This window comes from Trichoplusia ni, chromosome 22 (genome assembly GCF_003590095.1).
Source record: "Trichoplusia ni isolate ovarian cell line Hi5 chromosome 22, tn1, whole genome shotgun sequence".
In the NCBI taxonomy this organism is placed as follows: Eukaryota; Metazoa; Arthropoda; class Insecta; order Lepidoptera; family Noctuidae; genus Trichoplusia; species Trichoplusia ni.
The window spans coordinates 207,391-782,473 of NC_039499.1; the positions used below are offsets into that span (position 1 = coordinate 207,391).

Genomic DNA, 575,083 nt, shown 5'->3' on the forward strand with positions numbered 1-575,083 from the left:
GTTGCTAGGTCCTTGGTATTGCCAGAATTGATTATTATCCTAGCCATAACTTACAAAATTTAAATGAACATACTTAGCTACCGTAAAAGTTTGCATTTTAGTATTTTTTTAAAGAAAGATAGTTGTGACAATGATGTTGACAAGCTGCAAACTTTTTCTAAAGTTATTATTTCGTTCCGAGAACTAATATGTAGTATGATTTATTATTGAATCTTCCGTAGGGACATAATATTTTCCTAACTAAAACCTTGGAAAGCACTCGCAAAATTAAAGTGCAGTAAAAAGTTGGGACTTTCGTAAAAGTTAGGGGATCCTTGAAGTTATCACTTTCAATCAAGCCGTTTTTGCTTCGGACGCACTCAGTAATTTTAAAGCTTGTTTACTCTGTATTAACGACTTCTTAAGGTTTTCAAAAAGGAAAACAAGATGCGCAGTTATTGGCATCGTAGTCAATAAATATAGATCCCTCGATTTTGTTAGGGTATACTAAAAAAGTTCATGAAAAAACCGGTAGTGTAGAATAATAACATTATGTCCCGCATTAGGGTAACCATACATTATAAAACTTGAATTACTGATGTTGAAATTTGGAGGTGCATCACACATCAAAAAGAGTTTATTTTTTCCCAAATATGTAAGATTGTGTTTAAGTTTGAACCTTCTCTGGTGACAGATATTCCAATTGTTGGGTCTAATTTCCTTATTTAAAATTTAAATTTGTCCCTAAACATGAGAGAAGCTTGTGCACAGACGTGGGTGCGAGGTTTCGCCGCGAAGCTCGGCTCGATGACACCGGGGTATTTAACACTAGGTGACTCGCGCGCCGCCCGCTCAGTCGCCACACAGCCGCGACGCACGCGCACCTCCACCGGCCAATAGGGGTTGTGTCGTATTTACACCCTAACATTTAAACAACATTATAATAAATAGGTACGTCATATATTTATTACTACAAAATTTTTGTCAAATTTTTTTATTAACCTTTAACTAGGTATTAAAATATGTGACTTTATTTTTAGCACTAAATGATAATAGGTGAATAATAAAATCGTTTTCTAGAGGAAATGAAGGATTGGTTTAACTAAATATTATTAATATTAATTTCAGACAAGGCCGTAGCGCTGAAAGCTCCCCGCCATGGGGCACAACTTTATATTATGGGTAAGTGTTTTCTATCTTGTTTATTTACTTATTTAGAATAATTTAGATTTCGAAAGAAAGTGTTAAAAAATATTCCTCTTAATAATAATACATTTCCAAAATCATTAACCATTTAAAGCCATATATACTTTTATATTTTATAAGTATTCAAAAATAATAAGAGTTATAGCGTATAATAAAATTAGGACTCTGTGAATCGATAAAAATGATTAACATCACATTCAAGTTAATAGGATAAGCCATTATTATTGATGGGTGAAGTTATTAAATGATGTAACGGTTTACTCACGCGTATTTATCGGGGTAGCCCGACTAGTTTCGGATCGCGTTCGACTCGCGATCCCGCCGCGTCTGCTCATGATTAAGGACTCCGGTTGGGTCCGAAACTAGTCGGGCTACCCCGATAAATACGCGTGAGTAAACCGTTACATCATTTAATGATGGGTGAAGTGTCATAAACTCGCCTACCAAAACACGATTTAAAAACACTTCTGATACAAGATATTTTTAACAGCGATATTCCCTCCTTAATGTTACTTACTTAATGTTCTAATTGAATTATTCTTACGTTGTCTTCAAAGTATTTGTGAACTGCACTGTCCCCAAATTTTCCTCGGCCAAATAAGTACCTAAGTAATTGTTTGGCTCATTTCATATGCGCGACATGCGTACACAGTATATAAAGTCATATGGGAAAGTTAAGGCACCTGTGATATGAGGCAGTAGGGCACACGTGGTAGGGACCAAGGTCGCAATACCGGGATCAGGCTTAACCTGGAGCGTTATAGTGCCAAACCGGTTGAACCACCTCTTTACATGAATGCTCTATTTGCGAAGCTAGTTGAGCAAGTAGAGCATCTTTCAGAACTTTAATATCAATATTTTGAAGAGTAAAAACTATTTTAAAACAATCTTTTCCTATAAATACAATATTAGGTTCATCAATATGTTTTAAAAAGTTAGGTGATTATTTATACTCGATTGATGTTTTTTAAATGAGTTTTCAATAAGGTCATTACACTCTTACGAATAAAATATAACTGGATAGTGAATCGTATAATAAATTCCGCATTATAAATATTTTGTATATTCTTTAATCAATTGACTTCAATACCTATACAGTTAACCACATCGTTAATTGTACAAAGGTGTTTACTAGGTCAAGTTACCAATGGCAGCTACTTGATGTTTAACTTAAATTTTAACAGCTTGCTTTACCAAAATAACGGTAAATGAAAGCTTTATACATTTGAAGAATTGTCAGTAAAACATTAATTAGGCACAAGTGCCAGTAAAATGCGAGAGTGAACATTCGTAAATAACGCGTGTTGTTGACAAAGCTCGGGACACTGCGGTTTAAGGCACTTGCCAACGAAAACATGACTAATTATTGTTTGAATAAGTGACATCTTTGTGCAGGCTCGATATCGTTATTACTCATACTTATTATTTATTGAAGAAGCCGGTCCATTGTATTACGAACAGCTTTTATAAGTAAATTCACTGTCCATGTTGGTACTTATGTATTTTAATCAGGACGAAGACAGATCTTCTTGTGGCAGACTGTAAGCGCTTTTTACTGTAATATTTCATGCTCATTATATGCAATTGTTTGTTATAAGGGTGATAAATGTGAAAAATTTAATGACCTCATGATTAAAACAAATTGTCTTATTACTTCATGTAATATAGAACGTGCAAGGCTGATATTTCAAGTTGATACTTTAAAATTCCAGCGTATGCGTCGTTTCTCTCATAAACTGCGCAGGACTATAAGGCATAATTGCAAAAATGTAATAACGACGTATTCGTGCAGCTACTTAAGCGTAAAATATTAGCATTTTGTAGGCATCACCGGTGTTTATGGATAGTATGCGCTGCACGCACGGGGACGCTCGTGCGTCGCACCCGCGGCCTTCATATCAACACAATGTCACACCGCATCACTCTAGTTTCTTCAACCTTCATTATAAATTATTTAAAAAAACATCTTCGTTTTAGTACCCATCAATTAAGTTAAAGAACAAGTTTTAGTTAGATTTAGTGTCCTATAAGTCAAATCACCTAAGATGTTTTTACAAACATATTTTATGATTTTCATTATATTTGCCATCTAAACAGCAATATTTCATTCTCATTTCATCTGATCAATAAAAACAAATTGATTGTTTATTTGTTGCCCATAAAGTAAATGAGTTGCGTTCTAATTTTGGGGACAAAAAATAAACTGAATTTATAAGGATACGTTATCAAAAATATCGAGTCCTAAAAAGTATAAAATAAGAGATTGAATCCTAATCGGCGGCGAAATGTCACGCGAACACACCTTGGACTGGTTGGGATGATGACGATGACCCCTCTGGGAGCCGCGCTACCTGCCTGTATGCAAATTGTGTTGTTTTCCGAACACGAGTCAATGTACTAGAGATCGTTTAATAGTAATTTATTAGATCGATTCCCCACACCCAAAATACATCACAAAAGCAGTTGATAATTTAATCAGGTATTCTGATAGATTTTACCAGTTTATTAATAATTTTAGCGGTATTTTTATTGCGAGCTTTTTCTATGTAGCGTCATATGCTTCAACAAAAGTTTACCGAATAACGCAGATTGATTACTACGATAATCATACTCACAAGTGAATACTCATTCCCTTATTTATTAGACGGAATTTATATACAAATAATTAATATGTTTTAGTTAAACCACAAGTAAGTCTGTAGATTGATTACGTTTATTGAATGAGACCCGCACTTACGGAGAGCAATTTGCTGTAATTTAAATTACACGATTTAAAATTCAATTATTAAATTGTCGACATAGAGAGATTTATATCAATTCATATCAAGAAATGCGAAAATGAAATCGTCAGACCTCACACAAAAAACTAAGTAATGACTTTATAGCGTGCTAAAAGGTTTTATAGTCATTTGTCGGCGTACAGTGTATCGAATCATTTATTCCCTTTTTGTAAACTTTAAGAACTTTTGAGAACACTTCTGCAATCGTTTTCCTTTAATGTTCACACGACAGCTATAAGTTATAACTGTTATCGTCTGTTTTAACATTTCCCCTAAATAACACAAAACAAATAACGGACGTTGGCATCCAAAATGTGAGAATAATACACACTTTCCGTGAACCAGTCTTCAAGTGTTGATCTTAATTCTTGGTTCTGTCAAGTTATGTAAATTACGCAAAGACGCAGTGCGATACTTGATCGATGGGTCAGTGACCGCTACGCCTACACTTGAAATATTTTCAGTTCGGGCGCCGCACGCAGCAAAAACATCCAATCTTTATTAATGGTACCTTTGTACAACAATTGATTCACAAACCACAAAGACGTAGTTAGTAGGGTAAAGTTTTTGCGCGCGTTTTTAGTCGCCTATCTTAACTGTATTGACGCTGTTATTTAAATGTCCTCAAGTAATTGATACCTATTTGTATTGTTATGGATGTCCACAAGCTTTTTATAATAAAGGTCGACAGCCTCGGAGCCATCTGCTTCATTAATTTAATGCGAAACACGATAGCTGTCTCATGTCAAGAATAAAAATGAAGTTTAACGAGTCCTGGACGATTTTTATAACAAAAAACGATTTATCTAAAATATCAAATGAATAACCAAGGTCCTGAGTGTTTCCCTGGATTACCGAATGAAAATCCGATGCATAATTCAAAATATCTCCGAAACGACAATCCGTCGAATAAATTTATAATAATATCTTCATTGAATCATTTAACATTTTGTAAAACACCTATACTTGTGATATTCAAAAATACCCAATAACGATTTTTACTATATTGACAGTGCGCTGCTGCGTTAGCGTTATGCGCGTACGCAATAGCTTCACCGCGCGCTAGCGTCTCATTTGCCCGCAGCGCCGTCGAAACGATTCCGCATCACGAACCCATAGCTGCACCGATACGTGCCTCAGTCGAAAGTATACCGTTAAGGTAAAGAAAAAACTTACTACTTACATTTTAATACGAGGATTACAAAGAAAGTAGAAATGATGTCATGTTCTTGCATTGTAGGAGTCTCCGTGATGAGGGAGACGAAAGACTGCCGCTACGTGACGCCGTTGAAAAGCGACCGATCGCGCTTAAAGAACCCGAATCTTCATACAAATTTGTAGAGGTAACTGTAACTTGTAATATTGAAAGATAATTTAATTTTACATTTCAAATTCAGTATTAACAAGTAGGTATTATTTTTTTAGGATGCAGAAGTCATCTCTGACGACGATTTAGGAGGTTGGCAACGCTATTACGGCGCTGCAAATTATCTAAACAAGTATGCACATACCATTTCTACGAATATTTTATAACGGTGAATAATCAATTTATTAACTAACTATTATTTTCTGGCAGCAGTACTCGCAACGATGAGAGATTACAGCTAGGAAATGCAAACTTACAAGGTAACAGACAATACCATACATTTATCTTAAACATTAGTATTCAAAACATGTGTTCTCTTCTCATATTTGTTTCCTTAACTAGCGATGCAGCAAACTGTGGCTGGACCTACAGCTCGCCGCCTGGTGGTATGCTACATGCAGTCCTGGGCAGCCTACAGGGCTCCACCACTGGCCTTCACTGCGGGCCTGGTACCAAAATCCTGCACACATCTACACTACGCCTCCGCCACGATGCACCCCCACACCTACGCTGTTATACCTACCAATGAAGATTACGATATCATTAAGGGTATGATAAATAAGCCTCATATATAAACTAATAGACAACGTAACATAATATATGTTACGTTTAGCGGGTTCGACAGAAGTAGGTAATATGTTAACATTTTTCCTTTTTGACAGGTGGTTACCGCATTGCTACGGGCCTAAAACGCCGCATTCCTGGTCTAAAAGTAATGATCACTGTTGGTGGTGAGGGTACCGATCGTCTTTTTAGTGAGATGGTACAAGAACATACCAGCCGTAGCATGTTCATTGAAAGCGCTATTAACTTTATGAGAGAGCATGACTTTGACGGATTAGATCTTCACTGGGTCTACCCGGGTAAGAACTTGAACCTTTATGAAATGAATTAAGGTGTAGACGAAATTGCTTTTGATACTAACGAACTGTGAATATTTGTAGGTGAAAAAGATGAGCGAGAAAAAGAACTCTTGACAGCTCTTCTTTATGAACTCAGGGAAAAGTTTTCTTCTTATGGATTTCTACTCTCAACAGTCCTGCCTCCATTCAGGTAAATGCTGCATATTTCTATCAGTGAAAGTAGAATGTGTTGGCAAAGCATAGTATTCTAACTAAAACCTTCATTCAAATAGGTACCAGATAGAAGATGGGTACGACCTTAGTGCTGTGAGTGGAGCAACAGATTACACGATATTACAAGCCTGGGACATGACCCACACCAAGCGAGACGAGCCCCCTTCAAAAGCAGTCCAGCATAGTGCCCTGCACAGAGACCCGGGGGCGGGCCAACGTGACCAACGATATGACAATATTGTAAGAACATTTTTTTTTTGTGTAAATTCATGAGTCATTTGAACAACTCTGATTAATGGCTAATTCCTGTTATTGCCATTAAATATTGGAGTTCGAGCCCAAAACCTACTTTTAATTTCCTAATAATTTCTCATGTTTTCGCAGGAGTTTATGGTCAAATTCATCCTTCGTCATGGAATGAATGCAGAGAAATTAGTTCTGGGTGTCCCTACGTACGGCAGGTCTTACACCCTGGCCCCATCGACGTTGCCTTCGCCTGGAGCCGCTGTCAGCGGGTGGGGCGAAGAAGGCCCTTACACGCAAACTAAAGGACTACTAGCATATTTCGAAGTGAGTAACAAAAAATAGTCTACGTTCTATGTATTAACTGCTTTCGCGTACAAGTGTGTAAAATAAACATTTAAACCACAAGTTTCATACACATAGAATAATGCAAAATTCAGTCACTTCAATTGTTTAAAATATAAAAGTTTTAAAATTCTGGTGTTGTATGTTTAACTATATTTGTGATTGCTAGATTTGTTCGGCGGAACGAGAAGGCAAAGGAAGCAGCGGAGTCGATGAAGCAGGCAACTCTTACGCCGTGTTCGACAATCAGTGGATTACATATGATACCCCGGCGACTGTCTTGGAAAAGGTAAATCAGAAAGTGAAACAAATGGTATTGAATATTGTAAAAAGTGAGGCACAAATAATATAAACGAAACCCCTGAAATAAAAGTAAGTAGATGTTGGCTCATCATAAAATAATTATAATCATAGCAACCAAATGCTAAACTGAGTTTTGCGGTTTTGTTAATGTGAAAAATACATTTAGGTTCGAAAGGAAGCAGACAATGGATCCATGAAAATGGTTAATGGAAAAGAGTCCAATTGAAGGATTTTAAGTATTGATCTGGAATCAGTTTATAACTTTATACGTACCTAAAACATATTTTTATCTAAATTTCCCAAATAGATGAAGTACGTTGTAACTACGGGACTAGCTGGAGCTGCAGCATGGTCTATTGATATGGATGATTTCCGAGGACTTTGCGGAGCCCCCTTCCCAATTCTGAGCGCCATTTCAACTACACTAAACGGTAATACGCAATTACATTTACACGTATTAATGTTTTGTGAGGCATAGTAGTATAAAAGTATTTTACATGGATCAAATATCACACCAAGGAGTATTTAAGGTTTAAGCCCTATGTGAAAAAGTAATCTGTGGAAATAGAAAAAGGCGGGAAGTAATAAAATAATTAAAATAGACGAGTGAGGTGGTCAAATACAATTGATTTATAATTTTATATCTTACAATAAATTACATCCTTTGAATGTAAAAAGAAGCCTGCATTCATTTTTTAACTTTTTGCAGGAGAAACAATCCAAACGGACCAGTCTACTTTGAAGATTGGGTCTTGTGAGTCCGAGGTTCCATACTTATCATCTGATGAAGTATCTTGTGCGCACTTCCACTTCTGCACTGGAGGCATTAGTTACAGGATGACTTGTGAAGACGAGCGCCTTTATGATCCTTCTACAGGTTTTTGTGGGTATGTATCGAATTTGCCTCTTACATAATTTACCATTTACAGAATGCTCAAATATTTTTAATGAATCTACTTTATTATCAACCAACTGCTATCAAAGACCTTCAATCGCTTAAAAATGGTTTTTATATAAAAAATGATTGAGGTGAATTCAGACTTACGCTAACTATTTCTATACTATATAACTGACTATTTCCACAGACATCAAGACGTAGCAAAATGTATGCCGGGACAAAATCTAAGGATCAGTGTCGAAGATGCTGCTCGCTTCTTATCTCAAGCATATGAAAATGACTTCGAAGTAAGTGCTTTGAATATTTTGTTTTAAAGGTCTACTTGTTTCTTTTAATGAAAAATGAGGCAGCTTGCTTTTGGACCCACTGAAAACGAAAATGACATTCTTATCAATTGTTATGTATTTACAGTGGAGTGAGCCAACCAAGGAAATGTCAGCAAATAAGGAACCCGAGCGCTTCATTTCAGATATGGACAGCAAGAAAAGTAAGATAAACCTTTTTCGAAGTAAAATTAATCTTAGCATTGCGAAATTAATGACAAAAACTCTTTTTTTCCAATGAAGGTAAACAAAGCGACAAGCTCGTAGTCTGTTATATGACAAGTTGGGCCTTCTACCGACGCGGCGATGGAAAATTTGTTCCAGAAAATATTGACACACGACTTTGCACTCACGTTGTGTATGCTTATGCTTCGCTCTCTCCTGACGACCTCATCGCCAAGGAATTCGATCCTTGGGCAGATGTCACAAACAGTAAGGAACTATTTCAGAGTTAATTGGTTAAGATTTAAACTACTTGCATTTCTTTCTGAAATACAGTGAATAATGTTCCTCTTCTTTTTAGATTTGTATGAACGAGTAACGTCCTTAAGGGATGTCAAAGTCATCCTCGGTTTAGGAGGATGGACAGACTCAGCGGGAGACAAATACTCTCGACTTGTGTCGTCAGAGGCGAATCGGAGCAAGTTCATTGCTAAATTAATCCCATTCTTGAGAATGCATAACTTCAAGGGTCTGCACTTAGACTGGAATTACCCAGTTTGTTGGCAGAGTAATTGTAAAAAGGGTGCTGTTTCTGATAAGCCTAATTTCGCCAAATTTGTGAAGGTAACAAAAAATATTTATTTTCTTATTAATTCAGTTGGAATACCGAATTTTTTATTGGACTAGTTCTCATTACTCTAATAACATCCTTTTTTTCAGGAACTATCGAAAGCCTTACACGATGCTGACATGGAGCTCGGAGTAGCTCTCTCTGGTTACAAAGAGGTGATTGAGTCTGCGTATGACCTGCCCACTCTCTCGAGTGCGGCTGATTTCCTAAGTACCATGACATATGACTATCACGGTGGATGGGAGAAATCTACTGGTCACCACACTCCGCTTGTTCCCTCACCTAAGGATTCACTGGCTTACTATTCAATTGTAAGTAAAAATAATGACGATACAAATTAAAGTTAGCGTTTTCGGGAACTCAAATAGCTTATAATTCTTGTAACCTTTACTACAGGAATACGCCATCAAAGCTCTTATAAGTGGAGGAGCAGATCCAAAGAAACTTCTCCTTGGGTTGTCTTTCTATGGACAATCGTATAGATTGGCGGACATTGATGGAGTAAAAGGACCCGGCTCGGCTGCTGCAGGCCCCGGTGAACCAGGAGAGTTCACTAAGCAACCTGGAATGTTGGCTTACTATGAAATATGTTACAGAGGTTAGCATTACCCATTTCCTTTCAAGTCAGTCGTAGCCTGTTCAAAAGACTATGGCGCTAATTGATGACCACGAATGAATGAATGACGCTTATTCTTTGCAAGTTATTTATTTTAATTTTTATTGTTACAGTGAAGAACTTAAGATGGAAAACTGGTAGACAAGAAAATGCAGGCCCTTACACTTATTCGGATAACCAGTGGGTGGGATACGATGACCCGAAATCTGTCACAGATAAGGTAAAATTGTGAAGCACTCTTTAAAATGTAAGAAAGTTTAATGAGGTCGTAACTTCGGCACGAATAGAAGAAGGATACTAACGTATCATTAATATTCTGTTTTCCTCATAAATACTTTAATACTATGAAACCGCATTCTGGACTGTTTTAGGTTACTAATTGTATTCGTAGAAATATTTTATTCTAACATAAGCCAATGATTAATTAAATCTCGCTACAAAAATAATTAAAGTTTTATCAGAACTTTAGCGCTTAGTTTACATACTTATTTAGTAGATATTCTACGTAAATAGTCTTATTTTAATTCTAATTCTCATCGACGAAAAGAAAGACTACTGAGCGAAACTTACTCCATCAATCCTACGACTACTTTATACTATTACCCTATAAATAGTCAAAGTCAAGTACAAGATAGACTAAAGTACTATTAAAATTGCTATCAGGTGGAATGGGCCATGCGTCAAGGACTAGGCGGTGTGACAGCCTGGGCGATCGACCTGGACGACTTTAGCAACCGCTGCTGCGCCGAGCCCTCGCCACTGCTGAGGGCCGCGGGCAGAGCTCTTGGCAGAGGAATACCATCGCCTCCTTCAGCTGCCTGCGAAAGACCTCCGGAACCAGTTACTCCATCACCACCTACTACTACCACTGCAGAGTCTGATGGTAATTAAACTTACTTGTTAAACATTTCAAGTAAACTTGCACAGTCTATAGTTTTCCTACAAACTCAGTTCAGTTTCCTGACAAAACTAATTTCTGTAAGGTGCATCACTCTTACTTTAACTCGACTTGTCTTACTATGTTTGAAATTGTACAGGTTCTATCGGCGGTGGCGGCGGCGGTCACGACCACCATCAGCACACCTCCACGACCTGGCCCAGTTGGAACCCGTCCACAACCGCGAGCACCACACAGACGTGGTGGCCGGCAGCGACCACACCAATGACAACCACTACCTCCACCACCACCACTAAACGACCTACAACTACCACTAAACGTCCTACCAAGAAACCTTCGACAGAATCTGGTAAATAGTGCATTTTTAAAATAACCATCGTGGTGATATAAAGATATAACGCAACTTTTTTACATGTAGGATTTATCCGGTTGTATTTGTCTTTAAGCGGGGGAATCCTTAATAAAGAAGCATAATATCAGACAGAAATCAAACCTATTACAGAACCATATCTCTATCTGATCATACTCGCTGAAAAGATATTGGAACCCAGCAATAAAAGAAAAAGGATATCTAATCTTGACACTAAGAATATTGTGTTCATGCTCATATCGAAAGAAGATCCCGCAGTGAATATTTTTTTCTAGTCCGGAGTAAACCATTATAAAAATGTTCGTATTTTATCGCAGGTGGTTTAGAAGGAGCATCATGTAACGCGGGCGAGTACCACGCGGCGCCGGGCGACTGCGAAGGCTACCTGCAGTGCGAGGGCGGCGCCTGGCGCAAGCACCGCTGCGCGCCCGGCCTGCACTGGGCCGAGAAGGTCAACCGCTGCGACTGGCCCAGCTTCGCGAAGTGCACTGGTAACTATAATAATTCATATGTTTAATCCTCGTAAACTTAGATGGTATAATTCACGAAGACACGACCAGACAGGGTAGTAAACAAAGACAGTTTTTTAACATCTCATTGAGGAAATAAATCCTCGTGTTGCGGGTGTCTTTTACAAACATTCAAGTCACATGCAGAGAGACACCCAGTCATAGAACAAGCATTTGCGGATCTTCCAAATGCAACAGATTCCACAGATGTGCTCACTTAAGTACGTATTTTAAAGACGTAACAGGATATGACATCTGTAAATTTTGTTTATAGAATCAGCAAGCAGCGCAAGCACAGCAACAACAACTTTGGCCCCAATGACGTCACGGCCTCCACCACGTCCGACCACTACAACTACAACCACCACTACTAGACGTCCTACCACCTCCAGGACTACCACCACTACTACCACCACAACACAACGACCCACGAAGAAACCTACCACAGAAGAACCATCTGGTACGATATTATATCACTCTAAGTTAATATATAAACAGTGATCAAAATTAAAATAATCATTTACTCAAATTAATCTACAAATAAGCTCCTTTTGAAGGTCAAATTACATTGAATAGTACCTAGTTTCGCCCACTCTTCACCGCTTCTTAATTACTAAGATTAAGATCAGCAGACTGACCAACCGATATTTGACTGAAATCATACAAAACAGAAAATTTTACTATTTTTCATTTTCTTCGTATTTAGAATCAGACGGCCCAGCTGATGGCATGCCTTGTGTCGGAGAGCAGTACAACTCAGTGCCTGGAGACTGCAACGCGTATCTACACTGTGACGGCAGTGTGTGGCGGCAACAACACTGCGCACCTGGCCTGCACTGGAGCAATGTACAGAAACACTGTGACTGGCCTAAATACGCTAAATGTGAAGGTAAAGAAACTTCTTTTCGGAGATATTCTACGAAATATCACAATATACGTACGTATTGTGGATTGTGTTAATTTTCTACTTAAACGTGAAATTTCTTAACAGTTCCAAAGTCGACCACATCAGCTCCAAAACCAACGCGACCCCCACCGAGGCCACCTACGAGACCTCCTACGACAACAACAACAAAAGGTATCTCGGCTCTTTCTGTTAAGTTTCTTCTTTTACTTAATCTCTGTATTGGACATATACTGACACTTCAAACACAAGCTATGCTACGCAAAACAGCAATCAGCTAGAAATCCCTTAAATTTAAGGACAAAATTACAAGAAAACCTATTATTGTAACAGATAGAACACAGATGATATCTTCATTTCGTCTTCAGCTAATTAGATTCCCCGATGCCGGATTCCTTGTGTGTCTTCAAATTAGGTGGAAAAACTTATACGTAACACATTACGGTATCGGAAAATTAGCAAGTAAAACCGCGAAGCTCAATTTATACCGTTGTCTCCAGCTCCTGAGTCAGACTCTCCGACGCCGGACTCGTCGTGCGGCGGCAGCGACATGCACGCGCCGGCCTCCACGTGCGACGCGTACCTGCAGTGCGTGGGCGGGCGCTGGCGCAAACAGCTCTGCCCGCCCGGCCTGCACTGGGACCGCCGAACTCATCGCTGTGACTGGGTAGAGTTCGCTATGTGCGAAGGTAAGGACAAAAAGACTTGCTGTATAATTTTGGTTACAATTTAGAATTACAGACTTCTTTTTTACGACAATTTTTTGCCCGAAAACTATTACAATTACTAATCAATTCACCGTACATAGAAGATGACTGGAAACTATAACTCACATTATTCCCAATCTAAGACGGTACTGAAAAAAAACACCTAGAAAGTAAGAGAATTGAAGTTAAAACGAGCATTTTCACAACAAGTATTTTTTACATTCCAGTGGGTAAACCCTCTAAGTCTAGCACATCTACCTCAACCACTACTACTACAACAAGAAGACCTACCACTACTACCACTACCACGACGACTAGGAGGCCCCCCACCAAGAGGCCTACGAGACCTACGTCTACTACCACTAAGCGACCTATCGTCGACGAACAACAAGTACCTGATAAGGTAAATTTATAAATATGTTCTTGTACAGCTCTATGCTAAAACGTCACTAAGCCAGACTCTTGCCTGGATATTGCTGCGGACGTAAGCCTGCTCTTCATTTGATTATTTCCTTTTTATAAGCAATTGTTTCGGTTATTTCTCTAGAACTGTAACACTGGAACATACCACGCCCATCCTAAATGCGAGAAGTTCTACGTGTGCGTGAACGGCATGCTGATCGCTCAGAGCTGTGCCCCCGGCCTGGTGTGGCGCCCGGACCGCAGCCAGTGCGACTTCCCCTCCGCGTCGTCATGCACTGACAAGCGCCAGGGTGAACCCGCTGATACCACGCAATCACAGTCCGCTTTGATGCAGATTAACGAGGAACCACCTAGTAAGCACAACTTCGATAGAATTGATTGTTCTGATCTCACTTATTAAAAAAAAAGGAGAACGAGAAATGGTTAAGTTGATGGTGTACTTACGTAACAAAAATTCAATCGATTGAATTATTTCAGAATACTGCGAGAGCGGTACTTACGCACAGCTTCCTTCAGACTGCACACGATACCTACATTGTTTGTTCGGAAAGTTCGAAGAGTTTGCCTGCAGTGCTGGATTACATTGGAATCAGGTAATTTGCCACGGACAAGACATTTTTAATCTCAATATCCATTTGAAAACTACTATTTGCTACCTCAAATACCTAATTACAGGAAAAACAAATATGCGATTGGCCCAAGAACGCTAAATGCAAGCGTAAGTCTGGCCCAATTACAACGACTAGTACATCAACCACAACTACCACATCTCGGCCAGTTGAGATCGATATTGAGACGAGACCTCAAGCCGGACATGATGTTCATGATCATTCGCAAGCACACCAACATGGGTCCCAACATTCTTACCCGATGCCCTCAAAACCGCTCGGAAAGCCATTCACTGGAACACAACCAGAAATCAGCCCGAAACCTGCTCTCTTGAACTGTAAGTCTACATTAAACAAAAATGTTTTACTAATTACAAAAATTTACTTATTTCTATGAATAATTTAATACTTGTATTTTCGCAGCCCGTTATAAACTGGTATGCTATTACACAAATTGGTCATGGTATCGTCCCGGTATTGGCAAATACAGTCCAGAGGATATTGACCCCAGTTTATGTACACATATCGTCTATGGCTTCGCTGTACTCGGCGATGACGGTCTCATCAAGGCTCATGACTCCTGGTCAGATTATGACAACAGTAAGTTTAAAATAGTCATAACATGCCAAAAAGAAAACTTGGCACATGTCCTCCGAGTGAAAACCTGTGTACTTGTCTAATTCAGTCTTAAAAATAATTCAAAATACTTTCAGGATTCTATGAGAAGGTAGTGGAGTACAAACGTTATGGCATCAAGGTATCTCTAGCTATCGGTGGCTGGAATGACTCAGCTGGAGACAAATACTCAAAATTAGTAAATGATCCAGCGGCACGTGCTCGTTTCGTTACGCACGTCGTGAACTTCCTGCAAAAATACGGATTTGATGGATTAGACCTTGACTGGGAATACCCTAAGTGTTGGCAGGTGAGAATTTTTGTAGTGACAAGCTTAAATGTTGGTTTCTAAACTACTTACAACCAGGTTTGGTTTTAAGAGAAATAACAGGAAATGAAACTGAAAGGAAAATAAAAATATCGAAAACTGTTTCGAATATTGAAATTGGGTTAACAAATACCTCACGTTTAAATATTCTAGGTTGATTGCTCTCAAGGCCCCGATTCAGACAAAGAAGGATTTGCAGACCTGGTTCTAGAGTTGTCTGCTGTACTGAAACCGAAGGGCCTGCTTCTATCCGCGGCTGTATCTCCTAGCAAAAAGGTCATTGATGCTGGTTATGACGTACCCGTCCTGGCTCGCCATTTGGATTGGATTGCCGTTATGACCTACGACTATCATGGACAGTGGGATAAGAAGACCGGTCACGTAGCACCCTTGTACTATCACCCTGAAGATGATAACACATATTTCAATGCGGTAAGTTTCAATTCGTGAAAGACTACTTCCGCTAAAGTAAATTTTAAGACAATTAAGTTACGTTGAGCATGCACTTTTTGGAACTTTAAATACGAGATGAAATTCGTTCCAGAATTATACAATACATTACTGGATGCAAAAGGGTGCCCCAGCAAATAAGCTTGTGATGGGAATGCCCACGTACGGACAAACATTTACTTTGGGAGCTGATAAAGATTCATACCAGTCTTTGAGTGGAAACAAGGCAGCAACAGGATTGAATGCACCGGCTTACGCTGGAGGCGAACCTGGAGAATATACGAGGGCTAAAGGTTTCTTGTCGTATTACGAGGTACGGTTTATTTTTATTTATCTGGAATATGTCCACTAAACTCATTTTTAAATTGTTATAGAACTAAAATTATTTTCTGTCATTCAGATTTGCGACCGAATCAGATACAACGGTTGGAAGGTAGTAAAGGACCCTCACCAGCGGATGGGCCCATATGCATATAAGGACAACCAATGGGTATCATTTGACGATGTTGATATTATTAAGAAGAAGGTCAACTTTATGAAGTCTTTAGGTCTTGCTGGTGGTATGGTGTGGGCTCTTGACCTTGACGATTTTAGAAACAGGTAATAAAATATGGCAGTTATGCTCTGCTATAAAAATTAGTTTCGAGAAACAGGAAATTAACATAAATCTTTTATTTTGTAGATGTGGTCAAGGTAAACATCCATTGATAAATGCAATCAAGGATAATCTTCTTGCATCTGGTGTAGAGGAAGATACGATACATTCAGACCCTATATATGAGCCACCTAATTCGATAGACGAGGATTTGGATGACATTCAGGTGTTACCAGTCACCAAGCCGCCGAAACCGATACAGATAACAACGGTGAAGGAACCAGTAAAAACTACCACTAAGAGACCAACCACAACAACAACTACTACTACAGTTGCAGCTCCCACTGTAAATGACGAGTTTAAGGTGGTGTGCTATTACACTAACTGGGCTTGGTACAGGTAAATATATGTTTTGTACATACGTGAAAAAATTTGGAGAGCCTTGATAGACTTCCTAGTTCATCTACCATCGCATTTTGTTACATAAAGCACTATTTTCTTTCAGACCTGGTCCAGGAAAATACACACCAAGCGATATCGATCCTTCACAATGTACTCACATCGTGTATGCATTTGCTGTTCTCGATACAAAGCGTTTAGTAATCAAACCACACGACATCTGGTTGGACGTAGAAAACAGTAAGAATATGTTTAATTTTTATTTCGAATTCACTATGTTACTAACTTAATGACTAGCAAAATACTAAAGCATTTAATGTTTATTTTCTAGAATTCTATGAAAAGGTTGTAGCTCTTAAAGAGAAAGGCGTTAAAGTTCTCCTTGGACTGGGTGGTTGGGATGACTCAGCAAGTGACAAGTATTCACGAATGGTAAACAGTCCATCCGCAAGAAGGAAATTCGTGATCCATGCTCTAGACTTCATAGAACAGTACGAGTTCGATGGGTTGGACCTCGATTGGGAATATCCTAAGTGTTGGCAAGTGAGTAAATACAAATAACCTGTAAGAAAGACGTTGAATTTACCAATTCAATTTTATCATTCCAGACAGAAGCTTTTAGGATAACGTTAAGTCATGAGAAGTAAACCGAAACTCATATTTCCAGGTAAACTGCGAGAAGGGACCAAGTTCTGACAAGCAAGGCTTTGCATCTCTTGTTAAAGAATTACGTGCAACATTCAAACCTCGTGGTCTTTTGCTATCAGCTGCGGTTTCCGGCAGCAAACGAGTCATTGATGCTGGTAATTGACATATATTTTGACATTGATATCATTTCTCAACTTTGCATTTAGAAACCTTATTTAATCAATGCCCCTTTATCCAGGATATGACGTTCCAACGCTGTCAAAGAACCTTGACTGGATTTCGCTGATGACATACGACTATCACGGTCAATGGGATAAGAAGACTGGACACGTCTCACCAATGTATGCAAGCGACAGTGATGCTGACAAGACTTTGAACACGGTAGGTTCCACATTTCTCAAAAGAGAAAAGTGAAAAAAGAAAAGTTTAATATAATATATGATAATGCTCATTACCACTTTCATCATCAGAACTTCACGGTGCACTACTGGATCGACAAGGGCGCTCAACGTGAGAAGTTAATCCTTGGTGTGCCATTCTACGGTCAATCGTTCTCACTCGAAGAGAATGCAGGAACTGGACTAGGAGTACCTTCTTATGCTGGTGGAGAGGCTGGCGACGAAACCAGAGCCAGAGGATTCTTATCATTCTATGAAGTAAGTCATATTCCTACACAACATTTAGCAGTTTTTAACCGAAACCAAGTTTGTATATACTTGACCCACTTAGTTTTTTGCTTGTTAATCTTGTATTATTTAAGCGTTAATTTTATTTCCTTCTTTCAGATCTGCGATCGCATCAGAGTGAAGGGCTGGCACATATCTCGTGACCCTGGCGGTCGCATGGGTCCCTACGCCTATTACGACGATCAATGGGTTTCTTTTGACGATGATTTCATGGTTCGCCACAAGGCTGAATATGTCCGCGCTATGGGTCTAGGAGGCAGTATGGCATGGTCTCTTGACCTTGATGACTTTAGCGGCAGAAACTGTGGTTGTGGAAAATCACCGCTTCTCGCTACCCTTAACCACGTTTTGCGAGGTCTTGAGGAGCCACCGAGGTGTTCGCTTGAAGAGAGTAAGTTTTAAACATTTTACATTAAAACTTGTAAGATTTTAGACAAAGACATTTTTAGAGTCCATATAATTTGAATGTAACTAACACTAGTCTAAACTCTTTGTTGCTAGTACAATCAGAAAATGGAGACACAGATATAGACACAGGAATCTCAATACCCGAACCTAAACCTGATGTAGAAGAACCGGAAGACATCTCAGTAGGCGCACCAGTCGATGAAACTGGTACTGACACTGACACGGATACTGGCATTAACACTGACATTGACACGGACACCGATGACGATATAAGCAATGTAAGTAATATACCAACAACTACACAACCGTAACTTAAGGTTTTCCAAAGCGCAAACTTAAGACCAAACAGGGCAGGGAGTAGAATTTAAATCTAACTTCAAAGAAAAATATACTATACATATTACAAATCTAATATTCTTCCTATTTTTCGCTTCACAGGGCGGCCCCAGTATTGAAGGCACATCGTGTACTGGCAACGTATTCAAAGCAGACGAAACGAAATGCAGCAAATATTACTTATGCTTGAACGGCAATTGGATGCAACTTGAGTGCCCTTCACCACTGCACTGGTATAAGGTAAGCAAAATTACTCCATATTAATTGCTTTTCAAGTATATACTTGTACGTTACTTATTTGATTCTTTTATTATGAACAGAATCACTGCGATTGGCCTGAAAAAGCTCACTGTAAAACGAAGGCATTGCTACGAGTAAGTGATCAGGAACTTGAAGAAACACAAGCAGACAAACCAATCATAGGATGCTACTTCACTAATTGGGCTTTCTACAGGTAAGTGGAAAAACGATGGAAAACCAAGATCTTAAAGATCTTTACCTGCCTTTGCAAAAGTACTAACCTAATCATTATCTATTCTAGACCCGGTAAACACAGTTTTGGACCCCAACAGGTTGACTCATCCGTTTGCACACACATTATTTACACGTGGGCCCATCTTGACGGTGCTTCATTTAAACTGGTACCAGGAAATCCAGAGTTGGATGTAGAAAATGGTATGTTTATAACCGTTAATATACAATATTGATTAGGAACCAAACCTTTAATCGATAGAAATCAAACAAAATATTCTTTTACAGACTTTTACGGTAAAATCACTCAGCTGCGACAAACAGGTGTGAAAGTAATCATTGGTGCTGGTGGTGTAATGGACTCCGAAGCTAGGAAATGGGGTCGAATGGTCTCAAACCCCGTTAACAGGAAGATATTCGTCAACTCTGTGTTGAAATTCTTACGAAGATGGAACTTTGATGGTGTTCAGATCGCGTGGCAATATCCGGGATGCAAACAGGTAAAGCTGAAGTATTCTTAATTTCGAGTGTAGGTACTATTGAGTAGATGTGTGTGTCTGATATAGACATTACGATGTCTTAGGCACTGCTTTCTGTAACATGATGGATTTTTAACTTTCCACTCATTATTTCAGACGCCATGCACTAGATCCACAGTCGACTCACGAGAAAGAGAGAACTTCGCCGACTTACTGTCAGAACTTTCGGCAACACTTCGTCCTCACGACTTGGAGCTGTCAGCTGTGGTGGCTGCATCTCCAGAAATAGCCGCAATAGCGTATAAACCCCACATTCTAGCTTCTGAGTTAGATTGGGTCGTCATTGCTGCGAACGACTACTACGCATCGTCGACTGGCAAAACAGCATACTTGGTGCCTTTGGTATCGAGACACAATAACGATGTCAACAGTTTGGTAAGTCGATAATAGAAGTGAATATGCGACAGCAAACTTTGATTAGTTAATGTGACAACCTAAATTCTTTCTAAAAGATGGAAGTCTTAAGAAAAGCCTGAAAATATGAAAACGACAATATGAAGGGGATCACAGTTTCATAAATATGGGCAAAAAAATAAATCAACCTTTATTTCACAGAACGCGTCCCTTTCATACTGGACGAGTGTGTTACCGCCAAACCAAGTAGTACTAGGAGTACCAGCATACGCGCGCTCCTACAGCCTGCGCGGCGCCGCCAGCGACACGCTCGGCGCGCCCGTGTCCGGCCCGGGAGAGGCCGGGAACTACACAAGACTGCCCGGGTTCTTAGCTTATTATGAGGTCAGTGTAGAACTAGCATCCAGATTCTCCAGAACTTCTAATTTATTAAGGTACTGGACGAAGAATAATGCGTTACGTCTGGGCAAATTCGTCTACTCATTTAGAGAAGGATTGAGAGGTTCGCCTAGCTTGCTTTAAATTTTGTTTAATTAAATAGAGTACTATTACTACTTATATTGCTAGCATGTACCGCAACCTGCCCGCATAAGAGCACTGATAACACATATATTCCGTATAGATAAGATAGTCTGACAGTCACGCCAGCTATGACATGCAATTAAATGTAAGTACAACAATGACTTGCAAATTGAGCCCATTACTTTTAACTTGTGTGGTATATTAATTTAAGACATTGCTACTACTAAAAGGTTTTTAACAACGCCATTTTTACCAACAACGGCAATCATAGCGATATAAACTTGCTACATGTTTTATTGTAACCATAACTTTTAATTTTTTTAAGGTACTTTAACCAAATTATTTTTATCAAAACAGGTCGCAGAGAAGCTAGCAGATAAACAATGGAAGGAGAGCTACACACCTGCTGGTACATTCAGCTCTGGCGGAGGCCAGTGGGCATCGTACCTCAGCAGTAAGGATGTCGGCAGCGCGAGTGCCGCAGCGAGACACTTCGGCGCTCGGGGGGCCGCGCTGTGGGCGCTTGATCTAGACTTAAAGGGAGAATGCTCTCTCCTGAATGCACTCAGAAGGGGAATAAACGAACCCGATCTACCTCAAGAGACATGCTCGCCGGCTGCGTAAACTCACTCGGCTCACATCGGCAATGTTCGGAAAACATCAGCACCCTTCGGATTGATAGATTTTTAATTGAAAACTGTAAATCTCAGAATTAGCCCGCGTGACGTGTTGATGAGTGCACTTGGTATTCAGGGCCATTTTAATACACGCGCTCACGCTAATCTGCATCTTATAATTAAAACAATGAATGCGGTAACTACTTTGTAAAGAGTGCAAGGGTGCTTTTAATAGAGTTTAATTTAGATTATATTAAATTATAGATAGTTCATTGTGATATTTTTGATACATAGGTTTACTTATAATGTGGACTTTTTTAATTCCTTGATTTTTACTTGACGGTTTGACAAATCATGGTAGGTGAGCAATGGGTATCACAATTAGTAGGTTCCGATTTAAGTAAAAGTGCGAGGAATCATTTTTCTTGTAAATGGCAATGAAAATTGCAACTTGTAAGTACATACTTGTAGATATAAGTTTACAGTCAACACATTGATACAAGGGCCATTAATAAATATCCACAAAACAGGTAGTATTCTGAGTTTTGTACTGTATTGTAACTAAAGCGAAAATATACCTACTGTAATTTGTATTTTTTTTTTTATACTATGTGTTGCCTGAAAAATAAACAAGAATATTTGTAATCGACGTTTTTTTACTTCGCATTCGTGTTGTAAGTTTCCCTATTACACCTTACGTATTAGTAAATTTTACAACGGTTGCCTGACACCTGTTATAAAATTTACGGCTAACCACGAGTACGTTACAATCATAAATATAGTAATCTAGTTTTATTATCTAGATAGATATACTTGTCGTAATAATAAATTTAACAGACGAAAGACAGACCAGTATCACGCCACAAGTTCGTTTCACATTTTTAGATAATAATATACTTATCTATTTGTTCAAGACTAAAGTATAACTACATTAAATAAATTCTTATTTAAAAACATTATTAAATAAATTCACGTATCTTTTCGATTCACTTAATACCTACATGATTCTCTTTAACAAATTGATAAATACCCTGTCTCCTGTTGTCACATTTAGCATTATTTCTAAAGGCAAATACGATAATATTTCTACATCACTTAACCATTCCTTCAAGGTATCATTCAGTTAACCTCAGTTAGACGGATGACGTAACACTCCTCGTCATTATCTTTATGACTGAGCATCTAATCATAGGACATCGCGATTTGCCTTCGCAGTGGACAACAATGCAAAAAACTTGCGAGACAAGATAAATCAACGTTACAAAATCCAAAGGCCAGAGGACAAATGAGAGATGAATGATGAATGAGATAAAAAATCTAAATACCCACGTTTTATTTGTTACTCCATTCAAATTATCAAAACTGGTCCAGACGGTTTTATAGTTTGAAGCTACCCTGAAAATTTTAGGCGCGAAGAGCCTCAAAATTGGGTTGCAAAAATCTAACCGGAACAAACAAACAAGAAGGTGAGTGTAAAAATGAGAAAAATGTGGGTATATTTAGACCGAGGTAACAACATTAAGGGGCTCTATCTTTTATAAGTACCTACTTGGTAGTAAGAGGGGCGCGAAGGCTAAGGGCTCAAAATTTAGGGGCGCCAAAATCAGGAAATTTTGATTTCTTGCCTCGTCTGTTCGCCCATACTTTTAGGACGTATCAATACCAATTACCTTAGGTGTTAGGGTCACCTAACTAAATTTCAAATTTGTCAATTACAAAATTAACGTTACCTTATTACATAACAGAGAGTATTTTTTCGTCATTTATTGGTCATGTTTGCATTTACAACGTCTACCCTAGTCTAGATTGTCATGCACGATAATTATTTCATGTGAACTTTAGACAGTGAAATGTATGTAGTTTAACACGCCTATCACCTTTTAATCTGTTTCTGGTAATATTTTATGGCTAGAAATAAAAATATGAAAACCTGATGAAAATTTAGTATCTATGCTATTTTTAAGATTTCATTCGTCTTATTGTAAAACTAGAGTTAATGAATTATTGATTGAATACCGATTATAGACCTACAAAATAGACGTTTAGTAGATGTGAACTAGTGATGGTACAAAGTCCGCGTAGTTCAACACTCCATACATAAAACACATAGCGCACGGCCTTGGCAATGTTATTCTCGCGCCGAACGCGCATGTGATCGTAGCCGTTCGTTCTTTACTGTAGTAACTGAGTAAATTGTGCAAACTTTACGTAACGATATTAATGAATATAATACTCAGTTAGCGTACAAGTATTAATAGAATTTATATCGTTTGATGAAGTGACGTTAATAGTAATACAGTGTGTCTGTATTCCGTCATTGATAAAACATAACCTCTATGAAACCTAGCTTCTATTTTGCACAAATAGAAGTGTAGTAATACTAATAATACGACAGAGTTCCATGGATGTTAAATCTTTTTAACAAAAATGGCCACAAGCATTTTCTTCCGTGTAAATTTGAACTGTAGTGTCCCAAAATTAAAGTCGTCTTTACCAGTTGTGTATAAAAAACTTCATTCTCAGGTGAGTTTATTTTGGATTAAATAAAAATAGGTTGCTTGAATGCTAGTGCATGTTTATTATTGATTTACATCATGACCATTAATATTGTAAAACATTACTATTGTCTTTTACTATACTAAACAAAACTAAACTTAACGTTTTAACTGAAGGTAAACGATTTAAAAAAAACCTAGATTTTTATTTAAGTTTGTTTTATTATTTATAGATATTTGTTTTTTTTTTTATTTTTTGGTTCATATAAAACTCTTATTGCTCTTATAAATACCCTAATGATTCAATTAAATTTTCATAGAAGACTTCATGTTTTTTGGGCAAACCCCTACCTAAAAGTTTTTTTAGAAAGCCTATAGCCCTATAGATATCACTTTAGTCATTTGCATGCCAACGTAACCCATTTTACAAAATTCCAAAATTTAGTTTAAAAATTATATCATCATAGTATCTTATAATAATCTTCCAACGTCGAACGTTTTTAATTTTTGTTTTTTATTACTAACATTCGATTTCTATCCGTAGATTTACTACGTTCAGTGAAAACCACTTCGGCCAAAGTCCGAAACTACAAGTGTGGCCGTTTTACAATATCAAACTTGTATCAATAACGCATAATTAACCTTAACACCTAATATGGCAGTTTAGGGTGTTAACGTAAAAGGCTGTATCGATATTAATTGTTTTTAGGTCCTTTCCCAGTTACCCATGCTAAAACACCACAAATGGAATAACTTATTTTGATATTTATATATGAATATATCTCATTCTTCTTTTTGTAGATACCAATTAAAGAAATCCAGATCCCAACAAGTTGCGGTCACATCGCGGGAAAGTTATGGGGCAGTGGTGACCAGCGCCCCATACTGGCTCTACACGGCTGGCAAGACAATGCTGGCACTTGGGATCCTCTGATACCGATGATAATTAAAGACAGACCTATATTAGCTTTAGACTTCCCTGGACATGGATTGTCCTCAAGGATTCCTGCCGGTAAATAATTATCCCTACTAATATTATAAATGCGAAAGTAACTCTGTCTGTCTGTCTGTTACACTTTCATGTCCAAACCACTGGACTGATTTTAATGAAATTTGGTACAGAGATAGAGTCGACCTTGAGAAAGAACATAGGATAGTTTTTATCCCGGACTTTTGAAAACTTCTCTTGGAAGCGCGATATAACCGACCTCGACGCGGGCGAAGCCGCGGGCGAAAAGCTAGTTTTTACTAAATGTTAGATTAAATAATCAAGGTTGCATGCTGGCTTGGGCAGAAATCGCACTACGTTACGCTAATTTTTTTAGCCGATTTAGGTTAGTTAAACATGTTTTGATACTAATGCCACCACCATACTTATTATTATATTTTTTTGTTATTTTCAGGGGCGCAGTACTTTCAATGGGAACTACCAAGAATCATAAAATATATCCAAAACCATTTTAAATGGGATCAAGTGTCTTTATTAAGTCACTCAATGGGATCCATAGCATCGATGAGGTTTGCTTGCATATTCCCCGACGACGTCGACTTCTTTATAGCAGTGGACAGTTTGATATACGACGATTACGATTTAAATTTAGTTTTAAATAAGTTTGCAACTAACATAGTGAAAGGACTAACTGCGCTGCAACGTCTCGAGAAAGAGCCGCCAGCGTACACTATTGAAGAAGTTACTAAAAAGTGGCATTATGGAACGCGGAAGTCTGTCGATCTCGAGAGTGTAAAGTACTTATTGACAAGAGGTGTAAAACAGTCGAAGGCGGACCCCACTAAATATTATTACAGCCGCGACTCACGGCTGAAGTACATACTATTCACTCCTGAAGATAGAAAGTTTGTTGAAGCTCTAGTCAGGAGGTTGAAGGCTCCTACTTTATACGTGAAGGCGATAAACTCGCCATTTTCCGCAGACCCGTTCTCAGTTGAAATGAGAGAATTAATTGAACAATTGAATGACAAATACGAATTTCACTTTGTACCTGGGACTCATCATGTGCATTTGAACAACCCTGAAGTGTTAGCACCTCTAATTAAAAATTTTGTAGAGAAAAATAATTTAAGTTTGTGATCATCTAGACAACTTTCAGGTCTAAAAGTCTGAAAAAATATTTAAACATAAAGAAATCAGAATACTTAATTGATTTATTTATTGAAGGTGTTTACCAGACAGGGTTAACACTAAACTGAATTACTACTACATGTTAGTACTATTCAGCAAAGACTAAAGTACAGTAGTTGCTTAGTATTGGATATACTAAAATGTACAAACCTTTTAAATGTAATAATCTTGAACGAGAAATGAGAGAAGGTGGAAGGAACTACACTCTTAATAATTCTCCTGCTTGGAATTAAATTGATGATATTAATTTTTAACTACCTATGATATAATAATTTAGTAATTATAAATAACTGTATGTACGGTATAATAGGTACTAAAACATGTGTGATGTGATATTATATTATTTATTCTACAAGTATTATCCACTGTTACCAAGTTATAAATAAGTACAATACATGTTGTTTAATAAGAATATTATTTATTACTCACTACATATAAGGATACATATTTGTTTTGGCTAATATTATTATGAATCCTCACCATTACATGAAATATCATTGCTAGAATTTGAAGGACTAAGATTTTCGCAAACGTAAGCTCCCTTCCTCATGGGTAGTACCTTTAACAGTGCTTCTTGCCAAGGCATTCCTTCACATACTCTTAGCACAATCTCAAATACTGTAATTAAAAAATATAGATATTATTATTAACTTCAAAACTCTAATATTATTATTTATTTACTTGTAAAATATGTTTACCATGATCAATTGTTAAGACTTTCCTAGTTTTCATATTAATGTATTTGTCTAACGGGAGTTGAGCATGTCTTATGCCTTGTTCTTCAGCTATTTTATGACAAAGGCCCTGAAAATTGAAATAGATATCATTATTAAGTCATTGTGAAATATGGATATTAAGTACATATTTTTTAGATATTCACTTTATTGTACATTTATATGACTACAGTGCTTAAATATCTTCTAACATAAAACACAAATTTTATACTGCATTCAGTGGGTATATTGCACGGCACTGTATGTGCTGTAGTAAGTTTGATTCATTGAAAGGGCAAGCATTTATTGCTAAGTATTTGGTGAAACCAAAAATTTACTGTATAAAAGAAAAAAAAACATTAATGAAACTTAACAAAGTTTTAAAATTCCAATACTGTCATAATAAACTCTCTTCTTGTATACACTATTGATCGTCTTTACCTCAGGGTATATGTTACACTGCCATTTAATATTCATGATCATTATACTGCATTTTAATCTCAACATTTCGTAATTACCTTTAGCAGCTTTAGGACTTTAGCAGCACATATTTATTATATGTGGGTCTACCATCACATCTCAAAGTAATATTTTTGTCATTCTGTGACTGCCCAATACATGGCATAGAGAGGCCTCTCTATTGCACAACCCCTGTAATATAACTTTAAGATGTGGAGTCAAGCCCTACATCAGGAATAGCAAAACTTTTTGAGTGGATTTAGAACAAAGTCCTATAAAAACTGTGAGACTCATGACTACTGTAAATATGTCTTAAAAAATTGGAAATCTGAACTCACCTTGTGTTTATTGTGATCAACTAAACCACCAATGATATAAGCTGTGTTTTCTTCAAATTTTTCAATTACATTATTTGATTCACTTGTTAAGTAGACTATGTTTTCCTTAGGAAATACTTCTAGGTATGGCTCTTCATGATAATTAATCTGTAACATAATAATACTTTTTTTTGTGAGGTGTAAGATATTTTATTATTTTCTAAGAAAATATATGAAAAATTAAATTATTTATTAAACACATTTGTTTCATTGCTAATTCCAATAATATTATGAAAATATAACATAAGAATATTTTTTTTATTTTACATGTCTTAACTACCATATCTACAAAATGAATTTTGTCAACTCTTCAAAGAATTGATCAACGATGTCAAATAAGGTTATTAATATTTTCTTACGAGATCATGCAGTGTTCATATAAAGTTAAGACAAGTACCCAAATACAATAAATATCGCTACTTACATCCCAATGTTCATACCCGTTATGCCTTGACATATCACTTTTAGATTTTTCTCCTAGACTAGTAATGTGGAACTGCACTGGTGTTTCCGATCTCCTGTTTATAGAATAACATCGGAGTATTTGTTTTATTACTTTAAACCTATCCTTCTCCATCATTAAATGATCAAAACTAAGATCTATTACTATTGCAGTACTTCTTTTCGGTCTTTCCAATTTCATTTTCTTTAGTGCTTTTCTGTTCGGCCCTAGGTCAATATTTGCTTCTTTTGCCTCTCTCCGCCTCTCCTTTGCTCTTGCTTTTTCTGTAGCTCGTTTCTCCGCCTTCCTATTTTCCCATTTCACTTTTTTTAACCACTTACGCATTTGATTTTTTGTAAATGGTCTTGGGATCTCATTGCCATCATCATCTTTTAAACCAGAATCTATTGTTATGTCGAATAGGGAAAATTGTGGAAAATCTCTTTCGTCATATTCGTTGCTTTTAGTAGCACAATCTTTAGAAGTGGTATCATTTGAATTATTCATTGCAAAGCCCGTTTTTATTAGATATTGGGAACTAGATTTCAAGTTAAATTATACCTGTCCAATACACTTATTATATACGTGTATTAAAATAAAATTACTATTTAAACATCACTATAATTTGTAACAAATTATTCTGAAAGTCACAAATAACAGAAATGTTAATAAATCCAATTCTTACTGGATTACAATAATAAAATATTGCTTTTAACTTAAATTTTAGGTTATACTTGTTGTCAAAGTCATTGTGCCTGCTTGTCAGTTGTCGAACAACTAAACGTATCAGGATTTATCAAAGACAGTATACTCTAGGATTTATTCATCCTAATTTAATCCTAAAGCACTAAAATTATAAAACAGTCTTCTAAAAGTATTTTACTTACATAATAACAGGCTATAAAAGTTTTAAAATGAAAATTTAAATATAAGAACAATAATTTCACGAAATAAAGAGCATTTTTACGCAACCATAATTGTGGTTTTTGTCTCCGTGCAAATAAGGCATCAAGAAACTTTGCAGGAAAATTATGGTTCTACAGACAATTCGATCGATCTTCAATTGGGAAATCCAAAGTAAACAACAAATCCCGCACGAGAGTCTTATGCCACCTCCACACGTAGGCGGATGCGTCTGCAGACGTCGGCGGACGCATCCGCAGATGAATCTCTGCGAGCCGTCCACACATACGTAGATCGATCAGTCTGTGTTGGTTCTCGTCAGATGCAACACGTATGCACGCAAAATGGATATGGTGACCTTACCTGCTGCAGCTATTTGTTTATTTAGGACCTACAGTAAACTCAACTCAATTTGTTAACTACCTACAGTTAAATAAAATGAATGATTCTTGTTCTTACAAAATGTTTATTTTTGTGGTATTTATTATAAGATTCCACAGGAAATTTTCAGCTTGATACATCTCCAGGAATTTGAATGACGAGAAAGAAAGGCAATGCAAAAAAAAACGGTTAATGTAACGCGTGCACTCTCATTCGCTTCCCGATGAACACTGATGCGTCGCCAGACGTGTGGCTGTGGACTGACCACTCACTCGCGCCAGATCCCTTTGATCTGTGCCACAAAAAACGACAAACAACGGATATGTGCCGGACGCCTCTGCCGACGTCAAATAACTACCGCAGACGAGCGAGTCACCCCCTCTACACGTCGGCGGACGCGTCCGCCGATGCCATCTGCAAATGCATCCGCCTGCGTGTAGAGGCGGCGTTAGTCATATCAGACAAACATACTTATAAACAACAATAATCAAAATATTAATTTAATTTTGTCCACCAATAACTTGCTACAAACAAATGCTAATATGAAAAGTAATTGGTAGTCTTCTAAGGTTTAGACAGTACAGTGGAAATAAGTACCTAAAATAAAGTAAGCATTATTGAAACTTTAAAAATTATATATAAAAGTTTAAGTAACCTTTTTAACCTCCGCGATAGGAGAACACAAGATAATAAATAGACTTACTCTCGTTTACCTACTCATTTATTTATAATTCCTATCTCAGACGGAGCGTTGTCTTGTGATAATGTCTTCTGTAAGTATCTTGTTTACTATTTTTATTGTACGGGGCATAGAATATTTTACAAGCGAATTTGATAATTTCTTATTTTCTAAAACTTCTTTCGAGCCCTTAAAAATAATGAAGATCTCTAAGCATAATCAATGTTTTAATAAAATGTATCGAGTATTGAAATTAAATTGTAGGATAGGTATCAACTTTGGGGGGGATGCTTCGAAGAGGAACCCTCGGCAGTGTTACGAAGATTAAATGACTCCTTAGCAGTTGATTCTCGATTATTTCATGAAGACATACAAGGAAGCCTTGGTTGGGCTGAAGAGCTACATCAGAGCGGACACCTTAATGCTCAGGATTATAAGGAAATAAAGGATGGGCTTAATAAGGTAAGCTTAAACCGTGTGCTTCATATTTGTGACTGTAGTGAAATAAGTATAATTAAAAATTTAAAAATTAAAGTATGTTCTCTATATATATCTAATTTCGAAATTAGATAGAATAATAGCATAGAGTGTAAGCACATCTACATCATGTATTTTTGCAAACGTCTTGCTCATTTCAAATCGAACCGGTAGTAGGTACTTATTTACGTACTTAGGTAACATCAATGAGAGTAGAAAAATAGAAAACTCTATGATGTTAATAAATCAGGTTAAATCTCTTAAATTGCTAATAATACAAGTAGTAAAAAACTTATATTAAGAACATTTCCAGGTCGAAACGGATGTAGAAAAGGAGATGAAAGATAATGGTCGTTTAAATGATCCTGAGGAAGATATCCACTCGGTGGTTGAGCGTCGTTTGTTTAAGTATGCTGGTGACGCCGCGCTTCGGCTTCACACAGCTCGCAGTCGAAACGACCAGTCCGCTACCGATACAAGATTGTGGATGCTGGGTGCCTTGCCCAGGTTACATTACGCAATTAAGGAGCTGATAACGGTATAACTTTTTATTAAAACTCCACATTTTAAGATTAGTGCCTAATAGTGTACGCCAGCTTACTAAAATCCTTGACTAACCTTTTTTTGCCAGGTTTTGGTAAACCGAGCTAGCAACGAAATAGATGTGATTGCGCCAGGGTATACTCATCTGCAGCGCGCTCAACCAATACGGTGGAGTCATTTCCTCTTGAGGTATGTAATTAAACTACTTAGGTAATCGTATGCACACTTCTTGGCAATATCTTAGCTACAATCCCTAAAGTACCTACTTCGTATTTCAGTCATGCTTGGGCACTTGTCGATGATGTGACCAGACTGGAAGAACAGAAGACCCGACTTAATCGTTGCCCATTAGGAAGCGGTGCTATCGCAGGCTGTGCTCTTGCCATTGACAGAATTAGACTGGCCAGAAACCTGGGCTTTGAAGATGCTACTCCTAACTCTATCTTTGCCGTTGGTTCCAGGGATCATTTGGGTAGGCATGAAACACAGACTTAACCATGTAACACAAACGTTACTTAGAAACATTAAACTAACTATAGAAGTTTTTGTTTGATCGTTTAACCTTCGAAGTTTATTATCTTTACAGTGGAGTTTTTCAATTGGGCATCATTGTGTGGCGTGCATTTGAGCAGAATAGCAGAAGACCTCATAATATACAGCACTCAAGAGTTCAACATAGTACGCTTTTCTGATCAATTCTCTACTGGATCCAGCTTGATGCCTCAAAAGCGTAACCCGGACGGCTTGGAGCTTATCCGAGGTGCCGCAGGCCTCTTACTCGGGGATGCTTTGTCCTTCAGCTGCGTATTGAAAGGACTACCAAGCACATACAACAAAGATCTCCAATCAGACAAAGAGCTTCTGTTTAGATCTTACGATAGACTGATGGACTGTTTGACAGTTGCTATAGGTACCATCAGAACTATGGAAGTAAGTAAACTCTCTTGTGATTATTATTATTTTCTTGCCGAAAACGTCCCTTCGTCGGTAAAAGGCCTTCTTACTTTTCTTCCACTTGTCTCTCTTATGCCGAGAATGACCAGCTTGGTAATTATAAAGCTTGGATCTGCCTCGCTGTAGTCAACGTATAAAATATAATTAAATATGACCCATCCATTCATTTCTACAGGTTAACTCTGAGAGGGCTTTGAGTTCTCTCGACCCTGGTATGCTGGCAACAGACTTGGCCCATGCTCTGGTCCGCCGCGGGATTCCCTTCCGAAGAGCACATCACTTTGTGGGCTCTGTCCTGCGCCGCGCTACTGCACTTAATGTTACCCTCAAGGAGTTACCTTACGAAGAATATTATAATATTTGGTAAGTTTTTAGGTACTTATTTATAAATAATTGGAAGTTAGTTAATAAAGGCGACGCTGGAGAGCGAACGAATTTACTTTCTGGAATTTATATTACTTTTTTAAGAAATCTTCACTGGTTCTTATAGTACATACCTAAACGTGTTTTAAATCTTCTAAAATCTTTTAACAGTCCCGAATTCGGATCAAAGGATGAACTCGAAGCTATCTTCTCCTGGGACACAAGTGTGGAGCAATACACTAGTTTGGGAGGCACCGCGAAGTCAGCAGTACTCCATCAAATAAGTACGCTGCGCAAATGGCTTGAAAACCAACAGTGGCTATGCAAGCACTAACCCTTATGAAGTATGGTAAAAAAATAATAAAATGTGCTCTTTTCGTTTTTTTTTTTGTTTTCTTGTGTCCATTTTATAAAACCCTCGTCTCACGGTGTACGAAATTGATCTCCTCCAAAAGGGTCGACCGATTCTCATAAAATTTCGTGTGCGTAAAAGCTTGAGGACTGAGAATCGGACAACATCTATGTATTTTCATACCCCCAAGAGCATTTTTTTTTTCATTCGTATAATTGTACAGTTTTTTTTCGCATTATGGCAAAACAAAGTTTGCTGGGACAGCTAGTATACTACTGTATACCTACAGCATGTTTGTGTTCTCTAAAGGTAACTTAATTAAACAAGCCGATCGACCGAACCCAGTTTAATCGCGTCATAAACCTAGAAGTTGAAATATATCTTCTTCAAAAATGGGAAACTATTTCGGCACCTACGTCAGATGATATCAATCTAATCGGAACACGTACGTAAAAGTAAACAGCAAGGGAACCAATTAGGATACGGCGATTGTTCTTCTCTATGATAGGTCGTTTAGTCTTGATTAAATGCCTAATGTTCTTACGAATAGTTCGATTTCCCTTTTATACTTAGTCACATAATTATAAGAATTATACCGGTAAACTGGGTTAACTGGACAGAAATCTTTGGATTAAGGTATTGATCACCAACAAAATACTTAACAGTTTAACCTAAATAAGGCTACGAAATAAATTTTCAAATATTATATATAAGAATTTAAACTACTCGGTAGCTATAGTACAGTGGCAGACAAGGAAAACAAAATATAAATCTATGAACGCTAATAAATTACATGCCAATATCGTTAATAGATAAGTAAAAATAAAAGTATGACGTAAGTTAAGTTGACAAGTACACGGACAACGAAGGGTTGTAAGGGTTGCGGAGTGCCGCCACCGCCAGCTGTCCCGCGCACCGTCCGTGGGCCGTCGCACCGCTTCCGCCCGATTGCGCGCCCTGCGAGAAAAACAACGAGGCTTCACCCCCCGGCCGCCCACCATGCTTTCCCATTTAACCGCCGCCGCTACACTCCACCATTACCATTCAGAGAGCCGAACGGGCACCATAATATTTGCACCTATCGTGCACTCGGGCTTATCCATACTTTTCTTACGTGAAAGTGTGTGTTCAAAATCAAATTTTATTTTATTTATTTAAAACTTTTGAACTATACGGTGAGTAGTGACTTTTTGTCCTTGTTTTTAATATAAAAAAAAATAGTCCTACAGAAAATATATAAGGAAAATAAATATCCTGATCGTTATATCAAAATACTTAATAAGATAGCGGCGCCCTAAGCGGCAGCACTTATATGAGGTGCTCTAAATTTGTGAGTGTAATAATATTGGTAATAAACGAAGCGAGCTTACCAGATAGTGATAAGGTAAACCAGCGATATCAATTTTAGCTTAAGGTACCGCTGGTGGTGATCGATGTATAGGGATCAGTCTTAAAAGAAAATATGTATCTTTGCAAAATTGTGTTTATTTATATCAATAGCTAAGTAGGTGAGGAGACCTTTTAATAAATTCAGGCAATACCAAATAATGGTTTTACTTCTGTGATAGTGGATACAAAATTATTGTAATTTTTTAGTTACTCACCATGGCGGTTTTCCTTCGTCGTGCACTCTTGCTGCTGATGGCGCTGGTTCTTGTTCCTGAGATATCGGCCAGCAATTATAAGGAGGAGCCTGAAGTTGGATTGTACGGAGAAGACGTACCGGACTCCTACGAAACAAATGAAAGGGTAAAAAAAAATATTATTAGATTCTATACCTACTCTTTTATGATTCATTTCTTGTATTTTTCAAATAATTGTAAAGTAAATGTATTCTATTATTTACACTTTGTTTTAAGTAGCAGCAGCAGTTTGTGATTTACCTACGTACCTATTAGGTAGATTATGACGAGTTTCAATGTTGACGCTCATTGATATCGCAAATTGACTTGCGTGAAGGGATATTTAATGTGTAGGTAACGTGCCTCTATCTAACAAAAAAATGGACTTGGCAACCTTTTTTAGGCATCCAACGCACCAAAACCAGCCGTAGCCACCTTGCACATTCCCAACATAACTGCCATACTTCTACCGAAATACATAAACATATTGGTGTGCTTATTTGACCTACTCGACAAGAAATCGAGTCGAAATCGAGTTATATTATTTACGATTATATATCATTTATATCAATGCAATTATGTATAAACATCAGCTGACCAAAACGTGTGAAGTGCTTTGTTGTGTGCAGTCGATTTCATTAACATAATAAGTCAATAATTCAAACTCTAGTGAAATGCTCTTGTCAAAAGACTTTTTTTAACATGGTCTCGGCACATTTCTTGCGCGCGGGCTTTGACTGCTTTACCAGACTTATTGACGTACCTATACAAGCCTCCAACCAGGGCCCCAATTCTGCTATTTACAGCGGCTGATGAATGAATGGCAGTTGGATTAAATTTGAAACTATTCCTATTCTCTTAAAATTTTTTTTAATACAATAACTGGAAATTTATTGCACTGAACGTGAGTGTTCCGTCCCGTACTGAATTTCCAATATTTGTGTTTGAAAAATGCTCAGAATAATAAGAGTAGTGCGAATTTAATGCAATTGACAGTCATTAATCGGCCACTTTACATAGCAGAATCGGGGCCCTGGCCTAAATTCAGTTAATGGCAAGTGGCAACCCCTGCGGGTTTCGGACCGAGCACAAGTTTTTGAGTGTCCGTTAAGGCTGCTCTTTCGTAAAAAGCTTGAAAAAAGCGTGCAGATGAAACAGCTTTTCGTCGGCACTTACAGAGAATTTATATCTGCAAAAAATAGTTAGTAATCTACATGATATGATACGTAAATTGGTTTAGCCATAATTTTTCTATTGGCATCACAAGTAAAAAAATCGAAAATAATTGATTGAGAAATATGTCTGATTTCTATATTAACTATTTAAAAATGCGTCCCGTATAAATACTGCATCTATATCACCCCCGCACTCGTCCAAATGAAGAAGGTCACTAGCGAGAATACAAGCCTTAAGAACAGAAAAAGAAAGCTGGATCTAAGTTTGGACTTTGTCTTTATAGCTACTTTGAGCGGGTCCGACCACCTTGAACTAAGAACGGAAGGACAACAGTTAACTTTGTACAACCTATTGACCAAAATTATGTACACACGAGAGGTTCAATAACGTATGCTTTGCTGAGGGGAAAATGCGGTCGCATATCTAAATCTAATTATGCAAATCTATAACAATATGATCATGATCTTTTAACGCTCATATCTATTTAATCCTATGGGAGATCTCGACTTTACCGTAAAACGTCATATCTACTGACGCACGTGCGACGGGATAGAATATTTAATTTTATCTCAATATTTAGTATGTATTTATAAAACGTAAGAGTACATAAACTTAGTACTCGATTTCAAATATTCTATGTTGTAACTTTGTAAGTACAGATGTTTAAGATAAAAGCTCACTATCACTGGATACGAGTTGTGTCGGGTAACGCATCAGTGGCATCATAAAACCTGTTATTAATTTTTAGCCTATCAAGTCGTTTGTACCGGTACCGAATGCATTTTTATTTGTGGCGGTCAATTTCGAAATAGATAAAATCACGGGAACGTGCAGATTAGATAATAGGGTTAACAATAGTTTGCATAACACTCTCAGGCACTCGAGAGAGGTTGGAATATTTAATTAACAAATTAATTATGCTGTTTACTCTTCATATCAAATAGTAAATTTTTTTTTTAGATATCAGATTATCGCAATAGTCATTTATGCTGCGATATAATTTGGGAATTGTATCAGCTCTTAATAGCTTGTTGGGTTACCATATTATAATACGTGTAGAATGTAGAGTAACAATAGTAAGGTTTTGTACAAGCGTAGTGTTAATTCAATATTTTATTTTCAGTTCAATCGCCAAATTCATTCAATGATCAACGCCTACAGGGATGACATGCTGAACGAACGCATGGTGATTGAAACAAACTCACTGGTAGACACGAAATACAAAGCCTGGAAACGCAACGCAGACTTAATAAACTCGCTCCTGGCCTTGCCCAAAGGCCTGAATGACGCAGGACGTTAGGCTGTGATCATAGCCTTGGCATTCTAGTTTTAAAGTCCTTAATTTCAATTTAATTTGTAATACTTGGGGTTCTGTATTTAAACAAGAAAGCATTTTCGTTTCAAAACATATAATTATTGTACCATATTTTTAATTCTACACTAATTTTACCTTCATTGAGGTTCACCACTAAAAATACGAGGTATTTACACAGTGTAACTACACAAGTATGTTGAATTATAATTTGAAACATTATGTGCATTCAACATTTGGCCGACACATACTTCAAAACGAACAAATCTTTTGCGCGTCAGACTCTAGATACATTTACATATAATAATGAAAAAATATTTTTTTTTATGTTATATTACAAATACATACATCAACAATGGCAAAGAGTTACAAGGAAATATTTAAATTTTAAGTAATTGTGTATTTGATTCATAAGTACATCAAATAACATTATATACATGAGCTTGTTGTTATCTATTATAACGTTGTTTGCAAATGTCGACTGCATGATTTAATTGCAATATATAGAATACTTATAAAAATGGCAGTTTTCTTTCATTTATAACTCTGATCATTGTCTAACATCGAATTTTGTTATTAATCCGTCACATGATGATGGTCATCTTCGTTTAGTTTTTTTTTATATTAACATTATCTGCTTCTGCCTGGGGCTTGCACGGGATTTTAGTGTTTATTCATCATAGCCTCGGTAATGGAACCTAGCTTTTTCTTCTGCAATTAAAGTACCCACAGCACGTATTGAGATAACTATTTGTCGAGCACGAAGCTAGTTCAGAACGACATTACACTAGTTAAAATGAGTGAAAAGTCTATCGGTGGTCGCGCCGGGCGGCGCGCCGTCGCTAGAACTTGAGCGAGAAGCCGGGCGCCACGTTGAGCGAGCGCTGGTGCAGCTGGAAGCCGCGCGCCTCGTCCGAGTCGGCGCGCGCGTACTGCGCGTAGGCCGCGCCGCCCGCCGGCGGCCGCGGGCTGTGCGTGCTGCGACGGTTGCCCTCCGACTTGGCGGGCCACGTCGGGAACATGGCCGGCTCGATGGCCACCGGCTGCTCCTGTACACACAGAGACCCCCGTCAGATATCAATCCACATGTAACAATGCCCATGCAATCCTACTACTATTATAAAGGCGAAAGTTTGTAAGTATGGATGTATGGATGTTTGTTACTCTTTCACGTAAAAACTACTGAATGGATTTGAATGAAACTTTACCACAATATAGCTTATACATCAGAATAACACATAGGCTACAATTTTTGAGGTTTCTAATGTGAGGTCGTAAAAAAGCACATTTTTTGCGCTTACATTGCAAACGCTGACTGAATCCTACAAGATAGATTGAAGGCAGATAGATAGATAGAAGGCAGGTATAAATTATAACTCATATCTTCTAACCACGCGGACGAAGTCGCGGGCAACAGCTAGTAATCTACATATTTTTTCATGATAATGTCATTTGAAATCGATATTTACCTTAAAGTAGGCATGCTCCAACGCTGCATCGGCCGTCACTCTTCTTGCTGGATTATATGTTAGAAATCCTTGCAGCAAAGACATGCCTGTATCAGTCAGCAGCTCGGAACCTATTCGCTGTCTAAGACCACCAGAAGGATGTTCGGCAAATGTCATTTTTTGTACTGCAGGTAATTCACTGTAACCAGGCCAAATCATTTCTGATGGTGTGCCCATATCCTGCAAAAAATAATCAATATTACACATTATTCTGTAAATAGTTGCTAGTTATGATTAAAAAGAAATGCAGAGTTCAGTACCTTAAATATTCTATTGAGTTGATCTACTTCAGATTTCCCCGGGAACAATGGATTCATAGTTATAAACTCAGCGAATATGCAGCCTACGCTCCATATATCGATAGGCGTCGAGTATTCCTTGCAGCACAAGAGTAATTCGGGCGCACGGTACCATAGTGTCACTACAATTGGTGTATATTGGCGGAGTGGGGATCCATACTCCCTGGCTAACCCAAAGTCTCCAACCTATAAAATAAATCACATGTCAGTTCACCACATGTCCAAACAACGTTAATTTCTCAGTAGAAAGTAAATCAGCACATACAAAACTAACTTATGAAGGATTACTAAAAATAGCAACCATTTAGCATCGCAATAAAACACACAACATATATTATCTTACTTTCCATAAATGAAGGTGCGGAGGTAACTAAAACCATGAATAAAATAAGAGAGGCTTGGTCAGTCAGATCACGCTGGCGAAGCCGCCGAACGCTGGTAATGTATAGACACACAACACCCACCTTTAAAACTCCTTTGTGCGAAAGCAAAAGATTACTAGTTTTAAGATCTCTATGTAAGATCCAGTTGTCGTGTAGGTGATGAACGGCCTTTAGTAATTGAACCATTAAACACTTAACTTCTCCTGTGAAGACAAATAAGGATCATTCAGACACTTTCGGAAACAGATCGTGCACAGTTTTATTGGACTAAGGCCCGATTTTTCAATCGTCAGATAACTTTTATCTGAGGAATGAACATGGCCGTTTGACATATTTTCTATACAAAAGCTGTCAAAGGGTCAAACATATTCGTCGAATAAAAGTTATCTGGCGATTGGAAAATCGGCCCTCAATTAATTTAAATCGTTAAACAACATTTTTAACATACCCGGTAAAAATACTTGTTTCTTTCCTCTCATCGTCTCCATAAGACTCCTCAAGTCATGTTCAACATAGTCCATGACAATGAATATTTTATCCATATTGGAACCCACCACGATCTCGCGCACAGTGACTATGTTAGGATGCTGGCCCTGCAACAGCGGAACAGAATGTGCGACTTGTTAGTACGACGGCAAAGACAACCTTATTTCATAAAAATACCTTATTTACATTAACCCAATGGAGCATAACATACACTAAAAATGAAGGCTTCACAATACATACACAAAAATGGATTTGGAGAACCGGGTGAATATCAGAATCCATTTTGATATCTAGCTCCACATGAAGTACATTTGTATAGTTTAAGGAAAATTCTTATTTGAAATTACAGCGGTTATTATGTGTACGAAAATATGCAACTTTTTATAGTGTACAGGTCGCAATCCGAGCAATAAATTTACTTTATTTAATGCAAACTTTTTTGGAAAATAAAACAATACTTGATGAATATTTTTAACGGAAGATTACTATATCAATCAATTTAGCCCTTCTAGACAAAGCGGTCTCCGAAGTTGCAAAAACAATCTTCACTGGATGTTTTGTTTTGCAATATAACATATAATCGACAACACTACAATGACAAAAGATGTGTGATTTATTTTACTTTTGTGTGATAGATACATATAAACATTTTATATAGATTTTATATGTATGAACATATTTGCTACAAAACGAATAAAGACAATCCAAAATATTATTTCACTGCACATATTCCAGAAATTGTGTACTGATATGAAATTTACATGAAATTAATGTGATATTAATTATTTCATGCAATTTTCATACACGACAATGTTGTGTACATTGTGTACAATATTCACATGGAATTTTTGAAATGTTCAGAGTAATAATTTGGCAAATATGCTACAAAAATATGTACCTATAAATCTAAGCTCTTAAGGTGAGGTAATTCGTGTACATAATAATTAATACACAATATAAAAAATGGTAGACATGTAGGATTTATAATAACAAAATACGAAATATAGCCTGTAATTTATGGATCGATTGATGATAAATATAGTTTGCAAAAAGATTTAGTATCCTCTGCACAGGATACAGTGTGAACTTTTAAAATAATAAAAATGTTAATAAATATATCGTACACATATTGTGAAGTGAACATTTTTAGTCTAAAAGTGGTATTGCACGATTTTGTTGTTGAAAAGAAATTTAAACATTCTAAACATATTGATTCCAAAAATGTCAAGACAAATCCGCAATAGGTATGTTTAGCAAATCACAATATAGTAATCTCTTAAACAAATTGAATCGTTACAAAATGACTGTGGGTAAGGACAAAACCAATAGATTGTACTCCTGTCAACAGACACATGGAATAGTCTAATATTCATGATAAGTAAATTATCAATCAACGGTTTAATTAAAGTACGAAAACAAACATTGACAGTAACATGCACACATAGTATTAGTGGACGTTAAGTTGTCTACATTATTTAATTAAACCATTGATAGTAATACCCCTTATCGTGATTGAAGATAATTAAAATCACGCAACACGCGCATCACGTAATGAACACTATATTTATGAATATGTTGCTTTAACAATTGAATACAGTGTACGTGATTTTAATTTTATAAGTTTTTACGTTTTCTTACAGCTAATAAACATAGTTTACACATGAAAGAAGTAAATACGATCATGGAAGTTTTTGTAAGCAATGCATAATATAAAATATTGCTCAAGATACTTTCCACAACCATTATCTTCATAAATAAATATGAATCACTTGCCAGAAACATTTTGTAATTCCTATAAACCAATGCAGAACTTAATAAGTAAAAAATATTAATTACACATTTCATTTCCTCGCCGAAGACGTGTCGATTTACCCTACGGTGGAATGGAAGATTGTTTACGAAGTTTCCGGGTTGTGGTCGTTAAACTAAGCAGTACATATAACTAAAATGAGTTACGACTTCCACGACATCGTACAATTATGAATGTAACATGCCTTATACTGTATTCACAACAAGGGCTCGCTGTGCACGCAAAAATCTTATTTGCTTTCTGTTATTCGATAATAGTAGTTGGTAGAATTTTACGAACATCGAAAGTTACTCCGCAATAACGCATTCTAATAAACAAATCATCTTTAAAAAAACAAGCTTTACATATATATCATGTATTAATAACGTTAGTCTTGTAATTTGCACCGAAAACCAGATGTAACTGACACAAGTCTCCAGACGCTGAATCAACCTGAAATAATCCTCAAGACATCTAACGAGAAAATCATAACACATCTTACACTTAAAAAAGCAGGTCGAACATTTCTGAACGACTGCACTACAATACAATCACACGTAACTTGTGTTTTACGTTTAAACTAACTACAAAGACCAAGCATTTATTATGTTTAAAAGCAAATGCAGATGCCAAGAAGTAAAAAATCTACAAAACAGAAACTGTTTAAGGCCATAGATATCAGCTTTGATTTTAATCAAAGAGCGTATCCGAGATATTTCAGATTATCACCACCAACGACCACGCACCAGATCGGACGCTGTCGCACCTTTGAAATTACTGCGACGGAGGCATCTGTGCTATCATGGATGACCCAATACTTCTGCAGTACGTGCTGCTGTATGATCGTTAATGATGAGGTATAAGATCTAAAACCAACATGAGTGTAATTAGTCTTAATAGAGTGAATGTGTTATGTGCAACCCAGCAACGAATAATAGAATTTAGGCGATTATATTAAATTACGGTTATTATTTTTTTGGTTCATTAGCTGTAAAACCCACGGTTGAACCAAAACAAAAGCTTGCCTTCTAACAGTCTGATACTAGAAAAGGTTATTTCAGCTAAGTTATGTTTCAAGTTCAGCACGTGGCCACTTAGCAAGATTTCGATGTTGAACCCATCTGCAGTGGAACTTCGCTCTTGGATTTTCCTGGATTGCGGTTGAAAAAATATTTGACGATAAGCTAGGATGTAAATACTGCCATGTTTGGGAGGATGCCAACCTGGTAATATTTCCAAAAAATATTGAAAACACACATTTATCATTTTACGAGGACGCATTTCAGTACTCTTTTACTTTGATTAAATTAATATCCATTAAAGCGTCTTCATAAAATATAGAAATACGCAAAAAATACATGGTTTACGGTATTTTCTACTATAAACCATGTGCATGCTAACTACGTTCCTTAACTTTTACTTACATAGAGATAAACAAGCTAGAAGTAAATTTCTTGTAATAATATTATATTGATTTATTATCAAAATGTGGTTTGGTATGTAGTTAATTTAAAATCACCACAATTTAACGATTTCCTCAGCTGTTCGTCAAATATTTTATGTACCGATTATCCAGTTTCAGTAAAGTTTTCAGCCAAATTTCAAGCATATTAAAGTAGTAATAATTTAACTTGTAAAAGGTCGGACTTCTCCCAAATAATTGAAATTTGTCAGCTTGAAAGCCGACTGAAATCTGAGCATATAAATATGTGGCCGTAAGCTGTCTCATAACTATAATTAACGTACAAATGCACTAGCATAACACTTTTTTATATTATATCAGTGTATTTGCTTAAGTTAAAACTACCTACCTTTTTGTAAGTAAGCTTGTTACATTATTAACATATATACAAATTAAAAAAAGAAGTGTAAAGGTTCCGGAATCGATAAATCCGTTTGACTGCAACATGTTGATTTTGTTTTTGACTCGAACATTAATCATATTATTGTTGCATTAAACTATTTTGTTTGAGTCAAATCAAAATTTACGTGTATGAGTCAAACATCTTGACGAACTCAAAACTCTGAGGCTAAGCCCATGACGCATAATGGTTGATTTTTACAGGACTATTTTAAAATAACGACCATTATGCGTAAATTTCGCTATAAACTTTGATAGTCAGAAAAGGCAGAATTAATCGCTTTTACTATTTATTTTTAGTATTAGTTGAATAACCGAATCTTTCTACAAACAGGTTAAAAAACAGAATATGATTGACACTGGATGGTTCGAGCAAGATATACTGGCGAATTGTATCATAACAAAAGCCTTCTTATTGTTTATAGTTTTATACAGTTTTGTAGAATTATTGTTAAACAATATGTATTTACAATTATTTAACTCATCAATAAACAAACACACTAGCTGTTTGTATTTTGGCAACAAAAATCTTTATAATGTGTAAGCATTATATTAAAACAAAACAATCTATACTCACCAACTGCAAACAATAACTATTTTTGACAAAATGAGAAATTTACATATCATGCTTTTTGTCCTCAAAATAAGAGTTCCAATAAGATCAATTCACCCTTTTCTGACTGTTCAAAATAAATAATGATACGGATTATGCTGGAAACCTGGACGTTCTAATGCGAAGGTAAAGCACGCCTTACTAATTAATAAAAGACTTTCGTTAAACATTATCGTAAAGAAAAGTGCGTTATCTATGTCATACCACATCGTTATACTCTCCTTCACTTACAGTAGTGTCCCCTAACTTTACCTCTGTTACTGGTTTCTGGTAGACAAAGCCGAGGCGATTATCTTGATGATCATAATATGTACTTGCATCGTTATCTTAATGTAACCTTCGATGTTCGTATTCTAAGCATTGTATATTGGAAATTACTTTTGTCGAGCATCAAATTTGCAGATGTAGAACGCAACAAGAAGAAAGCATTGAAGGGTTTTCCCCCTGGAATAAATTCCTAAGATACTTAGGCCCGCCCGTGTATCGAAGTTGTTAACCCTTGCAATTGGGTCACACCTCTAGCACAACCCTCTTGCAGGTAAGAGGTGCCGGGCCTGTTGGAATAAAATACAAGGCATTAATGACATGAATTCAACACAGGAGCCATCGAGTGCTTCACAGCTCGCGGCTCAATCGCTAGCACATATTAAAGAGTAAAAATATTTAAAAGAAATACCTTTTAAAAAAGAGCAGTGATGCATTGTGATGGCTCAAGTGAGCTTACAGTATAAAGAATAAAAATGTGATCCTACCTTCAATAATGTGTTAATCTCTCTCAGAGATGTGATGGGGAATCCTTCCTTCTCCTTTTCCATTTTGAGTCGTTTTAGAGCAACAATTTCGTCAGTGGTTTTATCACGTGCTCTGTAAACCACTCCATATGCGCCTTCTTCTATTCTATTTAGACATTGAAACTCCTCAACTGACCGACAACCCTATAAATACGATTAATACACCATTAATACCTTATCCATAAAATGATATGATATGGCCGATACATCATCTTTAATTAGCATTTTACATTGCTAAGTGTGAGACCTGAACATAATACCCATCTCTAACTAGACTTGTAATACTTGGTTTTGCAAAAGTATGAAGTCTGTTTAATATATTCTGATGAGCCAAGCATTTATAGTCTAGGTTTATAAGAATGTCTCTCCTCCAGTCACCTGAAAAGTAATTTTGCTTTTCTTTTTGGAATAAAGCATTTATATTAAAATAACAGTTTTTTTTTTTCTTTTGATTATTGTCCAAGCATGAGATTCTGATGATGATTAAAGTGAGTTCTGGAAGTTATGAAATGTTTACTAGATAATAGGTAACAATTAGAAATGTTTTACCTGTAGTGCAGGGAAGTAAGGTGGCAGGGCATTAATAGCTTCCTCTCTCTGTCTTGTTTCCTCATCATCTTCATTAGGTTTAATTTCTTCCTCAGCAGGCTTTCCATTTTCACCAGGAGGGGGAGGTGAGAACGAATGGGATCTGCTTCTGCTCTTAGATCTGGATAATGACCTGAAACTTAAAATTAAATTAATGTAGTGTTGGTAGGCTTGATAAATAATGACAAAGAATTAAAGTACAGCAAAATAATTTGTTTAATTACCTGTGTGAGCCATGAGATGATGGTAGAGAGTCATGCTTGGACTTGGGGCTTGGTGATTTTGACTTTGATTTGGATGGTGGTCTTGTCTTCTCGTTAATTCGTTCTTTTTCCTTGTCTTCTTTCTCAGCCTTTTCATCATCCTTATTTTCTTCATCCTCTTCTGATTTAGAGTCTGCTGCTGAGTCCGATTCAGTGCTTGAGCTGTCATCATCAGTTTCACTGTTTGTGTGCTCACCTGAAATAAATATAATTTATAAAGTCTAACTGAAACCTTTAATTTTATATAATGACAAGATCTTATTAGAGAAAAAGTGACTACTATGCTGTAAGTAGGGCCTTAAGGGTAATCCAACAATGTAACCAAACTGCGTACCTTCTTCATGCTCTGAATGTGGTGATTCACTCTTCATTTCTACATCACTAGAATCTGATACGGTAACCACAGAATCGCCATAGTTAGGTGAATTACTTGTCTTGGTTTTCTTAGTGGCTGCATCATCAGGTGAAACAGAACGTTTTTTGCCGCGTCTTCGGTGCTCTTGTCTCCTGGCTTCCAATTCTGTGCGCGATTCATGTTTTCTTTTTTCCCTTTCTTTATCTTAAACAAAGTTTTTTATCTTTATTTAACTATTTTAACAATTCATACAGTTGCCATTAAATTAATTCATGAAATTTTTAGTAATATGCATTAATATCATGACTAAACAAAAAAATAAAAACTATTGCATCCTTACCGGCAAACAAAACTTTGTTCTTCCTATGCTCTTGATGTTTATCTAGTGATGAATGACGAGAAGAAGGTTTACTTTCCTTTTCATAATAATCAGAACCTTTCTTGACATCTTGACCTTGTAATTCTTTTGATATTCTTTTATTCAATAATCTTGTTCTTAAGTCTTCTAATTCCTTATCTCCAGATGTCCTGTCTCTATTTTCTTTTTCATTATTATGATTTGTGTGGCCTTCTTCAGCCAACAATCTTAATCTGGACTCTATTCTTTCATTGTGTTTCCGTTCAGCCTCTGAATATTTGTATTGTCTATCGCGATTTAGATACATGTCTCGTTGCTGTTCATTTTTGTCCTTGTACATTTCCTTTTCTTTATAGACATCTCTAGATCTAGTGGCATCTCTAAAAGAAGGATCTCTGTACATGTCTCTCTCCCTGTATAAATGTTCCCTTTCTCTGTAAGGGTCCTTTTCTCTATAGACTTCTTTTTCTTTGTACATTTCTTTTTCTCTCTCACGGTAAAATTCTTTTTCCCTCATATCTTTAGTATCTCTGTAAACCTCTTTGCCCTCTCTGTACATTTCTTTATCTCTATTATAAGCTTCTTTTTCTCGGTATGCCTCCTTGTCCCTAAATGTTTCTTTATTATCTCTATATAGTTCTTTCTCTCTATAATATGGTTTTTCCCTATAGTAGTCTTTGGCCGTATCCTCACGATCAGAATTCTTAGTAATCTCTCGTTTAGTTTTGTCAGACTTATCTCGTTCCCTGTTGAAAAAGGTTTATGATTGATCTATAACATTCCCAATGTCAGTAGGATGACAGACCTTAAAGCACATAATATAAGATATATAAAATGTTATAAGAATAGGAACCTAAGAAAATAAGTTTAATGTTTGATGCACAATTTAAAGACAATTACTTTAATGTATTTAGCAAATGTTATACAGTTTAGCAAAACTCAAACTCTGCTTTAAATCGGCTTCAACAGATTTAAGAAAAACTATACAGTCACATGCAAATATTTAAAAGCTATACAATTATTTATTATGCTATTATACAGAATCTAAATAACAATTCAGAAGCACTTTGGCAATAATAATCGATATAAGAAAATATTGTTTAGTATGTACTATAAATAAAGTAAAGTTACCTGTACAGATGTTTCTTTTCTTTCCTGACAGTATCTTTATATCTATCTTTTGCAGTCCGCTTATGGCCTCTTTTATCTCGATGTGAAGTACGAATCACTGCTTGAGGAGGCTTTATTATCAAGGAATCAGCATTGTCTCGATCTTCATCAGATAAACTATAAATCACCATAAGTATATTTTAGAAAAAACTATAAGAATACCAAATTATAACGAATTATAGAGGATTTGAAAACCTAAAGACATAGCAACATAATTTTATGTTACCATTTCACCTATATAACCTTAACATCATAGGTTATTTAAGCTGTTGAAAATAACAGGACAAAACAAATTACAGAAAAATTGACTCATGCAACGCGTTCGTATACGCTTTGGCCCAACTTGTAAACGGGCAGCTGAAAAGCAAAGAAAATGAATTCTTTGACTAAAACGTTGAGTAATTAATCGTTTATCAATCGTGCAACCGATGATCGAACCCAAAATTTCTACTTGGTTTAAACGAAAGTAACATGTGAACATGTGAACTGCGTTTACATGAAAATGTAAGAAATATGTAACGAAACAACGCAATCAAAGCAGTGTAGTAGTTCCGGATTACTTTGTTAGAATTATGACATGATACGTTAATAAAATCTTTCAGAAAGCTAATAACGTTTGTCAATAAAACTGTTGGTAACAATAGTCGCATAAAATAACATACCTGAAGTCCATTTCGTCATGAACTGGGCTACGCGCTAATTCCCCATCCTCACTCTGATCATCTTCGTAATTACTCATGATCGAACTTTGCTAAGTAATCCTAAAGAGTAAACCAACACACGGGAATCGAAACTGTAACCACGAACCACTATGACTAAATACAACAAGTAAATAAGTTCCAAGAGTAAAATTTTATACGGAAAATACAATTTCTTTGTACCACGAACGTAAAATTCTTTACACACTCACGCTCGAAAGTAACGCCATTTTGTTTAGTAGAATTGTTTTTTTTTAAAGATAGAATATTTTACTCTATGGCGTTACATTTAGTCTTAGATACTAAATCTATGCATTTAGTATTATGGCCTTTTCCTTGGATTTTTTCAATCTTAAACTCTGTTTCGGGTTTCGATCTCAGGTTTAAATGATATTTCCATATATTTCGTAAGCGAAAATAAAACTATATAATGATGGCATAGTAAGCTCGTAGCTGAGAGATGACCTACAACAATTAAGGTGCGGCCTCATGGAGTCGCTCGTCGCTCGTTTTCACCGAGAAATATGGTCACGTTACCCCAATATAAATTTCCCGCGACTCGAAATTTTGCTGATCAGGACGCGACCCTGTGTTGATGAGTTCCTAACCTCATTCGTACCCCGTCGCAGTGATACAAATAAAAGCAATAGGATTGTATAAAAATAACGATAAAATAGAGTTTTTTTTTAGATTTTTTCGATTCCATTATTTACGCGAATTAATTTAAAGACCTTTGCAGCACCACTTTTATATCGACTTGTCTCGCCGCTTACTCTCGATCGTTTTTCTTTTCACTCCTCAATTCTTTAGTGTATTAAATATCTATGATCCTTTCCCAGCGACAAATTTCAGCATTTTGAGCTTTATCGCTACATATCACGATTATCACGAGACCAGATTTGTCGCTGCAACTGAGCCACGAGTGACTCCAAGAGGCTGCACCTTTTGGGTTATTGCGGTTAAGCACCCTCTTTTGCGTTGCGTTAGCTGTCTGACGATATATGTTTTAACATTGAATTAAAAAGTTTCCCAATTATATTAACGGAAAAGTAAATTACTCTGCTGAGTTCAAGTCGGCGGCACTGTGTGCATGGTATATGGATGACTGCGATTTTTAAATTATTTCTGATGATCGAACCAGGTTGGATAAAAATAATAATTTCGGGAATATTATGAATCTACAAGGGAGAAGATTTAATTAAATACTATTTGTAAACAGCAATCTTTATTTGTCATTAATTAATTCATTTTTTTATTTAATAAATATTACTGTAAATGATGAATATTTCCCTACTATAATTCATAATCTTTTCACTTGTTTGATTAATAAATGAGGAAAAAGGTAATATAATTTAAAAGAACTATAACAACCTGTTTAGTAAATAGTCAGTCAAAATATATTTATAGTCGATTTCACAGGTGGTGTAATACAATAACTTTCTTTTGTTCTCAGCTTCAAGTTCAAACTGACTTACTGACAATACTTGTCATGTCACAAATACAACGAATAGGAATATAAATAAATCATGTTTACATAAAATTGTGACTGCTTAAATGTTTTTGTGTTAAAATAATTATAAAAAAATTGAAATTTTTAATGATCTAATTACGGTGTGAAGTTATAATGGTAAGGAATGTCCTATCTTATTTATTTAGTAATGAAGTTATGTAGAGTCAGGTAAATAAGAATCTTAATTAATTTGTTATGGATACCCTTGAACTATGATGATTCTTGAATGGCATAGAATTTCATATTTCAAGTAGGACTGTTTGCTGCTATCTAACGTAAATATATCGTGAAAACGTTACAATAATATTACTATGACAGGTTGTTCAGATGGGATGTATACAATAAAAGTGTTAGTGCTATAGATCTATGACAAATTCTCTTAATCAACGACTGTGGTATGATTCATATATTGGTGCTCCTACTCTCAGAATAACAATAAAAGATAACATTAACATCATAAATGGTTTTACATGTGTAGTCCCTGAAGGGTTTATAACTATTCATCACCAGAGCCTATGGCAAATTTTGTGAAGTTAAAACAGTGATAAGAGAAAATATTAGAAGTTATTGCTCAATTGCTAAGCATTTGTACTTTTCATATAAATGTTTGAGTAGGGTCCTGTGTTTTATTGACCTTTAAACTTGTTATACTATAAGTAATTAGGTTACTCTTCAAATCATGGACATGAAACTTCATCCTACATCCTGTAAGAAATATAATACATTTATTATTTATATTACTAATATTATGTATTCAGATCATTGTGTCTATTTTTGCAAAAATGCTATTAACTTTCTAAGTTATGATTTTTTTAGCTAGCATTCATTAAAAAACTGTAAGTTGAAAGTATAACTGGATATTACACAAGTCATTATGAGCATTTATTTTTGTAATAGTCTGGAAAACATTTACAGTTTCAATGCTAATTGGTGTAACTATGTGTGATGAATGTTTTGTATACTAAATTACTTAAGTCAATCTAGCGTTCATCTTATTGATTTAATTTAATCTAGCCTTCAACTCAAACCTACAGTAATAAAAACATTTCAATGGACAAATTTTCAGAATAGCAAAATACTGAATACAATTGCCAATGCTATAGACAATAAAGAGGAGCTGAAAAAACGGATTGAAAATGGCAAAATTATTCAGCAAGAATTGAACAACTGTGTACACAACTGCCAAAGCCGTTTTGGAGGGAAATCAGAGTTAGCAACAGAAGATGACATAAGGTATCACATATAAACTATTAAAATAAAACAGAAACAGGTTCTAACAATAAGTTTTAACTGGTGATTATTTCAGAATAGCACAACTGTGCGAAAAATGGGAGAAATTGCTTAGCCATGGCATTAGGACTAATTTGTCAAACTCTGCAATTCAAAATTTGGTTACAGCAGGTTTAAACTTCACTTTTAATATTGTTAATGTTGGTAAGATAATATTGTATAATTACAAGAGCACTTGAAAATAGATTTGCTTTAACACATGCTTAGACGACACAATATTTAAAGCATATTCTGATCATTAATATTCAGATTTATGACAGTCAGGAATTATTTTGTTGCAGGTAATTCTTTATGGAGCTATACTTGCTTACACCTAACAAAACATGAAAAAGAAAGATTTAAGATTCTTACGAATATTAATACACCACTTGGGTACTTCAGGGCATTTCTCAGAGCAGCTTTAAATGAGAGATCTCTGGACAGGTACAATTTATCCCAGTTTTATTATTAATATCATGTATAAAATTAAAGTATTAGCATTGTTAATGGTGTGTATTGTTTTAGGTATCTACAGAGCTGGGTGGCTCATGGTTTGCTTATGGAATATTATGAAGAAGGTGCTTTAGTCAGAGATGCAGAAACATCACAGTTGCTTCCAAGCTTGGCAGCAGGTAAGTTATGTTTATTCTCTGAATCATGCTTGTGTATGCTGAATGGTTGGTTCATATTTTAATGATTACTAATGTATGTCTATAAATATATATAATAGGGATAGATTTTTATTTACATATCTTTAGTTCCATTTTGTGAAATAATTGAAATATGGATACATTATTCATATCATTGTATATCAATGTTTTAGAAGTAGGTCCAGTCCAACTGAATATCAAATAGACCTACTTCATACTCAATCTACTAATGATATTGGATAAATAAATCAACATTACATTGTTTCAGGCTTATCAACTGTTCTGTTTGCGTTATCAATAGACAGACCAGAACTGAATGATTCACAGCAGGCTAATCATACAAATAAAGCTGAACATGTGATACCTTTGCCAGTACCTGTAAAGTCATCCAGCAACTTAAAACGAAAACCATTACGCCAAGTTATATCTTTCGACACTAACGAAAAGAAAACCCTTGCAGCTAGTAAAACTAAAGCTTCAGTACCCCCGGAACAAGCGGGTAATGCAACATGGAACAGTGCGCCAGCTACTTGTCTGAACTCGCCTGACCCTAAGATTGTAGCATCAAGTAGCGAACCCTCTAGTTCCGAGTACAGAAGTAGTTTCAGACACTTCTTTCCAGACAGTGTCAAATCTATCGACAGTCCTTCACAGATTTTAACGAAACTCTCAGAATGTGCAAAGGAAATATTCTCCTCTTCCAACAGTATAGATGTTAATAATGTAATTAAGGATGATGTCTCAGAATTAAGTGTTAATAATTTAAAAATATCTGAGAGTGACAGTGAGGAGGTAGCGGGAAGTATTGATGGGAGCACTTCATGTCTAGAACTATGTTTTACTGAAGACGAAAGTGCTCCCGACGATAAATCAATGAATACAGTCTTAGACAATAAGGAAAAAGAATATATGAATCTGCAAATAAGATACACTCAGTTGGAAGTAGCGAGCAAAGAAAAAATAAGTAAATTGGAAACTGTTGTATTGGATTTAAGCAAGTGAGTTATACTTGATAAATTTGTCTTAATAATTAAAAAAGAAAAAAGGTTGTGATATATAATGTCAATATTACCCTATTTACAGAGAAAATGATAGATTAAAGGAACAATTACGTAACTACATGTCCGCCGTAGAACTAGGAAAAGCTTTAAAAGGAGATAACGGCGATAGTTCAGAAGTAGATCAGTATGAAAGGAAACTGGTACAGGTAAGCATCAATAAAACTGAATTTCTTGTAAAAATCATACCAAACAGCTAGTTCAATATGGAAACTGTTACTTTTTGTAAACAAGTGTATCACAACTTCTTATTTTTTTTCACTCACTTAAAACTGTGTTTATTAGACGTGGAACATAAGACAAGCCGCATATTTAAAATGCACATAAAATATTGGTCAAATATCATGAATAAATAATTATTTGCGGCGATCGCTATATTTATTTATTTATTTATTTAATCTTTTACGTACAATTGTGGTACATAAGGCGGACTTAATGCCGCGAGGCATTATCTACCAGTCAACCTTTGGGTATAATAAAAAACAGTTGGAATTAATAAAAATAAAATAGCTTAGTATAAAATTATAGATAATCATTCAAACTTTGCAGGTTGCTGAGATGCATGCAGAACTTATGGAGTTTAATCAGCATTTACAACAACGACTGCAAGAGTACGAGAGTATATCCGCGTTGGAAGTACTAGATTATCCCGAGTCCAATGTAAAGGCGCATATTCCCAGTGCATTCCTGGTTGGAAAGAAAACACATTCATACCATGTTTACCAGGTACGTAACGATTGATGGGCTACTCGAATTTGAGTACTCACCAACGCAGCTAATTTTACCTCTGAAACTATTATTTAACAAAATTAAAATGATAACAATTATTAAGAGACCATATAATTCCACAAATTAAATAGTATCATATTATATTAAATATTTTCAGATATTTCTTAAGATAGGGTCAGAAGAATGGAATGTATATCACAGATATGCCAAGTTCCATGAGCTGCATACGCAACTAAAAAAATGTCACCCTGACATAGCTACTTATAAATTTCCGCCCAAAAAAACGTTGCGAAAGCGTGTAAGTACCCTTATAAATCAAATTATGATATTTATAATGACAAGTTTAATTATCTGGCATCATAATTACTTTGGTCGAATGCGCTAATCTAGAGCTAGATAATCCAATTACTGACACAGGCTATTAAACTTTTTCATACAATGCGGTTACAACCACGGGGGTCATCTAAGCTATTCGATTTACAGGTAGTGATGGTATTCTTTATTTTGGTTGACTAAAACAATGTATTTTAAAGGACGCTCATTTGGTGGAACAACGTCGCGTGGCTCTACAAGCATATCTGCGCCACATCTTACTCGTCTTGCCCGAGCTTAGAATCTGCACCAACCGCGCACAACTCATCACCTTGTTACCTTTCTTTGGGTATGTTTAAACTGAGTTACTACTGGTTTTCTACCATTTTGCATTATTTCAATATCTTGTTTAAATTGTACATTATAATTGATGTTTGTTTTCTAATTTCAGAACGTCATCTACCATAAAGGAAAATGGTATTAATCACATCCTCGACCGTCAACAGTCGAATGATTCCGTTGCATCTTATAATGCACTATGATTACTAATGTTTCACTGCCAAAGACTATACTTTTGGCTACATATAATTGTCAAAAATAGTACATTTCATAGTTTTAAAATAGTCTATCTGATATTTTACAGAGATAGGATACCAAAAACAAACTTATTATTTTTATATCACCTTGTTGTAACGATAATAATTCTAAAGAACTAGTTTAAATTAGGCTTGTAATGTTTTCATATAAAACGAATAGAATATGCACGTGTGTATAAAATATGTAGACAAAATAAAATGTATATAATTTATTTAGATTTTGAAAGAAGAGATTTAAATTATTGATGTAATAATATCTTCCTGCAATAAACATAGTATTATTTATTATAGTTTACAATTGTACAAAATGATTTAATGTCTTGTAGATAATATATTTATTAATTTACTAAACGCACTTCTCCTTTGCTTTATAAGTTGAAATGTTATAGTTCTCTTGATAAGCAAACATGTGTTACCTATGTACGAAATATTTTATACATGTTATTGGAAAGTAGAAAATGTAATTTATCAGTAAACTACCAAGTAATCTAGATAACTTGTTTTATTATTAACCTACATGGATTTCATTGAAATACGTCTAATCGCACATGAGTTAAGCACGATTAGTGATATTTCAATACGCTACTGCAGGGGCTTCCAAATAATCTAATTTGAGGAGGACCACCAAATATGAACTACTTAAATAGCTAAGTTTTATCTAATTAATTCAAGAAAACTAGAATCAATTTGCTTTCTGAAGCAAAATCCTGTTTACTAACTTCTGCCCGCGGCTTCGCACTCGTAAATGCAAGTAGTCTTTGCAGCGATTACTAACATGCCAGCTGACGTTTCAACACATTTTAGGCTAAGTAGAATGTTGATCTATCTCGTTCAGTGCAGCCAGGCTTTGCATGGAAAACGTAATAAATTTGCCCTTTTGCCTTTCATTAGAAACTTGTAAAATGATCAATATTTTTCCACTTTATTGTGTATGTACATATATTATACACTAGCTGTTGCCCGCGACTTCGTCCGCGTGGTTAGAAGATATATCATAGGCATTTATGAACGGAGGCCTTCGAAGATGAATATTTTACCCCGTTTTTGCCACATTTCCATTGCATCTTCGCTCCTATTAGTTGCAGCGTGATGTTATATAGCCTAAAACCTTCCTCAATGAATGGTCTATTGAACACAAAAATAATTATTCAATTTGAACCAGTTCAAACAAACAAGCAATCGAAATCTTCAGCTTTATATATTAGTATATAGAAGTATAGATAAGAGGAACATATATACATATATATACCTATTAAAAAAATTGCTTGACAATCTGTCTCGTAGTTGCAGACTTAAGCATATGCTTATCTCTGCAACTACGAGACAATGTATATACATAGACAGAGAGGAGCGACGAATGTATTGACTTAACTCTTCGACGTACTAGTGCATTAGTACCTATCTCCATGTGTTAATCAAGTATGTCAGTTATCGCTTTACCGGAATTTATTCAAATTACTCTAGCCGTTTGATTGAAATTACACTCACAAACTTTTGCTATATTGCAATATTGGTGTGATATCTAAGGCGCTACAGTTGGTAGTATTGTTATTTTTATACCAAAATGCGTATTTAATAAGAGGACCGGATTGGAAAGGAATAAAATACAACTTAGCAAATAAATTCATGATTTTATTTCATAATAAATAAAAAAAATCAAGAAAACACTTTCCTGAGAATTTTCCATATATTAAAATACATGATACAAAAGATGTCAATACAAACTAAATCACTTGGTGCAAAGGCAAGCCTGTCGGTTTGGGGTTGCCCACCATTGGGCGCGTCCGAGTCGCGTGGACCTCCGGCTAGAGCTATCTATGCAACAGGCGAGTGGAAACCGAGGTTAGCCTCATTTAACTACATTTTGACAAAACAACTAATCTTAAAGATTAACAAAGACACAATGTGCTTTCCTCGTGGAATGCATCTTTGCAGGCATCTCTAATTTTGAATGCAAAATATATGTATTTGATCATGATTTTAAAATAATGTAAGTAGAGGTATATAAAAAAGCGCATTTAGTTCACTTTAAAAGTGAACGAAACGAGATAATTTAGTTTTATGTAGTACAATAAATAAAATATGATAAACATCATTTATCTAAATTAAGTGTGAAATAATTTACTACAACTTTACATCTAAACGATATAAATGTATTGCAACACACTAAGGAGCTTTGGAACCATTGAGTAATTCGGGGCTTACATAAAATTTCCGCTGTTAATTAATGTGGAACAATAAACCTAAAAATTGTGATTTATCTTTGGTTTTGTGGTTATTTATTCGGCTTTAGTTCCATAACTCCTCAAAGGATTCAGCCAGACAATGGCTACTACACCGTTGTCGAGTCTGTATGTAGCCAGCCTCACCGGGCTGTGATCCGCCGTGATTAATTTATAAGTACTTATATAAGTTACAGATCTACTGCGAAGCTGATGCGTCCTAAAGCAAATAGAGAACTTTAACCAATCCAAACATACTATGTTAAATGTCGATGTTTTCAAAGCTTTTTATTCCTCCTGTAAATACAAGTCTGACAGTGATTCAAAGTGAAGTATACCATATATTTCATTAAAAATAACTCTTAACTGTTACGGACTATATTATAAGAGCCGATATTGTAACTTAGTGACTAACATTACTACTGAGACAGTTACAAGACAGGCGCAATACAAAAGTAAAATATTTGCTAAAAAAAACATCACAGCTCACAAGCTAACGTGAAGGTGTCGCGCAGTAGTGAGACTAAGCGAAAGGTGCAATGAATGATAACCTAAGCTACGTTGCAAGACTATGTATGTGTGTTACTAATATTGTTTCATAAGCAGTAACAGTAATGTTACACTTTTATATTTAAAGTCACTGGAGCTAAATGTGATTAGTTGAAAGAGATTTTCATATTCATTGAGGAATATAAAAATCACCCACTAAACTCGAATCGCATGTCAATCTGACGCACACCGTGCCTAGTGACAGTGAACTTGCTTGTTGTAGCAAGTCGTCCAGGCACACGCACATGAAACCAATGCAAACTCACTGGGTATGAATGGATACCTGAAATGTTAATCTGAATATGTATGAACCTTCTCGTTATCACTCATGACACCTTGTGAACATATACCAAAGGCTTTCGTTTCGTTAACTAAATAAATGCTCGCATGTCGGCATATCAACGCTTATCACAATATATAAAAATATATATTAAAGAAGCTTAAACTACAACTACACATTGAAGATGCACACTGCTCTGCATTTGCCACCACACGTGGAATTGATAACACGGGCCGACAGTAACACATATTAATATACTTTTTTTTTACGTTTTTTAGTTTTTACTTTATTTGTGCGGCAGCATATGCAAGTCTGCAATTAATTCACAGCATATTCTTAAAGATAACGAGATATTGCATCTTGGAAATAATTGTTTAAAATCCATATGAGAAAGAAATGAGTGTAGTTATATCCCGCTTACTTCGACACAAATTGGTAACTGGCTCGGTATTTCTTTGTACTGAATGATTGCTCACTTCTCAGTTGGCCACATTTCTTCCTCATTAGGATTAATAATCTCAAAATTCATAGTACATTTAAATCGAGTTTAAGCATCCATAATGGGAAACTAAATTAATACTTTTTGTCATTTCATAAAAATATTTTATCTGATTTAAAAATAGCAACATCAAAAGACAATTTAAGCTTCAAGTTTGCTTAAACCGTAATACTTTTAGAACTGGTACTTTATCGAATTTATATGAAACCTGACATATTATATCGCAGAAAGCTATTAACTGTTCTAAATCCATGTGCACTTATAGACGTTAATTATAAGGTAGCCCAAATGATTAAGCCTAGGAGAATACTACCAAATATTTTTCTTTTTTTTTGTTGCACTTATTATTAGGCTTTCCATAAACACATAGTTATATAACGGTTACGATTTTAAAAGAATTATTTCCTCGCCCCTGTAAGGTACATCTATGAAGTTTCATTTAAATTCTCTATGATGTAATTGCTACCTCTTCAACTCTCATCTGGAACAAGAAAGCATTTTATTTTATGACTATAGTTACGAAGTAGATCTTAATGTAAAATTATGTAATAACGGCTTACCTCGGGCGCCAACAATAATTGATTTCCGTTTGATGTCCTGCGCAGGCGCCGGCCGGACCACGCCGGGAGCTCCACCGCCCACGAGGTGGCCACCGCCAGCGCGGATGGGTTTGGCTGTAATATCAACCATGAGAGCATTAGTAAATATTCAAAATGACAATGATCACTGTTGTTTTATTGCTTTATGTTTCCGTACCGATTTGAGCTTGCGGTCCTCGCCGAGCGAGGTTCTTAGCTCGCACAGCTTCCTTAATTCTGTCGACTTCGAATTGATATCTCTTGCGGTCACGCATAGCACCGTCCTTTGCTTCCTATAAACAGAACAGGGGATAGTTAACATCCTTTATATATGAAGTTATTGGGAAATTTTAAATTACACAAAAATATAGATAAGCATTAACAAGTCTTAAATAGACGTGTAAAATTACCTTGAGAGCAGTTTCCAATGCCTTGACGCGCTCCATAGTGGCGCGCAGACGCTTCTCAAGCTTGGGCACTTCACAACGCAGGTCTGCGTTGTCGCGCACCAGCTGCTTGTGCACCTTTGTCAGCTGTTCCAAGTTGTTCTCCAAGAATGAGATCTTTTGCTTTTGAGCTAATGAACCACCCTCTTCTTCTGCGCCTTCCTCCGAGTTGTTGGACTTCTTTATCCTTGCCTAAAAGCAGTACATAATAATATATTTGTTTTTAAATGCAAGCAAATATACAAAGTACAGTAAGACATTGTACAGGAATTTTAAAGTACTGACCTGCAAGTCCTGCACAAACAGTTTGCGCAGATTGTGCAGTGTCTGCAGCTCCTTGGCCACGGTGTCTTCCAAACCTTTGAGATCTGCGCGGGCCTGTTCACGCCGTTCGACGCTTTGACTAAACATCAAATATTCAACATTATAATGTTGTAAAACTAAGAACTGTAATGGTAGTTAATGGGCACCGGTTATTACCTGCGAATAGACGTGAGTTATCTAACTTCCGGCACGCACCCATCCATATAAATCGCCGCTCCTTGTAGTTAGGCCGAATGTTTTTTTTTTTTGAAAATGCCAACCCTCGGCAGAATGAATATGAATGGGATACGTGCGGAATAAAATGACAACTCAAAAAGTAAAAAAGCGTAAGGCGTTACAAGACCTCGCACTACGTCTACTCATACTTACATTGATTATAAATGTGTATCACATTCACATTTTGTCGCTTCTTTAAAGCAATTTAATCTAGAATAGTGAATATAAATAGGTATATTCTAACATTGCATCGATTAAATTGCTAGACCAAAGGTACGCCTGGTGTGTTTAAGTTACTAGCAAATAACCAAACAGTTGTATACTTTATCGGGGCTTGGTAAAAATTAGCACAACATTACTGGCGGTATCTTAAACACATGGAGGCGACAATCACTCTTCGGCAGTTTGAGTGCACACAGACTAGGGGAAGTGACATGGACACTAGGAACAATATGGTAAAATGCCATTAATACTAAATAGGTGATTTCGGAGTGGAATGAACAATGTCGCATGCAGTTCAAAATCATACATAAATGCAATATTTCGTGATAAATGCCTTTGGAATGGTAGTGGTTATCCTTATTATATATGCCTTAAAACAGACAGGGCAGTTATAAACCTAGTTATTACTAAATGGTTCCATATAGCCTGTTTGATAATAATAATGTAATATACCTATGTTTCATCTTATCCTAATTGTTTGTAGTATATTTGATTTAGTGTACGATCTTACATGGACAAACAAGATAAGATGCGCACTATTGTACCGAAACAGGATATTATCCATGCGAACTAGCTATAACGGTTTTCAAATTGTATAAAAAAATATTTTGATAAAAATATTACTTGCCAACTCTCTATACAAACATTCAAGATATTTACAGATATATTTACAGGAAAATATTGTTTTAAATAAAGATTTCAATTTTCTGCTTCGTTTACTTTCGCGACTTATTTGTGCAAGCATTAACATTTTCTAATTTAGTCACTAACTTATACACGTATTACAGCAGATAAGCTGTTCTAACAAACGACTAGGGGTTCATAGAGTACACTATTATTAGTGTTTAGATCTAGATAATACTTTTTAAAAAGTATATTAAACAAAGTTTATAGCTGCATAAACATGATTACCTACTAAACAACGCATTAAGGCAGTGTAATTTATAATAACGTAAAATGCTTAACTGTTAAATAAAGCTGATATTTGGTTACGTAATATTAACATCAACAACCGAAACGATCACAACGCGGTTATCCCTAACGATATTGGTTATTTCTTATAAGGTTAGGTATCGAGTATAAGATTCACATTTTGATAACAAGTTCATGCTCAATCAATACTAACGATTATAATACAACATGCTACAAGTTAGCAAATCACTACAACATACATAAATACGAATCTCTCAAGCAAAATAAACGTTACAAAATAAATTACCTAAGATTGACTAGGTATTAAATGCTTCATTGACTAGTGTAATGATTAGTCTTTAAAAGCGAAGCATCGAAAATGCATAAAAAATACGAAACTAGTCGTCTTGAATATCAAAACAACAATAAATAAAATAGCAACTGGCTTACATTGAACTATAATACTTTATGATTAGATATTTTGTACTGTTACTACAGTCAAACAATGTAAACCAGTTGTGTTAGTCATGGGTAGCGTCATTATTAATACATTAAATACATTTATGGATCTCTCACACAAATCAATTGAGCTATGGTCATCAACATTATTGTTCAGCAATCTATTCAAGTTAAATTATCAGCAACCTGAATTGGTTCCGTTCGAATTATTTGAAAATAAAGTTTGGTATAATAACCTTACTTCACAACTATAACCAATTCAGGTGTTGCCGTTTAATTATTGCTGCATATAATATTTTTAAAGGCACTGCAAACAATATTGTCTAGTGTTAAGAGATCCATGTAGATATCACAGAAAATAAGTTACAAAGCTTAAACCAAAACAACAATCTGTGGGTAGCGATGGGTGAGGAGGATCATGGTGACAGATATAAGTAAATGTAGTTGGAGGGGGTGGATGTTGCAGGAATGGCGGGGACTGTGGGACTTGGGGATTGCCGAGAGCGACTTTTCCTCTTTGGCGGAAGCTTTCTCTATATCGAGGCCCATTCCATACGAGAATCCTAGTTTCTCCCTTTTTGGCGATAAGATGTAATCCCTAAAGTGATCGCCCTCCTCTTTTAATACCATCTGCTGATTGACCACCTCTTTCTCAGCTTTATCAAGAGTACGTCGGGGGGATCGTGACACTAACATGAGTTCCTTGAGTTTAGCCGACTTGTCGGCCTCCTCGCGCTTCAGCTTCTCGTAGTCGTCCTGGAGTTGCTGGCGAGCCAGCGTGAGTTCCTGGTAAGTGCTGTGAACAAAACATTACATTAGTATGTCATGGTATAGTAAACCCGAGGTTGTTTCGATTCTCCATCTGTAAAAATGAGGATGATAACTTTTGTTAAGATAATCCTGAGCAGGTGAGTGTTAGTGTCGGCGGTGTGTAAGCAGTAAGTAGTATGTGGCGCGTACTCCTTGAGCTCCTGGTTCTGGCGCTGCAGCGCGGCCAGCTCGTCCCGCAGCGCGGCGAGCTGCGAGGCGTGCGCGGCGCGCAGCTGCTCCAGCTGCGCCTCCAGCGCGCTGCGCACCTGCGAGTCCGCGCGCTGCTCCGCCGCCGCCAGCTGCACGCGCTCCGCCGCCTGCGCAACCACACACGACAACATCACTCAGGGTCGAAAATCTATTTCTTGATTCTTAGGAAATCTCTAGTATCATCTGGATACTGAAGACTTTTTATTTTACTATTCCTTTAAAATAAGTAGTAATAAGTGTGATACTGAAAATGAATACCAACTACTTATTTTCCTTCTAAAGACTATAAATAAAATAGGATACCTTTTTAACTGTAATGAAAACGTAGTAGGTACCTGAAGCCGGGCGCACTCCTCGCGCAGAGCGTCGGCTGCCTCCTCGAGTTGTCGCTTCTTGTTCTCGGCCTCGCGCATGGACTCCGCCAGCGACGCGCAGCGAGCCTCGTGCTGCGAGATCAGCAGTCGGCACTCGCCCAGCGAGCGCTCGTACTCCTCGATCTAATCAAAACAATAATTTTAGAATAATATTTCTTGTAAGAAAAATGTAACTACATACTAAAAATAAAAACAATGTTAACGCTATTTAAATTATGTCAATTATCTAGGATTCTAGATTATTAACGATTACGACAATCAACGCGAATCACAAATATATGCAATCTACTAAATTTACTAATGTACGGTAAAACTCGAATGAGTTTATGTTTGCATCTTTAGTATGTTTTTGTTCATTGTACCTTTATACCAATAAATAAATAATAATAATAATAATAAAAAAAAGATCACGTCATGGCAACATCGTAAAAAGCAAAATTAAAACGAAACCTCACCTTTTGGTTGGCGTCAATGTTAGCGGACTCGAGCGAATGGCAGCGCTGCACGATGTTCTTAACCTCGCTCTTCATCTTGCTGATGTGCAGACGGGCGACGGTGAACTCCTCCTCGAGCTTGCCGACAGTGTCCACGTTCAGCTTGAAGTCCAGCTCGGAGCCTCCGACGGCGGCGCCGATCTCGGCCAGGTCGCGCAACAGATTCGTCAGAAGCTCGGCGATACGCTTGCGCTGGTGTGCCGACAGGTCGCGGAGTTGCTGAAGCTCTGAAGTAGCGCTGGCCAAAGCACTCTGAGGGAAAATATCAGTCAGTTTCAAACAATCACTTACTTCTTTATTGTATAGAGGATTTTACTAACTGCCTTTCAAGATCATTCCCCATTTATGCTTGTGGCAATTATAAATATTAACATATAGTAAGCAATTCATCTTAGACAGGTTTTGTTACAATTTATGTAATCGTCGAGTTTCACATGCTACTTGTGTGATCTCTATGTACTAAAGGTACAAAAAAATATATTAGAGTTAGCTCAAGAGATGTATGCCTACCTGCTTAGCCTGGAGCTCCTCGGAGAGCTGGTCGCACTCGCGGCTCTTGCTGTCAACCTCCTGCGACTTCTGGTCGTAGTTGACGGCGAGCTCCTCGAGAGCTTGCAGCACTTCCTTCACCTCCTCCTTGGCGGCTTCGTTCTCCTGCTGGATGCGGTTCATGTCGCCTTGCAGGGCCTCGTAGTCGCGCCTAATAGAAATTGAGAAAACTTAATGTTACTCCCCTAACATTTTAACGCTGCCAAATAGTATGTGCTAAGAAAAGATATTACTTCTATGATAAAAAATGCATGACCATGTTAATTGCGTATTAATTGTCAAAATTGTAACAATCAGAATCCAAATCAGATATGTAGATAACAGTACGAAATAAACTGTTTGACTTTCTTTTCTGATAACTATTGTTGTTCAGATACTTCAGACATAAAATATAGACTTATATATTTTTTGATTAAGTAAAGAAATAAGTATTTTTACCGTGTGCCAGCAATAAGCTCCTCCTGCTCCATCATCTGGTCCTTGAGTTTCTCCACCAGCTGCGAATGTTGGTTGATCTCCTCATCTTTGTCATCCAGTTGTTGGTAGAGGGCCTCCAGCTTGCCTTGCATAGCTGCATCTTCGACGGCGCTAGATACAGCAACAGGAACAGGCTGCGACAGAAATCGATCATAAGTTGAATGTTGAATAAACTTGAGAAAAGTATACAAAAAATACAAAGCTTGGTGATGGGCTCCTTTTTCCGCACGTAGGCTCTAAGTCGGCCCATTGTGCGTCTTGAATACAAAGCTTTAAAAACTTGTACCTACTGTCGCTAATGACTGAACTAACAACTTTCCAGCAGAAAGCAGACACAATTTCAGATTCGCACAGATAAAGTGTTCTGTAGCACAGTGATAAAACACTACGAAACTTTTACACTTACCGCCGCTGGTGGTTTCTCCTCAATGAATGACGTAATAGGAGTGACAGCCTCAATTTCTTGCAAGTTCACTTGTTCTTCAATTCGTACGGTCTCACCCGAACGCCAGCGGTTAAGCTCCGCCTCCAATTTCTCAACCTAATAATTACAATAACATGTTATGAAATATGTCAACAACAATAATTAATAATTTTAGCTTGCTTTATACAGACCTTGCCCTTCAGCCTCGCCACCTTCTCCTTCTCCCTCTCATAACGACGCTTCCATTCCTCAGCTGTGAGTTCCTCGTTGACGCAGACGACATTCTTGACAGTCTTTGCCCTAATAATAATATGAAGTGTTACCATAGCTACGTCTTAAAATCGAACAAATTAAATGCAATAAATTATGCGTAAATCGCTATTGCATTCACAAGTTTTTATGACTCATCATGAAAAACAGTTGATAAAATGAATAATTTACCTTTTACCAAAGTCGAGTGTACTCTTGGTTTCACTCTCGTTGAACGAAGCCGGGGAGCAGCAAATAACGATGGTGGTCCTGGCATTTCCTCCAAGTGACTCTTGTAAGATACGTGTCAGTTTTGAGTCTCTGTACGGGATGTGCGACTTGTTTCCATCAGCTAATGCCGAAATTACGTTACCCAAAGCTGACAATGATTTGTTAATATTTTTAGCTTCGTCGAGGACTGTACCTTCAGCACCAGTTTTAGATACCTGTTAAAAATAGCATTATGAACTCGATTTCCTAATCGTACTTTCTGTTAAATTAAACCAACATTAATTGAGCAAACTGCTATATTCACTCAGTTTTTCGATTATAATTATCTGTTTATTTTATCGACATTGTTTAGTATTTTTAAGATATGTTGTTGATATCACGCACATTTCACACTCACATGATTTAAACACTAACACTAGAAAACCAAGGCTCATCAATCGCCTACTTACTGCTAATAAACAATGAAATGGTAATCTGATTTATGAAGTTAGTAATTATAGTTTCGTTTTCAGACATTTATTATCTTTTATAATTACCTCATATGAACAGTGCATAAGCTATTGAAGGTTGAATGATACAACACATATTTAGTAACATTAACTATAAATACCTTTTCAGAACCAGCCAAGTCCACCAAGTACAATTTGCCTGAAAGCTTCTTTTGATTCTCGAGGTTTTCTTGCTTAACATTTATGAGGAAGACTGAATGAGATCTAGATGAATGTTCATTCATGTCTGAAGTAAAAATAGGGAGTTAATAACTTAACATATTAACACAACTGAATTGCATTCAATAAATTTTTAGATACTTACTTGTGACTGCAATGTGTCGATTTGATTTGCCCTCCTCAATAACTTCAAACACTTCCTCTGGACTTGACACAAACCTTTCAGTAGCACCTTTGACAAATGGGACTCTGTTTTTGTCCTCATGAACACTAAGGTTCACTTTTGATACTAAAAACACATAGAAATTAGTTAGCCTTGTTATAAAACCACTTATTGAAATTTTGTATAAAACAACATTTAGTCTACTAACCATCCAACAAGTCCCTAATTTTGTCCATGTAAATTTCAAAGTATGAGACTTTAATGTGAAATTCCAAATTCTCTTCCATGGCGTAAATGTGGTTGAATATATCATTAACAATCCGTGGAATAATACCCTGTTTTCCTGGATCCCCTGTAAAACATTAACAAATAAAGAGTAAAGAATTTCTAACTAACAAAGATTCATTCCATCCATTAGATAAGTTATATAAATGTAGTACACTGACCTATGACACCTTCCATGGTATGTGTCTTTCCTGAACTGGTCTGACCATAAGCAAATATAGTGCCGTTGTAGCCAGCCAGGACATCAGATACAATACTCTTGGCAGCTTCATTGTAGACCTTTTCTTGGGTTGCATTTGGTTTAAATACTTTGTCAAACAAGTATACTTTGCCCTAAAAAAACATTTGTAGATTCTTAAAACTCTATTGCATAAATTTCAGACAGTATAAAGATGTGATGAAATACCTGAATATGCAATTCATAAGTTTTAATTATTATGAAAGTTTTATTCTAAATAACTGTTGTGTACTGTGCAAGACGTTGTTTAAGAATTTATTACATGAGTGTATCAGTCATTAATTATGTTCATAATAGACAAAAGTCTTGATGTAAATCTATTATGAGCAATGTATTAATTATTGTTCTCAGGAATGTATAGAGCAGAAACAAAGAAAATGCTCATCTATAAGTATAGATGCTTGGAATAAATAATAACTAGAACAAACAACTAAGGTCATTAGCAAGTTTTTTTTAATCTGATTTTGTAAACAGACTATGTTGGTAATATATGTAATTAATATTAAAAAAAGGTATTTAAATAATCTAATGTACAAAAAAGTTAAATAGGTATTTTAATATATTAAGGTACTTAAAGCCAGTAAAGATATTTATTAGAACATTTAGGTTAATGTAGACAACTTCATGCATAAAATAAATTACACTAACTACAACAAGATCTTTTTCAAATAACAAAGCTATTGTAGACTGTTAAAATAATTGCATAATTTTAACACTTTCACTCAAACCAATTTTTAAATTAGCACACATGCAAATTGAATAGACACATATGCATTCAACAGAAGTCACATGGATTGATAATGACAATCTGTATCTGCTTTTTAAGGCATAGTGATAAATTTAAGTCTTTTATAATGTGAATATTCTACTAAACCTTATAGTTTCTTTATGTTTCTAAATGATTACTATCTTAATTCTATATAGGATTGTTGTAAGAGTGGTTCATTGATACCCAGTATACTGTAGTCTAATGCAAAAACATAAACATACCGGGGTTATTAGACTATACACTGGATGAATCAGGTCAAGTATCTGACGTCATCACCTAGACAAACTAGCTTGTTTAATTCTTAAACTGAACATGACTCCTCCCTTCCTAATTTTTGGACTAAATTTTCTCAATTTTTTTTTTATTTTAAATTAGTTTAGTGATTCACTGGCTAATTTTAAAGCATTCGATTTTGATTTATAAGTACCCCCATTTGTGAGTTATTAAAGTAGTATAGTAAATTATCAGTTTTTCATGTTTTTTTTTTACTTTTTAAATTCTAATTCATATCTATCATTATGCTCTTTTATAAGTACTCAAAACATGTACAACAAATTTTACCTATGTTCATATCTGTTTATGATTATTATTATTTAATTAACATAAAATTATAAGGTTAATTGGGTCAACCATATTGTGATATCTGTAATGAACAGCATGCATAGTATGATGTTAATGATTAGCATACTAATAAAGAATTTAAGTACTTATCTCATTACAAGAAGTGAAATCAATATTTATATAATTATAATAAACCATATTATTGTAATGTCAGCAAATTCCTCTATTATTTGAATTAATATTATTGAAAAAAAAGTGCAATACCAATTTCTAATCTCTAAAACCGCATTATTATATTTATAAGTAGGTAGGTATAACATTTTTAATTATACAAAGCAATTGAGTATTGCAATGAATTCATTCAAATCATCACAAAAAATCTCAATTAAATTCGTGGTATACCAACTCAGGTCAAGGTCGAAGAGGTATTTGTATTGATTTTCGACAAAACAAAGACGTTTATGCTCATAAGAAGATTATTCGTCAAGATTCTTTAAATTTACACGACAATATTCATAACCATCGAAGCGGAATGAAAAAGAAAGGCCATTTCGTAGCAGGTGAACAACTCGTAATGTATTAGTCATCATGATCTAATTTAGGGCGATGATAGGGGAAAGCACTGCAGACATAAATATTATTTTACTTACCCCTATAGAAATGCAATTGTCATCGGGTCCAGAAGGGAATTTCACAATAAATTTAGATCCAGCTTTTTCTTCAGAGTCATTCAGTGGCCGAAATCGGCAAACTACTCTGATGCTGTCTTCGGCAGCAATCTCACGATCAGCTGCCATTTTCCAAAAATAAAATAGCTTACACTACACACCGTCTAAGCAATTAAAAAATAAAACGATTTGGGAACATAAAACCGTGCATGAAGAACTACAAAGTTAAAATTTTGTCACTGAAAAATCTTCATGACAGCAATATCAAAATGTCGGCCATATTCTTCGAAGAAGAAAGGCCTGTAATGTCTTATTGGTGGAACGATTGACATGCAACCAACATAAGGGAAAAAATCGATTACAACCGCGTTGTGTTCAGAACTTGTAATTAGACTCGCAAATTCATAATTTTTGACTTAACATTTTTAAAATTCATAAAACTAGTCTCTTGTTTTCTAACACAATCGTATCTTAGATTATTAAATAAGTTGAATATTAACTCAACTGCATTTCATACCACTTAAAATTTACACAAATAAACTTTGTGAAAAGATGTTGTCTTCATTTTTCAGAACGTTCCGCGACAAAAATAGAATGAACGCATGTATTTAGCCTGAATGAATGATGAGTAATCTGGTGAAGTAGTGAACGATTTGCCTGTTTCCTGTAGTTCATATTTGTACATTTTGTGGATTTATTTACTTGTTAAAAATGAATTAAAATGTGTTTGTTGTTTTCATAGAAGTTGATACTATAAGAACACAAAAGTGAGTATTGTTTCTACGTTTAAACCTAAAGAACATATCTTTTTGTCTTGACTTTTATGTTAAGTAAACTTTAGCGGAGTGGTCAGCCCACGGGCGACCTAATTATATATTTTGTCATAATCTTTTACATGGTGTATAGTGCATAATTTACATTTCGTTTGATATGTAAATATATTATTTTTTAGATAAAAAGAATTAATTCATTTTAAGCGCTGCTGGATTGTGGCATTTAACAATCCCAGGTGCACTATTGTAACTCAAAGTATTTTTGATTGTTCCAGTAATACCTATTTCAATTATTTTTCTTATCCATACATTTCACACTTTTATGCATTCCATTAGTAATTTAAAATACAAACAATGATAATTTCAATATATTTTTGAATCGAACTAATCATTAGTGCCCAGTGAAGTTTAGATTATAATTTGGAAATAAAAAATATTTCTTTCGTTCTATATGTGTAGGAAGATAATCTAGAAAAACAACTTGAAATGTTGTTGCTGAAATGTTGAAACTGTGTTGAATAATTTACACGATTTCTATGTCTATGTGTTCCCAACCACGGATATTTAGTTAATATCCATGGGCACCATGCTTACAACTTCTTATAGTAATATAATTTTATCCAATTTGTTTTTATCAATTCATTACTTTAATCTTGTTAAGAATGATTGCAGCATCATTCCCATTGTTATTATCCAAGAGTAAAGGTATGCCTAATGATGAACGACCTGTTTTCATGTTTGCTCAAATATTTCGCATAAACATATTACCTTATCCATAATTCAGTGTCTTCAATTTGTGATAGTCCAAAAATCTTTTATTCAAGTAAATCACAATTATTTGAATCTATCAGCATTTTAATACAATCATGTTCTTTGACAATGCTGAGACTAAATTATGAAAAAACAAAGCATGCATTGGTATCCTTAAGTCCACCTGTTCAAAAAGGATTTATACAACTGCTTGTAGCTGTCAGACAGTTTATTAAATAATAACAACTCTTTGTTATAACAGCTATTCTGTCAGAGGATAACAATTTGAAATTGATCTTGGCGTTCTACCTTTACAACACAAAATATATTTATAATCTATTTACTACTATTTATAAGGTAAAAATAGTAAAAAGTATGAGAAACTATACACATGCATAGAGAAATATAATGCTGCATGAATTACATAATTTCCTTCATGTAAAATAAAGCACTGCGTTACTGCATGATGATCATTGGACTGACCATGATAATATATGACTTTTCTGTAACAAGAATAATATAAAACAATCATCTCATAAAGCATAAAGTTGTTTGTCTGCACATAGCTTTACTATAATTCATTGTCTATGTCATGTTCAGTTATCACCTAAACTACGTTAAATAAATTGGTATTTCAGTATTCCATAAATCCTTTTTTGTTAAAGGCGACTCGAACTTTAAAAGCTCCCCTCATTAGTAGGAATTCTCTGCTGTACTTGGTTTACATGTCGTGGGGTTTGGTGCGGCGCCACCGCGCCCGCCAAAGTAAGCGGGAACGGTCGTTGACCCGTCTGGTACACCCCTTAACCGTTATCGTCGATATAAGGAAACCCGCTGAAGGTTGCGCGTGCTCTCCTGCTCGGTTACTTATTCTTGTTAGATACCAATCAGTTTCCGTGTACGCACTTCAATCGATAACAGTAAACATCTGGATAAATCTTAATTACTAAGCGCTATTTTAACGACGTAAAATGTATGATAAAGCTGCAGCTGAATCTTTATGTAGAAGGCTGAAAGAATATATTACAAACAGAAAGATTCCGTGCCATAGAAACACAATGCATTGTTATTGCTCCGCCCCTAATAGGAATCACTGTCATAGCAAATCAGCGATAAGATTTGAATTTTCTTATGGTCATCAAATATGACTGTTTAATAATGCGAAAGAATGCTAACGATATCACAACTTGAATCATCGGTTCGTCGGTTTGAGTTCATGACGTAATATTCGACCTACAGAAACACCGGTTTGTGTCAAGTTAAAAGTAGAGGTCGTCATATGTTTCTTATCGTGATAGACTTCGTAATCTGTTACTTAGGTTTATTATAGTATGCTAAGGAATAAGATAGCAAGGCTTGTGTACGACCACCGCTCAGGAAACATGTTTTATTTAAACTATGTATGTCCTAACTTGGATGAGGATGAAGACTTACGAGAAACAAAGGTACTTTTTGATTCGAACTCCAGACAATGTGTAAATAGGAGTGTCCCTATCGAAATCGATAAAACTAATTAAACGTGCATTGAGAGTTCATTGAATGGCGAATGTTTATTCCTAAGTCCCAATTTACGACTGTGTTGACAGTCACCGCCGATCGCTCATGTACTCAAGGACTCTTTTTACAACTCTCTATTTCGGGCTTGTATTTTGTGCTCATCAATGCAATAGAGATGAAAATGAAGTAGCCGAATGACACTAGCCCCGAACCCACATTTAAGTAGAAATAGTTTTAATAGGACGAACACGTAAACAATTACATTTTGCATTTTAATATTGTCCTTTAACCTAATTACTCAAGGCTGCACTCGGGGTCGTCATTGAGGCTTCTAGTTATTATATTATTGTTTTGATATGATTCGTAAGTATTGAGTATTGGTTCCGAGAAGAAACTGTGACGGCACTCGCTGTATCACCCGCTGACGAAGTTATTTTCTGTACAATTAGTCACGCGTGTATCCGGCGCGGGCGCACGTCGCTCTGTTACACATACAATATTACAATTCATATAATCGAAAATAACAATATAATTAGTTGAAATTACCAAAACAATTACCGCTGCAGGATTATAATTGCAGGATATTTTGTTAATAGTGACTGATGACTGACGTGTTTACATAGTAAAGTGAAGTGTGTACGTACATTGGAAAACCTGTTTTAAGAGTGAAAATTACTTAGTTACTAAATGTAGTTTTTAAAGATATGTTATTAAAAGGTTAACTGTGATAGTGCATTATCAGTGTATACAATCAGTGTTTTTAAGTAAGTAATACCTAAGAAAGTTGGAACGTGTCACTGTGACTCTTATTCCATTATATTTAACATGCTAATGTTTTTAATGTCTTCTCAAATTGAATTAATAAAAAAGTGCTGACTTATTTAATTACATAAAATATTTGTAAAATACCTACACTGTTTAAAGAAAGTTTCTAACGCGTCTCCAAAAAGTTTAAATTACATAAAACCTTATCATCAAATTGTATGCATTCCAAAAATATGCCTGCTCAGTATCGACAGGGGAATCTGTACTATTATTTACACTATCCCAGACCATCGCTAACAATGGTATGCAGGCTTTGACATATCTCGATAACTCATTTCTCTAACTCCAACTCTAAATAGAGAGATAACAATGATAAGCATACTTATGGCACCTCCAGCTCTTTATCCTTGAGTAAACGTGCTAAACAAACAACTTTATTTAGCCATCAAAATATCCGTTTCAAAAGACGAACTGCTATCAAAATATCCCTATTTTTATTAAGGTTTCATCAAACTCTGATAGAAAACTTGATACAGCGTAGTAACCATTGTAATTCGGTTAAAATCATGCCATGTGATAGACGAGGCGGACTGGATACGACGAGTGCGTGGGCTGCGCCCTTTCTCACCAGTTGCGGCCGCCCACAGGTGACCATAATATGTCCCAATCAGACGTTTACTCAACGCTATTTACTACCTGAGCGACTCGATGACGGCGCCGACAACATCATTCATTGAATGCGCTCGGGAATTCTCATTGCTGCATTGATATCTTTTCGTCACGATTTATAATAAAAGCTATGATGTCGATTTCATACTCAGTCTGTCCTTTCAGATGGAGTATACATCCTTGTTTATTTATAGGTCTTATTATAGAAAATTGATTCTTAAAATAAAGCGTAACTTATGGTGATCACTCAGACGACGTTATTGGTTGTCGACGGGAGCCCTAACTGCACTTACGTAAAGGCTTATTTTGAACAGATGGCACGCCTGACTTTTCAAAAACAATATAAGTATAAATGATTCATCTGATGTTTAAGTTCTTGTTAACATAATAGGGATTTCTTTGAAGTACAACTTTATTAAAGGTATAAAAGAACGGAATTCTAGGATTTAGGTCACCGTAGGGTTAGACCCTCGTAGGCGTTCCTTTCCAGAAAGAGGCAAATCAATACGATACCGCCAAGCCAGCAATGTGTCGAAGTACATGTGTTTCATAAGTAAAAGTATAATTATTTTGTTTTGTGAACTTTACTGTTATAACTTACGCTGGCAGTTTATGTAACATCGGCGATATAACAGTTAAGTGAAACAGCATTACATGTTTCGCAACTTTAATCACCTAGTCTGGGCCATGAAAATTGAAAACAGGACAACGTCGTTAAACGTACCGACACAAAAATTTGCTAACAAGTCGTTCATTGCCATTTATTTCCTTGTTGCAGAATTTGATCTGAAAACGAATCTGTAGTTTATATTAAACAAAATGTACACACATCGATCGAGTCTATTACGACTGTGTGTGTGGGTGAGCCTGTTGGCGTTATGTTGGGGCCAGCGGGCTGAGCAGCTCCTCGCACAGAACCCTTGCTCGAGCAAGACGACGTGCAGCGACTGCATCAGGACGGCAAGCTGTGCGTGGTGCTTCGCTTCCGACTTCAATGGCCCGCGATGCTTCAACCCAGCTATGGAGCGGGGAGGCACAGCGGGCTGTGATGAAGCCTACATCTTTAACCCCGACAACCAGCGATCTGTGGACCCTAGATATAATATGGAGCTGAGTAGAGGTATAAACCGTTATCTAAACTATTTCCTTAAAAAAAAATACGCATTTTTTTGTGTGTGTGATGATAGTTTTGACGACGTTAATTTATTATTTTCAGCGAAATCTCGCATGGGAATGGCCAGTGGTTCGTTTGAAGAATCTATGAGTGCTAAGGGAAGCAGCTTCTCGGCCTCAGGCGCTGGTTCAGCTGCAGCCGGTGCCGCCGCAGGCGAAAGCTTAGTACAAATGAAACCACAGAGAGTCTCACTTAACCTAAGAATGAGTAAGTATTCTTGTAATCGTTTTAAGGCACAAAGCATTTGATTGTAACTTTGCGTTATGTCTTTAATTGAAGAAAAAAGAAAGACTTAAAGCAGTCTGGTTTTACGATTGCGTTAACTGCGAAATCAGACCTCCATGAGTCGTCCGGTCCAATGTTAGTCACGGCAACTAATATTCCAGCGTGCCGTTTCACTCTGCAGCCAATTTGTGCAGTCTTCTCAGTTTCTTCACTTTAAAACTTTTATTATTATGCGCGTGAATAAATGAAATATTCATTACTATAACTTGTTTACGTTCAATGTTATGTTGGATTAATATTCCTCATATCTTTGATTTACATCCGGACAGATGAAGTTATTTATGTTCCATTTATCTATCAATATATAACACAACAATGGTTTCTGTAAATAGCTAAAGTATTTTACCGTATGTATGTACCTAATAAACTATAAAAAGGTGTATTTTACGCCATGAAATGGTTCTAAAATTGAGAATCTATAACTTATTTTTTAATTTCTCTTTGCAGATCAAATGCAGAAGCTGACGTTTGCTTACTCCCGTGCTCAGGACTATCCCGTTGACTTGTACTATCTTATGGACCTCAGTAGATCTATGAAGAACGATAAAGAGAAGCTCAGTACATTAGGAAGTTTGCTCTCAGACACCATGAAGAACATGACTTCTAACTTCTGGATCGGTTTCGGTTCATTCGTGGACAAATTAGTCATGCCTTATGTTTCGACTGTTCCCAAAAAGTAAGCAGTGTAACCTCATAATAATAATTATTGAGAAAATTTGCGTTTTTAATTGGTGTACTTAATTGAGTTTGTTGTTTTTAGTTTGATTTCGCCCTGTGATGGCTGTGCAGCGCCTTATGGATACCAGAACCAAATGTCACTCAGCAATGATACGAATTTCTTTGTGGTAAGTCTGACTATAGCATGCTAAAAAGATTATAACACGTACTGAATTCCGTTTACCAATACACAACATTTAACCCAAGTATCGCGTATTTAGAACTTGATTTTTCTATTAAATCAAATCAAATAATCATTTATTTCTTTAACAAAGTAAACTTAATAGAATTGTGATTGAGTGTTGAGAGACTCCTATGTGAGTTATTTTTTATTCTTTTGTTATCGTACAGAAAGCGGTAGCCAACGCCGACGTGTCCGGTAACTTGGATGCTCCCGAAGGAGGTTTCGACGCCATCATGCAAGCAGTTGTGTGCAAGCAGCAGATAGGCTGGCGCGACCAGGCTAGGAGACTTCTGGTGTTCTCGACTGACGCAGGATTCCATTATGCCGGAGATGGAAAGGTAACATTATATTACAACGAACTGATATATTTAAAACATTAAAAGGTAACTTCGCATGTTCCCAATAGTTTCTTAAAATATATTAGAGATATAAGCTATTTCCTGGCTAGTATGACATTTAAACATATCAATAATTAATTAAAGATGGCTATTAAGGATATTATAATAAACGCAAACCTTTACAAGTAACTAAAAAATGTTAATTTATTTACGTAACATAATGGCAAAACATTTTTTTTTACTTTATTTACTTACTTTCAGCTCGGTGGTATCGTGCAACCGAACGACGGAGAATGTCACATGAAAGGCAACACCTACACACACTCGACTCTGCAGGATTACCCTAGCATTTCACAGATTAATCATAAGGTATGTCTGGTTTTCCTTAAAGTTATATGTTTTAGTATGATTCATAAATACGTCAGCTGTGTTATTACTCCATAATACTAAGAACGAAATTAGTAATTAAAACTGTTTTTACAAGTTACCACAATTCATAGCTACCTAATCTGAGTTTACCAAATATTGATCAGTTGAAGATCAGTTAGAAGTTGAATATATTACTAAACGCGTCAAGAGAGCATGTTTTGAAAATCTTTTATTCGTAGTCTTGAACACTTTAATCAATAACTTCCAGCCATTCCAATTTTTTTATGTATGTTTCCTGCATGGCTCAAGTTTAATTGGCTAAACTCAACAATAACTATAATTTTCGTACTTTGGTGACAGGTGAAGAAACATGCTATAAACGTGATATTCGCCGTGACGGCTGAACAGATCAGTGTGTACGAACAGCTGAGCAAACACATCGAGGGCTCCAGCACTGGAGTACTCAGCAATGACTCTGACAACATCGTAGATTTGGTACGAGAACAATACAACGTGAGTATCACTTTTGCTTAGTATAAATGTATAATTTTAGTTCTAAGAGTCAGTTATCCTTAACGACGTAAAACATAGAACGATGTTGTAACATATTAAATGCTTGGATAACCGAGTGGCACAACACTACACATTGCGGACTTAGCGTCGAAGGGAATCCATTAGAAAAGATGGGCTCAATTCCCCACTTATGAAATAGGTACATAGATTCAAACCTTTGATAAAAACTCACGTTGTACGTTGTGAAATTAAAAAACAACTACAGATGCGGCAGACAATTGTCGTAAATCTGATAGTAAATCTTCAAATATAACTTTACGGATCCCAAAATTCGTAATGTTCATAGTTGAATCTAGTAAGCAATGAATTCATTGAGACTGCATGGCTAGTTTTAATGAGCTTATGACGCACGATTCGAGTACAATCAATGGTCTGTTGACTAAGATCGACAATTCATCACGATATTGCATAGAGTACCTATTGTTTTGATGATGGCATTGAGTTACCTGTTATTGTAAACAAATATACACCTAAAACATCGACAAATAGTAAACAATCGTATATTTATAAATTAATTATGAAGATTTTCGGCGGTTTTGATATTTGTTTTGTTTTGATAATAAGCTGCGGATAATCGGCTTCCGTGAGTTTTATTGTCGATAAAAATATTCATGTTGCATGATTATTTGCAGAAAATTACGTCAGCTGTGGAAATGAAAGATTCATCGAGTGACGCCGTGCAAATAGTGTATTACTCATCTTGTTTGAGTGGCAAGGAACTCATCCAGACTAACAAATGCGACGGATTGAAGGTATTGCATTGTTTTCTATAACATATTCTTTATTATGTTAAAAAACAAATACCATTAAAACGCTTTGAATGAAACTAGGCTTTATGTCAAAACAATAAGGTTGATTTTGACTCACTAATATCAGAAAAATTACCTACGTTTCTATTTACTTGTAGGTTGGAGATGTTGTTGAATTCACAGCTGAGATCACCCTCAAGGAATGCCCCAAGGACCGCAGCAAGTGGAGGCAGACCTTTGACATCTCCCCCGTCGGTATCTCTGACAGTCTGGTCGTTGACCTCGAGATGGTCTGTGACTGTCCCTGCGAGCAGCCTGGACATCATGTAAGTTGTTTGGCTTGTACTATAAGTGAAAGACTTCTTCTAATCTTAAAGATCTTTTAATCTTTTGTTTCTTTTATTTCAGTTTTCATATTTCTCCCTCCGTAGCTCAAAAATAATTTCATTTAAAAATCTATTAAGTATGTGCGATGGCATGTTTTTCAAAGGAACAACCAAGTGGTCAACGAAATTAGTCAATGGCCTTGTAAAATTAATTGAAATAAGAATCAATATTTTGCATATATTTATTTACGATATACTTATGACTTCTTTGAATACATTTAAACTCTTAATTTTTGCCATTTCGCGAAGTTTTTGTGTCGATGTCACTTCTACTCCATCTGTTTAACATGAAATGACGGCTTTTGAAACCTATTGAAATATCTGAACGGCGCTATGAACCTAACATTGTTGCAGGCCTACAACGACAGCCCGCTGGTGTGCAGCGGCGAGGGCGTGTCGGCGTGCGGCGTGTGCGTGTGCGCGCCGGGCCGCTTCGGCAAGAGCTGCGAGTGCTCGGCGCACGGCGGCGTGTCGGCCGAGCAGGAGCGCGGCTGTCGCCCCACCAACGCCAGCTCCGGCCCGCTCTGCTCCAACCGCGGGACCTGCATCTGCGGCGTCTGCGAGTGCAACAAGATGGACGACCCGCTCAAGGTACGCACACTACCGCTGCTTCACGAGCTGCGGCGGCGTGGCACACGATCTCATCTGCCTAGCGTTATCTCAATTAAATTGGGGTTGAAATTCACTCTTAACCAGATACACTGCACCTATGTACTAGTGTGTTACTAGAAAGTGTCTGCCTTCTTTCTGAACCATAGGCAATACGACGACCTAGCTTCTGAAGACCAGGTAAAAATGTCTGTCAAAAATGGATATATACAGGTGGGACTGGGTTCGCCGAAACACGAATGCACTCGTTATAACTTAGGTGATCACCATGGACAATCAGTGCGACTACGCAAACGTTATTCACTGTCATGTCATCACATGCAACAAATCAAGACTGTTTAATATGGAACTAGACACCATCGAAAATGTACAAAGAAACACGAATAACAACTCTTTTGTCAAAAAGGTGATCTCCGGTCCATTCTGCGAGTGTGACAACTTCACGTGCGACATGAACAAGGGTCTGCTGTGTTCGGGCCCCGACCATGGCGAGTGTGTGTGCGGCAAGTGTAGCTGCACTGCCGACTACACCGGCCCCGCCTGCCAGTGCCTCAAGGATCAGACGCCTTGCCGATCACCTGGTATGAACCGCTTTATTATCTATATTTTTGGTAGTGTCATTCAGACCAATTTTTGTTTTATCTAACTGTTTACAGTACATGTCTCAGAAAATTCGAGATTTTATTTTATTTTACGCTGTAAACATGGAATTAAAATTCGCAATCTTTGTTGCAGAAAACAATGAAATCTGCAGTGGAAATGGACAATGTGTGTGTGGTCAATGTATGTGTAATTCAGACGATGACCGCCACTACTCTGGTAAATACTGTGAGAAATGTCCCGTAAGTATACAGAAATATTATAAAATTGATAACATCGGTTGGCTGGTGGTTAAATTTGCTAAAATTTGAGAATATACAATACTCTCCCAGCATAGTCAATCCAACGTGACATCTCGTCACTAATTACGCGTAAAAACTTTCGTTCAGTGTTCGATCGAGTGGGTGAAAATGACTATTTTTTTTTGTATTTGTTCCTCATAAACAAAACGACGTTTTTAAGTATTCTTTATAATTATACGCATATTCTACAGACATGCCCTGGCCGCTGCGGCGAGTTCAAGGACTGTGTTCTATGCGAGGTGCACAAGCGCGGCCCGAAGTACAACGCGGACACGGACACTTGTGGCGACTGTGCCCTATTCCCTATCGTCGAAGAAGGCAAAATTGAAGGTACGGTATAATATGTCCAGATTGTTCTCGTTTACAGGGCTTATTCTGTGAAATTTTCATGGCAAAACGGTTTATTTTACCGTGAAAACACATAATATTGTAAAATAAGCTTAGGTGCATATGAAACTGATCGATAAATGCCGAAAGTTGGGCCTCTTAAACAAAAATTATTGCCAATTATTGCCATTGTGTCTGCTGCTGTACTACCAGAACTGCAATAATGTCACTTGAGAGTTAGCGATAGGCATCTAGTTTAGGAGAACGTTGGTTTCAGGTAAGGTGCAGATAAGGTATAAAGAACGTCAGTTTAATTGCATTGAACCTTTGCTTTAGATTTTCTGGTCGGTTTATACAAGTTCAGATTATATATTATGTAGTTACTGATGATGTCCTTTGTTACAGCTAACGAATCTCGAAACGAACATCTGTGCAGTTTCTACGACGACGAAGACTGTTTGTACGTGTATGTGTACTCTTATAACGAGAACCAGCAGCTCGTGATCAGGGCGCAGAAGGAACGCGAGTGTCCTAAGAAGGTACGCCATTATTAACATACAATTACATTATATCTATGAATGCGTATATTTTTTGCTCTGATATCGGATCAGATTTCAATCGAAACTTCATAATATGTGTTCATTAATACTGATACGATATCATGAAGAGAGAGAAGCTTGTGTTTTTATTAATCCAATTTTTCTTATCTTTTTCTGTACGACCCTTCTATTCCGTTGACATTCAATGCTAAAGTCAAAGCAGTTAACGATTAAACGCGACGACCTCCGTGGTCGAGTGGCGTACGCACCGGTTTCAAGGTGTCGCTAGCTCTGAGGTCCTGGGTTCGATCCCCGGTCGGGTCAATGTAAAAATTCATATTTCTATATTGTCTCGGGCCTTGGTGTTTGTGGTAGCTTCGTTGTATCTGAATTCCATAACACAAGTGCCTTCGCAACTTACTTTGGGTTCAGAACAATGTATGTGATGTTGTCCGCATTTATTATTTATTATTACGCTAAATAAATGTTACGCTTACCAATTCGTCAACTCGTAGAACGTATGGAAAACACATTCTAAAATACACTTGCCTACATAACATTATACCCAAAATCGAATATTAGTTACATAAAGATTTTATTTCTAGGTACCAATCCTGGGCATTGTGCTCGGTGTGATCGCAGCTATCGTGCTCGTCGGTCTCGCTCTGCTCATGCTGTGGAAGATGGCGACAACCATCCATGATCGCAGGGAGTTCGCGCGCTTCGAAAAGGAGCGCATGATGGCCAAATGGGACACGGTAAGCATATATTTCATTAGATTTAACTTCGAGACACAGGATCTTTGTGTTACTTGTATTCATATATAAGCCCTTGTTCCTGACAAGCTGTTCGATTCAACTCATCTTTCTTTTGTCAATAGATATGATTGGTTTACTAATTAATTACACTCCACTAGGAAGGTACTTCAATAAAGGTACACCTATTCTTACGTGGGTCTACTTATCTAAAAACCTACATTAAAAGGTTTACCAATTTGTTTACCTTTTTTAAGTACCTTGCCAAATTATATTTGGCTGGCTACAACTTATAGCACTAGACTTCAAGTTTATAAAACAAATAACTATTTAGATTTATTTACTTTTAGATTTACAAGACTTGGACAATTTCATAAATCACTTGAAAAGTTAAAGTAATCGTTAAAAAACACATTATTCTAACTAAAACATAAATGAAGATATGTTTTTAACCGGCCTACTAGAGTGGAAGCAAAGAAGTGGGCTTATAATCCTTTTTACTCAAAATCTAAGTGTTTTTATTTCATCATTAACTTTTTTGTTTCTTTAGGGCGAGAATCCGATTTACAAACAAGCGACGTCTACCTTCAAAAACCCTACGTACGCCGGAAAATAATCCTCTAGTGTATAACAGTCAAACAAACAACAACATACATGTACAACTATTATGCCGCATTTATATGATGAACAAGTCGACAGTATTTCAAGAAAATTCACGGTTTATAGAATTTTTATAAAAGAAGTTTTAGAAAGCAATAAAAATTGTTTATAGAGCTGCCTTAATAATGTGCCTTTCCATAGATCTTATAAAATTTTAATCGTGTATCGAGATACCCGAAACGCTAAAAGATGTATTATGAACTTCGTAGCAATACTAAATGATATTTTATAAAAAAAGCAAACAGTCTGTATTTATGCCTTCCTTATTTTATATTAAATTTTACAATATTATCAGGTCTGTGTAATCTCAGGATGTATATTGTACGCTTTTTGTACTTACGTGTGAATGTTGTATGTACTTATGTGTTTGTGTGGTAGTTACAGTCGAACGTGCTGTGTGCTATAGACCTAGATGCTTCTCATACGATACGTATAAGACCATGCTGCGTTCGATAGGTTGTAGAATAAAGCTTTATAATGTTTTAAAATAATCGGTAATGATCTTAATACACAACTGACATCGGTATTTGTTAACACAAGGCGGGTTTAATTAATCTGACAGAAGTACGACATGTAATTATTTTATATTATGCAATCCAAGCCTGCCTTTAGTCAAATTAACGTCAAAATTTATAAGTGTACATTAATAATAACTTGTTAATTTTTATTTTATTTGTAACATACGAATTGTAACTCACAGGGGTCGAATATCGAGTCACACAATGTAAAACTGTGCGTCACTGTAGTAGATTGTTTGGTATGTTCCAATGAGTAATTATAGTCACTGCCATAAATAGAATTTACAGTGTAATGTAGCAAGTGAGTTGTCATATAAGCTGCCCTTTAGTGAGCACAGTTCAATCATACACTGTAGTGGAGTATATGATAAACGTATAGTCCTAAAACCTATTTTATGTCATGTGATCTCACGTATTTCGGAAATATATTCCCCGTTCAGATCTGAGTGCTTATATCGTAATAATTTACGATATATCGTCGAATCATCTCAAGGATCCGCTGTAAACCTAATAATCGTAATAAAATATAAAGTACATGTTGTACAGAATCTTTGAGGAGTAATCTCTGTAGATCCCAAGACGACGTTACTACTGCTTCTCTTGTTCGTTCGTGCCTTGTTATAACATGAATAATAACTAGTGCCATTACTAATATTATAGTGAGTAAAAGAAAATTATTATTTATTTCAAATATAAAAGTTGATATGTAGAAACGTAATGTAATTAATTATAAGTATAAATAAGATAAGAATGAGTTTTGTTTTGACGTCATATTTTTTATTATTGCTCTGGTTTTATTGACATGAACGTGAAGGGTTTGTAATTGTATGTGTCTTTGTAAACAAGAAAGTTATTTTTTATATAACCAGCGATATTGGTTCGTTATAATTATTTTCAACATAAAGCCGCTGATGCTAATATAGTCAATTCTAAGAAAATACGATGGGAGCAAGAAATTTATGGAAGCGGAAAACGTATTTATTTGATACCGTAACTTGGAATGAACTCTCAATGTAATTATGTTTTTTTACGATTTACATTTGAACACCTTGTTTTATTAAATTTCTATCTTAAAAGTTTATTTTTCGATTGTACATATTTAGTTTATTAAATCCAGTATCTTATTACAAGCAATTGTGGCTTCTAATAGTAGTTAATAAATATTAACACAAGTACTTCTTTTATTTGATATCCTATAATTTTCTACCCTTTTGATATCCCCACGCACATATTCTGGATGGCTGGTTGGCTGGTCTAGTTCGTAATTCCCCATTGCGAACGGACTTACACGGCCAATTATTTTACCCGATTACGAAATGTTGCTGAATCATGTAGTTCTGCAAACTAGAACAATTTACACACATCACGAATAGACCGACAATACGATATTTTGAAGAAATATTGCTAGGTGATTTTTGGTTGTATTTATTATTGCTTCGTGGAATTACGAAACTGCTTGTAAGTCTAATGCTCAACATTATCTAACCTTAATTACATTTAACAAAGTTCAATTTTTTTTAATGTACAGGCTAGTCGATTTTCCAATTTTCATTGCGGTGAACGAACCCCTTTTTGCGGGTTAGGAACCCGGAACATGTCCCATGATGTGTTATGAGGTGAAATGTAGCTATCAATACTTCCTTATTAGTTCGTCACCAAACGATTTTATCTTCCTATTCAAACTTATTCCTAGTAAAAGAACAAAGGGCCATATTTACCTAAATCGTTTATTATTAGAAACCCTAATGATCGTTGAATCTGATATCCTATAAGTTGACTAACTGAGAACCAATATTAGTTCCGTACAAATATTTCTTCCAACATTATTTACCTCCCTTATCTTCACATTACAAGTAAATCAATACGATGTATCCAATACACACTCGTTTTCATTATTATGACTTGGTTGATAGGTACTTTCATTTATTTTATGTGGAAATCATAAAAGAAAAACATTCCTACGCAGCTACGGTAGGAGATCTCTCGCAGTAACTTACCTAATTGGCTTGTTTACGTCATTGCTCTTGTTTTTTTGCTTTTATCTTATTTGTTTATTGTTAAGTACCTAATTAGTGAAATTATAACTTTGTTGGTGAATGCTTAACCTAATTAATGATATTGTTATTTTGGTCGGCTTAATATAATATAGTCCGTCCGATCACCAGGAATAACTTTGTTAGGTATTTACTTATTTATTAATATTTTCTGTCTGAACCGTCTGACGCAAAGGCTTTTACCTTTTAGGGTTCGGTAAGTAAGGGGTAAAAACATTACCCTCTTACTGAGACTGCGCTGTCTATCCAAATGTCCGACCCCAGGCATCACCAGTACCCCAATTCTGCTATTTACAATGGCCAATGAATGATTAGAAATTGGATTAAATTGGCACTATTCGTATTATTCTAAGCAATTTTCCAACACAATATCTACGTATACCAAATATTATAGAATTGTCGTATGTGTCGTAGGTTTCGCAAACGTTCAGATAACATGTCAAGGACACTCAGTCTCAGGAAAGTATTGTGGATCACACAAATGCTTTTCCTACGCCGGAACCGAATCTGCGACACGTCGCCGTGGCTTTGATGTAGTGTAAATTTGATGGGAGATGGGAGGCTAGTTTTTGTTGTCAATTTGTTTTTTTTTTGGCCATTTAAACATCAGTGTGATTGAAAAGTTTCAGTTGAAAATATATATAAGTAGGTAACTAGCAAAGTAAATATGTAGTCAGACTACTTAAATATAGAAAATAAAACAAGTCTCCTAAAATAGGTGTCCAGTATAATTTGATAGAAATGATATCTTAGGGTGAAACTCTTCCTTCCGGGAGACAGGAAATAAAAAACACCGATTCGATTAAGGTCAATAAACGTCGTGACCAAATCTCCGGAGGAGATAGCTGGGCGTGACGTTATTTCGTAAGTAACAATGGGTTCATCGGATACCACTCCGAATAACTTTACACCTTGCCTAAGCTGACAGTAAATCCAAAGCTTAAAAGTCAAAGGATTTATCGCATTTTTATGTCACTTACTATAAAAAAAATACTCATTAGCTGTTTCAGGCACGTTTTATATATGAATAGTCTATTATTTATCCCTTGGTATATATTTTACCTTTATTTAGCTTTTCTTTTTTCTACATTATATTTATTTTCTAGGCATTTTTATTAACATTATTGCATTTGCACTACTATTAACATTATTTTATTTGTTGCCTTTGCTAGTTAAAGAATTGGAAAAAGGTTAACGATAAGTTTGTTGAAGTTTCAATTTGCGATAATATTTATTATTGAATAACTTATTTTAAAAAAGCCTTTGCCCAGCAGTGGGACCCCGTGGGCTAGAGAAAAAAAAACTTATTAAACATTTTCCAATGCTATTTTGATAGGACTATTACGCATTCATAATGTACATTTTCACAGTTGGTAGGTTATATATAGCTATAGACACAATTATGGACCCTGTTGGGCCCCACATCAGTTATTTTTTTTTAATACATAGCAAAAATTCTATCCAAAAAAGTAATACCTACTCCTGAATAAATCAAGTGCAAATTAGAACTTACACAGATCTTTTTTGATAGTAACTGTCGTGAGAATGATTCATTATTAAATGATGTAACGGTTTACTTACGCGTATTTAATCATGAGCGGCGATCCCGCCGCGTCTGCTCATGATTAAGGTCTCCGGTTGGGTCCGAAACTAGTCGGGCTACCCCGATAAATACGCGTCAGTAAACCGTTACATCATTTAATAATACACAGATTTTGTTTAAAATAATTTCTTAAAAATATGAAATTATTTTATGTAAGTATCATCGAACTTTTATGAAAATTGCAAAATATAAACCGTTTACTAAAAAGTAACACAGAAATTGAAAGCGACCGAAGTGGAAGCGGCATTAAACAAATAACTGAAGCGAAGAACGCTTTAAAGGAATAAAGTTATTCCTACGGTTGCGCTTTACAAGAACCTACTTCTAGTGCAATCATACCTTCGTTTGAGAGATCAATAGAAACACTTATACAGTCCGGGTCATGCAATCTGAAAGCCTAGCGCTACCTTTACGACTACGGCGTCTCTTTTCCACAACTGCTTACATTTATGAATGTTAACTCGCCGGTTCATGCAAGTCGTGAGCGAATTCATATTTAAAGTCATTTAATAATACCTATGTGCTTGTATTAATTTTAGGTACCTACTTGTCTAAGTTTGCTGCTACACATAATAAGCTACTTATTCATTTTAATTTTCATTGAGTAGGTACCTTGTTTTACTTAACTGTTTTGAATAGGAATAAAGATTGACGGAATTTGAAAATTAAATAAAACGAGAGAGTGGCAGTTCCGTACAAATAGGCAAAATATTTAAAAAGTCGTTTGGGTGATAAATAAATTTGTCGGAACCTTAAATTGATTTGCCACCTATACACCTACCAATAAGTTTAAGTGTAAGAAGTGTTGCTTAGCCGCGATCTTTATTTGTGGTTATAGCGGCAGCAGAAAAACATCATCTGTGCAAGAATCAACGATTCAGTCTGGTGACGGACGGATGGACGAACAGTGGAGCCTCAGTATTAGGGTTCCCTTTTACCCTTTTGCCCTAAAAAGGTTATAACTGAGCTTAAGGATAAACGTTACAAATATTGTTTTATCCGAATACAATGATTGTTAATACCTCAGCTTGAAATTAGACCAATTTGGTTACCTTAGTGCGGCTTTCAGCACGTAATTATGTGTCCTATTAGTGGTTTACAATTAATAGTGGAGTATCTAGTGGCATGGAACATCGTTTATATTAAAGCCGTGATTTAAGTTAGTGAATGAAAATACAAATTGATAAACGGATCTTTCGTGATGATTTATAATTAAAACACGATGACGAGTTTTTAAAAATATCCGTGAGTAGACCGGGGCATCATGAAGTTACCTATAGTTTCAAAATGGTAAAAATGTAGTTAAGTTATACATGGAAAAAGCATTTAGTATCAATATAAGTTTATACCCGATCACCAGCACTTATGTACAGTAAGAAGCTAACCTATAGATAATAATAGTTCAACGAAGTTGAAGAACTTCTTCGTCGTTGATATGGCTTCGAAGCTTTTGTTGTTGAGATAGGTAGTTATGAATCTACGTATATTAAATCAATAAATCTTAATTGAGAGGTGTGCTGCTTCTGCGGTGATGCTTCACGTCCAGACTAATATTTTCCACTAAGTACACGCTTCTTGTTGCCTGAAACATCTAGGTAGCTGTATGAAATGATTGTTTCATTGTTGGGAACAAATATTTCGTAATATCTGCGTCTATTACTTAAGTATACATTTGCAATTACTCTGCGTAGCTTGCTGTACAGTATGTCACATGTTAGCTTTAGACTGTTTTTGTTGAACTTAAGTTGGTTCAAACAGGCAATTTTTTTGTTGCTGATTTTAGCGGATGCCTCCCCTTCAAATTAAGAAATGGAAATATGTACGTAGGTTGCTATACTCGGCCTGTTTATATCGTCTTGTTCTGTATTCAGTCGAATACCAGCTATTACTAATAAATTATATCTATATATATACAACACAGTTTTTAAAACATAAAAGCTTCAAAAGTAAGCTTCATTTAATACGATTCGGATTGCACGCGAATAATGTCTCGCCAAAGAGCTTTCTACGAAATATTGAATGGACCGCTTCTTAGAAAACCCGTTCTTACTGATTTGTTCTTGGAAAATACGAAATAATCCTTTATTGATACTTTACTAAGTATGTACCCAGCTACAGGATTAGACTTTATTTTTGTTTGCAGAATTTCGTACTTATACACACAACATACTCATCATCCTACCCTTTTTCCAACTATCTTGGTTTCTGATGCCAGTCTTACCGGGTACAGCTAATCTGCTATCTGACTTCCTCAGCCTAGTTATCTGGGCAACACGATACCCATTAGTTAGGGTATTGTCAGACTTTATAGCCTCTATCTACCTGTAAACACTGTCAAAGATGTGATTCATGTTCCTTAGCTAAATATTAGGCTAATATTTAACATTATTATGTTAAATATTAGCCTTATAATATTAGTCATTATTATCGTAAGGTGAGTCAGGAAATTTCGATTCCGAAACAAAAAAAAACTTAATTTTAATTGATTTTGTGGTACGATAGCTTCATTAAAGATTTATTTGGAAACTTATAAGCCTGTAGACGTTTTATCAATCATTTTTATTGAGTAGGTGTCCTTAAGGTGGCACATCATGATTTATAACAAATATTTGCATTTCGTGTACCAAAAATTCGTTTAGAAATTCAATTTCCTTGCGCGTTCACAAATGTGTTTGTTATCAGTTCGACACCTCATAAGCGGGATTGTTTAGCGTGCCGCGGCCGTGGTCTCGTGTGTGGGTACCACATCGAGGCTACAGCTGAATTAGGCTGTTTGTATTCACCTCATTATTTCACGAAATAACTTAGCTAGCTACCCTTTTCGTAAATGACGTGAATATGCGCTACAGATATGAAAATACTATTAATAACAATTTATCTGCGTAGCCCGCATCATTCGTCACGGTACCTCGTTTAGCAAAATAAATTAAGTGACGGCAGCTGTCCGGGGCGGCCGGCGCGGCAGAGCGCCGTCCGAATCTGTTTACTCGTCGACTTCAAAGTACGCCAGTATCCGGGGACCGGGGCCTGCATAGAAAACTGTCATTGTCTCATCCTGAACTCATTCACCGCCTCCGTTCCTTTATCGCAAGAATTAATGGAACGAAAACCTTCTTTCATCATTTTCCTTTCCTACATTACAAAAGCAAAAAGAAAAACATTGCTTACATTTTCTTTTTCATTACTCTGTGAAACTTTTGTTGAAGAGTGAAAGTTTTATAGGTACTCGGCCTAATCTCAGTATGTGTAAATTTACATAAAAATAATTAACGTATGGAATTTTCTTTCAGCAGAGAAAATTGGAACTAAATTTTACGATTTTCTTTTATTTATAGCTACAGATTAGGTTTGGAGGACGTGAATAGCCTGGTTTTGGAGCAAAAAGTCCGGGGTTGTATAGTTATTGCATGCGTCCACCTGCCGCGCTAATGTGAATTTGATGGAAAATGTCCTATAAAGCTCTTTGTTATTCAAAATTGTTTATAGAGACGGAGCGAACACATTAACGATATACAAAAGGCTCCGCAGGTGGCTCGACGATTAATCACAGCAAGGAATTCGTCGGCGCGTGGGGCGGGCGGCGCTGGGCGGCGGCGGCGGGCGCGGTAGTGCCGCCGTGGAGCCGCGCCGCGACGCACGCCCCGCTCGCCCCGCGCCCCGCCGCCCGCAACACGCGTGTGCGACACCCGACTGCTGACCGGACCACCAACAACATACTCAACAAGCTCAAGCTGCTTCTCAAGGTATGTAACTCGCACTTTACTTAACAACTTGCCTTACAATGCTTAAACAACACTCAAACATCTGACACTTCCAAACAAACTTTTAAAAGTTACTGGTAAATCTGTTGTTTTGAATCTTTAATGTGTACAACTTAAAGAAAAATATATTGTAATGAAGAGAACGAAAGTTCCTTATTGGCTAAGCAAACCAACCTGTTGAACTTGGTTTTATATGCCCCTGGAAAGTTGTTCGATTCAATTTGTAAAGAAACTTCGTACTCTTATTTCCAAACTAATATTAGCACGGCAACTTTTCAATATAGCGGTACAATTGGTTCATTATTTATAACGCTATTGAAATTTATTCAACATGTATTTTACGGTGGCTTTGAGTGAAATGTAACTTGACGAAAAAAGTAATTCTAAAACTAAATTCTCAAGACAATGACTCCGGCATGAATCGCTTAAAACTGAAAAACCAACAGAAGATGGTATTTATTACAAGGTAAAAAGATTAGGACAACAACAAAGGACCTTAATAATAAGGTAGAGACAGCTTTTGTCTATTACAAGAATGTAGGTATACAAAGGATGTTTGAAAGCAAAACAAGAATGAGTCGCGCCTCGCGACTTGCGTACTCTCGGATTGTAAACAAGTATTCTTAACGTTCGACGCGAGACTGGAGTCGTCTCAGTTTTATTTAGGTGGTTTTGAGTCACGCACCGAGAGCATCCCGTCCTCAATAATTATAATAAAATATTCTGTCTGGTCTCGGGTTGTTTTGCCATCAGCCCCTTTTTTTCATTCCGCATCGTTTTCAAATAAATTTGAACTTTGAACAACATATTTGTGTGTTCAGCTTTGTGTATTTTGTACAAAGCCTTCCTGTAGAATTTTTGCAATCATTGTGTTACTGTTATTTGAAACGGTTGTGTTTGTTATTCGTCTAGATTGTTTCCATTTCAGTTGGCTTGTAATTGATGATGTAATATTTATCTTTACAATGTAGACTCACAGTTTTAAAGTTCTTTCATAATTTTGAAAGGCGAAAAATTTTAGGATCTTTAACTAATATGTCAAAATTTCAACACTACTATTGAATAGAACAATAAGAATACAAGATTCAACACTACTATTCACTATTAAATTGAACTCTCATCTCCTTTTATTAATTTAACTCGTTACACTATAAACATTTCGAGTATATCGGGCTTACTTCAATAATGTAACAGCAATATTACTTTCCCGCCTAGCCAAGCAGACGTCATTATGTATGTAAGATAATATGTTAGTTTACTCAGTCTATCGAGTTTCACAGATGTATTGGATGAACAAAGGTGTACGTGGGCAAGGAGAAAGGCCTTTAGGCATATATTAATCACGAAAACCATACGTCACAAACACATGTATCCGATATAGATGCTGTTGGGTATCAAAGCGTACTTACAAACGCAAACGGATCATTTTCGATTTGTAACGGGCGGGCCCCCGGACAACAGCTAGACTACTATAAATGCATGAAAGATAAGGGTATTATCCGAAATGTTCCGAAAGATTGTTGAACTTTTGTAAAAAATGCACAGTCATGCTCAGTAACGATTCGACATCGTAGATAAATACTCAAGTATTTAATATAATACCTGTCTATATTTAATACTATTTGATAGATTGTATTGTTTACTTACATGAGCATTAAGCAATTGTATTAAATATATAGGTACCTAGTTAAATGTTTTATATTGTATGTTGGTTGCAAATTATTCTAAGAAGTGATTAGAAAAGTAAGAGCCCAGTTTCATAACAAGCTCTTTGTTTACTAGTGCTTAGGATTCGTCCGAAACTAGTCGTGCAATCCGAAGGAAACGGTTATTAATTATTATGAACCCATCTCACAGGCTTAATCATAATATAAATAATCTGAAAATATTAAGTAAGTATGTCTTATAAAAAAAATGGCACAATTTTAAGAGTTAATTGCTGAAAGTCTTTAGCGAGTTATATAGCCAACTATTTACTTCTGAATATTAAACTTATATATAGGTACTATGCATAGCCAAAATTATTCGAATGTAATTATTTGTAACGAAAATAATATGCATCTATATTTATCTCTCATATTAAATACGAAAACATAATATCAAGCCTTTCATATTAATTAATTGGAAACTGAAACTGAATTTCATACGTATCGGAAATCCTAGAAAAATATGTTCGCTGCAGATTCGGCGAAATGCTACATTCATATTATTTGATCAATTATTGAGTACAACGAAAATAAAAGAGAAACATACCCCGTTTGTTTCGTTTTACTTTTGAATCGTTTATTTGTTTTGTTTACCGTAAAAAAATATTTTATTACTAGGTTTTTATTTTTCAAATTGTTCCTAACAGTACCCAGTCATCTTTAAGTGCCTACATGATTTTAGTACACTATAAGTACTTATTTGTTTAGTTTAACGTTTAAGGATCATTCATGAGAATTGTACTTTAATTTTGCAAAGTTTCCTTTAAGAATATTTACAGTAGAGTCCATCCCGGCATATCTCTAAAAATAGGTGACGCAGTTTTTTAAACGACGATCGATAAGTTGAGCGGAATCCTAAAAAATGACTCGGTATCTCTTTAAGTGGTGTCATTAGTCGTGGGGATTAGGTACGAACACACTGGTCTTAGGTAAAAGCAAATTCAGGTTGACCTGTCCCCGCTGGCCGGCAGACATAAGTCAGGGATTGTCTAACTCAATCCTATTTCACCTTGTTGCTGATTCAGTTACAGAGTAAACCTGTGTGTACCTGTGATATGGAAGTTATACAATGCGATTGTTGATGTTCATTTGAAACATTCATTCAATTGAGACCATGTTTATTGGAAAAATAAGTAGGCGTAGAGTATCGTTTGGCGAAGACGCAGATCTATTGTTTATAAAAAAGGTGAAGTTATATAGACTCAGTCTGTGTTTTTTTGTCAATCCATTAGTTGTGTGTGTTTACCTGTGAGTTACTCGTAATAGTTATGTTAAAGCAACCTCAAAATTAAAGCTATTAAACCCTCCTAACCTACTGCACACCAAAACATCAAAAGCGAGACAAAATAAATATTCTTTTGCTTTTATAATATGCACACGACAGGTTAATTTGTTGCTGTCACTCTAGCACAATGCGGGGAAAAAGGTGAAAATAACTGATTTAAACAATGCATAAAGTTAGGCGCTGATTTGAGGTAAAAAGGAATTTGTTTTCAAACTTTTACCAATTTCTATTCTTTCTGTATATTTATATACTCCCCGCCAGTAACAGTCCTTACTTACTGACACATATTTTATTGACTATATTCGAGTGAATGGAGAACCGCACAGAAATATTAATGAATAAGCTGTTTGTACGGTGGTTCTATATATTGTGTGCTACGTAAAATGCTTTCACAAAGAATGTTATGACGTCCGCACAAAGAGGGGTAGCCGCTCACCGCTACAGTCCCACTGTGGCATTACTTAAACCTTTCAATTGGCGATTGTGCGATCCTTTATATAAATTCACTTGTTTGGATATAACGTTTTTTACATTTTCATTGTAACACCAGATTCAAACAAAATATAAGCAATAAAAACATAGGCTCTGGTAAAAAATAGACCGATTTGCAAAATGTCAGATTGATAGCTCTGTCTCCAAATTGCTCGGTTTGCAATATGGGCCAGTTTTCGGATGAGGCTTTGTTAAAAATCACAACAATTTTTTACTGTTCCGTCAACGTGTAACTGATTTTCATCCTATTTTTTTCTTAGATGACGATGATTTTTCTTTTGGCCAAAGCAGCTGACTAAAGGGGTTTTCCTAATCCCTTTATGATTCTATAAGTAACACGCGCCATCACCGCTTCGCCTACGCTTAAAAAATCATATATAAAAAATTATGTCAGTAATTATAGGTATCACAACTTTAAAACTTGAACCCACTTTTCCAATAACTAATTTCAATAAAATACCAACGAAATTCATACAGTGTGTGGTCGACAGTAAATGATTTTTAATTCATTACTACTCGGATCGTATGCTCCAATTATTTGCGGTTAAAGTCAGGGATATCCCCGATATTCGATTTTAATTAAGTAAACAGTATCTTACAACCCGATCCGAAATGTTTCGCTACATGACGGCTAACGTCATCACAACATGCACGTATGTACGTATGTCTGTATGTGTGTGTATAGCTAGGTGCAGTCGAAAACCAGGAGTTATGAGAATTCTAATTTTAGGATGTAACCCACCTGTATCGCCTGTTAATTCGCTTACGGAGTTCAGATAGCATTCGTACCGGGTGAAATGTAGCTGGATTTTGTATCGCAAGCTCTGTAACTAATATCTCCTTTTTACTTCATAATATGTGTATCCCTCGAAACTATGAAAATCTGTATTTATTTACCATTAACTCCACACCAACGATTAATATCAATATCGGGTAAGGAAATGTTTTATCCATATACATTCTAAGAATATTAATATATTCCAAAAATAAAACGATTTAAAAGAAATCAGAGAGTATTTCAAGTACAGGGAAACAGAACATTTTCATTAACGTTATAAGGTTGAACAAATTCCATGTTATGTAGTCTGCTTCAGTTTATTTAATTAAATATGGAAATTCCTTAACAAAAACACATTTCCTCAATACTTCTAAAAATACCCCAATTAATTTTTTATTAAATTCGATCAATGAGCATTTAATTTTAAAAACACAAATATTTTACTTGACACCTACGGTTTCACTGAGAGCTTATACTTTATAGCTTGAATACAATGCAATTCAATTCTAGTCATTCTGTAGTGCACTTAATATTGATTTATGACTAATTAATTAAATGTCTTCCTTCCTGATCTTCTAATTTGTTCCTTGCGAAATGTTTCAAGAAACACTTTGTTGTCCAAATTCATTCCCAGTTTAGTATTATTTGATCAGCCGGATAAATACTCTTCAATGAACGAAGTAAATATACGTGAGTAGTTCGTTTAAAATGATGTAGATCTTTATTAAAACAGACCGGGGTACTTGAAACTCGAGAGAGGGAATCCTATTGAATTCCGTTCAGCAGTTTTGCTCAAATCGTTTGTCTACTTTTGTAGGCGACCCAAGTAACGGAAGGATAAAAATGTCGCAGATATTAAAACATTTTTAATACTGCTTTATCGAAGTCTGAAAATATGTTCTTTTACAAAGTAATTTATGTCAGCATTTTATTAAAAACGTCTTTTGGATTCTTGAAATTTTATTTACTAGAAGAATGTTATAAAATAGTAAAGGAAAAATTACGTTTCATAAAATTATTATCTTGTTCAACGTGAAACTCGATTTTAAAGTTTCAAGAAGAATAAAATTAATTTATGTTTTTCGTGTTTCGTGAAAATCCCAACCTCCTTCACTCTTTTTGTGTAACAGTCCAAATTACAAAGGCAATAATTTAATCACTTACTGCCCAATCAGTCGTAAAGCTGGGTGAATCAGTTGCCATAATTAACTATTATAACTAATTGAATGCGAAGAACTTCATACCCAGCGAAATTAATGAATACCACCGAAATGAAACGCATGAGAGCCCGCGGGAACCCGCTAACTTAATAACATTATTGTTTTAACAATGTATTTCATGATGTCGAATAAAAATGTGTTCCTGGAAACGGGCGACTTATTTAAGAGCAAGCGTATAAAATACATTTGACTGTTAAAACGAAGTAACGAAATCTGAAAACTTATTTTTTTTGATCTGCTTAAAAAGGATATCTGTAAAGCAAAATACATAAAAAAACAATCATCTTTAAAACAACGTACAAAGGAGAAAGTTTGCTATCTTTAACACTCAAACGGCACTCGGAATGTTGATAAAAATCTATGAAAGCTGATACCCTTGATAAATACATCGCGAGGTCCACCTATTTCTACATAAATATAAATGAACACAACCTACTTAGTGAAATATGTGTCGACAATTCAACTTCATCACTTGGAACGCATAAGAAGCTTACAAATCGTTTGCAATTACAAAGAAACAGTACAAACATTATGACTATTTATCACTTCTTACCGTTAAGTAACAAGTCCTAGAACAGAGAACGTATACGAGTGTTTTAAATTGTACGATGTTAAAGGTTGTATGTAACATCGAATGTTTCAAATACCCTGCACTAAGGGTACACGAGCCCGGCTTATCAATCATGACATCCGAGCTTTGGCTCAGCTACGTATCAGATAACGAGCCTAGTGCTACCACCTGAAATGTATCCAAGAGTCAGGTGAGACTCGGTAACTCTAGGAGTGCAAACCAGAACAATATCCATTATATTTACTTCACAAGTAAGCAAATATCTATTTCAAAAGTGTTCCAGCTATTTTCTTTCTGCAGCTTTTAAAAGGTCTTGTTGTTTTATAAAAAAACTGTCGTTTCAAAGTGCGCCATCTTTCTTTACATATTAAAGCATCTTACTACTTTATATACTACTTTGTTTGACTAAGTATTGTGCAGTTGAATGAAAGCTGACTGAAATGTTTGTTTTATGGACGGCATTTTGTCTCAAGGTTTTAAAAATGCTACAGAAGAGGGTGCTGAATCAAGACGAATGCTAAAAGTAAACTAACCTTAGTGAGGCATAAATAGCCGAAAAAGGTAGAGCATGCGTAAATCTGTCAATATATCATGATTAATTGTGCGTAGCCAAAACACAGCTCCGCATCGGCTAAGAGGGCCTTTATTTAAACTATAATTAATTTATCGAGCGGTAACGGTCACGTACACTGTAAATATTGTCGCACGTCTGGTTGCGACGACATCTTTGACTTTAAGACGAACTTGCAACTAGTACGTGATTCTTTTTACAAAAGAAATAAATATTTTAATTTCGACTTTGAAATACATACGACGAAATGCATTGAGTTCAGCACTAACTCAGCCGTGTTTCCTTTCGTGTCTTGTGATATCTAGCAAACACAAATCAAGCGGCAGGTAAACTAAATGCCATTGCGGACTACGGCGGCGGCGAAAACAAGCAAGTTCAGAGGGATGTGTTCAGTGAGCGAATTAAGCAACGACCTGTGCATCTGTGTGTTCACACAGTGCATTGTTGATGTAATGATGTCGGAGGCGATTGTATTCGCCTAGCGATGCATATCGACGTGCCGGCCGGCCAGCCCCGCGCCGCTCGCTCTCCGGCCCGGGCACCACCCGGACGGCACAGACAACACTCACCGTTTCCCTTTAATATTTTTCCCTTTTTTTGTTTTATTTACTCGTAGTTTTTCATAGTCTCGTTGTTCGTAAAACAAAGTTGGCAAAATTGGTCCTCTTCGGTTCTGAAATGGAAAAACTAAAAATGCCTTTTGTAAATAAAGCCTTTGTGTAGTATTTGGGTTAATAAAATATTATTTTTCTTTGTAGACTATAAGTTTGCAACTAAGTTTGTTATGATTGTTATTTTAAATCTAAGTAAATAAAAAGCGTTAACGGAGAGACAGTTTAGTGATGGAAAGCTTTAGAAAAATGTAAAGCTATGCTGTGCATGCCGCCGTCCATGATAAATTACCTTTTGTAAAAGAAACTTCATTGTAGCCGAGTTGAATAAGCAGGTATTTCTGTTTGCTCTGTAAGTTTCATTGTAACGAAGATATTCAAATAGCATTTGATATTTCTTCTCTATTTTTACATAATACTATCCGCTGAAAGTCTTTTACATTTGTTGAGCTATTTCAATACTCATAAATCATAATATACTTAAGTGCCTATTTTTAATAGCAAAGTGAAAATAAAAGTTTAACTTTATTTTATGGCATGAAAGTTCCTCACCTTGTTAGCAAGATTGTTTACAACAAAGTAGCAGTGAATTTAGACTTTTAATATACAATTTAACCTGGGCAAAGCAATTTTCTGACCATTGCATTGCAGAGAGCATGGAGATCGACCTGTGATGACTGCGCATGTATATTTATTGATTAACTTATTGTGGGGCAATTAATTATGTAACATTCGCGTGTAATCTATTTGTAGACGTACATGTTAAACTACCATTTACACTAATCGCTTTCCTTAGCCACGTACCTTCAGTGCACTTTCTTTCAAATCGACTTCATTTTATCGTTCCATTTGTGAACAATTATTTTCGTATTAGCCCCCAATACAACGTGTGACGTCTGTAAATGCCAGTTATTGAGATTGATGTATATTTCGCGGTTGGGGAGAGTAACATAGATTTTCATCGTAAAATGCGCGGATCGAGTTCGCCTGGTCGTTCGTAGTGAACCATTAGCATTGCACGCTCACCGCACTTCACGCGTACATTCCAATGTTAATATATTTTACCGATTAATTAAACAAAATTAATTAGTGTACTACTTTATTTTTTATAGTGAAACAAGCGGTTTTATAAGTTTCCGCCTTCGATACTTTTTATTGGCTTAAAATTACCTAAGTAAATAGTAAAAGTAGGTAAAACCTGTATAATGGAAGTCCGATACAGATTTTCATTTGATAAATTGTTCGGTAGGCATTAATCGAAATTACATTTGATAAAAAGGTCTATTGTAACTTTTATGGTAAAATCGATACAAAGAAAACACTAAACTTTTAGCTTCATCAGCAAATATATTAAATAAAACAACAAGTTTGATTTATTTTGATGGCTTGCAATTAGATCTAGTGAATGATTGTACGGTGCGTCCTTTTCCCGAGGCTCAGTATTGCAGCATTTGTGTTGCAGGGAACGTTTATTGTGAATGAATGGTGGAAAGCCGAGACGACTACGAGTGCATTGTAACATTTGTAGTGTGCTTTTAGCGGGACCACTATGCAGCCAGACCAATATCGCCGCTCATTTGTGGAATGACAGAAAACTTTTTCCTTAATTGTTCACTGCAATTAATACGATTTTATAAACTGATACAAGCGTTTTGAGAGATTGTAGAGTCGCTTTTGTTTTGCGCTTTTCGTCCTGATATTTATTCAATAATGTATTGTTATTTATATTCGTATAGTATCTTATCTGGTATCTGTAATAAAAAATCCCTATGATTGTTAATATTTAGAGGTTTGTGTGTGAATTTGTAATGCTGGGTTCAACAACGGGATTAGGATAAAGGATTATTGTTTCTGTTGGAAAAGGCACGCTTCATAAGACATGAATCCCGTCAACCTTTTATTAGAATAAACTGTTGCTTTAACATTCCGAAATGAAATATAATTTGAATGACCTGATTTACTTAGAAATTTCTATGTACAAAATAATAGCATCGAAATAGAGTCACCTGTTCAAACGATTTTTCGGTTTTGGATAGGTAGCGCTTTTCAATTTAGAGCCTTTCTAGCAATATTTGTATAAAATATACAAATACATTTATATATTCCCACTCGTTGCCGCCACATTATCGACCGCAGCCGGGGCACGTCGCTAGTTTACATTATTTGTTATTTTATAAAAATGTTCTACCTACGCCTGTCCTGGTTACAGGGATTATTTTAAACAAACGATATAAACGTCATCATTTATTAAATCTTATATACGCTAAAGATTTTATACACACTACGTTACGATACTATTTTAAACATTAGAAAATAAAAGTGGATATATTTATAACTGTTACAGCTGGAAGCGTTGCGATTGTTCACGACTACAATTGTAACATTTTCCTTTCATGTTTCAAACAACTTTTCAGTAAAGCCACTCTTGAAAAAGAAAGTACGAACGTGTAAACGGAAGAAATAAATCTGATTTCGCAAAAAGTATGCAGCGGGGGTGTTCCGCTGCTTGCGAGGGCGAATGTGGTCGAAATGCCGAGAGCCGGCGGAAACTGGTCTCGACTCTACCTTATCACTATGCGTGCTGCCGTTTTGCATTCATTGACGAACGACTGACATTTTGAATACTTTAGGAAAAACAACGTAAAGTAAACACAATACAATCTCTACATAGTTAAACTTCAGTTAACCGACGAAGGTACCTTTACCTAACTTATTATGTTTTATGAAGTTTGCGTAGGATTTTTTCTCTGCGTATAATCTCAGACTAAGACGCGTCATAAGCTTTACCAATATTATACGAGCGCAGACGTACTTAAGCTCATAATGGTTTGGATATTGCCGAGTGATGATATACATGTACGAGCCGCGAACAACGCACGGATTCCTACTCGTCAAAATAAAATTCAGATGCGTAACGCGAATCATAAGACCATCCCAATCCGATATTTCAGATTGATTCCCATTGAACGTACTTTTGCGTGTAAGCCGGGAATACCTTTAGATATTTAAGAGATTATTTTTATGAAAAGGAATTAACTTACATAAATAATGCAAAGTGAATAAACTTCGTCGTCTTTTGAAATATGCCGCAGATTAATAGCGTCTCGGTCTGAGTAAATTAAATTCGGCCAGTACCTTTATTTTCACTTAACGCACAAAGTGCCGGAGCCGAGGTTAAATTCAATCGAACCATCATCTAATCACATCACAACAAATAGGCCTGAAGTCGCTCAGATAAAGTCGGCCTGACTGGCACGTCTCCGTTTATCGTAGCGAAATAACATTGCCTAATAGTCGGAAAATGTTTGGTATTTACGCAACTAATGTATCCCGATAGTATTATTGTTCCACAATCTATTTTAAATCTTAATAGCCGATGTCGACAATCTATTACCATAACGCTTAGTGAGATAATGCTGAAAAGTTATCTCTGAGGGTAAAAAATTCAGACAGATAGGTCATTGTCATAGCTAATGAATGTTCGCATATTTTTCGCGTGACCTCGAGATGCCATCTGTCTTCGCTCCTTTTAAATCCTGGTATTTTTGTGAAGAAATTAGAGCAGGCCGCCGCTCATTGTTAATCTTATTATAGTCGCTGTGTTATAAGTATACGGGGAAACACAACAAACGGATGTATTTCACTCTCCGTTATTGTACAAAGTAAATGTACCAAATTCATCTTTGGATGCTTTGGGTTATTTGTCTCGTTTTGACTAAAATAGAATCTTAGTACTTCGTCGCGGTTTGTGTTATTTTACTGGTACTTGGGAATAAATTACAGAAGCACTTAAGGAACGTCCTAATTCTGCCGCGATCTAATCAATCAAGGTTATTTACACCCTCAAGACAATGATATTAGTGCGGAGCTTAACTGGTAATAATATTAAGTTAGCTCTGAATATGGCGCATTAACGTAACGCAAGTGTTCTGTAGCGGAGTCTTGGATTGCTGCGTGCGCGTAACTTGAAGCTATGGTTATGGCAAGTACTGCACTGTATCCGCATAGCAAATGTTTAATATTGTTTGTTCTTCCGCAAATGAAATTCTTGAACAATATTCACAACTGCAGCCGCGCACTTATAATGCAATTCTCTTATAAATCAACCTCTAACTGCTCCACAAATTTTTTATCATTTGCTACCGTATTAATTATCTCCCTATCTTCGTTTACGGTAGAGAGTAAAAGGTCTAATCCAGGCTTGTGGTTAGTCTATTGTCAAGAATACTATGAATAAACCTAGGGCGTGTCGGCTACTTAGCGCGGGATCCATTTATATAAAGCACTACTAAATGAGTTGTTATTTGTCAGATCTAATCAAGATGAAAAATACACACGCCTTCGCATACATTCCAGGTCTTTTACGTTGATTAAATGTGATATATAAATACAGTAAATTATTTATTATGATTAGGCAACTTAACTACTGAAGGAATTAGTAAAAAAAACGTAAAAGGTAGAGGGAGTTTGCGTTTAGATTAAGTATTAACTGAGTAAAGATTTTAACATGATTTAAATGGAGCATCAAGATAAGCGTAATAAACGTGAAAACTGAGAAAAGCTTCAATCAACTGATCGCGATTTGATTAAAATAATCTCTCTTCTAAAATCCGAGCAAGAATTCAAAACCAACTCTAGGTACAGAACTTAAATAGCAAATAAAACATCGTAGGTAGGTACATATCATTATAACCAAATTAATCTAAACTTCTTATAACACGAAACAGTCACAAAACAGCTGCTACAGATGCCATGAAAACATCTAGTTTAGTGTTTGATAGTTCACGAGTTATGCGGCCAAATTCCCAAGTTAGCGCGGAATAACCGCGGCCGAGAATGATGGCGCTCCAGCCAGGCCATAGCTTACACGGGAGGAACATTCCATCACATTGTGTTAGTAGTAAGCATGTACGGTCAGCAACGACTATGAACAAATGGACGCTGTCAGATTTACAAACTCCGAACCCTACAATACTGGTATTTCGTTTTCAGTAGTTTCCACATGTTTTTTTTGTTTCCAAATCCCTAGTACTATGTTATTGCAATTATTGTGTTAGATAATATCTTGATTTGAGTTCATGGGCTTTTCATCTGCCTTTACCCAACTAAGTGGAGGTCGGTTTCCAGTCTTACCGGCTGCAGCTAATTACAAGGAGCGACTGTCTACCCGACCTCCTCAACCCATATAACTGGGCACAATGATACTTAGTTAGACTTTCTACCGTCTGACTACTCGTATAGACTATAAGGCTGTCCAAGATGTAAACAACAGCCGGGGCCCACAATTTAACATGCCGTCCGAAACACGAAAGAAATTTGTAATGAGGTCACCCATCCACGGACCGACCGTGTCAAGCGTAGCATAGCTTGTGATTAATTAACTTATAGAGTTATAGCTAAGCTACGAGTCCCTCACGGCTCCCATTGCTGACTATACTAGTTCCAAGAATCACTTATTTGACGAATGCTACGTGGACTGCTGACGCTTAGTTAAGTACTGGAAATGTTGGCTTGTTTGGCTAATTAGACAGGCCTTGTGGTTGCTTTTTGTTGTTGTGACTTCTTTTTAACTTTTAGATAGATCTAAATTTGTAAGACTTGTAACTTTTTAGTCATTAAGATAAGATTGAATGCATCTTATCTTCGAATGCTATTAAAAATAATTGTATAAAATTATGACTTAATTGATTAGTCAACAATCTTACGACGTTGGTCATAGCGCGGCTCCTTGAGTACTAACCGGCTTGTAATACCAACAGAGTACCTATGAGGCCACATGTTAGCTTCAAACAAATGCCATAAAGACTTTTCACGTCTGAAAAGTGTATCTGTCTAAGTTGACTCATGTTCTCCCTGAAGGCATGAAACACTTTTGTATAATCCTACTTAATTCAAAACCAATACAAACACATACCTCAAAGGGCTTTTGAACTTACTTTGAATTTAACTTTCAAACAAATCCCGATATTTGACGAAGTTAAGTAATGAACGAATCTTGAACTAAACTTAGCCAAGTTAAAGTGGGCAAACATTAATCATATTAATGTTTAATAACAAACTGACACGTGTAGGTCAGACTGCAACAGGGTACAGTACAAAAAGACTTAAAATAAATTATACAATAGAAAATGTTCACCCATTAAATTTATGGCTGTACCAAGTGTTACTTAACCTTGATTTTTATTTTTATTACAGAAATACATCATCTGTGTAAATTTGAACTGTCTAGCTATAACGCTTCAAGAGAAGTTGGGTGTCAGCTGGACAGGTAGACAGAGTGGAGTATTAGTGTCCCGTTGAAACCCATGCGGAATCCTAAAAAGAAGCTAGAAAGGCAAGTTTAGGTTTTGTCATGACAGGTACTAAACGAGCTGTTATATTGCAGTTAGACTTGCCGAGTGCAAGGCGACACGAAACAGAGATAGCACGGAAATAGTTAGGAATTTCGCGACAACTTTAGTAGCTAGCTCGCTTTAAACCAGGCTTATCTCAGACGCCGCTCCTCGCCATACCATATAAATGACATCCGCGCTACTTGATATAATACCCAATAGCTTTAAGTTCAAGTCGATGGTTAATAAAGTAAAATACAGCTTTTGATTATCTGTCCTGACGCTAAGAAACTTTAGTTACGTGTTGGTGTTTTATTTTTTCAATATTATGTGTAATTTGAAGGTAATTTTTAAAGGCTTGCTATTAAGATGTCTACAATTTTAGGGTTCCGCAACCAAGTTGTAAAACGGAACTAAGTGTCCATCTGATATGCTTCTGATGCCGCTTTGACAACAAATAAATAAAATCGAGGTATCGTACCTCAGTTTACAGTACCCTCAGTGTCGCGAGTCCGAATCGCACATGACCAGGTTCTATTATTGTTTTTCATAATGGAAAGAACTAAAATTTAAACATCGGCGATTGGTATTTCAAAAGAAGGACAAAAACCACTGAATTATATAATTTTTCTCGCTAGATAAAAGTCGTTTTAATGAAATTTTCTGGATAAACGGACACCTTTTTGACCGATTATAATTTAATTACGTAAATATAGGCGGACTTTTTTCCTCGACTATATATTCAAGTTACTTGGCATGTTCCGTAAAGCTTTGTAAAATAACACTTTAATAAGAGAGGGTTCCTTGTTAATTTGGCACGGAAAGCTTCTCTATAATATAATAGGAATTTCCTCTAACCCTTCATTTGGCACTGCCAGTACATAAGCGGACATTGCTTCGCCACCAACCTTTGAGCATGGAATAAGAAATGAATAGTAATGATTAACTGCCAGAAATATTCACAATCATGCCACTCCGGAATCACACATGTTTTGATTATTGCGGTTGGAAAAAGTGGCAAGTAAAAGGGGTGATTACTTTTACAGATAAATTCATAATTTGCATGCATATATGTAGTAAAAACTTCAGTTATTTCAATATAACAAACAGAATACTCCAATTTCATCTCACCACGTAGATAGATAACGAAACATTAAAAAAGAATGGAATAATCGATTATAATATTTGCGACAATCTATTCAACACAGATTTGAGGCACGCTCAACAGTACGCACAGAAAATTATACCAACAATATTTGTCCAAATGGTTCAAATAAATTGTATTATTTATCAGCACGAAATACGGATAATATAATCGGATCACTTCAGACCCTAACAAGCCACATTCTATTATGACCCGAGGTTCACAATAAGAAAAGCTTTTAAACTATTAATCATTTAATTGGTTTACGAGAACATTATTCGCGAAACGGGTCGGCTATTTGACTTACCTTTCACTCCTGTTAATTTTAAATGGAATTAAATAATTATACTGTCGTAATAAGATTAATGAATGTTTTTATTGGAAAACCTTTTGTATATCTTTGATTAATGAATGAGTTAGAAAATATTAGTTTTTCTAAACATAGTGAATACTGGAGTGTTTATATATTGGTTGTTTAATTTCATTCTAAACGTTCACTTCATCCATCATACAAGTTTAACGTTATGGTCAAGTTTGGACATTTCTCGTCAACGCGTCAAGGAAGCGTTTAGTGAACCGAAGTGCCGCGGTCCGCGAACCATTTCAATAGCGGCCCTTAAGCCTTCGCACCCTTAAGGATGAAGCTTCGAACCTCGTCAACCAACTTAACACCTATCCCTATAAACCCCAACAGCCCATTGAATTTAACGGAAACTGTTTGCCATTCTAACCGATTTTTACCAAGAAATAGGTTATTCCTTTCAGTTTTAAATTACCAAAATATGATGCAGCAAATTCGCTTCATTTATTCAAAAGCTTTGGAACTTTTGTTAATAGCGACCATGATGTACGCAGTTTGCTAAGTCGATTTTAACAACGGGCTCGATTCAATAAGTTATTAGAATAGCAACGTTATTTGTTGTTAATGTATACGGGCACGGAGTATACAGGGTGTACCGCGTATATAAAGTGGGTTGGCAACAAACAGCTGACCTTGCTACGCCAAGCACCACGGAACAGTACCAAGTAATTGTTGGCTGCGCTTCCGTTTGTAATTTGAAATCTTTGATAACATATCTCAATTAGTTACGGTAAAAATTGTGCTTTAAATTGTTACAGTTCATGTAAGGCTTAAGTTAATGCGCTAAAATTATTTTTTGAATAATATTGATTGAAGTTTGGGTTACATTGCATTTCGAATGTTTTCTGTCATTTATTATGTGACATATCAAAATTTACGAACCTACATCCCATGTGCAAACCATGAAATTATGTCACTATAATCTGTGGCAATACATTTGCGAATTCCGTAAATTCCATCGCAGCCATTTATTTTCTGTAGTCATTACAGCTGCGCGAGAACAAAAACGCTTTGAATTATTTTTTCCATCTTCCCTTAACCACAATTTTGTGCCAAAAGATTCATATTCAATTTATTTCAATTAGTTTGTTATAACTAGGTTATTCAGACACAACACAGAAATTCTAATTACCATAATTGTGAGGCTACGTTTCTACGAAATTCGAGGTAAATTTCGAGCTGCTCAGAGATATTACATTCCATATTCATTTGAATATTCACATAAACCAGAGATAGAGATAGCCGCCGTGGAATATCGGTCAAGAATCAACAGGCGGAACTCTGGAAAAGTTAAATTCGTTTGACATTTTCACAGAGACGACCGGATGTGTTTATTTTGCGCGATGCCTTTTGCGCTGAGGTAAACTGAAATATAAACAGCCAGATCGAATATAGAAAACAAATAAGTGGCTTGTTAAATCGTTTATTAATGTTTACGTATGTTGAATTGGAGTATGAAGTTGCACATATTCCCGGAAATGGTTGCAAATTTTATCTGCTAGACGTTTTAGATATACGTATCTACGGTATGTGAACCGTTTTCAACAATGTAATTTAATTACACGCCTTGCAATGTACGGGGTTGAGCACTTCGACAAGTTCCAGGAATTTCCAAGCCTAAATATGAACCCTAGAGCCATGATCGACATTCGTGTTTGCAATAATTGGAACGATATAGTGACGAGAAAAAATTCTTATGCTATAAAGTCATACAAATAGTTTGTATTGTACGTGTACACACGCGATGCGGGAAAGTTATTATTAAAAGACCTTAACAACTTTTTCGCTATTATTTCCAAATACGTAGGAGAAAGTTCATAAGGGGTGTTTATTGTCGGCGCAGCGGTGCGGGGTGCGGGACGCGGGCCGGAGGGGGGGGGCATACAATGTTCATTTTATATTGCTCTACTCACTTGAGCCCTGGTCACGCCATTAATCACGTCAACACTATTGTATTGCTGACGACTCGCTTCTCAATTTATATTGAACTTTTGATACATTAAATGTCATCGTAATTGAAATCCAAGTTGCTTGTAGTTGTGCGAATGACTCTTCATTATTTCAGTTCTAGGTAGAACCACAATATAAAGACATTACTTGTTAGACTCTGGTGTATCTAATCAACTGAGGTATGCTGTATGTATACCGAATATCTTTAAAACTAACAGATGTCTCTATAAAAACTTAAATTATTGCCATCAACTTTGCTTGTAACAGGACACAATAACCAAATTTTTAACATATTTCTCCCAATTAAAAAAAATGTTCATGTTTAAGTTGATTAATCACCGTCGAAAACAACATTTTCTAAAAATTAATCCTAAGCTAGCTAGATTAATTTATTGCCCCCTATTTTTAGCTTAAAACCATTTCTTTAATTAAAAAGTAGAGTAAGATACATCTTTGCACACCTCTTAAGTGTTCGTAAAGGAAATGTAAGTACGTGAGAACATAAGAACGTGTTCGCAGAAGATTTTTAACCACCCCAGCTGCATTTATAAAGTGCTGTTTTCTAGCGCTAATAGACACGTTCTCGGCAAATAAACGGCCACTTCCACTAACGATTAGATGTTATAAATAGTGTTTAAAAGAAGAAAGCTTGGATATCCATGGATACCCAATGATGAATGTCTATCTTACACGAGATCTCCAGCTAATAAGGAATAAATGAGTTTAATCACCAGACGGAGAGCAGTGATTTGAAGAACTACTTTTTTGACGTATTACATTTCAAAAGGACCACGTTCAATACAATTCACAGATCACTTTTAATTCCATTGTTTTGTAAGTGACAAACAATTAGACGACTCCTGATGGGATCTGAAAAGACTTAAACAAAAACTTTTGAACGAACGTTGGAGGTCTTAGTGACGCTTTGCCTCCTTAGATCCGCTCAGAGTCAGAAATATAACTAAATCCATTGTTTTCAGACGAGCTTAATAGACATTTCCAAGTTTAGAAATCGGCTTATGGTAAGTCAATAAACAAACCTTGATGCGGTTACTTAATACATAATACTAAAATGGCGACCCTTTATCCCGAACTTATGTCTGAAACTTGTAATCATAATCCTGAAGATGTTTCGACTGACCCTCGGCCCCGACCTTAATGACCCAAAACTTGAGTTAATTTATACATTTTAGAAATATACACTTCGATTTTATCTTAAATGGTATGTAGGAATTACAATATAATGTGAACATTATTGTGCACTCACTATTAATACCTAATTCTAATTATGTTTGTTAATAATGAGCTTATTTATAAATAACCTCATTTCCAACCTTTATAAGTAATATATACTTATTGTAACTTAGCTGAAAGAAAAAAAACTAACATAATGATTAATGAACAATGTTTTCCAATGCAAATCGTCACAGATGTTATAAATATAATTATGTTTCCCTTACGTTATCGCGTTAAAGTGTTGCGTGCAATCCGCTGGAAAAATATTTTATCGTAAGCTCGGCTGAATCCTTGCGCGCTGTACGTTGGTGTAATGCATTTAATAAACGAGACTTTATGAACTGAGCCGTAGCAACAAATTGCAAATATTTTTTTAATGTAGGTGTTTGAATGCACTATCGGGTCAAGGGTGGCATTTAACTGGTATTATAGAATGATTATCCGTAGACTAGGCAGCAGTAATAGTGCGAGGCACGCGATAACTATTTACCTACGATCAACGGCGACTACGTTCGTAGCTGTGTAGCGGATGCTACGAAGCCTCGTTTCGTTATTGTTTAAAAATAAAATACATCATTTTTATTGTTTTTCTTTTTTTTATTATTGAATTAGATCCGAGGTCAGTTATTATGTTTTGTGTCTAGTCTTTATGTTTACACGGGTGGCGAAACAGTGCAGTCAGATTATGAAATATTATCTAATGTTAAATATTTATTTTAAAAATTAAAATTATATCCAAGTGTCAAATCTTACAAGAAACTATAAAAATATCATAAACATAATTGAATACAGGCACCTATCAGCTTGTTGTAACGACACGCCATATAATTATAAAACATGCTTTAAAATTTAAAATACACGGAGCATGTTATTAAACATGCTATTACATTTAAGCAATTTACCCGGACTTAATTGCTGCTCAATTTAGCTGAATCCAATTTTAAGTAAAAACCAATCTGTGGGCAGCGGTATGGCAAGCGGTGTTTTTCACTAACGATCCTTTACGTCACGCGATACCGCGATACCGCGATACCTTGTCTTCGTATCGTATCAGATCATCTGAGGAAATAAAGCCTCGATAATAGTTCTGAGACAAGGTAATCTCTATTTGATTGATTGCGAAATTATGGAGGAGTTCCTCTATTTGTGAACTGTCAGTTTTCAAAGAAGCGTTGAGTCAACACTGTATTTACCTACACCGACAAGAGGTTATGTAAACATCATCATCTTTTTTAATTATTTATTTGCGTTGAATTGTCTTTACCCTAAACCTATTCTAAGCATTGACAATTTTTTTTATAAATAAGAATGTACGATTACAACTACGAACACTCTTACGTGTTTTATTTTAATTTCTTCGTACATACTCGTACGATTTGGCCATCAGATGAAATTCCTTGTTTATCAAACAAATATGAGTTTGTACCCAGAAATACTTTTCGCAGAACTCGGTTTTAATTAAACAAATGCCCGTTTCCAGTTTTAAAGCTGAACCAGGTTTCAAATGAATTTCTGCTTCTGGTTTTTTCAGAGCAAATATATTTTTAATTTAATGAAAACTTGATAGATTTTTCCACATTGTTTTAAGACAAGTTCTGTTAAATAATAGATCATGAAGAGTCTTTCTAGCCACACAGTATTAATTTTTTCATAGATGCTGTAGCAATTGTAGCAACAAATACTAAAAATAAACATGGAGGCTAAGCAAAGGTTGTTACGGTCATAAATTTGTTGTAGTATTTGTTAATCATTAGCCTATATGTCTAGCTGTATTAAAAGATGACACGTATCGATTTGATGTATCTTTATTTACATACATACCTATACTGTAAGCTTGGGAAGAAGCGCTGACTGTTATTCACACCAACAAAAACAAAGTGCCATTTGCGAAGCATTTAAGCATAATACCATTTTAAATATATTTGAGCCGTCACTGTTTTAGAGTGTTGCGTGATTAAACGGACGCAGCACGATCATCAATCTCTGTCTAGATGTAAGTGTGTATTCAGCAATCCCCACATTTCATGGCCACCTGGGGGAACCGCGAAAGAGGCTGACTACTGACTGGCTAATTATAAATAATAAATGTAGAGTTAAGATGCGTCGGCAGGTCAAGAAATGGAATAAAATAGTGGTGGCTATGAGGAATACCCACAGCTGACGAAACAACAAGCTACACTCACAATTGTTTCAGTAAACTATAATTTGCAAGCGCCACATTGCAAGCTTAATTACGTTGATAGCGTTAAGGTTTCTTGGAGTATAGTTAAGTTTTTTAAAGTGTTTGCGTATGGGTTACTGTTTAAACCTTATAAAAAACAAGTGAAATGAAGGGATAGGGAAATGGAGAAAGATGTCTTGGTCAGACATCAATAAACTGACTTTTTCAACTTGATCATCAACATTGGTTGAGTGGCTTAGCAATAAGACACTTCAATGAATGATGATTATGAAAATGATGAATATAATGATGAAATACTTGATATATTGTGAGGAGTGAGAGTCGTATGAAATAACAATTTAGGGAATTACTTTTAATTCTAAATACTGCAAAACAAATAATTAGATATCACGTAACTGAAAAAGAAATAGTTTTACATAGAAAAGAGGAGTACAAACTATTAAAATAAATAAAAGTGGCCATACAGAAGTGGGTGTCTAAAAGTGGGCCAAGTTTTCCTCAAACTGAATAAAAGTTCTCCACTAGTTTACCAAAAACATTTACCGGATTATACTTTTATTTCATCCGGCTGAGCTTTGAATTTAGTTGGCGAGTTTCTTAATAAAAACTAACGCCTAACTTAACTAGTAGTTAGCGTTAAAAACTTTCGGAGTGAACTGTCGCGAAAGGATTCGTTTAAATAATCCACTCAATTATTTCTCAAAGTTGTTCTACAGTTAGCTGCTGTTTTATGTTGTTAATAAAATAATGTAAATCAACAAAAAACAGATACATTTCAATATGTAACACAAAGAAGGTTATTCAATTCAACATAATAATGATTGAATATGGAAACATTAAAATCCTGCTCCGAATACGGCTAATTTTACCTTATTTCCTACAGACCCTCACAAATGCGTATCTGGTTTTGCACCTTCACACCTTGTTAGGAATAATTCTCCAAACAAGAACCTCTCAAAGAATTCTCAGGCCTTTTACGGCCATTCAAAAATTGCCATCGCGGACGGTATTTCACGTCCACACGGCGGGGTATTGGTAAAGTTTTCAACTAGCAATAATCGCACCTCGGATTAACCTCATCGGTTACGATATTGCCTCTGCGCAAAGTTAAAAAGTAAGTGTCGACAGAATTGCCTAGGTGAATCCGTGTAACAAAACGATTGCGACTTTTAATTCGATCCCAACGCCATCTAGTTGCGTTTGTGGAACTAAATTTAAACAAGAGTAAAAAGGGCGACCGCGCGGCCGAAAAATGAAATCCGTGTCACTACTACTTGAAGAAACCGGTTTCCACATTACTCTGCTGCAATTTAGCTAGAACTGTAGGTAGCTGTAGGTTTTGTTACATCTGTGAAGTTTTATGGATTTAAAAAAAAGTAAGTATAACAATTTAGTTAAATTCAGTGACAGTATGACTCTACAAAGAACAGTAAATTCCCGTCATGGACAATGTTTCTCAAAACATTTTTATTTACTAATAGAAGCGATGTTTGCTGTCAAGGCTTTTGAATACTTGATGCTTGATTCCTCCGAGACAGGTTGTAGTTCTAATCGAAACGCCAATTAATATGGACAACACGCATCAGTGAGCACATCCATCCACGTAAGCGGAAGCTTACACAGCCAAATCATAATATAATCCTTATCCACTATGAATAATTTAATATTGATTGATTTATGTTCAATTTGAAGACATTACGATATTGAATACAATTACGTTTTCTATCGTTGTTATTGTTGGCTGAATGCGAACGATCCTCGCTCGTTAAGATACTACTCGATAAGCTAACGACATAAACCCACACCACTTATTGTTTATGCCATCAGTCTGCCTTACGCTATACAAAACTTTTTCATGTCGGCTACGGTACGCTGTGGTACGTCTTCGCTGTAATTCCCGAAAACCTGTTCAAAGAGAGCTCTCTTTTTGTAGTAAAAGAAAAACTTTTTTAATAAATACCACGAAAACCTGCCTTTGGACTCAGATACAAATATTACAATTTCTTACATTCGGAATTATTATTTGGATGTGTTAAAGGAGCTTATTTGAGAGTAATTATGTAATCAGAAGGAGAGTGTGTGATGAGATTTCGGCAAAGCTTAATAGGCAATCGTTACTGATAAGTTTATTTATATACGGCTTTCTGGATCAATTACTTAGTTTCAACAAATCGTATAATCGAACATCGGCATACGAAACTCGTACTGCCGCCTCGCCTACGCAGAGAGCTAATGACGTTATTTTCTTATCGCACATCTATACGATTCACCCTATATGTACAAGTTTCCGTATCACATTAGTGGCCCTTGACCGATTTCGTTATATCGATTAAGGGGAACAGAGACGCGTAAATGCTGCTTAGCTTTACATATTTAGTAGATGATAGACACTTGGCCGCAGACACACTACCCGAGTCTTCTAACTTTCCCAGGTCATTTCTAGAATAGATAAGGCATTAAGGTGTCCTCCACCCCGACAAGTATCTATTAGAAGGGTATTAGTGTGAAATTCCCCTGAATTCTTAACATTTATCTAGCTAATAGAGATCTCATTGACTACTAACCAAAATTACAAAGTCAGTAAATGGTACTTTGCTGGAAATCCTGAAATCGCTTCCCAATGCACATGAATTATGTACACTGTGTTTACATCGCGGCAAGTTAGTGTTTATGGTTTAAACCTAATCTGAAAACTGTAACCAAGCCACAAGCTTGACTGTTAAGTGCTAACCACAAAATCGTATTAACAGTGAGCACCTGACTAGAAACAAACAATTCTCGTAAGAGCTTTTAAAAAGCTATAACACAGTAAAACATTTGGTTGCACTTTATTTTTATATCAATTACAAAAAGTAAATTTACTTACAACAAGGCCAGTCAGGCATGGTATTTGTTGGTAGACATAGCTGTCTCCATGTTTCCTTATTTTGCATTCTTGACGTTAATCAAAACACTCTTTTTAAAAGACTTTCGTAGACACATCGCTTAATTATGTAAAACTGAAACAACAAACAAAATAGATAACAGAATGTATTACTGTAGCTTTCTTATACAGTTGAGTTTTCTTTCACCCTTTAGGACGAGCCTAAGTTAAGAAGCGTTGAACTTAATCTCAATAACAGTAAAATGGTAGGAAGTTTTCGTTCCGCTCTTTATATGCTAATGCTAGAGAGAAGATTGTACCACTAGGGACGATTTTAAGACTACGACGCGAATAAGCGTTGTGTTCCAGATCATAAAATATGTTCCTGTAAACACTAAAAGACAATAAGTAGTCGAAACTGTGTAAATCTTTTTCACTCCGAGACTGATTCGTATTGTCAACGGCAACGTTAAAATAATATTCAAACTTATCGGTAACCCGGTCTTAAAAGTAAGGTAATAGAAAAATTCTATTAACCGACAGCGACACCGGAATTGACAATCGACAACTTCACGCCTCGCAACCACGACTAACAAACTTGTATGAGAACTTTGCAACAGCTGTAGCAAACATTTGTCAACGGTAAACTATAGCTATATTTTGTTTACCTAATTCTTATTACACTAAGAATATAGGGCCGAGTATATTTCCCAGCAAAAAGGACCGAAATAAAACAAGTAAAGTAATGAAACATCCCTTTTCTCGTCATTTTATCACAGAAATATTTTGTTTGCGTATCGAAATACCTCCCTAATATCCGCTAAGCACAAATATTACAGACTATTTACGTTCATACCAACGCTCCGTTTCATTATCTGCGACCCACGGATTTGTTTGTCAATATACAATACGTAAGTATAGCCATAAGATTTTATTAAGGTCGGGAGCAGGGTTCTGGTACAACGTTGGTGAGTGGGCACTGCAGTGTCATGGTTTCAATTTCCGGCAAGCTTTGGCACCCGCACCTACTCGTTGATGCAATGTAAACGAGCCAATCATTCGATTTGTTTTTGATAGCATCGGTTACAGGACGGTTCGTGATCCATGATTTTGAGTGCAGAGTTTAAATCATGATCGTGCTTAAACGAGCGAAACGATTTCGTTAACGAAATTTTAAAGTACTGACTACCAGCTGACCATAAGTACGTAAGAAGTTACTATACCTAAATATGAAATTAAAGATTACGCTGTTTAAGTTGAGTCAGTTTTGTTTGAACGTCTAGATCACAAACTGCCACAGTTAATGATCAATAATTCCTGTTGGAACTGTAAACTGTTTCGCAACACAAATAATTACAACATTTCTTCGTAAATGAAAGCGAGCTGAACTATTCACCTTTAAAGCTCGGTACATACTTAATTGCAGAAATAAATACCGCTGTTACTTACATTTTAATGAAAAACTCGCATAATTTCATACAAGTAGACACTGAAAACATTTCATTAGTCAGAACAGGTTAGCTTTACGTAATGAAGCATCATCTTTTTAATTTAATTAAGGAGCTTACCTTGGAGAATTCTCAATCGTAAACGGCTTTCCGTTTTAATTACTTTTGGCGTTAGTAATTATGCTGTCCGCCGAAAACACAATTTAGGAAAGTTTTTTTCCTTATTTTTCGTAAACTTTGGCCCTAACTTCACTGCACTCACTTTAAGAGTTCGCTAAGAATGTTGTTATCTTTAATTTAGTTGTTCAGCCAGCCCGTCGTAGATTCCGTAATTCAATTAGGTGTAAAAGTGTTAGCTTCGTATTTCTTGGAAATAATATGGATGATCTAAGGATTCTAGGGATTGTTATTTTAGGATGCCACTACTGAATTGTTTGATTTCGATTAAGTATGATTGTCTTGTCAGGCCAATTTGAAATTCTTATTAATAGCTATATTACATTAGCCACGAGTTTAAGACTGGAGTTAAGTAAAACTTCTTGATCCTAATGAATAGTTAGTGTGGGTTTACTTCGGTGCGTTAGTCCGAAAGAAGGTTATATATCTACCTACCAACTCTGTGAAGCTAGATTGTGGGCTGCGTACTTACCTGTGCCGCGAGAAACGCAAACGGAATCCGTAATGATGCAGGCCAACTAATAAGTGTAACCGCTATGGACATGTTATGGGGCTCATTAAATAACCAGTGGAAAGGTTAAGGTTTTTGGACTACATAGAGACTATAAACATTTATATCTCGATACATTAGTGTATTTTTTTAACTGAAGATAGCTCCTGTATTATATATTGAGCTAATCAGAATATCATTCAGCAAAAATTAATTAGCCTTTCGATCTTAGTACTACGTATCTGGTAAAAATTGGTAACTTAGTATACCTAAGGTGCACTGTTGGTATGAAATTGACGTACCCAGAAAAAAAAATATAAATAACCAAAAACCTTTTATAAATAGCCTTTTACACATTATTAAAATTGAAATCCATGGAAATGTAATAACACCCGGTGAATGAAAACCAATGCTTTTAACTTAATCAATTAGCAGGTCTATGTTAATTGACTTGCCTATAGAATTACAGAGAGCAATGAATTAAGCATTACATTACTACGCGCACACAACTAAATGTACAATAATTAACCCTTATTCATTAAGCGTTATTAAGCTAAACGATAAATTAACCCTCTTGTTATTGCAAAATTGATGTGTCGTTTGTTGCTTGCTCCTTTGGTTACATTTTGGTTTGTGGTATTGTAGCATTATTTTATACAAAAGAGGAATATTTAAAAGTCAGATTATTTCAATGGTGAAAGAGAAATGCCGCCCTACGAAGTGTCGTGTCTCGGTTCTTCAATAGCAGACTTATTGTTTGTGGTTATGGTAGGACCCCAGGGTGACTGTATAGGTCTGATAAAATGTAGAAAAATACAGCAGACTATAGAACTACTGAAGATATGTCTAGTCGACTTAACTCCAAAACCTCAAACGAAAATCGATATTTATAAAACAGTTTAAGACTAAAAACAATTATCTAGTCATTGTTAAAAATAAAGTGAAAAAGGTATGATTTTTATGATAATTTCTCGAAGACTATTAATTCCTGAGATAGTCGTTTTATAATAACACTTTTAAAAGTGGGCGCGCGTTAACAAGCTGAAGTTAATTGTTTGTTCAAGTTTTATAAGCAGGTAAACTAGGAAAATTACTCATAAGTAAATTAAAAACTTTAGTGTTAAAGGTTTATAAGTACACTAGCTGTTGCCCGCGACTTCGTCCGCGTGGTTAGAAGATTTAAGTTATAATTTATACCTGCCTTCTATCTATCTATCTGCCTTCTATCTATCTTGTAGGATTCAGTCAGCGTTTGCGATGTAAGCGCAAAAAAATTGTTTTTTTACGACCTCACATTAGAAACCTCAAAAATTGTAGCCTGTGTGTTATTCTGTTATTAGTATAAGCTATATTGTGGTAAAGTTTCATTCAAATCCATTCAGTAGTTTTTACTTGAAAGAGTAACAAACATCCATACATCCATACTTACAAACTTTCGCCTTTATAATAGTAGTAGGATAATAAGCGAATGAATGTAATTTAAAACTTCTTTGATGGTAAATAAATGAGCATCGCACGTCCTTAAACATCTTTATAGTTTAAATATATTAATTTAACTGCTGCTTATAATTATGCAAATATCTGTAAACATAAAATCATAAAATTATCATTTATTTTAATTCAACAAAAGATAATAAATTGATTAAGCCCGTAGGTACTTGCTTGAAAGGTAACTGGTTTAATTTTACAGCAACGAATATTTTAGCATTTTCATATTGAAATTACCGGTGTTATTAACGATGTTCATTATTTGTTGGCTGTTTGCTTAAGTACTGAATATTAAACAGATATTGTTTTATGCAAAATTCTTCTTCCTTTTATATAAATAGGTAGTAATAAAATAATTATCTTTAATGAAATTGTATGAATATTTGTAACTAGCTATTGCCCGCGACTTCGTGCCCGTGGGTAGAAAATATAAGTTATGATTTATACCTGCCCTGTTTTTTTCACATGTTCTATTGTGTCTTCGCTCCTTTTAGTCGCAGCGTGATAATTTATAGCCTAAAGCCTTCCTCGATGAATGGTCTATTCAACACAAAAATAAATTTTCAATTTAGACCAGTAGTTCCTGAGATTAGTGCGTTCAAACAAACAAACTCTTCAGCTTTATATATTAAGTATAGAGTATAGATATAGATACAGATAAAGCTTAACGAAGCATGTTTAACGGAAAGATTTCCTCAAGATTTTACGTGACTTACAAAAATTTAGACAAAAAGACAACACGGAACAAACACCATTACTAGCAAATACCACCTTAACTAGAAAATACCACGCGCTATCTAATACAAATGCAGGTAAGTAATGACACATTTAAAAAGGGTTTCGAAATTAATTATCTGTGGTGTGAGAATAATGGCCAACATTCATGGTCTGTTTATGATGTCATTGGTGGCGTGTGATTTTTCTGACACGTTATTGGTTCGAGAGATTTCATTACTGTTCACCCTTTAAGTTAGTATATCCTTTCATCTGGCGCAACAGAGCTCTTTTTGCCTGTCGGACTATCCTACCCTAAATATACTATGTTTATAGCCGTAGTTACAATGGGACAAGGATATCACCGTGTTCCTTCGATTTCGGTACATTGTTGTGTGATAATAAGTTACGTCCATGTTGTGATATTCCGGAACTATATTGGTAGTTGTGTCCCCTCAGGCATCAGTCCCTCGCGATCCTTGTAATCCGATTTCTAACAACTACTGCGTGTGCCTGTCTCGATTTAATGTTCTGGTATTTATTCTTCGTTTCAAATGAGATTAGTATTTGTTCTATGATTAAACTTTTCGTCGAAGACTTTAAATCCAATTGAAATATTGAGCTGTGGATTGAAGTTATGTTATGCAACTATCTAGTTTCCTTCGTGACAAAGTCGAAAGAGTAAAAAAAACAAAGACAATGCAGAAGAAAATACACTAGAACCTCTAAAAGATCTAAACTTAAAGTAAAGTCAGTGTATTCCCTTTTTATAGTACCACGGTACTGGACTTTGGTATAAAAGAGACCGAAGTTCATACTTTCATATCAGCCAAGCACATAAAAAGGCTTCTATTAAAAAACGTACAAAGTGCAAGCTTTTGCTGTGGCTTTTGTGAAGCCGCGTAACGTTTACAGGAATAGTACCAGCTTCGTAAATACTGTGTTAAAGCAGTTAGTGTTAGCCTTTTGTGAACTGCTATTAGCTAAATTTCCTTAAAAAAAGTTAGAATTCATTGAGATTTTAAGATAGAGAAATTACTGTTAGGTAATCTGACTTCAAAACTTGACTGACTTGGTCGTAAATTGGTCATAGAGATTCATTATCGTAATAGTAAGGTTCACTCTTAAAACATTTCTTGTGAGTAGATTCTATCGCAGAGATCTCATATTATATTTTTAAGCGACTTTACATTATTAAAGATAAAAGATGAAATTTCTTACACTTGATTGAATTGTTATAGTAATCGAATTACAGAAGTCGTTGTCATATTCTGGCTATGGGAAGATATTTCATGAGTGTAGAGTGTTGCTTTTGCAAAAAGAGACGTTGTGTTAGTCTTTTAATTATAAAATGAAATTACCTGCGCAGTGAGTCAATCAATTCCAACCATAATCTATTTTTAGAAAACGCTAATTACCAAACGATGTTCTCTTCACGCTTTCACAGTTCGCTAACTTTTCTACTTTGCCCATGTGTTATTTAATTTGTCTTGATTAAGAGATAAACAAACTTCTGAATTGACTGCCACTTATCGGAAACAAAACTTCCTTAATTTCCTTTAGAGAAATGGACGCTTTGTGGTAAGTAAGGTTCAACGAAACACTTTGTTGGCAGGTCCATAAATCAATGAAGTATATTCAGACAATTAAAGTTGTGGAAATATTCAGATGAAATCTAGGATTTGTGAAGTTACTCAACAGTAGTCTCGAGCCAATTGAAGCATTGTTTTGTATTATGAAAATAAATTTACACGTTTTTGTTCTGGCTGATGTAGACGGTAGCCAAAAGTAATGTTAATAAGGTCCCCAAATCCGAGCGCATGTCACACGTGGGGGGTTAACTCACGTACAAAATGGTGCGTGGCTGAATGATATAATATGAATATAATAAAATACATTTTGACGGCACACGAGTAAAAGCTTATGTAGACCGGTACCTAGTCTTCAAAGAGACATCTGACACGCTAAAACTAAAGCCTACGTTTTCAATATACTAACTGTACTAAATAAAACCTAATATAGCTCTTACTTTGTTAGACAATGCTTTTTGAAGCTTCGAAATCAATGAAATATTTTCTTCTTTTATAGAGCCTGTATGAATTCCCACTGCCTGACAAAGGCGTCCCCTATTTCCTACCAAACCTGTCTACCTTTCGCAACATCTGGCCACAATTTATTTTCTGTCATAAAATATCTTATACATATTTTGGTGAAAATGTTTAATAGTAGTACATGTACAAAGGTGAATAAAACAAACCATATTCAAATATTAAAGTGTAACTATTAAGGTATTTTTATTTATTCGATTATAATGAAATACCTAAATAAAACCTTCAAAAGAATTTTAATATAAAGCTGTTATCAAAGTATTGAGGAATTCTGGGAAAACATTTGATGAGGCAGCAGGTATCTGGGTGGGTATAGAATATGAGATGTTTTCACAACTTATCCTAATATAAAGAACATAACATTTGCATGATTTAAAGCAAAGGTTAAACTAACATAGAAATATGAGTGTATTATTTGATCTAATTATACTTTTCCATTTCTAGAAACTGAGTAGGTAGGCGCCACCCACCTACTTATCATAAAAACTCAAAACAGCAATAGATTTTTCAGAATAGCATAAAATTATAACAATACATTTTTATATTACCCTTCCAGTTTTAATTCCTACTAATGGGACTTCAAACACTATTTCCCTAACTTCATTACTTTAATGCATTGAAAAATGAAGAAACATTCTTTTAGCTATTCCTTACACACAAAGAAAGTTAGAAGACGTTTTACATAGATTAAATATTTATATCGTTGCTAGGAACATGTTCAATGTACTGAGATCTCTACATTTTACTAACATTATCTTGGAAGTTGCATCTGAGAGACGTGCTTCTTGAATTTCTGTTTTGACTCACATTTCAGATGTATTTACACCGATAACTATGTAATAAAATATTAGTTATCCATCCAATAGACATAAGAATTCTTGTGTTGCTTTTAGGTCTGAGTTTTCGATCGCCAGATAAAACTCCAGAAGATAACTTTCATCTGACGAATATGTTTGACATTTTGTCAGGTTTTGTATAGACAATATGTCAAAGGGCCATATTTCTTCCTCAGTTAGAAGTTAACTGATGATTGAAAAATCAGCCCATAACAAATTATGATTTCTACCAAATCAACAGCAAACTCAAATACACGCACAGTTACGGTAAGTACCATTTTTTCTATTAAAACACAGAGAAATCAATCTTGATAAAACAGTAAGACGTACAATAGGCAATAGAAAGCTGCAATAGATATAACTTGAGATTGCATTGTCTGTTGCGTAGTATCTGTGATCATTATCTGTGTGCATTGTAACCATATATCTAGTAATTGGCCGTCTGCGGACGCTCAATAACTAGAAACAATGCACACAGCTGACAGACTGATATAGGCTTATAGGTAATAGAAACGCATGTATACGACCTCCCTGCGACTGTAGCGTAAAGGGAATGAACAGTCAAAAGGCATTCATAGACGAATCGTGTTTAGTATTTACTCACATCAATGTATGTTTCAATAATCCTTTGAATAATAGTAGCTTATTTGAGGCGTTATTACTTATGTTGTTGGTGATCTACGATTTACTTCGTCATTATTCGTTATTAAACAAAGTTTATGATATTGCGTAGGTATTCTTGATAATCTTATATTTTGCATTGTAAAGGTAAGCTATTATTAGTTTCGTAAATTCCCCTGTACTCTATGACGATCTGGCTGGTTATATTCAGCCAAGTTTAAAATATCTGCATTTGAATTTAGAATTGAGTTGTTTCATGCAAATACATCGAAAAAAAGTTAAGGCTTATTACTTTTTGACGACAAGGCAAAATATTCGTTTAAAGTATCCATAAGGTTTCCTTCATTTAAATCAAGTCAATACCGGGATGTCCTTTACGAAATCTCAAGATCCTTCAACGATCCTTGATAAACTCCGTAAATAAAGGGAAATCTTTAAAAACTGTTACTGAGGATTTATTTCTTTTCTTATCTGTGTATCCTATGATTTTTTGTTAATAGAATGACTGTTCTTTTTTGCTTTTCTTTTTATGCTTCTTAAGTATACCCTATTCAGGCTGAATACAAAATATGTGTGCTATAAAAGAGAGGTTCTTTGAAGTTATTTTGAAAAAATAAATGGATGTTAATATTTTAAATTAATTGGTATTTTAAACAGTTTGACCTATTTAGACTTGCAACACCCTGTTTATTATGTTTTTAATGGACTGCATTCTAGAGTCCTTTAAAATTTAGTTAACAAATAAATTCTCGAGAAGCGACCGACATAATGACCTATTTATTACTCCAACATTCGTTCGTTTTAAGGAGCACGAGCAACTGTTGAGTACTCTTAGTACTCTGATATTTGGATACGGTTAATTTTCTATGTTAGAAACGATATTTACAACTCATCATCCGTGGTAGGTGTGCGGTAAATGACGGAGTAAAATTTAAACAGAGGTACTTCCTACTTTTTTAATAATTTGTTTTTAAAACTATAAATGCTTAACTGCCAATAAAAAATATTAACAAGATAAAAAGCTGTACTCAATTAGTAAGTCAGAAAGGATCCTAGGAAAGCCTTTAGCCTAGAAATATGAACAAATAGATAAGCTTTACATAAGACGAAATGAAACTGTAATATTTATCACAGCCCACAGAGCTCACGCAAAGCTAAAGGAGAGCCTTACGTGGATAAAGCTAACAGAATAAATGATATGTTCGTATTAAAGTCCTCTGTTAAGGGTTCACGTCAGGGGAAACTTCATACGACAACTCATTTATGTTATAACGAAGCTTACGCCCGGAACTTTATACCTACTGGAATAATACGGAATCGAACACAGAAGTCAGAAATAAATCAATATCATTTTAAATTTAATTGAACTTGGATCTATTATTGTTGATGGTGCTTATTCGATATATTGCAATTTATATAATATTTTGATGAACAGATTTTATTTTCATTAAATTAAGAGTATTAATAACTTATGTTTGCTGTTGCACATCCCTGGTTTAAATTAAGAATATCACTTTGGATACGTGATAAATTAATTTAAAAATCGAATCTTATTTTTATTGTGTGTGTTTTTTCCCCGAATTATTTATTTAATTAAAATAATTATATGTGTATTCTTAAATATAGTCAGTGTTTGTTAGTACTCTATACATTGTCTCGTTATCATGAATACGAGAATTCGATTATTACTAGAGTGGTACCAAGATTGGGAGTACATTGATAAATGTATTTGGGTACGTATTAATTATGAGATTTACTGTAGACAGATCATTAACAATGGTTGATTAATTGACCCGTAATGACAGGGAATATTCGGCGGTATCAGGCACTTTTTGAATTTTCAATTAGCCCATTTTATAGAACACAATAACGAAGTTTAGATATGTATATCTATCAAGCTAAATGCAATATGGTCCGGTATGTATGCCCGTGGCATGGCTATTGAGATTGGGTATTCAAGTCAAGCGTTTACTTATCGGATAAACTTTGATATTGCGGCCCAGGATTCGTGATGGCTTCAGTGTACCGGACGACAATGTTAATAATTACATTGCATTGCATTTTGAAAGTTTGATGTTCTGAAAATGTGTTTGCGACTAAATATTAGGTATATGAAATTTTTGCACACAGTTGATAACGATTAAGTGAGTAAAATGTTGAGTAATGTGTGTGTATTTACCATACATACTTACAGAATATAAAAACACAACAGCATCATAAAATAATAAATTATTTACTAAAAAAGGAGGATAGTTCAGGGAAATGAAAAATAGTGACTGTGACTGTGAATTTTGAATGAACGGAAACGACTAAACGGATAATGATAAAATGCTGATACTCGTACAATTCGTCCCATACCTATTCATTTCTTTTTTTATATAAAGTTAGTTTTAGACAAAAATACGTAAAAGGTTCTATAAGTACAATTTTCAAGTAATAGATAATAAGTTTTTTCTCTTCCATGCATCACCAAGTACCTATTCTATGCAGTTGTAGGTGTTATGTAGCTCATGAACCGAATTAAATAGTCTAGTACTACCGCTTGATTTAAAATGCACTGCAATTCTAGAGAGCACTTTAAAATAGTTTACTGATATTCTACACCTACCTTATCTTAGTTAACATACGAACTTCCGTGGTAGTAACCTTACCAGGTTAAGTTACAAATAGGTACTCTACACTAGTATCCTTGGCGAAAGTGAAGAGAAATTAGCCTCTATACGACCTTGTTAATTCCTGCATAATAACCACATGAACCAACTTCCGTTTGTATGTGGTATACTACTTCCTAATTAGCCTTAGTTAGATGTATGGTATATAATGTATCTAATGAAATAAATAGCGGATGTTGCATTGTTAAAAAAAAATACGGCACTATATTTTTAGATTACTTTTTGCAACGTTCTGACGGCGGTTTAAATCTTTCTTAATCTCAGTTTCGTGGAGAACAAGTTTTGGCGAGACTAAGGATAGTGTATTCTGGTTTCAACTTCCCCTGACATCTGGTGAACATATTTCTGAACTAACGATTGGGGAACACAGCGATAAACTAAATTCCATGGTCGTGCCAACAAATGCGCTGCTCTAGTAAACTCAGTTAAGTATTTTCCATAAACTGTTCATAGATGGCGCTGTCCGCCCCTTAAATTTTTTCTCGAAACGTGGTATTTATAACATGGTATTTTCTATGTCATTATTGATTATATTGAATCAAATGAGTCAACCTTTAGTTATTTTTATCAGAACTCGTAGTCAATCCCAAACTGTGATAAATTTAACGAGACCTATTTAACTGGCGCAAAGTTTTACTTTTTTTACGGTTTTACTGTTCTAGTGAAGTAGGTACTTTTACCAATGTTAGATATCTACAATAAGATAAATGGTAACAAAATATAACAAAACTAAAATTGAAGATCTGCTACTTTGATTGTTTCATAGAAACCCAGTGCCGCTTAACATGCGCAGGTAAACGGTTACGACCATTTTAAATGCTACTTACGGGCACACAATGTATTTTACACCCTAACGTTACCAAGAAATATATTCGCTCCAATTCTCACAGGACGGGGAGTCCACAGACTCCACACAGCTGCGCGGGGTAAAAAAACGGCCATTTGTAAACAGGGAGACAGATGAGTGCAACTTATTTCACGTTTCCGTTCCTTAAACCGCCATGAATTTATCGTGCACAATTTATTGCACATATGAGAATCATTATGAAAACAAAAATAAAGTAGAAAGCTTATTTTATTTTGAATGATGTTTCTTTCTTTCTACCTAATGTCTACGCACCTTAAGGGTGGGTGATTTGGGTTTGTCAGAAAGATGGTTCATACCATGGATGGTATAAAAATGTTTTCCAACTTTGTATTTACTGTATTGTATTCAAGCTTAGGTAAACAATTTTCTTCTAATATAAGAAAAAACGGCCTGGGAAAAGTTCCACTACCTAGGTGCTCATTCATCTTTTGCATTTCTTATTTCTCGAGGTTCATTTACAAGCCTGTATCTATTATTGCTTAACTCATTGTGAATATGGGGTCATTTTTAAATTGTAGATACCTATAATATAGTCTAAGTATTTATTTAAAATACAAGCCTTAGCTAAATAACACAGCATCTGAAGTAATATTATGTGTTAACATTAATTCGTTCCTGTTAAAAGGAAAAAATACTTGCAACTATATATCAAATCGTTTGGCAAGTTTATTTATTAAATAAAAAATACACCCTTTTTAACAAGATCACGTTCTTAAAATCTTCTAAACACAGGACGAATGCGAAATACCTCAACTTTACTTAACGGTACTTTAAAATACACCAAAGCCAAATACCTATCTGTATATAAAGAATAGAAATTAGAAACCATGACACAAAAGAATAAAAAGAATCTTAAACATTTTTCGTTAAACATCTTTTATATAAAATCAAGAGTGAGCGTGGGCCGGGAGTAGGTAAGTAAATGGGAAATGAGATGAGACGAGAGGGAGCGCAGAGCGCGGTTGGGATGACGCCGGCTCCGGGCGGGGGGCCCGGGAACGATTCATTGATCCGAACTGTTCTCGGCACTGCGACAGGGACAACAAAGGGAGGGCCTTGCTTCTGTACAGTTTCTCTCTCACTCCATTGAGTGTACAACATTTTCGTTCGAAGTATACCTAAGTAGGTATATCGCTTTCTGTTTTATGAAAAACACGTAAACAATAAAGTCAATAGTTAACAACATTTTATATACCAATATTCAAACACAGAAAGTAGAATTCACACAATTTAAAAAATATTTTTATTAAACTTTAACCGAACGCTGTTTTATTAATAGTAGTAATATCCAAGTACGTGAAAAGTTTTCCCGTAGTAAGTAAATTACGTGTAAAAACCACTTACTACTCGCTACTAAATTGTTGTTATTGTCACCGAAAAGTTGAAAATCATCCGTAATTTCGTGCGAAAACAACAGCGTCATTGCTTTGTCCTGCTTTAAACGCCGAACGATTCCGACAACATTCTCTATCCTTGTCTTACTCACCGCGATTCGCACGGGCGAGGCGACTCGTTGAGTGGCCACGCGTGCCCGTGCTCGTCCGTTGTTGCACATCGACATTAACCGCTTTCAGTGCTAGAGCGCGTTCCTCCGCGCTATACTCACATAACCTAAAAGTTAAAACAACCCTGATTATTTTAGTACTATTCATTGTAATACCATTAAATACTCATGATTACCTCGAATTTATAAGTTAGTGTTGTGGAAGTTTACGCCCAGCCAGAGGGCGTACGTGGAGTGTATTTTTGTGCAACACAAAGTAAATACAAACGGCAAGCTGTGGGGATCAGGGGCCTTTTTTTTGCCGCCGCAGGGGATGTACTATCCTGTAAGTACACGCATGCATATAAATAACGATAAATTATATTTATGTAAGTTCAAAAATGGTGATTTATTTTCTCAGCCAGGGACGTGATAAAGATAACCCTGGTGTCAACCGAAGCGGAGCACAATGTTATGGCACTTATGGCGCATGGCGTTACATACTTTACAGTGCTACGCGTATAGGAACAACATAACACAGTCTGTCTATCTGTTAATTGTTGTTGATTGTTATTGTCCCATTATATTTAAGAAAAACAAACGGCGGCAGCGTTACGGAGCCCCTTTTGTAGCTCCGTATTTACAGGATGCCAAATTTATATGTTTCAATGTAATTAAGGCATATTTTGTCAATTTATGAACACAAATCGAAAATACAAATCAATGAATCTCCCATCCATTGTTATGACATTGAAGTTGAATGGATTCATTGAAATTCATTGTTAGTTGTCTTATTCTGTTATACGAAAAGTGACGTAAGATAAAAAGAGACATTCGTATTTACTACTATTATACCTAAGTGCGATGTCCGCAGACATAGTGCTTAAAGTTTACAAAATTATTTTAGTTATAATCTGTTCAATTATTATGGTCCATTGCTAGACATTATTAAGCCTCTCCCAAGTTGCGCCTGTGCTATTAATATAAAAGGTGCCTTAGAACATTATTAAGAACTGCGTATCTCCCTTTTATAATAAATTAATAATGTTATGTAGTGGGACCAGCTTGGATAAATAAATAAAAATAACTTGTAGGTATCTAGATATTTATATTATTTTAAATGGACGTGTTATTTATTTATGCAATAGGTAGGTATATCTCTCAAAACAGCAAAATCATCTGAAAGGTTAATCGTCGCTAGTGGTTTTAGAATCAATTAATTAATGGTCTTTTTATAAAGTCGTAATGACTCATTTAAATTTAGACGAAAAGAAAAAATAAATACCTGTCTTTGGTCTCATTGTTTGATGACTATTGGCGACTTATAGATTCTATAGCTTCCGACTTACCTACATCGGATAATTCTTATTGTGAACCATTTGTGGGCCTTACCTTGATAACTGTAATATAAAACTTCATTGATATAGGTATGATACCTATGGCGAGCGTGCACTTTTACAACATGATTTACTACTTACGCATGTTATAATGAGACACCACCGTACCTATCCAGGCGCTGGGTCTTCATTTGTCCCTAAGTACAACCTCTTTTTCATAGTATCTTATACCATGGCAATTATCGTGCCTACTGAAAGATCTTTTTGGATCGCTCTTCTTGTTTATGACGTCTAAAATTGCCACCGAATCGACTGTTGTGAAACATTTTATTATTAATCCTAACCCACTTCATAGTATTTCAGTCATTGGGGAGCTAAATGTGCTATTTGCTTTATGTTATGTAGTTTGACTAGTTTACTTTTCATTTCTATTATGTTTCAATTTATTTAATTGAAACTCTTTCGTCCTCAACGTAAATGATAGGTCAAATATTATTTCTCGTAATAAGGCTTAGATGTATTCATTCAAAACCTAAAATTTTAAATTTAGTAAAAGCCGTTTTTTGTGAGGTTTGGTTTAAATATTGGGAACGCCGCACAGTGGGCTGAAAATAACGTTTCATGGACATTCAATTTTTTTTTCCAATTTGACGTGTTTCTTTATTGGAATCTGTTAAAACATGCTTCTTATTGATATGTTTTAAATATAAAGTCATAGATCATAGCGAAAGGCACACTTTTGATTTTTTTTCAAAAACTTAGTATGGGGAAAACCATAAAATAAGCTATATCTCAGCTGTCGCGTGAGTGCGCGTTATTTTCTTTCACATGATTATTGCTCTATTTTTTTGCAAAATTTTGACGTATTGCACCACGCTCGCGAAAGAGCGATTTCTGAGAAAAAAAATATTGAAAAATATATATATTTTCCTTTGAAAAATTCGTAAATTTATTAAAAAAATACCTATATATCTCTAAAAATTATAACATTAGCGGCCATAAACAACTTCAGTGCTGTTTAGCTCTTCTCAATTTTATAATAATGAACAATATGCGGCTAAATATGTATCAGAGAAATATGTTTTTTACATAATTTGTTTATGACACACGGTCTGGGATACCAGACCCTTTTAAAACAATGGATAAATATCAGTAAGTACCTATTGTTGCCATATGATTTCGTTGCCATCGGTCAGATTTAATGGAACTAATGAGGTCATGAACACACTGGAATCATCATTTCCATCTTCCATTTTCTGTTTATACCTGCTTTGTTTCGATGAACCATCAAAACCCCACTTGGACACTAAAATAAGGTAATTTTTTTCGACACACACAGGTAAACTTTTCAAACTTCTTGTTATTGTTAAATCTAGAAGAGCTTGAAGGGAAATTTTGGCTGCTGTATCCGTCACTGTAATTGTTTTTTTTTTGTCAGGATAACAATGAGATTTAGCTTGCTGTAGCTTACAGTATGACGGATACAAGTCTGACACACCTTCTCGAATTTCCCTTAGTGTTATATATTGCCACTTGGACAATTTTAAGGATAAAAACATACCAAGTGCTTTCTCTGGTGTAAAAACATGCTTGGGATATGCTTTTTTGGTAAACGAGTTTAACTTTTCAGCAGCTTCTGGGTGTTTCATCATAAACTCAATAACAGAAGCCATATTGTTCAAACCTTCTTGTCTCATCATTCGCACAGCAGCATATGCAAGCTCACTGGACTCACAGTCTCCTTGATTTTCAGTCCTTCTTTTCTTTTGTTTTATTCCTAAATCTTGAAATGGTTTTCGAAGCAAACGCTTCATACTTGTCTGTGCTTCAGTTGACGAAGATGTAGAAGGGACTGGACATTCGAGGGTGATATGAGATTCAGACGCCACAACATCTGATGCCTTCGGTTCTGCAATGCAACTTGGCCAATCAATATCACACTGAAGCCAGTCTTCATATTCGCTCGCTCGCTTCGTGGGGTTTTGATGGTTCATCGAACCAAAGCAGGTATAAACAGAAAATGGAAGATGGAAATGATGATTCCAGTGTGTTCATAACCTCATTAGTTCCATTAAATCTGACCGATGGCAACGAAATCATATGGCAACAATAGGTACTTACTGATATTTATCCATTGTTTTAAAAGGGTCTGGTATCCCAGACCGTGTGTCATAAACAAATTATGTAAAAAACATATTTCTCTGATACATATCTAGCCGCATATTGTTCATTATTATAAAATTGAGAAGAGCTAAACAGCACTGAAGTTGTTTATGGCCGCTAATGTTATAATTTTTAGAGATATATAGGTATTTTTTTAATAAATTTACGAATTTTTCAAAGGAAAATATATATATTTTTCAATATTTTTTTTCTCAGAAATCGCACTTTCGCGAGCGTGGTGCAATACGTCAAAATTTTGCAAAAAAATAGAGCAATAATCATGTGAAAGAAAATAACGCGCACTCACGCGACAGCTGAGATATAGCTTATTTTATGGTTTTCCCCATACAAAGTTTTTGAAAAAAAATCAAAAGTGTGCCTTTCGCTATGATCTATGACTTTATATTTAAAACATATCAATAAGAAGCATGTTTTAACAGATTCCAATAAAGAAACACGTCAAATTGGAAAAAAAATTTGAATGTCCATGAAACGTTATTTTCAGCCCACTGTGCGCCGTCAGCGTCGGAAGGGGAGCTTACAGGAACCCGTTCATGGCTCAAGGTGAACGCGAAACTTCACCAGAGATGGTAATAAGGACAAATTATTCGCATACCGGCCTTTTGTTCACATCTCCTGCTCATGGACATATTAACTCCACAACTTTGGGTCGACTACCTGCCACTAAACATTAAACATTGAACGGGCAGGTAGCAGCAACAAAATTTCATTCTTAGACGTAGACTCTTTTGTATTCTCACAGTATTTTGTAACGTTTAAATTGCATTTAAACACAACTTTTGTTGTTATAACAGATGTATGTTCATTTTCGAAAAAATATTGTGTAAGCTATAAATAAATAATTCATTCCCTCCACAAGCTTACTTCAAATTATAGTCACGTTTACTTTTTTAAATAAATAAGAGCTATATATTACACATTCCCCATTATATTACCGATTCCCCAAGGGTTAGTAGGCAAGGGGAGGCCCCAGTTTTGCAATAGAAACATTAAAAATCAATATATCGTCAAAATTTTTGTTTCTCTACTTTCAACGATTCGAATCGTTTATCTGAGTGACCAATTTTAAACTCATAATATTAGAAAAACATTCTGGCCTATAAGTACTTATATCAAGATAATGTTTTTTTTTTCCTTATCTCTTAGTTAAACCTATTTAAAAGTTTCGATTTGTTCAGACATTATATTCACATAATAACTAGGTACTTCAGGTTTTATTTATTCCAGTATTGGGCAGTGGGGTGGTCCTAATTGAAGATCCATTGTTGTTTCGGGATCCCTGAAAGTTGCAAATTAATTTAAATGTTCGAAACACAGGCGCTTTTGTTGGAATCGTTAATGACTTATTTCGTTCGTTCTCTAATTTTGAGATGACGAAAATGAACTTGTCGAACCTTTTTATAGATCAACTTTTCAATTACGTTTATCATAACTGAATTGTTTACCATTGGGTTATAATTACCTAATGTCTATACTTAACCCACTAACATTTTGAAAGTTCCCCGGAGATGGGGCATGCGCGCTCAAAATCTTTTTAAAGACCTGTAAATCAATGAGTGGTTGATATATTATTCACTGTTAGAACTCTTTCCAAACCTCAATTTTTGGTCATCGCTTAGGTGTTTATAGTCTGTTAAAGGAGCTTTGGCACTACAAAAAGGCGGTAAAATGTGATTCTGAAGATAGGTTCTAAGTAGTCATAACGGCTTTTTACTTTACATACAAAAACTATATGAAAATGAAAACAAATACTATATCAGTTTTACACAATATTTATGATGCTGCAGACTCGTTTATAAATTATAACACAAACTTTCCCTCGAAATCTGCTCTCCGTGATATGACAGGTTTTATTGACAATATTGAATGTCTAAAGTGACATTTATAGATACAAAGTAATTTATCTGAATTCAATTTGTGTGAATAAATGTTAATAAGTAGATGAACAAGGAATTACGTGCCTGAATACTCTCAGAGGAGGTACATATTTGACTTCCGTTTGCCCTGCAAATAGAACTAACTTAGAACTTATTAGAAGATGGTGTAAGTAAACGGAACTAACATTTTCTCCGTATACCGTGAGAAGGAGCACTTTGTTCGCCACGATGGCAAATAGGTTTCCGTCCCACATCTTGCTTCTGATGACGGCTTGCTTTCTGCTATTTTAATCTTAACATCTAAGATATGTAAAACTTTTTGCTCTGAACATAATATGAGTAAAATATTTGCACACTGGTCTCTTCTTGTAAATAAACATGTGCACAAGCATTATGACATCGTAAAGGCTGATCAATGTTTTCTTAAATTACTTTTCTCATATATTATGTTGGAATTCATTGGTTGTTTACCTTGTGGCAGAACCTGATTGCATCAGAAAACGTGATTCTCTAAAATATGCAAGTGTTCGTAATAGGAAAACCTTCACCAAAAATATTTTGCGATTCTGTTCTTTAATTATTTTATTCTTTTTTACACCTGTGTTCTGTGTGAACAGTAACGAAGAAAAAATATGTGTAAACTGAAACGTTCATGAGTATAACTTAATGATAACCATTTTTATTTAATATGCTGCCAGCATTGAGTCAAACCAAGTCCCGACATATTTGTTTACTGGCGGAAGCTTTCTTTCACATTCGCCTTCGCCGATGTTTGCTGAACAAATTCATAATTCTCACAATATAAACAGAACCAAGAAATTTTGTAACGTAAGCGAAGTTGGCTAATTTTGTAAGTAGTACATGTACACAAGGCCCTCTTTTCCCATGTCGAATGACACCGAAATAATACCTTAAGTCGTGTGTCCTCCCGTGAGACTGGGGATATAACTCTATAACAGGCTCTCCGCTGGTCTGAGACAATGACATACATACAGAGAGATCGATATTATTCGATATCGCTACTTGTTTTAGTTTAGATGGGGATGAACAAAACACCTTCTATTTATGCTAGTTACTTATTAACGAAATGAAACTAGTTAATACACTAAAGGCAAGATCAGTAAACGATGACAACAAATTACATTTATGGATTCAGCACATGAATTTTAAGCACCGTCTTTCTGGTACGAACGGCAATCCTGTATCCATTTTTGATGCAATTTACCTTGTACATCTTGCCTTGATTTAATTTTGGCAGTCGATTGTATTGTATCCGATTTACTTACACGCCTTTGGTTGTAAATTCGGAGCTTTTAATCGTGTAATCGAGCCATTTAATGTTTGTTACAAATTTTAATGACATTTTCCTTCCATATTCCTTACATTATTTATGGTTACGCTTTTACCTTATAAAAAAGACAATATTGTATTTTTTTAATCACTACTCATAGCATAATCAATGGTACCGTAGCTGTTATATTCTTAAACCATGCTTTAATCAATCAATTACTACTAATCTACTCAAATTCGTTACAGATATTCTGAATTTGGGGTGGCGTTCTAATGAATTATAAACTTAAATTATTCGATGGTTCCCCTTATTGGTGTAGGTATGCTATGTTCAGAATGCGACAAGGCTTATTTACAGCGCGTCGTTCGCTAAAAAGCAGAACACCTGCGACTATGTGTAATCATTCACTTTGAAATGGGACGAATTTCACAACCAGATGCTCAACTACAGTCTCTGGAAAAGGTTAACTTATCTACTCCAATAATAACACATACCAGTCTGTGTGAGATAGCTCCTCTATACAACAAACATCCTATTAAAGCTTTGTTTAAAGATAGGAAACTAGAGAACTGCGGTTAATTATAAAATTAAGGTTTGAGCATTTATAACTATCTTGGAAGTCTAAAACCTATGTTAATTGATTACTTTCAATTAAGACATACTTTAAAATATAAGGAAGCTCAAACAATAGTAAGTATTATGAGAGCTATATGCAAAGTTGTCAAGAAAAACGGGTGCCACCTAGTTTCTTTGTAGTTTTGATGGCCGAGTGTCTCTGCGGGCGTTCATTTGTCTAGCGGCCGCTTGTTGACGGACGCTAATCAACACTCAACACTCCGCAGTTACTACAGCTTATATTATATCTATGCTATGTTCAAATTTCAAACCTATAAGAACAATTAATAGTACGAACTAGATGTAGGGTATAGTTTTCAGCTGCTCATTTGTCATTTTTGTATAGTAATCTTTTGCTGTACGACCTGAAAGTTTATTTTGAAAGCGGCCTAAATACCGTAGCTTTTGAAAGCGCATCAAAAATACTGTCAATTTATGACACTTCAGTAATACATTATAACTCTGTTTATAATGATACTTCTTTGAACTAAGGATAAATGCGCGTTTAAAAAGAAAACATGTAAACATCTGAAGTTTTATGAGAAAGAATTTAATATCAGTAAGGAGGAGTTAACGGAAACTTGTGTAGGTCTGTGCACGAGTGTCGTGTTTTACAATATTATGTAACGGGTTTTGTGGAATCAGCGTAATGCTTTTTTTGTGGCTCGTTAACCGCTCCTTCTATTCTTTACTTTGTCACTAAGTTGTTTCGCGGTTTTCACCATCTTCTTTTTATAAACACCGTTTGAGCCGCCGCAGTAAATTTATTTATGTCTTTTTCAAGCGAAATTTGATTATGTTACCTTGTAGGTAACTACAGAAAAATGTTGTCAAATTCTTTTTGGATACATTGGCCATGGTCCAACAGTTTACAGATATCTACTTTATATATCGTCGTATCAGACGAGCGTCGTCTACGACTTGAGTGCTATTACAGATGATTTACATCTCCCTGTGTCAATGTAGAATAGGTACGCATACCTACCATGTTTTGTGTGGCGCTATTTTTACTAGTTATGATACGCTTGCATTGAGAAGCGTTTTATGTCGCAATTACAAACACAATTTTTTTAAGTACTCTATTTGATAATATAGTTTATTGATCGATTTTTTTGTAATCCCAGAAAGGCACTATAATCACTAATTAATTTATATTAATTGCTTCATTTAGAACATCAAATAAGATTGAAGTATATCAATTCACTTGATATATTCGTTAATTAGTAACGTTAAAGTGATGAATAGTTGGCCATTTGGAAGTGCTTGTGAGACAAGTTAATTACATGTAAGTATAATTTATTGTGGCTTCTCATTGCTCTATCCACAATTTTTACAGTTTAAATGGAAAGCAAAACACAATTTATACTATAGACTTCAAATTGTATATTATGTACTTCTGTCCAGACTTTCTATCTGGATATATACCTGAACTAATAGAATACGTACTATTTCTGTGTACGCACTTACCGATTGAGAAAAAATATTTAAATTCGGGCAAGGAAGTCTGTATACTCGTTTGCTTGATTTATTATAGTAAAGAATATGTTTATTTCTTCCTGATATATCTTTAGCTTCGGTCACTGATTGGAAGTCGTTGCGTGTTGTTTATTCGCTGATAATGAGGTCAAACATTTATCTGTGAACCGATAACGAATATAAGGTTTTTAATGACATGTCACTTGTATGTAGACGAACCGTATCGGAATGTAAGCGTATGCGTCGCGGACGTATAGTGATATTATGCTTCTTCTGAGGTCCCCGACATTGCAAGATATGAACGTCCAAATCTTGCCACTCATTGAATTTATATTTTATTTCAGACATATTTGGTCTTCTGTCGGTTTTAAATTGACAATATTTGTGATTGGTATGTAAGTTGTTATTTAAAGCTTCAAAAGCAATTATCATTCTTTACATTTTTCCTTATTTAATTAATGGCTCGATGTAAGTGTTCAGGAGTATATTTTATGACAAGTTTTACTTGCTGCTAAGTGTTCATTATGCACGGAAAATGACTTATGATTAAACTTAATTTTTAATTCCAGTTAACACTTTTCATTAGCTGCATCTTGTTGTTGCGTACGTACAGACAGGACTACGAGTTCACTTATGTTTACTCGGTTGCATAGCGAGCTTTGATTGCGCCCACCGAGCCGGCCAGACCCGCGTCAAAATTGCACGGGTGAAAGGAAGCGTTACCAATGTTTCCGCGCTCAAGGGACCTTGATCTACCCATAGTTATGTTTGTTTCATTAAACAACTCTCATAATCAACATGGTTTCTACCTGATTTAATGTCGATAGGTTAACTCGACTCGTTTAACCGCTTTTGAGCAGATTTTTTATTCCTTTATTGTTTCTCTGTGACCCAAACGTTCACAACTTGTTTACCTACTATATCAACTACAGTAAATAATCAACTAAAGGGTGAAAGTCCTTGAAATATCTTTATTATCGATGTGTTTGCGCATTCAGCGTCTTTGTAATAAAGTTAATATATTAATGTCTAGAGGAAAATTCCAGCAATAAAACAAATAGCAATGTTTCATCATAACTTAGGCAGTGATATTAAGATATTGCTATTGTCATAATATACAGGTTTATCTGTGTATATCTTAAGCAACCTCTCAAAATTATAATTCTGTTTGTTGCAATCTTAGATATGAGGTTGCTATTGAAGGTAAACGAGTAGGTACTAATCTAGTGAATAGTTGCGAGTACCAATATCAGATATAATTCTGGTGTTAGTCATGGCCACCAGTGTTTGAACGTCAGTCAATCGGGGCGATGCACGATGCGCCCGCCGTGCGTGTAATAGACCGTCTAATGGAAAGCGGACCAGAGATTACATACACGGTCAACGTTAATTGTAGACGTATGGACGCGTTTGTTTCTCCAAAGAACTAGACAATACTTTCTCTTTTTATTCACTTTTCAATCATTGTTTCCATGAGCTTAAGATATGACGTGTGATTTCCAATAGAGCCACTTTTGTTAAATAGCGTATACTTTTACGTGATAACTGATACCCTCAGAACTACTTCTTGGTTTCTTATTAATTGATCAAAACATGACATGTCGGCATTGTTACATAAAAAAACCAAAGGCCGGCTTTTTGTTTTCTTAGATCATTAAAAGACTAATAAAATTGTATAAAAATGTGCAATACTGTACCATCCGTTTGATTTATTCATGCGAACAGTAGAACAGCCATAGTTAGTATTAGAATAAATAATATTGTTCTGTTGTCATCAATTTTACGGTTAATGGACCGTGTGTTAAACTGGTTGAAATGGCTAGTCATAATGTCGCCACCTATTAGCATGTTAATAACCAATTGATGTGTTCGTGCATATTAACTCGACGATACAAACCACAAATGCTTTCTCATCAAAAATTACCGCCTCCGGTTGATTTATTAAAAATAGAAGCTTAAAAATGTACAACAATCCATCATACATCCACAAACTGGGAACGCCTACTCGGCAGCGCTGCCATGGCTATCCATATGTAATACCGACCGTGTAAGTAGAATAATAAATACAGGCGGAACAAGATGCAGGATATTTATGTAAATACTTACTTAATTTTATTCGTACTGAAACTTTGATGTTAAATTAAAACTACAGCAGCAGAGTTAATGTGATATTGTGTATGTAGGCCAAATGGCAGTCAAACATTCGTCACAGCTGAGATTGAATTGAAACACGCCATCCGAGATCCAAAAACTATTTATATCGATCCTCTTGTTTTAACTTTGCGTTAGTGTTGGATTAAAATGTTTATGTCAAAACGACTGTCTGCTGTCATACGATTTCTTTTCAATTCTGGTTTGTTAAAGTGACAGTTTATGAGAAAGATAAACATTTTTATACTGTCGCTAATTTTTGGTCAGACCGTATCATAGCAGCTTGAAATAGTACATAGTAAAAATTACTGATTCATTCAACATCTTATGACCTTAATTAGAAAAGAGAGCGCGCTGTTCTAATATAACCATGTTTTGCCGTGTCCTTGTACCATCATTTAATAATACTAAAACGTATTTATTTAACTTTCCTTTTAGCTCGAGTTAGGTAAATTAGATTTGTCGGTAAAACCTCTGTTCATTGTTAAGTAATGTGTGGTGGGCTGGTAGCTCCTTAATGTAGGGCGCAAGTAAGAGCTTAATTTATTTATTTCCTTCATGAGTTTAGCGCTATTAATTTTTGATACTTTGATGTGGATTCATAGGGTGTTAAACCACTATCTACGCTGTCAGATTTATATCATTTGTAAAAATTTATTTGCGTACAAGCTCTTACTTGGAGTTCAATTTATATCACGGAATAAAATGCGGCAGATATGGACTGCTTTTGTCCTTACAAATGATGACAAACAAAGGTCGACAAAAAAGGTCTACTATTTAGGATTATAGAAGCTTTTTCAGATTGCTGTTAATAAAAGTCTTCTAAACTACACCCAATTCCGTAAAATTAACTCAATCCAGGCCATTTTTAATTTCTCTGACGCGGGAACTCAAAACAAATATTTTTAGAAGAATGTTAAAATAAAAGAAAAAGTGTAAACAAGTGCAGGTCTACAGTTTAACGTTAAAGTAGTATAATATCAAGTAAAATAATATAAGTAGTATATAAAATAGTAAATATATTATACTTTTAAAGGGTGTTCGCATCATAGAGTATGAAAAATATGTAGCAAATGTATCTGGCACGATTTGTGCAATACTGTTTGCAAACGTGTAGCGGCAGGGACGCCAGACGTGACGTACTCGACTACTCACTGGTAAACATACGTATAGACATTAATCCGCTAGCATACTCCCAACTGAATGATTTATAAGTACATGTTATGCGTTATCAATTAGCCCCAGTTCACCACCACTTAATTAATGATATATAAACGTAGTTCAGTGGCTTCGTAGAATAAAATGTTGTCGGATTAACTAATGTCGTCGCAGATAAAAGCAAAAATTAACACAAACAATCATAATGAAAACAGTTACTTTTATCTCGTTCAACCTTATTATCAGAGCAATGTTATTGGAAGTCTGTTATTCTATTGGCTAAAGTATAAATACATTTATACGAGGAATATCATGTTTTCGCCTGAATGTAAGGGCGTAGGCAGATCTATACTTGCACTGATATACACCCACGTGTCATATAGACAATACATGGTCTATAAGACACATATTACCTTTTAAAATTGAATGGATGAGTTAATTTTTGTAGAGAACTTTCTATTGACACCTAAATATTTATATGCTTGCGGTATCGGCGGTCTAGTTGGCTACTCTCAGGAAAATGCGACGGCTACAATACTGTCTTTAATTATAGAATGACTACGAGCTCGTATTAAATAGTGGAACAAGCCAGCTTAATCACGCGTGTCGGCTGTATGCATTGAGCTATAAAACCGTTGATAATAAATTATATTTCGATTTAAATGATGTATTCCGATTCAGGTGAATAGGGCAACTTATCCCGGTCTAGAGTGAGGCGCATGAAAAATATTTGGGATCGTGCCAACGTTGCTCGGTCCGCGGCTGCCGGCGTCGCGACGCCCCTTGACTCGACCATCGGACTCGATAACGCAATGCAATACCTGACGTCGAAAGTGCATCGCCTATGTTTTGCTCTCTTAACTAGTCATATTTTTGAATTTTAATTTATATGACATGATTTTAATAACGATAAATAATATTCAATCGATTTCCAAGTTGTATTTCGTTCACCGAATATGTTCATATTTATGATCTTTGTAAATACCGTAGAAAATGAGTAGTGATAGGCACAAAAAAAATACTTAATTCAAAACACGAGTATGAAATTTTTCTACCAGAAAGTTATACAATTTCAGTCAAGCGAACTGTATACCGTTAAAAGAGCTTTCCCAGACCGATCACCAATTAGTATTTTTTGGAACAAACTGGATCCTGTCCGTTCATTTGGCATAATCCGCTTATGTCACAGAAAGTCCGGATCGTTCTGTCTTTGGCGACACAGGCGACATATTCTACGGGGGTATATACTATGTAGTTCAACTATTTTAACACATAACGATAATCAAGTTTAAAATGATTAAGTCTCTCTTTTTTAAAAAGGATTGGAAGCATGTCAGTCTAAAACTATAATGCGATCAACATTAAAGTTTGGCGCGTCTTACGGCTATAAGCCAATACCCGGCCTCAGATACTGATCACTTCCTCAACTTGTTGACACCTTCACGGACGATGCATACGCGAACACCTAAACCTATACTAAAAATCGTAGAAATATTGGTTTTATTTTATTAATATATTTGTAACGATAACCGTTGTTGATGTATATTGAAAGGAGTCATGTCATTGTCAGAATACTGATAAGATATTAAGTTGAAGGAGCTCAGATACTCAAAACCAACAGAACAGTGACATGGAGCTGAAGTTAAATTTATCTCAATGTCGTTGACCTGTTGACATTGTCTACTTATTATTTACCTTTTAAAACTTTACTGTATAAGTTACAGAAGTCACTTGTTTATTTCAGGTGAGTAACGGCAATGTCATCGATACAGGAACACCTACCCTGCTGGTATTTACCATTTATTATTTAGCACTACTTACGCATGTGAATGCAATCACATTTTACATGTCTCGATAATTACTGGCTTATAATTCACTAACCATAATTTAGATGATCTCATTTCAAGTCTGCCGATTCAATTTATATGAGTAAGGAACGCCTACTTATTCGCTCGCACGGCTAACTCATTTTTAAACGTCGGTTTAGTTTTAAGTTTCATTTTCTTTGTTCTCATGTAAGTTTCATTTTCTTTTACTCTTATTTACGTAGCTTTATTATGGGCCTCCATCTGCCTGATGAGCTTACCGCTTAGCAGTTCTCATTTATAATTTATATCGTTTTACATTTTATTCATATGTCGTTCTGCAACAGTATAGCGATATACAGAATATACTCTTTGGTGTCGTAGTAGATCGCTTTCGTTATACTATAGTAGAGCTTTCTTGTACCTTATCGGTGCCTTTTAAAGCATTTTTGGTGTAAGTCTAATTTTATTTTGCTTATATTGTAAGCTTATTTATGTGTTACAAGTAGTATAGTTTGTATGTCTAATATAAAGAATATCTCTACTTATTAAAGACATAAAATATAATTCTAAGGGCGCGGCTTTCTTATTTTTCTATTTATGTGTTTGGCCAGCGGTACCACACAGGCCATTCAGTATAAGTTACTGGTTTTTGATACGGAACTATAAGGAGTACATTATGACCTTTAATCTGAAGGTTACAACAATAAAACTGGTTGCTTTATTTAAACATTTCTTTCTTTATTACTTATACGAAATTATTTTAAAAAGCTTAATTCCTTAGCTTTATAACGCCTCTCAATGTCTGACATTAAAAATGTTTGTCTTATTTATAGATCATTTAATCTAAGACTTTTTTTCATCTAAAATCCCTTGTCACACAGGATTACCAACTATGTATCAATTTTCGATATGATCTATCACATAACGCCATAACTATATAGTACACACTTGATATCGCAATCATACGTGTCTATTTATCTATTCGGCGCTTTCATGTTATCTCGTATGTACCAGGCGTGGTAACCCTACTGGTTTCATTAAAGCCCCTCGTAATATATTAAATTATTTCAATCTTAACGTGACATTGATAAAGGCCAGGAGCCATCGATTCGACACCCGAAACTCTTTGATCTACTATCTATCTATTACATTATGTAGAATCATTATTAAATTAACTGTTTTAATGTTATCGTCCTTGTAGAATATGAGCGAAGTTTGTAATGGTTAACAAGCTCGTTCAAATTTATTTTCATTGCCCACATAAAACTGTATTGATTAACATAATGCTGATTTTAAAATCAAAGCGTACTTAGCATTCGTATCGGGTATTGTCAGCCCAAACACTCCTATTATTATATATGCTCGTAAGTATAGCGTTGCATACAAACAAGTTTTAAATATTTTAATCGATACTACCTGCCTGTCTGCTAATCTCGGAATCTTTTTGTGCGTAACCTGCTTATCAGGTTGTATTAATGAGTAGTTATTAATAGTTATAAGTTCAGATTGCACATACATATGCAACTTCTACACCTATTGCATTGTATGCTTATTACTGCTGACTTCCAGCCTGTCATGGTTAAAGTCTATGTTATTTTACTTCAAAATTTGACTTTTGTATAAAAAATATCATTCATGTTAAAATGTGACGTAAAAGACACGACAATGTTGTATAATCTTATGCCAACTTTACATATTATCAAAAGAAGTAGTAAAATATTTTGTCATCAAGCAACTTATTAATTAGAACTCGGACATTTATATTTCGAGTTTTAAATTAAGACAATAAGACTATTTAATAGCCTGTCACACTTTTTATATCTCTTGTGATACTTGTTTTAAAATGTTTACATACGATATAAAGATTGGCGGAATGACGCAAACAACAACTTCACTGTAGGATTGCACAGTAAATATTATTATGATAACGTGAAAATGGATGTAATATATCAAATCGAATCAAATATATAGAGTGTCACCTTTGAAAATTATCGTGTATCGAAGTACCATTAAGGCCTCGCCTGGATCGTTGCCAGAGTTTGGGTATTATTAGCAACGTCGACAACGACAAAGTTAATCAAGCTCAAATAAGATCAATATTTCCCGTAGGTGAAGTGATAGTCTCAAGCTTCAGGGCCAGATGCGCGGCCCACTTATTGCCTGTCAGCCAGGATTACCAGCTGTATCGGACAACGATGGACGGCCATAGCGTCACTACTTCATTTAACACAATTTTCGGGAATTTCTCCCTTGTCTCGAATTACTTATTTTACTTAGTGTCAGGCGTGTCGGGTGCATTTATTTATCTGAATAAATTTTATTTCATTGTTATTCATTATGCATGAAGCTAAATTTTGTAAAATTCAAGACAATTAGTTTTTTAAATTTTCTTAGAGATTTTTAATGTTACACAGCAACATACTAACTTTTTAACAAGACCTAGCTACATATTTCAAATCAGAGAAACAACCTTATTCGATACAATCTATAGGTACGTAGCTACTTTCCATGTTGTGTTGCGTGACGTGACGTGACCATTCGCGTGAGATGCCTGCGTGCGCCAGGAGAAATTCCTTAGTTAAAACGTATACATGTAACTAATAAGCATTCGAAGAAGTATCTTTTTATATATTTCACATTGTAATATTCATATGAGCATTCATTGATTTTCCGGTTAATGTAAATTATACGGGATGGGGCCTACGTCGGCTGTCAAGTCAATAATTTAGTTTTGAAACTTAACTAGCACCGAATGAAATTAGCCTTTTGAACGTGTTATACGTGGTATATTGTTCTATTCTGTTATGTCGTAATCATTACGTTGATATAGATTCTCCACACTTCGAAAACTCAACTGAGATATATATAATTAACGGAATAGTTGTCATTGCTCGTCACTACATATATGTACCAATATTCTCATGAAAATAGCACATTTTTAAATAAAAAATGTTGAAAACGCTTAATTAACGTGTTCGGCGGTCCGTTAAATAGGGTAGACCTCGGGTGCAGTTTCAAAGAGATTGGCTCGCCGATCCGAGTGAACGCCCCGTGATGCAACCAACGTCAACGTGCTTTTCCAACGTAATACTTCGCCCTCATATTTCATCGTTCAATGACTACTAGATTTTCTCATTGTACATCTTTACGCAACAATAGCGCAATGTGCTAAACACAGTTTATATTTTAATGGCGAAACAAATACCAAAGTCTGTCAAATACATCTTCTCTTATATACACATATTTTAAACATGATATGAACCAGAAACGTTAAGTCTTAAAACTAATACATTTGTATTTGTTATAGGAGTATCTAAAACGGGTGTTCTCCTTAAACCCTAAAGTCTTTGATGAATTATTAACGATATTTCGCTAACTACGCAAAAGTGCTTTAAGTTACTTAAATTGTAACCATAGTAATAAGGCAGGCTTTGTAATAATAATTAAACATTGAATCCGTTTTACTGTATAGTACATTTGAATAGCCTCTTATTACTGAGGCACGTCTGCGCCGTTATGCCTTAAATTACCAGACGAATCCTTCTAATTGACAATGTACGAGTCTTATGATATCTTTTGCGTCATACATTTAATACTGCGTCGTGAAAAACCAATTTTAAAGTCTGAATTATCACTTTCATTTGCATCAGAGGCATTTTCTGATCTTAACTATATGCTTAAATAAGTGTAGATTTTTCTCTAAGATAGCCACTTTTATTCCGATACGATGTTGTAAAGTCGAGTTGAGCCAAAAAAGGCCAGCGCCCAACTTAAACAACGGACAACATTCCTCTGAAATTAAATTTTCTTCAGTGTGATTCACGGTCGAGAATGCTTTAAGCCAATAGCTGCAAGTGCGTATTTTACATTGGTCTAAATATAAAACAGAAACGCTGTTGCCATATCTGTTAAGAACGAGAAAGGTATTCAGTTAGGGAGCTCTTTCGGCACAACAAGTCTGCACACAACTTAACAGATCATTTTTATTTATATCCAAAGGATTGTAAAAGTAAATAAGCAATTTATTTATTCATCGACAGACTTAGAATAAATAAATTAAATTGATATTCTTACAATACTTCAGGCTACCACATTAGATCCCTGCCCTTCAAAAACATTGCCGTATTATTAGTTTCGAGTTGTGCTTATAATTGAAAATACATAGCTGTGGAGTACTGAATAAGACAATATCAATGTCTACAGTTAAATACTCATCATAAATAGGGTGTCTTAATTATGTTTGTAGAACCGGTGTTTATACTTTTATTATTTGATTATTTGAAAGTTTGTTATAGTAGAAAAGCCTAAAACTTCTGTAGAGAATACGAAATTGACTTAGTCTCATGGTCATATTATATTAGTAAGTATCGTAATATAATGTGTGAATAGCAACTCGCATTGGCGTGAAGTTGCCATACGCGTTTCTGATTTGCATACATAACTAAAGGCACGCGTATACTGCCTACTAACTGCACGTTATGTCCGTCGTGTGGTTTCGGGTTCATTATTTTTCATTTCTGATATTTTTGAGAGTACTCAGGAAAAAGCATGAGAGTGCCTAGAATCTTTATGAAATAAATAAATTCAACCTTTAATAAATTTATCTTCAGGGGTTTTATCTGTTGGGAATCATGATGACAAATTATTATTTTGAATAAGTTTTCAAATTTATAAAGACTCATTAAAATTAATACTTTGTAATTGACCTTGTCTTCTACTATCCTGACTTCACAGGCTACTACTCTACAGGCTTTAGTTTGTGTAACTCATTCTGAAATCGGATATCGATCAAAATCAAAATCAAAATGTTTTTATTTCAAATAGGCCGTTTCTCAGGCACTTTTAAAACGTTACATTACTGACTCTAGTTGCACGGTTCCAAGTGTCATTCTTATGGAGAAGAACCGGCGAGAAACTCCATAAGTTACTCTTTTCAAAATAAAATATTACAGTACGATCAACTCGTCTTGATCTTGATGATAAGAAATATGGCTGTTTATTTCTTCAGAAAAAGTGATAAGATCATCGATCATCCGACCATCCACTGATGAACGAAAAACTCGTGAAATGTGGTCGTATCACAAAATAGTGTGAAACAATAAACTTCTTTATTAAAACAATACACCGAAAAATTGAAAAAGAATCTTACAAAAATAAATAAGAGAAAGCAGCGCTGGGTTAATTTCGTACGATGAATGGAAAAATATTTGTTGGGCCCAAAGTAAATAACGTGAATTTAGAATTTCTTTGCTCAATAAAATACTGTTCATATGTGATCAAATATTGATTGATTCCGGTAATTCGTTGAGCGGCAGTAGACCGAATGTGTGGGGACGGATGGAGAGATGGGAATTATTGATGTTCTGACGACCTATTGCGAGGCTCTTCCCCTTTATCAAATCGATGAATTTAACCAATTGTAGTCATTCAATCCAGACGATTAAGAAACCTTTTAATAAACATTCGAAAAACGGTTAATCTCGTTTGTTCACATTTTGCCTGTTACAAGACGAGTTGAACCTAAAACACGCGAATCTATACTTGTATATTATATGTAACGTATATTCCCTAAGTAACTGGAAAAGAGCACGAAACAAATAAAAATAAATGGGAGAACTACAGCGAATCAAATTTCAGCCTCTCTGGGGGCTGTTCATCTTGTATAGGCTCGATAACTACGACGGGAGTAAAACATGCATCATTTAGTTCGGGTCAGTAAATCTGTTTGGTTTATTATCGTCGAACATTCCCTGAACAAAGTTAAGGCTAATCTGTTCTACGACTTTGATACAACAAACTAAATACGTATTCATTTTAGATTCTTCCAGTGTATGTAAATTGCCATTCAAGTACGTCGCATATTTTATGTGGAATGAATATAAAGCCTTAGTTGCGTTTAAAACTGTATAACTGCCCCTTTTACCTTATCGGCTAACATCTAAAAACTTAAATTTTTGTTTAGTTAGCAGTTGGCGGTATTTTGATGTTGAATACTTTTTTCTTTACAATCGTACTTACTGAAAATTAAAAACCATAATGGAATGGCATTCATACGGATATTGGGTCCCATCGCAGCGTGTGCTGTCGTTGCCGCAACGCCCGGATGAGAGCTATTCCCGCCATTTACGACTGAGCACTGAATGCCCATCTCCATTGTCGCGAGGACATTACGAGTGACGCCCTCGGTTCGACCTTGCGGATATGTGCGCTGAGTATTGATAGGTGAGGTCGGGATGAATTGTCACCTCTACAGCGACAATCTAAACGACAATTGTTATTAGGTTGACCTGATTTCTGCAGTTATATTTATGATTACTGCATGAAGCTACATGCATCACAGGATAAACAATTACGAGGGATATCTTTCTCATTAAAAATGTATCAGTTAACCATTTCATTATTTACACATTAACCATAACTCACTTTACAGTGGCTTGCAAAACACAGTTGAGGGAACTACCTAATATTTAAAAGTTGTTTTTGTTTTAAAGGTTACTGCTCATTCCTACTGTACACCAAAACGTAACATTGACACACTCTGCATTCTAGTATCATATAAGCAAAGAAATAACAATGTCATTTACATTAATTACAAAGTTCTCCCTTATTCTACTTTCTTCAAAATTTATAACATTGTACCTTCATTAGTGTTTGAACAAACTTTAGCACCAGAAAGCTATAAAAGTAAATTTGTTGTTAACGTGTCTGTTGACTGAGCCAGTACTTTTTATCCTAGCATTAGCATTAAGTAACCTGCTGGTTGGTTGTTGTAGATAATATGATTTGGTAAATAATGTTAATCTTTATCGCGAGCCGACAAGACTATTCATATGCATAATGTTGGTGTAGGTAGCGGGCATTAGGGTGGCCGGGAGCGGAGGCTGGGTTGCGCGCTCCGCTAAGCATTGTAAATACTCTCCCGGTCACGTAGCGCCGCTGCAAACTGTTGAATATTAATACAAAATAATATTCACAAGAAGAAATACCGCTGAAACCGAAGCTCTATCCATGCTCAAGAGGGCGAATCTCAGAGGCAAATCCGCGCAACACTTACAAAGTGAAAAATTTAATAACTGGGTGACTTGAGAGGACTGTGCGGTCTATAAAACTTGGAGGCACTAGTTATTTAATTAACACCAAATATTTTCAATTTTGAAACAATTGTATTTTGAATGAAGTAGGTAACTTAGTTGATATCTTTTGCAGTATAGTCGGCCCATACCACATAGAAGAGATTCTGGTTTGCAGGCAAGACGTTTTATTAAAAAGAAAAAAAAAAACGAAACTATATGTTAGTCATAAAAAACATATATTGAGGGCAATGTTTAATAATATCAGAATAAATAACAGATAAAGCTTTATATTTTAATATCGATATTCCATTTCGGTTCGCAGACAGTTCTCAGAAACGAAAGAACATATATTTTGTAGTTATTTATTAAGAAAGTAAGTAAACGTTACAAAAATATTTGGTTTAGTCACTTCTATACCAGGACTTCAACATGAAGTATATTAAGAATAACAGTTAAAGCATTTCAGTGGAACGTCAAGGGATGGCATTATTTTCATTGTGTAGTTTTATCGTGCCTTCGGCTTAAAAGGGGTCTGTGTTTGTGTTTACTGAGATCAGACTCAGCATCTGTTCAGTGTGAGGGTGTCGGGGTAGCTACAACGGGTCGGGCGCGGGATGAGCAGAGGGGGAGCGGACGGAGCCGGTAAAATAGGGAGCAGTAACACTAACATCTACAAATCGACACGCTTCAATGGAGCTACTTGTTCCTAATCCTTTATAGATACCGAAAATTGTAAACACTCCATATTAACTACAATAATTATGTTTGAGTTTTCCTTGTTTGCTCATTAACTTCAAACTAATTATGTAATGAGCAAATGACACAATCTTTAAGTTTACATATAAATAATAAACGACTTTTATAATAGGGACAACAAATAAATTGTGAAGATAGCGTTACCTCTTTAGAAGAAAGTTGCGTAATTAAGATAATGGGGTCATAACTTATGGACAAAGGTCTGTAATGATATTTATATTGGGCTCCAGTTAAGAAATATAATTTAGTAATATCTAGATACAATGACAAAGTTTGAAAACTTTAGTGATCAATCAAGCGGATACGAACTAGCAGTAAGTTGTTTTTTCATAAAGTTTGTTGCAGCTGCTTCGTATAATTCTTTGATAAGCAATGGATAATTTTATGTATTACTATTTATCGTGGTCTCGGTAGAAAGCGCTAATGCTGTTCAGTTTACATCTGCTAAATATAGAGGTTTATTGAACTCTTTGAACTCTTCAGAGAGCAAATAACCGGGAAAATATCTCTAGAAATATCGTACCATTGAAGTTTACATTATGTGTCACCGTAAGAATGTCGAATAATATAGTCAAAACTAACCATATTACATTGAAACTTTAGTTCTTTTGTTAGATATGATATTATGTTAGATAACCATCCACTGGTTTTAATGTATGCGAAACACATCCATTACATTTTCAAGTAACGCATAAAAACTAGTAAATTTGATAAAATTACTGTCAATGTGCTTAGGCACACAGTTTAGTGGACCGTTGTTAAATTTGCGCCACATATTTATATCTTATGAAATATAGGTCCTGGCATTCCTAAGCCACAGAAATATTTAATTTACGATCTGAAAATTGCACACTCAAGCACGTACAATAACATTGAGGGGCAATGAAACATATAACCTACACAGAAATACCGTAAATCATTATTTAACGATTTCTAAAAATAACTGCACGAAATTATTTCAGTGATACACACCACTTACATTTCACATGTCGTTAGTCTAACTCATGTCGATAAGCTCGTTAAAAACCAACATGTGCATACAAAAAGAAGAAATTAGAGCTATTTTAGAGCAATATAGAGATATAATAATTAACGTTCCAGATGTACATTGTTCATGTGATGACGCATGTTTTGTACAAGTGTCCCTCTCCGTAGTCCGTACAATGCCCGTAACTTGTGTCGTGTTCAATTACATTTAATCGCTCCTCGTTTAATTGCCTAATTGTGAATCGGCCCGCGCTCGTCCTGTTCGACCATTCAAGTTTTAAGGTTAGCTTTTATCACGTTACTGTTTTAACGATCATCATTTTACTGTAACCATTGTTTTGTCACAACGTTTTGCTTCTATAGGTGGTTATACTTCAATATTCCATAAATAGGGCGTTAGCCGTTACCCAAAACGCCCTTATCTTAGTTTCTGGTATTTTTTAAGTTTCGATACTAATAGGTACTCGATATAATAAGACGAATCTGTATTGCACGTGTGGAAATTATAATATAGATATCTTTTATCGCATTGCTAGTTCAAATAGCAACAGAATGTGTATCCATCACATTCAAAATAACTCATTACGGTCGGGCAACAGCGGAAGACAAGTAGCTCATTCTATATCCCTCCATCATTGCTGTATCTATACAACCGTGCAATGCACGTAGGAGTTGCATAATTCATAAAACCATTAGCTTTGAGTAGTTAATGAGAAAAACGTCCCATAATATTTTCGCTTTTACTACAGGGCCCATGACCTTTTTTACAAATCATTTTTAATAATATGCAATTAAAACGCCAAGATTTATATAGTCGTACCTCGGGGCTTACAAAAGCAGTTGTTTTTGGTACGAATTGTTTCAATCCACTTTATGTCTGTTACATATGCGGTACGACATTTGAATTTGAGATTTACTATTTTATGAAAAAGTTTTAAGAAGTTTTATCAGATGTTATTTTAATAAACGAGACTCAGCAGAGAGGTAGTTGTGTACGAGACGAATCGCAGGCGCGGTCTATAAAAAGTCAGTTTGTTTACAGCACTGCCGGATACAACTGTATGGTGGCGTACCACATGTGTAGTGCTTATTCTAACCTTCCAAGTATTTACCGTCAGGAGTAATATAGTAGCCACCAGCAAGGAAGTTTACTGCATTTGTTTTATCTCATAAAATCGATGCTAGTTAATTAAATGCAGCTGTTGGCTTAAAATTGTTACTAGGCACCATAAGCCTATCAAGCACTGTCCACCAGAAAAATCGTATTATAATTTGAATAAAGTTGTAGCCGTTGGGTCATGTGACTAGAATATGCATGAAGTTAGTTGAGTATTACAGACATGTCGTACATACGTAGCCTCTTTCGCTGGTACGGAATGAGTCACGACTATTGTGTCGTCGTGTTACCATAAATAGCAACAAGATCTGGAGGGTGCTAAGGCAACTTGACACATCTACTAAATCATTGCCGCCGCGGACGATGCCGGTGTCACCGTTGGAAAGCTAGAACTCAAAAAACCAAGTGCCCTTCGTTCTCTCGCAGAAGAGCAGAGCCACTCCACTCCGTGTTGCGTATGTCGTCTCGAGTGTCTTGGCACGTTGGCACAATGACTTTCTTCTCTATACTATTGCTTCATGTTGTTTGCATCGTCTTAAAAATAACTAGCAGGCACATGTTACTTTATTTTATTGGCCGGTAAGCGTGTGGCAATCTCATTTACTAACTATCGCTATCATGTTTTCAGCAGGACACAATTAAATTTTGCTCCCCTTTTATATATGTCAGACTTTATTACATTGCCGAGCGTCACTACCTGCCGTTATTATAACGACACCTTTAATTGGCAATAATTTTGGTTAGTAGTTCCATATTAAACACATAAAACTATCTGAATTATTGGGAATAGTGCGTCTCTTGTACATTTTACTTGTAGTTGATAAATGTAACAACCGTCATCTAAAATATAAGTAGTTTGCCAAATCGTTGCTTTTCGTCTTCAGAATTAAATAGTAATGATTTTTAAATGCGCCTACACAGTACTACCTATAATGAATTTAATTAAATTGTTCAAATTCTCCAGATACAACTTAAACATCTTGTTCGAGAAATGACCTAATTAGAAAGTCAAGGTCTTTTGTAAAAGCATTACAATTCTAAAATTGCGCGATTCACTTCAATGGTGTTCATTTATATTTTAGGGAAAATTACTCTTGATTGTTAAGGGTTTTGAATATTCCACGCAATTTTCTTTGTCGATATCGTTTTATTAATTCGAATACCATTGTACTGATAAATTGAAAATAAGTAATGCCACGATTCAGAAGGATCATTATACAATGTAGAAAATAAATAAGTTACGAAAGGTACTGAACAAGTCTTCGATTCTTCGATAATAGTATTACGAAGGTACATAAAGTTTATTTTTCAATATGTAAGGTGTCAGCATCAGTGATGTTCCGGTGTGCGAGGCCCATACGTGACAAACGTATCGATAAGGCATTTTGTCACTATTCATATCTGGAATTGCCACAGACCCGTCCCCGACAGTAATATACGTTTCTTTTTTTGCGTAGCCAAAGTTACTCGTAGACTGCTCACTCTTATAAAACTATCTTTGGTATTATGCTTATTTAAGTAAAAAAACAATTGCTTTTGATTTATAACCTGTGGAAATTCTTTCGATAGTGCATTTGTTTTATGTGCCTATAACGCTACAGCGCATAACAGCTTTATTAGTATCTACTTGATAAAACTGGCAATATGGTCAGTTTCTAGATTCATTTGAAAGTGAAGAATACATTTATTATTTATACATTAATAGTATAACTTTACAAGAATAAGCTTTCTTCTTACACAGGGCACCTATAGAAACTGTGGGAAGAATTTAATTGAATTATACATCAGAATAGGGTGGGATTTCTAAGGAGGGACCATGGCAGCTGCCTGCACCAAACCGCCTTGGATCGCCCCTTCTCGCTCCTTGGAAATTTTACCGTTGTCAATACAAACAAAACAAAAACAATTACTCTGGTCCTTCACAAATTCAACACAATCTTAACAAAGGCTCTCAAGCTTGTTTAACCCTTAGTATAACATGATTTCAATTAAGCAGTTTTGTGTTTACCGTTCATTTTCTAATAAAACTTTGGAAATGCTTTTAAAATGCACGATTCCAATTGATAAATACCGTGCATAATGTTTGAGTTACGTAAAACATAGATCAGTGTATCGAGTTACAAATATGCTCCAACTCATGACAATGTTACAAATAGAATCTTAATTATGAGGGTTATATGAATGTTCACATGTATGTCCCCCAGCTGTGTTGTAATTGGTTAAGAGAAACACAGTCACGTACTAAATTGACGACTTCAAATTATTTATATCATTGTCAAGCAAGACATTCTTATAAAAATATAGACTGAACGTCTTTAAAAACAATTATCCTTGGGATATAGTAAAATACATACTTATAAAATACCTAAAATTTCATATTTTGATCATTTATGTTTTGACGTAACTGCTCAAAAACCTAAGAATTTTTAGAAACTCCTTTGATTATTGCGGAAAATCCGAATATGTACGCTTAAGTCTGTACAAGCAATTAAAGTCTTGAATTTACTCGACCGAAGTACGGCCCTTTATATGGGTATGGTAATTAGGGGTTAAATCTGAGCATAGGGATTTACACTCAAAGTGGGTTGGTATCTTTCATGGGGATATTGCTTGTGTAACTTCTTTACAATAACTCTTATGTAATTTGGTATGGTCCCGAACATTAACATTTCAGGGAATAAACCTATTCACTATTTTATAAGTACATTTATCTAGATAATTTACTCAGAATAACAACCTTCTACATACTGTACCTTTTTGCATGGTTTACGATCCTTATATTTGTATGAATGTGCTTATTTGCAACGGACGTAGTCTAATATAGCGAGCGAGCAGAGCGAGCGTCACACGTCTATACAATTGTGTCCAATAACCACTTCCTAATTTTCTCGTTTCCTGCGCTCCGCGACGTACGTAGGGCACTAGTCATAATGTTAATATAACGCTCTACTACATATGTATATGAATAGTTTACTGTTGAACTAAAACTACTCTAATAGTAATTAAATAACGAACCCTGTTCATATAACAACGGATACTTTGTGGGTCTAGTGATTTGAATAATTATTGGAATAAATTAGGGTTTTATTTAAAAGATGAAAGCTCAGCCCATTCTGTTTAATGTCCAAGGCCGCAGTTTTTCAGCGACCGCGAACACCCGCCGCGTTAGCCGAGAGTGTTCTCTGTTAGATTACATTCGCAATTTAATTTTGTTACCTACAGGCTTTTGGGTCATAAAATAAATTAAAAGGAGTGAACGCGTGTATTATTTAACGCATCAAGCTTTGCAGAATTGAAAGCAGCTCTGCAGAAGTCGCTTAAAAATGATTCGAAATTAGAATTTTAATAGTCAATTTTATTCGTTTCCAGTTTTTAGTTCGGAGTTTTTGAATACTTATTTTTACCTTATAACATATTTATTCTTTATTTATATTATTCAATACTTTTACTAAAACATTTTAGTTATTTATATACTTATAATAAAATATGTAGAGCGATCCTTATTTCCCTAAATATTTTGCATGACCAATGCGACCAAAAAAGAATGGGCAGCGGTTAATAATAATATAACTAATGACATCTCAAAATTCGTCAAGATTAATCGAATGGTGAAGGGAAATGTGGTTGCCATGCCTACACTCTAGCGTTACCATAAACTACCCGAAAATAGCTCCCTTTACACCTCACCTGGCTTTTTATTCTTGGTCAGCCTACTTAGTACGTGTTAACCACGCCAGTTGATATTGTCCTTTAGTCATAAAAAGAGAAATAAAAATGGCATTTGGATGTTCTACACATTTCGTTGATTGAACAGAATGTCACTACTCACGTAAATATATCTTGTTGTTTATAAGTAAATGATATCATTAGCTTTTTTTAACTTTATCACTGGCTATTGACAACACGGACGGAATCACGTGTATTTAGTCCGCATGCAACGTCGAAGAAGCCGATACGCAACGTCCAATGTTTTGGCACGAGTTCTTTGCGTCAATATTTCGATTCGCAGCCCAGAAACGTCATCTATAAGTGGGTTTATTTATTACGACAGAATTAGTACATAAGCCACCTAGACCGCGTCTCTGAGTGAAATAACTCGGAATTCTTGTATGATCAATGCCGTTCTGTTGGCGTTATGATTAACAGTGGTTTAGTAAGATTAGGTGCTTATACATGATTTAATGATTATTTCAGCACATGGTGGGGACGGGTATGGCGACCCCGTTCCCTGCGGCGGCGGCGGCTGCGGCAGCTGCAGCGCAGTTCGCAGCCAACGGAGACGCGATGGCGGGCGTGAAGGCGGAGGCGGCTGGCCCGACCGCGCCGCAACAGCCCCCGCTCGTCAAGAGCGAAGGACCGCCACCACCGGCGCCTCTACCGCCTGCCAACTTCTCACCGCAACCACCGCCACAAACACTCACACAGAACTCAATAGATAATCAAAACAATAGCTCAGTAAGTTATATTTATTGATCAAACTGTACATCTTATTGGGAACGTATTTCATTTAAAATGATATTCGATTCATGAATGTAGAAACCATCAATAACTGTTTTATGCGATGAATATCATTTTGAAACGTGGCCTACTCTTCACGGTAAGCGTCTTTACTAACACAATATCTCATATCACTGAGTCAAATGTGTCGTCAAATTGGATTTACTATTAATAATTTACTGAAATCTGAGCGCTGTGTTGCTTGCTGTTTTGGTCTAAGAAACACAATATCACATGACCTGCTCAGCTGTGTGAAATGGGGCGGCGCACTCGGTGTTTTGCCCGCGAGTGACAGATGATTTTAGATAACAGAATTATGTCTGTGATATTTTTCCGGGTATTTTTCCTCGTATCACTTACGGATACTCTTATGGTTTATAAGTGTATGTCGCGCCAAGTGGTTTATTTAAATTTGAGGAAGAAAAGCCTCAGGGGCTAGCAATGTTGTAATTTAGATTAAAACATCCTTATTTATAATCCACAGCAAAGCGAAGGTGAATCAAACGAAGAAAGTACACCAGTGAGTGTAGCGGCAGCAGTAGTGGCACAGCAAGCAGCCGCCGTGGTCGCGCAACAAGCGGCGGCGGCGCACGCTGCGGCCGCGGCCGTCAGCGCCGCTGTCGCCGCCGGACAGAACGCCGCCGGCACCCCCGACAAGAACCTCGTTCCAGTATCACAAGCATCGCAGCCAAAACGATTGCACGTCTCCAACATACCCTTCCGATTTAGAGATCCCGATCTTAGAAATATGTTTGGGGTGCGTATCTTAATTTTCAATTTATATATGGCTAGCATGGTGAAAGCAGACCTGTTTTATAAATATAGAAGCGACCAGCATTTTAATTTCCAACTTTTACCTTTCAGCAATATGGCACAATACTTGATGTAGAAATAATCTTCAATGAACGTGGTTCCAAGGTAAGCAACATTTTCAGTTACACAGCTGAAAATAAGTGGCTCATCGACATCAGTATTAAATAAGATGTCAATGTGGCTACTTTCTAAATAAACCTTATGTAATTGAAACAAAAGAACACGAAATTTTCAATAAGTGAGATATTGTATACTAAATTATTTATAGCAATATCTATATCTAATTTGAGAACTAATTGCAGTCAAATTTAATATTTTTTTCCTTGAGTGTTATTTTGTTTCTTTTTAATTTGATAAGTTATCTAAAGGAATAAGTAACAGCAATTTATATATTCCCTGACTTGCTTATATTTCCGAGGTGGTTTGTATTATTGCTAAACTGAAAATCTGCAAAAAGACTCTTACCTTATTCTTGGCCAACAGACTTTTAAAACTGTCAGAATCTACAAAAACATTACATTTGTTGATTTGTTTCATTAATTAATAATTCATCACTCATCCTAGCCTATTACTCTCCTCGTAGGAGACAAATTAATCTTTGGTTTGGATTGAGAATCAGATACAAATCTCCTCCATGCAAGTCAGAGATATATAAATGCATCATCGTCACAAATTATTTAAAGAAGAAAGTTAAAATATTCCTTTAATTTATACTCTCTTGCACTTCATAGCTATTGACTTTATTTTCTTGTATGATTTAACTTTTGAAATAAAAATGGTTAAAGTATCTACTAGTTTGCAAAAGTTGCTAGACAAACAAGAGTGCAGTAGCTAAGAGGTCACACTAACAATTTATTAGTATTTGCTGCCCAAACCAAAGTAACTACCGATTTTATACAAATATTTCCTAATACTATGATCTAAAGTTTTATTTCTTTCGATTCATGCAATTTAATTAATTATCCTTGCTTAACAGAGATTTTAAGGCAAATGGGCTTAGTTAAAATAATCATAATTGTGTTTTAAAACAAACTTCTTTCTCATAGCATATTGGTTTTAATGTTTGGTGCAGTATTTCTAATTGCATTGTATATTATCATTGAATAATAATGTCTATTATTCTGATTTTAAAGAATCTGAACTATATTTATTTAATTGCACTATCGATTTACATTTATCATATTAATCATTTCTATTTCATTATAACTTACTACATTTTATCATTTTTTGGATTAAATGATTAATAGTAAGTCATTGGTGCAATTGATTGTTTAGCAACATTAATTTTACATATTTCAAAAATACTCAAAAAACAACTCACTGTAAATGATAATTCCCATGAAATTTACAGAGTTATTATCGAAATATTTTTATAATAATTGATTGGATTGAACGCTTTTTCGTGTTTACTGCTTTCCTTGTGTCAGTTTGGTGACCGCCCCTAAAGTAGTCCATGCTCGCTCATGTCAAAAGTATTTTACTCTTTTACAATACTAGCTCCAAGTTATTTTTTCTTCAATGCCTCACATTGGGATATGCAGTATTAGAGAATGATGCATCGTCACTATAACAGCTGATTTCCTAAGTCATATTTTCAGGACAGCTCTATTATTCATCACTAATGAGGTTGTTACAATCGTCCAAACTGCTCCAATTTTTACTTTTTAGTTTTGTATGGTCTTGTATCTTGATTTTGTTTATGATATTTTGTGTATATAATATTGTAATGTACAAACCTTTTGTCTTCTAATGCATTTATGTTGTAGTTTGGATGATCAGTCATTCTGATGTATTTAGTCTATTAGATTGACAGTGTACTTACTATTTTCTGTCCATATGTTATTAATAAATAATACAAAAATTCGTTCAGTCATATGCTTCCTAACAAGGGAATATAATTTTTATTAGTTTTGGGCATGTATATTTTGCTGAACCCTGGAAACACAATGTCATATAATGTAACGCAATGACTATAATGATGTAATGTAAGTTATTTTCCTAGAAGTAACTTTAGGGTGCATCACTTAGTTTGGCTTTATCTCATATAAGTTCGGTAACATTAAGCTTCAGTTGAGAATATACTAATCGGTATTGAATGACTACTTACAACTACTATAATACTCTGTACTTATTGCCTGATCGTTTCAATCCGAAATATCACTAATTTAAAGTTTATTACTAGAAGGTTTTTTGAACTACTAACAGTGTGAATGGTTAATAAACAGTCATTCAAGATTAATCTTTTGTTCTCAAAAAGTGAGAATAACTAAAATAAAACAGTAACGAGACCGGTTAGTATATTTCCCGAGCGAGCCACTGGCAACGATGGCGTAATGTTCCCGAGCTATATGCCACTGTGTCCTTCTCGTCTGTTGGATCGATTCTGTGTCTGTCAACAATACTGAGAGCTTGTTGCACTGTGTGCGTTGTGTTACAGCCCGGTCGGGTACCGCGGTAACGCGACTGTTGGACGGGGCCTCGCCTCTTCGTAAATTATATTTTTCTTTCTCTTTCTCTCTGCCCAGATTTAATGTTTACGTTATAAGTACTTGCACTCAGAATGGTAATAATAGAGCTGTCATTTGCTTTTATAAGTGTAAGCGTTTCGTACAATCAGCAACTTGTTTGCCACTATCACAACTCGTCTCTTCCACTGTATTGTGTGCTGTGCTAGCTGCTTTTTGTATCTATGGGTTATCACCATTTATTGAAAGTAAGTAGTTTCATTTGTCTTAGCACGATCTATTGATACTACAATAATATTTTCCGGGATTGTTTAACGCGTATTGAATGCCATTCAGTCAATTTTGATAATAACTTGCGTGATCCACATTAATGTAACCAAGTAGGATGTACTAGGTATGTATTTAATGAATGTAGGTATCGCTTATGTTTATAATGTTAGATTTTTGGGCACTGTAAAGTTAATGCACCATGTTTTTGTAAAATCGGCTTAGGTATATTCTAACGTTAGTACATGTTTCTTGTATTTACATGTATTGAGTTGTGTTTGCATACTATCAGTGGTATCTCGATACATATCGATAAAATATTAAAGTCGACCGCTACAACCGTGTCCCTAGACCCAACTAGTCATTCTAGCCACTGCATGATAGGTGACTTTTCTGTGTAGAACAAATCGCAGCTAACATTTCACACATTGACTTGTCATTCTGAAAGTAGTGTCTATGAACTAGTGTCGGCCAGAACCCTTCAAAGTCATTGTATACAGTGATACAAACTCTCCTATGAATAGTACAGACTACTAGGTCGAGCGACGTTACATTAATTTATTACTGTGATCCAAACGCTTATGTGTACCCATACAGCTAGAATACGCTCAAAGTATCAACGTAATTGACTCGATAATATTTTCTCGATATTTCACTAGAATATTTAAAAGAATATGCAATGCATAAATGTTAATTTTTGTTGCACGTTGTTTTTTGAGCGACGCTGTTTTTAATGCATGTTTTGTCTGTCTTGCATGCAGGGATTCGGTTTTGTAACATTCGCAAATAGTGGTGATGCGGAGCGAGCACGAGAGCGTCTTCACGGCACCGTGGTTGAGGGCAGAAAGATAGAGGTGTGCATGACTCAATGAATACCATCCGTAGCACTATGTAACTTATAACATCCCGCTCCTACGCCCACCGCCCACCGCAACCTGCGCTCGTCTGCTCTGTAGTTACTGTCATGCTAGCGTGCCGCGCCGCGGTCCCGCATATTAGCACTAAGTATGCCGGCGTCTAATCCACAAACAAACCTTATTTATTTTATCCCTTTACTCTCTAGACGGTCATTTAATATGCCGATCGAAAGAGAGAGTGTCTCACAGAGAAATATAGAACGAACCGTATCGTCACAATGCCGCAGAGGTAAGATTGCAATACAAATTTTAGTTCCATTCTATCTATTCAGTTTCAATTTTAATAGAAGCGCTGAAATCAAGTTTGTAGACGAGTCAGTCTGCGCAAATGGCAAGAAGAGAGTGAATGTGGTTAAGAGATGAAAAGTATGCTCTCTTTAATATTCTTCAATATCCCTTATTAATTTTCAAAGTAAATCCCCAGTTTCCTTATTTTTATGTTGAAATACCAGATGTCTGCAGTTTAAAATTATGATTGTCAACGACATTTACTTTTTAAAATTTTTTGTTTTGTTATTTCATCAGGTTTTATCACCTACATATATCTTGATTACGCTTAACACTATGTTTAGCGTGACTCTGTAAAAGAAAGTGGGACATCTGGTATATAATTGGCTGATTTTACCAAAATTTATTAAAGTTGTATTAAGTTGATTTTTTTTCCTAAAATTTTGTGGATTCGAGTGCCACAAATGTGAAGAACAACATATTTTGAATTTGAAGCAGGAACATCCATAAGTTAATATAGAGAAAACATGTAATTTTTAATTTAAAAATCGGCCAATGCTATTGTTCTGTAAACCCTGAACGTATTCTCACATAGACTTTACTTCAAATCAGGTTAATAATGCTACAGCGCGCGTGCAGACTAAGAAACCTCCAACCGTACCAAACGGTGAGTATCGATTATACCTGATCTTCCTCCATTAATTCCTTTAACTGACAAAATTAAGTCATGAATTCCACACAAATTAATAACTACAACCTTATTGTATCACACCTGTACAGAATATAATGCATCTTGGGATTTTCTCTTTTAATCCATCCAGTTATTCTGACTAGAAATGGATCAGTTCCCACTCTGGGTGAGAGAGCTGAAATTATAAACATCGGTGTTGTCCATGTCAATGTATTACTACATGTGGCTAGTTCCGTTGTCTGAATGCTACTAGATGAATGCTATTAGAGAATGAGCCCTCAGTCAGCTGCCGGAGACAGTCTCACTCTGAACACTTGTCCACACTGAGCTTTACATTTTGTGATCCTTGCCATTTACATGCCTTATCAACAAACCACAATATTATTCGTAACCGTTGCAGAAGGCTGTCTCCGGCGCCATGTTGCCTGGCAAATTTTACTCACTGTATACATAAACGGATGACACCGTCAATTAGATAGCTTGCTAGTAACATAACACAGTTTTGTACAGCTATTACAAGACACTTGAATGTTCATATTTAACGTTTGCTGGAATGAATGCAACTTCCGTAATGCACTATATTCATATTTCAATTTTGTAGTAGAGAATGTCTTCTAGGTATTTTCTTTGTTTTAGATTTAGCGAAGTCTATCGCTTGCTTAGTCGAGATATATAAACATTCATAAAATTTTGTTTCAGTGTGTGTCCAGTGGCCGGAAGGTGAGAACCTTCATTATGACTTTGGTATGACATTTAATTAAAATAACTTAAGCTTACGCGTTTACATTATAATAACATTCATTAAGCATGAACCTCCTTCACTCGATGTGGTGGGACTATATGGTTAATAAGAGGATCCTCGATCATCGTCGCATTCAAACATGCTATTACTTCATGCGGCGAAATTTGCCCCCTGCAAGATGAAATACTGTAACACCCGAGCCTCTACGTACTCGGAAAGATTGAGATGACGCCGTCCCGATGACGTAGTGTAGATGTATGTACATCCGAGCCGGCGGCGAGTTCGATCTCGCCGCGGACACGGCTCGGAGCGGTCGTGTAGCGGCGCGCTGTGTGCGCAGGGCTGCGCGTGTCGGGCGTGACGTGGCCGTGGCTGGGCGCCGCGCCGGCCGCCGCGGCCGCGCCGCCGCTGGTGCTGGCGCCGCGCGCCGCGCAGCGACGCAGGTAACGCATGCCCCCGCCTTGTGTTGCATGTAGCCGCGCTGCGCCGCGAGCCGCGCGCCGCGCCCGCGCCCCCGCCGCACCCCCTCCCGCACGCCGTCCTGCCCCGCGCCGCCGCCTACGCCAGCCCGATGCACGCCTACGCACCGTGAGTAGCACGCCACCCCACACCCACCCCCACCCCCACCTGATACTGCATTGTAGAATGTACTACTCGATCAGTATCATGTAAAGCCACGATGCGACAATAAAGAATACTGTGTGTAGTACCTATATTAGTCATTCCGCTGTTGGTATACCTAATAAATAAATAAATTACGCAAAAACCTAGATAAACATACAATGGTTTCCAGATTGCTTAACCAAACAAAGACACTGCCATCCTGACATTCATCATCGCGAGTGATACTTTAAAGATTTACAAAATAGATAGATCCATGATCTGATGTAATCATCCAGGACCATTGATACAGTGTCTTCATCTTGGTATACACGTACTAGTTTTGTAACAGTCTCAAAAAAGGAGGATTTCGTTGATTCGTTTACATTTTTTAAATATCAACTTACGATTTGTAAACTCGGTTTGATGCAGTATAGCCGCCCTTGCGACTTATAAAAGTATTATTGAGTTTGGACAGGAACTTTTCATTCTATCAGCATTATTGTTTGCTCGGTACAACGATAAAAAATACTTTATAGTTCGTTTGTTTACATTTGTATCTTTTGTAAACAAAAAAACAAAATAATTTAAAATAATATTCTATCTACAAATCAACCTATCTAATATGGTAATATCTGACGTCATTCAATTTATTTTTAGATTTTTCGTAAATTCTGCATTTTATTTTCTAAACATAATTATGTTAGTGATCGAATTTGAATCAACATTATGTCGCAGGCCGCAAGATTCCCCCCTCCTGCTCCAAGATACCCTAAATCCTTAGATCCTGATTCCCCTAACTTTTGGTATGAACTCTTTAATATTATTAATTTCACTAGCACATAACTTAATTGTTGATTGTAACTAACATACATCACGATGTATTACTAAATAGCTATCCCTGGCTTATAGAACTTAATATATGTCTAGTGCTTATCCACCTTTGATGTTTCATTCGTGTATTTTCTACTTAAATAATACATTTCCGCACTATTTGTAACGTTAACACGACACATTAATGATGTCAGTGCACTATGTAGTAAGTAGTAAATATGTACTAGATGTTGACAAATTATACTTTTAATAAGTTATAACATACGTATTTAGAAGCTTATAATTACTAATGTCCTGATATAAAGCTTAATAAATCGTCTGAATAATACTGTTTTACTTCGCAGTGTGTATTACGACCCGTTCTTAGCCGCGGCAGCTACGGCTGACTCCAACTACAGACTCCAGGTAAATAATTGACTTCGTAGCTAGCGGTCATTTAACTGTAAGGTCCCATAATGAATGAGTTGTTACTTGTCTGTTTTGTAATGACAATGGTCAGTGTTGTGGTCAGTTGCGGGCCGAGTCAGTGGTGGTGACAGTGCGTGTGTTGTTACAGGCCGCGAAGCCGGCAGCCGAGGTAAACCGTCACGCCTTTAGAGTTCAGTTTCGCTCGATATGCGACTGTATCTGTATCTCTATCGCTTCCTGATTCATGTTCTACCACGCTAGTATAAGTTCGATATCCATCATGGAGTGAGTGCTGGGATTTTGTTTGCTCCTTTATTATATTCGTATGGTCCTATTGGCTGGTAATCCACCGTAATGCAGGGTGCACATTGTGTTTGTGGTAACCAGATGGACTTGGCACACGCGCGGCCGCGGTCGGCCCGCGCGGTTTGCTTTCTGTTGAGTTTCCTTGTTCGTTGGTATTGTGGTGGGTGATTTAGTTTTAGGCATATGTTGAAGCTGTACGTTGAATCGATCAAATGCTAATACCATGCTACGAGTAGAACATTGAGCCCACAAATGTAACTGCAATTTTAAAGTACACTAACAACCACCGATTTTGTAGATAGATTTAGACTACTTCGCCGTCTTGATTTAGTTTGTGTCGATGCCGTCATAATTGTATATTAAATGCATGTTCATGTTCATCGACCACATTAACATTTATTTGTCGCGCATTCATTTTAAATCGATTAATAAAATCGATTGTTTGTGTAAAGAGAATAACATCAACACATCATAGAAACGTGTGTCGGCAGCGTTGCATGTTATTTGATTTTATGTAAATAAATAGTATTTACAAACGTGCACACTCTTTTCTTTAATGTAGTACTATCTCTGCATCGTTTTCGCTTAAAACTTGTCTTATGGCTACGCTTGTCAGTGAGATGAAATTTATTTTGAACATCATACATTCGACTCCGGACCTCGACTAACGGTAAGATATACGAATTACGATCAGCCTCACGTCAGAGGAGCGACCGCGATGCTCCTCGATAATGAAGGGGAACATGTAACCGCGATCGCACCTTTGTGGGCTCATTGTTCACACAGGATGTTGGAGTCGGTCACGCGTATAGAAGGGCGCGGCTTAAACACGCGGTGTGGTTTGCAGGCGGCTGCGGCTGCGGCGGCGGCGGCCGCGCCCCTGCTGAAGTCCCCGCTGACGTCGGCGCAGCACGCGGCGGCGGCGGCGGCCGCGGCCAACTACGGCGCGGCCGCGCGCGCCGCCGCCGCCGCCGTCAGCGCCGCGCCCGCGCCCGCGCTGGCGCCGCTCGCTGCCACGTCAGTACCTACGTCATCCTCCAACACTTTGATGTCGCTCATGTAAATACAACTTAGGCTTAAGCTATCACCACGTTGTACCCGTGTGCCCCGCTCTCCCAGAACCTCTATCCCTCCTAGTTTATTAACGTTATAACTCGCTAATGCTTAATGTCCGAAATACTTTTTTTTTTGTTGCAATAAATAATCAAGTACAGCAGTAGGCCTAGTTGTTAATGGTGCATGATAAAAAAATTGTAAGACTAATGTTAAAATTAATATACATTGCATATTTTTCTTGTATGTCACGAAATGTTACTTGGCAGATCCATATTTTGATTTAGTAAAATTTTAAAGTAGAGGTAATGTTATTTGATTTATCTACGATACACAAGTGTTTCAGTTTTTCGGTCACAGCAGACCATAACTGCCTGCTATCGATATAACACAAGCTGTGTTCCGCAGGTACGGCAGAGAATACGCAGATCCATATTTAGGGCACGGTATAGGACCAGTCACGGGCTACGGGGTGAGATCTTATTACTTCTATTTTGCCGTCATAACTCGAAGAGTGTTGTAACTCCTTGTCTGACCACATAATGTTTAATGTTTCAGACTGCAGTGTACAGAAGCGGCTACAACAGATTCGCGCCGTACTAAGCCAATGGATCAAGAAACGATTTTACTCGAATATTACCCTCGTCACCTTCACCTTAACATGACAATGAACTCTCTTTGTAAACGTACAAACGTAATTCATAAATATAAGGATCAATAATAAACGCTAGCCGACTACCGTGTAAGTATCTAAGCTTGGGTAGCAAACCTAATAAGTAATTGAGCGAGCGTGGTCGAGTTGTGGAAGCGTGATCCGCGCACACAACAACTTATAAAATACCAAAGTCATTAAAAATTCTAACAGAAATAGTTTATTAAGTTGAACTATATTGTAAATTATTTGTGTACCTAATGCTATACAAGTGCGAGCAGCTAAAGTGAGTGCTTTCGTTCTATTTAGATAATTGTAAGAGTTACTATAATTTAAATATAATTACACAAAAGTAAACTCTTCATACGATTAGTGTACCGTACTGTCTAGTGTAGATGTTACACTTGTATCATTGACAATAGAAACAATATTAAATAATATAATGATATTTAGTGAGCTTTGCACTTGCATATCATAAAAATTGTAAATACTAAATGGGAAACGCGTTTTACTGATTCAAAATATTATTTTTTATTCATGATTTCTAAAACATCGTTTCCTAAATATACATTCAATGATCTAATCCTATTATACTCATAAAGTAAAATGTTATATCTCCATAAATATTGAAACGTTCGAGTTCTGTCGTGTAGACTAAGTTGAACAGAACTCAGCATATAGATGTTATCATACATGCATAGTGACAGTTATATTATGTACAAAACCATAGACATTTCAGAACAACTATTTTGGACTAACAAGTTATTTGGTGCGATATTATTGTGGTGCCATTGTTCGGTTGTTATTTTACACATACGTATTATATTTTTTCTAAAGTTACCTTGTACTCCTATGAAGTTAACGTCACATAGTTGTAGGCTACCCTGTGAGATCGTGGCAAACCCCTCAGTTATACTTTGTTCATATTCTCGGCCACTCTAGCGCTCTATAGCTGAATAGTGTCTCTTGGCGTACAAACGTGAGTTTGAATAATGATATAAGTGGGTCGTTTGTCGGCTGTACTATTTACTAATTTAGTGTCGTTTCGGTTTGTAAATTGCGCTTAGCTTCCCTTGTCGATGGTGTCCCGCCCGGCCGCAGTCAGCGGCGCGACCGGGAGTCTTAACTTGTGGTCCTGGTTAGTTGTTATTCTTATAACCGGTTGCTAGTTTATATTTAATAAGCTAATGTTTAACAGAATGTAGGCGGAACGCTTTAGCTGTAGAGTATAAGGGAAAGAAGGGAACTCCGTCGAGTTCTTACATATCATTGAGATTTTCTCCTTGTATGTAGATACGTTTAATCAGTAATTCTATTGTCTTTTAACGTTTTTATTTTTATTTTTACAGTGCTATTTTAATATTTTTGTGTCCGGCATATGGACTTTCATTTTATAGAACAAACACGCATACGGGTCCAACCCTTTTAGAAGTCGTAAATTTTAGATCTAACATTTGCATTAGGATTTTAAAGTATTGTAAAATCTATAAATTCGCTCAACGTTTATACCAAAGCACAAAAACCCATCGATTCATACGTATTCGGAGACGTTTTTCATGACATTAACCTCTTCCCGTAGATTTAATAGTCTTTCATGCTGAAAAACTTTAGAAATCTATAAGTCGTCGTTTAGATAACTTGAACAAAAACAGATTAATTTTTTACTTTCATTTAATTAGAGTTTTCATTAAACCTAAGTAATTTTTCTAAGGACATATCTACATGTTTGCCATCTAGGGTAGTTTAATCTTAAAGTAGTTCAATGACTAAATACATAAATATATAGATCTGAATTGAATTATTAATTGTTGATTATCGATCTTTTCATGTTGTAAATTCCTAAGGAATATGGCACACATAGTGTTACAGATGTGTCTGTATAAGAGGTGGCGTCGACGTCGGCGTAGTAGAGCTTTGTCCGTTTATTTTCAAACCTTTACGTAGCGAGTAGAGATGTACCGAATACGTCGGGACTGGTGCAGGCGGCTCGGCCTCCGCGACCGCCGCCCACTCGGGCTCGGCTGAGGATGATAGCTTTAATTAATTAAAGGTGTTAAGGTGATGTCTCACCCAGTTGTGTCATCTTATATGCAGAATTAGATTAACATACTCAAGTTTGTAGCATTTCCATGACATTATGATTGTTTGTCTTGCAGGATTCTAGTCTTCGCGCACAATGTTTAATTAAAATAATAAATAGTAAAGGTGCTTACTCGTAAAGGTTTCATGTGATATTTACGGAATTAGTTGTCGTACCTTTTGTCTCGACTTTGTTCTATTTTCTTTCCGTGCGATAAGTTTTAAGCAGTTCGTGTCATATTTTCTTTTAACTGAATATTACTCTCACCTTTTAGTGCCACTGGCTTTATATTTTAAGTTATATTTACGTTTATCGTACGTTATTGTAGTCTCGTTGCAGCTTCGAACAATTTTTTGTGCTTTACTGCTGAATACTCATGCGTGAATGCGTTATTTTAAGTAATTTTTAGATTTGTAGGAATTGTCTGATTAATGCAAGATTTTGTATCTGAGTACAGAAAAAAGTACATGTGATTCTATTTGATGATTTTATTGTTTAGTGTTAGTATTTTGTATCAATTAAAGTCACAAATGTGATTTATGTATTTAAATCATCAAATTTTACGTCACAAGCCAACAGGGCTTGTTTTGGACTAGTATACGGAATCAAACTCGCTATTGTTGCCACTATACGTAATCATGTGTAGTCGAATCAACTTTACCTCCAAAACCTGTCTTGTTTGCTTGACGATTCTTAAAGATACATATTTTTACTGTCTTAATTTAAGGTTTTTTTATGTATGATTTTAATGATAATCTAATAAATCACAAAAGCAAAATACCTAAGTTTTGTATAAAGTTACATATTATAAGCCAAATTGTTGTTACTTGGAGAAAAATCAGAATTTAAATTACATATCTGACAAAATGGTTAGTGTGCTACAATAAGATTGAATAAAAAAACATCAAGAACAATGTATTATAAATATTATAATCATAAAGTTAAGGATATGTATTTTGTAACGCGATCTGTTTCTCAGTTTTTATGAGATGTTAAATCTAAATTTCATATAACTCTTATTTTAATGCTGTGCACAAATTATTCAATCGACGGCTTCGATACTGTATTCACTAGACCTAAAGCGAATTGTTATATTGTGCATAATAAATCATATCAGTAGTGGTGTTAGATAGTTGCGAGGATTGCTAGCGGCAAGGCTGGCCGTGGCCGGCTGAGTCGCGCTGGCTGTACATAGTGTTACCGGCGACTGCCCGCCTCGTGTTGTGCGTATGATTTGTACCCGAGGGTTCATATTGTTAAAGTAGCCAGAGTTAATAAGTATCACTTGTTCGTCAATTGCACTCGTCGAAACTGTTCAGTTGGTGTTGTAGATTATATTCAGATATAGTGGGGTTAATGTTTATTCCTGTGTGTCGACTGCGGAATCCTAGACGTGTGTGTGGTCCCCTTGTAAATCGCTACAACACGCACCACGTCTATGATTCTAATAGATTCGATTAACCCGCACATAGTTAGGATGATGTAACGCATACTGCTTGTGATATCAATAAGCAGGCTTGTTTGTGTGGCTTGTGACAATAGCAAATCTAAATGTAAATTGTTACAAGCACCATACAAGTCATTGCTTGTTGAATGTAATAGTACTGTGTACTCGATTTCATACATTTCAATTTTTATCAAAATTTTGGCAGTATTAGCTATATTAGTATCGATAATTGTTATAAATAATTTAATGAGGACCAGTATGTCAGTTTTATAGAGAAACATATTATTTACACAAGTTACATTTTAAATTTTGCTTATAGAATATAGTACCTTACTCGAAGTGTTAGACAGATGTTTAAAGCTTTATAAAATTGTCAGTAGCAGGTGGCATTCAGTATGCGTTACAGTTGATAGGAGGCTGCAGCAGTGCGTGTGCGCACGCGCCGCCGGCCGCTCTGTGTTTGAGATACTTTTACAATACCGTGCTCAATTCCTGTATCTGTACATTGTAAGTATAATGTTGACAAAATGTTTTTGAAATTTAATGTAAACTACAATAGATTTGTTACATAAGGAATGTCTTCCGTTTGGCACATTTTATAGATACCTACTTTGCACATTTTATTACTGCACATATTTTCGTAAAAAAATACATATGTACTAGTTTAATTTTAGTTTCTCGAAATGATTCAAGCCAAGTGCACAGCGAGCCCCCTCATATACGATTTGTGATACCTAAAGTAAATTGATTATACGAATTTTCCTTTTTTGTGTGGCAATTTTTTGATGGATTGCAAAGCTGATTTTTTTTTTCGTTTTTATTGTAAATATTTTTTTCTAATAAAAAATATTGAATGAAGTGAATCATTTTAAAGCCTTTGGCATTGTGTACTCATTTACGTTATAAATAAATTATAGTATAAAAATTTGCAGTTTTATTTTCCTGATGATTAAAATTATTATCAGTACCCTAATTCATTCGTATTAATAGATCCTTAAAATATTAATGTTCTATGTATTGCAGATTTAAATATTTTTTTTGTGAATAATACTGATTGGGTGACAATCATTTTATATCGATAAGATTACAAGGCTTCTGATAACAAATAGTAGGTAATGATTCTTTAGTGTGAAATAATTAAAACAATCGGAATGGTGAGATAATCTAGCAAGAGCGATAAGGGCTACGTTTGCGTCGTTCAAGCAGTGCAGGCCCGGCGCGAGCGCTCCTCAGTTCACATTAATGTCGTGTTGTTTATAATGCTATTGAGTACTTTGTACTGAAGAAACTAGTCAAAATGGTGTTGTGTCCGCCGTTTAGGTGGAATTCTCGAAAGAGTTTCAAGCTTTGCACAGTTCCTGCCGAAGTCAATCCCAACGTGCGCCGTGAAACTATCTACGTAAGTGAAACAATACCAAGTAGGGAGTTATTTATACCATAAATGTTCATAAAATGTGTCCAATGTCTACGAAATCTCAGAATATAATGCAGGAACGAATTATGTAGATATTAAAGTTTTTAGCAGCTGCTACGCAACCTGCCTTTATCATTCGTGTATTTTTTTTTCGTTTTAATAAGGCAGTGTTCGATTATAGAATATAATGGTATAAAAATAAATTCATAACAGTCCGTTAAATAAGCAAAGACTCCTATGGGTTTGTAGATAGCCACTTACTTAACTAGTCTATAAGTATATCTAATGTAAACAATAGACTAATAATCGTGAAAATAAAAATAAGAATTATAACTCTGAGAATATATCAATGTAGTTTTTGTATTTACAATTATAATTCTATTTGAGTAAATTTAAAATAATGAAAATGTTACTTTAAACGAGCTAGGCAATTCTGAGGAAAACTTCATAAACAACAAAGAAAATTATTCGCGTAGCAAATATGAAACTTCGATTAGGTACAAGCGCGACATGACAAGCAAGTTATACACCATTCAAAAGGAAATTGCATTTAAGAACAACATAGCAGGCAAGATATATTGCAAATACTCGTAGGAGTAATTCTTAACCGTTTATCAATATTTTTTGTGGATCTGCCTCAGGAAGTAATGCTTTGTTATATTATATGTAGATATTTTGGCGCCATTGATTCTAAATCTTCAGAAGCGACCACCGGGGTGGAACAGACTGCCATAAACGTTGCACTAGTGAAACTCATAAAAGACAGTTGTAATGTAGGGGCAGGTACCTAGTACCATTGAATTGGCAAAGGTCCAGTCTTGCTTTCAAATATGGTGTTAGCCCGCCTAATCTCTGGCACAAACTTGTAGGCCTGTATTTGCAATAATTTTAAGTAATCGTGATGTTGTCCTCAAAAATTAGTCTTTACTACAACACTAAAGCCAACGCGTATTGCCAATATTAAACAAGTAATTTAGGAGCATTTTATCATAATTGCATTTCACACTTATTCGTCATTTTTCTTCAAAAATATACCTACCTATAGGTATTTTTACTTTTGCTGAAGTTTTAAACGGAAAACACACCTACATTTTTAGATTAGGTAAAAAGATGTCACTAGTTATTGGATTTAAATTTACAATTCACTCAATAACATAAGATTGTCAACTACAAAACTGATTGTCAACGTTTTCAGATTTTTTTGTTTGTCTTGGCTGGACTTTACTAATTTATGAATATGTCTAATCTCTGAATCTATGATCTATATCTGCTCTACGAAGGCCAACTGACTGTATTATTGCTTGATGAGAGTTCTTACTAGTCGTTGAGTCTCTGGCACAGGACTTCCCCATGTCGATAACCCTAATTGCTAACTACAGATAAGGCACAACAATATTGTAGGTGACTTTATTTGGTTTATGGTTACCCAGGTTGTCACCAGTCCGCCTAGGTCGTATTGATTAAGGTGATATTATCATAATGACGGTAAATTGTTTTCATTGATGTGCCAATGTGAAGGTTGATATTTTGTGTAAATAAAAAAAATAGAGATTAATTCTGCATGTTTTTACGCTTATTAAACTCTTAACATAAAATTTTTGAATAGTACAGAAAAAAAAAGAGTTATTTAGAACATATTATAGTTATCCGAGTGTGGCCTAGATATATCTATTATTAAAAATATGTCTAAGTTATGCTCTCCAAATGACACAATGAGTTAAATATTTTAAAATTATCTCTATCTACTGAGTACTTATTTGTTAATATAAAATCTAGTCATTCCACTGAGAAACCTAGTTTTGGGAATTAGAAAACTGTTTGATAGAAAGACTCTTGATGGTCATAGAACACAATAAATTTTACCGTACGTTATCAGCCTGTTGTGCTCAGACCAGTTCAAGTCTTTCCTAGGCATTGTTCACTATGTGATTTATTGCAGAAAGGATTTCCAACACCTATCTACACATTTAAACACAATTAATGATCTGAAAGCATATCATATCCGTGCCATATCAGCACAGGTACCTCTTTGTAGAGTCCGATAGACCTATCTACTAACATAAAATGAGGAAGCCTTTACAAGAAACAATCGTGTTTCTACACTTAGTTGACAAATATATTGTTGCAATATTTCTTTAATCACATCAGAATTTCAATAATAACTCGGTTATCTATTATGAAAAATATCAAGCGATCGGTACAACATAGAAAAAATCTTACTTTCAGTATCTGAATGCCATCTAGCGTAGCCAAAACCAACATTACAAGTATGATAAACATGATTATGATAAGTTTTCCAATCACTGCAGATAACAAATCTAAAGAAATAACGAGGAATTCATTATTATCCGATATGTTTCAAAAATAGAATCAAATTAGCTTTTAACACAAATGGGCGGATTTGGTAGACATGTCTATATTGGGTTACTTTCTGACAGCGCCAAAATATCGGTTTCGACTGTAGTCCCCAATAATCAAAATTAACTTATAAATAATTTTACATTTGCAGCCAAAAACTTCGCTTTCGCACCTCCTGACATTTGTATTCTTAGATTCGTACAATCTAAGCAACGTAGCGCTTTACAGGTGAAAATTACCAACTGTCAGATTTAACATGTATACGTTTCAACTCAGCGATAATTTTACAATAGTTAGTCTATAACAGTATAAAGACGCCTGTCGCAAAACTATGACCATCGTGCCTACGTCAACGCATCCATATTTGAAAATGGAAGCGTAATAATGATATGCCGAAAACGGCGCGTCGATCAAAAAGGATCATAAGCCAATCTGCATTGACGATTGCTATGATACTTAAGACGGAACATAGATAAGCATTAGCTCAATAATAATAAAAGTGTCAAAAATGTATCACAGATGAAACACGTAATTAGCTGCACAAATGATCAAGCGTGTTCCCGCTATGACAGAGAAACAAGGATTCTAGTACTTTCAAACATTAAGTCAGCTGCATAGTAGACATCGAGGCTAGACAAACTGGGATCGAACTCTCTGCATACCGCGCAGTCGCAGTAGTTATCATTCTAGTCGTATACATCTAAACATATTTATTGTTAGCTCCTTGCTGCACCATGAGAATCCACTCCTACTTGCCGAGTCCTATTCACATTGGGACAGTTTGAATTGAGCTTCCAATTAATAGAACATTACCCATGCGCACCTCCGAACCTCTTTTGCTTCGGTAAAGACTTGCAATTTCATTCTGACTTCAGCTTCGAAAAAACTAAATGAAGATTTGTAAAATCTGATAAACAGAATTTAACAACAATTTTTATTATAATTCATCACACAAAATTGCACGGGTAAAGACAAGGACGATTGAATACAATTAAATGAATGATAACATGCAGAACATAACACGCGCGTAGGCACAAAACATTTATAAACATATTTTAGTCAGCGACCCCGTTTAGTTCACACTTCGTTTATATCCATTGATCAAAAAACAACATGGGAAATGATTTTGTTCTGTGACTAAGTAGGTATTGTTTGGACATAACGCTGAATAATTTACCTTGCATATATGGACATTTCAGGTCTGGTACGTGACTTACCGACACGCAATACCATTTAAAATAATTCGAAGATTAAGTATGGACACTAACGTTTGTAGAAATGCAACTTTGCTCGAGAGTATTTCTGAACACCTTAAACAATCGTTACTATCATTACTGAAGAAGTAGTCAGTAGCCTGAAAAGTGTTTCAACGGCCGCGGCGGCGTAAACTTCGAACCTGAACATCACCTATTCAACCGTACGGTGCTCTCGCCAGGCGAAATTGTAATATTTTGACCAATAACGTTCTTGACGGTGACCAAAACGGAGTTTGTAATTCGAATTAGAGGTAAACACCTAATAGGCGAAAATATTACCTTTCTACTTAACAGGTTTAAATAATTTTGTAAAGGTAACTTTTAGAAACAATTACAAAATCGTCTTGTAAATCAATACGACTGAATTGAATAAATGATATCCATATCCATCTCCTAATTATATTATCACCTTTTCTTCGTTGTTTTCTTCGAGTTACATAAATAAAACTTAATCTTGATAATTCTATCTAAATCACCAATCATCACGTTTGCTTTCCTGGAAAGCATTTCAAAAGTAAGTATTAAGCAAATATGTATCTATGTTTTTGGATCGGATCTATACTTGCGGTTTGTCTGAGCGTGGGCTGGTGTTTCAACGCACTAAATGTATTTAATTTATATGCATGACGATATTATTTTAAGTTATGGGTAAAAGTCAAGGACGTTTTCAACATTATTTCAAGGTCAAATGATAGTGTCAACAGACTCAATACATACTCGTAGATATTGGTATCGACGTAATAAATTATGGAAAAATATCGATCACGAAAGCAGGCACAAATTGCGAGGTAATTCTTAATGAAGTCGTTCATCTAAAATTTAGCAGACTCACAAGAAAACTTGCAACTTCAACATTCAATTTAATAGATGTAAAGAAGTATAAATATAAAACAATATGATTACAATAATTTAAATGTAATATGTTTTTAGAATACTAAGCATTCATACTGCTAATGACAGCAGATACACTTTTATGGTATTCTTCGAAAACATTTGGCACCATTTGTAAATTTTAAACATCTAAATAGCGAGATTACGCTATGTGCCATATGTGTACACAATGTGTTTGTCATCATAGCATATTTAAAGCAGTGGCAATTTTATTTATTGAAACAGCTATTATTTGTTGAACAAGACTTAGGTTTACCATATTATGTTCAAATCATCACATCGAAGCAAAAAATCTGAGAACTGATGGTCCGCGCGAAAAAGCAAACAGTAAATTGTTTATTTAGTGATACAGCCTGAATCTATTCGACCCCTGTCTTCAACTAGCATCGGTGCATGGGAAGTTTCACGGAGCGATAAATTGAATTGATACAAGGAAAGTAGTAATAGTTAATACCTAATGAACTTTTCACCACACCAAGTCTATTCACAAAGGCGATATGTGCATTGTTTACTAAAGTTTGCACCAAAAGACAGACACAAGTTTGCATCTTATCTTCCAAGCCTGTATTGACTCATCATTCATAAAAATAAATAACATCTATAGTTAAAACTCTAAAGATATTCCAACTTTTTTCAGATAATTCCTGATGGTATCACAGAAAATTTCCAAAATAACGATGAAGAACTATCAAACGGGAACGGGCACGCGCCCACTGGATACAGTAGAGACAGTGGTAACGACAAGCCGGTCCCAATGGACGAGGACAGAAAAATCAGCTACACCAGCTACCACAGCAGTAAAATGAGTTCTAGGAAAGCATCCGAAACTGAGTATTATTATGATGAGCGCAAGAGTAGTGCAGGGCGTAAAACCATATCGGACCTTGTACAAAATAACACCAGCAAGCGGTTGATACGTACTGAGCGACGTGGAGTGATTGCTGAACCTGTGATGCTTCCAGACAAGAAACGCTCATTGTCTGACATACAATATGACAGATATGAAAAAGATAAAAGGTATGACGATTTTGATAACAAAAGTTAATAAATCTTCTATTTTGTCAAGTCCATAAAATAATGCTCTTTGCTTTTTAGGTCAGCAGAACAAATAAAGAAAGCTGTGTTGGCAAATGACTTTTTAAAGAATTTGATGGATGAGGAACGACTAGAAGCTGTCGTTGAAGCTATGAGTCCTCAGGAGTTCCCCGCTGGAAGTCTCATCATTCGTGAAGGAGAGAGTGGCAGTCACTTGTTTGTATCTGCTCATGGACAGTTTGAAGTTCTTAAGGGTGGACAAGTTGTTAAAACTTTCGGACCTGGGGAGGCGTTTGGTGAACTAGCACTTTTATACAAAGCTAAGCGATTCGCTTCGATACGATGTAAGTATTACTTTAAAGCAATAAAGGACGGCAACAAAATGGATTATGAGGATGAGTTTAAAATATTAACTTGTCCAACTTTTTATTAGGTATAACGGAAGCGAAAGTGTGGATGCTGGAGCGTCGAGTTTTCCAGAAGATTATGGTTCGCAGTGGTCGTCAAGAACAAGAGGACAATATAAGATTCCTAGCATCAGTGCCGCTATTGCAGGGCATTCATCCTATAGAACTGACCAAAATCTCCGACTTTTTGAAAAGGGTACGAGTCTAACGCAATTATTTTGTTTAAACCAGTGTCTGGTTCCGAATCTAAGACTAATAATTGTTACAGGAATTCTTCTCGACGGGAACGCCGGTAGTTCGGCAGGGAGATCGAGGTGATAAGTTCTACATAATCCGTGGTGGAACCGTGGTGGTGACGAAACGGGAAGGCGATGGGAGCGAGAACCGCGTTGGGGTGCTCCGCCGTGGTGACTACTTCGGCGAGCAAGCTCTGTTGCATGAAGATCGCAGGCTGGCAACCGTTACCGCCCTACCGCCAGGAGTTGAATGTCTTACACTGGAGCGAGGGTAATATTCTTTAATGTTAAAACGATTCAAAAAGAATAACAGCAAAAAGTTCAGTTCAGATAATATTGAATAATATTCAGATTATATGGAAAGAACAAATAAGGTTCTTTAGATGTTTAAATTAGACTTGCACTTATCTACCCTAAGAATTTTACTTGTAGAATGCAATGTCGAATTCCGTAAAACAACTGATTGCACGCTTTATTACCATACGGCAGTGGTTTATAAACTGTTCCATTTGTTTGCTTCGCTAGACCTTTCACGGATTTACTTGGCAACTTAGAAGAATTAAAGTTTGTTCGTCATGCTGTTCCACGGCCATCACAACAAAAGAAAACATCGCAAGTTAAAAGCGGTAAGAATTCATGAGCACTTTTAAAAACTGGTAATACACATTTAAATATAAATAAAAAGACAACATAATTCGTTTAGACCGCTTTGTTATGATACAACTCATTGTGTATATATACAACTGTGCATTAAGAGTTTGTTATTATTTACTCATGATTTAAATGATAATAAAAGAATTAATAGGGGATTAGACATTTATCTGCCATGACCCAGTTGTTAAGCTATCAATATTTATGAGATTAAGATAACATAGGTCTGGAAACGTTTAAAAACTTTTTAATTTTCTTTAGAATTTGAATTCGTGGAGCTGAAAGATTTGGAGATAGTTGGGACTATGGGAGTGGGTGGGTTTGGGCGCGTGGAGTTGGTTCAGTACAAGCCTAACAAGTCGCTCACTTTCGCCCTGAAATGCCTCAAGAAAGTCGACATGGTGCAGCAACAACAGCAGGAACATGCGTACAATGAGAAAGAGATCATGATGTCCTGTAAAAGTCCATTTATTTGCAGGTAATTAGTTTCTTCTGATAGCTTACAAACTGAAGTGCTTAATTAAACAAATGAAGGTCTTATTATGTGTCTCATTGTTGCCGAACACATTCATTGAAAACCCATTTCCCGATAGGTACAATATACATGGTACCTAGTGTAAAAACTGTGATAGTTGCACCGTTTATCAAAGTTATCAGAGTATACAAAAATCAAATTAACTGCGTATTTAAATACAAATCACACCCGTTTCCTTATCAAATAGCTAGAGATAATTGGGTAACGATTGATGACGTGCTTTGGACATGTCAAAAATAAACGTATAGTATTTACCTGAAATATTTAAATACTACGCACTTTTCAGATTGTTCCGGACATTTAAGGACAATAAGTATGTGTACTTCCTGATGGAGCCAGTGCTGGGAGGCGACGTGTGGACCATCCTCCAGAAACAACGATACTTCCCTGAAAACGTATCACGTTTTATGATAGCCTGTGTGGTCGAGGCCTTCCAATACCTTCACGCGAAGGACATCATCTACAGGGACCTTAAACCAGAAAACTTGATGCTTGACAAACATGGATATATTAAATTGGTACAAATTTCCTAACCCAAACAGATGTGGCGTAAAATCATAAAGGGCAAACTTACAAGCTTACTTTACTTTTAGGTTGACTTTGGATTCGCGAAACGAATTTCACCGAACAGTAAAACATGGACATTTGCGGGCACTCCAGAGTACGTGGCTCCAGAGATAGTTCTCAATAAGGTATGTTAGGCGAAATTGATATTGGAGTCTCATCGTAGGCAGTCTTGATATAAAATTTGCATTGAATATTTTCAGGGACACGACCGAGCTGTGGACTGTTGGGCTTTAGGGGTTTTGATCCATGAGCTGTTGGTAGGGAAGCCACCTTTCCGAGCACCTGGAGGGGATCACATGAAGACATATACCCTCATCCTTCGCGGCATAGACGCTGTCGCCTTCCACCCGCGCGTCGCTAAGTCTGCACAGATGCTGATTCGCAAACTGTGCAGAGCAGTCCCCGCTGAGCGCATCGGATATCTCAAGAACGGAATGGGTGACATCAAAAATCACAAGTACGTACTACTCAGTACTACTAAGCATGTCGCGTGTGAAACTTACACACTTTCCATTTCGCGGCATACATACCTACTTAAGGAGCTAGATACGATCAATCAGTTCATACTATTTATGAGTTCCAAAAAGTTCTTGTTAACACTTCAACGATAGTACAGTATTTTTCCTTATATATAATATATTTAGATAAGGTAAGGTTAAGAAAAAAAGATCTACTACATTTAAGCTCCTTAATAAAAATGTATTAATTGTTGTATTCTCATTTTCCGTTCATTACAGGTGGTTTTTAGGCTTCGATTGGGAAGGTCTGAGTGAGAGGCGACTGAAAGCTCCTCTGATACAACCTGTAGCCTCTGACCTGGACCTCGGCAACTTCGAAAAGTACCCCAAGGATAAACAACCTCCAGACGAAACTTCAGGCTGGGATGTCAACTTTTGATCAATTAACATGTTCTTCGACGTAGCAAAATTATTTAAACATATTTACTAAAGTACTTTTTAGGTTACAATTGAAACAAACAGTACAATATATTAATGACTAAGGAATGTTCATGTTACAATGAATTTTAGTATTACTTATATTGTTATCTAAATATACCTCTTTACGACAAAATGTTGTTTATATTTTTCCTGAGACTGCACGGCTAGACTCGCTCTCATATTTAATCAGGCAATTAATGTCCGCAATGCATTAATTGTAATCGTATATGGAAATCGACGGCGGTATGCAGGTAAATCTGGGCTATCATGGCGTGAGAGCAGTAAAAACCCGTGAATGAGAATAAGGTCAGTGGGGAGAATAACAGGCGAGTGTGCAAGTGTGCCAGTGTGTGCGCCGGCGCAGCGCGTCGACATGTTTATGCGATCCACTGCCATTTGAATATCGAGTGCTGGCTATTATGTGCCAGTGTTTTGTTTAGGATATTCAATCACATCATAATATTCAATTATGCTTTATAAAGTATCTAAGAAGTTTGTGAAACTTAACTTTCTCTTCAATAATAGTGTTTTTATTTATTCGTATTAAACATGTACACGTTTCACATGCGACATTATAATACTGGGAGCTATAATCAACTCGTACAGCTGGTTGCCGTTGTGAGACAGAGACGCCGCTCTACAACGTGCTATGCGCTGTCGCACTTCCACACGAGCAAGCTACTGTATAAAGGTGGTATTCGACCGGTTTTACATAATATGTTTCTGCTCTATTAACAATGATAACAGGAAAAGGTTAATGTTCTATCCAAGTACTTAAATAAATATATTTTTATTCGGCAGTTAGTATGTATCTAAGTAAGAAGATATATTAACATTCAATTACAATTACACACTAATTTTAACTGTACAACCTGGATACTACCCACTTCATCTGTCGTAACTAGTTAAACACAAAATTCGGCACCTAGTGATGATGCCAAATAAAACGTTGGTACGAAAAATATACGTGTTGCGATTTTTTTTAATTTTGGTTAAAACGCCTTTATTAAGTTTTATTGACAATCTCAGTCCCATAACATGTTATGGTCACAATAACACTCATATACACGTACTTACCGTGGGAATCGAACCCGTGACCCGCAGTTATTTGCCCACAAATTATGCGTTTCCTACACGAAAGGCTTAACTTGTGACAAATTCCTTATTAAAACTATTGAAAGCGTACAGAAAGTGAGTACTCTAAACATAAGTTTTAACAAAACAACGAACTGGTGACATCAAACAACTTCATTATGTGAACATGTGTTTGGCAGTCACTAGTTCAAACATAAATGTTGAATGCTGACGCTAAACGCCAGGGCACAGTACTTCAATGACATGGTAACAGAGAAATAACAATTATCAACCTTACTACTTTGGATTAAGTTATAAGGATAGGTGATAGGACATCGAGGGGACGTGGTTGCGGCCGGCGTGTTGTCGCATGGGGGGCTGCTGGCAGGTCCGCGTGGCTCCGATTGAGCTGCCGCGGCCGCCAGACTCCGCTCGGCGACGGCCACCGGCCGCCAGTGAGCCAGTCGCGGCTCGGCTCGGCTAGCAACCGGCTGTTATCACGCGCGCACTCGTGCCACGCTCCCGCGATGCAAATTCACACAAACTGATCGAATAATATCAACTTCTCTAATACCATAAACCCAAACAAATAGTTTTCACTATAATGGCAAGTGGAAATTCATGTATTCTCGTTCTGTGACAGTTGGATTGTGACCAGTGATAACTTATTTGTATCGTAAAATTTGAATTATTTTGGAGGTGAGTTTTGTTGTGAATTCTGGGACGATGTGGAATGACGCTTAAATGACGTAGTCAATTTACAAAATAATCATCTCACACAACCAATATCATGAATCGGATTGAACGTCATTAAACATTCCTCTTATAAACAAGATTTGTTGGTAAACCAACATCTACATGTCAGTTATTGGACAAGTTGGAGATCTGCGAATATGCATTCAATTATTTGAGACTAGCTGCACTGTTCGGTCTACCTCACATAATTTATAGTCATTTATATAGAAATAACTATTGAGTCTAAAACAGACAAAATACTCTAGAAGGACTTATTAAAAAAAGTGATTTAATAGCTATGAATAACATTGATAAAATAATTTAAATTTCTAAGTTCTAACCTTTGTGAAACAAGATAAAGTATGTAGTTTTTGGCAAACAGCACCATGATTCGAGTTAACCTATCAACCGGTTGTTCGGGCACATTCACTCTGGATTTCCCCTCGTCACCAATTTATAATTATGATACACGCTCAGTAATAAATTCCTCCGTTTCTGTTATAAGCATTTGAGTAATAAAATGTTTTGTGTTATTGACCAAGCCGAGTTTTGAAACATTAACTCACTGGTAACAATAATACACATCTGTGTCTCATTAGAAACGCCTAAACGCGAGTGGTGTGGAGTAATACGCAATGGTGAAGCAGTAGTGGACAGTGGCTCGTTGTGTGATCGTCGAAAACACTTGACGTAAGGATGGAGGCGGTGTGCGCGCGCGGCGACGCGGCGTGCGAGATGCGCGCGCTGGCGGCCGCGCTGCATTCCCTCAACCTGTACTGCGCGTCCATCGCCGCCGCGCTCATGTGTTGCTGTGCACCCATACACAAACACTACAGGTACTTGCACGCGCTTTATAACCTTTCCTAGTCAAGCAATGAAACTAACAGTTGTCAAGGTTAATGTTACGGCAGCGGTGACGGTTATCCTTGACAGCAGATTCCATGAACTTGGTAGTTAAATCAATCGGATAAGGTATGGCTCAGATAATACTCGTGACAAAATTCGTTCCTGTTTACAAACTACGTTATTTGGTTAATGTTGGGTAATATTCCGAAAACAAGTATAATTAATTATTTAACCACAACGTTACACGCATTGCAAAATCATCGATTAGAAATCAATTTTTGATTAAGTGTAAATTAAACTAAAAAAGTAATTTACCTAATTATAATTTTGGCCGGGGTACGGACGAGATGCAGCTTTGATTCCATCGCAGGCGAAGCAAAAAGTTTATGTTTAGTTTCTTAACTATAAGACACCATTGACAAACGGTGAAGGGAAACATCGTGAGGAGACCTGGATGATAAATATTGTAATCTGAAATCGCCAAGCCGCAATGAGCTAGCGTGGTGATGGTGGTCAATGGACCTTTCCCTCTACTGAAAGAGGCCTATGCGCAGCAGTGGGACGTATATGTTTAAAAATGGTATAAAGGTATAAAAAGAATTAAATTCAGGGCCATTTGGCTATACATAACAATCTTTGATTTTGATTATTCCCTGATGTTAAAAACGTAAAGTAAAGACGTGTTAAAGTAACTCTCATGGAACACCGTAGGCCCCCAAAACGTTGGCGTGGACAAAACATTCGTGGGATAGCCAGCCTAGTGCTAGCCGTGGCGTGGTGCTGCGACGCGGCGGCGGCGGCGCTACGGCCGGCACACACGGTGCGCCTGGTAGCCGCGCTCATGGCGCCCTGGTCCTGGCTGGCCGCCGCCGCCTTCCACGTAGCCCTCTGGACCCGCCGCTCAGCAGCACCCATCCTCTACCTCGCTATATACTGGATGCTGGCAACCATATCCGCTGCTTCAATCCTCTGGCAACACTCAATCGCCAACGCCTCATCCACTCACATAGAACTGTACCTTCAAGGCGTCTCATTCCTGATGACATTACTGATAGCTACAGTCGACTGCGTGTGCTTCTATGATGAGGTAATAATTGCAGCGTTTTATTTAGAGGTTAAGATGAATGCGTAAGAAATAATAAGACTGTAATTTGGTAGGTAATCATAGGGAATACCTAAACAGATTAAGAAATTTTATTAAGTTCATTGTTTATTTAAATACGTTAATAGGATACTGTAGTATGTCTGTTGTATGAGTAAATTGTTACTTATCCCCTTAGTGCTTAAGCCTATTGACTTAGCAGCACTTAGCGCGCATAACTAGATAAGCACGTAAGCGCATCACAGCACACTTTGTCAGCACCTTTACGATTAAAAACAACTGACTGTTACTTTGTATGCAAGCTGTATGCGAATATATTTGACAGGAAACGGATGTACTAATCAAAGATGTTTGTATTATAATCCCTTGATAGTGAATTGTTTTCAAGTTCAGTTGAATAAATGTTGAACATTACAAAATTAGCCGATAAAACTGAACCAGGAAAATTGAGAATAAATTCAGAGTTTATTTGATTCACGTTCCTAGAAATAGAGTCGTTTATCGCATAATAATGAGAGAGAGATAAAGCATCAATAACAACACATTTAGAGTATTTTTTACCATGGCCTACGACACTGAAATGATGCAAGTATGATCAGATACCCGCTTATGAACGATGTTCGTCCTGATAAATGATTTAATATATTCAAGCTGCTCATGCGCAAAATTTTCAAGTACTTATTCCGTACGCTACGATAACAATAGAATAAATGTCACATTAGCATTTTGTTATTACTATTTAAAAGAATTTAAGAAAAATAACACTGCCATGTGACTTAGTTTTCAATAAGTCAATTCATACGTTATGTTAATTGAAACGATTGACTTATTAGGTTGTAATATGTATGTATGTATCGTCTAACGTGTCTCACGTAGTGTCCTCCAAACTATTCAAATTAATAAGTACGGAGCTAAACTAGTTAGCAATATGTAATGCGATAAATATTTAATTTGGTAAATACTAATAACCGGTGTAGTATACAAAGTTATTCAAATATCTATGAAAGCACATCATTCTCTCAAAGATAAAAAGGTTGCGTATAAAAGTAAATTAATGAATAATGTCTTCCGTGCTGTCTGTATTATATAGCAATTCAATAAGGCTCACACCTTCCTTTGCAATGCATACTCGTGATACGTGCGTAACAAAACGACGTGCGTGTCGGTCGCATATCATTATCCACAAGACGCGGCACCGCTACGTGCTACTTTCTATAAGTAACTAAATTCTATGAGAGAGTATTGAGCTTAAAACGGGAGTACTGGGAGGCGTAAAGGGTACGTAGGGATAGGTATGTGTGTATGAGTCAGGCAGTACAAGACCGCCGCCGCCGCCGGCGCCAGCCGTCGCGCAGGGAGCATATCGGAGGAGACGATTTTCACAATGCGTCTGGCGCCACTCTCAGATGGCATTTCCCATAAGTGCACGTGAGGTCAACATGGACGTGATACTCGGATACGCTATAAACGGTTTTTCTATGAGGCACACAATAATACTTACACTACTAATTAGAATTTGGTTCCTAGCCACTCGTAAACCATATTTATAAGCAGATTAATTCGTGTGTTTGCTCTGAGTTACAATCCTGACTAATGATGACGATATCAATCGGTAATTGACCTACTTCAGAACAATAAGTTGTATGACTAGTCTTATTTGATTACTATCCGCATTCCTTCACAATTTGTATTTAATTATTCGGATCCCTCTGGGTAGAAGTTCACCGCTTAATCCTCGCGACACTGTTTCAGGTCACTAAACGCTTCAGAAACGATCTGAAGTCGAGTGAGGCTCCTAATATTTGCTACCAACATAACGACACGCATTTTTATTCGAAAGTAACATTCTTCTGGTTAAATCCTTTACTGTACAAAGGATATAAATCTCCGTTAGAACCAGACTTCTTGGGAGAACTGCCCGACGATGAACGATCAATAAAGTACTACAAGAAGTTTGTTAAAATACATCAAGAAAGATCTAAAGTACGTATAGTTTGATACAAGTTTATTTTACTAGTGTATCATTGTGTTACATGAGCCTTTTATTTCAGGTTTCAAAAGAAAGTAGCCCTAATCTACTGACATGTTATATTCGCGCAGTTTGGCCAAACTTCTATATAGCAGGAATATTGAAGCTCTTGGGCGATTTGATCGGCGTCGTGCCTCCACTAGGCTTGGCGATTATAATTCAGTACATCGAAGGGTACGGACACGACAGGAATGAATACGACCAAGACTCGCCAGTGACACTTGGAGAATTTTTTAGCAGCGGATACATAATGCTGGTCATAACGACGATAGCGCTAATTAGCCAAGCATTCCTGTCTCAGAACTCAACGCACTTAGTGACGGTTGAGGGCACAAGACTGAAGACGGCTTTACAAGTTTGTTTCTTTATAACAACTGACTAGCTTTTGTCATGACAAAGTATTATTGCTGTGATAATGGTAAACATTCTCTTTTGTTTCGTAATATACAATAGTTGCATTTTATGCAGTTTTCTATTGACAGAGCTTGGTGTATGATAAGTGTATGAGGCTCGCGCCCTGGACATCCACTGACTCGAATGACGACGAGGAGTCTCGTCTCCTGCATGACACCGAGGACAGCAGCTCCACGCGGACTGGGCTCATCACTAATCTGGTTTCACAAGACACATACAACATCATGTCATGTGTCTGGATCGTCCATTATATTTGGGCCATACCTTTAAAAGCAAGTATCAGAATTCGAAGATACACATTGCGGTGTGCAAAAGTGTTTCGAATAAAACTTCTTTCCCCTATTACAGGTAGCCGTAATATTATATTTACTGTACACTAAACTTGGAGTAAGTGCAATAATAGGCACCGTGGTGAGCGTGTTGGTAATAACGCCGTTGCAGTTCTATATCGGAAAGAAATTGTCGGACAATTCCAAGGAAATATCAAAATGTACGGATCACAGGATATCGAAGATGACAGAAATACTTCATGGAATGGATGTTATTAAGCTATACGTTTGGGAAGATTTGTTTAAAGAGAAAATTTTACAACTAAGAGAACTAGAATTAAAACTTTTGAATAAAGATTCCGTTTACTGGAGCTTTTTAAGTATGTATTCCCTTATAAGTTACAAAATCGGATACGTAAAATGAGACTCTGTTACCACCTATTAATTTTTTATTTTTCAGCTTTTTCTACACAAATCTCTACAATTTTGATAACAGTTATAACGTTTAGTGTGTACTACCTTGTCGACAATAACACACCGCTAACAGCTACCAATGTATTCGCCGGCCTAGCTTTATTCAACCAACTCACAGTTCCCCTCCTCATTCTACCAGTCACGGTAATGATGGTGATTCAAGCGATGGTAAGAACAAAGCATTTCTCTAGCCTACATCAAAGTAATTAATTCGTTACAACTAGCCGACTACCAGTAAATAAAGATTATTTTAATATAGGTCAGTACCAACAGAATTCGTGACTTCTTGGAACTTCCCGAATCGAATAATGTTAGCGAAATTAACTATGAAGATTCTAAGAAGCAAACAAGGGATGATCGGAATGACGAAACCTTTATTGATAGGGATGAAGTTGACAACAATTATATTATAAACAAAGATGATTCTGATGGCGCGGAAGGTGTTGACCAATTTTCTGATGAGGAAATTCATAACGGAGTACCGAGAATGGAAACAGCGGTTGCGTTTAAAAACGCAGCCTTCACGTGGGGGAAGAGAAGTGACATGTTGCTTGAAGTTGATGATCTGGACATTCCTGCTGGCAAGTATTTTTAGCTGATTCATAACTTCATAAGCCCTGATATTATTGGCCAAATTGTTTATAAAAAATGTTTTTCTTTAGGGAAATTAATCATGGTAGTTGGCGCCACCGGATCGGGGAAGTCATCTCTCTTATCTGCTATCCTAGGAGAAATGCATCGTGATAGGGGCGAAGTTTATAACAAGTAAGTGTGCCAACCAAGTTAGAAAATTGGAAAGCTAATTCAAATGATTCTAATTATAACATTCCTTTTAAATGTACCGACATTTATACCTTATTATTAATGAGGATGTTCGCGAATAATATGTCCCACGGACAGCCGTTCCCGCGTTAGATGACATTATATCGTACTAGACTATACCTCTGGGACACTCTACTGAAACGTTCCATCGTTAAACGTAAATTGCGCGGTAATGTTAACTAACTACCTTAATTAATTGGTAACCTCGATGAACATTAGACTGCACGGATAGCCGAGTTGTTGAGGTCACCAGACCAAACCCACTGTGCGCGACATGTCGCAGGTTCGATCCCCACATAGGACAAGCGTTTGTGTGACCCATAATTTGTGGCCCCGTGGCCTGAGTCTGTATGTCTTTACACACGGATTGAAGACTTTAGCAAAGGAGATGCTTCAAAAAAAGATCTCGTCGCTAAATGGACAAAAGAAGGAATACACGATCTGTATTACCGATCATACAACCGCTCATTGTATTTTTATGTTACATTTTTGTGTAAAGAATTACTTAATTCGACTCGAGAATGATAAAACGTCCTACATATTTACAAGTACTTTCTACAAGCGGCAGGTAAAAAATGTCATCGTAACTAGTAGATAGTGTGTTACACTTTCTTTATTTTATAGGTGAAAATAATAAAGACAGATAACTGTCATGTACACATGTTTTTTCGCGCCGCAATGGTTTTATAGCAGAATATAAAAAAAAAAACAGTTTTTTTACTCTTAAATTTGAATTATCGTTTGCGTATCATTCATACGTACGGGTCAAACTGAATGATACAAAATTGATAAATATTTTCAGGTGCTCTTCGATGTGGTATGCGGGCCAGCCGCCATGGCTGGTAGAGGGCTCCGTACGTAACAACATTGTGATGGACAGTCCGTGGTGCCAGAGAAAATATGGGCGCGTCTTGCGAGCGACTGGTTTGAGGCCCGACTTGCAGCTTTTACCAGGCAAGAATGTCGCATTTACTTTGTTTTTCAATCGTTGTCACACGCATAACAAGAGCTAGTGAGGTCTATTAACACAATCAAAGCAATAAGTCATAATGAAAATGCGGACGAATGAATCAAGACACGTGTATACAGTTACAAATGAAATCATTAATCTGAAACGATCGGACAATAATGGTTATTATTATGCGCGTGATATACACAACGTGTGTATACGTTACGGTGCATGACGTGTTCATGTGTATAGCACTCATAATCGGTAGTCATTATGCGACGTTCTGTTTCGGCACAGAGGGTGACGGCACTCGGCTGGGCAGCCAGGGCGCGCCGCTGTCGGGCGGGCAGCGCGTGCGTGTGTGCGTGGCGCGCGCGCTGTACTCGGGCGCGCGGCTGCTGGCGCTGGACGAGCCGCTGGCCGCGCTGGACGCGCCGCTCGCTCGACACCTGGTGGCGCGCGCGCTCGTGCCCGCCGCGCGTGCTGGACGAACTGTCGTCGTTGCCACAAACAGACTTGAACTGTTACATTATGCTGATTTGGTAGGTCCTGAAAAAATAACCGTTAAAGAACTCTACAATTGAGCTAATATTTAGTTTTAAGAGTTAAATGAAAAAAACATATCTTCTTAAAGCTGTAATAATCAAACATCCTTATTTCCCCTACCTGAATTGATCTCACTATTTGGGAACTAGGCTTTTATACAGACTCCATAAACTGGCTTCAGGTGATAGCGATGGAAGAAGGTCGCGTGTCAGGCGTTGGGCGGGGCGCGGCGTGTGAAGGCGCGCTGGCGCGGTGGGCGCGGTTGGCAGGCGAGGCGCGCGCCGCCGCGGCCCGCGCGGGAGCAGGCCCGCCCGGCGGCGCCGCGCGCGAGCGTTCCCGCCTCATGCGCGCGCTCAGCCGCGCCAGGTTCCAGCGGGCTAACTCTGATGAGACTACGGTAACTGGCACCCATAGTTTAAATTAATTCTTCCCAGAAACCTAGTAGCAGCGATCGCCACTTTACAGGTGTGATATCGTACTTTGGACATAGCCATGCTAGATTCTATAATGACTTTTTATTAGAATGAGAAAGAATATTTATTATAAATGACACTCATTCATCCATCATTATAAACTGTATATTAAATGTTGAATATTAGTAGGATTACTAAAACACGTACAATTCACTTCCTCAACAATAATACGGTCCATCGTCCACATGACTAATGAAATCGAAATGGAATTCCCGATGTCTATGACTTGTGGACATTTTTAGCCAAGGTCAACTTCTATTTTTCAACAGGAAATAACCCGTGGCGATCAACTTCAATAGGTATCTGAAATTAAAGTCAATTAACAAAAATAGTAGTTAACGAATCTATTTGCAGTATCTTAAATACACAATGTTAGGACAACGAGACATCTGAAATAGTGACGCATTACTTACTTCTACAAAGAATGAATTTAGATCCAACTTAAATAAAAAGTAAGCAAATGTGATAGTGGGGATATTGGGCCTATTAAATCACAGCAATTATCAACTGCTGTTAAAACAGTATTCTGCACTAGTCCCGAACGCCCGCCATTATGCTAGTACTCGAAAATATAATCCAATATATTCCTTCGGTAAAATAAAATGACGATTTGCTTCCAGTGCCCATAGCCTGGTTGGCGAAGTCACTCAAAGAAACACTTTAAAATAATAAAATAAATAATAAATAATCTAATCTTTTTCGAGTGATATCAAAACACCCGGGTTTTATCCTTTTTTACATTTTCCATTCTGTGTTCTTGTAGGTGGATATAAACGAAACCGCAGGCGCGCACCTGCTGTCCGAGGTCCCAACGTGTGCGGGCGGCAGCTGGAGACGCCGTACCTCGCCGCGGCCGCGACCCGCACTCAGCAGGCAGCTGTCCTCACCCCCACTCTCCATGTATAACTCCAAGTATGTTTACCATCAGTAAACCTATAAGGAGTATGAGGACGTTTTCTTTTAAAGGCAGATGAACTACGTTATACTAAATGTCGTCTTTTGTTCGTCTCGCAGCACGTCTGTCACCTTTAGTTGACAAAATTAGCATATGGCAATATTTGTCTACCAAAAATGCCATGTTTATATTTTCCTTGGCATGGCACACCAGTCCTCGCGTTATCCATATATATGTCTACCTACATTTGAAGAGTAAGACGTATATTGTTCAGATAAATCATCTATACATGTTGGTAAGTAGGTTAAAAGCCGCGACCAAAACACCATTAACCTATATCACTCCGCGTATACATAAAGATAACTTTATTTTTATAATAGATGGCGTCCAGATGTGCGTCGTGCTGTGAGCGCTGACGAGTCGAACGCGGCCTTGCAGCGGGAGGCCAGCTTCCTCCGGCGGCTGCTGAGGCCCAGAGCTCCGAGGAACATCAACAGGTAGAGTTGTTACCAGTAAAATTAATAGTCATATGATACATTTTACCGCAATCAGTTTGCAGTACATGTTTTCTGTACCTTTAAGACTTGCTTTGAAGACAGTTGAAAATCAAAAGAATGTAACCTAAGGGTATTTTTTGATCTCTAACTGTCTTCAAAGAGTCTTAAATCACCTTATTTAGGTTGTTGCGTTTCAGCACTCTTTCTTCTGATACTTATCTGCACACTCGTTGTTGTTTCAGATGGACACCAAAAACATTACGACGTCTTATAAGCACTGACTCAGAAGGTGCTTCTGAGGATAATCAAAACAACGGTTTGGATCTCTTCCAACTTTAAATGTATCTTGAAGATGAATGGTCCCATTACTTACGTATGCTTCTCGCATATTTCAGATGTTGTTGACGATTCCACCGGGGACACGACGCCGTATAACTCACTGACCTCGAATGGCGGTGAAACGAATAACACCATCGTTTCGGACACCTACTCGAACACTTCACAGAAATCGGAGGAAGCTGTTAGTGAGGTACACCTATGACTTAATGACTGGCTGATCTTAAAAAACCCTCATCAAAAAATCCAATTAATTCCCAGTTTCATAGTTCGTTAGAACTGTCCATTATCCAGCCATGCACTATTCCAGGTTTCAAATCCCCCAGTTTTGGATCTTTCTTTTACATTTTAAATTTTCGTTTAATGTTCTTTCCAGAGTGCAATATGGTGGGAATACGCCCGAGCATGTCGCTGGTGGGGCGGCGCGTACTGGGCGGCGGCGGTGGCTGCGCAGGCGCTGGCCCTGGCTGCAGACTGCTGGCTCACCAACATCACCAAGCAGAGCTCGAGTACTGAGCAAGTGGAAGATAATGTAAGTTAGCTATACATAGTATTCAGACGTCACACATTTAAAAGTCACCCTTATGTGTAACGTTAAAAACATTTATAAATTACACTAAGTAATATGACTTTCTTCATCATCCTAGCTTTTTCCCAACTATGATGGGATCGGCATCCAGTCTAATAAGAAACAGCTAATTACCAGTGCTTTACTTTTAGCGTCTGCCTTTATGACCTCCTCAACCCAGTTACCTGGGCAACACGATTCCCCTTAGTCAATATGGTTGTCGGACTTTGAGATTAATTTATACCATTGTCATTAGATGTGGGTAGGCGTGAGCACGTACGCCGCGTGGTGTGGCGGCGGCGCGCTGGCGGCGGGCGCGGCGCAGGCGGCGTGCGCGTGCGCGGCATCCAAGGCGCGGCGCGTGCTGCACGAGCGGCTGCTGCACGCCACGCTGCGCGCGCCGCCGCACTACCTGCGCAGCGCGCCGCTCGGGGCCACGCTGCACCGGTTCTCAGCTGATATATTAGTTATAGACAAGGTACAAACCTCCATGCTATACCTATATTTAAAATACATTGGATAGCTACTCTTTTTTTGACCAACAAGGTAATTTGGGTTATAAAATACATGTGGGAGCGTCAGGAACATTCTCCGAACAGTCTAGGTTGGCCTCCATCTTGGGCGTATGAGCGACGGGATGTTCGAAATAAAAGCGTCAATGTTATCTTGTAGATTGTATAATGTGAACTTATAACATTATGGAGTAGAATACAATAGGACGGTTGAGATGGAATATTATTTGGAGCCAATAGGTTAGTACGTGCTCGCTATTTTTTATGACAACTGTCTTGACAAGCAAAACGAACGTCGTCGCACCTAGCGCCACCTACTACTCTATTCGGGGTAACCCGCTCCCTTTTATAATTTACCACTTACTCATTATAATAATAATTATGGACCATCTTAATACACATTTCCACAATCAATTAAAATCGTCTAAATAAACAAAGTATTCTCAATTAATCCGCGCGCCGTCACGGCCGTCCTGCGTCGTCACACGTCCTCGTGTGTCTCATGTGCATCGTTGTTGTCTGCAAACATTAGATAAAATGATACACTACACTCTCGTCTTGGCCTTCCTGACCAATTGGGTGACTGCTGATCACTTATCATTTCTCATAAGACACATTTTCCACAAATCTATCTTAAAAATTATAAAATCCATCTCCGAACTATACTCCAACTACAGCTATAGCTATAGATTAGCAAATATTAAACACACCGGCTCACCAATGCCACATAGGCCCTCGAATGCCAACCAGGTTCGCCACCCAGGCTAGTTTGTGCCACACAGGATAGTTGTCGCCACACAGGCTAATCGTCGCCACACAGGCTAATCGTTGCCACACAGGCTGGCCACACAGGCTGGCCACACAGGCTGGCCACACAGGCTACTTGCCACACAGGCTTGCCACACAGGCTACTTGCCACACAGGCTCGCCACACAGGCTGCTTGCCACACAGGCTTGCCACACAGGCTATTTGCCACACAGGCTATTTGCCACACAGGCTATTTGCCACACAGACTATTTGCCACACAGGCCAACACACAGTCCAATCGGTGCCACACAGTCCAACTGATAAATTGAATCAACTGCTAAGTAGTGATCTCCTCTAACCACACAAGTAGGACTCACTTACCCGCGCCGTCATCGGCACATTCTACTCATGAAGTAACCCAGGGACAAATTATCAAAAGTACAAGAAACCAAGAACAAAAATTCACTCAGTTAAGTTCCAAATTCAGGCTCCACACTTACGTGGATTGGGTCTTATTTGACCAACGGAAACCTCGTAGCTCAAAATTCAACATTTGTTTTCAGCCAAGAATATTTCTTTATGTTTACTTATGAAAAATATGAAATCCTAATTTTTAGGACAAAGTCATTTAAGTCCGCACGGCCACGGCCGCGTTGACTCAACCCAAAATATCGCTACGTATTGCACAGCATTGTATTACGTTAGCCTGGAAACTTGTCAGCTAAAGTCTGCTTTATTAAAGATCATTATGCATCAAAGAACAACACAGCAGTACTCACCACTCGGTCATTCGTTATCATGATTATAATAGTTGACTTTATCTTAACATCTGTATCTTCTTTACCAGAAACCTTTCATTAAATCAGAGCTACCAAGTAACTCTACAATCTTACAGTTGCCACCAGCAACTCACTACTGGAACTAATCACGAATCTCAAAGCAGGAATCTGAGTCATACAAAGTCCGCACGCATTCCATGTGAATACTGAGTCCACCCGACTCCATGGCCTCTCCAAGACCCAATCTCAGCCAGAGTCACCATAGTCTCTTCAGTCGCCACCTCTGCCATAGTTAACACGGTCTCTGCTTCGATCCCGACCATTGACCTAAAATTCTATACTATCACCATTCTCGACCTCGTTCTTTATTTGAAACGGTACTTAGTTTTCGGACTAAAGATATAGGCACTTTGGATAAAATCTTTACTAGTGGTAACAACAGTGTTAACAGCCTTATACTCAGAACGCATAACTGCCAATGACATGTGCAATAACACCTATTATCATTCAAACAATAAGAAACTTATTATAACATATCAGTGCTTAACTTTGATTAACCCTGGGAAATGTTCATCATCACACTTATAACTTTAATCCAATCATAAGCATCAAACCAAAATGACCTCCCTCCGGGCATGATCATGCAACCTCCTTAGGTAACGATCACAACGGGTAACCTCTATCCAGTCACTACCACACGTAACTTCCATCCGGTTACAAACACAACACCCACTACTAGAGAACCTCACTTTCTCAAACCTTGATCAAAATAACATTAAACTTGGTTCTTTCAATTTGACACTTTATTTGTCCTATACATAGCCCCTTTTGTAAATCAATAACTTTCAAATCTTAAATAACCAACTTCTTAACGAAACTGCCATCAACTCATACTGATAAATATGCCGCTCCTTATCAAAAATAAATTGTAATCGACCCACCGTTGTGTTAGTGATCCTAAGGAAAGCTTGACCATAAGCACCCAGTTCAAATTAACTCGATACTCGCTGGAGCTCACACAGCGCAACACGATCAGATCACTCTCCGCACTTCGCACCAGTTTCCCTCGATGACTTTAAGGTACAGACATAGCGGTCGACATAGGTCGCTCCTCCTCCGCAAATAACTGTCTGTTTGAATCGACATTATAAGACGACAAGCTGTAATAAGAGCAATAATTAGTTGTCAATATTGGCACCATACAAAAATCAAACTCAAGACATTTTGCTTAAACTTCCGATACCTCGCCTAATGGCTACAATCGTTATACTTACTCACTTCTTTTTTTCAAACACAAGACATACAACTGACTGACCACATACAATTGACTCGAAGTGATGATGCTACATTCCATTTAGCAAAGACAAATTCACTTACGTGCGTTGCTTTTCTTTATTAACTTAGTACAATAACCATCAAACCTTTAAACGTCTTGCCGAATTTCAATTTAGTACGCATTGTAAGACAGCAACGTAGTATATAGTTGGCCAATTTTCATTTTCAAATCTAGATTTCAAACCAAATCAATCCGCTTTCTTCCAAATGCTTGATCTGTCAACCTGCTTTTTCTCGTACAAACTGCTTTATCGTCGATACCGATTTCAGAACAACCTCACTTCTGTCTTCTAGAAGCTTATACAGGAACTTGATTGTTTTCTTTATACGGTTGCGGCACTCATTCGATACGTAATCCTGCTTGCCACAACTATAGGCCTTTGGAACGTCTTCTACTCGTGACTTCATTGCCACTATCGGCGAAATGGTATACTCATACATAGTAGGCTTTGTTTTCTAAAAGTAAGCGCGACGAGTTCTTGTTGCAGTCTACTGCGACTTTTAATATCTGTGGTAAATGCAATTCTGTACAATCGTGGTTCTATCATCGCTGCGTGCGCCAATGTAAAAGCAATAGCAGTCTTCTCCACTGACAAGAACTTCATCCGTGCGGTTCAGGTGCTCATAACTCATATCAATCATCGACTTCTATTGAGTAATCGCCATAAATTTGCAGCTGGGGTTTTTCAATTGATCAAATGTTGCCAAAACACGTCTTCAATTCAGGCATGCTATTCCAGGAAACGGTCTATATTATCTTCACCAAATGTATTTCGTAGTTGCATTGCAAAAAGATATTTCCAACAATCGCAATAATTTTCTGAGGACATATTTTCATGCTGACCTGTATTTATCTTTTACGATGCGTCGCTGGTAATCCCACTTCTGATGTGGGAGCGTCAGGAACATTCTCCGAACAGTCTAGGTTGGCCTCCATCTTGGGCGTATGAGCGACGGGATGTTCGAAATAAAAGCGTCAATGTTATCTTGTAGATTGTATAATGTGAACTTATAACATTATGGAGTAGAATACAATAGGACGGTTGAGATGGAATATTATTTGGAGCCAATAGGTTAGTACGTGCTCGCTATTTTTTATGACAACTGTCTTGACAAGCAAAACGAACGTCGTCGCACCTAGCGCCACCTACTACTCTATTCGGGGTAACCCGCTCCCTTTTATAATTTACCACTTACTCATTATAATAATAATTATGGACCATCTTAATACACATTTCCACAATCAATTAAAATCGTCTAAATAAACAAAGTATTCTCAATTAATCCGCGCGCCGTCATACATATAAAGGTCATAATAATTTTACATAGTTGCTTCGACAGAGTGGTTTCAATAAAAGGAATGGTCATAAAACACATAAATAAAGCTATATATATGCCAAAGCTAAACAAGTGTTAAAATGACCGGCTTGAATACCTCAATGACCTACCCTCTGTCTACGCTTCAGGTTCTATTTTAAGATATAGATATCGTTTCTTTTTGTACTCAATAAACATCAAACTCGAATTCTTCAGAAACTGCCGACTGCGATCAGTCGCTGGGCGCAGCTCGCGTTACTCTGTGCGGCGGCCATGCTGGTGAACGCAGTCATTGCTCCGTGGAGCCTGCTGGCCTCCATCCCGGCACTGCTGCTCTACCTCACACTGCAGTCGGTCTATCTGTGTAATGCTAGGTACATAAGCAGTAAGTAAATAAGGTAGAAAGAATACATAGGCAATAAGAACGTTCGACGTTTCTATGAATACTCAAGACAGTTTTCGTCTAAAACGTATTTTCTAAGACATTTCTCACTATTTTCGTTTTATTTCTTCCCTTAATCTTAGCCAAATTGTAAATAGCTACAAAACACGAACATGACGATCAAATATAAAACAACAAACGACGATAGCATCACTCTGCATTACCTAGACGTAAGATAAGTTAAATATTTATTTATTACTTTCTAGTGGTGTAGTATCACCAAATATAATAATAATATGTAATGTATCAGGGAGTTGCAATGCGCGGAAGCCCGCAGCGCGGCAGGCGTGGTCTCGCTCTGCGCGCAGACCTGCACTGGCGGGAGCACCATCCGCGCCGGCCGCCTGCAACCACGCTTACGCGCCGCCTTCTTGCGTAGCCTCGACAACAACCATAACACGCTACTTCTGCTGAATTCGGCCAACAGATGGCTTGGACTCGCTCTGGTAAATTACCTATCTACACATTTGATATAGGCACTGAAATCAATTATCTTTCGGTCGGGGAATTACCTACTACCTAATAATCATAAATGGTAAACAGGTAAATAAATTTAGGAAATGACATCAATTTTCGATCATGAATTTACCTGTTGCTGTAGTAGTGGTATTACGAAACCATACCATCGTTACGTCTTCTTATATTTATTATTGTGTCACAGGACTTGGTGGGTGCTGCATGTGTATGCGTAGTGCTGGGTGCTTGCCTGAGCGAGGGCGGGGGCGCGGTGGCCGGCCTGGGCGGCGCGTACGCCCTGCTGCTGCCTGCATATCTGGCGCATCTCGCCAAGTGCCGCTCCGATCTGCATCTTCAGCTAGCTGCACTGGAGCGAGTACATGATGACACTAATGTTCCCCAAGAGGACTATAGAGACGACTGTTAGTCATACACTAATATATTAACAATAATAACAATTTTATCAAATCTATAGCAATTCCGGATGTTCCTCATCTTTCCTCATCATCCTTTTCATTTTCAGGCCCAATTCCGGCAGGATGGCAAAGAAATGGTAAAATCGAATTTGAGAATGTCAGCATCCAGCATGAACCAACTTCGACACCGATACTTAAAAACATTAACCTACAAATATCTCCTGGAGAAAAGGTAATAGCAAATTGAAAATCCAGATTGGGACGTTTTTTTTCTTCGTTTGGTTTTAGCACATTGGGTTCCCACAACTTCCAATATTAAATATGACTTCTCTTTTTCTTTTTTCCCGTTCCAAAACCAGGTAGCAATTTGCGGTCGCAGTGGCAGTGGTAAATCTACTTTACTGCTGACCTGTGCTGGAGCGACGACAATAAGTAGCGGTCGCGTGCTAATTGACGGCGAGGACATCACGCGAGTCCCTCTGCGGGCTCTCAGACACCGTGTGGTGCTAGTGCCGCAGGACCCCGCCATGTTCTCCGGCACGCTGAGAGAGAACCTCGACCCGTTGGCAGTGCACACCGATGAGGAGATATGGCACAGTCTTAGAGCTGTTGGACTCTTCGACTATGTTTCTGCGCAGCCAGCTGGATTAGGTACCTTACTTATGTTATATTTGTGAATAAATTTCTTATAGAATTTTTACTATTTTGGATTAGATAAATCAAAAGCATAGAACCTTGGCTTCTCCAAGGGCTAACACTAACTCTACTGAATTCTTATGTCACGATTTACCTGTGTAATTATTCGACAGAGTGCAGCGTGTGCAGTAGGTCAGGCTGCTCCGGCTGGAGCGCGGGGCGCGCGGGTCGCGTGGCGGCGGCTCGCGCGGCGCTGCACGCGCGGCTGGCGGGCGCGCTGCTGCTGGACGAGCCAGCCGCCGCGCTCGATGCCTCCGCGGAGCGGGCGCTGCTGGCCGCACTAGCCGCGGTTGCACCTCATACTACTATTATCACTGTTGCGGTAAGTCTTTACTCATCACTACAACTCAAGACGGTCATTGATGGCTACCCGGATTTCTAGTGAGACTAGCTCAAACATATTTCACCGTTAAAGCTAGTTTGAAAGATTTGGTAAATATTTACTGCTTCGAAGCTCATTTGAAGACATTTTTCTGAACCAATAGTAGAGAATAAGACTACATAGAACAGAATCACGGAATTAACTTTTAAATCAAACATTCTGAGGCCCCCAAAAAACCTAAAAAACCTGCCATCTACTAATACTAAGACATCAACTTTAACTATACTAAATACTACTGTTTTCAGCACCGCATATCGTCAGTCCGCGGTTACGGCCGCGGCGTGGTGCTGGACAACGGCTGCGCGGTGGAGCAGGGAGCGGTCAGTGCTCTGCTGGCGCAGCCCACCTCGCGACTAGCGCGCATGCTCGCCGCCGCACAGAGAGTTAATTAATCATTAGTAACTAGACTTGACAGAAAACCATTCTTGAAGTAGTCTTAAACTCCAGTTAGGAAGGGACGAGAGAATCTTATTTCATGTTGGATAACTATTCAACTTCATGTTAACTCCCGATTCAAAAAAGGAGTTTTAAATGTTTTTGTCGTCGATCCTCGAAAATGAATTAACTGTGTTGGACTTTGTAAAAGGGAATTTTCTTCTCTTTCTTTGACAATTTTCAAGAAATCTTTCCAGATTTTGAGCCCTTTCAGAGTAAGAATTTTTATATTTAATTAAAATTCTTGAAATGACGATGACACAATGTCTGAAACTATATACCTACGCTTATTTCAGATGTTTTCAGTTTCCTTGACTTTCTGAAACTGATATTAATATAAATACCTTCTGACGGTGTTGCACGGATCTGATAAAATAACTTGAATTGTCTGTTAGACATTTTCTTTGTACAAACATGTATAGATGTTCTTAAGTTCACATTTCTGACCAAATAGTTTTATTTTTACTTTATATCCCAGTGTGTAAAAGACATCATGAATTTGTTTAGGCATTTTTAAAAATGTCTGTCACATAACGATTCCTATTCAAGTATTTATTTCTAAAACACATATTACTTGTAAATTCATGTAAAATAGCCGACTTTCAAATTTTAATCAATCGCGACTCTAATAAAATGTAATAATTTATTATTAAATTATACCACCATGTTTGTTCCAAATAAATAAAATAAAAACAGCCATAAGGTTTCGTTTCCAGATTGTATTTCCAATAGAACAACAATTGCACTTAACCTCATTTAAAGCTCACGAGCGCGGCGCAGGCGCACCCACGCTAGACGACAACGTGCTGCCAGAGTCAACGATACTTCATAAAATTATCACTATATAACAAATTACAACAATATTTACGTTGGCACCGATTTATATATAGTAATATAAAAACATTTGTGTTATCACACAATATAAAAATATTTACTTACAAGTACTTACGTAAATACACTTAGACAATTCTAAATTAAATCTCGACAAGTTCAATAAATTCTTTCTTTAACTTACGAACTACATTGGTATTCACGGTTATCGGACAGGGAAGCACATGCACAGTCCTTTACAGGATGCGACCCTGGGTCGGCGGGATGGTCCGTTTCCGGGTCCTCATATAGCGAAAAATTATGTGTCAGCTCATTGAAAAAATTGTATTGATATAGTAAATGCAATATATACATTTCATAATGACAGTCAAACATATTAATTTATGAATTTTTGTTTAAAAATATGATACATTAATATAAAACTTCGTGTAAAGAACTGTACATGTAACATCTGGAATACGCACTCGTAAGAATGCACTCTGTGGGTGTTAAATCTTTGGTAAAATCGTTTCGTATTTATTAGATTTACTTGCCTCATTGACTAAGTGACAGCGAAGCTAGCTGCCACTCCGGGGACCTGAGGTATCATCAGGTCGGGCAACAATATTGTTATTTTAGAAGGAACCCAATAAAGTGAAGGATTATAAATCCCAACATGGCGGATTGTACAAGCTGTGAGTGTACAAAATGTACAACTCTTCGAGCATCACTAGCGACAGACATATAATTATGTATGTACATTACAATTATCTATCACGTAAAAGGCACTAGCATAGGACACTTCAGCAAGATTCACATCAATTGTGATTGGACACTGTTTCGCCCGGATTTCGCATTAAACTTGGACTTATTCCTGTTATATAATAACAGTTTGATTTTGATGTTCACAATGTTATCTAATTGTGATTGTTACATTTCAATAATAGTTCGTTGTTTGTCACAAACAATGTTAATGAAAACATACGTCATCGTACAAGATGTGCCCAGATGTGATATAGGCTTTACACATATAACAATAATTGAAGGTGAACCAACAATTTTGATTAGTAATCTTAGTAAATATAATTTAAAGAAATAACAATTTACAGGGAAATAGCTACAACGTACAGCATTTTAACTTACAGAGGCGTGTGATGCGTTTCTGTGCGCCAAATTGTGTAATTATAGTTGGAGCTATCCACCTGATATAATTTAAACGAATATTTTATATGTAACCTGTGTGTGTATTGACAGGTTACATGTAAAAAAAAACTTCGAACAAACAATTTCATAAGCCAAACCTCGTATCTAACTTGATTTCAATTATACAAAAAAAATTATGGGGTTATTGTATATACAATTATACAAGTGCTACCAAATATATAAACAGACCGAAAAATTAACAAAAATAAATAAGGCAAATATGTTCAAAGACATGATCAGCGACATTTTATACTCACAACGGTTTTATATAATGTGTTGATTAATATTTTGATATTTATATGTACATTATGTTCAACGACACGTGAGGTGCCGGATTCCTGCGGACTCTAGTTCCCAAAACTATTGTAATGAAATCTCTTAGACTAATTTGTCGAGATCAGTATTAACAATTAAGGCGCCCAGTATAAATTGGCAAGCGGCAAATATTGAACTAAACTTAAGTTTAAGTTTAGCAATACAAGTAATAGAAATCGGGAAATTCCGCATAATACAATATAACAATTTTATAAATATTCTATTTATAAGTACGACGCCCGATAACATGCGGTGGTACGCCAAGATAGTCTATCACGGTATTGACAGTTCGTGGACAACAATTGGTACGCTGGTATGATGTAGTACTATACGAGTAGTGTTGCTAGCGCCACCTGCAGCAGGGCGGGCGTTAGGTGGGCTCGGCCTTGACGGCGGCGCTGGCGGCCACGGCGGCGCGCGCCTCCTCGGGCAGCCGCTCCGGACTCGTCAGGATGTCCGTCGTCGTGCACAGCACGCGCAGCGAGTTCAGCACCGCTATACATACATTATGTAATATTCTTTAACCACGGCACACTTATATTAGATCGTTTATTTACGGCATTTTTCGGAATGTTGGACCAAAATATTTTTTTTTATTAATGAACATGGAATGTACCCTATCAGCTCTCGCGTAAGGCGCGTTTATAAGACAATGTGACATCACCGATATTCGTATCTATGGTGACGCACACGTGTTGCTGAGAGCCGTTAGTAGTAAAGTATTGAGTATACCTCAATGAGTTTTAATGAATATTTTAGACATTTATTATACTGATATATTATGGTGTTACATACCGGGGCGCATCTCGACGAGCGAGCAGTGTTGCTCGGCCCACAGCAGCGTGGTCCGCACGAGGTCGGCGGCCGAGCTGCACGACACGCACGCGCTGAACGACTCCACCAGCGCCGCGCTCACCACGCTAAACTGTACGCACGGCTAAGGAACGCTATTGCAATACACACATTGGAGAAAAAAGAGTCTTATATATTTGCTATTTGGCATCCAGGAAAGTTGGTATCGTATATGTATTTGCCATAAGACCCCGTGGTAAAATAGTCGTATAATAGTCAAGACTCTTGTATAAACTTTACCTCATTGGATGTCATGATTTAATTAATAGGCTGAAAATGTGCATAATCAAGATATTAAATGAACTTCGACGAAAAGCATGAAACAGAATCTTCAAGTCCGGTAAATATTGTTAGTAAATGCGTCTCAAAATATTAATTTACAAACAATACGATAATTCTATACTTATACCATTTACTTTATCAATACACAACTTGTATAAATACTATACAATGTTGAACCTTTATCGCACTTAGATTTTTCTCAGGCAATCTACCAAATATTTATATATTTGTAACACAACACGTGACTTGATATAATAACTGAAGACGATAGCATATTGATAACTGAACAAGCTATTAAAATTATATCAATTAAATTAATTTCAAGGTCTATTTTAGTATGTTGTTATTAACCTAGGATCAAAAAGCTTAAATTGCATCAGCCGCTGTCGTAGGTTATCGCGACGTAGAATATTGGCGTCTCAAGATCTAACAAGTTCAAAAACCTACGAGTCAACCATGAATGCAAGCCAAAATACTTTAGAAAACTCAAAACTGTTCATTTGCAAAATATTCCTAACAATAACCTGATATAAACTCGGTATAATAATCATTTTTGTTATTCTTTATCTGTGACGTAAATCGAGCCTACTAAGTATAAAAAATGAACGTCTAATCAAGACTGCAAGTCTGGCGGCAAAACAAGTGAGTGATAAGGTTTATCAACGGCCCCGATTAGAACCCCACGAGACAACCTAGTGACAACCGAATAGTCCAAGGACCTTCGCCAGTTCTTTGTTGTAAAAACTCCAAAATTTGTGGCAAAAGTTATGCTAAAAAAATCATGTTTAATTTGGGCAGAAAACAAAGGTTATCAGTTTCAAGTCATGAAAAATAAAAAAATGTGCAGTATTTTTAGTATCATTTTCCTTATGATATTATTTATGGGATGTACTTGTTACGATAAAATCTGCGAATTCGTGTTGCGTGGTTTTTCGTTTCTTAATGCCATAGAGTTGAACCTCTAGACGAAAGACTATCATGAGGTGTATCTGTTGCTTTTTACCTAATCGACTTGTTATTATGGAAAATTTGTCTGCCGGGCGAAATTTATCGCGCTTGACAACCACTAGGCCTTTTCCTTGATTAACTAAGCTGTTTTCAACTAACTTAAAAACGAGGAGGTTCTCAAGTCCGTCGTCTGTATTTTAATGAACATTTTTGTCAACTTCGTGCTAGAGGAACCGATTTTGTTGATTCTTTTTTCTGATTTTGTTCCATTCATTTAATCAAGATTTACTCAGGAGCTTTTATTTGCAGACGGTTGTATGTTCTTTTCGTTGGAAAAAATATTATTTGAAATTGTTACCCCTTGCTGCACTGCCCTTACGTACTTTCAGCATAGCCGTTGCCATTTTAGAAACGAGATGCTGTGAAGTATACCGTCTAATTGGTCTTCGACCGACGAAAAAATAAATTATCGAAAAACTTTTACCTACCCACATACCTTTCAAGTTTTTTTTTTTTATAAATTTAATTGTAGGTTTTATATAAAAGGATACCAGCCAATACTTCCAGTTGTGCATGGTGCGGTTGGCAACGTGTCGCGCGAACATCTCTCGCAGGCGGCCCGAGCGCGCGCGCGACACGGGCGCACCCGTCGCCGGCAGCAACGAGTGGCAGTTACTGCAACACGGACATACCTTATACTTACTGTATGTGACTTGATTACTAACGATATTTATCCAAAACTTAGTTTATTGGTGTTTCGGAATGAAATCGATAAACTAAGTTTACTATTTGTTTTGTAAAATGATAGGCAGCGTTGTTGAGATATTTCTTCTACACGGCTAAATAGAGAGAGGGTGCTGTCTATTGATGTTTTGTGTCGTTCAAAAAGTAATTCTTTTAGTCTTTTTTCAATAAATGAATTTTAATTTGAAATGTTGGCCGGATTCCAATTTTTCTCTTCGTACGATAGGCGATCTTTTTTGCCAAGTTAGCAAACGTTATTTGTAATAGATTATTATTAGTGATTAAACACACTAAGTAACGGCGTCAAGCCTTTCGTTTTTATACTGTTCAGTAACTTAGCGTCCAGTTATACGTACGTAATAGAATTGTTCAAGCATTCTATTTGTTGCCGCAAGCTCTCCATCTCTTCTTTAATTTGATTCCTTTCGGCTTTCAGCTGCTTTATGTACTCAGCGCCCTTTTGTAGCATTGCAGCTTTGCTTATCTATAATAAATAAAAATTGATAGTACGCTATTTCCTATATGTCCCGTTATTAAATATTCAGCAAACTATTCGCCTTAGTCATGTAATGATAGCAAACGACCTCGAAAAGTGTCGGAATAGTCATATCTAAATATATTAGATAGGAATTCACTATCTCAATCCAATCTCCTACCTAATCCGAGGGGATTACGCACGGCCTAAACGAAAAGTTGTTTTTATGTAAAGTTTAAATATTGATCTTGTTCCTTCGAAATCAAAATTGAAAATTATTATCAAGTAAACCGCGAGGAAAAATCCGTCTTAGAAATATTTTATCAGCTGCTGATTGGACGAATTCAACGTACGCTTAATGAGCGTGACGCACGACGGTCTTTGCACCCCACTTGAGTTTGACGTAATCGTTGCACTGACGTTTCTAGCGTCGGATATGAATAGATAGGCGTTTTATGTATTGTGTAGGGAACAGGTAGGGCGGTGGTATACCTTGGCGGCGGGGTTGGTGTTGAGGTGCGGGATGAGCGCCTGCAGCGTGTCGAAGCCGTTCTTGATGTTGTAGCGGCGCTTCTGCTCGGCGTGCAGGTGCGTGCGGCGCGGCTCGCGCGGGCTGCCGGCGCGCGGCGACGTGCCGCCCGGCGACGTGGGCGGGGACAGCGACTGCGACACAACGATACCTTGCACTGCACTGTTACACACACCGGCTCCCATTGCTTATATCCTTGACATCATACTTACTTGATGAGGTGACATGACATCGCTACCGATAGGCGATGGCTGCGCCCTCCTGATCGGCGACCTGGTGGGATCTGTACTAGTTCCCTCTTCACTGTTCAGCTTGTACAGACTTTGCGCTGAAAAGGTAAACATATAGTTATGGTCGCGGTCGAAAGTCAGAGTTGATACTGGGCACAGACTAGACAAGTATATCTTGCGGACAGCCAAGGGCGTGCCCCGGTCTAGTCTGCATCCAGGAGACAATAAAGCGTGCGAGCGAGTAAGGTAATATAATAAAATGACTGACAGTGTTGCGCTGAGAGCAGCTGCGCGAGCATAACGCTAGCTTGCGGCAGCGTGGGCTCGGAGGCGACGCTGTTGAGCGGCGGCGGCCGGCGCGCCGCGCTCGCCGAGCCGCTCGCCGCGCCGCTCGCGGGTCCCGCTCCGCCCTGCCCGTCTTCTGCCACGCCGCTCGACGTCGAACGTGACCGAATGCGAATGCCACCCGGGTTCGACTCGCGAGCCTGCAAATTGGCAAGTCTTGTACGATACACGTACCCTTACTTACCATGGGATATGGTTCGAGCGATTGACGAGATTTCATTGCACGAGGATACGAGCGATTAAATCGCTCTTCACTTCCACAGACATCTGTTGGTCAATCAAATAAAGGTGATCTTGTAAAACCCAAATTAATTTAAACAAGAAATTTGATCTCAACAACCACAGCAATTTTATATTTGAAAAGCTCGAAGCTCGAACCTTCTGGGAGGAGCAGTTTTGTTAGAATATATAACAGGTTACCTCTCGCGATAGTAAGTAACTACGTAACAATCCGGCTCATCCTGGCAACAAAATATTATTTATACAAAGGCAAATACGTAGAAGCGCATACCCTCGCCGTGTGCTTAGTGTCGGGCGCGTCGAGTGGCTGCGCCTGCGAGGGCGCGCTCACGCTCCAGTCGGGGTTCAGCTGTGCGCCCAGCGGCAGGCTGTGCGAGCGGAACTGCTCCTTGTTGCGGACCGCGCCCCCGCCCGCGCCCCCCGCGCCCCCGCTCGCCAGCTGTCGAACACACCGCGTGTACTCATCGGAACCAACTCCACCGACCGTCCTCTGCACGTCCTCAACACTGACACTCACCTGGGGCGTTGCGGCCGGCACTAGCGGCGGAGAAGGCATCTTAAAAGAGCGAGGATTCACCGTAGACGATGTCTTCGCCTTGTAAGATTCTGCAGGACTTGGCTGCAAGTACTGCATTTGCGGCGAAGTCTGTCGCGAGACCGAGCGGGACTCATAGCCCTGCGGGGACACCGGCGGCCCCGCTTGGCTCATCGCCTGCCCGTAGCTCTGATATTGATTGTTCTGCGGAACCTGGCTCGTGTAATGAGAAACCCTCTGCCTGGGTTTCTCCCGGCTGTACCCGCTCCGCCCCTGAATAACTATAGTAGAGGCGTATTTAGAATTTTGTACAGGTTGCTGTAATAATGATACTGTTTCTGGTGCAGTTTGCGATGGTGGAACACCTGCAAACGCAAAATACATTGAAAAAAACGGAATAGTAATAAAGAATAGATCTTATGTTGTTGTGTATATCTAGTGTAAGACTAACCTGCGTTGTATTTGTTGTAGACAGGCTCTGACTGCGAGACGATTTTAGGAGTATTAACATATTGTGACCTGGGAGACGTCGTCGCGTACACGTTTGTATGCATTTGCTGATCTGGTTGTGAGGTGTTTTGCTGTTCATAGCTGATAGACTGGTATGGCAAACACATGTCTTGAGCATTAATCATATTGTTTTGGAGGTCGGACTGGGCGAAAATCCTTCCGTTAACGTACATTCCCATCTGCTGCTCATTCTTTATAGTTTGTTCTGCCATCATCATTTGAGTATTGTTATTTGTACCTACAAACAAATATCGGATTTAATTATTATCTCTGTATATACCTAAATGTGTACTACATAGAAAACTTCAAAACTTATTTATTTAAAATGTCGACTCACAAGGGAATGACATACCATGCAAAGACATTTGACTGGTAGGCATTGTGGCAGTAGTGTTGCTTTGGCTCCCGGTCAGAAATCTGTGAGGAGTGTAGGACTCCACGGCCATGCCGCCGCGATACATCGAGTCTTCAGCCGGCAGCGGCGATTCCTCAGGCACTGGCGGTAATCTAGGGGTCAACAGATCTGGAACATATGTGGACATTAACATACTGGCAATCGATAAAAAATCTGATGCAATACACTCGTATATTGTAAGACAAAAGAACAGTATTTTTTTAATACAGCATTCATGCGTTCATCCGAATATCATTCTATATATTCCGAAAAAAAAAACTTTTGTCCAGTATCAAATTTGCGTGAGAGGTTCAAAATTTTCTGAAGCTCAGATTGACCTAAAAAGTGACTTATAATAATTATGATTTGCCGGGGCTTTCTGTAACACGTTGTTTATTAATTTACCTTGAAGTGGTTCCAATGTGTCCATAAAATCATCAAGATTCGGTTGAAGGGGACCTAAGCTGGGTTGTATGAAGTCCGCCAAACTTGCTCCTCTAGCTGCAAGGATAAAATAACATGTCTGTACTGCAAATATGTCTTCGCTTGCTGTTGAAAGACAAGTGCAAAGCGACAAAAACGTAACGGATCACATTTAACTTAGAAGGTAGATAGTAAAAACTGACCCAATGATGACGAACAAGGACTAAAAACCCAGTACCAAAGAAGCAAAGTTAGGTAGAATCGTAAAGCAATCAAAGCGCTGCTAAATAATATTCGTAAAATGATTAGGTATCTAACACTCAATATGAATAGCTAATCCGTAGATTGTTTTCCCTAGATACTAGATAAAATGTTTGACCCAATTTGTCGACGTTAGGCAAAATCGTATCTTGTAGGGAAAACCATCGACCGGTTTAAAATGATAGGCCTAAGATGGATTGCGTTTACTATAAATTATGATAAATAGTGTTTAGTAATAAGCATGAGAGTTTTAGTTTTCGGCCATAGTAGTTGGTTGTATAGTTTACCTATTTCCCTACAATCTGGGAACGCGAAGGGTTGATGGTTGGTGATAGTAGAGAAAAGCGTGTCAGTCATGAAGTTGAGATAGTCTTCGTCTGTGAGCATGTTGCCCGCGAGATCGCTGCATTGCGAGAACGATTCCACCGTGTCCATGTCCAATATCTACACAATCACATTTACAATTACATTGAATACAAATCAATTTATTTTAAATTCATATTATTCAATTACATTGATACCCACCGTATCCTGTACGGAAGTGTCTCCCTTTCCAAGGAGTCGCATTATATGAAACTTGCGCCATTTTTTATATTCTGCAATAACAGCTTCGGCCCGACGTTTCCAGTATTTACCTTCTAATATTGTTGCCTAAAATTAAATTATAAATTTTAACGACAATAGTTTTTTTTAATGGTATGCAATAAAGTAAATAAGCCATACGCTTACCTCTGGTTTTACGTGTGTGTCAACATCTAACGGGGAAGCGAATTGGCATACCAATGTGTTTTGTTTCTTTATGACTGCAAACAATTAAAATTAGGTTTATAAAATTGCGGCAAATTAGGTAGACACGGTATTCTTTGAAAACGTATCAATAATACTTTTGATTTTTAAACCGGAGGAAAAATGACGAAGTTCCAATGTTGGTAAATTAAATTTATAGACTAAAAATTAAAAATAAAATCTAGTTCCAAAATGTATGTCACGTGTCTTTAAAATGACCAGAATATTCAACAAGCTGAACGTACAAGCTTGAAAGGCTTTCTCCATATCGTAATTTATTATAGTAGTCTAGATATGCACCCGATAATACGTCTGGCCGAATACTCCCTGACGTCATCAACACGCCTTTATCATTGTTAAAAAGGAGGCGTGACCATAAACTGTTGTAAAAACTTTACACCTTCAACTACAGTATTATTTTGTAAAATACGGAAACGCATTCAAAACTAATTGAATACTAGAATACAGGTGTACCATTCTAGTATTAAAGTTATTTGTCAACCCGTTTAGCACATTTTTTTTCTACGCGTACAACTTTGAGTAACACATGGAACACTGTCCTCGAACCGACTTAAACATTATAAAAATATTGTATTTAAATGATGTAGGTACACAATAAGTCACTACATGGTAGCAGCAATCAAATATAAATCAACCTTGTCTTTATTATAATGTGTGTTTGGGGTCAGCGTTATCTTCTGTAAAATGTATATGACACCTATGTGACCCATTCTATTTAACTACAGGTGTTTGTTGACCCACGCAATAACGTGTGGAACTCGCTCACCGACGGTTTCGTATCAGCACCTATCATTATCGAAATATAGTCAACACGCGTCTATTGCATGGTTGTCTGGTACGAGTCTTTTGTCACACAAGTATGTTGCGATATTGCCAACATAGAATTATGATTTTAGGAATCTCATCCCGTCAAAATCAATCCTCAATATGGTATCTTAAATTTTAACTAGGTAGGTACTTTAAATGTTTTTACTGGGGCATGGTTGATAAATATGAACTAAACTACGTACCAAACCAACTTACTACAATACATTTCTACACTAGATGAAAACTTACGGTACATGTGATGTGTGCATATACATTTTTCATCTATCCTGTGTTAATATGTGGTTAACAATATTCCGAAATTTTATTTTGGTTAAAATGAACAAGTCAAAATACACATTCAAAAGGATCTACTTTTGATCTTAATCAAGCCTGTACAATAAGGTCCGTATATTCAAGTATTATATTGTACTAAGTTTAATTGAAGCGCTCTGGCTGAGGTACGCATATTGTCAGCAATTATGGCGGGAAAAGAAAAGCATCACCCAAGTAATCTGTATGTTTTAATTTCGCTCCACATATTCTGAGAACACTGGCAAAAACCCCAAGGACAATAATAAAAGTAGCAGCTCATTTTAAAACAATATTGCTATTTTACAATATATTGGCATCCACGAGGTAAACGGCCACTGCGAAGCGTGTAGGAATCGTATCACATAATTGCTACACGTACAAGTCTGGTCAGATAGTACCAATAACCACGCTTGTTGATCGTAAAATATTGTTACTTTCCCACATATTTCCTTCAAGTCCACATACTTAGTAGTAATGGAATTTTCCTTATGGGCAGTTACTGCAATTAGCTACTTGATTTAAAATAAATACAAAAAGTAAACACTTACACTGCATGTGCCAGCATCGCCATATGACGTTGTTCAGTCTAATCTTGTCCTTCCACCGTAGTTTTATACCTTTGAAACGATTCCATTTAGGGGAGGTTAGTTTTTGTCTGAGAAAAATAAAACATAAATACATTTAACAAAAGTGTCAACTTACCATGCTCTTCCTATATACCTAAACGTAGTCACAAACTAATGTTACATAAATACTTCTCACTAATATTAACTATAAAGGTTCTAGAACTAATAATAATCATCTTCATATTAAACGAATTTGTAACTTCCATGATTAGAAAAAAATAAGAAATATATTTTTCAAAAGTACAGACAATATAACAAAACTGTGCTGCACAGTGGAAATAAATTGTCAGACAATCAAGTGGTAAGCTGGTTATCAGCATCGCTATCAATATATGATCTTAAGCTTATTGCAAATAACAGTTTGATAAGAAGGGAACATATCCTATCTTATCTACAGTTTCTACTTGTATAAATATAAGTCAGAAAGTAAATTAGATGAACAATTTGTAGCAATACATTTGTTAAAGACGAAGATATTGTACCGGAAGAACTAATACTGTGTCGCCATGAATGTATGCTGCTTCAAGATAGTCATATAACACTAGATAAAATTAAACTTTACAAGATTAAACTTCAATATGATCTACAATCACCTGAGCACGTTTTATCGGCGTACAACTAATATAACCGACAAAGATTTTATACATACATATATCGAGAAACAGAGATACGGGATTAAATTGACATCACTAAACAATAATCTTTTGTAAGCTTCGGTATTGTTATGTAAAGTAAGGAAGAGATGGGTTGGTTATTAATGACATAGACTGACAAAATCCATGTTCCGGATGGTACGTAAAGTCATCCTGGGTACATCAAACTTAGCTTAACAAAAGTTGGAAAGCCAACATTTTGTGTATTAGAAGCTGTTCTGATACGTACATCGACATGGACGACGAAAAGGAGCAATAAATTGGAATCGCAAAAATAACTTTGTATAATAATTTAGGTCTAACTCTTAAGTTTTACTACCGTCTATAGCCTTTTGTAAGTTAATTATTTTTCTAGGAATGTTAATGTTATTTTATATCTTCTTAGGGATATCGATATGTCTACTGGGATAAAGAGGTGAATTTCCTTTCGTTTTTACGAAGTTATCGAATGGCATGATAGTTTTTCAGAGAAAGCATACCCAACAGATAGACACAATTACTTTCGCTTTTGCATATTATTATGATTATTTTCATTTATCAAAGTAGGTTGACCACAATCCTTGCAGTGGTCGTTAAAATCGTAAAAAGTCTTTCGAACAGGAAATTTGGATAATTGATTTTGTGTTCATTTTAAAGATAAAGATCTTATTTGAAGCTGATATTGCCGCTGCTTCTTTTTGCACATGATATAAGTAATCAACAATAAAGCTATTTCGGCTCCTTGATACATTTTAGCAAACATGAAAATGTATTATTTAAAAAAAAATGATCGTATTAATCTCATTTGACAGACGTTCCAACATATAATATTCAGTCACTAGGACAATTCGTAGTGAGTAAGCTTCGACCTTATTTTTCAACAATATGTAATTAGTTGGTTAAACAATATATTAACTCATTGTCGTAAAATTAGTTAATTGTGTTTTGCTGTTTTTAAGTTTATAATCCTCAAATAGATACTATGATGTAGTTAATTGAATCTTTGTTATTTAAAACACAATTCCGGCTCGGATTATCGCAGTCAAATTCGAAAACAAGTATTTACGATTTACGCAAACTATTGTCAAAACCCTTATAAGAACAGCAATTGAAGCACATGCAAATAGCATTTATTGGGGTAGTAACATCTATGCCACTCAACTATCCATGCAATGAGACATGTTACAAAATTAATAGAAACCATAAAAATCTTCCATCACAAATAAACAAGATAATTGTATTTCAAGAAGAAGTTATGAAATAGTGATACACATAATTAGCAAATACACAGTTTGTTTTAACTAGTTAATATATAAATACTGTTCTATTTCAATAAATTACATAATAATTATCATAATCTATCAATACACTGCTACACAAGTTCAATCCTTATCATGATTGTGGCACACTATCATAAATGTGTCTTAAACTGGATTTAGTTAGTTACTGTCTCAAATACAGTATTAACTATCTATTTTTTTTATAAAAAAATAATAATTAATAATTTTGTATTTAGTTTAAAATGTAGATTGTATATTTAAAATAACTATGTAGATTTATATAGCAGATATAATTGAATTGACATGCAACATACATCTTGCTTTGAAATGAAATGAGTTCTGCAACCAAAGCTAGAAGGATATTTAACTCAATATCCTTTAATCCTGAAACCCTAAAAACTTCTTCAAATTTCATGAGATTGCATATAATTATTGTTGTTGGATTCCAGTGATTTATATTCCAAAAGATCAAATAATTTAAACTGATACATTACAATGTACATTAGATATAATCAAAACATGTCAAATTGCCTTTTACCAAACCAGAATAACTAGATTCAAACACATTAACTAATTAGGAGTTTGTTTTCTTTGAAGTTCAAAATCTTGTTATTTTCTATGTAATGCAAAATGTATCAACCTCGAGTCTTGAGTAAATCTAAAAACATAATATGTTTACATTGAAGAAATCAGAAGAGCAAATAATATAAACAAGCTATCTGTAATATGTGACAATGTGACTGTCAGTGATTCCTGATCAAATGGATTGTTTTACAATTGATTCTCATTACATTTGATATTAACAAATATCATAATATTTAGCATATATTTTACTTGAAAATTTAGTAAAATAAATAGTATCTAAAATGAAATTATATAAAATGATGATTGGTGGCCTGATAGTTGTCTAATAGAAGGTATTAACTAATCAATTAATTTGTAATAGATAATCCAATGTTTTATCAAATTATATCATGTTTCCTATAAAACCAATATGGGTGGCAATTATTAGGTTATAATTACCAATCCAAATGGAGTAGCTACTGAATAAAACTAGATAATTGAAAATGAACTAGTCTAATCAAGATTCGAGCCATTTACATGAACTCGTATTTAATTAGGTTACTGTTACAACATTTCATTTCAAGCATGCTAAGTATTGAGGGCTATTGTGTAATAGAAAGAGCAACAATTTACACAAAAACAAAGAAAATATTCATATGACTGTTGTTTTACTGCAAGTTCTTGGTACTAAGCTAGTAGTGATGTAAGCTAGTGTTAATAAAATGAAAAGTAAATGATTGACAACTAAGTAAGTATTCATAGACTGTGACTTATCTCAGCAAATGACCTGTGTCTTTTGTACTGGCTATGATGACCTCCCCTTATCTTTGCACGCTAAACCCAATGGAAACATACAGTTTCCTCATTTTTAGAGAACATTTCATATTTAACTGATTTGTATTGATTTGTTACAGAACTTACAGTGTAAATATAAGACTAGTGCCTTTAATAATAAATTCTATGATAAACAACACTGCACTTGATTCTCCTCTAATTTCCATACATTAGAATTTAAATTACTAAATTGCTTTTAATACTGTAAATATTATTGTATATCCTTTTCCAGAACATACAGTAATATTCCTGATAAACAGTGAGGGTCACAGCTCATAAAGTCGCATTTTTCAGAGAACATAACAAAATTAAATACATATGATGTCTTGCTAAACAAATACAAGGAAACAAAATGACAATTATAAGCTATCATGGCATGTTTATTCTTTAGAACCTATCAATCTAAAAACTAGAAGAACTCACCTGTATGCCAGAGTCATGCATTTGAATAACTTTGTAAGAGATATTTCTATAGAAAGTTGTTGATGCTGTTTACTTTCCTCTTTATCAGGCATATAAGGTTTTGGCGCTCCAGATACAGTGTAAGTGGCTACTGTGGTCACTTTTTGGACATTTTGCTCTTCATCAGGAACCGTAACTAAGTCGTCAAAGTCATCTTGGGCTTCAGCTTCAAAATGTGACACCATAAAGTGTCCCGAGTGTATGGTCTCTTTCTCTGGTCGAGGCTGCCGTTTTTCGACATCGTTCATTTTGAAGATATGAATGTAGATGTATACCAAATTAATATGTTATAACTATCTGTTTTATTATATTACGTTTAAATAAATGTCTATCAACTTTTGGACTTATCCATATTTTTACTTATCACTCACACTTACAGACACATTGTTTTTTTCATCTGACAGCTAATGTTGCTAGTGCTTCATTGGTAATTTTTAGACGTCATTGTTTTTACAATAGCAACTTTGAATTGTTTGTGGCGTATTGTTCACTTGATTGAAAATGAATGAGTTTGCACGTTTGCACTGCAGTTCTATTACATAATTACCTTTTTAAAAAATAATAGATGAGAGGAGTTAAAAAAACGAATGATTTTTTGGGTTTTAAAGTGCCTCAAGGACTAAGTGTCATTACGTACAAAAAATCCTTTTTGATGCTGAATTTCAACATTTCATTATAATTCAGAGCATATTTTCAACAACAAACTTTTCTTCATGTCTAGGTTCACTGATAATTTAGTCAGTAAAAAAACGGAAGACTCATTTTTTCCCAAAGACAAAAAATATTACCTTACCTGTGCTTGACTGCTATGCAAAGGTTGTCGAAATGTCAATAAATATTTCATTAGAGCGCCAATTCTAGATTTGTGATTTCCGTTTTACGTTTTTCAAGAACTTTTGTACACATTTACTGCATGAGATTGAGAAGATAGCGTATTGTTTTGGAAGCATTTTAAATTATTTGGTTCTGCATATTTTCAAAACTGCAAACATTCTAAAATGACTTCGTCCCCGAAATACAAAAACTTAGTGTGCCGACCAAAGCAGTCTCCTATTGAGATAAAAGAAAAGATGAGAAAGGTAAGAAGATTGGGTCCTTGATGTTCTCAAGTATTGATTACTAATAATCCTTTATCTACTGACTCATACTCATATGATGTGACATGTAAAACTTGTTTTCAGTAACCAGCACAATTTAATGGCATGAGCTGTATATTTACTATTTATCAATACTAACTGTTTATGTTTTCTTGAATGTAAAACTGGACACCCAAATAAATTAATTTGACTGTAGCTTGCCTTTATTTTGTAGATATACACAAAACAGTTTATTTGCATGCAACTGTTGATTTATTGTTACAATCCAACATTTTAAAATCCAAACTTACTATCTTGACTGTCTTAAATATTCCATTCCAGAATTACAAAAGCAAAATACAAAATTGTCGAGGTTTGCTCATGGACAAACTTCGGGGGCCACTTGTTGAAGAAGATCTATGCAATACCATAACTGATATCTACAAAAGCATGTTCAATTACACTAATGGCATTGATATAAATGATGAGGAACTTGAAATAATGGAAGAACTTAAAAAGGAGCTTATACAGGAAGAGATGGAATGGTAAGCTGTTTCTCTAAAGTACCTGCCATATGTTAACTAACAAACAGAGGTCACTTGGTAAAATACTACTACTTAAGTTAAAAAATCCCACAATAATAATTAAGATTGTGTAGAAATATACTTCTACTTGATTATTTACCCAAACAGTGATACTCTATATAATATAGATAAGTCATGTTTCTAATAATTTGTTTTACAACTCTTAACACTTACTTTTAGCCCAGGAACTAAAGGCAATTTAAAAAAAATATTGGTTCATAATAACCAATGTTCATATATTTACTAGCTTTTCGCCTGCGGCTTCGCCCGCATGGATGTCAGTTATATCGCGTTTCCAAGAGAACTCTTTAAAAGTCTGAGATAAAAACTACCCTATGTTCTTTCTCAAGGTCAAATCTATCTCTGTACCAAATTAGATGTGAAAGCGTAATAGACAGATAGACAGAGTTACTTTCGCATTTATAATATTAGTAGGAATAGTAGGGATGCCAGTAATTGTTGCCCTGTTAACAGCAGAAGTAGGAGAGATAATGAATTTATTCATCAAATTCTTTTACTTGATAAACGATTACATTTTACAGGTGCATCAAAGAATATGAAAGATTCCAACAAGATAATGTTGACTGGTCCTCTATTGAAGAAGACAATGATGTGATATGCCCAGTCTGTCAGAAGACTAACATCCAGCTCAATAATGGATATGTAAAGTGCAGCACTTGCAGTAGTTCTGTGAAAACTAATAAATCATTACCAGAAATAAAAAGGTCTATTTTAGGCACAGTAGAGAGTCATAGTGCTGTGTGTACAACAGATGCACAATTTGGTTTAGTGTCAGAAACTAGTGAAAGTCATGTTTATCTAATTTGTGATAGCTGTGCAGAAATGAAATTAATCATTTAATTTAAAATTACAAAGTTGCCTTGTTTACTTGTATATTTTTATCAATAACAGCGAATATTATGGTTTTTTTTTTAAATTAATAAATAATCTTTTAGTTTGCCTACAACTCTTTGTTAAGTTTTAAGTTATTTTGGAGCACTCAGCAGAGCTGTGTTCTTTTCTAATATTTATTATTCTAAATTGGTTTTTATTCATAAAAATTTTAACTTCTGAAGTTGTTATCATTCAATGTAAAAATCAGTAAGACTGTGATGATTATAGTTTTTAAGTATTGTAATGTAAAAGTTAAGTAGGTATGTAAGTTTAAACTATTGTTATATTTTGCATAATTTTCAGATAGTACAACTACAAAGTGCTCTAACTATCAATTAAATAATATGTTTATTGTTACTGAAGTGGTGAAACATAAGTGTATCTGGTATTGATAATTAAAAATATTTTGGAGTACCTAAATAAGGTTTTATTCTAATTTGACCTGGCCTGGATTGAGGCCTTCTGTACTATATGGATAAATGTCGAACCAAAGAAATCTTGCTTACAGTCATAATTTACTCCACACGATTTTGCAAGGGCTGGATCATGACCAGTTAGCTGTTGGTGCATAATGGAGGTACTTACGTGTCCTTTATGCGATGTCTTGGGATCCAGCTAATAAGGTTTTATAATATTATTTTTCAATAAACTTCCTCTAAGTTTATATTAAAAAAATCACTTAGGTATTCACTTATGCAACGAAGGTGGTCGTAGCTGCAGAACAGGACCAACACATCGCGAGGGTAGATCGTTTTCTGACTGGTAATATTCACTCGGAATTGATCGAGTTTACCCCATTAACATGGTAACACTACCAACAGACTTATGTACTTCTCTTACTTTTACTCACTTTCTTGTTCATTTGTTTTTCATTCCGGATGTATTTTTGTGGCACTTCTCGACTAGTTAGCAGGTAGAATTTTTCAGGGTAGCTTTAAACCCGATGACAATGCAATTTACAAACTATAAGAAAGGCTGGCCCGTTATGATAAGTTAACAGTGGAAGACGCTGCATTATCACAGTTTGACCACAGTCTAATAATCATGAAGTCGTCAAGAACTAGACGAGGCAGTCGTGCGGGGTGTAAGACGCGGGGAAGCCGATCCTGAACTGCGATTGCGAACTTGAAACGTATCTTATTAAGACGCATCTTTCAGGGCTAAGGGTGTTTTTATATTATTTTTGGATTATCCCGCATGCGTAAGCCCCGTAAACGACCTTTTCATACAAGTACTTGTTTTAACACACAAATTTCTGCATGCTGGGCAATTCCGCACGATATTAAAAACACCCCAACGCGTTTTTTTTTATTTATTTAAAATAAGTAAAGATCTCCGGTTTCATCAGTTTCCCAGCACTGAAGAAGGTACCTAATTAAAAATATTGTTTGTAATTGTCCAGTGCGACGAGTGCATAAATATAAGTTTATATATTTGCAGCTTCCATTTTGAAAATGTTATGTTCTTAATAAAATGAATTCGTAATAATTTCAATAATTATAAATACGAGTTTGATAACAAAAGTGCTCAGTGGGAAGATATACGAAATATGTAGGTATGAACAAGACAAAATGAAAGGCATGCGATCAGCTCCTCGTCTTACAGAAGCGCATATAAAGCCGAATAGTTTTGAAAAACAACTTGGTACGAAGATATAAGAAACATGTAGGTATAAACAAGACAAAATGAAAGACATGCGATCAGATCTTCGTCTAACAGATTCACATATACAGCTGAATAATAGTTTTCAAAAACAAAAGGTTCGGTTTGCAGTTCAACCTATACCTAGGAACCGATTCTTTTTCTCAGTAGTGAGTAGTCTATTTATATTATTTTTTCAATTATTGGAAGACAAAACCCACCCATGATCCCTCTTTTTCCCTTCGTGTACCGGGGCAACGGTAACCCTTTCGGACAAACCCGCTGCCCTGGGGTTGTCCTAAACCTGCTTTTTGACTGAGGATTTAGGATTTGGGCGGGTTAATGGATATTTGATAAGCTCCGAGGAATTACAAGTAGTTTAATCGGGTCTATCGCATTGCAAGGAAAAAAACTACGGGTTACAAAATAAAAAATGACATTTTAATCAATTCATGAAGCATGGTAACAAGGTATATTGTAAATTATTATTTTGTCATATCGGGGTTAGAACATTTTATTACACGTGATTAATTCCTACCAAAAGATTAGACTAAACGGTAACTTGTATAAAATGTACATTAATTAATAATATGTATGTAGTATAAAACAGTACCATCATTTACCGATATTATTTAATGGGCATCTTTTGTAGTCGAATTCATCCTTAGCATAAAATGGTCAACTATGTGAATTTACTCTAGGCCTGAAAATAAAAGCTTTTCAGTCAGTTCTATAATTGTAATAGTCAACAATTTGTGTAATGTATTTAAGGCATATAGTTATAATCTGTACAATCAGTAAATATCACTAATACGATGCAGCACTGTTTCCATGTTTTAGAATTACTATGCTCTGTATTACCCTTTAAAATTTCAGTTTTAAATAACAATCATTCCTAAACATAAAACACACCTTTATTACGATATATAGTTATACATTATTATTATTATTGCATTCCAATTCTCATAAGCATTTCTTAGGAAGTTCGTTTGATTATAATAAATTACAATAAAAATATAAAGAGTTATTGTACAGATTATGGAAGTAAACAAAGACACACTTGTGTATCATTTCAAACAGAAAAATGGTGACAAATTATCATGAAAGTAAGTAACACCAAATCAGACATTAAATTATATAAAAGAAATTATAGTGGTATACTAAAATGATCTCTATAATTAAACCTATGCATTAATTCATTTTCTATGTTTATTAACTAAGGTTAGTTTTGGCGGGTCTCGGGGTCTCACAATAATAATTGAACTAGGTCACTTCACATAGATGAAACAATTCCTTTAATAAATTTAACAATAATAAGGTAATGAAATATAAATAAACAAACGACATAAATAAATCATTGGATGCATGTATTTGAATAACATACTTTAAGCCGAAACTTCTTCAATGTACTTATATAGTTATTTGTTCATACTGTTTCTGAATGAAATTAAAACACAAAGCCTTTCTTAAATTCTTACAAAACTTTCTAAACGTAACAATGTTACCTCTATCAATTCGATCATTCTAAAATTGTGATTTTCTTTCATAATTCAGGATATCTATGTAACAAAGATAACAGGAAGGATAAACCCGCTTTTCTCATTAATACATACCAGTAGTTAAATTAACACAACACTTATCTATTCAATTATTTCTAAATAGGTACTTACTATATAGGTAAACCTTGAACGTCCATGAGGTCTTCATGTTGTTGAGCGTGCGAGAGCGGGTGCGCAGAGGAGGCGGGGGGCACTGCGAAGTGGTGGTGCTGCGGCCGCGGGCGGCGCGGCGAGCGGGCCGTGATCACGCGCGGCTTGTGGATCTCGTCCATTACGGACGGCGCCACGTATGTAAAGCCCTACGAAACGTTATAGTGTCACAAACTTAGCTGATTTAACAAAATAATCATGTATTCATTACTAATATTAATAGCTTAAGCGCAATTTAATAAGACCAGTTTTTAACTAATCTATTAATATGATAAACAAACCTGCCTAGGAAATAACATAATGCTTAAAAACATTAAGCCTAATATAGTACATAACTCTCTTTAGATATTATGTTAACTAAAACATTTTTAAATCATAGAAGTATTCAGTTACCTGGAACATAAGGTTGGCACTTTCACTAAGGGTGGATTCATCAGGTGAATCAATTGGTGTTTGAAGTGTAAATCTTGTATCAAACTGTGAAACATCATCATCACTTGTCTGAAAATAAACAAGAGCTTGTTACTTACACAAGATATTGGTTTCATAATTTTTAAATGCAAAAACTGCAAATTGATTGCAAGGGTCTAATAACATTCTTAGGTAAGCGAGGTCAGATAGAATTTAGCAGAGGAAATTGATGTTCATGATATTCAAGGGTGTCTATTATTTGGCTTGATGATTCTTACCAGTCTCGGTTTTATTGGTGGCTCCAGTCTCCTAGCAAACACATCATCCCAATGGGTGTGTTTGAAGAATGCGTGACCGCGCACTGCGGCTGCGCCCTGAGCGCCCAAGCGCTGTGTTTCTGAACGTTTCATTAAGCGCCGTATCAAATCACGCGCATCTTGTGTTAGATAGGCAGGAAGCATTAGTTTACCTTTTAATATTTTTTCTATAGTTTTTGTACGATTATCTCCAGTAAATGGTGGCTGAAATTTGGAACATAGTATCAATAAATAAAGTTCTTTAAACTATAAAAAAAAAGTTCTTTCAGCTTTCTTTCTTTAGCAGTCTTTGAGCACCACATAAATATTGCCCTATAACTTTTTTTATGGACGATTGCAGACCTTATACCAGTAAACAATTATGTGATCTACAAGATTGATCTATCAGTTCTTCTATCACACAAAGATAATAATGTGATGAATACATGATGGTAATTGTTTATGTTTTATTAAAATAAATGTTAGTAAAACTGAATCTCAAGTAGTATTTATTCTAAATATAACTATTATGAAACTTTTATTGAGATTAGATAAGATAGCAATAAAATTTTTGCTTAACAGATGCAATATCGTTTCACATATCAGGATTTTTATGGCTGGCAAAAAGTAATGTAAACAATATTATACTATCCCACTTTGTTACAATATTTGTTAATTATTAATTCATCTATTTTAAAGAAAACATACCTGTCCAATGAGCATGTCATACATTAATGCTCCTAGACTCCACCAATCTACTGCTTTTCCATGACCACTCCTTGTAAGTATCTCAGGAGCCCTGAAATTATATAACAGGTTATCTAATAGGAATATATTTATACAAAATGTAATTTATATTAATTAAACTCATTAATTTGATACTTATTTTCCTGGTCAAGGCAGACTCTATGATTGGACACATTCAGTTTTGTCACATAAAATAATCAATTAGCATCCATCATTTGACAATGTAAATACATAATCTAAATTTATGTGTATAGCTTAAGTTGTAAGCATTAACTTTTCAATGTCATTGCCATATTGTAAGAATATAATAACATTCATAAAACTGTGAATTTGACAAGCATAAGCTTTAATAGAGTATTTAAGATGGTCTTACAACAAGCTGTGGAACGCCAGCAGCCTGTATTCAAATGAATAAAAATGAAAGCATTCATACTCACATGTACTCAATGGTGCCGCAGAAAGTATGAGTCACTATGCCTTCTTGGATGTGCTCTTTACACAATCCAAAATCTGTAAGTTTTACATGACCTTGTGCATCCAAGAGCACATTCTCAGGTTTTAAATCGCGATAAATTATTCCAAGACTGTGCAAGTGTTCCAATGCTAGTATGATTTCTGATAAATAGAAGCTAAAACAAATATAAATTTATTGGTACATTTAGATGTTGTATAAGTATGAGTGATGAGATTGATGAGAAATAAAGTACTAACCATGCTGTATCCTCCAGAAATATACCCTCACGTTCAAGGTGCATAAAAAGTTCACCACCACTCAAATATTCTAAGATTAAGTATAATTTGCCTCCAGTTTGGAAAGCATATACTAATTCAACTATGAATGGATGCTGAAAGATATAAATTATGAGTAACAAAGATTTTTGCCATTAGAAAAAGGACTGGTTTTAAAAAGCACTTGCATCAATAACATTCTTTATGAAAAAAATTGGGTGGTAATTAGTTCATGTTAATTTCATTTAACACTTATTAGGTGAATGCATTTATTGGTACAAGTGAGCCTGAGCACATATTTTTTGAATCTTCAGTTACCTTCACAGCTTCCAAAATATTTCTTTCTGCTTTAGTGTGAGCAGTATCCTTTTGATTGCGTACAATAGAAGCTTTTTTAAGAACTTTCATAGCAAAGTGAGCACCTGCATCAGGGCCAGTACATTTGCGAACTTGGAAAACTTTGCCATATCCTCCCTTCCCCAAAACTTTGCGTAATTCAAAATCTTGAGGACCAAGACGTTTACAAAGACCAGGATTCACATTATCTTCTGAAAGCTGAATAGTTTCAGACCCCTCAGTCCTAAAAAATAACACAATATTATTAGTCTGATATTCAAATAGATATATACATAATATAACATTTAAGATTTCTACTTACTCTACAATAGCGTTCACATGGAGCTCGGGATCATAATCCACCTAGAACACCAAATGCTTTATCATAACATTGAACTTATGACACTGTGTTATAAATGAATTTAGGCAATAATATCATACAGACTAATATAAAAAGCATATTAGCAGTCACGTCGGTGTAACGGTTAAGAAAAATATCGATGTCTTACTTTCTTATAAAGAAATTATATATAATCAACTGCGACGAATTTTATCCTTGACAATCAAGAGAATATGGAACAAGGTTTTAGGTTAAGTAATAATGAGGTGCCTCTAAACGTATATTATAACTAATGTGTACCTCATCGACTTCTATTATATCGTCTTCATCCGAATCTCCAACAGTAACAGTATCCACATCTAAATCCAAATCAAAAACACCAGCCATATACGATGACATTTCAAGAATATCACATCAGCCACTACAGTTCTTTATAATTGTATAATATATAAAAATTGTTGTTATTGACTTTGGGAATAGTTTAACAGTTAAATGAAAAAGTTTATTTTTACGAATAAAGTATTTTTTACTAAAAAAGCATAGATACGCTATCTATCACCAACATGAATTTGAGAATGTGGTTGTGATTTCGTGAACGAAGTGAAGTTATGAACGACAAGACCATAGGTTATATACTTCCGAAACGTAACATTGCAAAACTTACTAAATTATTACTATAACACCGAACTTCGAATTGTTCAATTACTATTTAAGAATATGCAAGGAGCAATTATTTATTACTGGATTAATATTGCATAAAAATTTGCAGGATTTTACATTTTATTGTCAAGAGCTTTTTATTAAGCAAAATTTTACTATGAAATAATTCTAGAAAACGGAATAGTATTGTAATATACATACATATGTAATATAATTGTAATACACAAAACGTTTAAACAGTTTTCTGACATGATTAATATTGTTTTGTTTCGTAAGAAAAAATAAAATATTATATTATAGGGCCGTTAATTTTCGAACGCATCTCAAGTCGCTTTTTTATCTGTGATCTTTAAGTCGGAGGTTTCTGTCATCTGTCTGAAACAGAGGGTGTAAACATGATATTTATGAAGAGTGCTTTTTTACTTTTATAGTTGTTTTTACATAACATACTGGTGAAATATAAAATATGATTGAAATTGACTAAAGATTGTGATACTTTTTATACGTAGTACTTAGCGTTTGAATATTTTCAATGGCTAGTGACAACGACAAAAGTTCTAATAATCATAACTTGGAAGGTTCTCTAAAGAGTAACAAAAAGCCCGTGAACAGTGGAAGTACTGGTAAGCGCCCTTTTCATTTATTATTTTGATAAGTCCTTCATGAGAACACCGGATAATCAAGTTTGATCGTGAGTAACCTCGTGAGACCGAAATGCTGCCATTAAAGCTATCTCGTTTGCCAAAAACTTAACGATCTACCCGATAACCGCATTCTAACTGGTCACAAACATGTTTTGTTGTTACTTGCGTTACTTTTCCTATAAATAATGTGCAGTTTTATTAAAAAGTTTTCAAAGTGTAAGTTAAAACTTATCAAATCATGACAGGTTGTGACAAACATCAGTTCATATAACATACATATGTATAGATGGAGACACGTTAATACATGTAAACCTGTTAGGTTTGTTTATTAAAAAAAAAACTGTTAAAATAAATTATTGGTTTGTTGCAAAATGTACTTTTACTCCACTTCTATTTCAATTCATAGGCAAAGGAGACAGCTAAAAATATCACAAGCTTAGTGTTTTATAATTTCAGTGTTATAAATAATGTACCATCATTCAACAAGGTGTAACAGTATTATATTATTTGATATCTATCATCATTATTGGTGTCTATATTGAATAACTGGAACTATTTTAGTACTGTTGGGTCTAGTTAGTTGATAAAAGTAATATGATGAGTTATTTTGTTATTTGAGTGCCTTCATCTCCCAAAGCTGCTTGAAGTATCATGTTTTAAAACTATTGAAATAACATATAATATCCTCAGTAGAAATTGAATACAAAATATTATACTGCTCTAGATCTGGACCTAAAACCAAATTGAATGTAATGAAATAAATTTTGGGCTTTTCGGTAAAATATAATTATATATTGTGACCCTTAAATGTTGTCTTTGTGGTTTTAACATATTTTTTTTTTTTATAACATTTTTATTTTTACCCACACTAAAAATGGTATCCAAAATGACATCCTACAGTAGTGCACCTAAGAAATAAATAATTAGTGCAATATTATAAACTAAAAATATAATATAAATAATAGAAGCAGAATTGATAAAAAATACTACTTTTATTTATATACAATAAAGCAAGCTCCTATTAAAATAGTTTCGTAATTTCTCTTCAACATGTCATCAAATAATGCTTTCGATACCTACGAAAATGTTTAAGCTGTTGAGCTTTTTCACTTATGTATGCATTTTATTTTCCATCATAGAAAGAACTTTCTGTTTGCAAATATGCAGGTTTATTAAGTACATTTTTTGAATACTTCATCTTATCACTGAAATGTTTCAAAAAAATTTGTTCAATTATCTCACGAAATTACTGTTTACATGATTAACAGTAATTTTGAGATTATTGTTTTCTAATTTTGAGGACTGGTGTATTTACACGGCAAGCTTGCCATTTATTGTTTCGATTTAAGTTAATATACTGCATTCGTTCCATAAATATACCTCTCAAATATATTTTATGATTATGTTTTTTAAACAATATTTGTTACGTCTATAACGATAAATTAAACCAAAGTTCAAATTGTATAACATCATCGCTGTCTTCGTAAACGGAACGCGTCCTGTCAATGTCGGCTGCGAAGTTGGAGAATGACGTTTCATTTTGTAAACAATCGTTATTCTAAGTACAATATTAAATTTGATTGTACAGGAATATTTGCCTTTGGAAAATTCTTGTACGCTCTTCCTTATTTTCCTCTAAAATGAATAAAAAATAACGTAAAACATACAACATGGGTTTGACTCTAGAAGAAAGTACTACTGAGGAAGTAGCACCCCTGCTGCATGAAATAGTAAAAAGAATTTTAGCTGAGAGCAAAACGTTTGATTCAATACAAAAAGATTTTCTATTTGTTATGATTGTAGTGCTGATGATAGAGAATGGCTTTATACTTACAAATAATCATGTGGAGATAGATCCTATGCAATCATTCAATTCAGTACTGTTATCTAGATGGAAGCAACCCTCTGGAATCTACGAAACCACATTCATCCTGTCAGGATTTAAAAATGTTACTCTAAAAGTGATAATGAGTCCACTTGGAGCAACTGTTCTAGTGAATGTAGTAGCTAATGAGCTGAACCATGAAACATACACCATCTGTTTACCAATCAGCCGTTATGTGGTCTCACCACAAGCAACATCCATTCCAATGATATTTCGAGACTTGAAACACTTTTCAACAACATTCAAAAATAAAATAATATCTGCCGTTAAAAGCAAAATACTAAGTCACCATGGTTATCCCAGTGCAAGTTTAGCTGGATTACCTGAAGAAGTGCTTTTTAAAATAATGCTAAACTTACCTGTTCAAGATATCCTTAGTATATGTAAAACCAACTCAAGGCTGAAAATGTTGCTTGACAATGACAGTTTGTGGTACTCGTTGTGCAAGAGGGATTTTGAGTGTAATTCTCAGGCAGATGTTAGAAACTGGAAGGAACTGTATAAACAAATTTATATTGTGGAACTGGACAAGCAACAAAGGAGTATGAATAGAGCGGCTGGGAGCATGCATGACTATATGGACTACTCAGATTATGTATCCTACATTGATAATCCAATGTGGAACATTATTTGAATGCTTATGATAGCAATAATCAATTTAAATATTTTAGTTTTTATTGTTATGCACTACATGTTGAAGAGTTTCAATAAATGATCAAATAAGCTTTTAATTTTATTTTCATATCCCAGGTCATGTTATGATGTCTCTTTTGCTTTTTATTTAATATTTTTGTACATAAAAGCTTTATATATTTTACTTAGGTGAGAACGAGGACAAACCAAATCTGGGTGTGCTTCCTGTGGGAAAAGGTGGACGCCATTTATCTATTCCATTTGATTCCGCAACAGCCAATGGCGATATAAGTGAGTACATCAATTTTGTAAAATCAAAGTAAACTTTTATGAAGTTAAATAATGATTTCTCTTCTAATAATAAATGATATAAGCAGTAGTATTGCAATTTACATAAACACACAGATATGGCTTGTCCAGCTAAAGCTGGCCCATTTCACAGATGTCATCTCCTTCGCTACATACTCACGTATGATAAAATTGCGTATTTGATTAGTTTTATACAAATTACTAAGAACTAAGTACATACAATATTATAAGGTATAGCTTAACCAAATGCATTTGTAACCTACTCTCAAATTTATAATTTCGTAAATATAAAGGGTAGAAGTAATTTACAAATTATTATGGTATTCTGGTACTTTCCTCTGGTTTGACACGGTTTGAATCATAAGAACGTTATTCTTAACTTTTGTTAATTTCATTATATTAGAACAGACCAAAGTAATTACATGTAAGCTTTAGATTACACAAATTCTTCAAGGTTACAATTATCTCAATACTTATTTAGATAGTGTGCTTATATTTTTATCGTCGTCAATCAAATTTTGTAAAAAGTGAATCTGGACCAGGTTCAACCTGGTAACTGGAAACTGAACTGATTTTTATTTCAATTATACTATTTATGTGATCGGTTATCCATTTCGTGTGATGCGCTAGTAAAATTACGTAAAAATATATTTAAATTGAATTATATGCAGACATTCTGAATAGGGCGTTTACTACACAGAAAGGCTCGTATAAACGACACACAGTACACGTGTTTGCTCGGGGGGCGGAGGGCCTGGCTCGCGGCGGGCGCTAGCTAGAGCAACAGAAGGGGTGAGGGATGCGCGCGTGAGATGCGCCGCGCAGCCTCCGATCGCTCACGCTTCTGTGGCGCCGCCATCGGCGAGTTGTCGCGAGTTCTGTGAGCTGGACGCCACGCTAATAGTGCTTCGTAGAAGTAGGGGCCTTCTGTGCCGTGTTTATTGTGCTGATGGGCTGGTTTAGGTGAACGGCCGTGGAGGGCCCACGGGCGGTGCGAGACAGACCGCCGTGGCGGTGCTACGGACCCATGCTTACTCACAGTCGATCTGACGGCGATTTCCCTGTGTACACTAGAGGTGAGAGTGACGGCTGTTTCTGATTATATTATTGCAACGAACTGATTTGTTATTTATCTCATGTTCTGTTGATTACGACCGAAACGTTTTGGTAAAACTATATGTCTACTCGCCTCTACAAATCGCCCTTACGGCGTCATTTCCTAGATTTAAACGATGTCCTATGTTTGGCATCCATAACTACTTTATTTAATATCGTTGACGGATGAACGTCGACGGATGTCCTAGAGTGATGTGTTGATCGATTAGTATTTTCAGATTTAGAAGCTAATTGGGGTTCTCCTTGTTTCTAGATGCACTGATATTCTGATAGTTTTAGTATAAACTGATTAGCCTGGAAATAACAAGTTAAAAAATAGCTTAAGTCTATACATGCTACTATGTGCATTGATTAAGTATTATGTTACTTTATTTAAGCTTCATCGCCTACATTATACGCTACATAGGTTTCTAGCATGAAAATATGGTTCGCTTATTTTCTAGGGCAATAGACATCTATTTATAAATAAGGGCTACACGCTTAATCTAATCCCAACCGAGCCCATCATCAAAAGCGCTGAATATGCTTATTCGAGGGTAACACTTTTAAAATTCGTTTATCACGCCAATATCTGTTTCGTGTTCAATCTTTTTAACGTAGTCAATAGATTCAGAAAAGATATTCCTTATTAGGAAGAGCTCGGATGCCTCGAATGAATAGTAGTGCTGTGTTCAAATGCGGGAATCCATGTTGACTGAATGACATTTTGCAATAGTGTGAGTAGTGTGACAGGAAAATCGCGCTTAACTAATCCATAACGCATTCTGACGTAAAATACTAGTTACTTGCCGTCCTTTATTAGTGTCACACCGGCTTTGCAAGCCCTTATACATCTCTGCACATGCCTTTATTGTAACTACTTAATTAAATGTTATTAATTCTATTAAATAAATAAGTAATTCACATAATATGCTGACCTTGTTAATACCCTGATTGCTATTTGCTGTGACGAAATCAATATGATCAAACACCAATAGAGAAACATTTTGATAAGTTGATGTTATCAATTGCTATCTAATCATTCAGTGCGTAAAGTCTTAGTGTTATTTAAAGTTTCGTACAACTGGGATATCAAAGTGGCTGGTAAAATGTAAATATTTAGTGTGTGCTGCGTTACTGTGAACTGTAGTGTCTGTGATTGTGACCGTCGCCAGTGACAATATGAATGTGTTAAATAAAAAGTTTAGACACAGACCGGTAGACGATGAGATAAGCAGTGATTCTGAAGTTATAGATGAAGAGCATTGTAAGTCAACGCTATCTTGCATACCAAGATATTATTTGTTTAACTACAAGTCAATATATTGCCCTCTATATACATACATCTAACATAGGCCTTACACATCTCCATAGATTACATATTTTACTATTGCACCTTCTAATTGTTTATTACAGCAATTTGATAATTTCACCGTAATTTCAGAAGCATCAACATACGTCCATAATTTCTCTACGCTTTCTATCTTTGAGCCGGTAATGAGTTAGCAACTTATAATTGTTATCTTTAAAACGGACACTTCACTGTTTACATGGGTTACGATGACTCTCGAGCAAGACACTTGAAATGTAATTAACAACCATATGATTATTTAGATTACATGCGACTCGTAAATTCTTCCGTTAGTCTTGGTTCTGATTTTAGTATTCGTGAACCAGGGTAGCAAAAGTTCATAACGCTTTGCCATTCTACCTGTCTACCAGTTTGACTTACCTACTTCATAAAACGCCGGTAGGCAAAGTGGAAACCATAAATTTGTTAGGGCGTCTGGTAGGTGGGGGAGCGTTTATTAGCAGCCGAGGGAACTCGGTAAATTAATGACGAAATAGGCTAATCAAACATAACGTTTGACCACAAACCGTTTAAACTCGAGTTACATTACTCAAATATTTGTTTGCGATTTGTTTGTCTCTGTATTTGTTGTTTTCGCAGGGAATAACGCTGTCCCTTCTTTTGTTGACTTAACGGTTCAAAGTCCATGATTCATACATCTATGTACTATAAAACATAGTTTATCAAAAAATTAAACCCTTACACTATTGGTTACGAACTATTTAAATGAAAACTATTACAACTTAACATATAAAAGAATCTTATGTTAGTTGACATTTCACTAATATCTGAAAATAGATTATTATCAGTTCTTTTGGGACACATATTATCAACTGTGTAGTCTGTGTATAATCAAACAAAGTGAAGAAGTGTAATGTAAGGAATTTCCGGACAGAAATTCAAAGCCGTTCAGAGTAATTACTTTGCCCAACCAGGTAATCGAATCTAATACAATCGTCAGGTAACCATCATAGTGATTGAAAATTGATATTGTGAATCATAACAAAGGTATTTTATTATAACGCCTTCTGACTCACATTCTGTTAACAATTATACGTAGTACATTTAAATCATGCATAGATTTTCCACCGCGATATGTATTGTGACTTGCGACATAGGTTTCAAGTCAAGTGCCGTGTGTAACGTGTTAGTCAAACTCTTTGGTTCAGAGACAATAGATAACTAGAGATGTAGCCTACAAGAGTTGCAATCTAAGGAAAAACATCGTTCCATTTTAAAATACCGTAAAGCATTTTTTTCGCATCTGGTCACACACGTTTTGTAGTTTATTGATTTCATGCACGAAGCTGCAAATGGCATCGAAGAAAGTCAAGAAAGATGTATGGAATATATGGTTTGATAATAACAGAAAGCAGATAATACATTTAACATTAAATCAGTGTCGATGGGTAGGTATCTTATAATGAACTCGATAAAAATAGATTTAAGATATATAACGGCTACAGATGTTGCAAAGGAAAGGGGATCGCCGAGCATTGAGCGGAAACGGAAGGAAACTAAATAAAGAAATAACGGAAATGTTTTCTCAAAAATAGGTCATAATAAGCTTAATATAAAACGATACAGACGCGATAACAAAAGTCGTTGTAGCAGAACTTTTCCTGGAAGTTTTTAAGAATACCATTTTCAACATTTCTTTCGGAAAAGATTGGACGGTATAGGCGGCCTTTATAAACAAAGTGATTGTATCTATGGGCGTACCAATGAAGTGACCTACTTATCATTAATTCAATTAATTATTAAGTGTCCATTCATTAATATTCTTTGTGACCGCCTCTTCAGTTCAAAATGTCAGTGCCCAGGTTCTCATTTTTGTGAAATTTTCCTTCTTATTTTTCTTGTGGGCGCTGTATGTCATTATATTATTAATCAATTAAACTCTGTCTGTTTGATAAATATTAGATATAGTAGATTAACAATGTAAAAGTTTGCAATTAACCTTATGCTCGTGTAAATTGTCATAAATTAAGAAAAGTTTATTATAAAAAGTTTTTAATGTATGTATTGTCACAATCTTTATTCAAAGTGATTTAAAAAGCATCCTGTTCTCGAAGATGCACCATATACTAAGTTATAAGCTGGTTAGTTTACGTTATAATAATAAAATTCTAGACTCCATTAATTTTATAACTGTAAAGCAGGTGTCACTAGCAGCAGACACCTGTTCTCATGTACTCTACATATATAGTTATTGTTTTACCTTGTAGTGCCACGTTGATATAGGTTTATTTTTAATTTTCTTTCACAACGGTTGAAGTGATGAGCCATCGTGTGATGAATGAAGAACCATCGATACAAAAATCTTTGGCCAGCCTGTTGTTCTGGTGGAAACCTGATTGGTATATTGGATATTCGTGGGTTTGAATCCTTTCCTGTACGTATGTATGATGTTTGGACGATATTTTTTTCCAGTGCTTAGGTGTAACATATAATATATATGTATGTACATGTTAAGAAATATATAAGTATGGTAAATAGTTGTCTAGTGTTAATAATACCAAGTTATAGAAACCCTTTTTAAAAAAAAGCTATTCCTTAATATTTGTGTCTCGGGGGTTTCGCAAAAGTTCAAATCACGTGCACAAAGGCACCCAGACTCAGAACAAAGATTCGTTGATCACAGAAGTGCTTATCCTACGCGGGGATCGAACCCGCGAAGCAAGCTTTGCTTTGTTTGAGACTAGATGGCGTTGCTTTAAAGTTAGTTACGTGCAAATATAAATAAATTATAATTAATATCAAAATCTTTTACATGTCATACTTTTGAGCGCGATAAAGTCGACGTTTGCTAAACTGATTACAATGAAAAGAAATGTCAAAACAACTTCGTTCAACGTCATTTCGTTTCTTCATTTTTAGCTAATAGCCATTGTCAAAATCCTATTAACTGGAGCACCATACTGTTTGTTTTAAACAGTTTTGCATGACAGATGGTTGCACACAGCGCTTGCAAAGTTTGTAATTGATGCAAGTAAAAACGAAGCAACCTTGGACTGATTTATTATAGCAAAAGAACCGGCATGCTTTTCAGTCCCTCATTTGTTAGGGTGACCCATTTCTTTAAAAATACATTATTAACTGTCTTTCATACGCCAGCTAATGGAATGACATGTACTTAGTGAACATTTTCAATTTATTTAACTGTGTTTATTGATAAATGTATCCAATATTCAATTTTAATATAAGACGAGTGAGCATATTTGTATGTCTGTTATAATGGTATAATAAATAATTCCCACTGCTTCCAGTACAGGGAAGGTTTAAGCATTGATCACCACACTAGCTTCCGATTTCTAATTCCCATATTTGGAATCAAGGAATCCGCGATTTTGTCCTTCATCCCTTGTCAGTGGTAAGATAAGTTGTAAGGGATCTTATACTTTATACCTTAAAAAAGTCAAGAAAATACATAACTTGAAAACACCACATAGGTATTTGCCTTTGTTGGGCATCGATCCTGCACCTTGGTGCATGTAAATCCGTACATGGAACGAAAAGGCCAAGGCTGATTATGTTTGTTGCTTAATTAAAAACAAACGACTAGATCAAAGTTGATAAGTTAGACATAGGTGAAGCTGAAAATTAATTATTGTTTAATTTTGGCATGCAAAAAATCGTTTTCCCTTAAAATGAGCAAGAGACATTATATCGGATAAACACCGTTGAATGTACCAAGTACAAGTAGGAAAAACGAAACCACGTACGTTTCGTATGAAGCCTATAAGTTACATACACATACCTCTTCAACTAAGTAAATAAATATTGTTTACGTAAAAGGGTGGAGCGTACCATAATAAATTGGATTAAGTGAGTTCCAATATGCTGGTTAAACGACCTCACAATCGATTATATTGTGTACGCCTTGCCGGCGAAGTATACAGTGTGTACAACAAACATAATATGTACGCCCGTCGTCGTCTGCAAAACGAGGAGCCTACTACCACCTTTTAAAACAGGATAATCGCAGTTGTGGAAAAGGGACGCTGCCCTACGCTGTGTAGCTCGCTGTCACTCTTCCACTAATGCAGTATTTTATTTCAAGATGTGGTGGTAGGCCTCCACTATAATTATTCCACCATATTCTTTGTCGACTTACGAGTTTTCGAGGGACACTTGCTGCTAAGGTCCGGTTAAGGCCGAGTCCTCTTTTTGGTTTTGTTGAACAAGACATCGCAGCGGTTTAATTAACTAATGTGTAACGAATATATTTTAGATTTTCTATCAATCGTTGTAGCTATAAAAGTAATACTGTGATGCTAAATATACGGTAATTAATGCCAGTAAATTGAAAATTATGTAAAAGGTTATATCATTAATAGAAAATGATATAATCTTTGGGGGTTTAAAAATTATAGGTGACCCACGCAAAAAGAGGGGTGCCTCACGTTTGACGTGTTGTTAACTTTCTCTTGTATGTATATCATAATTTGTTTATATATTATCCTAAGAATAAGTCGATCTCCATTTTGTCAAGTTTCCATGACCGACCATTAGGTTTTGAACTATCCTTAAACGGTTAAGTACGCAAATAATATATGCAGTGGCTAACGATGTAGTTTAAATTCAAAGGGAACAACTTCTAAGTACCTACGTGATAGTGCAGACAAATTGCAGGAAGTGGAATTGATGGTTTGATTATGTTTACGGCGACTTGTGTAATCAGATGTGGTATCCCATTTATGTATGGGCTGTAGGAAGATATATTATGTGAACCTCACTCGCATAGCTCAAACGTAGTTTGAATAGTTTATAATATGCTTTCGCCGATATTCTTACTTAAATCTTGAGATGAAAGATATTAGCCAAATATTAGCTCTACACAGTATTGTCACCGCGATAAATCTGTTTTCGGATTTTAAATTACGAATGCCAATGCATTGACATGAAATAGCTGCGAAAATATATTTCCTTGTATAATCAAGGTGATGAATATCACTAAAGTATGTATAATGAAAATGAGGCTGTTTTTATGTAGATTATTATGTGTGCCTCATACTAACACATACTAGTTATATGTTCATACATTGAAGTCATCAAGTTTATCTCTTGTGTATTTTGATTTAATGCTCACACATATTTGAAATAGTTATCTCGACAGTTAGTCGCTACGATGTTATTTTGTCTTATTATTGAAAGTACTATTATATATGTAGTTAACACATATTTTATTAAATTATAACTAGAATACCTAGACTGTAAGCAAACTATTATAAAATGTCTCTAATTTAGCTGCACAATAATAAAAACAACCTTGAACTCAAAACGACTCTACAATAAATGCTTCATGTTGTTGTACACTTAAAGGATGAAGAGGCATGTAAAACTTGAGTACCAAACAACAATTATAATTTATTTATTTATGTCGGCGTAGTCAGTATCTGCGTACAAATGTTACAATACAAATAGAGCAAAACATTCATAATTCTGGCGGGAGTGGCAGACACCGCGCGCCATCACGACGTACCGTAGTTCGTTGTCGGCCGGCTGTGTCTGTGTTAGTTAAAGTGTCGGCGGCGGCGCGGTGCGGCGCGGCAGAGATACTCGCCAGCCGTCTCGCTACGACTACAGCCCGGAGAGGCGAGTCGAGTGCATTGCAACATGCAGGAGGGACAGAGGCAGGCAGGCGGGCCCCCACTCTACCCCGCGTTACCGGCCGCCCGCACGCCAGTTTGCCGTTGAGCGTCTCTAGCGGCGCAGGCATTTCGCAATGGAAACGTCGTAGTCGGCGTTGTTCGCGTCGGTTTCACATCTCGTGTGGCTTTGTTTAGTGTTCATTGACAGTGTAATTGGTGTTCTTACCATAGTGAAGATGCCGCCAGTGCGACATGGCGACGCGTAGTTGACATGTCGCTGAGCGCGCCCGTCCAGGCGGTGCGCGGGACTAGGACCAACAGCCTCGACCAACTCGATTTTCAGGAGCGCAGGCAACTGATTGCGAGCTCGTTATCTCTTACTGATTTCTTACATGTCGGGGCAAAGGAGGTGGCAGCAGTCGCCGGTCAGTTCCCCTTCCCTTTTGTCTCTTCAATGTACGCCCAGGCACATTCCTAACAATAGCTTTGCGAAATTAAAACTACGTGCATAACACAGCATTGTACACATACTCACGCCCGTCTTACATGGAATTTGGTATGAAAAATGTTATTCTGCTTTTTATGTCTCTGCGTGTATGGGTAACAAAAAATCGGAGTTGTTATTATGGTTGTTGAAACTAATAGTGTAGAACTAAGAGGAAAAAAATTGATGATACTGTCATCAATCTACGCTCAGAGATGGTTCTTTTTTAATTATGGTAAACTGAACCTATACCTGGCTCTCACAATAATAAAACTTGAAAACCCTTTTTAAATGGTACATTGTTCAATAAGCGCAGGTATTGCGATTGTGATTGCTTGATTGATTGCAAAAGAGCTAGAAAGAGAGTTTCATTTCGACATCAAAAACGTAATCATAATAACGCTAGCTGATTCAATTAATATTAAACCGAGTAGTTGCAAATGGTAAATAAATAGCCTTACTGAAATATGCTTTAGTATACTAATCGACAGGCATGTTACCAAAAAAGCTGAACCTTTAAAATTTGTCCCGTTTTTTATAACGAAATTCAATCTCCAACATCACAATAATACAAGTCGAGGTGTTTAAACTCTGATTCCGACAGAGAATAATATTATTATTGGCATCACGCTACCTGCAGGAGTGGTTTGGGTTAGTTTCGAGTCACGTCAACCTACAATACCCGCCTATTTTCATTAGCACGCGCGTGACATATTTTATTACGTGAATTTAATATGAATAATAATATAATTATTATTTATTTATTTATTTATTTATTTATTTATTTAATAATCACACTTATATCATGAGATTATGAGATTATTTATTAAAATAACAATTTATATCATTTTCCGTACATATATTTCCCGTTTTTATTTCCTATTTCAATGTCCACGATTTTAATACTTTCAATTGTTTTTAGCTCTCCACTAGGCTTAGAAGTAAGCTCTGAATAAGGTAGTAGGTGAAGTTATCTGATTTAACCTTAAGTTCGAACTTGGAAATCATGCCACAGAGGCAAGTATAAAGGTCATTCTTAAGGTTGTATAGCATTAATCTTATTTGATGCTTGTAATTTAAAATCTATCAAAGTATGGATTGAGTGATGTAAAACGAAAAATATATAGAAATTAGAATCGACTAAAAAACAAAAGCCATGTTTGTGATGTAGAGTCGATTTTTATGGTGATACTGTCTTATATGAGACGAGATTTAATATATACAGTGCACTGTTTGTTTCTTCAGATAAGTACTATGTTTTATGGTCTAAGACGAACACAAAAGACGTAAGATGAGAGTCTGATTTTACTCACGTTTTCTTATAGCTCTATGTATCTCAACGTGGTACATGTATAGAAAGTGAAAACGCTAATATTGCAAACATTTCTAAGAAACAAACTGTATTTTCGAGTTGCTATGTTACATGAGCTTGACTTACGAAGATTCGTACACGTGACACACGTTTCTAAGTCATTTCGTATAATACACTACGGCTCTACAAAATTTTAAAACCAAAGTAATCCGTTTACCTTAGTTGTCTCGTCTGTATACTAATCCACGTAAACGTGCCTATCGAATACGCGTATAATACGTTTAGTCATTTAAATTTGTTGTGTACTATTTGGAACATAATTACAATAATAATAGCTGTTTGAATACAAAATGAGTTCGCAATCTGGTGTTTGTAAATTTGTTCCGTACAACATATGAATTGGTTTAACACATTTATTATTGTTCTATTATTAAATTTTTTATCTCTACCACTATAAATGAGAATTATAAAATACTTATCGAAGTATGGATAAGTACCTCTATAGTAAAATTTTACGTTTACATTTAGGACATAATCGCCAAATCTAACGCATCGTTGACAAAATGTCGAACTGAAGAATTTGTTTATAATCCGATCTGGTGTAAGATTCAATAACTTTCTAAAAAAACTATTGTTAACTATTCACCGAGCGCGACATACATTCTGTTTTTGTTGGCAGGTAGATATAAAAAAAGATTACGGGACCCCAAAAATAGGTTCCACGTTTACTTTATCCGCCAAGTTTTTGTGTAAACACAACTTGTCACTATTTCCATAAAAGTTAGAGGATTGTTACCTCTGCATAGTACGTATATACATATATTAGTGATTATCTGTGTCGTATTATTCACAGCTCGATGATGTCACACGGCTGCTCTCGTGTGATGCCCGTTTACCAATATAACAGTATTTTTAAAATGACTTTTAGGATGCTTCGTAAACACAAAGAGATTCTTTGTTTGTCACAAAACACGTAAATGACTTCTGTGACTTTGACACCATCTAATATACATGATCGTTACGTTAATTGGCGGAATTTACACCTATCATCTATCGAATACCTAAATAATAATACGAATACTTTGGTTTCTCACCATTTTCCGGAGCTTGTAATTTCTCTACAGTTTATGCGAATAGCATTTCTGCCTATCTACGTCCCAGTTAGCTTACACTAATTGAATTCAAAGTTGACATTTATTTACTGATGAACCAACAGCAATATTCAAAACCCAATTTATCAGGACGCGCCTGTACTAATTCATATTGAATTATTTGCATTCCTGGCGGAGAGTGCTTTATTTTAGCGATATTCGCAATCAAAAGGTCAATGAGTATATCATTATACTGAGTTTCGCGCAGCAAATGTGGTTACTAGCGAATATAATATCATGGGAAAGTCTGTGAGGATGTATTGCTGTTTCGTTGTTACATTTTTGCGCAAAAACTACTGAATTATTTTTGTACAGAACTTTAATCTTACATAGCAGATAGCTAAAAGTTCCACCAATATAAAAACAAAAATATTGAAATGAAATTGCAAAGGAAGTCCCAGCTGCCAGTTTAATATAAATGTAATAACGCAAGTACACATGTTCGATGGTAGTTTTCTGCAGGTCTTAACTAATGTGCCTTTGTTACTGCAGGTGACACTCGACAAGCATATTAACTACGGTATTCGTTACGCAAAGGTGCCATTGAATCATTGCAAGTATGATTGAATGTTTGTACACTCCCGTATTGTTCCAATGCCATAACTGCACTTATACTATAAACTGTTAGAATTATTAGCCACCTTGTCGCATGTCGTTAACATAATTGGAAGCATCGCCGTTTACACAGATTACAATCAGATATTCATTATAGAGAAAAACTGACTCACTAATGATGTTTGCTGCTTAATTGTTTTAAAAACAATTTTAAGCATGTAATTTAAAAGTTGTTCGAAGATGCAGTACAATGAATATTTAAAGCACTGTATAGGAAAACAGTAAACATTAGAACATGTGTTTGCCTCGGTTCCTAAAACATGTTAATATATCATTCTATTACATCTATTATAGTAAATGAAAATGAAAGTAGTACTGACATGGTCCAGAGCATTTACAAAATGCGGTTGTATATGCCACGATTAACGGTAGATTTAGAGAACCCTTTGTTTTTTAAATGTAATGGAAAATTGTAGAGTCGGATCTACTTTATGGACATTATGACAGTACTTGTAATCATCATGAAATCATTGTACAAATATCACATTTTAAGTGCTCTGTTTATCACTTATCTTGAAGATTTTTGTCATGGTGTTGATATGTGATCTTTCAGTACTGTTTGTAGATTCGAGTAATTTCTGAACTACGATTATGAAATTTTGTCAACAACAATGTTTGTTTAACTCATAGTAACAGGCCAAGATGTCATAGTTTTCGTAATATTAGTTTTGTTGTAGAAACTTCATAAATTTCAATATCTTAGTCTTGCAATGGATTCAAATTGAAGTACGAATCTATGAATTCATATTAATTTACAGTAAGTAAAAATGCCATTGTTAAAACCCGTCATGAGTTATCTGTGTGATCGATCATAAATAACAGTCGAGGTCTTAGAAGGTAAGGACCTCAAATCTTTCAACAATGTGAGGACACAAGGTGCGTTGGTGGACTCCATCAATTGTAGTGGGCGAGTCGCCGTCACGAACCGGTGACTCACGTTTAGCAAATTAAATAATATACATCACACCCATAACTACATTGCTTGCCGTTTTAGTCGCTTCCCAAAATAGTATAGCAATACAAATCCCAAATTGAAAACTAAAATAATTTTGTAATTAAACACCATGTACATAAAAGGAATATAGTTAATGACTATAATTAAAACTTGTTTAGTATTCTCGTTTGCAAATGCGCTTAGGTTGTTACACGTCATGTTGATTTATTTTATGGTGTATATTAATACAAAATATCGCTGCGGAGATCATACATAAACACCGTTCTTCATAAGGATACCTTTAAACGTTCCGTTAATCTGAACCAGGTAAGCCGATGATAATAAAATCAAGTCAGAATAACAAAGGCATTATAAATAATGTTGGGTTCTTGCAAAGTGAGTGAGTGTGATTCACAGTCGCGAAAATCGGTCATACATACTTCAGTTGAGGGTGCCCGATAGACCGATACATATGTAATTTCATTTTGGACGATATTAATTGTAAAACAGACATGTCATCTGTTAAACCGCGCGCTTGTCCTAAACAATTAACATATTTTCTTCTTATCGACCATATTTTAAAATGTCCTATTTGTCCGTAAATTAATGGAAGCTCACAAAAAATTAAGAGGTGGCCAATGCCCTATACTTACATGTGTAATAGATCTTACTGGATGTGGATAGAATGGAGCATAGAATCTAGATGGTTTTTATACCGTAGGATATTTATTATCCTGATCAATCTGCGAGTCGGGAAATACGCGATAGGGAACGTGGGGCGCCGCGAACTAGTGAATAATGCGGTCAAATCTATTTTGATTTCTTTTTAATGGACTGATAAAGCTAAATCCGAAAAGTTTTTTTCTATTTTTGCGCTGCGTAACTGGCACTCATGATAATTTCAACCGTACAGAAATTTAAAGTATTTTGTATGTTTGTCCTTGGGTTTATCGTTTTGCGTGTTATTTAGAACTCGGAAAAAATGTGATTCACGTTCAAATTATGCGACTACAGATCATATCTAATAGACTATTTGTGTAGTGCTTCGTAGTAATTTGCTTTAAATAAAAAATATACCGGCCATCGTATTTGTTCGTTACATCCCGTCTATTTTCATCTTTAAAGATGAAATGACAGACATACCGGTTCACCTTGATTACTCAACTGGTTTTAAACGCGAGCGAACCTTACTAGTTGTAGTTCTAAATTTGGTTCCTAGTTCGAGTTCTGCCCATGGGAAAACAATGTCTAGAAGTTAGTAAATAGTGTAAATACCAGTTTCCCTTGACCTGATAATATTTGCTTTAACGTACTCAAATAAACTGATCCTTGTAACAACAAAACGTTTACTAAGGCTTTACTTAAATTAGTCGTCTTATTTATGGTGTAGTGTTGTTTGTGGTATTTTAGTTAAATGTTAGACGTGTAGATAATTTGCCTTTATTGTTGATAACGTAATGACAGCATTAAAATAAGAAATGGCTCTTATCGGTGGACTAAATTCTTTTGACAAATATTTAAGATAGATATCACGTTCAAAATATTCTTGGTACCTAGTTTTATTAATAGATCTGACGTTCCGAGTATTCTGTACGATAGAAAATTCTTTCTTTTCGTGGAAGTTGTGACCTGAGTAGGTATTGTTGATATTATCCAGAGGTGAAGGTGGGTTACAACCTTGCCAGAAAACCACTATTCATGTTTTCAAGTATAAAAAAGGAAAAGTGTGGGTTTTCTTGGAAAACATATATTTTTGGAACAAATAGTTCAATTAAACCATACGACCGCCTGTTTTAGAAGAAAAAAATTCTTTAAAAACCGCTCAAGTATGAGCCGGATTCGCGAGACTGAGGGTTCCGTATGAATAAAAATTTAATGTATTTGCATTTTACTTTTTCCTGTAGGTTTTTATTCCCTTCCCTTCCTCGAAAATTGGCGGCATAAACGGCTTTATCTTCCGATCGAGTTCAATTAGAAGTTTGATATTTTCACAGCTTTAAAGGACAAAAGACTTGAGTATAGTATTGTAGAAGTTCAGCTTCCCTGAGAAAAAGGAGACATACGAAACCCTAAAAATCAATAAGAATAAAAAAGGCTGTACAAAATTAATGTATTTGCACACCTTACATTGGCAGCTGATGAGTTAATACACCACAAAGTTTTAAAATAGTTGCAACATTATTATGATAGCCTCAAGTGATCAACTTATTCAGTACAAGTTTTTGTACTGTATTTCTTGGAAAATTTAAGTTGAATTCGACTTCACTACAGACACCAGCCGCATATCAATGACTTGGTCCTATAGTTTGTTATGCATACCTCGTAAGCCCTGCCTTTCTCGTGATCATCCTGTTTCTTCATTATTCTCACAAGAATTAAGATTTTACGTAGTGAATTAAATCTGCCAAAATCTAGACTACAACCTTTATAGTATATTTAAACTATTTTGTCAGTCAGAATCTAATTGGCTGTCTAAAAATTAACTACTGCGGAACAAATGCTACTAGAGTACAATTGTATAAAATGTATAGATTTGTGGTCTTGGCAACGTCGGGGAAATTTCTCTTTTGTAGGTATACTTAGTTCTCCTTCGTATTGTGTTGTGATAGGCGCGGACAGTTCGTAACAATAGACTCTCGACATAATGGGGCCATTGATTGTGTGGATGTATGAATGTGTGAGTACTATTTGAACCGATCTTGCTGGTACCTATATTGTATCAACGATGTGTCTCTCGGTTTATTATTTGTGACTCGAAGGGAGGTTTAATTATTTCGACCTACATCACTGTAACCAAAGTTGATGCGCTTTCAGCTCTGACTGATGTTGTTATCAATAAGTTACTCGGAATAAACAAATGAATGAAGATTTTACACCTTTTATAATTGTATCGTATCGGTAGATGTTCATTCTCGGTGAGTAAGAGAGATGCTGCTCTATGAAAGTATTGCGCTCTCACGCTTCAACAACCATAGTATTATTACTTTATTTCGTGATGGTAAACCCTCTAAACTCTCATACTCTCCTTGTATATTGTATTGTATTCTAATACGTACGTATATTTACGAACAAGCAATAAAGGAAGAAAAAAAAGTTTCAAATGAAGCACTCACAACCTTATACACACCCAAAGATTAATCATATTGTTATCTAATTAAGAGCAAAAAATCTTAAAGCCGCCTGTTCGCACAGCTGCCTGCTAAATAAGATTATAAAGTTCAGTGACATACTTTTAACCTACATACATTTAGTTAATTTTGAAACTCTACATTATTCAGATAAGCGGAACAGTCTAGAGAGGTCCGTTTATCCGCGAACCGTATTGTTTGTATACTGTGCAGTATATTTTGTAGATTAAAATAAAAAAATGCGAAGTGTTCTCTGAGATTAAAGTGTACTCTTTCTTGTTGCAGCTAAAAAACAAAATGGCTCGGCTGTACGCACGAACAGTTTGGGGTCGGGCGCGCGCACACCTCCGGCTGAGCGACCCAAGTCGAAGTTCTCAGCCTTTGGTAGACTTTTTAAGCCGTGGAAGTGGAAACGGAAAAAGAAATCAGAAAAATTCGAAGCTGCTTCTAGAAGTAAGTTCACAATACTGAATAAAACATTGCCGACTGAATCAGTCAGGTAAAAAGATAACGAATAATTAAATTTAAAACGACGTATTTTTATTATCGCCGTCACATTTTAATGCCTACACATATTATCGATTCGAAGTTCCTGAAAACTATTTACATTAAAATGCTACTAAAAATTCCATTGATGACATATTACTGGGAGCTGTTAAAGGCGACGTCGGTCATTAAAAGAGTTTATGATAGTTCATAGTTTAAAACGACCGCCACGTAGTTGTTGAATTACTAAAACTTCAGTACTCTGTCGAGGTGGCCAAAAATATCCATAGTATTAAAAGCAACTAAAATTCCTTGATTAATTTCATCTTAATAACTCGTTGTTTTTTCTGTTTGCAGCCTTAGAAAGGAAGATATCCGTCCGAGCGAATAGAGATGAGTTGGTGCAGAAAGGTATCCTCTTACCAGAGAGCCCGGTCACACCCGTACCCGAAGTGGGTAAGTTACAAAACAAACACAAATAAAATACGGGAATATTTAATTCTGTCGACCAATGAAAACAGACTGCGAGACAGTGGAAACAGACTCAGGGTCATTGTGAAGAGAGAACACGTTTAAAAAAAGAACGCTAAACGTCGCGAGAATAAGTGTGAAACAAAATCGATCGTTATAATCGAACAATCTTTGTATCAATTGTAGTCATGTTTCTTTAGTACACACTACACGCTTCGCTAATTGTAAGACTTTCATGACCTGTGATTGTTCATAATCGGCAAAAAAGATAACAAACATACATCGATTTGCTTATGAATGTCTGTGTAACAGGATAACGATTGTCTCATAAATTGTCTGTTTTCCTTGATATGTGGCTGCTAACAAAACCTACTTGGCTACTTAAGGAAACTATTGAATACTCTTTTTATAAAGGTAATTTACAATGAATCACTGGCAAGCAAAAGAATACACGATTAAGTAATTATAAAGAAAAAATATGTTAGTCGGAATCTTGGGATCATAAATTATACAGCAGTTATAGGTTTTAAAGTAATGAATGCTGGCGTGGAGAAATGACGTGGAAAAATAACACTTGAATCATATTATTATGCCTATGCTGTGATAGTTGTACAAGTCCTTAGCCAGTGATGCCCTTGCTTTCGGATGGGTAATCATTACCTAATTGACTCTACTGGCGGAAGGGTATGACAGACCTTACTGACTAAAACCTACTCACAATTCTTCCATTGCTCTTTGCGTACCGGAGCTGCGGTAAACGTAGCCTTTGGAGAATCCCACTGGCCTGGAATATGTCAGCACTAATGAGCGCTAATGATAACTAGTGATGCCCTAGAGTTGACATCAGACCTTCTATTTGGTGTTCAAGGATGGTGTTTGGCTCTGAAAAAAGAGAATTAGCGAACTTCAGACATTATTATATAACATTTACAAAACATGTTTTCGGGAAGTGAAACATAAGTGTTTATTAGATAAAATATTAAAATACGTGTCCTCAGTACTTAGTAATATCGACGCTTAATATTCTATTATCTCATTATTTTTAGATATATTAAGTACTTTGTTATACAACATTTGATTACCACTCGCTTATCGCTATCAATATCTATTGATTTCCCATTGATGATGTACATTGCGATATTTATACTGCGCTACTGAATCGAGTGCAAAACGTTTATGAAACACGTGCTCATTACACATACATAATACTCGGTATGTAGGTAAAAATGAAAAGCGTTTATATACATATTTGTGTTAGGATGTTATATTTGCTAGGAGATTTCTGTTCATTGTCAATAAATTAAAAAGCTTTCGAATAATATTTCTGTTAATGCCTGTTATCGGTTAGAGTCTGTATATTAACTAGGGTCCAAATTTATTTGTCTTTTGTATTATCAATATATCAACCCCATAGTTTGTCACTACTTCAAGTTGCAATGTTTGTCAGTTTGAGATGTTTTAGAGAGCGATCTCAGGATGTACTTTACCGATTATGGAAATTCGCTTACTAAGAAAAAGCCATGTTATTTGTAACTGTCATATTTTATACTTCAGTTCGCAAAATGAAACCAAAGCGAGTACGACTAGTATAGAATACAACTATTAATTTTCAGATAGCATTCTTGTTATAGATTATTCACGCGCTCAGCAGTATCAATCAAATTATATTGGTTTGATTTACCGGTCCCGACCTACGTTACGGTCAATCATAGTAGCAGGTCGTAAATGTCAGCTCCTAAATACTGGTTTGCTAACACACAGCTGCAATCAAACATCATAAACGATTACCTATCGCTATAAACAACCGCTTGGTTTTTATAGTTGTTCAGACGAAATGCAATATACTGTATTCGAAAACAATTTGTCTACATTTGTATGACATTCCCATTGTTTATTGAGTGCCCATTGTTGACAGGCAAGAAGTAAATCATATTATTATCTTTTACTATGTTATAAAACACGTGTTGTTGTACATTTGTGGTTTTTCCTACCAGCGGCTGTATTTTAACTTAAAGCGCAAATTATGTGTACTGTGGAAATAAACATTTTAATAATACACAATAGTAAATTAAATTTTAACCCTATGAACCCTTTTTCTAAAAATATTCTCAGTCGAGTTATACTCTCAATCTAAACTAGAGGTCCAGACTGAACTATGCATTTGTAAAGAAGCTCATTACGAAGACTACATTATAACACAAATCTTTGGCTTATAAGCTTCTAGCAACCCAGTACTATAATGAACTAACATGTAATTATCTTTACAGATGAGCCATTATCACCGAGCCCCGGTGACGAGGCTCGCGCGGGCGCGGGCAGCGCGGAGCAGGCGGCGCAGGAGCGGCTGGTGGGCATGCACGCCGCGCTGCAGGCTCAGCTCGCCTCGCAGCTGGCGCAGCAGCAGGCCGCGCTCGCTGCTGCCGTCGCCGCCGCCGCAGCCGCTCATCATCACCATCAAAACAATAACGTCATTGGTGAGTACCTTACTTTTTATTGTAGAATCGATATACAATTAGTAGAAAGACTCTGTTAATTCCGAAATGGAAAGGTAATTCCTAAATCCTGTATCTAAAATTCAGTTACCTCCACCTGCCATCGTTTTGGTACGTGCAGGTGTACCGTGTATCGATATTGAGAACGGTTTTTCCTAAATGCATTCCATCTGATCTCCAGTAAAGTAGAGGGAACGGACCCTCGTTGATATTTGCCCATAAACGTCTTTATAATCCCTTCACCATGGCCCAAAACGTATAGCTATGATAATTTGACTAAATTAAGGAGAAATTGATTTGTCTATCAAAAATCAAAATCAAAAGTCATTTGTTCAAATTAGGCTACTAAGTAGCACTTTTTGAAGGTCAAATTACATTGACAGCAAGTTTTGCCCACCCGTCACCGCTTCCTATGTGCTTTTGCTGTGAGAGAAGAAACGGCGCAACAAACTCCCCAGCAGCACGCTGTCTTTCCATTTACATGTTATTATGTCATACACATTAACTAGCGAAATTTCTTAATTTTGAAATGTTATCCCCCCGTTGGGAGTTTAGCTGATACGTACCAATCAGATTTTTCGATTAAGTATTATTATTCGTAATAAGAACTTTATACGTAGAGTTCGACTGTTCATTTGTGAGGCAATTTGCGCCGAAATCAAGCCAGATTAATGATTAGTTCGAGCAAACATCAATTTAAGATTACGACATAAAGTATTTCAAATATAACAACAAATTCGTTGTACCAAATTAAACTATTTCATGAATTTATCATGGCCAAACTTTCCCTCTCTATTACATAATACACAATTTGTGCAAAAATATAAATTTTAAATCAATACTCATCGAGCAAACGGATGTTGTGAAAATAAGAGAAACTGATGATTCTAATAAAGTCACAGTCAATTTTTGCTGACCATGCAGACTCGTTAACTTTCTTAGTGACTATGTCAATTTGTTCTTTCTCTGCAGTTAATCTATACCTGCCTTATAAGATACATAAACTAGTATGATTTCCTGTAATTTATAGCTGACCCGTTTGAATGAGTAGATGTTGTAAAAGGCTACTGAGAAATCAAAAAGTTGTCAGACTAACAATTTATTTCCTTTCATGTCGAATAATTTCTTAATAATGTTGATTTCTTGATGCTCTGAAAGTTAAGTTTAATATGATTATTTACCTACTAATAACTAGGAAGTACTGTGACGTATTATGTTTGTGTAAATCTAATATATAAAATTCTCGTGTCATGGTGTAGTACGTCATTGAACTCCTCCGAAACAGCTTGACATGATTCTCATGAAATTTGGTGTGCATTGGTAAGTCTGATAATCGGACATGTTTTCTTTTTAATATAGCAAAATAACGTTTACTGGGTCAACTAGTAAATAAATATTTTTTTCCTACTTACTGTATTTTATCATGAATTGAAGTAATTTTCTCATTATGATGCATAGAATTGTCAATTTGCAATCTCTTTATTATAACAGGACTGCGCTTGCTCAACTGCTCTTCAAGCAGCTATACAAAGTGATTGCGACAATATTGTTTCACACTAGGTTATGAGAAGGCCATTTTAAGTTTAGGTATTGTCTAATGTCTAGCCTGAATCTGCGGTTACTAAAATTTCGGTAGTAAATAAATACTAACAGTGTTTACCTAAATCCGCAAATAAAATGGGTACTATGCAATGTGAAAAAAGAAATACAACATATAGTAGACAAAAAATCATTATAAAAAATAATATACTTAGGTGTCCAACATGTACTGCTACGCTATTTGGAATTTTGTAAAAATGACATGAATTGTTGGTGTTTAACACTAACCGAGTATATTTTTTGACCACAATAGTGGCATAATTGTGCCATATGCATAAACCAGATGTAATTAACAATGTATGTGTTATTATCCTAATAAGCATATCATTATAGTTTCAATAACAAACATGGTACTCCGATACGCCTGTGACTAATGGGAATTACCCAAAACAATTTTCTTGGGGTTGTCGTTCCAAAGAAAAAGAATGTGTAACAATTAAAGTTAATAAAAAACTACTAATAAATATGAACACTAACACGATTAAGTCATGAGAACATGTGACAGTTAATTTATCAAAGTATTGACTAACACAGCGACACCTATTAACAATAAAAATAATTGGTTCATTTTCGAATTGAACTATTGTTAATATTGTTCCACAATTTTTTAAATGAACTATTTATTAAAAAAATACCCTTTTTATTTTTATTTTAACATATCACTCATACGATAGGCCGTATAAAATTCTTAACTGTCATCAGTTAAATTATTACAACAATAAATATGTATAACATACCGTGGCATGTGGTTTCTGCGATAAAACTTTAACAACCGTTCAATTAATTACGTATTATGTTAATGCAAATTACATGTATATTAAAGCTACATTTTATTAGCCTTATTTTTTCATGTATTTGGTGGATATATAAAAATAAGCTCCGTTACGTTTTTATTTCCGTATGTATGTATACTTCAATATTTATAAATGAATATCGGAATCATGAATCCGCGATTCAATTCGTTTACTGGAGCAAAAAATAGCATTGATTTATGGAATTCAAACTCATTTTATTAAAATCATTTACATATTTTAGAGGCTTAAAATCGTAAAGGATAGACGAACAAGAGTTAAATTTAAAACATATTGATAAATAATTTAAATATTAAGTTCTCCAAATTGTACTAATAAAATCATACTAACTCTTTATGCTTGCACTATGTAATTCAAATGTCTACGAAATTAAACATACTACGCAATATATCACATTTTATTTTGACAGGCTTTCAAGATAAGAAATATTAAGTTTTGCATTCACTTAATCATTTACTGGCTGAGTTTGTAACGTGCTCTGGGAAGTAAAGTATTAGCGAATAGATTCTAGTCGAGAACTTGCTTAAAGCTTAAGTCATAATTAGTTACCTCCTAGAACCGTTTTGAAAGTTTTAACTCTTTCCTATAAATGGTTATATGTATATTTTCCTTAATTAGCAAATACATAAGTAAAATGCATAAGTTGTCTTTAGTACTAATGTATGGATATGACACTAATTTAGATATGTTGATGTATCCTCAAAACATTTATCTCCTTAAAAGCTCTCGTTACAATTTTCAAGGTCTTAATATTTATTACAATATAATGGTATTGAATGGGATTAAATGTAATTGGAGAATAGGTAGTGACGCGTGGCTGGAATTAACGACATCCTGACAGGACGGGCGTCGAACGTTGACCCACCACTAGACCGTCTGTCGCATTGCCATCGCTACCGGTGTAGTCATCGCACATTCATCATATATAATATAAAATAGCTGTATATTAAAAGAACAAACAAAATTATCTTAAAAAGTTATTATAACTAACATAAATAAAAACATATTTCCGCTTCGACGCCACAATGTATTTGAAACTTTCTTTAATTCATTATCTGTTGCCGTTATTGTAACCTAATTTATAACACGCACGAAAAAGTATTTTCGGCACGTAAACTATTCAATTCAGTTGGCAAATCACACCGGTTTATTTATAGAGACTTTAGTTATTGTAATTCTAATTAAGGCTTCATTTTACAACTTTTCAAGTTACAGTTTATACCGTAACCGCTGTGTAAATATTGTTAGTATTTAACGTTTTAGTTAATAAATTCAACTCGCTTGACGCGAGGTAGGTAGTGGTGCAAAATGAGAATCGTGTTCGATTTTTGGGGCGCACGTATAGTTGACAAGAAATCTCTGGTCTAGCTGCGATGTAGTCGAAATCTAGATCGAGTTGCCGGCGACTGGGGGTTGGGTATGGGCCGTAGGGCATGTGCGCGGGGTGCGGTTGTGCGGCGCGCGCCTCAGTGTCGGTCCGCCCGCGCCCGCGCCCGCCCGCGCCGCCGGCCCACGACCTGCCGCAAACCGACCCTCGCGTCCGCCTACCCTAACCTCACTCGATTACCTGCCCACAGATATTCCACCTGTCAAATAACCGGGATCCACCAGCGCATTCCTTGTTTTTTATCCCAATCCCGATCCTAAGTTGAATCATTTCAACTAGCGTATGTCTGTTTCACGTAGAGCTTTAGGAGGTGCAGTGTACCGTTTGTTTTTAATTGGTCGTTGCTACTTAGCTCAGAGAAACGTTTTTGGTTGTTAAAGGTGCACACAAAAGTCTAGTTTGAATGTTATAAACTGCATTATAATCATGAAATTGTGTCGGTTAAGCTATTTACTTGATTAAGGTAGAGTTTAATAAAAATAAATTCATAATTTTCTAGTAATCGGAATAAAAGTTAAAAAAACATTGTAAATAATAGTCCTATAGAAATCTTCTACACGTTAATACTAATAATAGTCGCCTCTATGTCTAGAAATCTAAACTTAGCCTGCTTTTACTTCAAATCTTTGCCTTAACGAATGTTGCAAAAGCTCAAGAGCAAAAGCACTTATATAATTACAATTTAAAATTAAACTTTTAGTGAAAAATAATAATGATTAGACATATTAATTAATATTTGACATTAATTAAGACAATAAATAAAATAAAAAAAAATGTGATAGAGACCATTTTTAGTAAGTTTAACTATTCGCCGGCACAAGTATTGATTGCGAGTGTTTTTTGTGGGACTCTAGACATATGTTTTAGTTATGGTCGGTGGTTAGGTCTGAGGCGCGAACTTTGCGTGCGGTATCGATCGGGCCGGGCGCCAGCACGCGATCGCGACCGCTGCACCGGCGACGTTGCCCCGCGACGCCAGCTCGCACGGCATGTTCCAATCAACACTATCAAATATTCAATTACTTCGTATTCATATCGAGTCACAAAGTAACATGATGGACTAGATACCTATTTACAGTTTACACCTGTCATTCCGCATTGCGTTGTTTTCCGACAAATGATTCAAGTGCTCGTTGCAATGACAAATAAAGTGCAATAAAATAGATGAGTTATGCGTTGCTATTTATAGCATAGTTGGGTTTTAAATATATTATAGAGAGCAACATCAGAGAAGTTAATGTCAAATAAACTAGTTAGAAACGATGTTCAAGAATTTGGACTGTATCTTCGTGAAGTATTTGTATGATGGTAAATATGGGTAGGATGTTATGATGGGGTACGAGTTGTTAGAGATGTGCGGCGCGGGCATGGTTGAGAGTAGTGGGTACTAGCTGGCGCGGTGTCGCGAGCACCGCCGCGCGGCAGGCGCGTGCCGCCGCCTCCGCCGCCGCCGCCGCCCCCGCCACCGCCGCCTGCGCAACGCCTCTCTATGATGGGCTTCATCATGGGTTGTGCCTGCCTGCGAGGTGCGTGCTTAATTCTTAAACAGGCTAACTTAGTTAAGTGGGCTTTATATTCAGCACCTATATTAACAATTCAAATACCGAAAAAAAATTTTGGATTCAGTAAACTCCGAAAGCCGACCCCAGCGCAGTTTTGGACCATGCTTAACAAAAAACTTTCGGATAACATTAGCAGTTCTTAGAATCAGCATTTTTAAACAAGAAAATGTAGAGTCAGTTTCCATCTATTGTTTTACTTCACAATATACGTATCTAATTAGTTACCTTTGTTATATATTAAACCCAGAGTAACAATAATCACAATTAACACAAATTAATAATTCACACTTTGGCTTCATGTTATTGTTTGTAAATGTAGCGCTCAATGTTTATTTACTATTAATACAGTACCACCTATACAAGTTAATCTATTACTACAATCGTAAACTCAGATACTAAAACAGGCCAATAGAATCATCTTTACAGGGAAATCAAGAAGAACGCGTGCACAATGTTTATCTCACACAAGTGAGAGACATTTATTTTTATGTCGGATATGTATTTTTGAAGAAATATCGGTGTCTAGGAAATACTTATTTATATGTTTTTAAGCATTAGTATAGATCAAGGATGGTTCATTAGACCCATTAAGGAGAAACAGATAAAGGTTCCTATATTTCGTTTTGAAAAAAAAAATCGATGCCTGTTTTGCTGTAAATGCTTTTTTAGGCTTTAGACGTTTTGCTAGGCTGCGGAAACCAAATTTAGGAGAACGTTTTTACTACAGTTCTGAATACAAATATCCACATTTAGCTTGGCTTCCAGTAAACGACTAAATGGTATTTTATTTTGCTGGATTTGTTTTGGTATTTGGTCTAACTGTGATCCCGCCCACGATTTAACGCTGACGTTCGGGTATGCAGCGCGTTCTCTCTTTAACCAGTTACTTGTGGGTGAATCAATTAGGTTTATGTCATTTTAATATTAAATTTATCTTTTAATTACTAACTGACTATTGCCACGGGAGAGGCAAATAAGTTTACCTTATTTTAACCTTATTTGCCTGCTGTGGCAATAGTCCACAACGCGTCACTGACATTTAAATCCATTTTTTCCGTGTTATTTTACTTTTGAATAGTCTCATACTGTATTGACAACTGCAATCGTCTCCTTATTTGTTCTCTCAGCAGTCAATTGCTTTACTCAAAACCTCGTCCTATGTATCTAACATTTATGAACATTGAAGTGATAAATGCGACTTATAATTACTTCAAACGGTAAAACAGTATCCTCATTTCCATATAACAACGCAATGTAAATTCATCATTATATGAGCTGTGGTAATTTTTACCTACCATAAAATAGAATTTCAAAAATTCAAGAGTTACGTCTCATACTCAATTCAAGAAGATAATTTATAGAAGAGTTCATTCAGTTTCGCCATCAACAAAATTGCTTTCAAAATGAAAGACAGTAAAATTAAATCAAAAATAATATCTTTGGTAACTGGTGGATACGAGTTCAATACAAATCTGCATTTTTGTTTGATCGATAAAGCTGCATGAAAAATGCTGATACAAGCTATAAGTTAAAGAGTTCGTTACACTGTATGCGCTGGGAAAACTAAGTAGATTTAAATGTACATTTTTAGTTGACGGTGGAAGTTGGTTTTTAAATCAATATGTTAATCATTTCCATACCGAACCTATAGACGACTATAAATAGAATAATTTTGAACCACTTGCACTTTAGTCAGACTTGTTATCTCATTGTAACTATATAGTTAAGTAGTTGGTCCACAATGCTCTTGTTACGAATTCCTTGACGTCACAATGTGATGCGCTCATAGATTGCACATGAGGTAAACATCCCCGGGCCACTCGCGTGGGATGACTTGACGTTTTCGGGATATGACGTGGGGAATAGTGGCACATTTACACTTTATTTCTCCTCCCGGCACCTGTTTTTCCTTTATTGTAGTCGCTGACTAAAAGATGCGGTGTAGCACGTTACGTTCTGCAAAAGACTGTATGCTTTTGTGTACTGGTTTTGCTTTTCCCCCGCTTTTGTTGCTACTTTTTTCCTACGGTTTCATATTAAAAAATATTCTTGATTTTTTTGCTTATGTGCAATTTGCATAAAAGCGTATTGAATAAAAAAAATCAGATGTACAAAATACTTTTCTTTGTAGAGTTCACGAATGCTAAGAAAAAAATATTAACTTTAATTAAAAAGTAGAGTTGCGAATATAAATGAAGTATTGAGATATAAGCTATGCTACTTTACCAATATGTAATACTTGACGTTAACAACAAAGAATAAATAGGTTACCCCTTCAATAAATATAAAACAAAGTTTCTACATATCGATGTCAAATACAAGGAAATGTTTGTATTGTGAACAAGTAGGCAATAACTTAGATACATATTTTATCTAATTGGAGCGTTGTAACAACAATGTAATAATGGTATAATGAGTTTGAACTGGTATTGTTTTCACTAACTCACTTTGATATTCCAAATCCAATCCTAATAAATAGTAAGTATTATGTACTAAAGTTTCGTTAATACCTATCTTAATTGATACGTTATTTTGATCTAATATTTGTCATGTCATGTCTAATTATGTCTATGAAATGTATCTGCCAAAGGATAAAATTAATTATTTAACTTACTTAGCAAGCCCCGAAGCCACTGCCCTCTCAAAGTCAAATAAAGGTCGGCTCCGAGCAGCCCTTTATTGAAAATAATATAATCGTAAAGTAATTTTAAACGCTCATATCTCTTTGTGTCCGTGATGCCAAAAAATACTGAAATAACTCATTAAGAACAAGTAACTAAGAATTTTAAATTTTTAATGTTTGAATAAACTGGGCTTTTGTTATTATTTGATTTCAAATTAAAATCAAACTAAAAATAAGATCAATAAACAAAAATTATGTAGAGTAGAGAGTCAATCTCTCCTCGGAATCGTGTCACAACTAAAGTTTCAGAGAACCGACGTGGTGTCCTTAAACTCGGATAGATGTCGTTGTTCTACATGTTTCACTTTTAACTCGCGCTACGTTATTTTGGGAATGGATTCCAAAATTACATTATTATATTTAACCTAAAATTATAATGATGTAATGATTGCGATAAGATTTAACACATAATTATGATATTTTGTTTTGTTTTGGTCGTTTACTGGCAATCTGAAGAATAAAAGTGAATTAACCTTAATAACAGAATTTAATCTAGTAATTTGATTAATTTATTCGCGAGTTTTATGCCAGCTACTTCTTTCTCGTGGAAAAATGATTTTTTCTACGTGATTCTCTAAAAGTCGATTGACATGTATCAATCTCTTAATGCTAAGGGACGCTTACTCCAGAAATATTTAGAGAAAACAGCAATTGAACCGGATAAGCCGTTGCTGAGCTCATCGCTCACATACGCACTGACAAATATTGCGAAATATTTATTTTTGGCATCTGTAGTTTGCAAGCCAGACAACAAGAGTTCTTTAAGAAAAATAGATTCAATGTACAGATTTAATTCTTCTACGATTTTTTTATATGCATTTAGAAACTACTACGAAGAGACAATAATGATTCATTAAAAATTCCTACTACTGCGCTCGAAATCACATACACAAACCAGTGTCGAGACAAGCAGATGAATAATTCAGATGTCAGTGGAGCGAGGGAATGCAAGTCTGTGTGTTTACACAGAAAACTAATTACTTACCGGCGTCGCACTCTCATAGATGTTATCAGGTGTGTAAATTGTAAACGCCGGCAGCGTGCCGTGTTGTATTATCAACGCCATCATATGGTAATCGATGGCGCTTGGCCTTCTTACAACTCTTTACTTGTTTGTAGTTTTTTATTTTTCTATAACAAGAATTTTAGGCCCAGTGTCCTCCGCGAAAGCGGAAAGAAGCTATGCATTGAAGTACCAATAAGAACTCCATGGTTTTACATCTCCTCGCAGAGCTACTGAAGAGTGAATCTGATTTAATTTTTTAAACACATCTTATAGCGTCTTTTCTCCTCGAATTCATCTTTCTTCTTTCTTCAGAAAAAGTTCAATTTACTCGACGGATTCGAATTCATTGACTAAGTAGAGTTAGGGTAATTCATTTAGCTAGTACCAGTGCTTTTGATTAATTGCATTTGATTTCGTGTCAAAGAAAATTTGAACTATTTGTAATGAATGAAACTATAAATATCCAGCTACCTACTAAGTTTGTTTGCGGCATCGTAAAGATAGCTAAGCATGTATAAATGTATACGGGGTTAAACGGAGTATAAAACTACGAATAAAAATGCCAGTAAAAGATTCGGTGAATGAGAGCAGGCATATATCAAGCAGTCGAGTACATTTTATATGTTCGGTGTGTATGAATAACGTATACATAATACAAGTATGTACGCTCGTGTTATTCGAGGCAATGGATCCTGTAAGATTTGATGTGGGATATGAAAACATAAATATAAGTATAGTACAACAGTATTGGGTATTGAGCTCGTTTGGTAACTGTCATTCCAGTTATTCGCGCAACACGCAACACAAGGTATAATAGCTTTTATGAAGATTCTTAAATATTTACGGTTATTTGGAAGAACGCAAATGTCTTATTTCATTGTTTTTGGCGCTTATGGCAGCAATCGGCGACACAAGAAGCTCGCAGCTACATTTATGTGTGCTCGTGGTTTTCCAACACAGATGTTCATTTAAAATTAATAGGAACCTCGTATATGAGTCGGTAAGGATGAAAAGGATAAGGTCACACAGTAGTGGGCGTCACACAGAAAACTAATATTTAATTCTGAATAGTCGTGTTACAGTTACTGTATGTAATAGCGTAATTAATTATATCTGTTTATGATTTCCAAGCTGATAGAAACAAAATAAATTATTTTCCATAATTCTAAACTGTTCACGTCGCTCGTAATTCCCTATGGTTATTGGTTATCATTATCGATTAAATGTCGTTTTGTGAATGAACCGTCACGTTTGATTGAATAATAAATGTGGGTTAGTCGCCCGGCGTTCTGAGTTCACTATGGCATTGATGGGTATTGTGTCGCCATAATATATGGGAGTTATTCTCCCATATTTCCCTAGGTCAACGAACTTTATAAACCCTAGGGCTGCTCTTTTTCTTGGTATACATTCAGCGAGTGCTAGATGAATGGCGATAAATTAAAAATTCAAAACAAAGCGAAGCAGCGCGTGGGCGGGCGGACGGCAAACGCGGAGGGCGGGCGGCGATCGAAGAGCGCGCGCGGTGCCGGGGGTCGGGGGGCGCAGTAACGATCGTGGCCGGCCGCAGTCTTCCAGCCGCGAGCGCGCCGCGAGCATGAGCGACGTCGGCACGCTCGCCGCCATGGACGCGTTCGCGGGCGGCGCGAGGCGCAGGCCCTCGCGTCTGCCACCGCCGCCGCCCTTCGTGCCGCCGCCGCCGCCCCAGCGCCACGACCACTACTACGTGCGCCGCAAGTCTCCTATCCCAAGACACACTGCAAACCTTACGCTGTTCGCGCGTAACAATGGTACCCCAGCACCAGACATCTGCATGCACTCGCACCGCACTCTCACGCACGCATCCTCTACCTGTTCAGCTCTGGCAGCGTCTGCCGCCCGCGCGCCCACGCCACGCTGCGTGCAGTCGCAATGTCAATGTCACGCTCCCATCGTTGCATGCTTACCCTTTGGTATTTACACGTTCTGAACTATCTACTCGTTCTTCTTCCACTTCTGACTCTTTTCATTATCCGTAAATTTCTATCAAGTGATATTTAAATGTGCCGTTTCTTAGAATGCATTAAAGTCGCAATTTAAGTTATACGTAAGTAAACATGCTCAGTGTTTGTCGTGGTTTTATTACTATATTGCGTTATATAACGATAATACATTTCAAATAAATAACGAGGCTTGATGAAATATAGTTTCACCGTAAAATGAACAAGTGCGACTTTACTTTCTCAATTGGAGACAGCAAATACACGTAAAATAAGAAATATCAAAGTTGCAGCAATGTAATTAGAAAAAAAATCGATTATTTTATTCCCTTTTACAGTCTGAAATTTGTGAGCGTGTCGTAAAATTCGTAGTTTATGCCCCGAACAAGTTTTTGGCATACGTGGTTAAGGATTACGCTCCTACGCCTCGGTTCGCCTACGTAGCCTACGGTACAAACAGTGCTATAATCTTCGCATAATACGTAGTGGACATCACCACTTACAATAAAAAGTAACAGTGCAATTAACGTCTAATAACACGTTAACCATCTAAATTCGATAGCATCGATCGAATGCTCACTCCAATTTACCATGTTATGTTGGTGTTCGACGTGATCAATAGCTAGTATGACCGTATTTTGAGAAATATTTAACTAAAACATTTCAAGCGGCGACTCTTAATAATCTAAATTTTTATCTTCTTGGATGGTGAATTATAAATGATGGAGTTGTCGTTCCCATTTCGGCCGTCAAATTGTATCAAAATGACCTAGGCGTCTAGATTTGATGTTAGTATAGATAGAGTCGAGGATAGCGGATGTTTGCGAGAATGTAATGTGGTTAGGCGCCGACGACGACGTCGATGTCGATAAATAACGGAGAAGGCGTCGTGTGGCCTTGCGCAACTATTTGCGGCAGCGGCGTGCTTGTGAGCGGAGCCGTCGGCGCCGATGCAAACACACGCCATTTTAATTGCTCTACCATATGTCAATCACCACATTCCTACCAATAATGACGTCTGTCTAATATAGATAACCTCGACAGACACGCTGAAATTATATTTAGAGAGCAATGTCACACTTACTTCCTGTTTCACGCGCTAACCAACTTGTTAACAGCAGGAACTTGTTGTTTAGTTTAATAGTTGGAACACAAACTTATCTGTGTAACAATATATGTGTCGATTGTGAAAGAGTAATAAAATGTTTCGCAGAATGTGATAGCAAAGACAGCTTCCTGAAATGCGAGGGCGATCGTTCGCAGCCGCGAGGTGCCCTTGACCCAGCGCTGCGGCTGGATCTGAACGCTCTCCGCTGCACCGCGTCCCCTCCCCCCTTTCCAATAACAAAGCCCAAACTGACTGTTTATTTTTCATTAAATTCAGACTCTGGTTTCCTATTTTAAAACAAAGCTTACTTTCTGACTATTAATATTTTTTTATTGAGCTGTTTTGCTAAATACGCTAAGGCATTTGTTTTTCATAAATTAGTCACAGACTAGGTCACGGATTTTATTTGCTAAGATCCTGACGTTACAATAACATCTCCTCCATTATCACATTAACGCCACCATTAACGCCTCGACTCAATATCTTTTGGACGACGAGCTTAATAAATAATGCCCGCATTGAAATGTAAATCAAATAAACAGACGACATATGCGTTGCACCATTATTTACTTTATTTAATTTGAGAATTGAGCACAACAAATGTAAGGTTTCATTGGTACTCGGTATTTTTCTAGGGCGGTGTGATTAATGTAACATTTATAATACATTTAGTATCATGCGTGCTATTTGTTTAAATGAGTCAGATTGGGCCGCTTGTGCCAGCAAGTGTGACAGGCTATCAAAATCTGTACCACGCAGAAAGTAGTACTAGGTGGAGTACTCAGTGACTCAGTTAGGTGTAATGATTGTGATTTGCATGCATTCATGACTGCTATGTTTAGTATTTTTACGAGTGTGAACCTGGTTTCAACGTGTACAAACACACGTAGATGCATGTTATTTTGAGCACGTATAAATAGTACAACCAACATAGTAGGCATAGGATATGTATATAATTGAGTACGCAAAAAGATGGGAAGCATTTTGAGATTTTTCTGTTGTAGTTAAAATTTCTTTCTTTTTCAATAACTTAAATTATTGTTGAAAGCGGTATTATTTTACCCGTCGACAGCCGCCCACGTACTCGTCAATGTCACCTAAGTCTTCTAATCTTCGTCGCGCAAATTCCTGTTGAGCTCACAGCGATCGCGTGCGACCCACTTTGTTGATCTTGCTTATCTTATTGTCTAAATACCTACGGCACAATATAAACAAATCAGTGTTGCTAACGTACTATGTGTATCGTAGTAATTTTCAAACGCAATGATCATTAATAATGTTTTAGTTAAAAAGGAGAAATATAGCATCCAAATTCCAAATACTACGAGATTTTTTTCAGATCTATTTCCATATCAGAAAAAAAAACTAAACACAAACATATAATAAATAACATTAATTGTATCAAACGAATTTGTGTTAATGTGAACTTGTAAATCCTTTGCAAGCGCTGAAATGTGATAAAGTATTCGTTTTACATTACGTGTACCGTAAACAGGCCAAATACCTGACGCGTCGATGAGTGTTTTCTGTTTTTATCGTGGTAAATGTATTTTTAACGAGTTTAGTCGGTAGTTCGGCACTCGTCGTTTTACGCGACATGACGAGCAACCCGAGCATGTGGCCAGCTCGAGTGTGTCTACCTCGCGTACTCTTGACATTGTCCGATGTGGATATTACGACAACGTATTCTTAACTGTCGAAGGCGAGTAACTATCTTATCAGATACTGAAGTCGATTGATTTCTCAAGCAGTGGAAGACGCGATACTTCAGAGTAGCTGCAATAAAGAGCAGAAACTGGCAGCTGATAACAAGTTAGCCTTGTCAGTTGTCACTTTTGTAGGTTGTACACACAAATTATTTGAATATTACTTTGCTCTACATTTTAAGTAACGAAAAGGAAATATTTGCTAAGGATTTAACGGTGACGCCTTATAAATATTCTGGGGCCTATAATAAATTGTGAAAATTCCAATCACATCTGCGCGTTTGTAGCGGTGTCACCTCTCTTTCTCGTCCCTTTGATGTTGCAAGTCGTCAGCATTAAGAATGTACATAATGGCCTTCATTTTGGGTGGAAAATTCTTACCAAACGAGTGAGCCTATAGGACATCTTTTCTTACATTCATGAAACTTGTATTTTTTATTACATTAAAAAAGTATCTTAATCTGGTATCGATTATCGTGTTGATAGCGAGGTTTACCAAATAATTGAAAAACCAGTTTATGTAACAGATGAAAATCACTTTATGTAAACTGTCCTTGAAATTGTATAACATTCGGCGCACGTGTCGATGTAGCGGGCACAAGAGCTACGTGGGATGAAGGACGACTGAGGTTACATAATACTGCAGCGAGCGACGTCCTCGGGCGGCCAAGGGCGACGGCATCGATCCGCGCGAGTCCCGGACTCTCCGCGCCTAGCGCTAGCGCAACCTCGCGCTTTCGCCCAGCCAAGCCAGCCCAGCGCCCTCGGCCTCTTGAATAAACATAACACATCTTAATTTATGCTAAAATCAATTACGCTTATATCGTAATACCTTCTACGCGACTCAAAGAACGCGATGCCAATACTACGGACCGCAAATTACAATTTTATTACAAGGATTTATGACATTTTCGTCGTTAAGGCTTTGGTAACAAGATTGTCTCAGCGTACGTACTGTTTTCGTTAGTCAACTTTCTAAGTGCTTATAGTTGCTGCCTTTCAAACAAGACTTATTTCTAGGAATAAATTAGAATATATTTATGGGCATGTCCTGTCATGCCTTTTAATTTAGGAGCGACTGTAGACTTGGATAACCCTGTGCTACTGATCACAAGGTCGGTCGATCATTGTCACTATGCCGACTAGTTGTTTCTATGTCATGCTTGCTGATATTTGTGTACATGCCTCGACTGCTTCGTACTCAAATGTTTACATACATTACTTAGTCGTATGCTTAACCTAGACTTACCAATACATAACCAAAGAGAAAATATTTGAAGCCTTATACTGACATCACATCAAAATAAATGATGGCTTAAATATATTGAAATATTCCTTCGAGTCTATCATGGGTAGGCACTCTACTAGATTGAGTATTCAAATAGTTAAAACAACGTTTTTTTTCGCCAAACCTAAAGAACGGTCAAGTCAAGAGCAAGCTTGCTAACTTATCTTCTTCTTCTAATATATAAAATTCCCGTGTCAAGATGTTAGTTACCTTACTCCTCCGAAACGACTTAACCGATTTTTACCAAATTTTATATGCGTAGTCACTAGGTCTGAGAATCGACTAACATCTATTTTTCATACCCCTAAGTGTTAAGGGTTGCTCAAACTAAAAAAAAATGTTTTTTTTTTATTGTTTGTTTTTATTTTTTTATAATGTGGCATTAAAAATACATACAACTAGAAATAATTTATTAGGCAAAAGCACGTCTGCTGGATCAGCTAATAACTAATAATACTTGAGGTATGAATAGTTTTTATACAAATTGTTTTGCATAAAAACTATGCAATATACTAGGACAAAGTTTTACATAGTGGATGTATGTCGCAATCTTCAATTGAGCCGTATTCAGTCACGAAAATTGCGAGACTGGCGGTACCTGGTGCGCTGTGTTAAGCGTTGCCTCACATGGTCGTGGGCTCAACCGTTCTCCTTATATATGTATAGACAATGCGCGCATAGCTACACCGAACTAAGTACATACATAAACAAATCAGATAAAAAGCGTCATTATTGATTGAATTAATCAGCAATAATCAGATAATAATAGATCTGTAGGTTTTTCCGTAATGTCTGTTATCATTATTAATTTTACCAAAAAAATTATTGCATAGTTTTATCTCGTATGTAACGGCAGGGATGCGTCAATAACACAGTTCCATGGCGAGGCCAAGGCCAGCGACGACGACGTCGACTCGGTGAATGGAGGCGCGTGCCACGCCGTCACTCGTTTATCGACTATTATTAGCGCATAGCCATCACATAGCCATCGTGTACGTACTCATGCGTACCTAGGTACACTCCCGCTCATCACTACTAGATCGTTCTCGTAATGGAATTGTTTATTTCACCTCTAGGGACAACATCGCAAAACATGTGCATATAGCCCAAACACTGAAATGTTTATGCCTTACTTCGGGTTTTCGAGTTCTTGGCTTATTGTCAAATTCTCGTACATTCGAATACGGGATCTTGTTAAATACGAAGATCGATGGATGTTATTGATGACTTGAATTGATGTACATGTGTAAGACTTCGTAAATCTGGAAAGTGTTATTCTGAAGTTAGTATTTCTTTCCCCACTCTGGGATGGGGTATGGGTTCGAATGGTATTTATAGCGATATTGTAGAATTCACACACGGAACTATACATCAGTTTTACGTCTTTGTTTGTAGTATGAACAATCTGTATGATCTGTATAAAAAAAGAATTTTGTTTGGTTTTCGGTAAATTAATCTAAAATTCTAATCTTACGGATTACTAAGAAGAGAGAGTACTCCTCGAGGGATTATAAAGACGTTTTGACTTTGAAATTCATAATCTTGTAGTCTAATTGAAGCTTTTTTTGAGGTAATATTACAAATTATACTCTCTGTCTTTACAGAACCAAAGAAAGACAAATTGGAGAATGGTGGCGAGCTGATGAGGCCCGAGCGCCCGAACTCCTTGACTGGCAAAATTCCTCGACGAATATGCTACCAGGGAGATGTCGGTACGTAATATTATTCGATTGTGTTGCCTATTTTAAAAATTAAGTCATGGTCAGCAGTAACAAAAAAGAGGCACTATTATTAGTTGCGTGAACTACTTAAACAAATATTTTACTATGTTTTAAATAAATCATAGTCAAAGCCACTGCATATCACTTTTCAAAAGCGCTTAAAACTTGTGGAACACAGATGTTTATTCTCAACCTTTTATTTCGCTTGACAACAATTTCTGTAGCTTCTGTATTGATGTGTTTGCTTTAATATAATCTTATTTTAACTGGATTTTAGATCGGTTTTAACAAGACCGGAATTAATTAAACAGCACAACACCCCTACCCACCTTGACCTCTTATTACAGTTCCCCTTTGAGGATTACAGGCGGGGCCACTAATTACTTATTACTTTGAAATACAAACGTATAATTGCACACGAGACCGTTATAGGGAAAGGCAAAGCCGACTGTAAAACAAATGTTATATAAGCAACGAAAATATTATATTCACATAAATTTTCCAGTGGGTGGTTACGGGTCGACGGCCGACGGCGGCGGCGGCGGGGACATGGAGGAACAGCTGATGTTGTCGGAGCTGCCGGAGCCGCCGATCGCTCTGTCCGAGATCGGGCCCATCCCACCGCCCCCCATGTTCAGCTCACCGAGTCCCACGCGCCACCACCACCAGCACCAACACCAGCACCAGCACCCACACACACACCAGCATCAGCATCAACATCCCCACCCTCAGCATCCGCTATCGCAACATCCTCTCTCTGACTGTAAGTTCCACATATATTTTGATTGATTTATTTTGATGTTATAAATAGAAAACGAATGTGAAATTTACTGTTAATACATTTTCAGCCGAAGAGGAGGACGAACAGGAGGACGATGAAGTAGAACCACTGAACCTTGGCGCGGACACGTCCCGCGTCGAGGAGATCCCGCCCAAGGAGCCCATCTTCAACGCAGTGCCGCTCAAGTCGGCGCTCAAGAAGCGGCCCGCGCCGTCCGCATCGCCAGCGTCCACGCCCCTCGCCACGCCGCTAGCCCCGCGGCAGGACCATCATCACGCCAGCTTCAAGTCAGTATACCAACATCTTACGACAATCGACTTGTAAATTTTCATGACACTTAGTAAAGAAATACCAGTGCTGCTTGCAGTATTACAGTGACACATATTCTTCGCTCTTTGGTCACGATGTCAAAATGAAAGTTTCATTTTTTGCGTAATCGTTTTGAATTTAGAGTTGTTTTGTTTTTTAACTATCATTTTGACCTTAATTGTGACCGAACAGATACTAGATACAGTGAACTGGTGTTCATGATTCTGATGACTGTTGGGCGTGATAGTGAAAGTTGTACGTTTATTTCCACCATGCGTTGGCGAGCAGGCGGCCGCCGCCTAAACCGAGGATCCGCATATGGTAACAGTCCCATACGTTATGCCAGTGTTGTTGACCACGCCATCTCGCCCACCGACCTCCCGACGGTCCGCTTCGCCTTTAGCCCATGCATCGTGCTGTGCACGCTTCCGACTCTCATCTCTGTTCTAATATTATGTTAACTGTCAATGTCTCTGTCTACACTAACGCCATTACCTATAGTTGCATATGATACTGACATACAATCGTGACGCTTGGAACTGATTAACAATCACTAGTCCAGATTATATAAGTGCAAAGAGCCTAAATTTTATAGCAGAGATCCCGAGGGAGATTTTGACGCAAGTTTGTACGTGACGTATGTGCTGTTTTAAAGTTATGGCTGTTTTCTCTTGTGCTCTATGCGTCGTTGTTCTATGTTGCATGTACGTGTCTTTCATTATGGTTATACAGTTATAGATTTACTTTTGTAATGGTTTCTTTTATTTAAATTGAGACTTGAATGTTTTATTAAGGAATATATATGAATCCAAATAGAATTAGTATTTTTTTTATTGAGTTTGATGTTATTTTTGTTGTAGTATTTTGTATTTGTGTCAGTTTCATTTGATCGTATTGATTTCTAGGCTGAGAGTCTACAACGTTATTCTTAGTAACGCAAGTCGGTATTATACCGTAAGATCTTTCAGTTTCAGCAAAATAACTATTTTTTAAAAAGTATATTTATTTTGAGGCTTTGTTTTTGTTAACAGCGATTTGAAAGTAATTCAAATCTGTTATGAGGTTTAACTGTGTAAAAATACACCAGTTTCCTTACCGAAAAAAAAAAACAACTGAAATACGATGATATGTTACGCAGACTTTTTAGTTATCTGCATTATTAGCTTTCCATAGTACCTAAATATACTTGTAAACAATTTTTATATCGTAAAATTATTCTGTAGCAGCAATCGTCCGGTGCGAGTTGGCAACGGTATGGAGAACAAGGAGAACGCTCGTCCGTGGGAGGAGTACGAGCAGTCGAACGAGTCGGACCGCGTGGCCGCCAAGCTGGCGCGCAAGGAGAGCCTCAACATCAAGCTGGCGCTGCGCCCCGACCGCCAGGAGCTCATCAACAGGTAACAACTGCGGCACAGCGATGTTAGTGTTATTATTAGCTGTAAGGGCCACACTGCGGTCTTAAGGCCTCCATAGTTAATACATATATGCTGTATAAAAAATAATAAAGAAATGCAGCCCTATAAGTTTGTATGTTTGGGGATTAAACCTTACATACGAAGTAGTCTTAGTTTTTTGTCTGTTGACTTCGAGAAACTTATGTATTTGTACTTCTTGTGATGAATAAAGTACGTTTTCGTTCGATTTTGCGCTAGGAAGTCGTAAAGGTCCCGGACAGAGAGCTGATGACCGTTTTAAAGTAGCTCTAAAGTGAAGGGTGTTTTTCTATGGTAAATCTTCAAAATTTTCGAAGAGTTATAATTAATTACAGCGAAAATACACGTAAATCTCAGATTTGTGTTGTTTTTTATTATTAAAATCGGCCCCACTTTAACATTTTTTACTATGGAAATGGCTTTCAGTCTCTCAAACTTTTTATTAAGATTATAACGTAGGTATATTAAAACCGAATGTTGAGACGAATAAAACAACTTAAAACAAGAACAAAAAAATCTGCCGTTTGCCAAATAGCACAAGAGTTTTTGTAACAATTGACAACATGCATTGTGTTCTCGAGAAAATAACGTGAAAACGACTGAAATTCTTTTATATTATATCATAGTCACAACATTGTCAATGTCACTACCTACAATCAGCGGCTAATTTATGAAGGTTGGCACTATTGAAGAGCTTTTTTCTGGGAATTGAACACGATTACAATATTACATTCAGTTTACAAAATGTGTTGCGACGTGTTTGATACTAGGTTTTATTTCAAAGGTGGCGACATACATAAAAATCGATCCCGGTTAGATGGAAATTATCACGATCGTTGTAACAGTGTTTTTGCCTCATACGATTTGGCATTGAAATAAGGAAATATGAAACATAGAGAGATAAAATTGGCAGTTTGAATATAGGATACATCATGTTATTGTAGATTTATATATCGCATTTTAACACGAATATGAACCGTACTGCCGTGCAATACAGATTACATCGTTGTTATAATATTCGAACAAATGTTCAGTAGACTGTAAGGGAAGTTCATTAAGAAGATAATGTTGTCGCGGAGTGTTGACAGCTGGACGCGTGCATAACACAGGTACACGTGTCGCGTTGCATAAGCAGCGGCGCGGTAATAGTCCGCGCGGCTCGCTCGCTCCGCGCGTCTGGCACAATGCAGGCCGCGCCGCCCCGCGCCTGGGAGACTTATTTTAGTCAGCACCGTCAAAGTCATTGTTATCACTGTTTTATTTCTTCCTGTTTCTGAGAGCTCGCTCTTGGCATTGGCATTGTGTTACTAACACTAATACACATTCAATAACCGTTTTCTATATTTACATCACACGGTAATAACGCCACGGGGCACGCACTCACCGACTATCATAACAACGGTGACGTTCTAGAACAACCCTAATTTATTAATTAAGGCAGGGAGTTGAATTATGCGACTTGGGAATTAGCCAAGTGTGCTGCTAATCGAATATTATGAAAACATTTTCAGGCTCGCGTAAGCTTGGCAAATTTTATATTGTCGGTCGGTTGCCAGTGCACGGGAACAAGTGTAGAGAATAAATACTGTTAGTGTACGTTGTAGCGTTCGGAGAGAAAGTTACATCAGCGCAATACGGGGAATTGTGTGTCGTGCTACATGTGCGTGATGTGTGCGCAGGAACATCCTGGTGGTGCAGAGTGAGCACGAGCGGCAGGAGTCCTGGGAGGCCATCGGCGCGCGCCTCATCCGCCGCCTGTCCATGCGGCCCACCGCCGAGGAGCTCGTCGAGAGGAACATACTCAAAAGTAAGCAATACACGCTCACACTACATACGGGAGACAAACTTGTATCAGACGGCGCTAGTGTGCTGCTCTCATCGCCTTGTCTTTTCTCTGACAACACGCTTCTAAGCGTTAAGCGGATTTAAGCCCTTTCTCAGCTGACTGATGTTGATGTATTGATATACCTCCATCTTGTTTTAAGCGCTTGCACCTGCTGAGCCGACGCATCCGTCACGCGTCACAACATAACAGTTACATAAAACTGTGACTGTTACACTATCAGTTCTCAATCTACTACAATTAGGACGCGGATAATGTTATAATACTAATTCTTTGATGTGGTCTCAAAGACGTAACCGCTGTGTTTGTGACTTATCAGTGCAACACGTTGCTCCAAGCGGTGTAAAGCTACTTAATAAATAACCACCATGCACGAGCCGTGACAATTGGTGTGTTATTATTTCATTAACTTTTAACTACCATTATTGTTTTGTCTTTAAACTGACATTGTCAGCTTTAATAGATTCATTTAGTTCATTTGAATAACCGTGTTGTGGAATTTATTAATATTTGAATATTATAGGTCAGTCACCCGCCGAGGAGAAGAAGCAAAAAGAAGAGAAAAAACGATACCTACTGCGCAAGCTCAGCTTCCGACCCACTGTCGACGAACTCAAAGAGAAGAAAATTATACGCTTCAGCGACTACATCGAAGTTACACAGGTTTGTTTTGCTCTATCACAATCAACACAGTTATTTGGTACAGTTCCATCGGTAAAACTGTGAATTTTTTTTGTGACATGATGGCCCACTTTGGGATGGTTACCGAAATGGGAAATACTTTGCGCAGTAGAATTTCAAATCTGTTGAATTATCCTTCTGAAATTTTATGAAAATACGAATTGAAGATAACCTCTTGCATCTAACCTTTTCCCAATTAGTTTTGAGATTTTCTTTTTTTATCCAATTCAGATAAAATGCTTTAAATATTAAGATCGGCCTACTCTTGTGGCGGCTCTTTCTCGGTTTCTACTTTGTTTATTAATAATAATACCGTTGTCCAGGCTCACGACTACGACCGGCGCGCGGACAAGCCGTGGACCCGGCTGACGCCGCGCGACAAGGCCGCCATCCGCCGCGAACTCAACGAGTTCAAGAGCTCCGAGATGGCCGTTCACGAGGAGAGCAAGCATCTTACTAGGTAAACTTACTGCATAATACGTACACAATACAGAACAATACTCATACAGTATGATTTATCATACGGTTCAACTTGTACGTGTCAAATATCCAAAACACGGTCAGATATCTTCTAAAGAATATTTTGAAAAGAAAAATTAAGTGACTAATATGGGAGGAAGATAATGAGTGAAGTTTCTTTTTTGACACCGTAATTTTCTAAACATTCTAGTCACATGTCAAAAGACACCCAGACTTTTACACACCATTTAATGTTTTCTCTTTTTACCTAGTAAGTATGGTGAGTAGTATGGTGACAATGTCTCACAATATTGTTTAATCTTAGATTCCACAGACCATGACGGCTGTGCCTTAGAACCAGAGCGGAGCGTAGCGGGTGAGCGCGGCCGGGCGTCGCCTCGGCCCGCGCGGGTGTCGCGGCCTGCTCCCGGCCCACTGCGCGACTGGGCCCTCCACCGGCCCGGCCCACTTCCCGGCCCGGCCCGCTTCCCGACTCGGCCCACCACCGGCGCGGCTCGCTCTTCGCTACGAGCGCCGCACCTTCGTCGACCACCGGCCGCGGCCGCACCTGTGATTTTTAATGTTATTTATATTGACTTCTTCCGTTTTCTGGAAGATTTGAATGCAATAACTTACCAGAACGCATCGGTAAAGTGTTGAATATTCTAAAGTTGCGTTGTACCGCCGTTTTGACGTTACGTTTTGTACATGCGTACTGAGAGTGCAATTTTGTTTTTTAATTTACCTACTATGTATCGTAGTTATTGCCGAGTACAATTATTGTCATTATGGTATCGTTTTAATATTATTAAGTTGACGTATTCTAAGCATAACTATACATTCTTTGAATTGACCTTCGAGAAAGGTTAGTGATACTGTTTATTGTGGTGGAGATTATGCGCTTTCAAACTCTGTGAATTGTATGTAACGTTTACGAGTGTATTATTTTGATATGTGAGACGTATCCATCATATTGTATTTTTTGTAAACTTGTGATTTTTCTTATATTGCTAGCTCTTAGCTCCGTAGTCGTTAAGCTAGATTCAATTTTAAACTATTTATTTGGCGTAAAATTTATACTGTATTATGTTACGGTCACAATTTGTATTCTTTTTGTTTGTGTGTCGTATTGTAAGGTAGTTCGATCACAACATGATTCCGCCGAGAGCGGCGCTAAATGCAATATTTTATATAAGTACAGCTCTTTTTATACTTCCCGGACGAACTGTTGAATTGTTCTAAATTAAAGTTACAAGTTGCGGCATTTCTTCGATGTTAGGTTATTGAGATACTGCCACAGATTTTCGACGATTGTTTCTTTACAAATTCATTTATGAAAGTGAACTTGAAAACGTATAATATGTATTCTTACACTGACTGGGGTATATTAGATTTGTGGCGTTTTGTTGACATTGTGATCATAGGTGTTATATTGGTTATGTAGATACAACGTGTTGATGAAAGTGCGCAACTCAGCGGTGTAGATAACTTTCGAATGTTCATTTGATGGTCTTAAAGTGCTTCCAAATGTGTTGAGTAACTAATCCGCATTGTGATAATGGCGCACAGATGTTAGTTCTATTACGTATGGGTATTCGTTTCTCCCGGTAATGTACACGAGCCGCGTTTATTTGCTCAAGCGTAGCCCGAAGCGACTTGCTGCACTACCGCCGCTGATATTTCACCTATCATCTACCGAATATACATTTAAAATAAAAAATAATAAAAACAATAAAGTAAATCTGAAAAAAAAAAGTAGTAAATGTATTGTTTACTGTTAAAATTCATGTTATTACTTAAGACCGAAGCATACACGTCGATCATTTGAACATAGGCACTTTGTTTGTGACTATTGATAAGAATACTGGTCCAGTTATGAGATTCCTAAGTACAGGGATATACTCGGTGATTATAAAACACACTAATAGAACACAGTCGTTATTAAAATAACACAAAATATAATGAGCTCAATGTAAGACGCGTAACTAGTTGGTAGAGGCTTGCGAGGCCCCGCGGACACCGGCGGGCCGCCTGACACCCATCTCGCTCTAGCCTAACTCTAGTGTAAGGTATTCAAGCATTGAACGAACTAAATCACTATTTAATGATTGAATAAGCTATTATAAAGCTGTAGCTGTTAAATACATTATTATACGCCTTCTGAGATTACGGTCATTATTTCATAATGTTACACGTTCCGTTTCACGTCGAGACATTGTATTTCCTGATCGGCTCGATAGTTAGAGAGCAATAATACAGTCGGCTCGTTTGGCTGACGAGTGAAATTATTTGAAACTAGCGTTGAAACTTTTTATATTACTGTATAGATTAATTCTTCTTAGTGTAACTAATAGATAGGAATCAGTTATAAATATTTTTTAAAACGATGTATTGTTCAGTAGCGGTGCCATTTCGTGTGACGTGTGTTATGGAGGTTCAGATGTGATGTCGGCGGGCGCGCCGCCGGGCTCGGGCCGCGGCGAGTCACTGCGCAACACGAACTATGCATCAGTCTGAAGATAGATTTCTTTACACGTGTTTTTATATCGTAGTTATCCTGTTATGTTAAGTCAATGCGTAATCACAGTACATTATACAAAATTATGATAGCAAGCTACAAAAATGTTGAATAATGGTTATTCTTGAGACCATTCCATTATAGAATAAAATGGAAGCCAAAATGACGACTTATTTTTCTAAACGATTTTGTTAGATTTGCAATTAAAATTAATAAGGTAAAACGTAGATGTTTATCGATATATAATATTACATAATAAGACATTCAGATTTTCCAAAGATCTATGGCTCAACTAAATTCTTTTAGCTAGCTTACATTGACCTCCACTGTATGTTGCGATGTGTATGTTGCCAGGCAAGTTAGTGTGAGACAAGCCTTCCTTCAGGCGTAACAAGCGATATTATTTATCAAATCAAATGTGATATAAATATTTTAATTTCTAGTGTTTTATTATGATTGTTACAATTTCGTCATATAATTGTAATTCGATTTTTTCAATATGTATTGGTATTATGTATGTGTTTGCGATCGTTAACGATTAACACTTAGAGCGAACTTCTATTTTCACACGACTGGAAACAGCAATACATGCTTAATTTGTAAGACGATTATATATCACTTATGCTATATTTAGCGTCACATAATCTCAAAAAGCTATTGACGAATATCTGAGATCAGTCGAATATAATCGAAATCGTCAAAATAAGACGAAAAAATAACCATCGCAAAACAGGATGCTTACTATACGTTTTTAAATCAGGGTCTTGGTATTTGTGTAAGACAAGGCGAGTAGATACGCTTTAGAGTGCGGCGTCTTGCTTCCAAAATCAAAAAAGTCCTGTTTTAAAATCTCATAGTACCAACTGTGCCAAGTGAAGTTTTTCAATGTTAAGTAATCTTAATGTAAATGTGCGTGTGACTCAGACCGCGCCGAAGTTCAATGCGACTTAGATTCCCTCGATAACAAGTGTTAATGAAACTTGTATGTCGTATTTTAGTACTTTTAAACTAATCCGAGCAATGCCAATTGTGAGATTACAATTGTAGCGTATTTATAATTACTATTTATTTATGTATTTTTATATGATATATGTATACGTATGTGTGGTTTTCATATTCTTTTCTTATATGACGCTAAATATACAGACAAAAATCAATATATTTTTGCAGTTGAATGATGAACTGTTATATTATCTAATTTTAAAATCAACAACGACTTCACGCATGTATTGCGGTAATGATTTTAAACAAATTATATCGATAAACATTCTTTAAAAATTATGTCTGTATATAATTTTATCGTAATGTAAATTATGGAATCTCTCATTTCCAGTAATATCGTGCGTAAATTTTTGTGCTATTACAATTTATAATTGCTAATCTTCAGTAATCTGTATACTGTTGCTTTTATTTTAACATCATGTAAATTATTAATGACTTGTTGTAATGAGTATATATTGATAGCTATAAAATTACTTGTTTTATATAAAGTAAGTCTGTAAATATCATAATTATACATTAAGTTTTATACATGATTGTTTTTGTTTGATGCCCAAACCCTATTCACAACAGTATTCAATTAAAGCCTTCAATTATATAAACAGTTACCGTTTGATGCGCGGGAACTGATTGTTTATCGGAGCAAAACAAGCGATTGTTTTGGGGAACTTTTAATGAGATATTAATGAACGCTTTGACCCGTGAGGCTGTGTCGTTGACGACTTTCGATGGCGCTAACTTATGGTCGTGCGACTGGCTGAGAGAAAGTTAACTGTAGTGCGTGCCCGTTAGCGGCGCGGGGCGCGCTCGCGGACTCCGGCGCCGCCGTCCGCGCAGACCGCACGCGCAACATGTTTACCTCGCGACTCGCGCCGACCAAACATTGCGGAAAGCGACAGTGTTGATACATAGAGCCGATCAGAAACCGTGATCAGTGTGTGGTGAGTGCCGGCCGATGAGTCCAGAGGGGTCACAGTGTGGAAGTGCAACGGCCGCGACAAAGGATCGCTTGCAATGACGTTCTCGGGGAACATGAAGGAGAGTAAGCCGCGACCCGTGAAAGACGCATGGGAGTCAGAGGTGAGTGTAACACACGCTGATTTCTAATTTCTCATGTATTTGTCGCGGCGGTTAATTTTATTGACACGCGTGGGATTAATAGTATGTATTGTTATGCTATCAAAGATTTCATCTCGTTTAATTATTCGTGTGACAGTTAGCTGTACTGCTGTTTAATAACCACTTTCTCCTTAATAACTATCACATGTCACAGCTTATTATAAAAGTTGTTTTTACTATCCCATGAGTAATGAACGCTGCGTGACTTTGTATTGATTATATATTTACGCTATGAAAACATATAAATCCATTCTATATGGAGCTGCTTCTCATTAACTAAGAGAGACTAGAGCTAGAACGCTAACTTGTTTGTCCACATTTAGTTGCATCGGTTGCTTGTACTTGTGTCTAGTATAATAATAAAAAAAACTCAACTGCATAGAATATAAAGTGGTATAAAACTTGCGGTTACGGCTTAAGGAAACTTTACTAACGTAGGAAGAAAATCGACAGATTTTCATAGATGAACATATTTCTTGAATACATATAAGCTCTTAAAGTAAGTGATGGGAAAGTGTAGAGTTAATATTGGTCCAAATTATCTGAATAGCCGGAAGTGAATATGAAACCTCCTCACCTAAATAATCAGCACTTTAGAAAGATTTTAACACTATTGTATGTTAATTGATATTAGAATGCCCGATTTATGCATAAATCTATTACTTATAACTCTCATGCATATGAATGGGAAGATTCTAGGTACAGCTATCTATGAGATATTTGTCTGAGTTTATTTATTTTACGAGAGCAGTTTTGAAATTAAAAATGGCTATTTTAGTGATACGTGTGGTCCGATATAACTGGTAAAATTCCTTATTCCAATATGTACCTAAGATACCAATTCTATACATTTTTCAGCTTTTAAGAATATGTAATCGATGTATAATTGCTTAAGGAAAGAATTGTTTTAATTTTCAATTTGTCATATTTAAGTCTTGTACAAAACGTACATACAGGGCCCCAGGGGCCCGATCCTGCTATTTTACAATGGCCAATGAGTGAATGGCAATTGAATTAAATTTGAAATTATTCCTTTTCTCTTCAGTATTTTGGCAATACAATTATTTGAACTTAATTGTATCGACCTTGAGTGTACCGTCCGACAATTAATTTCCAATTATTTTATATATCGGGGCCCTGGTTCTGTTTAGCTCTGACCACAAGTATTATTTATTTATCCTTCGCAATGAAAAAAACAGATGATACATAATAAGAAATATTCATATTTATGCACCGATTGAACTAGAGGACAAGAGTGAACACTAGACATTCCAATCGTTTAGAGTTTTATAATGATACAATGGTCACGTAATAGGTATCTGCAATGTGAATGTGACATTTAACACGATGAAATCTGTTTACTAAAGATCTAAAAAGAAAAGAGATGAGAAGTAGTAGAAGCTTATTTTTTTACGCATATATTAATGTTTCTTTCTCTTATCATCGAGTTAACTTGACACGTTTTATGCAGTGAAGACGTTGGAGTGCAGTGAAGAAATTGGTAATGCACCTCATAGAGTCAGTGACTTTTTACTTTTATGTGGTTTTGCGAAAGTTAAGTTGCGAACAAGAAAATTAATTTAAACAGACAGGGATTACCACAAATTTGATTAAAAGTAACAACCTAATCATAAAATAATGAAACCTGCAAATAATTGAGAAAGACAATTTTCCTCCAATAGTCTCTTAAGATATCCGGTATAAAAAAAAACTGTTAAGACGTTTGCATAATACATAACGTATACAGAAACCCTGAAATGTGATCCACGGACCACGACTACTTAGTCTGAATCTGGGTGTTTCTGTGTCGTTAAAATGAACAACATTAAAAATTACAGGAAGCGTCATATACTTACATTGTAATTTATATAAAATTATTTTACAGAAACAAAGGGTTCGATGAGAAAATAAAAACTAAGCTGATAAAAACTGGAATTTTAAAATAACCTATATAATTATATAGAGAGGGTATTAGCACTTAGACTCACACGAACTCATTTGTGAAATACACCATTACTAATCATTAATGCATAGAAAGCGAGCATCACATTCATGACCTGTCAAGTCATCTTGTAATACCTATTTGCTAATGAACGGGTTACGTAGCTATGTGGCTTTAAGTAATCTCAGCGATGACACTAATATATTTGTACTCAATTTATAACTCCATACTTCTCAGTTGGTTATTTTATGTAAGATAGTCATTAACTGACCTGAGTTGTTTTCATCATTGATGATAAAGTTATTTAGATAGAGATAGAGTCTTGTAGAGCTACGTATCTCGGCATCAAATATAATACTTGTATTGAAGGAAAGCTATATTCTTTTGGCAGGCAGCTGCAAACAGCTAAAGAGTCCATAAAACCAAAGCACAAATACTTACAAATGCGATTTTATCATTACCAGAAAAAAAAAAAGTCTTGGAATAGAAATCGAACTCTATTTTTGCGAAAGTTAGTTCTTAGATGAGGAATTTCTATAAGTTTTTCTCGACTTTTTGGCGAATGATGTGAATTGAGTGAGGAGAAGTGTGTCAGTGTGGATATTAACGGCGCGGGCGCAGCGATGTCATCCGTGATCCGGGTCGAAGCCGGCCAGCGCCAGGCCGCCGCACGCCGACTGACCGCGTATTGTACGTGGCTCTACAATACAATTAGCATCCATCTAAACACAAATACAGGTGGAAACGGAAAAGCTTCAAGCATGTTGACTGTTTCAATCATGAAAAACAAATGAACTGTGTCAATATGTTCCATTTTTAATTTGGCGCTCTTATAACTGTTTCTCGAATGCCATTGAAACTTATTTAAATTTACTTTAATAATTATTGTTTTGATGTTTAAGGTTCTCAAGTACAATAACATTTTCCGTGGTGATTCTAAAGAGGCACAACCTTTGTTATAATCCTTAAATCCCAGAATAATCCCTTTGTGGAGAATTTGTAAGCCCAAAGACTTAATACTTGTGTTTCTGATGACTTTGTTAAGTTTCAAAGTTGTTTCGAATTAAAAACAATTCACTTACCAATATCTGTGGATAATGTTTTTCTTCTAAGATATATTAATTAAAATAAAATATGGTAATTAATTTGTGAAAAGCAATTAGCACCATCATTTTGAACTACCAATACAAACACTTATTAATGAAATAAGTTATTTCATTACAGTCAAAGTATAATATGGCATATTTATATACCAACGTCACAAGTTGCAAAACGTGACCCTTATGCACTTAGCTACAATAGTTCAATTAAATGGCATGTAATTATAAACATAAATACCTTCAGGCGAAATATTTAATATCGTTTAAAGATTACATAAGACTTATTAAAACCTAAATACGTTTGATTGACCTTTTTAGAGCTACACCTCAATTTGTTTGCAGATGACTAATACGTCAATGTTTTAATTTTACGAGTGTCTGATGCTATATATAAAGTCTTATAATAAGCAAGGTGAGCAAATTTTAAAGTTCATGACCTTCTGCTTTTAGTTTTAAAGTTCATCGCATCTAAGCCGACGAAGAACGTACCTACCAAGCGTTAACGTACGGTCAATAGAAGTTAAAAAAGAACCAACGAATTGAGAACCTTCTCTTTTTTAAAATCGGTTGAAAATTACCATTTTATGTGAATAGTGAACGATAATTTATTATTTACTAGACAGTTCACAAAGTTTTTCTTCGAGACTTCAAAAGCTTTCAGCCAGAGCAGGGATAAAAACTAAAACAGGAGTTACGTTTCTAAGGGGAACCGCCTGCGGGTTTCGGGCCTCCACTTAGTACATACATACTAACATGCACACAATACTTATTACATACAAGCACAGTCCAGTATCGATTACAGAGAACTACGAGAGCTTAGAATATAACATAGACGCATCGTTCATACATAAAGGTGGTTAATACAGATCCGTGTAAAGGTTATTTGCAGTTAGTATTTCGAAATGGTCACTCAATTGCGATTGCGGTCCGGTTACAACCTCGCAACGTGATTTGAGATGAGTACGTGTGCATTAGACTAGCTTATGTCTGGATTTACTTGCAACACCTAGGAGTGTACAATACTACTTAATAGGTATACCTACTTCTTATTGGACAAATTACTGCCACTATATAGTAGCCCGAAGTCATCTGAGGGCACGGCAGTGCCCCTGCCAAGTCTCGAGCAAAACGGGCACGGCCGTACCATCTTTTCTCGAAGCGATTCGCGGCTGTTTCGCCCCCCCTGTATCTTCGACGTGGACAAAGCTAGGAGTTTAGCTTTTCGGGGAATAATAGTAGGCATTAGAACAAGCTTAAGTTCGAAATTACATGCCAATTGAATTAATGGTTTAGGAGTTACGGTCGATCAAAGTTACACCATTTTGTCACTCACTGACTCACTGACAGATCATCAAAAATCTAAGGTACTTCTAGCAGACTTAGAAACTTCAAATTTTGCACCAAGATAGGTCCTTAGCCACATATAAAGGAAAAATTATAAAAACATTAAAAAATAATATGCCATAGAAAACAATTTTATATTTGCGGTTTGGCAAGAACATTATGTATGGATTTTGACTGCATTGTTAACTTTGTTCGTTGTTTAAGTACCTATTCAATTGGATGAATACATACATAGAATAGAAAAGAATAATATAAATGTAATACACAGACTATCATTAATACAAATTAATACATAAAATTCATAATTCATTAAATTAATAAAGCTAAAACTCCATTGTATTGCGATAAATATTGTATGCGCGCTCGATAGATGGCGTTGTACGTGTCTGAATCGCGCTATGGTTTCGTTACAAAGCGCAGTCTAAGTAGTACTTCAGAACAATTCGATAATTTTCATTTGATAGCGCCACCTGTCTATGAAAAACCATTTCGAAACTAAAAAATATTGTAGTGATAATTGATATTCGGAGAACTTTACGTGTTATTTAGTTTAGTTTAGCTATAGTTTGTAAGTTAGTAGATATATATATGCATATATATATAAGTTTAAGCTTGTTTACATTAGAAGTAACGAAGTCTCAGAGAAGAAACAAAAGAGATAGAGATAGAGAATGGGTTCTAAGCAAAGCAGTAGCTGAAGTCCTAGAAATTATGACACCTAAAAAAAAAGAAAGAAATACACTTACAAAAAATAAATGAGATCCCACCAAAAACATTAAATGTAAAAAAATGCCAAGTCTCTCGATGCAGTCTTTCCATCGTAAAAAGTTTTGAGATCTCATAGAAGCCAAGTCCTATTCAAAATATTTTGTAGTTATAAATCAACATTTAGTAATTGTATCAATAGTTTTCTTTATATTATAATTATAGTGACTTGGCAATGAGCACAAATTAAAAGCTGCTTGATGCCTGGAATTATGTGCAAATGTTACTGACGAGACCAGTGATCAGATTATTTGTTATGTGTGAATCATGATGGTCACTACCGACTACATGCTCCAATACAATAATTAAGAATACCTTACGGGCCATCGCTTTATGAAAGTAAATGAATCGAGAGTACACTAAGACTGACTGCCGTTGCCGAAATTCGGTTGGGACGACACGGATAAACCAAAAGAAAATTAATTTTGTGATATTAATGTTTACGCATGCGGTGTGTGTAACTTTCAACTCCTACAAATATGCCGTTTTATTTGTTTCTTCTTGTGCTCATTGCCAAGTCACTATAATTATAATATAAAGAAAACTATTGATACAATTACTAAATGTTGATTTATAACTACAAAATATTTTGAATAGGACTTGGCTTCTATGAGATCTCAAAACTTTTTACGATGGAAAGACTGCATCGAGAGACTTGGCATTTTTTTACATTTAATGTTTTTGGTGGGATGATGTTTTCAGTAGCCTGTTTCATCTTAAGTTAATTCGTTTTGTTTGGTTTTAGCTTTTTGTTTTTGTTTTTAATGTGAATTATGAATAACTAGCTGTTGCCCGCGACTTCGTCCCCGTGGGTAGAAGATATAAGTTATGATTTATACCTGCCCTGTTTTTTTTACATTTTCCATTGTATCTTCGCTCCTTTTAGTTGCAGCGTGATGGTTTATAGCCTAAAGCCTTCCTCGATGAATGGTCTATTCAACACAAAAAGATTTTTTCAATTTGGTCCAGTAGTTCCTGAGAATAGCGCGTTCAAACAAACAAACAAACTCTTCAGCTTTATATATTAGTATAGATATAGATTTGTTACATTTACTTATATTCTTACATGACTATTGTTCCCAAAAACTAAGTTTTTTAACTAAGTTAAATACTAGTTCTCAGTTATGTCCAGCCCGACATAACTGAGAACTAGTATTTAATTATTTAAGACCTGTTTTACGTTCAAACCTATGATCCACTATAAAGATATTGAATTGAATTGAATGGACTTTAATTGAATATATGATATGGATACCTACAAACTTGCTAATAATTAGTTTTTAGGCATATAACGGTATATCCATTGTATTAACCTTTTAACAATATAAAAGGTTGCCTTTTGTTAATTGTCGTTAAATATGAATGGAAATGTTGACTATTTTTAACTGATTTAAAAAAGGGTTCCTCAATTCAATTGGTATGTTTTTGTTTTATTTCCGGAAGTTGTTAGAATGATGAAGACGTCATGAGCACACATTTTTTGTCTTCTATTTTATCTACGTGTCTAGCTAATATTAATTTGTTATCTAATTGTCGCGTGTCAGACTTACAACGGTTTTACTTTTCACTCACGAAACAACTTACAATAAAACGAAATAAAAGTAATCATTACTTCTGCAAATTTTATTTGTTATATCGCTATTACATTTCAATTTTTAAGCTAACTAAAGTCGTAATTTTCTAGCTGGCTACCTTGAGAACAAAGAAACAAACTCGTCGGTCAAAGTCTCTTTTCAAGTCCAGTTTATACCTAGTTTTCGTGGACTTATTGCGCTAAGCATGTCTCGAGTACTTCTGGTAATAATCAATCAAATTATACGAGACTGGGACTTGGAACACAGTCGCGCTCACAGGGGACAGTAAAAGCACTTTGTTCTTTGTCTAAAGGTCTCTCAGCCAATTAATTTGAAACTTGCCTAATTAACCCAGTTTTATCAAAATAAAGGTTGAATCAATATTGATGTTTCGTTTATAAACAGTATGGTTAGCACGAGAAATACAATTATTATTTATACTTGCGTTTATAATAATATGTCAGTGTATAATGTTTCGACAATTGTGTTTTTGTCACTCAATGCCAAAGGCACGAATGTAAGTTCAGTGTCAAATGTTTCGTGAAAGTACATTTACAATTGTTATCATAATAGTGGGTAGTAAATAGGTGTTTGTAGTGGATACAGTCAGCAACTAAAGTTAAATCTAATTAAAATGTATAATCCTTATATCGCATGAAGTTCCACAACCATTCAAGTCAGATGCATAAAGACACCCTGACTCAGAAAAAAATTGCGTGGGTCACACGTATGCTTGTTCTATGTGGGGATCGAACCCACGACGTCTCACGCGCAGTGGGTTTGGCGTGGTGAGCTCTACCACTCGGCTATCCGTGCAGTTGCTGACCGTACATGTTTGTATGAATAGAGCATCATGGTTGTAAGATTATTATGATACTAAGTGCGAGTTTGAAGAACAAAATATTTTTATTGTCGTTGAGCGCTACGCACATTGGGCAGGTGATATTGCAGCTGCACTGTTGTTATTATGTATCTACCTTTAGCTTATAAGGAAGCAAGAGTCGAATAAGATCGCGTTAATACCTTGAATAAAAATACAACGTTTGTTTCTTTAGAAATGTTTTTTTTTAAATCTTTATTTATATTTAAGGGAACTATTAGAAATGTCATAGGTCCGCTACTTACACAACTAACATTTTTAAAGAACCTTCCTTAAACACTCAAAATGATTTGTTATCTATTATAATTTTGACTAGTAGTAAGATTTTATTACTTTAGTTTTTTTTTAATAGGTAACTACTCGATGGTATTTGGTAACAGGTACAAGTATAAGTAAGCAAAAAAGCATTTATAAGTGTTGACTTTGCTACGTAGAGTCACGTAACATTCACAAGAATTTGCGGCCGTGGACAAAAATACACATTACTAGTCCACTTTCACGGCGACTGACATCTTCCTGTTTTAATTACTGCTTTCTTTACCGGTAGTATCTGTCAAGCGATGAAGCGACACACCTATTGACAATTATGAGTGCTGCACTAAATCAAACGTAACGCCGCGCCGTCTGACTACCATATTAAGTTACGGCCTGGTTTTGAAGTCGTATTCAGTTAATCTAATAAAATTTATGGCTGCCTAAGTACCTTTCGGAAACAAGACGTCACCTGTCGCCACGGGCGATATTTACGCACGGTAAATTATCGGTCGTAGTAAACTCCATTATCTGTAAATGAGCACGTTCCGAACGAAAGTGAGGGCGTCCGCATTGTTAAAGCTAGAGATCTCAATAGAAACCAGCGAAAAGGCTGCGACGTGCGCGAGTCGAGCCAGAGTCGGCTTTGTTGCAGCGCCGAGCAAAAACGTGAGGCGTGAGGCGAGGGATGTAGGTCGCGACAAGTGCACGCCGCGCGGCTCACTGCACGCGCTTTGTACGCAGCGCCCGACTTCAGACTCCGCATTGTGCGGGCGGGCTGCAGACAGTCTCCGCCGGAGGACATAAGCCACATTAAAGGCGAAGTCTTCATATTACGAAATACAAAACTATAGGTAATCATGTAATCTGTATAAGTAGAAGGATTTATATTCTCGTGCACTCGAAGGCAATTTAGAAATACAATGTAAAAAATAATATAAAAACTTGACCAAACCTAAAAGCTTACAAATTAAATAGCTAAATATTCATGATATTTTTATAAACTTAAGAGACTGGTATTTATATTTCCTAATAAAAAACTACGTCAGTGGGTTCGTGTCTAGATTGTCACGATTGGTTTACTCGACATGAGTTTTTTTCCTAGAATGTTGGTCTTAAATAACTCATGTTGTCAACGAGAAACAACTTGCAAGTAAAGACAATATTATTACTCTTGCAGGCTTTACCGAAGGCCACACGCGCGGAACAATTTGGAAATGTCTATGACTGGAAATGTTTGTCATAACTTTATTTTTAAATAGCAACAACAAGCGAGAGCAAAAAATATTTTCCACTAAGTAACTACGTAATAGATTAATAAGTATAGGTACTGAAACAAGATTAAAATAGCTGTATCGAATTCAGATCCCTTTGCAGCCTAAACAATCCAAAAATCAAGCGTAATTTGCTAGTATCACACTTGAACATTTCACGATAGCGCTTCTTCTTTCATTCATCCTTGACACTCTTCATCTATATTGTTCACTTGCTTTGTTATTTACACAATCAATTTAACGGTATACTGGCTTTAAATGTCCGTAACATAAAAATAAAGATGAAAAGACATGTGTAAAGTAAAAAGACGGCAACACTGATCAAGATCATTTAAAACACATCCATCACCCATCAATTACCCACGCATTCAGTTGTCACTCCATGATTGAATAGTTATTAATATCATGCATAAAGAGATTTAAATCTATACAACAATTTGCTTGTGAATGCAATACACCGGCTCGTAAAGCTATTATTTGTTATTTAGTTTCATCACATAAAGCTTTCCTCATCGGCGCATAAAGCTGGCCTGACCTTGGCTGTACCAGTCTTGAGAAGGAACAGTTCGCTTGAAACTTGAAACGCTTCAAAATATTCTCTTTGTTCGGCACGTTTGTGTCCAAATGCCATTTGTATGTCAGACCTGTCACGCTTTTGTGGTCGGCCGCTCCACGCCGGCACAACACTACCTCATACCGAAACTTATCGATCACTTCCACCTACTTAAGACCCTAAGTACATAATTACGAAATGTCTTACGAAAATTGCGGTCTCTGAACTTTTCTATTAGTTTCCTATTTCATATTTTGACTTGCAAAAGCATGCTATGACTAAATAAGACAGACAGTTTCTTTTTAAATCTTGTTAAAGTCGATCACAATATCAATACCTATTGCTTTGAGGTCAATCTTGGAGGTCGATCGAGCAACACTTGTTTTATACCACATTCTAATGACCAAGAAGTCACTTTTTTGTATTTTAAGATACATGTAAGTTTTTTTGTCTCGATTATGTCAGCTAAACTGCAATCAAAGGAGTGCTAACACTTAATATGAAAATTAGTTAATTTCAGCTGTAAAACAATATCAGAGATGGATATAACAGATCAATATGAGAGGAATACTACTACAAATGTTGTCATATCTTCTAAATATGTAGGCGTGTCTTTCAATTCACATTAGCGCTGTATAAATAACCTTTACAATAAACCGAACACAATGCAGTAAGTAATTGAATCCGTAATGGCATTTCAAAGTTCGAATGTTAACCTGCAGCATATTCCGTTGACGCAACCGAACTATTTTCTCGCTGTTTGTAATCTAGAGCTTGGAGAAATAGTTTCTTACATTACGACATTACACGAAACAACGACGCCGGTAATCTACGTTATTATTAATGCTTTACAAAATATGAAATAATTCTAGAAGCCAAGAGGAACCAGAGCAGAATCGACCTAATGCTACGCTTTGACGAAATTAAGGACTAAGTAAAAACTATTTGAAAAAACCCTTAAGGTCTTAAAATAAAACCTAAACCCTAAATTCAATCTGGAATTGATTAGAGACTGCTTTGACGAGTGAGGCAAAAATTCCAAATCCTTTTGTTCGCTTCTTTGTAAATATAAAGGAAGAAAACGTCAATGATTATAATTATTTATAATCCATTGCTTTAATTACTAACTTGAATTACGTGAACTTTTGAACCAAGAAGTTTCAATAATAAATGCAACAAAAACAATATTTGCATGCATATTAAGACGATTATAAGCATGTTTAGTCTTGATTATTTGCAAAATCTATTCTCTCGGCCGGCATAATTAATCCTAGATTAAATATATATTTGCTGCGTTTTAACATTCTGCAAATTGTTATCAAATGCCGGAAGTTTTCGCTTAGCAAATGACTCGAGATTTATGCGAATCCAACTTTATTTAACGATGGCGTGTTATTCAGATTGGTTCTGCCAATTCTTCAAGCTTTACGTGAACAAAATACTTCTGTATTTTTACAAGCCAAATAGCTAACGGTATTTAACGTTTAGATGCTTTAATCATACGTATAATTATTAAATGATGAAACGGTTTACTCATGCGTATTTATCGGGATTGCCCGACGAGTTTCGGTCCTAACCGGAGTCCTTAACCATGAGCTGATACGACGGGCGGGGTTGCTGTTGTATAATGCTAGTAGTAATCATTTCATATTTGCTAACATCACGCTTTTACCGCGGGAGGGTATATGCGGGGCTGTGAAAATTCAGTAGCACCTTAAACATAATAATTATGTGTATGGTAGGTAAAGTAGGCAGGCATATGATTAAGTATGTGTGTTAAGTAGTTGGAGTAGCCGTCTAGCATAAATTAGTCGGTGGACTCTTAGATGTCTTAGAGGAGTACATACATAGTCGGTTGGCAGTTGCATAAATAAATGATTGTATCACATAGGTACTAATATATCTGCGGTTACCCACGTCGGTTTCATTCCAGAGCCATAGGGCCAATGTGCGTGTCATGACAACCACTTATAAACGAGTTACAAAATATTTAAATAATATTTTTAACAATAAAAACATACAACCGACTTCATTAAAAAATTACTGAGCCTTTATGAAATTTTGGGGTTTTATTATGGCACCAAATAACAGGTTTTCCACGTAAAATTTAAAAACAACGAAACGGTTTCACCAGTCCGAAGTTCTGACGTACAAAAAACAGATGATTTAAAAACTTCCTCCTTTTTAAAATCGATTCAAAATACGAATAAGTGTTTTAATAATAATTCTAGATCATCCGAATGTTATACTTGGATATCAAAAACAAACTTCGAAAATCTGTAATTTTGGAACCTACCTTGCGCATGCAACAGCATCGTAAACATGAGGCAGGTAAACACACTATTTAGTCACACGATAATCGAATATAAATAATTACACGCATATTGGAAACGCATAACGTTATAACCGTTATTATGGCGTAGTTTCGGTATGTTATGGCGTGCTGCATGTTTGATGCTTGTCTTTGACCAGAGAGACAGGCGATGGAGACTCTACCGTCAAACAATCGCAGTAAAACGTGTATTATCTGTGTATTCATTATTGTATCTTGCTGAGGCTGTTTTTATGTACTTAAAGTCTTTGAATAATTACAATACGACGTTTCCACCTATAGATAGGCACTGGAATTTTCAGTTCGAATGAGCGCGATCCTCACGATTACTTGTGATACAAAGCTGGCTGTATCCATCTGTTAAATTTAATATTCCAGTGCTATAAATATAAAGTACTTTCTTTGTGGTAACTACCCCTCACGATGAATAAATTAACGATGAATAAAATAACGTATTTCAGCAAAAAATCCTGAGATGTTTTGAATTTTTTAAAGCATAAAAAACAATATTTCCCTAAACCAACTGTATAGAACTGTCATATGTCGTAACTAAGTGAATTATAAGTTACATACATTCTAAAACAATGCACTTACATAGATGATAAGAAAATGTAGGAAGAACCTCAACCTCTTATGTTTTAACATCAGTTTGATGAAACGTGAGCACGCTGCACTTACATCATACCACGTAACTCATTATGAGATTACAGTGACAAATCAACATGGCCCCCGTAAAAGTCGGAAGATAATTAGTCTAATTAAATGTAATTGTTAGGAAATGGGAAGCATGTCAAGCTTGAGCAGTCGCTGTCTTGTGTGTTGTCACTGGCTGTCACTACTCACGATACTTTCTTGACACCGCGGCGGCTCACAGCGGCTGCAATCCGTCTTCGAAAAACGTCGTTACCTTTATTTGGTCTCTGTTTTCAGCAACATTGTGTACGGCTTTACGTAATTTGTTTTACAAAGAATTACCTCAACACTTACTTGGTTCGACATTGTACAGATAACAAAAGGAGATAAAGCGTATCAATCAATCTTTGAGTTGAAAGGAACGTAAGAATGCCGAGCAAACGCTCAAATCTCAAACACAGATATTACTTAAATTATCTCACAGATCGCTAATTAGTTATGGCTACAACAAAAGAATTAGTTTTACTTACTTCAGGTATTGATATGCTTCCGCGTGTAAAGTAGATTGTAACATAGAGGGCACATTACTTAAGCCGGTAAATTATTCTTTGAATACCAAAAACATGCTAACGAGTGTACATTCCTATATAGGCATCAGTAGTTAATAATATACTATGCCTTACTGGTATTCGATCATAATTCAGTAGTCCTACCTCCTACAAAGAAGAATAAAAATTATGAGCGGGAGCTTGGTTACAGAAGCTATAAAGAATAAAGCTTACAAATCGATAAAATATAAACGGTAGGGTTCGGCTAGCTCTAATATTATAAATAAATCTAAATAGCAGAATTAATGGGAGTAAATTTATACAAATAGGGCTCAGGTGTGGACTGTAGGAAGGCACTTAACCCACACACTATTAATTTTGTTCCTTTTCGTTTCCCAGTTGGGCTACGGATGGACGCGCAACGGCAACCACCGCTGCGTGCGACACCGCGCGCCGGAATCGACGCTGTCTGTGAGCAGCGACATACGGTTCACGCGACGCAAGCTCAGCCGGCCCTGTCGCGGCTGCTGCGCCGCGCTCGCGTCCCTGCTGGTGCTGCTGTTACTGGCTGCAGTCGCTGTATACCTTGGACGTAAGTTACACGTAACCTGGACGTATCATCTTTACAAAAAAAAATCATGAAACTTATGAAAAACTAACTTAGTCGAATTTTTATTGGACCAAATGACATCTCTTTCACTTTCAATTAAAAAATAATCAACAAAATCTTGGCCAAAGCATAAAGATAAAAGAAATACAGACGTAATGAGAACCTACCGTACAAAGAGCCTACCATCAACCTTTTAAAGTAAGGCTCTCGCAGTTCCCGAAAATGTCGACGTTCTACGCCTGTTAGTGAACCATGTTGTTTTGTAAAATCCTAAGTACACCCTTGGCAACTAGGGATCTCTTCAAAATATTTACCTACTCTAGAATATGTTTCCCATATTGTAGACTGGCAATATGTACTGTAACGTGAGTCACATTAGAAACATGTTGCGAAACATTCTGTAATGTTTTTGACGAATTAGGACATAAAGACTGCTAAGAATTAAACGATGAACAGAGTTTCTCATGCAATCTCTTGATGCAATAGTGTCAATATTTAGGTAAGCACAGGTTTTTGCTAGCATTTCTCAAGGTGCGTTGTAATGCAAACTATTTTGCATACCAATTAAATATAAAAACGTGGGCGATAAACGCACACAATCTATGAGCGTTATTTTAACAATTATAATCTTGTTTCGCAAATGCAAAAAAAAAAAACGAGAATAGCTGGCAAATACACCGAGATGAATCTAAGCAAATGTTGCAACAATTTTGCCAGACATTCCAAGTAATTTAAGGTTTACACGTTAGGACCGTAAATGGTAGCATTACCCTGTCTGACCTAAAGGGCCGTTGCAACATCTTAGCGCAAATAACTCTACTGCTACCAAACAGCTCACTAAAGCAAGCTAACTGATGACTGCAAAACAAAAGAAACAACAACAAACAATTGATTTTTTTATATGAAACGAAAGTACCCAATTAGTATCGACAACCCAATCCTTATCGATCAGTAATCGATTTTCCGCGAATGGTTTTAACTTTTTTTATCGTCACCCGTCGCAGATTATTCGCTTTCCAGACATCGAGAATAACTAGCTACAATACTATACAGCAGTCACTTAGTATAATCGTATGATATCGATTGCTTTGTTAGTAAACAGCATCGGTGTTCCAGTTGAGGTACGCTGAGCGACATTTGCCCGTCACCGAGCAAAGGCCAGTAAGCTGTGTGGCCTTGCCGAGCCAACGGAGACAAGTGCACTCCTTGTAACTAGATCTTATTATTAGCTAGAATTCAAATTATGAATATTTGAAATGGTATTGATGCGATGATGCTAGGGAATGGAAATGGTAATGATGGAAATGGTAATGAAACATGGTGGGTTGATTGGAATCCAACGCCTTTGACTATAGAGTTCTATAATGAGAAGATATTATTCTTCTCCAGTTTATAAAAAAAAAAACAAAATATCTTAAAGATTGATCAGAATTTAAGAAACTATATGGGTTCAAGTGGTAGTTATAATCAAAACAAATTAAAAGCGATTAGAAAATTTCTCGTTGTAAGTGGATAAGGACAGGTATTTATCAAAAACGTAAAAATAATTAGTTACATAACGAAACTGGCTGAATCATTTGAAAGTTATGAAAAACATTAAGTTTTATGCATAAAAGCCTATATTGATTGCAGTCACGAGAACTTGATCACCTCAATTAAAACCAAAGAGTCTCGATAAAGAAAAGAGATTGTATTTCCGCGAGTTCCGTGATTCGTGAATGTTCCAAACTCATTTCGATTATAACATTTATGTAATCGTGTGCCAGCATCACGATACCAATAATGTACTTGCGTTGTGTGCAATATTGGAACTACCGAAGAAGAATAAAGCACCCAGTTTCCTTAACGACCTCTCAACATGTTATTCGACACTTACGTGAAATACTACCGCATCTGAAATGATTAAAAAACATGAGGAAAAAAACGCAGGTCTTCCAAGATTTATTTGAAGATATCGAAAGTGTTTTTTTTACTGTTATTGACAAAATGCTGACCTTAACAAAGATGAGATCATTTCGCGATTTCTAATAAATACTTTTTGATTTCGTTAGACGTCCTAAATACCAATAAGGGAAGCCAGAAGAAAGACTATATCGAAGTCTAGATTTATTATAGATGACATCATTATGGAATGAAAGCAATGAAGATAGGTCGAAAATTTACGAAGAATTCGGGTTGAACTTATCTATAAAGGTGAAAGCGCTAACCCGACTACTGCTGGTCCGATTTCAAAGGTTCTTCCAGTTTTAGATAGCTTACTTACGGGTCTAAAGGATATATATTATCACACTACGATTTAGAGGAATAGAGCATGAACTCTGTTGTGAAGTTGTGTGCACTATAAAACTATTAATCTACAATTTAACTTACTCGTAAAATCTTCATAATCTAGTCAATAAACTGACGAAGAGGAATTAAGAGTGATTTTTTTTGTTATAAACTTCTAAAACATACAAGCTTTGATAGCGCTTAAGCAACATTGTAGGTCGCGACAGACTGGCTCTACTTTAGCCATAACAAAGAAGTTAACTTTGAATTGGAACTGTTTGTGTGTTTGTTTATGTAACGAATTAAAAATCTATAAGTAAATTATATCAAAGACTATGATAAAATTCTTAAGTTAGTTAACTAATTAATACTGTGATATAATTTGCAATACTTATCTCATCCACAAACTTCTTTACATCTACTTTCCCTACTTATAGACACTACCAAGAATATTTTTAAACAAATACTTTGCGTACGTTATTCTGTATAATTCATATGCAAATTGCTAGAAATGTTTGAGTGATTCACTAGAGAAAATAGGTACTTACACACTACCTATTGGCTGGTGAAAACCAAAGTATTTGGCACGCAAGAGCGAAAGCTAAAGTACTTGATTCATACCGTATTCAAACTTAGGTATAAGACAAAAAAGTCTAAAAGCCGTATGAAATGCTTTTTACTTAGTCAAACTGACTATGACAATAACAAACACAGCTTAATATGAGTGCGACTTATGCAATGCTTCGTTCTTGAAGCTTCTTCGCTTCTAAATATTTTTTTCATTTGCAGATATGTACCTGTTCGGTGATCCGCTAAACCGGCAAACGTTCCGGGGTTCGTTCGTCGTAACCTCGTGGGGTAACAACGAGAGCGAGGGGGGGGAGGCCAACGACCTTGAACCCAGATCCAACCGGACTCGGGAAAACGTACTGCAGCAGGCGCTTTACAACTTATACTTCAACTCTGAATTGAAATCCTGTTTCGTGTCGGCGGACATACTGGCTTTGGACAGGTGAGTCTATTGTACCCATGAACAATGTGCAATGTGCATGTCTTGTTAACATGACTATCATTTGTATATATTTCCGGCATCGATCATCCGATTAAAAAAAGTATCTATTCCAAATTTCCATGTATAAAATGTCATCATTCATTTTTTTTTTGTTGCAGATTAAGGTAATTTGTCATACTTACCTGAATTAAAAATCGCCAATAATAATTGCTAAGTCAAATGAAAGTTGATTTGCTGCCTTCTTTACTAAATTTTAGAATTTCGTAATTATTAGAAATATACGTTACGTAGTGTTTAATGTCACATAATAATTGGCTGTTAATTAACCATAGCCTGACTTAATTTTCAGTCAAAATATTCTAAAGTAAATAGAAAAAATAATAATATTTGTATAGACAGCAAATTATGTTTAGGCGATATTGGACGTGTGTCGCTTAACCATCATTTACAATATAGCTTTGAACTTGTACTGTATGATAGTTTTTTTTACTCTCCTTACATTGAAGCTCTAGCTTTCAATATTGAAGTCTTTTGACATACTTAATTGGGTCCAGAATCAAAAGCTCTTCAAGTCTTGATATATGAGAAATATATAGGTCTAAATATTTAACCTTTTGTCAAGAATTTTGTAGAATCAAAATAATAAGCTCTTTGCCAGAAGCTAAGTTATCTCTCTACCTACTTAGATAAAGTATGATTATAATAATAGTAGTTTGTATGAAGTTGTAACCTCCTTTTAATGTCCACGGTACATCCTACAATCCACTATATTCATTCAGAATCAAAACCTGTTGCCAAATTGAATCACGGTCAAATACGCTAAACTGTTCAAGGCAGAAAAAAAACACCAGATAATAAGGTTAAAATCGTTTCTCACTTTTTGTATCACATACTATTATATTATTGGCAGTTGGATATAATAAACATGTATTTTATAGACGGATAGAGAAAGTGCACTTTCTCGAAATCTTGAGGTCTCCAACGGGGCTTACTGTATTTAAGTGAAACACAACAATTTCAACTTGTGCTTTATGGTACCGACTACAATTGCATCCGATTTGATATTTATCATCTGGTTGTAGGCAAGTTACCAATAAATTATAGCGTTCACATGAGATCGATTTCGTTTAATGAGGTTTTGTCGGAGGGCATACCTATCTCGAGTGTGGTTCTTTGGAAAAGGAAATATACAACCTTTATATACCACCTTTGCCTCGTAACTTTTAATGACAGTGTTTAAAGTAAAGATCTATCAGAAAATAAATTAAGGAAGTTAGTTTATATTAGCTGCCTGTCCTAGAAATACCTGGGTAGAGCTATAGAGCTACCTACATAATCTGCGGCAAGATTGCGGTACCTGTCTCGTAAACCAATAAACGCGGCCTCGCGTCTTGACGCGCACCTGTAAAGTAGGTTTACATTTTCGTATTCGCTAAAACTGGCACTCGGCGTGTTTTATCTCGAACTTTGTCGTTTGTTTGGTTAACTTTTGAAACACATATGGTAGGTAGGATCCCACGTCATTTTCCAACGATGCGGCTTTACGGGCGCTTGATCCGCGAGTTTTGCAGGCCTGAAATAATTGTCTGAGACCTCTCGCGACCGAAACCTCTTCAACGATGAACGAGCGGTATATTAAATTGATCTAATACTTGTACTAAAAGTGCCTTGCATAAATCTGAACATGTATAATAGGTGGGATCCCGTAATTCCCAAGATCCCGCGGTTTTAATAAAATAAGAAGTCCGCATATTTGTAAAGTTTGAATTCAGGCTACGGGATTGAATTGAAAGCACTTGCCTAATTCTTGATTGAATTGTTGGAACGAAAGTATTTAGCCATCACGTTAGTGTGTCAATAAGTTCATTTGCACCGCACGTCCGACTGTTTTTATTCTTCACAGTACAGATAAGCGCCGTCATATAGAAATCGAGTCCATGTTATATGAAACAACTTTTACTTTTATGTTCATATTATGGTCTGCCGTCGTCCTTATATGTACAAAAATAAAGTGTCAAACGTTACTGTCGTGGCACTCATGGCTATGATATACATTTGACGCGAGAAAGTTTAGTATACGTGCTTTGTTTCGAAGCTTCGTGATAACTTTCTATGCGGCTCACGTTGTACGCCGCATGTAGGTAATCCACATTGAAGGTTGTGCTCCCGGTGCTTTATGGTCCGGCCCTTTCTTTTTGCGAACTGAATGCAAAATGAAAATTGTAATGGAAGATATAAATCTCAACTACGAAACATTCTGGTCACATATCCGGAATTGAGCGATGCCGGCAACCTACTTGAGTATGTCATTTAATTAAAGAATAATTCGGGTTATTTCACGAATTGTAGAAACTTGACCCAGTTGCCCATAGCTCGCTGCTTCGCCCGGCACATCCTTGAGAACTTTAGGCTGTTGAAATGTTATTCAAACATTTGAAACTTCTTGCTCCAAATGTCAGAATTTCAGGCGGAAGTATTGAAGAGAATGATTCGGTTTGCCAATACTTGTCCCAGTTATTTTTTACATTTATTACATCTTACGTGATTTCCATTTTCGTGGCTCTTGTTAGTGCTTTTCTAGCATAATTGTAAGTAACGGCCCGTAACTGTTACACAATGGTTAAGTGTTATACATTAATATGAATATAATTATCACTCGTAAACATAAACATTAGAAGTTTATGGTTATAGAAGCGGTAAAAGACGCAAAGAAAAAACTAGAGCTATTGTTTTGAAAAGTAAGAGACTTTTATAAAGACGTATATATATATAAGCTATTTCAACTAGAACTGGTACTTAAGTGACAGTTAAATCGACGTATGTTTATGTATATAAATTAGCTTTAAATTACAGCAGAAATCAATTTATTCTAACCCAAAACTATTTATAAATCATTTACTATGAAAATATATCTGTACATATGTACAACCCAGACAGAATAATTTACCACTGCGGTCTTATAAATTGGAAGCAACCCTATAGAGAGAGATCTTGCTATTGAAGTTGTCTGGGAACCAACTGTATTAATGAGTAGTTTGACAGTTATGCGATGCAGACGGCGTTCCCATTCCAGCTGCTTAGACAAAACTTGATCAGATAACATTCTCTATGACAATAAAGAGCTGTAAATTACCATTAAATGGCAAACCATTATAAAGCGAGACGAGAAAGTTAAGGGTAAAATGTTCTTTTTCACATTAGCTGCCAGGCGTTCGTATGAGGTAGAGTTGCACGATTCCAATTTGATTCTTGAGCACAAATAAAGCATACTTATTCAATTGAGAAACTTTTGTTGGCTGCCGATAAGCTTTGATTGCAAGTAGTCTTGGGATTGTGCCAAGTGAAATTTCTGCTACCAACCGGAACCATCGATGATTGTAGGGATATTGAACCGTGTAACAGTGTGTAGTCTTTTATTGAAAAAAAGTTCATGAGCACTGTTAGTTTACAAGACATGTTAAGTTAACACAGCAAAATTGTTCGTGTTTAAGATAGGAAACAAAAGATCTTTCATCGATCGAATTAGCAGAAAATATTTATATTTGAGAAATTATGGCACTTTACAAATCTGTTGTTGTTTGTACTAACATGAAACCCTTTTACAGTTCAGAGGAAGGCATCCGAGTGCATTTCGAGGTGTCCTTCGAGCCTATCTTCACGGCAGTGAGCACGGCGGAGGTGACAGCAGTGCTGGCTCGCGAGCTGGCAGAACCGACGGTTCACCTTAATGACCTCACGACTCTACCGGAGACACTGCATATCGAGGTTAGTAGTACCTTTTATGTCTTCAACTTTGCTTCTTGGGCGGCCAGACTTTCGTTGTAAAAGAGAAGCAGAAAGCGCCAAACAAAATGCCCTACAGGGGGGAAATTACTCTTAAAAATTACGAAAACCATAAAAGACACCAATCAGACCTGAATTTTCGGTGCTTGTCTTCCTCTCGTTAGATACTTTTGTACATCCTCAAGTTACGCAACAAACGACTTTTAATCACGATTGTTATAGGTATTTTATGTAATTTATAGAAAGATAATAACTTGTAACAGTACACCAATCATTTTCGATTCAAAGAATAGAACGCTAAATGAGTACGTTGACTCTCCAATGAGAATTTCTCAGAAATTTTCTAATGAGGTACTTAGGTAATATGTGTGATATGTGGACATCTCAAATTCCTCATGGCTAACTAGACATCGTCCGGCTAGACATCAAGGTAATCCAGACATTGCAAAACAACAATGTTATTTTATAAAAGACTTTTGCCAAGCCACAATATTCTTCCATGATTTAGGTACCTACACTGCCTACCCAATATGGTAAAGCCCAAGAGTTTTATATAATTATTTATTTATCGATTGATTTAAGTACGTGGGTTGAGAATATTATTCTTCCTAATTTTAACCGTAGAATTGTGTCAATTCTCTGCTAAAATAGTAACGCCTCGTAATAATACTAGCCGTGTCGTAGTTCCAATTTGTTTTGTTATAGTTTCGATTAAATGTATTTATCTCTGGAATGAATAACACGAAGGCAATTTCACTGTTAAACTACCATAATATTATATACCTACTTATTTGATTGTCTAATGTTTCGTGAGGACAATGAACTTTGAGGTATTTTCGGACGTTGATTTAACAGTTTTTGTCCTGAGTGATTACTTATATCTAAGCTGTGTAAGTGAGTTATGTAAATTGGCGTCAAATTCTTTATCTTATACTGGAGGTATTTTTTATATTTATGGCTCTTTATTAATGTTGTTTTCTATGCTATAGTATATAGGTACTATGCAAACGTATTTTATGTTAGTTTGGTTATGCATCTACATTGTAAGTAAGCCGTTCATTAGCGTTTTGCAACTTAGCATTGAACTCATGATACATCGGAAGAATAAATTACGATGTTTATGCAAATTTATAATGCGTCACGTTACTTTAGTCAAACATTGTTTAAAAAGATGATTGTAATATGAGCCACAGATAACTACACTATATTATTATTATGAGCTCTATCCCACGTGCTTTAACTCCATAATCAATTAAGATTATTTCAAGTTTGAATTTGGAATACACTCCAATCGACCTGTGTCTCGAATTATAGAGGTCAGAGGGTTTTATCGATTGAAGACATGCAAAACGAATCTGATGAATGTATTTTTACCTTTATTCTGTCATTTTATTTCAGGAGAGCTCAGTAATATCATCACTGCAGCTTAAGGAGTCAGACACGACACCGATAGCGGCGCCAACAACGGAGGCGATAGCTCCGGATGCTGTGGAGGAGGTGCGCGAGTGTTCCGCAGTGACGCTCTCTCTGTGCTCCCACCTGCCTTACAACACCACCTCATTCCCCAACCTGGTGGGACACTCGTCCAAGGAGGCCTTGATGCGAGACCTCGTCGCCTTCAGGGAACTTCTCGATGCGGAATGTTCGCATCTGGCACAGGTAATATTTTCTGCCAAATTGGTTTACAAAAGCCATCTTCTCCCCCAATATTACTGAAATATTAGGTATAATTACACATTTTTGCCCTTAACATCTACAGATTCTTAGAAACCCTTTGAAACCGCCGATCTCCAACACATAACATAATGGCCAATTGAAGAGAACTAGTATTATGAGTCAAGAGTTTTATAAAATCTTAGGCCTCAAGTAATATTATTGCTTTAAAATCTTTATCGCAATAATAGACTATTGAAATTGAGACATATTTCTGAAACTGAAACCAATCCAATCGATTACCTACGGGTTACCTTCAAAGTATTTGACATTCTGATCGGCATTTTTATTTGGTGCGACATTGATACATTCTAGCAAATATCTATACCATTTTAGGATTTCAATAATGTCCTACGTCAGGCTGGAAGTATGTTATTAGGTTTTATAAAAAATATACTCACCCGATTTTATACCAACGGCCTCTAATGATTGGTTTGAAAAGTCTTAAAGAGCTGAAAAGGAAAATGTTGGATGTTATATCATGACAGTCATATATTTTATTTCATATTTGCATTTGATTTTTTTTCAGGATTTCGTCTGCCAAATGCTGCAGCCGCGCTGCGCTGATGGGCGCCTCATCCGCCCGTGTCGCGCCTACTGTCGCGCGTTCCACGCCGGCTGCGGTTCCCGCTTGCCAGACCGCTTGCGTCCACACTTTGACTGCGGGCGATTCCCTGACTACTTCGGCATTGGATCGTGTGCACCTGAACCAGGTTAATATCATTACAACCTGAATCCTACTTATTTAATTCATTTTTAAGCCTTTTTAACAAAAAATAACTGCGTCTAAACATCACGATTTTGTCTGTTACCGGATATTTTACCTAATTGAAAAACGCTAGTACTTATAGCTGCTACTTTCTGAAGATTTAATTTGCAACAATGCTATTGCAGAATGTTCAAGGGGGCTCCAGAGGCTAGCCTTATCCCGGCGGGAGTGTGATGGCATCCCAGACTGCGCGGACGCTTCGGACGAGCGCAGCTGTGCGCACTGCGCGGCGGGCGGGGAGCAGGGCTTGCGGTGCGCGCTCTCCACGCACTGCCTGCCGCCACATCTGCGCTGCGACGGCACGCCTGACTGTCCTGATGGTAGCGACGAAGCTGGCTGCTGTGAGTATTGGAGCAATAATTTCGACAAGCGCCCTCCTCAATCCTCAATTCTGCAAGACCCAGATGCGCCACAACACCCGCCTTCCGCATCCAGTCCAAGCTTATTTCTTACTTAGATCTTCTGATATTATGGTATCGTACTTCTTACACGTATGTTCTATGCAAATCCGCTTCATGACCCTTGCAAACTTTTAGGACCTAGGCAAACATGCATGTTAATCTTAGTATTTGAACCCAAAAATCACGATTGAGACATTGGGTACGTGTATCTCTACACCTCTACCTATACCTAACACCTAATACCTACTACCTAAGTACGAGCCCAAATTCTTACCCACAAAGTTATCTCATATCATGAGTAAGTCTTGTCTAATAAAGTGTTTTTCATAACTAGTGTGGATTGCCCGGTCTTTGGCATCTTGGCGACGAGAGAACAGTGAATCAACACTAGGTGCTATCCGCAGCCGAGCTGGATACGCTGTGTGGTCGGAGCGTGGTCGCGACGGCAAGATCTGTGCTGCACCCTACGAGAACGATAAGCGGGCTCTCTCTAGCGTTGCCGCCTCTCTCTGCAAATCTCTCACTTTCAAGTAAGTTTATTTACATATACACCGTGATTTTTAGTCGTCTTACAAAAGCAGCCCAGTTAATGTATCCAACGATTAGAACACGTTCATGATAAAAAATAGGTATTTATGAGATTTGAATAAATTTAAGATGAAATTTTTATTCATTATTTTGATGCAATTCGTAGTTTTAGAAACACAGCTCTGTTGCGAGCGCCGTCCGAGCCTTGTAACAATGTTGAGTGGCGCGGGCGGCGGCGTTTTTATCATTTTTAAGAGTATGTTTCAGATTTCTCTTGTTTCATTTTTCTTCGTATCTATTATCTTAGTTGATGATAAAAAAAAAATGATTTTACGTCGGATACATGAACTGGGCTGCTTTTGTAAGACGACTAAAAAATCATCATGTATATATTTTTTAAATACCGAAGAATCCTTATAACGGCTACTGTTTAGTCCGGTGCATTTTCGGTGCTTTAGTAAAGAGACTCTTAGATCAGAACATGAGATTATTAAAAAAAAACAACTATCCAAACATCACGTAACCGTTACTTCACAAAGAAAACACAATGGTGAAGAATGATAATTATTGTCTTATTACTTACAACACTTAATAGCGGTTAAAACTTTATTGAACAATAGACAATTTTTTTTTTACTTATTTGTCTAGTTGTTACTTAAATAATGAGGTGTATGAGTTCGTTTAACAGATATGTTGAATTCTTTTGATCAGGTAGCTATTTTGATAGACATCATATACGTTGAAGTAATGCAAACATTTATTTTTTAATTACAGATCAAGTTTCATCGCAGAAGTAGTCCCAGATGCTGAAGAGCTGGACCCGAACGAAAGTGATCCAACGAGAGAAAAACCGCAATATGTTGAAATAGTGGATCCATTCGCACCAGAAATATCATTCCTTAAAAGTGAATGTCCAGAGCGAAAAGTTTTAAGGGTGGTTTGTGATCATCTGGGTGAGTTTTTATTTCGAATGTCATGGACAACTTTCTGCTCGCAGTGCTTGCAGTGCAAATAATAATTGAGAAGATTAGTTAATTTGTGAGCTTCCATTAGCTAGCCAGTTTATAATTTATCCCTTAGAACGTCTTAATCGCCTGACGAAACATGTTCAGTATATCCATTCCTTTTTATAAATTCAAAATTTTCAATATTGGTAGGTACGAGGGGGCAACTTTACAGTGTCCATTCAATGTAGGCACCTAACTGTTTAAATTTTTATCAGAGTGTGGCATGTCGTCTGGTCGCGGAGCAGACGCGGCTGGTGGAGTGGCGGGCCTGCCGCGCTCGGCTCGCCCGGCCGACTGGCCGTGGCACGCCGCACTACTCCGCTCCTACGTGCACGCCTGTGATGCTGCGCTCATACATGCATCCTGGCTCATCACTACTGCCTCTTGCTTCCAAGTACGTAACCGATTTTGTTAATTTTTAGAAGCATTAGGTATACCCAACTGTATATTCAAAAATTCAAAGTCTTTATTTCTCTCATTCATTTCCAGGGCCAACCAAAAGCTGAATGGACAGCCAGATTCGGTACTGTGCGTATACAAAGCACGACTCCTTGGCAACAAGAAAGACGAATAGTTGGCATGGTTCGTTCACCAGTTGAGGGTAGCATGCTCGCGCTAGTCCGACTCGAGGAGCCAGTGGAGATGACGGACTTTGTGCGACCTATATGCCTGCCTGAAAACAGCGCAGAACCAACACGAAGTGTTTGCAACACTCTTGGCTGGACGAGGAACAGAGATCAACTGCAACGAGTTCATGTTGTGAGCAGTCCCATGAACACATGCGAAAACGTTAGCATTGCCACTGTGAATGGGATATGTGCCGAACCCTTGTACGATCAAGATGACTGTGACGTAAGTTTTATACCTTATGTATTAAGTAATTAATTTAAAAAATAAACATTCGTTAAAACTGTTATAAAACTTATTTTCTTGCAGGAGGAGGAATATGCAGGCAGTTCAATGATGTGCTTCAACGAGAAAACCAAGCAGTGGTCGTTAGAAGGCGTGAGCGCGTGGCGCATTGCCTGCACGAAAATAGGGCTGGGCCGACCTCGCATATACGATTCCATAAGCTCACATGTCGATTGGATTCGACGCACGATAGCGAACTCAGCAAGATGACCTGCACGGGAAATATTCTGAATCTTGTGAAGACTGCATTCCATGCCTGGAAGAACCCGTTGGTTCCATATTTGTATTATAAAATTATAAATCAAGACAAGTTCTAAAAAGTGTTCATCTCATTTAAATATTTAGGATTATTGTTATTGTATAGGTGTATAAAATAATTGGATGAGATACAGCCAAAAAACTTGTAACTAACTTTGTGTACAGATAATAATATAATTTAGACTGAAACAAGAAAATAGTCTAGAACTAGGGTGATGTGATGGAATCTACAATAACTAACAATACTCAACAAACTGAGTCCCACATGTTTAGGTTAGAATAACTATGTTTGTATTATAAGTTTTGTACTTAGTTAAAACTTTAAGTTGTTAACCTTATTTCTATAAAAATGACTTTTATAAGTGCCTATTTTATTGTAGTTGTACAAGTTAAGATAATTTATTGAACATACAATTTTATTGATAATGTATTGTAAATATTATTCTTAGTGTGGAGCCAAAATTTTTAACAAGGTAGGTAAATAAATATATTGAATACCACAAATAATTGTTTTATTATTTTAACTAAGTACCCAGCTACACTAGAGTCAATTTAAATCTGTTTTCTCATTCCTTTGAAACTAAGTTACTATTTTTTTTTTATATTACATAAATCATTAAGGGTGACCAATGATCATTTTGATGTGGGTGAGAATGCAAAAATTACTTTAATGATAAATGCAGGATTTCCTATTATTGCAAAATATAAAGCATCAAATCTATATAAGTCACATGCGACAGTATACATAATTAAAGTCACCTGAAACGACTCAACTGATTCCCATAAAATGTTATGCACATATTAGGTAAGTCAGAGAAAAGGATGTTGTATTTTAATATCCCCATTTTATTTTATTTTAGACACTGATTATTTTTATTTACACATTTAATACATTCTTATTTTCAAACTTCTAACTTTTGTTTAACACACCTTCCTCCTGTAATTCTTGTTTAATTTTAACTTGCACATTTTCTGGTAGGTTCTTCAGCTCTTTGTTTATGTAATCACTGAGATCTTGCAAAGGTCGGTAATATTGATGCACTGTTTGAGAGCCAGCTAACATGGATAGCATAGCTGCAGTTGAGAAGGCTATGTACTGGCCCCAAGTTACTCCGGCAGGCATGTTACACAGCTGCGTACTTTTTAATTTTCTCTTCAACTATATCGTGGGCTTGACGCCGCTTAAAAGTGTTGTAAAAATTAACTTCACCAACTCTCCAGTTTATCATAGAAAATTCCAATGCAGCTCCAAGTACGAAGAACATTGGAAGAAATCTATACATCCCAAAGGTCTTTTTCCCGGGCCATTTGTTTACCAGTTTGTGAACCCAGCCAATTCTCATTGAGTCTGATATTATTAGCGTAGAGTATGATTTGAAGCAGAACTTTGTTCTTATGTAAGGATCTCGTTCAGGTATACGAAAGAAACTTAACACTAGTATAATTTATAACCTCAAAATTCTATGTTGACAATTGACATTTGACAAGTCGCTCGTCAAGAGTTTTTTCTTTAATAATTTGAATCAAACCTTCGTGGATTAAAAAAAAAGATGTTATTCTGGTTCGTAATTAGAAATCTCGAATCTTGAAACGTTGAAACTAAAGTTTATGTGTAATCATTACTGTGCGTATTAGAATTGCAAGGCTTGGTGCAGACACAATTTGTGCTTTAACTTTCTCCATAAACTTCTCTGACACTAATGACAGTGAGAATTTCTGATTTCGATTTGTTGACAAATATTCAAATCTTTCAAACTTGCGCACGAAGTGCTATCATATCAACTAAAACGTGCAGCTCAATGAATGTGCTAACAATATTTTAGTAAAACGAAAACCTCAACAAATTTCATATGAATAAGAAAAAGCCTGGTGAGCATTTCTATAACACTGTAGCACCTATAAAATTAACAGAAGCACGTCGAGTTAAGCTGCATTCAGAAGGATGGGGAATCTTGACGGATTATTATTTGGATTCAGTCAAGGTCACGAACACTAAAGGCCGGATCACATCAGCAGCTACACTCAGAGTCAGTGACAGATCTGGACAAGTTACATGTGTCGTTAGAGGTCGAACTGTTGGACTACTGTTTGGAATAACCCCTGAAGAATGGCAGGAAGTGGAAAACATGTGTAATCGTGGAGACCAACTATTCTACAGATACTTTAAAAACGGGGTCAATTGGAATTATCCCATAGAACATAGAATCTTTTACAACCTTTGTATATCCAGTCAAAAGAATGATCCTATCGTGGCGAAATATCGAAGAAGCACAAACACAAGAAATAAATTTAAAAGTGATGCATTTTTAGACATTTTAGAATTAAGGAATTGTGATAATAATTTATTAGATTTGTACATCAATCAACTTAGAGTTACTGCAGATTGTAATAGGTAAAAAAATACAATGAAATATAATATTTTTTTTATCATGTATCTCTTTTTTTAATAACCTACTGCTCAAGATTTTTTTCTTTAAACAGAACATATTAATTAATGGACTTTGCAGTTGGTTATGACTCAGCATATTTATATACCAAAACATTTAAATTTCTTGATATTTTATCTTAAAATATTTTTTTTATTACTCTATGTTGTCATCAAGACTTTCTTGTTAAAGCACTACAAATATACTAGTATTCTACTCATGACATATATCCTTATGTAATTGCATTAATTGTACCCTTTATTTAGTCATTAGATTATCTAGTATTAATTCAATTTCAACATTAAAATTGCATAAAATGTATATAATGTATTGTAAAACAACAATCAACATTATAATTATCAGAATCATAATTTACCCACCGTTTATGTTTAGACATTTAGAAATGACTTTCATCCCGTATCACACCAACCTAACATAATATATATATATACAACATAAGAGTAGATTGAGTATTTAATGTCTATCACTTGCGAAGAATGAAATATCTGTTGCATGCCCTGGATGCCAGTTACAGCTACAAAAATGTTACGATAAAATACGACGAAGGATAAAATTTGCCTAAATGTTCATTCAAGACGTGAGCGACCTCCATACCGATAAATTTCGTCGAATTTTTCCATTTTTGAGCGTGATGAATGTTTCATTCATTACATACATAAATATAAAATTGGACTGTCTGTTTATAACATTGCAAGAACCCTTTTTTATTACATGCATATGAATATATATTATATTGTGTATTATACACACCAATATAACACATTTTACAAGTTTTGTCTGTCTGTTTGTTCCGGCTAAACTCTGAAACAACTGACTTGATATTGACGGGTGATGTAAGTAATTATTGTTAAATTCCCCAGAAACCAAGTTGCGATTACAGCTAGAATAAATAAAAATTAAATAAAATTACTTTTGTTTCCACAACTTATGAAAACGTACATGAAATTCAAGATAAAATTTAAAACTTTGACCCCCCAAAACTTAAATGACACAAACTGACAGACCGACTCATGAAATTTATAACACTCGTCTTTTTGCGTCGACAGTTAAAAATATAAGAGCCTTAGACCCCAGCCCTAAACGATCTCGTCCAATCGATTCCAAAACATTATTTACCTCTCGAATTCTTCGATAAAGATTTGTTTAGCACTTAGTTTTTGCAAACACTCAGAGCCCTGTTTATTACGCCATGCCGTTCGGCATTACTTTGTACTAGCGGTATAATTATAGCAATTAACAGACACTCACTAGCCGCCACGCTCTTAGTCAGACATCGCCTAGCTACTAGCGCGAGCGGTTATAGCCCGGCGCAGTGCTACAGAGCACGGGCTTCCAATGACCCCTGCCCGCTACGATGCCTTTCCGCTCACGCTTTCTATCTGATCTGAAAAAACTTGTATGCCCGTCGTGTTTTATGACTGCCAAGGATGTTCGGCAATCGAAATAAATAAAGTTGATTTATATGCGCTAGGGTAATATTTGACAGCAGTATATTTGTTTCAATCAAAAGTTAGCCATAATACTTAACATTTTGTTTCCATAATACGATATCTATTCGTCGCAAAGCGTGGGCTGCTTCCTACGTGAGTGGTACCTTACACCGCCGGTGGGCGTTGACATTAAGTAGGTACGGTTTTTGTCAACGGAAGGCAATGACGAATTGGGGATATTTAAATTTATTTTGTGGGCTGAGGCTGTACCGCTTCTCGCGCGCCGCAGGCATTGCTCGAGACCTGAGGTTGGCAGTAGGCTTCGTGCCAGCGCGCAGCTCGAACGTGCGTACGCGTTTTTTTTCTTGCGAACGAGCTTGTGCTCTCGAGTGTAGCTGCATTATCGAATAACGACACACACTGACATGGAAGTGGCAGATCAATGGCGACGGGAGTGGGCGGGAACAGCCGAGTATGGAAAGGTGAGGTCAAAGAGTAAACAACCCTCTTTATAGAGCTTATTTAATTATGCTATTACTTATTCAGTATTAACTATATTATTCTTGATCAAGTTCGTCAACAATAACAAACAAAATAATGTGGAAACTTTTTATTATGTATCAATTTTATTGTTGTGAACGACTTGTGCAAGCTTTCTAATTTGCATATTGTTAGTCATATAAAATAAAACCTTCCAGTGAATATCATACATAATTAAGTAGATTTAAGTCAAGTAGTATGTGATCTATAAAACATATAAGTTAAGATTGTGGCATTTCGATTAATGAGAGGTCATTGCCAAAAGGCTAAAAAGTAGTCATTTCCTTTTACGGTGTTAAAACTTGGGACGACGAGACGGCTGAGCTATATTATAGATATTCATGATATTACTACAAAATGAATCTTATGTTTATTAGCATAAGGTTACATCTTGTGGGAAAGTGACGTAGTAAACCAGTCTGAGCGAGTTCAGTCAGTTTTTTCGTTGTGTTCCTTTAATTCATGTAAAAGATATATAAACTAAAATACAACTCTTGCAAAATAGTATGGCAGTTATGTCACTGACTTTGTTTCCGTAGCCGTTGTCCGTGCATTTACCTCATTACCTATAATATATTTGCTAAAATTGCACTGAGATTGTCTGAGATACAATGGCAAAAAGCGCTTATAGGTTAAGTATCTATAAAATCATATCTATTCCTGGAACGTGGCTGGAGTCAGGAAGAGAAGAAAAGTCCATACGTATAAATCAATTAGTTACACAAGCCTGTGTTACGACATCTTCCGTTACCTAGGTACCTACTTACTCTCCGCGACAGTCGATGCACGTAAGAGATATCTAGAAACTCAGCGTTTAGGTGATACCGAGCATAGTAATTAGTGTTTATAACACCATGCCTATATACTGCAGTAAACAGACTGGTTAGCAGCTTGGCACGCACGGAACTGAAGCGATATAATTTCTAGTGATGCAGTCGTTAAGGTTTTGTAGTGTCAAATCGAACAATTTTGAATAGAACCGTACAAAACATAACAAAGACGCGGCCAAGACAAATAAAAAAAACAATTCTCTTTAGGCTTCATCAATGGACAGAAGTAACTATTTCGAATTGGCTTCTAGTCTAAATAGCAAACAATACTCGGAAACAAAATTTAACCATAACTCTTTATTTAAAACGTCACATAACGTGTTGTAGTGGTTGGATCGCTTTGGAAGACTGCTCCAACTCCAGCTTTATTTACAATAATATTATAATATGGTTGGGATTGCGCCATGATTCATCATAGAATGATCGGATCGTGACGCAGGGAAACTACGAAAATCTCGGACTCGATTTCGGAGTCACAATAAAGATTCAAGCAATTTTTAATGACTCATGTAAAAATGCCATAGTCTCAATGACCTTTGTATCTAGCGCAACTAGTTGAAATCCCAAAAAAAACCATATCATCTTATTTTTCGCCCCTGTTTTATAAAGAAGCAGGATAGAGATTTGTACATTCGGGATAAAATAAGTAAAACAGCTCTAGATTGTAATAGATGGACTCCAAATCTGGAGCAGTGGCCAAATAACCCATCCATAATTAGATACTTAATTATGAATCTACTGAGATTGACGCTGGCACCAATAGACACAAAATTAGAATTCCAAGTTATTACCTAATGATAATAACGATGCATCTATCTCTTTCGCGACGCAGTTTAAAACGGTAAAATTTAAATCACTATTATTAAAGGAAGGTGATGTAAAGAAGGCTATGGTAATCTCAATTCCGCTCGATTGTTTAATAGTGAAAGTGAAGATAGACGTGACGTGAGGAAGCCCCTGATCGTTTTGCTTCACTTATTTCCTATTCATTATCTTGAAACAGATACTCATAAAGAAGAAATCTCTCTTTTTGTTTGAACATGTCGTGATACCAATGGTTTATGGTGTAAGTAGACAAGTTACTAAGTGAATAAGGAACTGACGTAAAGTATAATGATGTAAGTTCTTCCTTACTATTGTAGTTGATATAAATAGGCAAATTATTTGGATGTTAACGTACGTAGAATGGTTAACGAAGCGTTGTGAGCTCAACATGGTGAGTCGGGTTCGTGTGCAGGCTGCCGGAAATCCTGCGCAAAGGCCGCGGCCCGCGAGGCTGCGCCTGCACTATCCGCTGTTTGTCTCGAATTATTTACGTAAATTATCGTCATTACTGGAATCGACGGGCTACAATACACATGCGTTGGGTCAAACGACATTATTCGCAAATACGTTTATAATGCTGTCATTTCAAATCGTAACCTACAATTCAAAGGAGGTAACAACTTAATGGCCTGTGGACCCTAATAGCAAGACTATTAGGTATTGGTATCGGCAATAGCTTTCTTCTTGGAGGTTTTACTTTATAAAAATTGAATACGTCATTAATACGAAACTGTTTTATTTGAGGATTAAACGGACGTTGGAATTGCATATTATACTATGTATTTTGTCGAATATAAGTCTTTACCTACTACAAATTGCAGGCAGGAGGAAAAAATAAAAAAATGCATTTAAGACTGTGTTGGAAAAGCCCTCGTTGATAGTAGGATTAATTGATTTTTATTTTCCATATTAAAAAACATATTCATGCTTTTATTATAACCATTCATATTAACGAAAATATTAGATGATTCACTGGAAACTAAGACGCTTCGAATTTTCCTGTACAATTTCTTGTAAAAGATCGATATTGCGCGCAGCTGCCATGCCGGTTGCCCCTGACGCCCGCGCGCGAGTCGACGACCGGGCGTCATGGACCTCTTACCAAATTGAGCCTTCCGTTTTCGTTTTTCTCACAATTCAAAATCTGCATTCGTAAAACATTATTAAAATCCTAATTCACGCGTTCTGGATTAGTACTAAGGTGACAAGTTTACCGTTGGCTGGGCAAAAACCACGTGCGACCGTTAACTAGTCTGTGTGAATCGGTCGTGTTTTTATTATTATAACGTGGGTGCTAACATCATAAATCCTTTAAAGTTTTTGCAAGAAGAGTTTTGATGCTAAGTAGTAAGTAGTTCGGTTCTTGAAATACAGCCTGTCTTTAAGCACTTTTATACATATACATAGATACTTTACCGATTTTACCGTGGCCACTAAGTAGGCAATTTACCTATTCTAAACGGTTGATAAATATAATAGACAAACCTTCAGTTTTATTTTTTTGCAATAAATTATATTTATTTTAAAAACCGTTCTCTTGTATTTTCACTTATCTATTTAAATCTTTCATGATTTAAACAATAATAAAAACAATGAGTTTTATTGTTTGTTTAACCTTCTACCATTAATTTAAGTAGGACGTGGTACCAACGAACCGGTTTTTATATATTTTGATAACCGAACAGTAGGTGCGTAATTATATTGTAAGTGGTAACTTAACTAAATATTTATTTAATGGATATCTAAGCTTTGGCATAATAGAGGCGGCCGGGGCGTAGGCACGACTTTAACACGGTTACGATTCTTGACTTATTAAAACCTCACAGTAAGCCGCATATGACCTTCTGGTTTCATTTGGCGTTTGATAATACAAGTGACGTCATAATCTAATGAAAAAATCTGCCTTGAATTAACTTACGAGTAAAAGGTTGAGAGGTCCAAACTACTTCGTGTAGAGCACCAATAAAGTCTCGTAGTACCTGTCTGCTATAATTGGAGTGATTAAATGGAGCAAAAAATCACATCTATTACAATTAGGCAGGTAGGTATCGGATTTATAATTGTTACTGTAAGAAACTAAAAGCCATTATAACTTGATATCCTTATTCCTTATAATAGCTATTATGTAGGTATTTCCGCACCATTGGTACCAAAGCCCACAACCTGCGTATCGTATAAAATCAATGTGCCAGCATCGTGGCCCGAAAGTTGATTCTGCGGAGTGCAGGTTCAGCACCAGTTGTTTACATTTTGTATGGCTGAAAACAGTTCAATTTATGACAGGATATAGATTTTTCATGTAACCATACATACACAATAAAACGTTTGAATGAATTATTGTAAATGGTGTGTAATTAGTCACAAATGCTAACACTCTTAACGTAAACCCTGTATTCTGTAAATTATTATGCATTAGGTATTGAAAAGAAACAATTAGCTTAGGTGTGATTTTGTGAACTGTACGACTGAGTCAAGGCCAAACTCAGTTTTCAAACAATACGTTGTTAGCTTAGTTTTGGTTCAATGATAACATAAACCTGTGTGAACGTTAAAGTGTATTTACTTAACTTAATAAGTCGTTCTGTACCAGAGTCAATATTTAAATATGTTTGACACCCACTTAAAGATTCAAAAGTGAGTTGATCATTGAAAAGATCGCAATCACGACGCGCCGCAATTTCATTTCGCCCCCGCAACGATCACGTCACTAGTAACAATAAATACATACTTTAATGCTTATGAAGGCCACAACAAGTATGCGTAACTTGTACGCTGCGTATTTATACCATTAATACTTGGCGCTGAATTTAAAACAATATAATACTTTAAATTACTGTGACAAACTATGTATTCAAAAAGAGCAAGGTTTGTTTCAGACAAACAAAAGTTCAACGGCAGAAATACGTACGTATCTATAGTCCCAACCTCAGCGCTGGTTCCACAGGACACGAAAGCCGTCTAACAACATTCGTCACGACGACTAAGCAAGAAGTTCTCGGGCACGCACACATTGCACTTTACCTTTAGCAATAACTTCCACTGACCGACCAGCCAGACAGAGACCACGGCGTACTGTAGCCATGTTGGACAGTTATAATAACTGTTGAGGTCATCACAGATGGTCATGAATATTTCATACAACATTTACTTTGAAAGTTCAATTGCTACAACGGTACATACTAGATCCAACATCATGTTATTAAATATTTGTGTGATACAAATTGTAGATCATTCAGTTACACGGTTAAGTATGCCTAAGCTATTGGCGGATTAGTCATAAACTCAAGTATTACTTACCTAGAACCCGTTACTAAGAGATTTCACAGCCTTATTCAGAGACTAAACACTAACCGCTTATTATTCTATAATATAATTGAAATAGTTTCATACGTACCTATTCATCAAAAAGAGATTTTTCATATAAACTTAACAGCATAACCTCGTATACAATACAAGAAAGGATTTTAAATCCGTTAAAATCCAAGTGGTGACTGCTTAATTTATATCATTGCACACCTTACATTTCTGAGACTCATAAACCACATGACAAACAACCATACCACAAACACCTGCCTCACTTCCTTATTGAACCTTACCTACTGCTTACCAGGATTTCAATAATATAAATTCAAAATTTTATTCTCCTTTCTTCATTTGGGTTTACCACGTGACGAAAAATGTAGTGTTTTTGTTCCGGAATTTGGAGGAAAACAGTAACACCCACGTGCGGCAACTCCCGCACAGGTGGAATTGTTCTCTTACTCTCTGTCCATTTTAAGAAAAATCTTTTGCCACGTCACAAAATAAACCAACGAGGAGGACGAGCAACATGTTGTTAATTCGATTTATAGGGCAATTCAAGCGTAATTTTAGATGAAAACCGTGATATCAATATCTATTTTTGAAAGTCCGGTGTTTTTCGTCTGGGATCTGAAGACCGACAGTCTTTTATCTACATCCCCAAGGTAGAACTTTTTAAAGCATGTAACTTGTTTTCCAGGTGACAGAGGGTGGAGTGACGCGTCGCATAGCGCGCGCAATGGAGGTTCTGCACGCGAGCGGGCCGGGAGCGCGCGTGCGGGTCATGCGCGCCGCGTACCACTCGTCCGCCGCGCCCGGCACGCCAGCCGCTTCCTTCATGCTACAGTCTTCACGAAGGGTAAGCCTTCTAAACTTCAGATCCTATAATATACTACACTAATGAGTAATGAGTTGGATTCGGATTGGCCTTGCTCCTCTGCTACTGTTAAGCAAAGGTTTAATTCTACATTTTTCTTTTCTCTGCCTGGTGTGGTTAGATCAATATTTAAGGAAGAATTTGAATCATCAATCGATCAGTTTTTAAGAAATTGATATTTTTATTTTGGTTCGTATATAAAAAAAGAAACTTGTTACACACCCCAAATGAAGACGATGATGATCATGTTTGAGGAATTATATGACTATATCTACTTATTAAGGATTTTAGTGCTAGTAACATAAAAACCAAACTTCTTATCCAACTATTAACTTCCTATTATGGGAAAACTGTAAAACTTTTCCTTATATTTTAGCGATAACAAACCCACTTGACCCCCCACACCTTGTTATACTGTTCCAAACTAGATAAAATATATCAAATACAAATTAGAAGGTCGAATATAATGTGAGCTAAGTTACTCATCGTTAATCATCGAAAGCCAAAAGAGCATAATATTAGTCAGGGTTTTACATTTTAATATTTTTTGTTGTTGTTACAGGTCATTTCCTCCGGGTTCGACTTCTTAGAGCCTCCTTCAGCACCTATAAAGCCGTTAGAAATATCGTCTACACCATATGAATCATCTCCAGAACCAAATACGGAAGCAGAAAATTACAAAGTAACTGAACCTGATGACTTCGATATATCGGAGCCATCCAAATGGCGAGGTTCGACAAGAGGCAGCTCCATTCGGATGCCTAGTGAAGAGTCTTCGTCTACAGACAACGCCAGTATCATCGATTTAGATGCAAGGCTGGGAAAAAACTTACTCAGAAAATACTCCTACGATTCAGAATGCAGTGAGATTCAATTTGGAAGTAGAAATACCAGTCGCAACTCTCCTCTTTTAGATACACCAGTAACCTTGAGCACATTGAAATACAAATCCCTATTAAACAACAGTAATGATTGGAATTCCAGACGCAAAAGCTACAGTTTTGAAGATACCGCCCCACTAAATGAATCTATTATACACTCTAACGACACACTGGCGATGGAATCTTCCACGGACAGCGGCATTTGTAAATCAACAGAAATTGTAAACGATTATATGGATGATAGCACACACACAAAAAGCTTTCCCAGGGATGACAAAAAGCCACAGAAAAATGAAGAATCATTTAGAGACTGGCTATCTAAAAATAGACCGATATCACAGTACAGAGGAACTAAATTTAAGACTTATCGAGATCACGAAATAGTTATGGAAGACCCAATCGAGAATAATATAACGCTGCAATCATCGGGAAAAGTTTCAATAACTTTACCTGTAACTGTTGAAGGCGACGATGAAAATTATCAGAAAGTTAGCCAAGTGATTGAAGATGGTGAAAGAAAAGTTAAAAGAGTAGAGTTTTGCAAAACTGAAGTTCATTTTACTGCAGAATCAGGTAAAGTGAATATAATTGAAACGGATAACAAACCCCCACCTTCGAATGATTTTCGAAAAAGGAGAAGTGCTTTTGTTCCTATGCAAGATATGATTGAGAAACCGATTACGTTGTTTGGTGACAAAACCGACATCCCAACAACGAATGGAATAGGTACTGCCCTAAATGTAAGTGGTAGTGAGCTTAGCGAATCCGATGAGAATACCGCAGCTACAAAAAGTATTCTCAAAAACAAAATTCCGAAACCCAAACCATATCTTTTAGGTGAGAACATGGCATTTGGGATGCCCGATGATCTTCTAAAGAAAGATTTGTATAGTGAGTCTAAATTAACGGCGGTTTCTTTAGTAAATAAGCAATTAGAACCAGAAAAGCACCAAAACGAAGTCAAACCAATGTTCCCACGGGATGCAGGAGTTGTGATTAAACCCAAACCTTTGCGGACAATAAATACAGGTAACTAAACATATTATTGATTATTGGCTACAATTTTAAGTCACTTACTTCATCCTATATTGTCATTAAACAATAATACACTTGTTTAAAATATTATTAAACTAATATCAAACAATCAATTATTTAAAAAATAGGATATTTTTTTAACAGTTATGTTTTGTTACTACAGGTCCCACCAAAACCGACAGTTTGAAAAGCGATAAAACTGTCACAATCCATACAGTTCAGACTGAAGAGGCTACTACTGTAAATGATGTCAAAACTAGATTTAGTGGCTTGCAACTGTCTCCAGTACCACGGAAGCCTAAAACCCGACAACTACGAGAAAGCGATCTCACATACTTTGGAGTAGACAACAATCCTAAATCTATTCACACAGACCACAATCCAGTAGAAAGTAAAATGGGGCGCACCGAAAATGTTGTCGAAAACATATTTCATTCTGTTAAACTTATTCAGCAGGTATCAAACAGTGTGTGCAATAGTGAGCCTGAATCAGAAGAGGCGCCAGAATATCAAAACATTCCTTTAAATATCAACTATGCCCCAGTTCCTACACCGAGGCAACGGTCGCGTCATGACGACAAACCTAAGGAAATTAGCGAAATCAAGGTTTATAAGCCGGTAGTTGAAAAGGATTATCAGGACTCAACACATGGTGAAAGGTCTCTGTCGCGTCGCGCGAGAATTCGCACACAGCACGAGAGTGCGACTAGCAGAAGTATTTCTGCCCCACCAAAAGCTTTGAGGCATAACCCAACTGAGCTGTCACAGCGACGTGAGGATCACTCGATACGGTATGTATTTTATGACACTAAACCACTGAAAGCATGCTACTTAGAATCCAATTTACCGCAAACAAACGATAGAAACATGTACTATACCGTAGGTGCTAATAATATTGAATTATTGTTAACCAGTGTGAAGTAAGGGGTTGAGTAATCAATTAATTAGAAAATTAACAGAGATTGCTGCTTGTAGGCTTAACACTCACCAGGAACTGGTATATTTACAATTAGTAGTTACTAAAATACAAATGATGGTATTTTTTTCTAGTTCCAGTAAAAATGAATTACTAAAAGAGGAAAACAGAATGTTTTCGAACAAAAAACGGAACTCAACTGATGACAGCAATCCTATTTATGTAAATTTAAGCATCGTTGCAGAAAAACCTAAGAGTTATGAAAACCGTGATCCGGGAAAAATTAAAACTACTTCCAGTAAACGGGAAAATAAGCCGTCTAGAATTGATAAAATTAAAAGCAAACTAGAAAGATCTGGAGATGTACCCACTAAAGAGTTTTGTTATATTGATAAGAGAAAGGAACATCGGTTCGATTCAGAAACTGATAGTAGTATCCGGAAACGACACTCGCCTAGTAAAGATACACATACACGCCAAGCCCACAAAGATAGTCTATCTAGACGGGCGGTTCAGGGTGATAAACAGATAAATGCGGAGCCGAATTCCTCCAGACACGGCCGCAAATCTCGAGAGGAACAATCTTCGAAGGAAATAAATAACTCTAGAAAGTCAGATTATAGAAGTAAATCATTACAGCGACCTGGATCTACCAAGGTCTCAGAAGATACTTCTAAGGATACCAGTTTAAAGAGGACAGAACAATTCAAAGACAGTCTAGAACACAATCAAGAGACAAGCAGGAGTCGCAAAAGTAATTCTTCTAAGGATAAAACTCATTCTACTAAAGAAATAATCATTCCATCACCAAAATTAGACATAAGCTCCAGTGCTCGACATTCCTCATCACTATCAAAGAAAGATGACAAAGAACAACACAAAACTCACAAATTGAATAAACGTCGTGAATATGTTATCAATTATGATGATAAAAACGGAACGGTCTCATCTATTTGTAAAGTAACGCCTCCAAGCCTTGGAACACCAAAGCGGAAGAAACCTCCAAAAGAAATATTGAAAGATAATTATTACAACGAGAACTCGTTGAAAAATAGATCCATAAACAAAACTGCTCCGCGTAAGTAAGTCGTGTGCATGCCCTAATCAACATTCTAACAAAACTCATACAATTGTTGCAACTTAAAACAATGGAAATCTTTCAGTGCAGCTAGAAGATCATCAAATGGAACGAAACGGACTGAATTATGCAGATAGGAAATGGAAGACAAAAGTACATATACAAAGGTCTTGCCAATTGTTATAGTGTAATCTTTTACTAGTCGTAAGAGCGATAGGTACTTATTGAGAGTTAAGTAACCTTTTTTGTGCGAAGCAATATCGTGTTTGAGATAAATAGAATAAGATAACGATGATCTCACATACGGCTATTTAAAGTCAACCTAAATGTAATTATTCCGGTTTATCTAACGTTTGAAATAACAGGTTTATTGTCAATAATAATAAATACAATTAATGAACTTATAAATTTGTTTTATTTTATTTTAGGAGGGGTTACACTGTGACTAAGGGATCTTTGTCTAGTTTACTTACAAATACCTGGACCTCGTTATTTAATAAGTTTTGGAAGTTATTAGAAAACACTTTGAGAAAGCCTCTTTCAGAATCCGAATGGTTTGTAAGGATAACGCTGATTCCTTTTTGAGCAGCGTCAAGAACGTCGTGATGGAGCATTTCACCTGCAAACGATATTTATTTTAAATGCCTGCCTAGGGATTCTAGAACTTGTTCTATTTATTTTGGAGATATATATCCGTTGGAGTTCGAAAAGAGCTTTTTATTTTTTATATTGATTATCACTTTTAATGGGGTTTAAGTAAGTGACGTAATTAATAAATAAACTTTATTACCTGTTAGGTACAGATCAGCAACCGCGCCTTTTAGGACTGAGCTACCGGAACCAGCGCATAATGCTACAGTTTTAATATTACTTGACATTTGTTTTCCCCTTCCCAAAGCAAACCGCACATGGGGTATTTCAATCAATTCCTGCACTTTCGATATTGCGGTCGACAAAGAAATTTCGGATGTCAGTTGCAACAACCTGAAATAATTGATACATTTCATGAAAGCAATGTTCCGCATAATGAATTCGAGGACATAGCTTCGTTTTGGGTCAACTGTAATGCGCTCTACGGAGTAAACTATCGAATACCGAGTTATGATCTAAATTTTACTAGAATCGAAACAAGTGATACTTTTAGAATTGACATTATTTTTATATTTTAACTGTTCCTATTTTTTTACTAAATTGTGGAAGGTTATTTTATCATCATGTTTTGTGATTATTAAAATTGTAAGAATACCTATACGAAAATTGGTTGAAAGTAGGTTGTTATGTATAAAACAACATTAAGGGTAAATTGAGATTCCTACTACTTCCTACTTACCATTACTACCCACTGCAGCTCAATTCTAGCATTAAATGTTAGTTTTCAAGGTATAAAATATAAACATACCTTCCAGCCCCGAACTGAGGGTCTGAACCAGGAATCAGCGGTACCGACTCAGTGAAGGAAAAGGCACTGGCCAACCAATCATTCACACCACCGCGAACGCAATCCCAACTTGTATGCGGAGAGTACAGGGATATACGGTTCTCTAATAGGTATGATACAATGCGCTCCTTCCATGAACTGTGGAACAATAATACATGTATAGAGTGCAATATATAGCATTATATTTTTTTCTACCAATATATTAGAGTACGTGAAGGACCTCTCAGACTGGTTGAACTCCAATTTTGGAGTGATACGGAACAGTCGGCAGGAAAATCATATTTTGTTTATTTGCTCATTTAATTTAGTAAACTTACATTAGTTTCACTTTTAAAATTATCTTATTTTTAGTTCTGACAGCCACTTAAGGATATCATTTAATTTAGACCTTTTTTGCTCTTGTTATTGACTGTATATAAAAAGCAATAATTCAGAGGTTTTAATGCACTATCCATTTATAATGATATACATAATATAGTTTACCTCTGAACGACGGACTTCATTGGCGCAAATATCGGTGGATGGTAGGACACAATCATCTCACAGCCAAGATTATGAGCTTCCAATGCAACATCTTCAGTCAGGTCATTGGTCAATAAAACTTTTGTTATATTCCTGAAAAAAAGAGATGTTTTTAAGAGTTTATATATAAATATTTTCAGACTAATCCATGCTATAATTTACTTCAAAACATGTTTTTATACTGACTATACCTTGCAGTATAAGGCTCCACAAGTAAACCAGTATTATCCCAACTTTCAGACAGTTTTTTTGGAGCAAAATTTTCCAAAACAGTTGTAACCTTCTTCAAAGTAACTCCAATATTATCTCCAGTCGACATTTTGATTTTGGCTGATGATATATACCTCTTGAAATTGTTCTGGTTTAGAAAATATTTTCGTATTGTAAAAATCATTAGATGTGAACTGAAAACCATGCATATAAAGAAATGGTAAACCAATATGTAAATATACAGAATAAATAATAACTTCTTTTATGTGCTTATGGTTTAATCAGTTACAACACAGAAACACATGCTAAATAAAAGAAAACACCTCTGTTGTATCAACACAACTATTTATTAATATAGCCCCCCTAAATGTATCACTACATAAAACAATAATATAAAATAATATTAATTATAATATAAAATATCAACTATTCAGTGTAACTCCACAATTTAATTTCACCATCATCACTACAAGACAGCATCTCCTTATTGCCAGTTGGATTCCAAGTAACACAGTTCACATCTTGTGTGTGTGCATTCAACTTGGTGCAGATAAGATCAAAAGTAGGGGCATTTGGATCAGAGGTTTCACTCTCCTTGAATATCCTTATAATGTCATCTCCGCAAGCTGTGGCCAGCAAGCCAGTGTGATGACACCAGGTGATATCATATATGCATCTTGTGTGGAAGCCAGATAATGTACAGACACATTTCCACACAGATTCTCTATCAGTCACAATTACACCTTCTTGGTTGTCCGGTTTGTACTCCCTCCATATTTTGACAGTTTTGTCATCACTGCAAGTGGCTAATCTCTCTCCAGTCTTGTCAAAAGTCAGACTCCATACAGTGGACTCGTGTGATTGTAGAGTTGCTATACAGCTCCAATCATTGTCAGATGGATCTTCTTTATACAGCTTTACTGAGTTATCATATGATGCAGAAGCCAAGATGTCTAGTGAAGGATGCCAAGCAACCTACAAAAACAATAAATTGATAAATCATTTTGCTCAGTAATGATTGATTACTTCTAAGAAATGTATGTGTACAAACTTTTTTAACATCTTGATGGTGTGCATTAAGTACAGATTCACATTCATATTCATCATCTCCAGCCACCTCCCACACCCAGACAGACTTGTCTCGCCCACAGGTTGCCAGCAGCTGGCCAGACGGTGACCATGCTACACTTTTTACTTCATTCTCATGGCCCTCCAGTGCTGCATTACATTCAAACTGACCTATGAACATAGTGCCCTTTAATTTGATGTTATTTTCAGTATTTTATGTATGAACAGTTATATAAACAATTACACACCACTTTTCTTGTCCCAAATAGCTGTAGTTGCATCAAAACTGGCTGATGCCAGATAATTTCCACAAGGAGACCAGGCCACTTCTCTGATCGTGCGTTGATGACCATCTACAAGAACTGTTTTTATGGTCCACTGTTGACCCTCCTTGCTCCATAGTTTTATTGTCTTGTCCTCGCCACAAGATGCAAATATTTTTCCTTGAGGATGCCAAGATACATTCCATACTATTCCCTTGTGCCCCGTCAGGGTTTGCACCAACTCCAACTTGGACATTTCTTCAAATAAAAGGTTTACTTTACGATAGATGTCTTTCGAAAACCACTTACATTGATCTAAAGATGTAATAATTTAGGGTTTTCAAAATGAAGTCGAAATTAAACGAGTACAAAAAAATTACAACAACTGTAGACTACGTAATAAACGTAATTGATTTTACAAGTAGGTAATTTATATTTTCGTTTAACATTAGAATAACCTTATCATTTAATAAAAACAATTTATCGTGACACCATTCTTACCTTAGAATACGTTTACGAATGAAATTTCTTGACCTTCTGTATTAATTTTCGTTACAGAGATAAATAATTAAAATGTGCAGTACCTAGCAATTCGTATCACCGAGAACAATATTCAAATTATAATATAAATTGACGTATCAGTATTTATCGATATCACATGTAGCTGTCAACTTGACAAACAGATGACTCTTGACATTTAAGTTCGTAAATTAGCGTTGTTGGCAAAAAAATATTTATATTTTAGTTTATAAAGTTACACCTTATTCAATAACTTTCTTACTACATAAATAATTTAGTGATTGTTCGGGACATATATATCCTAAAGGGAAGAATAACGACTCCATTCAAATTTTAGTAGGATTTTTTTCCTTCCCGGCCAGCGCCATCTATATTCTGCCCACGAGAACTAGAGAATAGAAGCTAGGGCGGGAATTTCAAACTACTATTAAGTATTCGATACTTAAAGATTGAGTTTTTTTGTTATTTTTAAACCATTTAATTTTGTTACACATAAATAAAATCTTACGCAATATAAAGAAAAAAGAAACAGCTATAATTAATTTAACAAACAAAACTGAAACACAAAATTCTCTAAAGATACAAGATACCATAACATTAGTAATTTATAGTAATATTAAATAAATGATATGATAAATGATATTAATACTATGACACTGAATTTTTCAACTCTGACTTTCGAAAATTTCAAAATAATAAAGACAAATGCTTTTTTAAGGTCATTTGGAACATACTACTGCATAAGGCTGGGGGTAGGTTGTTTCATATTATCGTAGTGGAGTATTTGATCTCTCCCTTATATTAAGCCGTTCTGAGAGAAGGTATTACTAATTTGTTGGCTTCCCTCCTGCAGGTATATCTCTGCTGCACGTCTCTCACCCACTCCAGCTAGTTGTATAAGTATGTAGGCCTTTTTTCAGACATACAGACACTCCTTTATGTGATGGACACACATGTGCATTTTAATTTTTAAAGGCAAACTTATATTTTGTGTTGGGGCTTGAACCATAACGACATGAATTTATTTATGCATAATTATCAATCAATCAATCAATCAGCCAATCATAGTCCACTGCTGGACATAGGCCTCTCCCAATTTACGCCACAACACCCGGTCCTCCGCCTTCCGCATCCAGTCCCCTCCAGCGACCTTTCTCAGGTCATCGGTCCACCTGGCGGGCGGGCGTCCTACCTTACGGTTGCCGAGCCGCGGTCTCCATTCTAGGACTCGTCTGCTCCAACGGCTATCGGTCCTTCGACAGACATGGCCAGCCCATTGCCACTTCAGCAAGCTAATTCTACGAGCTATGTCGGTTACCTTGGTTCTTTGTCGGATGACCTCATTTCGAATTTTATCCTTCAAAGAGACTCCGAGCATAGCTCGCTCCATAGCCCGCTGTGCAACTTTAAATTTGTGGACTAGTCCAACCGTTAATGTCCACGTTTCGGCACCGTAAGTCATAACAGGTAGGACGCACTGGTTGTATGCTTTCGTCTTCAGGCATTGCGGTATAGGCGAAGAAAAGACTCGACGAAGTTTGCTAAACGCTGCCCAGCCCAACTGAATTCTCCGATCAATTTCCCGCTCGAAGTTGTTTCTACCAAGCTTAATGACCTGCCCTAGGTAGATATACTCTTGAACAACTTCGAGCAACGATCCTTCGACATATATCGGTCTCGGCCTGACATGTTCATTGAACATGATCTTGGTTTGCATAATTATGTAATAACATAATTATATTACATGCCTCTTCAGAATACATTCTGTTTTTTAATAAACACTATCTCTTAATGCAAATATGGAACACACTATTTAGTATGTAACTTTTATTTGTTGCTTTATGCTCCACACAATTTTTGAGACAGTTACAATTTATAGAGCTTTGAACAATTGAATTATTTTCATTTTGATATTCTCTTTATATGCCTCTTTTTTTAGAAATATATTTATTAAGCTTGCAGTTTTTTCTATGCAATCTATTATATTCTTCAAGGTTCAAGGTAAGACTCTTTTTTACAGTTTCATAATACAATACAGAGTATATCTGTGTGTTATTAAATGAATGATGTTATGCTTTACTCACACATATTTATCAGGGAACTAGTTTCGGACCCAACCAGAGTCCTTAATCATGAGCAGATGTGGTGTGTCAATTAATGTGATTATAGTAAATTGAGGTACTGCTTTAGCTTATATCCTCCGGTTTTTGATTTGAGAATTCAGGATAAGCCAATACAGCTGTATTTGAGTACAACCAGAAACCAGAGGTAAGTCTACTGTGACCATGGTGTCCTAATGAGAGAGGGCCCTAAGAAAATTGGTATGATTAAATTTATCTTAATGAAGTGTTTTAAATACACTTTTCTAGTGTTAATTATACTAACCCTATGGTATTGAACATCGGGTACAGCTGTTCTGAACAACTTCTTCTCCAAGAAGCATGTGTTTCTAAAATGTTTGCTGCAAAGCATCTTATGCTTAGTGTAGAGTTCATCCTGGAATTTTGGTGAAGACCAAGCGTCGTTTGGGAAGCTATACTTTGACCATAATTCACAGCTAGAAATAAAAAAAAACATAATTTATTATACTTACATCATAATAATGCTTATACAAGGTTTTTGAATAAATAAAAAATACTGTATGCTCCTTGATTGACAGACATAGTTACGGGAATAGTGTAGGCAAGAAAAAATTTCATAGTAAGCAGGTCTTTCTAATGATTTTTGACATAAAAATTGAGACTTTGGAAAAGGGTGTTACGTTAGAATAGTTAGAAGCTGGATGAATAATATGGTGGTATTTTTTGGTTATTGACTACAACGTATAGCATGCAAAATACAAAAGTAGGTACATACCGCTGAGCATTTTTAGGGCCCGGCTTTGGAAACCGATGCAAAGTGAGGGTAGGATCTTTAGAAGTTGAAGATCCGCATACGCAACAGTTTCTAGAGTTTTCTTTCATCGAAATCATCGTGAAATTAAACACAAAATATTCAAAAAAGAGTCACAACACCGAGTTAATAACTCACAAGCACACACTTAATTTCATCAAAACACAGCCACAGAGGAACAAGCTCGACTCAACGTAATCAATGTAGGTAGAATTAAATGGAACTAGTTTATTTATCGCAAATAAACACAAAAACAAGACTAAATGGTGCGCAAAGGCCGGTAAACATTTTCTTGTGACTGTGACATCAACGTCAAAATCAGTATGAAGTGCAGACATTAGTCTTGCCACACACTGTCCCTGCTTTTTCTTGTTTTTCATCATTTGATAATCAATTAAATGTGTCATATTATTTAGTAAAATATATATGGTTGGCATCAGAATAATAGCTTAACTGGTTTTCAATTGAAATTTACTTGAAAAAGCAATTAATAAGCTTAATAATACGAAGAATACAAAATTGTATTTACAGTGGCAACATTATTTAAACGCATACATTCATCTCTGTTATTCCGTTGTTGTTGTCTCTTTTCTCTCTTTCAGCCCACCTACAATATTTTTTATAATTTTCGTCGGACAAAGTTGACGAACCCTGATCTAGGGATGATCGATGTTAGGAAAACCTCGATTTTAACATCGAATCAAAAGTATCGATGTACGATAAATATCGATTCAAAGACATCGATATTTTGAAAACATCGATGTTTTTGGAAAAAAATAAAACTGTCTATTATATTTATGAAAAGTTTTAATTATTAGATAAATTAAGTAGAAATAACAAAAATAAGAAGAAAAATTAACATTCCCAGTATTTTTTAGGAACACTTTGTAAAAAATATAAAAAATATTACTCACTTATCTTTTTCTTGGAATCTTTTGGAACCCAGTGATTACGCCAATGACAAGTAATTAGAGAGGCACTGTGTTCAAAATGATTGACCAGTAGATGGAGTTTTAACAACACCTAACTCATCAAGGGACGAGATTCTTGTTAAACTCAAATTAAATGAAATTAAAACAAACTTATTCGTACGGCTGTGAGCTTACTTCGATTATTTTGATCAGTGTCATCAAGTAGAGTAGAAAATACCTAGTTGAAACTGGATCATCTGCTAATGAATATTTAAACTTGAAGCTAGTACACCTAATGCACACTGAAACGTAAAATAATAATTTACGTTTTGATATTTTATTCAGGTAACATCGATGTTTCGATGATATCGAAGTCCATCCAACGATGTTAAAACATCGATGTTTTAAAGTTGAATAACGAATATCCCTACCCTGATCAGCTCTGATGTCAATTGTTACCAAGATTGTTACAATTCAGTTTTGTTGTTACATTGACTTTTAGGTTATGTAAACATGGTACTTGTTTTGTGATTTTAAATGTAGGTATGGTTTAGTTAGTTCGTATAAGAAACAAATAATTCGTACAAAGCCTTAAACTCTCATAATGGATAATAGTAATAAAATCGTCCCACCTCACCTCAACGCGGAGATATACAGGACCGACACTACCGGTACCTCTACCCAATCCTACTTAGAATACATCAAAATTCACTCGGGTAAGCATACAATTTGTTCATGAGCTATTTAAATTTAAGAATAAGGTCTGAGTCAATATCTCCTGAAGCCTACAAAATCTTTTGCTTAAGAGACTACCCTACCTAGTTAATTTTTTTAAAACTGTTATGATAAAACCTTTTCAGATGGGAGTGTGTTAGTGGGATCATCAGAGCTGACTGGCAGATATTGGAATGGTGGAGCAAGTGTCTACAAAAGCATTGGAGAAGCTCAAAAAGTACCATTAGATGAGAAAGCAGGTATCCCCTTGGCAAGTGGAACTGTCGATGGATGCTTCATTGGAAGTTCTACGAAGGTAAGTAACACAATAATCATGACTTACTTCTAGCAGATAGTTAGTAGTAATAATAGCAGGTTATTAAGTTAGGCACTTCGGCTGAGATTATGCATAAAAAATTAAAATGAAAATAATGATGTTATGATGAGCAGAATTTTGATATGTCTAAGTAATGACAAAGATAGTTATTGTAACTATGTTTGCAACACAATATGAACTATAAATCCAGTCATTTTGTATTTTCATAAATTATAGTTTAACATATAAGATTTTACAAAAAGAACTTTACAAGGTACTTTACAATATATTTTAAACTGAAAATTATGTTTCTATAACCAGGTATTATTATGTGAAGATAGTGGAGCAGTGAGTGTGTGGGCCAACAACAGTGAGCAGCAGAGCGCCTGGAATCTGTGGAAAGAGGAGGTCTCAGTGTCGGAGCATGATAATGCAGCACTGGCTGTTGACTGCCTGGACCCCGGGCAGCTGTATGTGACCGCTGGTGCTGATGGCAATGTTAAGGTAAATATATATTCAGACAGTTTTATTGATATTGATGGAATATATTTTTAGGGTTTCATAGCCGAAGGGCAAAAATAGGATGCTATTTCTGTGGCTCTGCTGTCTGTCTGTAACCAAGCTGTATCTGTAAATAAAATTGTGAGTTGAATTGTGATAGTTAGACACTTGAAATTTATAACAACAGAACTAAAAATGAAGAGAGCCAATAGAGCAACTTTGTTACAGTTACATATATTTTTTGGTGGTAAATTTGTATGAACCTATGTCGCGAATCCTACTCACCCTTGACCAGGTTTTTTTTTCAAATGTATTTTATGGCTTACAGGTGTCCATTTGTACCAATCCAAAATCAAGGCTTTTATTCCATTACTGGTCTACTCTCTAAAAACCCTTTATCTTCCATGCTTCTCTTAGTAGGAAGGTACCTGTTACTATGTATGGTACCTGTTTTATCAATTCAATACAATAACTTTAAATCTTTTAGGTATGGGATATAAATGACTTGATTTGCCTGAGGAACTACAGGGCAGCCCACAGTTTAATAATATATGCTGTGGCAGTGAGACCAAAGTCTAAGACAAGTTTTGCAACAGGCTCCATGGATCAATATGTCACATTGTGGGATGAAAACACAGATACCTCTGTACTTGGTAAGAGTTACTTATAGCTTATAAATAAAAACAAGCAACTCCCGCACTAAGAGATTTACGCAGAAGTACGTAAATAGATTTTTATAATTTTCTCGTGGTGATTATTGATAGCATGTAACTAATCAGTATTTATTTGTTTTAGATTTACTACAAAATGATTGTTGTATTCGTTGTCTGGCTTGGCTCGACGAAAATCGTCTATTAATAGGCGATGAAGCGGGTATCTTACACTTGTCAGACATAAGAAATCCCAATGAAGTGCTCAAAGTAACGCAATTCCCCGCCGCCGTGCACAAATTGGTTGTCCATCCCGAGTAAGTGTTTTTATATACTTTGTACTAGTTTCATTTTGTATATTTATTTAATTTTCGACGTGCATTTGGCTCTACGCTAGTCAAACAATTGAAGTACAAATGAGGTTCGATATAATAATTTAATCGATACAAAACGTAAACACATGTATCGAAAACAAATCTGAGGACAATTAAAGTAAAGTTAGTTATTTTAAATGACAAGTGTATCCTGTGCTTTTAACATAGTGAAATAGGAATTGGGTATGCCATATGAAAAATATTGAACTCGTATTTTTGTTATAATGGATGTCACGATCAACTTATAAAAGGATGTCAATAAAATTGTTTGTTGGTTAGTACTATTTGGTATGAGTTTCTATAAGTACATTACCGATACATTACTAACAAATAATTTTCATTAATGATCAAAAACCTACAAAATTTTCGTTCTTATTTTCGCAGATGCGATAAAGTGGCAGTTTGCTGTGATAACAAAATAGTGTCGGTTTGTGACGTCACAGAGGACACAGAACCGAAGGTTATATATCATGACAGGCACATGCACAATAACTACGTGCGAGGCGCGGCCTGGGACAGAGAGGACAAGAAAACGCTACACACTGTTGGCTGGAACGGGGAAATTAAAGCTCACTCTCTTACATGGGATTAATATTCTAATGTTATTAAAACCTCTTTATTGTTTAACTTGTTTCTAATTACACGATTGTCTAAGACAAGAAGCCTATAATTTATCTTCTTTTTCTTGATTTTATAATGTGATCCATTGAAACTTTTTGGATATCATGAATTGCAACTTTATTTATTTTATTTAAAGATTCAAATTACGACTGTTGAAAAATTGATCCATTTTGTTACGTCTCAAAACTTGCGAATAATCGTGATTTCTAGGGTAATCTACTTATCAAATTCTCTGTACACAAGGCGAGACAAAGTTACCTTTTACTACGAAAATTCTCGAAATTGAGTTCTCATCTCTTTCTATTCTCAAATTTGACATTACCAAAGCCCAATCCATGGCGTTTTTTTACTCCCTCCCTAAGTCAATACAAAAACAAAAGAAAAATGAAACACATATTGAATGCTCACATAAGTAGGTATGATTTATTTCTGCGATAAGTGATAGTAATGCGGGTGTTGTCTACTGGTTGAGGTCAGTCAATGGTGGGGTGAGGGCGCGCGGTGCTCGGGAGAGGCACAAGGCGAGGAGCCGCGCCGGCTCGTGCCTGGGCTCTTCAGCCGGACCATCGTGTCCAGGTGACGGAATCTGGGGAACAAACATGATTAACATTACAGTGTATGCATATTACCACTTCCTAGCCCAGTGGTCATGATGACCCGTTGTACGGGTGTCGTGGTTTCGATCCCCTTTACATGGACCAGATTACATGAATGGGAACATTTAACCTCGTACTTTGACCTCGGCGACAAACTCTTAAGTACAGGGAGCCATTTTTATTTTATTTCAGAAAGTGCAAAATTTATAGGTTGGCATTATCACAATATGAACAAACTTTCATGAATGGGGGGATAAAGGCTATTTTAGGGACAGCTGCGCCAGCTAGTTGGAATCATTTCCGCTTTGAAGTATATACCAGCCTTTATAGTAACCACGAACTTCTCTCCTGCGATAACCACCGAACAGCTACTATGCTAATGCTCTCCAGGTTGGTTGGCTCAGCTGATACCAGACCAAGGGACACTGAATTGCCCATTGCAGGAACTGTGTAGATTTGATAAGATATAATTCATTTTAAGGGTATACTATTTTTTGCCCTGTTCAATAGGTTTTTAAACCATTAACCGGTAAGTCCCGTCGTTTAATGAAGTATAAACAGAGCGATGTTAAACAGTAAAGCGTTGAAGGGCTTCTAATCTCTCTCTCATACAAAGTTGCAGTGACTCGTAATTGTTACCTAAGTGGCAGGTCGTTGCCGTCATTATCCACGCTCTGGAAAAAGAAGCCGAGCGGCCAGCTGATCCAAGATGATTGCTTCCTGTAAAATGTAAATAAAATTGTCTTAAAAATAATATATTTACGGAAATGTGAACGCTTTCCTGCTCTGCGTTGATATATGATTAAGCTGATTTATAGATCGTATATGAGTAAATTTTTATTTAGTTCATTTCTGCACATTATATAAAGCCAAAAAGTGGAATTGCTATTTGACCAAAAACAAAATCCCTTTTTTTGCCTAACATCGTTGTTCCTTTCGTACTATTGACGTCCCTAGTAGGAAAGTATTGTAAACTGACTAATGTATGTAACATAAACTCACGGGGTAGAAGGTTGGAGCTTGTCGTAGTCAGGCGAGTCCGGCGTAGTGGGTGCGACCATGGCCGGCGGGGATCCAGGGGTGGTGGCCACCGGCGGCGGTGTCTTGTTGATGGCAGGGTTGTAGATCTTCGGGTCGCTCACCATGCGCACGAAGAACGAGCGCTTGTGCGCCAGCGCCGCCTTGTGGCGACGAGCACGTTCCTCGTTCAAATCCTGAGTGTGAATGTTATTATCATATTACCAAATGCAGTTGTATTAGTTACCTTAAAAATAGTCGAATGTAACTAGGATATGCACCAAAAAAGGTTTCAGAAGTTAAAGTTGTAGTCAGGTGACTATAGGCACTAAAACTATGCCTAGGTAGGGTAGTAGGTACTCTTGCTTAAGCAATCTTAAATAAAACATCATACCCGTTCCTTGTCAGGTCCTTCCAGAAGCTCGGTAGCGAAGTCGGTGATGATATCCCATGCTGTTTCTAAAAAGAGAGAGGAAACCGTAATTAAACTTTTTCACAAAATACGATATTTGTTTTATCAATTAAACGAATGCGGGAAAATACAAGAGCAACACCTAGACCAATGAATTACTTTATATTTAGGAGAAATTCTGAACAAGTAATAAGGAGGAGGTAAATATGCTCATGAATTTAAAAACCTAAAAGCCATAACTTACATCTTTATGCAGATACCTACTTAGGTTGCTAGTCTATTAATAGATTCCTTTGATAGACGTTATCAACGAGATCGTGTAAGCGTTCCCACGTGTTAGTGTGTCTCCTACCTACCGCGGTATAGATCCATTGTTTCCACCTCTTTTCATGGTTATGTGCTTACCGCTATAATATGAACGATCCGAATCCTTTACCTACTGTTTTCAGCAATTTTATCACATTTATCATCTTTTGAAATCTAATTCATTGTATTTAGTTCCTACACACCAAACTATGTACTACCTATTCAATGATACCTAACTAGTTTTTATCCATTTTAATCCCTGTTTCAGTTGTCAAATGGTCAAAAAACAAATAAAATATTTAAATTATAAAAATTACCGATGTGACTACATTGGACCGATTAGGTACGTATGTGGAATCTTAACAAGTCGAAAGGTTCCGTACTTTACGATAAACCGTATCCGTTTCCTAATATTTTCAGTAGTATTTAAACCTCGCCTTTTCCCAAACACGTTTCATGTAGCCCTTGGCAATGTTAAAATCGAGCTGAAGATATCCTCACCTATGTCATCACGGTTGGCGTGTTGCGAAACAACACAGAAGCGAATGACGAACCGGTCGGCGACAGAAGCGGGCACCATGTGCAGCTTGCCGGACGCGTTGATGTTAGTCAACAGCTTCTTGTTCAGCTCGTCTATCTCCTCTACAGGGTCTTCGGGATTTCCCACCAGGCGGAAACACACCAAGCCCAGCTGAAAAGCGCAGGCTTTAATAAAGTATAATACAATCTTAAATGTAGCATGTATAAGAGTAGGTACATTTTTCACATAAGTTTCGCGAAGAATGTTGTGCTTCTTTATTTACGGTTACCACTACACGTATTCCTTACCGTAACAATTTTTATCCGGATGAAATTATAAAAATCGAAGACTTTGTTAACGAACAAATGTAAAATATAGTAGTGCAACGATTTGTTTGAACTCACCTTGTCCTCCCTTTGCCCCGACCAGCCGGCGACATTAATTTCTAATATTATCAACTCGAACAGATCGATATGTCTTACCTTAACTTGATTGCAGACTAAGAATCTATCATCTTTCTTGACGAGTTGTTCGAAGTATCTTGCTAGTTCGCAATGACGCCTCACATATTTCTGTAGGCCACTGATACCGTAGCTTCGTAACATAAACCATAGCTTGAGCGATCGGAAGCGGCGGCTCAATGGCACACCCCAGTGCCTATAATCGATGGCTGTGTGGTCAAAGCAGTGCTGTAAGTAAAGTGGGTCGACGACGAGGGCTGACGTCAATAGATAGCGGTTAGTAACCCACAGAAGAGAACAATCGAAGGCGGTCAGCATAAGTTTATTGGGATTGGTATTAAAGGAATCAGCATACTCTATCCCAGCGAGATGGTACTTATGCTCAGGGCAGAGGAAAGAGCTGCCAGCGTAAGCTGCGTCTACGTGAAGCCACACGCTTGGGAATTTTCGAACGACAGGTCCAATATCCTCAAGGTTGTCAAAGGAGCAGCACGAAGTTGTTCCCAGAGTTATAGATACGAAGAATGGAACCCGGCCGGCTTCTACGTCCTCCTCCATAGCCTACGAAAATAAAGGTTCATTAATGAAGCAGCAAAAAAGTATAGAACTTCAAAATATTGGATAGGAACTAAAATGCATTCAAATAGATCCCGAATGGTTTTATAAAGTTCGCAATTATAGAGGCCTTTCATAAGAGGGTAGTATCGTGAAATTTCAATATTTGCGGCATAGAAAGTGGCACACAATGTGGCTCCATTACCGCTCGGCTCGCTACGTATTTCCGGCATCTACGGGCGAGTCATTAAACGCGGGACCTGTCTCGGCGTGCGCTCGGTGCCATCTTGTTTCTTCAATTACCGCCCGCCCTATCTGCTCCCAATCCAACCGAGCCAGCACTCCATAACATGCCCTAATTTATTTTAAAGAACAATACACCTCAATTCTATTTAAGTTTTAGTGAAATATGAGTCTCGAATACTCCGGATTTTTATTCAAGAATGCATATTCGTCATGAAAACATGTATGTTAAATATAATAAATAATAAATAAATGCGGACAACATCACATACATTGTTCTGAACCCAAAGTAAGTTGCTGAAGCACTTGTGTTATGGAATTCAGATACAACGAAGGTACCACAAACACCCAGACCCGAGACAATGTAGAAATATGATTTTTTACATTGACCCGACCGGGGATCGAACCCGGGACCTCAGAGTTAGCGACACCTTGAAACCGGTGCGTACGCCACTCGACCACGGAGGTCGTCAAATATGGAGATAAAGGAAACAATTTGAACCTAATTGTGGATAATCCTACTCACCTGTCTTAAAGTTTCACCCTGAAGAGCGCCATTGGAGTCAGGTTGCAAGATGCGGAGCTTCACAAAGCTGATCATAGCCGCCTTCTCGACGCAAGAGTGCGCCTCTTTGGAGCAGTAGGCGATCAATTTGGAGAGCAAGAGACCTTCGTCTACGTTGGGGAATTGATGCTTTAACCTCTTAATGCCACTGGCCCTTGCAGCCAGCATTGAGACAAGCACGCACTCGCTAGCAGAACCCTATAAAACATTTATAATAAGTTTCATGAAACGCGTATTCGGAGCTTAAATGAATTTTATTGTACCTCTATGACACCGCCACCTTTGCTTCCCTCTTCAAGCGTTAAAAAGCTGGGTGGTAAGCCAATGGCCTTACCTGAAATTATACAACTTAGATTTTTTGTGTGTAACGATTAATCAATAAATTAGTGATGAGTCAATTCCATTGTTCTTTTTATTTATTATTGGAACTGCAAATACCACTAACACCAAAAAGTAACAAGTATATAATCCATATGATGCGACTTGGGAAACGTAGAGAGTACATAAATATCTGGTACATTTTTGGAAAAAAATACTTTCAGGTTTCTATCAACGAGCTCCACCTACTCCGTAGTGTCCTTAAAATATCGAGCCTACAGGTTGTTCAAACTTTCGTGCGGCTTCCGAAAAGTCCGGAGTTCGATTACACCAGGTCGAAAGAATGCAAAGTTCATACTAAAGTACATACCCATCCAGTCCAGCATTATGACCTCCAATTCAGTACACGCTGGGCTTGCAGCCTGTCAACAATATTATAGATAAGTAACGGTCAAAGATTGGTGTATAAATAGATACGCCAATATTTCCAGAAACAAAATAGTTTTTCAATTTGATTATGAATTAACCGTGGTAACTATATACTTTGTTTAATATTATCGTCAGGTATCACTGTATTTTCTGGGCTCAAAAGAAGTTCGTTCTCGTAAATGAAATATAAATAAGTAAGTGAGTTATATCATCACTTTTTATGTTTTAAATGTAATTAATGTTTAATGAGAACAGAGTCGTATAATTGTAAGTCAATGCAACGTCCACAAAATTTTGCTTTTAATTCAAACCATGATCTTTCCATACATCTTCTCAGGTATTTCCACACTTGTAACTTTATGTACCTACCTTTATAAAAGTTTTTGTGAGTAAATAGTTCAGGTTTATTATAATAATTCTTGCATGCTGGCTAACCCAAGACGCATATCAGAAAAGACGATAAACTATTATAACCATATTAACCATCGAATTTTTACCTATCTCTAATACGACTTTGTTCTGTAGTTAAACCTAACTGCTATTATTTTCGTTTATAATAACAGGCACTTAAACTATCGCTGATTGTGATAAAGCACCCCATTGTGCAACAACTTAATCGATAACTTGTAACATGCCTACTTGCCTTATAATAGGTACCTAGTGCTTTGTAGATATAAATAAACAGGTCAAGTTCTAGTCGGAAACGCAAAATTGAGGGTTCCTTAAAGATAGGCTAAAAGAAACAGTTGAGTGTACAGATATTATTATGTTTAATACATCAACTGCTTATGAGCGTACCTAACAACTGTTGTTTAACTTCGATCCTTATTTTCTTTATCCAAAAACTGAAAAATATGACTCTAAAAATCGATTGATGAGGTTCTGTATTCGTCTGTACTTCTTTTTTGCTATTTCTTACTTTAGAACTTCGGTCTGGATGCACCCTCTTTTTATCATTTAACGTTAGATAGCTGGTGTTTGGTCCCATAAAAAATCATCAAGGTTGCGCTCCGTTGATTTTCATTTGAAGTTGGTTGTGTGATTTTATTCTTAAAAATGTTATAACTAGTATTTGTTGTTATAGCCTTTATAGATAAGATTTAACTTGACATCTTAAATCATCTGTGAAAAAATCAGCGATCGTCTGTCAGCGTGGACTTACAGATGTTAGACCCTGAGTAATAGGGTACCGTTCTTACCCATTATATACGGAACCCAAAAAAACTCGCCTAACCATCTTCCTGTATAGATATTGCACATCTGAAATTTTTGCATGTTGGCAATCCTGAGGTAATGGGAAACTCTCAAAGGTATGAAAATGGCATTCTATGTCGAAATTTATTTCCATACATTTTATCGTTTTTATAGAATATTACTTGTATAGAAAGGTGACTTCTTCATCGACGGAAGAAAATTGAAAAGAAAATATTTGGTTTGTCGAAATATTTGATTGCCGAATTCGACAAATACCTTTGTGTTTGTCGAATCCAAATTTTTTAATTATTATATTTTTAATGCTAACCACCACACTCAACTGATTCTTGATCAAATTGAAATGTAGAGACTGGTTTATATGCATTTAAGGATGCCAAGTAAAATGTACTTTAACGTCATTTAAAACGTTTATAGACGTAATTTTTGTAAAAAAATATTCCTGGCAATATTGAGATAGTTTAGAAAATTTTGGCTTTTGACGTCGCTGACGGGCACAAAAACTCTGTTTAATATGACCACTTACAGAGTTATTGCACTAAGTCTAACAATACCTTATTTTGACCAATACATTTTATAGACATCAAGAAGTTTTATGTAAATAAATATAAAAGACATTAAAATTTGTTGTACAGGCGAGCTAAAAAAAGGCTCGCAACAACATAAGTTATTTAAAACACCAATTACATGGCAATCAATACTGTTGCAATCGGTGTCTTCGCGTTCTTTGTACGCGTTACTAAGTACTAGGCAGAAACAAAGTGTTATAAAAGTTCATTTATTTATTGACTATTCAAATAATTATTGTATTTAAAAGAGGTTGATTGCTATTTAATTAAACTTTACGACGAGTACAAAGTAAGTTTTATGATTAAAAACGTCATTATAATTTTAAGGTTTTCCTCCGTAATGCTGTAATGCTATTTGAAAATGTCCATTTAAAATGTAGAGCTACCGACATTTTGAAAAATAATTCTGAGGGCGATTTTCATTCAAAGAAATTAATTGAAACGGTTATAACTTAATTATGCTCCATTATTAAAAGCGAATGTTTGGTAAGCTGTTAAATTACAGTTAATTTCGTCGCTTTTTGACATTACCGAACGAAATATTAAGAGGTTTTCTTTTTTTCAGCTTAAGCGATACCATTCTGTTTACTGTCGATCCATCATGTCTCTTTACACCAATTAAGTTCGTCGATTACGTTAATACGATAGCTAGTCTTATACTGACTTGCCTAGATCGTTTTCATTAGAGATACAACGATATCATGATTTATCAAAGAATGATATCGATGTTTTACAGCATTGAAGTTGAAAAAGAAAGTATGGCATTGTTAAGTGCGGTTTCGCTAACCCTTTGGTTTTGCAATTTTTAACTCTGAACTTGGGAAATTAATTATGGACCACAATTCACATTCTAAAAATAAAATATTATTTTTATGGACCAAATAACGGACAAGTAGGTATATCGTTTGGACTGTTGACTTAAATTCACTTCTGACTTTAATCCTTACTCTGTCAAAGAGTTTTGAATGAAATTCAGTGATTCATTCAGTAGGTAATCGTGTTCATACGAAATAGAAATGTTATTTTTAGATAAATTCTTAAAGTTAATATTTCAAATATCCCTTTGAGAACTTGCCTTTAGAAATTAGAATTCAAAGCTTCTACAAACTTTAGCGGATTTTCAAACTTTTCGATTGTTGAAAGTAGTAGGAGTATTAGGACTTTTACTTTTTATTATGACAAAATTAGTGTATTTACCCAAGAGAATCCAATGCAGCCGATACCAGCAGACAGCATATCCCCGAGGATCGAGGGGTACCCGTTTCCGGCCGGGAAGTACGCGTGGAACCGCGGGTGCTGCCAGTGCGTCACCCCGGGCATGATCTTCTTCTCCACGTCGCTCATGACATCGTCCCAGTTCTCTGGCTGCTGCGGGGCCTCCGCCGGCAGCTCTTTGCGAAGGTACCCCGGCTCCACGTCAGGAATCACGCGCCGAGTAGGCAGCGTATTCATATAAGTGCAGATGTAGTCCACCATCTCCTTGCCTCGAACGCGAAACTCCTCGACATCCATGGTTGAACCTTGCAGACACTTGTAAAAAGTTTAGTTAAGAGAGGATCGTATATTGTTGCATAGGACGGTGCGATGTCAGCTGCGCGACGGCCTCCGGCTGACTCAACGCCCGCAGCCAGCACTCTTGTGGTCGAGAGGACGGGCGCGGACGGCGGAATGCGCGGGGAGGGAGCGGATGCGAGCGTGAAGGCTTTCGCTCGGAGTCGCGCCGAACGTGTCTCTAATACACGCGATTAGCGATTTAGCATATCCATAATGAAGAAACTGTGAGCGAGTTCATTCTGTAGTGGTTTTTGTAGAATATTTTCAGTATGATGCATTTTTGTACATCATACTGAAAACACTCGTAACCGACCTGATTTGACCGTTTCTTAAGGAACATAGACTTATCATGCCTAGTAAGTATTTGTCATTGCCTAGTAACAAAGTAACCTTCGTATGTTATTTAGCTATTGCACAATTACCTATTATCGCAATACATGGTGAAATTTAAAAAAAAAGCTTTTAGTTACTGGTAAGAAACCCAAAATAATTCGGGCACAAAACCAATGTTGCGTGAACGGTGCTTAGCAAAATTGCGAAATCATAAAAGTAAAATGGATTTTTAAATTGTCTGTTAGTTTCAGGTTACTTTTCGCTTAGATATGTAACTTGATTTCACCGTGGAAAAAAGAATGCAGGTGATGTTAGAAGTTCATTCATTATAAATTGACAGATGATAGTCGTGCATGAAGAAGCTTTATGTTCTGTCCCTTAGTCTATATTCTGTGCTTGTTCCAGGATATTTGACTTCCTTTGCGGTATCTGATACCTACGTAAATGAATAGCTTGACAATGCAATGTTATATTATAAAATAACATGGAGCTGATTAGATGCTGGAGCGATAGGATTCCTTTAATTTGTTTTTGATGAGTACTTTAATCGCAAAGAAAAAGAACAAGCTAAAGAAAGTTTTTAGTAGCGAATTTTTGATATTTTTCTGTAAACAATTGCCCAAAGAACATTATTCTATATTTTTATTCCGATAGACTAGTGTCTTTCACACCCAAAAAATGCACGGTACCTAAGCTGTTTTTTTTTTTTATTTGCATCTACATTGTCTGTTTTGTGTCTTATTATATGCATCATAACCGTGAATTAATGATTTATTTCTTTCTAATTGTGGATACTTACTTCTATTATCATGATTAGTGTAGGTTCTGGTTCTAGTAATTACTTTCTGCCAGTTGGCCCGCTGTCCGCGCCCTCCTTGCGCTGGGCGCGTGTCCGCGGCGGCCGCGTCGCGCGGTCGGCCACCCTCCACTCCACTTCATTGTGTCAGCTGAACGTTCCCTCTAAGTACCGTTCGACTTTTAACTCTTCTTTCAAATAAACTCAGTTTTTACAAATCCAAAAATAGGCCTATTAAAGTTTCAGAACATGTTGGGCTTCATTGATGTTAAAGTTAGAGTATTTTTTTTCAAAGGCAAATAGCAATTTGTGTCTTTAATTGCGCGTAGCTTAAATCGAAATGGAATGCATGCTAAGGCTTGTTGAACTGAACACAAACCTTTTTTGTATCATAGTCATCTACATACGTTTAATTTAATATTGCAATAGAATTTACTCATAAATTAACCAAAATTCAATACATATACTTAACTAAACTTAGTTTTGTGTAACTCCTACTTAAATAACAAACCCTTAAGGCACCTGTTACATGGTGTGACTTTTATAGAGTTTTGGTTTGGAACTTTTTGCAGTCAAAATATACCTGCAGTATGTATGAAAAACCCTGTCCGATCAATGAAGGACATGTAAGTGTATTGCACGACGTGCTACAAAGGAAATTGAAAATCATTTAAGTCTGCCTATAACGTCAAAATATATATCTTATGCGCAGCATCGACGACAAATATAAACCTGAATTTTGGCATTTTTTCCTTAACTAACAAAGTAATTTTGAGATAGACCTAGTTGTAATGCTATCTAGTAATTGGAATTAATGAAAACCATCGATTAAATTTATTTCATTTAAAAAAAAAACACAAATATGTTTTTTGATCATTGGTCATTTTACACTACATCTCTGAATTGGCCGGACTGGTTTTTTAATACATATAGCTTAGTTATTTAGTATGATACGTTTACTTGATTTCTGATCAGATCAGTTTCTTAAACTGAAACAGTTTTTATCTAGTGCACAGACCGATGGGGGTCTGATCTCCACTCGATACGCGAGCTTCTTCAATCACTGTCTACGATCTGTGTAAAAAGTTCACATCCTTAACTATCTAAGATTTTGATGTCTTTCCCTTTTAAAATAAAACACGCTTGAATGATAAGTCGCTATTTTCAAAAACATTATATTTGTGTATCCCTACTCGAGTCATTTTTCCAAGCGAAAAAAGTCACTGCCACTTGTTAAGAAAATTTTTTCGTATGATTTTAGAAATGGTTACCAGCCGTAGGTTATCTTTATAAAATAGCTAAGCAAATACTAAACGTCGAAATTATACAACTAACATGTTACGCAACAAAGATTCAGGATAAAGAATATTTCCGTACATATTTGTCTGCTGACAGAGTTAGAAAGCCGCGAGGCTCGCCCGCACACGGCACGTTATAAATAATTTAAATGATGCGGAATTGGTGAAAGAGACCTCGTTCACTCGTCGACGCTCAAGACTAGGAGTGCGGCCACATGAATATTCAAGGTTCATCCCGCCGTTCCAAATATTCCTTAGAATTGTGCCGAGATTGACACTCGTTCGTCCTACAGACTCCTCAGGTGACACTTTAATATGATTATGAGGGAATCACGAGAGGTGATTACTCAGGGAGACCCGGTAATTGTTACTCTTCAGTTTCATCAAAGGATTGGAGTTCACTCTTCTTTCAAGTATCTGTATAATAATAGGTATTACAGGTAGGCAGGTAACCTATAAAGGTTCTGCCGTTACCATGTCGTTACTATGCAAATGTAAAGTGCAGGTCAGATATCTAACTATCAGGCAGATAAGAGTGTGGACAAACGGTAACCTGCCAAGCTTTGTAAGAAAAAACTTAAACATCGTTAGAGCAAAGGTGGCTATTGGTTTTAAAATGTTAACTTAATTGCAAATATTTGTTTTGCAACATTTGTATGTTTCATGGACTAATAATTATAGCTATGCATTTCACTTAAGAACGAACAATACTTTTATTGTTTAAATTTTTATGATACCTAATGTACCTATCCGTATTGTCGTATTTACATAAGAACCTACCATTCTGTTCAGTACTAAACCTACTTAAATATTAATAACTGAACTGATTAAAAGGAGATACTTATGGAAAACAATTAGGAAGCCAGGCCAGGGTGTTGGGTGGCGGGTGCGGGGCGCGGGCTCCCGGCCGTTTGCTGGTGCCGCCGAGCCCGGCACGCCGAGCAGTCGCCGCCTCGTCGTCGGAACGCGCATTCTTCCCCACTCCAGAATACCAATGCCGTATTATTATGTGTGATCTCGGCTCCTATTGTGCGATATATATCTACCGTCCGCTTCCATTGACATCTTATTCCCAGTTCATAAGTCCAGTCACGTTTCCGCTCGAATTATTCAATAGTAAATTCGTTTCCAGACATTTAACCTATTCAGGTTTTGCTGGATATCTATGATACTTTGTAAAATAACTGGAGTGGAAACGAATAAAATTCGTATTTCACAAAACCTTGCTACGCGCTACGCCGTAGACTACGAAGTAGCCGTTGCAATCTGTAGGCGGTAGCGCTTCTATTTAGATTTTTTTTTTGCCTAGCTACATTAGATTTAGTACAATTTTATGGTTAGTTAAGGTTTAAATAGCAAAAAAAATAATATTTAGTAATTTTCTGAAGTACATGTTTAAAAAATAAATGCTAAACGGGATGCAAGAGTTAAGCGGGCACGAGTAGTAGGCTGCGTGCTTTAGAGTAATGTGGTCTTGTCATGACAGTTTCAGGAAAATCATCTTCACGCGTTGGATTTAACAACTCCTGCCTGTTCGGAAATTAAGTATCTAAAGCTTATTTGTCATTTTATTTCGATACGTATTTAATTTTAAAATTAATTGTTTATAATGTAATCAGAAACAGTATCATTTACTTTAACATCGAGGCAGCGTCTTGTATGATGGTGATCGACAGTAAAACAATTACGAGCTCCTTCCATAATCGAATCTCGCTCGGAGCGCCGCGAGGGCCGCATTTCACCACAATTATTGAACACAAATTCGGTTACCCTCCGCTGACGTTTTTATTTTGTTAAGTAGGACTCCACTGTAACAGCATGTCTCAATATTCATCGTTTAGACCTTATGTGAGTCTAAACTACGTATAGAGGAAGTTCCGCTCATATGTCTTGCCGCTTCTTAAACAATATTAATTGTATATGTGTGTACTACTACTAACCATAAAATTATTTTCAATTTTTATTGCATTGAATTTCCAATGCATGATTTAAGTTAATTAGTTATGTATCTGCACAATTACGGCATACCTAATCCGTCGTTGCTTAGAACTATATTCACTTTTTAGTTGGCATAAAAAAACAAAGTTAATCAGTCATGGTTGCACAAACCTCTTATCACATGTTATCACAAGACAAGGCAAAATCCATTGTGTTTCCATTATCTACCTAATAAACTTATAGATCTATGCGTTTTAATTAAAATCGTACCAATAACTAGTAAACCTTCGACATCTCTGGCAGTTCAATAAATATTGAGGAAATAAAAGGTAGGAAGAAAATAGACTCGTTGAAATCTAATTTCGCGTAACCATAACGGTCGGTACTTGAGCGCGATGAGCCATCCGCGACAGACGCCCGCCTCATATCAATTTCTTAATTGAGCCGCGGCTTCTTCGCTCCAACGATTCTCCTGAAAACCTCATTGCTCAGCGCACAATCATCCGGCGAGAATTCTTCATAACATAACTAAGCATAGCTGTCTATAAAGAAATTCTAAGAACTTTTCATTTTACACTGAAATCTCAACGAGCTAGCGCAGTAGATAGATAGGTTTAATAATAGTTTTTCGAGTAGTTCATGCTGTAGTGCCTCTTCTAACGGTTTTAGATGAGTGGATTGAATTATAGAGAATCATATCCTAGTAGCTAAAAATTAATGTCAGCAAAAATTTTGAGTTTTTGTCGGTAAGTTCAATGTAAAGGTCATGTTTTTGAAAATTTGGCGATAATACGATAAGAAACTACAAATTATAAACCAAAATGTGAGTGTTACTTCGTCCGTCGTAGATAAAATTAGAAATTTATAAAGTCGGATGAATAGTTTTAGAGTTCATGCCACTTCTCCCCGTTTTTTGTAACATATTTCATTACTGCTCTGCTTCTATTAATCATAGCGTTATAATATGGTGTAGTTAGTACCTATATCAAAACTTTCCTCAGTAATTGGGCTATATAACACCAAAAGAATTTTTCAACTCGGAGCTATTCCTTCCACTTCTTCTTATTACTCAATCTAAACAATAACTACAGCTATTAAATAATGACTAGAGAAGGTATCTTTATATGTAGTTTTAGTCTAGATTGTCCTGATTTGAACTAATGGTACTTTAGGCGCAGAAATTTGAAGTGACAATTTGCGTAAAACATACAAGTTTCATCAAGTTTGTACCTTAAAGGCATTTAATTAAGAAAATATCGAAGTGCAAGCTGATACTTCGTTCTGCCGAGCTTATTCATGAATTTTAAGTCAGTGACAAAGAAACGTAAGTAGAAAAAGTATTATTTATTAATTCAATATACATATATAAAAATAATAATATCCAGTTTTTGTTTAATTCTGCTACACTTAAATGACTAAACAGGATTATAAACTATCAAAACTCTATCTATGTAGAACTACAATATTTCCCAAGATTTGTGCCTTTCTCAAGGTCGCATAATATTAATTAGGTATACGTCAGACGTGATATAGCTGTTATGAGGCAGGAATTTCAACTTCGGTCTTCTTCGTAGCGTCGACGTCAGCGACTGGGGTCTGCACTGAACTCAGGGAATACGGTCCTTCGTTGCATTTAGGACCATCGCAAGAGAAGTTGTCATATTCACAATATTCGCCCATAACCATCTGTAAGAAGTAACAACTTTTATGACTGATGAAAGTATTTGAATATTTCGTTGGAAATGTCGGGTGTTAGGACTGTTGCGTTATAAAAAATATTTTTTTTTATCTTTATTTATTCATTTTCAATATCTTTAATATATCTTTTACATTTAAACTCGCCAAACTGTTAAGTTTATCGGCGTAACTCTTTTTGTATCTACATGATGTACCTGGGTGAATTTCAACAGGTCCAATAAAATCTTCATTTCCGTGGATTTTTTATTCTTCAACTTTAGAACAAGAAAAAATAGTGTTTTCTCAAGTTTTTGATCAGATATGCAGTTTCGCTTAATATCTAGCAGATAACTTAAAAAACTAACGAGATATACAAGATTGAAAATTACGTGCCACGGCGATGAATCATGCATGCACGGCAATGAAACAGGCGTCCATGGCAATGAAATGTTATTATAGTGTACAAGAATATTTAAATGATAAAGTTAATAATTGAAATAAAAATAAAAACTATTAATTTATACGCAATAATAATAGAATATAATATGTAAAAATCCAGTAACACATGATATTATTTTTATAATATAACTATAAATAGATACATCCCTGTCCAGTGGCGATGATAATGTTCACGGAAATGAAACACGTGGCCACGGCAATGAAAGGAAACTGTTTTACAAGGCACGGCGATGATGTTTTTTTCATTCCCGTGTATTTTTTTTCATTACCATAGCAAATTTTGTCCACGGAAACCACGGCAATGAGAGCACGGCGATGAAAATCAAGGGATATAATTCAATTTACTAAAAAACTGATAATAATTCACAGTAATGAACACTTTACAAATAAACTAAATATAAATAGCATTGTATTGAATGCTCAATCGAGATTAAAAACTTATTGAAATAGAAGTTAGACCTATTCACGGCGATGAAAGAAAAAATGTCCAGTACCAAAAAAATCGAATACTTTTAATTATAGCTCGAAAACGCAGGCACGTACACACGTCATTCTTTGTCGAGCCTTTCGACGTTACTTATATGCAACGTTTAACCCACAACGGGAGGGACGCAAAACGTTAGAATATGCAATATTCTCAAATATGTTTAGGACATGGCGATGAAAGGTAGTTCTGGGACAAACGGTTTTTTATTAACCATACGTTGTATTTGAATAAATGTATTCCGAGACAATACTTTAACTATTCACGAATCAAATAAAACTAAGTTTTAATACAAATAACGATACATTTTTGATCAATGATGTATTTAGTACATCAAGGTGAAGTGTGGACAAACACGGCGATGAAAGATTATGTGGTTTAACTTTTTTTTTGGAAAACCTATTAATTCTATTAATAAAATATTTAGTGCTACAGATAGCTTTTATGTCATCTACCTAAAAAAAAATGTTAAAACATTATAACAATGCTTTTTAGTACCGATTTCATCGATGCCACGCAATTTTTGGGTCCGGGAAATTCACCCACCTGTATGTATACCTAAGTATCCGTATTTTTTATATTATTTTATATGTAGTAGAATGTCAACCTAGGAGCTCATGGCTAGGCTAAGTACAAGTTGATCAAACACAGTTTTACCTACGTTTGATACGGTCTGTATGTGGATAGGTTGTACAGGTTTGTGTAAAGGTAATTTAGGAAGATATCCTCATAAGGGCCAGTGAATTGCTACATACCTTCGTAGGAAACTCGCGATCATATTCAGGGTTGCAGACACACTGTCCACACACGCAGGTCCCCCGGCCGGAGCAGGCCGGGCCCTCCGTCACCCCGGGGGGGAAGCACCTCTGATTCACCTCGCCCTTTCTGCACGAACACTCTGCATTCTCCTGGATACTCACTGTAAATATATCGTTTAAGTTGAATGCCTAATTGCCGACCACCTCTTAACCCAGGCCTCCTTTATTTTGTTAAGGCGGGGAAGTCCTCAAGGACACCCACTCCCTCGGGGGAGGAAACTCGTACTGACTAAACCTAAACTGCTGTGCTACGTCATCCGCGTTTTTGTGTCATTGTATGGAAATGCGTTGCAATCCTTCATACACCTCTTAATCCAGGTCTACTAACTCTAATATAAGACTTTTGCAATCGTGGAGGAGAAACACCTCTCTTCGTCGTGCAGTTCGAAAACAGAGGTGATGCAAGGTCCCAGGCCTGTTAGTCTAGTGGTAAGTGGCCCTGACTGATATACCGGACGTCGTGGGTTCTACTCGTATTCCAATCCAGGACAAATTTTAGTCTGATGAGCACGATCAATTTTTCTATGGCTCAGTGTAATTTATTTTTACAAGTACTTATGTATTCAGAAGTATATAAGTATATAGGTATATTTATAAGTTGTCTAGTACTCATAGTGCCTACAAGAGTTGCTCAAATATCTAAGCCTATCTAAATCGTAACTATGCTTAGCCTGCAGTTTGACTCTACATTTTAATTTCATTAAAAAGTGACTTTGTGAATACATGTTTGTGTCTCCAACGCCACATCTAAACATTGTCTACTCGTCTGTACCAGTTAGGTATAGTCGCTTCCAAACTTTATAAATAGCGCTTTTTATGAGATGATGTAGGTAGCACAGTACTTTATCTAAGTAAATAAATGACGTACGTGTGATTGCGCAAAAAAACTATAAGTACCAGGTTGCTGATTGCTCATATTATTAGAACTAGGTAGGTGAGTAGTAAGTTGGGAATTTAGTTACTAAAGTCGTGAAAATTACGCCTGAAGTTACTCACTGTTATAATCTATGTGGTCAATTGTATTATTCGAACAGAAGTCTCCATATTTCGGTAGTTTCTTTGAGAAGCATTTGTTTTCCGTTTCGCACCACGAACAATGTGACAACTTCAGGCACTCCAAACATGATGTCTTCACTATGCACACATATCTATCGTCCATAAGGAACGACTTTCGGGATACCGAAGTAACCGCTTCAATTGAAAGGCAAAACAAATAAACGTAAACCGGGAACTTTAACATTTTTACTTTTAGCGGACCTTCTTGGTTATTCGTATAATTATAACTGCTTATAAACGACAACTACTTGCTTAGCCATGACTTGTGTACGTATTTACATCGCGAGTGATAACCTTTAGTTAAATCAATGTTCCCGTTTCGTATCGATAGATATACTTACCTAATCATCCGTATTTACTTAGCAAAGTCGCAAATAGGAGCTCGTGTAGGCATTTTCCGTTTCTAAATCGTTGTTTGTATTGTGAAATGCTGTTTTCAAAGCTACAATCAATAAATAAACATACCGAGATTATCAGCATGCTAGAACTTTACATACCTAGTGCCTAAGTACATAAATCTTTAGTTACATTTCGTATGTCATAGTAGTATACTGTATTTGAGTAGCTAGTATTATGAACAAACTAATTAATTGTAATTCATAAGGAAAGTGACCAAATATGAAACATTTTGTATTACAATGCAATTACTTATGAGTTTTTTGCTAGTTACAGCAGTAGTATTTCAATACACAGCATTTTAAAATATAATTGTAAATGTAAATGTAAATGCAGCTTTTTATCGAGTAAAAATCTGTTTTCTTTTCCTGAATGTCTTTTCTTTTAGAACATAATAGCACCAATTCGTGCGACAATCTCTCAACTACTTTTGGAAAACATCTCTTCAAATATCTAAGGTAAGTTTAGGAAAACTAGTAGATATCAATTTTATTTTTGGTAGATAGTATTATAGTTCAAAATAACGAGCAAGCGAGTCGCAAAATGTGACTGCCCTTGATCTCTTCGCACAAATACATAAACACCCTGAATAGAGATAGATATTTATATATATATCTTTATTTATAGAGAATGTATTACCGACCAATAGCAATAGTTTGAGGTCTGGGTAATGACACCATGAGAAATTGAATTGAATTGAGGGCTTTCCGCATAATATTCCAATGGTCCATAATGGCTATCAGAATGGGTCACTAATGTATTGTTAGGAAAACTGATAACAACGAAAGAGAGAAATTGCGATATGATTTTATGTTTTACTAACTTTCCAATGTTTCAATAAAGTAGAGTAAAATCCTAAGGTTATCAAACAATATTTTAAATCTCTTTCAATATTGCCATAAATATATAAAGCGACAACTTATTTCTTTGGCAACTCTTATCGCTAATGTCACGTTGATTGTCAGCATAATAAGAAACTGACACTTGTAGATAACCACAAAAATCCAAAAAAAACATTGATACCTGTTTCAATGTGTATTAATAATGTTGTGTAAGCCTTTGAAATAATTCAAAAACTAAAAATGGAAAATTACAGCAAAGGAAAAAATGTGGAGGAGGAACTGGAGCGTAGTAAAATACCTATCAAAGATATGCCTGAAGATTTTCTTTGGATGCAAGTGAGTTCTGTTAATTATAATTAAATACAGCCCAAGATTTTTTAAATTAATATTAATGCGTGTATCAACCCGTAATAAGTACGAATCCGATGTCATGTCAACCGTAAAACGGCGGGGTAAACGAGAGTTTTGTAATTTCTACCGTCTGTTTTGACGCATGTTTATTTTTAATCAAAACATATTTCTTGTAATTTATTTAACTTTCAAGTGTGTTATCATAATCTTCTATTTTATTCCGAAAGTCATTTTAAAAACATCTTTATCACCTTACCACTCTTATTTACCCTGTTTTGCAATAATTAATTTAGATACAGTATATAATTTGCACTATACTTTTTCAGGTAAAAGGTGGTAGTAAGATGGCTAATTTGTTGTCTCACGCATCAGGTATTCTAGAAGATAAAGCAACAACCACTGTGGTGTGGAGCGGAGCTGGAGTTGCCATAGCTAAAGCTATATCATGTGCTGAAATTCTAAAAAGGCAGTTTTCTATTGAACATCAAGTGACAAAACTTATTTACAAAACGTAAGAACTTGTTATATTAATGTACTAAGCTGGTCATAGTAACAAAAAGTACTTTTTCTGTTACCCTAGCCCTATGGGGTAACAAACTGGTACCAATATTTTGCTTTACCTAAAATCTTTGTGATGTTTGCAGTGTGGAAGAATTCTGGGAGCCTAAAGTAGATGGTCTAGAGACATTAGTAGTAAAACGACAAATACCTATCATTCATATACTGCTATCAATGACAGGGATTCCAGATAAAAATCAAATTGGGTAAGTAAGTGCTGATCAAAACTCTGTACAAAACAACTTCTAGATGAAAACGTAGTTAATGACGTAGTTCAACAAAAGCAATTTAAATTGATAAATATTGGATTTCTGAGCTCTATTTTAAACACCAAGTTAGTATTTAAATATGTATTATAATTCATTTGCATTTTACAGGTACCAAACATTACAGGGGAAAAAGTTCTGGCAAAAAGAACAAAGCAGCAACTCTAAGCAGAATCAATCTTATAAGTCTAAGAAACCTTTTAAACATAAGAAAACATAAACGGATACATTTTAAACTTACTTGTTTTATTGTGTATAGCAATTAAGATTTGAGAGATTACAAATGAACTCACAATTTTTCTTAGAACTACATTCATTGATATACAAATACAGTTCTTATTTCTGTATATCAATGACAAAATATAAATAACATGTAGATATACTTGACACATGAAATATTACACATTCTAATATTTGAGAGCATTATATTAATGTAATGTAAGTTTCTAAACATGATCTAAGTCCATATACATAATTTAATACTAGTTACTACAGTTTACAATAAGATTACACATAGTTTTAGACGTCTATAAATATCAGCGGTAAATGCAATTACACACATCTCATTGTTAACTTTACAGACATTCAATTAGGTATATAAGGATAGTTATCTGTTTTAAATACATATTTTAACAATAAGAGACACAGTATAAGGAATTTAAAAATTTTAACCCTATTACTGGTAAGAGTTCAACTTTTAGTTTTACTACCTCAGTTATCATCACATGTCAATGTGAGCACAACCATCAGTAATGTCTATGTATTTAATTTGACTCATAATTTATGAATCAAATTACTTCTTTAAACCTCATGCTTCTGATTCACCAACAGGTGTTTCGTCATCCAGTTTCGGCAGGATCAAAATTTCCTTAGAAATGATTGAGTACTTGGTAACAAAATATGTAAATCTCTTGCACAAGTGAGTTTCCTTCTCAAAAGCGTCAAATATTGCTCTGTGGTGGAAATAGGCATGAGAAAATATTCTGTATACTCTCCTGCAAACTGAACCCAATTTTGCTACTGAAGATTCTTTGATGCTTACTCTGAAAACCAAAATAGTGTTGAATTAAAATATGTTAAATAAAGATACAATATTACATTGTTGCAAATAAGTTCTTTGACTTTGAAAAAAACAATCATACCTGCTTGGAAAGTATTTGTTGCTGTTAAGTAAGCAGGCAGCTCCGTCAAGGGTGTGTCTTGTGTAGTCAATTGCAGGGCATTCTTTTGGTGTCTTATGAGCAGCACATAAGAATATCCATTGTTCTGTAGCAGTCATTTGTGTACAAGTTTCTGGTTTACATTCTGCTTGTAACTTGACTGCCAAACCATTCAGTTCCATACAAAATTGTCTAAAAAAATAAATGGTTGTTTAGTTATATCCACAAAATTATTATTTACATACCATCTATTTAAACTTACCTTAAATGTTCATATTTCCAAACGCCTTCATCTTGAGCTTCAGGCATTTTCAGTATAGCTTCTAAATTCGATGGATCACGGCGGATAGTTTGTTGTATGAATTGCTGCACAGCAAGGGTGCTGTCCATTTCTTCAAAAGGCTCATCAGGCCAACGACAAAAGTCCTGTGAAACATTAACGATCTCAAGCCAAGAAAATCTTCTAACATGTATATTATTTCAATGAAATTATATTTACAATACCTTAGCTTTTGAACCGGGTCGATTTCGCCTCAATATTTGAACAGTGTCCGCCATTTCGGATAGAAATGTTCGGTGAATTTCAATTATATGTGTTAGTTTTTAACTTTAACGTGGCTACAGGAATACAATTCGATTTTAACCAATAAAATTATTTCAATGTATTCCTTTTATCGCCATTACGTTTATAAATTTTTGTCAACTTTTTTCAATCTATGTTAAGTTTAGAGCTGTGTGAATGCCCAGTAAGATCTTTTTCGGTTTTTAGTTACGGTTAATTTATCTTAGAAATAATTGATGATATAATTATAATTTAAATTATAGAATGAAACTCAAGTATCTATCATCCATGTCAATCAATTATTTTCGGAAAGCTGGATAGCTTGTAATACTTCTAATCTATATAATTTAAAATTGTAATCTATCATAGCAAGCGAAACAGTAATTAATTAGATTTACCATTTTATTTAATCGGATGATTTAAATGGTCGAGAATCCTAAAAATATAAGTATATTTATTATCTTTGTCTTAGGATGTGGTTTTAATACTTCTTTCGACTTCTGTGTGTCCTCAGCTTTCTTCAACTAACCACGGATTTTGTTGCATCTGTGGTTAGTTACTGATTGACATGGCTGACGTTGTTTTGGCAAGTTCCTTTGACAGTTCAGCGACGATCATCTGAGAATGTTTTGTTATTTGTAAATATATCGATAACAGAATCAGCCACAATGTGTAATTTAGAATTAAGCGTAATTTTACTTGTTTTTTTGGCTAGTTGTTGTGCAGTGAGTGATATGACAGAGAGTTCATTCGGAAAATATCAAGAGGGTATTATTGCAGCTTTTGGGGATTTTAATTCTGATGAGTTGACTGATGCGTTTGTGATAAAAAATTACTCAAGCGTGGAAGTTTATCTCGCTTACGACAAAGAACCGTTTATGAGGCCATCAGATTATGCTTGTAATTTTAGTAATATTGTGATAACAAGTATAGTTCCAGGTGATTATGATGGAGATGCATACATGGACATATTGTTGACTACTCAAAGTGTAAACGATACTTCTAATCTGCACACGGTTAGAATATTATGGGGTGGGGAATCAACTTTAAATTGTTCAGATGCTCTTTTTATAAAAGCAATTTCAGTAGGTCAACCATTAGTAATGGATTACAATCGAGACATGATTCTTGATCTGTTTGGCATCAATGCACAAAAGCAAAGAGTATTCTGGATATTTGGCAAGGCTCGGACAACACCTGTTGAAAAGGCTATGGCTGATGATTCATTGAAGATGATCAAGCTTCCACACTCACATTCCTTTTTAGATGTTAATGATGATGATGCTGCAGACCTCCTTGTTACAACCAATTCTAATGTTGAAGTGTGGCTGAATGATGAACTGGATGGATTCAGATATAGTAACAGTATTGAGCTGCTTGTGGGCCATCCTACTATATATGGCCAAGCATTGTTCCTTGATGTGGCACTGTCTGGGCAGTTCTTTTTAGTCATACCTGTGTGTTATGACCTCCAGTGCTTTAATAGTACCATTTTCATTTACGATAATAATGAGTGGCATGACCTGCAAGTGGACTTCAATGATGGTAAAGGAACATTGTGGAGATTTGTCCCACCTAGGAATGAAGTGTATCTAGATACCCTCACCATGAGGAGTGGAGATTACAACATGGATGGGTACCCAGACATCCTAGTGACCCTGAGCCCAGTTAATAGTAATGAAACTAGAGCATTTCTTCTTCATAACACTCCATGCATCCTTCCTGGATGTAAGTTTTTTAGAACATTTGATGTCCAATGGGATAAATTTGATTCCTTCGGGAATGATGTAGTAATGGCCACATTCTTTGATTTCTACATGGATGGTATTTTAGACATAATCTATGTTAAGAAAAATGTGACTACACAGAAGTACACAATGCATTCATTTAAGAATGAACTGGAATATGACACTAACTTTATCAAGGTTATAGTGGTCACTGGTCTTACTAACCCTAAGATACCAATTAGTAATAGAACTATTTATAATAGAAAAGCAACATTTGGTAAGTGTAAAATATATAAATGACTATATTGTTCAGTACTCTATTTCATTATACCTGTTACTTATCTTTTCTCTTGTTTCCAGGAACTAATCTCCCAGGCCCCAAGATAGGATACAATACCTGGTCACAGGAAGGCACCTACAGGACAGGTGTCTGTGCACAACTCCCTCAGTCTGCATACTTTGCTTTACAGCTGCCATACTCCATATTTGGCTTGGACCGCACACCCAACTTTGTTGATTCCCTGAATGTTGGCCTCTCAGGGAATTCAAGAAGTTGGACTCAAATCATTCCAAATTCACAAATAGTGGTGATACCCGCCCCACCCAATGATCCTTCTCAGTGGAAGGCCCAATTGTTTGTGACCCCTAGTAAACTTATTCTTAAAAGTGTGTTTGTGTTGACTGCTATCTTAATTATAATTACTGGACTTGTTCTGTATTTGCATTGGAAGGAAAGGAATGACAGACAGGATATCATAGAAATTGATGAGAAGACTTATGTCAAAATATAATGAAGTATTATTAGTTACTTTTAAATTTTTTAAGTGTATAACATATAACCTGTACAATAAGACTTTATTTTCTGTTATAAATATAGTAATATGTAAGTTTTTAGATTTATTTTGCAAATAAATTAGTTCAAACTTGAACAACTTTAAACAGATTTAAAACAAAATATTATTTTATTGTTATCACTCGAAGTTACTGTGATATTTATGAATAGTTTTGACATTGTGTAGATAGAATGAAACATGTTATTTTAATATATATTTTATTTAAGGCAAAGAAAGGAGGTAACATGTAAGATAGTTTGTAAATCTATTCTCACACTGCAACATTTGATATTTATTTTACATTATTTTTTATTTAGAACACAGTAATGGCACCAAGCAAAAGGTACTTTTTGGAATATATTCTTTTTTATTAACCTATTTAGTGTTTAGACTTCCTATGTTTTTTATCCTTCTTCTTTTCCATTTTCTCAAGTTTTCTGAAAAATAATAAATCTCATTATTATACTGATGCTACTTTTTATTTGTTGTAATACACTTACAGAGGCTATACATTGCATCCAACTGAACAATATAACTTACTTCAACAACTTTTTCTTCTGTTTCTTAGTCAATTGACTTATCAGGTCCATTTCAGTGAGATTGGATGAGTCATTTTCTTCAATCTTCGTGGCAGACAGTGGCAGAGCTCCTGGTTTCATCACCAGACCGGTATCTCTCATCTGCTGCATCAATGTAGGAACATCTGGTTTCTCCTCCTCCTCTTCAGGGGCTGATGATGAAGCTTGCAGAGCACGAGCCTCACTCATTGATAGAGAGTACATTGAGCACTCTTTGTCTAAAATAATTTAGTCCAAAAATTATTATACCTTAAATTTAGAATACTGAGAAACAGGGAAGCCAGGTAGTAGTAGCCACCCATAATAAGTTGGTAATGATAATGAGACAATACATAATTAATTGAATGTGAATAAAACTGCATTTGTTTTGAGAAAAGTAGGGCTACTGTAATGTATAATACAGTTAAGATGTTCTAAAAATTCAATTAATTCATGTGTTTTAAATTGTTTTAAAGTTACTTGAAATTAGGTTGTTCATGCATTAAGCAACTATTGGCAATCAATTTAATAACATGGAAATTATGTTACCTGTGTTAATGTGTCCCCATTTGTGGCATTTAATACATCTGACATTTCGGACCAATATACCAAAAGGTTGATCCCTTATCTCATTGTCACCCTTACAATAGCTCTCTCTAGGAGCATTGTATTTTCGCTGCCATTCAAATTTATACTCAGGCTCATTGTCTTCACGTTCCCTTTCCTTCTTAACACCAGGAGGAGGCTCATACATGAAGTTTAAACTTAACTTGTCTTTACTGTCCTTACTCAACAATGCTCTGTAAGAAAAATGTGTTATGTTAAGTATTAACCTTAATTAACCTTATCAGTTGCAAACAGCACTCTCTGTGTTAGTTGCTTTCTCTTTAGTTTTTAAAATTTACTTACTTGTTTTCATGAAGTTCTTGCTCTTTTTCATATTGAACTCTTAATTCCTCTTGTTTTTTCTTATATGCTTCAGTTTTCTGCTCTGCCATCCATACCTACGAATGTTTACATTTAAAATATGAATATAGTATACATATTTATAAAAAAAAAAAACAGTTTTCCTATTTTACATTAATGAAAAAAGGAACATGTATAAATCACAAATAGCCTAGAATTACCTTAAAAATATATCAAATTAAATTTTACTTGGCTGTGACAAAATTAAAACAGGATTATGATCATTTGAGCACTGGCTTCAGGCCATATTTCCATTGAGTATTCGATAAGTGGGTAGCAGACGTTTACTGTCATATAATTGTTGACCATTATGCATAAACAAAGATTTATTTATATCTAAGAAATACATCTGATCACTATTAATTTCTAAGTGTGAATGTAGGAAAAGAAAACAAGGTTGCATCACGTACCCTTTTTAAGTTGTCTCGAGAAGCGGGATGGAAGAATTTCTTGCACATGTAATTATTGAATCCTTTACCCATTTTGTAAGATTATTAAGATAAAATATTTAATAAGATTAATTTGTAACAATGACAATATCACTTCGCGTAAATAATTGACGTCATTCAATATTGGAAACAAGGAAATCTACCATAGACTCGGTCGTCACACAAACAAACGTAATCGTTGGTTGGTAAAGAGTATAAATTATTGTCTTTTTATCATAAAGGTGAGGGTACAAAATTCTTTCATCGTAAATTTTAAAAGTTGAAGCTCAGTTTATTGGTCAAAGTGGAGGAGTCAAGTGGTCGTTTCTGAAATATAAATTCCTTTTGTGCATGATCATTTAATTCTGAACTGAGAAAGAGAGCCTAGATCTGGCAGCACTCTGACTTTAGTAAGAAAAAATAACATGTCTAATTCGAATCGAGTCAGTTACGGTTTATAAGTGACATTAGTTTTCCGTCTGATTACCGATAATAGTTATGTGTGTGTATGGTGCTGCTGTTGCTTGTCAAGTGGTTATGTGATGGTGGATGGGCAGATATTTTATTTGTATACTTTGCCAAGCTACAAGTTTTGGTGTTTCTCGTTATATTACTGTGCTTTTAGTGACTAGTAGGTTTTGGGTTCTTTTATACATCTTTAGAATAATTCTATATCATATTTACTGAGTATACAGGTCAATTCATGAGTACCTACGACTTTCTAAAGTCCAGTGTTAATATTTAACTCGATTAAAAAATAGTGATAATGTTTTGTGTTTAGGGCATTTTCGCCGTGTTTTGGTCTCAGACGTAGGATATATTAATACCAATGTAACTTTAACTGAGATGCAATAATCTCGAATTTTTGGTTCATTTTTTTCATTGTGCTTTTGTATCTATTTTAATAATATATTATATATTCCGGCGTATCTATTGACCTGTCTATCACGCACGTGAAGCGGTTAATCCGGATTCGCAGCCCATATTACTTATTGTCATCATTATGTTGCTTTATGTTGACACATTCATACTGTTTTATCATGTTGATGTATTTTTAGAATCCAACCTACTATGCTATTCAAGCTTGATTCCTTTGTAAACATTTTTGAAGTTTATATTCAGTTTGTGTACATGTGAAATGAAATATATGTGTTTTATTAATTGAATGACTCCTAGACTGTGATAAAGTATGCATCTATGAAGGATTCATCTGGACTATTTAAAAAGGACAATTTGACATTAATGGTGAGTTATGCATGTTTTTTTTAATTGTGTTATTTTATGGTGAAGTATCTCTCACTCACAGCTTTGTCCATGTGGATACCACTGAAAAAAGTATCAAACATTATTAATTTTATTCCAGCTATTCCCATACCAAATTTTACCAAAATAGGACGAGCCATTTCGTATTGAAGGTGTAACAAACTGGAATTTTGTATTTATGATCTAAGCTATCATAAACAGAGCTTATTAGTATAGGCAGCATTGTAGTTAGATGATTAGTAGCCAATTTCTGAAAATAAAGTGCAACAAATAATTAAACTAGGTTTGAGTAGCACCTTCATTCGATTAATTAAATACCAGCCCCCTCCTGAGTAGATTATTCATTAATAAAAATGATTTTATTATATTAAGTATTTCTCTTTTATGAAGTCAAATATTATTATTGTCAGTAAATTGTCCATCCAATATTTTTTTATTACAATGCAAATTTTTGTTCACAAAATGACAGCTTTAATATAATTAGGTTTAAAATATACTATCAGCAAGAAGGCATTTGTTTCTAAGAATTACTACTAACCATCATTGAAAATAAATGGCTCTTTCCTATCATTGACTTTTTATGTATAGATAGGTAGCGAACCTGTTTGTTAAAACATAAACAATGACAGATGTTATTTAAATCACATGTGGTCTCATCATTTCTGATTGCGATTAGAAAATAGGTCAAATTAGTTCCGATATTAACCATATAAAATGTCTACTTTCCTAATAGATTATAATTCCCAAAAAAAAAAATCAAAATATATGTTACTTCCTTTAATACAGTCAATTTATAATATAATTAGATTATTGATAAATTGTTTTGAAGCATTCTTCCTGCTTAACTTTTAATTCATGTAATATAATTTGTTTTATCAATAAATCTATGTAATTAACAATTAGTTAAAGGATAATCCTACAGTTATTTAATACTCTTTGATTTTTTATTGGTTCAATACAAATACTCAAATAATATTACTTTTAAAGCAATAATAACACTAATAAAATTAATAATATTAATAAAAGAGGTAAGTAGCTGTTATGTGGTAACTGCAACCAGTAATTTTACATTTCTTAAGAGTCTGAAAGAGTGTACAAATTTTTCTTTATGCCGATTACAACTGCAAATTCCGTCATGAAATTGACCTTAACAGACCTGAATAAAGTTGCCACCCGAGTTCCATACAAACATTCTCACTTTTATCTCCTAGATTATCAAACCATTAAAAGAAAAAGTATGTAGAGGTAAACAGCTATGTAAGTCTAGACTCGACAACAGTACCATAGCAACAACACCCCTAGACACGCCGCCTTGAACCGAATTAAGGATTAGGAAAGAATCGACACGAGATTCATTATATTTACTAGCTGCCCTAGTTTCGTTGAAGATGATTTTAAGTTTATTTATGAGCTCATCCATGCCCATTAAAGGTACACGGAAATACGTTCGTTTATCCTGTTCATAATTAGGATATTAACCACTATTTTATGTAAAAATGATGGCGAAATCCTCATGGACTTCATGGACAATAGGAAGGTTTGTAACAACGGCCGGCGTTTAAAAAAAATACTCGAAATGCCGAAAGTTCGAAGCGTTTTTTTGCGGACCAGGTTCCAAAGCATTGCGATCCCATATGCAAGAAGTCTAGAAACCTTTTTTTTATTGCCTAAATCTTAATGGCTTTCTACGTCTTTCGGCAGCCAGGGGGAAGGCGGGGTAAAACCAAAATTAAGACATGCTAATTCATCAAGATATTTTTTCTGACGGGAACTTCGCGGGTTAAATACGCAGGACGTTGCTAGTATTTTACATCTACTTAGAATTTTGAGTAGGGCGTTCAAACAAACTAGTCCTGGTGGTTGTAAACGCCTGATTGCGAGTTGACCTGGACTAGTAGAGGTCAACCGCCACCGCATCCCTACTATCCCTGCTAATATTATAAATGCGAAAGTAACTCTTTATGTCTGTCTGTTACGCTTTCACGTCTAAACCACTGAACTGATTTTAATGAAATTTGGTACAGAGATAGAGTTGACCTTGAGAAAGAACGTAGGATAATTTTTATCCTGGACTTTTGAAGAGTTCTCTTGGAAACGCGATATAACCGACCTCGACGCGGGCGAAGCCGCGGGCGAAAAGCTAGTTATTTCATACATTAGGTCCCAAAGTTGCCTTTCGATGACGAAAAACGAGAATCTTTTGTGAAAACTCTCGTTGGACAAATTTGCTGATTTTGCTAGAATTAGATTCGGTCAGCCATGAAGCAAAGGTTCACTCATAGAAGAATATTTTTGCATTAGAATATTGACCCTGTTCCACTACGCTCAAGTGATTTTCAACCTTGGGGTGATAGACCATTGTTTTGACTGACCGTACAACGTAATCAGTGCCTTCGAATGCGAGATGATATGCTAAAGGATATGACTGATGATAGACTTAATACTACCTGTTCTTACCATCCGATGAGAATGTGACGATAATACGTTGTTTTCCCTCTTTATCTCTGAATATCTAAGAGAAGATAATTCTGAACAATCAATATCCATGTCAACTATGAAATTCAATGTAAAATATGAACTTATAAATAACAAAAATAATGAAAATACATGTTAAAGCTTTTCTTCTCCAAAATAATTAACACAACGTAAGTATGTACGTTGAATATCAAGTATTAATGAAGTTAATTAAACACAAGTGATTACCTTAACTTGTGCCTGAGCCTAATCGTAACAAAACGATTATTAAAATAGCATTTACGCTTTGCTATTTTAGTACTTTATTGTTTCTATAAATAACCACAAATAAACGAGGAAAATTCAAAACGGATATGAGTATAACAACGTGTTAAAACAATCAATTAATTTATGTAGATGTCTTCTATAAATATGGAACATAATTATTTCAAAAGTGGCGTGTAATGTAATATGTTTACGGACATGGGTAATAATGTTTTCATCAGCGACGTGCGTTTACCACTTTAAATTGTAATGCAAATAGATGACTCCTTATAGTGCATATTTTGTTAATATGTGTTTATCATACACATCCAGATGCCCGAATATTAAGCGTATACTCTTTAGGAGATGATGTGGAATACTATTTAGGAACCTAAATCACCAAAAACAATCGTACACATATACATAATTAATTTCATGCGGCTACGAATAACAACATGCAATTTGAATTGTCAGCAGCTATTACCTGTATATAATATTTTAAAGAACGTTGAATAGATCCAGTGAGATATTTACTACTATGTTCCTACAATATTGTATCGGATATTCGATCTTCTCATTCTATAGGAATTATAAGTACCGCATTAATGGTGTTCATACTCAATATCAGCTTCTCTGAAACCTTACGATTTTCACGTCATTAGGTACAATATATTTACTCAGACCTGAGTGGTGTCTGAAGATGATTGAAGTCTGAATTTAAACAATATCCGGTGCTAAAAACAAAACTAAATTAGACGCTAAATTTCGCGCTATCCACTGCAAGGTTGACAAAATAAATAAATTGTACTTCGATAGCATCTGTAAGAAATATGAAGAAATTTTATTTTGTGTGTCACGGGATCGTTTCGTGGAAAATATTTTAACAAAGGAAAATTTAGGAGAACCAATTTTGAGATGGCTTTTCTTCGCAGACAATGTAGGTTACTCTTGTTACTAGCTAAGTGGATGTATATTGTTACGTTATAAGTAAAACAATATAGTGTCAGTGTGTCGTCGGAGACGCTGGGTGGTCGATTTTTTTATTAACTTAGGGTGGGTGCGGTTAGGAGCGGCAGACCAAACACCGCCTCGTCCCGATCGATAATGCTACGGACTATTCCGCTTGCGACGCATTCCAAATCGTACCAAGTTTTATTGCTCGATAAAATATGATGCTGTCGAGTGTATTTGAAAATTATTCGTGTTCCAAAACTTCTACTATAATACAACTGTATCTGTATTTTTAACTTCCCCAGACCGTGTGTCGAGACCGAGTTCAAAACTGCTTAAACTGTTTATGATCGGAAAATTATAAATCTCACAAAACCTTTTTACAGAAGTCAAATAGACCTTTATCGTAAAGTACCAAACCAGAATGCTTGTTATGTTAAAGTCCGGTCTATCAACAGGTGGCACTATCTATATCGTAGTGACTTGTTGCTCCACAGGCTCACCATAGACACTGCAAATCCGTCTATGGTAACTCACTAAAGCCTTTAGAACCACCTTTTCTTGATGGAAAAACGAGAAAATATAATCCCAAAAGCTACTGAGGTCGTTATTTACTTGCCTAGTTTTAATAATTAACGAGTACCTAATAGCACTTTTCATAATTTCAAGATCTTATTGAAAGAGTGTTTATATCTATCAACTAATATTCGGTAAACGTAATTTGTTTCATTCGGAGTAGATCTGGAATATAATATTCTATTAGTACAAGATTTACACCATAAATTACTTAAACGAATATCAGTACTATAAACTATTTTCACGAATAAACAAATCTTGATTTGAAATACCACATTTAGCTTGGTCCAAAATACGAACATATACTTCTGTAATAGGTTTATGTTTATTACGTGTATTATTTCGTTTCGAGAATAGTCAAGAAATCATTGAATCTCTTTGGATTAAGTAATTTACATATAATCTTAAAACGTTCTTAGTATTGTACGTCATTGTACAGTCGAGAGCACATCAAAGCGAACATTTCGACGTTAACGGCGCCATAAATTCAAAGAAGTAAAGTTCAAATTAACGATTCATTGCTATCACTAACTTGTTGCTCACTATACAAAGTGTACAGGCTAGTCGTAAATACTGGATCTAAGTTATCCGAGTGCTGATTCAGCCGCTCGCATGTATTTGGCGTACTATTAATAACTTGGTAAATATGTAACCAAAGTCGAGGTTACAAATATTAACTTGAATAAATGTGTGACGTAGCGTCCATGCTAGCGTAGTTACCAGGAATATTGCGATTTGTGTCGTGTCTTTACATTAGTCAGAAAGTAATTGTATTTATGTTATTCATTTAGTTTCAAAGTAAGTATCATCGAATGTTTAATTAAGAAATTAAGGTTTTTTAGGCGTTGAAATACTTTATTTTCTATTTTGAAACGAATTTCACATCTAATACCTATAATTCCGAGATGGGTTTAAAAACATTAAAAGGACTTGGCCGGATTCTGCCCCAGAGTGTACAAGAACCAAAATAAAACCAATAATTATAAAAAAACGAATAAGGAATTTTGAAAATAGCTCAATTTACTGTAGCAGCGGGAGAAAAAAACATACAATAAAAAGATTTTCTTCGTTTGTACTCCACTCAAAAGTACCCTTAATGTTGCCATATAATATTCACAAAGAACAAAGTAGGGAAAGTCAGTCACTATAGACATCGAGCTTAAAATGTAAATGTTCATAATTAATCATAACTTACATAACACATATATTTTTTTTAAGCTTACTGATTTATTTAAATAAATGAAACCATAAATATTATTAATTAAATAAAACTAAGTTCGCGTACAAAGGAAGATAGTCACTTTTGTGCTGACAACATTGAAGTGATGAATATCGAGCGTCTAATGTCAATGTCAAATCACATTCTTACATAATTTGTAAACAATAAACAGTCATTGCGCCGGTTTGTTTTTTCGTATATGATATGTTTTATAATATGTCGTAGCCCCCCGCGAGTGCTCCACTAACTAGTCGTACTGTGTATACTTAAGAAAAATGGACCTTTAAAACCGGATCACAATCGGAGAACGTATCAGGAGACATGTTTTATCATCATTACCCGCCGATATGACTGTTCTTTTATCGGAGTGGTTAACATTCGAGGTATGTTGTAGCATCATTAAATCTTTTTTATACCTACAGCATTCATATTATTCAAATACCTATCTACAATTTCAAGACTAATAAAGATACTTATTTTACCTTCACAGTTATCATCTCATAGCCATGTCTGTGGTGCGTGTTATGACAAGATATCAAGATGTCTTGCAACGAACTCCAGGGAAAGACAACTCGGTTATATCAATGTTTGTTGTGGCTGTGGTAAATCAGTTGCCATGTGCCAAAAGACACGAAATTCGGGAGGGAAGCCCTCTCGCCTCAGTTGTATCACTGTGGCAGTACTTACATGATGACATGTAAGGAATACGTTTTTAAATATCTACATGTGAATAATTGTTACAGTTTTAATATTATAGTCAATCACATTAAATAACTTAAACTTATTTGAAGTTCTAATTCAAAATGTAACATGCGAGTCAATATAGTTACTATGATGTAATATTTAATGCTGATTAAATATTAATTATTATTAATGAGGAATATTTTCAATTAAGAATCAGTTAGGACAAGTCTTTACTTGCCTTACTTAGATAACTAGTGATTTACTCTGACTCCACATGGATTTTACAAATCTTCGGAACTTTCTGTATTTCTATGCTATAATATGGATGTATTATATACTTTCACCTTCCACATTAATCACATTAATCATTCCATATTGGTAAAAACTGTATGAATATCTGTTTGATTGACAGAGATGAGATGGGGTATTTTATTTTGTAATATGTGTCTTGGTTTGATGTTGGCAATAAAGTAATAATATTGTTATGTACATACATTTGAGTTTACATATATAGAAAGTCAAGCTATTGATTGTCGAGTGTGAGTGGTATTAGTTTCATTTTTTTTCAGGTTAGAGCTGCCAACTTTTTATGTCATGGTTGTTACATGAGAGCTAACAACGAAGTGAGCCGAAGAATTATTACTGATTCCAACCATTTTCACGCCTTAGAAGATCACCAACCTGATCAAATAATCCAAATACCTATTCCTCCACCACCTCCTCCACAACTTCCTCCACCACTTGCTCCACAACTTCATCTTGGCCCAGGTCAAGATGTTTCATCAATTGCCCTACCTAATTATAGATGTTGTGCTAATACATCTAAGCGATGCATATTTGATGGATTTCAGCAAAGTGCAGGTTATTTATTGCCTACCTTAATTAAATCAGCCTTGTTGTTTTATAATAAGCTTTATGCGGATTCTAATGAATGGGAGTTATTATTGGAGAACTCAAGTTTATCAAATACTTTCGCAGCACTTGAAATTGAAGGAAATCATCCTCTTCTATTAAGAGGACGTATTAAATCGAGACATACGTCCAGGCGTGAATATTACACGTATTTTTTATATGAAGAGCTTCCCTCATTTGAAGACCAACTTAGAAATGGTATCTTAAGTTATTGGTGTAATTGTGTATCTGGCAACCGGACTGTTGGATGTTGTGCTCACATTATGACAATTCTTTGGTACTTGGTATGGACGAGATACCAAGAAGCTGTCTTTTCACCAGCCGTGTTTTGTAATGTTTTATTAATATTAAATGTTTCAACAATTTAATTTCTTTTATTTGCTGTCTTATCCAAAATGTTATCAGTTGAATAATATTGTTCTAACTTCCAATCAATTAGATTTACTCAAATTGAAAAATAATGCTGCTTTCAGTGTTCAAGTGATTGTATTATGAATATTAAATGTCTAGATTAAATATTTATATACCAGGAACATAAAAGTGCTTTAACCATAGTTTAACTTTCAACCTAACCTTACTTAACTTTCAACCTTCATAACTCTTGTCAGCGACTGCTGAGCAAAAAAAAACTTTTTTATTCTTGTTTCTGACGATGTTTACTATTAATTGACGTATATTTTATTCGTGTACATGCTGGGGCACAGGTTCATACAATTTCCGGCCATGTCCTTTATTCAGATTTCAGTATCATAATTATAGTTAGGTAATATAAACGGTCGGAAAAACACCTTGTAGTCAGTCTATACGGGTCACTAACTCACGAAAATCGTTAATTCACGACTCTACTTTTTGCTGTTAATCCAAATTTGTACACCGACCTTTGTATCAAAAACAGTGCAGCTTGAGGTTTTGGGTGCCATGTACTTGCCTTGGCTGACCTTCTAGGTTACATTAGATTAAGAAACTTTAGCAAGCTAAAACTCTACGAACTTATGACACGAAAATGATACGTTTCTTAGCGGCCCATATAATTGAATACGTGTTTGATATAGATTCCTTGTTCAGAAATGTATTTTTTTAATAACTTTAGAAGAGAATCCGTTTTTTCAATCCGAAAGAATGTTGCCTAGCATATTTAATATTATAAATACATAATTGAAATGTTGTAGCTCTGCTCTTGTACGTCACAATCTTAACAGGCGAGCTTGTCATCTCGTTCCTGTCATGTACACGAACCATTCTTATAATGTGGGACGATGTTTAGAGAAATAAAACAATGTTCTTGTAAAAATAGCTTAACATTTCTGTTTTTGACATGCCCTAGGTTGTGTAATATCACTTAGTTCAGGGCCTTAGGGTAGCTGTTATTCTATAGAAATAGATTTTCAATCGCATAGCCATATTGCGGCCTAATTCGATAATAGAAAAACAAAAAACATTATGTAAATAAATCGTGTCAATTTACATGTACGCAGGAAGATAGTTTCCGGGCAGTTTTAATTAGATACAAAGAATCGGATTAAAATTAATAAATATATTTTTGTGGAAAGTGGAGTGATAAATAAGTGTTGTTCTTCTGTTATCTATGAGCAAAGCTTACATACATTACATGATGTTTCCCCGTCTAGGTATGAAATTATTTGATTGCTAAATAAAATAAAAGTCCTCAGCTCTGCGGTAGCGTTTTCCAGGAGTGAATAAAGAGGTTGTAATTGAAACTGTTTGTGACATCCCTATGACATTTTGTGCAAAAAAGTAACATTTGGCAGACCTTAAGATACAAAGATAACAAGATCAGGAAACAAAGTATTTAGCTAATGAAACTGACTACAGTTAAATAGATACTCGTCCGTACAGTTTCACCGTTTTTGGTCGTATTATGCAAATTGTGCTTGGTTGGCTTCCAGCTCGACGTTATGCGGGAAGCGTGCGCGATTGCGTGAAATGTAATCATAATCATATTACCTTTTTATTAAGTTCTAAAAATAACTGTGGAGAACGTTATCGCTAGCGTTATCTCATGGCGAGATCGTGGTTCACTGGCGCTGGCGTGTGCTGCGGGCTGGGTACACGCCTGCTATGATCGGAGAAGGTTGTTTAGCATGCCACGAGCCACGGGTGCTTAGAGCCAATATGCTGACTCTGTGTCTCTGTTGCGGTTATTGACACGTGGGAAATTATATACGTATTCTATATTCATTGAACATTTGAGGCTAGAACATGGCTATTATGAGTATCAACACACCTTGCAAATAAGTATAAAATCTTGGATTCACCCTTTGTTTTCCACTCTGGGCATCGTTCAATATGATAATTATTCCACATTATACCTAGTTGGACAGAATCCCAGACAAGTTTTAAGAAGACGAGATGCATGTTGTCAAAACAGCGGCACGTCAATTGGGCTAATCGGTCGCCGGCTGCGAGCCAATTACTTACTTGACAGCATGGAAGCAATTCCTACATTTGAGGGCGGAAAACGCTGCAGGAAGACTTCCCTTTATTGTGATACAGAAATAGACACGCTCATTGTAGTCACCATTATAATATAAATAGTAATTTATCTATACAAATCTCTTCTATTTATAAAAGCATGATTTTTTTTAAGGACGTAGCCTGTTTTTCTGATTTGAATAGAATACGAGGTGATATTGTTTTATTTTTAATTTCTATTTACCGTGTAAGATCCAGTTAAAGTGACATGTGTGCCAATGACGTACAGTAATATGTCCGTCGTCTTAAAAACGGTTCTTAGATGATAACATTGTGATTTTATTACAATATCGTCACACGATATAGCGTCGTGTTTGCTATGATGCAACTTATATATAAACTATGGTTTTGACAGCCAATTAATTTATGATATAGTCGCGATTTATTTATAATTGAATTCGTAATTTTTTTATAGTGTTATTAATTTATATTAAATTAATTCTCTTCACGACAAACACGTAACTATGTTTATCAAGATAAGTTTCAATTGCCATCACAATAATTACGTTTGCTGTCCGAGATCAAAGCGCGCACTGTCTCAATACGTGTGTTATCAACCAATCATCCTCTTATCGTAATAGGACAATGACTCTGAAGTTTTATGAAACCTCTAGGGTTTATCTTGATATCGTGTCGCCGTAAAACTTTCTGCCAACAGGCACACCTTAAGTCCTTAGGTCCCTACAGTTTTGTTACCAATTACATTGCTATAATTCTGGCAATTTTCTTGTATAGTTATGCATAGGTTTATTTGAATAGATTCAAACATAACTATCTTAAAGCACTGCAATTCATAAAATAGAACTAGCTGAATCGGCAAACGCTGTATTGTCAAATGAATTCTTTGTAAAAAATTCATAATAAACGAGTAAAAACAAATGAAAAAGAGAATGTTAGGGATCACTTAGGGGTATGAAGAAATACGAATATAAAATTTCATAAAAATAGGTCAAGCCGTTTCGGAGGAGTATGGTCAGAAACATTGTGGCAAGGAGGTTTTCTCTATTAGAAGAAAGAAAGACAATTCATTCCGGTTCCTAACTTGGATGTTATTAATCAAGCAATTTTATTTAAATCCTATATGTCTGTACAATACAGGAACACAATATTTCCTCATATCATCGCTCGCCTAATTCATAAATTATATAATGCTAACGTGACAATAACATTATTGCAACATATTAACCTCATTAACATGTTTTAGAATACGTCAAAAGGTTTTCCTCTAACCACTGATCACAATTGACGTGTGATAGCGTAAAACTTTAACATGTCTGCAATGTATTTAATTTTGACGCCATTTCATCCTCTTTTTGGAAAAAAATATATATTTGATTCGTGCCTAGCGTTGTGCCGAGGCTTGTGAGAGGCCGAATTACTGGTTGTGATTGGAGTAGAAAAATCCTATACCTACAGAGGATAGGATCGGATAGATTATGGACGGATAGAAGGATAGGAACCACCCTTTTTGAATTCTATTGAAATGTTTGTAAGGTTTGTTTTCGCTTGTCCCAGGTGAGAGTAACGTGGTGAAGGCGACGGCATGTGGCGCGGCGCGCGGGTTCTCGTACTCGCGGCGCTGAGCCTATTGGCCGAGCCTTCGCTCGCCGCCAAGAAGTATAACCTCACCGTGGGCTACTTGCCCGCCCTCACCGGAGAACTACGAGACAGGCAGGGCCTCACCATCTCCGGGGCACTCTCCATTGCCCTCGAAGAGGTAAACCCCTCACAATTTCTTACTTCTAAAATGTCAAAAACATTTTTGCGAGACTATTCCAGTATTTAATCATTTAAACGATTTTGCCTGTGGGATTGTGTAAGCCACTGAGACAACCTGTGTAGCTTATTTGTGCCTTGTGGGGCCTATATCAGCCACATATTTTCATTATACCGGGAAATATTATAATCTATTTTAATATCCATTACTACCCATTAAAATTATTCAGATAATCTAATAGAAAACGCTCATAAAAATAAATCTAGTCAAGGGCATCATGGATGTTTCCATTAGCCGCATCGCGTATCGTGTCATATTTTTAGAATCACATACACCTGTAATGTTGAGCTACTGAGTTATTCCATTGCGATTATATGGAACATCAAAGTAAGCGTTGAGTCTTGTTTCTAAAGATTCAACGTCACCTAGTATGATGAATCGAAGTTCTAAGAAGCGAATAGCAACAGCAGCTAAGATTTAAATGTTACTTACAAACAAATTCGGTCGGACACATTCAAAGATAAAACTTTGTTTGATCAGCACAAAATCATATCTACATTTCCGTAGTTATTTTTAGCACGAGGGCAAACAAGTCGAGTTAACTTTTAGAATTCCTTGTACATAAATAAATGTACTATAAACATTTACGTGGTTCCGTGAGTTCAGATCCCGTATAAGAAGGATTCGGCGTTATCTAGAAACGGGGTCATAAACACGAATCCGTTCGGTGACTGGTATTGACTGGAATAAAGTCAAGGTTCTTTTTGTTATATTTTTGTGCATTATAGCTATATATATTTTGCGAGATTTGTTATTTCCGCATATCCCGTTTCTTTATTTTTATAGTTACCATGCGGATATTATTTTTACTGGGTATTTCATTTTAGAACTAATTAATAAGCTTAAGAGTAATCCGCAGCTTCAGCCCAATCCCAGCGATATTTCTACAATCGTTAACGGTGGTAATAAATAAATCTCAAATTTATGAAAATAACATAATATGTCTCGATAAGTCACGTTACTTTAACCTGTCACCTCTATACATGCGAGTCTTTCTAGTGGCGTTATCGAATATTGAAATGTCACTTGGCTACAGAGGCAGGCATCCTTATAAAATTACATATGGGAAGAAGTCTGTTTTTAATAGTTCTGCATAATTAAGCAGGGATTTTGTATTAAACGTCCTTTGTGATAAATTACAGCTGAACAACAGCACAGAATTGCTGCCGGACGTCGACTTGTTTCTAGAATGGCACGACACGAAGTTCGACACTGTGACGGCGACGCGTCTGATCACCGACATGAGCTGTGCCGGGGTTGTCGCCTTCTTCGGGCCCGAGGGACGCTGCCATACCGAGGCCATCATCGCACAGTCCAGAAATTTACCTATGATCTCTTATGTAAGTTGTTTAAAGGTTTTACTGTCTTAAATGCCTGTACTCTTGCGGTTTGTAGCGTACGTTAGTGTACCAATGATGTAGCCCTACTTAGCTGCAGACTTGGAGACTAAAACAGAGCTTATTTAACTCCTGGAATTGGATACGTTTCGCCTATTATCGTGCGTTGTACTGACTAGGGAGACGGGTTAAAACATTTTACCGCAAATTGACAGATCTTAGATGATGGTTATACTAACCCAAAATGCTTCAAGCGATCTACGATATGCTGCGATGTCCGTCATGAGTTAATGGAGTATAATTATGCAATTTTAAATAAAAGGAAAATTTTAAATTTTTTTTCAATCCACACCTGAAGGTTTTTGTCACTGCCATCTGTTAATGCTCTCACATTAAGAGCTGTTGAGTGTAATCAAACTATTTGTGGGTTAACCCACGAATTTGAATATGGATGTGGAAGTATCGTTTAATGTAGGTTATGATCGCTGAGGCCACTTCAGTTAATTTCACGCATTACTCATAGAGCGCGTGCAAAGTAAATTAGGTAATCGTCAGTAAAAATGCAATAAAGACTCGTTCACGTAAGGAGCCCCTGTGGAGGTCTAAATCTGTCGTCACGTCGGCGGCAGCACAATGCCTATAATTTCCAGGAAGTTAATTAGTCATAGCCAATTGTAAGAAAGATAGTAAATAAGTAGTGTAAATTCCCGCTTCGTTGACTGTTTTGTGTTAGACATTGCTTGGGGATTCAAATGGCAATCAGTATTTATCTGACCCCAGAAATGTGCGTAATAACCACCTTACATGGATTGAATACCAGAAACTGTGATTTCTGTAATCGAATTTCCAGCTAAGTATGTGCGTAAAATAAAAATCATCTTGAAGTAATTAATTTTCATTTGTTTCAGCGTTGTTCCGATTATCAAACTTCTACGTTGTCTAACTTTGCGAGGTTAGAGCCTCCTGGCGCACAGGTAACTTATATATATTAAGCTAACTATATTTTTAAGACTTTCCTTTTCTACCGACATGAGAAGACCTTTTCTCTATATGTATATCCAAAACTTCTTTGTTTTATTAGCCTATCAAAATTATCAGCACAAATCAATCATCCTCTTTTCCAGGCAACAAAATCCGTCATATCTCTGCTCCGGTACTACAGATGGAACAAATTCTCCATTCTGTATGAGGAATCATGGGTGACCGTAGCTTTGACCTTGGAGAACCACGCGAAGAACAACAACATGACTGTGAACCACCAACGGCCCGTCATAGATGGGTACAAGTGTTGCGAGGAGAAAATGACTTGCTGCGCGCCTGGGTTCTGGTACCAGTTTATACAGGATACCAAGAATAAAACTAGAAGTAAGTCTATACAATTTATTCCTGTTTGTTATCATTTTATGTAGTATATCTATCTGACACTAGAAAATACCCAAGTTTGGGTAGAATGGATAATATATAGACACAATTTGAGTACAACGTGACGCCTCGTAATAATTCCAACTGTCCCAGTTTGTATCTAAATTGTAGGTATTTATTCTTTTTTCAGTATACGTTTTTTTGGGGTCAACACCGGGTCTCATAGAAATGATGACGGCTATGGAGTCTCTTCAGCTGTTCTCGAAAGGCGAATACATGGTTATATTTGTCGACATGATGACCTATTCTCCAAAGGAAGCCTTAAAATACCTTATAAGTAAGTTGACTTCGTGTTGCTCGTTTAAAGAACCCCGTTGCTTAAAATTTGTGAATTTTAGTTTTCCGTATTTAGCTTTTACTAGGTACATTGATATATGTACCGTTTTGTTCGCAAAACATAAAAAATGTAATTAAAACGCGGATTATGTGCATTCATCCCTGATTTATGTGTCTGTTGCCGTTTGAAAGACATTTGATGTTCTTTTTTTGCGCTTGCTTAGTGACGGGATCCGAAGTTAAAAATAATTCTGTTTTTTCGACATTGATATTTTTATCGCAAGACTTTCTCTTGTTTTTGTCATTTATCCCCATATTTCATACTGTTGAAAACTTAATCCGCACCTGTCGAAATTGATATCGTTTTTCTATAAATATCTTTATCTGAAGGCAAGATTATCCAAGATATAATCCGGAATGATGGTTTGATTAAAAGCAAGCTTTTTAAGTTGTAATACAATAGGATGTCGTTAATTATGACGCTGGCAATAGCTGGAACAGAAATTTGAAATTTGAACTCTATTTTCAGAGACCGAAGACCGCGTATCCCCTAAACTCATATGCCCGAACACTGTGGAGTTCAAGAAGCGGGCGCAGTCCCTCCTCGTGGTGGTATCCTCTGAGCCTTCGAGCAGCTATGAGGAGTTCACCAACAAAGTCCGCAAGTACAATACGATGCCGCCCTTCAAGTTCAGGGACTCTGTGGTGTTCGGGACACAGTTTAATAAGGTGTGTATTTAACTAATGTCATCATCATCATCATGGTCTGGGGGCCTACTGCTACGTTTTAAAGTTATGTCCTGACGGGTGTGCAAGCGTGACAGCACTCTACATGGTGCAAGTTCTTCTTCTCTATTCTACAATTACAATGATATTACTTGAAGAGGTGGTGGTAGGCTCGCATACTTCCTACCATAGAGTATAAGCCTCTGTTTTTTGACCATTTTTTTACTATGAAATGTCGTAATGCCGCTCTATGGTAACCTACAGAAGGCATGTTAAAGATTATAATCAAGATCGTTCGTGTCATATTATCACTTAAACAAAATAATTCATTTTTTCCTTTTGACGAAATTCGCTCAACACTTTCCTCTTCATGAGTTGTGACCAGTCTTTGATTAGTTTTTGTCATGGCGTTAGTAACTTTATAACAAACCGTCATATATTAAATCGACGGGTGATTCAAAATATAAGGATAATTTGTGTAAATATTGTAAACTTAAGTATTTTACACACGACACAGCAGGCGGACAAATTGCGGTAACGGTTTTCTTTGAACCATTGTGCGTAGGATGACACATTCAAAATGAATTACTACTAATCATATACCATATTTTTTATAACCGTCTCACCCGGTTTGAAAGATTAACCAACCTCACCTAAATTGCATGTTATTTATATAGAATCGCTTTTTTTTTCAGTTTGTCTCCATCTACGCTGCATATCTATATGATTCGGTAAAACTTTACGGGAAAGCTTTAGACGAAATCATTAAAGAAGAGACCCGTACGGAACAGTTGACATTGCACAAACTGCATCTCATCGCCATGAACGGAACGAGGATTATCAACAAAATGATTCAAAGTTCTCCGTATAAAAGTGAGTGGTCAAACCGTATAATTGTATATTTTCGCTTGATTTATCAGTTTTTAAAGTTGTTTGAATTTTTTTGAGATACACTTGCATAAGAAGCATTTTTTAATGAAATATATCTTTATACAGGTCCAAAACATGTATCTGTTAATTCTAATTTTCATTTGCATACAAAATTTAATCTCAATAAATAAACACCCAATTAATATTAATTGCAATATCGCCAATATCCACAGTGAGCTCGCGTGGTAATCAATGTTGATGAAACCTTCCCTATACGATTAAAGGCCTGTGTCCTGGCAATGGGACGTATCCTATACTCATACCTTTTTAATTTGAACACCACCAGTTAATATCCTCAATTGCGTTGTAGTTAGATCACCTTCCCCTCCGCAGGTATATCGGGCATGTCGATCCGCCTGGACGAGCGCGCGGACTCGGAGGGTAACTTCTCGGTGCTCGCCTTCAAGCCGACCAAGTTCCGTGACGGTGATGTCAACTGCTCCTACAGCATGATACCCGTTGGACACTTCCAGCATCAAAGTAAAAGGGAATTTCCTGTGAGTATTTTTTGGTAACTTATATTAGGTTCAGGGGGTGTACTACCCCCTTAAATGACGGTGAGGTATCATCCTACCCGGCGTAGAGGCTTGAACATAGGCAAAAAGAAGACATGACTGTTCGTAGATAAAAATTGATTACCAATCTATGTAAAATCTATGGTATGTAGGGAAGTTCAAGTTCGGAAGGATAATAAAAAAAAATGGCTTCCGAAAGACGCTTGGGCTTGCGTGCTACGGCCAGTGCTACCTGTTGGAAGCTTCACGCGTTTTAACTTAACCTGTAAATTAAAATGTTAATTGGTTTAATTTACTTTCCGACAGTATTTTGATGCCATGCAGTTAAAGTATTTGCATTTGTTATTGCTTTTATTTTAAATATTGGTTTCTATGTTCCCTTTCAGGAATACAAACTGAACCCTCGTCTACCAATCGACTGGCCAGACAGCGTCAAGCCCGAAGACGAGCCGTCATGTGGATTTCTAAACGAAAAGTGTCCGAAAGACGATTCACAGATAACGTCGCTCGTAGTAGCTGGGACATTAGCAGTGACTCTGTTCTGCGCTCTAGTGGTCACAATCAGTATATACCGCAAGTGGAAAATCGAGCAGGAGATCGAGGGTCTGCTGTGGAAGATAGACCCGCACGAGATAGCCGGGTATCTCGGCAGCGGGCTCGTGTGGTCGCCTAGTAAGGTAACCCCTTACCAGAAATAACGCGCAGGCAAGCGCTAGCTTTTGTGTAAACAGTGCAGACTTTATGTGCTATTATGTGTACGTTTTTAAATTTGAAACTGTCGTGCCACGAATATAATATTTATGTTGCAGCTGAGTTTAGCGAGCGGTATATCGTGCGAGAGCAAATGCTGTACACAGATATTCACGACGACTGCTCAGTTTAAAGGGAATGTTGTCAGGATTAAGGAGCTCAAGTTTTCCAAAAAGAAAGTAAGTGTTACTTTCTTGTTTTGATCTTGTATCTTAACTTTATAAATTTCGTTTTAAAGTGAACTCCCATTCCCATTACCAATCCACTGGCCTGTTGGTCTAGTTTAGATTAGTCGCCCTGAATGCTATACCCTCGTGGTCGTGGGTTCGATTCCTATCCAGGACAATAATTTATCTGTGTTTGGGTGTAATTTAGCTATAAGATTTAGAAATATATAAGTACTAGCCCGCGACTTCGTCCGCGTGGTTAGAAGATATAAGTTATAATTTATACCTGCCTTCTATCTATCTATCTTGTAGGATTCAGTCAGCGTTTGCAATGTAAGCGCAAAAAATGTGTTTTTTTACGACCTCACATTAGAAACCTCAAAAATTGTAGCCTATGTGTTATTCTGATGTATAAGCTATATTGTGGTAAAGTTTCATTCAAATCTATTCAGTAGTTTTTACGTGAAAGAGTAACAAACATCCATACATGCATACTTACAAACTTTCGCCTTTATAAGAGTAGTAGGATGTTTATCAGTTGTCTATTATTCATAATACAAGCTTTGCCTACTTTGAGACTAGATGGCGTTGTGTGTAAGTTGAGGGAGGGATAAATACAAAAATATTGCGAAAGATAACCTCTCCATAATGTGTCCCAGTCATTTATAACATTATCGTTTCAATCAGGACATTCCTCGTGAGATAATGAAGGAAATGCGTTTGCTGCGCGAGTTGCGTCACGACAACCTGAACTCGTTCATCGGCGCCGTCGTCGAGCCACTGCGCGTGCTCATACTTACTGACTACTGTGCCAAAGGGAGTTTATATGTAAGTCCTATGTATTAACTGGAACTGCATAGTTTTATTGGACGATTAGAATAAATAACGAAAGTTTCATAATATAATGCCATTTATTTGGAACAAAATTGAAGAACTACGTCTCGAAAATAATGTTATGGCAAAAAATGTGATGTACAGTTATCTGTATAAACAAGATTTGTATTAAGAAACGTCTAAAATATCTACTGTTTGCCTGTTTTTATATCAAAGCGTTTGTTCTTCTTCTAATTGCAATACTCATATAGGGCATTTAATTGTATCTACATCAAATTTGTAGACCATGCCCCTCGAATCTAAAATTATCAATGCTACTGAAAGATTTTAAATTAAGTCGTATTTGTTGTTAAATAATGTTGGTTATAATAATGACTATTTTTCCAGGATATAATTGAAAATGAAGATATAAAATTGGACAAAATGTTCATATCTTCGTTAATCCATGATCTCATAAAGGTAAAGCATTAAAAGTATTTTCTATTGTTTATTCCCTTCATGTGACGTCACAGAACTAATATAAATTATTTGTTTCAGGGTATGATGTTTATTCACACATCGCCATTAATTTTTCACGGAAATCTTAAATCCTCGAATTGTGTTGTTACGTCTAGGTGGATGCTTCAGGTTAGTCTTATGATTAAATTCATTTTTGGAACAGATTAGAGCCTCTTCCAAGAAAGACATAAAGAATTGCCAGCAGCGTGTTCTTGGCGAATCTTCCTCACTCCTACCTGTTAGGATGTCCTACTAACAGTAGATTGGTATATTCCGAGTTGACAAGTCGTAATCATAATATAAATTTATAAAAGTGTTTCGATTGCAGGTGGCTGATTTCGGTTTACACGACTTGAGGGCGTGTGCCGAAAATGATTTTATAGGGGAACACCAATATTACAGAGGTATATTGTGAACAAGTTTTTATTAAACTTCCACATAAATGGAATGGTACTAGTGCCTTGTTTACGTTTAATTCGTTATCTCTTATTGGTTGTAAGTGCGAAATTCTATGAAGACGGTATTTTTGCAGGCTTATTATGGAAAGCACCAGAGTTACTAAGGGAAATGGATAACCCTAACTCGACAGTTGGTGGAACACAGAAAGGAGATGTTTATGCATTTGGAATTATTTTATACGAAATAATAGCGAGGAGAGGTCCCTTTGGGTTTACAGGGACTGAACCTAAAGGTTAGTGATAATGATTAATTTTCGTTAATGTGCAGCCACATTACATTTTTTATTTATGAGATATAGCAGGATTCGTAGTTATATAACTTACTTTTCCTATTCTTAAAAAACGGAGACCAATGGGGTAAACTAAAACTGTGATTCTTCGCAAACTCATCATTTGACGACATTTTTTTCAACAAGTTTTTCAACATTTTAATAGCCAAGTCGAGATCTCCTCGGTCCCGGGTTACGACGAGTTCCTAAAAATGTTCGTTTCTTAGTCAGCTTTTCAATTCACAGATATAATAGAGCGATTAAAAAGACCAAAGTTAGATGGTGAAGAGGTGTTCAGACCGGATACCGATATACTGGACCCGTCCACCGAGGATTACGTGGTGGCGTGTATGAAAGACTGCTGGGCAGAGGATCCGAATATTAGACCCGACTTTCCTATTATAAGGAGTCGGCTTAAGAAAATGAAATCTGGGAAGTAAGTTGCAACATTGCATATTTTTTGCATATTGTTTTGATTTGTTTAAAAGTGACTTCTATCTATGTCGAGGACGCGGCCTGTGAATATTTTGGATTTTCACTCGCAAAAAAATACTTTTCCTTTCTACGGCTGAGTGATTTTGGCAGTCATAGGTACCGGCAGTCGGATATATGATTTTCACACTCAATGTAGTGTAAATAATAATTGAAAACATCAAAAAGTGCATTGTTACCTCTTGTCTTAACTTTCACCTATTCTTTTCTCTTAGATTATTTTTGTTTCTCTCCTTGTTTTTACTAATCTTTTGATATGATAATTTTCTAGGTCAAGAAATATAATGGACCAAATGATGGATATGATGGAGAAATATGCTAATAATTTAGAAGAACTAGTCAACGAGAGGACGAGGCTATTGATCGAAGAGAAACAAAAAACCGAAGACTTATTACATAGGATGCTACCAAAGTAAGACATTATTATTTATTTAATATCATATCTGTTCTTAGTGTTATACGTGTTGTATATAAAGACAACCATACGACAACCTTTCGCGCACCTTCTAATGTTACAGTAAAACAATCATTTAAATGTTTATTTACATTTTACGGCTTAAACTGTTAACCATCGTTATCTAAAATATGCATGTACATGTCATTAATCCTGTGTACATTAAATGGTGTAATATGTTAGCGTCACCTATATAATTGTTATTACTAATTTGAAGGTTTGTTATGTTATCGGTGTAATTAAATGTGAGCACAGTTGAGGAAGACGCAAATACAACAAGCTGTATCACATACCTGGATGTCGCCGTAGTGTGCGTACTGGTTTACATTTAGTCCAAGTCTGTGATTAATAGAAGTACTGCCAACTTCTATAAGATGGTGCACGAAATTTTAACCCCGAAGTCTCATTATGTTTTGTTTCTTACAGGAATAATGTTTTTTTACACCAAAATACTATATTCATCTGTAAAAATGTTAGGATCTCAGTTGCGCACACTCTATGTACAGAATTAACAACACATGAGGCTTATTTATTATTTTTCATACCCTAATTGTAAATGATTACCGTCTCAGTTTGATAATGGTACTATAAACCAACATACACATGATATAGTTTCATTTATCAACGTCTAGGACCGTCGACATGGACTTGATGTAAAACAGTGGTACGTCGTCTAAAAAAATTTAATGTATTCACTTTGTTGTACTTGTGTTCTTTTCCAGATGTGGAGGTTGAATCCATTATAGAAATGTCGTGAAAATGTCTTGAGGTAATTAACTCCCTATTGGTGATTGTAGTTTAATATGGTTTGCCTCACAGGCCGGGTCACTTGACACATCACAGGCTCGTGGCTCACCTTTCATTAACAGAGTTTGAGTAGATATAGAGCTTGCTTGGGATCTGTGGCGGTAAAGCGTGACGCGTCGTTGTCCGGTGATGGCGGTTTCCTTCAAGTAGTTAACTGGTTTTATAGCTTCTTGCAAGTGATTTTGTAGCGTTTCTTTGGTGAACTTCAGTACTGGGGCACGTGTGAGATCTTTTCGTACACTGCACTTTGATAATTTATAGATAGACCAGCATGCTAGAGTTATTAGAACATTTTGTATATAATATTTTTTTTACTAAGTACTTTACACCTTAATTTTTCAATTCAAAGTGAAAATTACATAGAATATTGTTTTAACAAATGGTTTTGCCACTAGTTTTAGGAATACTTTATTCTATTGCTTGGATTGAAATAGACATGTAAATAAATCATTAGGTTTAGTTATTTTGTTGGTTTTCCTACATCACTAGCTGTCGGTAAGTGTGAATATGCGTTATAGGTACCTTTTACCACGAACCATGAAGTATGTACATTATGTGATAACATGTGTGGCGTGTGTTAAGGTGTTTGCTTGTTGCAGGTCGGTGGCCCGGCGGCTGACGACGGGCGAGGGCGTCGAGCCGGAGTCCTTTGACTCGGTGACGATATACTTTAGCGACATCGTCGGCTTCACGGCCATGTCCGCCGAGAGCACGCCCCTGCAGGTCGTGAACTTCCTCAACGACCTGTACACGGTGTTCGATAGGATAATTAGAGGCTACGATGTTTATAAAGTGGAGACCATTGGGGATGCTTACATGGTGGTACGTTGGCGTTTTTATATTTTTATCGTTTTCAAATTTAATAACGTTTTTTTTTGCAATATTTTTATATCATTTCGACATTAAATTACTAAGACACAGTTAACAGGTTTAAAACTTATTAGTTTTAAGTATTGTCGCTTAAGGTGGAGTCTGCTACTGAAGTGTAGTGTCCCAGTTTAGGACTTGTGTGCTTTTTATGTGATTGACTACAGTTGGATAACTATATTATTTTTTGCAGGTTTCCGGATTACCTATAAGAAATAACGATAGACACGTAGGTGAGATCGCATCAATGGCGCTAGAGTTATTGAATGCAGTAAAAAGTCACAAAATATCTCATAGACCAAATGAAACACTCAAGCTTAGGATAGGAATACATACCGGTAAGTCTTTTATATTTACGTTTATTTTTTATTTATTTTCGGAACGTTTTAGACCCAATATATCGTGATTGTAAATAGAAGGAAGGGACCAATAGTAATTTATTGTATTTTGCTTATAAAAATATATTTTTCTAGGCGCGGTAGTAGCAGGTGTAGTTGGCCTCACGATGCCCCGCTACTGCCTGTTCGGAGACACAGTGAACACAGCGTCTCGCATGGAGTCCAACGGCGAGCCGCTTAAGATACACATATCGCCGAGCTGCAAGCAAGCGCTCGATAAAATTGGCGGCTATATCGTAGAACCAAGAGGCACTATTCCAATTAAAGGGAAAGGACAGGTATGCCCAATTCTAGTATGATCATCACTAAGGTGAAAGCTAGCTTTTGAAAAGCTCTCATTCTGATGGATTTATCTTTATACTATAGGTCCAGACATACTGGTTAATAAGCGCCACAGAAAAGGCTATTCAAAAGAGGGCCGTAGAAGGGGAAGAGCGCCCACTATTCCGTCGACCCAGAAGGAGTCCTAGATTGACAGACTCACGACATCCTTCACTATCAGGTAAATGACCTAATGAATAAAAGAAAAGTTGAACACAAACCCAATCAGTAAAAGTTACGGTCGTTTTTAATATTTCAGAATCGTGACAAAGCAAATCTTAATATAATTACTCATCAGACTTGTCAGAAGGTAGTATTTTGTTTGACTGCATGTAACTCAGAGTAAAATGAATTGATGAGCCAAATGCCACTTCAAAATTGTGTTGCGGGTTCCTTGCATGAAATGAACTTAGTCATCTTCAACTGTTTGCTTCTTGTGTATGTGATTTGAATGTTTGTGAAACTCCCGCCACACAAGGAATGCAGCCTAGAGCTAGATTTTTATCTAAATTAGTTGGTGCATGTATGAAGATGTTATTTGTATTGCAGGCGGTTGCGGCGGCAGTGCGGTCCGGCAGCGCGTGTCGTCGAGCGGCGCGCGCGAGCCCAGCGACGGGCACGACGCCAGGGAGGCCATGCGCGGCTCACGCTGCTCGCTGCCCGCGCCGCTCTGCGCCGAGACAGACCTGCGGCGGGCTAGGCATGAACATGTCGCGCCTAGGCCTAGGTCAGTTTATGTGCTCATTCATCTTTGCTACATTTCTATTTTTCATGAGGGTAGAAGACAGGAAACGGATAGAAATTCACACAACGCGATCCTCGTTAACTTATGTGCATTGTTGGTGTGTCAGGCACGCGCTGAGCTCGATCGCGTCTTCGACGGCGTGCTCAGGGTCGGGGCGCGAGTCGGGCGGGTCGGGCGCGGCGCTGCGCGGCGCGGGGCTGCGCGCGCGCTCGCTGGACGTGCTGCCGGCCGCCGCGCGCCTGCGCAGGCACCACACCACGCGCTCGCTCGACCACGAGGTGGGCGTGGCCACGGTCTGCGGGGACCCCGTGTTCAACGGCACCATCGTGGGGCTGGTCACGGACGAGGCGCCGCGCAGCGAGGACGCGCCGCTGCTGCGCAAGAGCAGCCTGTCCACCAAGCTGGAGCGCGCGCGCCGGAAGCCGGCCGAGGCCAACTACATCGAGTTCTACAAAGGCTGGCGGTCGCTGGAGAACGTGGCCGAGGCCAAGCCGGGCGAGCGCAAGACGCCGCGCTTCGCCTTCACGTCGTGGGCGGCGGGGCTGCTGGAGTTCTTCGGCAGCAGCGCGCGCACGGCCAGCGGCTCGCTGCGCAACGCGCCGCCGCTGCTGGACCGCGAGTCCGCCGTCTGAGCCGGCAACCTATGCAGCTTCCGCCGTATGAGCGTATATTAGATGATATGTATATGTATATGAAATGATGTTGTAAATAATATGTGTAAGTAAAACGATGTTACCGTCAATTGTGAAATAAGTTTAATGTTATTAAATAATTTCTATTGAACAAGGTTTCTTAATAATACTGACATAGATCACATTACATTAAGTGTCATTCGAGAAGCGAGTAGTGCGATTCCAGTGATGAGGGCAGATCTAAACCGTTTACCTCCATATAACCGTTCTCGCACCGTTGTACCACATTTCCGAGCTATGCTCAAAACGTTGCAGCACACAGAGATGCATAAATCGCTGTCATTGACTAGGATTACATCGTAAGTACAAATGCAAATAGTAAGATTAGGCGTCCGCTAGAAGTGGGATGGCCGCGGCGTCGTTGTACGAGCAGCCGTTGATGACAAGCTTGATATCGCACGGCGGCGCGTTGTCTTCCGGCGGCGGCGGAGAGGAGCGCGGGGGCGCTGTTACTCCCACTTCCGCCGCCGGCGCGGGCGCGCTCTCCGTGTGCTCGATGATAGGACACGATACGCTTGTGAACTCGTGTCTGAGGCTCGGCGCCTCCAACAAGTCATTGCGCTGCGCCGGGACTAGTCTGCCGTCACCAACAACCTGTAACGCCAGAATATGGCATGAACATAATATGCCACGACGTGGTATCTAAATAACCTAATGTTATAAAATAAACACATACTTCCATAAGATACTCGTCGCTGCGGTGATGAAGCACACCGTCAGTATGCGATTCTAAGTGGTTCCCAGATGCAAAACGTAACTTTTTCGGAGATTCTAAACTGCAACATCTGTAAAATTGAAAAGCTTAATCAATATCGAAAACCAAATTAAACAGCCATTAAAGAAACAATGACTAACGTAATGAGGCCCTGTTCAGCCAGTTTAAACGACAATATATTTTTTGTCCTCACAGTACCAAGGTGCAATTTTGATTATAATATTTTTTTAACAAATTTAACAGCACATTTCTGTAGATAATACCTGTGTAGTCCGCCAACTTGGTTCTTCCAGTTCCTGGCCTTGAGGGAGCTCCTCTGTCCTCTAAGGTCTGTGGCAGGCGCAGCAGGCGCGGCGGCCCGAGCGGCGCGCTGGCGGGCTCGCGCGGCGGCCGCGGCTGGCTCTTCACCGCGCAGCCAGTATGTCTCTTGGTCGCGTTTACCCTTCATGGCCACTATCCCACGCTCCTCCAGAATGTATCCACCCAATTGATCAAGCAATGCCTTGCATGCAGCACTGCAGTGGATTTTTAGTGCTGGAAATAAGAATATGGCAAATTAATTACTAAGGTTTGTTAGGCGTGGCAATCTCCGGATGGTGCAAAATTATTGACAAAATATTTGCGGAGTTAGATTTTTTTTGTTATTGAATACTTACGGGCTCCAGTTGATTCAAAACGACTAGCAGTGTTGACTGTATCGCCAAAAAGGCAATATCTTGGCATTTTCAAACCCACGACTCCGGCACACACTGGACCTGAAATGACGTCAACTGTTTAGTATCGTACTAAACAGAGAAGGTTAAAAATTGTCGGGTGTTAAAATAAATAGTATTTAAGTGAGTACCTGAGTGTATGCCAACACGCAACATAAGTCGATGTTCAGGACGATGTCGTAAACGAAACGCTCTTGTAGCAGAGAGCAAAGCTAAAGCCATGGATGCCACTTCACCAGCGTGGGATATGCCATTGCGAATAGGTAGACCGGAAACCTATTAAACCGAGTAACATTTTAAGATAACTTCGCTCTATAGTAAGTAGATATGTTCAGCAGCAGTAGATACTTACCACCATATAAGCATCGCCTATAGTTTCAACCTTGTACACGTCGAAATTTTCCAAAATGGAGTCGAAACACGTGTAAAGGTCATTCAGGAAATCTACCACCTGGAAATCAGAAAATACCCATAAATATCACATCTACCCAAAATCTCTTATGCCTCCTCTTTTGAATGATATGGTGTACTTAGTAGGTAGTATAGTGTGTAATGGTACCTGTAGTGGGGTGCTTTCAGCCGACATGGCTGTGAAGCCGACTATGTCACTAAAGTAAATGGTCACGGAGTCGTAGCTCTCTGGCATGACACGTCGGCCACGCTTCAATTGTTCTGCCACGGGGGCTGGCAGCATTTCTTCTAATAAAGCCTCTGGAAAAAGACAAAGATTTTTAGGATTTTTTTTCATTTTCTCCAATGAAATAACTATTTTTTAATGAATAATAATAATTTGACGTCAGCAAAATTAACAAAATACATGGTTCAGAGTGCAGATTCTAGTAATAAGGTGATAATGTTAATTAGTCTTGTTTACCTGTCTTTTTCTTCTCCTCCTGCAGTTGATCTGTTCGCTCGTCTACCAGAGCTTCCAAATTGTTAGCATATTTCTCCATCATGGCTATCATGTTATCGAATATATTTGGTTTCCTGGAAAGACGGTGAGAGTGTAATAAACCATTGTTCATTGGGCAAAGAGTACTGCAGTAAAAGTAAAATGAGTAAATTGCATTCATACTAACATGCCCTTTCGTAGAGGTCGTAGCCGAGTGCGAATTGCCTTAAAATCAGGTCGAGCTGACGGTTCTTCGACCCAACATTCAGAGCAGCATTCCCGCACACAGTCAAAACGACCAGATAATGCGTCCAGCGGAGGTCTGCAATACAAATATGGTTTGATCGAGTAAGATTTAGCACCCACTCACCACTAAAAGGACCCGTTAAGATTTTGGAAAACTTAATAACTCGAAATTTTAGGCTTTTTTATAGCTTAGCCCAAATTTATGATATTCGATCGATTAGTGCTCGATACCAAAAGAACCCAATGTATTTTTTTCCGCCTTTTCCCCTGATGCCCGCCGCAGACACATACCTACCTGTATGGCACAGGGTCCGGGGCTGCTATCCTGTGTAGCAGCGAGGGTGCGGGCAGGGCATCCCCTCCAAACGGCCCACGCCGTGTATGGAGCTCATACAGAACCAGAGCGAACGCATATACGTCAGACTGTGGCGACCCGTCGCGATGTTCTTCCGTCATGTTCGTCGTTTCTTTTCCCCAACCGGCTGCTCGTAGCAGTTCTGGTGACAGGTAGGATAAACCTGGGGATGAGGGCTTGCTTTAGTTCTTCTAGGATGTAACATGATGTTAGAAAGATTGGTAAAACAGTAAGGCCTACAAGAACTGCCGAAATATAAAAAATATATCCAAGGCGATGCAAGGCGATTCGGAAGAAATATATTTTAAAAGTTCGAGTTATCACATTTTTTAACACGCTGCTCGAGTGCACTTACTTTCAATATACGATCTTAGAGCAACGGATTCAGATGGAGGCATTTCTCCTTTCCGAAATTCTCTCAGCCCAAAGTCTGCGAGTTTGACAACCCATCGGGCATCGACGAGGCAATTCGACGGCCGTAGTGCGCCGTGGTATTGTAAGGGTGACTCGTGAATGAATATCATACCCTGGAAATTTTAAAGTAGGTCAGATAAGAAAAAAAGTATTATTTTGCGTGATAAACACAAAAAAAAAACATACTTGTACATGTTTATTCCTCAAGGCAGTTATTTTTGTACAGTTTTTTTACACACCTGCTTTTCCAGCAACCATGATGATAGGCGGGATGTTATCAATTATTAAACTTTGATGTGGTACTCGTCGTGCTTCGGTCCAATAAGGAAAAGGTTAAAGATAAGGAAAATGTTACTTACCCTTATAATATCCCCAACCAGAGATGCGATGAACATGTTATCTAGCTTTATGTCTTCATTTTCGAGGATATCCTGTAATGAAGAAAATGTTGAATAGTGCTATTATGAGGTTCAAGGCTCAACCAGAAATGCTTGTCGAAGAATTTACTTTCTATGAAACTAGGTATAGAATCGCCTAGTTATTTGCCTAGCTTATTGATTCAGCAATTCTATAGGTTCTGAGAAATACTCTCGCTACGTATTACTGGCAGGAGGCAGCTTAATTTGCATTTTATACATTTTTGTTGCTGGCAAACCTACCTAGTTTGTAGAAAACAAAACACAGACACAATAACTGAAAGAGTTTATGTTGTAAGATATTTCAAGGTTTCAATTGCAGTAAAAGTATTTTGAAATACGCTCTTTGTATACTTATAAAGACCTAATTTGCTCTGGAGCTAACTAAAACAAGTAGGTAATATGCTTTATTATTAAACCTATAGAAAACCAAAGGCTGTTAGAAAATGAAATTGATCTATAATAAAATTAAACTAGATTTTTCGTTATATTTACCTTCAAACTGCCTCTAGTACAGTATTCGGAGAGAGCACAAACGTTCGGAGGTTCAATACACGCGCCAACAAATCCGTTCACATTATCGTGTTGCAAATCCCGCATCTGCCAATATACAAATTTTATTACGAGTCGCTGAGACAATGCTACAGCATTGTCTCAGCGACTAATACTGATACTGAAGACTGTATAATGCGCACATATAAAATGTAAATGAAACAAGGCAACTCCTACTGTTTTATTTGTAGGGATCGGGTGCTATTTCTTATTGGTAAAGGCGACTGAAACAAAATTACACTGACACGTTTTATGGGTTCATAGCATGTGGTTAGAATGTAAGGAGGAGGAAGTAGGAAGAATAAGAAAGAATATTTAGGTCCAAAGATAGGTAGGTAAAGCGGTACTTAAAACCAATCAAAATACTTAAGAATTGATTTTAATTTCTGTTCTCCTACTCAAATATTATAAACGCATTTTTTTTTATGTATGGATGGATATCTTTTACTCTCACGCATAAACTACCAAACGGATTTTGACGAAATTTGGTGTACCTACACACGGCTTTTATGTAGCACACGGTGTCACTGAAAACAGCTAGTTCTACAAAATGTATCAAAATCTTTTCTCTCTTTATTAAAGTTTCATCACCCAGCCTTTGATCTTGACATTACCATCACGATTTCGAAGATAAATGCCGTAAGCTGTTAAGCATGTCTAGAAGCACGTCAAGTAAATAACGTTAATTATATTGCAAATGAAATAATGATAGTTAACGTTGTAATCGGGCACTATTCCAATTTCGAAAATGTTGCGTGACCTCACTTAGGATTTAAACATAGGTTTCTAGTATTTTAGAAGTGACTGGTGAATGGAGATGATAATAAATATATTTGTGATTTACGAGTAATACCGATTTGAAACTTTATTTAGACATTTTTGTCAGTGCATAATTTTGATCATGTTGTTTTAACATTATCGGACACCTGAACTAAGTAATTTAATCAGTGGGGTTTCAGGAACATTTAGGTCACAGTGTCACAGACTCAAAAACTTTGCGGATCATCGAAATGTTTGTCGTGCGCGGGGATTAAACCTGCGACTCATCGCGCTCAGTTTGTTTGGCGTGACCTATACCGCTATGCTATCCGTGCAGTCTGTAGACAATTTGATGGATTGTTGAAACACAATAATTATAACATAATATATTCTGAAATGTTTATATGCTGTTGCTACCTAACACTGTATACTTAGTAAGTGAAGTTCTTAATAATGGCCAAAGTATAGTTATTATAGCTTCATACAGTAAGAATAGATATTTGCAATATAATAACGCAATATTACTCTCCTTAATAAAAAATAATGAGAGAGAGGGAACATTTGCGAAATACAAACAATGCTGAGGAGTAATATCTCCATCTCTCCTACAAGGCAGGGGCGTGAATCTCATAAAGCGACAAGTTACATACAATATGTTAATATAAACTCATGATTTATACGTTATCTTAAATATGTTAATACGGAGAATCAATATCGGCCGAATCAAAAACCTCTGGCAAAGGCTGAGAGTATTGTACAAAGAAAGTCAACATTCCAAAATGGTTTCCCAAGATATCACTCCACAATGTGAAAATAAATTGAAACCAACAGGTGTGAGTTACAATGAAAGTATTTATCCGCACCTGAACAAATCCCTTTTTATTTTCTTTGCGTTATTTACTCAAGAGCTTTATTGGTGATTCTGCGATGGGAACGGTTCGTTTTATAAGTTTTATTATGTCGAATAGTACTCGGGATTCCACTTACGAACGTGGAGGTTCGATATTAAGTACCTACTTAAATACAGCGGCAGAATTTTGTATAACGGTGGTACGTAAATCGTCTCTCGCATTATTCGGTCTTTAAAACTTGGTGTTCTTGTCAGGGAAGCCGCGGGCGCTATTTAGTATTGGAAAAAGATTAGCTTGTTACGTTGAAAGTCAGGCGCCTGTCACCCAAACCATTATACTAAGTCCGTTGTATTGCGGAAGTGTGACGGCAAATTACATGGCGTGGAGCAGTATCCCTTTTTCTTGTCTAAATAGTATTGTTAAAGAAAGTGGTGGTATGTTCCGTGCACCTGCTTTTAAGACAAGTAAAAAAAACAAAAGACAAGCATTGAGTTTTTTTTTGGTTTCAATAACTTTTCGTATAAATTTGATATCAATTTAATGATTTGATCAAATTTCACTCGAGCTCCAGCAGCAGATCAGCTCTATATAAGTAAATAAACGCTTGTAAAAATATTGCCACCATTTCTTCCGTGCCTTATATCAAGGTGTTCATAAATATGATTGTTGCGCAACATACATCGTGGGATTAACCCAGCTATTTGTTTCTATTCTACCTGCGGGCGTGGCGTACTTGTCGGAATGTATTAAAACGATTTGTCTCAGTCAGTTGTTCCGTCATACAAGGCTGACTTGTAAGAGAAATGTTTTGTTTGTCTTGAAAGCCCTAAACGGCTCCATGAATCACCTTTGGTACTAACCGACTCGAGTTAATGTGTTAAAGTAAATGAAAAGATTCTGTGTGCAGACTTATTGTGTGCATGAAATATTACCACATGTTTTCGTAGGTAGAATTCATTTTTGTATTTTGGTATGTAAAATTTTGCTACGAATTTCTCCTTGTAGATATTTAAAGCGCTTAACTAAAAGAACGTTAATTTTCTTTTTAAGTGCGCTCGTGCATCGCCTCTCAATGAAAATCAACTGCATAGCAGTCTAGAGAAATTTGATACCTACAAAAGTTCGAAATATCAAGCGTAAAAGACTTACAATTTTAAGCTCCTTCTTAATTTCTCTGTTGATATCGATGTGGTGTCTCCTGACGCGTTTGACGGCGAGCAGTCTGCCGCGGTAGAAGGCTACCTCGGTGAATATGGCGGAGTAACGGAAGTCGAGGTCAGGGTTTGAACTGAGGGATACCTGACTTGACCTCACTCCGCCCGTACTGCCTCCACCGTTCTTCTCCGAAACAGCATTTGTTGATGAGTTCACGTTGCCGCCCGCATTGCTATCTTGCTGGAAAAATTCAGCTCTGATCAACTCGATTTTTGGGGGGTTTTGAGAATTAAGTTCTAGCGCAATCGACACATGGGACAGTCAGATTTTTTTTTCAAAATCATAGGATAAGCTATGAAACCAAAGTACAATGGATATATGTCGCAAACCCTGCAAAACCTCTAAGACAATAATGTATCTAACTAGTTCGTTATTTGTAACCCATTGAAATGTGTACAAAGCTTACCTTTTTACATCGATAGTACCTAGGTACTAAAAAGCAACAGCTATTTTCAACCATCAACAATACATGAACCATATGCTAAATATTTATAACCTGGAATGCTTAGTTACATAAAGAAAGATTACACCCGGAAATTACAACACCATAACTCAAAGATCCAATGAGTGAAGAAAAAAAGTATAACTATTTATAAAATTAACTGCTTTGAACTTCACAACGACGACATTTGTTTAAGAATTTCCTAATACAACTGAGAACAGACATTCTGGAGGGATATACAGTACCGGGTCATACGTGGTTTTGTAGTTGTTTTTTTTTACCATAAAAACTTTCTTATAATGATAAGAGTTACATATTACTTTATTCTTGAAATCCTGCAATCCTTGTACCGCTATCGGTCCCATAGCGGTACCTTTAAATTACAGCATGTTGATGGCGGAGTTCCTTTCTACACATAGCCACAATACTCGCCTACATCGTCCAACTATCTCGAATGACAGCAGAGAATGATTAAAAAGCTGCTATTACTGTACACCGACTGCTAAACTTCTGGTGTTCCGCATATTTTCAGTAGGCAGAGTATCGGAGTTAAAGTTCGCTAACCCCAATATCGACTTATTATATTTAATGTAATACGTTTTGCTCGTCAAACAGTTAAAATGCACGTCACCTTAGTAACGGTATCAAAGGCACGGACCTGAATATGGCATTGTCCCCGAATTCTAGTACGAAAGTAGATCTACATTCTGCATACACACATTGCAAGTTAAATAAAAGCTAGAAGCACAAGCGTGCATGCAAACAACATGTAGAAGTTCGGTTTACCTACTCAGTTTGTTGGCACGTTGTTCTTCGTCTGGTAAATGTAATTCTCTGAAGTCTATTTTCCAGAGCAACGAGTCTAGCTCTTGTTCGTAACGCCAGCCCCTATATAGGGCTAGGGCAGCTAGTGCGAGGAGGGCGAGCGTCCCTCCTGAAGCGCCTAGGGCCCATGCTCCAATATGACCTGAGAAAATGAATCAATGGTTAAAATTTGATATTTTGACGAAAAATTGATGACTGTAAAAAAATGGGCTGAGTTCAAATTAATGTAATTTTAAGGTGATTCTTTAAGTGGTACGGTTAAATTCTCCGTCACTCCATGTCTAAGGCGAGATAGAGAGCGCGATGAGATCCTCGTACATCTTTTTTGTACTGGTGTTTTTTTAATAAAGTTTTATAATTAAAACTAATAAACTATTAACAATACCATATTAAGTACTTGTAGCTACTTAAGAAGATCACTGCCACGATTATTCGATCACGATTTTTAACGAAACGACTTGACAAACAAACGTGTAAGTACTTGTTTGCAGGAATTACGGTTCTCTTTATGTGGTCGTTAAATACAGACAGGTTCCACACTAATTCACATAGACGTACCCTAGGTTGACTGGAAGCTAAAGTAATTACACCACTACACTTCAAAACAGCAAAGTTGAACGAAGTAAGTTTAGAGTTGACACAAACATTCGTTTGAACTTGAATTATTTTATAAAATAAATTAAAACATGATGACTTTATAAAATGCTAGTATTTATAATAAATATTTTGTCTTTTTTCATAGCCTGTAGTGTCCAAATATTGGGGAAAGGCCCCTCCCCTAAATCCTTCCACGAGTCACTATCTCCATCTCGGATCACTCAAACCATGTAAATAAGTATTTGAACATTTCCTGAATATATTTTTTAACTATTTAAGTAGAAAAGTTATTACTGGATATGAATACAGAAAAAAAATGTATTAAAAATTTAGTTACAGAAAATTAAATTAAATTTAAACAGACCGGAAGACCCAGTGCAAAATGATGTGTAAGGATTTATTGTCCGCCCGAAGCTTCCCAGCAATGCGCGGAACGATAATATAAAGTCCGATTTCAACGCTTTACGGACTCGGACCGTACGAAGAAACTATTTCATTTTGAAATACTTTGTTGTGTTGGCTATCGGTAATGTTCAATACCTGTATTTGATTATAATGCATAGTAAAGACGAAATGCAGAAATGTGTGGCTCAGTGGTGGTTAGCTATGTGATCAATGATCAACTCGTCCCAGTATCGGATTAGGGTTTAGGCCCACCAATGGAACGTATATCGGCTGTTTTTTGTATACCTATGGTTACATGAGATGTACCCTATAGGCTGCGAAGCACTAAAACACAACAATTTCATCTCGTTTTGTTACGATGCTGAATAAATACTCGCACCGACTCTCTACCGATAATTCTGAAAATGGAAAAGGAAAAATACCCATTCCTATTGACGACATACAAAAAGAAATTATATCTTGTTAGTGCAGTGGCACTATTGACGAAAGGCTCACTCCCCCGGCGGCAGCGATCCATTTACAGCAAGGCTTTGTATCAATATAGCTCTGCAAATTGAAACTCACTCGACGTTCTTTTCAGACATCTATTTTATTTATTGAGTAGTGTATTGAAACCGTTTTGTGTGTAATTGAAAATTAAAGTTAAGTAAAAGTGATGACATTTCTTCGGATAGTTAAACAAACGAATAAAAGAAGTGCAAGTTTTCCTGGTTCCGGAAAATGTACGCGTAAAATACATCACTGATAATGTCCCTACTCAGCTCAACGATCCTGCTTAAAAGGATCGAGTGTAATCCTCAGACTTAATTGTTTCTATAAGGATAATGTGAAGTGCAGTGTTTTGTATCGAGTATTAAGTATTGTTAGTTGTGATGGTGTCCTGCTACGTAAGTGGGCATTAGGAGCTGGCTTCTACCGCAGCGGGAGTCGCGTGCGCCCGATAGCCGCTGCCCCGCATTGCACTCGGACCCGTAACGACACTTTTACGACCCTCCCTACTTACAAACCTTGCATTTAATGTAGACCCGGACGCTAACAACACATATTAGGTACTTTTTTGGATCGACACTAAACAAAAGATCGCTTTTGTTTCCCTTGTTTTAATAGAGTGCTACAGTTGCCACTTGCTGATTCTATTAGCTCCGAACACACGTTATGCATTAAGAGGAAAGTGAAAACACTCTTCGTGACCACGGGAGTCTTCAGCCAAATAGTACAGTCATTGTTTTAGTTTGAATGGAATGATTACTTACTGACGCATTTTTCTCCTCTGAATCCACAAGGTGGCTCTGAGAGGGGCACTTGTCCACCTGGCCAGTTCATTTCACGGAGAAAGCGTACTTCCTGTTTGAAAAGAAAATAAACATCAAACAACATTATAATGCACAAATTGGCGTGGAATTCACGGTAGTTATAAACTTCTAACACATTCATAAGAAGATGATTAATGTTATTTCATGTGACATAAACGAAGTACCGCTGTATATCAGCGTTCCAGTTAAAAGGACCTTTGAGTCTTTAGATTTGAATCCATACAGCGGTTGGCAGCTAGGTGCATCTTCCACGCCAAAATGTGACGTAAACAGTTAAAAGTCGCCGTTTATTCGGGGCACGTCCAGATTCGTTGTGCGTACGTGTGTGGGTTATTTAATAACAAATCTATTTACATGTAGATGTAAGTGGTTTAAAGTTATTTATGGAAGGTTTTGTGGGAAGAAAATCCATGAGTGTTTTGGATCTAAGTGTTGCCCATACGTAAGCTACAATGTTCTCTAGGTATCTAGATCATTGTGCATTAATTAACGTGCTCAAATTAGTTGTCACAGTGATGAATGGTCTGTCCGACAGTTGAGACTGACGCTTTATAATTACACGGTAAATATATTACCAGGAGTGTAGAGAAATAAAGTGTTTATAATTATAGCGGAATAGTTATTATTTGTATTCATTAGCACAATGTAAATCTATAGATACTATTTTTAAAATTATAATCTACATGTTTAGTACAATCAAGACAACACTAATTTATTTTGGAAGGGATTGTAAAAATTCAAATTACAAATAAAGACATTTATAGATACTGTATATATAATCAAAAACAATAACTATTCCAATAACGTGTAGCTAAGCACAAAAAATCCACTGATCGCCAAACTCTCTCGAATAGCAAAATGTTATTTCTGCTCACCGAATTACCCTCTTGAAGAGAAAAAATCTTATTTCATTTGTTTCCAAATAGTTACCAATATTTTCCTTACACGCAAGTATATATATACAATTTACATAAACATAGATACATTACCGGTGCGGATTTGTGTAGAACAGCAAGCGGGTAGAGTCCGGGTGGCTTGGAAGGGTCCACCGAGAGTAAGGTGTAGTTGCCCTCCGCGTCGCCATGCTCGTCCATGTGAATCCAGTACCTGAACATGTTATTATTTAGTCAAGTGTAAGATGAAAAATATTTGTAAGAAATGCGTTAATAAATTCCTTGTTTTTAATTCAAGAGTAAGATACTGCAGGTGAGTGATTTAGATAATTGAAATGAATATACTACTCAAAGCTTTTTCAAAACTATGTATATTCCTACGATAATTATTAAATTTATTTTATTTATCTGTTTATTAAAGCCATACTCAGAACATTTTAAAGGTCATTGATTTTGTTGATTGTCTGGGAGACAAAATCCTTCCAACGAATGACGTTGAAAGCAATATGTTAAAAAGTTCACGAACGCGACGTATATGAGTCGTAAAGTCGTCGGCGAGAAATAAAAGTAAAAAAAAAACCGTAATATGTATATCGTAAAATATGTAGCCGAGTAAATAATCAAAATTATACGAAATTAAAAGTATAATGTAATTTTCTTGACCTAGTAAAGTGTGTACTTGGAAAATTTTATTGTTTGGAACAATAACTTTATTTTAAAAGCCGGTAATACAGGTGGTGGGCTTTGACCGGTCAAGCAATCGTAAAGGAAATTTTGTGAAACTGTTTATTGCCGGGCAAACACGCGACATGTGTTGTTGGCACGAAAATTTTTGTTTCTGACACGAAAACATTTGAAAGATTGAGTTTAATAGTTTTCAGGAATAGGAAGTATAGTGATAAGGGTATTTACATACAAAACGTATCATATTTAAAGTTATACTTGTTCCGAACTTACTCAAAATACATAGAGATAATATAACATTGTATTATATCAAGACTGATTGCCAATTCTAGAGTTGAAACTGTTCCCGTAAGTTTCAACTCTATAAATATAATATTCTCAAGTTTCCAACTTTATAATCTATCCAGTTATTTACATTATTATGATATCAGGAACGGACTAATTAAGTATTTTCTTTCTTAACCGTTTTTTCCTGTAAAGAAAATTACGAAAACCAATTTCAAAATAGTTTACGAATTTTTAATTGCAGAATAGTTAAATTAACAAAAGAAGCACGACGATATTCCCTAACTAGAGGGCTAGCCAGTTCGTTATTTTACGTCGTTTCAAGCTATGGCGAAATTTACTGAACCGACGGTTTTTATCTTTGATTGGAGTAGGAAATTACTTTAATTTCCCACAATCATGCGCGACATTAAGGTTTCCTTATTGAAGTTTACATTTTCGTGAATGTAATTAGAGCAAAGTTTTCGTGTGCCACTCCATAAAAGTAATAATTAAAGTTACGAATACGTGCAGTTCAGATTTGAATAAAATAGATATTGAAAATAATATAAAATTAAAAATATCAATAATTAATATACCTATTTCAATATTATAAATGCGAAATTTCGCCTATCCTATAGCCTTTTACGGCTAATACGGAGAAAAGAGACAACTTTAGCTTATAACTTATATTTGAAGATCATGAAAGGACATAAGTCCTTCTCTCAGTTCGTCTCTTTCTTAACCATCGGTATCCACACAGTTGGAACCGCAAACAAGAGTTAGCAAGCGACACTGAATTGCACTGAAGCGAGTCCAGCCGTTCCTTCAGACCAGTGATTACCGAAAAGTGGATAACCAATATAACCATCTATCAATCAATAGGATTCCAAAATAAATTTTACCGGTCTTTCAGTCAACAGCTAATGAATGAATATTGTTGTATATTTACCCCATCACGCTGTGGTATGTGGTGTTTCTCATGCGAGCGGCGATAGCTCTACCATCGCGAGGACCGTCGCCATTGGTCAGAGCCTCGGCCAGCGCACGCGCATACACCCACACAGAGTCATGCAGCCATGCTGCTTCCACTGGGATCTAATTAAAAAGTGGAAAAATATAGATTACCTTGTCTTTCCACTTCAAAAATTACTTGTAATGCCACGAGAACTTTGTATAATAGAAAAGAATAAATTAATGACCGCCACTAACACTGAATCTAGGTTAATGGAATAGTATAATTGGATTAGAATTTATACAGAAATCGAATGGTAATAATACTTTAATGGATTTCCAACTCATTAGCCCGTTCTGCTTCAATAGAACGAAGCTTCTGCCAATCTGTGTGACATTAGCTGAATAGCACTTTAACGAGAGATGGATGCTATTCCTGGAAATGTTTTCATAAGTTTCAAAACGAAACTACCACAGTCGTACATAGAACATACAAAGTCGTCTATTTTTACTACACCTATGTGGGATTTTCCTGTAATTTATACGTTAGGTGATAAGATTCCCTAGTCCATTTTAATTTAAAGTTAATGAAACGAAAGAGTCCTTTTTTACATCCGTTAAGCTCTGCCGGCTATTAAGCGTGGTGTCAACTTTGGCGGAATTCATTTAGGGGTTCAAATAGGCGGTCGAAAAGGAAGTCAAATAACGAAAACTCATTTAAAGGGTCAGATAAGAGGGCGGAGCTTTGTCCAGGTAAGTGCCACCTTCTATTATAATATAGTGTAGGACTGTTAAATTCTGGGACCCTCGGGGGACAGGAAATTCGGATTCATAATAATTAAAGTTCTTATTTAAAATTGGCTTCTATAAAAGCAAATGAAAAAATGTGAAGGAACGTGATTGGATTAATGATCAGCTAAGTGGAGACTTGGTTTGATTTTATTTGTTAGATTAAATCAGTTCTATTGCAGTTGTGTGAAGTCAGTCTTTGCCTTGAAGAATTCGCTTTAATTATGAAAGGGCGAAATGGACGCGAGGGATATTGCTCCGCGCTAATGCGGTCCACATTCATGCTATAGCTCTATGTTAATACATTAATGGTGTCATTGTGTCAGATGCAGGTTTAATTAAAGCGATAATTAACCGTCGAGTTTAATTAGTTTTATTATACACATGGACATGTTATGTAATAGTGATATTTGTAAATAACCGTTTCTGAGAAAGTTTAATTAAATATTTTGATCCCGAATTGCAGTTTTGTTTACACCAAGTTTTATTGGTCTTCACTCTGGAGTTACGTAGTATAATAAACAATAAGACGCGAAAAAGCTGTTTTGTTTTTATTGTTTTTCCGAAAATTTGGAAGTGGAACAGTTGTTTTATTTATATATCCTTTTATTATTCTTTATATGGGTTGTTGAGATTTTTACCATGCTGGAAAGATTTTTTGAAGAAACTGAGTTATAAATATAATATTTAGCGAAACCGTTTTAGTTTTGGTTTAATACCGATATACAGATGAAATTCGCAAGACTGCATCATACGAATAACTCTCTCACACACACACACGCACACATTTACCCGTATCCATGAAAACCTATAAAACATATCAGAAAAAAAACGACTACGAAAAAAGGTATTAATTACTCACCACTTTTCCACCACCAAGCGCCAGAAGAGGGTTCGTAAAGTTGAACGGCGGCATCTGTAATCGCCTATTCACTTCCCTGGCAAAGGTTGGATATGAAGGCGACGGTGATGGGGCAACAGCCAGGTAAGACCGAAACGCCTTGATGGTCCTGGCGGAAGGTTCCTTTCGGAGAGGGCCGGCCAGGTAGCGGACTGCCTCCTCCGTCTCATACTTGTCTACGTCCACGCCGATTGCTGTATATTCACCTACGAAGATGGTAATGTTTTATTTACATTGTAACACAACACCCGGTTATTTGCTTGGTACAAACGTTGAAAGTTAATAAGTATAAAATTTGTAGGACAAACAAAAACACAATGGACAATATAGCAAGGGACAGGACAAATAGATCACCAAGCCAAATCACTGAACATGACTTGTCGCGGGTCCGATCCCGATATTTTGTTTCTGATAGTTGCTGTCTTCGTGCGAAGTGTTTTTTTTTTGACAATATTTGTGAAAACCCTACTAAACAAAGATAAACAAAATAATGTACGAATGGTTCGTATTAAATGCGCTGCTATTCTTAATGAATGCCAAAGCTCAAATTGGTTAAAAAAAGAGCATTTCGACTTTGTCATAAATTAAACAAAAGTAATAACAAATAAACAGTATCTATTATTTCATATCACAACTAACAAATATTCTAGGTACACGTTTTCCACGAAAATTGTTTGTGTAAATCACTTTCATTCCAGTTTCCGTGGAAATGTAGAATATTTGAGAATTAACACTAATGTCTCACTGTGGCAAACGTGCAAACTGCTCGGAACAAAATATAACGCTATAAAACTTTGACATTTTTAATGTTCGTTCGTATTTTAAAGCTTAAAGTCTGAATGGTAGGGACATATTGGCTCGGGAAAGAAAAACAAAATATAGATGCTCTTTTGTTTTATTAGATTGCTACCAATTATTCATAAATCTTGAGTTGGACCCAAAAACAGATATGGAATATTTTTAATGTTGAGCACGATCAGATCCATAGTTTATGATTCTTTAATCGGCATTGATCTTCACTTTATTAATGAAGACGATCCGTAATTGCGTAGCGATCATGTGTAGTCTTCTCGATATATTCTCTATGATTCATTACGCCTTTTGTTTTATAAGTATGTACTCGTAGGTGACTTCCTTAACTATGGTTATGTACATGGGAATACTTTGAATCCAAACGTTTTTTTTATGTACGACTCCCACTTTAAGGAACTTTTTCCTTGCATCGAGGGGGTTTCACAAGCATTTAAATAAACAGAAAGACACCCAGGCTTAGGACAAGCATACGAGTATGTGGATCACACAAATGCTTGTCCTACGCGGGGATCGAACACACGACACGTCTCGCTCAGTTGGTTCGGCGTGGTAACCTTAACCCCTCATGAACCTAACAACTAAATATAAATACCTAACATAGATCTCGTTGCCAAGATACATATCCTGTTGTCAATAGTTCACTTGACGTTTCCTATGGATTACACTGTTATCTGTCAGGCCAGTGATAAGGCCTGTAGCTGTAACATTGTAACTATTTGTTTATCTCCCAAGGCTCGCCGTCATTGAATAATAGTTATGACGCAATTAACTACCAATATTTTGTAGTTTGTTACTTGTATGTCAATTTAAAGTAGGTGGGTACAGAAAAAATATGATATGTGAAAAGGCATTTAGCTAACAATGGCGTTTAATGACGTGCCCCATTTGCTTGTTTATCTGCACATTGTATGTCCTATTGCACACCAATGATACCTAAGTAGTTTCATTTCGATACCTAAGTTATCTTTGAACAAATACGAAAAGACGAATCAGACCTTTTATTGATGATATTATTCATTCGATTTCAGTTTATAAGTGAACAACGCTGCTCATACTCGTACATATAGATTGGGATAGTTTGTTTTGGAAACTTCGCCTCTATAAGCCTTAAACGATAAAAAGAATGAAAGAATCCACAAAAAAAAAAAACACATCTTTAGAAGCATAATGACCTAATCAATTTATGAAGTTCCATAAATCTATCGTATTTATTTTATTATATTCAGTACATAATTCACATGAGCGAACATAGTGAAAAGCGAGAAGAAAATTGAATAAAGGTTGTTCTGAACCACAATATTTCCCCGTCATGTGATCGATGTGATTCGAACGACTGAATAATCTTTGCTTGAACGAATCGCAATAGTTCATTCAATAACTATCCCATATCAAACGGAGATCTAAGCTTATTACATGAAATATATTTCTTTAATCGGAATCTTATCATCGTTACTTCATAAATTAATGCGACCTGTAATAACGTAGCGATTTGTGGGCTATAATTCTTCATTATTGATGATGACACCTTTAGTTTTCATACTTTTATAAATGACTAGCTTGCAAATGTAGTTTTATCATGTTAAATATTTCTAGGGGAATTCTGGCTTAAATAAAATTCTATGTCTGGACAAAGCTAATCACTAGGGGCTACTATCTATTTTTCACTAGGGGCCTGAAAAATAGATAGTAGCCGATTCTCAGATTTACTAAACATGTATTTCTAATTTACCTACAATACCTACTAAATCTATATTAATAATCGGTCAAGACGTTTCTCAGCAGTTTGATAACTTAACATTTGACACGGGAATTTTTATACCTAAAAATATTAAATTATATGTTTACAATAAATAACGTATAACATTAAATAAAATAAAATAGAATTTGAGCGAAAAAAACAAAACGTATTTATGACGTGCTCTTTAATGTCAAAAACCGTCTTTCCAATAAATTGTTACAGTTTATTTGTTATCTGTCGCTAGCATGACTGTCCCTGTTTTCTATTTTCGTGAAATTGACTGGAGGAAAGCCTAAAATAGCCTCGATAGGTGTTGCGAATATTTTTTTAGGTTCGTGTTGATTTTTCCTATGGGTTAACATAACATCGAGGTACATTTGGCAGCTTACGGCGCCTACCACTTGTGATAGGACTTCATATTGTATGTTGTACCCATATACCGATTCTAGAAATGTAGTTTTTTCAAGAAAACATGGCTGCCCTTGAAGGATTTAGTTTTTTGTTGTTTGAAAGACATTTCGAAGGCATGAAACATTCACGCAACTTATTTTCTCGAACATTCTTCAGTTTTCAGTCACGACACTTAATCATCTCAATCTACCATAATGCACAGAACCATAATACTTTGAGATTTATGAAAGACCAATAACTTAGAGCAAAGTCATAAATCTATTTCGCCAGTAGCGATACTTCAAAATTGACTCTATCTAAAGCTTAAAATAAACGATGATTGACGTCACAAAATCCTGCAAACCAAGCTTTTAAACAGACAAGAACATAAATCGAAATTTACTGAAAATTTACGTTCAAATATTTTATCATAGTTTTCTGCTTAATGTTCTATATGAGTTACGCGGGTGGAGGCATTACTCGCTTTTCTCGTGGCATAATGGCGTTTGTGTCAGACTAACAAAAGAAGATCTAGACAAATATATCAGCTGACTGCTGGGAGCTTATGGAAATCGGCACGTAGTCATGCTTTTCACTTGTACAATGTACTGTCATGATATATGACTTTACAGTGCTAATGGGACGCTACCCGTCATATTTCAGACGCCTGAAAACTATCGTCTCTTTGTCTGCCAGCGATGTTAAAATGCAGGTTTCATACGAAGATTCAAAAGTAGAAATTCAATGTAAAATAAGGTTATGTATTATACAGAAAATAACATATACATATAAATTTCTACACAGATACTTTATTTTATAAAGAGTAAGAAGTAATGCGATTTTTTTGAAAACCTTTTTCCGAACCACACTTTAATTTATAATCGTTCTTTGCAAAAAGGAGAATCGTAAATCTTCCTCCTTATTTTCTTCTCACCAAAATAATTGCTCTCATAATTCTCCTTAAGTGCTTAAATAGTTTTTATAATCCTACATTTATTTAGATCCTGCTCTGAATATAATGTATGTCACAGGGATTCAATTGTCAAGTATCTTTTGTATAGGTGAAAAAGGTATATGATATGATCTAGAAGATTCTTGTATGTTTTAATTTCACATACCTATACTGAGAGAGCCAATTCTAAAATAGGTTGTATCAAAACGTGTTTCACCACTTCACAAAAGACCCCTTTGAGTAACTCGAAAGTATAAAGAGAAATGATGATGCAATTTCAAACGCGTCGGTTCGAATTTGTCTGGCTTAAACTTCAAAACAATAGAAAATTATTAAATAAATAAAATAATAAATATCTTGAAATAGAAACACGAGCCAGCACTCAGCCAGTTCTAACAAAGCAGCTTCAGCACAGCTTAAGGGAAATCTCTAGATCGACTCGAAAGCGCACGGTACAAGATCCTTAAGGATTACTGGCGTAAATCGGTTTCTAAGAATTGAGCGACTTGAATAGCTGAGGGGTACTTCGAAGCTTCAATGGAAGACTGAATTAATATTATAAAGAAAATTGAAATTATTTAGTACCTGAATCAAGAAGCTGCATGGCATCCAATGCCAGCATTAATCCGATGTGATCGTGGTAGTATCCTACCGAGACGTATACTGAAACAAAAGAGGTTGATTAATATTGAACTCTTCCAGAGTATATTTTAGACAGATATTTCTCTGAACTCTTTCAACAGACAATAGTTTATAGAGGACGAATTCGAATCCAAATCGACTGGATGACAAAACATTTTTAAATACATTTGAATATTAATCCATTTTTCTTACTTAGGTCTATAAACAGGCTTGTCTGTAAGCCTGTTTTTCTCCGTAAGTTTTCGACTGTTTAAACTTTTCAAGGTATTTTTCTTATTGCGTATGCTCTACTTACTTCTCGTGTCTTTGTACGTTTCACGAACGATGTCCAGGAAGGGGTTACGAGTGAAGTTCTCCCGTCTATTTTCGTAGTAATAAGGCTGCCGGTACACTTGCACTGTGCGAACGGTTATTTGCTTTTCTCTCGCTGCAGCTATTATTGCCAGCGCTAAACGTGAAAAATCGTGGTTCGGAGCTTTTAAGTACACGAACGCCACCTGCAGAATAAACGATAAATTAAATTGAGTCCCAAGTATACTGTAGTAAAACCTCCTTCCGATTACCAAGCGCGAACTCAAAGGAGATTTCATTATATGGTTTGTTTAATCTTAATAGCTTGGCTTTATTAAAAGTAATTTGTTTGTAAGGACTTTGAAGTTTCAAATGGAAGTCAATTTAACACAAAATCTTTAATTTTCATGGTTTTTGCCAACTTGAAACGTCAGTTTTTTTTACTGTTGAGTTATAGTGGACATAACATTTTGGTATAAAATGTATGTATTATTATAATGTTTACATGCATGAAATTGAAATGCGTGAGGACGGCGACTACGGAGCGAGAGATATCGATGTCCGACGGTCTGGTGCGGGCGAACGTTGAATACACACGCTTGTTCGAGCTGGCCACATCTCGGCAGTACTGCGGGACAAATGACATGCAATAAGTATCTTTAACACATGTGCTAAGCGTGCAAATTGGCTTGTTTTATGACTGTGGCCAGTGTACAGGCAGCAACAGTAGCCGGACAGATTTTGAAAGAATTATTGTTGTAGTATTACGTAACAAAACGTGCTTGGCACCTATAATTTAGTAAATTAGAATATGTGTTGTTGAATATTTTTTATTATTTAATATCATACACAGATTCCTACATACCATGAAAAATACTGACACATTCAAATCGGATTTCACTGACCGCTTCTGTTGCTGACGGTACCTACTATGTAGTATGTATATTCTCTTAATACTTGTGAAGTTTGTTTCTCCAATTGTTAATGTTATTACATTACCATACTACATTGTCTGCATCTGGAATTTTGCCTTCAACTCGACATCAATAACTGTGTATTGTTCTTTTTCCAATTAGCTCAAAGAAAATCTTGGCAAAGTGCCCCTCGAAGACATTTCAAGATGCAGTTAAGTATTACGGAGAACAAATGACTGTTTATTTTTCATGTTAATGTTTCGACTGTCAACTGTCGACTTTTTGTGTTCGAGGTGAATATTATCTCCCTTTCATTCACATATTCGTGTGAATGACTGATAAAGAAGTAGGTATTGGGAACATTTATCCGTATAGCCACTTAATACCCAAACCTTTTAAAGATAACCTTGTCGTTATAATATGTGTGTATGTTTATAGAGCGAAATTGTATTTTGACAGTGATCATTGATCGATCAAGTTGCGCTTATTGTGTACGAGGCAGATCAATGGATAAAGACCAGCATTTATTGGAGAATTATCCTACTTATATTATAAGCGCGACGGGTTGTAAGTATTGATGTATGTTTGGTACTCTTTCCACATAAAACCACTAAATAGATTTCGACAAAATTTGATGCAGAGATAGTTTATAGTCTGCATTAACACATTAGATAGTTTTAATTTTACTGTATTCTTGACTTTTATAATAGGACTGCCCTGTAGCGAGGGTAAATTTCCACAGGCGCTAGCGTTCATTGAAAATTTCCTTGGAAATTACATTTTTATTCATTAAGTCACGTGACTTGGAACTGTCATTTTCATACATTTAAGCTTTCTATCAACTTTAACGATTGTCGAAATTTCACTTGACTTAAGAGTTTGTAACACTAGACTAAGTCGAACACCACTACACTGGGTATAGAGCCTTGTATCACTTCCACAATAACAATAGTCTTTATGACGTCATAGTACAAGCTTTGATTGGCTACTTACGTAGCTAACCATCGGGAGATTGAAAGCTGCGGCCATGCGTCCTTCGTGCACACACGTCTCTTGCGGTCCGATGAACGCCGACACGTTGGCTGCCCACAAAGCCGCCACCTGTAGGACGTATATTATAGATATAGGTACAAGAAATAACAAAGGTTCATTACCCGATTAAAATAATAGGGGATAAAAGTAGCTTTAATAGTAGAACTCCACTGAAAACATGTTGAATAGGGATACCATGGAATACCTTTTTTAAATTTTTTGCTAGTTAATATTCTGTATTTGTGGATAGACTTTATTGTTGGCCGTCAATAATTTGTAGACCTGTTATTAGTATAACAGACAATCGTTTTCTTTTTAGTTTTTATTAAAAAACGACTCCCGCATTAAGGAATGAAAGAAATTTCAGACTCAGGACATGCATTAGTGTATCATAAAAATGCTTCTCCTACGCGGGGATCGAACCCGCGACACGTCGTGCTTAGTAGGTTTGGTGTGGTGACTTCAACCACTCGGCTATCCGTGCAGTCAAATTTTGGTTCTTTACTTGTTGATAATTATTATGATTATCTTAGGTGAATTGATCATTGATTTATAATCCAGCATAGTAGCAAAGACAAAAAGACGATCCCACCGCTGTAAAGTTTAAGTATCCGACAATTTTATTACTCTCTACTTTACGAGTGAACTGTGACAATACGCGATAGAGTTTTAATATAAAATGGAGAGATTTTTAACAAGATTGTTGGTCTGCAAAACGTCCTAGGTCGTAAAAATAAGTTATTTAAGTATTATGGCATTGTGTTGCAGTGCAGCTGTAGTGAAAACTTAATGACTCGACGTTACAGCGTTCCCCGTTGTCACCGCTACTGCAAGTCCTTGATAATTAACTTAACAAAGAACTTATCCAGCCAGTACTAAACGAGTTAAATTGTTCAATATTAATTAAACCTTCATGTGTAATGTGGTTTTGCCTGGTTTTTATTTAATGCAAAGAGCTAGTGACGTAAATACTGGTAAACTAGTATTTTGAGCTGATAAGCATAAAGTGTTTCAGTGTTCACAGAATTTATGATAGCGTCAAGGCACTCATACATTGAAACTATCTCCCCTTCAGGCTAAGTAGCCTTGCTCAATGACGCTCGTAACTGCCAAAATAAGCGTTTTATGACCGCATTTCCCTTAGCTCCATTAAATGTGTTATTCGTTTACTGGCACTTATATTCCATCAATAAAAAACTCGAACTATTAACATTCGAAGGCTCGACTTGCTGTATTTATTACGCGTAACTAGGGGCCTAACACCATCTCTTCCAGTACTAGCACTTGTAACAGTTGTTATCTTCAAAGCGAGTTAGCGGTATATAGCGTAGAGTGATATCTCGCTTATACAGCTGCAAACCTACATTAAAAGTTCGTGATAGGCCCCCAGAATACGGAGCAAAGGAGACTCAACATTATTATCTGTTGAAAGTTTGTAACAAACGAGGCAGATTTACTGAAAGAGTAGCGCCCGCTAAGTATCTGTTAGTCAAGAAAGGGTATGACTGTTGGAAGTGTTTAATATTTACAATTGATTGCACGCGACAACGATAATAACTAGAAGCAATTAGCAAAACGTCTCCGTATTTTTGCTGCGTTTGTTGAATTTGAGGTTGTCATTAAAAAAAAAATGGAATTGGGTCCAAATCGGTTTGTGTTATAAGGATCGTATCGACTATATGGATTGGTACGGTCCGACGCTCCTATATCTATAAGTAGAATGTTCTCAAATAATTATAAATCCACTTAACGAAATTTATTATAACAAAGCTTGGACTTTTTATCCGGGACATTAGAATGGCGACACTTCAGCCTAAAAAGATTTGAAAACAGTGACTTTCTGGGCATACCATAGGGGTTATATGTTATGTTATGTAATGAGGCATCAAAGTATCAAAGTATGCGACAGACAGGGAGTGATGTTCTCGTTTTTATGAACCCTCCCTCGACTGTCAACTTTGCACGACAACATCAATTTTGCAGACAAATGCCCGTAATAGATAAAACTTTGTAAAGATAGAGTGTCCTGTAACAACAGAATTTATGTTCGATGTATCCGGTTCTGTATGCAGCTACGCAACGCAATACACATTATTCAGGTTTGAAAGTTAAATGTAATATAAACAGTATTTTAAAAGAATAGGGATGACGACTGGGTATAAAAAGAGAAAAATCTCATTAGTCCCTCAGTTTTAGACACGTATTTTTTCCCTTATCAGAAAAACTAGAATTGACAAAGATTAACTGTTTTAAAGTTTAGGAGAGGGGGCTTGTGACGTAACGATATGGTAAAATTTATACACAATCGTGACGTCACGCGTAAGTTTCATTCACTGTAATTTGATCAATTTATGTTTGCGGGACAAATTAAAACATACGTATCCATTATTATACAAAAAACTACAAGACGGACACTGCAAAAAAAATTTGTCTTCATCCCTATTAGATAGTACTGAAGTAAGTAGTAGAAGTTAAAGATAAAAAATGTATTGTTTGTAAAATTATTACCTTTTGTAGTCTTGATTCTAATTTATTTAATATTTTTGTATGCTTTCAGAGTTGTGTTGTTTCCTTTAATTATATTGTGTGGTACATAAATTTTGAACACGAAAACAAGAAATAAGTTGATTTTATATTTAGTTTAATAGTAAAGGAGTTATATAATGTTGTAAATGTGAGAAAGTTGACCAAAAAACAACTCTCTTAAGATGATCTATGAATCTCATCACAACTCAAGTATCAAAAATATTTGTGACTCTGATAATCCAATGTTATTCTAACCAAACAGCAAACATTTTATTTATGGGATTCAAAAAGAATATACTATCTAACCTCTTATAAAAGTTGTTCAACAAAATACGTTCACAAGAGTCTCGGTGAGTCGGAATAGAATCCGCCATTACCATTTTATGCGTCGGCTAGGCTGATACGTCAGTGAGGGGTAGCGTTAATGGTGACCCAATCTCCTTTACTCGGTAACTTGGTAACTTTTACAATACAGAACGAAAAGGTTTTCTAGATATACGTGTTTTTTTTCTTTCTTAGTAAACGGGAAAAGATAATAAGGAAATATTGGTAGACTCCTTGACATAGAAATTTGTAATCATTTATTATGGAATTTAATTAGGTACTTAAGTCTGGGTAATAAATTCGTAGTTAATTCAGTTTTCTATACTGCAAATCTTTTATCATTAGGTGTTTTAAAGTCGGGAATAACCTTGAGAACAATTTATTCTAATTTTCATCTCGATTTTTTTATTAATTGCAAAAATGTATACAGTTACAGAAATGCATCCTTATCCTAGGTATACATTACCCTGTTAGGGCGCAACAAATCAACTTAAAACTTTGCCCAGTTATTACAAACATGGAAAGGGTACCATTGATAATTTTATGAAACATATTACTTTTATAAAATATATTATTTTAACATATAAATTTAAAATTATAAAAAAGTGTTATTAGTCTGCTACAGCACTAAATCGATCGTAATAAATTGATTATTTGTATACCTAGCTGTGCTTTATTCTGTACTAACCCTAGTTATAAAGTTATTATTATTAACACTATATGGGCTATCCGACATAAATGCTAAAAAAAGGTACTGGCCACTACATAAACCTTATTGTTATTTTTCAACTATTAAAGACATTTTCCTCTAAGTAGGTAATATAGGTAAATACTCGCGTTAAGCTGATACAAAGCGAATTAAAATAATGAGATACTTGAATGACTGAGGCGCGTGTTTAGCTTCCCGATGGCCGCCATTACTGGGTCAATGCGTTTACAGGAATAATAGACTACCGTTGAATTATTTCTAGTCTAAGATGCATCGACATGTAATCTATAACTACTAAGCGACTAAAGCTTTGCTGATATGTTTACGTTTAGGATATTTATCGCACGACCTTTGTTGGCCTAATGGATGCGAGTACCTATGTATGTATAGTAATGTATATGCAGCTACTTAGTCTAATGACATTTATTGCGTGCTGTTGAGTGGAGTAAAGTGGGTTTATTTTGCTAGATGATCACAATGCATTTGTTTTCATTGTTTGCCGGTTTTAAAATTATGGTTTAATATTATGGAGTTGTATTAAGGAAAAGGCTTTCTTTGGTTCCGTATGGGGTTCCGTCCATCTATCCGTCCTTCAGTCACCATGCTTTATTTATGGATCGTTATAGCTAAACTGTTGAAATAGTTTCAGTATTCGGATAATAAAACGTAGGTAGGTACTAATTACATATTATTGAGTTTTAAGATATCCGACTCGTACCTTTGAATACTAAACAAAAGAATATCAAAGCTTAGCATTATTGGAAAGGGTTCTATTTTGACGCTAAGTTCCGAGCCCAATAGCAATAACTCGTCAGTAACTCGACTACATTTAAAAAGGAAACATAATTTGTGAAACGGCTGCGTCCATTGACGTTACTTCAATTCATTCAGCATCGTCAAGTTGGTGCCGTTATTAAATTTAATTCTAAAGCTCGTAAAACTAGTGGTTATTGCGTACTATGAGAATGACTGTAGTAGAGTCGAAATATTACATACAGTACATTTTCAGACGAAGTTATCATTGAAATATATAAGATTTGCAATTTTTCAAGTTGTTAATAAAATACTTTTTTTAAATCAACATATTCCTATTGTATTTAATAGTCTTACCTAGACTTCTATTGTTCTTTTATTTTTCTAAATACCAACTTACACTTTCATGTTGATAAATACGGAATCAGCATTATCTAATCAGTTTTATCAAAATCAGTGTTATTCGCCCAAACTTCTTTGAGATAAATATAGATGCTTGACAAGTTCCTTATAATATATATTTCCATATTTAGTATTATGATCATAAGACCACAAACTTGTTCTCTCCATATATCGATATTGTCCATAATTCAATATATGACAAAGTTTCGTGTGAATTATGGTGACGGCCTGTTGTATACGACGCCATGTTTTTCTAACAAATATCAACGATTTAGAAATATGTATTTAATAACGCTCCCCGATATATTATCGCTTGTCGCTAGACCTAATAGGCGTGGAAGTAGGCGCTATATCCTAAACATACCAGTTTACTTGGAGCTTTCTTTTTTCCGGATGAGAAATCATCAAATGTCTCTCGCTTTTGGTTGAGCGGAAGAGAGTGTCAGACTTTTGCCGACCTAAAAACCTACTCGTGTTCCTTCGTATGCCCTCTGTGAACTGCGGCCGCGGTAATGCTTTCGGACAATGCCACTTGCCGGGGCTTACATGGAGCCTGATAATAAATGGTCAATGTAATTGAGGAAGTACTTACTATTACTGCAGAAAAGTGCTAATAAATGAAGGACAAGACGAAGCAATGTAGGCAATTTATTCATAGCATAACACCCGACTCAAACGTACGGTTACACAGGATATTAAAGTCCACATATACATGATGATCTCAGTTTAATCAAACAAGATATTAAGCTAGTGATTATCCTTCGAGGATATGATTCCCCGCATACCCTTTTAGATACGCATACAAGGGTTTTAAAATAATATCACCCTCCGCCCCACTTTGGCGACGCTATGTATGTATCTTTCCAAATCAAACAAATCGAGGCTTGTTTGAAGAGTTAAAAGCATAGACCATAAAAGTGGTTTCTTAAGATATCACCAATCATATAACATTCCCCGAGTGTAATCTGTGTTCACAACCTGTGAAAGAATAATGGGCGTCGAGTGAGTGGGCACTTCCAATGAACTCCCTAGTAATTTTGCAGCCGATTGGAAAAAAGTATCTACGGGCTAACGGACTAAATTGGAATACTTTCGAAAGATTTTCTTGTTCAGATTTCAAGTTAACGTTCATGAAGACGATAAAAGTTATTTATTGAAAGGGTACGCACCTGCCGAATGGAGACTTCTTCTTGTCCGAATGTTTCTGCGACTACAAAGTCCAGGGAGTGGCCCATTGGGCCTAGGATCTTCTCGTTCACTTCGTCTACCGCCATTGAGATAGCACCTGTTTATAATAACATCAATATTTAAATAAAAAATTGGCAAAATAAAGCACAAAAATGTAAAAAGTCTCTATGTAATTAGGAGAGCCATTCAATGAAATCGTGAGGGTACTGCCGTAATCTCACGTTCCAAAATGTAAAAACGATTCTAAAATTCATTGAGAATACGTGTCGTCTCGTATTTTATGTTTATTTCGTGTATTGGCACTTACAAATATGAATATATCATCAATTGCTTGCAAAATAATCTCTATCGTAAAAATAATAGACGACAAAAATATTTTGTTGATTGTTTCAACAGTCTTCCACTTACTATTGCTACATAAACATTTCAGCGATGCAGGCCTATTCTTCAGCACATTGATCTGTATATTTGCTATAATAAATTATTTCAAAGATTGGTTTCGGTGCCAAGTTCTCCCACTATCAATCTCGTTGAGTCGGTTCGATTTGTCAGTCCAAATAAACAAAAGTATGTTTGATGATGTTACTCGAGTACAAAATAACTCGTTTATTGTACAACAAGGGTGTATACTGGCCCGTTAATCATCTCACCACGCGACTGACTACTTTATTAAAAAACTTCAGTCGCTAGAGACAGGGTGTTGACGTTAATGGAAAATTTATCGACATGGCAAAGCTCTTAAGAGTGGCTGAAACGACCGAGAATATTTTACTTAGTAGTTTTGGTATGCAAACTTAGGGTTTCAAGTTTTACATATTCACTTATTATAAAGTTATGACCTAGACTAGTTTTAGTATATGTAGATGTAGCATAGACACGTAGAGTACCTGAAATGACTCTCCCAGGGCGCTGGTAACTGTAGTCGCCAGGTCGTCGCTGTGAACCCGTGAGGTATCCAAGTGTGAACCTTTCTGCATATGAACTTTTTAGTGTTATCGCTAATAAACCCCAGCACCAATGCCACTGTGAACAAAAAATAAATTGAAATAATCTAGTAGTCGCACAGTCCCATAAAACTTTATGACCTAAATTTAAGGCAAAGGGAACGAATTTATATTGAGTATTGGCCCGAAGCTTTTTTTTATCACTCATTAAATGCGCGAGAATTTGGTATTATAATTAGCTCAATTTAAAAAAGTAATCGTCACAGACGCAACGGAATGAGGAAGTTTAGTTGGGAAGCAATTAAATAACCTCGTGAGGGCAAAATTTGTCCGAGTGCACGTGCCACCAACATTTTTCCAATATTGCCGGCTCGTAAAATAACGGCAGTTGCGGACTTATGGACGGCACCGCCTTCAAACACACGCTCCAAGCCTTTAAAATTCGCTAATGTTTATCGCTCCAAATTATAGACATTTGCGACATAACGTAGCGACAGATTTAATATCCTCATTCTATTACTGAAGTTAATGGGATGTCAGTTTCATATCCTTGAAATGGGAAATGCTCTTTTATATCATAATGGGTGAATTAGGGGATGTTTTTATCAAGTCATCACATGTAAGAGGGCGCTGAGGGTTTACGTACCCGTTGGTTATTAAGTCATATATTATATTTTTTTATGTTAGATTTTCGTATATAAATACAATTTCATTCGTAGTAATGGCGGATATATTTCGCAGATACATATTTATGGTCAATGTTAAAGAAAAGATAAAAAAATCATAATTATGAAAATTATTCTGAATTACATCTTTTTCTTCGGCATTAAGGCCTTCTATAGAAATTGAAATTAGTAAATACATCATCCAACAATAAAAATAACATTTTGCATAGTTTTAGCAACCGTCGGCGATGATTGGATTTCAGTAAATGTGAAGACTGAAATGAAAATATTTGAATAAAAAAGTGTCAAAACAATTTAAATCGAAGTCTTCTTAAATGCACAGCATAAAGCTTATGTCATCGAACTCAAAAGTGAATAGAAGAAAAAATACTAGACGTACTACTGGTTCATGGTCTGGTTTATTTATTTGCAACACTTGACTCAAAGTCATCGGGTCATTATCTCCAATAGGTAGCCAAACACACCAAGACGGTTTCTGTTTAGTATTCCACGAATGTTACTCAATTATGACAAGAATAATTTATATGACTGTTTTATTTCACCTGTATTCCTTGAAGGCGACGTGCTGTATTATTATTGCAACGTAAGCTTTAATTTCAACTCCTGATTAATGGTTTAAGATACAGCCAGGGTACTGATCGAAACTTTTTTCTCTTGCATTTGGAATACGTTGCGAATTCACATTTCGAAATACAACACATGTACGAAAAGGAACAGGAATAGGGGAGCAGCCTATTGTTATATACCAGATACAATCCGAAGCCCAGCTACAGAGAATTTCAAATAACAATTTGTCCGACCTTTATTTTGGCACAGAAATCCTTATGGATTCCCTTCACACCCGAGGCATGGGGATACGTTGCATTGTAAAGGATTTTCCGGATAACACTGTTACATGGTCTGATGATGATTTACTTCCGACTCAAAGTACATTTGAAGGTTTTTCTAGAACCTGAGACTTTTTTCTACGTTTCCCATTCTGTGGTCATCGAACCCAAGACTTCAAGTTTTGCAATCGAGACCACGAGACCAACAAAGCGCTTGAGTATAATCCATCAAGTGTTTACGCAACAGCACAAAGTGTAGCGTACACAGAACCCGTCTGGCTTGACGACAGCTCACCAACAACACGTACATATGTGTAGCACACAATTTGCCTCACAATGTGAAAGTTACCATCCACAAATTGTGTTTCTTCACAACGACTACCGTATTTACACAAATTTAAGTGAAATTGTTTTTGTAAATCACTTAATTCTTGTTTACGATAGTTATTTAAATATAAATTCCTTCCTTTTCTTCGTTACAATTCTGGAGATCTGGAGTGAGATAGAATCTAAATATAGAGACTCCCGTAGTTCAGTACATTATAAACAAATGTCAAATAAACTATCACAGCGGCCTCAAACGCTTGTTGCGAATATATGTTTACGTTTGTAAAAGATTTGAAGATGTTATTCGGTTTTTTTTTCTCGAAAACATTTCAATATACCTACCTGATAAAATGCGGAAAGTAGACTAATAGCTAATGGAAATATTAAATTTGTTGTAGACGGGCAACATGACAACGTCGGTTTTGAGTCTGGCCGCCGACACTAGGCGGCTCATTTTGTGTACAATGTAGTTAAAAATAGCTCCCTGTGGAGATATTTATGTAACTATGACCGGGTTAAGTGAGTGAGAAATCATATAGGAGTCCCTTGCTACAACGCATTTTCATGAGACCGAATATCCTTATTCATATAATACACAATTTCTAAAGCGTGTTCATTATAATTTGCGCGATCCCCAATTCATATATATCTCTCGACTTATTTTTCAATCTCTTAATACGAAAACTTTACGGATCGTTTACAAAATTTCTTCAAAATACATGAATTCTTTGAACCAAATTCCAAAGTATTAATTGAACAACACATAAGAGTAAATATTTTGCAAAATTTCATTGTCGATTGTCGAAGGTAAAGGGATGAGTGATTTCGCCTTTGCCTCTTTAAATCCACTGCTTATTTGTTGACAAGTACTAACTACAGATGTAAACATTTACGTTACATATTTCTTGGATATTCATGAAGTTGGAGTTTGGTTGCGTTGTGATGTATGATTAAAGATTTATTAAATAGAATCGATTAATTATGATTTATTTACTTGCTGTCAATAGCAACACTCCAAGTTTATTAGAATTAAAAAAGACAAATTCAAAAGTAATTTATCACATTTATTTGTGTAACTAAAGGAAATTCACATTTCTTTATAGCACATAAAAATCGGCGTCTTCCGCCTTTTTGGCATGGGTGTTTTAACAATTCATTTACGTTAATGAAATGCAATGAACAAGATTCGAATCTGAATTAATCGAATGTCTTGACAGTAGTTCTGTAAGTATTTTAGCACGATTAGTGGATACAAATTACCCTCGAAAAGACTTTTATACCAGGGAGGAACCGGTCTTTAATTTATTGCCTCTTGTGTGTACACAGAATTTAAAGTTGTTGCTTGATTTTATTAATCACGTGCTCCATTGACATTTGGCGCTACATAAGTGACTGTAAAACTTATTGAACTGTGATACTATTTACAATCACTTGAGCTCATCGCTAACATAGCATACATATGATAGCCGACTATTTTAAACATACAAGCTCCTAATGCAACCGTCATTGGAGTTTTTCAGTATTTTGACTGCACGGATAACCGACTGGTATAAGTCCTCACGCCTAACCCTATTCGTTCGATCGCAGATGGGACAAGCATTTAGTTTTGTGTTATCAACAAGTTTGGATGTCTTTGTGCATGTGACTTTAAAGATTGCAAATCATCTGAGGGACAAGGATTAAATTATTCGTAATCCGAATTTCTTTGAAAGTAATGGCCATGTTTACTCGCATGTCTAAATTAATGTTGTCTATGAAACAGGTTGATTACTCTCAGTTGACCCGACTATCTACCTGGCCTTACTATTAATGAGTGTATTTTGAAACTTGTTATTCAAAGGCTTTTAGATTAATTGGTTACTTTGTCATGCTCATGTTAAATAAAGGCCTTATGGGCACGATCGCAGGCATAAAGAGTTTTATATTGTGAATTGCTTTTATTTTCTGACAGTTAAAAGTGGGCATTAAAAATGTTTTGTTTTCGTCCTAATAGGGGCCTATTCTCACTATTCGCGACTAGATTATAACGGTATATACTATGTACTTCAAAAGTGAGTAATTCGGACTTTACAATGGAAAGGCTCACAAGATGGGCAATAGGATTAGGAGGGATAACATTTAGTAGATGCGCAAAATTAGTTAAAGTGATAACATTTAGTAGATGCAGAGCAAAGTCCATAACTCTACCACCACAATAAAAGGAAATTGCAATAAATAACGGAGATTTATAGACGAGTATCCTAGCGTTAGTGGCGCGGTCAGAATATGGCAGAATGGATTGTTACGATCAATTAACGCCATTTCCGAAATTTCCACTTTAGCAAATAGCCTTATTTTTAGGCTTTCAGCGGTGAATACATATATTTTTTTCTAGATAAAGAAAATACCTATCAAGGCAATTTTGGCACAGTGATTTCGAACGTATTTCAAGGAAGTAATAGGAATAGTTTTGGACCTTGACCGTAGTCCTGAATCAGAAGTACACGCGGCGCGGAAACCGTTGTAAAATTAAATTTGTTTTACTTTTCTATTAAATTAGGTACAATAGTGGATTTGATTCGAATCTAGTACTTATCGTTTTCCAATGTATCGAAGAGGTCGATGAGAATTATGCGATAGTGCAGCCGACACGCGGGCGCGCGGGCGCGGCATTGACATAGTTGCCGCGTCACCTCGTCATCGCGTCATGGCGTCAACGGCCCGCACGACGCAAGCGCACGCCAACAATTTGCAAACTCGAAAAAGAACAACTGCGATAACAAAGTGGAATTTAAACTACTTATTAGCTATTTAATTATAGTACTACACTCTGAACTTTGTATCGAGAAAGGAAAGCTTCTGGGTACTTTAATTAAATTCCGCCGGAGCGAGAGATACAAGTTGCGTTCGCTCTTTTTTTTATCTGATCTACAAATACTCATTTATGTTGTACTTAATCTATTTAAGTTTACATACACATGGATCGAAATGATTTTATTTTCATGAAAATTCAACATTAATAGACTATTTTTTCCAACCCTTTGACTCATCGGGCTTAAGTCTTGGGTTACCAGTCATATCAATGAATACTGCATTAATCATGCTTAGATTCACACTTCCCCGACAAACTTTAAGCAGTTACAACTTACATTATTCATAACGATACTGAATGAACATTCGCAGTCTGTTAATCGAAGGGAATTTAAACGACAAATCAATTCTTATTAATATGGCGACCTGAGTGAAAAGTTTCGATTTGTATGCGATACAGGGTGTGTCGATACGTTGCGGAACTATCGAAGTATCGATAACGCCCGCATGGTGGTGAACGATGTCTGATGTACAGCCGCGAGTCACTCGCGCGCCCGATACATATTAATGTGGTGTTTAACATTGTTAGATACTGTACATACTGTACATGTTTAGACGGAACCCTGTCATATTATTGATAGTAGGTGCATGCATAAGAACGTTTTTCAAGAAAGAAATAGGTCCGCGAAAATAATTTTGTACCTTGAACACAAAACTTTTGATCGGCACTAAATAAAATTCCCACAACGCCTTTCAGTCTCCATTCAAGCAAAGCTTGTATTATAAATACTAGACCCTTAACAAAGATACTTAAACATATCATTAATCACAAAAACATGTCCTGAGTAAGAATCGAACCTATGAACTGCGGTACAACAGTAAGGGCCACTAACCAGAAAGACCAAAAAGCCAGTCATCGTGTTAATGCCGAGTGAAAAACCTATTTTTTTCATATAATGATCGTTGGCAATTATTTATCGTGTACAGGAGTGCTACTTAAAATATGATTCGGTGTAAAATACTTCATTCCTACTTATTACCATACTTCGATTCTTACAAAATGACACTGAAATCCAACAATGTGTTATATGAGCTATTTGCCACACGAGGTCAAGCACAAGCGTAATGAATTAACTAAATATTATGACCAGTAATTATGTGTTAAACGCGATAACCACAAATTATGATAATGAATGATGCTCTTCGATAATGTTGGTGTTGAAATTAGGACAAACATATACTTGTAGTGCGAAACCCGTATGTTTAGACAAACTTAATGTAACCATTAGCCTACTTAAATGTTCGATATCAGATGACAGTTTTATAGGTATTTTGTCATCCAAGTTCTACCTATTACCCTTTTATAAACACTGACAATTAAGGCAGTCCGCAAAGTAATGAAAAAAAAGCTTAGTTTGTTTTAAAAGCTTTCAATGTTACTCAGTCCTGTTAGACGTTTTAATAGCTGAATATTCTAAAAGCTTTTAATTTTTCGGCTAATAAGAGCCATTTTATAAATATCTAATTAAAATTTATGCTCCAAACTTTATTTCTACATTAAAAATAACATATTTATATATATAAGTGTTAAATATTGTTCATGACTGTTGTCTTATATCAAGTGAGTGCTATCTTTTCACCTTCAAATCATCTTCCTATCGCTTATAAATAAATGAATAACACATGTAAACGCATTAGACAATACCTAATTTATATATCACAGCTTCTATAAATCGATTCGGGTTAACATTACATTTATTTTCCATAAAAAAACATTATAGTTCGAAAAAGGAACTTAAAATAATTATCTTACAAAATCTTAAATGTTACACAGTTCAGTATGATTAGACGATTACCATAAGTCAAAACTAGTTTAGTGAGAGTCTCCCATTCAATCAACTAGATAATTATTCTTTCTTGCTTGGCGTTTGATCTATGAGCTTAGACATTGCATTATCACGTTTCGATAAGGTAACTGTGTGAGTTATTTGCTTGATGTTTTTATTATTAGGTGGAAAACATCTATAATTTTAACGTTTGGGTTGGTAGTCGCTGTATGTAGAAGTACAGAAGATAAAATACGTAAATAATCGATAAATAAGGGCTAGAAGCGACGGCCTGTCATCACTCTGTTTTTCCAAGTACGCTATCCAAGTCTTAGTTTAAGATGTGGAAGGCCTCATGACGCCCGAAAGTCTGAGAATTAACGTTTCGTGGTTTTCCCAGACATTGCATTGAGAAGGTCGGATGACAGTCATCGAGAAATTATTTTTGGTAACTTGCCTCAGGCAAATTGGTAGGCTGTTAAATATTATGCTAAATATTATGTTAAACACTAACCTAATTCAAGCGTGAAACAATAAACTTATGTAATTTAAGGAAAACATTTAAGATGTTTCTGCCGACCAAAGAAGGATCGTAAACTTAACCTCACCATATAAGTTTTTATAACCTTTCGTACGTAAGAGAATGTGATTTTGTAATCGAAACGAGAGACCGAAATTACGACTTTGGTCCATTCTTTGGTCAAATTTGTTGTGCGTCATTATGGGTGACGTATGCTAAGATTTATAGCCTATAAGTGTTAAATTAATAGCGATAATAACATGAATAATAAATGTTTATAGTTAATAAAAATCTATTATAAAGAGTTTGATTTTTAACTACTAGAACTACTGGTCCAATTTTGGTAATTCTTTTAGCGTTAGCCTATTTATTGAACAGATCTATAGGATACATAAGATAACGATAACTAAGATTAATAGGAGCAGAGCAGAAATGAAATATTTTACACTAACGGGACTAATATAAGTGCACTCTAAAAATCTGTTTTAAAAATTCCTTACTTATATCTTCACGCGGGTAGAGTCGCGTGCAACGGCTACTATAGCCAGTAATAAATATTTTCTGTGTCCTCCGTGTGTGTACCATGTTTCAATTTCGTTTCGTATCACACGACGTCCAGCCTAGCCTTTTCGGCTTACGTAGAGCCAATATATGCGTCGCAAACAATTCAAAATAACTTTTGAATAGAAGCTTATTCCATTGACTATATTGTCCACAGGTGAAAAAAATAGTTTTAATGTTCTAGAGTTGAAGTTATTCTTAACGATTTAAAGCAGTGCACAGAAGTCTAAAACAATTTTAGATCTAACTAAATTAGAGAACATTTTGAACTGGTTACGTACTCCTAGTCAATTTCCAAGCAAGCTCAGCACTTACAAATAAATTTAGTGCAATAACATTAGTGGGGAATCGGTTGTAATAACATTTATTCCGTAACCCTGTGGTATCGGAGAAAATTAAACTTAATTATAGACATTCCATTTCTCGAGGTTTGCCTTATTTTCCTCATGTGCCTTTAAAAGTGTTGAGTTTGCAATGTCAAGATAATTGAAGGTACTATAGTAATGTTCATTTGTTTTACTCATACTACTGGTTCGATTGTATGACCTTATGTCTGTATGGATGTTCTTTTACGCAAAAATAAGTTTTGTCTGTATTAAGTTCAAAACTTAATAAGTTAATATACAGATAGTTTATAACCAAGATTAACACACATATTAGTTTTTATTCCGATTTTATGTTCTCGTGGGATCGTTTTTGATTTGTAGAGGGCAGGTCCACGGGTGAACAGTTAGTTAGTTATACGCGGCACTTTTACTACTGTCTGTTTTTCATTACTTTAATATAAGTTGTAGAAAAATACTATTGAAACTCGATATTTTTTATTTGTTTTGTTACTTTTCCTATAAAAGCTTTTTATAACCGATACAGAATAACATAATATTTCTTGCTTTTATATCTATTATTGTAAGGTTGAGCTTTATTTGTAGATAAAGAATCAAGTATCTATCTATTATAGTATTCCCTCTTATACATACAATGGAGTACGTTAACTTCGTCTCGTTTTAAAGTGTCATGTCAAGGATTCCCAGAAATTAGCTGCATTTTGTATCAATTGTTTTTTGTATTTTGTTTGTTGCGTGTACTTACGAAAAAAGAAATTAAAAAAAAATTGCTTCATATTAATAAACCTGTGTTTAATCTACAAATATTCAAGTAACTGTAAAGAAGGCATTGAAGATGGCTGCCTATAGCTCGAAATAGGCAAGAGATTAAAGCCTAGTTCGCATTAAGCTAGTATTTTAGTGTAGTAGCGAATAATTTAGTAGCTCGGCGTAGAGATAACCACATAGTACCCATAATCAGTTGTCCTAAGCAAGGGCGGCATTTTATTTTTGCGAGGAGTAAGTAGTTTTATATAAATTACGACCTCCGTGGTCGTGTGGCGCACGCACCGGTTTCAAGGTGTCGCTAGCTCTGAGATCCCGGGTTCGATCCCCGGTCGGGTCAATGTAAAAATGCACATTTCTACATTGTCTCGGGTCTGGGTGTTTGTGGTACCTTCGTTGTATCTGAATTCCATAACACAAGTGCTTTAGCAAGTTACTTTGGATTCAGAACAATGTATGTGATGTTGTCCGCATTTATTATGATTATTATAAATACCGGCGTAAACATAGCTTGAGAAAGAGTAGACAGAAAGGGTTGGAAATTACATCAGTTAACTTTTTTTAACGAATTTATTTACTGAAAAAAGGAACATTTACACATATTTAAGTGTTCCAATATCATTGTAACCGATTTATTTTTAATTACAAGAGCGTACCTAATGGGTACTCTATTTATGTAAATCGTTACAAAGATCTCTACCCATTAGCAGTTAAATGCGAGGATTTCACTTTAAAAAGTAGCGCAAACAAAATAAAAACTAGTTTTTTCGTACGTAATGAATTTCAAAACACATTCTCTTTGTAAAAAAATAGTGCGTACGTATCTATGCTTACAGTAATTTTTTTTGTTATTAAATCCTTTTTATTTTAATCAATTTCAAAAGAAGAAGTGCATGCATTTTATATTTGTTACGCGAAGTTTTAGACAGGCCGATGTGAATTTTAATAAATAATGTAAAAGGAAATAAAGCTTATAAAAAATGTTAGAAAAATAACTTACCATTATCCAAGACAACAGGTTCATTATGTCCAAGTTTGTAAAGTAGACACGATCACAAAAGATATTTACTTAATCATTACTTAGAAAGTTGTCACACTATTATATTTCGAATTCGTATTCTAAACTTTTTAATTATTTTCCCGCCATAACGTACGCAACGTGAAGTTTACACGCGATCGCTGTCCTATGCGCCGAGCGCACGTCTGTCGTCCGCCGAAGACAGTCAAAGACTGACTATGTATGACAAGCTACATAAACCGAGTTGACTGACTGGTAAGGTGAAATTTTGATGACGTTGATCTGTAATCGGCAGATCTGGATTTATATGAGTCATGTGTGTACCTAATCCTTTTTTATTTCCCCTTTTTGATAATGAACCTATCTACGTTATTGAGAGCAATTCAAGTTTTGAAAAAGTTAAATTTTATCAATTAGTGGCTATCTCTACATTTTTAGAGAAAGGCAATTTAAGTCTAAAATAAATTAATTATCACCTTGAATTAGTTAAACATCTCGTAAACCTTGTCCTCCAATGGCATTATCGAAATGAGACTTAAATTTAAAATTAAAATTGGAAAAAAGAAACGCATTTGCAAAAGAATTCGTTAACTTCCGTTTTTACTTGGAATTTTGATATGGACCAGAGATTACTAATATTATTTTCTCATCAGGCAGGCGTTATGAATGACACAGACATAAGCGGAGTTCGGTCAAGGCGAGCATGCTTGCACTACATGCATGTATCTGCCTGTTGCATACATTATGTATGGGCCAAGTATCTATGTATACATAAGCGTCATTAACTGTAATAATATCAGTACCAGTACTTAGCGTTAAGTTAGAAATATTTTACAACCTTTCGCCGAAATGAAAATGGTTCTAGAGCATTACAGAACAGCACTACAGTAGACGTGCTTGTTCTATTTAGATTTTCTTGTAAAAACGATTGAAAATAAGGCAGAGATAAATACAGGGCCAAAATAAGGAAAAAAAAGAAACAATTGGTACCCGCATTGGACTAGTTATCATAGAGCATTATCAGTATCTAAGCTGTTACGCTGATACAAAACATTGCCTGAAAATTTTCTGGTAAACCGAGAAGGTCGATTTTAAAGATTACAGGTAAACTTGATTAGGTAGAATGGTGTCAGAAGCTGAATAGTCAAATCAGTTATATAGGACATTGTGAATTGTCTTGAAATTTGTGAAGGGGCCAAGACATAGGTCTGCCCGGCAGACTGACAAGAAAAAAGTATTTCCACTTAAGGCTGTTTTGCAGCGTGATAATGAAGGTTCGGAGAGCCTACAGAGATAGAAAACCGACCGAGTCTACCTCCCAAACTACTTAGGATGATTTCGAGCTTATAATCGAGGCCGTATAATCGAAATTAAAAACCCAACGGACTTAATACTAAAATTTTGACTTACTTACATTTAGGTAGATAGAGTTAGCGCTAGGTATACTATAATAGTAAATTGGTGTTAGAAAATGAAGTGGTGTTTGCAGTGCCACGATCAATAAGGGCTTTTATGACCAGCTGATATTATATCATGTTGTTTGTTAGTAATTGCACTTATTCCCACTTATATCTTTTTAATAAAGGACGTAGGAGTATCCTGTTGTTAATATAACGTGTATTTCTATAAATTAATTTAATGAACAGGTGAAACTATAGGATCCAAAATGCAAACAAAAGTTGCTCGCGGTTTGAATTTGATAGATACAAGACTAACGTAGACAAAAGCCGAAAAAGAAAACTGGTCTTAAAACAAAACACAAATCCGTAGTCCCTTATTAAAAACATGCATTTCAGCGCTAAGAGTCGGCTAGGGTTAATGAAAAAATCGTTATCAGCTGGGCCCCTTCCAAAAACTCAAGACAAAGAGGAAGATCTTGGTATAACCATTAATCATGTCTTTATCTCGATTGTCGTCAGATGTTTGGACTCTTGAACGGATAAATAAACTACGAAAATGTCAAGTTTGCTTGACCAATATTACGTTAAAAGAAGTGCAAGAAAATGACAAGAACAAATGAGACTTTTACGTGAAGCCCATAATAGATTCGGTGTATTACTTTAGAGCTTGGTTTCAACTATAAGTAGGTATGTTCTTTCGTACCGCAAACTATGATATTGGATATATGAAGGAACAGAGCTCCTTGAAAAACTGAAGAGTAGCGCCTAAGCAGCATCATGTGTTGAAGTGACGTGAGGCATCTGGAACTAAGTTAACAATTATGATGGAATTCATGTGTAGAATCTAGTGAAAATGTGAATCTGCTATGATACATCATCCACTGTGTGTGATGCATAGGTTAATCCACTTAGCTTATATTATTGTTTTACATATTGCAGACATTTAAAGAGACGTGTTTGCGTATTGGCCAAATTTGCAAGTTTTAACGAATGTTTTCTTTTTTTACACAGATCCAAAACGATAGTAAATAATATACGGTTTAATGGATATTTTTTATCAGTATCCGTCATCAGCCGGCACTCTCGTGGAGAATTCAGAAGCAATTATTGTTATGATTTGCTTTGAAGTCTTTCAAGTTTTATATTAACTGTGCAAGTAAGCTCTGATCATTCGATGATAAATAAATGTTGTATGGCGTTAGCAGACCTTGGACTGTAGGAAAGTTACATTTCCCCAAGCGCTAACGCTCTCAAGTGTCAGAAAGGCGTGTCATAATCATATTATTGAAGTTTTCTAATGCGTTGTAACATTGTCTAAGCACTCTCATATGAACATTTGCCTATTACATTTGGGTTCGCTTTTGACCCAGCAACCTTGTACCTCCGAAGCCAGTTTGCAGCCCTCCGGGCCATCACGACCGTTAATAATACGTTAACGACACCGACAGGTTTTATTAAGAACAGTTACTTAACCAAGTTGTAATTAAAATATTTGCGGATTACAATTAATTCGTATGACTTTTTTTAATTTATCGATAGTTACCTATCTTAATAACCGAAGTGTCGTGACACATCTTGAGAGCTGCTTTCATTTTATCTAGAAGCATTTTAGGTTGATTACCGAGAAGTTTGTACCTAAATGGAATTGAGATTAAAAAAATAATTAAAACAATAACAAAGATTTTAATAATAATAAATTACGAGTAAAAGGATTTGTCTATACGCGTAGATGTTAAACTGCGTTACTGAATTGAAGAAATTCATATTATTATCCACCTAGATGGAAAAGGGCGCACTGCAAAATAAAGACATGAAAACTAAAAATTAATGCTTGTTAAGAATTCTTACAAGCAAAAACATGCTTGTATATTGTCTGTTGGCACAGACGAACTCATTATAATGGTATCAATGTCTCTCATCTCGCGCACGAATGTTTATGTCAAAGTTTTAAGACCATTACTAGAAAAATTACGAAACATTTTAGATTGAACTTTTTGTTTACGTTGGATTTGTTGGGATCTTTATGATTAGCTCTTACGTTAACATAGTATAATATATGTTTATTGTTAAGCCGGTTTAAAACCTTATGACAATGTATAAGGTCATTCTAGAGCCAATTTTAAATGAAGTATTTTTCTTTTCCCGTCCCTAAAAACTTTTTCTTTAGTAAAGTTGATATTGAATATTGTCGTATGCATAAAAACATTATTTACCAAAATAATGTATCAGTCAAGTCATAAGTACGTCTGGATTACTATTAAGAATTCTTACGTTTCGTAGATTTATTTTGTACCACTGAGTAGTAAAAACTCACAGATGTTTTCAGTTAAATGCAGGAATGTACGTTTGTCTGTAGATAATAGAAACTCACGTCTGGCTAAAAACATTTTATCAACACAAGTTTTATGGATGATTTCACTTTTAGATCACTTTAATCTGTTTAATCCGTCAGTAAACGAAGCCAGATTAGCTATGCTTCCATCTGCTTTCGAGGCGTCTGTCTAGATAAATTGTTTTGAGTGAATAGACAACATATTTTTTGGGGATTTGCCGAAGATAAGCAAGTATGTATTAGGTATATAAAATAGCGTAGTAGGTACCAATATACAAATAAACGGAAATCTGTTCCGTTTTATGAGTTTTTTCGGCTGATTCGTAGGTGTATCATAGCTGCTCAATCTATTTATGTGTACGATACTTTTCAGTTAGGTGTGGTTAAAAAACTTTTTATAAATAACAAGTATATTTCATTAAATTATCACGGGCTTAAATATAAATCTATGTGTATAAAGTTTGAATTATAATGATCGCAACAACACTTAAAGATTTCGTCGTTGCGATCTTATTTATCATTGCACCTTCTGAAACAAACAAAAAAATGTTTTTAATGCAAAATCAACAGAAAATAAGCAAAGATAGACAGAGATTTTTCCATTGTTGCTACAAACATTTATATACTACGTTATTGTTCAAAATTCCGAGTCTTACGGTCTTTCTGAATCTCATAACAAATCATTATGAGAAATAAAATCAAAAATTTACAACCATTTTGTCAGAAAGTGGACAAGTTGGCGAAAAAGTAAAATGGTCTAGTCTACTCACCATAGTTATTTCCGGAAAAATAGTACTCAAGTTGAAGTTAGCACGCGAAGTTACGGGGAAACTGGCTAACGATCTATCTACGTTGTGTCCCATAGACTGCACGTTGGTAGGCATAAGGTGGCTGTTGAAGAAATCGGCTTGATACTGCGTTGGCATTTGATTGCCCACGTAGTTTGGAAAAGGCAACTCCTCAGACATCAGATTTGGGTGCTTTTTATTCAAAGCCTTGTTCTGCCAAAGCAAATGTGGATCATTCCACTCCTCCATTTCATTCTGTATTTTCGCCTTCTTGCTCTGATACTTTTTACTCGATTCCTTTTTAGAGCATTCCAGTTTGTGTTTCGCTGCAGATTCTCTTCTTGAACTCTTATAAGTAGACGGCACCTTTTCAGATTGGAAGACTGTCGGATTGTTTCTCATTTTTAATTCTTCGTATTTGTGGTTAGCGTAATTGCATTCAGATGTCTGATTATAATCAATAAAATCGCCTGTAAATGGGCCACTGGTATAATTCCCAGACATCAAATTACTACTTCCTGGCATAAAATTCGAATAAAATGAATTCGACATGGTATTTGTCGTAGTGTTGTACAATGTGGTCCCCGAAAACTGCTGGCTGGCGTAACTGTTATCAGAGTAATCCAAAATTGGCGGGAAATGAGAAACTTGAGCAACCGCACTGTCTTGAGGGGCGACGAAGTCACTATATTTTTGCGGGGGCATCATGAATTTCGCACTGTTACTGTCTTGTATTTTCTGAGGACCGTTTGCACCCCTAAGCAACGCTTCGGTGGAATAGTTATTTTTCTGACTTTTAGATGACTTTTCTGTTTTATTCGATTTTGATTTAGTTACTGGAAATTGCGCCATACTGTCATAAGTTTGAACTATTTTTGGGTCGTTGAAAACGTAGCAAGGTTGTGGCATCTGATTTTCTAAGTGCGACATAGCTTTCCGGTTACTGTCATTAGGAAAATGATTGATATTTTGTTTACTTGGCGGTGGCTTTGACGATTCAACATTCGAATGATATCGAGAAGGCATATTATCAGTGGAACGGTTCATTAATTGTGTTACTGATAGGAAGTTGCCGCAGTTTTGGAGATCAGCGTGTGGTGCTCCGCGATTAGTTACATCTAACTTCCTATTTTTATCATGTGGTCCTAACGCCAGATCTCCGACTAACGTTGGCAAGTTGATCGGTGGCGGGTCAATGCTTATTTCAGTAGTTCCCAAGGGTCGAGTCGAAGGCCAAACTTGGAACTCATCTTGAGGTGTTTGAGTGGGGAAATTATGCATAGGGATAGGAAAATAGTTACTTTCGTTGTGGTCATGTTTCTTAGCCGAATGATCGAGTTGGTGGTATGGTGCTGGTGCCTTCTGAGTTTCCTTTAACTCCGGATGTATTGGGTTACAATGATTTTGTACCGATCTTGTTTCGGATGTCATCCAATTAATATGCATTTTAGTCGGAGATTTCTTAGTATACTTCTCAGATATATGTTGAGCCACGACGTTATTTGTGGGCTTTAGGCCCGGTTCTGCGCTCACTTCTGGTACTTTAGTTTCGTAATGTTTAATAGTATTTAGTTTAACATTAGTGTTACTCTGAACCGGATCAAATGTCGGATAGTTTTGGTTTTTAGAAGGAAGTGTTTTCGAAACGTTACTATTGTTATAAAATGGTACGTCTTCTGTCCATAAATTTGCAGGTTGAGAGTAAAAACTTGTGATAGTATCGGCAAAAGACGCGGTGGGTTTAACTGTGCTCTCTTTTTTGTTCGAATTTGATACAAGTGGTGCATGAAATTCAGGATTGAAGGGATTATAAGATGTCGTATAAGGCGTTGAGGTAGTCGTCAGAATTGTATCTTTAGTAAATGTATTGGCAGTTGTTGTGCAATTGACGAAATCTAAACCTTTGTGAGACCAGCCCAAGTCGATGTCATAGGTTAGCCTAGACGATCCGATTTTCATAAGATTGTCGTCAACACTGGAATAGTCTGGTTTATTTTTTGTAGCATATTTCTCCATTGCACAGGGATAAAGGCCAAGCCCATTGAATTCATGACTTGAAGTGATACTACTAGTACTGTAAATTGTACTTTTCCCAAATGGATCACTTTTATAGAAAAAGTTGTTGCCACTTGCGTACCCGGTAGACTGGGATGGCATGGATTTACTTATATTGCATTCAAAATCTATGCCGAATGTGTTATCTGGTAATGCGCCATTGTTGTTGGATGTGATAATCGACGGCATTGATAAATTCAAGAATGGGTTTTCGTTAGACACATTGGGCACATTAGGTAATGCCGCGGCGTTAGAACTTTTGGACACTGTAGTAATGGCGCTGGATTCTTTAGTAGCAGCGACAGCCGCACATTTTGATTGATCGTTTTGTTTCACTGCGGTATTGCATGTATCAGGCAGTTTACTTGGTGTTGGTTTTACTTTTAATGCATCTGTATTCGGTTTCTCAAAATAAGGTATATGTGGCGGAGGTACAAGTTCTGGTCTTTTCTGATTATCCTTTGGATTTGTTTGTGTTGTAGCAGTAGGTTGTTCTTCTGCTGGGCTATCTGCTCTGTTCCCACTTACTAATGGAAAAGACATAAGAAATGCGGCTGTTGGTGAGGTGGCTAAAAACTCTTCTGCTAACTCAAGACGAGCGTTACCTCCATCAACAACATTATCACATAATGCTGTGTCTAATGGTAAAATGTTCGGCATTTTATTATCTTTCTCCTTATTTTCCGGAATTGGAACCTTTTCGGGAATTGGAACCTTTTCGGGGACGATCTTCTGCTGCTTAATAATATTGTCAGCTGTTTTAATAGTCTCAGATGTCGTAACCACCGCCGTAGTACATACCGTACTAGCATTTGGAAGTTTCTTCGTAACTGCATCTGTTTTAGGATCCAATACTTTTTGAGCTTCAGGTTCTTTATTTTTAGGGATTGTGATATCAGATGTTGGTTTAGGTGGTACCGTCGGAATTGATATATTCTCCACTTTTTTAATATCAATCACTTTAACATTCTCTTTTTGAGGCGTAACTTTACTTTCAACGGTTTTTTCTGTGTTTATGACTTCTTTATTATTATTTGTGTTATTTTCCGATTTCGTTTTATTATTTTCTTTAGAACTATCAACAGATACGTTTTTAACTTCATTACTTTTTGAGGTATCTTTCGCAGTCTTAGCTGTGGCTTTAGAAGTTTTCGTAGACTTTTTGCTTATGCTATTTTTTAATTTAACACTTGATTTTTTGCTTTTGACGGCTGATAGAGAACGGGAGTAGGCCGATATTGGAAGAATATTGACCATGGTAGTCTTAGTTATATCTCCATTATTTCTATTTACTATAGGAAGAGGTGCCTTGTTTATTGGTTGTAAATTTTGATCTACTAAAACTATGGCTGGAGGTACAGATGGGAACAACAGTGGTCTTTGTGGGAAAATGTATGGGGCTGCTGGAAGCACTACTATTGCACTTTCTGGTCCTGAAACAATATTGTAAAATACATTAATCATTATCCTTAAACTATTTAAATCATCATAAACAATCATTTTTAAATCACTGTAAAATCTATTCTGTCCACTGGTAGCAAAAAAGGAGTACTTCAGTATTCTCACATATAAGTATGTCATAGTGTCATAGTGTCATTAATATTGTAATTACCTTTTTTATTGCTAATTAAATTCGATCTTGGAAGAAGAATTGGTAATTTTCTCTGTGGGTCGGGTGGTGGAGGCTTTTTATTGGCAATATGTTTTCCAGGCTCATTACTTTTGGTCTTTCCTTTCTTCAACATCAATAATTTGACATATTTATTGCCTAGAAATTATAAAAAAATATATAAGTATCATGTTTTGTTATTTAAATGTATACTAGTTCAGTTTGATTATGTTATGACAAGTATTTGCTTGAACTCATAAATAGCTAAGTCTAGTGCTTAGAAGGTTTTACACCTGAAATTAATAATCCAAATATTTTATTGAATTTGAAAAGAACTTTTCGAGTCTACTAAATAAGTTCTTTAACTTTGTCCAAAAACAATTACTTCTTTTCTTCTCACCTTTACGTTTTTTATTTAAACCTATATGAACTTGAGTTGAGGCATCTTTAAAGTTTTTAATTTTGTCCACTTCTGCACTGAGCTTTACTTGTAGAGCTAATATTTCTGCTTCTGTAATAATACCAAGTTATCATTCAATGTATAAGTGTATGCAGTTTTATTAGAAAACTGAAGTACTGTAGCGTTTGTCTTCGATAATAACAATGTAATGTACTATATGTAACAGTGATCATGAAATGGAGTACTGTATGTAATGGAACAATTACATCACCGCATTTGAGAGAAAACCTCCATGATACACAGGGGCATAAAGGGAAGGGCCTTCAAGGGAAAACAGTTACATAAGACGTGCATATCAATGCGGAACTATAAAAAAAAAGTAGTGTAAAAAAAATGATATAGCAGTGCTACACTTTTATTTATAATTTCACTGTATTTACCTCTTATATTACTTACTCAATTGTGTTTTCTCCTGGTTGTAGTTCGTTAGACATACAATCGCTTTTTGAATGATTTCAATCTTCGAATACTGAACATCCTCGACTTCATCTGGACAGTTTGTTTTGTTGATACTTTTCACAATTTCGAGCAGTTTAGATAATGCCTCGTTAAATTTATCACGCCTACGACGTTCCCATTCACGACAGCGACTGAAATATTATTATATATAAAAAATCCTCTGAATTAATGTATCAAAACTGACGAATAGTATGTTTTTCAAAGGTACACTATTGAGTTTACCTGGGGGTTCGCTTACTGCTAGTAGTTTCCATAGCCAATATGCACTTTAGAAAATTGCCTTGTTATATACTTTTGCCTGTATCCCTCACCAAAGTACAGAAAGGTAAATTTAATGATATATTAACTTCTAAATAACTATTTCTCACTATACCCATCATCCATTATCCATTGACAGATGTGATGTAAACATGACATTTGACAGATGTCAGATTTTTGTAACCGTAGTGCTGTTCCTGAAATAGTCTGTAATTTAGTTTATTAATTACCGCTGTTTTTTGAAATTTGTTTAATTTAGATAAGTTGGCTACAATTATTGGATTGAAATCATATGGAAATGTTTTTTCTCTTAACGACATTTTTACTAAAAAGTTGGCTAGCTGCAAATCATTGTATTTTGCCCAAAACAACAAAATCGAAAACCATCCAATGACCAATCACCACGCTTTATGTAAGGTCCTAAATGAAATTTGTAAGTTATCGACTATCACTATGACTATCACTCATGTGTGTCAAGTATCGATATAGTATGAACTAATCTTCCGTGGTAATCTGATACGGACGTCACTAATGGTTTTCCCTTTTCAATTAATTGGGTTTTTGTTATGAATTTATGATTCACTTCACAGTACAGTCGAATTAGTCATAGAACTCATAGGAGTTGTGGATACGTTCAAGTCGAATTATATTTGTTTTGTGGCTTATATAGTGTCTAATTTGATCAACAAGATGTCGTTGTACCCGTCTTTAGAGGACATGAAAGTGGATACCATGGTCAGGGCTCAAATGGCGCAGCATCAGGCGCCACCGTCTTACAGCCTTCCTCCAGCGGCTCCCATGCCTAGCCATATGCCCAGCCATCCCAGCGCTCCTTCTGGACATGTTTATCCGGCTCTTGGTGAATACATGGGCCTCGAATTATCATCCGACATAATAGCATTGAATATGCCTGAATACCAGCTCCAACCAGTAAGTTTATCATTAAAAACTAAAATAATAGAATATAACTAATTGCTTTACAATGCGTTGTGCTATTTGTCCATAGGGTAACAGGAAGTTTATTCTTCAAATTGTTATTTGATTAATTAGTTTAATTAATTTCAATACAATTAATCAAGTCATCAGTATACCAAATTTGAATTCGTGAAAATACATGATTATATTTTGCCAACAGATGCATTCGGGTGGGGCAGTTACAGCTGTCAGCAACTTTATTGCACCATTGTCATCTCAATCAACTACATTGGCAAAGGCAACAGTTACTCAGGCTATAAGGCCAGTTGTACTGTGCAAGGACAGAGATGGAAAATGTGGAGTGAGGCTTCACTCTGTAAATAATGGTGTGTTTGTGTGCTATGTGGCTGCGAACAGCCCAGCAGCATTGGCTGGATTGAGATTTGGTGATCAGATTTTAGAAATCAACAATATAGCACTGGCTGGTATGACTATGGATCAATGTCATGCTCTTCTGAAGAAATCTCCTAACAATGGAATTTCTATGGCTGTTCGGGACAGGTATGAACATATTATTTCATTTTTTATAGATGACAGGATATGGTTGTAAAAGTAAATTTATGTAGTATTAGTCATTAATCTCACAATTTTATCAATTAATCTAGGATGTATGTTTATATCTTTATCTTGTTAGATGGCTTATCAAAGTATGACTAACCACACTCACTGTACCGAATATGTGTTTTATTTATTAATCTCTTATTTCCCATGGTAACATTTTTTGTCTTATATTTCCAGGCCCTTCGAGAGGACCATAACTTTACACAAGGATTCTCTCGGCCATGTTGGATTCCACTTCAAAGATGGCAGGATTGTAGGACTGGTTAAAGACTCATCTGCTGCTCGCAATGGCTTGCTAACAGATCATCAGCTATTGGAAATTAACACGATAAATGTTGTGGGGATGAAAGATAAGGAAATATCAAGACTTATTGAAGGCAGTCCGTCTGTTGTGAACATCACTATAATACCTTCCTACATATATCAGCATATGATAAGCAAGTAAGTGATGTCTTTATTACTATAATTATGATATGATTTATGTTTGTTTATTCAAGTCTGCAATATGCGTCACATCTATCATGAAATTTCATTACAAAATTGCAGTATGTATTTTTAATCTTTGCTTGAGATCGCCCATCTAGGCTAGGTTCGCATAAGTGGCGAAAATTTTGTAAGTTGAGTTTTAGACTCGTTGCCGCCGAGTAATAATTTACTTTGCACGTTTAATTCTATCAACCAGATTAAATAATACTATTTTACTTGATAAATGGAATGTGCGATGTTTACTTAAGATGTGTGATTTATTTATGATTAAAGTTATGTTCTCTATCTCTTACAGGATGTCATCGTCATTATTTAAAGAACTGGATCGCACACCCGCCGTATAAACACAGTAATATCAATATTATGACTTCAGATAAAAAAGGTAGATAGAACAACTGGTTTTTAAATAAAACCGGAAAGCCAATACTGAAATGCCAAGGATCGCATTCTGCACAGCTAATCTATTTTAATAATTATCTAGCCATTTTAAATATCGAAGTTGATATGTGTTTGCTCTATGCTCTGTCTATCTTTTTTTCTACTATTGCAAGCAAAGTCCAAAAATCACCGTGCATTTAGAGTAAAATTAAATAAAAATATACAACATTTATATGTGTACTGTTACCAAAAGTCTGAATTTTTGCACATACTAAAAGGACTTTGCTCAGAGATTAAAATTTTAAACCAAAAATTATATGAAACTTATTATCTCAAACTTTTTATGTCACACTTTAGGATGATAAATACAATTTTAAGTACACAATTGGCACAGTTTTCATCTATAGTTGCAATTATACGGGATGTAACGTAAATGCGGGGGAATCATCATGTTTCAGTCACTGCTTTTCCCATAAAAATGACAGCAGCATTTTTCAAGAAAGTCCTAGTGTATATTGCAGCTACATTGGGCAATGCTAAGGATCTGTTATAATTATGATCTTATGACAATTTTGTATGGACAACAATTTTTTTGGGAACCTGTTTTCATCAGTTTTCTTGGAGGAGTTTTTTTCATTTCTATGGGTAGACTTGGTATTTAATAATGACCCCTCTTTTCCGTTACCTCCTGTATGTTATTTTTTATATTTGCATTATTGTAAGTGTTTCCTTATACAATTAGATTTATTTAATGTTAAGTGTACTGTCGTTATATTTGTAGTGCTTGTATAGTCAGTAAGGGCTGTGAAGAGATGCCATTTTGATTGATATGAGTGGAACTAAGTCTTGTGTGTCATGAGTTCGAAGACGACACCAAGTTTGTGGAACTGATAGGTACAAGGGGCCTGCCGTCATCTTTTAGAGAATGTTGGATGTACTGTAGGAGATACGGAACTACGTGGCATCAGCCTTTGAGAGGTATCGGTAGGCCCGCAGATAAGTGTTAAAACATTTTTTTATTGATGTCGTACATGTTTAGCTAGAAGGTAATCTTTCTCGACTTGAAAAATAGATTGTTAGTACATTTGTTACATGACGATATTAAAAAAGTTTACTAAATTACGTATAAATGTGTCAAAAGACTTTCACTTCAATAAAGTGTATGCTTAGAGTTCTTCTACTTGTGATGACGTAGTTACAATAGGTTTATCAGAGTACATTCCTTATGCCCCAACTACCCTCATGTCTGTAGTCCTATCATAGTGTTCGTTTTTAATGAAACTCAATGTTTAGGAATTGCGAATCAAATTCATAATTTTTATTTTCTATTTTATGTTAAACATATAATAATTTAAGTTAGAATAAACATATTATTTTCTACATAGGTTATTTTTGACTAAAGCCAACACTATTCCGCCAATTCATATTTTTTATAGAACAAAAACAAATTTATATTATTATTACTTGAGTACCTACACTACCTACGTTGAGGAGTCGAATTATACTGAATTATAACTTTTCTTATTATTTTTATTCAATAAATGATTTTAAAATGAACACTTTTTTTATTATTGCCCCATATCAATGTCTAGTCGATGAGAAAAAAAGAAAAAGTAATAAAATACATTTCATAATTTATTTATAAAAGTGTAAAAGTTTAAAATAAATTTAAGTTGTCTACTTATCTAGTACGCCATTACCTAGACAGGCCCATAGCACGAACACTATCGGAAGAGGAAACTTATACACATCGAAGCGGTATAACAGGTAAAATGTGTAAAAAAATACATTTTGGTATTAGTATTATTTCACCTAATTGTGTCCATTATGAAATACTCGACTTAGTCGAGTAATAGTCCTTGTGATTAGGGCCTCTGGAAGCCTAACCGCCTCTTAAAGTAATACGAATTCAGTAGTGCAAGCGAGGTCGCAATACTCAGAAGTAGAACGCTGTCTCACTTATACAACTGCTACTGTCTTAACTTAAAAGGTTGTAGGAATTCCAGTTTAGATCCAGTTTACCTATCTGATTGGTTGGACATGGTCAGGGGATTTTGGAATGTCCAGTCTGGCTTCAATATGACTTCAGGGCAAGTCCAAGACTTTGGAATGAAGAAGCTATCGTTTTCCGAAGGCGGACAGTTCTTGCGAGCAAAGTATTCCATTGGGTATAAACTCCATAAGATACCTGTAAAATAAATATTATTATTTATTAGATAAATAATTTAACCGGAATGTTTTCTAGAAGCAAATTTACAATTACGATATCGGCTGTGGAATATAGTCTTATCAATGAGTTATCATATGGAAGTAAATAGGTCCGTAAACAATGAGTAACTCGCGTGCTCCCGGTGCACATGCACTGAACTCTAACAAACAATATTTTATATCTTGTCTTTATAATAAGCCATTAGTAAAATGAAAGATTTTAGTTCTGGTACTCTAGGAAGAGATTTTAGAGTTTAAAATATCCAATCGTCTTGAAGCGATGTACCTATCTTTTGGTGTCTAAAATATAGTTTTATTTTTTGATTGAAATATATAGTTACATAGGCGGAAAAAAGGTTTTTGCCACACAAAAGGACAAAAAGCACTAAAATTATCAATGCTTACCATTTCCTATGAAGAAACTCAGCCACATGATAAGATTAAATGCGTTGGGGAAGCGACGGCCGCTAGATGCCGTCAGAGGCACCATGACAACGCCAAGCATTCCGAATTCCACTAGCAACACTGGGTAGAAGAAGCCGAAAGATAATGATAGGATAACTTCGTGGGCTATTGAAGACACCTAGAAAAGAAAGGCAAAGATTAGTAGATATCCAAATTTATCTTTGTCAGCAGTTTTTGACCTTAGGGAAGAAGCCCTTTTATAAAGCTTTGTTCAGTCTTTGTTTCAAAATGGAACAGATTATGAAGCCAATAATTATCCCACCTAGCAGTACCTGCAGTTTTAGATAAGTAGGTACCTACTTATATCAGAATTATTTAACTAACTTCTTCGGTAAGAAGTGATAACATCTATCGTAAAAATCGAAAAGTTTTCCCACTTCCCGTACATCGGTGTAAACAAAACTTTATTACAAAAATCTTTCTGTTTACAAACTTCTGCTTTTCCTTTAAAATCGTCCAAACTACTTTCCTTTAAGAGTGTTTGTCTGTCCAGTCTGAGACAACAATACCTTTGATTACGTCGCGGCGTCGCGGGTATCTCATGTTTATTGTTCCGAGATCGAGTCAGATATAACGGAAGGCGATACAGCCTCCTTAGACCGGGAGCTCGCGGCTTGGGGGAGCCTTATCTTGTCGTATCCAAGCCCGGTGGGTGCGTGTGACGTGAATCACTTGATTGTTTACCTTTGTTAGGAAAACCTGTATTTTGGGTATATTTTTTGTAGATATTGTGCTTATTTTTTCTTTTGTATTTTTTAAATGCTGATCATTTTACAAATTATTGTTTCATTCATTTTACCTCATTAACAAATTAAGGACGGTAAGCAAAAAAAAAATTTCTGAACGCAGATTTACGTAGGTACTGCAAAAGAAAATATACACCGAGACAAGTAATACAGGAGTTCAAAAGTTTTCAATAGAATTCTGTCTTTTATGTTTCGTAGTTAACTGTGCGTAGGCAGCAATGGCTACAGCCAATTGTTTAAGTAGGCCCTCTACATATCTATAGAGGATCTCAGCTGCTGACCTCACTAATAAGTAATTAGCAGTACGTATAATTACACTATGACCGCGTTCAATTAGAATTGACTTACTGACACAGGATCAAGATGTTATGTCTATTATTTGCAAAGATTATGTTTCTAATCAACGTCTTTGTCTAGGTTTAATTATATTCGGGTCAGCCGTCTGTGTAATCAGATTGAATAGATCTGCATATTAGTATTTTACATAAAGCAATAACCGCCTAGTCTATGTAAGCCAATTAGTCGCCTACAATGGTATACTTAAGGGCAGAAGTCAGACTTAGGTCATGGAATCAGGATATAGTAAAATTGACATAATACCTAATACTACAGCATTTTAATTGGTCTACTGTATAACTTTGTATCATCTGTATTGTTTGTGTTTTACAACTCGACTGTTTTATATGACCTTGAAGTATCTGGTTTTATTAGGTATACGGTTATTTTAATTACTTAATATCAAAACAATCAAAGGAATTCACATAATAAAATGTTATTTACGTACGTAGATCTAATCTACTTAAAGTTCTTGGTTTCTACTTAGGTATATACCTTAATGAAATGAGTAAACAGTACCTATAGAATAATGGAGAGCGAATTTTAAGTTCTTATTGTTAGAAGGTATACTAATGTTAACTTACAAAGAATACGATGAACGTCGCCAGAGACCGTCCCGTGTGAGGGGCGATCGGGAGGTAGATGTGATCTCGCAGCCAGGAGTAGACCACACGGTTCCAACGGCGGTAGTATATCGAGAAACGGGATGTTATCCACCAATGCTAAAAGGAAAAATTCGTCTTAGTTTTTGAGATCTCTTTTGAATGGCTGTATTTTTTGAAATGACGATGAATTAATTTAAAATATCACCGTATTTCACCAAAGTTACTCAGTTAAAATCAGCTCTAGTCATTTTAGCCCATCACATGAAGAGCAAGAAAAAGTGTCGAGCTGTGTGCTTCACATATAATCATTTAGACCAGCAATAAGTATGGTGTCGTTTGTGAATATAGTAGTAGGTAAAATTAATTGGTGATTACAAGTCACAAGCAACTTTGTTCTATAGAAAATTCCATAAATATATAATGCTTTGAACATAGAAGCTTCCGTTCTCTAGCGCAAGTAAACCGTGTATCGTTACAAGTAGGCTTATAGAGATACCTCATAGAACAAGCGGTCCCCAAAGGTGAGCATTTCAGCCCAGGCGTTGAGCCAGGCGTGCAGCACGCAGTAGAAGCCGCACAGGAACGAGATCACGCCCGGCAGCACGCAAGCAAACATGCCGCGGACTAGCGTGCCCGCCTCCACCTTAAGCAAAGGATTCAAATATATACATGAATATATTAATGAACATCAGTAAAATATATTTTGCAGCTTCGATACTTCATATTTCAGTTTAAACTGCAGCAATATCATAAAATACACTTAGGTTAAGTTATACATTTTCTAGTGTGATGTCGCCATGAGCTAAATCGTTCGTGCCAGGGCGCGGCGGGCATACGAATTTAGCTGTCGCCCCAGGAGAACACTTTATTACTTATGTCGACATAGTGCTAGATTTATAGGCAATACTTACTTAGATATATTGCTCACAACGAATTGGTGAGGCTTTGCGATAATATAGATTTTTCTGGTTTAGACTATTTTTAGTAACATAAAAAAGTGCCTCGATTTTGCGTCAAGTGTAGATAGTCAATAATTGTCACTTTTTGCAAGTATCATTTTCAGAATGTCTTAAGCAATCGCTCGAATTTCTGGAAACCAGATTTCTTTCCGGCAATTCAATACATACATACTACATGTATGTATTGTATTACTCAACTTCAGGAAAAAAGTGTCCAGATGTGGAGGAAATTTTGCCAGAGATAGGTTACCATATGTCAGAAACCAGAAATTACGGCACTCATTCTGTTACCATCCCTTTAGCATCACATAAAATTTGGATTATCTTACCGTCTTCTCTTTCCCGTAATCAGACCAGTACGGCATAATGAACCTCTCCCAGAGGAAACAGCAGTAGAACACAATAGCTGCCACCTCCAGGAAATGGAACACCACCTTTCCCCATCTAATCGTCTTCGTTCTGTGTATTGAAAAAAGTTAGAAGATATCAACCGACTTCGTTACCCTGCGCAATAGATTGTATGCAATAAAAACTACTAGTTTTGCTGTCAATGCAACTTGTATGCTCTGAAAGAGTCACTGAATAAAGTCAAATGTGCTACAATACCATGAACTACCATATAACATTGGTGTTTAGTTTTTAATACTTTTCTGGTGTTAAAGTATTTTTGTGATATCCGAATAAACTGCATTTTGCTAAAGTAAAGTGATGGTGACAAAAGTTTGGACTGGATGAGATGGATTTTTCTTGCTGACTAGAAACAGTACCTATGCCTATTTGTTACGAGCTTTGAAGATCTAGCTTCAATTTTGTAGTTATAATTATGTATTTCAATGTAGATATGTATGTAGGTATGTGCCGCTCAACCCGAAAGCAACCCCTTGATCTGACGACTCGGTACCGCAAATACCAAATCAAATTCCGTTGCTCGAATTATGTGGTATTACCATTTCGTCCACATCTGTGGCAGGTACTCCTAGGTATAGTCAACTGTTTCTAAACGAGATATTCTGTCTAGGTTTGATTATAGAACATAATCACATAATCGGATTAAGATAAAAAAGGCACAAAACAAAAAAATCTAAAAGATTTGACATCCCACTGCAAATTTTGAAACAAATTCGTTATTCGTCTAAAATCAGCGTAATTTCTGTAAAAGACGATTACGTGCTTAACGAAATATCTCGTCTATATTTCAAACGTGGATTGTAAAACTACCTCGTATAGAGTCCATTTGTAAACTAAAACGATCTCTTTCACTCAATATCAGCTATCGAGAGCGCGATTTATTTCAGACACATACCTTCACGCTCGCTTTGCAAAGTTCTAGGATATTACCGGTACGTGCGATGTTTCTGGAAGTAACATGCAGCTAATTTACCTGGGATATTGATCTCGGTACAGAAGGGTTGGGGCGAATAGGAAATAGACGTAGTGCTTGAATGTTGGTAGGGGTGTGCCGTTTAGGCATCGAGGACCGCACGCTGTGGACACCGCTACTAGCTTCATCATCAATCGGAACTGAAAAGAGAAACGGTTGATTGAAAACTGAGAAGTAAGAATTGAAAAAAATACTTTATCTCTAAATTTAAACAATAAGTTAACCTATAGGTTGAATAGAGTTTTAAAAAGATGAAGGGAAACAAACAAGTGAGTTCTGGCACAAAAATGAGGATTAAATTTTAAATACAAGCAATTTAAGAAACGGAATTGTTTATAGCCATCATAAATAGTCGAAATACCGTGTTTCGTGTCAAAACGAGCCCGTATCCAAAATGTATGTTCCCGTATTTTACAAGAGAAACAATATTTGGAGATATAACTGATGTGATGTGTTCATGAGCACGTGTGACGTGAGCGACAAATGAAAATCCTGAAAATTTATGTAACACTTTCATATACATATTATATCAAAAACCGGTCAAGCGCAAGTCGGACTAGCGACTAGGTTTCCGTACAAACAGGCTAAAGAAAAACAAATTTACGACGAGAAATGAGCACCTATCAATTTTTTGTCCATTACAACCGTTGGTTATCCTCGATGTTTATTCTTACAAGAGTCTAATTACCATATTTCATAGATAGATATAACTTAGTGGCAGGCGGACAGACAGCGTCGATTTAATAATAGACCCTGTAACTAAAAGCCCGCTGTTTTCGTTTTTACCCTATACGCTGGAACCCTAAATCGCGTCTGGAACACCACTTTTTGCAGGGAATAAATTCGAGAAGTGTTCTTTTTGGTGTTAATAAAAAATGTACCTAAATAATACGTGCAATAATCTAAATCTCGACGCTTTTTCCAGTTGTTTTTTTCTCTCTTACACAGTGAGTTACGGCCACGATGCAGACGTACTTTAGTGCAAACTCATGAAATATATTCGCGAAAAATGCTTTAAAACTGTTCTTTATTTCAGTAAGCTAAGCGTTATGTAAGTGTGTAATTTAAAGAGTGTATAGTCAGCAAGAAAAGTGGATGAACAAAATCAGATTAACAAACTGCCAGAACATTAAAAACATTGGTGTTTATTGTTTGCTTAAGCTCGCGTAGAGTTCCGATAACAACTCTACTTTCTATCTTAGTCGAATAACTTTTTGTTTAATTGGGGTCTTCTAAACCTTATTTTGTTTTTAATTTTTTGTATCTACTTTGACTTTCTGTTTATATGGAACTTCCTTTCGAAAACATTCTGTCACAAATACGCTAAAAAACATCAAATCAGTTAGAACACTGAAAAAACAAATCTATTTGTGTCCCAATAAAACGACCGTTCCAACAGTTAGTTAATCACGATTATTATTTTCATTATGTGTACAATGGTAAAAAAAATACATAATCTGTCAAAATTTTAACTGTCTAACTGTCACGGTTTATAAGATACAGCCTAGTGACGGAGTGACGGGCAGACAGGCAAACAGTGGTGCCTCAATAATAGGGGTCTGTCATTACCCTTCAAAATAGGCCAATACTAACCAGTGCCACTTTAAAAAAAGTTAATTATAATACCTCACATTTTCCTGTATGAAACTGACCATGAATATCGTGACTTGCAGTTATAAAATGTTGTTAGCACCGTACATATGTTATGTTCGCCGGCGAACTAAATTTGAAACTTAATTAAATTCTTTTACTTTGCCACATGGCAGGCCAAAGGTGTTTTCACAGTAATTAATCAAAAGCTAGAGGTGTTTATTTACGTTGATATTTAATAGTTGGTGTTATATTTTAAGTTATTTTGGTAGAACGTAAGGGTAAATAATATTTATAATCAAGATTAATGGCGAGCATGAGAGTGTTGCTAATTTTAATATATATTTTTTGGTCTGAACAAGTAAGTACGCTGGTGAAGTTAAGCCTACCGTTTAACGGGGTTGTAGAGTTTTTTTATATCGGGAAACTATTTTTACTGCTAGTGGCTGTCCGACTGCTTAACCGGTCGTGGGTTCTTTTCCCACCCAGGACAAACGTTCTGTGTTGACGATTATTTGTTCTGCCTGGGTGTAATCCTATATTATGCATGTTTCTATAAATATATAACTGTTCGTCAGTTGTCTAGCATCTATAATATAATCTCTGCTTAGTTAGAAACTGGTTTTGTGTGAAAGTTGAGAAAAAAATATCATTACCATAGTTTCAAACACTTTAAAGTATCAACATTTTTGAAGATACGCGTTAACTACCACATTTTTACAGGCCTGAGCAATTAATCTGAGTGCAGGCTTTAACTGATTTATCAGACCCTTTCATAAAACTTCCCTACAGGTAATCTAGTACGGGAGTTACATTTTCGTCAACATTTTACAAAAGCGAGATTTCTGTCTAACGATGCTTGATAAAAGCTCATTACACACCACTTTAATTTTGTACGCCACTGCTATCTACTACATACTGTACTAAATACACCATTTTATTTAATGTTACCAAGATGGCGACTTTAATCACTTAACTGGACGTTTAATCTAAACCTTGTAACGTTTTTATAGCAATCTTCTTGGATCTAACGTCATTTATAAAAGAGTGGTTCAGGTCTAGCATAGCTTTCATCTTAGAGTACGTATTTTAATTTTTATATTAAATTGGATTACTCTAGTTTTTTTTTAATGGAAATGGTATTCACATCTTTCGCGAGATCGAAATCTTTAACATTATTCTTCAATAGACAGTTGGCTTAATAAATTTAAAAAATAGTTTTGTGCAGAGTTGGTTCTTTACAAAGGGAAATTTATGTGTTTATAACAGCTCTACAAAAACCTAAAATAAATTTTATAGTAGAGTTATAATAGATATGTTACGCATACAAAAATGAAATGAAATCATAATGTCGAATATTCTAAATTAGACCGATACACCTCTGAAACATTTTCGAGAATAAATAGACATTAATACTGCAAGCCGTCAATAATCTCTTTCACATATTACCAGGAACTACAAAATAGAGCTACAAAACAATAGAACAGCGAGACTATCCTATATCTAATCCTAATTAACTGTTCGATACCTAATGAAGGAAGTGTTCGGCCATTTATGTTCGCCAAATACCTATTGAATACGGTCTCGATTGCTTTGTAATTTGCTCTAGCTTTATGGCCCCTTATTTTCACGAGCAAGCCGTAAAGGGAAAAGGGATTTAGTTTTCTTGTTTTCCTTTTTCGTATTAAGGCTTTGGTCCTCGGTTTTTTAGTAAGCTGATCCGGTTTATAACTATATTTTTTGTTTTCTTAGTATTATTGGGAGAACATAGAGCTGGCGTGACGTGTCTTAAATGTGTGGTTTTATATAGGACATTAAAATTGTGTTTCTTATTGTTTACTTGGATTTAGGTTAGTAGTTACACATACAGAAACAAACGTCTACACAACAGTACCTGCCCTGGTAATCAACAAACTTTGACACTTTGTACGTTTCTAATAAAAGTTAGTTAGCGAGATATTGTTGCAAATTGCTCCAATAGGGATTTACGTCACACGTAAGTATAATATAGTACGGGAATATAGGAAAGTTGGCTGTTTGTGTATTACAGAGTTCGCTTTGTTTGGCGTCTGCCTGAAACTTTCCTTTTGTTATGTAGATAAATCACAGTCGCGAAACAAACTGCCACCTATTGCGATATCACGGGGCGACGAATTAATTATTGTGTCCAGTTTATCCTGACGAATTTTGTATGTTTTACACATCTGACTGGTTAACGGAAAGTTAGAAATTACTCAACGTTCAACTTTGTGTAATTTAACATCAAATATTTTCATACTTTGTCCGGTTAATAGCTACAGTCCGTGTAAAAAGTTTCATACATTTGGAAGGACAGTTAATTCTGATTCTCTTAATTCCATCTTTAGCCCTTAAACATTTTGTTTTTCTCATAATATCCAAAAGTATTTATTTCATGGAACAACGCACACCTTATGTTTACCTACTCGAATTCCAGGCAACGCCAGTAGGTACTCGGTTAACAATAATTCCCATGCAAAACAATTTCAAAGTTAACCTACTAAGTAATTTAATTACTCAGATACTTGAGACTTCGTATTGTAATTACAAGATAACACAAAATCTAATTACATTGATACAACTACAGTTTGACAGTTCACATTGTTTACAGCCTATAGAAGCGATACCAAGACACATTACGTAAAGGCTTGTTTAGACGATGCGAGAATGGCGTACAATTTGTAATACATTGCTGGGTGCTATGGCAGTAGCATCAAAAGTGACTGACCATTGACGTCAATGTACCGCAACTTGCATGTTATTTCTCGCACTCGTCATAAACGCCTTTTAGTATGCGTATGACGTAGACACTACATGTAAACTGTTGACAACTGTTTTGACACAGTTTGCTAAACTAGGGCGTCATTCAATGAACGTTCTATTAGGAGTATTATATTCGCAAGATCTAGGTACAAATATAAGATCTAGTGTTTAGGTCGGTGGATGTTCTAAGTCTAGATTACAAATAGATCGTAGGCGGCTTAAGTAAGTAGGTGTCTCCTTTGGACTTCAATGAATACATTCTTTGTCTTAGAACTTTAGATAAATTACGCTTTTGTTTATTTAACTATACCATGCTTACTACTAAATAAAGAGTGATCGACTAAGAAATTTTGAAGTTAAGAAAGGAATACATACCATTTCACACGTGACACTGGCTGAAGATCCTAGTGCTAAATGCTTCCTGCCAAGCTCGTAGACCGGCACAGCAGCCAGCGTGACCTCCACAGCCACGAGCCCCGCTACCCCCATCACCACCACCGTCGACCGCAGCACTGCACGACACCAACAGTTCACTCCCACCCATAATTCAGATTAAACAGATCAAACCCGATAAAAAAGTTTAATTAGAAATTATTTTAAAATTGTTTTCTCACCGTTTAAACCAACAAAAGACAGGGTACCTAATTAAAAGTTTCAGAAATATTATTAAACTTTCCCTTAGAGTCAATATATATTTTGAGTGAACATTATTTGGACTTCAACAGATGTTGAATACCTATAGGTATGTTTTGAATGCAACGAAGTTTCATGAAGCGGTCTGAAGTCGGCGTTTACTCTAAGGTGGTACAGGAATCTGTCGCTGTCTAGATATATAGTAGAGCTGTATGAAAGTCTGCGATGCGGAAAATTGGAAGGCCTTGTGACTAAAGCCATTTACAGTAAAAACTGCTGTATAAAGATGCGATCAGACCCTGATTCTTAAGCTGAGTTTAAAGTGAAAATTTCGAAACAACCTCTTTGCTTTTTACGTCATAGCTAAAACTCAATCAATGTTGCACGGTAGTCTATAGGAGCAAAAAGATTGGATGGAAAATGCACAACAGTGTAAAAAGTAGTATCCCGGGCTATGGGCAACCAAGTGACTAATTGGAGGGCGCGGTGAGAGCGCCGCGGCGGCTTGCAACAAAAGACTCCTCCAGGCGGCCGGTAGCCACTTAGTACTCACTAACTCTGCCCACTGCTTTATTTATTACGGAATTATAATTATATTGCTGGAAGGTAAACCTTTAGAGGTGGGTAGTTTTTGACCTACAAAATGTGATACTTTTGCTTCATCCATTTCATTGTGAATTAAGGTTTAAGAACAATTATATTGTAGCTCTGAATAAAAATGTAGGTACACAAATAATACAAAATATACTTGATTCTTTGTGCTTTTTTATCAAATATCAGTTAGTTTGAATATCAAACGGAAGATGATTACGTATCAATTGGTATTTGAACTCTTCCCTACAATTGCACAGACTTGATTTCTCAGTTGTGACATCCTTTATAAAAATGATACGAATGCCATTTATTTTTTCTACGCAATGTTGTTGATTGCTTATCAAATAGTAAGTGCAGCTGCCCATTAATGTCCATATAGTCTTTTTGTTTATATATTTCTATTCTTTTGTTTGTAGTGTTGTTACCTGGGTATTTTCTGGCGACGCTTCCAAACAGTGCGTATATTCTGAGCAAAGGATATAACATCAACGCCACTGCCATTTGATACAGCCATAGTTTTATTCCTCTTCGTATTTCTCCAAATCCTGCTGCTACAACAGTGACCCCTATATTGATCCTACAAGAAAAGTACGTAATTCTACCTTAAGAAATTTCATTTTATAAAATATTTTAAAAAGCTGCTGTCCTAATTCTCAACACCTGGCCTTTAAGGGCTTTAAAGAAAATATCTGCCGAGTAAACTATTTTAACGCAAGAACGCTGGCCATAAAAAGTACTTCACCTTTTTAACATTATAAACTTTTTAAAGTTGTACATCTATATAGGTAAGTATTTAATGTCTGTTAGAAAAGTGGGTCGTCGAGTGACAGCTTTTAAAATTTAAACGTGGAACATGCCTCTGAAAGTTATTGGAAATGCTTTAAGATCGCGTGACAACACATCCACTACATTAACATTTGTTTTAACAGTTTTCGGAAACATAATATTATAATGTATGGTCTGCGGAAACTAATGCATATACAGAACTGAAAGTTTGTCCGTGCCAAATAAAAAAGTTTTAGTTCCGTTTCCATGATGTGACTTTTCGAATATTTTTGGTATCGTAATCGTTTATAAATGTGGAAACTTTGAGGAATTCAAACAACTTTCCTAAACTGCAGATGTTTCCAGAACTTCGTTCTTTTGTTTTAACTTAGTTATCATAAACTTTCGATTGTTTTTCTGCTGTCGCATATCTTCCAATAATAAAAACTAAATATTTTATTGATTACTTGCTTTCCTCTCTCCACCAGGTCATATATGACTGTATCACAGAACAGAACAACTAAGATGACGACGAATATATGGTAGATAGCTCTGATGTGTAGCGACGAGTCGATCAGCTCTGTCAATGGGGATTCCCTGATCATAAACTCTTCGTCTTTTTTTTCATCCACTTCTGAAACGACGCCATTTTGCTTTTCACCCTTGTGACGATTCCGGACGCCGCCGTTCTTCTGCATTTTTTATTTTTTATGCTGTAACAAAAAGTTCCGTTTTATTTGTATACTACGACAAAGGCTACATTAGAGTCTAGAGAGTCCGGTCCTCGGGATATGTTATAGGTCTTGGCAGTCCGCCAAACAGGTGAACATATTACATAGTATTTGCTTAGTTTTTTGGGATACGTAAGTGGGATTATGCGAGTTACGGCTCTAAAGTACATTTAATTTTAACCTTCCAATAAACTACTTTGAGACTACCACCACGTTTTCTACGAATATAATTGCAGAAGTGGAAGAGGGATGCAGCTCTAATCCATGTATTGCGCTGTCGCACTTGGAAAACCATAATAATATTATTTTAAATCGTATTGGCAGACCCTCTATACCCCAATTCTGCTGTTTACAATGGCCGGTGAATGATGCCTTGATTATCGATGGAAGGCAAGTATTTTTTTTTCAGATTTTAGTAAGTTATCTTTCGTAGAATACTCTTTATTTTTTATACACAGAAATATTCAGTTTGACCTTGCAAAGTTTATTCTTGCCAAGGTCAAGGACTTTACAAATATCACTGGACAAATTGTTGTTTACATAAACCAATGTGTTATTAACTAATAAGAAAGCTGACAGCATTTTTACAGTCCTTAATGACGAGTGAACTACGATAAACTGTTGAGTTATCGAAATGTACTTAACCAAACAAAACAGGGCTGAGTGCATGTGTACTTAAATACTTATAATAGTTTGAGGACGGTTATAATAGGTCGACGTTCCTCATTTGTTACTGTTTCTATCGATAATGATTTGGACGGTGCGAGGAATATTGCGCAAAGTGCAATACATTGCTGGCGATGAAATGTTACATTTTCTATTAGAGCTATGTGGCTCCGTAATGTACTCGTACGATATTTCTTTCATTGTCTAAATGAGCCCTCACTATCAGATAATGAGTGCAGACGAGTAGTAATAAACGGATCTCGTTTTATCGGCCCAGTGCAGGGCAAAGGCCTATCTGGCCTCATCGTGTGATATCGAGATTATAAATATTGTCTGTTGTATTTTTATAATTCTCTATTATCTAAATCTTATTTGAATCCGATTATTGTTTGTGATTAGTAATTAGAAAACTATGATTAATTGGATTATTTGTTGTTTATCGATACATGTGTCACTTTCATGACACTTACGTGGGCCACTTAGTAGGCTATTTTTCGTGGATTATCAAGACCTTGAAGTTTGATGCTCATTACGTCATTACCGAATTGCGTACCTATCTAAAAGAAATGATATTTGAGATATTTTCGAATTATACTAAGATATTGCTGTGCCCTACAGGGTCCATAATGGTTCTGTATTATTATATTTTTAAGACCTTCATGTACCTTATGCAACGCAATAAATTATTGAGTATTAAGTATAGATGGCTCCGTATTTTTATTTTTGTCATTATTGTTTATCTTCAGTTACTTTCTGTAAACTATAAACTAATAAAAGATTAAGAATATAGCTTTATGAAATCTGGTTTAAATTTGGAATACGGCGCCACAGGGGTATCAATACTCTTTACCCTTCTCGGTATAGGCAAAGGTCCACCCGAAATAGTATAATTCTGTTGAAAAAGAATTTGGACCAGTTTCAAAGAAAATAGGTATCAATGTGAATAACATTTAAATATCTATCGCATCCCATCGCATAATCGAATATACTTGAATAGACCATCGTAAATATTCCTATGAAGAAATTGTTGGAAATTCATTTCTCTGTTAAGAAAATTCGGGATCACATCGTTTCCCTTTCTATAGTGTAAAGGAAACGGGATAACCTTATGTTATAATATTTACATAAAGTTTTGGAATACCATATATTACAGTCATAGTTAAATGGAGAGATCAAAGGATTATCGTTGCTAGTTTAGTTTCAATATGAATCGAATGACAGTGACATAAAACATTCAGTGTTTACACTACACAGTATTGATTTGGTGCATAAGTTGTCGTTGTTTTTGGCGCCAAATTATGAAGAAATGAAATGAATCGGTCTGCCGAACTTTTGATGGTGGCCGAAAGAAATTATTATAAGAGCCAGTTACAAAGAAACACGGGGACAGGAAACATGTATTTGCTTTAAATAACAATCAATAAAAGTTAAGTTTAATCTGTTATAATCTTCAATTGCAAATTAATTTATTAAAATTTTGTAACACACGTATTAAGCTTTAAGTGGATAGTATATGTTTGCCTTCAATTTTCCAAACTGTATTTTTTTTCCAAAAAAGGTAACTCAATGGATAAATAAATACCAAGGCTAATCTAAATAATATTTACATCTAAAAGAAACATCTCTTCAAGATATTAAACAACTTTTAGGTATTCAGCCAATAAAAAGTAAAAGTTACTGCCAGATAATAAAATGTATTCAATTTCAACATACAAAATGTGTTACATTGTAACATATTTACTAACCTTTCACACTTGATAACGTTGAAGATCAATATTCCATTATTTTATTAAACACTGTTTTGTTCACAGACCTCTTTTTATGAAAAAGAATATAATTTTAAATTTGGAGGCAAGTTGAATTTGACACTGAATGATTTATTTGAATTTGGATTGATATTTTTTATTTGTTTTTTTTTTTAAAGACCGAACGTCTGTCTTTGTTTGACCGAGCACTGTCACAGATTGTATAGTGAAATTGATAGACGATCTTAAATAATGTTTTTATTTCCGCGGACGCCTGTTTATCTCATCTGCGTGTTTGCGACTGAACTTAAATATTATATATACTTTATCTATTAGCGTCTGAGTTCGAACTAAGTAGAGAATAGAAATAAAACAATTTAAATGCGTTTCATTTTTATTTATCTGTACTTATAACGATAATTTGTATCGAATCAATCAGTAGGTAATTATGAATTAAACTGATAATACGGTTGGTTGGCTTGGTTTACCTAACAACTAAGAAAAAAATCGCTTTGGTAATGAAAGATAAGAATAGTATGACTAATGGGTATGATTTAGATTGTCTAAATTTGTATCTAGTGTTATCGATAATTTCTTCAAACCTTGATCAAAGTGCAAATTGCAAAATAAAATATCGGATATAGACTTGTCTTTGCCTGCATTTGTTTGCAAGTAGATAAAATAGTAGATTTTTTATTATTTTAGCCTGGAATGTCGCACTGGATAAAGTCCTCCCAACTCTTTTTAGACTTGTCACCGTCAACATAATTATACCTATTAATCTTTATTTAATTCGTAGTCAGTAATACAATATCTCTATCTAAAATGAAAACCCTTTCAATGCTCACGTAGCCTAACCAACCAACCTCAATAATTGCGTTATATATGTATTGTTTTTATTTCCAGAAAATTGGATATGTAACACAAAACAATCAAAAGTTCTGACGACCCAATTGGCAATCGCAATTTTCTGAAAGCCAATGTTGATGTCACCCAAAAGTATTTGTTCCGGTCCAGTTTCATTTTCACCGTCTTTGTTCATTCCGAAATCTTCCACAGCCACAACCTTCTTCTATACTTGAAAACTAAAAAGATCAATTGTAATTTCTTTTTCTAGCCATTCGTTGGAAAATTTTGAATAATTATGTTAATAAAAAGCTAGGTAGCTTATGGTTTTCTTTAAATTGAAAATAGACAATTATTTTAACTCGAATATTTATTAAGTTGTTTACAAGCATCCATCACTGATGTCAGCTGGTCAAAGACTTTTTTTTGCTATTAAAAATGCTATTCAGGTGGAGTAATACGTCACGAAAAAAGTTAAATACCTGTAAAAGAAAAAAGAAGCCTTTATTAATATTGACGGGAAAGTTTTCAGATTGTTTTGCAAAGATATTTTTAACAGGTTCGATTTTAATCATGGACTTAATTTAACTTTTACACAATGTGGTAAACACGTCTATTTACGGATGGCTGCCTGTGGTTGTCTGTTTCAGTTTAATAATAATTGTGAATGTCATTATTGCCTGGAAGTTCAACTTGTATTGTCGAAAATAGCAGGATTAATGAGCAAGATTACGGGTTCAATCCTCGTTAGCAAACAGTGAGGCATTTTTAAAAGGCAGGTTTTAATACTTAAAACACTTTTCCATTTCAGCGTTACTTGACCACTATTTCATAATGCTCTGGTGGCTAAATATAGTAAAGCATTTAAAACTCTATTCCAGAATTTTATTATGGGATGAAAATTCCTCTTAGTAATTTAATAAGAATTGTTAATGTGGAAGCTAGAAGGAGCATTACACGGTGTAGAGCGCTGTCTCGTTCTACAACATAGAGTTACGAGTCACAAGGGACGTTACTTTGTAATTATGTTGTATCTCCAGTACGAGGTAAGCCTCATTTCTCGAACTGCATATTCATATTAGCTAACTTCTCTACGTGCATTTAGCTTTCTGGTCGTGTTCGCTGACATTTAAGAGATATGACTTATTTGCTTCGAGAACGTATAATATTTGGTTTGTACTCAAAGTTTTGCTTTGGCGCAGTTATAAACTTCCACACTAAACGAAACGCTAGAAGTGGGTATAATTTTCAGGAATGAAGTACATATTTTTAGCTTGCAGTAGAGAGCAGAGTTTAAAAAGTATTATAGAATATATAAAAAAAAAACTTACATTAAAAAGACATTCCATCGCAATTAATATCCAGCATTGATAAGATAATTAAAAGGTGTGATCATCACAAACCTTGGGAACTAAGTATTTACGCACCAAGAGATTAATATATGTAGGTATGATAATATGAATCATCGTGGATTCCAAAAAGGGATTCAGCACTGATCGTCATCTTTCACTGACGGAATAAACAATTTAATGAGAATAAGTTTGTTATCTTTTAGCTCCTGCCTGTCATTTTGCGCAGATCATCACTCCACCGTAACTGAGGACGTCCTATACTTCGTTTATCGAGATGCGGTCTTCATACGTGTGTTCTAGTAATATTCTTTCGATTAGGTACTAAAAATCCCTCGATTCTTTAGATACTGCCAGCCTAATAACTTCTCTTGAAGATTGGAGAGAAAAGGCATTAAAATTATGGTTCAATGACTACGTCACATAACGCTCTTATCACATTTACTAGCCGATATAGACCTCGCTGAAACCTGCCGACTTGTTAAACAAAAGGTAAAGGACGATAAGGTATAGCCATTATTAAGTGGTTCGGATGACAGTATAGTAATAAGTACTTATAACCACAACACATTATACACTCACTCTACACGGTGATTTTTTTGTAGTCTTACAAAAGCAGCCCAGCTCATGTATCCGACGTAAAATACCCCTAGGCGCGATTATTATTTTTTATCATCAACTAAGATAATAAGTACAAAGAAAATTAAACAAGAGAAATCTGAAATATACTCTTAAAAATGATAAAAACGCCGCCGCCCACGCCTCTCACCATTGTTACAAGGCTCGGACCGCGCTCGCAACAGAGCTGTGTTTCTAAAAAACTACGAATTGCATCATAACATTGAATAAAAATTGCATTTTTTGTTCAAACCTCATAAATACCTATTTTTTTTATCATGAACGTGTTCTAGTCATTGGATACATGAACTGGGCTGCTTTTGTAAGACGACTAAAAAATCACGGTGTATATACAACTTAAGGCACTTACATAGACATATTACATATAATGTGACTGTAGTGCTATCAATTGTAGACGCAAACCTATTCAGAGAGATATATAAGATACATAAATAACTCTCTTCTTGTGGAGGGTTGAGTTCCTTTAAACTAACAAAGTTTTTTACAGGCATTGCTTAACCTCCATCGTTTATTTGTTTTATAAGCGGCAACTGAAATAAATCAGGTGTGTACCTGGTGACAGACGGACGATAGACTGCAGTGCCTCATTGACAGGGTTCCGATTTTACCCTTTGGCTAAGGAACCCTAGAAACGCTGATAATAAACTAAAATAATATGAATTACTGCAAAGTGTATTTATACATTTTAGCTAAGAACAGCCATGGTCTAATTTAAGACGAAACAAAAAAAAATACTTATGTCATTATTATAACTGTAATTGTATTTTTATGTCTCATTGTGCCTACAATATATTAATTATGTAAATACCTACTAAAAACCTTAATTTTAACAACAATATGCTATGTGGGAATTTTGTTGGACATTGTACTTTGCACTCAAGAATATATATTTAATGCCTTTTATCCAACAAGTATAGGTAGATAACTAAATCTGGAACAAGCATAAGAAAGATATCAACATTTTACCTAAACATGGCAATGTTTCTCATTTATCAGGTATAATTCTAGATTCATATTAAATTAAATGCCTCTTCAATGAATACAGCATTAAACAAAATAAACCAAACGCTTTATAAACAGAGTCTACAGCAGGTGTGAAGTAGAAATTCTTGGTTTTAGGTCAAGTCGGGCTTCTAAATTAAAGTAGCCTTGGTGACCTAATTACGTTAGGAGCTACACACGAGTACCTTGATGCTTATTAAGGGGGCATTGTGAGAGATTCTAATAGCTATAATTGGACTGATACAGAGAATAAGGAAAATATTACTGTTAGCACTTAAAATAAACCATCAATTTCAATCAGTCTGCCCATGACCATGATACCTGCAAAGATTTCGAAACGTCGGGAACTAAAATCTAAAATTAAACCGCGAAAAAATCCGTAAAAGTAGTTTCATTTCAACTTAAAATAAATGCAAATCTCAAGGGTTTTCTTGGTTTTGATCACATTCAAAGTCCTAAAATCAGGAAGGAACATGGGTGGGTTTTAGTCAGTAGAAGTATGACACTGCCTTCCGCTCATCCTAAAGCGGAAAGAAGATTACCCAAAGAAAAGCATTACTTGAATTTGGATTGTTGTGAACGCCAGACGCCTTTATGCGCAATTTAGTATGCAGAGTCGTTTCCAAAATAGAAGTTATCCTAGAATAAAACTTAATATTGCAGGGTCGGCAAATATGAGGTACGTCTTTATCAAAGTACCTCTATAAGTTTGATACGGTAGTTAAATTATTTTTTCTGCTTTATTCGGTCTCCTTAACAAAAAATGTAAAATTTAAATAAAAAAGCAATAAAAATAACAATGAACAAAGTATTATTAATGTATGATTATATTGTTTTTAGCGATAAATTTTCAAAAATATAAATTATTTCAACTCTAATTCAAACCGCAGATAAAATTAAAAGAAGAAATAACTTCGGTAATTTATTCGGTAAAGCGGAAGTGTGATTGTAAAGTTAGGAGGCGATTCCGCCTTTGTCTTGTTTCGTAATAAAGCACGATTTAAATTTCCAGAATAATTAGCTCAGGGTATAAAAATGGAGATTTTGTTCAACGCTATCGTCTTTATTAATTTTAATTACTACCAAGACTAAATTACATCATAATTAACAATGATTTGTCATATTGTCAATTAATTAAAATTTATTTGTGTTTGCGGACCTGACTTTTTTGTTTTAAATTCCCTACACATTAATTATTTCACACTCATCTCAAAACGTTATAACTGTACTTACAAGTAACGACGAAAAAAGAAATATAAGAATAACCAGATTAATTGTAAGTTATTACATAGTCTTTCTGTTTTTTACCCTAATTTCTTGTGAAGTACAATAATTTTTCAAACAATACCTAATAAATTAAGAATCAAAAATTAGATAGGTACATAATAGCCAATTCAAAAATAACATTTTTTAAGCGCTTAAAACATACCTGCTTTGCATTCAATAGACAATCTTACGTTCAGTAATTTGGTAAATCTTGTTCTCGTCACTCCCGGCTTCGAGTTAGTAAGTCGTATGTTTATATTAGCCAGCCAAAAAGGACCTACCTCAGACGAATGTACTAAAGAACGACGGCACGGATAGCCAAATGGTAATGTCACCACGCCACGGCACTAAGCATGATGTGTCACGGTTTGAATAGGTATAGGACAACCATTTGTGTGAAACACAAGCCTTGAAATCACAATGTTTGTGCAATCGCCTCCCCCATCGACTCGGCGAGTATGTTTTTATTTACTAAAGAAAAAGGAAAACGTATTATCACTCGCGAAGTACTATGTACACCACATTTTTCTCATAAAATGTAGCACATAACGACCATATTTTAAAACAAGCTTCTACCAAGCATAAGCTGCAAGCGACATACATATTTAGGTCAAAATCACTTCCATGTTTCTTCAAGCGGAATTTAAAATTTTACACCAAACTGGGTCAATTCCATCGAAGGTTAGGGTTCAAACTTTTACATGGTTGAACTGGTGACGTGGAAATTCTCTTGAGAATGACCCATATCGATGTGGAGGTGGAGTGGTAATGCACGTTCGACGTGACGTGCCGTAATCTATTGCTGCACACCACTACATGGGCGGAATGTATTATGACTGCAGATTTAGTCGCAGCGTTGCCATAAATTGGTAGCTTTGGCGTATCTCCTATTCTAACCATATTCATTTCACTATTAATGCGTTAATCGTGGTTAAATTCATGTGAAAAACTGTTAAAATTCCCAAAAAAAGTTGTAGAATGAACATCTTTGTAACGTAGATAATGTTATAAATTATTAATAATGACCTAATGAGTTTTATGAGTTATAAAAATAGTAATTAACTTATTATATTCATGGCCCATTAACCTGAAATGAAGTTAATTACAAATAAATACATAGGCTATAGCGGTATGGTATTTTAATGGGGCGAACCCAGAACCTAGACGTAAAGTCGTTAGAAACCATAAAACTCAATCTTCCTTTAAAGGATTTTAAAAATCTATCGTATTGATTACTAGCTGTTGCCCGCGACTTCGTCCCCGTGGGTAGAAGATATAAGTTATGATTTATACCTGCCCTGTTTTTTTTCACATTTTCCATTGTATCATCGCTCCTATTAGTCGCAGCGTGATGGTTTATAGCCTAAAGCCTTCCTCGATGAATGGTCTATTCAACACAAAAATATTTTTTCAATTTGGACCAGTAGTTCCTGAGATTAGCGCGTTCAAACAAACAAACTCTTCAGCTTTATATATTAGTATAGATATAGAAGTATAGATTCTTAAAAAATTAATTGGATTATATTAATATTACAATATTAAACAGGTACAAAAAAGTTTCAGTAAAATTCTGAATTCACAGAATAACGCAAAAACTGGAAGAATGAAACGAGTTTTATTGGAGTTAGCCAACTGGACTTGCATTCAAATAAGGAAAATATGAAAGAACTGTTATTGCTAATTGGATAATAAATTTTATACGGAAGTTAAAAGAAAAAAAAATCCTGATTGGATCGCCATGTTGGACTCGTGGCCAACGATTCCCAAGCTGCAGTGACGTCATTGGTATTGGACGGCTCAGTGTTACCTATTGTAATCTGGAGTTTTTTGATTTTGTATTTGACAAAAAGCCCTGGCATCAATCTCCATGTTATACAAATTAAAAACTTTGACCTTTGATCTTAACCATCGATTATAAAAATATTTTTTTCACTCTCACCACCACGAATTAAAAAAAGAAGAGCAGTTGAACTTTCCACTCGCTGTCAATATTTTTTGCCATTCATCTACATTTTAAAACTTGCAACGATCCAGTGTCATCTTGTGCTATTTGCATATTTAATCGCAAGATGGAGACGTATACGAATTTGACCTTTGACCTTCACCTTCATCCCAAATTAGAAGCTTGTATAATACATGCTAAACAAGGTCGTTAGGGTTTTCTGGGAATACTAAACTGGTAACGTCATGTTTAACTAGATTAGCCAAAGCTTAGTTCAAGTTGAAGTTCATGATTGTTGTCACATATTTGTATGGAATTATGCGAGTTATTATTATTATAAGCCAGTCTTGATAAGTATCATTTTAAAAACGGACGTGTATACAAATGTATGAAAATGACAGGTAAAAGCCGCGAAACTTTGCGAAAAGGAATTTTAGTTCCGTTCATTTGAGCATTAGGTATGTACTGTTAACGATCGAAGAAATGCCACTTGGCTTGAGGGGAAAAGGAATTAATGTAGCTAAAAATTACCCTCTAAAGAATCAAAGGAATTAATTGATATATTTATTTATAAATTAGTTGTAGAATGTCTTAGTTGGGTTTATAAAAGTGTGTCATTTAGACGAAAACAATGTTAAACCTGCTGAAAATCTTTGAGCACTTCTTTCGGTGCGTTACTGTCTGGTTTTTCTTTTTACTATGGAGTTCTTCTCCATAGAAATAACTTTTTGGAGTCGCACCTAGAGTCATCACTGTAACCTTTTAAAGTGCATGAGAAGAGCCCTTTTTGTAATAAAAATCACAAGTATGCACCATAGCGTAATTAAGGTTCAATAAAAATTAAAACTGTTTTTTTGTTTTATACTTGTGGAACTAAAATGTTAGTCATTTGTTATAAAATGCATACTGGAATCACAATAAAGGTCAATTCACAGCACAAAAGCAAGTAGACGTTATTTAAACCCTGGAACAATGACAATATTTTGCAGTTGCGCGAGAAAACAAAATCAAACTTTTTACGTGTTGTTTTAAAACAAAAACTTAAAATAGGTACTTGTTCGAAAACTAGATTTTGTGCTTTTTGATTTCAAGATGTAAATAATAAATTTCAAACACATTTTATTTTCGAAAAAGGTTTTTATCAAACATCGTATATTTGAATTAGAATAGCATTAAAAATTGGTTCCAAATTCCAAATACCTTTGTAATTGCATACCTCTACCTGATGGGTGCTTCTTGTTTTGTGGTTCGTGACGTCACGAAGGTAACGAAAACAAATAAAGACAGAGAAGAGGAAAGCAATTGTGTCAGTACACATATTACGTAGCTCCGCGTGGTCTCGTGGTTTATATATAGGTACACATAAGAAACACGCCTTAACGTAAAACACACACCCTATATATCGTATAGAAAAGCGTTTAAATTTAAAGACAGGCTGGAGGTGTTTCTGAGAATTTGTCTTGTACATGTAAGTATTTATGAGGTAAAAATGTCGAAGCACTTTAAATTATACTTTCCGTGAAGGTAGATTAAGCTATATAATCACATTTACATAATGCAGATATGGCTTTTCAATAAATGGAACATGTATTAAAAACAAATTGCTTCAAATACCTTTAAGATCAAGGCAATTAAAAAATTGAATACAAATCCTGCTCTTGAAAATTTTAATATGGCTTTATGCGGCCTTCGGCACTCAAACCTTAACATTTGTTTTACAAAAAAAAATGCAAAATGAAGATGTGCGTGCAGTGACGTATGGATTCGACAGATCAAAATCCAATTAGGCTTAGGTTATGGTTAAGTAAAACAAAGCATTGATCGAGCTGCTAGTCGTGTAAAAAGGGAAATGGAATATGAATTTATTCTTAAGTTAGGATTAATTACATTTTGCTGAAGTTAAGAATATGCAAGATGTTGTTTTTTGTTCGTCGAAGGAAGTTCTTGCATATTTTTCAGGAAGTAGCTCTATAAGTGAATATTTACAGGATTGATCTTTAATTCAGAGAAACATCTTCTTTTATGTTTTAAAGAGCATCCAAGAAAACATTTCTGTATTCGGTAGTTTTAAACGTAGGCATGTAATTAACTGTTAAATCATATTTTGGTCTGTATTGTGTGGACTCTTGTTTAAAAAATATTACGATAAAAGTAAATATTTCATAATTCTGAATGGGTCCTTTTATTTTTCGAAACCTATCGTATTCTTTAAGATTGTTTATTTAAAAAGATAATCGGCTAACAGTTCTTTACAAGTATATCAAATAGGTACCTATACAGCTAAACCAGCTATTTTTATAGGTAACAACATTTTTATAACCAAGAGGGAATAAAATTGAAATGTGGCCAAATATTCAACGCGAGGCCTGGCGAGGCATCGGCGGTAGGTAAATATTATCCCAATCAGAATTTATCCAATACTCGCCGGGATCAAAGTTTTATAATAATAACATTTATTTATATTTGTAACATGGACTCACTGTATTTTTCTCTTTTTCTTTTCTTGCTATATTTTTCAGTGTGTATTTTATCAGCTATAAACGAGCGGTATGGTCTATTTTGCTTTTTAATCTGCATCATTTTTTATGCCGAGTTTAGACGTGTAGAGATGACAAAATGCCATGTTTTTGTGGTATTGGTAGAAAGAAAGTAGGTTGAATTCAAGATTTTACCAATCGCATACAGTATTGAATATTGTTGAACAAGACTATGACAAAGTACAGATTTAAGTGGTTTTATATAGAAGCAGACAGATTGTGCTGGTGTCACATTGTAATAAGAAAATCCGATTTAAATTGAAAAACCTGAGATGCCATACACAATATGAGACGAGGGCAATTCTGTATAGATGGCATCTATAAATAGAAAGAAATGTTAGACATTGATACCTGCTAAGTTTCTAAAGCTTGTTATACAGTTCAGAGTTAAATAGTAGCTATAGAATAATAGCCATAACAAAAAACTTGTTTTTTTTATTTATTTATTATATTTATTTATTAAAAAATAGAAAATAGGAAATTACATAAAAAATCGCCAAACTGCAAAGCAGTTTGTTGGCGATAATAGCGCTCTTCATTATACATTTTTCTTTATTGTGTTTTTATAGTTTACAATGAGTGTAGTTGCATTTATTATTCTTATATATAAACAATAATCACATTATATATACTTTATCTTATAACTATTACAATATAAAAATTAAATTTATATTCTAGGAACATCAACCTGTTTATATCTACCATTATTTATTACAACTAATTCTTATTGAAATTTCTATTTGGTTAACAATTGTAATTGTAACAATTGTAATTTTGTTATGGCATATTTCTCTCCAGCCTTTTTTTATTTGCGGTGTGCAATGATATTACAATATAATTAATTTTGGAGAACATTGTATTATTAAAACGTCTAACTACTTAGATTGAAACGTTCGATTTGTTACAGTAGGGTGTGAGGGCCCTGCTTAATTCCTAAATACAGCTTTTTCAGAAAACCATGTTTTAAACTACTTTATTTAAAAAAACTTATTGGCAAGACATCGTGGGAAACTTAACAATAACAATGCATGTGTATTCATGACTATTTTATTCAAAGTTAAATTCTAAATGGTATGCATATTTTGCAATATTTGAAAACGTTTAGTTTACGCTACGAGACGTAGACTGTCGTAGACAATGCCATATACTCTTAGAAATGAGTTCAATACATCGACTATTGAACTTTTACCTTTTATTGTAACTGAAAACAATAGGGGTGTCGAAAATGATTTTTTTCAAGCACTTTAATGAATTTCCAAGCAAACATTAATCCATACTAATATATAAAACTGGAGAGTTTGTTTGAACGCGCTAATCTCAGGAACTACTGGTTCAAATTGAAAAAATATTTTTGTGTCGAGGAAGGTTTTAGGCTATATACCATCACGCTGCGACTAATAGGAGCGAAGACACAATGGAAAATGTGAAAAAAACAGGGCAGGTATAAAGCATAACTTATATCTTCTACCCACAGGGACGAAGTCGCGGACAACAGCTAGTCATTTATAATATTTTAGTTAGTATTGTTTTATGAAATAAAGATATCCAATAAACTGTTAATTATTAAAATCTATATTTATCAAAGTGCATTATCTGTTACGTTAGCAAGAAGATAATGATGTCCAGGTGTGCGGATAAAAATACAGTTTCTTATCAGGTCAATGAAAGTCATCCAGTGTGTCAAAATATTAACCAGTAGATATCTTCTAAGGAAAAAACATGTATATGATCCGTGATGATAATTTTGTAGATTAGTGTAAAATAAAAAGGTAAGGTTTGTGTTTAAGACTTGCCCACCATATTTTATTACAACAGGTATTATGATAAAAATGGACAAGCCAATTATGAATCCCTATCCGTCCGTCTGTTACCAGGCTGTTTTCCCTAAACCGTTATAGCTAAATAGTTGAAATCTTATAAATGTAGAATAAGTTTTTACAAGGACCCAGCAATATTTCTATTTTTGGAAATTTATTTCATTTACTCTGTATGTACGGCAGTCTCAATGCCGCGAGTTCGAAACGTATAATACTTCACTGGTTTTTTTACAGAGGTGGCAAGAAATATAACCGTAGTTGGGTAAAACTGGCTGTCCAATTAGTAGTAGAAACGAAATTTGTAGTGCTTTAAACATATTTTCTGTAAGTAGTAGGTATATAAATAAGCTATTCAAAGTAATTTGTGCGCCTTTTTCAATTCAGTTTCAAACCTTTGAGATAAGTTTAAAAAAAACTATTAATTCTTAAGGAAGTCTTTCAGCAGAACTCTTGGGAGCTCATTAATCTACCTTGCGGAACCTGCTCTGCTCGCCCTGAGGGATTTCTTACCAAGGAATCCTAAGCTATAGTTACATTTACTTGGGCTTAACTCCCGCTGCGTATGTTAATTTTATTTAGCGGAACTGAAAGGAACCTACCTTATTTGTTGTAACATAGATAAAAAATGTGATTCTTTTAAGTCAGTATTTATTTTATTTTAAACAATATTAGAGCTTTTTTATATCCATCTTTTTTTCTTCTTAATCAGGGCTTACACAAAAATCTCAGTTTTGATATTACACTTAATATAACGCCTTCACAATATAGATTAGACATAAAAATATACTAAAGTCTTCAGTTCAGTTCAATAATGAAGCCTGTACTCATGGCGCACCTGCTAAATAACATACCCGATATCACTCGGGTATAATAAATTTAATCTCGTAAGAAACATGAATAATCTTTTCATTTCGTATAAATGAGCCTACACACTGAGGCGGCAAGACCGGTGTACGGGCGGCAAGACCGGTGTACGGCGCACACGATTCGTACATACGGCTTTCTGACGGAGGGACGGCTTCGGATGACATCTTCACAATTACTCGATCACTCTCCGGCGCCGTGTGACAAACCGGCACGCGTCAGACGCCGTGTGTAAATAACATTAGCCGTCTCTTAGACGTCTCAAACATTTTTTCATTCCGTTACAGCCATATTCAATTTACGTAAGGATGAAATGAGAACGATTTTACTGAAATAAAAATATGTTATGTTTCGTACGTAAATAATTCACGATCCTGTCACACACACCATTTTAATTATTCGTGTCTATCGCCCTGCCGTCTGTATGTTACGAGCGATCCATGTGTTATCTACATTGAACATTCATAGTAGTGCCTCCGACAATTGTATTAGTGATAGGTATTTTGGTAGCTGTTTTTGCTGACTTTTATTTGGCTCTTGTAAACATACTAGCAATACGGGAATAAGTATTATGTATTCAAATAGTACCCGTTCACTTTGGGGCTTCTTAGTGAACTATAAGACGGAAGGTGGGTGAAAAGGCAAAATGTTATTGCGATGTTACGAAGGTTTCTGAAGATTACTTGCCCTTTTCATCGGTTTATACTAAAAGGGAGCGTAAAAGAAATCGAACCATCTCGGGTTCATTACATTGCTCAATAACATGAACCGAAAAGTTTCGAACTTCTTTATAAATTGTTGTTTGAATGTTAATCTTTTTGTCTATATAAAAAAATTAAATTGAAGAAAATGAAATCTGTACATTTAATACAGTACAAATAATGATACTCATCGTTTTATAAATAAAGGACTAGTTTGGTGGTTCTCTGGTTCTATCTTTTAAGGACATAAGTATACAGCTTTAGATCCTTGCAATATAAGTATTCAAAATTCAAAGATTTCTTACTATACGTCTGTGATCCTATACATAATTACAACTCTGCGACACTTCAAGTTTCATACAAGGAAAAGGCTTATTGTAATTAAAATAAAATAAATCCAGCAGTACCCGCGATAGGAAAAAAGCAATTTGCTTCAAGTAACGTAAAGTGAAAAGCTTTTGTTCTACAGCTTGAGTACAGCATTGCTATGGCTGCATCGTACCGTTCAATTGCCTTTATTTCTATTTAGAAAATACGTTTCAGAAATACTGCATTTTATTGATACAATGTCATAGCTGGTAAAATACTGAAATGAACTTCTTGGTAGGTACAAGGAGTGGACACTAATAGAGTCAGCAATTTAAAATTGCGAAAGGAGGTCTCCAAAAACATATTAGTTTATTTTAAGATTGTGCCCAAATATCTCCGTTACACCATTTTTGTTATGTATGTATGTATTAGAAGTCAACTAAACCTTATACTTAACCCTCATACCCAAAGTCCACAGTAAACAAACAGTTTACCGGGAGTCCTGACCCCGTGACCTTTAGCCGAAGGGGACTAGCCAAAGCAAAATGTTGAATAGGCACTTGGCTTGTTAGCGGTCCTAAGTCGTTTGCTACCACAAAACCTCACCTCGAACCGAGGATAATCTTCTCCTTATAATTAGAGCTGTATCAAATCCGTGCCTCGCTCACTAATAATCCAATGTGCAGAATACTAGCCGAGTTTACTGCGTACAGAGATTTATCGCCATGTAGCTTCAAGCGAAACTTCCACCGTTCGCAAATTGAATAACATCACGCATATTGCAAGCTTGCTCGCGTGTTACTGCCGCGCTTTATTGTGGCTGGAAAACGGAATATATGAAGGACTAAAGGAATGCTTTACTGTTAATTTAAATACAGGAACAAAGGCTTTTCTTTAATATCGCAAAGTGCTAGGGCGACAGCCTCAATGTTTCAGTCTTGTTTTAAGTTTATATTACTGGATTCGAAAATTAAAATTTCTTTTTTCAACAAACACTTGCCTTCTTGCAATTGAACATGTATATGAAGGACAATAGTAAGTACAATATTGTGGCGAAATAAATCGAGGTAGAGATACCGAGTTATTCAAAGGAAAACAAAACATTATTCTGTGCAGAATTTAATTGTTAGTTTTATCTATTAGTGGGGATACTATTATTCTTAACTTAAGACCTAGGGGTGTACTTGACACACACGCCTTTAAGACACTTCATAGGTTCCTTACAAATCGCTGAGGGGGTCTCTCCCAACTCCTTGCTGTAGGTCTTGCAAGCTGCACCTTCGTCTAAACAAAAACAATATAATAAAATAAAATATTACTCACTAATCTACGTCCAGGAAAATAAATTGAATAAGTTTGAAGCTAAGTAAATAAGTCTACTTATACTAAAATTATGATTTCAGCGGATTTGATCCGAAATAAAGTTAACAGAAGTTTATGAGAAGTCTGTATTCTTTTACGATACGCTTTCGTTTCTTTGACAGTTAAATTGTCATTTGATTTGAAATACACGAAATCAATTTGCCGAGTAACTCTGTACACTCAAAGAAATATTTATGTTAAGTATTTTGTTATTGCATTACTACGAAGTAATGAGGAAAAACAAAGAAAGATATGACCTGTGTGTAAATTATTATTATTTATAAGCAACATAAACACAACTAGGAGCTAATGGTATCGTTCATATTCGAATAATGGTCGCTAGTGGTCATTCAAGTTGTGTTTATGCCTCGTTTAGACTGTTATAACACTTGAGGGACGGAAACTCGTAACGGAGCTTGTGGAAATATCGCAGTATTTATTATTTATACGGCAGCGTTGTCTCAGCCCGTATGTAATCACTTCCCGGGGGTGTCGTGGAAGACAATAACAGTATTAAACGTGGAACACGAGCTATATTTAGATAGTCGAGTGTACGTCCTACCTGTTCTTGTTACGCTACTTGCAGGCACATTTAGATTTAGTGGATGATTACACAGCTTTTTACTTGTTTCGTAACTAGATTGCTTTTTGTTTTTTGGATAATTTGCTTTTTGTTTTGAGACCTGTGTTTAACATGTTGTTGGTGGGCATCATTTATCAAGGTACTTCTGGCAAGTCATTAGGTTCGTGATTAAGCCGTTTACGTAAGAATGAGTTTGCGATTAGGTTTTTAACAAATACTCCTTCTAATATTTTGATATTCACTTCCTGTTAAATGACATTTTTGTTCTGTCTATTTCAAGTTGTGTATAGATATTTTGTATAATATGTTTTGATAGACGTGACCTCTAAATAAAGCAGATTTTTAAATTACTTATTTTGTGAAAGTTGTAACCCTAAAATATGTAGTTCTTAATCGATCGATCGATAATCGAAAATAAATTTAAAAAAATTGCGTATGTTTGATACTCACTGAGGAAGCTGACGCAGGCTGGGCAGCAGGCGCACTTGCCAGCGTGGTTGGCGCGGTACACAGAGGGTGTGCGGCAGCTAGTGCTAGCCACGGGGGACGTACACGGGTTCGTCTTGCAGTAGTTCGTACCACACACCAGGTCACCGTACACCACCGCCATGGAGCACACCACCAACAAAAGGACCAAAGTCGCCTTCATCCTGGAATAGGTAGAAACCTGGGTTAGTAACAAGACTGTTTTGCTCTGATAGCATGTTATTGCTGTTTGTTATCTTAAAAATAGATAATACAAATTAATTCAGAGAAATTATTCAAAAACAAAAGCATAATCTACATATTATTTATACAAGTTTAAATACACATAATGTACCACTTATTCATAAAAGTTGAAACACTGAATCGCATAAATTAACCCTGATTGTAATTTGTTATGGGCGTAATTTTAAAACACATTTGTAGGGTTACAAAAGACTAGATGGAGGCAATAATTCACTGGTATACGTTTGAAAAAATGCGGTCACTAAACGGGCCGGGGCAGGAACCTATCAGGACCAACAAGCCATCCACGTTGACCGGCGCCCCGCACGGCACACCAACGAGATTAATATTCTCCCACCGTCCGGCAGCCCGTCCGCACAGATAATGCTACTTATTTATCGAAAAACTTCGGTTTATCTAATTGAATTATGTAAAATCCAACACATAATGTAAATTAGGGTACCAGCTCGTTTCAATACGATGTTAACTAAATTAGAATTGATCCAACCGAGGGTCGGGTATACCCCAAACGATTCTAGTAAAACTGAAAACAATTTTCAGTTCCCCGATACTGGGATCGAACAATAATAACTTGCGATCGTGTTGCGAATGAACAATAAAATGAAAGATTACGGAATATAGATAGATAGGGGTTCGGGAATTAGATTAGATCAACGAATGCCTTAATGTACAAATAAAATAACACGGAGATGTTTTATATTTACGAAGAAGAAACGTAAATTTGAAGTATCGAATTTTGAAATAAGAATGATTTATAATTTTTTTATTTAAACCTTCATGCTTCGAACGATTTTTAAACGGTTAAATATAAAGCTGCCATCATGATGTAAAATGCAATTTTAGTGCTCAAAAATTTCGTAGAAATCGATATTACGGTTACAAGATTACGTATTATTATATTACATTTCTTACTCAAGCTCTGAGCAAACAGTTTTCGGGTCGTAAATGCTTTTGATCTGTGAGCAAACAGTATTTCGATTGTCCTATAAACATATGCTAAACTGGTCCATAATATCTTTGAAAGTATTTTAATAGATCTAACCAATTGAAAAAATAAAGAATTTTATTTTGCTGTGCATGCTTTTTGTAAACAATGTGCTGTTATGTTCATGAAAATAAATTTAATATCTATAGATAAGCTAAAAATTTACAAATATTTATTTGGGAAACCGAATTTTTTTTGGAATAGCTTTTTTTTTTCTTGATAGATTGTTTATACCCAATACCCAAGCGGCAGTATTTGTAGACCTATAGTTGAATACAAAAACTAAACTTTCTAGAAGATTAATTAACTTTTTTTAAGAGAAAAAAATAAATGACTAAAATTACTTACTTGATTTTTGGAGAGAGTGTTTGTGTTGACTGGTCTAAAGCAATTCGATGTAATGACACTGGGAAAGCATATATATGCAATTATAAGAATGCCGAGAGATAACCCCGGCCATGTTTATCCGTCAACTTGTGCTCCCGTGATCGCTATTATCTTTTATTATCTTAGTTGTTATTATGAAACTGAGTTAGGCACAACATTCTCCTAACTGCTAACTATATTTATCGCGCAACAATAGCCTATAGTCTGACGCTCCTCCGAATTATATTTCGGGGAATATTTTTTTTTGTATATTTTTAGGGTATCGTATTATACAGGGAAAATTACTGTCTGGCTCCCCTGCCCATCAGTCTGTCCATCTGTCATAAGACTGTTCCTCTAAAACAGTGGTAGCAAGACAGTTGATTTTGTCACACGAATACATAAAAACGAACTTCAAAAATAAAGATTCAGGTAGTGAGGCAGCTGTTTTATAATTACTTTGCTTGATTTGCAAATTTTGTTCGTTTCGAACCGATCGAACCTATTTGTACGGAAACTTCTGTGACATGAGTCCGACTCGAACTTGACTGGTTTTTATTCTTGGAATAGATTTGATATGAACTTAAATAAAGCAGTTTATGTATGAAAAACTTATTAGCCATTCTCGTTTTAGAATACGGGGAAAAGTCTAACAAGACTAAGTTGTTGGCTGAAAAAAAGTAAAATTGTGGAAACTTACAAGGTCTGTCAATGAATGATAGCGAGGTAGTACGTTGCACTTCCAAGTCAATAGCCGTATGTACAAATACCGGCACACAACAATGCCTTTTCAAATTCATGTGTTATAAACTAAATTATCATTATATACCTTGCTAAACAAAGTGAAGAAAAGCATCGAGAGGGACATGAATTTGTTTCAATGGTGTTTTAAACAGCGGTAGAAGCATATAGGTTTTTAAAACTATCTGATTTTAACCAGGTTCTACATCAAAACGCAATAAAAATGATCGTTACATCTCTTTTCTACACAATTACCAATAACAATAAGGGAGAAACAAAGCATTTAAATTAACAAAAATATGGTTTCCTTTTGCAAGTCTATTTCAAGAACTCCTCTATCCAACTTACTCCCAGTATAAAAGTCATTTCAGAAAATTAAAACCATAAAAACACCGACAAGAACGTGACAACGATTCGGAATAAACAGGGCTTTGTTTTTCACATCATTTGCACTCGCACAACGTAAATTAGGAGGAATGTTGCCCAAGTTAACTTCCTTGAAAATGTATATTGCTCAGGGATTTCCCTTATTTTCCCCTCTTACTTTAATAACATTACGTACGTCACATTTAATTCCGCTACATCCATTTAAATACTTATTAATGACAGCCATCTTTCATCAAATAAATCCGATAAAACAGATCTTTTGTCAATGTTAAAAATTTTTGGATAAAGAAAATTTATGACGGCGAAAAAGTAACGTTTTAATATTTGTAGGTCAATATTAATTGAAGATGACAAATAGTATTCGGAGTAATCCGAGGATGAGGAAACAAAGATTCTGCGTATTTCTCGATAAGAACTTAATCGGATTTCATTTGTTTATGATGATTAAGGACCGCGGGAAATGTGACTGTTATTGATAAATCGGCTCGGGATGTGACCTGGGAATATACTGCCAGTTTATATTTTTACGCGGCTGCTCAAAAAAGGTTTTAATGTTTACGGGTTTGTCTGTAGTAGTGTGAAGATTTTGTTGGGGTGTAGCTTTTGAAAGCCTATTACGATAATACGGTTGGATTGTAACTACAATAACGACCGCAGCTTTTTATTTTTAGCTGGTAGTATAAATATAAATCAAATTACCTACGCAAACGCAAAGCTACGGCACGTGCTTTTCTTTACTTATCCATTAAGTTAAGAAAAGCACGTGCCGTAGCTTTACGGAAAACCTTGGAAACTTAAACATCCTACAATAGAATAGAATAATCATTTTACACACGAGTAGTATGCAATAGTTCTGCGTCTACAGTTCTGAGTGGGTATTTATCTTAGACTCAAATACGTAATTTTAATTAGGTTTCTATATTTATTTTGTTGTTTTTGGAATCAGTTATATTCCAAGTATTGATAACCCTAGTGACAAAGTCATTTATTGATATTAATACTACAGTTCACGTATTAAACTGTAATCTACGTAAAAGAAATATTTTTTTAAGTTTTTGTCATATGATCGTTGAAAAAATAGTTGTCCTTCAATAAATTAATATCCCACGCGTGTCCGTTTCGTAAACATATTTTTTTGTACCAAGATTTATTAAATAAATCAGGCCAGTCATATTAACGTTCATGTAAATGCAGCTGAACCGCTCTGTGGTTAGGCAAGCCGACAGGGGAAATGTGTTTTTTAAACATACAATATGTACACAATTTAAAATTCAAATTTATTGCCCGACATTAAAAGAAATGTCGCTGTGAGGTGTAGCGAGATACCCTGAGTGCCGTGACTATTTCTGTCTCGATGATATTCCGAGTATTCTGAAAAAGAAGTATTATATGTATTCCATGGTGAATAAGATATAAATACAACAGTTGTAAAGTTTATTTGTTAGAGCGTTTGAAACTGTGAAAATGGCAGAATTAAAAAAGAGTTTTGGATTTGATAGTTTTATTCTAAAGGAAGATTTAAGACTATTTACCTAAAGCCACGCAAGTGAAATCTCAGAGCCAAGATATAAATGAAATACTTTGTAAACCCATTCTCAACCGTATAGTAATTATTTCGGATAATTCGTACTAGTGGCTAAAAGTTTGTCTACACCTGACTGCATGTTTTTAATTTTCACGAGCGATCTCTCATCGTTGTCACACTAGCGCGACGCGTCAAACGTACATTGCAACAGTACAACAGCAAGCAAGCGTCAAGCATTACACATTCATAATATCTGAACATGCCCTAACAAGAATGGTACGCTTCTGTGTCTAAATGATTCTTGTATTGTCGTTAACTAGCACGGGTCTTAGTAGTTAGCTGCAGAACAAGTTGGATGTTCCTCGACGTCATTCAATGTTAGATCCTTTAGTAATAGGTCTCGCAACTGTCATTAGAGTCCCAGATGCAGGGAATAATTAAACTAACGAGATCTAGGAACTGAAATAGTTGATTATTTGAAACATTGTTGCCTTGAGATAGTAAGTTGAAGTATCAATTTCAGGATTAACCCCGGGCTTTGTTAACCAAGTGTTTGGAGAACTTACTTCTTTTTGATAACTTATATTACTAAATGATTGTAGGATTGTATGAAAATGTAATATACATGTGTGTCCTTTTCAGCGTTTCAAGTTTCATCGAAATCGATTTAGTAATTTAAGCGTGAAAACGTAACAAAAACTGACAGTCAAGCGAATGTTAGCATTAAAAAAATGAAAAATAATGAGAGTATTATCGTTAAGAAATGAGTAATAACAAACAAAATATATTCCAGTTAGTACCTACAACCGCATAATTAGATGTTGTTTACAAAGAATAAATCCCCTACACATTTGTTGTAGCAATTACACGTTTGAGACACATGACATGTACTTGTACGAGTGTAAATAATCTGTTTTCCAACGTTTGCGTAATTTTGTAACCTTTTTTATTATTCACTCTTGCGAAAATTTCGATGGAAACTAAATAGTTTGCTACGAGATTCTCAATTGGTTTATACTATTCTATACTACCGTTGTTTTGCCGAATGTATTTTTTTCTAGTTGTATGTATTTTTAATGCCACATTATAAAAAAATAATAAAACAAAAACAAAAAATTTCGTCCAAAAATATATTTTTTTTATTGTGAGCTACCCTTTTAACACTTAGGGGTATGAAAAATAGATGTTGGTCGATTCTCAGACCTACTGAATACGCATATAAAATTTGGTAAAAATCGGTTAAGCCGTTTCGGAGGAGTACGGTAGCTAACATCGTGACACGGGAATTTTATATATATAGAAGAAGATATTGTCACGAACGTATTTTTATAATACTTCCTGACACAAGATGCCTTTGAAGAATCCCATTCGTGGTAGATCACCATCACATTTCACACCCGAGGGCTAACTGCCACGTCCTAACTAACCAGAAAAAACCTTCGACCTTACTTCTTTGGTTTTGGTAACCGAACCAATCAATGATATCAGCTATGTTTATTAAAGACTAGCTGTTGCCCGCGACTTCGTCCCCGTGGGTAGAAGATATTATAAGTTATGATTTATACCTGCCCTGTTTTTTTCACATTTTTCATTGTATCTTCGCTCCTATTAGTCGCAGCGTGATGGTTTATAGCCTAAAGCCTTCCTCGATGAATGGTCTATTCAACACAAAAAAGAAATCAATTTGGACCAGTAGTTCCTGAGATTAGCGCGTTCAAACAAACAAACAAACAAACTCTTCATCTTTATATATTAGTATAGAGTATAGATTTGCAAACCTACTTGTATTTATCTCTTAAATATATGGATTAAATCACTTCATGGCGAATAAAAACATACGTTTATTGTCAGGAGTATCCATAAATAATCATCAATTTTTTTAATGTAAGTTGCCATCCTAAATATTTTAATATGAATAATTTATGCATCGTAGGTTATTTTATTATACACATTTTAAACAATTTTAAACACAGATTTTAAACAATGTAAATCGAAAGCGATAGTAAAATGTTCAATACTCCAATGTTAATCTTTCGAAGGTTAACGCTCATGAATTTATGTATAAAATGAACCTTACAATAAATCATAAGGAATAAAAGAAACAATGGAGAAATCCATAAATATGAAGGTTACCTCTAGTTACATGCATAATGTAAATCTGCTTTAAAAGTGCAGGTTCAAATGAATTAATTCTTCAAAGAAACCAAACTAGTTATGTCTACAAATATTCCATTAGCTACGAATATACCCTTCTGCAACGAAAGCTCGTTTGCTACGATTGCCACGTTTGCTACAAATATATCCGTTAATTACTACGAAAGGTGTAGCGAAGATAACTTTAACTAAACTTTAAATAACTTTTATTAAAGTCAAGATGACGAACATGCTGTGAGCATGATTGTGCAATGTATTAATATCAAAAAGTATAATAAAACTTTGTTTTGTTTTAAGTTCAATGACAACTTTTGTATTCAAAATGTTTAAAGGCCAATGTGAAAGAACAAATAAAACATAATGGATAAAGAGACAAGAAATTTAATCAAAAATTTGGCGCGATATGAGCGTAGGCTAAGATAAAGGCCTTTCCTTATAATTTGTTGCAATAAAAGGATACGGTATGTAAGAGATAATTATAATAAAACATACGACATAGATTATGTAGGCACTCATCAGGTGGGAAGCGACGCCTGAGGTCGACCTTTGCCATTCCCCGCGAACGCCGCACCAGCCTAATGGACTTTTATGGACCTTCTAATGAAATTTTGTGTACCCTAGCCCTACTGAGTGGCAATTGGCATATCATCTTGAGCCGCGAACGTGAACTTTAGAACGCTATCTTTTGTTTCTAACCAAACGCAAATTGAGATTTATATTTAGAATTTTTCGTTATTGAAAAAGGCGTCATACGTCATACTTAACTTACATCTTACATCTTACACAGAATCCCCCACGCAAATTGGTACTTAATTCGATCAAGAAATTGTTTAGATATATTTTTAAGGTATTTTCATATAATGAAAGCTGTCGTATTATTTTTCACTTATACCTACGCCTTTTTTATTATACTTAAGTTTCAGGCAAACAAAGCCCTCACGAGATTTTTTCTCGTGCAAACAATGTTCGCTGAAGGTGGCGAGCAGTGAGGAATGTGAGCAATTAATTAAGAGCCGCAATCTGTGTAAATGTTGACCGACGGCGTCTCGCGGCGCGCCCTTGGCACGTGGACCTCACGGGCTCGGAGCGAACTCGCCCCGGGCTATATGTCATTATTACGAGCGCACGACATAGTTCTACTTACAACTAGCATTCACGGTCATACCTGCTTGGTAAATCAAAATTTTGGGAATATTTTTAACTTGTTCAGTCCTTAGTAAGTACGTTTTGGGGACCACTGTCACCTCTTCTCATTTTTTTTAATAAATGTCTCCCCCAGCTAGTTATTTTGTATTTGTCGTCCTTGTCTCGGGGGTTTCACAAACATTACAGTCACATGCACAAAGACGCCCAGACTCAGAACAAAGTAATAAGTATTGCAGTTTACGCGTAGTGTATAATTCACTTTTTACTTTAGGATAGCAGGTCCCTAGCATGGCCTCGTAAATAGGCGTCAGTAAAAACTGTTCACGAATAACAACTTGTGAAATTATGTCTTTCTTTGGTAATTAAGTTTCAGGAAGATATACTTATAGTTTACAATACAATTTAAAGTTAAAATTCCGTTGTTACTGCTACCCTTTGAACTGAGATGACATACTTCTGAACTAATTCCTGTTAATTGTTGAACTAAGTAATAATTAAAACCTTCCGTTACACGACGCTTTGGTTGTTACAGTCTGCCGAATTTCAATGTTTCTAATTGCTATTATTATATATCGCAAATAATTCTCAACTCAGAGATTGATTGTTAGCAACTAATCTGATTGTTACTCCTTTCTACCTAGTATTCAGGTTAATAAAATATACACAATACTATTTATAGGTCATTTTCTGAGTCTATCTTCTTCTAATATATAAAATTCCCGTGGCACGATGTTAGTTACCGTACTCCTCCGAAACGGCTTAACCGATTTTTACCAAATTTTATATGCGTATTCAGTAGGTCTGAGAACCGACTAACATCTATTTTTCATACCTCTAAGTGTTAAGGGTTGCTCACATTAAAAAAAAATATTTTATTTTTTGGACGAAATTTTTTGTTTTTGTTTTTTTTTTATAATGTGGCATTAAAAATACATACAACTAGAAATAATTTATTAGGAAAAACAACGTTTGCTAGATCAGCTAGTAATAATATAAAATTTAATGCCTATCGAATGAAATTAAACCTGCTCAAATTTGAAACGGGTGGAAATCACGGATAATGTCGAATTTGAATTATTTGGGGGGATATATTATAAAAGTAAAATACGATAATATTATCGATTGGAACCCGCACGTTAAAGAGCATCTGAAACGACAGAATAGATTTTCTTGGCGCAGAAGTCGTATTTTTTTAAAGAGAGAAAAAGATAGAGTTCATCAAACTCATACTTCACGGTACTGTTACCGTTTACCGTACTTCCTTGAAGATTTCTTGCGTGTGCAGTAGGCTGTATTAAGTCACTATTTCTAACATTCTCTTGGTTGGCGTAGCTTAAAAGGATGGTTGTACCCATTGAACCAGCATTGTTTTGTTATAGGGACCCGTGAAGCGTAACATTGGACGTCACTTCCCGAATTGATAATCTAAATAGTGTTCGACAAAAACTAGGAACATTTTTTATGCGCGGTGTAGGTTTTGAAGATTACTACTGGTTGTTAGTCAGTCTATGGGGAAGTGATTCTTTTCTTTATTTTTGAGAGATACTTGACTTGTGCTCGATCGCTGTTCAGAAAGTTTTCGTAATTACATGAGTAATGCTGAGATTATTAAATATTTAAGAGTTAAACTTGCTTTTGTACACAAAAAATATTAAAACAATGATGTGTTACTATGTGCAATTCTTACTAATATTAGTTTTTTTTATTACATAGAGTATATAGAGATAGAGCGGTTGCGAGTAAAGTATGAAGAAAACTTACTAAGATAAAATTCTTAAAGGTACTGATTCAAGGTTTTAAATAAATGATATGACATAAAGCTTATAATTTAAATAAATGAATTATAAGCTTTATGTCACAACATCAGCTTTTGATTGAAAATATCAAATTCAGCCTAACTCGGTGTCGGTGAAAAATCACCCTTACGTTCAATGCAGTTGCTGTAACAAAACGCATCGTTTACTCCTCTACGGAGAAAATGGGAAATCCGACAATTATGAAAGCCCCGTTCTGTGAGTATTCTAAGATTATTTTCAATTTAAAAGGTTCAATAGTTATTAGTCATGGTAGTCAACATTTGCTTGTCTGCTCAGATTTAAAATACTGTTCATATTACAGGTAGTGATTGCTCTAAAACTTATAACAATTATTGGTGTGTAAAAACAAAGTAAAAGTATCCTAAACTCGATCAACTTCAGAAGTTTTAACAGAGCAAAAACAGACGAGGGCAATAAATTGTGGCTTCAATATTAATACAAGTTATTTCCAGAATATGGCTTAAGCCTTTAATAAATGGGTTTAAAATCTAAATATATCTCAAAAGTATTTAGAACCCGCAATTCCTTTCGAACTATTTTCATGTCAAAGCAATCAATACACAACAAGAGTCGAAGGGGACATTACTGGAATAATTAAATACTTCGGTAAAGCAAAAACAAATTAATGACATGGCTTTTAATTTGCAAAAGTATTTATTTTACGGAGCTGTTGGCGTCGCGGTGGGCCTCACACCGCGCCAGTCTACAGGAGGTTCCAATAACGCCAAGTCGACTATATTGATCGCTGCCACCCCGAACGAATTATTGAATGCTACTAACTTCACTTCATTTATTACTACAAAAACATTTTTATTTTTAATTGAATCAACCGAGCTCTCCAAGCCGCTTGTAGAAATTCAGAAAATACCTTCTCTTAAATGGAACCTCACAAGTGCGAACATTCACGTTGCGTGTCAAAACGTAGTTACAAGTTATTACGTTGTAAGGTAATTTACTAAATTGTGTGATTAAATATGAATGAAATCAAAAGTGTCTCTAGCGGTTGTGTCTATAATCTGCACACGAGGACTGGACATTGATTAGTAATCGTTAAGCTTATTTATGATAGTCGGGCAAAGCATAAAATATGAGCACTAAGAAGGGTCTTTGTCCCTTTCAGAGCGGGGTACAATACGTTATATATAAGTCCTCACGTCTTCGTAATAGCCAACAGTGGGGGTAAAAGCGAGTAATAACTTAGGGCTGGAGCGCGCGTTAAAAGGCGGCCGGGGTAGGTATAATGTTTCCTTAAAGGAATAGGTCGCCCCGGCCGCGGCGGCAATGTATGGAGCAAGTGAACGTGGACCGATGCCAAGTTATTCCATCATTCTGTGTTCTTTGTGTCAGCTTTAAGCTATCGTTTCATGGTCTTTGAACCTAAGTGCAACGTATTCTAAAAAAAACCATTAATTTGATATATGTATAGTATGTTTAATGACTATATCATATTGTAATTAGAACAAAACTCAATTGAAACAAAAAGTCAATAATTCATATTTTTTTTGTATGCAATCAAAATCACTTGATGGGATCACTCCAGCCACATAGCGTAGTTTAACATTATGATGTCAAGCATCGACTAGTTAGGTCAACAACAATACTCTATCTGCAATTAAAAAAGTGGTATCTAAAGTGGTATCTAAAAGTGGTATCTAACGTAACGGTTACATAATTACGCCAAACGCGAGAACGACGGCAAGCAGAAAATAAAGTTTATAAGGACTTAAATAATAAGTCCTACATTACCTAAAAATAAAATGATTTATGCGACTTATCTAGCAAGCGGAACTAAACGAAAATTAACTTGTCAACGGACTTAGCGGTGAAGTTTGGTCTCCGCAGTGATTTATTCAGGAGGTTTTATAAGTAAATTGGGGCCTTCAGGCCTCTAAGGCGTATACAGTTAAGTAAAGCAGTCGGTTGTGAGGTATCACAGCGGCGGTAAACTTCGTAAAAAGTAATTTCTTTTATAAAAGAGTCAGACGGATGACAACGACAGGACCCTTGTCACGTCGGCCAAGACGTGCGGCTTTGCAGTCGTACACATATGATACTACAAATGTGTTTACAATATGCCCTATTTCGTCCTGAGTACGATTTACTTGGTCGGATATTGATTGTGCTATGGTCCTTATATTTTATATTCTATTCCTTTTTTTCGGTGTAGGACGAAAGCCCATTTTTATCAAATGAGAGGTGTAGTTGATTTTAAAAATTAAAAATGGAACAGCAAGCTTTTGTTAAAATATTGAATACAAATGATGATTAGAGTAATTTAAAAAAAAAACATGTTTGGGAACTCTTTTGAACCTTTCCAGCACCAAAAATACGAGATCCAGAAAGAATGGAGTTCTGTCCGTCTACAAGTATTAAATACAAATACAATAGCACTGACAACTACATACGTATATAGTCAGTACATAAATTAAGCAGCTAGCAATTGTTTTTGTTGAGTACAGATCTGTGTTTTATTCATTGCTATGTGTATTCGAGTAGGAATGTCCCTTACGCGACAGCCGAACAAAAACTTATCTACGACACTAATTTATTATCTGCTTCAGTTTTTGCCACCGCTAAAGTAAGTAGGTAAGGGAGATTTATTTAGGTTACATTGCATTAGTGGCCAGACTTTTTTGTGCACTTATGGAAGTATTGCTGTCTGCACGTCGTTCTTGAGAAACTTTTTAGCGCCTTGACGTTTTGTTTAAATTTATTAAGTATTTAACTATCTGCGTAACTTTTAATTGAATGATTTATTTTGTAGAAAACGACGTTTTGTATTTTGTAATCAATGTAAGCAACGGTCACTATTTTGTTGATCATAATGGAGGGCGGAAAATGTCGGTGTCGTGAGTCCAACTCGCACTTGAGCAGTTTTCTTATTTTATGCATGCATAAATAAAAAAAATGGCTATGTGCTGCCGTTTTCTCTTACAGAAATTCTTATTACCTGTAATGTGATGAGTTCTTCATACATAGCTATACAAATATCTATAGGTATGTATAATATATTATGTTACAACATAATTCTCTTCGCACACATACTCAGCACTCATTTCAGTTGTCATTGCGGTAATCTGTCACGTAATGTCATTCATCACGGACGACATCCTTATGTTCATGTCATCTTTTACACCATCAATATTGTCTATGATCTATCTTTTAGTATTATATGTACCTAGTTTTTCATTTTGGTGGTGTTTTATAAAGTTTTGCAGTTTTGTATATAGATATATAGACGAATGTTTTTTTTATAAAACAACTAAATAACTAATTCATATATGACAATTGTCATTTTTATAACTTTACCAAAAAAGTGAATCAGAAAGAAGAAAATCATATTTGCTAGCAAAATTGCAAACATTGCTTCACCTTGATCATTATTTTTAGTTGCTATTTGACTGACTGCGGAGCAAAAATAAGGAAGGAAATTTTTAGCAAATGTATTTCATGATAACAATATTTCATTAAGCCGTTCTTTAGCAAAACGCAGCTTATTTTCTCTATGAGTTAACTCGTCACTTTTACGTTGAGTCTGCACTTAGCCTAGATAACATAAAGTCACTATAGGACGCCTTTCACCTGTATGCCTCCTTTCATATGCATACTGGATTTGTAATTAATACAGAGTTATGCCTACTCTGTGGCCCATTAGGTACACCTATTCATAATTCATACAAATAACTTACACTAAGTCACTTCGTTTATTGAACCGTTTAATAGATGGCGCTGTTTCACTTAGCATAACATTTGCTTAATTTTTAGGCTGCGTAAAACCAGAGATGTTTGAGGATGTGTAGCGATTCATGTGTTTGTGAAGAACCAATAGAATCGCTTCATTTACTTCGCCTCGGTCAGCACAGCTCTGGTGGAAACGGCTCAGCGGACATCGTCGCACAACACATTTTCTTCACACGTCTCTGGTGGAAACGCAGCCTTATTGTGGCTTTTCTGGTATTTCAGAAAATTATACAAGTGAGACAAAAAACACAAGCTGTCTTCCTCAAAGCATTTTCCATCTTATTAAAGTCAGGTGAAGTTGTAAACTAAAAGTGAAGTAATTGCAATAGTGTTCGTCATAAAAAGGTACAGTCTTTGAGTCCGCAACACTTTGCTGGAGTCGTCAACTTTAACCTCCAAGCACTTCTAAGACTAAGTAATTTAAATACAATCCGCAGTACAGTGTAGAGAGAAGAATTCCTTTACTCTCGTAAATTATTTGAATTTCGTGCTCAGGCCAACTACTTAGATCAGCTGTTTGTAAGGAAAAAAAGGAATTAGAATTCGAAGAAAGAATGTCTAAATTTAGAATACAGGCGTGATACCCATTAGTAGATTTCTAAAAAATGTATCATGGATAAAAACTGCTTATTACTTAGATATCGACAACTACGCATATAACAGCCAATATACTACTCGATACTAAATCTAACGCGCAATTTCCCCTCACTAATCGCCAGATTATCATAGAGGTACTTACAGTTAATTAATTATTAAGAACACATTACAATAAGGCTTACAGCGATTACGCAGAAGGGTTGAGAACTGTCATGATTTACGATATTATGCTAATGAGATCAATCGATTACGTGTCATGTCAAGGGCGGAGGCATGATGGAGCGATACTGAAACTGCTAATTATGTGTAATTCATACATTAGGTAGATACTAGATAGCTTCAAGTGTAATATCTTAATTAGTGTTAAGTAAACGTTTGGTTAATATGCTTATGCAGCATTACCTTAAGTTAAGGGATGATTTTTTGGAGGTGAGCAATGCGTAGAGTATATATATTTATGTATGACTATGATGAATATTAATAACCGGTCAAGTAGGAGTTGTATTTCAGGGTATACAGAGAAGGTTTAGTATAAATAGACTAAAAAGTAAAACAAGTTAAATATTCACTGAACGTTGATCCCGCAACGCCAAACATACTTTGCGCGACGTGTCATGGGTTTGATTTCCGGCCTCGCGTAGGATAGGCCTTTATGTAATCCTCAAATTTTTGAAACTCAGCGCGGCGCAAGAACGCAATTCCTTAGTGCTTTAGCAGTATGACATTAAACCCAATAAATACTTGAACGCTAACAAGCCATGCTTAACTCGACCTTTATGTAGTGGCTTCTTAGGTTTACGCGAATGTTAGACATTGAAATGAAACTACTTTTACGGATTTTATCGCGGTTTAATTTTAGATTTTAGTTTCCGACGTTTCGAAACCTTTGCAGGTATCATGGTCACGGGCAGACTGAGATGGCGTTCGTCTTGACAGAAGATGTTGCTCGTTCTACCGGCAAAGGTTTCGAAACGTCGGGAACTAAAATCTAAAATTAAACCGCGATAAAATCCGTAAAAGTAGTTTCATTTCGACCTTTATGTTTATTCGTTTTATATACATCATCTATTAAAATTTCAACTCTATAGCTATCATAAGATACAGCCTGATGACAGACGGGCAGATTGCCCTTTCGCCTTTGACAAGATGCAACAGACAAAAAACGTAAAATTCTGCCCACGCCTTTAAGGAGGAGTATCCTTAATATTGCAAGTATTTTGATTGCAACGATTACACCCACGAGCCACCAGGTAAAGAAAGATATCTTTAGTTGTATTTTATAGTAAAACTTTGAATTTATTTAATAATTTATTACCACACGGTACCTTGTGAATTCAAGTTGTGACTATTTTTTTTACTGCTTACAATGTCGTATTAATTTAAAAAAAGGCGCAATAAGAGTCAGAAGAAACTTGCCTTGCCAAAAACAACAAAACATATTGGTGACTTAACTTTGACCTGACTGCTCTGACACTCGAGTATTATAGGACACCAAGCCAAACTCATATTGCCTAACGAGTCGAGATCAAGCATTTACGTGATCCACACTTGTCCCGAGACTAAGAATGTTTGTGAAAAAAAGATTAAACCCTAAAATGAGGGACGGAGTAGTAAAAGAAAAGAAAATTCACTAACTTGCCAATAGGCGCAAATCGCAATAGTTTAACAATAGCACTTCATAAAATAAACATGGATAACCTAAAATTGAAATAGCAAAGTTACAGAAAGCCCTCCTCAATTTCATTACGCTTCACTTTCATGATAACAGCATTAAAATGAATCCTGTCTGCAAATGTGAAGCTAATAATGTATAAAGTACATCTGTAATAGCTCCAGGTAAAGTTACAGCACAACTCTATATAATTACTTACCTTTTGCGGCACGTCCAAAGTTATTAACTTCACACTGATTTGCGGGAACATTAACACATTCACTGGAGAACTAATTTCATAGCAACTGTATTCAAAGCTAACATGTGTTGGAATTTCGCAACGTCATAGCGTTTATTGCGTCTGTATTTGTGTTGTTATTTTCTCTCCCTATACATGCAAGGTTCGAATACAACAACGTCCTTACAGATAAATACTCAAAGAGAGAGAGAGTAAAAATAAATAAAAAAAACGTACAAAAAAACTTAGAGATAGCAAAAAAACGATGTAAAAATAAAATGAAATATTTTTTTCGGTCGCATCTATTTATTTTTGTACTTTCAAATCATCCGTAGTATATAAGATAACAATTTTGGATTAGCCTCCATACCAGATATTTCCGACGAGTTAAAACGTGGATTTGGTCACCCTATCTAAAATGTAAGAGGTTAAAAAAGTTTTTAATGTTTATGGATTGGGGTGGTGTCTAAATTTGACGATTTCAGTTAGTTATTCAGTGCATCAAAGTTTTCAAGTTTTTACAACCGCAGAAATGCAAATGGCTGCTATTTTATGAATCTCTGAAGAAATTCGCGCGTCACGTTGTCGAGTTAAGAGATGTTATGAAAACTTCAGGATTTATTTTATCTTCTATATCCTGTATATCCACGAAAATATCAATGAACTCCAGTAAGTATAACTTTACTGCCCTATGGAAGAACTTTATGTATAGGTACTATGTATAAGTAAATGCATTCGGCAATGCTCAATCCAATTTCGCAAAATCGTTTCGATGCATGAAGTTAAATAATATTCTCTGAGAAAACTTTAACCCAGTCATGAAAGAAGGCGGGTAAAAGGCAGATAAAAGAAAACAAAGTACGTCACTGATCCAATTTGTGATCCTTAAAATCGATTTTTATGTTTGTCTGCTGTTGTTGCGGCAACAAAAAATATAATCTGTGAAAATTTAAACCTTCTAGCTATCAATGCTGATACAGGCTAGCCTGACAGAAAAACCACCAAAACATAGTAACACGGTTCCATTTTTTCTTTGGGTACGGAAGAACCCTAAATATTGTTCCTGCCACACAAATTTTCATCTGCTGGAAACAAAGTAAAGAATATAATAAAGATATGTTCGTACTCTGAACTTTCATCTAACATCCCTAGTCTGCAACGGCGCTAAAGCCTTCAGGTAGACATAACATTCCATAGGGATTTTATTCACTTACATAAACACTTGGTTTAGCTGATGTTCTAATATTTAGAAATGAGGGAAATAGTCTCGTGGGCCGCAGCCCGCAATTCTTGTACGGTAAATGTTTGAGTAAGTTTTCCATATGTCAATCTATTGTGAAGGAGTTGTAGTTCTCGGCGTTTATTTGTTCGTTTATTTTTTGTTTATTTGTATGTAATAATAAAATACCAGAATTTAGATTTCCCACTGCCGGGTACTGTTCTAATACAGTCATACTTCTTAAAGAAAATACGAGTATGTATGAGGACGAATTCGATGTCTGAGACATTTTGAGAACCAAAAATTAAGTTCACATAGTTTACTTCAATTCTTACTTACTAATTATTAAAAAGATTAACTTTATTAAGATAGAAATGCCTTTCCGTTTCTAGTATAATAAATTTTCGTGTCAAAGTAGATATTATTTTTTCAAGCTCAGTAAGTGATAAACTACAAATATTAAATCTGATTTTGTAATAGATCTATTAAAATTCAGTAATTAAATCACATTATTGTACCAAACTAACTATAACATTAAAAATCAACGTCAACTTATTCAAGTATTTGAATTTCAGATAAATTCACTTATTTACTTCGTGTAAAATTTTACCCAAACCACAAACATTTTCAGAGGTTAGAAAACTGACTCCACAAGTGCTGAACTATGAAAACTTTTTAGTTGAGACATACCAAAGTTTTGTAAGAACTGCCGCCACTTATTTAAATCTAAAAGTAAGTTTTTGTTTCAAAATTTGTTTCTTTTACTTGCACGAAACTAGAACTATAAATATGAAAGTTAGGTATATAAATATTTATTTATGTTGCATTTATTATAGCCATTTTTGTTCCAAGTATAATACCGTAAAAAACATACAGAAGAATTCAAAATCTCCTTCTTTTTAAAGTCCAACAACAATTCTTTGAGAGATTGGTATCTCAAACAAGACATATTTAGAAAAACTTCTTTGCTGAATCCGTTGAAATGGGAAGTAGATCTTTCTATTGCTCAAGTTGTACCCGATACTGCATAGAAGAAGACTACCTATGTATTACGAAACATACTATTAACATAACATTATTTATTTACCTTGCAATCAGTGTATATGCATAAATATATCTACCTTTATTGTTTTCAAATCACATTTTATTTGTATTTTATGTCAATGTTAATGAATATTTTATGTAGATAAGATTTTAATTTAGAATTGTTTAAAATGTGAACAGCTCTGTAAATGGTGTGAACACCTACCTACCTGTATGTTACTATTTACACTGCAGGTAGAAAATGTTAATACTCAAACGTAGAATATTTATAATTATATTATTACTGTGCCTAAATATAATAATCATATATTTTACGCCTAGTCCACTATATGACATTATAAAACAGTGCCGTTGTTTGTAAGACATGTTTAAAGCTAGGTTCATCGGTACATCTTGTACGTAAGCACTCAACACAACAGATGTGGAACACAGCGCCCCCTTTGTTCAGAAGCTAAATGTGTACGTGTTAGCTTGCGAGCTGCTGACAAAACCTTAGCTTCATGTAATAGTTGAAAAATGCAGGGATTTAATTTCAGCGTCTAAGTAATTAGTTTCTGTTGTCAGTAGCCAGACTAGCCAGTAGCCTATCTACAATCTCATTTGTAGGATGAAAGTTTTTAACATACTTCCAAAATCTACCAAAAAGTTTCGCTCCGAAATATGTAAAGGGAGAGTATTTCCAAAAATATGGCCCGGAAATCTGTGTTATTGAAAACGTGTGCTACATTTTCTATATATTTTCACAAACAGTAAAAGAAAAAAGGTCTTTAAAAAAGCTCGTCTCGTTATGAGATTCTCAAGTGTAATTGTCTTCGGGACAAAGACAAATATTACAAGTTTTATGAAAGCAGAAGAAGGGCACTCCATTATTTTCTCATAAAACAAAGTGCAGTTAAATTGCAATTTGTTTTTGGATAGGTAAACTTCCAAGGCATCATGCAGCAGTTTGAAAATGTTTCCGTTGGCGTTAACTACGACGTAGTGTCGCAACAAGCTTTTAGTTTTACACAACACTTAATTTATCGCATCGCAAACTGCTATCTGGACGTCTGACAACTTTATAGCTTCCTGGTCGTTAAATAAATTTACACGCCTTCGAACAAACCTACAGCTAATTTATTGTAATAAGCAACTCTTCTGCGGGGAAAATTGATAGTTTTAAACTCGCTTTTTTACATATTTGTACAGGCATCTTTATTAATGGAACCAGAGATATTTTACAAAAGCATTGTTTTGTGTTCGATATACATACGGCCCCGAGTTAGAAAACAACAATTCCAGAAAATTCAATTTATATAGGCCCGGATCATCTAAATTCCGTTTGTGCGTGCAAACACCAGGCCATCGATTACATTCGACTGTTCAAACATTCGCTAAACGAACATTCGGAGGTGGCCGTTAAACATTTGCACAATTAATTTTACTCTGTATAAATTTATCAACGAGTACATGTTTAAATTAGTACCTAGTCAGTTGTTTCATTTAGTTTACAAAATAAAAGGTAACCTTCACTGCCTTATACATATTTTAGGTTTTTAATTTTCATTTCACCCGAAAGCAACAAACATTTCTGTGGCGAAAAACTTTCGTCTAGGAGACGTTGACTTAAGTGGCACTTTAACACTTTCGTTGCAGAATGCAGTTGTAAAGTGGCCGACGCCTGTGCGCGCTGGGACTCGACCGCTAGAATTGTTTTTGTTTTAAACGATTCCCCTCGTAAGTTTGAGGCGAACATTATTCCTCTTATAGAAGCCCAGTCTCATGGGCGAGGCTTCAAACTTTACCGGTTCGAGTATTCTTAGAGGCTCGTGTAGAGGGCTGTGCTCCAGAACGGGTCTTGAAAGCTAACTTCGAGATTAATGGTAATGGTAGCTCACACCCGCAGACAGTTAGACACGTATTAGCCCGAGGGTTTATTTATATGGGTAGTTCGCAGTGTATCTTAAAACTTTGCCCACACATTATTTATTGGGTCTTAATAAGTAGTTTCCCTTCATTTAGGTCTTTGTCTTGGGAATTTTCGAACTTTACACACATATACGAGCCATCTCATAATGAACACTTGGTATATTTTAACTCACAATTAAAAATGTTCAATCAACTCTAATGGCTATAAAAAGGAATTAAAAATAAAATCGTTTTATGTTAATAACTTTTTATTAAAGATCAAATTTGAACCTCCATTATCTTCGAAATGTTTTTCCGTGTTTACAATCGATTGTTAGACTCGCAAATTGATGGAGTGTAATTAAGTAAATTTGTTTGGAACGAATTAAAAGTGTTGATAACGGGCACAGAGGTAGGTACAATGAGGTGAGATGCATATCTCCCATTAGGTATTATTGCGGGCAGCAGTAGTATATAATGTGCGGTTGGATCTCGTCCGGTTGGGACTACCTCACGCGAATGCCTACGTAACCCTTGATTTATATAAACGATTTATAACCCTCAGTCTTTTCACGCGGTCGGGTTTCATAATTTCGGTTTTCCTCGTTTGGGAAATGTGATCTAAAATCGTTCCGGAGGCTTCAGTTTGCACATAAATCAGACTTGTTATGGATATCCAACGCTGTTTTGTTTTATTACATTTTAACAATACGGTATTTTTATTTAAACGTATTTTCGAGAATTTGGAATACCGATTTATTAAAACAAGGCTAAAATCGAGCAGACCAGGAAATCGGCATACGAAGTTAGTAGGAAAGCTGACAGAATGGGCAAGATGACAATTTTTGAAAATTTATATTAAAATATTTTTAAGTATCTACTACTAAAAATATAATATTGCTGTAATTTAAAAACTAATTATTGAAACGAAAATTAAATTTTATTGAAACGTTCATTTATTCGCGCCAAAACGCAGTCATCGGCTATTATATTGCTGTGACGTCAACCCTTAGCAAACTTGTAAACATTAAAGATCAAAATGTAAAGAACTTGACAGTGACAGTGACAGTATTTACTGAGGGATGACGTAATACACTTCGATTGGCGTTTTAAAAAGCATGGCGGATGCCAGTATTTTGCAAAATAATCTCGTCTTAAATTTTAAAATGGAGATAATTTCCACAATACATACACAATGTTTTATCAGTGAAACACAATATTTTAATGATTCTGTCTTACTGTCGTCTTGCCCATTGAATCAAAATAAACGCCCGTGAGCAAGGAGGACGAAGATGTAACAATTTTTTTAGGTCTTGTTTGTATGAGACTAGCACAGAACAGAAGAAAAGACCGCGAAAATGATAAATAAGTATGTAACTAATGTTAATGCTCCTCATTAATCAAAATTTGATTCAATATACAATTCACAGCTATTCCCAACGTGTAACAAGTGCGGTACACGAAATAAAATATTCTGATGAGCTGACATTCAAACATAAACTGATTACGAGCGTTTCACCGAAATGGATTATAAAAGTTTTGTACATATTTTTTGAGCTGAATTTGTATAGCGTTCGTTAACAGAATGTAAATAAAAATCAGCGTCAATAAAGATGTGTGATGGTTAATACTTAGAATACATTATGAAAATTACCAACAACACGGGTTATTCTTTTATTTATGAACGCTAAAAATACCTGTTTTTTGAAGCACGCTTCGTCGATGGAAAGGTGAAAAGATTTACGTATTTGATAATGTCTACACGTGAACACGGGTCTGTCATTTTGGGGATTTTTCCGTAATCATAACTTCACACAAAAGGTTCACAGAATCCCTCTTTATAGTGTAATTAACGATTGGGAAGCCTTTAAACTTGATACTCTTAACTGCGGAGTAAAATGACGTCCGTCATGATTTTATAAATAACCCACATCTAATCAACGCGGACAAGATATACAGGAAACTGACATTACTAGGAAAATTATGTTGGATAATTTAAACAATCTGTAATATATAATTATTTTATCAGTAGTCGTTTTGACATCATAAGCATTACAGATAAATATTCATTGCTATAAGAAATAAATTATGTACGTAATATAAATCCTTGTTTCATTGCGGAGCTCTTATGGCTATCATCCAGGTCCATCATCATCGTCATCATTTTTCTTCTTGTCATAATTTCCACAAGCAACATTCACAAATTTTCCGCTCAATCAAATCAAATTTTATTACTAATACAGAAGAAATAATAACTCCCAATAAATCTTACATTACACTGATTTTTCTTTACATAAGGTCACGTTGTACTAAAGTTCCATGAGGTGTGTTGTGAGATGACAGTTAGCAATAACCTCCTTTCTGAGAAACGCTCGGCTCAGCGACATTCACGTAAATAGTCTGCATTAGCTGATTGACTCCGAAAACGAGAGGAACGCGAGACGTGTGCGGAGTTCTACGCGATATTATGTAGCTGGCAGTTACTACGCTTGACTATTTGGACTGGTATATTTAAGTAGTATTACGAAGAAAAACGTTCATTTTCTAATATGATAAATATAAATTTATGTCGTTAGAGGATTTATTTATTTATGGACCTATAACAAATGATGTACGATGTATGAGTTAAAATAAAATAGAAACAATATTTGTGGATTTAATACTTAAAATACCGAAAACCACAACATGCAATATTAAGCATCATGCATCATGAGTAACGTATGTAACGAGTACGAATTAAAAAATAACCTTAAATATCTTACAACGAATAAACTTCGTGTTAAAATTGTGAAAGAAATAATCGACTGAAGTTAAATGGATCGGTATATTTAATTATCTGATTTGTGATAGCCATGCACTAGAGAGTGTATTTATGTATTTATTATAGGAATTTTAGTCTTACTTGTTCTTATTTTATTTTTGCGACGTATATACAGATTTTGGTCTTGGAAACAAGAGGCTTCCATAAAACAACGTTTCGTTCGTGTTGTAGCAACCTAACACCGCATTCCTGTTACCACAGAGTGTAAATACTTCTCGTTTTAATTTAGACTTGTTTCGTCTTTACATGTAATTAAAAGCTGTATAATTTTACCGCCGGCAGAAAGGTTGGATTACATTTTAATTGTTTTACGACGCATGTCAAGCACGTAATCGATAAGCTTTTCTTTGTAAGTGTTAGCTAATTAAATTAACGGAATTTTAATTAAGGTAGCATGTTATATTCCTGAAAACTCATAATCCTTTGTTAGGTTTTGAGATTGTTGATTATAACCACGTTACTTTGTATATGAGTATTCATCGTATTTTGGTCATTATTATTCTTAACCTATGTCTCCGTAATACGACTTTTGTTCGATAATATTTATGCATATTTGCATCAATGAAAAGAAATAGGAAAAATAATTAATTATCTCTCACTTTTATTACTCACCCATAACTCTATAAGTAGATATAGTTAAAAAAGCAGTGCTTTTAAAACACACACACACTAACAACTTAAATATAATAGTGACCAAACTAATCTTGCATAGTTTCCGCAGAAGTTGAGCAGATATATCATCCTACGTCAGCCGGTGTGGTAAACGCTAGCTATTTAATGCATGCACGAGATCCACTACTTTACGACCATCGCCGTTTTCAGGAAATATAACTCACGTTTATACCTAATTTATTACATTATCGTTTTACAAAGTAAATATTCAGTCAATTTCCAAGATGTAATTACTTACGATATTATTTCTGAAACAAATTGGATTAGGATCTACCGTTTCTTAATAAGTTTTATAATTTTATAGACGCCCCAAAATACATAAATACAGCCCCTCTTAGCAAAATAAGGAAATGTGCAAAACAGACTCTTAGACGGTCATTATTTATAAGCGTAATAAAATATTACCAGAACTCGCTACATTTTGGGAATACGGCAAATATTTTCGTCGTAACTTTGTCACTGTAATTAAATGTCGCATTTAATTAAATGCACATCTCCAGGGTATATCAGGTCGGCGTCTGGAGACAGACGCTTTCAATTAATCATTTTCGTCTGGGAAAAATTTTACTGAACATTTTGGCAAATATTATTTTATACTTTTTGTCTTTGATGAACGAACATAGACTACTTAATTAAGACAAACTATACTCCCTGTCCTCAACATTTTCGCAAACATTAATATCGTCTTTAGTCATTAAGGTTGATATAAAAGTGACTTTTTGTCTTATTTCGTTCAAATACGGCTTTCGTAAGTTCGCAAACAAAAGATCAATCGTAGCAATCAGCACGCCCACGAGGTATTGATCTTAGAGCCGAGGTGCGCTTAGAGCAATACGATCACACTTATCTCTATCCGACTATCGCGAAAAACGTGGCTATATCTTTATATCTCTACTCCCTAATTAGAGCACACAGTATGGAAAGAATATGAGATCGATTAATCATAATTAAGTAGATAGATGATCGGAATCTTGGGCTACGTGTTGGTAATTAGGTAACTAATGCATGGTCAATGAAACCGCTACATGTTAAATCAATATCTGGATATTCAGGGTATATTCAATCGATTTTATATCTATTGTATGAAAGGATAACTGTTTGACTTTCATATCATTTCACCGCGTGAACAAGTTTAGGTAAAGCTGTGAATTTGAAAACGTGTTCCTTTTAGTGTAGGTGAGAATAGAGAAAGTATTTTGGATATTCAATCTGCGATCTTCTTATATCCGATATCCTTAATCTTGTTATTGTAGTCTAAAAATAGATGGTGTTTTGTTTATTTCAGATATTGGACACAGTGTTAAAACTTTTTCCCCTTACCCTCAACTGTTAAAAATAGAGGAAAGTCAGAACTTGTATTAAAACATAAATTAATTTAAACTTGTTATTAAAGTCATAGTGTATGTCCATTATCTACGCGCACACGTCTGCATATTGGCCATGTATCCTTTTACCATAATCCCTTAATTTCCGGTAAAGCCTCATTCCACTATGTTATTAGATTTTAACAATATTAGGAACCCTTTCGGATAGCGGACATATTTAATTCATTAAATTAGAAAACGATATTACGTACTTGTTGTTTGCTTTATATTTATTTGAGGTTGGGTTATTAGGGTGTTGTTGATGGTTACTTTTCTATTAAATTATGTAATAATGTTGTTGTTGTGAAATATAGATATATTATATTATAGTTTTAGGGGTTCTCATGTAAATGCTAAAAACAGAACAATATTACTAGCGATCCGTTGTTTTTCGTCCGTCTACAATCTAGGCATAGGCATTCTCTATCTTATGATGATAGATGATTTTCACGAGATGATGATTTCTGTTGCATCTATACTAACAATCGTATACGGCATTCTCAGTAAGATTTATCCATTTAGTGGTTTTTACGTTAAAAATTACCAACATTCACCCATACTTACAAACTTTCACGTCTATATTATAAGGATATCTGTTTTCTATTATCTACAATAGTTTATCTTGCCTCAAATACACGAGAAGCTTTCGTACCACATTCGGGAAACTAGAGTTACAGCTAACCTCGGAATTTCAGTCAGGAAGCGATCACTAATGGAAGGCACGCTTGTGGCTTTGCTAACACTGTACTGACTGTTCCAAGTTGTTCTAAAAACAGATGCGAAACCAATCAGTTTTGGAGTCGAGTTTCAGATTATGGGATGATCGGTGAAGTTCATAGTTCACTTGAAATAATCCCTTACGGTATATTTGTAAAATGATCTGGAATAGATTCAATCTATGTTTATCTAGAAATTAACTGATGTTTAAATAGATACTAGAGCCTATTTAAAGGCCACACTAGTATATGGGTAGCCCAAAAAAAAAAAAACAGATAACTAAATAAACCGGTCAGACACTAGTTAAGCAACTGTTGGTAAGGTCATAAATTGGATAGGTAACCAATTGTTTTGCTATTTTTTTTTAAACGACTCCCGCAATATAATTTAGTCCTTGTGTCGCGGGGGGTTTTACAAACATACAATTCACATGCACAAAGACACCCAAATTGATTTTCTAGCTTATTTGCTTAACGTAACCCTCACATAAATTTTGTTAGATGTCATTTTTAAATAGGCCTGGATTTCGAATAAGTAAGTTATTTTTTTTTAAAGCGAGATATACCATGTCCTGGGACTTCAGTCTTACAGTGTAATAAACAATTAAGCTCTACATAATATAATCGTGATTGTATAAGTACCTATACAAATATTAAATGTTCCCGTGTCCGCATATAACAGAACTCGGCAACTTGTTTCTTTGTTACAGTTTATTGTGGTAGCCGACTCTACCTGCTTTGGCATGTTTATTATAACCTTATATGGACCCGAAAGGTCTCGCAACAATATAACCCACATCTCCACTTAATATCCCAATAACTATTTTATAGGTATAAGTAATTTGCTTTTAGCTAACACGTTTTCTCTAGCGTGTTTGTAAACATATATACGTAACATCGTCTAACTTTACACTGTAAGAACGTGAAATAGAACCCAGTACCTACCTATGAATTCAATTTAACAACAAAAGCATACAAACAACTTTACTACTGATCTAAACTTAATAAAATTCGTATGCGACGAAATGACAGCTATATTACCTACATAAAATATCGGTTTATCTAGTCCGAAGTTCTTAGGTACAACATAAAAAAAAATACGGACGAATTGAAGTCTTTATAATTAGCCAACTTTGATAACACAGAAAGTCAAAGTTGCCTAATCTAAGCTGATAAATTCGCTTACCCTTATAAAGTAGTCATGTGATACATCAGAAAAGATTAAATGAGAATGACGAACGTATACTTACAGAGGTGTACATTCAATTATTCAGAGTCGGCGATAGCGAGCAAGCTTCGTTCAGCGAGCGTTCGCGAGCCATCCCCTGAATGCCAAAGGTCGCGCGACCTTCCCTTGCGATGAACTCCACAATTTCGGAGTTTTTAAGTGATTGATGTCGATCTCTTATTGCTTTGTATCTCCAAATGCATTCTTCACCAGTTTCAGAAATGTACAAAATAACATTCGAAGTATTTGCGGTTGGATTTACCAAAGTTATTTCCAAGAACGTACTCAAAGAGCTTTCGCGAATTCAAATATTTTTCAACTCCCCGTTTTAAGAAGTCAAATACACAAACCGCCCATAATAAGTAGATGTTAATTGCCTAACTTTTGATGGAGGTCAATAAGAGGGTGCTGAATCATGGAAAATTCAAATGAAAGTACGAATGTTTTGCTGTTTTCTAAACTAGCTGTTGACTTACAAATAGTATTTCAATCAGAATGTAATTTACTTGCGCTCGTATACAATATTGGAGTTGAATCCTGTTTGTAGCGTGAAACGTGGGATAAAGCCGGTTGCGGTATTAATATCGGAGCTAACCGAGCAATGTAATCGCGTTATCGATCATTCCCTTCGGTTAGAGGTGATTATTACATTAAGCCCACTTTTCCTTTCATTTGGGAAACCACAGACAGTGAAATCACGGTAATAATATAGACATATATATAGAAAAGAACATATAGAAAGGGTTTCAACATGTAAGTAAATGGTACAAAGAGTGGAACTTCGTAGATATAAGGGTTAAAGTAGTCGGGATATCGTTTTACTTCACAAACAATATAATATAAAAATAATAAAACATAAATATGAAATGCCTTCAATTAATTTCTGTTGTCTGAGTTTTTTTTTCAGCCATCAATTATAATATGAACAAATCTCTTGCGTAAATAAATATACAAATGAATGGTTTATTGTTATGTCACCCACCCTGTCTGGAATATTATATTTGAATATGACAATAAATACTAACGAGACCGCAGTGACATCAAATTTCATGTTTTGCTTTATGAAATTTGTAATTTTCAGCAGAATTTTATTATATGGATGGTATTGGATATTTCGCTTTTCTGCCTTTTTAGGGTTCGGTCGTTCGTTGTAGCCAAAAAATCGGTTAAGTGTGAGTCAGAGTCGAGTCTTTTAGGGTTCCCTATAAAAAGGCTAACAAGTCCCAACAGTTGAGTGTATTTTTTTAACCCACAAATTTATAAGGTTATCAACCGTTGCCTTAAATTTGATATATTTTAATTTTCGCCTATAACACTAACAGTAAAATACAGCTTCTGTGATCATTTCAACTTTCTACCTATCACAGTTCATAAGATATAGCACGGTGACGGACGAGCAGATCAAAAGTTCAGAAGGTGGTGCCTCTTTAACAGGCTTATGGAACCTAAACGCCTTGATGGAAATTGTTCATTTATATCTGTCTCTTAAGAAAACACGTTATGGAATATGAAAATATTATCAAAATATGTTTTCCGTCTACTTAATACCTGAAAATTGGGTAGCTCGTAGACATATCCGGGGACCGATGAACAAAATTTGTGCACACCCTCGGCGCGAGTCCGACGCGCCTTTCCCCAGATTTTATTTTCGTTTGGAAACCATGCACGTTATTCATACAATCGTAAAGCACCAGTTGTTACTGCTGCCACAAATACGTTTATTAGTTTCTTTATACTTGTCTTCCTCGACAATACACACCAGAGACTTCTTAAGAGCACATTCTCATGAAAAAGGAATATCTGATATGCTTGGGGTACGTTATACTGAGCATAGGTAAGTTTGTTTGTACTCCGCCGAGAGTTCCAGGGCCTCCGCGGAACCTTTTAAGATATTTATGTCACTTCAGTTTTGGGGGAAATGTATTTCACAAATACAAATATACTATCCCACAGACTCTCAGGACTAGTAATCCGTTTGAATCGTATTTGGAAGGCACGAGCGGTTTTACCTACTGCTTTAATGGAGTTCTCTGGGATTCATTTGAGTAAATTATTGATGATTTCCTTATTTTGAATTAAGATTAGCCGCGGAATAAGGAATGGGAAGTCAGGGTCAATCTTTGCATTCATAGAAGCTGTTACTTGGAGATTAGAGCATTGTTCAATATTCTGTATTGAGAATGAAGTGGGAGTTGACGGGACATTGTTTAAATCGTGTTTTGTTCATATTGCGTGAAAATATTTTTTTGACATTACTTAAGCGTAACCAAATTGAGAATGAATTTAAATCTAAATTAAAGAACAAAAGATAAAGATATTAAAAAGTCGGTCAAGAGCTCAGACAATTAAATAGATAACAGAACACACGAGTACACTCCCTTACTAGTCAAGTATAAAAACGTAACCCTTCCCCGAGTCGAGTTAAAAGGATGACAATAAAAGCGATTACTCCGCACACTCGCAGATCTGTTGGCCAGACACGGGTATACATCGGAAGTAATATTTTTGGCGACAATAGGTGCGAGTCAGTCCAGATCTTTGAACAGGCAACAGGGGCTACAAACTCTTAAGTGGATTAAATGTCTGACAAAGGCGGTTTATTGCGCGCAGTTACATGCCTCGCCACCCAGCCTCGTCACCAACATAAAGGCGATGTCCCACGGACTGCGATATCGCGAACAAACGTGCTTTGTGGATGACCACGTTCAGGAACGGACGACTACATATTGTAGTGAACTGTGCAAGTTTTCTTTTATGACTAGGAGCGTGGCACAGGTATTTTCGGATAACTGATATTAGTTTTTTCGGATAACGGATCGTGAGATATCAGGCACTAATTCCCGTTGCTAACTTTCTTTTGTGAATTCATATTAATTTAACTTGTCTGCACGGTGTCACGGTGTCTGCAAGTGGTTGGAGTCACCAAGCCAAACTCACTGTGTGCGACACGCAATCATTCGTGGGTTCGATCCCCGAATAGGACAAGCGTTCGTGTGATCTGTCTTCGTGCACACAAGGATGAAATTCCGTAGCGCGGAAGTCGTTGTTTAAAAAAAACAACTGAGAGTATTTGTATTTTTAGACCCCACTCAAGTACTTTACTGTTAACCAGATTTGGTCGAGACTCGTTTCTGTTGGGACAACAAGCTTAAATTGGATCATGCCGCTTACTGTCCGGTGCTATCATAAAAATAAATATACCAAGAAAAGTTCCTGATCTAAATGAATTCTGATACGCTTGTACAAAAATAGTATCTCTAGGAAGGTCTTTATATTTGAGGTGTGAAATAAGCTTATTTTGAATATAAAAATATCCATAAGCTTTGGATAGGTACTAATCAACTTAAAAAAATAATCTTCTTTATATATATTTTTTAAATGTAATATCTGACCGTCTTGATTTTATATCTGCATATTTGTTTTGATGACAACAACAAATTGTTTTAAAGTTTTTCGTTTAAAATCTAAAAAGAAAATGTTTTATTAAAAAGTAAACAATAGATCTCTTTACTTCTATTGCATTCACAACAATACTTTAAACAAAAAATCTTTTGGCATGTCTTTCTGGCAAACATAAATGAAAAGCTTTTCAAAGAAAATCACAGATAAGGTCCAAGGTTGGCTGAAGACTCGAACAAGGAAAAACGCCAGACGAGATCTGTTTCTTATTGTGACTGTTTTAAACAACTGACTAACAGTTATATGCAATACATGTTATACTCCACAAAACTGTTTTGTAAAGCTGTTCTTTCCCGTAGGTACTATCCGTTATCATCTGTTTTCCCATAATAAATTCACTTCTGATCGTTCATACCCATTACGCAAACGATTTCCATTAATTACGGAACAATTTCAAAATGAAATCGGTATATATTTGGACTAATTCGCGGTTGATTCGTTATAGCTCCCAGCACTTTTGATCGCAATATTTTTTGGAACGACAGAACATTTTAAAGTTAAATTAACCGCAGATCGGTCCGCGCGTTCTGGAGGACATTCAATTAAATAAAATTAATTATTGAGCTTTAAAATTTATAAGTGTGTGATGTATTTTGCTCGGCTTGATAGTACCCACTTAATTATTTATGTTAAATAAAATTAATTACTATTTTCTGCTTTGGATGTCTCAGTATACTTAAATATTACGTATGCGAAAAAATAAGTTCTCAAAACTTAACAAATAATATTTCTTTAATATTATACTCATAAACTTAAAAAACATCTTGGGTATTTACGCTGGAGGAAAAGTTAGGGTGAACCGTAAACTCTTTTTTTGTTTGTCAGCTGAGGCGAGCTGAGCTCAAGTCGCTGCAGCTCAGGCGGGAGGATTTTCGGAGGTTTCTGGCGTGACGTCAGCGTTGGCGCGGGTCTGCGGCGGGGGGGCGGGAGGCGAGTGGCGCGCGCCGGCCCGGCCTCGGCGCCCGCCGGCCGCTCCGCTGCCTACACACGTACTATCTGTTGCGCGCCGAGCGCGGTGCACGCGCTACGAACGCGCCACACGCGACCCGACCACCCGCCCTTCACGCAACCGTAAACAAATTACTACGTATCTCGTGCCCCAACACATTTGTGTGCAACTTCTCTTACTTCAACTCCTACTGTGTATTTTGTTTTGGTGACTTTGTAGTCTGTCAGTGATAAGTGCCGACTCGGCGACTGGGGTAAACGGCCCGTCTGCCGCCCACGGACTGTAGTATTGGTGTAGTAACCGCGCCAGACTTGCCCACTGGGTGATGCACCGAGCGGCCGTAACACATCACGGCTACGGCAACTCGTAAATCGGCGGTTGCACTGAGGTACTTAGCAAACTCTTAGAGGAAAGAATACAATCTAGAGTAGTAAACGTAGTAAATATAAACTATGTTTGGTTACTTTATTTTTATATTATTTTGTATATAAATATAAAGCATGAATTACTGCTGTTATTTTACACTTTAATTCAAAGTTCGACAATTTATTTTGTTTGAATCACTTCTTTCAGGATAAAATCTGAAAGTTTTACAAAGCGAACATATCACTATTCCTAAAATATTATTTAAGTATTACCCTAAACTATGATTAGGTATAAATCGTGAAGTAAACACATTTTTAGAACAATTCTAACTGACGTCAAATGCTAAACTAGAACTTATCATCATTAAAAACACATCAACAAAATAAGCTCCCTTTACCACCATACCATTTATAAATCAGTAGTTATTAAAGAAAAAACAATTACAAACAAAATAAATATTCATTTTTTTTTTATGCTACGCTACTTCTATAAAAAAAAACCCATATTAGCTATCTAAACTGGAAGACTGTCAGTGTAATTGAAGAAAAAACATTTAAGTAGTTTAAACATTGTATTAGCTTCGACTACTTAATAACAAAATAAAAATAGTTAGTTCCATTGAGAATTGGTTTCAAACGGATATATTTCGAGATGTGATTTACTATTCAGATAGGTCTAAATCCACGTTGTCTGCCTCTAAGGTCAAAGTTATGATAACAACCGAATGATCTTGAGAAAATGCCACAGACCTAGTAACACAAAAGAACTTATGCATTTCTTTAATAATTACTTTCATATAAAAACGATAATTATAAAGGTTTAAATTGTTAATTATCATACATACACATATATCACGAATATAATTTTATGATAAATATTGTAATAGCAAGTTCTCTACAATTTTTTTTCACTGTTTATAAAGATATTTAATCGAAATTGTGATCATTATAATTTTTTATTAGTATAATGATAATTGCAATATTATCTTGTCCTGTTGTTTATCGTAATCAAAGCATCGGTTATACATTATTTGATAAGGTTATTAAGTCAGGGACTTTAATAAAAAAAAACCAAAGATATGTTTATTGTTAGACGATGGCAATAAATTAGTTAATTATAGATCGCTTTAATTATTATGTCTGTTGTACTGAATTCAATTGATGTCATAGTTAATAAATAAGTGCTAAGTGCCTTTAGGTCTTTTTCTGATAAATGTTCGACTTTTTATATTGATAGTGAATTGTGACGTTACAATGTATTTTTTTTTAATATACTTATGCGACTTACCCATTATTATATTTAGTTCTTCTTCTATATTGTTATTAGTAATAGTTAGTTTTTTCAAAGTTATATAGTTACATTTGATACTTTTTACTGAAAACTGAAAACTGTTTTTTTTTTACAATTTTTCTCTCAGCGCTCGCCAAGTTTTCATTATGATCAGAAAGTCACTGTAGACATTTTTATTAGCATTTTTTTTCTTTTCGAGAAGCGAAAGAGTTTAAGGATCAAACATACTATATATGTAGCTTACAATATAACTTAAAATTGACATTTTCTATACCTAATGATGTTAAAACCACATCTGATTGAAAAATTGTCTAGTCGGTTTAAACCACTTTGATTTTTCTAGATAAAAAAAGTTGATATCAAATCTCAGAATAATGTTCAATATAGAATACAATCTTTTATAATTATTTCTAATACATGGCCTTCACATCTCAGAAATACCTTTTTTAAGTGTAAAAAAACGCAACAAGAAAATATTACCCAAAGCTAAGAACATTTAAGATCCTGTAAGGTTATATCCTAGGTCAAATATATTTCTATATACCGTGTTTTGCTTTTCCGTGACTTTTATGTTATTTCATTATACTGTTATGTTAGCTTATTCAAAGTACAATATTCTTTTATAACCGACACAAGCTCAAGACACAAAAAAATGAGTTGGGTTTTAAATATTCCTTTGTGTGCGTTGAAAAGCCCGTCCCATTTCTATTCAAGTTCGTAGCGTAGCTCTATGGCTTGGGTTACCTGGGAACCTGGATTTACTTTTCAAAAACTATGATTTTATAAATCGGGTTTGAAAGTTTTAGTGAGTATTAGTAAAAGCTTAAATAATGTAATTCGGTTTTTAAGTGGTTTATTGTTCGTCTTGAGATGTATCTGACGCTGAAATAAAATTTTGGTCTGAAATAAATACTCATTGGTGTCTACACGCTACGTCTTTATATTCTAGTAACTTTCCTCCATATGACTCTGGTATTTAGTATCACGCGTACCTATTTATTGGGTACTAGCTGTTGCCCGCGACTTCGTTCCCGTGGGTAGAAGATATATGTTATGATTTATACCTGCCCTGTTTTTTCACATTTTCCATTGTACCTATCTTCGCTCCTATTAGTCGCAGCGTGATGGTTTATAGCCTAAAGCCTATTTTTTTTCAATTTGGACCAGTAGTTCCTGAGATTAGCGCGTTCAAACAAACAAACAAACTCTTCAGCTTTATATATTAGTATAGATATAGATTCCCAAATAGTTAATCAAAATGGTTGCAGTCGTCTTGATAAACATCTTTGAGTAAACCGTTGCAAAATGTGTATCTATTTATAAAAATACTCAAGGCTAATACAAATTCTCCTTCAATATTTATATTAGTAGGTAAGCATAACCTTAAATTATATTCTTTATTCCATTGCTCAGTTTCTTGATAAAACAGGAAAATGAAAGAAAAAGTTTTCAGACAGGAACATTTTGCGAAGGGTAATTTAATTTATTTTCTCTGTATCTCTGTTACATTCAAATCGAGTTTGAATAGCGAAGGGACGCAAATAATATCAACTAACAATTTATACGTACCTACTTGTATAGGTTTATAAATAAAAGAGTGAGCTAGGTATATCACTCGTAGCTCAAAAACAGCTAAGTAGTAGTTTGAGATTACATTCAAAATAAGGCGAAACTAAATAAAAATACCTATATTGATGTTCACACAAATGATGCGAAAATAAATCTGAGAAAAATAACCTATAATATTTGTATGTTTACAATTTTTGATCGGGACAAACGTACCTACACATATTTTATTTTTAAAACAAATATCATTATATTTTTAATTCTATCATTATATTTTTAAAACAAATACCATCAAATACAGATACAGATAACAGACGCCAACATATTTCAGACCGAACCCTCCCACGAAGTCAATTAAAAACATGCATTTACCGACGGTCGCTAGTAAAACTGAAACAAAACACATTCGTCTTTCGGGCAGTCAATTCGTACACCATATAACAGACAGGGTCGCAAGTTTACTACGCCGTTATGCTAAAACAACCGTTTCCCTAGCAACAATGAGAGGCTATTTAAAATTCGCAGCTGTATTGTCGTGTGATTTACTAAATAGGCCAGACGATTCCGGCCATGAAAATTTCCTTAATTGTGTATCGTACAAAGGGCTAACCATACGTTCATGAAATTAAATGACCTTTATAATGTAATTTAGTTAGATTCCTTTTAATGAAACGTGGAAGAAAGAAAGGATTTTGTGATGCTGACTACCGACAAATATACATACTTTCGAAATGAATCATTGGCCTAGCCTTTTCCCAACTATGTTGGGGTCGGCTACCAGTCCAACCGGTTTCAGCTAAGTACCAGTGTTTTACAAGGAGCGACTGCCTATCTGACCTCCTCAACCCAGATACCTGGGCAACACGATACCCCTTGGTTTGACTGGCTGTCAGTCTTTTTTCAGCTTCTGACTATCTGTAACGACTGTCAAAGATGTAGGAATAACAGCCGGGACCCACAATTTAACGTGCCTTCCGAAACACGGAGGAACTCGTTATGACAAAGATGGTCACCCATCCACGGACCAACCGCGTCAAGCATAGCTTAACCTGTGATCGAATCACTTATGCGGTTTTAGCTTAGCCACGAGCTCCTTTCGAAATGAATATACAAGGAATATTACAAGCGTAATATTCCGTCAAAATATGTCTTTTGGATATTTACGATATAAAGAGATTGTTCGTTGTGATAAAACAATATATTGTCCTATATTTACGTTCGGATAAATACGATACAAGCAGACTTACTCTCTGTGAACTAGTTGCTGTGTAATAAATAGTTGACACGTGCCTATAAAACGATATTAGCGAATTGCAACGCTGGCACGGTACATATTGCAATTTCCGGAAGATTTCCCACCAACTGCGTTGGTCATCAAAACATTTTCTATTGACCGTATTTCAAAATATAACAGAAAGTAAAATATTTTTTTAACGGTTTAAATTTAATGTCGCCGATGCAAAACGGATATCTCAGAGTTTGTTTAAAAACGCTTATCGTATAATATCTTATCCCTATCGATAACCTATTTATTGAGAAAGGCTTTTTGTATAGGCTATACCATCACACTATGATTAATAGGAGCAGAGCAGTAAGGAAATATGCACCAAATCGGGGGAAACTCGTAATCTGATTTTAAAATTTAGACTTAAATCTTCATATAAGTAAACAACAAAATAATCAGTCTTCGATACGAATCCTGCCTGAAATTTAGCTATAATGTTTATTTCTCAACTTCTACCTTTAAACACACTATCATTTCATCATCGTCAACATTATCATCAGCCCATATTCGTCCACTGGACATAGGCCTCTGCTATTGCACGCCATCGAGAAAAAACTCATTGTTTAGTAATATAATAAGCATTTCCTCCATTTAACTGTGTAATAGATAAAACGTGTTTAGCAGCGTATCTTTAATGTTTATGCTATATGTAGCACATTTTCCCGATTTCCTTTTGTACCGTGCACGGTAATAAATGGAGGAAATGTGATTGGGATGGTTCTGTTATCTAAACCTTTAGAAATGTACGTGACTGCATGACTGCGCGGAAAGGGTTCCGCATCATTATCTATAAAAACGGCAATATCATGTTTGTTGTATGAGAAGCCTTCAAAATATTTATTTTATTATATTTTTTAGTATGCGTTGTAGCCAAAGAAGTATACATCATTTTTCACATCTCTTTAAATTTAAATTGTCTTGTTCTAGTCTAGTGACAGACGACGAAGCCCAAATAATTCATTAACACAAGCTGATGCCCGCGGGCTCGCCTGCTACAAACTAAAAACGATCCCACAGAAACATAAAAAATATCCTTTGGGATTAATCCTGGTTGCAAAGTATCTGTTTACCAAGTTTCGTCTAAATCCGTTCCACGGTTCATACGTGAAAGAGGAATAAACATCCATACAAACAAATTTTCACGTTTATAATATTAGTAGGATAATTAGTACCTAAACATAAAAAAAAATTCATTAGCGTTAACAATTCATAATAACTAATTAGGATTAAGTTATTAAGTTCTCTATCGGCGCGTGTTATATCAAAACAAATGACTCGCCACACGCTATTCTACTATACATAGGACTATTTTAGAACTGAGGGTTCCATATAAATAGGCTAAAGAAAATCAATTATTTAGAAGAAAACCATCATCCAGCAAATGTATGACTACCAAAAGCTGCTTTACCTGAATTTAATTTTTACTATAGATATGTATATTATTAGAGCCCGGTGACAGACGGATGGACAGGCAGCGGGTCTTAGTAATACCGTTATTGTTTTACTCTTTAGGAGTACGGAACCCTAAAAAGCAGCTTAAAATCATGTTAATAACAAAAGAACTTATTATATTATCATTATTGATTATCAACATGTTTTTTATATGCAGATAGCCTTGAAACATAATGTAGTATATGTACATAAATACATACATACTACATTGTATATGTGTCGAACTAAACCACAAGTGCTGGCGAAAGTCAATATTAGCCGCAGTACTTATGGTTTTGTTGGAAACCAATCTTCAAACCGGGGGACCTCGCATTACTGTACGTTTATATGCGTTTTCTCTTTGCATGCATCGTGTATTTGGTATCACATTGGTATAATGGTTTATGCTGTTTAGAGGTTGTTTTCCTTCACTGATATGTGAGCAATCAAAGCTCAGGTGTATTATTCAGAATTACAGAAAATTGTCTTGACAGAATTAAAATATTATGGAAAGTTATGTATTAAGTAATAGATGTGCTAAGTATATTGAAAATTATTTGTATTTTGGTTTCTTACTAACTTTATTCAGTCACAGTGTTGACTTTCAATATCAGACACTTCTCCTGTCGTGGATATTTCGAACAGAACTTTGAATAACATACTTTTTTAACAATATGCATATAAAAAAACTACTGAGCTAACCTTGATAAAATTTTATGCGATCAAATGACAGTTGTATCTAGTTAAAAATATATCCTGTGCGAAGTTCTGAGGTAACAAACATAATAAAAACGAGCTGAAATTTTCTAACAACTTGTAAATAAAAAAAATCTCTAAATTTAGATTTTATACATAATATCATTGTAGAAATTGTAATTTCCTTTTCCTTATTAGTTACAAACAGACATTATAACAGTAAAACATTCTAAATCAAAAATTGAAAACGTTTCACAGCACAATAATCCTTTTGAAATCCATTCATTTCAAAGTTAAATGCCACTTGGATTCAGTATTAATTGAATCACTGAATTTCAATTGAAATAGTTAATTGAGCCGGAGATAAATGTACAAGAAGAATAGATGTATGAAAGTGGAACAATCAGGGTTTATGGAGATTGAATACACAACGTGTTTTAACAGACACTGGTTGTATTTAACCTAGATACGATTTTTGTACAACTTTTTAAGGGAAAATTTGTCAATTGGATATTTGACTATCGCGTTAAAAAAATTAGGTAGGTACAGTAAGTTAGTGGTGTGACGTCACTAATCACTACAATTTTTACTGACGATCTTGATATTTGCCATATTCATTCCCCAACGATTTTCATAAATTACCAAACGGACTTATTCGATTCTTTTACTCAAATACCCAATTGCCAAACGTAGAAATTGAGCTTTCCATTCAAAATTCATATCAGCTTTTCAAATTGGGATGGGGACCAAAATATCCTCGACTAGGGCGTTTTGACCATTTCCGTGTACAGAATCAGTGATTAAAATGTGTTCAAGTGTGAGTCAAACTTGCAAAAGTGAGTATTCCGTACAAATAGGCTACTGAAAATTACTTTACATAAATATGGTGCAAAGTTAAATCCAACCAGACAGATTTAAAACTTTGACGAAATTATTTGTCATGTGGTAAAAAAGGGACTTTTAATACGAAAAAATCACCAGCTGATTACATTAGAGTCAGAAGCCCAATACAAACTACATGCACAACTTGAACATTATATTAATTTGCTTTGTTAAAAAAAATCTCCATTTGGAAAAACGCAATAAAACCATTCAGGACACAGTCTATTCTAACATATAAACAATTTTGTATGTGACTTTACATTGTTACCTCATAGAATAAAATGATGGTATGTTCGTAATTTAGAAGCTACGGTCTGTCCGAGCGTTGCCCAGTGATGTGGAAGTTTGATAACTCTGCGGTCCGATCTTGACGGGTACCTACCTATCTGGACCTCTATTGCAAGTTAAAATCGTTCGTTCGGATGGCTTTATGTAGTGCAGAGGCTGCTTTGTCAGTTATAGCTGATATTCAAGCGTAATATTTAAAAAAGTAAGTATTTTATCAATTAAGATACCTCGACAGTCTAAATGTCTTTTTTGTTCAAACATAGAAGAAATCTGCATATAAAATAAGTTTTTAAAACTACGGTAACTACTACAAAAATACTTCTTATTAGTGTGAAAGTTACGTTATGGTTAAGGATGCAAGGGTTAGATTACTAAATTAATTTTAAAAGTGACTGCAAGGAACTTTGCATACGATGCTTTCAATTGTAAGTTTCATTTTCCGATGCTATATTTTACTTGGCATACGCATACATTTCTCCGAACGATATTTTCCTAGGCTTGGATGTAGAAAACTGAAACTGTGGGAAAATGTATGAAGATTTTATGATATAAGAGAATTGCAAGTCATAGAGAGGTCAACGATATCGAGGCATCCAATATTTCCGCGAAAATGAACATTATTTTCAAGTTCCAAATGAGATTAAATAAAGTACTTTTCGGTTCAACATTCAATTGTTACTGTTTGAGTAAAATATTTGGCTAATTTTGGTTGAACCGAGCGAGAAACAGCTGTCGCAGTAATAATGGGTCGGAATACCAATCAGGCGAACAAAAGATAGAGGTTTCCAGTTTCCTATTACAATGCCAATTAACGAAGACGTTTGCGATAACTGTTCTGTTGTGTCAGCGTTTAACGTGATTCTGCGAAGGTGGAATGACTTTATATGGGCCTTTTATTAACAATCAATTGCGATTTTATAGAATCGTTAATTTATCTTAGTTGAGCTACGACTGAGAGATTGGGAGAGTTAGAAATAAAGCCTATGTTGAAAGGGTTCGAGCGCCGTAAACTTTGCAGTCAGGGCAGATTTAAGGTGTGCCAAAAACCTAAAAGCTTCTTTTTTTTAAAGTATTAAGCAAATTCAATGCAAAAGATATATTATCCAGGTTTAATTAAAAAAAACTGATCAAGAAACAACCGATATTTAATGCTCATATCGTTATCGGTAATTGATCAATATGGTCCAGAGTAAAAAAAGGTTATTATCAGTGATTTACGGTATAAAAATCTGTTCCACACGTAATAAGAAACATGGTACATCTTGAATTAAGGCCGACCTACGCTTTAGCTAATGATCTGAGCGTTTGACCTTTTCTCTGATCATTAGGGCGAAAAACAAATGCCGAAACCGAGAGCATCCTTAATATAAATACTTCATCATCATTTTATGAACGTAAATAGTTTTTCTCCTCTAAAGTTTATAGCCTATAGCATACTACACTATAGGCGCTGACAATATATCCTTATTTTATTATTAGGGAACTTTTCACAGAATAAAAAGATTTAACATCATGAAAAATGTTGCTCACCAACAAGATTAAAGACCAAATGTGACACATGTCAAGAAGAAAAATCTTTTGTTGATACAAACATGAAGGGTAGAGTTCCCTTCGTGTTTATGGTCAGATTTACGTAGCGTTCTGTGAAAATGTTTATCATTTTAGTTGATTAAGTTATAGAACTATGTCCGGCATTTGTTGAACCAGCGATGAGGGCACAATTAGATTGCATTTGGGATGTCTCGTTGTTAGTGGTAATGCGGCCACAGGAGTTGGGTCCCAGAACAATTATTCGTTGTCCCGAGGTATTCGCAGAGCGGCAACAATGTAAGTTCTGCGCGTTCTTGCATAAGAGGATTGTGGCGTTTGGACCTCCGCTCTGACGATATTCGGCTGGTCATTTATTTTGGCAAAACAACGTTTATTGCACACGATTTACCTGTGGGAAATACTAAACCCATTTGGTGTATTCGTATTGTAAAAAATAGTAATTCGAGGTTCTTGTTGTCATAAACTTGCATGTTCGTCGTATATAGTTATAATAGTTAATTTACCTAAACGCTACTTAAAGCCCATTCAACAACAATTAATTAATTTTCCAACTCAATAAATCACATTTACCAACGATAAAAATAAACGAAACACCACATAATTATTTAAAACCGCCGCGTACACAAATAAAACATTTAAAAATAAAGTGTTAAATGTTTCATGCACGCAGTAAAGGTATTATAAATCGTGTTTACAAACATTAACGATACGGAAGGGTTCCGTAAAAACCTTTTTCGTATCGCCGAGCGATAAATAGTTGACGTAAAATTCAGGGGTTGCAAACTGGATTCTGGATATCACTGCGTAATTCGATCGGCACCTATCTTGATGTTATTGGCAGTTCCACTACATCAATATATCTAACGGCATCTGAAAATATTCAGACAGACTTCGTGGTAGAGATCATAAAGAATCATTTTTCCGTCATACTAAAGCGGTTCTCGGTAGCTATTGATCTGTCATCAACGAACTAAAATAAACGAATTGAATCGAATGAAAGATATCAACAACATATGATGCGTCCTTTAACGCACGACCGCCGTGATTAATGATGCGTAATGGTTTTATTTAACTGTTGTGAAATGGATATAATTACTGATATTTAAATACATGAGTTTATTATATATTTAGAAAATATTTCAACAAGCTTTATGGGTAAGAGTTAGAATATGTGTCCCCTTAATTTAAGGCCAAAGTTTACCGGAATTTCTCAATTTGCTTTTGGATTTTGTCGGAGATATTTCGTTTCCTGAAACCAATACAACATCTATCATTTTTCTGTACATATACATTGTTGACTTTGATATGATTACGAAAGAGCTATCAGTTTGCATTACGTAGTGTCTGACAGCTGCATCGATATATTACTCAACTGTCTACCGCAACATTGTGCGCCATTATTAATCCAATTAATCTTAGAGCCGTCCATCTTTCAAAAAATATTGTAACACATAAAACAAGTATTAAAAAAGTGTAGTGTAAAAAGCTTGCCTTATAAACGATTAAAAACTCAAAAAAAAACTAGCTGGAAAGAAATAAAAAAAACTTGTTTTGTTCCGTTTACATCGCAGTAAATTAAACCCTTCTTTTTCGTTCGCCTTTTGTTTTATGAGACCGTGACTTTACAAAGAGAAATGAAATTATACGAACACCTTTCGAGTTTTGGACGTAGGTATCAAGCCCCGAGACAATTTTAAGGGATTATAACGAGTTTTCGGGTTTGAAGGTCTTAAATATCGTATCAATGAACGAATCGATTTGATCGCTTCTTTTAATGCCGTGACGAATCGGAGACCCTTGATAAATCTGACGTTTTTACTATTCGACTGTCATTTCATTTGTTATCGAGATTTATCGTAAGAAGCGAAGACAAAAGGCAAAGAATACGTAAATGTCTATGTTGTAACCACGAAAAAGGTTTGCTATACAATTATCACAAGATAAAAATACTTCATACATTTAAAAATAACTTAGAACGTTTTTATTCCTGATACAAATATTTAATAATAGTCAGAGGATCAGTATGTTTAGTTACGTATTATTACAAAATTAGATACATTTTGTAACAGTTTTTGCTACGCATAACTCTGTTATGATATTCTTATATATAATCGCTTTTTTTTGCGTACGATTTTCGCCGATGCTTGTGCTATAGATTAAATATATTTTTAATTAAACTTTTTAGTTTCGTACATTGGATTTTCGCGGACGTAAACTTGCGACTTCATTTCTTTCTTGCGATTGCTTTTCAGAAAGTTCAAGCGCAAGAAGTTTCGTCGTTTGTGTATGTGCACTGAATACTAAAAGTTTAAATGAGATGCATGAACTAATACAATCGATATTGACTTCTTAGTAGTTAGTTTATTTTAAATATAAAGTTTTTATTAAAACCAAATCTCTAAGAAGTAGTTGAATTTATAAGCAATTGTGCGCGAAATAATAGAAGGGTCTTATTGTAGATTGAGTTTTCATTTTCAGATATTTTTTTCCCGAAATAGACAGACGTAAATATTCTCTAAAAAATCTGATACGTCGAAAAAAATTCTGTATACGAAATAACGTTGATAAAAACTCATTAAAGTACTGGCAAGACTCGAACTTCTTTGAAATCTGATATTCACAAAGCCAACATCTCATTCCAAAATATAATACCTAAATACCGAACTGAAATAGCAACCTGTATGGTGTACCTGTACCACGAAATCTTAAAAAAGTCATTAACATTGTGAAACGCTCTACATAACTAAGAACCCCCACTCGCCTACATGACACAAAAACTGTTGCCGCAAGGTCTCATAGTAAAAGCCTCGATACAGCAACAAACTCGTATACAAGTCGACAAATAAACTGAGTTACGTCTTACAAGTTAGATAAGTGTTCATAACAAAATAGAGCATTCAACATTAATCAAGAACAAGAGCTCTTGTATTGATATCGTTATTGCTAAGACATAAAACAAACTCTTTTTGGAACGGAGAAACTTATCTATAAATATCTGAGTCTTGTTTGAGAGAACAGATCTTTTAGTACGGTGTGGGACCGTCGCTTTCTTACTTATTTTAGGCCAACAAGTCTGGGATAGACAAAATAGTTTGAGAAGTATTTGACTACGCGGTACCGTCCCACGCTTTCATGACAATACCACAACTTTTTTGATGAATTAGGCAAGAGTTTGACATGATTTCTAGATATCTAAACTTTTTTACACGGCGGCGTTGCGAAAGCTAGAAAACAAATAAATATAAATACTAAAGTCTATTTGGCAAATAGCCCTTGTTGAAATCGTTAAATGTTAAATTATGAACTAATTGAAACAGTGTACTTATTCAAGCTTTGCTTTCAACAATAATTAAAATTAATTCCGCGAAAATGAATGCAACTGCTTCTTAACCGATTGAAAATGAAATACCCTTTTTGGCATTGCTGCAACTACTCTTACGTTTGTATCAGTAAAATATCATCAGAAATTAAAAAAAAACATAAATTTTCCTAAAGGAACATTAAATTAATGTAAAAGTTTATACTTGCCCTTTGCATAAACCTTAATTAATTATGCCGTTAAACCGAGAAGGCGACGGAAAATGAATCATGAAATACTAACCAGAGCACTTTTCATATTAGAAAGCTGAGGCTATTCTTAACGAGCGCAGCCGCGGGGCACAGCTAGGTGGTAATAAGTCCATTCTCCGCTAAAAGCTACGGGAAACCCTTTCAGGTAAACTTTGCAACGATGTCAAGTCTCGAGCGAGGCGTCTATCAGATTTATGTGTAATGGCCGCTATAAAACGAATCGCGTCGTCCCCACAAATCACAGGTTATGAAAAGTAATTCCTACGATTCATGTCCTTAGTAATTGATTAGAACTTATGATCCATTTAAAGTTAACCGCCCATCATTCTGTAGGCGTAGCAGCTGGAGTACAGCTATTAGTTCGGTGACAGTGGCGGTCGGTACCGTTCTCACTCCTAATTTAGTTTTAATGAATATTCTGATAAATGTGCAGTTACGACCGCTTGCTATTTTGACAATTGCTTGACATACGCTGCGTGTTCGAGGTGATTTATGTAACATGTAATTAACATGACAGATGGTGATAACAAATTGTAGCTTCTTGTTGGCCGTCGCGACGCTTCGCGTTGCATTAAATATAAGACGGCAGGAGTTCAGACGTTTCGCGGTTGCATTACACGGAGTCTTGGCTTGAGTTATTAATATTACTGGGACTAACGTTTCTTATTCTAAAGAGATATTAATAATGTCTTGCGTCTCGTTCATGGAATGTATGCTAATAATAAATAAGTATGTGATTCTAATTATTATTGTAAGACTAAATTTTTAGCCCACTTGTTTTTAAAGAAGGTACATAATTTTGGTATATTTTTGAACAATTCACATAAATTCACGACTTATCTTCAATGATATAATTGATTCGGTAATCTTGATTGTTGTTTTGCATTTTCTTTTTTAGTCGTGATTTATTTTTAAACTCAGTTTTTAGACACAGACTGACAAATATTATTTACTTATAACATAACAAATGGAGTATGCAAATCAAATTTACAACTTGTACTTGTAGCAGTTTACAATAATTTATAACCAACTAAAAAACGTACCTTAAAAATACAAGTATAATAAAAAGGTCAAAAGTAAAAATAAGAAATGACCGAACTACTGAGCGTTTGTATTTCAAGATGCCAAATAACGTAAAGGTCACTTTACTTAACAAAATTTGCTTACAATATTTACAGAAAAACATTCTTTCATCTTTTAGGTACATTCATACTCTTGACATTCGGAACGTAGTACCACCGGCACCGAAGAATAAACAAACATAGCAGAAACACGGTGTGTTTTCAATTCCTTAGTTGAATTATTATGGTACATGAATATTTCTTTTTTAAAACAAATATTAGTAGGTATGAAGACTCAAATAGATGTATGTGAAGTACTTGTTTCTACAGTTGTGCTAACGTAAACATTTGTCGGAAAGGCAGTTAGTGACGTTATCTAGATCGTAAATTAGACCGTCTTTTACAATATTACTTTAGTCAAACAACTAAATACTATTAAGATAAAACCGTAAAAAAATTTACAGTCAAATTGCGAGTTCATTCCTTACGCTTGTTTATTTAAGAAAAAATCATAGGTCAGTTATGGATGTGTTTTAGATACGTTTATCGATTTTAAATCAATACTTCATTGGAGGTTAGGGGAAAATCGGTAAATCGCACAAGCTCGCCTCATATAATCACTACAATGTACTAGCCGACCATGATTCGTAAAATGACGAAACTTTTCACGTAATATTCTCTATTTTATCGAATAAAGACATTTTGACGGTAAAACGTGCATAAAAATGTCGCTGGAGCGGGCTCTTTGATTTATGTTTTATTTTTGTGACGCATAAAATATACGAGTCCGACCGAAAACACCTGAGATTCATTGTTGAAAGGGCTGAGTGGAAGTGGTGAATATGGCCGCGTACATTTATATTTTATGGCACGAGTACGCTTGTAAGCGGCACTCGCCAGCCCTCACATGGGGCGGGTTTTATTAAAACCTTACGACTGTATTGCGAATATCGGTTCGCATTTCGAAAAGGCTTTTGTTACGTCTGTTTCCTATCTGTTCAATGGGCTCATAAGATTTCTAAGCCGACAGATACTCGTGCTGTCATCGCCATCTCTAGAATAAAACAAAAGACTGGTATATCGATACAATATCGATTGCGTTGTTAGCATTGCTTATGCTAATAATATGTAATTAGCTTAAGTCTCATCAGTTAATACGTATGTTTACCTACCCGTATCCAAATAGAGCCGTACAAATCTATTGACCGTTTCTAATAACATTAGGTCCTGTACACACACTTATAGTAAGAGCTTTCACATCCACAAACATTAATGGTAACTATATAAGTACGTAGTGTGTGAATATCGAATGGTTTCTAAACTAAATTATATTAAACGTTTTGGTAACTAACTAACTAACTACGAAGAAAAGTAGGTTAGGTTAAAGATTGGCCGTAGTTTGCGAAAGCGTTCCCGTTTGACCCCCTGCCTCCCCTAACTGTAGAACGGAGAAGAACTCCAGCTTACCCTTTTGCGCCTTCCCCAGGTCGAAGAGAGACTATGAGGGATTACCACGGGGCAAAAAAGGATAAAGTTTACAATAACAAAAAGATAATGAAACTCTCCTTTAGTTAGCTACTGATGCTTTATTCAGTAAGTTTCTAACTCCTCATCTTCCCCCAAGGACATTGATAGACATGAGGTCAGGGGACCACCGAACTAAAAAAGTTACAAACTATTAATACATGTACTTGTGTACCTGTCACTGCGAGTCACACAGGGAATTCAATTTAAGTGTGTGGCAGTCGATTATTTGAAATTAATTGATTGACATGGGCCAGCCGGCCAGATAAATGACATTTATAATAATAGAACATACTCCGGTTACAATTAAATTTCGACTTTGGCTGTAAACGAAACTAGTCGGGCAATCCCGACAAAATAGGCGTCAGTAAGCCGTTGATAAACAGTTTGTATGACTCAGTTTTGGCGTTTGAAGGTTATGTATCTGATTTTAATTAAATTAATAAATTAAAATTTCTAGTCTACGGTACAGCTCTACCTTCATTGTTTCTCAAAATTGAATTGTATATTCTTATAATCCATCTTTCCTAATCACACTAATCTATTCTAATATATAAAGCTGAAGAGTTTGTTTGTTTGTTTGAACGTGCTAATCTCAGGAACTACTGGTCCAAATTGAAAAAATATTTTTGTGTTGAATAGACCATTCATCGAGGAAGGCTTTAGGCTATATAACAGGGCAGTTATAAATCATAACTTATATCTTCTAACCACACGGACGAAGTCGCGGGCAACAGCTAGTTATATAATAAAGCTTAGTGGGATGTATGGATGATTGTTACACTTTTACCCAACATTACTTACAGGATTTTTATGACATTAAGCACAGAGATAGATTATAGCCTGGAATAACAAATACAGTACTTTTAACAGACATTACGGACAACAGCGCGGGCATAGCCGCGGGCGATGGATAGTACGTTATAAAACGATATCGGTGCAATCAATCTGTTCTAACCGTACTATATATATGCAGGCCACGCGATTTCTATTAACTAGTCGCCAACATAATTTAGTCACCCGCCTCTCGTTGTGATATAATTTGGTTTCAACCTATGTGTTAGAGTGCACGCCATATTTAATTTCACAATTTGTCGAATAATTACAAACAGATTATTCCCATAATAGCTCGTGGCTAAGCTACAACTGCACAATCGTTCACTGGTCCGTGGATGGGTGACCATCTTTGTTTTAATAAGTTCCTCAGTGTTTCGGAAGGCATATTAAATTGTGAGTCCTGGCTATAATAATTTAGGTGCTTGTTCGTTTGCCGGCTTCTTCGCCTATGTACCAAAGTTCTCGAAAAGACAATTGAAACGAATAAACCGGTGGTGTTAATTATCAGATCACCTCTATATTATGTCATAGTGCACATATGCTGTCAAAATTTCAGCTCAATTGGCTACTGGGTTATAGATCAAATTCAACTTTGCAAATTACAAACTGACCAATAGATGGGAAATGAACAAATGCTTTCATCAGTCGCACTTCAGCTGCGATAACTCTATTAATGGTTGTTTACACGATAATCTTGGTAAATGATATGCTAGCCAGTGACAAATCAGACTACTGATTGCAGTTTAGAATGACAAAGACCTATCGCAAACAAAAATGAAATAATTTGTACGTTCAAGGGATAGGTACGTAAATGTGTCATAGAAAGATGAGCTGTAGTGGAAGCGACATACCCTGCTTAGTTGCGCTCACATTTTAATTATCCGTCCAGTTCCCGCTATGACAATAGCTTTAATGTCTCACAGGCACTTAGAAAGCGGTGCAAGGCGGGTGATAAGGGGTGCTGGTTATGGATGATTTTTGGCACGTACAAAGAAATGCTACTTGGTAGTCTATTTTGATTTTGATAGTCGTCATTGGTATCGCCAAGTGGATTGATTTTACACACCTTTTTTAGGGATCGATACTTATTCCAAAAAGCGCCGCCTGACCATCAGTCCATCCGTCCGGCATCGGGATACATCGCATGAACCGCGATACCTAGACAGTATAAATTTTCCTTGATGATGTACTTTTGTAGTCGCTATGACACCAAACTAAAAAAATAAAATTTTCACGTGGGTGACAAATAAATTTGAGTGCGATTCGTTTATTTGAGCCTATTTGTACGGAGTCCTCGGTGTTGCAAATCCGCCTCGCAACTAGACTGGTTTTTTACACAAGATTGCCTCTCAAATTAAGAAGAAAGTAATTAGAGGCTAATGATACGAGACTAGATTAGTATTGATCCAGACGCTCCCGAGTGCCAGGCCTATACGACGAGACGAACTATCTACAAACTAAATGGTATTCGCATATAATTGACTGGAATAGCAAAGATTCTGTGATTGAAAATGTGGTAAATAATAATTTTAATATAAAACTTTGGTGAAGATTCATTTTAAATGATCTTTTTTATAACATTTAGGCAGGATATAAAAAGATTTTTAGTAAATAAACACGCGAAAAGCGATTCAGTTAAAAATCTAATTATGCTGTAGCAGCTACAAAATCCGCGACCGAATGGCACGTGACCGAAACCCGGACGAAAGGATTAGCATAGCTTTTTATCAATACCAAACTCAATTATAAACTGCAGTTTTAATTTATCTATTTGCACTTTTAATCTGACTTTAAAAATTGAGTATTATGAACGATTTTTAATTAAATCTTACAAAGTAAAAAGTTCAATGTACGGTACAAACTGCATACTTGGGAAAAACAATAAAAGAAAAGCCCTCTACAGATTTTTGCTTTAAAATTCTTTAAAACGTCTCATGAATTACAGGATTACGTACGCAAAGAGAACAAATATACAAACAATATCTTCGTTAAAAATGTTATGAATAACATAATTCAATTTCAAAAAGCTGATTGATATAAAACCTTAACCTATCACTAGATACAGGCAATATAGTTTATCAAAAACATTTTCCTTTACAGGGAGGATCCATAAACAATATTGCAGACTGTTTTACATTATAGAACAAGCCGCCGGGAATTCGAAGCGAACTAGATGGTTCGAAAAGCAATAGCTGTTTGCCGAGTGTAAAATTTCACATATTTTTCATATTGTTGAACAAAGAGACATTTTATTGCAAGGAGAATTTATTTTTTATGTATGTCTTGCAAATATATTATTAGAGTCTTTATTGTAAGACTATTAAAGCTGTTTCGGTCACCTGTGCCCGAAGTACAATTTCGTTTGAAGCATCAGATCAGAACTTAATACTTACTCATATAAATAGTATAAAAGACAAAGCTAAATAGTTACAAAACAATAGTTAAAAATCAATGATAAAATTGAACTCGTCGCTCTGAAGAGCCATGCCGAAATGTTAACCTCAACACCATAGGGTCGCCAAACGTTCCTTGACATCACTTTCCAGTCTAGACTGAAAGTCAGGTACAAACAGGTCGATATTCCAAGAACTTTCTTTTGTTTTCACATCAATCAATTTATTTCATTTATTAATATAAAAGCGAATATTAATGAAATGATGTATATTTACAGAGTTTTAATATTCAAATTTAACATTCAATTCAACCCATATACAAAACATTATTGTAAATGTGACAGTTACTTTACGCCGGCAAGCTTTGACCTTTCAGTAATAATGGAAAAGTATAGCTCGAAATAGAGAGAGAGACAAGAAAATCGAAAAGGTTTTTGACTGCAATAGATCAGAAATAACTAGAAAAATCTCTATGTATCTTTGTCTGTTACTCTTTCAGGCTAAACCGCTTGAGCGATTCTGAAAAAATCCGGTATAGGATTAGTCTGAATTCCAAGAAAAAAAATCACTACAATAAATAAAATCCACACGGTCGAAACCACGGGAAAAAGCAACTATCACAATAAATCTCCTAGAAACGTAGGCGTACACAATGTAGAGATAATCAATATGATTTTGCGTAAGTAGGCCTAAGCCGATATACGTGAGACATCTACTGAATTATTTAACATGCGGTGCTAATGCCTGTCAAATATTACAAAATTCACTATATGTTCTGAGAAAGGGATTATAAGTATTAACTTGAAGTAATTACTTATTTATAGGGACCAAAAAGTTTGGTTATATTCACGTCTTCGCAAAATGTGTATTCCTTAGTACACCTTACCTTTCTGAGTACCGAGAATCGGGTCTAGGAAGGATACTAGTTTCATAGAAACAAGTAAGGACCAAAGGAAAGAATATACTTAACTAGCAGTCACTCGCGGCCCCGCCTGCGTGGGATATTGCTGTAAAGTTTACCTAAACCTTTCTTTTTAATTTGAATAAAACGAACCTCATGTTACTTCGCATCCCTCCAAGAACACGTGTAGAAGTTTTCGCGATAATCGGTTTAGTATTTTAAGCGTAAAAACGTTACAAACTAACAAACATTCACACTAATAAAATTAGTAAGGAAGCAGTGTCAAGGCTTGGTCGTGGCCAATTACTAGCAATAACTATAATTATTTATTTATCTATGTTTGTAATTACAAAGATTTTTCCACAAAACCGGTACAGTGAATAAAAATAATACAAGATGTCATACGTCAGTCCGTATTAATTATGACATCATTAAGTTACATAACAATAACAAACTCTACTTTTTAATTAATAGACACGACGCAATTGAACCAATCTCGTTGATTGTCGTATCTTTTTCTTGCTGCTAATGAACTACCTTTCTTTTGTTTATTTCTTTTATCTTTTGAAATAGATTGTCACCTTCACCTAGAAGTCTTAAAAGAGTCTTCGAGAGGAAAAACCTTTATTGAGTTGAAGTTTGATTCAAACACAAACGATCACATAAAGAGATGGTTTGACTGGTTTGTCAAATCATTGGAGGAATATATTTAAGACTGGTTTGACGGTTCAGTTTGATGCCAATGATCAATAAACACGTACTGTTTGAGTGGCGTGATGATCACGGTGGTCTATTAAGGTTCTTTAAAAACATTATTTATATTTAAAAGCATTTATGTAATAAGTTTTTATGCTCAGGAAGCTGCGAACACCTTTACAAAAAAGTTACAGAAAAACCAACCTTATTGCTGTCAGATAGAGGTGTTGTTACTTATCTGCTAGTATCGTCTTTCAATACCGTATTTCTTAACCTACCTCATTTTCTTGTCACTTCAATCCCCGCAACAACGTAAAAATCTTATGTAAATAGATCTTTCATTTTCTCATTACAGCGTTAACAACATCCCACTAAATGAACGGGAATGTTTACACTTTGTGAAAATTAGCTCTACAATAAATTGTAGAGCCTTAATAACTTTTAATGAGGTAAAAGCTTAAAATCTTTTCTATTTATAAAGGCTTTACCTGTTTTACTTCAATTTTTTATTGGAATATTGAAAGAGGCACTCCAATTTCCGGCCTTTTAAATTGACTTACATTACCTTAACATTTTATTGTAGCACGTAATGCATTCTCTTAAAAGGAGTAATTCATTTATTAGTTACTGAAATTATGTTTTAAATTTCTATTTTTAGCAAGGTAAATGTTAATTATAGCATACTAGAAGACGTTGTTTACGAGAAACGTTATTAATAGAGGGTAAAACAGTGTTCAGTGATTCGCATTAAAATGTCAAGTTTCGGCACCATAGCAACATTGCTAACGATTAAGTACAAATCCACGAACGGTGAATAGGTATGAAGTGGGTGCGGTTTCGGGTTTCAGTCTGCGGTCGAGTGGCTAGGGCGCCGCATTCGCAATCAGGTTGATTCTAGGCGAGCGGGCGCGGCGCGTCCGTGCGTGCCGCGTCACCGAGCAAGGCCCACACGTGCTCACACCGACGCGACGACGTCTCACACTCAATCATATTGCACTCATTTTATCTTCCGGCTTCCAGGAAACTCGAATACGTAGCTATAAAATGTATTTCGGAAAGTACTGGCTTTATTTAAATTACACTTCTCGGTATAGAAATCAACTGTCTGCCAAAAAGCCACAATCAATTGGCTACATCTGCCACGTGCAAAATTATTATTAACTAGCTAATGCAGAAATCCGATATTGTTTTCGGAATAAAAGGTACTGCCTTCCAGGAAAAAGTTGTTAAACATGCAAGAAATTGTATATTAAATATGATTTGGCAGGTTTTCCGTAGCACGTAAAAAGTTGTAAACAACACCTGTAGTCTACGTAAGCAGCTTGTATTTTCCTTAAAACTTCTTAAAGTTTTACTGCACATAAAAAAATCTATAATTTATGTTATAATAAGATTTAAATTAATAGCATCGTACATCTTGAGAATTATTTCCTTTTTCTTGGAAAATTATTTTTAAACTTAAATAACGTAGTTGATACTAAGCAACATTACAACATCTTGCGTCATAGAATATGATACCTATGGTATTTGAATATAAAATTTTCTGGAAGAATTAAAGTAATAAGTAACACATCGTTCAATTGTTATAACAAAAATAGTCTTTAAACTACGAAACATAACGAAGGGGTATGCCTTCAGCTTTTGATCGTATTTTCTTCTGCAATTTTAATTTAAATACACATACTTTGGCGGTAACCTTACAAAGCCTGGAGTTGTAAGTCATCTTATAGAAAAAGCTCTAAAAGTTATTTATGGTAATGTCCGATGATCAAAGGTCGATTTTAAAATATTACATTTCTAAATATTACCTATAATTACCGCGGCTTGAATAGCCTTCAATGTACTACTAAAAACTCTCAAAATGTCTTAAAAAGCTATCACAGGCGCAAACACCAGTAATCTTACTTAACCAGACAAATGAATTAAGTAGGTATTACCATCCAATACATCCTCTATCTTTCAAAAATCGGTAACGTCTCCAAAATTCATACCTGCCCGAGCCCATCCATATTATAATAATTATAAGATAAATATTTGAATTACATTTAGTTTCTGTTAGTGTAAGGTGTCGGAAACGACACATCCGGTGGCACTTCAGAGACACCGGAATCCGCCGGATGCATCGTGGCACCGGCTTTGCCATCACCTCTTAAAGTAACTCGAAGACGTTGAAACGAGACAGCACACATTACGTGGTAGAGCGGTATCTCTCTCCTACATCAGAGACATTGTTATTTCAAGCGATTGTGGTAGGTAGTCCCTCACAAACAATTGAAATAGTCTCGTTGGAGACAGCCCGCTAGACTTAAACCTTATTCCCTAGATAAATTGATCGAATAAAACCTCGTATCCACATTATAGCTTCCTTTGCTTTTCAATTGTATATCCGATTGAATGTGGTGTCGATATCTTCAAGAAACATACCTAAAGGGACTTAAAGAAGAATGTATAGACTTTAAGCTTGAGATGTAAGAACAAACCGGGTAAAGCTTATTGCTTTACATCTTTATATATAATTCTACTGTACGTGTGTATGTCACTAATGTAACGAAGGAATGGAGAACAAATTTTTCATAAACGGCTGAACCGATTTGCCTTCTTTTTGTAAGCCTTTATTTGTCATCCTTAATATTTTAGATAAACAAAATCAGAAACAACGAATTTAACTAAAAAGTTTTTTTTTATATAAAATGCTATTGTTATTTCGAGTAAAAGCTACGACGCGACGCACAATTCGAACTTTTAATATTATATCGGCCATCAATAACAGCAAAAATTTGTTTTTATTTGATTACTTCAATATCATTTCTCTTAACCACATAAGCATGTCATTGACAGCAAGAATATCAAGATATATCTCCTTTTGATTAGCACTCTTCTTTGTTATATCCGGCAATAACTGCATTATTTATCTCGTTCATATCTTTTGGTTTATCTAATATATAAAATTCCCGTGTCACGATGTTAGTTACCGTACTCCTCCGAAACGGTTCGACCGATTTTTACCAAATTTTATATGCGTATTCTGTAGGTCTGAGAATAGAACAACATCTATTTTTCATACCCCTAAGTGATAAGGATTGCTCACACTAAAAAAAAATATTTTATTTTTTGGACGAAATTGTTTGGTTTTATTTTTTTTATAATGTGGCATTAAAAATACATACAACTAGAAAAAACAAAATTCGGCAAAACAACGTTTGCTGGGTCAGCTAGTTTTATATAAATAAACAGGGTTTTGGATTGATTCTATAATCCTTAGATTTTATTGTCATTGTGACTTGTAAGTGTGGAGATAGCTGCTAAGCGGTACATTTTTAGTGACAGCAATAATTTAGGGACAAGACAATATTATATTTAATATTTTTTATTAAGCAAGTGTTAACTGTTGTAATAAGGAGTTATTTATTTTTTTAAATATCGTTCCTTAATTATTAACTTGTGAAAACATCATCGACGTACTTGGAAAAGCATTGTTATTATAGTAAGTCTTATAATTATCGTAATTGAATATAATATAATATTATATACATGTGTAATATATTAGATACTAATTTTATAAAGCTGAAGAGTTTGTTGGAACGCGCTTATCTCAGGAACTAAACCATTTATTCAAGGAATATATAGGACGCTACTACTAATAATAGGCTATTAATTAAATATTTTACAAAAAGGAGAGAAGTTGCATTCTCTTTTTAAACTTCTGCGTTGCATACTAATCTATACTAATATATAAAGCTGAAGAGTTTGTTTGTTTGTTTGTTTGAACGCGCTAGTCTCAGGAACTACTGGTTCCAATTGAAAAATTTGTGTTGAATAGACCATTCATCGAGGAAGGTTTTAGGCTATATACCATCAGGCTGCGACTAACAGGAGCGAAGATACAATGGAAAATGTGGAAAAAACAGGAAAAATTATTCATCTTCGAGGGCTTCCGTTCAAAAATTAGTAACTTATATCTTCTAACCACGCGGATAAAGTCGCGGGCAACAGCTAGTATTAAAATAAAACGTCGATGTAAAATCAAGGTAGAAGTCGCGTTAAGACCCGCAGTTCTTTTATTATTATTAGAATTTGCATTCACTTTATAGCTATTATTGAAGTTGTAAACTTTTCTAACCTTCCTTATTTATCTTCAAAACTACGATGATGAATAAATAACCTTTTAAGAATGTAACTACTTTCCCGAATTAATAATTTATTCTTAAACAAAATCAAAGCAATTGGCGCGAGTGCGGCTTCGCCCGCGTCGAGGTCAGTTATATCGCGTTTCCAAAAGAACTCTTCAAAATTCCGGGATAAAAACTATCCTATGTTCTTTCTCAAGGTCAACTCTATCTCTGTACGAAATTTTATTAAAATCAGTTCAGTGGTTTAGACGTGAAAGCGTAACAGACAGACAGAGTTACTTTCGCATTTATAATATTAGTAGGGATTTTATTTGCCTGTTTGATACGGTCAGTGTACGCGTCAAAGATGTAAACCATCTTAAACACAGAAAACATTTTCGAGCAAAGATGTTGTGATATTCTATATGAGATGACGAATAACGTTAAAAGCTTATTCCCAACAACGTTCGATTCATAACAGTCGGGCTGCGAGCCTTTTATGGACTGCTGCTACTGGGAGCTGATCGGATAGAGTGACACAAAGAACCCCACACAAATACCGATTAAATTATGTTTATACACTGATCGGTCGAATGCCAATTTATCGACAATTTGTTTACATTCCCTAAGCTGCAATCGCTGCAAATTGCATCAGACACAGCTACATGCCTCGTTCCTCAACTCATTACTCATTTCAAATCTAAATGGCTCTGCACTAGATAACGAAGTCAATATATGTAAACATATACGTACCTACGGCTGTGTATACATTTAAATATATCGTCGTTCTATGAACAAGAAGCTAATTAAAGCCGTAATCAAACATACGTCTGCTTACATTAACGAATTGAAAACCGTTAAGTATTTCAAAATTACCTTCAGAGAACGTCAAAATTCCGAGAAAAATATTGTCATGACAACCGAGATTTCATTTCGTATTCACCATAAGGAAGGGCCATGGTAAAGCAATTTTACTTATCTGTATTCACAAACAATGTTGGTATCGTTTTCACGTCGGCGAAGTAAAGAGGCCGAAGCAGTACCTACCTACTTACTGTAACCGATATGAACAAGATAAAATATGCAATATGCTAGGCAAGCATATTTATAAATAACTAGATAGTATTATTCATATGATATCGTAGTAGGAGGTTATTCTGCTTAAATATAGAAATGACATATCTTTCCGATAATACACGTGATTTAGGCATGTCACTTCCATACATTTGAGCGATTCGATCCACGTTTGTAGCAAGTCACTGGTACGGGGGCTGGGGACTGAATCTCGGCCGTTCATGCCACGTCAGATAAGATTTATGTTTGTGTCGTGATGTCGTCCGTACAATAGCTTGTTTGTCTGGGTATTTGTCATTTGGCCGGCACAAATGGCTTGGGAATGTTCCTATGTGGCTCGTTACTCAACCAGGGGCCACCACACGATGCCACTCGCTACCACTCGCTGTTTCTCGCTCCCGTACGCGTAATTGCGCAGAAATGTGACGACACGTGGTACAAGCCAGCGTTATTACTATTTGTACTACATCCACGTTGCGTAGTACTCTAGCTACACTATATTCTAGCTAGTTATAGTTCGATATTAAGAGAGGTAGGATCGCAGCGCACTCTCAGATGAGGTTATTAATAAGTTTGAGATGAGGTTTTTGATACGCTTACTAATGATCAGTGATTGTATGTAGATAGCCTTTAGCCACTCTTATTGAATCGAAGCGAGATTTTTAATAAAAAGATATACAAATAACGTACTGTTTCCAGTGAAAATTAATCATTTCACCCGCAGCAGTTTTATATTTGGAATAATATCGATAGAACAAAATAGAAGTTAGTTATTCAGATAAGTAAGTAGCACTCGCACGGCTTCAGTAATAAATCACGAGTGTGTTTAGTTCCCCGCAGATTTAGTGTGATGATACATTACCCTATCGAATAACTGGAGTAGGGATTACAAAGGTCGGCCCTTGGGAGCGGCCCTAAAATCTGTCCCGAAGTTTTTAAGAGCTTTATGTAGGCACCATTTAGGTGTCTTATTTTCGTTTGGTTTATTTCTGCTGGAGACAGGTCTCTTGCAACTTTACCGACGGAGCTTTGTTCTTATATCTTTCAAAACTTAGAAATCGTATTTAGTATTTGGTTTATTTTAACGCAAGTACTTGTAGCTATGCTATCTTTTTTCAATAATCTGTGGAATCCACAAAATATCTCTGAAAAACATTACATGACCTGGAATACAATTTCACTCCATTATTATATTATCTAAGTCTACCATGGAGAAGTATATTTGTTGCTATGAAAGTGTGTCATTTCCAAAAAGACTAAGGATGACAATATTTGAATGTTTTTAACTCAATTCCTAGGTGCCTGTTGTATATACTCAATACTACTAGCCCCCAAATACTCTAATCACTAAACTGACTTAAAGAGAACAAAAGATTCAACAGTTCAGTAAAACTAACTTTCGTTTCAAAATTCAACTATTCAATAACATTGACACAAGATTCTAACATACTCCATAGATAAGCTTTTGTTTTCTATAATCCTGTTACACGTACTCGTTAAAAACCTCATTCGTTAACCTATTTCGCAAGCTTCACTCTCGCCGAATAACTAATTAAGATCATGCAGGCGCCCAGCCCCAAGACAACCTAGCTTTAATAAGATTTTACACAAGCATATTCACGGAAAATTAAGCCTCAAAATAGATGGTTATTTATACATTTTAAAAGGTGCTCCATAAACCGATTATTTGACAACCCTTAATGCATAAACGTGGTATACAAAGACTTGATTTAATTAGTTTAATGATGCTTATTATAATTAGTAGAGCACGGTTTAGTTACCTACTGCTAATGTAATAAGAACTCTAATTTAAACTGAAACATATCAATTCTTAAATTCTACACAAACATTGTCTTCTTAAGAAATGACGATTTAAACTTAGTAATACATAATGTTTTTCTACATCGTCAGTTTAACTCAGGCACACTTTCATTATATACTTTATTTATATTATATAATAGTTTTATTAGAAAACGGACCGATTTTTCTCTTAAACGGCTGTCCATCTGTCATCCACAATTCATTTCCCGAGCACAATATAAACGATGCAAACTCTTACATAATCGGTAGAAATATTGTTCCTGATGTAAAACAAAACAAGGATATTGATGGATGAAGTTATTCAGTTTGCGTGACCTATTTTGAATGATGCGGGCACATAACATAAAATAGGACAGAAGACCTACCGCCCCTATCACTATATATATATATCTACACACAAAACAGTAGCAATAAGGTTTTTGAATAAAAAAATGAAAATATTGTACAAGTATTTTTCCGTTATCTCGTAAAAAAAGAAACGGAAATGAAGGAACATAGTGATAGTGACGTCACTTACCAGTACGCATTTTACTAGCAAGTGATGTTTTAGCTCCTCCTACCAAACTTTAGTGCTTTTAACAATACGGTTTCAATATTTTTCGACTTCTTTCTAAAGTACTATACAGATTTATATTTAGTGATTTATTTAAATGACCTATTGTGGAAGAAGGATAGCGCATTCCACGGCATAGATATAGCCGCATCTCACTCTCACAATTACAGTACGGTATTGAAATATGGTGGTACGACCCCAGCTGTACTAATTAACCACTTCAATTACCATGTGTAACATTCACATGACTTAGTTTTTGTTGGAATCGATACCTTGCTATTTGATATCTCGAATGTCTGAGTATCTGTTACGGAACCTAATATATTTCTTGTCTGTGTTCAATCAGAATGTATTATATTTTTTTGCCAGACAAGATAGAGCATATTTTTCAGAAGTAGATTTGTCAATCACCAACTTTAACTCAGCCTAAGTTACAATGATTTAAGTAAACTATTGTTAATGAACTTGTTACTTAGAAACAAGTTCATTAACAATAGTGTGCGATGTGACACTGAGATCTCTTACAAATTGGCAAAATAAAATTCTCACTCATCAAAATTATGACCGTAAATACGTTGCTTAAGCCTTTATTGCTTGTTCTTATAAGAAAAAACCACACTGTGAAACTTTCATCCTAGCTATTACAGACGGAAGGAACCCTGTACAGTCCAAGCGATCCTTATTTCTTGGCTTATAAACACTTTTAGTACTAGTATACTTTATAATACTAGTACTAAAAGTGTACAAGAGATTCCATCCGGAAATATGAAAAATAGTAGCAGACATAGTTGAGTATTTTCATAGAAGCTGCCGCTGGAACATTTAATTAAACGAGATTCCAAAGAAAATATCTTCCTTAACAACTCTAGTTTAACTTACTGCAATTAATATATTCTGTGTTAAAAAAACTCGTGTTGCCTACATGAAAAAATAACAGTTACATCCTACAAAATAAATCTTCGAAATTGTTCCTCAAAGATTTTAAAAATAATCTCATATTTTTTAAGGTAAAAAATTGTTTCAGTCGTTTCCTTGTTTACTTACCCTAATTTACCTGACGGGAAATAAAGGTAATTTCTTTAGAAGGTACCATTTTAGAGTATAGTGAAATATTAAACAACTTTTCTTTTATGCAGCCTGTTCTAAATTTGTTTCGTGACTCTTGCTGGTGTTCGCATCTCCGATAGCTAAAACTAATATTGCAAAGCTAACAACTAATGCAGAGACAGACTTCTTTCCGCGTCGGCTCGGCAAATGGTCTTAGAAAATGCATGTTGTACTTTTAAGCTTTTAATAATAAAACGGCGCTTAACCTCAAGACTCTTAAATGGCTGTCGTTTTTACACTAAATAATAGAGACAACTTTAGACAAACTTAAAACTAGTAAGACTATTTTGCATATGTGATCATAGGTAAGCTAATTCAACCGATTTATACAAAGTTCGAAATTTGATTTGATGTCAAATTCCATCTAAGCATATTAATCGCGCCTAAAGTAAAATTATAACATAAACAGATAGAATAAGCCATAATCATAATTGTTGTGATCATAAAAACATTCATTTGCAGACAGGCTGTCGTAGATCGCCTAAATAAAATACCAACTTATAAAAAACATAAAAAACAATCGCAATAGAAACATAACGAACCCTCCTCCAACACTCCAACATCCAAGTAAACTAACCACCCTGTATAAATTAGCCAATATTTGCTTTTCAACAATGTTAATTTCACGTCAAAATAAATACCAATTTTCAAACGTCGAGTGTTGGTAATTCAGTTTGAATATGTTATTCATAGAATGTCAAATGGCCACGCAGCGCTAACGAAGTTTGTGCATTATTTTGTATGGACTGGGCCAAATTGGGGCACTGCTTTGTAATTGGCCTTATAATGAAACATCAATCAGTTTGACGTCGTCGCCGTTCAGAGTCATGCTGTCTCTATATTTTAAGGCTGTAGAAAAGTGACACAGATTTCTTCAAGACTTATTAATATTAATTTGCGTATCACAGCAGTCGAGGCAATTTGACTGAAAAACAAAACACAACTAAGTATACAAAGCTAAACGATTCGAATGAGGATTTTTTCTTTTAAAATTTTAAGTCTTTAGTTTAGCATTTTTCGCGAATTAAAAGTTTTAACGGCTTAAATTAACCTCCTTACGAAATAGAAGTAGCCTGCGAAGAGTTCATTATAATTTGCATCAGGTTTCAATGAATTGTTTGAAAGGACTTTTGTAGGGCCATTACGGTAGGGTTTGTCCCATTTGACTCAAAAGCACATAAGTCATGTTGGGTAAAGCTACCGAAATTATGTTCATAGCGAAAAACAGGTTCATTGTGATTTATGGAGGGAGGCAGCGGCTGGTGTTATATTAAACAAGAACTTTCTACTCACTTGAGGTTTTACGGCATACTTAAGCAAGAAACTTCCCGTAAAGATACATGTGCGTAACTTTCGTTCATAATGATAAATAAGTTCGAAAATACATTATATTTATGATGATGCTACATCAGTAAATAATGTAGCGATTACATCAAATTATCAAACAAACAACACAGATCTCAAGTCGTATTTATATACTGGACGCTTAAAGCCTGTTAAGAACTGACAAGTACGAATAGATAACATTTATAAGTTAAAAAGAAACTACAGTTGAAGGAATCCTTACAAAAATAAATAAAGCCGAAGTCTTTCATTATACATTCATTAGAACGGAGCCGGACCGTTTGCTACGTAAATAAAAAGTGTTTCCAAGAGTAAGTAGGTCCGTTAGATCCGTACCATTGAAGAATAAGGACCAGGATATTTATGAACTTATTACTCATTCCAATGTGCACGTACTACATTTTAAAACCGGTATCTGGCAGCAAAGCCGGAGGGAGACTTTCAGAGGTAACCATATAAATAATGCCTTAGTAATCCACTAAAACCATGCCACTCACAGATTATCTGAAACTGTCGTTTAAATTTTTATCGGCCTACCCTTGGGAACCTCTCACGCTTTCCTTGAAGTAACATCCTAATATAATGCAGAGAATAATATCAAATAACCAATTCGAAAATTCTTTCTGAGTGTAAAATGACTCAGATATCTTACCAGTCAAATCTTTTAAGACATCTAATAAAGTCGCTTTATATCGATAGTGAATGGTCACTTAAATAACCGAAAACGTTTTATTAATCCCCAAAATGGGATTGAAACGTCGGGCTCAGTAAATTCTCTAATATGACCGTACAATTTTAATGCAGACCTGCTGGAGAGCGGCTTATTGCTCGGCACGAACTTAGAAATACGTTAAATGGGTGATATATTAGGGCAATTTAGTTCTAATACTACGAATCGACAGTTATTGGCCACTATTAAACTAGCAACGACCGTAGCGAGCCTGAAAATAAACTGCTTTATTCATTTACTGAACATAGCTTTATTAAATATTATGAAAAATGTGTTTCTGTTGTTATAAACGTGATTAGTGCAACGGATCGTGCGAGCGTACGTCCGGGCCCCGCTCTGCGCCCGGTCGGCGGCGCTCGGCGTCCGCTCGCCCTCACTAATTGCACTTTCAAACGCTCCGCTGCAACCTGCACGATTGTTGTTCGCTTCGAATATGTTCAATTAGTCGATACCTTTTATTTCCATGTGGTTCCATTGTTTTATTTCAGTTCAACTTTCAAACAATGCAATAAAACGTCGAGGCAATTCTATGTCTATCATTACACACAATTTCACGTACATCCGTTAGAATTCTATGAAAAAAAACTTTATCTGTATCGTGAATGTACGCATGAATATCTGGTTCTTTTAATACAAACAAAATATAAGGAAGTCCATAAAACAGATTTTATCTACTGATTTGTGATTTGACTGGATGTGGGCGACATAAGTTGCTATTTTTGGCGTAATAAAACAAGGGTTACCTCCCATATACTGTTTGTCACAAATCTACATCGAAGGCGACCGCGGGCGGTCTCCACTGAACCTTATTTAGGATTATTTATTGCATGTTATATTTGGTAATAAAAATAATGCCAATAACAATATTTCAAGTGATTGGTGTAATTTATCTTTCCGTCTTCACCCACTGGGAATAAATTGGTTTGAGGTCAGCGATAGGTCTTTCTTCTAAACTGGGACTTGATTACGTATTATTTATTGGTGCCATTGTGATAGATCACTCAATGTAGCACAACCTACGTGATGGGTGGAGAATATAACAATTTTAAGCATAAATGTTTCTGGAATAATTATTTGGTTGGTTTGATCTACATAGATGTAAAAATGCAATGTTGTTTTCCATCATAATAGAATACGCCTCCAATTTCCAATAGTATGAATATTCATTTCGTCTAAAAGTGCGCACTGTTCACTTTTGGCGAGCGAAATCTGACAATCTGCGATTCAACACCCGACGTTAGCCAAATAAAAACATAAAAAGTTTGACTGAACCACTATTTCCGTATAAAAGTGCTCATGATAAAAATAACAAAACGACAGTAAAATTAGAAAAATGTTTCGTTTTCAATGTTGGGCAGAACAAGAAATGCAAGAACTTAAGTAATGGAAGATGTAAAGAATTTACTTTGTAATAACTTCTGAGAGTTATTAGGATAATAAATAACTTGGCCGCAGATGGAATATCGTAATACGGATTTTTATATAACGGTTTACGTTTATTGTCAGTTTACTTTTAGAGTTACGAGCAGACTGTGTGTCGGGTGTTCGGGCGCCGAAAGCCGTTCAAAGCCGCACCTCCGCCTTGAAATAAACCAATATTGTATGAGCGGTGCCCATAAACAAAACTAACTGTGTATTTATTACTGCGATTGTTGAACGTTTACGTTTTCGGTCTTAGGATCGCGAAATCCTTTTGACGTCTTTCGTCAAGTGTAGAAATAACGTGTGTTACACTTTTGTCATGTCATACGTAAGCCGTGGATTTTCAGATTTCTGTTTCAGCCGACGATAGCGACGTACCTATACCGCTACTGTGTTGTATTGTCACTTCGAGGAATTTACGTCACATTGCAAAATAGGGTAAACATTTTTACGGTATATTGAACAAGTGATGTAGGTTAATGGACGAACGTCATAAATATTATATGGAGATAGAGGAAAATATTCTGAAACCCAAATTAATGTTTGGTCCCAATGTGTGACCCTTGTAAATAGGTTGAGATTCCAAGTGGGTATTTTAAAGGGTCTTATTTTATATCGCTTAAAATGTTAAGTAGCCTTATTGGTTTATTGAAAAAATCTTCGTCTTTATGAAGTTCGACAACAACAACCACAATAAACTTTTGGGCAACCGCAGGCCACTATCCATCGACTTTCTGGAGAAATGCAGATGCCGAGGTACACTGAAAGTTCATAAAAGCCCGTATTTATAAAAACAGAAATGCTCAAAGTGACGCGTGTTCATAGGAATCTTTAGGTAGGTACAAACGATTTATCCAAAATTTACAATAACAATAAAATGTTTATAAAATTCCGGTTTGCTTTGTTGCGGTTTATAAACAAATGTTCTCAATAGACAACAACATGTTAAGCTCAACCGAATGCAACTTGAACTTGATCGGTCACTTAATTAATTAGCTTTTTGACGAATAATTTAATTGAAAAATTGAAGTTGAGCACATAATTTTGTAACAGCCCTTTCCCAAAGGGTAAATATACCGGGTATAAATATCAATTAAATTTGATAGCAACAATAATATTTTGTTGCGTTGTATCAAACAATTATTTATAATTGTTTTTGTAACTGAATATTAGGAGAAAACTTGAGAAATCAATTCATAACGTCGATCGTGGAAATTATTTTCGTTTTTCTTTATCTGCAATATGTATATGAGAAGCGAGTTTTGTGTTTCACTTTTAATAAGAATTATAAAAACCTATTTCGCAATGTTAATATCTAAGTTTTGATTTCTAGAACTAATTCTCATCTATACTAATATATAAAGCTGAAGAGTTTGTTTGTTTGAACGCGCTAATCTCAAGAACTACTGGTCCAAATTGAAAAATTCTTTTTGTGTTGAATAGACCATTCATCGAGGAAGGCTTTAGGCTATAAACCATCACGCTGCGACCAATAGGAGGGAAAATACAATGGAAAATGTGAAAAAATCAGGGCAGGTATAAAACTTAACTTATATCTTCTACCCACGGGGATGAAGTCGCGGGCAACAGCTAGTAAAGAACTAAAAGTGTAATGATGAGACCATATTTTATTTGTAACCCCTTAAGGCTTCTTAATGAAAATCTAGGAATGTCTAGTAAACGATAGTTAAACTATACTCATTGAACACGTTTTAATTTATACACGTTATGAGTTATAACATATTACAGATACGTTCCACTATACGCACATTGTGTGGTGATAATAATCAATATCCGCCAGATAAAGGATTAGTTAGTTCATTAAATATTATGTCACAAACAACGAGTTTTAATTAGTACGTAATCATGTTCATATCATAATGTGTTATTTCAATCTTAAATCACACATTGTGGCAGGCGGTTATAATGTAACACTATTTGGAAGGTTCTAGATTTTTTTGAAAATTAGATGCGTTTTCCCATGTTTTTATACACTCTTCTTGTTTTTTTGTCGTTCCGGTTGGATTTTTGCAACTCAAATTTGAGGCACTTCCCGATAACCTGATTGGCTGAAATTTCCAGTGTAGTTTCAAACCCGATGACAATGCAATTTAAAACTATAAAAACGATAAACTTCTTATTATACATCAAGTTCTTATTTTAGGACATTTAAAAGCTTGGGTTTTTCAATTTTTTCTATAATTTTAATCGCCTAATATAGATTTAGATCCTTGTGTTAAGAGTGGGTTATCACAAATATTCAAGTTGCATGCACAGTAACACCCACTTGTCTTCTGTAACGCAGGCGAGTAATTAAGGTTTTAATAAACCAATATGTATTTAAACAAGTTCTTACATTAACTTCATTCACAGCCGTCTGACATTCAGGTAAAGCGAAATACAATCAGACTGGTTACGAATGTGATTGGTCACGGTTATTTACGTAGGACCACGATTTGATGAAAACTCGAACCTCACAGCCTTACTGAACCCGAGCGGCCGCCTAAATAATCAAAATCACAGCGGCCCCCAACCCCGTCCCCAGCGATGTCCTTAATCCTCGTTTCAAGTAACATTTAAGGACTTTATTTATTTATATTAAGTGCCTGAAATGCTGTTTAAGTCGCCCTAAATGTATTTATTGTATTTATTCTAATAATAAATGAATGAACTCTCATCTCGAAGTCATTGGTACTTATTTCCAATTTGGCAAGTTCAAGAACCTTTTTGAATACTTGTGGTCTACAAATCGATTTCGGCGTTTGGTGACTTTTTTCGTGTAACTCATTACATTCATTAATTAATTCCCGGGCTAAAACTAAACAAATTTAGAATCGAATAATCAATAACTTACATTTTGTATAGAAGGAAATGAAACAAAAATGATCTCACTACCATGAAATAAATAAATGAAGCCCTTTTATATCAGTAAACTTTTGTAGTTCCGGATATTTTCAGAAACGCTATAAACTTTAATTTTGGACAAGAGCAGCATTAAAACTATGTAACTTTGCTTTTAAAAGTTGGTATCAGGGAAATTAACCCCAAAAGGCTTTCCGGAAAATTTGAATAACCATATAGAATAAAAGTTACCTGAAACTTTTTATTTAATGTAACCAAATTACATTCAATTTAACTTTTTAATGTGGCAATTTATGGCAGTATAATTTCATTGAAAACACAATGATAATATATGTATCTGTAAAAGCAAATAAAGCCGACAGCCAATAAACAGATTGTTTTTTATACAAAATTTGAAGCAAAGAAAATAGAATTAAGTAATATAATAATTCACTGGTAAAATTTACTTTATTATAACTTTTGTTTGGTGCAGAAATAGACGAGCTGTGAAAATTTTAAGAAACAATAATAACTATCTAGCTATTACGATTCGTGAGACACAATCTACACATAGGTATACGTGACAGACAGACAGCGGAGCTTAACGGTTCCGTTTGACCCTGCTTATGGCATCCTACAAAACCTTTTCAAGTACAAAAATCTTACAAAAGAAAAAGTAAATTGAAGGTATATTTTTGACTTTGTTGTACGCATCCAATATAACTAAAGAACCTTGTTGACCGGTCAATATTTACAATATGTCAATAACCTAAAAGTCTAAAGGAGGATTGTACAATATTATGTGTTTATTTGATACAAAGCTTTCTCATTGAAACTTATTACTTCTGTCGGAACATACAATTAAACATACATTGTATGTTGAACTCCCGCTGTGTTTAGTTGCGCGGCAATGCTAGAAGTTGTGGCTGTATACTGCTTCAATGAGATAACTGAGCACTCGCATCTTGACTCTATTGTATAACTAAACGTTGTTTGTGGTATGCCGCCGGGAAAACACACTATTAGATCTATAGTAGGTATATGTACATCTTTAGGATAAATCTCATGAAGTCATTGAACTGTCAAAAACTTCTCCGAAACCACCTCTCAAATTTCTTTCAAATCTATACTCTATACTTACTAATATATAAAGCTGAAGAGTTTGTTTGTTTGTTTATTTGAACGCGCTAATCTCAGGAACTACTGGTTCAAATTGAAAAAATCTTTTTGTGTTGAATAGACCATTCATCGAGGAAGGCTTTAGGCTTTAAACCATCACGCTGCGACTATAGCGAAGATAGGTACAATGGAAAATGTGAAAAAACAGGGCAGGTATAAATCATAACTTATATCTTCTACCCACGGGAACGAAGTCGCGGGCAACAGCTAGTAATGTATAAAACATTAAATAAGTTAATAATTTAATCTGTAATTTTACAAGTTTCTAATACTTATAAAGCCATTTCGGGCCGTGATTTTGTCAAAGTTTTAAGAACAACAAACAGCGATTAAATTTTCATAATTATAATATTCACAAAATGGGAGCTTCTATTTCTTTTTAATGTATTTAAATGAAATTTACTTTATAAATAGTTTATTTTTGTCACCTAAACGACATTTTAATTGTCGTCTGACTAGCAAAGCATTTACAAATTACAAATACATCAAGCATCGACTATTAAGCGAGACAAAAAAGTTAAAGGCTTAAAATCGATACTTTTTTAGTCATGCACAGATCATCAACGATCCAAACTTTTTCTAAACATACAAATGTATTCAATTTATCGGAAACATTGAATACATTACGTGTCACGTCCTTATGCAAACTGTAATTCAATCGATGCTCAGTGATTGTGTTACCGAACAACGATCGGCACACACTCGCAATCGCCGTCATTTGCTGCAATACAAACCACAAATCAATATCAATCGTTTTCTGTTGACTGTGCAATTGCCAATGATTTGCCTACGAAATTATTCAAAGAACGCGGAAGTGATCGACGGGCTGAATACTATAATATGCAGCTACTATTTCCAGAAGGTTCTTCAAGGATGGTTAGCATTTAATATTAAGTGACTGCTTCAATTGTATAATGGTGATACTTAGCTTGATTTTTCTTGGAACTCTCTATTGAAGGCTGAATGCATTTTGAGCTACTGAACGACTTGTTTTGACGTCGTAAGCATTTAGCAAAATAAATGTATACTTCTTTGATTATTTAACATAGTAATTTAAAATACGTGCTTGCTATTTTGAAACACAAATATCTGACATTTTGACTGGGTATTTATTTTTAATATTCTAAATCATTAAAACGCATTATAAAAAATCACTGTAATATAACACAAAAGACATTATCATTTATAAAGAAATAAATAAGCAACTCAAGGAAAGTTAAATATCATTATAATTTGTACACCTTTATAGACACGAAAAGGTCACTGTCAAGGTGTAATCAACTGGTCCTCTTATCAACTCTACCGTTACAAATAACTTTTGGCTTTGATTTCCGTCGGATACTTTAATAGAATGGACAGAGGGTGCCAAGTTTGGGTAAGGTGTGTTTCAGGAACATCCGCTATTGTGGATTTGATTTCGAGCATCTAAATTTGTGGTTTTTTAAATTGGTATACTCCAAGAGAGGCATTGTGAAGGAAAAGAGTTTGTGAGAAAGAATTAAATAAATGTTTTTGTATAGCTGTTACACAGTGTAGTGTCAGAGTTTGTGTCCACTGTAGGCCTCTGTCGCTTCTTAACAAACCCTTTAAAATTCTCAGGTGTGCTGATTTCCTTAAGATTTTTTCCTTTACTGTTTTTAACAAGTGATAATTAACTTGCAATAAGCACATGATTTCGACAAGAACCGTTGCCGAGATTTAAGAAGCATAATTCAGTTAATACTTTCTACACCATCATTTGTTTTAGATATGCCTCGTGGTATAAATAAAAGAGAAAATAATTTATGACACGTAAGAATATCTTATAATACCGTAGTGGCTATTTTTAGCTCGAGTATTACATAAAAGATCGGTAATTAGATACTACATTTAGCCTATAATAACATAATTAAAGGTTTTAATCAAGATAAGGTAATCGAGTTATAGTATAATTACTAGAATACACTCTAGTCTTAGCAATAGTTTATGCATTTCTGATACAAGGACTTAACGAGCAATTTGCCGTTATTACAAATTGATGTCCACGAGTGAACTAGTTCTGTTGGCATTATACTGTGCATTCAAATGAGGTATGAATGGTTTGTTGCCACATTATGCTTGATAGAGACAGTAATGTCACACATAATGCTTTCAGATCGCTTTTAAAGGTATGTTGTATGCGGCAGTAAGACTGTTTACTGTTTTGTTTAACTCTGATGCTCATTTTTTTCGACACCTTATCCTGCACTAAGTACTTGTATTCTTGGGACGTCGACCTCTGCAACACTACGTACGATAGACACGGATAGACAAGTGATTTGGCCAACTCACTAAACCGGCAATTCACGACGTATCGCGGGTTCTACCACTGCATAGTGGGGCCGGACAAGTGTTTGTGTAAACCACGAATGCATGTCCTAAGTTTCGATATCTTTTTGCATGTGACCTGAATGCTGGTGAAAACTCCAGCGACACGGGGATTAAATTCATTCCTTACTGCGGAAAAGAGAGAGTGTTTTTAACCGCGTAGAGCGTCGTCTCTTTTTCACGTACGAAGCATTTTACTCTAAGAGATTTACCAAGTATTTATAAAAAGGAAAAGTGTAGATAAAAATGTATCTCTAGTGTTATTTATATTGTTATGATACCAACGGTTTGAGATAGTGATGCGCAAAAACTTTTCGATAACGATAGATTATATTAACGGTCATGATATTATTAAATAGATAAATGAGTAAAAGGCGGGCAGATCAAACGAGTTACATTTGCAATTGATTACTGGTACTTATCCGGATAAGAGATTCACAGATAATATAAACCGAGAAAATTGGAGGTAGATAAGCAGCACTGGGTAACTATCTGTCACTTGTTAGAATGCCAATGATTATGATGATGATAAAAAATTTACAATGCTTTGTTTTATGAAAATATTTTATTTCGTATAAACTTTCTTAAAACCTTTGTGTTATATTTGCATTTTATTTAATGTAATAATTGGTAGACACCGTAATTGGAATTTATTGATGATATTTTTTTTAATAAAATGTCAAATGAATGGAAAGCATCTCTTTGCAAACTTTTCAGAAATTATATTCTTGTGAGAATATTACAATGGTACTTTTTATTAGTCATGGCAGAATTTTTTAATGAGCGTCCGCACAACAGTTTTTTTGTTCAACAATACGTGTATTTTTGCTATTCATTCAACAGTAGAACTTTTGGTACCGTGACTTCGACAGCTTTTATGCTACTTCACAAATAAAATCATTTTCAATATAATTAATTTCTTTCAGTAAATTTTACATTAAAAACAGGCAACAACTACATAATAGACATATTTTAATTATCAAACTCTTTCATTATAATATTTTCCTTTTCATAAATAGAAAGCATTAAACATTGAAATAAATAATTTAATTGTTCTACCAACATAATAAAGGTGTTATGTAATATCGAATTATGACACTGTTCAAAAAACAAATAAAAATCATTCCTAAATGTTTTTTTTTGCTAAAAGGAGGTTACAAACAGCACAAAAGCACCAGGTGTTTTCCCCAAAAAGCAATCCCGGCTGATTACCGTATGATGCCGCGATTAGTTATACGAAAAGAAAAAGAAACGTTTTCGGACTAAAATATTACATTACATTTCTTAAACAGGTTTCATCTAAACGATAATATATTATAACCATCACCTATTATAGCCATCTGAAGTAGAATAAATCTATTAGCATCATTTATAGAGTGACACAATAATTATTATATGCTTAGTACTTAGAAGAACAATAGAACTATATACAAGGACTATTTAAGTCAATCGTATAATAAGAAAATATATAAAAGTCATTAGACGAAGTAGGTGGGCCGACAAGTCTACAATGCTATTGTCTTCCTACCAATAAAGTATTAGAAAAAGGACAAGATTTCCATATCGCACATAATTGTCTGATTTACCTGCATACCCCGTGATTCATTGGTAGAAAATGCCTCGAGAATCAAATACGCATTTTGATTATATACAAAAACAATAAAAGAAACTAATATTCTGGCTAAAATCTTTGGGTCTACCACTATCTTTTAAAGCTAGAAGGATTGTTACATTTGACATGTACAGTCTTACTTTATGTCATGGTGGTTCTCTTGAGACAGTCAATATAGAAAAAAGTGATGACTTCATATCAAACCTCATTACAAGACAATTACTGATTATAAATAATTTCACAGTGCATTTGTATGTATTCCTCTAAACTCCTCCTAAAAGTGTGGACCGATCTTCACGATATTTTAGTAAGAATAGCGCCCAGGTTCAGATTCACAAAACACAGCAGTATAAATAAATAACAAATATTTAATATACGTACATATACCTAAAACATTTTTAAAGACATGAGTACAGAAATTATCTTGTCAGCACACATAGCACACAATGACACAATATTTACTGCAATTATGAAGGGAATTGAATGCAAATTAAACATTAATAAGCCTTTTAACTTCACAGTTTTTTATGCATAATTGAATCCATTGTCCAACGTGCAATCATTGTTTTATTAATGTGATTTAATTGTTTGAAAGAATAACAGTATAAATCACACTATAACATTTTATGCATTTTTTTTATATTGATGCGTATAAATATATTTTTGTTTAATTCTGTGTGTTAGCCTTTTTATTAATTTCGTGCTACAAATTATGTAGGTTTCATTGTAAATGCTTATGTTGTGAGGATTTTACTACCAGTCGAATGCGAATGTGAGTTTGTTTGTTCGCTACACGTTACATAACTACTAAAATGGTTTTAAAATTCTTCGTTCATTTCGAAGTTAAGCTATAATGATCAGTTTCTAAAACAGACTATACAAGTATTTTAGCCATGTATAAGCATTTAGAAAAGAACTATTGACATCATCACTAGATCTATATATAAAACCCGCTAATAAATCGCCACCCATCAATAAATTTATGACCATAACAAGCGACATTTTTGCAGCAATAGAAACACATCATCTGTTAAATTCCAACTGTCTAACTATCACGTTTATGAGATAGGCACAGCCTTGTGACAGACGGACAAGCCAACGAACAGTCGGGTAGACGCATAAGCATCGGTTCCCCAGTAATTTCCGTATTTTCCCTTAGCGTACGGAATCCTAAAAACACTTGAAAATAGTAATTCAAACAACTTTTACTGCTTATCCATAACTCCTTGTAGATATCGTCCAAAGTTACTTAATATCATAAGATTTTATTACAGCGACAGTTCCGAACGAGTACCTTATCAGGAAGCGTTTAACTTCAGCCAATTATACGAAGCGTATTACAGGAAGCTGGTATCTTAGGATCACATCTGCACGTGTACCGTTTAAACATCTCAATATAGTACCTGTTTATTAGTGTTTTATTCCCTTGTGTAAGGAGGTTAGTTAGGAGTACGGGAAGTTGTATTGAAGGACGATGAAATTGGATTTAAGTTTTGTTGACACTGTTTGTTTGACTGTTTTATTGATTAGTTATAATTTCTTATTTAAACAGTTTATATAGAAAAATAACCTAGTTAAAAAGTCAAGTGATTTTTTTTGGCATCAACGTACGAAAAGTGCAGCAATAACTACAAAGAAAATAAAATGTACTGGGCTAGACTTCTGACTCAAAGAAATACTCGTGCGTTAAGTCAATACAAAACTAATCGTTTTAAATAAAAAATAATATTTCGTGTTTAAATTATACATTCATTTTAACACCACATTTCAAGTAATAAAATCCATTATTTGAAGATGATTACAACATACAGATTTTTGTCCAACACGTAGCACGTAAATAACATTATTAAGTAAAGTCAAAAACATGGAAAGTTAAAAGTTCGTGAAGCGGCGACGACCTCTCACCCCTCAACCCCCCCTCCCCACACCCCTCGCCTGTTGATCCATTTACGTATAAATCTTTAATCATGAAATCGTAAAAATAAGTAATTCATACATTTCTTTGCACGGTCACTTTGAATCGGGTACCCGAACGTCATCAAAAGAATTTATTACTGCCGAGTGTCGTTAACGGAGGGAATATTCACAGTTGATAACGAAACGACACTTTTGTTTCGACTCGAGTATATTGCAGTTTTCATGAATATTCGTTGAGTTAGAATAGAACGTGAAATATGATGCAATTTTATCGTAATGTGAGAGTGGACGCGACCTCGATATGAATAACAGTGCAATTGGCACTGCAGGGAATACTGGAAAAATTTTCATATAGTGGTACGAAAATATTCGTAGTTGTAGATCAAAGTTTCAGGTCTCAATAAACAAGGATCTCTAGTTAAGAATCTAAAAACGTATCCTGTGTTTATTTCTAACCCCAACAAGACAGCTAATGAATCAACAACACTAAACCAATATTTTTCTTTTACAGATTGGAACAAAAGCAATAAATTACAATTAACAATGGTGGACCGAGCTCTGAGCTGTTTCTTGCGAAAATACAACGCAAACAGTAAGTATCGAGCAACCACAATAGATGCTAATGATTCCGCGTATTCCGATTGCATTCAAATGGGAGCCGTCGCGTTGTCATTTAATTATTGAAAGTTAGGGATGGGGTGGAGTTATGTAGGGCACGTAGTCGAGTGCCGACCGCCGCTATCAGCGTTACTTATGCAAAATCATTTAGATTTTGACGTTGTCATGCTGTTTGGTTACTAAATGTAGTTACAAAGAAGGCTGCGGTTGTATACCAAATGTCTTATTTACAAAAATGACTTGCATTTATTCGCTACAAACTTAGAGTACTCTATTGCTCATAAAATGGTAAAAATATCGAACATGATTGATGTCCCGTTAGTGGTTCGGAATCCACATGCAGCAATATTTACTTACTCACATTAAAGTCAGTTCATATACTTTAAACCAATCTCCATAAACTTAAAGTGTTATAAACATGTATGTTCAAGAACATTTCTTGAGGGCCATCTATTCTTTAATTATGCATGGTCGGTGTATTGACATAGCTGTCTTTATGCAGTATGTGACGTGGAGTCTCGGTGAGAGGGCATGGAGGGCGCGGACGGCCGCGACGAACTGTTGGAATGGGAGGCGCTGTACCTGCGCCTGCCGCTGCAGAACTCGAGCTGGAACGCCACGGAGTGGGACCCCGCCGTTTGGAATGCCACCGTGGTGCCCAACGCCACCTGGTGGGCTGCCGCGCCCTTCGACTCCCCGTCTGCGCTCGTCCGAGCCGCCGCCAAGGCCGTTGTACTCGGACTACTGATTCTCGCCACCGTCGTCGGTAATTATACACTCGTACCAATTGATATCAAGTAGCTGTTTAGCGCCCGTGACACAGCAAACATTGATCTAACGCTATTATTGAATTGAATTTATTATCTCTGAGAATCTTTTATGAAATCGTGATAATCTGCATTCATGCTTACAAGCATCAGTAATAACTGTCAAATGCTTGTCGTTATCAACATAATCAAACCTTTTAAATATCAAGGTTCTCATGTAAATGGGACGATATTGTAAGCTTTTACAAAGTAAATAAATAATAACGGAGTAGATGTTGTGGATACTAACAAGTTGATGGCTTACACAATATAGAAGGTTCAGTAATATACGTATGTTTCATGTTTCCATCAGCTACGTATCGCCGATGCAGGTCACATCCAAACCTCGACATACTATCTCTGGAAACTCCATTTCGATGTTCGATTCTATTGGCCTTGTTCGCTGTACAGAACGCTTTCGAATCATTCATAGCAGTGATATTTCTGAACTTTAATATTAATGGGTTTTCATTGGAAAACACATAAATGGAGTTCGAAATTGTAACGATAATAGCGTTTATTTATCAAACCGTTCAGTTGGGAAGAGACATTATTTACAAATATGAACTGTTTTTGAACGTGACTTATCTGGTCAATATTAAAACTTGTAGACATTTATCATGCAGTTTTTAGTACCGGATTTCAGGGTTCCCTTTCGTCCTATAGGATAAAAACTAGACGCTCATTACAATGGCTTTCTTTTACCATCCTATTTCTTATGAACCGTAGTAGCTAGATGGTCATTAACGTTTTTTTGCGGAAGACTCAGTGTTGTAAATCTGATTCGCACTTGACCGGTTTTTATTAATGATTCATTTTTGTTTAAGGAAATGTGTTCGTGATAGCAGCGATACTGTTGGAGCGCCACTTGCGCAGTGCTGCGAACCAGTTGATCCTGTCGCTGGCGGTGGCGGACCTGCTGGTGGCGTGCCTGGTGATGCCGCTGGGCGCCGTGTACGAGGTGGCGCAGCGCTGGACGCTGGGCCCCGAGCTGTGCGACATGTGGACCTCCGGTGACGTGCTGTGCTGCACCGCGTCTATTCTGCATCTTGTTGCTATTGCACTGGATAGGTAAGCATCTAGAATATTTGACGCTAACGTCACGGCAGTTTTATGTCATTCGATCTTCAACTAATGAAAAACTTTGTTTCCAGGTATTGGGCTGTGACAAATATTGATTACATCCACGCTAGAACCGCTCGCCGAGTCGGCTTGATGATTGCGTGCGTGTGGATCGTAAGCTTTTTGGTGTGTATCGCACCTCTCTTGGGATGGAAGGATCCCGACTGGGACCGAAGAGTCTCTGAAGACCTACGCTGCGTTGTCAGCCAAGATGTAGGTTACCAAATTTTCGCTACGGCGTCATCGTTCTACGTGCCAGTTCTTGTTATATTAATACTATACTGGCGAATATATCAAACTGCAAGAAAAAGAATACGTCGGCGGCGAGGCGCAACAGCCCGCGGTGGCGTGGGACCTCCTCCCGTGCCAGCCGGCGGTGCGCTCGTAGCTGCTGGTGGCAGCGGGGGCATCGCAGCTGCAGTCGTAGCGGTTATCGGACGCCCTCTGCCGACTATATCTGAAACGACTACTACGGGTTTCACAAATGTATCTTCGAATAATACGAGTCCCGAAAAACAGTCATGCGCCAACGGCCTCGAGGCGGACCCACCTACGACGGGCTACGGTGCCGTAGCCGCCGCCTACTATCCGACGTTAGTGCGGCGCAAACCAAAGGAAGCCGCTGATTCCAAACGCGAGAGGAAAGCAGCGAAAACATTGGCAATAATAACCGGCGCGTTCGTAGCGTGCTGGCTTCCCTTCTTCGTGTTAGCTATTCTGGTGCCGACGTGCGACTGTGAAGTGAGTCCCGTGCTGACGTCGCTGTCGCTGTGGCTGGGCTACTTCAACTCGACGCTGAACCCGGTCATCTACACGGTGTTCAGCCCAGAGTTCCGGCACGCGTTCCAGCGGCTGCTGTGCGGGCGGCGCGCACGCCGGCGCCGCGCCCCTCCATAGCCTCCCCTCCCCCACTCGCCCCACGCCCCGCGTCCCTCGCCCCTCGCCCCTACCCGACTGACCTCGTCTAGTTCGAAACATACTTATGTTACCTTGTTACATTTTCAGAGATATATTTACACCCCTTTATTTTTTGTACGTGATGAATGTGAATACGAAAACCTGTCTAGTAAATAAATCACAAATTCTCTTTATGGAGTTGTTTCATTTGTTATGCCTGAATTCAGTGCTTAGTTGGAATTAGTACGACAAAGTAAAATGATATAAAAATATCTGTCTGGAGTATCTTGCAAATGAGGACTATTCGTAATGAGGTAGGCATTTTTTACAAAACCTGTAGTTAAGTCACGTTTCAAGTAAATTGAACTTAAGCTAACAATGAAAACTTATCACAATATTGACTGAGACCAAAAAATGCAAAAAAAGTTTAATGACAAAGCAAAAAAGTAAACTTGAAAGTTGAAGAACTAATTTGATCATTATTTGGATTTTACATCTTCATCAATAATTTTGTAATAATTCAAACTGAACATTAAAATGATATTTCAGAATAAAGTAGATTGGCATAACATTTATATTATTTAACTGCCAAAAGTTCGTTAATATCGCTAACATTAAATCTGAGTTATGGCCCTTCATCAAAAAGTGAGTTTATGTAGTACCAACCAGTGCTGGAGGTATACAACCGCTTTTCACAATAGACTGTTTTCATTACATAAGCGAGACACAAGATGGCGCTAGCACTCAGCGTACAGCGCCATCTCGCTTCCACAATTGCAAAACTAAGGTTCAGCTGTGGTACAGTTATAAAAGACTTACTACGACGGTATTTTCGGGCGCTAATGGCCACTTAATCACAATTAATGGATTATCAATGATAATTACTCACTCAGTCACTGTATAAGACGATAATAGGTACTCGTACCCTATTACGGGCGTTTCATGTAAATTGACGTGCCATTTTAGTAAACTAATTCGTTTAAAGGAGGGTAAGAGCTTTTAATACAACAATATTTTGTTACACATATATTGCTGATCATGGCATGTGTTCAACTTCGAAATTAGTTAATCACCTGTCGATCGCTGTGTTTGGATGTTACACGTTTTATTTACCAATCACAAACTAGGTTGAACCATAGGGTTGAAATCTTCCATAAGTATTAAGCACTCAGAGATAAAAATAAATAACAATAAAAGCAACCATTCAAAACATTCAAATAAATAATATTTAATCAACATTAACTTGTTATCTATGCGTGGATGACGTATTTATGCAAAGGGCCAACATAAAATGTTCATCGTTTTATATTCAATAGAAAAATGCTTAGAATTGCTTAGAGGTATAGTATTTTCCATAAACTCGCTCTTATATTGACCGTAAACTTTCCAACCGGCGTTTAACGATGGAAATATCTCTATACCTTTAATGTGCCGTTAGAAACCCTGTTAGTACAGTATTTGGACGTTAATAATTTTATTATTATTGCTAAGAAGATAAGTTGGATGCCATATTTTTATATGACACAATTAACGCGATTCTTCCATTACGTTCTATATTTTTCCTCGTTTTTGTTGTTTGTACAATGTAACTCGTTCTGATGAAACTCCTGCCAACTGTCGTTTTTATGGTGTTCGATAAATCTGAGAAAATTATTATGTTTGCCGTAGAAAACTGTGCTTATACTGCCTACTCACCCATTGTTCTACTTTTAAATTTATCGAACTAAACGGATTTATAAAACGTATGTATAAGAGACAAGTAGACAGTTACCTATTTCCTCTATAACAAAAAGGGTTAATAGTTATTATTCATTACTAGCTGTTGCCCGCGACTTCGTCCCCGTGGGTAGAAGATACATATAAGTTATGATTTATACATGCCCTGTTCTTTCACATTTTCCATTGTATCTTCGCTCCTATTAGTCGCAGCGTGATGGTTTATAGCCTAAAGCCTTCCTCGATTAATGGTCTATTCAGCACAAAAATATTTTTTCAATTTGGACCAGTAGTTCCTGAGATTAGCGCGTTCAAACAAACAAACAAACAAACTCTTTAGCTTTATATATTAGTATATAGATTAGTATAGATGATTTATACTTGCCCTGTTCTTTCAGATTTTCCATTGTATCTTCGCTCCTATTAGTCACAGCGTGATGGTTTATAGCCTAAAGCCTTCCTCGATGAATGGTCTATTCAACACAAGAAGAATTTTTCAATTTAAACCAGTACAGGTTTACCCTGAGATTAGCTCGTTCAAACAAACAAACAAACTCTTCAGCTTTATATATTAGCATAGATTCTTATGATGTAAAGCAATACTTACAGAGTTCAGTTCAACCACAAACACGTTCAATATCTACAATATATGTAAGTTGAGAATCTATTCTGACAACTGACTACTATATTCCATCTCTGACAACGACAACCATCAAACCGTAACAAGTGCATCGGAGTAGCTTAGAGCAGGCATACAATACCACTTAAAATGTGACAGCTGCCGATTTGAGAGCGAGAGAGAACACTACAAGGTAGAGCGGCGTCTCTTTATCGCAACAGCAATACTCTTGCTTCAAGATACGGTGGTAGGCCCCTTAAAATCCGCCCAGCGATTATGCCAGGACTAGATTCAACCGTACCAGTCGTTAGAGAATTAGTATTCATTAATGCCTAAAGCCGGGTGGACTATAAAGCTGATCCTTTGTACGCCTATAATCCCAACGAATAGATTCAACTAAATTAATGTTGTCTGTCTGTTCGTGTATCGCCCTTACTTTAACCTAAAACTAAATCTCTAAAACTGACATCGGAAATGTCTGATTACCATAAATCTGTTACAAGTTCAGTCGAGCGAACTTTGACCGTAAACAATGTTCAACCGGTTTCTACGTCACAGTCGTGACGTCACGGTTAACTTCCATTGTTCCGTTCATTTAAGTAAACTTAATTGAATTTTACAACTTATTATTCAAACTGTCCATACAATGTATAGGAAATTCAATAAACTCCCGATCAGTAATTCAATTAGTTTCGTTCAATAGACGTAAATTGTTTTAAATTGTTTGTTAATGTTCAATTGGTCGGTACTATTTAATATCGACAATGTTTCTGAAGGCTATCAATTCTGAAATGAGATAAGTATTTCATATTCAGTATTGGATTGGAATTTAATTTTAAGCAACGAGTGTTGCATGCCGAAAGGTATGTGTTAATGAACATTCTTCCAATGTTGTGTGTCTGTAGTTCAATATGATTCGACATAAACAAAACAACAATAATTATGTATGGGTGTTGCAACCAAGGTCCTATTCCCAAAGAGCGCTAAGGAAATGGTTTGGTCAATTCTGCGTAACATAAACAACGACTGAAAATAATATTGATGGTTTATAAAAAATGTAATATGGGTTTTTAATAGACCCCTCTATACGAATATTAATATGTTTATATAATAGTTAAAGTGATATATAATAACGTTTCACCGATGTCCTTCTTTGTGTAAAATAAAGAATCCTATCCTATCCTATTCTAGCGGTTAACTCACGCGTATTTATCGGCATAGCGCGTCCATTATAGCCGAGCTGGGCCCCGATTCTGCTATTTACAATGGCCGATGAATGAATGGCAATTGTATTAAATTTGAAATTATTCCTATTCTCTTAAGCATTCTGTCAACAAAATTATTGAAAATTCATGGTGTTGATCTTGAGTGTGCTGTCCCATACTGAATTTCCAATTTTCGTGTAGGAGAAATGCTTAAGAGTATACGAAAAGTGTCATATTAAGCCAATTACCATTAATTCATCGGCCATTATAAATAGCAGAATTGGGGCCTTGTTATCGACAAGATAAAGGACTCCGGCTTTTTCTAAAAATTGGTTGAGCTTTTTCTATAAATACGCGTGAGTAAATTAGTTTGATAAAGAATAATTGTCAATCCGCCTCACATAAGTTATATTTTTTTTATTTAGTTTAAAACTAAAAATAAAGTTTTCAAACAACACGGCTCTTACAATAAACATCGTCTTTTAAATATTAAAGAACAATATACTTACTTTCTAAGGTCTATTAAGTGTATAATATTTATCACATTGCATGCGCAATAATAGATAATACCCTTCCAGTTCCTTAAATACGAAAACAAAGCCATTTATTAAGTGTCCAATAAGTATTTTACCGCGAACTTCCGTGAAAACATCGTAGAAATAAGTTTATTAAAGCACTATCTGCTCCCTTAACTAAGTGCAAAAATAAATGAGAGATAAAAGCGATAGACTTTGTACATGAAGCTACAAGTTACAAGAACAAGCGACCTACAGTAATACTAACTCATTTAGAGATGCTAGAAAATGCAACATCGCCAGTAGCGTAGTGCAGTAGTTTGCATAATAAAGAAAGCGAATAGTGAAATCAAACGTATAGAAATCTATACTAATATATAAAGCTGAAGAGTTTGTTTGTTAGCACGCGCTAATCTCAGAAACTACTGGTTCAAATTGAAAATTGTGTGTTTTGTGTTGAATAGACCATTCATCGAGGAAGGTTTTAGACTATATACCATCACGCTGCGACTAATAGGAGCGAAGATAATGGAAAATGTGGAAAAAACAGGGAAAATTATTCATCTTCGGGGGTTTCCGTTCATAAATTCCTATATTATATCTTTTAACCACGCGGACGCGTGTCACGTAGTCGCGGGCAAAAGTGTCATTATATTTCGACAAGTGACATTTCAGTTCAGTACTCTATCTGGTTGTATTTGCGTAACAGCTGGACTCATTGTCTCGTCCCTACTTTTCTTTGTATATATTGACAAGTTCCAATTTCAACAGATTCAAATTCAGTACAAGTGTTTCAATAGCGTTACCCCTTTAAAAATATTGCCTAGTCTAGTTTCCTAGTAATCGTAGGAAATTAAAGTTTTTGGGTATTGGAGACTAGCGTAGCCACATGTACAAAGGGCCTTAGAGTAATATAGGCTCATTAAGAATGTCCAGCAGGAACATCAAAGGTGCTTATAAAACAACTAAGTGAATGAGAAATAGTAATGAGTGGTAAATTTTGAATAATTCTTTTTCAGGCAGATTTCTAGTGCTGTTTTTTAAGTCGCATAGAATAATAACTTAAAACCTGAGGTAGACAGTAAAGTTTGCCACTGTCATTATACGGGATATAAGTATATTTAACTTATCAGCCAAATAACCGTACCGTCCGACATCAAATAAGCGAGAGTGATACCATAACAGTTACCGCTATAGTTATGACCTTATGACATTGTATTCGATATTTATTACACAACGGAAAATATTTTATAGCTTACCCACTCGAGTTAACGATCAGATGATAAGAGAGATAAACCCGTACTGATTGTAATACTCGTTTTTTATCTAAACTAGGATTATTGGGATTTTCTCTTGCTATCGCGGTTTGGTAGCTGACATCAAACCTACATTAACACGCCAACGTAGTAACAAATGGGTTTTGTATAGCATCCGGCAATTAGTAAACAGCAACGCACCACACTGCGTAGTTCGAGAATTCGTGTTGTAAAGTTGCTTGTAAGTATCTCCGTTTGTATAAACGCATTGTCCAATGTAAGTACAGAACATGCATCCACGGACGTCCAAGCAATTCACGCGTTCATTACTGAAGGAATTTGCGTGCCATATACATACAAATACGCACTTGGGGCAAATCGTCTCATAGACAAATCTGTCTAATCCCTCCAAGACCAGCACGGTGATCAAGGAGGCGGTCAGTTTAGTCTCATGTGGGCGCTTACTTTTAAATAGAGACGTAAGCAGCGGAATACGCAATAAGAACTTTGCCTGGGTTTTAAAAGTATTTTAAGTTCAGACGGCCGCTCTAATAATGAAAATATTAAACACGTATTTTAACAATTAGACGGACATTTTTACGTTTAGAGATTAATTTTGAGTTTTTTGCCCTACGCTGTTTAGTTACCCAATAAAACGTACACAGATACAAAATTCGTATATAAGTTTATTGTCACTAAATCCTAAGTAACTTAATAATCTGACGTTCAGCAAGTCTGCTTATAAATATTGATTATGTTGACAATATAAGGAGATTCCATGAATCAGCGTTTGCCGGACAGAACAAACTAAGATACGAGACCTTATTGCTGGTTATATTGAAGATTTTGCGACGAAATATATTCAAAACACCTACCACCAATCGCTAAAGTAACACTGTTACCTATATGTAAGAGAGAGACCGATCTTCAACTTATAGAGCGTTGTCCCGCTTTCACGTCAACAGACTTAGTTATAGTGGTAGTAGTAAGGGTCTGTATGGGTCTTGTAAACACAGCCATAGAGCCGGGATTGTGTCGTATCATCGCACAAACACCAGACGTCCATTATTTTACATGAAAGTGTACTCGTCGCCGTTCGGGCTCAAAGCAAACTGAATGGAAATGTCGGGTCTAGCGACAAATATTATAGGTACAGTGTACAGATTTTCCTGTTATATTCCCTTAACTTTCAAGACTATTTTAAATGGTTAGGTATATGAAGTTATTTACTGCACAAATGGATTGCAAATATCAGAAACATTTAAAGATATTATTTGTATAACTTAAAAAGACGGAATGAAATATCTTTCTCTAAGGCAAATTAATGGACTTTTCACTTCTAGGTTAACAAAGAAAATAATGTCATAAACACGTCTGTTGTTCTATGAATGTATACTTAATCGTATAAATAAATTGTTTAAGCTAGCAGCTAGTAGTTACGCATTAACTAGTTGATAGCTATTTACATAGTGGTGTGTAAGCCGGCAGGCCAATATATCGCTGTAACGCAGGCCTGATGCAGAGTGATATCATTAACTAATTAAATTCTACGGTTTTTCTCGGCAATTGTTTTTATGCGTCCCTGTTTAGCTGTTTGGTATTCAACTATTTATTTTTCCGAAACTTATAAAATAAGAGTATATACATACATACAAACACTTTTTTTCTAGGATTAATATGTAGTAGATATCATAAACTTGCTCACTAAATGATAAGCGTAATTTATTGATGTTTTTTTTTGGGTTAATTAAACATGTAAGAAGTACATTAGCTACGTACGTAATTAATCAAACTAACGACGCAATAACAGGACGCAGAAAAAAAACGAAAGAAGTGCCAGAAGAGAAATCGAAAGACCGAAAAAGACAGGAAAGAAAAAGATTATTCATGAATTACAAACTATTAAAAAAAATCCTTGTTTATTTAAAGTTAAGAGAACGCAAACAAACAAACATTCTCCCTATATACTTATATAACATAGAAAATGGTCTGTAAATAACATTACCTATCAATTTTAGTGAGAATCCAAACGAAACGAAGTTCCCTTTGAAATTTGTGTGGCGGGTAATGGAAATGATAATTGGGTACTTAGACGTGAAATTAAAATCATTTATGGTAACGAGGTAGCCAGGTAAAGCTGGGCCGCCTGGCTGAACATTACTGACACTGTGAGATACTGTGATTCACGATATTGTCATCGTTTATCCTCGCTTATACACTAGCTCTAGGTTGCGATTATCAGGTAGGTTATCGACGCAAAATTATAGCCTTTTTAATATCTTTGTGAGGTGGATTCGAAACTTGTAACCATTTAGTTATTTGTATTAATCAAGATCGCACGACTATGTACAGTAACACGCTCTCCCGCAAATCTACTGCTAATTTAGCTATTGATTAAGGAGTCGAGTTCATTTTGAAACTAGTCGCGTGATACCAATAAATATGCATAAAGCCGTAGGTACCTATAAATACGTAATACTGTAAGTATAAAGCGTTCTTAAAAAAATCGATGAATCGATCTCTTTTGAGAATGCAGCTTGCTCTGTAACAAGTTTTATAAAAATCATAAGTACCTACATAATGTGGGGAAATTTACCGCTTTTTGACGGACGGACGGACGAACGCACTGACAGCGGAGCCCGCTGCTACTAGCCTAAATTAAGTTTACAAAATTAAACTATAATCTTCTGGCTGACACTAAAAAAACTTAAGATGAGATAAATGTTTCGTGATTTTTAGCAGTATTTACGACTTTCATATTTACAAAACAGGCGAAAATACGCAGTACCTAACCACAGACATCAATCACGCACCCTTGGTTTGACAGTTTGTGAGTAACTCCGAGTACGCAGTGACTACTAAATGGGACAAAAGTTGACTTTACGCTCCATTTCACGAATCTCAGCTGTGGGGCCACGTTTGTTGTTCAAATTGATGAAGTTTGTAGCCTAATCACATACTAAAGTAACAAAACTCGTTAAACGAAAAATTCCTACGTGCTCCGAGCCTGCTGTGACGCGACGTGATTTATTAAGTTGAGAACTAATAAACTAAAAACACATTACGTAATTGCTTGTAACACACTTGAAAAGTTGGTTAACTTTTTGAATGTCAGTGTTGTTCTCTCATAGGACGTAGTTTATTTGAAAGGGTCTGGAGTCGGGACAGACAAATAGATCTGTTGTTGTACGAGCGTGTGGACAGCTTTGTCTGTATGAACAAAGCGGTGCAAAGTGGTCATCAATGGCGCGGTCGCTGCGGATAGTCAACGAGTTTGCTACAGTCTACATTGAGTCTCGACTCTCGACGCTACCATTTACAATTCGAGTCACAGTTTATTCGGTCGACCAACAAAAAAATTGCAATGTATATTAAAGAAAACCGGTCAAGAGCGAGCAGCACTTGCGACATTGAGGTTTCCAGCATCCTAATTTCCAACTCATCAAGTTTACGAGCACGACAACATTCATATACACAGTGAAGTTACTTTTGTCAAAGGCTATCTAAATAATAAATACCTACATTGCATTTATTTTATACCTAGAACTAGTGCATAGACATTCAGTCTTTAGAACATAATAATTATTAAAACTAAACTCTTACAATCTTTCCTCCATAATCTAGAATTTTGTTAGCATAAAAGAAAAAAAGGAGCATTCCACAATCGGATTGTAACAAGGACTGGGCGTGTGTGAAATCTGACGTCGGCCGAGCTTTCGCGTGACATGCAACGGTGATTTACTAACAGCAATAAACGTTGTAGCACTCTCATATAGTGTATGTGGAGTGTACATGGTTGCTGTCATAAAAACTAAGGAGTTAATGCGAAATTAACATGATTAGTTAGATTAAAAAAAGAGTATTATGAACAAATCACCGAAATTATTGAAAACACGATTTTTATAGTATCAAAATCATTTGTTCATTAAAATTTATAAAACAGGGACAAAGAATTACCGCCGTATTCCCGACCGACAGTTAAAAGTCACTATTAAATGTCAAATTGCATTGTTCACTGCAAAGTCAAATATGCCTATAGCTTCGGTGGCAATGTTGGTTTCACGAAACGGCTTTGCAGTTCTCCGAAGCGGCCAAAATACTGTATAGTCATAACGATAGGTTGTGATTAATTGTTTTTATTTTCCTGTCTTGACTTTAAGTTAAGTAGGCCCAGTGACAAAGTTCTTAAAAACAAAAAAAAACAAAAATCAAAGAAAGTCAGTTTAAAGTATCATGTAATAAGTAGAATAACAATAGAAAATAAAGGTTTGAATACGAATGAACAATTTATCGCAGTTTAAATTCAAAATACAAATCGTAAAACGTTTTACCTAACCCTACTTTTCCGCCATGTTTTTTTAAATCGTAGCGGCAAAGCTAACACTCCGTGCCGTTCCAGTTTTACAATTTCTTTTCACGATTTATGTGACTTTACGAACACGCACGCTACTTGCAATTAATAAGGTAACAACATACATACATTTGCATTTCCCATGATTTACTTTTGCATAATAATAAGATTATTTTATGCCGTAGGTATATAAATAAAGTTGTAACAATCTGGTTGCGTGACGCGGGAAAATTATACAGAATTTTGTTTATTATGTTTCAAATTAGATACATTTTTGTCCTCTCTAACCCCGTAACAATTAAATTCACTTACTTTACGGTTATAACACTTTTTCGTATAAAACTGACAGATAATTCAAAACCAGAGCTGATGAAAATCATTACCTAAAGCTAAATTCACCGTTACTAAAGTTGAACAAACTGAGAAAGGTCGAGTTTTATTGATAGAGGACAACATAGTTGCATGGTTAATCTGTAACTTATAGACACTCACTGGAGGGGGCATACCACTTGCGTGATAAATTAGCATGCTATACATTGCCACGTGCCGATTACATGGGAGACTTAGTATTTTGATTTAGGTTTAGTCAATAAGAGGCTGACACCACTCGCTTTTTCACCAGTTGGTGTATCTGAGCATTTATCCGTCTAGCGAAAACAAAATATGGCGTAACACTTATTTTTTTAAGCAAGAATATTGCAGTCAATGTAACGTGAATACAAGTTGTAGAGGGCTTCTCTCTTCAACATTTGCAATAGTCCTACTTGAGAAAGGTAAGAAAATAATTAGAGAATTAAAATTAAAATGTTTATTTATTACTTTGTGACTTGTTATCAAAACAGACTTTAGAAGAACAGTGCGACGGGTCACTACCTCAGCGTTACATTGTTTGTGGAACAGTTGCAGAGAAATGTGGCAGAGTGCCAATCTCGGTCCGGTGTAAGCCATTTTTCATCGTTTTGCCAAATAAAATTGAATCTCCGTAAAACGAATGCTAAGAAAGTCAGATTTTTAGAACTAGTTTTACGATTGTGGGGTGTATGCTTACGGTGTATTTTTAACTTGTAGCGTGAACCAATGAGGTTATGAAAGAGAACATACGTTCTGGTGCGTTATTTACAAAAAAAAGGTGTGATGTATGTTTTAGGTACAACGGCATATATAAGACGGAACTAGGGTCCAGAGAGCGATTGCTAGGCATTATAAAAGTTTGTCATTGGACGGCACTGGATAGTGTGAAATGTAATCAAGTTATAAAGATTGACTAAATTTGTCTACGACAATTTGCACAAGATTTTGCCATTTACAACTGCCTAAAAAACGGGATGAGTGGAGTGTTATTTTTATGTTATATGATTAGTTCAAACTCTAATCAAACATTGATACTTACAACATAGCTACTTGGTATTTTATCAAAACAACAGTTACATACAGACAAGCAATACACGTCATCGTTAACCATCAAATACTTTAGAAGACAAAACACATCCGTTTGACTGATGGATTGTGTAACTTTCAAGCACACCTGCAAACGACAGTCACTAACAAGACGACAATGATAGTTATTTAATAGTGCGAGATAGCAACAGGTTAGCCGTGATTGATTGATCACTATCGTGCGAATAATACGAGTTCATTAATCACGCGCCGCGCTGGACACGGCGACACCGACACGACACCAGCTACAAACAAATGACATCGTGCCAACTGCCAACCTGACAACTTGATTTCCACTTCATACAAAAATAAAAACAAGCTAGCTTAACATATAAACGTGATAAACTTTAAATTTAAACTCAATTTTACACAGTAAAACGGATGTGCACTACATTAAGCTGTCAATCCTGCACAATAGTGAAATTCTCTTTTTGCCGAAACTAGGGCATTTCAAGTAGTCCTTGGGTCGGAACGAAGCCAAGTCGACGACACAGTAGATGGGAGACGGTGCGGGCTGAGCGGCGCGCCGGCGGTGCGCCCGCGGAGCGGCGGCGTGACGCAGGGGGAACTAGCCCCCGCAAGAACTACTACTAACAATTCATATCCATCGCACCCACTGAAACGGTTTTAATTACGACACGGCTTGAATTGCGCTTTTCGCTGCGCTCATTTCTTACTCACAACATATTAATGCTAAGTAATATTCAAGGTAAAATATAAAGCAGTCAAATTATAAATGTGCAGCAGTTTGTCTCAAAGTATTTTGTAAGGAAGGCGGTACTTGGTTTTGGCTTGAACTAAAGTTCTAGGAAACTTTCTATAAAATAAGTTGCTACGTATTCATGAAATATTTCGTAGCAGCAATCGCTACAGCGTAGCAGGAATGATGTAGCTAGCGTAGTACAGAACAAAGTTATAAAGTTTCTCTCAAGTACTAAATAATACGCTTACCGCATGTTCTATTTGAATGTATTTATACCAGACTTTAGTGGAGAAGGATTGAATTTAAATCATCACGTTTGACCTCTACGGTTTGGCGATTAAAGTTTCAATATTGGGTGTTTGACAAAAAATATATTTTAATCCATGAGACAGATTTAAAATATAATGTAAATATTTTTCTTTTATCTCGTAAAAGAGAAATAAAGGGGATACTGTAGTTTAAAATCTCGTGCGACGTCACTTACCAGTACGCTACCAAACTTAAATACTTTCTATCTTCCTTACGTTTTAAGATCTATTAAAATGAAAGATATGTAATATATGTAATATTAGTAGATTTAGTTAAATACTCTATTCGTCGTGTACTACTTCATCTTAGAGTGTTATGATTTCAAAAAGTATCATAACTTTGGAAGGCTGAACTTTGTTTCGTCTTCAAACCTACTTCATACAAATCCGTCCATCGCACCGCTAGTCTACGACTATAAAATAAAACTGTACTCCATCTTAATAAAAAAGCCAGACATAAGTTGAAACGTAAGAGCTAAATGCATGCTAAGTTAAGCCGAGCCAAGACGGTGTTTGCTGAACACACCATTACAGCCAACCATTAGTTAATGGACGCGGGTTAATGGTGGCAAAGGGCGGCACCTCGTATGCCGCCAAAGCGAATACCACAGCCGTTTAAACCAAGATTATTGGCGTTGAGAAAGAGAGAAGCTGCTCTACTGAATGTAGAGCGCTGTCTTGCTTCCACAACTACAATAATAATGCTTTTTATCGTATCTGAAGCCCTAAGTCTTCTTGCTAACTACCGAATAAAATAAAACTAGCCTTGGTACTCTACCCACTCTCACAGTCCATTGTACATGCCTCCAGTGCCAGCTCTACGTTAAGCATTAAACATCAAGAACGTAATAACGAATCGCTTATAGCATATGTTTATGTGCAGTAAAAGCATAGAGATTTTATTCGGTACTTTCAAGAACTATTATATTCATTATTAGGTAGTAAAACGACGGGCCAGTATAACCTTAATGATATACGCTTTTATAACCAACTTTTCAATTGTCTCTGTTGAGTGAGAGTTTATTTCGCTCATTTGAGAGTCTATCCGTAAAATGGAGAGGACTTACGAAGTTATGCCAACAACAATACAAAAAAGGTTGAGGGCAATCTGCCCTGTCATCTTATATTGATGATGCTACTCAACTCCTAATGAAAAATTCCAAAAAGTTGAGGAAAAGGGAGAAACAATAAACATTATAATTAAGAGAGTAAATACCTAAATATAGTCATGTTTACTCAACAAATTCCTATGAGCGTAAATCCTAAACAAACAAACGAAATCTCTTGTAATTAAATTCAAAGTTGGACGTTATAATATATAGAGCATAATACATGTACTATGTCGTATGTGAACTATTTAAATGAGATCCGCAAACTAGTCCCGGCTGGGTGTGATGTGAAATACCAACAAATTGTAGTAGAGTCACTGATTTTAACTTAGCATAAGTGTGAAAAACTATTTCATAGAAAATATTGTTTTAAAGATGAAAACAAACAAATAGAGTCACTGATTTTAACTAAACAGTCTGTGAAAAACTGTTTAATAAAAAACATGTTTTATGGACATAAACAGACAGAAAATACAATATACCATATGAAAGTATGAAATTTAATTTTATTAAAACGTCGTGTTGGCTTAACATGTTCTGTCACTGTTTTGAATGCATGTGATTGCAGATAAGACCCAAGCCATCATGAGCTTTTCAGGGACACTAGATTAAAGTGTGACAGCATACTAAATTATTGTATAATAATGTCAGCGATAAAAAATGACCAATTTTGATTACACAGGCACTGCACATTTATTCAAAGCTTTTTAAACGATTTAAATTAACAAGAAAGTCGTTATATCGCATAAAGTTTCCACAAACGAGTATTGTAGCGCTAAGCGCTTAAAAAGATACGTGTCTTTATTATTCTTGGATTGAATATCTCATAAAATAAGTTTTGTAGCCAATTTAGTATCGAAAGCTAGATGCATGACGTTTTACTGTATTCTATTTAAAAACATTTACAACAAGCTGTCCCCCTGGCTCCACAAGCGTTGATAAGTTTTTCCTTCCCTGGAGTGTGACTTATACCCCATATCTAATTTTATCAAAATTAGTTCCTCAAACAAAACCTCTAATTTAGGGGCAATAGAAATACATCATCTGTAAAATAATAACTGTCTTTCAAGGTACATGATATACCGCCTGGTGACAGAGGGACAGAGAGCAGAGACTTAGTAATTGTCCCTTTTTACCCTTTAGTTGCGGAAGCCTAAAAAATCTGTAACTCGTAACTCTAAGCTTTACCTTCCTGTTTCAAGATCAGTCTATCTTTAGAATCATAACATAAAATACGTAACGAGTAAATTAGGAAATCTGTCGGCCATTAATAATTTATTAATCAACCTGAGGTACGGTTAGCAACGAGCGTTAAGCTCCCACGAACACAACATCAACTTTCCAGAATTACAATTAGTTTGTTTAACCATCATGTATAAGTTGACTTTAACATGGAATCGTTTTATGAGTCATGAAACCCCGCCAAAAAACAAAACTATAAAATTTTAGGTGACCTAGACGTGAAGGTAATGCCGTCTGTGTCTTTTTTACGAAACTAACCAAAATTGCCTACAAATTTGAACGCCAAAATGTATGAGTATACGGGTGAGTGTGTTTATATTAATTGCCTCCTAAGTACAAACGGACAAATTAGAAAAATATTTTTTGAAACGACTCTGAATCAAGCACACTGACTAGACAGGCAACACAGATAGTTTAATGATAAAGTATAATAGGCGTAATATATTAATGACTGGGACTCGGATCATATCTGAATCTTGGTCAGAACGTCTCAAGGCGAAGAAAAACAATACCTCTTTCGTCGTTAGTTGTTAAACTTTTTTTTACCCTTCTACTACGTACTACAGGCAAGAATTGCCGTGCTAAAGGCATTTACTGACATCAAAGCCCCTACAAAAAATAAATTTACAGAATTTACATTTCTGCTACAATCATCTATTAAAGATGCTGTGGCCAATGACGCTGATGACAATATACTGCGATAGAAATCACATTATACCTAATCTTTCCGAAAAGAAATGTGGAAAACGTGAAATTCGTAGCACGTACAAAAAAACATAACTTGAGTTTCTACATATAGCGCTCTGTACGCAGTTAAGCAATACGAAGGTGACCCCAAACATTCACCATCATGGCCCTCGACCTCATTCGGAAGGTATCCCTTGAGGGTACAACGGGGGACGAATTCGTTATCTGGTATGTCCAAACCCTTAGTTCGTTAACTGCATTTTTCGGGTTAATAGTATGAGTAAAAATGTGAATGGGAAAAAAATACTCCGTGGGAAAAGTCTTTTTAAAAATTTATTCCAATTTTCATTCTACAGGTTTTTTCAATTATTAATGTTGCGTCGCTTACATTATAATCAACGCGTAAACCAAAAACAGTGATAAAGAAATATGGTTGGCAACAGCCCAGCTTACCCGCGAGACACAAACACAAAAATCTACATACATTACAAAATAAAAGTATTACCCAATATTATTGTACGCAAAAACTACATTTACTATGCAAACAAAACGAGCTTAGCAAGTAGCTGAAAATTCAGTCAGTGATCAAATAAACCCACGAGATTATCAAGAGAGGCTTTCACGAAATTGTGTTACGTATTCAGCCACTTTCGCAGTCGGTATACCAGTCAGATAGTTTTATGAAGTTTGAAAGCATTTGATGCAGTTTGATGGCGACTGATAACGTTGATGAAAGTCCGAAGCATAGAACGGTATCGCTGGAAAACAATAATTGGTATAATGGTTCACCGCAACGGTTGGTATTCCCGGTAGGGTAGCGATAGTATTGGATATCGATACCAAATGCCTGTCATTATGATAGTGAAACGTAATGATATCATAACGATGCGGACGTCATTCGTATCAAGGTTTTATGTTACCAGATTGAGTGTATTAAACCCAGTTTCAATTTGTGCTGAATATGCTTTTGTTAGTTTGTTTATTAACAGCTTATTCTGTCGAATATTCAGTCAGTCAGAATCATCCTTATCCACAATCTAGGGAGAAGCAAAAAAAAACACTGCTGGAGAAAAGACTAGGAGGACTTTACAAAATTACAAAAATTGACTTCATCATTCATTCATCATTCACATCAAATTTAATTTCATCTTTTTAAACAATTAAAAAAGACAAAATTCGACTAAACAAATTTAAGATACCTACTGCACAATACTTAAAGCTGTAGAAAGTCTTTATTTACTTTAAACAAATAGATGAAATCTTAAGTGAACGTATTTTTGCAACAAAGTCAACTATAATACGTTCGAGTTAATTTAGTTTGTAAATTAAGATTGAGTCTTAATCTAAGTTGAGTTCGTGAACTTTATAGCACTATTAATGCGTTAGTCTGTTAACTCCATTATTTATTATTCCTGCTTGTGCAGTGTACTATAACGCAGAATTTGTTGCTTAATTGTTTTCTTTGAGTATTTCTTACAATTTATACAATAAACCTGTTGAAATTACGGCCAAGTTCAGTGATACTAAGCATATAGCTTGAACAATTTACAAAAGAGGTCTAAATACTTTAGAGAATTCCTACGAGAAAGCCATAGAATGACGCAGAGATAACGTATTTTCGAAATCACTCTGAGCATCTATAAAAAGTATGTCACTCAATGACTAAGCTACTATAATCAGGAGCTGTTTATGCAAGCAAAGCCGTAGACCTTACTTAGTGGATATACAAGACACGTTACGCATAAGCTACATACCTCAACACGTATCCTAGCCGATACATACCCATTTCCAAATACAAGATGCAATACAGTCTGAAACATGACAATCTGAAGCATAACACACGGTTATCGCCAATGACATTAACTACCACCAAGAGGTCTACCAGAACATCTTGGAGTACGACCGTTGCATCTGTGGAAGCGAGATAGCGCGCTATGCGGTGTAGCATGCTCTCTCTCTTTTACAACTGCCAGAATCTTACTTTGAGACGTGGTGGTAGGCCCCCAGCTCAAGGCGACCGTGGAGATCGTATTACAAATTGCCGCAATTAAGCCATCCACACCAATAAACATCTACACGTACAGGGCACCGCGTTACGTGCCAATCTGATCTGAATAGCGACTTTATTTTAAATCGGACAAGGTTTATTTTTGAGAATGTTATGATTAGTAACTGAGGTGTACTGGTCTTCTTAGTTTTAATGATAAAGATGATTGCGTTAAGTATATCGTCATGCTTGAATGGCCAAAGGGTTGAACAATTTATGCGTGTATAGCACAAAATATTGCTTGTGGAAAATAAATAAACAATATTAACCAGTATATGGCAACCCATTCTGTAGAAAAAAGACCAACAAGTTTTTTTTATTTAAAAAATGCTGTCTAATTTAATAAGAGAAAGCACATGCATTTTGTAAGTCAGCTTTCAATTTCAAAAGATGATTCTAAATACTAATAATTTACCACCACACGACTGCCTATGTGAACATAACAATCCATTACCATTAAATAAGACGTTTTTCTAATACGTTCCGTTTTACGTAACACTAACGCCCTGATAATGTGAACCCGTTGAGATCAGCAGTAAAATAGCAAGGTGTAACAGTAAATTCGTTGAAACTACCTTTATTTTAAGGATTGAAGTGCCGACCTCATTCGTTAGATGGAAACGGCAAATATATAAAAAGTACATATACCTTGATGGTGTGTTGCAATTTATGAACTTAACTAGCTGACCTGTCAAACGTTGATTTGCCTTATAAATTCGTTCTATTTTCTAGATAAATTCTAGTGTAGACAAAGTAAGTAATGCCGCGTTATAAAAAATTAAAAACAAAAAAAAATGACAAAAAAAAATTGTGAGCATCTCTTATCACTTAGAGGTATGAAAAACAGTTGTACATGTTAGCCGATTCTCAGACCTACTGAATGCGTATATAAAATTTGGTAAAATTGGTGGAACTTTATATATTAGAAGAAAGTGATAAATAACAACATGTTTAAGAATTCAATTTAGAATTACTGCGATTACTTGACTGCAAAGATGATAGCCGAGTGACATGACGTATCGCGGGATTGATTGTTTCGTCCACAACCGTTTGTTCCGAATCTATACCTGCCTTCTATCTATCTATCTGCCTTCTATCTATCTTGTAGGATGTCTTTGTGCATGTGACTTGAAAGTTCATGAAGTCAACGCAACTCAAGGATTAAATACCACAGTGCAGGAATCGTTAAAAATAATACAATAGCTTCTCGAACTCAAACAGCTGTTAGATGTTGTCTTGACTATTTGAGTTTCCATTAACCATTGATCAAGTTTCGTTTAAAAAGAACGCGACAAAATTTGTTCGTTTCCTATAGGAAGTCTAGTAATTAAAGACTCGGATGAAAATGATGAATAAAAAATCTTATTTTTAATCTGAAGCTTCTTGTATGAGATTGCATCACCGCTCTACATTTAAGTAAAGCAATAAAGGAACTAAACAAAATGGTTAATGGGATTTCAAAGTAAAATGAAAGTTAAACAGTAAGGGAGTGAAAATCAATATCATTTGGGACGATGAAGGACTCCATCCATGACTCAATTTACATATATTATCTAAGAATAGCAGGAAAGACAATCAATTAAGACAAGTCAGGAACAAAAACACGACAGAGCGTAGTAAATGTATCGCTTTATTATTTTCTCTGTGAACTGTTATCGGGCCTACTGAAACCTGCTTTTTGGGGGTCTGTACCCAAAGAAACAAGTCGAAACCTGTTACTGAAACAAAGCCTCTGCCGTCATTAGGCTGATAGATTAAACTTTCTCAGATGATGTATTTCTGTTGCTACTGCAACAAAAAGGAAAAATATCAAGATTGATGCCATAAATCTGGTGGGAGAAAACTAAATTTGTGACTTAACCTTATAGCCTATTTTTACAGAACCCTCAAGGCTCGAATGCGACTCGTACTTGACAGGTTATTAAGAAATGCGTGTTAATGATGTGTGAATAAAATACATTCACGTGCTCATAGCTTAGGTAATACAGTCAATTTTCAAATTTTAAAAAGCTTTCAAAGACTAAATCTTATGTCTCCTTATCTCATACTCCATGCCCTCGTGACTATTATTTCGGAAGAAGAAAATGCCAATAACAAATAAAAAAAACAATACTGCCACAAAACTTGTAATTTAATTACTCCAGCTTAAACGAACTACCCTGCGCCGACTACCTCTAGAAACCACTAGCTCAATTGGCAGTTAATTTAAACTTCAGGGCGCGTCGGTGTCCTGTCTGAAAAATATTAGCATCTTATTAAATTAACTTCGTACTAAGTAATTTAGACTTTATCGGTAATCTGAAACTTTGACCCCTGTCTTATTTACCCCATACAATAGACTATTACAGAATGAAGTTTGAAAGGAAATGGGATTTTAATTAAAAAATAAAACCCCTGAAAACACAAAATAATTTATTTGAAATGAAAATGTGAAGTGCTAAAACAAAATGCAGCGACAATGTTGCGGATAAACCACAAATAGAGGTGAAAATTTTGCATTTTCAAAGCTATTACCAAGTTATGCTTGAAATATAGTCTAAAACAAATACAATTTATAATAATGCGATTCGCGATGTTATGCCGTGTCTTTGAGAACCGTGTTCGAGTCGTGTCACACTTCAGCAGTATTCTAATATTCCAAGAACGATTTCCGAAACAATCTTCAAAGATAAGTTGTTTAAACTATGCTGTCGTATTTCTAAAGGTTAAAGATGTTGACATTTTCTTTGAAATAAATCTGCTTTTACTTTTTCAGATTTCTTATTTTAATCTGTTTATACATACGTAGCATATTTATAATAAATTATATTTATAAAAACCTCATTGGTAATTATATTTTTGAGCCGTTTGGGGTTGAAACGAATGGGAATTGGAGACTAGATGCACGAGTTCTTTATAAAGAACTCGCAAAGCGTTTGGTCAATCGGTCCGTTTTTTGCTAATTGGCGATTTCAGATTCCAACACTTGGAATCCAGGTTTCCTCACGATGTTTTCTTCATCGTTTATCAATGTTATCTTCGTAAAATTGAGAAATTACTTATAACATTTAAAAAGCCACATTGCTACCTTGCCTCGAACCTGCTCTTCATGTAAGTGAGTCCATGCATAGAAACTCAAGGCTACAGTGCCAAAATAGTTCAAAGAAATCGTACAAAAAGAAAGTAAATACATCTAAGCCCATAACACATGTCGTGACCCCTTATTTTTTCTTATCATACATAGATATGTACATAGCAGGTAAATGCCAAATGTCAACGCGTCGTAATTATTTAATATATAATAATAACTACATCATATAATTACGACGCGTTGACATTTCGCTGCAAACCCCACAAGGAAAGATGAAGTTCAAACTGAATTAGCGCCCCCAAATCCCTCGGCGATTTACACCAACGTATATAATTAAATAACAGCCGAGTTGTCCTAAACGGTTACAGCGTTTTATGTTAATTTCGGTGTTATACGTCATACGCTTCTTCAACGAGGTCAAATGTTGGTTTCAACATTGTTTAAGATCATTCTTCAGGTTTCACAACAAGTGAGTGTGTTTCGTTTATCAAGTGATATTTAGACGAACTTTAACGATGATATAATCGCTTAAATGTGGACTATGAATCAGTTTGTTAAGTAAATAAAAAAGTGCCTTTCATTCTAGGAATATACACCTATATCAAATTATGCCTCAAAATGGTTGAGCAAAATTGAGAATGTAATTTTAAATTGATTGTGAATTCGTTCTATTCTTCATGAAATTGCTTGGGCGCTAAATATGCAAGCGTCTTGATACGTTATTACGGAATAAATTATATTATGCCTTAAATTTTTTGGATACATAAAAATTTGGGTGCACGCATAATACTAACTATCGTTTTACTTTTAAAGATACTATGACTTTAAAATAACTTTTTCTATTTTCATAGCATATTTTGAAACTTGCGTTACGGTATATACGTTGTCTTTTAGGCTCCAAGCAAGATTCATTAGCAGTATAATAGCCAAAACTTGAACAAGGTAGCTTTGAGAAATTTTCATATAGAGCTTTTTAGATTTTCCCATTTATTTATTTTTTTTGAGAGGACCGTCATGATAACGTGATATGCTTTTCGCTGAATACCAATTTTTGCGGGACTAAGATAAAAATACTTATATGTCATGCTATAAACTTTTAAACTCAAGTTATATTTTAACGACTTTGTTTACGTTGTCAAACCAATTTAGGTGTTCTTAAAATACAATTGAAATCATTTTAGTGCCTTGTTTGTTGTAAACCAATTGATTTATTAGTCTAATCTTTACATTTAATATGTTTTTGGGGGTCATTACTCTTTTATTATGATCACAAAATGTAATTATTTAGTAACGAATGAATATCCAAGTGCACCGTGAAACGAATAACGAAAGCAATACAAACAGTCAAGTGCGAGTCGCATACGCGACACACGATGGCCACATTTTTTTGTAACTTGACTAGTGCATGATAATCGTTGCTTAACCTTAATCTTCAATTAAAGTATTTATTGTTATCAAAATGTCAACCTTCTAGCTATTATCTATACTTCTATACTAATATCTAAGCTGAAGAGTTTGTTTGTTTGTTTGAACGCGCTAATCTCAGGAACTACTGGTTCCTAAATTGAAAATTCTTTTTGTGTTGAATAGACAATTCATCGAGGAAGGCTTTAGGCTATAAACCATCACGCTGCAACTAATAGGAGCGAAGATACAATCGATGACGTAGACGAAGTCGCGGGCAACAGCTAGTGCATGATAACCGTTTATCTTTAATTTAAGTATTTATTGTTATCAACATTTCAACCTTCTAGCTATTATTACTATTATATTCTTGAAATACTCCTAATTTCAGACGGACGGACGAACAAACAAACAAAACAATAGCCAGCGGTGTCTTAGTAACTGGGTTCCGTAAGGTAGGTTTTTTTTTAATTAATTGAAATGTGATAATTTCAAAGTTGTGGTTCTCTATTTTTCAAAACATCATCTTCGTAATACAAACACAAATCTTCAAAGAATATCTAGTAAAACGTAGAGACATCCTCCAAATTTTCAAAACCACTCAACACATTCTAAAATATATGACAAGATCTATTTCCATCGTCACCTGAGCAACTATTTACCGTTATTTTGATACACGCAGCAATATTATCCCTTTGTACAGAAATAGAATGATTAATATTAATTAATTATGAACGGGATCATCAACGTGACACGTAAACTCGAGAATGATCTCATATAAACATACCCACATATCCACATAAAATCATTATTACACATTTTACGTGTGCCTCTGTACATCGAATATGAGTTAATATCGGTTTTCCCCGTCAAGTGCGTGATAACAGGGGATTACACCAGAAATGAGAATTTAATTAGATACATCTTGACTCCCGCTTTTTATGTAACAGTATGAACGGGTCTGTCAAGGTTTATGGCTCGTAAATAACCAATAATTCATGGTGCTACACGATGCCGAGGCTGATATGACACGAGGCTCTATAAATATTGTGTTATACAATACTTTTTGCAGTTATATTTCTTTGTATAAAAGATTTAAGAATTGTTTTTTTTAGAACTTTTTCAGTTTAAAAGTTACAAATTAGTTATTTTAGTTTCATATTCTGTTAATGAATAAATGTAAAAACACCACATATTTTAACAAAAACATGTTTAATGTAAGATTACTTTCCAGCTACTAAACCTGTAAAATATTTGAAGATATGGGATATAAGATAATATTTCAGATGAAGAAAGGAGTCTCATAAATATAGCGAAAAGAAATCGAGATGTCTTTGAGAAATATCTAGTCGTTCAGAGATATGAGGCGCCTTTGAGATAGGATCTCATCGCAAGGAACTCCGCCAGAACGAATATGATCTACGAGTATCTGTAGAAAGTCATATTAAGACGTCGATCGGTAAAAAGCATGCCAACACGACGTAAATAACAGCTTTGATATTTGAAACCTTACACTAGGTATTTCATATACCTAGGAACAAGAAGAATTGCGTTATAATATTTTTATCAATTGATTACAGACACGGTGAGATAAACGCTCTAATCTTGATTTATTGCATAATGATCTAACAATTTATTACGTCATAAGCCTGGATTATAATGTAAACTCAGCCCATAAATTACACTATAGAGGAGGAAGTTCGAGTGGCTATATTACATTTTTAGTACCGTTCAGTGCGCTACGCTACTACGAGGATTGAAAGCCAAAGTTCATGAATACAGATTAATAGACACAAGCCGTAGATGCGGCTAAGTGAATAACCCCGAGCTTAAACTTTGTGCCAGTAATTATTGTGAGCGGGTCACCCTAGTTAGAATTACAAATCTCCTGATTAAGCTGTGACTTGTAAGGACACGCATTTCAAAGTTATCGCGACAGACGATGGACAAGACACGTGCCAACTCAACTCCTCGAATAATTTAAAGTTTGAAAACTGTCAGTTTGTCTGGTGAACGCTAACATCTCGTTAAATGTAATTAATAGTCATAGTGTCGTCAAGTTGACGTGAAGTAAGTCGCCTTTATAGGTGTCATAACGTTAGTGAATATGGACGGGGCGCAATTACTGTTTGTGTGGATGGAGTGTTTATGTGTAAGCCTTTACGTGTTGCAAGATAGCAAGTTATAGTTATTTCAACATTTCAGTAAATATCGAACAAAGGATTGCAATACATATATAACTTCAAAATCGACTTCGTCAATAGGCGGCACGGTTGAAACTAGGTACATTTCTCAGTATTTCAACATTTCATAGAATCGTCTGCCCGATTTCAATTATAATGTAAAAGTACTCCAATAACTTGTAAGTACAAACAACTTTTATCACATGTCAAAAAACGTGTCACTGTTCTATAAATGCAATTTGTTACATTTTTCTTACTTACTACTTAAATAAAAACGTGTTAGTATTTTCTGAAGGCACGTTTTAGCAACAATAGTTATACTGTCACAATAGTCCTTTCACTCTCCCGAACGTGATCGGTGATGTTTGTATTGTATTCGATATTCGGTACCGAACAGTAATTACCAAATGCAAATGCACTGTGGTAGAAAATACTATTTTTTTACTACTTTGAAAGCTATACCTTGAAAGTGGTCCTATGACATTTCATGAGCAACAAATTGTATTTTGCTTACAATTAAAAATGAGTTCTTTTACATATTTCAAACACAAGACATTGGAGAAAATACTACAGAGACAGCTCAAGTTGTCCAATAACAAAGAAAAGCATTAAGTATCATTAAATTGGAAGACGAGACACGCAAAAAGAGTTCAAAGTTTAGAGCATCACATTTTAAATTAAATTCTTCGTCGACGAGCGGTCACAACTGGTGCAAAATCAATACACAATAGAGGCTGTGTGTGGTTTAAAGGAAGGGGCGTTATTACCGCAAGGTGCACACAATTGTACCCACATCCACACAACGGGGACGTAACGACAGAGTGCTGCTTGCTTACATACACAATGACAACATCCATTCGGCAGCTGCCGGCATTCCGTACCTACTAATGGAAATCTATTGTTATAAAACCAACGGAAATACATAAAATTTCACCAACTTGGAAATAAAAGAAATACTTTCTAAGGTAGCAGACCTTCGGATTCATCTACGTCCCTTTGTTGTAGGATTTTGGTATTTTGTTCGAGTTTAAGGCGTGTTGATTGACATAGCAACAGAGCGGAGTAAGGAAGATAAATACACAAAACAAGTTGAAACAGCTTCATACAATGTAACCCAGAGGTCTGAACTATCTTGTTTATGGAAATTCGATGGCATGATCATTTTAAATATTTTAATATTCTATTCAATGCCGTAAAATAAAATGTTCGCTGCAATAAACATACCTGTCGAAATATCTCACTTTCGAAAATGGATTGGGAGCTTTCACCTAGCCGCGACGCTAGTCAGCAGTATAAGTCAAAGTGAAAAAGCACGTATAATCAAACAAGAATATTTCTGCTACCATATGCAGACACCGAAATCTCGTTCGAGCAATTTGTGAATAAATCACCTAACCCGTGAATAAAGTCTACTGTTAAAGAAAATCAGCGTTACCATGTTGGAAAGTCTAAACACTTTATCGGAAAACGCTGCGGCAAGGCGCGCATCGTATGACGACCGTGGATTTGTGATTGTGCTCCGCGGCTGATATTCAATCCACGTCGGCAATCTCTTTTACGAGGGGGAGTCGCGGCGACGGAATCTTAATGGCCTGCCTATTCAATACGTAGACGGTAAATATAGCGAATGTACTAATACCCAATACAGGTGTGAGCTCAACTATAGACAAACTTTTAATTGAGGCTTACAGAAACTTGATAAATAATACGAATTCTTTATCGGATTTTCAAAAATAATTACGGGATTAAGGTGTAGAAACTATGCAGTCTCACAAATTCATTTAAACTTAAATCTATACTAATATATAAAGCTTAAGAGTTTGTTTGTTTGAACGCGCTAATCTAAGGAACTACTGGTTCAAATTGAAAAAATCTTTTTGTGTTCAATAGACCATTAATCGATGAAGGTTTGAGGCTATATAACATCACACTGTAACTAATAGGAGCGAAGATACAATGAAAAATGTGGCAAAAACGGGGAAAAATATTAATCTTCGAGGGCTTTTGTTAAAAAATTCCTAACTTATATCTTCTAACCACGCGGACGAAGTTGCGGGCAACAGCTAGTTAAAAGATATTTTGTAATTTAAAACTCGGCACACTGCTGCATTACAATCTAAAAAATTCACTGTATCTTATCCTAAGTAGCCACAAGTAAGTAACTTCTTAAATGTTACTTACTTACACTACAAAATACATAAATTACAAATTATTCAAGTACATACATTTGCAATCGATCGAAATCAATATTCTTGGAAATGTTTACTAATTTACACATAAATCGTTACTAATAGCAGTACGCGAGAGCATAGATCGTCCTCTACGTGCCGAGTTCAAAGCCCCGGTATCAAAATTAAAATGTCAAGTGGAATCGATGCCGGATACAAGAAGGTTTCGCCTGTCTCGTATATCCAGCATTCGTTAGCCGGTGATGGATGGCGATCGGTAAAGTTCGTGCATCATCGCGCCGTCTGTCACGACTCTAAATTGGCCCATAGCTCAGTCAATCCCAATCTCCAAATACTTGTCGATGTCATCCAATACAATCCTATCTTTTATCATTTTTATTCAGCTCCGACGATTCTTGTCGCGGACTTTGATAAATACAGACGACAGTTCCAGTTGCGTCCGAACCCAGACCAATGTTTATTCATGCGTGGCAGATTGTTCAATCAAAAGTATCGGGAATAAAGGCGATCAATTACAACCTATCGCTGTCAAAAAACAAATAAACAACACAAACAAACTGTTCGGTGGATTGCCGGTCGGGCCCTCCGGCTTTGAAATATTTAACCGACTGTCAAATTCCAGGAATGTTGTCTCGCTAAATCCCGATACAAAACATTTTATAAGGATCCATTTTATGTATTGAACTACCTAATAGAATGTTTGAACATTTTTACTACAGGACTTAAGCCTAGGCAATGACACTTAAAGGTTATACACGCGTATATCTTTGGTCGCAGCAGAATTTACGCGATCTAAATTCTGCGCGACTATTTTGGGGTTTTCTGATCCTGTGTAGATCAAGCTTTATGAGACGAGTTAAGTAAGGCAGCCGAGGTTACGCCAATAATTCTAAATGTAAGTATTAACGTAACAAGTCAGGATTTAATTTAAACGGTAACGTTGGCAGTGTGTCACACGGATGAATGGAGCGCAGTCGAGAATTAACTTGATATAGGCGGTAGTGACGCGCCAAGCAAGAAATAACTGGGACCGTGTGTGGTACACTAATATTCATTTGATTTTATTAGCATAAACCGAGTTATAAGGATTATGAATAAGATATTATTGGGACATCGTTGGGATTAAAAGATAATGCAATGACATACAATTTAAGACAGAAATGTGAACTAATGTTATATTCGGAGTTGATTTCTATTTCAATCTTATGTTAAGCCTAAATTATGATTAATAACGCATTTCTACAGTACATTAAAATCTTCGCTAAGATGCGTAAACCTCATCAAGCTACCTTTTAGAAAAGGTCACTAAAAAGATACATGTCGATAAACAGCCTCATTTGATTTTAGCTGATAGAAAGTATATTTGTCTGAAATTTGATATTTTTAATTTTTAAGGGTAGTAAATTTTTGTTTATGTCCCAGTAATAAACTTTAATAGAACGGTAAGAGAAATAAAATATTAACGAGATATTTATGAAAGGTTAGGTATTTGCTAAGTATAAAAATGGTAGCTTTTTAATGTGGAGTACATAAAGTCAAGGTTTTGTGAAAATTTATGTGAAAGTCAAATGATTTCTTATTTTATTTGTATGCTTTATTTATTTCACTGCCATAAAATGATTACAGTCATATGAACTCAAATCTCTCCCGCTTCACTAACTGACTTCGTAATTCTGTTGATTGTGACCAACGACATATAAAAGCATTAGTCATCGTAAAGGACTCAAAATGTAGTGACTTACAGGAAATCATTAGATATGTATCCTTTACCTATGCTCATAAGTCCAACGGCAACTTTCACCCCACCCTCCGCGCGGTAAACCGAAACTGAAGAAAAAATATTTCACAATTACGAACTACTCAATTTTACCTTAATACTGAAAGTATATTTAAGTGGACCCATTCGAATGATGAAAATGCGGCCCTTAGTCTTTCAATAAAAGTGGCAAGAAGGTCTGGGTCATAAATTTAGATTTATTAGCGAGAGACAAATATAGGTATAGAAATAAGTTTTTCGACTTTTACTTTTCTAAATGAAGGTACGTAAAATAAGAGGTTATCGTGAATAAAAACTGATCTAGAGAAACGTTATTGATAGTAGAAATATAGTTTTCTTTAAAAACTTTAGCTTCTTAAGTATTGAAAAAACTTGAATTCATAAACATTCATATTTATTGTGGGAATACTTAGTTCAGTTATAAATTTAAAGAAAACCTATAAAAAAGCAACAATAAAATATACTCACCGAAAATAATAAATTGAACTGCTTAAAAATAGTGGCACTTAAAACCAGGAAGGCAATGGCTTTAAATCTAATGTATATTAATAATGTAGGTACCTACATAAAGTATAATAAATATTTGTCCGACTACGATTGAAAATAAAAAGTTCAAAGACATATATATATATATATATATATATATATATATATGTGGAAGAGTCAGGAACATTTTCCGAACAGTCTAGGTTGGCCTCCACCTTGGGCGTATAAGCGACGGGATGTTCAAAATAAAAGCGTCAATGTTATCTTGTAGATTGTATAATGTGAACTTATAACATTATGGAGTAAAATACAATAGGACGGTTGAGATGGAATATTATTTGGAGCCAATAGGTTAGTACGTGCTCGCTATTTTTATGTCTGTCTTGACAAGCAAAACGAACGTCGTCGCACCTAGCGCCACCTACTACTCTATTCGGGGTAACCCGCTCCCTTTTTAAATTTACCACTTACTCATTATAATAATAGTTATGGACTAGCTAAATACACATTTCTAACATTTCCACAATCAATTAAAATCGTCTAACTAAACAAAGTATTCTCAATTAATCCGCGCGCCGTCATCTAATATAAAAAATTCCCGTGTCACGATGTTAGTTACCGTACTCCTCCAAAACGACTTAACCGATTAATACCAAATTTTATATGCGTATACAGTAGGCCTGAGAGTAGAACAACATCTAATTTTCATACCCCTAATTGTTAAGGGTTGCCTACACTAAAAAAATAAATTTTATTTTTTGGACTAAATTGTTTGTTTTTATATTTTTTATAATGTGGCATTAAAAATACATACAACTAGAAAAAAAATATTCGGCAAAGCAACGTTTGCTGGGTCAGCTAGTATATATATATAATCTTTACTGGTGAGTAGGCAATAATAGGCAATTTTTTACCAAAAATATTGCGCTGTTGCCATGTACAACGAGACGCCACGCACCGTGACCAAAAATCGGTCAAAAGGATTATTATAAATATAAACCGGGCTTATGTAAAGAACTTTAAGAAACCGTTCAATTTTATTCCAACATCTTAAGTAAGTACGGGCCTCTATCCCTTTTTGGCTAAACATAATCTGACTTTCTCTACAGGAGTAGGGATTCTGGAACTTAACATAACTACATTTAATCCTAGCCACGCCATTCGACATCTACAAAGCGAGCTGCAGTCGGAAGCTATAATTTAAACTTTAATCAAGTTGACCAGAGTTGCATAAACTATTGCTGAACTCATTGCAACTTTATCAAACTTTGTAACCAGCAAAAACATTTCTTTAATTTTTATTTTCTGTGTAACTAATTTTGAGATATAGCTTGTCAGTGCCATTTTAAATAGGATTTAGTTGAAAGTGACATTATAACGCTGAAAAGTGAAATTACATTTTTATTTTGGTCTTGGAAGCAACAAAGGGAGGTCGCAAATGGCGCGTGGTGGCCGTTAATTGCAGTTAATTGACGGGTGCAAATGAGCCGCCGACGGCACAATAGAGCGAGCCGCCCGCCGCCCGCCCAGCGTCACCCGCCCGCCCTTCACCCGCCTGTCGCCGTTCCGGTAACTTTTCTACGGGACCCGTTTAGCCTGCCGTCCAGCCTATTCACCCTCTATGCAAATGTACAAATTATAGATTCTAGGATAATAAATGCGGAATCGTATTGTTGTATTGTGGAGGCAGACTCCGCTCTTGCTTCTAAAACAATACTCTCATATTAGACTCATTAAGCGCATGGAAAAGGCAGCATTATGTAAGTTTGTATGCACACTTTACTTTGTGTAGGTCATGGTAGTCAGTGAAGTTTGGTTGTTCCAGTTGTCTACTGCGATTAACCTCTATATGAAAGTCGATACCATATGAATAGCAAGGTCACGACCTCAAGTTTACTCGTAAGTTTCTTTATCGACCTTCCCATATCGAGCAAGGTGAGTCTTCAAGCGGAAATAATAGCAGTTCACACGCAACCCGCACATTTAGGTACCTTCTTACCCTTCTGAGACCAGGAAGCGGTGAGGAGTCCAGGAATCTTGTTAATGTAATGATTACCGACCTCCACAATGGACGGAGGGCGAGCACTCGACTAATGACCTTCCAATAATCATTTTAGATGTAATGGAGCGATTTTGAATACTCGTACACGTCTCGTAAATTGCGTTTTGAGGCTTTCGAAGAAAATTAACTACTGCTGTTTGAAGCTTTAACTTAGACTGTTTTCCACATAGCCCAGCTGTTACACAAATGTTTATTTGCTATTACAACTTGAAAACTAAAAAGCATTTCAACGACAAAAAATATCAATTATAATGCGTTTAAACAGCTGCTAGTTTTGCGAACGTATTTCATAACAAAACCTCGTAAAAAATCTACACGATTTGTTTCCACGCGGATGCCACGGATCCTATTTTCCTTATCACGTTATAGACCATTCATGGAAGCATAAAACACACAATATACGCGCCATATTTATACCTTAATATATACATATTAACGGACAAAACCTTTGTAAGTTTTCTTATCAGTCAGCGAAACTCAAAAGAATCCTTATCTGTAAAGCCCGTCTTGTCTGCGGAGTCTGCAGGTTTAAGGCGCTATTTTTGTTTCGCTTCGAGGAAAACACGGCTTAAGTTATAGTTATGATCAGAGAAAAATAAATAAAGGAAATTAAAGAACCATTCACAAGTGCCCGCTATTCTCTAAATGCATGTCTTTCAGTTTTTGTCAATTCGATACACGATACAGGACGCTACAAATGAGGTCACTAGCGGTTAAAGAGAGTGCGTGATATGTCAAGAAAATCACTATTATAAATAAATTAAGGATGTCGGAAGGAACTAATCGTGCGTTCCTTAATAGCAAGAAGTTCCTTTACGAAAAGTGCAAATTGTGTGCGTGACTCCGTTTGCGAATCTTGTATTGATTAAATAGCTTTCATTAGCTTACGTCGTCTATATACCAAATGAGTTTAAAAGAAGGAGTTTTAAAAATAGGTTTACGTAGTAATGAAATTTATTATCAAATTTAAATTGTAGACAATCTCCATGAACTTAATTTTTTATCGTGGAAAAGTTTGCTTCACTTAAGATTATAAGCCTCCTTCTACACAATGTTTATTTTTAGTTGTTGTCTATAGCTCATCAACTAGTTATCACGGATCATGAGACAATGACAGACGAACAAACAGCGGGGCCTAAGTAAAAGGGTTCTATTTTTAGCCTTTGGTATGAAACCTTAAAAACAAGTAGAACTCATCGCTTAGTACTAGCTAAGGAATACAAACAAGTAATTCCATGGGTGTTTGTGTAGCTTGCTGGAAAAATTGTAACGAATGTTTGTATTAAAAACTCTGAACTCGTAACACTAATAAAAATAAAAGTTTAGTCGGTAACATGCACATGAACGAGTTGGCAACCAACACAGATATAGTCTAACGTTCCGCTGAAACAAACAGCGACGGCAGCCAACAAACTAATCAAACTGTACCAAGATTGCTTAAAAAGGTATAAATCTTGCTCACTACACAACAATAAATATTACAGATTGTACGTCTAAAGTGAAGTGTACAAATAAGGCGGACTATTTTATAAGAAAGAGGTTTTATCAAATTATTCGGAGCGATTTTTTGTCCGCTTTTTATATCGGCCAGTATTATTTCTGTATAACCACATGTTGCTGTTATATGTATTTAGAAAACAATCGCTGTCAAGTTCTAGACACGCGAACGTTAAAAAGCTGATTATGTTGAAGATTCTTTGTAAAAGCGGGGAACAATAGTATAAGTAGTCTATATTTTTTGAACTAAAGTACTTAAATATTAATTAAATTCCACAACCTTCACACAACGCCATCTAGTCTCAAACTAAGCAAAGTTCTAGACAAATGACCAACATACTTATATATTTCTAAATACATACATAATACAGATAAATTACATCCAGACACAAACAAAAATATCGTGCTCAAAAAAAAATCTGGGTGGGAATCGAACCCTGTATAGCAGTCAGAGTCACGAACCACTAGAGTCTAGTGGTTCGTGACTCTACTGGCCTGTTGGTCTAGTGACTAGACCAACAGGCCAGTAACAGCAGCGACATCTTAACAAGCTAGAAAAACGATTCGCCGGTCTAAATTCTGTATTGAAGTAAATGGGATACATCGGGTGTCTACGAAGCTATTACGTGGACAGCTGTAATTAGGAGAACTGGGGTAACGCGTCGCGCCGGCGCCCCTCATTGAAGTCTCTTATGCGACCCGTGTCACGTCCCCGCCAGCATCCGCCTGACTCCGCGGGTCCGTGTTTGCTTTCCCCAATAGATATATCGAACTGAACAAATAATAATAACAAGAAATATTGCTTAGACTCAAATATTTGAGACAATCGAGTATTTCGTAAAAAAAAAAATTAGCTTCCTAACATACGACCATAACTTCATAAATGAACTAAAATATTTTGACTGAAAACTTTTAATATTTACGTAGTTATTATATAACGAAAGAGATTTAGTAAATATCTCCAGAGAACTTGCATTTCAAAGTATTCTGAATACGTTGAAGCTTGAATACCATTAAAGTAGGACCATTCAAGTTAAAAACCGTTCAGAAGAAAATTATTTAAGTAAAGAAAAGTTGTAGATTGTGTAAATAGTAGCCGCTGGGGCAAAACCTCTTTGCGTAACTTGAACTGGAAGAATAAATATGAAAAGAGTTATAAAGACTAGGAAATTTCTTGCAAAGTTAAAAATATTCGAATATGATGCTTGGAAAGAAAAAAATTAACGATATTTAAGTTTTTTTAGTAATATTGGCATTTGTAACGTATATTGAAAATTCACTTGACATTTTAATTTTATTTCAGCAATGTAAGTAGCACCATGTTTTCTCAAAGTCCTTCAATTTAACGAGATAACAGAAGACTTTGAGGCATTTCAATTCTTAAAGCATCCTAAGAAAAAGATATACACATATACGTACGCATATTCCACTGCAATACGATGGAAAATACAAAGTGTGCCACTGTGACTAGTCCGAATTTTCGAAAATATTTCCAATGTCGTAATAAATCGGCTAGCCAACAGTTCATAAAATGGTTGACTATACAGGCTGTGCTTTTATACGGCTCGGTATTTTATTCTGTAGGTTGATAAAGTAGCACATGTTTTATTGAATATTGAATAGTGATTGGCGCTACAAATCAGGTATCGCAAATAATACAATAATAATGACGACCCGCATTGTAATTGTATAGTGAAGCATTGTTTTGTTCGAATACCGCCGGTAATAATGTCTTATTGTTTCATCACAACAATAAAGACGCTTGTTCCTACCAATATTTCTATCATAAAGACGGTACTAAGTTGTAAATTTCAATAAAAGTCGTTTATCATTGGATTTGATTTAGTGAAATTTGTACATTGTAATTAAAGGTTTTTTACTAATAAAAGTCCTTTAAGACGTCGGTAGTTAAACGTCTCCGGTTTTTTTGTGTTTTAAGATAAAAGTCAACTGCGTAGTCAAGCTTATTTTCAACCAAAAAGACCCCACACATCAACAAATTAAAAAGTACTTACCCTCGCACATTGAGATATACTACCCTCCTCCTGGAACATTTTTCGAGGCGCAGCTATGTTTCCTTTCCTCAACAGACACACCTATTTCGAAATGCTTTCTCTCGGTAAGAAAAGTTACCGCGATTTGATTATGATACACACACATAGGGGTTGCGCGGGATATAAACGTTCGGTTGTCATAGCAACGCTCGCGACGATTTCATGGACCGGCGCGCGCGCCGCAGCCTCCTCAACTACCTGGGTGACGATAGCCGCATTGTCTTTGATTGTTAAGTATTGCAAATAAAAAATGTTTGAAAAGATAAAATATTTTATTGCATGACATTTAGTTTCAAAATAATACGTAGCAGAAGCAAACTTTAATCAAAATCACGTAGGTACCCAAATATATAAAAATTAAAAAGCGTCTCAATAATCGCTAGAAAAATATCGCTATTGAGTCTTTCATCATATGCGTCCACTGCGGCTACTCTTTGTATATTTACACTTCATGTATTTAATATTGTTTTAAATCTATGGTTGTTGTAAGTCACCATAGATTTACAATAAAGATATTATGTTTAATGGCAACATTAAATTATTTTAATTGAGAAAGGTAGTTAAGTGTGTAATCCGAAACAAAAACTACACAAATACAAAGTTAATCCGCAAGTATGTTGTTTATTCAGCTTTAACTAATTACACGTGCACTATTAAACTTGTTTCATTTAAAACTTAACGTGCCGTAAAAAGCTGAACGCCGTATAACACAATAAGACAACGGTCGCTATAAAAACGCGAAATGTCTTTACAAGTTAAAAACTGCTTTGTAACTCGCAACAAAATTAATCACAAAAAGAAACTTTTTGGAAAGCTGAAAGCAGAAACCTTTTGAGTTTAACGAAGCTAATATCCATGAAAACAAAATCAATTACGGTTTCCAAGAGGAATACTAAACGGAGATTGCGAACTGTCAGAAATATCGAACGAGTAGATCATGCCGCGAGTATTAGAATGTGAGGCGGTGGGTGGGGAGCGCGGATATTAAACTTCTAGTTGCAAGCATCGGCAATAAACTACTGCAATGTATCCGTTAGGCTTTGATTGCAGTTTTCTCGATAATCGGTCAGATCCGCTGATGTAGAACTAGAAACTAAGTCTCAATGGGGTATTTGAATTGTATATTGCCTTAGTACTGTATCTAAATGTAGATTGGTTATTCTTTGGTTACGTTCATTGGTTATAGTTTCTTTGTAATCTTAATACAATGTATGAGCACGTATAATGTATTTATAGCTTAGTAAACGCGATAAAAACAAAATTGTCTGTCTGTGCTCACCGATTTCAGATTTTACCACAGACATTGTATATAGGTATTTAAGCCAGACTAAACATTTATCGTAAAAGAATATTGAAAAGCTTTTCAAAGGAATAAGTTTTGACTATCACGACCTGTCTGATTCTAGATATACATATTTTAATTAAATTAAACATTTTACACCTCTATAGTGGCTATGCTTGACTTGCTTGCAAGACCGCCCATTGTGGCACCATGTAACTATTTATTTCTATCTTATCCTGTACTTATATAGTGTGCAATAAATAAAATTCTAAAACATTTATTTAATAGCATCCTAAATCAAATAGAATCTATGAGAACAGGACCCAATGTCACTGTCACAGGAAGCTTACTCCATGCGACAAGCAATTAAGGTTGACCCGATATGTTATTCTGAATCCTAACAAGACATCCCACTAAGATATTACTGTTGTGGAAGAGAGATGAAGCTCTACGCCGTTATAACGCGGTCTCGCCTCGACAACTTTAATAGTGTTGCTCTAAGAACCAGTGGTAGGCCGTCAAATACTGTAATAGTGGCGTTGCATGCTGAATGGAAGGGGACTAAGAACAGTAAGAACCAATGTCACTGTTCCAATTATAAACGAAGCATCCTATATCGCCATGGTTAAAAGCTTTTGCCTGTAAATTAAGTTTTCTTTGCTCCTCTAGGTATATGGAATGCCTAAAATTTGTGTCATAAGACCGTCTTGGTTTTATTAGAAATAAAACATTATATTTTTATTTTATTTAAAATAAAAAATAAAAATAAGAAAGTACCTATTATTTAGACTATGTACAATCAACGATATTGTTATAAGTTTTAAATTTAAAATAATCCCTGTTTTCTTTACGCTACATTTACAAAAAGCTTAAAAAAGTCTGTAATCTCAAATGTATTTAAGCGGACGCACACATAACTTTCAAATAAATAAACAAAAATCTTGATCTATTTGTTTGATCTAAACTTCGGTAAGCTTTACACATTACTTTAACTTAAATGTAGCTCCACTTTGTTATCTTGATAGAACTAAAGTATTTTGCTCATAAATCCTACTCTTACTAACTTAGACAACATAACTAAAAACTTTTTTATTTTCTCATTTACTTTTACAAGTTTCGAAATTAGTAATTTTAAGACAGAAAGCCAAAATTACAAGTTTTACGTTTAATTAACATTTTAAACGAGAAATAAAGGGGTTAATAAATCCGTGGTATGAGATAAGTTATCTAACTTGAAGATTATAATCTAAGAACTACTTTCATAGTTAATATATGAGAGCTATAAGTACACGGAAAAGTTTGTAACACCGCACTCTATGTTCCGCGGGAAAGCGCCAAACTTTTCAATTTAAATATAAGTTTCCACGTAAGTTTGATGTACTTGTTACCGTCTTGTTTTAAACGGTGCATAACTATTAAACGGGCGTAACTTATATTTCAATTTTGATATCCAAACCGCTTAATAATTTGAATATGTATTAATATTAAATAGCTATAAGGATTACGCAAATATTTAGACTGTGAGATATTAGTGTGATTACACTAATCGTCGCGGGACTTGTACCTAAACCTGGATTAATTTAGTTTACCGGATATTGATATTAAGCTATTTTGAGGGTTTGTGGCCTCTTACTATCACTTATAGAGTAAGACGGTAGTCTATTTTACAGACGTTGCTGAAAAGTATTAAGTCGAAATCTATGCAAATTGACAACTACTACTTTGATAAATACGACATAAAACACACGAATTAGTACAATTTATTCAGCCTGCTAATCAGAAAGTACGAGTATTACGAGAACAAAATTTAAATTAAATTCATTATTTTCTAATTATAACCTCTACAATATGTCGGTCGATCTTCAGTCGGAAGTCTTTGTGGTAGGGACTCAGATGTCATTGAATCAATGGACAGAAAAGTTTTGACATTGATTTCTTGATAACATTTATAAGCATAAAGATACGCAAGCAGATTAAATTTTACAGATGCTATAATATGTTATTAGGCACTTATTATTAACGGTTTAATGAATAAATTGTTATGTATATGTTTCATTTACACGCTTCACCGTAGATGCCGTAAATTTTGCGAATAATTTAACCAATTATGTAACGATAGCTTTTCGCGTAAAGTGTCAATAAATATCTTTTTAATATGACATCTGGATGACCTCGTTGTGATTATTCGGCTGTTCGATAATCCCTCTCGGCTGGAAGTTCGGTGGCACATCAATCATCAACACGTAACGCCCCCCCGCTCCCATCCCGCGCCAATTGTTTGATTTCCTTTCTCCTAAATTAAACATGAGACGCTCGTTTTCACTGGAGCTCGCATTTGTTTGAACATATTATCAACCATATTCTAAATGATTAACATCTTTGCTCTTAGATATTATTCTGATATTTCATGACGATAGTGGAAAAGGTTACGTAATATGTATGCCAAAGTGGTAATTGTTTAATAGTAAAAGATTAAATAAAACTGGTTCAATTTGAAAGCTCACATGTAAATGCATTTAAGTGTAATTGATTAATCCGTGTACCAATCACAGTTTAAAATTAAATGAAAAATATTGTATAAAAACTTATTTGATTTGAACGAAAAGCTCTATATTAATGTTAACGTTTTCAATCTACTATATAACGTTATTTAATACAATAGCTAAATTGGTTTTACTGTCACAATTAATCATTATGAGGCTTCTCTCACTTTTGTTAACGACTTACGACAAAGTTATAAGATAATACCGCTCAGAATGTACCAGTTCCATTATAAATTACGACAAATATTATATAACCAAAGTAAAAGATACTGGAGTCTATAAAGTTGGGTTTAGAATACGTCGCGAGTATTATTTTCAAGTTGTGTTGGCACAATGTCTCGGTCCAAATTCCACTTGTAATTTTCTTATCACTTATTCCACAAATAACGCTTTCATGTTGATTGTGTAGACTATTGTGAACTGAGACGTAAATTGTTGAGTGATACTGTAATGTTTACTCGATTTCACTTCAAACATAATTTAACAAGAAATTTTGCAAGCTATTCAATTGTTACAGATTTAAATAAAATGTTCCGTCTGTTTATTCGGCTTACATTTTTATTTATCTGCAATCTATAGAGTTTCGCGAGAACTCTCCGCTGCATAATCGGATTTTCAGGGATTTGTCCACACAAACTGAAACGAGTGAAATGAAACTGGATTAGAGGGACTAGCGAAAGCGTTTAAAAATCGAGCAAAAACGTTATTTAGTTTGAGAGTCCAAGTTTAAAATGTGGTAAGTTTCCCCACAGCTTAAACTTGGACTTGGCTGTGGACAGCTGTGTTTGTGTAATAGTTATTTGTTGAATTTGTACGAGTAATTTATTCAAATAGGGTTTATCTTTTATTTAACAGCCAGATGCGCATGCTTATTTATATTCATTTTGCATTGGCAGAATATTAAAAATAATAAAGGAATTAAATATATATTAATTCAAAGTTACTATCTTCGCATTACATTTTATGACGTGGTCAAGATTTTTTAAACGTCAGAAATATAACGGAATAAACATTATATCAGGACATTGACTTTATTTAGATATACGGTGATCTATAACTATGTTCTAATAATAGTCCACGTTCAAAAACGCTTATTCATCATCTACAGCTTGCTGGAGCTAAACATAGCTGTTACATTACAAACCTTTCAGCCTGTTGTTGTTCCTAATGTTGCCAATCTTCCCAAAACTAAATCAACTATGCACAAGTACCTAATTCTATGAATAAGGTTCTCATTAATAGGTAATTAAACAAACAATCATTAAATTAATGAAGGAGCTGGCCAGATTTAGCGATAGCAAAACATACTTCTAAGTTCCTTATGGCAATTCAACGGTCCTGCCACTATGCTATCATTACCACTTTAGGCTGAAAGAAGAAAGGAGAAAGGAAGATAAAAAAAAATAGTTAGAATATAGAACAACGCTGGTGTAACAATACAATTAATAGGTCGACAGAATACAATAATTGATATACAGTTTGCTCTTTGTTAAAAATACAAAAAGCTTTAAAATGAAATTATGTCAGATTTATTGATAAAAATATAGTGTGGTAAAATATTTACTTGTTGTGCCTGCTGGTGCCCTCGCAACCAGCCTCATCTCACCAGGATAATGGTAATAAACGACGACGTTTATTTATCTGATTATATCACAAACGAGTCCCGCAAGATTTCTTCTACTCTATGTATTTTATTTTCTTTATTTTCGCTACATTAAAACAAATACATAATACGAGATTTGTAGCTGTGCTGTAATTGAACAGTTATTTTTTATTGCCAATAGCAATAACGTTTCGAGTATGAACTAATTTATGTTATAATTTGTTATGTACTTTAACCCAATTCACATTTTTACTCAAACCAGAGAATTAAAGAAATTGCGTTTTGTTTTTATTAAACTCGCAATGCGTAGCGCTACGCCGTAGCAGAGTCTACTACAAACCTTAACGTAGCAAAACTTTTCTACTCCTGTCCGTCATTATGCTAAAGTTGAACCCGAGTTCAACTACTTTGGACAGCTGACAGCTCAGTAATGAGTTTGCAAAGGAAAACAAAAACTCGAGTCACCTTCTTCATGCAATCATTTGTGACTAAAATAAACAAAATATTTTGTCTTAACTTCGGTGGAGTGTAAGACCATTAATATAGTCACTTGGGACTTGATGCCAGTTTTTAGCAATAGCGCACAATGTAATTTAAACTTGTCGTCTATATTAAAGCTCTACAACTATAATTTATTTTACATCGCGGCTCCCGTGTAAACTAAGTAAGCATATTATTATTTACCTTTTTCGCGGAGAGAGCATAAATCATGTCACGATAAATTATCTTACATTTTAAAAAAATACTCTCTGGAAAGTTGTATTAACATACATACCTCTAACATAAAATATGTCTAAAGTACACCCTAACATAAAACAAAATATATTCACCATAAAACAGTGAATATATGGAAACCCCAAACCAGTTTTTCCAAGATCTTTGATTTAATTTTCTTTGATTGAGGAAACTTGATTTTCTATGAAGCACTCATTTTTTCTTAGTCTTTAAGTAATTTAGTAACATGATAAATACAATTCCATAAAATAGTGAGATAGGAACACAAGCATCTGATATAAATTCATAAGTAGATTGCAATTTTTATTTACAATAAACATACGAGCATTTCTTTTCCTACCTATCTCATTGAGTGAAGTATCATGGGACGAGTGTTCTTAGCTGAAGTGGTGGCCGACCGCCTTTTTATAAGACGAGCGAACATTCAACTTGTATATGAAACAGGGAACTTATAATACCTAAAGCGGTATTGCAGTTGTGGGAGGGAGTAGATGTATATTTATCTTGTCTATCTGGGTTATCTATCTATCTTCAACAATTGCAAGGGGGCCTACGATGACCTCTTAAAAACTTGCAGATGAGGAAGCGTGACGGCACAAACACGGCATATAGCGGCATCTCTTTCACACAACTTTCACATTTTTTTTTAAAGACTTTTAATTAAGTCGTTGTGTCACGGGAGGTTTAGTAAATATTGAAGTGACATGCAAAAATACACCTAGACTCATACAAAGCATTCGTGGATTACACAAATGATTGTCCTACGCTGGCATCGAATCGTGTCGTCGTTGAGTGTGGCGATCTCAACCACGGCTATCCATACAGTACAACTTCTCCAGATCGAAGGTTGTACGGCTCTCATAGTCTCACAGTCACATACACAAGTCGTCCAGTTTTGTCAGTAAACAGTTATAGAATATAACTCGGTTGATAATAAACAGGTGCGTTGTTTGTTGTTAAACACAATCTCGCGGCGACGTGTTGTTAACTTAGTTTGGAAACAACGTGACTATAGTTTGCTACAAAACGTAATTAGTTACTCTCAAGATGTTGTTTATGTTGGTTGTATACAAAAGTGATATATTTATTTAGTCGAGACACAAAAACTGTGAAGCTGCCACGGTGTATGTGATAAAGCCTGGTGTATCGTATTGTCAAACGAATAGGCAGCAGTGCATCACCAGACTTTTTTTTCAATAAGTAACTAAGAAAATCAAGATCAGAAAGGAGCATTACGATTGCACAAAACCTATGAATCGCATTGTTTCAATAATTGGAGAAAAACGACTGGTATATACCAACAACAAAACAATTATTTAGAATTTTTTCATTTTCAGTACTTAATTATGTTTACGAAACAACATTGCTAAGTCCTAAAATATCGATATTGGAAAATCATTATCGGGTCTCACATCCTAGAAAGTCTTTACCAAATATTTGAATAGTATAATTAAGTGGCACTGTTACCTAATGACAAAGTAATTTGGGTGCTTCGTGCTGGAGAATAATGCGACCGACTTGATTTTTA

General features: G+C 35.8%; 37 protein-coding genes and 1 non-coding gene across 70 annotated transcripts; 20 read left to right on the top strand and 18 right to left on the bottom strand.

Moving 5' to 3' along the window:
* Window positions 1–715: 715 nt before the first annotated feature.
* Window positions 716–21,960, top strand: LOC113504601 (probable chitinase 10). 2 transcript variants are annotated; one of them, XM_026886989.1, is made up of 52 exons: window positions 716–930; window positions 1,108–1,161; window positions 4,979–5,124; window positions 5,206–5,308; window positions 5,391–5,464; window positions 5,542–5,591; window positions 5,674–5,880; window positions 5,994–6,194; window positions 6,276–6,384; window positions 6,467–6,647; window positions 6,792–6,977; window positions 7,165–7,284; window positions 7,606–7,729; window positions 8,008–8,185; window positions 8,384–8,483; window positions 8,608–8,683; window positions 8,763–8,951; window positions 9,043–9,305; window positions 9,402–9,623; window positions 9,709–9,910; window positions 10,042–10,148; window positions 10,592–10,811; window positions 10,966–11,175; window positions 11,514–11,687; window positions 11,980–12,165; window positions 12,412–12,594; window positions 12,697–12,783; window positions 13,110–13,298; window positions 13,544–13,719; window positions 13,864–14,092; window positions 14,217–14,332; window positions 14,415–14,685; window positions 14,771–14,947; window positions 15,061–15,272; window positions 15,444–15,722; window positions 15,835–16,053; window positions 16,141–16,340; window positions 16,423–16,734; window positions 16,841–16,974; window positions 17,066–17,277; window positions 17,402–17,537; window positions 17,621–17,763; window positions 17,853–18,038; window positions 18,168–18,459; window positions 18,570–18,754; window positions 18,915–19,052; window positions 19,133–19,266; window positions 19,354–19,487; window positions 19,572–19,783; window positions 19,919–20,197; window positions 20,378–20,560; window positions 21,056–21,960. In XM_026886989.1, exons 2-52 carry the CDS (start codon window positions 1,138–1,140, stop codon window positions 21,320–21,322), a joined length of 8,937 nt encoding a protein of 2,978 aa, XP_026742790.1. In that variant the 5' UTR covers window positions 716–930; window positions 1,108–1,137; the 3' UTR covers window positions 21,323–21,960. The 2 variants fall into 2 exon arrangements, with proteins under 2 accessions (XP_026742790.1, XP_026742791.1); XM_026886990.1 differs by having other exon boundaries at window positions 5,545–5,591.
* Window positions 21,961–23,404: 1,444 nt separating this feature from the next.
* Window positions 23,405–26,123, top strand: LOC113504604 (serine hydrolase-like protein). Its single transcript, XM_026886995.1, has 3 exons — window positions 23,405–23,838; window positions 24,612–24,822; window positions 25,214–26,123. Exons 1-3 carry the CDS (start codon window positions 23,743–23,745, stop codon window positions 25,897–25,899), a joined length of 993 nt encoding a protein of 330 aa, XP_026742796.1. The 5' UTR covers window positions 23,405–23,742; the 3' UTR covers window positions 25,900–26,123.
* Window positions 26,124–26,277: 154 nt separating this feature from the next.
* LOC113504605 (tRNA methyltransferase 10 homolog A) lies at window positions 26,278–28,707 on the bottom strand. Its single transcript, XM_026886996.1, has 4 exons — window positions 27,924–28,707; window positions 27,461–27,607; window positions 26,649–26,754; window positions 26,278–26,568 (listed from the first exon to the last, which is right to left on the bottom strand). Exons 1-4 carry the CDS (start codon window positions 28,446–28,448, stop codon window positions 26,417–26,419), a joined length of 930 nt encoding a protein of 309 aa, XP_026742797.1. The 5' UTR covers window positions 28,449–28,707; the 3' UTR covers window positions 26,278–26,416.
* Window positions 28,708–29,859: 1,152 nt separating this feature from the next.
* On the top strand, window positions 29,860–32,624 carry LOC113504603 (argininosuccinate lyase). Its single transcript, XM_026886994.1, has 8 exons — window positions 29,860–29,998; window positions 30,169–30,366; window positions 30,695–30,919; window positions 31,013–31,113; window positions 31,203–31,396; window positions 31,511–31,854; window positions 32,054–32,241; window positions 32,413–32,624. Exons 1-8 carry the CDS (start codon window positions 29,990–29,992, stop codon window positions 32,573–32,575), a joined length of 1,422 nt encoding a protein of 473 aa, XP_026742795.1. The 5' UTR covers window positions 29,860–29,989; the 3' UTR covers window positions 32,576–32,624.
* Window positions 32,625–32,838: 214 nt separating this feature from the next.
* On the top strand, window positions 32,839–37,002 carry LOC113504606. Of its 2 annotated transcripts, none has more exons than XM_026886999.1 (3): window positions 32,839–33,768; window positions 34,190–34,342; window positions 36,515–37,002. In XM_026886999.1, the coding sequence occupies exons 2-3, from the start codon at window positions 34,199–34,201 to the stop codon at window positions 36,689–36,691; spliced, it is 321 nt and encodes a 106-aa protein (XP_026742800.1). In that variant the 5' UTR covers window positions 32,839–33,768; window positions 34,190–34,198; the 3' UTR covers window positions 36,692–37,002. The 2 variants fall into 2 exon arrangements, with proteins under 2 accessions (XP_026742800.1, XP_026742799.1); XM_026886998.1 differs by lacking the exon at window positions 32,839–33,768 and adding an exon at window positions 33,850–33,977.
* LOC113504602 (cyclin-dependent kinase 11B) lies at window positions 36,784–48,110 on the bottom strand. Of its 3 annotated transcripts, none has more exons than XM_026886992.1 (12): window positions 47,830–48,110; window positions 47,129–47,284; window positions 45,980–46,743; window positions 45,619–45,837; window positions 45,246–45,480; window positions 44,983–45,160; window positions 44,395–44,577; window positions 39,342–39,486; window positions 38,975–39,096; window positions 38,472–38,696; window positions 38,173–38,391; window positions 36,784–37,752 (listed from the first exon to the last, which is right to left on the bottom strand). In XM_026886992.1, exons 1-12 carry the CDS (start codon window positions 47,904–47,906, stop codon window positions 37,546–37,548), a joined length of 2,730 nt encoding a protein of 909 aa, XP_026742793.1. In that variant the 5' UTR covers window positions 47,907–48,110; the 3' UTR covers window positions 36,784–37,545. The 3 variants fall into 3 exon arrangements, with proteins under 3 accessions (XP_026742793.1, XP_026742794.1, XP_026742792.1); XM_026886993.1 differs by having other exon boundaries at window positions 44,983–45,154; window positions 45,619–45,843; XM_026886991.1 differs by having other exon boundaries at window positions 45,619–45,843.
* A 1,211-nt stretch (window positions 48,111–49,321) lies between these two features.
* On the top strand, window positions 49,322–54,482 carry LOC113504556 (sorting nexin-29-like). Its single transcript, XM_026886917.1, has 11 exons — window positions 49,322–49,492; window positions 50,442–50,608; window positions 50,682–50,809; window positions 50,947–51,088; window positions 51,170–51,276; window positions 51,563–52,292; window positions 52,378–52,501; window positions 52,902–53,078; window positions 53,239–53,379; window positions 53,615–53,742; window positions 53,845–54,482. Exons 1-11 carry the CDS (start codon window positions 49,490–49,492, stop codon window positions 53,933–53,935), a joined length of 1,938 nt encoding a protein of 645 aa, XP_026742718.1. The 5' UTR covers window positions 49,322–49,489; the 3' UTR covers window positions 53,936–54,482.
* A 1,118-nt stretch (window positions 54,483–55,600) lies between these two features.
* LOC113504608 (kinesin heavy chain) lies at window positions 55,601–68,177 on the bottom strand. The gene is made up of 19 exons (XM_026887001.1): window positions 67,849–68,177; window positions 65,792–65,963; window positions 65,554–65,697; window positions 65,328–65,471; window positions 65,125–65,249; window positions 64,476–64,729; window positions 64,226–64,334; window positions 64,017–64,151; window positions 63,572–63,744; window positions 63,095–63,284; window positions 62,546–62,836; window positions 62,052–62,213; window positions 61,657–61,823; window positions 61,391–61,492; window positions 58,849–58,966; window positions 58,528–58,755; window positions 58,296–58,410; window positions 58,100–58,213; window positions 55,601–58,020 (listed from the first exon to the last, which is right to left on the bottom strand). The coding sequence occupies exons 1-19, from the start codon at window positions 67,993–67,995 to the stop codon at window positions 58,010–58,012; spliced, it is 2,901 nt and encodes a 966-aa protein (XP_026742802.1). The 5' UTR covers window positions 67,996–68,177; the 3' UTR covers window positions 55,601–58,009.
* A 332-nt stretch (window positions 68,178–68,509) lies between these two features.
* Window positions 68,510–82,577, top strand: LOC113504609 (integrin beta-PS). Of its 2 annotated transcripts, none has more exons than XM_026887002.1 (17): window positions 68,510–68,633; window positions 73,099–73,440; window positions 73,537–73,701; window positions 74,227–74,455; window positions 74,540–74,624; window positions 74,848–75,018; window positions 75,280–75,387; window positions 75,748–75,900; window positions 76,593–76,712; window positions 76,868–77,035; window positions 77,450–77,686; window positions 78,111–78,285; window positions 78,440–78,546; window positions 78,798–78,936; window positions 79,339–79,472; window positions 80,078–80,230; window positions 80,778–82,577. In XM_026887002.1, exons 2-17 carry the CDS (start codon window positions 73,140–73,142, stop codon window positions 80,841–80,843), a joined length of 2,511 nt encoding a protein of 836 aa, XP_026742803.1. In that variant the 5' UTR covers window positions 68,510–68,633; window positions 73,099–73,139; the 3' UTR covers window positions 80,844–82,577. The 2 variants fall into 2 exon arrangements, with proteins under 2 accessions (XP_026742803.1, XP_026742804.1); XM_026887003.1 differs by lacking the exon at window positions 68,510–68,633 and adding an exon at window positions 71,332–71,650.
* Window positions 82,578–110,231: 27,654 nt separating this feature from the next.
* LOC113504689 lies at window positions 110,232–110,371 on the bottom strand. Its single transcript, XR_003401587.1, has one exon. It is a non-coding gene; the product is annotated as a U4 spliceosomal RNA (small nuclear RNA).
* Window positions 110,372–125,027: 14,656 nt separating this feature from the next.
* On the top strand, window positions 125,028–167,785 carry LOC113504662 (RNA binding protein fox-1 homolog 3). The gene is made up of 14 exons (XM_026887082.1): window positions 125,028–125,376; window positions 138,864–138,908; window positions 153,055–153,315; window positions 153,842–154,114; window positions 154,222–154,275; window positions 157,664–157,756; window positions 158,660–158,714; window positions 159,438–159,482; window positions 159,821–159,919; window positions 159,957–160,068; window positions 161,259–161,319; window positions 162,476–162,687; window positions 163,090–163,153; window positions 163,240–167,785. Exons 1-14 carry the CDS (start codon window positions 125,365–125,367, stop codon window positions 163,282–163,284), a joined length of 1,431 nt encoding a protein of 476 aa, XP_026742883.1. The 5' UTR covers window positions 125,028–125,364; the 3' UTR covers window positions 163,285–167,785.
* Window positions 167,786–168,004: 219 nt separating this feature from the next.
* LOC113504464 (cGMP-dependent protein kinase, isozyme 1-like) lies at window positions 168,005–177,281 on the top strand. Its single transcript, XM_026886756.1, has 11 exons — window positions 168,005–168,259; window positions 173,417–173,796; window positions 173,875–174,158; window positions 174,248–174,417; window positions 174,490–174,728; window positions 174,983–175,083; window positions 175,370–175,586; window positions 175,930–176,161; window positions 176,237–176,335; window positions 176,411–176,667; window positions 176,948–177,281. Exons 1-11 carry the CDS (start codon window positions 168,158–168,160, stop codon window positions 177,105–177,107), a joined length of 2,241 nt encoding a protein of 746 aa, XP_026742557.1. The 5' UTR covers window positions 168,005–168,157; the 3' UTR covers window positions 177,108–177,281.
* A 1,240-nt stretch (window positions 177,282–178,521) lies between these two features.
* Window positions 178,522–197,141, top strand: LOC113504461 (ATP-binding cassette sub-family C member Sur). Its single transcript, XM_026886751.1, has 26 exons — window positions 178,522–178,921; window positions 179,557–179,793; window positions 180,515–180,890; window positions 182,658–182,888; window positions 182,957–183,289; window positions 183,417–183,620; window positions 183,697–183,997; window positions 184,078–184,259; window positions 184,351–184,672; window positions 184,754–184,856; window positions 185,716–185,867; window positions 186,160–186,404; window positions 186,590–186,805; window positions 187,645–187,793; window positions 188,157–188,273; window positions 188,516–188,589; window positions 188,669–188,802; window positions 188,986–189,141; window positions 189,434–189,655; window positions 194,085–194,242; window positions 194,561–194,756; window positions 194,972–195,188; window positions 195,290–195,414; window positions 195,542–195,833; window positions 195,992–196,200; window positions 196,506–197,141. The coding sequence occupies exons 2-26, from the start codon at window positions 179,654–179,656 to the stop codon at window positions 196,650–196,652; spliced, it is 5,001 nt and encodes a 1,666-aa protein (XP_026742552.1). The 5' UTR covers window positions 178,522–178,921; window positions 179,557–179,653; the 3' UTR covers window positions 196,653–197,141.
* A 258-nt stretch (window positions 197,142–197,399) lies between these two features.
* LOC113504462 (carbohydrate-responsive element-binding protein) lies at window positions 197,400–212,527 on the bottom strand. Of its 4 annotated transcripts, none has more exons than XM_026886754.1 (17): window positions 212,077–212,527; window positions 208,266–208,372; window positions 206,521–206,594; window positions 206,317–206,442; window positions 206,079–206,235; window positions 205,513–205,608; window positions 205,051–205,236; window positions 204,655–204,951; window positions 204,186–204,484; window positions 203,940–204,107; window positions 203,352–203,568; window positions 203,066–203,181; window positions 202,817–202,987; window positions 202,206–202,333; window positions 201,657–201,780; window positions 199,819–199,948; window positions 197,400–199,518 (listed from the first exon to the last, which is right to left on the bottom strand). In XM_026886754.1, the coding sequence occupies exons 1-17, from the start codon at window positions 212,361–212,363 to the stop codon at window positions 199,394–199,396; spliced, it is 2,808 nt and encodes a 935-aa protein (XP_026742555.1). In that variant the 5' UTR covers window positions 212,364–212,527; the 3' UTR covers window positions 197,400–199,393. The 4 variants fall into 4 exon arrangements, with proteins under 4 accessions (XP_026742555.1, XP_026742554.1, XP_026742553.1 ...); XM_026886753.1 differs by having other exon boundaries at window positions 204,186–204,568; window positions 205,066–205,236; window positions 212,077–212,526; XM_026886752.1 differs by having other exon boundaries at window positions 204,186–204,568; window positions 212,077–212,526.
* Window positions 212,528–212,906: 379 nt separating this feature from the next.
* Window positions 212,907–214,688, top strand: LOC113504414. Its single transcript, XM_026886675.1, has 3 exons — window positions 212,907–213,194; window positions 213,534–213,736; window positions 214,318–214,688. Exons 1-3 carry the CDS (start codon window positions 213,114–213,116, stop codon window positions 214,634–214,636), a joined length of 603 nt encoding a protein of 200 aa, XP_026742476.1. The 5' UTR covers window positions 212,907–213,113; the 3' UTR covers window positions 214,637–214,688.
* A 2,041-nt stretch (window positions 214,689–216,729) lies between these two features.
* Window positions 216,730–221,474, bottom strand: LOC113504422 (ribosomal protein S6 kinase beta-2). The gene is made up of 9 exons (XM_026886692.1): window positions 221,179–221,474; window positions 220,861–220,901; window positions 220,521–220,782; window positions 220,185–220,318; window positions 219,911–220,102; window positions 219,435–219,525; window positions 218,709–218,951; window positions 218,413–218,520; window positions 216,730–218,168 (listed from the first exon to the last, which is right to left on the bottom strand). The coding sequence occupies exons 1-9, from the start codon at window positions 221,275–221,277 to the stop codon at window positions 217,980–217,982; spliced, it is 1,359 nt and encodes a 452-aa protein (XP_026742493.1). The 5' UTR covers window positions 221,278–221,474; the 3' UTR covers window positions 216,730–217,979.
* A 427-nt stretch (window positions 221,475–221,901) lies between these two features.
* Window positions 221,902–270,527, top strand: LOC113504419 (phosphatase and actin regulator 4B). Of its 8 annotated transcripts, none has more exons than XM_026886683.1 (14): window positions 221,902–222,161; window positions 224,890–224,991; window positions 240,959–241,126; window positions 241,517–241,615; window positions 243,898–244,104; window positions 260,857–260,964; window positions 261,479–261,736; window positions 261,822–262,041; window positions 262,352–262,384; window positions 263,287–263,460; window positions 265,176–265,303; window positions 265,863–266,002; window positions 266,344–266,480; window positions 266,805–270,527. In XM_026886683.1, exons 1-14 carry the CDS (start codon window positions 222,071–222,073, stop codon window positions 266,818–266,820), a joined length of 1,881 nt encoding a protein of 626 aa, XP_026742484.1. In that variant the 5' UTR covers window positions 221,902–222,070; the 3' UTR covers window positions 266,821–270,527. The 8 variants fall into 8 exon arrangements, with proteins under 8 accessions (XP_026742484.1, XP_026742485.1, XP_026742489.1 ...); XM_026886684.1 differs by having other exon boundaries at window positions 263,290–263,460; XM_026886688.1 differs by lacking the exon at window positions 224,890–224,991.
* Window positions 223,199–224,798, top strand: LOC113504426. Its single transcript, XM_026886700.1, has one exon. It carries the CDS (start codon window positions 223,853–223,855, stop codon window positions 224,699–224,701), a length of 849 nt encoding a protein of 282 aa, XP_026742501.1. The 5' UTR covers window positions 223,199–223,852; the 3' UTR covers window positions 224,702–224,798.
* Window positions 270,528–270,587: 60 nt separating the features above from the next.
* On the top strand, window positions 270,588–298,077 carry LOC113504418 (atrial natriuretic peptide-converting enzyme). Its single transcript, XM_026886682.1, has 12 exons — window positions 270,588–271,076; window positions 284,712–284,904; window positions 287,980–288,202; window positions 291,808–291,967; window positions 293,384–293,644; window positions 294,228–294,411; window positions 294,593–294,808; window positions 295,203–295,398; window positions 296,171–296,349; window positions 296,619–296,797; window positions 296,893–297,255; window positions 297,340–298,077. Exons 1-12 carry the CDS (start codon window positions 271,011–271,013, stop codon window positions 297,523–297,525), a joined length of 2,406 nt encoding a protein of 801 aa, XP_026742483.1. The 5' UTR covers window positions 270,588–271,010; the 3' UTR covers window positions 297,526–298,077.
* Window positions 298,078–298,400: 323 nt separating this feature from the next.
* On the bottom strand, window positions 298,401–298,713 carry LOC113504432. Its single transcript, XM_026886706.1, has one exon. It carries the CDS (start codon window positions 298,694–298,696, stop codon window positions 298,484–298,486), a length of 213 nt encoding a protein of 70 aa, XP_026742507.1. The 5' UTR covers window positions 298,697–298,713; the 3' UTR covers window positions 298,401–298,483.
* On the bottom strand, window positions 298,675–299,044 carry LOC113504431 (small integral membrane protein 4). Its single transcript, XM_026886704.1, has one exon. It carries the CDS (start codon window positions 298,914–298,916, stop codon window positions 298,698–298,700), a length of 219 nt encoding a protein of 72 aa, XP_026742505.1. The 5' UTR covers window positions 298,917–299,044; the 3' UTR covers window positions 298,675–298,697.
* Window positions 299,045–300,963: 1,919 nt separating this feature from the next.
* LOC113504417 lies at window positions 300,964–312,136 on the top strand. Of its 5 annotated transcripts, XM_026886678.1 has the most exons (7): window positions 300,964–301,932; window positions 307,646–307,804; window positions 308,385–309,732; window positions 309,902–310,529; window positions 310,789–311,185; window positions 311,219–311,732; window positions 311,818–312,136. In XM_026886678.1, the coding sequence occupies exons 1-7, from the start codon at window positions 301,876–301,878 to the stop codon at window positions 311,916–311,918; spliced, it is 3,204 nt and encodes a 1,067-aa protein (XP_026742479.1). In that variant the 5' UTR covers window positions 300,964–301,875; the 3' UTR covers window positions 311,919–312,136. The 5 variants fall into 5 exon arrangements, with proteins under 5 accessions (XP_026742479.1, XP_026742480.1, XP_026742477.1 ...); XM_026886679.1 differs by having other exon boundaries at window positions 300,964–303,886; window positions 310,789–311,732; XM_026886676.1 differs by having other exon boundaries at window positions 310,789–311,732.
* On the bottom strand, window positions 312,129–318,990 carry LOC113504423 (NIF3-like protein 1). Of its 3 annotated transcripts, none has more exons than XM_026886694.1 (7): window positions 318,609–318,990; window positions 318,138–318,309; window positions 313,884–314,050; window positions 313,654–313,785; window positions 313,132–313,308; window positions 312,523–312,716; window positions 312,129–312,351 (listed from the first exon to the last, which is right to left on the bottom strand). In XM_026886694.1, the coding sequence occupies exons 1-7, from the start codon at window positions 318,722–318,724 to the stop codon at window positions 312,167–312,169; spliced, it is 1,143 nt and encodes a 380-aa protein (XP_026742495.1). In that variant the 5' UTR covers window positions 318,725–318,990; the 3' UTR covers window positions 312,129–312,166. The 3 variants fall into 3 exon arrangements, with proteins under 3 accessions (XP_026742495.1, XP_026742496.1, XP_026742497.1); XM_026886695.1 differs by having other exon boundaries at window positions 313,884–314,096; window positions 318,609–318,701; XM_026886696.1 differs by lacking the exon at window positions 318,138–318,309 and having other exon boundaries at window positions 313,884–314,096; window positions 318,609–318,984.
* On the bottom strand, window positions 314,230–315,906 carry LOC113504425 (probable cytosolic iron-sulfur protein assembly protein Ciao1). 2 transcript variants are annotated; one of them, XM_026886699.1, is made up of 4 exons: window positions 315,735–315,906; window positions 315,219–315,548; window positions 314,954–315,141; window positions 314,230–314,877 (listed from the first exon to the last, which is right to left on the bottom strand). In XM_026886699.1, exons 2-4 carry the CDS (start codon window positions 315,487–315,489, stop codon window positions 314,329–314,331), a joined length of 1,008 nt encoding a protein of 335 aa, XP_026742500.1. In that variant the 5' UTR covers window positions 315,490–315,548; window positions 315,735–315,906; the 3' UTR covers window positions 314,230–314,328. The 2 variants fall into 2 exon arrangements, with proteins under 2 accessions (XP_026742500.1, XP_026742499.1); XM_026886698.1 differs by having other exon boundaries at window positions 315,219–315,491; window positions 315,735–315,905.
* Window positions 318,991–319,999: 1,009 nt separating the features above from the next.
* LOC113504424 (methylosome protein 50-like) lies at window positions 320,000–322,777 on the top strand. The gene is made up of 6 exons (XM_026886697.1): window positions 320,000–320,271; window positions 320,416–320,585; window positions 320,907–321,089; window positions 321,574–321,739; window positions 321,882–322,053; window positions 322,495–322,777. Exons 1-6 carry the CDS (start codon window positions 320,160–320,162, stop codon window positions 322,700–322,702), a joined length of 1,011 nt encoding a protein of 336 aa, XP_026742498.1. The 5' UTR covers window positions 320,000–320,159; the 3' UTR covers window positions 322,703–322,777.
* Window positions 322,778–323,131: 354 nt separating this feature from the next.
* LOC113504421 (tyrosine decarboxylase) lies at window positions 323,132–331,729 on the bottom strand. The gene is made up of 10 exons (XM_026886691.1): window positions 331,132–331,729; window positions 328,095–328,146; window positions 327,670–327,740; window positions 327,368–327,604; window positions 326,065–326,604; window positions 325,564–325,753; window positions 324,739–324,803; window positions 324,330–324,541; window positions 323,967–324,047; window positions 323,132–323,317 (listed from the first exon to the last, which is right to left on the bottom strand). Exons 1-10 carry the CDS (start codon window positions 331,444–331,446, stop codon window positions 323,209–323,211), a joined length of 1,872 nt encoding a protein of 623 aa, XP_026742492.1. The 5' UTR covers window positions 331,447–331,729; the 3' UTR covers window positions 323,132–323,208.
* Window positions 331,730–337,178: 5,449 nt separating this feature from the next.
* On the bottom strand, window positions 337,179–340,857 carry LOC113504429 (integrin beta-8-like). The gene is made up of 3 exons (XM_026886702.1): window positions 340,288–340,857; window positions 339,229–339,392; window positions 337,179–337,539 (listed from the first exon to the last, which is right to left on the bottom strand). The coding sequence occupies exons 1-3, from the start codon at window positions 340,529–340,531 to the stop codon at window positions 337,390–337,392; spliced, it is 558 nt and encodes a 185-aa protein (XP_026742503.1). The 5' UTR covers window positions 340,532–340,857; the 3' UTR covers window positions 337,179–337,389.
* An 830-nt stretch (window positions 340,858–341,687) lies between these two features.
* LOC113504430 (ribonuclease P protein subunit p25-like protein) lies at window positions 341,688–342,996 on the top strand. Its single transcript, XM_026886703.1, has 4 exons — window positions 341,688–341,921; window positions 342,263–342,447; window positions 342,581–342,700; window positions 342,872–342,996. Exons 1-4 carry the CDS (start codon window positions 341,826–341,828, stop codon window positions 342,978–342,980), a joined length of 510 nt encoding a protein of 169 aa, XP_026742504.1. The 5' UTR covers window positions 341,688–341,825; the 3' UTR covers window positions 342,981–342,996.
* LOC113504427 (MOB kinase activator-like 4) lies at window positions 342,986–344,648 on the bottom strand. The gene is made up of 4 exons (XM_026886701.1): window positions 344,425–344,648; window positions 344,183–344,346; window positions 343,903–344,112; window positions 342,986–343,803 (listed from the first exon to the last, which is right to left on the bottom strand). Exons 1-4 carry the CDS (start codon window positions 344,476–344,478, stop codon window positions 343,569–343,571), a joined length of 663 nt encoding a protein of 220 aa, XP_026742502.1. The 5' UTR covers window positions 344,479–344,648; the 3' UTR covers window positions 342,986–343,568.
* A 402-nt stretch (window positions 344,649–345,050) lies between these two features.
* On the top strand, window positions 345,051–347,081 carry LOC113504624 (T-cell immunomodulatory protein). Its single transcript, XM_026887029.1, has 2 exons — window positions 345,051–346,486; window positions 346,570–347,081. The coding sequence occupies exons 1-2, from the start codon at window positions 345,151–345,153 to the stop codon at window positions 346,998–347,000; spliced, it is 1,767 nt and encodes a 588-aa protein (XP_026742830.1). The 5' UTR covers window positions 345,051–345,150; the 3' UTR covers window positions 347,001–347,081.
* Window positions 347,082–347,243: 162 nt separating this feature from the next.
* Window positions 347,244–349,161, bottom strand: LOC113504625 (corepressor interacting with RBPJ 1). The gene is made up of 5 exons (XM_026887030.1): window positions 348,976–349,161; window positions 348,509–348,603; window positions 348,149–348,399; window positions 347,583–347,838; window positions 347,244–347,479 (listed from the first exon to the last, which is right to left on the bottom strand). Exons 1-5 carry the CDS (start codon window positions 349,045–349,047, stop codon window positions 347,422–347,424), a joined length of 732 nt encoding a protein of 243 aa, XP_026742831.1. The 5' UTR covers window positions 349,048–349,161; the 3' UTR covers window positions 347,244–347,421.
* Window positions 349,162–349,476: 315 nt separating this feature from the next.
* Window positions 349,477–374,635, top strand: LOC113504622 (receptor-type guanylate cyclase Gyc76C-like). 8 transcript variants are annotated; one of them, XM_026887019.1, is made up of 26 exons: window positions 349,477–349,624; window positions 350,052–350,238; window positions 361,325–361,526; window positions 362,729–362,926; window positions 363,832–363,897; window positions 364,048–364,288; window positions 364,476–364,622; window positions 365,151–365,350; window positions 366,043–366,220; window positions 366,611–366,774; window positions 367,179–367,469; window positions 367,602–367,721; window positions 368,397–368,537; window positions 368,931–369,002; window positions 369,081–369,170; window positions 369,370–369,445; window positions 369,574–369,732; window positions 370,015–370,204; window positions 370,532–370,672; window positions 372,121–372,343; window positions 372,582–372,726; window positions 372,862–373,064; window positions 373,153–373,288; window positions 373,406–373,417; window positions 373,657–373,834; window positions 373,959–374,635. In XM_026887019.1, the coding sequence occupies exons 3-26, from the start codon at window positions 361,353–361,355 to the stop codon at window positions 374,482–374,484; spliced, it is 4,071 nt and encodes a 1,356-aa protein (XP_026742820.1). In that variant the 5' UTR covers window positions 349,477–349,624; window positions 350,052–350,238; window positions 361,325–361,352; the 3' UTR covers window positions 374,485–374,635. The 8 variants fall into 8 exon arrangements, with proteins under 8 accessions (XP_026742820.1, XP_026742821.1, XP_026742824.1 ...); XM_026887020.1 differs by having other exon boundaries at window positions 350,105–350,238; XM_026887023.1 differs by having other exon boundaries at window positions 350,116–350,238.
* Window positions 374,636–374,737: 102 nt separating this feature from the next.
* Window positions 374,738–416,481, bottom strand: LOC113504623 (guanylate cyclase 32E). The gene is made up of 26 exons (XM_026887028.1): window positions 413,004–416,481; window positions 403,301–403,436; window positions 402,395–402,510; window positions 396,473–396,580; window positions 395,071–395,193; window positions 394,570–394,771; window positions 394,218–394,295; window positions 389,701–389,945; window positions 388,048–388,193; window positions 386,244–386,361; window positions 385,195–385,285; window positions 382,905–383,081; window positions 381,607–381,848; window positions 378,791–378,895; window positions 378,239–378,310; window positions 377,821–377,992; window positions 377,406–377,628; window positions 377,052–377,186; window positions 376,847–376,959; window positions 376,532–376,683; window positions 376,325–376,423; window positions 376,104–376,248; window positions 375,916–376,014; window positions 375,523–375,793; window positions 375,221–375,329; window positions 374,738–375,138 (listed from the first exon to the last, which is right to left on the bottom strand). The coding sequence occupies exons 1-26, from the start codon at window positions 413,025–413,027 to the stop codon at window positions 374,869–374,871; spliced, it is 3,771 nt and encodes a 1,256-aa protein (XP_026742829.1). The 5' UTR covers window positions 413,028–416,481; the 3' UTR covers window positions 374,738–374,868.
* Window positions 416,482–416,607: 126 nt separating this feature from the next.
* LOC113504656 lies at window positions 416,608–422,606 on the bottom strand. Its single transcript, XM_026887077.1, has 6 exons — window positions 422,347–422,606; window positions 422,062–422,255; window positions 421,606–421,716; window positions 421,209–421,364; window positions 417,524–421,029; window positions 416,608–417,282 (listed from the first exon to the last, which is right to left on the bottom strand). The coding sequence occupies exons 1-6, from the start codon at window positions 422,376–422,378 to the stop codon at window positions 417,271–417,273; spliced, it is 4,011 nt and encodes a 1,336-aa protein (XP_026742878.1). The 5' UTR covers window positions 422,379–422,606; the 3' UTR covers window positions 416,608–417,270.
* Window positions 422,607–422,890: 284 nt separating this feature from the next.
* LOC113504658 (syntenin-1-like) lies at window positions 422,891–426,010 on the top strand. The gene is made up of 4 exons (XM_026887079.1): window positions 422,891–423,312; window positions 423,518–423,858; window positions 424,096–424,359; window positions 424,700–426,010. Exons 1-4 carry the CDS (start codon window positions 423,073–423,075, stop codon window positions 424,746–424,748), a joined length of 894 nt encoding a protein of 297 aa, XP_026742880.1. The 5' UTR covers window positions 422,891–423,072; the 3' UTR covers window positions 424,749–426,010.
* A 394-nt stretch (window positions 426,011–426,404) lies between these two features.
* On the bottom strand, window positions 426,405–441,334 carry LOC113504657 (sterol O-acyltransferase 1). The gene is made up of 10 exons (XM_026887078.1): window positions 440,988–441,334; window positions 438,317–438,558; window positions 437,506–437,657; window positions 436,229–436,365; window positions 431,483–431,622; window positions 430,431–430,560; window positions 429,639–429,785; window positions 429,122–429,259; window positions 427,396–427,573; window positions 426,405–426,970 (listed from the first exon to the last, which is right to left on the bottom strand). Exons 2-10 carry the CDS (start codon window positions 438,541–438,543, stop codon window positions 426,801–426,803), a joined length of 1,419 nt encoding a protein of 472 aa, XP_026742879.1. The 5' UTR covers window positions 438,544–438,558; window positions 440,988–441,334; the 3' UTR covers window positions 426,405–426,800.
* A 14,028-nt stretch (window positions 441,335–455,362) lies between these two features.
* Window positions 455,363–458,350, bottom strand: LOC113504583 (fungal protease inhibitor-1-like). 4 transcript variants are annotated; one of them, XM_026886955.1, is made up of 3 exons: window positions 458,267–458,350; window positions 456,655–456,854; window positions 455,363–455,543 (listed from the first exon to the last, which is right to left on the bottom strand). In XM_026886955.1, the coding sequence occupies exons 2-3, from the start codon at window positions 456,851–456,853 to the stop codon at window positions 455,425–455,427; spliced, it is 318 nt and encodes a 105-aa protein (XP_026742756.1). In that variant the 5' UTR covers window position 456,854; window positions 458,267–458,350; the 3' UTR covers window positions 455,363–455,424. The 4 variants fall into 4 exon arrangements, with proteins under 4 accessions (XP_026742756.1, XP_026742757.1, XP_026742758.1 ...); XM_026886956.1 differs by having other exon boundaries at window positions 456,655–456,871; window positions 458,267–458,319; XM_026886957.1 differs by lacking the exon at window positions 458,267–458,350 and adding an exon at window positions 457,156–457,279.
* A 29,521-nt stretch (window positions 458,351–487,871) lies between these two features.
* Window positions 487,872–533,669, top strand: LOC113504492 (5-hydroxytryptamine receptor). The gene is made up of 5 exons (XM_026886808.1): window positions 487,872–488,028; window positions 530,544–530,624; window positions 531,153–531,416; window positions 532,284–532,527; window positions 532,611–533,669. The coding sequence occupies exons 3-5, from the start codon at window positions 531,182–531,184 to the stop codon at window positions 533,473–533,475; spliced, it is 1,344 nt and encodes a 447-aa protein (XP_026742609.1). The 5' UTR covers window positions 487,872–488,028; window positions 530,544–530,624; window positions 531,153–531,181; the 3' UTR covers window positions 533,476–533,669.
* The last annotated feature ends 41,414 nt before the right edge of the window (window positions 533,670–575,083 follow it).

Coding starts and splice junctions, on each gene's coding strand:
- LOC113504601 (XM_026886989.1), top strand. CDS start 1,138: ATGGGGCACAACTTTATATTATGG. Junction 5,125..5,205: donor GTCGAAAGTATACCGTTAAG/GTAAAGAAAAAA, acceptor CTTGCATTGTAG/GAGTCTCCGTGATGAGGGAG. Junction 7,730..8,007: donor CATTTCAACTACACTAAACG/GTAATACGCAAT, acceptor AACTTTTTGCAG/GAGAAACAATCCAAACGGAC.
- LOC113504604 (XM_026886995.1), top strand. CDS start 23,743: ATGGCCACAAGCATTTTCTTCCGTGTAAATTTGAACTGTAGTGTCCCA. Junction 23,839..24,611: donor ATAAAAAACTTCATTCTCAG/GTGAGTTTATTT, acceptor TTCTTTTTGTAG/ATACCAATTAAAGAAATCCA. Junction 24,823..25,213: donor GTCCTCAAGGATTCCTGCCG/GTAAATAATTAT, acceptor TGTTATTTTCAG/GGGCGCAGTACTTTCAATGG.
- LOC113504605 (XM_026886996.1), bottom strand. CDS start 28,448: ATGAATAATTCAAATGATACCACTTCTAAAGATTGTGCTACTAAAAGC. Junction 27,608..27,923: donor ACGGGTATGAACATTGGGAT/GTAAGTAGCGAT, acceptor ATTATGTTACAG/ATTAATTATCATGAAGAGCC. Junction 26,755..27,460: donor TTGATCACAATAAACACAAG/GTGAGTTCAGAT, acceptor TTCAATTTTCAG/GGCCTTTGTCATAAAATAGC.
- LOC113504603 (XM_026886994.1), top strand. Junction 30,920..31,012: donor CAATTAAGGAGCTGATAACG/GTATAACTTTTT, acceptor TTTTTTTGCCAG/GTTTTGGTAAACCGAGCTAG. Junction 31,397..31,510: donor TGGTTCCAGGGATCATTTGG/GTAGGCATGAAA, acceptor TTATCTTTACAG/TGGAGTTTTTCAATTGGGCA.
- LOC113504606 (XM_026886998.1), top strand. CDS start 33,906: ATGAGGTGCTCTAAATTTGTGAGTGTAATAATATTGGTAATAAACGAA. Junction 33,978..34,189: donor GCTTACCAGATAGTGATAAG/GTAAACCAGCGA, acceptor GTAATTTTTTAG/TTACTCACCATGGCGGTTTT. Junction 34,343..36,514: donor CCTACGAAACAAATGAAAGG/GTAAAAAAAAAT, acceptor TTTTATTTTCAG/TTCAATCGCCAAATTCATTC.
- LOC113504602 (XM_026886991.1), bottom strand. CDS start 47,906: ATGAGTAATTACGAAGATGATCAGAGTGAGGATGGGGAATTAGCGCGT. Junction 47,285..47,829: donor CATGACGAAATGGACTTCAG/GTATGTTATTTT, acceptor GGTGATTTATAG/TTTATCTGATGAAGATCGAG. Junction 37,753..38,172: donor TGGAGCATGCCTACTTTAAG/GTAAATATCGAT, acceptor CTGTGTGTACAG/GAGCAGCCGGTGGCCATCGA.
- LOC113504556 (XM_026886917.1), top strand. Junction 52,293..52,377: donor GTTGTATTGGATTTAAGCAA/GTGAGTTATACT, acceptor CCCTATTTACAG/AGAAAATGATAGATTAAAGG. Junction 53,380..53,614: donor AAAAAACGTTGCGAAAGCGT/GTAAGTACCCTT, acceptor TGTATTTTAAAG/GACGCTCATTTGGTGGAACA.
- LOC113504608 (XM_026887001.1), bottom strand. CDS start 67,995: ATGGCAGCTGATCGTGAGATTGCTGCCGAAGACAGCATCAGAGTAGTT. Junction 61,824..62,051: donor AGGAGTGCGCCCGGCTTCAG/GTACCTACTACG, acceptor GTGGTTGCGCAG/GCGGCGGAGCGCGTGCAGCT. Junction 58,967..61,390: donor GCTAAACTCAAGGAACTCAT/GTTAGTGTCACG, acceptor TTTGATGTTTAG/TCAAAGCGTCGAACGGCGTG.
- LOC113504609 (XM_026887002.1), top strand. CDS start 73,140: ATGTACACACATCGATCGAGTCTATTACGACTGTGTGTGTGGGTGAGC. Junction 75,019..75,279: donor ATTATGCCGGAGATGGAAAG/GTAACATTATAT, acceptor ACTTACTTTCAG/CTCGGTGGTATCGTGCAACC. Junction 77,036..77,449: donor GCGAGCAGCCTGGACATCAT/GTAAGTTGTTTG, acceptor ACATTGTTGCAG/GCCTACAACGACAGCCCGCT.
- LOC113504662 (XM_026887082.1), top strand. Junction 158,715..159,437: donor ACCTCCAACCGTACCAAACG/GTGAGTATCGAT, acceptor ATTTTGTTTCAG/TGTGTGTCCAGTGGCCGGAA. Junction 159,483..159,820: donor GAACCTTCATTATGACTTTG/GTATGACATTTA, acceptor CTGTGTGCGCAG/GGCTGCGCGTGTCGGGCGTG.
- LOC113504464 (XM_026886756.1), top strand. CDS start 168,158: ATGGTGTTGTGTCCGCCGTTTAGGTGGAATTCTCGAAAGAGTTTCAAG. Junction 173,797..173,874: donor AGATATGAAAAAGATAAAAG/GTATGACGATTT, acceptor TTTGCTTTTTAG/GTCAGCAGAACAAATAAAGA. Junction 176,336..176,410: donor CAGAGATAGTTCTCAATAAG/GTATGTTAGGCG, acceptor GAATATTTTCAG/GGACACGACCGAGCTGTGGA.
- LOC113504461 (XM_026886751.1), top strand. CDS start 179,654: ATGGAGGCGGTGTGCGCGCGCGGCGACGCGGCGTGCGAGATGCGCGCG. Junction 180,891..182,657: donor GCGTGTGCTTCTATGATGAG/GTAATAATTGCA, acceptor ACACTGTTTCAG/GTCACTAAACGCTTCAGAAA. Junction 186,405..186,589: donor TGTTACATTATGCTGATTTG/GTAGGTCCTGAA, acceptor AACTGGCTTCAG/GTGATAGCGATGGAAGAAGG.
- LOC113504462 (XM_026886752.1), bottom strand. CDS start 212,363: ATGAACGATGTCGAAAAACGGCAGCCTCGACCAGAGAAAGAGACCATA. Junction 208,373..212,076: donor TGCATGACTCTGGCATACAG/GTGAGTTCTTCT, acceptor TATTTTTCTCAG/ACAAAAACTAACCTCCCCTA. Junction 203,182..203,351: donor GCTGCTCTCAGCGCAACACT/GTCAGTCATTTT, acceptor TTACCTTTTCAG/CGCAAAGTCTGTACAAGCTG.
- LOC113504414 (XM_026886675.1), top strand. CDS start 213,114: ATGACTTCGTCCCCGAAATACAAAAACTTAGTGTGCCGACCAAAGCAG. Junction 213,195..213,533: donor TAAAAGAAAAGATGAGAAAG/GTAAGAAGATTG, acceptor ATTCCATTCCAG/AATTACAAAAGCAAAATACA. Junction 213,737..214,317: donor ATACAGGAAGAGATGGAATG/GTAAGCTGTTTC, acceptor TACATTTTACAG/GTGCATCAAAGAATATGAAA.
- LOC113504422 (XM_026886692.1), bottom strand. CDS start 221,277: ATGTCATCGTATATGGCTGGTGTTTTTGATTTGGATTTAGATGTGGAT. Junction 219,526..219,910: donor TGCGGCACCATTGAGTACAT/GTGAGTATGAAT, acceptor ATATAATTTCAG/GGCTCCTGAGATACTTACAA. Junction 218,169..218,412: donor GTGCCAACCTTATGTTCCAG/GTAACTGAATAC, acceptor AACGTTTCGTAG/GGCTTTACATACGTGGCGCC.
- LOC113504419 (XM_026886683.1), top strand. CDS start 222,071: ATGGCTAGTGACAACGACAAAAGTTCTAATAATCATAACTTGGAAGGT. Junction 222,162..224,889: donor CGTGAACAGTGGAAGTACTG/GTAAGCGCCCTT, acceptor TATTTTACTTAG/GTGAGAACGAGGACAAACCA. Junction 244,105..260,856: donor TCAAAACAATAACGTCATTG/GTGAGTACCTTA, acceptor CTGTCTTTACAG/AACCAAAGAAAGACAAATTG.
- LOC113504426 (XM_026886700.1), top strand. CDS start 223,853: ATGGGTTTGACTCTAGAAGAAAGTACTACTGAGGAAGTAGCACCCCTG.
- LOC113504418 (XM_026886682.1), top strand. CDS start 271,011: ATGACGTTCTCGGGGAACATGAAGGAGAGTAAGCCGCGACCCGTGAAA. Junction 293,645..294,227: donor AATGTTCGCATCTGGCACAG/GTAATATTTTCT, acceptor ATTTTTTTTCAG/GATTTCGTCTGCCAAATGCT. Junction 294,412..294,592: donor ATCGTGTGCACCTGAACCAG/GTTAATATCATT, acceptor ATGCTATTGCAG/AATGTTCAAGGGGGCTCCAG.
- LOC113504432 (XM_026886706.1), bottom strand. CDS start 298,696: ATGCCTGCCGGAGTAACTTGGGGCCAGTACATAGCCTTCTCAACTGCA.
- LOC113504431 (XM_026886704.1), bottom strand. CDS start 298,916: ATGAGAATTGGCTGGGTTCACAAACTGGTAAACAAATGGCCCGGGAAA.
- LOC113504417 (XM_026886676.1), top strand. CDS start 301,876: ATGGAAGTGGCAGATCAATGGCGACGGGAGTGGGCGGGAACAGCCGAG. Junction 301,933..307,645: donor GAACAGCCGAGTATGGAAAG/GTGAGGTCAAAG, acceptor CTTGTTTTCCAG/GTGACAGAGGGTGGAGTGAC. Junction 307,805..308,384: donor TGCTACAGTCTTCACGAAGG/GTAAGCCTTCTA, acceptor TTGTTGTTACAG/GTCATTTCCTCCGGGTTCGA.
- LOC113504425 (XM_026886699.1), bottom strand. CDS start 315,489: ATGTCCAAGTTGGAGTTGGTGCAAACCCTGACGGGGCACAAGGGAATA. Junction 315,142..315,218: donor TATTTGGGACAAGAAAAGTG/GTGTGTAATTGT, acceptor CTATGTTCATAG/GTCAGTTTGAATGTAATGCA. Junction 314,878..314,953: donor ACCATCAAGATGTTAAAAAA/GTTTGTACACAT, acceptor TTGTTTTTGTAG/GTTGCTTGGCATCCTTCACT.
- LOC113504423 (XM_026886694.1), bottom strand. CDS start 318,724: ATGATTTCGATGAAAGAAAACTCTAGAAACTGTTGCGTATGCGGATCT. Junction 313,786..313,883: donor GTGGAGCCTTATACTGCAAG/GTATAGTCAGTA, acceptor TCTTTTTTTCAG/GAATATAACAAAAGTTTTAT. Junction 313,309..313,653: donor ATGAAGTCCGTCGTTCAGAG/GTAAACTATATT, acceptor ATTGTTCCACAG/TTCATGGAAGGAGCGCATTG.
- LOC113504424 (XM_026886697.1), top strand. CDS start 320,160: ATGGATAATAGTAATAAAATCGTCCCACCTCACCTCAACGCGGAGATA. Junction 320,586..320,906: donor TCATTGGAAGTTCTACGAAG/GTAAGTAACACA, acceptor TTCTATAACCAG/GTATTATTATGTGAAGATAG. Junction 321,740..321,881: donor CACAGATACCTCTGTACTTG/GTAAGAGTTACT, acceptor TATTTGTTTTAG/ATTTACTACAAAATGATTGT.
- LOC113504421 (XM_026886691.1), bottom strand. CDS start 331,446: ATGGATGTCGAGGAGTTTCGCGTTCGAGGCAAGGAGATGGTGGACTAC. Junction 324,542..324,738: donor AAGGACCTGACAAGGAACGG/GTATGATGTTTT, acceptor ATTCACACTCAG/GATTTGAACGAGGAACGTGC. Junction 323,318..323,966: donor GGCAACGACCTGCCACTTAG/GTAACAATTACG, acceptor TTTGTTCCCCAG/ATTCCGTCACCTGGACACGA.
- LOC113504429 (XM_026886702.1), bottom strand. CDS start 340,531: ATGTTAAAGTTCCCGGTTTACGTTTATTTGTTTTGCCTTTCAATTGAA. Junction 339,393..340,287: donor TGACCACATAGATTATAACA/GTGAGTAACTTC, acceptor ATATATTTACAG/TGAGTATCCAGGAGAATGCA. Junction 337,540..339,228: donor ATCGCGAGTTTCCTACGAAG/GTATGTAGCAAT, acceptor TACTTCTTACAG/ATGGTTATGGGCGAATATTG.
- LOC113504430 (XM_026886703.1), top strand. CDS start 341,826: ATGGAAAATTACAGCAAAGGAAAAAATGTGGAGGAGGAACTGGAGCGT. Junction 341,922..342,262: donor AAGATTTTCTTTGGATGCAA/GTGAGTTCTGTT, acceptor ATACTTTTTCAG/GTAAAAGGTGGTAGTAAGAT. Junction 342,701..342,871: donor CCAGATAAAAATCAAATTGG/GTAAGTAAGTGC, acceptor TGCATTTTACAG/GTACCAAACATTACAGGGGA.
- LOC113504427 (XM_026886701.1), bottom strand. CDS start 344,478: ATGGCGGACACTGTTCAAATATTGAGGCGAAATCGACCCGGTTCAAAA. Junction 344,113..344,182: donor TGGAAATATGAACATTTAAG/GTAAGTTTAAAT, acceptor TTATTTTTTTAG/ACAATTTTGTATGGAACTGA. Junction 343,804..343,902: donor AACAAATACTTTCCAAGCAG/GTATGATTGTTT, acceptor TTTGGTTTTCAG/AGTAAGCATCAAAGAATCTT.
- LOC113504624 (XM_026887029.1), top strand. CDS start 345,151: ATGTGTAATTTAGAATTAAGCGTAATTTTACTTGTTTTTTTGGCTAGT. Junction 346,487..346,569: donor TAATAGAAAAGCAACATTTG/GTAAGTGTAAAA, acceptor TCTTGTTTCCAG/GAACTAATCTCCCAGGCCCC.
- LOC113504625 (XM_026887030.1), bottom strand. CDS start 349,047: ATGGGTAAAGGATTCAATAATTACATGTGCAAGAAATTCTTCCATCCC. Junction 348,400..348,508: donor CAAGAACTTCATGAAAACAA/GTAAGTAAATTT, acceptor TTTTTCTTACAG/AGCATTGTTGAGTAAGGACA. Junction 347,480..347,582: donor CAGAAGAAAAAGTTGTTGAA/GTAAGTTATATT, acceptor ATTATTTTTCAG/AAAACTTGAGAAAATGGAAA.
- LOC113504622 (XM_026887019.1), top strand. CDS start 361,353: ATGTGGCGCGGCGCGCGGGTTCTCGTACTCGCGGCGCTGAGCCTATTG. Junction 363,898..364,047: donor TAGAGCCTCCTGGCGCACAG/GTAACTTATATA, acceptor CCTCTTTTCCAG/GCAACAAAATCCGTCATATC. Junction 373,835..373,958: donor CATGTCGCGCCTAGGCCTAG/GTCAGTTTATGT, acceptor TTGGTGTGTCAG/GCACGCGCTGAGCTCGATCG.
- LOC113504623 (XM_026887028.1), bottom strand. CDS start 413,027: ATGAACCTGTTGTCTTGGATAATG. Junction 377,993..378,238: donor TGGTTGGGGATATTATAAGG/GTAAGTAACATT, acceptor TAAAATTTCCAG/GGTATGATATTCATTCACGA. Junction 376,249..376,324: donor TAGGCGATGCTTATATGGTG/GTAAGTATCTAC, acceptor TCGGTTTAATAG/GTTTCCGGTCTACCTATTCG.
- LOC113504656 (XM_026887077.1), bottom strand. CDS start 422,378: ATGGAAACTACTAGCAGTAAGCGAACCCCCAG. Junction 422,256..422,346: donor AGCAGTAAGCGAACCCCCAG/GTAAACTCAATA, acceptor ATAATATTTCAG/TCGCTGTCGTGAATGGGAAC. Junction 421,030..421,208: donor TTTAATTAGCAATAAAAAAG/GTAATTACAATA, acceptor ATATTGTTTCAG/GACCAGAAAGTGCAATAGTA.
- LOC113504658 (XM_026887079.1), top strand. CDS start 423,073: ATGTCGTTGTACCCGTCTTTAGAGGACATGAAAGTGGATACCATGGTC. Junction 423,859..424,095: donor TCTATGGCTGTTCGGGACAG/GTATGAACATAT, acceptor TTATATTTCCAG/GCCCTTCGAGAGGACCATAA. Junction 424,360..424,699: donor TATCAGCATATGATAAGCAA/GTAAGTGATGTC, acceptor TATCTCTTACAG/GATGTCATCGTCATTATTTA.
- LOC113504657 (XM_026887078.1), bottom strand. CDS start 438,543: ATGCAGAAGAACGGCGGCGTCCGGAATCGTCACAAGGGTGAAAAGCAA. Junction 437,658..438,316: donor GACCTGGTGGAGAGAGGAAA/GCAAGTAATCAA, acceptor CTTTTCTTGTAG/GATCAATATAGGGGTCACTG. Junction 429,786..430,430: donor ATTACGGGAAAGAGAAGACG/GTAAGATAATCC, acceptor CCTTTGCTTAAG/GTGGAGGCGGGCACGCTAGT.
- LOC113504583 (XM_026886954.1), bottom strand. Junction 455,544..456,654: donor AGCCTGCGTCAGCTTCCTCA/GTGAGTATCAAA, acceptor GTTTTTGTTTAG/ACGAAGGTGCAGCTTGCAAG.
- LOC113504492 (XM_026886808.1), top strand. CDS start 531,182: ATGGAGGGCGCGGACGGCCGCGACGAACTGTTGGAATGGGAGGCGCTG. Junction 531,417..532,283: donor GATTCTCGCCACCGTCGTCG/GTAATTATACAC, acceptor TTTTTGTTTAAG/GAAATGTGTTCGTGATAGCA. Junction 532,528..532,610: donor GTTGCTATTGCACTGGATAG/GTAAGCATCTAG, acceptor CTTTGTTTCCAG/GTATTGGGCTGTGACAAATA.